The sequence below is a fragment of the Salmo salar genome, chromosome 25 (genome assembly GCF_965601325.2).
Source record: "Salmo salar chromosome 25, fSalSal1, whole genome shotgun sequence".
Taxonomy (NCBI): Eukaryota; Metazoa; Chordata; class Actinopteri; order Salmoniformes; family Salmonidae; genus Salmo; species Salmo salar.
This window is the reverse complement of record NC_138315.1, coordinates 1,989,165-2,565,880: the sequence shown is the minus strand read 5'-3', so window position 1 is coordinate 2,565,880 and position 576,716 is coordinate 1,989,165. Positions and strand designations below refer to the sequence as shown.

Below are 576,716 nucleotides of genomic sequence, written 5' to 3'. Positions count from 1 at the left end.
TTGCTGCTACAATGGGTCTACCTGGTGGAAGAGACACTTGTTTGTGTAATTTAGCGACTGTATAAAAAGTTGGTATTTTAGAAAATATCACACAGGAATTCAGATAATGTTTTTGTGAGTTGTCCTGATTCTAAACAAATTTTTGCTGTAGATGTAATGTTCTGCTGGAATTCTAAGGTAGGGTCATAATTCAGTTTGCGATAGAAGTCACTTTTAGATAGTTGTAAGCGACATTCATTGAAATAGTCACATTTGTTTTGTAAACAAATTCCTCCATCTTTGTAATTTTATTTTTGGCTAACGGAAGGGTCTGATCATAAGTCCTTAAGAGCCATTCTCTCATCTCTACTCAGGTTATCATATGATTTGTGTTTCTGTTTGTCTTTAAGTAGGTCACCTATGTCATTTTCAATAATCCTGCAGAAGGTTTATACGGATTCATTGCGTTTGGGGGGAGCTACGAATGAACTTTTTGCTCTGAATGTGGTTCTCTCCGAGTTCACAGGTACAGTACGTCAGCTTGGCTAATGGCTCCATCTCCTGCTTGATGCACGGTAGGGCAGGTAAGTCTATTAATTGATGTAGTCAACCTATGTATATATTTCCCGGAGGATAACGTTTCATGTGGAGTCATGTAAATTTCACTCTTTTCAAAAAACTCATGCAATCTCAGATTACGTAAAAGGTTGAATAGGTATATCTGGATGTCAAAATCCTTAATTTCTGTAGTGGGGAGAAAGGATAAACCCTTATTTAGAAGACTATGGTGGGCTGGTGTCTTACTTGATAAGTTGAAGACATTTTGCTCCTGTTCTTGGTTTGGGGGCCTGTCCTGGATCTCAGTTGGTAGGTATCACAGGGTGGTAGTGAACCCAAACTCTGTCTAAAGCTGGCCATCCAAACAAACTGAGCAACCGGGCAAGAGGGACCTTGGTCAGGGACTATAGAGTTCCTTTGATGAGATGGACAACAGTCTCTTCATCAATCTGGGCTTTATGGGAGATTGGCCAGATGGAAGCCACTTCTGAGAATAACAGCACGCCTGGAGTTTGGAAAAAGGCATGTGAACGACTGAGAGCTTAAGGCAAAATATTCTGTGGTCTGATGAGACATAAACTCTTTGGCCTGAATACAAAGTGCTATGTCTGGAGAAAACCAGGCACAGCTCACCATCCATCTAACACCATCCCTACTGTGAAGCATGGTGGTGGCAGCATCATGCCATTTTTTTATAGATTTTTTATTTGACATTTATTTTACCAGGGAAGACATATTGAGACCCAGGTCTCTTTTTCAAATGCACCCTGCACCATACAACACACATAATACACAAAGTATACATATACGGTATATACACATTAAAATACAAAAACACAGTCATGGGAAGCATAAGTAAAACATCACATATAACCCAGATTTTTTTTTACATTCTTCCACAAATACAGTACCTTCAGAAAGTATTCAGACCCTTTTACTTTTTCCACATTTAGTTTACATTACAGCCTTATTCTTAAATGGATTAAATATATATTTTCCTCAGCAATCTACACACAATACCCCCATAATGACAAATTTATTAAAATTAAAAAACAGAAATAGCTTATTTACATAAATATTTAGACCGTTTGCTATGAGACTCAAAATTTTGTTCAGGTGAATCCTGTTTTCATTGATCATCCTTGAGACGTTTTTACAACTTAATTGGAGTCCACCTATAGAAAATTCAATTGATTGGACATGATTTGGAAAGACACACACCTGTCTATATAAGGTCCCACAGTTGACAATGCATGTCAGAGCAAAAACCAAGCCATGAGGTCAAAGGAATTGCCCGTAGAGCTCCGAGACAGGATTGTGTCGAGGCACAGATCTGGGGAAGGGTACCAAAAAATGTCTGCAGTGTTGAAGGTCCCCAAGAACACAATGGCCTCCATCATTCTTTATTGGAAGAAGTTTGGAACAATGGCCTAGAGCCTAGAGCTGGCCGCCCGGCCAAACAGAGCAATTTAGGAAAAAGGGCCTTGGTCATGAATCTGACCAAGAACCCTATGGTCACTCTGAAAGAGCTCTCTAGGTCCTCTGTGGAGATTGGAGAACCTTCCAGAAGGACAACCATCTCTGCAGCACTCCACCAATCAGGCCTTTATGGTAGCGTGGCCAGACGGAAGCCACTTCTCAGTAAAAGGCACATGACAGCCTGCTTGGAGTTTGCCTAAAGGCACATAAATACTCTTAGACCATGACAAACAAGAAAAAAAGAAAATATGAAAGGAGCAAAGTACAGATAAATCCTTGAGGAAAACCACTCAGTACCTCAGACTGGGGCGAAGGTTCACCTTCCAATGGGACAACAACCCTAAGCACACAGCCAAGACAACGCAGGAGTGGCTTCGGGACAAGTCTCTGAATGTCCTTGAGTGGCTGTGACGGAGAAGTGTGGGTCGACACAAGTTATCTTCGCTATCTTAGTACATACATTACACACTTTATTATTACCTCCCGTCAATAACAGTTTATGGTATAACCTGTCTGGGCCAGTGGGACGCTTGCGTCCCACCCTAATCAACAGCCAGTGGAATCGCGTCACGCTAAATGCAAAACCTCATAAATGCTATAACTTCAATTTCTCAAACATATGACTATTTTACACCGTTTTATAGATACACCTCTCCTGAATCGAACCACGTTGTCCGATTTCAAAAAGGCTTTACAGCAAAAGCAAAACATTAGATTATGTCAGCAGAGTACCCATCCAGAAATAATCACACAGCCATTTTCAAAGCAACTAGCATGCATCACAAATACCCAAAACACAGCTAAATGCAGCACTAACCTTTGACAACCTTCATCAGATGACACTCCTAGGACATCATGTTACACAACACATGCATTTTTTGTTCGATAAAGTTCATATTTATATATAAAAACAGCATTTTACATCGACGCATGACGTTCAGAAAAAAACTTTTCCCTCAAATGCTTCCGATGATCAGTGCTACAATTTACAAAATTACTATTCGAAAACATTGTTAAAATGTAATATTGTCATTCAAAGACTTATAGATTAACATGTCTTGAATGCCATTTCTTTGCCAGATTTAAAAATAACTTTACTGGGAAATCACACTTTGCAATAAACGACGTGGTATGCCCAGAAAAGAAGTCTATGTTGGAGCCATCTTGGAACGATCAACCATCAAAAATACTATTGTAAATAATCCCTTACCTTTGATTATCTTTATCAGAAGGCACTTCTAGAAATCCCAGGTCCATAACAAATGTAGTTTTGTTCAAAAAAGTTAATAATTTATGTCCCAATAGTGTTCGCGCGCTCCGAAGGCTAGTGAAAATGTACCATGTGCGTCTGACTTGTCGTCAGGAATGAGCAAAAAAATATATTTAAGTTCGTTCAAACATGTCAAACGTTGTATAACATAAATCTTTAGGGGCTTTTTCAACCAGGGCTTCAATAATATTCCATTGGGACGGTTGCATTGTCTTTCAAAATGTTTCGAAAAGGGAGAGTACCCATGGGCGCCGACGTCACAATGGTAATGGCCCATCCCCTGTGACCAAGGTAAACATCCTCTCTTTCAGTCAATTTTGATGGTAGGAGGCTCAAACCACTTTGTAAAGACTGGGGACATCTAGTGGAAGCCATAGGAAGTGCTAAATTAATCGCAAGCCCCTGTGTGTTTCAATGGCAAATGTTTGAAGTGATATCCACACATCAGATTTCAGTTTCCTGTCAGGATATGTCTCAGGGTTTTGACTGCCATATGAGTTCTGTTATACTCACAGACACCATTCAAACAGTTTTAGAAACTTTAGGGTGTTTTCTATCCAAATCAAACAATTATATGCATATTCTAGTTACTGGGCAGGAGTAGTAACCAGATTAAATCGGGTACATTTTTTTATCCGGCTGTGCAAATACTGGAATATGATTTCATAGGATGTCAAAAGTGACATATTTGCTTGTGCATAAGGCATATGTTTTGTGCATATGGAATATGATTTCATAGGAAGTCAAAAGTGACATTTGGAATACGATTTCATAGGAAGTCAAAAGTGACCTTTTTTTTTTTGTTGCCAAATGCCATTAGAAATGTGCAAATGAAATATCCAATTATTTTTTGTCAATTATACATGTATGAAAGTATTGAATGTGCCAAATCAGGATGTTTGTCCGTTTGCCATGTACGATCATAGGAAGTCGGTTTCCAAACCCAAAAGTCAGTGAACCATGGTCCAAATGGCATTTATACTGCCCAAATGATATATAGCCCTATGTTAAGCCATGAATCAACGCAGATGGTCTACTTGTCATGTATGATGAGGGAGAAGTGGGACTCTGTTGCTTTTAACATTTTTAACAAATTTGACATGCTGAGAATGCATAATTGACTGGCCCAATGATCTCGGGATGGCCGTGCATTGACTGTGGTTCCTCTCCATCGCTCGTTGTGTTGATTTCATCATGTCAACTTTGGTGATATTTTTTGCTGTTGAATCATATTGCAAATGCGCGGTATGTTGGAAATATTGCGCGTTACGTTTGCAATATGATTCAATGGGCATTTAGCATCACGAATTTAGCATGCTCCAAAATACTGCTGAAATGCATAATTGACTGTCCCGATGATCTCGGTATGGCCGAACAGTGACTGTGGTTCCTCTCTATGGCTTGATGGTGACATGAGAGAAGTGGGACTGTCGTTTTTTAGCGATTTTTTTAAAAATGTCCAAAATGACTAGGGGCGCCCCATACTGGATGGGCACTGATGGAAGGTGCTCCTTACCCAACTGTGGACCCCTTGCACCCCCCTAAAGGCATTTAAAACCCTTCTAAAAAATGTATCCTGGTAACCCATTTCGGGTCACCATGTGCACGGATGCGCATTTGCAATATGTTTCAATGGGCCTTAACATCACAAATTTGGCATGCTCAAAAACACTGCAGAAATGCATAATCGACTGTCCCGATGAACTGGGGATGGCCGCGCAGTGACTGTGGTTCCTCTCTATCGCTCATTGTGTTGATTTCATCATGTCAACTTTGGTGATATTTTTTGCTGTTGAATCATATTGCAAATGCGCGTTACGTTTGCAATTTTTGCACATTACGTTTGCAATATGATTCATCATGTCAACTTTGGTGATATTTATTGCTGTTGAATCATGTTGCAAATGCGCATTACGTTTGCAATATTGCGCGTTACGTTTGCAATATGATTCATCATGCCAACTTTGGTAATATTTTTTGCTGTTGAATCATATTGCAAATGCGCGTTATGTTTGCAATATAGCGCGTTACGTTTGCAATATGATTCAATGGGCATTTAACATCACGAATTTAGGCATGCTCAAAAATACTGCAGAAATGCATAATTGACTGGCCCGATGAACTCGGGATGGCCGTGCAGTGACTGTGGTTCCTCTCCATTGCTCGTCACCAAGCAGTCAGCGTCCATCAGTCAATTAGATGTCATTCTGACACCAAACTGATACCATCTGACACCAAATCCACTTTTTCCAACTCGTATAGAAGCCAACTATCACATATGTCAGAGAAAGCCCATAATTCACAGTGCTTTCAATTTTAACCATAAAAAAACATAAAACACATAGTTACATTATAGCTGCGGGTCCAGCTCTGACAATATGTGTAGGCCTATGTGAGGCGACCCCGAATCCCAAGTTTCGGCTCGATAGGTCATTCGGTGCCCGAGCAATGGCCTTAATTGGTGCTGAAAATCCACTTTTTCAGGGCGTTACTACGGGGTCCCTGAATGAGCTATCGGACAGAGACATTGGGGTCCGTCTCTATGGGCCGAGGCGGTTTCAATGCACCTAGTCTTGCAACTCTGGGACATTTCTACATGTCGCCATGTCCGTGATATTCAAAATGAATTGAACATATTGCAAATGCACGAGGCGGTTTCTCGGTCTGAGAACCTTCTAGAGCCACATAATTCACCGTACACAATTGACTTGAGCTCTAGAACAGGTTTCTAAAATTGTCTGACACACTGTCCGATTTCAAAAAGGCTTTACAACGAAAGCAAAACATTAGATTATGTCAGCAGAGTACCAAGCCAGAAATAATCAGACACCCATTTTTCAAGCTAGCATATAATGTCACATAAACCCAAACCACAGCTAAATGCAGCACTAACCTTTGATGATCTTCATCAGATGACAACCCTAGGACATTATGTTATACAATACATGCATGTTTTGTTCAATCAAGTTCATATTTATATCAAAAACCAGCTTTTTACATTAGCATGTGACATTCAGAACTAGCATACACCAACAGTTTTAGAAACCTCGGAGTGTTTTCTATCCAAATCTACTAATGCATATTCTAGTTTCTAGGCCAGAGTAGTAACCTGTTTAAATTGGGTACATTTTTCATCCGGCCATGAAAATACTGCCCCCTAGCCCAGACAGGTTAAAGAACACAGTAAATGTCTTATAGGGACATTCTTACAACAAGCCTAGTTAAATAAAGGTAAAAAAAAATGCTTTACACCAACATTCTATAAAAATCACCACAAATGTATAGATTTTGTGTTATGAGAACATTTGCCGCAACTTAAAACCTCTCTGGGACATGTGGGACACGCACCCGCTGTACACACTGTTCAACAGCCAGTGAAATTGCAGGGCGGCAAATTCAAAACAACAAAAATCTCATAATTCAAATTTCTCAAACATACAACTTTTAAAAATACACTTCTCATTAACCTGTTGGGGCTAGGGGGCATATGAGTTCTGTTATACACAGACACCATTCAAACAATTTTAGAAACTTTAGAGTGTTTTCTATCCAAATCTACTAATTATATGCATATTCTAGTTTCTGGGCAGGAGTAGTAATCAGATTAAATCGGGTACGTTTTTTATCCGGCCGTGCAAATACTGCCCCCTAGCCCCAACAGGTTAATGCAACGGCTGTGTCAGATTTCAAAATAGCTTTACGGCAAAAGCACATTGTTCAATATTCTGAGTACAGAGCTCAGCCATCAAAGCAAGCTATACAGTTACCCGCCAAGTTCTGTAGTCAACCAAACTCAGAAATAGTATCATAAATCTTCACTTACCTTTGCTGATCTTCATCGGAATACACTCCCAGGACTCCCACTTCCACAAGAAATGTTCGTTTTGTTCGATAAACTCCATATTTATGTCCAAACACCTCCGTTTTGTTCGCGCGTTCAGATCATTAATCCAAAGGCATAATGAGTGAGTGTAAAACCCGAGACGAAAAGTCAAATAGTTCGTAGAAACATGTCAAACGATGTTTCCAATAAATCCTTAGGGTCTTTTTAACATAAATCTTCGATAATATTCCAATCGGACAATAGCGTATTCATTACAGAGGAAAAACAAGGAATGGCGCGCCTGTGTGCCAGCGCAGTAATCAACTCGTTGGTCTCAGGCTTGAGACAGCTCTTATTCTCTTCCCAGTAACAGTAGAAGCTTGAAACAAGGTTCTAAAGACTGTTGACATCTAGTGGAAGCCTTAGGAAGTGCAAAATGACCCCACAGACACTGTAGTTTGGAAAGGCAATAAATTGGAAACTACAAACCACTTCCTGGTTGGATTTTTTCTCAGGTTTTTGCCTGCCATATGAGTTCTGTTATACTCACAGACATCATTCAAACAGTTTTAGAAACGTCAGAGTGTTTTCTATCCAAATCTACTAATAATATGCATATCCTACCTTCTGGGCCCGAGTAGCAGGCAGTTTAATTTGGGCACGTTATTCATCTGAATTTCCAAATACTGCCCCGTCACCAAGAAGTTTTAACAAATGTTCCGATTTTGGTTTGCTAGGAAAACATTACTGATACATTGCTTAATTATATTGCCTGGAAACCTAATAAGAACTTTTGTGAAATGTTCATTGGTGGTTGTTACAGATGTTGTGGACAACATTTTAGTAAACATTAGAATATTGCAAGTATATTTCATGAAAAAAAATGTTTTATATAAAAATATTTTGTTGTCAAAAAAGTTGTATTAATATTTTTGGTATGTTATCATCCTAATTTTAGATTAAACCCTAACTAGAGCTTAATGGGAAATGTAGCTAATGTTCTGTGAATGTTCCCAGTTTGCTGAGGACATACTTATAAATTATTGCCATAAATGCATATGCAGGCCTAAGTGTGTGCAACAGCATGTAGCCAACATGTTTTGTGTTTTGTTTAATTGTCACTCCCTGGTGACTTGGTAAATCACACACCCATAAAATTGAGCTAAACTTAAGACTTGAGACTGGGGAGTAAACTGGATTACTGTACCTAAACTACTGTAATACACAGTAGTTAACTAGGTAGGACAAATTGTTTTGCATGTGACCTAATTTCAAAACACTAACTGTTATTTCATAACATTGCTCATGTACTGCTTATAAAGATGACATAAATGTGTTATCCATGGCATAGAGAGTTAAATTTCTTCTCAGCCCTAGACTATGGCGACAAGAAAAGCATAACGATGAGTTAGTTAAGAAAGTGAGAATAAAATGGTCTCTTCTATAGAAATAGGTCATGCATCTCACTTCATAGTAGAAGCAGATAGTTCAGTTGACGTTCCTACCTGTCGTAGACAATGGCAACATCATCCATATGAATGCAGCTGCCACTTCACTAAAGCCATTAGATACAGTTATCATACTGCTCTATGTTTTATTATGGCTGACAGGTTTAGTACACACCACTTAATTCTCTACCAGAAAGTAGGCTGGTCCTCTTGGATGTCACGTATTGTAGGTCCATACATTGCTCTCTTTCCATTTATAAAGCTCTTTTACGTACACTGCTGGTGTACCTAACATCATTTTTAACCTTTAGACATACTGTACAAGTTACCATACCCAGTGTCAGGGATGGCTAACTATGGAAATTCCTTTGGTCTCTAGTTAGGTAAATCAGCTTGTAGTTTTCTTGCACCTTACTTGTGGAATAATCTCCAAAACTCTCTACAATGTGATGATTTGGTGCCTCTTGGGCAATACAGATGTCTGATTGACTGATTATTCTGTTGTCTTCTTTTTTGTTGTGTTTGTTGTGTTTTGTATCTCTGTTTTGTATTGTGTTGATATGTATATTTATGTAATTACATGGCTCATCCACAAAAGGGACCTTGGTCTCAGCATGACTCCCTGTCAAAATAAAGTTTCTTTAAAACCATTGGATGCTATTTATCATAGCAACTAGCTTTTTTATGGGTGACCGATTTTGCACACATCTGTAAGAGAAAGTGGGCTGGCCATCTTTGACAACACGGCGAACGCAACATTGCCTTCTGTTCAGTTACAAAGCTCTTGTACATAAATTACCATATTACCTTTCAATGCTCCTAACCTACAGAAGTATGAAATACCTTACTCTCTTACAGGAATGGCAAAATCTTGGAATTCCTGTTGTCGAGACAGATTTAGTTAAAATGGCCTTTAGTTTTCATGCATACTTGGAACAAATTTCAGAATAGGCCTACCCTACGATAGTGTCTTTCGGGCATTTTATGGCATTGGTAAATTACCTGTTCTCAGATGAATGTAGCCTACATGTTTTTTGTATAATTTGTACTTTTGTATTGTTGTCTTTCTCATGCTCCTGCCTTGGTATGATGTAATTTGTATCATCGGTTCTTTATTATGTACTTTGTATTTGTTGCATTTTGTGTAAAAGGGCTCCTTTGAAAAAACAGACTAAAGTTGTTCCCAGATAATTGAATGTATATTTTTCTACCATAAGCCACCTCCATTTTTGGAGAATTTGGCAGCACATCCAACCGGCCTCACAACCGCCATTCCAGGTCCACCCATGGCTGCGCCACTTCCCAGTCATGTGAAATCCATAGTGTTAGCAATTTATGTTATTATTCAATAACCCAAACTCCCCACCACATTCTTGTGATCACCACTGACACCCATCTCCTAAAGGACACGGTTGATGAAACTTATGATATCCCCTATCACGTAATCATCAGATTTGAGCAGATAAACATCGGGCAATAATACACTTGATAACCTGGATGAGGATGAGAAAAATAACCAGAACTCCCAGTATTGGAAGTATCATGCTCACCAAAAAACTTCCCACCAAATGTGGAAGACAACCACATGACTAAGCCTAGATCATCTGGAATGTAATTATGATATTTAGCACCCTCAGTCCTAATCTTTTGGAATAGGTCAGTTATTTCCTCAGAATTATCAGGAATGTAAGAACAGTATTCAGGACCAAAAACAGCACATGTACCCCCTTGGGTGGAGAAAAGATAGTCCAGGGCCAAACGATTTTGCATCGTCATTGTCCTAATGGTGTAACGGCGTTCGTCGGAAGAAGGGGACCACATTTTTGTACAGTGCAAGTGAAATGTTTTTTTAAAAGTGATACTCCACAGCATTTTTATTCATTTTTGGACTTATAAACTAATGATATTTGCCCATCTTCCCCATTATCCACGGTGTATTTATCCTGTTAGGGCTAGGGGGCAGCATTTGCACGTCTGGATAAAAAAAATGTACCCGATTTAATCTGGTTACTAATCCTACCCAGTAACTAGAATATGCATATACTTATTATATATGGATAGAAAACACTCTAAAGTTTCTAAAACTGTTTGAATGGTGTCTGTGAGTATAACAGAACTCATTTGGCAGGCAAAACCCTGAGACATTTTCTGACAGGAAGTGGATACCTGATGTGTTGTATTGACTTTAAACCTATCCCATTGAAAAACACAGGGGCTGAGGAATATTTTGGCACTTCCTATTGCTTCCACTAGATGTCACCAGCCTTTACAAAGTGTTTTGAGTCTTCTGGAGGGAGATCTGACCGAACAAGAGCCATGGAACGATGATGTCCCATTAGACACCTGGCGCGCGAGTTCATGTTGGGTACCCTCGTTCCAATACGTTATAAAAGAGTATGCATTCGTCCACCTTGAATATTATTCATGTTCTGGTTAAAAAAGGCCCTAATGATTTATGCTATACAACGTTTGACATGTTTGAACGAACGGAAATATATTTTTTCCCCTCGTTCATGACGAGAAGTCCGGCTGGCTTAGATCATGTGCTAACAAGACGGAGATTTTTGGACATAAATGATGAGCTTTTTTGAACAAAACTACATTCGTTATGGACCTGTGATACCTGGAAGTGACATCTGATGAAGAGAATCAAAGGTAATGGATTATTTACATAGTATTTTCGATTTTAGATCTCCCCAACATGACGACTAGTCTGTATCGCAACGCGTATTTTTCTGGGCGCAGTGCTCAGATTATTGCAAAGTGTGATTTCCCAGTAAGGTTATTTTTAAATCTGGCAAGTTGATTGCGTTCAAGAGATGTAAATCTATAATTCTTTAAATGACAATATAATATTTTACCAATGTTTTCTAATTTTAATTATTTAATTTGTGACGCTGACTTGACTGCCGGTTATTGGAGGGAAACGATTTCCTCAACATCAATGCCATAGTAAAACGCTGTTTTTGGATATAAATATGAACTTGATAGAACTAAAAATGCATGCATTGTCTAACATAATGTCCTAGGAGTGTCATCTGATGGAGATTGTAAAAGGTTAGTGCATCATTTTAGCTGGTTTTATGGTTTTGGTGACTCTGTCTTTGACTTGACAAAACATTACACACAACTCTTGTAAATGTACTGTCCTAACATACTCTAAATTTATGCTTTCGCCGTAAAACCTTTTTGAAATCGTAAAACGTGGTTAGATTAAGGAGATGTTTATCTTTCAAATGGTGTAAAATAGTTGTATTTTTGAAAAATTTGAATTTTGACATTTATTTGGATTCAAATTTTCCGCTCTTGAAATGCACCTGCTGTTGATGGAGTGCACCACGGGTGGCACGCTAGCGTCCCACCTAGCCCATAGAGGTTAAATCTGTGTTCTCTGTTTGTCTGTTGCCAGTTCGTTTTGTTTGTCAAGCCTACCTGTGTTTTTCTTCTTGCTCCTGTCTTTTTCTAGTTCATGTTTTCTAGTTATCCCGGTTTTGACCATTCTGCCTGCCCTGAGCCTGCCTGCCATTCTGTACCTTGTCACACCACCCTGGATTATTGACCTCTGCCTGCCCTGAGACTGCCCGAGAATGCCTGCCTTTCTGTACTTAATGGACTCTGATCTGGATTACTGACCTCTGCCTGCCCTTGACCTGTCGTTTTGTCTGCCTTCTGTTCTAGTTATAAACTTTTGTTACTTCGACACTGTCTACATCTGGGTCATCTCCTGAAATGTGATAATTTATACATCAAAATGGATGAAGATCCTACAGAGTTTTAGTCAAAGGTGGTGTGATTGCTTTACTAAATCACTAATTTGTTGATTGATTGTAGGCAACGTGAGGAATGGAAAAGACAATCACGTAAACAAAGAGACAGGCTGCATAATGAAATTAAACAGCTACAGAAATCCTTGAACAAGCAAATGAGGCTAAAGGACAAATACAAAAAAGAGACTCCAATGATTAAAGAAATACTCCCTGGTCGAAAGTGAATGAGCTGACAGCGAAATGCCCTGTAAACTCCAGAATCAGGAAAACCTTGTTGTACCATGAAGCACTCATTGCAGACATCAAAAGCAAATATCTCAAGACCAGAAAAGAAGAGACAAATCATTTCAAATGTGAAGATTGTCAGAAAATATAAATTACTGAGATTTGCAGAGCATACCATAGGCTTTTCAAACAAACGCTGGAGACATCTGGAGAGCAAATGCCTAAGCACCTTTGAAAGGAAGCACACCAACTGGCACACCGATGCATTCAAAAGAAAGGTGAAGTCAGTATTTGTGAGAGATGATGTGAGACGGATCACAGCTGGGAGGAAACAAACTATCACAGTGCAGAAAGTCAAGATGCAGAAAAGGTTTCTGAAGGACACCATGAAAAACCTGCACAGAAGATTTTTATCAGAGAACCCTGAGAATCTCTCTTATGCACTGTTTTGTCACCTGAGACCTTTTTTGGTTGTTCACCCTTCCATGTCTGACACATGCTTATGTAAGCTCCATGAGAATCTGAACATTGTGGCTGAGAAGGTGAATCTCCTGAAGGTAATTGAGACCTCAAATCTGGAGAGCTTGACCGAGATCGTATCCTGCGAATCCTCTAGCAAGAACTGCATGTGCGGGGAGTTTGCTTTTTGCAAACAAAAGTGTGTGTATCTTGGAGGGATTTTGATAGTAAACTAAACTAGTTTATATGGAAACCGATGGTGACAATGTGCTCTTTCTATGTTTATAGGCACACTGTCTGTTTTTTACATTCCATGATCTTGGCTGTCTGTAACGCCCTGGCCATAGAGAGGGGTTTTTGTTCTTTATTTTGGTTAGGCCAGGGTGTTACATTGGGTGGGCGTTCTATGTTCATTTTTCTATGTTTTTGTATTTCTTTGTTTTGGGCCATGTGTGGCTCCCAATCAGGCACAGCTGTAGTTCGTTGTTGCTGATTGGGAGTCACACATAAGGAGCCTGTTTTTCCTTTGGGTTTTGTGGGGGATTGTTTCTGTTTAGTGTCTTGCACCTGACAGTACTGTTTGGCTGTCGGTTTTCTTGTTTTGTTGTATCGTGTTCGTTCTTATATTAAAACTCAAGATGAACACTAACTCCGCTGCACCTTGGTCTACTTCCGCAGACAGCCGTTACACTGTCTAACTGATGACAGAGTCGGAGCAGATCTCTTTGCTAATACCGCGTTTGACTGTGATTGTGAGTTTATGTGACCTCAGCTCAGCCTATCAGGAAACCTCATTCTAGATTAGTATAACAGAGAAATTGTGCAACAAAAAAAATCTTAACATGCCAATAGATATATAAAAAGTGTGAGTGTGTCTATTTTGATCAGCCCAACCAACAAAAAATGTTTCCAGCCCATCTGGCATTTGCCAGAATATCCTGATGGGCAATCCACCCCTGCCTCCCTCTCTCCTTTTGTCCCTGCTCCGGGGTTCCTCTCCACAAAGATGCACATGTGGTAGGAATCACTTCAAGGAGTGACATTGACAGAGGAAGTGCTGACTAGCATGGTTGTTTGTCTTTTGATGTACAAGATCAAATGGATGTACACGACTCTCTGAGAGAGATCCACGGGACGTTTAGCATTAACCTAAAGGGGCCTAGCTGCATCACCCCACCAATAATTAGCCTCTATATCTGACTCTCTTAAAATCATCCAGATTTAGTCATTACTAGAGAGTGTTGACTGAGGAGCAGATGGAAATGCTTTGCTAGCACTTTTTATGTTTTAAGTGAAAGGGAATGGATAAGGTTGTCTTAATGGTATGTAATGATACAGTAAGCCTGACAAAGACATATTTTTTAAGTTTACATTTATTGATCATGAGCTGTTTATCTCCTGCGTGTGGCCTTGTGTCTTATGGTGCTATGACGTTGTCATAAGGCCAATATATCGCGTTTACAGTGAATGCGGTTTCGATGGGATTAACCTGCCTTAAAGCGGCAATCAGCAGTTGAAACAATACCAAAGCGCTCTCCCAGCCCGTTTCTGTAAAAATCTGAGTGATGGGGCTGAAGAAGTATAACTACTCTCAAATTCATCGACAGAGCTATAGATGCAAAGACTGACCATCCATGGTAACAAAATTAATCATTACTAATTACATTTACTCTGTTTACAAACATTGGAGTAAATCAGGCTTATATTTTGTGTTCTGATGGGGTATGACAAGCTCATGAGGCATTCATCAGTTACATGTATATTCTTCAAGAATCAATGGGTACATATAATTCATTCACAATTCCAAAAATGGATGTAGCAACTGCAGATTTCCCCTTTAATATCAAGTTATGCTGACATTATTACCTTGCTCAAAAGGTGACATTCCAAGAAGGTACCATTCATTTATTTGGCAATATATTTAGCACTCACCTGTGTCTTCAGCCATCACTGTTTATGCATCACTGGAGTATATTACTATGTAATACATTACAACTGTATTAATTTGTGTCTGTGTGTGATGGGGGCAACTTTGAGATCCAAGCAGCAAAAGAGAGGCTGTGCTTTTCTAGTACATTGTAATTCATAGTGCTTGCCTGTAACTTCATGCTAATGAGAGAGAGAGAGAGAACTGCTTTTCTACCCGTGCTTTGAACACTTTTACACTTTACAACAAGCTTTGTTTTTTAATTGGCTGAAATGAATCTTAGGGATCTCGATGCCTGATTTGCATTCATTAAAACCCAACCAAAAGAAGTCATGCTTAATTCCAATCACATTTGCTTAATTATGCATGGCTAGAAATTCCCAAATGAGCTGCATATTTTTGTTAGTCACTTTTCTTTGTTTCCTATAGCAAATATAATGTAATGAAGCTGTCTTTTTGTGTTTTACTGGATGTTGAAGAGCCTAAGCGGCGCACCTTGAGCCCGGGATGAAAACAATATTACTACTAAAGTAATTATAAGAATCTGCATTTTTCATTGTTAATTGTGGATGTCAGCGTCATTAATTTAAATTTACGGCAGGCAATAAAATTAAGAATACTTGGTGCTGATGTTTTAAATCATGCCTGTGAAGGGGACGCATAATGCAACTTAAATCTCAAGTAGATATTGATTGGGGTGGATGCTCTTTCCCTTTGAATATTAAACAGGTAGAGTGGTGAGAATCTGCTTTAAGACTTCACTTTTATGAGTAGGGACCAGACCTGAAACTCCAGGACCAGATACCACCAGTGTAACACAATTAAAGGGGAAATATACCGTTTTTAAAAAAAGGTGCCACCTCGCCACTGTTTTCTAAACAGTAAACAGCTGAGGGATGGGGTTGGAAAAATGTAACAACTCAAATTCATAAACAGAGCTAAGGTATCGTTCATTTGAAAGTCAAATTGATGTACCAATTGATGTACCAATCGCAGTGTGTCAGTCCTCAAAAGAGACACAAACATTTATTTTGTATCACTCTGCATAATGACACTGTGATATTAGAGTCTGATATCAATAGTTGTAAAAAATACCTCTAGTGCAGTGAAAAATAGATGTCAGGTTAATACGTGTGCCCATTGTCTGTATACACTACCTCGTAATGCAGCTAGCATAGGGCATAATAAAATGCTTTGCAAATAAAGCTACAAAGACTTCCATATACACAATGACAAGAGTGTAATGTTGAAGCAAACAGTGTGTGGCTGTTTCTTCTACACACCTGATCTGAGAGGGATTGAAATAGGCTGATGATCACCAGTTGGCTATTATGTGTCCACCATTCTATCTCAATCTATATCTTCCTGCACAACATGAGAATAAATGCCACTCTAGAATATTGGGATTCGTTTACCTTTGGTAATTGCCAAAATGTTGATGAAAAATATTGCAGATACAAACCATTTATAAAATTACGTAGAACTTGGACTATAAACTGAAAATTATCGACATTGACCAGACAGACCACTTTGCTGATATTGTTTATTACGATAATAGTAGCGTGTATCTGCATATACTATAGAAATTAAATATGTTTACTAATATGAGTGATTGTTAATAGGACAATCAAACTAGTAGTAGTAATTTAAAGGGTAATTTAGCAAAACTGTGTTGTACATTCATGTTATAAACGTATCGTTCTATTTATAGTTATCGTATCAATTTATCACTATATGGATTTTTGTCCATATCGCTCTACAATTAGAGCTGGACGCAATGATGATGATGATGCCTGTGAAGGTGAGAGAAGCTTGGTATACAGTCGATCCACCAGCAATCAGAGAATTGAAAGCCTAAAGAGAATTGAAAGCCTAAAGAGTGTGTTGATTTTTGTCTTGAGCACATCTATAGACTGAAAGATAAAGGTGGTTTTGACTGGGATTTCTTGGACAAGAATATAATACTGTTCTGCTTCCTGGGCTTGGTACGTGATGTGACACAATGTACTGCACTTGGCTATATGAATAAACATTTCCTTCTTTCTTGTCCATGTAACTGACCAATACTGCAATTACAAGCATATTTTGTAATGTATCCGAAAACTAGGACAGAACGTAATTCTTAAAATTTTTATTTCCATATGACTTCCCATATCTAATTGCCCCTGGTGCCCCTTTCGGTTTCAAATCAAATCAAATTTTATTTGTCACATGCGCCGAATACAACAGGTGTAGGCCTTACAGTGAAATGCTTACTTGCGAGCCCCTAGCCAACAGTGCAGTTTCAAAAAATACGGATAAGAATAAGAAATATAAGTATCAAGTCATTTAAGAGCAGCAGTAAAAAATAACAATATATACAGGAGGGTGCCAGTACAGAGTCAAGGTGTGGGGGCACCGATTAGTTGAGGTAGTATGCACATGTAGGTAGAGTTAATTAAAGTGACTATGCATAGATGACAACAGAGAGTGGCCGTAGTGTGGAGAGGAGAGGGGGGTGGGGGCAATGCAAATAGTCTGAGTTGTTACGACTTCCGCCGAAGTCGGTCCCTCTCCTCGTTCGTGCGGCGTTCGGCGGTCGACGTCACCGGTCTTCTAGTCATCGCCGCTCCACCTTTCATTTTCCATTTGTTTTGTCTTGTTTTCCCTCACACCTGGTTCACATTCCCTCATCAGACTAAATGTATATTACCCTCTGTTTCCCCCATGTCTGTGTGTGGAATTGTTCTTTGTGTAGGGTGTTACGCTACAGGCTGGCTTGCGCTAGGTTTGTTTCATGCGCTAGGTTTGTTCCATACCTAGGTTTGTTTGTTTTGTTTAATCTGGTTCATGTTACCGTGGTTGTGCTTTGTGCTGCCTCGCCTGTGCCTTTGGGCCAGGGTGTATATTAAAGTTCTCCTGTTATCACCCATCTCTGCTCTTCTGCGCCTGACTTCCCGGCAACCAGTCACTCACCTCGTAACATGAGTAGCCATTTGACTAGATGTTCAGGAGTCTTATGGCTTGGGGGTAGAAGCTGTTTAGAAGCCGCTCTGGTACCCCTTGCCGTGTGACTAGGGTGGCTGGAGTCTTTGACAATTTTTAAGGCCTTCCTCTGACACCACCTGGTATAGAGGTCCTGGATGGCAGGAAGCTTGGCCCCAGTCTATGTACTGGGCCGTACGCACTACCCTCTGTAGTGCCTTGCGGTCGGAGGCCGAACAGTTGCCATACCAGGCAGGGATGCAACCAGTCAGGATGCTCTCGATGGTGCAGCTGTAGAACCTTTTGAGGAGCTGAGGACCCATGCCAAATCTTTTCAGTCTCCTGAGGGAGAATAGGTTTTGTGGTGCCCGCTTCACGACTGTCATGGTGTGCTTGGACCATGTTAGTTTGTTGGTGATGTGGATACCAAGGAACTTGAAGCTCTCAACCTGCTCCACTGCAGCCCCGTAGATGAGAATGGGGGCGTGCTCGATCCTCTTTTTCCTGTAGTCCACAATCATCTCATTTGTCTTGATCAAGATGAGGGAGAGGTTGTTGTCCTGGCACCACACGGCCAGGTCTCTGACCTCCTCCCTATAGGCTGTCTCATTGTTGTCGGTGATCAGGCCTACCGCTGTTGTGTCATCGGAAAATGTAATAATGGTGTTGGAGTCATGCCTGGCCATGCAGTCATGAGTGAACAGGGAGTACAGGAGGGGGCTGAGCACGCACCACTGAGGTGCGTTGAGGATCAGCATGGCGGATGTGTTGTTACCTACCCTTACCACCTGGGGGTGGGCCGTCAGAAAGTCCAGGACCTATTTGCACAGGGCGGGGTTGAGAACCAGGTTCTCCAGCTTGATGATGAGCTTTGAGGTTACTATGGTGTTGAATGCTGAGTTGCAGTCAATAAACAGCATTCTTACATAGGTATTCCTATTGTCCAGATGGGATAGGGCAGTGTGATGGCGATTGCATCATCTATGAACCTGTTGGGGTGGTATGCAAACAGAAGTGGGTCTAGGGTGTCAGGTAAGGTAGAGGTGATATGATCCTTGACTAGTCTCTCAAAGCACTTCATGATGACAGAAGTGAGTGCTACGGGGCGATAGTCAATTAGTTATCTTTGCCTTCTTCGGTACAGGAACAATGGTGGCCATCTTGAAGCATGTGGGGACAACAGACGGATAGGGAGCGATTGAATATGTCCATAAACACACCAGCCAGTTGGTCTGCGCATGCTCTGAGGACCCGGCTAGGGATGCAAGGCTTAATGTTTTGCACTTCGAAATGTTTTGCTCACGTCGGCCACAGAGAAGGAAAGGGAGGGGGCACAGTCCTTGTTAGCGGGCCGCGACGGTGGCACTGTATTGTTCTCAAGGTGGGCAAAGAAGGTGTTTAGTTTGTCTGGAAGTGTGACGTCGGTGTCCATGACGTGGCTGGTTTTCTTTTTGCAGTCCATGATTTCCTGTAGACCCTGCCACATATGTCTCGTGTCTGAGCCATTGAATTGCGACTCCACTTTGTCCCTGTACCGGCATTTTGCTTGTTTGATTGCCTTGCGGAGAGAATAACTACACTGTTTATATTCAGCCATATTCTCAGACCTCTTCCCATGATTAAATGCGATGGTTCGCGCTTTCAGTTTTGCCCAAATGCCGCCATCCATCCACAGTTTCTGGTTAGGGTAGGTTTTAATAGTCACAGTGGGTACAACATCTCAAATGCACTTTCTTATAAACTCACTCACCGAGTCAGCTTATAGGTCAATGTTGTTCTCTGAGGCTGCCCGGAACATATCCCAGTCCACGTGATCAAAACAATCTTGAAGCTTGGATTCCGATTGGTCAGACCAGCGTTGAATGGTTCTAGTTACTGGTTCATCCTGTTTGAGTTTCTACCGATAAGACGGTAGGTGCAAGATGGCTTCGTGGTCAGATTTTCCGAAGGGAGAGCGGGGGAGAGCTTTGTATTCATCACAGAATTTAGAGTAGCAGTGATCGAGTGTATTACCCCCGTGAGTACTACAATCAATATGCTGATAGATTTTAGGTAGCTCGGTTCTCAAATTTCCTGTGTTAAAATCTCCAGCAACAACAAATACAGCCTCAGGATATATGGATTCCAGTTTACATAGAGTCCAGTGAAGTTCCTTGAGGGCCGTCGTGGTGTCTGCTTGAGGGGGAATGTTCACAGCTGTGACAATAACTGACGAGAACTCTCTTGGGAGGTAATATGACCGGCATTTGATTGTAAGGAATTCTAGGTCGAGTGAGCAGAAGGACTTGAGTTCCTGTATGTTGTTATGATTACAACATGAGTCATTAATCATAAAGCATACAACCCCGCCCTTCCTCTTCCCAGAGAGGTGTTTATCTCTGTTGGCGCAATGCATGGTGAAGCCCGGTGGCTGAACCGATTCCGGCAACATATCCCGATATAGCCATTTTTCAATGAAACAGAGGATGCTACAATCTCTGATGTGTCTCTGGAAGGCAATCCTTGCTTGAGTTTCATCTACCTTGTTGTCAAGAGACTGGACATTGGCGAGTAGTATACTCGGGAGCGGTGGGCGATGTGCACATTTACGGAGCCTGACCAGGAGGCCACTCTGTCTGCCCCTTCTGCGGTGCTGCTGTTTTGGGTCGGCTTCTGGGATTAGATCCATTGTCATGGGTGGTGGTCCAAACAGAGGATAGTTTTTTTTTGCTGGAAAGATAGTCTTAATTAGGGCTAGGGGGCAGTATTTACACCGCCGGATAAAAAACGTACCCGAAGTAATAGCATTTTTAAGGTATTTGAATATCGCGCCACGGGATTAGACTGGCTGTTGCGTAGGTGGGACGATTTGGTGCCACCTACCCTAGAGAGGTTAACATTTTGTTCGACCAATGAAGTAGAGGGGTCTAGCACTTCCTCAATAAAGTCTCATGGTGAATTAAAAATCATCTACATGCGCTAGTTTTCTTTTTGCATTTGGATAGAAAAGTGCCTTACTGACCTCCAACAGCTCTGCCATAGTAACCGTCTTTGGTGCCTTTAATAATTGTTTTGTCCCTCCACCTGACTTGGCAGAATGAGTCTATTCCAACTTGTTCCAGCCATCCAATTTGGAATGTACGTTCTGTATTCTTAGCATTGGAGTTTCCACAAAGTTTTGCTGATTCTCCTGATCCTTCTTTCTGTGTTTACATTTTTCCATAAGCCTCTGCAGGTTGGATACACTGGTTCCCTGGAGAGCGGTATGATGACTGTGTGGTCCCATGGTGTTTATCCTTTTGAAAAAGTCAGTTATAAATGATTCTGTTCTGCTTAAAAACAAGTTGTCATCCAATGGGCTTTGATTAAATTTCCAATATCTTTGCCCACATGAACATTTTGTAAGAGTAATGTACAGTCGTGGCCAAAAGTTTTGAGAATGACACAAATATAAATTTTCACAATGTCTGCTGCCTCAATTTGTATGATGGCAATTTGCACATACTCCAGAATGTTATGAAGAGTGATCAGATGAATTGCAATTAATTGCAAAGTCCTTCTTTGCCATGCAAATGAACTGAATCCCAAGCCTTATTCTAAAATTGATTAAATTAAAACAATTCCTCAGCAATCTACACACAATACCCCATAATGACAAAGTGAAAGGAGGTTTTTAGACATGTTTGCAAATTTATAAAATATTTGAAACGTAAATAAATGACATAAGTATTCAGACCCTTTTATATGAGACTCAAAATTGAGCATCCTGTTTCCATTGATCATCCTTGAGATGTTTCTAAAACTTGATTGGAGACCACCTTTGGTAAATTCAATTGATTGGACATGATTTGGAAAGGCACACACCTGGCTATATATGATCCCATAGTTGACAGTGTATGTCAGAGCAAAAACCAAGCCATGAGGTCGAAGGAATTGTCCGTAGAACCCCGAGGCAGGATTGTGTGAATGCACAGATTGGGGAAAACATTTCTGCAGCATTGAAGGTCCCCAAGAACACAATGGCCTCCATCATTCTTAAATGGAAGTTTGGAACCACCAAGACTCTTCCTAGAGCTGGCGCCCAGACAAAATGAGCAATCGGGGGAGAAGGGCCTTGGTCAGGGAGGTGACCAAGAACCCGATGGTCACTGACAGAGCTGTAGAGTTCCTCTGTGGAGATGGGAGAACCTTCAAGAAGGACAACCATCTCTGCATCACCTTTATGGTAGAGTGGCAAGAAGGAAGCCACTCCTCTGTAAAAGGCACATGACAGCCCGCTTGGAGTTTTCCAAAAGGCACCTAAAGACTCTCAGACCATGAGAAACAAGATTCTCTGGTCTGATGAAACCAAGATTGAACTATTTGGCCTCAAACCTTAAGTACCCTAGTACGTAAATAAATGATACAATTTAAGACAGAGAATCATTATTGTCTTTACCGGAGAAAAATACCAAAGAACGCACTCTCATTCACGTGCTTGGAAACACTACAGCCAAAATGGGAGCCACCTAGAAAAACTACAATTTCTGGCTCATTTTTCTGAAAACCAGCCTGAAACTCTTTCTAAAGACTGTTGACATCTAGTGGAAGCCCTAGGAACTGCAATCTGGGAGGACTTCGCCTTATAATAAAAGTGACAGCCATTGAAAATAGTGGTAGGCTGAATTATTTTTTGGGGGAAGGTTTGTCCTCGGGGTTTCGCCTGCCATATCAGTTCTGTTATACTCACAGACATTATTTTAACAATTTTAGAAACTTTAGAGTGTTTTCTATCCAAATCTACCAATTATATGCATATCCTAGTTTCTGGGCCTGAGTAACAGGCAGTTTACTTTGGACCTGCTTTTCATTCGGACGTGAAAATACTGCCCCCTATCCCAAGAGAGGTTAATGCCCTTCTTGCCTCGTCCGCGAGTTTTGGTGGGCGGCCCTCTCTTGGCAGGTTTGTTGTGGTGTCATATTCTTTCCATTTTTATTAATTTAATGTATTTAATGGTGCTCCGTGGGATGTACAAAGTTTTGAATCATTTTTTTATCACCCAACCCAGATCTGTACTTCTCCACGTCCCTGACCTGTTTGGGGAGCTACTTGGTCTTCATAGTGCCGCTTGCTTGGTGGTGTTGCAGACTCTGGGGCCTTTCAGAACATGTGTATATATACTGAGATCATGTGACAGATCATGTCACACTTAGATTGCACACAGGTGGACTTTATTTAACTAATTATGTGACTTCTGAAGGTAATTGGTTGCACCAGATCTTATTTAGGGGCTTTATAGCAAAAGGGGTGAATACTTAAATATGCACACAGCACTTTTCTGTTTTACATTTTAACTTTTTTTTAAACAAGTAATATTTTTCCTTTCACTTCACCAATTTGGACTATTTTGTGTATGTCCATTATATGAAAACCGAATAAAAATCCATTTAAATTACAGGTTGTAATGCAACAAAATAGGAAAAACGCCAAGGGGGTGAATACTTTTGCAGGGCACTGTATGCTACAGATAACACATACTTGAACACAAGTTGTTTTGGATAAGCTCTCTGATGGGTTTATATTCGTTGGAATTGTGAATTTTGAAACTAATGACTATGGTATAGTCATTCGTTGGAAAACCCTGAATTTATCTTATACACAGACGGTTCAATCATTGTGGAAGGGGGGTGTGAGGCAGGCCGGGCATGGGTAGTTACTACAATGGACAATGTGATAATACCAGGCACGTTAGATTTGAGAAAAGCAAACATTCGCTTTATGAGTGACACAATGCTTAACTATTGCATGCAATTCTCTAATGGGGAATACGTCCCGAGGGTAGACATGACATAGTGAAGGCGGCGAATCGCATCTCTGCATGTCTGTCAGACATATCAGTGTGGATGACGGATCACCAGCTCAAGCTGAACCTCGGCAAGACGGAGCTGCTCTTCCTCCCGGGGAAGGACTGCCCGTTCCATGATCTCACCATCACGGTTGACAACTCCCTTGTGTCCTCCTCCCAGAGTGCTAAGAACCTTGGCGTGATCCTGGACAACACCCTGTCGTTCTCCACTAACATCAAGGCGGTGACCCGATCCTGTAGGTTCATGCTCTACAACATTCGCAGAGTACGACCCTGCCTCACACAGGAAGCGGCGCAGGTCCTAATCCAGGCACATGTCATCTCCCGTCTGGATTACTGCAACTCGCTGTTGGCTGGGCTCCCTGCCTGTGCCATTAAACCCCTACAACTCATCCAGAACGCCGCAGCCCGTCTGGTGTTCAACCTTCCCAAGTTCTCTCACGTCACCCCGCTCCTCCGCTCTCTCCACTGGCTTCCAGTTGAAGCTCGCATCCGCTACAAGACCATGGTGATTGCCTACGGAGCTGTGAAGGGAACGGCACCTCCATACCTTCAGGCTCATATCAGGCCCTACACCCAAACAAGGGCACTGCGTTCATCCACCACTGGCCTGCTGGCCCCCCTACCTCTGAGGAAGCACAGTTCGTGCTCAGCCCAGTCAAAACTGTTCGCTGCTCTGGCACCCCAATGGTGGACCAAGCTCCCTCACGACGCCAGGACAGCGGAGTCAATCACCACCTTCCGGAGACACCTGAAACCCCACCTCTTTAAGGAATACCTAGGATAGGATAAAGTAATCCTTCTAACCCCCCCCCTAAAAGATTTAGATGCACTATTGTAAAGTGGTTGTTCCACTGGATATCATAAGGTGAATGCACCATTTTGTAAGTCGCTCTGGATAAGAGCGTCTGCTAAATGACTTAAATGTAATGTAAATGTAATAGTGGGTGAAGGTAAAAAAATATGTGACAAACACGTCTGTGCCAAAATGGGAAGGTCCTTATCAAGTTTTTGCTCATAACGAGGTCAGCAGTAAAAGTTCAGAGAAAATCACGATGGATACATGTCATTCATTGCAAGGTTGTCCATTTTGATGACAAAGCAGAGCCTGGAGAATAAATAACTGATTGATTAGCAATCGGGGGCCAATCTCGGGTGAAGAAGCTTAATAAGATTTATCATAACCTGATAAGCTTCTATGTTGTATACCACAGTCATCATATTAGGGATATCTAGGTGAAATGTCCAATGTTTTCCTGAAAAGTGGGGCATGCATACTTAGGGATATCTAGGTGAAATGTCCAACGTTTTATTGAAAATTGTGGCATGCTATGTGAAATCTATGTGAAATATCTATTTCTCTTGAAACCAGGACATGTTACTTTCACTTTTTTGTTTCCTTCGTTACAGGTTATGAGAATCTATCGTCTGAGGCTGCAGCAATATCCCTCGACTCAGGGACTGTACCTGAAACGATACAAGATCACTGGTGAAGTGCAACCAGTGGAACGGAAGAAGAATTCCTCGCTACCGGCAGACTGTCAGAACATAATTTCTAATAGTTGTGGGACTGGTACCAGTGTGGAAGAGTTGGTCACATTTAAAGGACTTTGTGAATGATTACCTTGACAGTAAGACGATTGAATATTATTGTCTTGCAGACAAGTGAAAGATGTTTGAAATGATTTTCCTTGTGAGTTTCCTCCTAATACAGGATGTGGTTGGTATTTCAATTTCTAACATAAAGATGCATCAGCAGGATGAGGGACACTCGGTCATCAATACATTTATAACTCTCTCTCTACACTATGCCACGGTAGTCAATCAAAGATGTTGTTGAGTTTGTACATATGCACCATTCATTTTTTTTAAAACTAGTTCATTGCATCCGCCGTGGAGCCCAGTTTCATAATATGACAATATTTCCCAGCTGCTTGCCATCGTTTTGAAGTAATCCCCAAAAAAGAGGCCTTATTTTAGTCCATTTTCACCATGCCAGCTCCTATTAGTTCTATTGAGCACCGTGGCACCAACTCACCTTCCGAACGTTCCATTCCCAGCTTATTGTTCAACGTCACAATGCCTGCTTCGCTATTGTTGGCAATGAGACCTGCTCATATAAAATTTTAACTTATAAAACAAACAACAAAAAATAATATTGGAACTCTGCGGTCTTCCCATTGTTTCCTATGGGGAAATATAGGCATGTCTGTCTATTTCGCCAAATATCTGGCAACGTGTATATTAAAGTCATTGTAACCGGTGTGAAATGGCAAGCTAATTAGCGGGGTGCGTGCTAATATTGTTTCAATCGGTGACGTCACTCGCTCTGAGACCTGGATGTAGTTGTTCCCCTTGATCTGCTTTTGTGGAGTGATGGGTAACGATGCTTCGAGGGTGGCTGGGGCGAGGAGAGGGATGGAAGCAAAACTGTTACACGGGTACCATTTTAATCAGGAGAATCTCCTCTTTGTAATTACCGTAATTTCCGGACTATAAGCCGCAACTTTTTTCCCACGCTTTGAACCTCGTGGCTTAAACAATGACGCTGCTAATATATGGATTTTTCCCGCTTTCACTTTTTTTTTCTTCAAAAGAACACATTCTGTGATATGCTCAGTTTTTTGGCGGCATGAAGCTTTCATTAGACCAATGAAATTGCCGAACGGGTTAAGGTCAAACAACTTTTTTGTTTACTGTTTAGATGAAATCGAGCACTCTCAAACTTCCCATCATTCTGATTACGGTAGTCATTTTGTCACCCTCATCATGGCAAAGAGACGGAGAAATGCATGTGATGCAGCTTTCAAGTTGAAGGCGATTGATCTGGCTGTTGGAAAAGGAAATAGAGCTGCTGCACGGGAGCTTGGTCTTAATGAGTCGATGATAAGACGTTGGAAACAGCAGCGTGAGGAATTGACTCAGTGCAAAAGCACAACTAAAGCTTACTGCTAATTATTATTTTTTGTTACAAGCCGTGTTTCGTTAAAGCCTATTTATTTTTGTTACAAGCCGTGTTTCATTAAAGCCTATTTATTTTTGTTACAAGCCGTGTTTCATTAAAGCCTGTGTAAAGTTAATTTGTTTCAATGTACCGGTAGGCACCTGCGGCTTATAGACATGTGCGGCTTATTTATGTTCAAAATAATATATTTTTTTAAATTCAGTGGGTGCGGCTTATATTCAGGTGCGCTCAATAGTCCGGAAATTATGGTATGTAAGTCTGGGCAGCGAGCTCGTTTGTCATCGATCGCTAGACCAGAAATAGTCAGAAGTTTTTATTTTTTTCCTACTTCTTCATTACGCAGACATAATCACAGTTGACACCATCGAGGTGCGGATGTTAACTTTCTACACAAGTTGTTTTTTTCCAGTTTCGTCTGACGAACAGATTGTAGTGGTAAAATAAAAAAGGGATACATTTTTAATAGAATTCTAAGCATCACTCCAGTCAAAACAGGCTCTGCGAACGTTCGATTCCATTAATTAGCTATGGGCTCGCGCTAGTGTTCCAGTTTAGTCAACGTTCTTAAGCCATTTTTCAGCCTTAGGTGAATTGACTAGTTCTATTGTCCAGCCTATAGATAACCAGGGCGAATTTACGAAAGCACCCGAATGTCCACTGAGAAAGCACAACAACTATTCCATTTAGCTAAACTAAGAATGACGAGAATAATTAAGTCAATAAACGTTGGGTTAGCCTTTAGTTAATATACTAGCAAATTTGATGTATAACTACTAATGTTAGGTAGCTAGCTAACATACCGGTACATACTGCTGTAATGATATGCTATGTGGTTCATAAGGACAGCGTAGCTAACGAATTGTCAGCCAACATAACGTGTAAGGTAACTTATTTGAAAAGTCATTACTTTATTACATTGAGTAGCAAGCTACCCCTTGGTCGTTAGGGCAAATCTGGTCTGTGATAGGAGGGAGGGTTTTCATTCCTAGCTCGGCTATTAGACTATTCTTTAGTAAAGGCTGAATAGTCTATTGTTCAGCTATTAGCCCTCCTCCCCAACTTGCAACAAATTGCTGTTCCCATCTCATTCCTTTCCCTAGTCCACGCGTCATCATTCTGCTCCTGAGTGGCTCGCTTGTGTGCGTGCTGGCAGGATATGGCAGCATCTTCGGTTGTGCGTCAAGAATTCTGCATACAGTAGCACGTTTGTATGAAGATGTGGTTATTCACAGGCAAATTGTTATATGCTATGGAGGTACATTTGTGTCTTTTTGTCAAGAGCAAAACCTTTTTTATTTTCAATCAAAAATAATTGTTCTGAAAGCAACTTTTTTCCAACACAAAGGAAGTCAAAACAGACACCTACGAAGATGGCATCTCAGGTAAGAAGCACTGGGCTGTATTGACATATCCTAAAATTGACATCTACTGCTTTAGATTGAACAGTCATATCTCAGTTATTGTTTTCCTATCTATAAAAAATAAGCTGTTTTCTTTACTTTCAGAGAGCGAGCTGACCAAGGGGTTGAAAATGTAAATATTTCCAGATGTTCACTCTCCGAGGAACAGTTCGTGGAAGCTTTATTGCTGGCAAAAGTGTCCATAACCAGAGTTAATTCAACTGTTCTGTGTTCTTTTTCTCCATCTCTGCCTGTCTTGTTGTGCATGGAACCTGTCTCACATGCATTAATTAAAAAACCCTTAAGATGTCAGCTGCTAATTTCAGATTTACACCACATAAACACAGCCATTTTCACTGAACTATCTGTTGCTGCCAAGTCATGATTTCCCTGGGGGTTAGCCTTGCTGTAACCAAGTGGTGAGAAACATAGCCCTCTATGTTTAAATGTTTCAGGTACACTCCGATAGGTGTCTGCGTCACATACAGTATCTTCTATTGACATTATTTTCTATTGTTTGTCCTCATGTGTCTGTTTTTCAGCATACAGTACTCTGTAGCCACTTAGTGTGGACACCACGTGAGACCACACACACACACACACACACACACACACACACACACACACACACACACACACACACACACACACACACACACACACACACACACACAATAACAGTCTCTCTTCTTCACTTCATCCCTCTCCCCCTTCTCCCTAAATCCTTTAGGTTATATCAGCTGTTTTGGTGAACCCCTCCTGCATCTGAACTGGCTGACACAAAGGGCACAGCATGATCATAGGTGAGATGTCACTTGGTCGAGTCAACAGGAAGTATTATTAAAGAGATGCTTTATTTACATATATATTGAAATACAGACAGCTATGTAGTTGTCCCAGAGTTAATGATCCAAGGTCAGTTTTGCATTTCACCTCCTGATTTAAGATGACTGATAGTGTTAGAATAAAAAAAACAAGGCTTAATCATGCTCTCTTGTCTGCAGGTATGTTTTGATGTGAGAGAGGAAGCAAGTCCCGTCATCGCCACGTCACCCGCTCTTAAGATAACCTTCGGACCAACTGGGGGCCCAAGGCTGGTTAGGAGACACCGCAATTGTGATGAACTGAGAGAATATTAGGGTAGCACTGTAATTAATTAATCATATGCTGTCTGCTGCTGTTCTTACCTCTTTCCCTTTCTGTCTTCTACCCCTCTCTCCCCACCTCGTCTTTCTTCCTCGTTTTTTATATATGTGCATTGAAGAACAGATTGAACTTGTATTTATAATATTGCAATTATCATAATTATAATGCATTTATGTATTTATAACCCCTATATAATGAACTTCTTTCAATAAAGCGTTTCACATTCTCCACTGGTTGAAATTAAGTATCTCGTTGAAATACTATCCTGTGTCCTCAGATTAATGCAGATGAAGGGAGTTAGATATACATCGTTTTTTTTCTGTATATTTGAATTACAAATCAATCATGTTTCGAGTCTATTGCATAGTTACAATGTGTAATCATTGATGTCCCAGGAGCAGGAGTGGTAAACACTGTTGAAGTGTATAATTGTGATACATACATGCAGACACAGCATCATTCAAATAATGGAGTTTGATATGACTGAAAAGGAATGTCTCAGAGATTCATACCTGAACCGCACCTTTATTTGCCAAGGAAGAGTACATGATCAGTGAATATATTCAATGTACAGGCTACAATGTAGGAATCTAATGCGTGGTAATAACTACAGTACATGTGTATATAGGACTTGCATCCTTGGCACATTAAAGTTATTATATTCCACTCTATCCATAGGCTTCCTTAATGCCATTCAGACTTGAAGTTGATACAACAACTATGATAGCTCAGGTTCATAGTTTGGTATGAATATTAGCTCAGAACCTAACGTTTTAGGGTCCATACATAGATTGGCTACATATTGTAGCTAGCTACATATCCATAGGCATACTGTTATTTTTATCCTCCACTACACAATAAGCAAGTAAATAGTTAGCTAGCTATGGTGCTTCAGCTTCATTGCAAGGCAAGCTTACACAATTGTACATTCAATTTGCAGTAAATGCTTTAGCTAGCTAGATTCTTTACATCCACTGTTTCACAAGACGACAGCCTGGTTTGCTGGTTTTCTCAGGAGTCCCTAAAACAATAAACAACACGAATAACAAATTCATTCTCCTAACACGAACTAGCTGGCTAATGTTAGCTAGTCAGATAACTTGCTAAATAGCGATTTTCATAAATTAATTTATGACAAAAAAATATGCACAAACGCTTGTCTCTACATTAACTAACATATTCCTCTCAATTGTAAATTTGACGTTATGACGTTATACCAACTTACATCTGGTTCCACCAAAATGTTTTGTCAGCCATCTTTGCTGAAGAACGCCACAAAGGCATGGGTGGCTCGTGTCAAAATTCGTCATTGGAAACACGCGATATGATTGGTCATATAAAATCCGTGGGACCCAAATGCATAATGAGTGCTATAACTCCCCCTTGTGGTGGTCTGGAGCAATGAAGCTGTGACGCTGGGTACCTCTAAGTCCCCCGGTGCAAGCTCACAACTTTTAAAGAAGGAACCACTGTAGTACCCCATGTAAGACATTCTGTGAATTCTCCTTTTTTCACACAGTCATAAACGTGTGATTACAGAAACTGAAAGATTCTTTGCAATTGCAGAAAACCCTCTAAAGTTTCTAAAACTGTTAAAATAATGTCTGTGAGTGTAACATAACTGAAATGGCAGGCGAAACCCCGAGGACAAACCATCCCCCCGCCAAATAAATCATCCTACCACTGATTTCAATGGCTGGCACTTTTATAATAGGGCAAAATCGTGCCCGATTGCAGTTCCTAGGGCTTCCACTAGATGTCAACAGTCTTTAGAAAGAGTTTCAGGCTGGTTTTTGGAAAAATTAGCCAGAAATTTTCGTTTTTCTAGGTGGCTCCCATTTTGGTTGCAGTGTTTCCAAGCGCGTGAATAAGAGCGCATTCTTTGGTATTTTTCTCCGGTAAATACAATAACGATTCTCCGTCTTAAATTGTATCGTTTATTTGCGTATTAGGGTACCTATTGTTTGATTATAAATGTTGATTGACTTGTTTGGATAAGTTTATTGGTAACATTTGGGATTCATTTTGTATGCATTTTGAAGGGAGAAACCAAGTTGATTATTGACTGAAGCGCGCCAGCTAAACTGAGTTTTTATGGATATAAAGAAGGACATTATCGAACAAAAGGACCATTTGTGATGTAACTGAGACCTTTTGGAGTGCCAACAGAAGAAGATCTTCAAAGGTAAGGCATATATTATATCGCTATTTCTGATTTTCATGTCGCAACTCCCTGGTTGAAAATGATTTGTTATGCATTTGTGTGCTGGGCGCTGTCCTCAGTATGGTTTGCTTTCGCCATAAAGCCTTTTTGAAATCTGACACGGAGGCTGGATTAACAAGTTAACCTCTCCAGGGAGTGTGGGACAGTAGCGTCCCACCTGGCCAACATCCAGTGAAATTGCAGAGCGCGAAATTCAAAAATACTCAATTCAAATATTTAACATTCTTGAAAATATATGTGTTATACATCAAAATGAAGCTTCACTTCCTGTTAATCCAGCCACCGTGTCAGATTTCAAAAAGGCTTTTGTCACGTCCTGGCCAGTATAAGGTTAATTGGTATTGTAGTTTGGTCAGGACGAGGCAGAGGGTATTCATTTTATGTGGTTCGGGGTGGTGTGTTTGTTGAAGGGGCATTTGATTTAAGTATTCCGGGGTTTTTGGGCACTGTTTGGTTTTCATGTATTCTATGTTGAGTCTAGTGTGTCTGTTTCTATGTTTGGTTAATTGGGGTTGGGACTCTCAGTTGAAGGCAGGTGTTGTCTATTTGCCTTTGATTGAGAGTCCCATATATTAGGGTGTGTTTGTCATTTGTGGGAGATTGTTCCGTGTTCCGTGTTTAGTGTATGTCAAACATTATACGACTGTCAGTTCATCGTTCGTTCTCTTTTGTTATTTTTGTGTACGTTTTGGAGTTAATAAATGTTCAAAAATGAACAACCGCATGCCTGCTGTGTTTTGGTCCATTTCCACCGACGATACCTGTGACAGCTTTACGGCAAAAGCAAACCATGCGATTATCTGAGGACAGCGCTCAGCAACAAAACATTACGTACAGTTACCAGCCAAGTAGATTAGTCACAAAAGTCGTATGGTTGCACTCACAAGACTCCATGTTACACAATAAATGTTCGTTTTGTTCGATGAAGTCCCTCTCTATATCCAAAAACCTCAATTTTGTTGGCGCGTTTTAGTTCAGTAATCCAATAGCTCAAATGCGGTCACAAGAGGCAGACAAATTCCAAATAGTATCCGTAAAGTTCGTAGAAACATGTCAAATGATGTTTATAATCAATCCTCCGGTTGTTTTTAGCCTAAATAATCAATAATATTTCAACCGGACAATAGCGTCGTCAATATGGCCCCTCCGTCGCAACGTAACCTGAAATCCCATCTGCGGCCAGCTAATCGTTAGCTGTCTTATCGGCTGTTATCTGAATAGGTCTATCGGCCAATTTTCTTGGGCCACTATAACTATAGCTATTTTTGCCAATTGGATTGATCCCCTCTACCACACGGAACCCCACTAATCTACCGACGGGAACGCACGAGAAACGCCTGTCTACCGCCGTTTCCACCGGTAGACAGGCTAAAAACAGACCATCTTCTGCCAACTTGCTACCCATGGCCCGGCTAGCTGTCTGAATCGCCGTGACCACAACCGACCTCACTACTCACTGGACCCTTTTGATCACTTGGCTAAGCATGATTCTCCTTAATGTCAATATGCCTTGTCCATTGCTGTTCTGGTTAGTGTTTATTGGCTTATTTCACTGTAGAGCCACTAGCCCCGCTCATTATACCTTATCCAACCCTTCAGTTCCACCACCCACACATGCGATGACATCGCCTGGTTTCAATGACGTTTCTAGAGACAATATCTCTCTCATCATCCCTCAATGCCTAGGTTTACCTCCACTGTATTCACATACCTTTGTCTGTACATTATACCTTGAAGCTATTTTATCACCCCCAGAAACTTGCTCCTTTTACTCTCTGTTCCGGACCTCCTAGATGACCAATTCTCATAGCTTTTAGCCGTACCCTTAAACTACTCCTCCTCTGTTCCTCTGATGTTGTAGAGGTGAATCCAGGCCCTGCAATGCCTAGCTCCACTCCTATTCCCCAGGCGCTCTCTCTTGATGACTTCTGTAACCGTAATAGCCTTGGTTTCATGCATGTTAACATTAGAAGCCTCCTCCCTAAGTTTGTTTTATTCACTGCTTTAGCACACTCAGCCAACCTGGATGTCCTAGCCATGTCTGAATCCTGGCTTAGGAAGACCACCAAATACTCTGAAATCTCCATCCCTAAGTACAACATTTTCAGACAAGATAGAACGGCCAAAGGAGGCGGTGTTGCAATCTATTGCAGAGATAGCCTGCAGAGTTCTGTCCTACTATCCAGGTCTGTACCCAAACAATTTCAACTTCTACTTTTAAAAATCCACCTCTCTAAAAACAAGTCTCTCACCGTTGCCGCCTGCTATAGACCACCCTCTGCCCCCAGCTGTGCTCTGAACACCATATGTGAACTTACTGCCCCCAATCTATCTTCAGAGCTTGTGCTGCTAGATGACCTAAACTGGGACATGCTTAACCTGTTAGGGCTAGGGGGCAGTATTGACACGGCCGGATAAAAAAACGTACCCGATTTAATCTGGTTACTACTCCTGCCCAGTAACTAGAATATGCATATAATTATTGGCTTTGGATAGAAAACACCCTAAAGTTTCTAAAACTGTTTGAATGGTGTCTGTGAGTATAACAGAACTCATATGGCAGGCCAAAACCTGAGAAGATTCCATGCAGGAAGTGGCCTGTCTGACAAGTTGTGTTTCATCTTGGCTCTTTTTATTGAAGACTGAGGATCTTTGCTATAACGTGACACTTCCTACGGCTCCCATAGGCTCTCAGAGCCCGGGAAAAAGCTGAACGATATCGAGGCAGCCTCTGGCTGAAACACATTATCGCTTTTGGTAAGTGGCCGATCAGAGTACTATGGGCTTAGGCGCGTGCCCGAGTCGACCCCATGCTTTATTTTCTTTCGTCTGTTTACCTAAACGCAGATACCCGGTCGGAATATTATCGCTTTTTTATGAGAAAAATGGCATAAAAATTGATTTTAAACAGCGGTTGACATGCTTCGAAGTACGGTAATGGAATATTTAGACATTTTTTGTCACGAATTGCGCCATGCTCGTCACCCTTATTTACCCTTTCGGATAGTGTCTTGAACGCACAAACAAAACGCCGCTATTTGGATATAACGATGGATTATTTGGGACCAAACCAACATTTGTTATTGAAGTAGAAGTCCTGGGAGTGCATTCTGACGAAGACAGCAAAGGTAATAACATTTTTCTTATAGTAAATCTGACTTTGATGAGTGCTAAACTTGCTGGTTGTCTAAATAGCTAGCCCTGTGATGCCGGACTATCTACTGAGAATATTGCAAAATGTGCTTTCACCGAAAAGCTATTTTAAAATCGGACATATCGAGTGCATAGAGGAGTTCTGTATCTATAATTCTTAAAATAATTGATATGCTTTTTGTGAACGTTAATCGTGAGTAATTTAGTAAATTCACCGGCAGTGTTCAGTGGGAATGCTAGTCACATGCTAGTCACATGCTAATGTAAAAAGCTGTTTTTTGATATAAATATGAACTTGATTGAACATAACATGCATGTATTGTATAACATAATGTCCTAGGGTTTTCATCTGATGAAGATCATCAAAGGTTAGTGCTACATTTAGCTGTGGTTTGGGTTTATGTGACATTATATGCTAGCTTGAAAAATGGGTGTCTGATTATTTCTGGCTGGGTACTCCGCTGACATAAACTAATGTTTTGCTTTCGTTGTAAAGCCTTTTTGAAATCGGACAGTGTGGTTAGATTAACCTCTCTGGCCTAGGTGGGACGAAATCGTCCCACCTACGCAACAGCCAGTGTAATCCCGTGGCGCGATTTTCAAATACCTTAGAAATGCTATTACTTCAATTTCTCAAACATATGACTATTTTACACCATTTTAAAGACAAGACTCTTGTTAACCTCTCTAGGCTAGGCGGGACGAATTCGTCCCACCTACGTAACAGCCACTGCTATCCTGTGGCGCGATTTTCAAAACCTTAAAAATCCTATTACTTCAATTTCTCAAACATATGACTATTTTACAGCCATTTAAAGACAAGACTCTCGTTAATCTAACCACACTGTCCGAATTCAAAAAGGCTTTACAACGAAAGCAAAACATTAGATTATGTCAGCAGAGTACCAAGCCAGAAATAATCAGACACCCATTTTTCAAGCCAGCATATAATGTCACCAAAACCCAGAAGACAGCTAAATGCAGCACTCACCTTTGATGATCTTCATCAGATGACAACCCTAGGACATTATGTTATACAATACATGCATGTTTTGTTCAATCAAGTTCAAATTTATATCAAAAAACAGCTTTTTACATTAGCATGTGACGTTCAGAACTAGCATACCCCCCGCAAACTTCCGGGGAATTTGCTAACAATTTACTAAATTACTCACGATAAACGTTCACAAAAAGCATAACAATTATTTTAAGAATTATAGATACAGAACTCCTCTATGCACTCGATACGTCCGATTTTAAAATAGCTTTTTGGTGAAAGCACATTTTGCAATATTCTAAGTACATAGCCCAAGCATCACGGGCTAGCTATTTAGACACCCAGCAAGTTTAGCCTTCACCAAAATCAGATTTACTATAACAATAATGTTATTACCTTTGGTGTTCTTCGTCAGAATGCACTCCCAGGACTTCTACTTCAATAACAAATGTTGGTTTGGTCCCAAATAATCCATCGTTATATCCAAATAGCGGCGTTTTGTTCGTGCGTTCTAGACACTATCCGAAATGGTAAATCAGGGTCACGAGCATGGCGCAATTCGTGACCAAAAAAATTCTAAATATTAAATTACCGTACTTCGAAGCATGTCAACCGCTGTTTAAAATCAATTTTTATGCACATTTATCTCGTAAAAAAGCGATAATATTCCGACCGGGAATCTGCGTTTCGGTAAACAGAGGGAAAAAAAGCAAAGACGGGGGTGACCGGTGCACGCGCCTAAGCCCACTGTCCCCTGATCGGCCACTTGAAAAAGGCGATAATGTGTTTCAGCCTGGGGCTGGAATGACGACATTCAGCTTTTTCCCGGGCTCTGAGAGCCTATGGGAGCCGTGGGAAGTGTCACGTTACCGCAGCGATCCTTTGTTTTGGAAAGAGATGTCAAAGAAAGCCAATAAATGGTCAGACAGGCCACTTCCTGTAAAGGAATCTCTCAGGTTTTTGCCTGACTTATGAGTTCTGTTATACTCACAGACACCATTCAAACAGTTTTAGAAACTTTGGAGTGTTTTCTATCCAAAGCCAATAATTATATGCATATTCTAGGTACTGGGCAGGAGTAGTAACCAGATTAAATCGGGTACGTTTTTTATCCAGCCGTGAAAATACTGCCCCCTAGCCATAACAGGTTAAAGAAAAACAAGAAAGGCGCGCTCTCGGTCATGCGCAATAACCAGCTCTGAGGACATCCTAGGGTCCACTCACTCAATGTTGTCATTCTCCCTCATTTTTCTGAATAAAAGCCTGAAACAATGTCTAAAGACTGTTCACAACTAGTGGAAGCCATAGGGAATGAAATCTGGGTCCTATCCCTTTAAATGGTGGATAGGCTTTCATTGGAAAAACAGCTATTTCAAAGTAATGGCACTTCCTAGATGGATTTTCCTCAGGTTTCCGCCTGCCATTTCGTTCTGTTATACTCACAGACATTATTTTAAAAGTTTTAGAAACTGTGGAGTGTTTTCTATCGAAATCTATTCATGCTATTTATATCCTAGCTTCTGGGCCTGAGTAGCAGGCAGTTTACTGTGGGCATGCTTTTCATCCAGAGGTGAAAATAGTGCCCCCTACCCTAGTGAGGTTAAGCTTTATTTTGATGTATTGCACTTGTATTTTCATGAAAGTTTAATATTTATAGTAATTTAATTTGAATTTGGCGCTCTGCAATTTCACCAGAAGTTGTTGAAATGTAGTGTCCCACTAATCCGCAAGAAGTTAAATCACTGATCTTTCTTTTTTCCTACCTCAACATTTCTTTTCCATCTCTTATGCTCTCTCTCAAGGTATTGTTCCCTTTTTTCTGGGTCAGCATTTTGATGTGCTCAACACTGCCTTTGTCTTTCTGCTGCTGATGTGGTACCATCATTCCCTAGATGTTTCAATGGATAACGTTAAATCAAAGATTCTTAGAATATATACATGTATACACTATATTCCTTGAGTAATTTAGGATCTAGACCGACTTAAAGGAACAACTGAAGTTAAGAGCCTTGCCCAACTCACCTACCACTCGGCTACCTATAACGGCACAAGGCGAGACCCAGATGCAGACATGGGAAGCAGATGGTTTGAGTCTTTGATATTTATTGTAATGGGACTTAGAGGGTTCCTCTCGGAAAAATAGCCTTCGGGGACTTCCGGATTCATTCGAAGATGAGCAAGCCACTGTGGATGAACGAGTGTGATAGAAAAGTGACTCCGGATTCCATGCACTCTCGGCGGCCAATGTGCGAAAATCAACAGCGTAGTCTGCCGCACTATGGAAGTCTTGACGTAATTCAAGAAGTTTTCAGGCCGCCTCTCTCCCGGATACCGGAGAATCGAACACCTTCCTCTCCTCTGCCATGAAATCCTCCAGATGACGACAGATGGCGGATTGTTGCTCTCAAACTGCCGTAGCCCAGGAGAGCGCATTTCCCGACATCAGTGTAATAATATACGCTATGGTCGATCGGTCCAAAGGAAATGAAGATGGCTGTCGCTCAAAAATAAGGGAACACTGAGAAAGAAAACCCCAGGCAGGTACCAGGATCCCCAGAATATCACTCCGGAGGAGGTAAGCGGGGTTTTCGGGGAACCGGGGTAGGATGTACAAACTCACCACTAATAGGAAAAAAGTTACTGGGTAATTGGGGATTCTCAGAGGTGGCAGGCTGCCTTCGAGCTAACTCCCTGATTTGCTCCATAATAGCCTTAAACCCTTGGTGCATTCCATCAGGGAACGAAGCCCTTCCAGAAGGTCTTGTAGTAGCTCCTCATACCTCCCAATGGTGGCTTCCTGCAAGGACACAGTGTGGCAGAGCTGGTCCAAGTCTGCTGGTTCTGTCATGGCCAGTTCGCACTATAAGGGCACAAGGTGAGACCCAGATGCAGACACGGGAGGAAAATGGTTTGAGTCTTTTGATATTTATTATAATCCAAAAGGGTAGGCAAGAGAATGGTCGTGGACAGGCAAAAGGTCAAAACCAGTCCAGAGTCCAGGAGGTACAGAGTGGCAGGCAGGCTCAAGGTCAAGGCAGGCAGAATGGTCAGGCAGGCGGGTACAGAGTCCAGAAACAGGCAAGGGTCAAAACCGGGAGGTCTAGCAAAAAGATAATAGAAAAAGCAGGAGCACGGGAAAAATAAATACACCGGGGAAAATAAGCGACACCTGGAGGTGGTGGAGATAATCACAAGGACAGGTGAATCAGATCAGGGCGTGACACTACCTGCCTTCAAATATATTTTTTGTTCACTTGGAACACATTACAGCATGTTTCATAAGTGAATATAAACAGTATATAATGTATAAGATATTGAATAATTCATTTGTTTAGATGCAATATTCATAAATAAAGTAAATAATAATAATAATAATTCAACCCTCTCACAGGTTTACAACTCTGTTCCAATGAAATGTGGCGGGGTTGAGTTTTTTGGCTCAAAATGGGACTGCTCCTCATGGTGTGAATGAAATTAATTGATTGTATATTATTATGGGTAAAAGTATAATTTGGTAAGTGCTAGTTTTCCATCTATATTTCATGTAACAAGGTTGAGTTGGTCAGCTCGACGATCCCCACCTGACTTTAAAAAACAACAAAATACAAGTATAAAAGAATGTGATTACTTGCTTGTTTCTGTACCATGCAGTTAAAAATTGTTAAATTGTGTCACTTCCTGTTAATGATAGCGCATAGGGGTGGAATGACCATTTTTATTGCCGGAGTTTAATCATGCATTTATTTGATAAAAATACTTTCTCAACAAAAGAACATAAATATATGTTTGCATTAATGGCAAAAGTTATTAATTATGTGCACATTTTAATATTAATTTCCCAAGTAAAAATTAAGTGAAACGCCTGGGGGACATGACACAATTCTTAGTGTCAGTTAAAAAATAAAATGTTTTAATAATAAAGTTTAAATTAATGCTATATTTATTTCAATTCATTATAATGGATATTTCAATTTATATACAAAATCTTTTAACATTTCATTTTGTTGACCCAAATATAATATAAAAAGTCAAAGGGACTGAAATATTACCCATATCCACATATATATATACATATATATATATATATATATATATATATATATCAAATAAATGTAATAACTTCATATTCAGCTCAATAGCAACTATTTTACAACAAAGATATTTGATATGGAGCGGCGCATGTGCGGAAGGTGCACCGGCCATAGTGAGGGCTTAGGCCTATTAGCTCTTATTGGTAGTAGCCTGCAACATTAAATGCACTGTTGGATGAATACATGGCTACCAGCAGTGGGTATTATATCTAGTTCATGTGTTTTGAATTTCCACTTCCTCAGGTGTTGAACCACAAATTAAGTAGCGTATGATAGGTGTGTACGTAAAGATGTGTCATTCATCACTATTGAAAAGAAAGATGTGGCATTTCTGGAGTCCTATTTTGACAGTAAAATATAGCAACTGTAGTCTATTTGTCAAGCAAAAATTTATGACAATGACTGGATTAGGTTGCACAACAAAATATCTTGAATCATGCATTCCTGCATGGACGTGTTAGACGAAAACAACTTATTTACTCAATAGTAGTATTCAATAAACAGACAACAAGTAGAAGCACAGAGTGACAACAGAGAAGATGCAGAGACAGATAGACAGCACAGCAGGGAGGCAAACAAAGAGATTAGAGTGGTGTAAAGTACTTAATAAACGTAGCTAAATAGCTAGCTAGGTAAACAATGAATCCCAACACATGATGTAGCGTTAGTTAGTGAGCCAGCCAGCTAACGTTAGCTAACTAGCTAACAGTACACTTTAACTTGAAATGAAAATACTTTGTCAAAATTAGTCATGCGTAATATCTGAATATGTAGCTAGCTAGACTATCTTACCCGTGGTTAGAAATCAGAGTAGATAGTCAGAGCGAATTTACCAGCTAGTACGTCTCCTGTCTGATGAGTTTCAATGCCTCCAAACCTCCAAACAAGCTTCAATGCCATACAACACTCCTTCTGTGGCCTCCAACTGCTCTTAAACGCTAGCAAAACCAAATGCATGCTTTTCAACCGTTCGCTGCCCGCACCCGCCCCCCCGACTAGCATCACTACTCTGGACGGTTCTGACCTAGAATACATGGACAACTACAAATAGCTAGGTGTCTGGCTAGACTGTAAACTCTCCTTCCAGACTCATATCAAACATCTCCAATCCAAAATCAAATCTAGAATCAGCTGTCTATTTCGCAACAAAGCCTCCTTCACTCACGCCGCCAAACTTACCCTAGTAAAACTGACTATCCTACCGATCCTCGACTTCGGCGACGTCATCTACAAAATAGCTTCCAATACTCTACTCGGCAAATTGGATGCAGTCTATAACAGTGCCATCCGTTTTGTTACCAAAGCGCCTTATATCACCCACCACTGCGACCTGTATGCTCTAGTCGGCTGGCCCTCGCTACATATTTGTCGCCAGACCCATTGACTCCAGGTCATCTATAAGTCTATGTTAGGTAAAGCTCCGCCTTATCTCAGCTCACTGGTCACGATAACAACACCCACCCGTAGCACGCACTCCAGCAGGTATATCTCACTGGTCATCCCCAAAGCCAACACTTGCTTTGGCCGCCTTTCCTTCCAATTCTCTGCTGCCAGTGACTGGAACGAATTGCAAAAATCGCTGAAGCTGGAGACTTACATTTCCCCCACTAACTTTAAACATCAGCTATCTGAGCAGCTAACCGATTGCTGCAGCTGTACATAGTCCATCTGTAAATAGCCCACCCAATCTACCTACCTCATCCCCATATTGTTTTTATTTACTTTGCTGCCCTTTTGCACACCAGTATCACTACTTACACACCATCATCTGCTCATCATCATCTGCTCATCTGTCACTCCAGTGTTAATCTGATAAATTGTAATTACTTTGCTACTATGGCCTATTTATTGCCTTACCTCCTCATGCCATTTGCACACACTGTATATAGACTTTTTTTTTTTTCTATTGTGTTATTGACTGTACGCTTGTTTATTCCATGTGTAATTCTTTGTTGTTGTTTCTGTCACACTGCTTTGCTTTATCTTGGCCAGGTCGCAGTTGTAAATGAGAACTTGTTCTCAACTAGCTTACCTGGTTAAATAAAGGTGAAACAAAATTCCGTGGACGGTTGCCCTTAGTTTGAAGATGTAATCCAGACTGATGTTTTCTCCATCTCATTAGCTATTATACTCGAATTCCACTGATTTCAAAACTCGGTCCTCCAGAAAGTGGATAGCATACACATAACGTTGACTAGTGAGTCAGCCAGCTAACGTTAGCTAGCTAACAGTACACTTTAACATCTCTGGGATAGGTATCCCGCTAGCGTCCCGCCAACTTCTGGTGAAACTGGAGGGCACGCAATTCAAAAAAGTAATCATAAAAATGATGGACATTAAACATTTAGGAACATATGAGTCTCTTATTGGTTAAAAGCTTAAATTCTTGTTAATCTAAATGCATTATCTGATTTACAATAGGCATTTACAGCAAAAGCATGCCATGCGATTGTTTGATGGCTCCCCACATCAAAATATTTTTCCACCAGCAGAGGTTTCATAAATTCACAAATAGTGATTAAATATTCACTTACTTTTTGAAAATCTTCCTCTGATTTGTCATCCAAAGGGTCTCAGCAACAACATGTCGTGTCATTTGTTAGATAAAATCCTTCTTTATATCCCAAAAAGTCAGTTTAGTTGGCGCCATCAATTTGAGTAATCCACTCATTCAACATGCAGAGAAAGGAATCCAAAAAGCTACCACTAAACTTTGTTAAAACAAGTCAAAATAAGTTTATATTTAATCCTCAGGTACCCTAAAATGTAATTCAACTATAATATTTCATACGGAAAGAAGTATGTTCAATAGGAAAACGATATTAGCAGGTGCGCGTCCTCTTCATCGCACGCGCACAGGCTGATTTCCAAGTCTGTATCTCAGTACTAATGCTCATAATTCTTCCTTGTTTGGAAGAAACAAGCCTGAACCCTTGAACATATACTGACATCCAGTGGAAGCCATAGGAATTGCATAATAGGAGCTGGACTTAATTTTTCCCCTTTACATTCTAATGGAAGAGTATGGGCTCTCAAAAAAAAAAGAATTCTGGTTGGTTTTTCTTTGGGTTTTCTCCTACCATATCTACTGTGTTATAGTCTCATACATTATTTTAACCTTTCTGCAAACTTCAAAGTTTTTCCTTTCCAATGGTACCAATTATATGCATATCCTGGCTTCAGGGCCGGAGCAACAGGCAGTTTACTTTGGGCACGTCAGTCAGACAGGAAGTGGAGAAAATAAGAGCCTTATGAAGCACTTTAACTTGACATTAGGTTTGTGCAGTTTTACTACGCAATACATTTTTTTAAAGCCGCGTTCAACACGATTACCTAGACATACTGTCCAGCTCCAATAGACAGACACGTGCTATATGGCAGACCAATCCTAACTCATCTCTTGACATGTCCAGCCCACTCATTATCTCAGTCAATCATGGCTAGCGGGAAGGTTGCTCGCTTTTTCTGTGCTAAACCAAATAGGCTTGTAATTTAACCATTTTATAGCTTGATATTAACCTCTCTAGGGTAGGTGGCACCAAATCGTCCCACCTACGTAACAGCCAGTGGAATCCTGTGGCGCGTTATTCAAATACCTTAGAAATGCTGTTACTTCAATTTCTCAAACATATGACTATTTTACACCATTTTAAAGACAAGACTCTTGTTAATCTAACCACACTGTCCGATTTCAAAAAGGCTTTACAACGAAAGCAAAACATTAGATTATGTCAGCAGAGTACCCAGCCAGAAATAATCACACACCCATTTTTCAAGCTAGCATATAATGTCACATAAACCCAAACCACAGCTAAATGTAGCACTAACCTTTGATGATCTTCATAAGATGACAACCCTAGGACATTATGTTATACAATACATGCATGTTTTGTTCAATCAAGTTCATATTTATATCAAAAACCAGCTTTTTACATTAGCATGTGACTAGCATGTGACTAGCATTCCAACCGAACACTGCCGGTGAATTTACTAAATTACTCACGATAAACGTTCACAAAAAGCATAACAATTATTTTAACCTCTTGGGGCTAGGTGGGACGCTAGCGTGCCACCCGTGGTGCACTCCATCAACAGCAGGTGCATTTCAAGAGCGGCAAATTTGAATCCAAATAAATGTCAAAATTCAAATTTTTCAAAAATACAACTATTTTACACCATTTGAAAGATAAACATCTCCTTAATCTAACCACGTTTTACGATTTCAAAAAGGTTTTACGGCGAAAGCATAAATTTAGAGTATGTTAGGACAGTACATTTACAAGAGTTGTGTGTAATGTTTTGTCAAGTCAAAGACAGGGTCACCAAAACCATAAAACCAGCTAAAATGATGCACTAACCTTTTACAATCTCCATCAGATGACACTCCTAGGACATTATGTTAGACAATGCATGCATTTTTAGTTCTATCAAGTTCATATTTATATCCAAAAACAGCGTTTTACTATGGCATTGATGTTGAGGAAATCGTTTCCCTCCAATAACCGGCAGTCAAGTCAGCATCACAAATTAAATAATTAAAATTAGAAAACATTGGTAAAATATTATATTGTCATTTAAAGAATTATAGATTTACATCTCTTGAACGCAATCAACTTGCCAGATTTAAAAATAACCTTACTGGGAAATCACACTTTGCAATAATCTGAGCACTGCGCCCAGAAAAATACGCGTTGCGATACAGACTAGACGTCATGTTGGGGAGATCTAAAATCGAAAATACTATGTAAATAATCCATTACCTTTGATTCTCTTCATCAGATGTCACTTCCAGGTATCACAGGTCCATAACGAATGTAGTTTTGTTCAAAAAAGCTCATCATTTATGTCCAAAAATCTCCGTCTCGTTAGCACATGATGTAAGCCAGCCGGACTTCTCGTCATGAACGAGGGGAAAAAATATATTTCCGTTCGTTCAAACATGTCAAACGTTGTATAGCATAAATCATTAGGGCCTTTTTTAACCAGAACATGAATAATATTCAAGGTGGACGAATGCATACTCTTTTATAACGTATTGGAACGAGGGTACCCAACATGAACTCGCGCGCCAGGTGTCTAATGGGACATCATCGTTCCATGGCTCTTGTTCGGTCAGATCTCCCTCCAGAAGACTCAAAACACTTTGTAAAGGCTGGTGACATCTAGTGGAAGCAATAGGAAGTGCCAAAATATTCCTAAACCCCTGTGTTTTTCAATGGGATAGGTTTAAAGTCAATACAACACATCAGGTATCCACTTCCTGTCAGAAAATGTCTCAGGGTTTTGCCTGCCAAATGAGTTCTGTTATACTCACAGACACCATTCAAACAGTTTTAGAAACTTTAGAGTGTTTTCTATCCATATATAATAAGTATATGCATATTCTAGTTACTGGGTAGGATTAGTAACCAGATTAAATCGGGTACATTTTTTTTATCCAGACGTGCAAATGCTGCCCCCTAGACCCAACAGGTTAAGAATTATAGATACAGAACTCCTCTATGCACTCAATATGTCCGATTTCAAAATAGCTTTTCGGTGAAAGCACATTTTGCAATATTCTCAGTAGATAGCCCGGCATCACAGGGCTAGCTATTTAGACACCCAGCAAGTTTAGCACTCACCAAAGTCAGATTTACTATAAGAAAAATGTTATTACCTTTGCTGTCTTCGTCAGAATGCACTCCCAGGACTTCTACTTCAATAACAAATGTTGGTTTGGTCCCAAATAATCCATCGTTATATCCAAATAGCGGCGTTTTGTTGCGCATGGCGCAATTCGTGACAAAAAAAATTATAAATATTCCATTACCGTACTTCGAAACATGTCAACCGCTCTTTAAAATCAATTTGTATGCCATTTTTCTCATAAAAAAGCGATAATATTCCGACCGGGAATCTGCGTTTAGGTAAACAGACAAAAGAAAATAAAGCATGGGGTCAACTCGGGCACGCGCCTAAGCCCATAGTACTCTGATCGGCCACTTGCCAAACGCGATAAAATATTTCAGCCAGAGGCTGCCTCGATATCGTTCAGCTTTTTCCCGGGCTCTGAGAGCCTATGGGAGCCGTAGGAAGTGTCACGTTATAGCAAAGATCCTCAGTCTTCAATAAAAAGAGCCAAGATGAAACACAACTTGTCAGACAGGCCACTTCCTGCATGGAATCTTCTCAGGTTTTGGCCTGCCATATGAGTTCTGTTATACTCACAGACACCATTCAAACAGTTTTAGAAACTTTAGGGTGTTTTCTATCCACAGCCAATAATGATATGCATATTCTAGTTACTGGGCAGGAGTAGTAACCAGATTAAATCGGGTACGTTTTTTATCCGGCCGTGTCAATACTGCCCCCTAGCCCTAACAGGTTAAGGCACATGAAAGTTCACATGTTCGAGAAGGCTCTCCTGTGAAGTCTTGACTTGTGACATATGCCTAGTTTCCTGAATCAGGTCACATTTTAGCAATTACATGTACTTTTTATACTTAAGTATATTTAAAATCCAATACTTTTAGATTTTTACTCAAGGAATATTTTGCTAAGTGCCTTTTACTTTAACTTGAGTCCTTTTCTGTTAAGGTAGCTTTACTTTTACTCAAGTATGATACTTCGGTACTTTTTCATCTGCTGGTGACTTGTATCTCCAGTGGTGTTTTTACATATTGTATTTGTTTTGAACATGAGCTAGTTAAAAAAAAGCAGGACCATGTCTCGCCATTTACTGGTACAGAAATGGTTGAGAAATGCTGTACTGTACTGCCAATGTTGTGTCAGCACTACTGCTTGTGTTGAAGTAGGGTGTGTAGGGTCAGGTAGTATGTGTGGTGATGGAGTGTGTGTGTATGGCTGGTAGCCCGTCGGGGGGTGGGGTGGGGGGGTGAGATGGCCGCATGCACAGTGATGTGGGCTGGTGTGGATAAAATGCCAGGGCCGAATTCTTGTTCCAGTCCGCCACTGGAGGGATGGATAGAGGAATGGAGGGAGGGGAATGGAGAATTAGGTAATCAGATCTATTGGCATTTCTTGAATAATTTTTAAAGGAAATTCATGGTGGGAGGAAAGAGTGAAAGTGAAGAAAAGCGTTTCTCCTCTGTTCGTGCACCTGACCAAGCTGCCGGAAAGCATCAAAACCCTTGCTGTGTTTGAAGCTATAATCCCACTCTCTTTACCTGTTATCTTGTTGGGGCTAGGGGGCAGTATTGAGAATTTTGAAAAAAATATGTGCCCATTTTTAACTGCCTCCTACACCAACTCAGAAGCTAGGATATGCATATTATTAACATATTTGGATAGAAAACACTCTGAATTTTCTAAAACTGTTTGAATGGTGTCTGTAAGTATAACAAAACTCATATGGCAGGCAAAAACCTGAGTAAAATACAACCAGGAAATGAGAATTTTGTGGCTGTATTATTTTCGAGTCATTGCTAATAGATCACACAGTGACAAAGGATTCATTTCGCACTTCCTACAGCTTCCACTAGATGTCAACGATCTTTATAAAGTTGTTTGAGGTGTCTATGATGAACAGAGACCGGATGACAAGGAAGAGAAGTTGACGTCCCTGGGATGTCGTCACTTCATTATTGCGCGCACCTGCGCATTCATGTGAGTTCATATGAGGCGAGTCATTTTTCAAAAACTTTTTTCAAGACACAGGAGAGGTCGGGTTGAAATATTACTGATGTTTCACGTTAAAAATGGCCCTAAAGATTGATGCTAAACAACGTTTGACATGTTTGAACGAACGTAAATAGATTTTTTTTTTTACTTTTCGTCGTGACTTTTCCCCCCCCCGCCCTATTTTTGATTAGCCTACCGAAGCGCTAACGACATGGAACAACTTGGAGTTATTTGGACATAAATTATGAACTTTGTCGAAAGAAACCACATTTGTTGTGGACCTGGGATGCCTGGAAGTGCCTTCTGATCAAGATAATCAAAGGTAAGGGATTATTGACAATAGTATTATTGATATTAGATGGTTACAAGATGGTGCTAACCTGTATATCCTAGCCTATTTTTCTTAGCACACCTCCCCGTTTATTGCAAAGTGTGATTTCCCAGTAAAGTTATTTTGAAATCTGGCAATGTGGTAGCATTTACGAGATGTTAATCTATAATTCTTTGAATGACAATATTATAATTTACCAATGTTTTCGAATAGTAATTTTGTAAATTGTAACGCTGATTCACCGGAAGGATTTGAGGGGAAAAAAATTCTGAATTTCACCGCTACTGTAAAATGCTATTTTTGGATATAAATATCAACTTGATGGAACAAAAAATGCATGTATTGTATAACATAATGTCCTAGGAGTGTCATCTGATGAAGATTGTCAAAGGTTAGTGCATAATTTTAGCTGGTTATCTGCTTTTGGTGACGCCTGTCTTTGAATTGACAAAACATTACACACAGCTATTTTCAATGTACTCTCCTAACATAACCTAACTTTATGCTTTCGCCGTAAAGCCTCTTTGAAATCGGACAATGTGGTTGGATTTAGGAGATGTTTATCTTTCAAATGGTGAAAAATAGTTGATTGTTTGAGAAATTGAAATTATTAGATTCTTGCAGTTTTGAATTTCCCGCCATGGTCTCTTGACAATAAATCCCAATACCGGGATCAGGTCCCGAACAGGTTATGGGCCTTTCATTACTTTTGACTTTTCAAATCAAGTCTTCTGCAGAGCGAGGGAATACATTGAGTGTGATCAGAACTCCACATGAAAGTTCAAACGCCATGAGAAACCCTTTATGTGTTCCTTCCCTTAATCATTCAAAAGCACATCGTGCTACTATGCCACTTGCATAGATCTTCCGCCCGCCGTACCACGGCAAGAATTAATATTTGGCCTCTGATGCATTCTTTTTGAAAGAATAAAGGAAAGTGAAGGAAAAGCATTATCTATTCAAGAGCACGGGAACACTTCTCTTCTTTTCTCTCTCGGTGTCCGCCTCACATTTTTGTTGTAGCTGCTGTGTCTCATTTTGTCTAGTGAAGATCACATGGCTGCAGAGTTGTGTGATTCAGAAGGGAGAGAGAGGAGAGTGGGAAATTCTTCTCTTTTATTAGAACCCTGTGGGAGACTTTTGTAGAGGCAAGCACGCTATTGAGCCTATTTTCATCATGCAGTGGTGAATAGATATTATTGCTATTATATTATGATACTATTGAATTAGCTACTGTACTGTAGCTACTTGCACTACTAGGCCTAGTTTGTGTAATATTTTTGTAAATCTATCTGAACAGTTTTAGTAGGGCAGTATGTACAGTCATAATGTGATAGTCCACATTTAACTTTTTTATAATACCACTTCAGGGTATTTTTGGCATCAGAGAAAATATTTTATTAATGTGTTTTGTGAAAACTCTAATGTAAAAACTCTAATGTAAATGCCTAAACTGTAGGCTAGCTGATTCAATTCTCCCATATGTCACATTCTATATGCATTTTATATCAGGTTTAAGGTATGACCCAGATGCACACAGTGTAGAAGTACAGGGGCATGCAAACAACAGGTCAAAGGCAGGCAGAGGTCAGTAATCCAGAGAGGGTGCAAAAGGTCCAGAACGGCAGGCAGGCTCAGGGTCAGGGCAGGCAGAATGGTCAAAACCAGGAAGGACTAGAACACAGGAGACAAAGGGCTATGAGACATGGGTTTAACTCTGGATACATGGGAGGTGGGATGTATACAGAAGGTACGGGGCAAAAGAAAACAAACAGCAGAGGGGCTAATGACCTTAGAGATGGGAAAAGGGCCGATAAACTGGGAGGAGAGTTTGCAGGATTCCACCTGGAGGGGCAGATCCCGGGTGGACAGCCATACCTTCTGCCTGAGACGATACCGGGAAGCTGGGGTCCAGCGGCGATCCGCTTGTCGCCGATACCTGGAGGTGGTCTTGAGGAGGGCCGATCATGCTCTCCTCCAGGTACGATGACAGCAGCGGACAAACATCTGGGCCGAAGGTATGCCGACCTCTTCTTCTTGCTCAGAAAAGAACGGGGGCTGATACCCCAGGGAACACTCAAAGGGTGATAAGCCCGTGGCAGAACAGGGAAGGTTGTTGCGGGCCTATTTGACCCACACAAGCTGCTGGCTCCAGGTGGTGGGGTTGGCGGAGACCAGGCAGCACAGAGTAGTTTCTAGGACCAGGAAGACGTTCTGGGGGAGGCAATGGGCAATGACCTCAGGCAATGGGCGTTACATAACGGGCTCCAGCCCATTACATAACTTGGGTAGCCTTGGGTTCTCTCGACAATGGAGCCATCGGGGGCTCCAGGATACCTCGGAGGTGAGGTGGAATCCTTGGACGGGCGAGTGAAATTGAATTTGTTCCATTGTTCCGGTAGTAGCCCATGAATCCAAATGGTCCAGGCATTGAGCGAGTCGAGATCCGTCGCTAGTTCCCAGGCTGCAAGCTCGTCCTTTACTTCCTCTGATACTCTGTGTAGGAACGTGTCAAACAGCGCCTCCGGGTTCCAAGCACTCTCAGCTGCCAACGTGCGGAAATCCACCGCGTAGTCTGCCACACTACGAGAGTCTTAACGTAGCTGGAGCAGCTTGCTTGCAGCCTCTCTCCCGGACAACTGAGAAACAAACACCTTCGGAACTTCTTCCACGAACTCCTCCACACTGAGGCAGACGGCGAATTGTTGCTCCCACACCGCCGTGGCCCAGGCGAGTGCCCTCCCGGACATCAGTGTTATGATGTACGCTATCATCGAGCAGTCCAAGGAGAACGAAGAAGGCTGCAGCTCAAAAATGAGGGAGCACTGGGAGAGAAAAGCCCGGCAGGTTCCGGAATCTCCAGCGTAGCGCTCCGGAGGAGGTAAGCAGGGTTCTTGGGACACTGGGGGAGGCAGGGAGATCACCATTGTGGTGGGCTGCCTAACAGACAACCCACGGAATTGCTCCAGAAATGTGTTAAACACTCGGTTATGGCGTTCGACCAAGGTCTGGAACCCTTCCATGAGACTACAAAGCAACTCCTTGTGCCTTCCAATGGTGGCTCCTTGGGAGGAGAGGGCATTGTGGAGCTGGTCCGAGTCCGCTTGGTCAGTCAGGGTCAGCTCATACTATCAGGTTTCAGGGATGACCCAGATGCAGACAGTGTCGAAGAAACAAAAGTTTATTTATATTACAGGGGCAGGCAAACGACAGGTCAAAGGCAGGCAGAGGTCAATAATCCAGAGAGGGTGCAAAAGGTCCAGAACGGCAGGCAGCCTCAGGGTCAGGGTAGGCAGGGGTCAATAATCCAGTGAGGTGGGGCAAGGAATAGAACGGCAGGCAGGCTTAGGGTTTGGGCATGCAGAATGGTCAAAACCGGGAAGGAATAGAAAACAGGAGCAAGAACAGACAGGAGCAGGGGATCAAACGTTGGTAGGTTTCACAAAACGAATTGCCAACAGACAAACAGAGAACACCGGTATAAATACACAGGGGATAATGGGGAAGATGGGCGACACCTGGAGGGGGGTGGAGACAAGCACAAAAACAGGTGAAACAGATTCGTGTCTGACATTTTAGTCATTCACTCTGTTAATGTATTAGCTTTGATGCTCTAAACTCTTAGTAAAAAATGGTGCTATCTAGAACCTAAAAGGGTTCTTATGCAGTCCATATAGGACAAGCCTATGAAGAACACTTTATGGTTCCAGGTAGAACCTTTTTGAGTTTCATGTAGAACCATTTCTTCTGAGGGTTCTACAATGGAACCCAAAAGAGTTCTAACCGGAAACAAAAAGGGTTATCCTATGGGGATAGCCGAAGAACCCTTTTGGAAACCTTTTCTTCTAAGAGTGTAGCCTTTTGAAGCATTTCGACCGACTTATTATTAAATGAACCTTATGAAATGAACATATTCATACATTTGTAACACTGCAAATGCAAACCAGCCATCAGTGCAAAATGCGCCTATCCGAGTTCCCTGAATGCAACGACACAGAGTGCCGATCAAACACATGGATCCTTTTATTTCCACACATAATGATACAACAGATGTTTATTATTCCAAGGGTGAAATCAGTGAAAGGCTATTCAGGCCGTTTGTTTCAGGCCCACGCTCGGTTTAATGACATGAGAAGTGGAATAATTTGGTCAGTCTTTGAGAATCCACACAATCAGCAGCATTGGCTTTAAAATCATTTGAATTATTCTTCAAATTGCATTTGATTTTTTAAAGAGGAGTGTGAGCTGAGGGAGAGAGAAAGAGAGAGAGAAAGACAAAGAGAGACAGAGATGTGTTGAGAGAATGCCAAGAGTGTGCAAAGCGGTCATCAAGGTAAAGGGTGGCTACTTTGAAGAATCTCAAATATAAAATATATTTTGATTTGTTTAACACTTTTTGGGCTACTACATGATTCGATATGTGTCATTTCATAGTTTTGATGTCTTCACTATTACTCTACAATATAGAAAATAGTAGAAATAAAGAAAAACCCTTGAATGAGTGTCCAAACTTTTGACTGGTACTGTACATGCTTGGATTTTTATTCAATGGGTAAAACTACTGCGTAGCAACCCAAGGTGTAAAATAGTAAATAGCAGCTACTTTTCATAGAGTTTTGAACTCTCAAGAGGAGTTAAACAAGGGTGTCCGCTGTCACAATATCTATTCGTTATGGCCATCGAAATGCTAGCTATTATAATCAGATCAAGTAACAACATTAGAGGATTAGAAATCCAAGGCTTAAAAACAATTGCGCTCATATATGCCGATGACTCAAGTTTTATATTAAGTCCGCAAGCTAGATCCCTGCAATGTCCCATTTGAAGATCTAGATAACTTTTATGGCCTCTCTGGACTAAAATCGAATTATAATAAGTGTACCATATTACATATTGTATCTTTAAAAAACACAACTTTTACATTACCCTGCAGTTTACCTATAAAATGAGCTGACAACAGAGAACACCGCACAGAGTGCCGAGTAGACATACCTGGTATTTATGGGGCGGCAGGTAGCCTAGTGGTAAGAGCATTGGACTAGTAACTAAAAGGTTGTAAGATCGAATCCCCGAGCTGACAAGGTACAAATCTGTTGTTCTGCCCCTGAACAAGGCAGTTAACCTACTGTTCCTAGGCCGTCATTGAAAATAAGAATTTGGTCTTAACTGACTTGCCTAGTTAAATAAAGGTAAAATAAAAAGTACTGCCTGGTTTTGTTTGATGCTTTTTCGAAATTAATAGAGGCATTTCCGTGAAAACATCTAAGGGAGAATCTACTAAGGGAAATCATTCCTAGGTCGGGTCTGCTATCCAAATTAATGTCAGACAATGGCACAAATTTTGTAAATTCATGGGGAGGTTACCCCCAGCCGGCTTGCCCAGCGCCCATGTCTCAGCCGGTTCACCCAGGTGGGATGCCGGGTGGCGCCTCTCGAGGGGAGGATACTGTCATGCCTGCTCCTGCTCTTCCCCCCTGGCGCTTGAGGGTGCCAAGCTGCCCTGCATCACGCACTCTTGCCATCATCAATTACGCACACCTGCCTTCCATTGTCACGCACTTCAGCAATATTGGACTCACCTGGACACACTCATCACCTGTTTATTACCTCCCCCATATTTTTCAGTTCCCCTGGTCTGTTCCCCGCTGCTGCATTGATTGTTATTTATCTGTGTTACCCTTGTGCTGACGCTGTTCCTGTCTCGTTCCATATTAAATGTTTGACTCCCCGTACCTGCTTCGCCTCTCCAGCGTCATCCCTTGACAAGAAGCACTGGACTGGTGAATTTCCAGGTACTCCTGACAACCCACACTGCTGTGAAGGTTGCTGAGAGATCTACATGGGTTCATGCCAGCCACTGCAGAAATGTGCCATACGACCCGATCCAAGATGTACCAGAGGATGAATCGCCGCAGAGGACCTAGATGGCCATGGGAGGATCAAGACCAGACGCTGTGTATTCTGTTTGTAGATTTTCTAGCTAACCTCTTTATTGCAGCTGCTGTATGGACTCTGAAGGGAGCAGAGCAGATCAGAGGAGGTGATAACAAGAATGCTACCAGTCTGACCAATTCCAGTGCAGTCCCACGGCGGAATTTAAATAACAGCCGCTCAAACAGAAATAAACTTTCAGCATCTTGTTGGTATCACCCAGAAACACTGAACATTTCAACACCATGGAAAGACAATGTATGGTATGATATGCTGACATTTCACGTCAGACAATGGAACAATGGGAATTGTATAGCATGCCTTCCCACCCCTACTAGTTCAATTTCTATGTTCACTCTGTATGATAAGACAGATAGTGAAGCGAGTACTAGATGTGTTGTGCTACTGATGACATACTGGACAGATGCTGGGAGATTGCCAGAACCCCCAGCACTGAACAAAAGTTTCTGTTTAGAATTAGTAGAAAGCTTATCTGCTGTGTTTTCATCTGTTGGAGGCCATAATGAGAATGAATGTAAAAAGATGAGTGATAATGAATGGGTATATCATGATAAAGGAATTTGTACAAAGAGCATTAGGGTTGTCCCAATTTAAAAAACAGCATTATGTATCTGCAGGGGTAGTACTCAGACTGCAAATAAATGTAACACCACTACTTTAGATGTGAGAGTATATTTGGGTATATCTGTATGTTTAAAGCAAATAGTCAGTGAACCGGTGTGTAATACCAAAAGCTTCTGTTTCAAGGTGAATATGACAAACTGTCACGACTTCCACCGAAGTCGTTTCCTCTCCTTGTTCGGGCGGTGTTCGGCGGTCGGCGTCACCGGTCTTCTAGCCATCATTGATCCACTTTTTATTTTCCATTCGTTTTGTCTTGTTTTCTTACACACCTGGTTTCCATTTCCATCATTAATTGTTGTGTATTTAACCCTCTGTTCACCCCATCTCCTTGGATGGAAATGTTTGTTTGTAAGTGCTTGTAAGCTATGTTACTGGTGCGCGTCGGGTTTTGTGCCCATGTAGTTTATTTTTGTATTGCCGCCCAGCTATTACCTTTCTCTGCTCTCCTGCGTCTGACTTCACTGCCACCAGTTCCGCAACCCGTACACAAACCCCAATTACAGCAACATGTCTGTAGTCGAGATGGCACCAGGTATAGGTACCACGGTGGGGAAATATTGGGTATGTGGTAAAAATGCTTATACTTTTACTCTTTGTGATTATGCTGGCTGTTGCCATTTATCCACTCTTACTACTGACTCAGCCGTGTTTCCGTTACATTCCTCTATGACTAAGTCTGGAGGGGTAATAAACCATAGAAATAAAAGGGGCATTGCGCTGTTCAATAATCTTGAATCTTTTCATTGGTGCACATCACTAGGAGAGAAGTGGGGTATAGGTATTTTTCCCTGGTACTTACATAACTTACATAACCTACCCTGTGGCAGTTTAATAATATTAATGTACAAACGTTTAAAACCTTTGTTAATGCCGAGCAAAATTACAGAATGATGTTGTTACAGTATCATATGGCACTAGAATGTATTTTGGCAAAACAAGGTGGGGTACAGTGGTTCCTCCTTTAAAAGTTGTGTCATACTGCAGCACACCTTGCGGGCTGCTGCAGCATTCTGTGGCACGTTATCTAATTGTCAGCCATTTTTTCTGTTCATTCAAGTTAGTGCTAGTTTGACCACCAAAGGGCATCTTTGAGAAGCATTTGATAGTTGTAACGTCTGCTTCCAACTCACAACCTCAAACACGTAGATCCCCTGAACGCAGCTCACTTTCCAGCCCACTTTCCAGTTCACACTCTCAAACACCTAGATCCCCTGAACGCAGCTCACTTTCCAGCCCACTTTCCAGCTCACACTCTCAAACACCTAGATCCTCTGAACACTGCTCACTCTCCAGCTCCAAATCACCTGAATTCTAATCACCTGTTCACACACTTGTATGTCATTACCACACACTATTTAGTTCAGTTCTTTACACCCCATCACTGTGAGGTATTGTTTGTTTTGTGACACACGTCTGTCAAAGCTTTGTTTTTCCCGTGATTTACTCCTCCCGTGTATGATAGTTTTTGCCTGCCTCACTAACGACGCCTTTTGCCTATTTCCTGTTATCTACCTATTGCTTGATCTCCCGGACTATGTTACTAGCCTTCTCCCTGCCTGTACTGTTGCCCTTTTGGACCCCCTGGGTATGACCTTCTGCCTGCCCTTGGACGCAGCTACCGGCCTCCTCCTGTGGTCCTTTGCAATAAGCACCTGCTGCACCCTGCGCTTGAAACCAGCTCTCTGTCTTCCCTTGTGTTCCTAACAATAGTCTTCCATATTGGCATTACCAGAGAATTTCAAACCTTTTTGGTAATAACATAGTATATGTGATGAATTTTAAGAAATTTGGCTTAATTAATTTGATTAATATTATGGTATTTCTATTCAGAGAAAAACAAAACCCTCAGGGTTTCCGTTAGGATGGAATGGAAAATATGGGGCTCTACAACGTTACGGTAGGGAGTAGGCTACTGCACAAGAGGATTGGAGTATTCTAAATTGTGTAGACAACTTTGTTCAAATATTTCTGTAAATCAGTGATATTTATTCAAATAGTAATTCGTTATGGATCCATAACTAAATCAACATCTGCATTTTGAAAGAGTATTTTTATCAATATTTTATTAATGAAAGCATAAAGATGCTGATAAAAAATACAGTACTGTACAGTATATGCTTTTACATTTGGATAATAAAGCGTTTTGAAGATATAAGCCACCTGCATTTGTTTATTAGGCTACTGTGCAGTCTGACAAGTAAACATAGCCTACAATACATACTGTAGTAAATATGGTAAAGTGCCTTATTCCGTACATAAGGGAGACCAGGCCATGTCTGTACTACAGAATGCGGGCATGCGGGAGACCGGGGATCAATTCTCAGACGGGAAGGAAGGAGTAGGCTGTCCTTGTAAATAAGAATTTGTTCTTAACTGATTCCATATGTGTAATTTAATAGTTGTGATGTCTTCACTATTATTCTACAATGTAGAAAATAGTAAAAAATAAAGAAAAACCCTGGAATGAGTAGGTGTGTCCAAACTTTTGACTGATACTTGCTTAATTAATTTGATTGATATTTTCGTGTTTCTATTCCAAGAAAAACGAAAAACCATCAGGGTTTCCGTTAGTCTAACCAATACCCAAACGGATAATTAGGTGAAAATAAAAATCTCATTGATTTATCAAGACCAGTGTCCATGCTTGTCTTAGAGGAGTGTGAAACGATGCTAAAATAGTTGTAGGCTTTTGCTTCTAACTTCAATATTCTCTTTAAATAAATACGACCTACACCACTTTGAACAGCACATGCCTCAACACAAGTGAGACTCATTTTGTCTATGGTAGGCCTACAGTAATATAAAAAAAAATTAAAAATCAATGACGTGACTCTCCGCCAAAAATCCATATTCTATTAGATATTATCAGATTGTCACGCCCTGACCTTAGAGACGTTTATTTTCCTCTAGTTTGGTTAGGTCAGGGTGTGATGTGGGGTGGGCAATCTAGTTTTTCTATTTCTTTGTTTTGACTGAGTGTGGTTTCCAATCAGAGGCAGCTGTCCATCATTGTCTCTGATTGGGAACCATACTTAGGCAGCCCTTTTTCCCTCCTTGAGTTGTGGGATCTTGTTTATGTGTAGGGGCAGGTTATGCACGCCATGACTTCACGATTCGTTTGTTCTGTATTGTTTTGGTGAGTTTCCTTTATTAAACATATGGAACTCTACGCACGCTGCACCTTGGTCTCCTCATTCAATCAACGAGCGTGACAAAAGATCCCACCACAAGAAGACCAAGCAGCGTGCGCCTACGGGGAAGATGAGGTGGACATGGGAGGACATCCTGGATGGCAAAGGATCCTGGACGTGGGAGGAGATCCAGGCCGGAAGGGATCACCTCCCATGGGAACAGGTGGAAGCAGCAAGGGAGGAACAGCGACGAGATTGGGAGGCACGGCAACGAAGGAAGCACGAGAGGCATCCCCAAACATTTTTTGGGGGTGGGGCACACGGGGAGTTTGGCAGAGTCAGGGTGGAGACCTGAGCCAACTCCCCGTGCTTACCGTGGGGAGCAAGTGACGAGGAAAGCACCATGTTATGCGGTGATGCGCACTGTGTCGCCATTGCGCACTCACAGGCCAGTGCGATCTGTGCCCGCGCCCTGCAGTTGTCGAGCTGGGTTGAGCATCCAGCAAAGACGGGTTGTGCCAGTCATACGCTCCAGACCTCCAGTGCGCCTCCACGGCCCAGTATATCCTGCGCCAGTTCTGCGCACTGTGTCGCCAGTGCACCTGCACAGCCCAGTTCGTCCTGTGCTAGCACTCTGCCCTTGCCGGGCTAAAGTAAACATCCAGCCAGGATGGGTTGTGCCAGTCCTAAGCTCCAGACCTCCAGTGTGCCTCCACGGCCCAGTATACCCTGTGCCAGCTCTGCGCACCCGGTCTCCAGTGCGTCTCCCCAGTCCGTGAGACCTGTTCCAGCTCCACGAAAGAAGCCTCCAGTGATGATCTATGGTCTGGAACCTCCAGTGACGATCCATGGCCCGGAGTCTGCAGTAATGATCCATGGCACGAAGCCTCCAGTGATAAGCCAGTGTCCGGAGCCTCCAGTGATAATCCATGGCACGAAGCCTCCAGTGATGATCCATGGCCCGGAGCCTGTAGGGATGATCCATGGCACAGAGCCTCCAGTGATAATCCATGGTGCAGAACCTGTAGCGATGATCCATGGCTCGGAGCCTCCAGCGACGTCCCTCGGTCCGGAGCCTCCAGCGACTTCCCCCAGTCCGGCACCTCCAGCGAAGGTCTGCAGTCCGGAGTCTTCAGCGGCGGCCTGCAGTCCGGAGTCTTCAGCGGCGGTCGGCAGTTCAGAGCCTCCGGTGATGATCCACGATCTGGTTCCTCCAGCGACACAGAAGCAGGGGGATCAGCGGGCGGAGTGGGGGCTACGCCCCAAACCAGAGCCGCCGCCAAGAATAGATGCCCACCCGGACCCTCCCCTATAGGTTCAGGTTTGCGGCCGGGAGTCCGCACCTTGCTTTGTTTCAAAAAGTAACAATATTTTGGAGATTTCGCTTTCATTTAACTTAGAGTGAGCGAGTAAAAGGCAATTCTTGAACACGAGTTGAGACATTCTCACTAATTTGTAAATAAAGCCAGTTAGTTATTTAGGATTATTAATTTCTGAAGAAACCTAACTTGATTATTTAGCAGACATCACTTGCTTATATTCAGTCAACACATATCTTAAGTGTATCATGAAATATTTGAAAATGTTCATTTCTCCATGCTTGTCTCAGAGCAGCGCGAAACGGTGCTGAAATATACATCCACAGCGGGAAGGCTATATATAACAATATTTTGGAGATTATTTTTTTTTCTGCACCAGCCACTGTTCACCTCCTATTGATTCGGTTGCCGCCAGTTGTTTTTTAATTTAAACTTGGTTTAACTAGGCAAGTCAGGTAAGAACAAATTCTTATTTACAATGACGGCCCACCCTGGCCAAACGGTCCACCCCGGCCCATCCCGGATGACACTGGGCCAATTGTGCGCTGCCCTATGGCACTCCCAATCACGGTCGGATGTGATACAGCCTGTATTCGAACCAGGGACCATAGTAAAGCCTCTTATACCGCTGCACCACTCAGGAGCCATGACCAATACATATGTGGTGTGGAATGGTAGGTACAAATGATTTGTTGCAAGTTGTGGAGGGGGGGTTTCACACCTAGCTCAAGTTGGGAAGGGGGCGTTCACACCTAGCTTGGCTATTAGACAATTCTTTAGTAAAGGTTGAATACTCTATTGTTCAGCTAATAGCCCATCCTGCTACTCTTGTTAAAAACGAATAATAATACTTTTTTCCCTTTCCATGTTAAAAATTCCAATTGATAAAGTTTTTTTAGGCACAATCGGCCCGAACCCCAATTAATACATTTGGGCACAGTCGATAATGTGCTGGACTTCGGGCTAGAATGTTGAGGGCCCGAAACCTGCTCCCTGCTTGTTTCATTACATTATTATGCAGGTCTCAGAGCAAATAGCCTGGATTGTTACTCTCATCTCAATCATCGTCCTCTTCCACACGTCATTCTCCACCTTAGTGGCTCACTTGTGGGTGTGCTGGCAGGATATGGCAGAGTCTTCGGTTGTGCGTCAAGAATTCAGCATAACAAGTTTGTATGACGGTTTGGTTATTCACAGGTAAATAGTAATATGCTCTAAACCACTCTGGTGACAAACAAACTTTGCTGCCCTGTTTTCAATCGTCCACATGGCTGGGAGAACCTCCTCAGATTAGTGCAGATGAAGGGAGTTTTATATCCAAGATGGTATCCAAGATGGTAGCATGTCAAGTCGTTTGTCTGTGACTAGTACATTTTAACCTACTAATAACCTATTTATTTATGGCTGAGTAACTTCCTTGTTGTGTAGTGCAAACTATTTGCACTCACTTGTAGACTTCGCTTGCAGTAGGTCTCTTAAAAAAGAGAAGCCATGCAAAGTTATTAAACAGAGGTGCCTAGCTAGTCTTCTATTGTTGATATCAGGTAACGTGCAGCCTAACCCTGGCCCTGATATGCAATGTCTCCAAACCCCCTCTGATTTTAAATCAAGATCTGGTCTTGGTATTTTTCATTTAAAAGTACGCAGCCTGTTGTCAAAAATGGATGGGGTTAGGATTTGGGCTAAATCAACTGATGCTGATGTAATTGTGTTTTCTGAAACCTGGCTCAGCAAGTCTGTTCTTGATACAGATATTTGTATAAGTGGTTACAATGTTTATCGCACTGATCGGGTTAAGAAAGGTGGGGGTGTGGCTATATATGTAAAAACGAAATTCCCTGTAAGTGTGGCAAAGTCTGAAACTATTTGTAAACCGTTGGAATTTCTTGCTTTGAATATTGAGGTTTCAAAGGGTCTCTCTATAACTGTGATTGGCTGTTATAGACCCCCCTCTGCTCTCGGTGATGCATTTTCTTCTTTGATGCACCTTATGTCTAAACTTCTTTACAGTGAAATGATCTTCATTGGTGATCTCAACTGGTGTTGGTTAACGCCGGTGTCTGATGATTTAAAAATGTTTTGTAATTCTATGAATCTTACCCAGTTGATTAACTCACCCACTCTCCCAAATCTAAAATGCCCAAATAAATCTACCCTGATTGATTTTATATTGACAAATGTTCCACATAAATATTCTGTGGTTGGTGTTTTTTGTAATGATTTAAGTGACCATTGTGCTGTTGTTGCTATTAGAAATACTAAGATTCCTAAGACTAACCCATGTTTTATTCGTAAGAGAAATCTGAAGTGTTTTAATGAGCAGGCTTTCTTTCATGATTTGTTTTATTTTGACTGGACCAAGATTGAGCTTATCCCTGATGTGGAAACTGCCTGGAAATTCTTTCATGATGGTTTTCTCCAAATAGTAAACAGACATGCTCCATTCCGCAGGTTCAGGGTTAAAGGGAGGGATAATCCATGGTTTTCTTCTGAGCTGTCTTGCATTGTTCACGACCATAATCTAGCCAGGGCTAAAGCAAGGACATCGTGTTCTGATGCTGATTGGCTTGTTTTTAGGCAGTTACGAAACAAGTGTTCTTTTCTTCTTAGGAAGGCCAAGTCTGAATATTTTATGTCTGTTACCACTGATAACCTGAATGCCCCTAGAAAGTTTTGGAAGGCTATTAAGTCTATGTCTGGTAACAGTAATGCTAATGAATTACCGTCATGTGTTTTGAAGGACTCTGTTGCTGTATATGACAAAACTGAAATGCTGAATTGTTTCAATGAGCACTTTGTATCATCTGGTAGGCTGTTTGATTCAGTGTCCTCTGTCTCTGTACAACCTTGTGTGGATGAACCAGTGAGAGCTGGTCAAACTTTTAGCTTTTTGCCATTCTCAGTGCAGGTGGTACATAAAGCCCTGAAATCCTTAGATCAGAGAAAACCTGCAGGTCCTCCGATCTTTTGGGTCCCTGCTTTTTAAATCTGGCAGCGGATTTCATAGCTGAACCACTTACATATCTGTTCAATCTAACTCTGGAATGTAATGAATTTCCAAAGATCTGGAAATCAGCATTTGTCCTGCCACTTTTAAAAGGGGGAGATCCAACTCTTTTAAATAATTATAGGCTAATCTCAAAGCTGTCACCCCTGGTGAAAATACTTGAAACCCTTGTGAGTGAACAGCTAAAATAGTTTTTATTTACTAACTCTATTTTATCAATGTACCAATCGGGTTTCAGGAAGAAGCATAGCACAATTACAGCAGCCATGAAGGTTTTAAATGATATCACTGAAGCTCTTGACAAAAAACAGCATTGTGTCTCACTTTTTATTGATCTCTCTAAGGCTTTTGATACAGTTGATCATGCTATACTAAGGCAGAGATTGTCGAGTGTAGGTCTTTCAGAGCATGCAGTTGCATGGTTTGTTAACAATCTGTCTGATAGAACTCAGTGCACTCAATTTGATGGGCTTAGGTCTGTTAAATTGTCTGACTTTAACCTCTATGGGCTAGGTGGGACGCCTACTCAACAGCCAGTGTAATCCCGTGGCGCGTTATTCAAATTCCTCAAAAATGCAAAAACTTCAATTTTTGAAACATATGACTATTTTACACCATTTTAAAGATAAGACTCTCGTTAATCTAACCACACTGTCCGATTTCAAAAAGGCTTTACAACGAAAGCAAAACATTAGGTTATGTCAGCAGAGTACCCAGCCAGAAATAATCAGACGCCCATTTTTCAAGCTAGCATATAATGTCACATAAACCCAAACCACAGCTAAATGTAGCACTAACCTTTGATGATCTTCATCAGATGACAACCCTAGGACATTATGTTATACAATACATGCATGTTTTGTTCAATCAAGTTCATATTTATATCAAAAAACAGCTTTTTACATTAGCATGTGACTAGCATGTGACTAGCATTCCAACCGAACACTGCCGGTGAATTTACTAAATTACTCACGATAAACGTTCACAAAAAGCATAACAATTATTTTAAGAATTATAGATACAGAACTCCTCTATGCACTCTATGTCCACTTTTAAAATAGCTTTTCGGTGAAAGCACATTTTGCAATATTCTCAGTAGATAGCCCGGCATCACAGGGCTAGCTATTTAGACACCCAGCAAGTTTAGCACTCATCAAAGTCAGATTTACTATAAGAAAAATGTTATTACCTTTGCTGTCTTCGGCAGAATGCACTCCCAGGACTTCAAAATAATCCATAGTTATATCCAAACAGCGGAGTTTTGTTCGTGCGTTCAAGACACTATCCGAAAGGGTAAATAAGGGTGACGAGCATGGCGCAATTCGTGACAAAAAAATTCTAAATATTCCATTACCGTACTTCGAAGCATGTCAACCGCTGTTTAAGATCAATTTTTATGCCATTTTTCTCATAAAAAAGCGATAATATTCCGACCGGGAATCTGCGTTTAGGTAAACAGACAAAATAAAATAAAGCATTCGGTCGACTCGGGCACGCGCCTAAGCCCATAGTACTCTGATCAGCCACTTGCCAAAAGCGATAATGTGTTTCAGCCAGAGGCTGCCTCGATATCGTTCAGCTTTTTCCCGGGCTCTGAGAGCCTATGGGAGCCGTAGGAAGTGTCACGTTATTGCAAAGATCCTCAGTCTTCAATAAAAAGAGCCAAGATGAAACACAATTTGTCAGACAAGCCACTTCCTGCATGGAATCTTCTCAGGTTTTGGCCTGCCATATGAGTTCTGTTATACCCACAGACACCATTCAAACAGTTTTAGAAACTTTAGGGTGTTTTCTATCCAAAGCCAATAATTATATGCATATTCTAGTTTCTGGGCAGTAGTAATAACCAGATTAAATCGGGTACGTTTTTTATCCGGCCGTGTACCCTACCCCCAACAGGTTAAAATGAAATTAGGATTTTATTTTAGGACTAAGGCTTGTTTTTCTATTGAAGCCAGAAGTAGGCTAGTATCAGCTACATTTATGCCTTTACTAGACTATGGGGATATTTTATATATGAATGCTTCTGCTCAGTGTTTGACATCAATTGACACCCTTTACCATGGCACTTTGAGATTTATTTTAAACTGCAAAACCCTTACGCACCACTGCACTTTGTATACCAGGGTTGGCTAGTCATTCGTAGGCTCAGTCACTGGTATACTTTTATTTACAAAGCCATTTTGGGTTTCCTACCTTTTTATTTGGGCATTTTTATTTTCAGTAATGTGGTGGGTACTCTCTTCGTTCGCGGGACTTTATCCTGCTAACTGTTCCAAATGTCCGAACTGAATTTGGTAAAAGGGCTTTTATGTACTCTGCGCCATCGTCTTGGAACACCTTACTTTTAAACTGGAAGAACTTGTCCCGATTGGTATTTTTAAATCACTGATGAATGATCTTGAGACTGATTCCCTGACATGTCAATGTTTTTAATTTGCTGTTTTTGATTTTGTTATGCTCTTGTGAATTCTATGGTTTTTACTAGATTACTTGTAGTTTTTCATGTTGTTTGTCTGTAGTTTTTGTAATGACTTGTCACTGCCTATCTTGGCCAGGACGCTCTTGAAAAAGAAATTTTAAATCTCAATGAGCCCTTCCTGGTTAAATAAAGGTTAAATAAAAATAAAATATATGCATTTGAATTGTAGTGTACTGTTTTTTTCTGTATATATGAATTACAAATCAGCCTTTACTTAAATCATGTTTCTACTCTATTGCATAGTTACAATGTGTAATCATTGATGTCCAAGGAGCAAGAGTGGTAAACACTGTTGAAGTCTATAATTGTAATACATACATGCAGACACAGCATCATTCAAATAATGGAGTTTGATACACCTGATATTGGATATGACTGAAAGAAAACTGCTAAATAGCGATTTTTGTAAGTTAACTTTATGACCAAAAAATATGCACAATCGTTTGTCTCTACATGAACTAACATATTCCTCTCAATTGTACATGTTTTGCTTGACTCGTTATGACATTATAATTACTTACATTTGCTTCCACCATAATGCTTTGTCAGCCATCTTAGCTGAAGAAAGTCACCAGGGACGGGTGGCTCGCTTCAAATTCATCATTGGAAACACTCTGTATGATTGGTCATATAAAAACCTTGGGACCCAAATGTATAATGAGTGTCCCTCTAAGTTCTGTAGTGTAAGCTCGCAACCTTTAAAGGAGGAACCACTGTATGTGGCGCTTTAAACCTGATGGGTGGTGTATGCTGTACTCTGCTGCCAGATCCACATGATAATTTAACAGCATTAATGAAAGGCTTGGAGGAATTAACTAATTCATTTGCCCCTTCAGATAGTGTGGGTAGTTCAGCATTGTCGTGGTTCTATGATACGTGAGGCACATGGGGTACTCTGATGTTACAAGTTCTCCTCCCAGTAGCGATTGTGCTATGCCTTATGTTTTGTGCCTGTACTATTTTGATAACATGTATTAGAGCTGTATTGCTGAAATGGGTTTGGGTTGCTCTAGGCCCTGACAAATCCCTAATGATTCCTCTCTTAACAAAGTATGATGGAACAGAGGATGAGTACCCTAATTTGAATGAGTTTCCAAACTATTTATCTTATGCTGAAGGTGATGATGACGAAGAGTGCTCACCTGTTGCATAAGTATTTTTGTAAAAGCAAGCAGTAAATTAACTAGAGACAGATATTTGCCGCCATGTAAATCTTAATGTCTGTTGCATGAGATCATGATGCATGAGTACCTTTTGTATAATTTCAACATATCTATTCTTTGTCACAAGGACTCAGAAAGACTATAAAGAGTTGTAACCAAATCCTGTTTATTTGGGCTTTAACTCTACAACATTGGATGATTGTTAACGTTCCATTAATGCAGTAATTACTAATCAAGTTTAATTGTTTTGAAGAAATCTAAAAGTCTCTCCTTTTGATTAGAATAATTCCACGACAGAAATAACACATAAAAAAAACATAATACTGCAAAGTTTCCTAAGAGCTCGAAGCACGGTAGCTCTATCCGTCGGCGACATTTTGCGACATTTTGCATCCGTTTGCATCCCACGTGATGTCCTGACTGCTTTTTGTCTGCCTGTCTGTGTCTTGAGAAGTTGCAAAAATACAAATCGTGGAAACAATAAAAACACTGAACACAGAAAATACTGTAATACTCACAATATTGTAGCGGAGTTTATCATGTAATTTCCCCATAACAACATCTGTTATATTAGGTTGCGATTATTTATGGGACAATCTACAAAAGATTATAAAACTTTCTCACAGACATCATAACAAAAGTTACAATATTATTCTTCCTACAATATTGAGTATTATAGGTGTTTGTGTCTTGAGTGATGAAGTTAGGCCTATACTGTACATTGTTTTACATGAAAACTCAATGTTAATCTCCAATCTTTGTAGATGTCAGTGTGTTGTGATGCTACTGTGAGTCGTGCTACAGTCGTGCCTTATACACTCAGTGGTTAGTTTTGTGCTACAGTAGGCCTTCTTATACACTCAGTGGCTAGTTTATTAGGTACACGCATCTAGTACCGGGTCGGACCCCCCTTTGTCTCCAGAGGGCCTGAATTCTTCGGGGCATGGAAACAATGCTCAATTGGTATCAAGGGACCTAACGTTTGCCAGGAAAATATTCCCCACACCAATACACTACTGCCACCACCCAGTACTGTTGTCACCAGGAAACTCATGCTGCCTACGACAGAACCTGACATTGCCATCAGCATGATGCAACAGGAACCGGGATTCATCGGACCAGGCAATGTTTTTCCACTCCTCAATTATCCAGTGTTGGTGATCGCGTGCCCACTGGAGCCGCTTCTTCTTGTTTTTAGCTGATAAGAGTAGAACCCGGTGTGGTCGTCTGCTGCAATAGCCCATCCGTAACAAGGACTGACGAGTTATGCGTTCCAAGATGCCCATCTGCACACCACTATTGTACTGCGCTATTATTTGCCTGTTTGTGGCCCGTCTGTTAGCTTGCCCGATTCTTGCATTTCTCCTTCGACATCTCATCAATGAGCTGATTTTGCCCACAGGACTGTACTGACTGGATGTTTTTTGTTCTCGGAAAACACTAGACACTGTCGTGCGTGAAAAGCCCAGGAGGCTGGCCATTTCTGAGATACTGGAACCGGCGTGCCTGGCAGTGATCATACCATGCTCAAAGTTGCTTATGTCACTCGTTTTGCCCATTCTAACGTTCAATCGAACAGTATTCGAATGCCTCGAAGCCTGTCTGCCTGCTTTATTTGTCAAGCCACAGCCACGTGACTCTCTGTCTGTAGGAGCGAACCATTTTTGTCAACAGGTTGGTGTACTCTTGAGTGTAGCTACAGTAGATATGATGACCACCTTCAACCTGACAGAATGTTGAGTACAACAAACAGTACAGAGAGGGGGGCGAGAGCATAAAAATACATTTTAAGATAAACAAGTTAAAGTGAAAGTTTAGTACCAAGGGCATAGCGGTACAATTAATATTCAATAGAAAATATATTTTTCAAGGGAGGACAATTCCTTTGTTTCTTAATCTGTACAGGCAAAATTGTTTGTTTTTCTCATTTGGAGATGCAAAACTTGTTCTACCAATAGTAAGTATAAACTCACACCAAATAAATAATCTTATTAACATATGTCCGGAAGATTTGTTTCTCTTCGCCACATTACGTTAATCATGAAATCCCCATATTTGTGTATGTGCCTGATGATTACAGTAAGCAATTACGACTGGGTTTATTACCAAATACACAAATGAGATCTCCTAAATTAGTTAATCTCTAGTATTTGTATTTGCCATTTAACTCAGAAAATCCTTGTTTATTGAACTTCAAACAACACATATGATTCAACTCTGCATCACATTAATCGTGGAGTACAAGGGCCCAGATGGCACAATCTTAACCAAGCTTGAATTAATTCTGGCGTGTGAGTAACTGGTGCATCAAAATCCCTCTCAAGGACCTTTGAAGAATGACATGAATAATCACTCGTTGGATGTGCTGTTGAGCGTGTGTTTGTGGGCTGAGAACACAGAGACCTACTGTAAATGATGGCCTGACTTCAAGAAAATAACTGCTGCTTGTCTTTAGAGTAAGTCAGAGCCATTTACAGTGTGTACTTTATATGTCACAAGAAAAGTTATAATATCCCACGGCAATCACAACCACAGAGGCAGGTGAAAGTACAATCAAAGGTTATTTATTATAAATTCAGCTGTTATGACAATGACAATACACAGTGTCATTACAACCCGATCGCAAATATGAGCACTGGGGTAAAGTAACGCAGCAGTTGATTCACTCATGGAGCGGTGGCCAATATTTGTTTGTAGAAGCAGCTCCTCCTAGGCATAAATCAATCGTCCTCCTAGGCATAAATCATCCTCCTCCTCAAACCTCTCTCACTCTCGTCAAATCAAGGGTTGGAACTGGTTCAGGGAACAGAACCGAAAACCGTAAAATAACAACTTTCAAGGAACAGAAACGGAACCTGGAACGAAAGTGATCCATACTGTTTTGGAATAGAACCGTTATTCTACAAGCATGAGAACCGGTTAATAAAGTTATTTTACTTTCTAGGCATTTTGTCCTAGTCCCACAACAAAACGCAACAAGCGCCTATGCAAAGCCCTTACTCTGGCACTCATAAGCTGAAAATCTTTGCCTGTGTTTGTGTGGTGCGTGTTTAGGCCACCTGCTCCTTTCCCTCCAAAGCATAGGCTACTTTACTGGCATTACAAGCTTGATTCAGAAGACAGGAGAGAGATTTTTTATTAGCTAGAGAAGAATGGATAAACTTTTTCAATGCTGGTTAAGGATACTATAGGCCTAGGTATCATGGTTCATGTTATATTTATGAACTACAAAATGGTAAGACGTGATTTTAATTCTGGTGCCGCTCTGCACAAGCTTGTTTTTGTAGTTAATAAATATAACATGAAATGTTTCTCCTTCTGGCCTGCTCTATCCTCACTGATTAGTGACGGAATTTATTGAGCTAAATGTAAAAAAAAAATGCTTTTACAGGTTAAAAAAGCAACAAAAAGAAACGATATAAACCAGTATTTTGGGGAGGTTCGAACCGGTTCAGAACATTGTCTAGTGATGAGCAAAACCGCAAATTGCTTCTCTGTGATGTTTACAAGTAGGATCCCTGAGATGACAAATACACTATATTATGGACATTTTCAGCTATAACCCATCTGTAGTTTTCTGATCATATTGGAATTCTCTGCAATGTTTCTCTGGTTGTCTTTGTCTAATAACATCTGTAAATATTTTAAATAGACTCTCAAAAACCTATAGAATAATATTGATAGTCAGCAAATGATTCCATTTGCCAAAACCACTCCCACCATCAGCAACCAAAGTTACTGCTCCGGCGGCCATTCTGCCCTTTCCAAATAGCCTATATTTTTGTATTTAATTACTTGTAAATGACTTTTTTTTTTATTCGTTCCAATAGGCCTCCAGTGTTGTTGGGTGGTTGCTTGGACAGTTGCTAAGGCTGTACTTCTCTGTTAAAGTTGAAAATACTTTATTTCAGATGCAGCAGGTTTAGCTACTTAGCTAGCTAGCAATGCTAACGTTAGCACCAAAGATACAGGCTGAGAGACTGTTCTATTCTGTAATAATACTATTCTGTAATATTTTTCCTGTCATAATAAATGTTGTGTTCTTTTAACAGGCCTACATGTTGTTTGGACTAGTATTTAAGACAGTCACTAAGTTTAAACTTGGCTGCTATTTTTGCAAACACTATTATTTTGGAAGTAGCAGTCAGGTTAGCTAGCATACTCTCAAATGTTGTGCATAAATGTGTTTACATCCCTGCTAGTGAGCATTTCTCCTTTGCCAAGATAATCCATGCACCTGACAGGTGTAGCATATCAAGAAACTGATTAAACAGCATGATCATTACATAGGTGCACCTTGTGCTGGGGACAATAAAAGGCCCCTCTAAAATGTTCCGTTTGTCACACAACACAATGCCACAGATGCCTCAAGTTTTCAGGGAGCATGCAATTGGCATGCTGACTGCAGGAATGGCCACCAGAGCTGTTGCCAGAGAATTGAATGTTCATTTCTCTGCCATAAGCCGCCTCCAATGTTGATTTTTGAGAATTTGGTAATACGTCCAAATGACTTCACAGCTGCAGACTACATGTATGGTGTTGTGTAGGCAAGTGGTTTGTTGATGTCAACATTGTGAACAGAGTGCCCCATGGTGGCGGTGGGGTTATGGTGTGGGCAGGCATAAGCTATGGACAACGAACACAATTGCAATTTGAATGCACAGAGATACCGTGACGAGATCCTGAGGCCCATTGTCTTATGGCCAGCAGCACACCACCCTGTATCCCACTGCTGCCTTGCTTCTGAAGCTAAGCAGGGTTGGTCCCTGGATGGGAGACCAGATGCTGCTGGAAGTGGTGTTGGAAGTGGTGCTGGAGGGCCAGTAGGAGACACATAAAATATCACAATGCCCCAGGGCAGTGATTGGGGACATTGCCCTGTGTAGTGTGTTAAACAGGTGTCCTGACTCTCTGTGGTCACTAAAAGGGATGTTAACCCTGGTGTCCTGGCTAAATTATCAATCTGGCCCTCATACCATCATGGCCACCTAATCACCCCCTGCTTCCAATTGGCTCATTCCTCACGCCATGGTACATGGTCAAGACACAGCATATCCTATTTAATAAATATTTATGAGGACAGACGCTGGGAGACGAGAAACAAGTACAGGGAGTGAACATTTAATAAAACAACCGACAAGAAACAAACAAGGTCAGCGTCTGGACAGGGAAAACATAATGACAATAATGCTGATACGGGGAACAAACAGAGAAACAGACAGAAATAGAGGGGGCAATCAACAAAGTGAAGGAGTCCAGGTGCATCCAATGGAGCGCTGATGCACGTAATGATGGTAACAGGTGTGTGTAATGATGGGCATTCTGGAGCCCTCAAGCGCCATAGAGGGGGAACGGGAGCAGGCTTGACAATATTAACAGAAAAACATCATTGTAAAAATGAATGGTAAGATAATGAATGGTAAGCCTGAGTTGATTAGCTATAACTAGCTACGTTAGCTAGCTAACATTAGCTGCAAGGTAGCGACTAGCGAACCTAGGAGACTGTTTTGCGTTTTGAATTCTTACATTTTATTGCTGAACTATATGGTAGCTCTTACCCATTCATCATGAATGTTTTAACTATATACAGTGTGTGTAGATAGATAGATAGATAGATAGATAGATAGATAGATAGATAGATAGATAGATAGATAGATAGATAGATAGATAGATAGATAGATAGATAGATAGATAGATAGATAGATAGATAGATAGATAGATAGATAGATAGATAGATAGATAGATAGATAGATAGATAGATAGATAGATAGATAGATAGATAGATAGATAGATAGATAGATAGATAGATAGATAGATAGATAGATAGATAGATAGATAGATAGATAGTTTTGGCAAGTCGGTTAGGACATCTACTTCGTGCATGACACAAGTCATTTTTCCAACAATTGTTTACAGACAGATTATTTCACTTATATTTCACTGTATCACAATTCCAGTGGGTCAGAAGTTTACATACACTAAGTTGACTTTGCCTTTAAACAGCTTGGGAAATTCCAGAAATGATGTCATGGCTTTAGAAGCTTCTGATAGACTAATTGACATCATTTGAGTCAATTGGAAGTGTACCTGTGGATGTATTTCAAGGCCTACCTTCAAACTCAGTGCCTCTTTGCTTGATATCATGGGAAAATCAAAATAAATCAGCCAAGACCTCAGAAAGAACAATTGTAGACCTCCACAAGTCTGGATCATCCTTGGGAGCAATTTCCAAATGCTTGAAGGTACCAGGATTGTCTGTACAAAAAATAGTGCGGAAGTATTAACACCATGGGACAACACAGCAGTCATACCGTTCAGAAAGGAGACGTGTTCTGTCTCCTAGAGATGAACGTACTTTGCTGCAAAAAGTGCAAATCAATCCCAGAACAATGGCAAAGGACCTTGTGAAGATGCTGGAGGAAACAGGTACAAAATGATCTATATCCACAGTAAAGCGAGTCCTATATCGACATAACCTGAAAGGCTGCTCAGCAAGGAAGAAGCCACTGCTCCAAAACCACCATAAAAACTCCAGACTACGGTTCGCAACTGCACATGGGGACAAAGATCGTACTTTTTGGAGAAATGTCCTCTGGTCTGATGTAACAAAAATAGATCTGTTTGGCCATAATGACCATCGATATGTTTGGAGGAAAAAGGAGGACGCTTGCAAGCTGAAGAACACCATCCCAACCGTGAAGCACGGGGGTGGCAGCATCATGTTGTGGGGGTGTTTTGCTGCAGGAGGGACTAGTGCATTTCACAAAATAGATGGCATCATGAGGGAGGAAAAGACATCAGTCAGGAAGTTAAAGCTTGGTCGCAAATGGGTCTTCCAAATGCACAATGACCCCAAGCATACTTCCAAAGTTGAGGCAAAATGGCTTAAGGACAACAAAGTCAAGGTATTGAATTGGCCATCACAAAGCCCTGACCTCAATCTTATAAAAAATGTGTGGGCAGAACTGAAAAAGTGTGTGCGAGCAAGGAGGCCTACAAACCTGACTCAGTTGCACCAGCTCTGTCTGGAGGAATGGGCCAAAATTCACCCAACTTATTGTGGGAAGCTTGTGGAAGGCTACCTGAAACGTTTGACCCAAGTTAAATAATGTAAAGGCAATGCTACCAAATACTAATTGAGTGTATGTAAACTTCTGACCCGCTGGGAATGTGATGAAAGAAATAAAAGCTGAAATAAATCATTCTCTCTACTATTATTCTGACATTTCACATTCTTAAAATAAAGTGGTGATCCGAACTGACCAAAGAAAGGGGATGTTAACTAGGATTAAATGTCAGGAATTGTGAAAAACTGAGTTTAAATGTATTTGGCTAAAGGTGTATGTAAACCTTCGACTTCAACTGTATACAGTTGAAGTCGAAGGTTTACATACATCTTAGCCAAATACATTTAGTTGATGTCCAAAATGCACAAAGTAGATGTCCTAACTGACTTGCCAAAACTATAGTTTGTTAACAAGAAATTTGTGGAGTGGTTGAAAAACAAGTTTTAATGACTCCAACCTAAGTGTATGTAAACTTCCGACTTCAACTGTATATATATATATATATATATATATATATATATATATATATATATATATATATATATATATATATATATATGACAGGACTGTCACAGAGAGTGGTACGGGGGAGTGTTGGAGACTGAGTTCGTAAGGTGTGTGTGTGTGTGCATTTTAATTCTATCTAATCACTTCCACTAACATGCCTGACAAGCTTAGCATCAACTAGTTATCAAGCCCTTGATTGGCTTTTCAATGTGTTACTGCTGGTCTGGAACAACGTGTTCAAACATCGACAAGACCAGGAATAATAAGAAACCCAGATTCTTTGGTGACCAAGGACGTGTTTAATTGCAGAGAACATAAGCCCTGAGGAGCAGGAGATGATTCAGCTGGCAGAGGATGCATAGGTGTGCAGGTATGTAGATGGCCCTACCCAATAAATGATCGAGATAAAAAGGCAGCCTTATCTCTTGTTTCTGTAGCGTGAGGCAGCTTGATGTACAAGTACAGCCCCTGGGCAGGATGTTAGTCTGTTGCAGGGCCTTGAATACGTAACACATATGGAGTGTCGCCCCTACTATGTTGTCCATTATTTCCAGATAATATTGATGGTCTTACAAATAGTATACGTCAATACTGTAGGCTACATGTTGTCACAAAAGCAGCCCAGTTACCGTGGATTTTGAAGGCATTCAAGGTATAGGGGTCCTGGGGATTACGGGTAAAAAAAAGTACATACAGCATCAGTTCGGAGGAGATTAAGAGTTGGGCCAGAGAAGATGTCAGCCACAGCCCTCTGCAACTACCTGAGGGTATGTTATTAGTAGTACTTTTGTCACCACATGGTGCTCATATCAACAGCCATTTTCACTGACAGTTTTGCCTATTTTTGTTATTATTTCACTTTTTTATCAACTGGTGTTCAACTGGTGTTTCAAATGATCTTTGTGATAGAAAAAAGTTGAGGGGCAGGACAGAAGAAAGAGGCGATGGGAAAGTCTGCATCAGTAGACGTAATAATTGGTGACATCACCCCAGAGAAGATAGTGGCAATGAAGTATAACTGTATACAGTATATCAGAAGTTTAAAAAAGTGTTTGTCTTTCTGTGTGGATAACCATCGGTCAGGAAATCTACCGACAGGTGCGACCATGGCCGTGGTGGAACGGGTAAGGGTTGTAACTTACTGCTGCATCAGAGTTCTTATGAATGTAACATGATTCTTGGTCTGTTCCGCTTTCTGTCATTTTTTTCTCAGTTTTATCTTGCTGCCTACCCACTGGGCACGGATGTCAATTCAACGTCTAGTTTTGATTTACATTTGGTTGAGTTGTCATTGTGAATTCAACGTGAAGCCAACAAAACATGTCACAATGCCATTGGATTTAGATTAAAAGTTGGGTGAAAAAAAATACTATTTTCCCACGATCCATCAAACAAATTTGGTGTGTCATCATAGTGGTCTCTGACTTATGGTCAGACTCTTGGGCCTTGTTTTAAATGGTTATTTGAATGTCATTGAGAAAACAGAGAAGTGTCAAAGATTTTTTTTCCGCAAAGATCCTTTCTGAATTTAAAAGTAATCCTCGAAGTAATCATCTAGTTTTTCAAAAGTATCTGTAATCTGATTACAATCTTTTTTGCTGGTAACGTAACGGATTACAGTTACCGTTTTTTTGCAATCCCTTACATTAAACGGATTACATGTAATCTATTACTCCCCAACCCTGATCCTATTTGAAACAAGGCACTGAAGTAATACTGAAAAAAATGTGGCAAAGCAATGAACTTTTTGTCCTGAATAGAAAGTGTTATGTTTGGGGCAAATCCAATACAACACATTACTGAGTACCACTCTCCATATTTCAAGCATAGTGTTGGATGCATCATGCTTGTAATCATTAAAGACGGGGGAGTTTTTCAGGTTAAAAAATAAATGGAATGGAGCTTACCACAGGCAAAATCCTAGAGGAAAACTTGATTCAGTCTGCTTTCACCAGACACTGGGAGATGAATTGCCGTTTCAGCAGGACAATAACATAAAACACAAGGCTAAATCTACACTAGAGTTGCTTACCAAGAAGTCGGTGAATGTTCCTGAGTGGCCAAGTTACAGTTTTGACTAAATCCACTTGATAATCTATTGCAAGACTTGAAAATAGCAATGATCAATTGGGAAGAGTTTAAAGAATTTGAAGATTTTTAGCAAATTGGGCAAATATTGTATACTCCAGGTGTGAAAAGGGGTTTAACTAGGGGTTTGAATACTTGTATAAATTAGATATTTCTGTATTTTATTTTCAACAAATTGGCCACTCAAGGACATTCAGAGATTTAAATTCTGATAGATTTTGTTTTTTAATGTAAAGATATGATTTAATCGTATTATTATATGTAGTAGAAAATGATGGGTTATAAGAAGCTTACATAACTAACCCATAAAGTAAAATGTAACATCCATATATGGTCAGCTATGTAAACTTTAACATTGATTTATCCAACAATAGATGTCGTTCAATTGGTAACATACATTTTTGTCTTCTTCTAATGCCTCTTAAGGGGAAAGTAATCTAAAAGTAACTGAATGTAATCAGATTACGTTACTGAGTTTGGGTTATCCAAAAGTTCCGTTACTGATTGCAATTTTGGACAGGTAACTAGTAACTGTAACAGATTAAATTTAGAAAATAACCTATCCAACCCTGAACAGGACACATTCATTCAAGAGTTATAATATATTTACAACCCAAAAGTAATGTGAAATGCCGGTGGAAGCAGAGAGATGATTGCCAAATGCGGTGAGAGTCCAAAAAGAGAACACGGAAAGAAGGCTGTTGTATAAAACATCCGTCTCCGGATTACATCTTCAAACTAAGGGAAACCATGGCATCCATGACAGAGGGAGAAGCGTTCATCCATGTATACGGGTAAGAGTCTAGCTACATTTTCAGATATTATGTGTTTCTAATTTTATCAAAAATACATTTTCATTGCATGATAAAGCATACTACTAGCTAGCTGGCTCGGTAGCTAATGTTACGTTTATGATCTGTGTAGGAGCTCTAGAAAGAGGCCCTAGATCCTGAGTTGGAATTCCGAGTTGGATGACCGTTCCAATAGATTTATTTTCTTTGAGTTTACAGTTGTTTTGAATGCGGCATTAGAGTTGGGATTATGGTTAATTGTTTCACTAGCTAGCGAGCAAGCTATATGACTTAACAAAAGACTAAACAATTTCACTGTACCGTTTACACCTTCTGTATCCTCTGCATGTGACAAATAAACATTTATTTTAATTAATATATTGTGTGTTTACCAGTGATGGTAATGTGAAGAACAACATGGCCTACACCAAAGTCAGATTAGGATATAGGCCAAGGACTAAATCAAATTTTATTTTACTACTACTTTTTGCTACTATTTTCACCACTTTTAGTCTTGCAATCTTTGGTGGTTTACTACACTGTGAATCCTTAAAGAGATGGGTGGGGATAAGGCTTAAGAGGGTATGAACGATGCTGAATGGGTGTAGACAAAGAAGAGCTCTCCAGTAGGTGTACCAAAACATTCACGGGCCATTTTCTCAAAAGTGGGGTTACAAGTTTATCAATTTTCAAAGCAGAATTACGTTCTCAATGTTCCTCAACTGCAGTGTATTATATACCATTTTCTAGCTAGGAGTCTCTACTTTTATCCAATGTAAAAAACAAAATGTATAATTTTGCTACATAGGACTGAGTCCAGCTGGTGGATCACATATGACACTGCTCTTGTAGTCTTTATGTAATTTACAGGGTGGAACAACAGTGACACCCATTTCCAGGGCAAAGTTTCCCATAAACCAGGGATGGGCAACTCCAGTCCCTTGGGGATTGATTGGTGTCACACATTTCTCCCAGCCCTATATCCATTGGCAACCCCTCATTCAGGGCAGAGCCCCACCTGTTTTGAGCCCCACCTTTTTAGCATAATATTTTGACATTAATTCCTGTCACATATCAGTTTGCAAATAATGTAAAAAAAATTAAAATAATAATAATTGAGTTAAGCCGCATTCAAACTTGGTCTCTTTTTTGCGTTCTTGAGTAGGGCAGCTCCAAAATGCAGGTGTTTCCGCCTAGCTCAGTGCTTTCTATGGTGGTGGGGCAGCCAGCGGAAAATATGGCACGTAGGGGTTGGTAATGTTCTCTAGTTGCGCCGTGATTGGGTAATGTTCTCTAGGTGCGCTGTGATTGGCTCAGTGTTCTGTCACTCATGGCGACACTACGTCACCGCCAAATCTAAGTGTAGGGCTCAAAAATTCAAGGCCGTTGGGTGCTGCCATAGAGTTACATTAGAAGTGCCCATCCAAGAAGGCTTAAGGTCATTGGCCACAGATAAAATGACATCAAATCACGTTACAGTGCCTTACGAAAGTATTCACCCCCTTGGCATTTTTCCTATGGTTCATTGAATCAGTCTAAAACTTTGCACATACACTGCTGCCATCTAGTGGCCAAAATATAAATTGCACATTGGCTGGAATAATACATTATGGCCTTTCTCTTGCATTTCAAGCAAGGATGATGGTACAAAAAAGAAAAAAAAAAGTTTTTTTTTTCTTTCTATAATCTTTTACCAGATCTAATGTGTTATATTCTCCTAGATTTCTTTCACATTTCCACAAAGTTCAACGTGTTTCCTTTCAAATGGTACCAAAAATATGCATTTCCTTGCTTCAGGTCCTGAGCTACAGGCAGTTAGATTTGGGTATGTCATTTTACGTGAAAATTGAAAAAAAAGGGGTGCATCCTTTTTCGGGTTGCATCAGTCAAGGACAGACACTTATGAGACACAGTATTAATGATGAACACCCGGAGGTTCACTGCTAAGCCACATTTGCCTCGGGATCCATCCCAGTTGGTATTCTGTGTCCACTCGTGGTATCTCACATCCTTGGAATAGCAGAACAGCATAACGGTCCGGACGGCCCGTGCTGTGCCTGGTGAGCAGTTGGTCAAGTTCTGTTGTCAGAAAAGGAATGGAAATGTCAGGGTGAACCAACAACCTGACGAAACTGCCAGGTATATTGACTCTGCCTGTCGGCGGTGGAGTTCCAGAGCTCACAGGTGTGCCTGGCATGGATTGCGACTCCATCTCATTCCTCGCCCTCTCCAATGCGTCATTCTCTGCCTGACTCTCCGCAACATCGCCTGGCTCTTCAAAGTTTGAATCTCATCCATGAGCACCTTCATCAGATGAGCAGAATGGTACCGCCCTGAGCCCCCATCGATTACAGTGGCCTATAATAGAAACGGTAGATCAATTAAGAATTAAAAGTGACTCCAATACACAAATGCTGCATACACATTAAAAATAAATAAGACTTACACCACTTTTAACCTCTCTAGGGTAGGTGGCACCAAATCGTCCCACCTACGTAACAGACAGTGGAATCCTGTGGCGCGTTATTCAAATACCTTAGAAATGCTATTACTTCAATTTCTCAAACATATGACTATTTTACACCATTTTAAAGATAAGACTCTCGTTAATCTAACCACACTGTTCGATTTCAAAAAGGCTTTACAACGAAAGCAAAACATTAGATTATGTCAGCAGAGTACCCAGCCAGAAATAATCAGACACCCATTTTTCAAGCTAGCATATAATGTCACATAAACCCAAACCACAGCTAAATGTAGCACTAACCTTTGATGATCTTCATCAGATGACAACCCTAGGACATTATGTTATACAATACATGCATGTTTTGTTAAATCAAGTTCATATTTATATCAAAAACCAGCTTTTTGTGTTAATAATCCTAACATTTCCACACCCTAATTGTAGTCTCTCTTAGAATGCACATGATACATAAGGTGTAAACGGTTCAGTAAAATGGTTACTTGCGTAGTGGAGTCTTTTGTTTAGACATGTAACGTTAACTAACGCACTTTTGTACTTCGTTCTGGTCCGTACAATTGACCTTATTTTAGCGCCCAAAAAACGCATTACTTCCAGATCAACTGTAATATCAATACCATTGTAAAGCACAATTTCTCCCCTTTCCAGCAAAATCAACAACAAGACCTTCATGATGCCCGTCTCTGCATGATTGAAGAAGGAAATGAGCTCCGTCGGGTCTTTTTAAAAATGGCCGGTGGGGAAACGAAACCTACTGCGTGAAAGGGGGAGACATGTCGTGTGGGGAAACTGCTTTTTTCACCCGATCTGTCCAACTTATCACCTCTAAAATCTAAATAAAAGACTATAAAGAGTTTATATAATGTGTCATTAAATACCTATTTGAAGGTTTGTGTCGAATTTGAATTGGGATTTTAGGGTGGCGCTAAAGTTATCTTCAGAAAAAAACAGCAGCTGTCGCGGCTTTTGAGAGTCATGATGGCTTGCAATGAAGATGCAAAAAATTAATGCATTCAGTTGTACAATTGAATAGGTATCCCCCTTACCCTGTCCCTTTTTTGTTTTTAATATGTGAGGGAAGCGCTACCTCTGGTGGAAAGAGGCTGTACGGCATAAAAGGAGTTGAAAATGTGTGCAGGTCACGATGTAACGTACTGCATCGGAGCGGTCAGTTTTTTCATCTTTTCTCAAATACTATTAGTCCATTACCATGTCAATCAACACTGAATTGAAACTTCATTCACACCCCGAATTTTGATGCAACACAGTCGCTACAGTCCCATTAGTTTTCATTACAGCCTTGTTTGAATGCTGCGGTTGTGCAAATTTGGATGGAATGGGGTTAGTCACCGTTAGCTAGCTAGCTAGCTAGCTAAACAATGAACCACTCCCAACTCATAATGTTACTACCCTTTATGAATCTACAGGTAGATAAAGCTAACCAACTAATAGGTTCAATCTTAGCTAGCTAGCAAACATTAGGCTATAACAAGTAATGCATATGGCTCTGAGATATAAATAATTTAACTACACAGATCATACATGTAACGTTAGTTAGCGTGCGATCCAGCCAGCTAACGTTAGCTAGCTAGCTAACAGTACGCTTTAACTTGCAATGAAAACTACTTTCTGACTAAATTAGAAACGTAAAATATCTGAAAATGTAGCTAGCTAGACTCTATTAACCTTATACATGGATGAAAGATTCTCCTTCTCTGTCACGGATGCCATGGTAGCCCTTAGTTTGAAGATGTAATCCGGAGACAGGTGTTTTATACAACACAACAGCCTTCTGTGTTGTCTTTTCGACTCCCTCTGCATGTGCAATCAAATGGCTGAATTTTCTTCATCTCCTTAGATATCATACACTGCTTCCACCGGGCATACCACGGCTTTCAAAACTCAGTCCTCCAGAAAGATGAGAGCCTTAGCAACACATTTGCAGTTCTTAGTGATACATATCTCTAAACTGATCCAATCAGTTAGATTTATTGCACCAATTACTGAAATGGTTGTTCCAGTTTAAATGGTTCAGGTAGTCTTCTTATCAGCTTTCCTCTACCTGACAGTAATTCTGAATCCCCCGTAATGATAAAATGCATATTTCTACTGTCCTATCTGTTAATGAAGCTGTTTGTGTTAGAAGAAAAAAAAAGATACAAATATCTAGCTGATTAGAGCAAGTGACAGGCTACGTAATAGCTTGGTTGTTTTCCTTGGTTGTTTCCTCTTAATAAAAGTAAATGCTGTAGGCCTAGCTTTACATTGTTTCCTGGAACATTGTTCCATGGAACTCCCAGTCACAAAACAAGTTGTGACTGGGAGCTCCACTACGCTTCTTTGGATAGGCCCGTATCTCAATTGCGGATCGGTTTTACCAAATGTGGTTCAATTTCCTCATTAAGGAGTTTTCTGTTAACCGCTGACAACAACGTCAAAGCTGGGGATGATTAAAGCAATTAACATTTCCTTTTGTTTTTCCAGCGTAGTGAGATAGCGGGCTACCATGTTTGTACAGCATGTACTCAACATTTACTGAATGGAATTTAATCTGTCATCTGCAAAGTTTTTCAGAGACAATTACCTTTTAACTTGGCCTACACTGGTTTCACTCACCCTGACGTCTCTCACAGCTTATGGCTGATTCTGATGTTATCAAACTGAAATCTAAAATCCTCCAGCAAAGACAGAGAGACGGAGAGAAAGAAAAGGGGTGAGGAGGAGAGAGAGAGAGAGAGAGAGAGAGGGGGTCGGGAGAGAGAGAGGGAAAATGAAAGAGAGGAGAGAGGAAGTAGCCTAGTTTAAGCATAATTTATCCATCAGAATTTCTCAATTAGCATAGCACATTTTCCCCATTAGATAAACTGCCTTCAGAGAGCTGACTGGTCTAATCGTTTTAATATCCGTGTAAACTATAATCTCCCGATTCTAAAAATAAATCCCTTAAGGACATTGTTCGCATACACACTTTATCATAAGAAAGTTTTTGAAAGACATGATCAAGAGAAGCTTTTAAAGAGGGAATGAGATGTTATGTATGTGTGGTATATTACAGTTTTATGGCTTTAGTCATGCATTACTTGGAGTATGCAGTGCAAGTGGTGGTTTTCACTTAGGAAAGTTTGATCTATCAGATATACAGAGTTCCTTCAGAAAGTGGAATTAAATTTGGTTTATTTGTCATTTTCTCTCAACAATCTACACAAAATACTCTGTAGTGTCAAAATGGAAGAAAAATTCAAACAATTGTAAAAAAAAAAAAAAAAAGAAAGAAAAATAAATAAAGAACTAATATATCTTGATTAGATAAGTTCTCAACCCCCTAAGTCAATACATGTTAGAATCACCTTTGGCACCGATTTACAGCTGTGAGTCTTTCTGAATAAGAGCTTTGCACAGCAGGATTGTACAATATTTGCACATTATTAATGGGTCTTCATAAGCAAACGTCCTTTTCTAAATCTTCTTCATACTTCTTCTTATTAATGGGATATGCGAAGCAAGCGTCCCATTCTAAATCTTCGTAATACTTCTGACTTATTATAGTTGTTATTAATAATGGGTCTAGCAAAGCAAGCATCCCAATCTAAATCTTCGTATTACTTCTGACTTATTATAGTTTAGCAAAGCAAATGTCTCATTCAAAATTTTTGTCATACTTCTTCTTATTATTATTTGGAATGTTATTCCTCCTACCACGTCATTCAAACTTTCAAATGTACAGATTGCTCTGGAATATTGTGTTTGTACACAACTTTTGATATATTTAATGCTTTTTAAACGACTAAACTTTTTGTAATTTTTTGTGCATCTTCATTCACTTTCATGGCATTTCCTAAAGATTCTAAAAGGCCCCATTGTGACATCATAATTTTCAACATTCCATTCACTGTAAATGCAACAATTTAACTTAGCTACTTTGAGACAAATGAGCTACTTTGACCCTTTGACCCCAGCTGTTTTAGTAACCGCATCAACAACAATTTCTGTAACTCTTTATAAACAACTGAAATGTTAACCACTTCCCCAACAAGTTAGAAAAACAGTTAGAGGGTATGACATCTTCATCTTCTCTCTGCTATTCAAATCTGTTTGCGGAACAGAAATATATTCTATGGCTAACGATACAGCTGTTTTAGTAACTGCATTAACACATTTATTTCCAATAAAAAATTTTCTGCCGTTTTGACCCCCCACACAAAAAAATAATATGAAATCTTCCTCTACTTCTCTGCTTTTCAAATAAAAAAATCAGAACAGAAATATCCTTTACCAATAAAAAGTTACAGCTTTTAGTTGGAGTTTAGAGTGACAAAAAGTTAGTTAACTTCAGTTAACAGCTCTCCGTCTCATCACTGAACCACCCAAATGGAGCAATTGCTATTGATACTCACAGACACAGAGGACATGTGGCAGACCACATGTGGCAGCGTAGGCAAAAATGATGACGAGGGTAACGAGAGTGACCACAATTACTGACCACAACCACACCATACTTTTACCAGATCTAATGTGTTACATTCTCCAACATTAATTTCACATTTCCACAAACTTCAAAGTGTTTCCTTTCAAATGGTATCAAGAATACTCATACCCTTGCTTCAGGTCCTGAGCTACAGGCAGTTAGATTTGGGTATGTCATTTTACTGCCCAACAGTCGGCGTACTGCCCAGCAGTCGGCGTTCCAATTCATCCCAAAAGTGTTTGATGGGGTTGAGGTCAGGGCTCTGTGCAGCCCAGTCAAGTTCTTCCACACCGAACTTGACAAAACATTTCTGTATGGACCTTGCTGTGTGCACGGGGGCATTGTCATGCTGAAACAAGAAAGGGCCTTCCCCAAACTGTTGACACAAAGTTGGAAGCACAGAATCATCTAGAATGTCATTGTATGCTGTAGCACTAAGATTTCCCTTCACTAGAACTGAGAGGCCTAGCATAAATAAGTGGGCACTACGCATTCGGGCAAGTAGTGTTCTCGTAGCATCCACCAAACCCAGATTTGGCCATCGGACTGCCAGATGGTGAAGCATGTTTCATCACTCCAGAGAACGCATTTCCACTGCTCCAGAGTCCAATGGCAGTGAGCTTTACACCACTCCAGCCAACACTTGGCATTGTGAGCTTAGGCTTGTGCGCAGCTGTTTGGCTATGGAAACCCATTTCATGAAGCTCCCGACGAACAGTTCCTGTGCTGACGTTGCTTCCAGAGGCAGTTTGGAACTCGTTTGTGAGTTTTTTGTGTTAGTTTTATTTATTTAACCTCTTTCACAATGACGGCCTAGCCCGACCAAACCCTAACCCAGAAGATGCTGGGCCAATTGTGCGCCGCCCTATGGGACTCCAAATCCCAGGCAGTCGTGATACAGCCTGGAATCAAACCAGGGTCTGCAATGACACCTCTAGCACTGAGATGCAGTGCTTTAGACCGCTGCGCCACTTGGGAGCCCTGAGACATGCAATAAGCACATGAGCAAACTGTGGCATAATGTAAACATATGAAGGCAATAGTAATAAAGGCTAACAGGGATATTCACACAACAGCAATGTAAACCGAGAGGGAGAGAGAACTGAGCCTAGGGTTAAAAAGAATTATGGCCCACTCTGGACTGGCTATATATCTTATCTGAGGCAATTAGTTACTGCTCATGTGCAAGTGCATGAGAGAGGTAATGGTGCCCCCTAGTACAGCAGTATGATCTTAGGCTATACATTGCAACAGTAGCATGCAAACAATATAAACATTGCTAATAAAATACTTGTGTGTGGGCTAGTTGTACTTAAATGAACACACTGGTAGCAATGATAACCATACTAAAATGAGGTAGCATGCATGGGCGCACACACAATGCTAGCATTAGCAGGAAGCTAGCAAACAACTCTGTAAACTTAGCTTACAAACGTATCTTACACAGTTACATTACACGGTGAAGTAACTAGCCCTCACTAATATTGCAGTAGCATTTCCAACACTTACTTATGGCAATGGACGCACACTCAATCAAATCAATCAATCACATTTATTTATAGAGCCCTTTTTACAACACCAGTTGTGACAAAGTGCTTATACAGAAACTGAGCCTAAAATCCCAGAGAGCAAGCAATGCAGATCAGTGGAGGCTGCTGAGGGGAGGATGGCTCAAAATATTGTCTGGAATGGAGTAAATGGAATGGTATCAAACACATGTAAAAAAAAAAAATACATTACACTCCATTCAAGCCATTATTATGAGCCATCATCCCCTCAGAAGCCTCGACTGATGCAGATGTAGAGGCACAGTGGCTAGGAAAAATTCCTTAGAAGGGCAGGAACCTAGGAAGAAACCTAGAGAGGAACTAGGCTCTGAGGGTAGATTGCTATTAAATCCAGATTGTTCTTCAACATGTTCAAACATTCATAGAAGACCAGCAGGGTAAAATAAAAATCACGGTGGTTGTAGAGGGTGCAAGAAGATGAGCATTTAGAAGTCGAGACAGCATGTGCAGGGAGGGGGGTCGGGCGAACAGGTCAGGGTTCCATAGCCGCAAGGCAGAAGAGCAGAAACTGGGTATGCAGCACGGTGGGCAGGGACTGAGACAGCCAGGAGTCGTCAGGCCAGGTAGTCCTGAGGCATTGTCCTAGGGATCAGGTTCTCTGGGAGGGGAGAGAGATTGAGAGAGAGATGGGAGAATTAGAGGGAGCATGTCTAAGATTACACAGGACACCAGATAAGACAGGAGAATTACACCAGATATAACAAACTGACCCTAGCCCCTCGAGACACAGACTATTGCAGCATAGATACAGGAGACTGAGAGAGAGGGGGTCGGGGACCCTGTGGCCCCATCCAAAGTTACCCCAGGACAGGGACAACCAGGCAGGATATCACCCCACCCACTTTGCCTAAGCACAGCCTCAACGCCACTAAAGGGATATCTACAGGCCACTATCTTACTACCTTGAGACAAGGCCAAGTATAGCCTATGAAGATCTACCCACCTCACAAGCCCGAGGACAGTTGGTAGAGCATGGTGTTTGCAACGCCAGCATGGTGTATGCAACGCCAGGGTTGTGGGTTCGATTCCCACGGGGGCCAGTGCAAAAAATAAATAAATAAAATGCATGAAATGAAATGAATGTATTCACTACTGTAAGTCGCTCTGGATAAGAGTGTCTGCTAAATGGCTAAAATGTCAAATGTAAATGTAAGAGTGCAAGCAAACCAGTGACTGGTTTGCTTGCTGCCCCTGCAATAGGGTAAGAGGCAGAGAATCCCAGTGGAGACAGGGGAGCCGGCCAGGCAGAGACAGCAAGGTTGGTTCCTCACTTCAGTGCCTTGCCGTTCGCCTTCACACCACTGGGCCAGAAAACACTCAATCATAGGCCCTAGACCGAGTCTGTGTCTCTCACATGGATCGGCAGACCCTTCCATAAAAATGTAGCTCTATAGGAGAAAGCCCTACTTCCAGCTGTTTGCTTAGAAATTCTAGGAACAATACGTGTAGGTATACACAGCAGAACCAAATCAGCAAGATAGGTAGGAGCATGTCCATGTAATGCTTTGTAGGTTAGCAGTAAAACCTTGAAATCAGCCCTAGCCTTAAAAGGAAGCCAGGCTAGCACTTGGGTAATATGATGAAATGTTTTGTTTCTAGTCAAGATTCTAGCAGCCGTATTTAGCACTAGCTGAAGTTTATTTAGTGCCTAATCTGGGTAGCCGGAGAGTAGAGAGTTGCAGAAGTCTAATCTTGAAGTGACAAAAGCATCGATTCGATTTTCAGGATCAAAGTTGGTTTCTGATTTTGGTTTCTGATTTTTGCAATGTTACGAAGATGGAAAAAGGCTGCTCTTTAAATATTTTTTATATGTTCGTCAAAGGAGAGATCAGTGTCCAGAGTAACGCTGAGGTCCTACACAGTTTTATTTGAGATGACTGTACAGCCATCGAGATTCATTTTCAGATCTGACAGCAGATCTCTTTGTTTATTGGGACCTGGAACTAGCATCTCTGTTTTGTCTGAGTTGAAAGTTTAAAATAATTATTGCATCCACTTCCTTGTGTCGGAAACACAGGCTTCCAGGGTAGGCAATTTTGTGGTTTCACTTGGGTTAGGAAACAGCATGTGAACAGTCCATCAGCACAACTTTCTTCTTCTTATGACGGCATGTAAACACGCTCTGACTTAAGGTTTACAAGGCACAGCCATGGAGTGTGTCAAAGCATCCTGATTGGTTGGAAAAGCCGGATGATTGACAGGCCTGAAAACTAACCAGACTGAGAGGGCCAGTCTTTTTTATATCCCCATAGATCACAGACTAACAACTGAATTGGTAAAATTAATCTTTATTTAATTTACTGCGGCTGAATTAATCGTTTTTTTTTGCTTATTTTTAGATTTCTTGCTGAATTTTGGGACTGAACTGAATTTAAAATGTACTTTAATTGGAGGACAGAGACATTGTTAATCAACTAAACAGAAACTTGATTTTGCTTTTTCATTTCATGAATCAGGGACTGAGATCATACATTTGAGTTGATTTTGGGGAAATTTGGTTTGATTCTGTATGCCAGCTGATTCATTTACGAATACACATAATTCTTTACATGATATTCCCTTGTTTTAGAATCCTTAATTGGTGAAACTGCCACATCCGTTTGCCACGTCTGTTTCTAATATTACACATTTGTTGTAATATTACAACAACAAAGAAGTTACAATGAACACATGTGCATAGAACAGCAGAATATGTACTGAATGTTTTACCACTCTGTTGGATGCTCCTTTCCTCGATTTCATCATCAAAACAAAAAACAATAACAAAGAGGCTTGGGGTTAGGCAGGGTGGGAATCATGGTCTCTGGGTGGGAAGGGAGGATGCTGGCGGGTGTGGACTGAGGTGGGAGAATGGGTTGGAGTTATCTTTGTATGGAGTTTCTCTGAAAAATAAAAATGACTAAGCTAAATAAAAGTTGGTCACAACAGCAACAAAAAACGTGCTGGCGAACAGTGTCCCCAAATGCTGATTCGATCTTTAAAGTTAAAAAACTCATTTTGCTAGGGCGACCATATTGCCCTCATGTATAGCTCGGGACCGTTAGCATGTAGCGACTGTACAGGATATACAAATCACACATTGTTGTCTTATTTAATGATAAGGAGAGGAGAAATCAGACCATTTAAATGCTGATCATTGTCCCTATGATACACTACTTGAGAATGTATGAATTAGGGGCTCTGCTAACTGAGGCCTCATTCTCCTCCATTCTCACTCAAATCTAATTTTATTTGTCACATGCGCTGAATATAGGTGTAGACCTTACTGTGAAATGCTTACTTACAAGCCCTTAACCAACAATGCAGTTTTAAGAAAAATAAGACTTAAGAAAATATTTACTAAATAAACGAAAGTTTAAAAAATAAAAGATTAACAATAAAACAACAATAAGGAGGCTATATACAGTGGGTACCAGTACCGAGTCAATGTACGGGGGTAAAGGTTAGTCGAGGTAATTGAGGTAATATGTACATGTAACAGCCTCCTGAGTGGCACAGTGGTCTAAGGCACTGCATCGTGGTTGCTAGCTGTGCCACTAGAGATCCTGGTTTGAGTCCAGGCTCTGTCACAGCTGGCCGTGACTGGGAGACCTATGGGGCAGCGCACAATTGGCCCAGCGTCATCCGGGTTAGGGGAGGGTTTGGCCGGCAGGGATGTCCTTGTCCCATCGCGCTCTAGCGACTCCTGTGGTGGGCCGGATGCATGCACGAGGACACGGTTGCCAGGTGTACAGTGTTTTCTCCGACACATTGGTGTGGCTGACTTCCGGGTTAAGCGGGCATTGTGTTAAGAAGCAGTGCGGCTTGGTTGGGTTGTGTTTCCTGAAGTTTTAATATGTACCGAATATGATCATATTTTCTCAAAACACAAATAAATTAGCCTATTTTAGGTGATAAAAACATAGCTTAGTCTACAAAACATGGCGTTATGTTTCCCCTGTCCAGGCCCAGATGGGATCAGAGTGCATAGGCTTCTCTAGGCTATCTGCAGCTGTGGCTGTTATCAATAGGCTACAGTTGATCAGACTGAAGCACAGACAAATTGTGCACATTGACAAATGAGACATTTCATTTTTGGGGTGGCGGGTATGAGCTTCCATATAAAACAGCTTGTCGCACTTATACCCACATTTTCCGACGCAATTTGCTTTTACCTCATGTAACTATTTACATGATTTTGATCAAAATGAAGTCTGGTTTGTTGTAAGGTAGGCCTACTGTTGTAAGGTAGGCCTACTGTACTTTTATATTCGTATGAGAGGGTTAATCCTACATTTTCCATAGGCTAAAAATACTTGACAAATACATGCTGTGTTAGCAAGTCTGTGCTTTTGTCTTGAAGCTAAAATGTAATGAGTGTAGCCTACATACGAGAAAATAAACCCTATAATTTTTGCACATGCTTTTGAATTGTTGCATTATTCAAGAGTGTAATATAGTTTAGTTGCATTAATCTACAGTGTAATATGTTTTAGAAGAAAAGTTTCTGTCATTGTTGAATAGTTGTGCTTACTGGCTAGTAGTGGCTACTGTGATATGTACAGTCAATTTGAGCTGCGGACCAAGAATGTCACGTTGCCATCCACAACGAAAGGTAAGGCAAGGATGCAATGTGAAATGAAAAGTAGAAATCGCTTTTGCCATTCCGCTCCTCAGACTCTCCTTGCTATATCGTAGTGGGAATACTCCAAAGAGTCACTCCATTGATTACCCTTCACAAGGCCCGGGAAATGGATCATGCATTCTAACAAATGTTCTCTTTGCATTACAATTGAATTGTGATTGTTATGTTCAATCAATGGAGAAAGGTCACGGGATCGCTCCTGCCACTGCAGTCATGGAGAAATCGATGGGGATTCATTTTAATCACTGCGGCTGTGGCAGAATGAGCACAACACCGCGAGACTGACAATGGCCGGTAATTACTGCTGTTTAAACAGATTTCCCTTCTCGCCACTACAATTTAAATATCCACAAATTACTGTCTCTATGTGAGCCTAGCTATATTTAAGGTGCATGGCATCCAATGAAGAAGTTAGAGGTGGGTTATGGAGACATTATTAATGTTCTGATTCTTGGTCTTACCTCCTTGCCCACTACAATATAGATATCCACAAAGCTCTCACTCTTTGTAAGCCTGGCTACATTAAACCTGGGTTCAAATACTATTTTAAGCATTTCAAATACTCTTTAGCGTTTGCTATAGCCTGCCCCCTGGAGTGCAAGATGGGCCGGGTTTGCAGTTTTGCTACTATTTTTTTGGTTCCATTGCGCCAGGCAAGCTCAATAAATGATTGGTATTTTAAATGATTACAAGTAGTATTTGAACCCAGGTCTGAGATATGTTACCGTTTTGTCAATCGCTGTGGTACATTTTCACAACACTTAGTACAAAACTGAAAACAGATCATAAAAAAGGCAGTGTTTCAAAACTCGAAGCACATTTTCACTTGACTAAGTACAACACACAAAATCTGAGTTTTTTTGTCACCAAACAGTGTTTCATCTAGAAATACATGTTTCACATTGCAATACATGTTCATCTAAAGTATTTGCTTTTCACAATGCAAAGCTAACATCACTTTTGATATGACTGATTTCTAATTTGTTAAAATATATTTAACTTTTACGACTGTTCTCTACTTGATAATTACTTATGCGTTTGGTAAACTTATAGATTTTAAACTGGTTTGTCTGCAACAGATTTTGAGAACTTACAAAACAAAATTTAAAAAACAGCATTTGAACACAATGTCGGCCTCAAACTTAGCTGAATCAAATAGCACTCTCAAAGAAAAAACCCAGGCTCGATCATGAAAACCCAGCAGCATGCTGACCTGTTCGCTGTCCTCACAAACATTGTTCTTCTTGGGATTTATGGCAGACTACAACCCAAAAATATATATTACTGCCACCAACTGGACGGGATTGAAAAAAACAAGATAGAAATAAAACCCATACGTGATAGGGAAAACAAACTTAATCTTCCCAAAATAAAACAATAAAAATACACATTGACAAAACCAATACCAAAACCCTCAAACCCCCACTTCTTCCTTCCGTCAAATCTCCCTTCTCAGGCTCTATGACCTGAGAGGGTGGTACGGTTTGTGACAATACTCCATGCAACTCCTCTGCCGAGAAGTCTTTCAGTCCCAGGAACCATTCTGACGCATGCACAATGATATCTATTTTCCTGGACTTCCTCTCCACATTGGCAGCGCCATTAATCACCATAGCTATAAAGGCCACAAATTCCACCTTCAAGATATCTGGGTCCTGCTGTTGAACGGCAACACCTGCAGCCATTAGTGAAGGCCTATCCACCACCATGCACTCTTCAGAAGCACCATTCAAAACCTCAACCCTTTTAAACAGTCGCTGCATATGAAATGCTCTGGAAAGCCTTGACTTTGGCCACCTCATTCTCTTCCACCCTTGTTTGGCATTCCTAAGACGTGGCTTCATGGTTCCCACCACAATTGCAACATGTCACGTTTTCATCACGTGATATGATCTTTTCCACAACTTGAACATCTCGGCTTCTCCCTTCTGCAAACACTTGAAACATGTCTAAAAGCATTACAATGATCACACAGCATTGGTCTTGGAACAAATGCTCTGACTCGGTAGTTTATATATTCCAACTGCACTTGAGTAGGGAGAGACTCCATTTCAAAAAACAAAAGAACAGATTTCACTTTTTCTTAAGTCCCCACAATTTATCTGACGAGAATCAATCACTCCAGGAATATATTTCCTCTCTGCAACATCAACGCCAGATATTGTGGGGTGCCCTGTTCCGAAGAGACACACAGTACACATCAAACTTCTCAAATCGGGTGGGACGCAACACAGAAAAAATCTAAACAAGCCCGCCTCTTGTGATCCTCACAGCCTTCCAATCAGCTGCTCCTCATTAACAAAATGTACTCCTACAAGATAAGAAGGGACATTCTCATCACCATATGCTACTTTGCTCTGTTTTCTTTTCTTTCTTTTGGACAATATTACAATTCTCCTTGATTCCCCCACCATTATATTCACGCTCCACATCAGCGTCCACTTCCGCCATCTTTCAACGCTCCTTCCTAACAAACAAGAAAATTACAGGGTTTAAATAACACTACCCATAATGCATCAGCCAATAGGAAGAACACGTGATACAATGATCAATTAACATTTCACAGACATTAATTATAATCTAAACGTCTTCAGATTATAAATATACATGTATTTATCTAGCACAGATTTCAATAAAGGTACTTATCATGCTTAACGCTGCAATATGTAACTTGTTTGGCTACCTGACCAAATTCACATAGAAATGAGAGTCATAGATCTGTCATTCAAATCAAAATTAAATCATATTTTATTTGTCACATACAGATGTTTAGCAGATTAGTGGTTATTGCAGGTGTAGCTAAATGCTTGTGTTTCAAACTCTAACAGTGCCATTATATCAAACAGTAATATAGACTAAGATACAGTAGAATAGGATATAATACAGTACATATATATGAGATGAGTAATGCAAAATATGTAAACATTATTAAAGTGACTAGTGTTACATTATTAAAGTGGCCAGTGATTCCAAGTCTATATATATAGGGCAGCTGCCTCTAACGTGCTAGTGATGGCTATTTAATAGAATTTAACAGTCTGATGGCCTTGAGATAGAAGCTGTTTTTCAGTCTCTCGGTCCCAGCTTTGATGCACCTGTACTGACCGAACAGGCGGTGGCTCGGGTAGTTGTTGTCCTTGATTATCTTTTTGGCCTTCCTGTGACATCGGGTGCTGTAGGTGTCCTGAAGGGCAGGTAGTTTTCCCCCAATGATACATTGGGCAGACCGCACCACCCTCTGCACCCCTGCGGTTGTGGCGGTGCAGTTGCCGTACCAGGCAGTGAGTGATACAGCCCGACAAGATGCTCTCAATTGTGCACCTGTAAAAGTTTGTGAGGGTTTTAGGGGCCAAGTCAAATTTCTTCAGCCTCCTGAGGTTGAAGAGGCACTGTTGTGCCTTCTTCACCACACTGTCTGTGTGTGTGGACCATTTCAGTTTGTCAGTGATATGTACGCAGAGGAACTTGAAGCGTTCCACCTTCTCCACCACAGTCCCGTCGATGTGGATAGGGGGGGTGCTCCCTCTGCTGTTTCCTGAAGTCTACGATCAGCTCCTTTGTTTTGTTGACGTTGGGTGAGAGATTATTTTCTTGGCACCACACTCCCAGGGCCCTCACCTCCTCCCTGTAGGCTGTCTCGCCATTGTTGGTAATCAGGCTACTAACTACTGTTGTGTCGTCTGCAAACTTGATGATTGAGCTGGAGGCATGCGAGGCCACGCAGTCATGGGTGAACAGGGAGTACAGGAGGGGGCAGAGCACGCATCCTTGTTGGGCCCAGTGTTGAGTATCAGCGAAGTGAAGGTGTTTTTTCCTACCATCACTACCTGGGGGCGGCCCATCAGAAAGTCCAGGACCCAGTTGCACAGGGTGGGGTTGAGACCCAGGGCCTCCAGCTTGATGATGAGCTTGGAGGGTGCTATGGTGTTGAATGCTGAGCAATAGTCAATGAACAGCATTCTTCCATAGGTATTCTTCTTGTCCAGATGGGACACTCCAGCCATATTCCCAGTCACCTTGCCATGGTTAAATGCGATGGTTCGCACTTTCAGTTTTGTGCGAATGCTGCCACCCACGGTTTCTGGTTAGGGTTGGATTTAATAGTCACAGTGGGTACAACATCTCCTATACACTTCTTGATAAACTCAGTCACCGTATCAGCGTACACGATATTATTCTCGGAGGCTACCCGGAACATATCCCAGTCTGCGTGATCAAAACAGTCTTGTAGCGTTGATTCCGATTGGTCAGACCAGCGTTGAATAGTCCTTAGCATGGGTACTTCCTGTTTGAGTTTCTGCCTATAGGAAGGGAGGAGAAAAATGAAGTTGTGATCAGATTTGCCAAAAGGAGGGTGGGGGAAGGCTTTGTAGGCATCCCGGAAGTTGGAGTAGCAGTGGTCGAATGTTTTAGCAGCGCAAGTACTACAGTCAATATGTTGATTGAACTTCTCAGCCTTTTCCTCAAATTTGCTTTGTTAAAATCCCCAGCTACAATAAATGTGGCCTCAGGATATGTGGTTTCCACATGAAGTTCTTTCCAGTGAAGTTCTTTGAGGGCCGTCATGGTATCGGCTTGAGGGGGGATATACACGGCTGTGACTATAACCGAAGAGAATTCTCTTGGGAGATAATACGGTCGGCATTTGATTGTGAGGTATTCAAGGTCGGGTGAACAAAAGGACTTGAGTTTCTGTATGTTATCACAATCACACCATGAGTCGTTAATCATGAAACATACACCCCCGTCCTTCTTCTTCATTGAAAGGAAGAGAAAGAAGCAGTAGATCTGTTCTATGTGTGCTATTTCTATGCTTCCCATTCTTAATTTTTGTTTTTGCATCTTTTACTTTCGGTTTGGTACACCATCTTCAATAATACAATATTTTTGGTTATGGAAAAGATGGTTCAATGATTCTCTACACAATGGCTGCTTGTTTTGTTACATAAACTGAAATTAGGTGAACTATTCGAATTTTACCAACCAGGAAATGGTGGAGAATTTTTGCATATTGCAACCTATAATGCATAAACAGAACATTGGGGTATAATCATATACATCCCCAGGGATAAGCTTTACCAGTACCATTCATGAACTGTGCTCTTGACCTCACCCACTGATTGCCAACCAGGAAATGGCCAGATAACCCTGTTCATCAATGAGCAATAAAATATAATAATTTACATTTATTTTTATCTACTTTAGCATTTTACTTGTTTAACTTCATCACATTGTAGTTGTACTTCCTGATAGTTACATACAAGAACATAAAGAGTTATTTAGGCTACTGGACAATGCACAACAACAGGTTTTGTGCGCACAAACCAAACACGTGCGACCACAACTCTTATAGGCTACATGTTTCTCTTTCCAGGTGATCAACGTGGAAATCTGTTTGGATTTGAAAAAAGTCATCAACATGAGGGAATTTTGTATTTTTTAATCCAACTGTTAACCTAAATCCAATGACATGGTGAAATGTTTTGTTTGTTTCACGTTAAATTCATGTTAGTTTAAACACAATTTTAATCAAAACTAGACAAACTGTGCCCAGTGGGTATGGCCAAATGCTCAAGACGTTTGATGCAAACTAGTACCTGGTAAACGTTGGTTATTTCATTAATTTAACTTGTTTTATTCGATTACAGTACACCTACAGTATGTTGTAATTATGTCTGAACAATACATCCAGTTTTTTCATCAATGATTGCAAAATATGTCTTCAATGATCATATAATACCTTTGATCACACATGAGATAGATATGATGGAAATTCGATTTTCAGGATTTTTTTTATGGATAGTGCAAGTGTATTGCCTAATGTGAAAAAAGTGTAATGTACTGTAATTTTCAGTACCGTATCATATTTCATTCAAAGGGCAATTTTGAAACATGTATCTTCAATGTTTTGCTATTGGATTAACTGGTTGTTAGGGGAATTAAGAAGAAATATGATGTGTTTTGGTGATTTAAATGAATGTTCTCATGGTATTTCACACGAATAACCTTTTGCTGCGGTGGGCTAAATCAGGATCACACAGAGTATTTATTGGTAGTTTTAAACAAATCTACTTTGAGACAAAAGTATGCACCTCACGCACGTTTATGGGCTTAAAAAAAAGAAGACACCTGTACCATGTCAGATATAGAGTTGAAATGTTTTACATTTTGTGTTTGCATCCCAATAGTACACTTTATATGCATCACAGAAGACTGAAATATAACACAACAGTAAGACATAGAAACAGAGGCTAGAGCCATTATGACTCTTCTAATTGTAGGTCTTTTCTTTTCTTAATCTGTGGGGTCGACTTCTCTGAAAATTAAACGAGTTCTCTCTTGGCTTTTTCTATTCTCTTTTGAGGAGTGATATGACCAGAGGGGTTGTGCTTTTGTGTTGTGTGCGTGTGCGTGTGTGTGTGTGTGTAGGAGCATTCTGCTGGCTAAACTCAAAAGGCTGTATGGATGTACATTTGTAGTTGTGTTTAAGAGGTGGGTATACGTTTACAATCTTTCACAAACTCACTCTCTCTGTTTTTCATTATGCACAACCACCACCTCTCCTGTAACTTGATATTTTGAATGCAATTGATTGTATGGTGTCATGGATGATGATGATGATGATGATGATGAATGTGATGAGAGGGATGGGCATTAACACTCCTCTTGCTGCAGGTGAGCAATGACACCACAGGAGCAGGTGGACTTCAATTCCCACAATTCTGTATTAGAGGCATCCGCTTCCCTGAAGGCCCCCAGGTTCTTTACCTATTATTTTCAATGGTCTCCCTTATCTCCTTTCCTTTTGCACTGCTCATCAGTGTGGACTATATGGAGAAGGTATTGCCAAAACTGTCACTTGAATTGAGACGCAGTGAAGCCAAAGATATTGCAGAGAAAGTTTGAGACAAGAGGCTGAACTCGTTAGCATACTAATAAGCACCTGTGCATGTACATAGGACTTCCCTCCCCTTCATACAACGTGACAGCTGTGTGACAACAAATGCTGGCGAGATCAGCCTCGTGCTTCATACTCTCTTTCCTTGTGTCAGAAGTTGCACCGCTTCGTGTGGTAATACGGTATCATTGAATCTACCTTTATCTTCAAGTGCTATATGCTGGAAATCTATCATAAAACTTTATCGTAGCAAATATGTTGAGTTCAAAGAAGAAAAAGTAAGGGAAAAAATCCACTGAAACCCAACCCCAGCCATTGGCAAGTTCCTCTTTTCTCGCTGATATCTTTCTTTCTTTCAGCTCAACTGGCATGATTGCATTGGATGGTGGTGGTGGCATAGCAGGAAAGATGGGGTCAAGCCAGCGTAACCTTGGAGAAACAAATATTAAAGATCCTTCTCCCTCATTAGCCTTGTGTAGAAGAGTGGTTGGGTGATTAATGAATGTTGGGTGAAGGGACATTTTAAAAGACTACACAATATCACTGTGTCTGTCTCAAAGGGCACCCTATTCTCTATATAGTGCACTAGTTTTGACCAGGGTCTATAGGGCTCTGGTGAAAAGTAGTGCACTATATATGGAATAGGGTGCCATTTGGGATGTATATAGCCCATCACTGCTGCTTTCAAGTGTCATGTCATCATAGTAGGGGAAAGGGGTTGACCACCAAGTGCTAAGTGATGTTGCTGATAATAAATTGCGGCTGAAATGTAATATATGGTGGGCATGATTCTTTGTTCGGAGCAGCGTACACCAACTCGGCACAATTAAACTTACATCTCCCTGGTGTTTTTAGTTCATCATTTATATTGTGATACACTTAATGTCCATAAGGGGATGATATATGATTGGTCTAATTATTTCTTATTCACCATGCTTTCTAAAGCATATCAATTTTGTTAATACAATATAATTAAAACACGTCAGAGCACTACAAGTTGCTGGCTGTATTAATGACTATGAAAATTATTTTAATTAAGTAGCCAATTATAGAAAAATCCTAACCATGAGAATTGACATTTAAATTAATTTAATTGAAATTGCTTTTCAACATTGTTTTATCAAAGCTTTATGGGGTGAATACATTATTACATCAAACAATATATGGTGTCATTGATCATGCAGAAGTCTTTTGAGGTGATTACAGTTGGACAGTACTCATTTGTTTGCAACACTAATTTTCTTGGCAAGACTGGCAACCGACTACATGCCATGACGGTTGTCAGGGTTGATCATTGCAACACTGTTCTACTGTTCTAGGGAGAAATGACAACATTTACACATGTTTTCCCACAATCAGTTACTGTAATTCTACTTTAATTCTAACAAAAAACATATCCATCTTCATTCAACCCATAAAACACTACTTGCCAAGAGAAGCTTGATAGAATGGCACTTATAAGACATAAGGACATTCATTGTTGTTCAAAATAAGGTAGAAAGAAATATTTCATGCTTTTCCTGCCAACGTGCTATAAGGGCACAGGATGAGACACAGATGCAGACACGGGAGGCAGATGGTTCGAGTCTCTGATATTTATTATAATCCAAGGGGCAGGCAAGAGAACGGTCATTGACAGGCAAAAGATCTTAAACAAGGTCAGAGTCCAGGAGGTACAGAGTGGCAGGCAGGCTTGAGGTCAGGGCAGGCGGTATGGTCAGGCAGGCGGGTTCAGAGTCAAGGCAGGCAAGGGTCAAAACCAGGAGGACTAGCAAACAGAGAGATAAGAAAAAGCAGGAGCACGGAAAACCACGCTGGTTGACTTGACAAGACAAGACGAACTGGCAACAGACAAACAGGGAACATCAGAGTAAATACCAGGGACTAATGGGGAAAACGGCTGACACCTGGAGGTGGGTGGAGACAATCACAAAGACAGGTGAAACAGATCAGGGCGTGACACGTGCACTGATACATTTCAAGCTCTTGTACTACTTTTCAAGGCTTGACATAAAGAAAATATACAGAGAAACCATGTTGTCTGCAATTGGTAAATTCTCATGTGATGGCTTGTAAGGTATGATAGAGCTACAGGCACTAACACCACAGTACATACTTCATCTGGACAGCTGCATTGGATTGAGAATAACAGTGGGTATCACACAAAACATGGTGGTTTTTTTCTTCTTCTAAGGGCACTGTGCTTTGGTAAAGGGTCAGATTTATCAGGAAATGCCCATACAGCTTGCCAAGGCAGTTACATAATTTCTTCATCTCCACCCCCCTCCTCTTTTATTCTCCTCTTCAAGAAAGCTAATCGGAGTGATATTTTAAGATATTACAAGTGCAATGATTTGCTGTCAACCCATGCAAAAAAAATTATAGTGGGCATACGCCCGAGTGGCGTAGCACTGTATCTCAGTGCTAGAGCTGTCACTACAGACACTCTGGTTCGAATCCAGGATGTTTCACAACTGGCTGTGATTGGGAGTCCCATAGGGCGGTGCACAATTGGCCCAGCATCGTCCAGGTTTGGCCGGTGTAGGCCATCATTGTAAATAAGAATTTGTTCTTAACTGACTTGCCTAGTTAAATAAAGGTTAAATTTAACAACAACAAGAACAACAAAAAATACTATTGTGACATTTATTGTATATAATGAAATCTTAATATGGTGCATATTTATGCAAAAGGTTAGCGACATAAAGGGCAAATAGGTTGCCTAGCTATGAATTTTAAGCGGCTATTGATTTTACACTACAAGCCCCCTCTTTCCCTAAACTATAATTTTGAAAAGGCACACTGCTTATCTTAAAGCTGATCTGACACACAACTAGAATGCGTTTGGTGTTAACTCAGAGTATGTTCTGTCCCTTCCTCGGCCATCATTGTAAATAAGAATTTGTTCTTGACTGACTTGCCTAGTTAAATAAAGGTCAAATAAATAAAACATTTAATAGAACCATTTACACATGCACAATAAATTTTAACTGTCTATTAATGGGTTATAAATTAAAGTTATTCAATTTTTCCGCAATGTGTTACTTATTTATGATTGTGCATTGCATGTATAGATGAGAATCAATGCAGGTTGCTTAAGAACTTATTTTATTGTTACAAAATGTCATTACATCAAAACAAATACAAATACAGTACACTAATGGTTTTTGGTTTCCCGTTGGTGGGACACATTCATTGGACAACATGTTGCTTGGCTATTTTCTAAAGTAATGGAAAGAAGGCTTTGAAATCAAGTTGGCTGTACATTAATACCAACATATACCTCCTGATGATTGAATTATAAATACATACTGTTTGTGTAAATAATTAACACTAGAGATGTGTTATTATATATTGTCTAACTTTTAAAGATACAGCTCTGTATCGCCATCCTACAGTTAAGTGTGTCACACAACTTTTATCTTAGTCTTATCCCATTCGTCACAATAGACTTATGTTGACGTACAGTGGGGCAAAAAAGTTTTTAGTCAGCCACCAATTGTGCAAGTTCTCCCACTTAAAAAGATGAGAGAGGCCTGTAATTTTCATCATAGGTACACGTCAACTATGACAGACAAAATGAGAAAATAAAATCCAGAAAAATCACATTGTAGGATTTTTAATGAATTTATTTGCAGATTATGGTGGAAAATAAGTATTTGGTCACCTACAAACAAGCAAGATTTCTGGCTCTCACAGACCTGTAACTTCTTCTTTAAGAGGCTCCTCTGTCCTCCACTCGTTACCTGTATTAATGGCACCTGTTTGAACTTGTTATCAGTATAAAAGACACCTGTCCACAACCTCAAACAGTCACACTCCAAACTCCACTATGGCCAAGACCAAAGAGCTGTCAAAGGACACCAGAAACAAAATTGTAGACCTGCACCAGGCTGGGAAGACTGAATCTGCAATAGGTAAGCAGCTTGGTTTGAAGAAATCAACTGTGTGTAACGGCTGTCTGGAAGAGGGAACCAAGGTGCAGCAGAGGATGTGTTCATCATTAGAATTTTAATTCAAAAAACAAGAGAACACTACAAAAATGAACAAAAACGACAGCAAACAGTCCTGTTAGGAAAATACTCAAAACAGAAACAATTACCCACAAAACCCAAAGGAAAAACATGCTCCTTATGTGTGACTCCCAATCAGCAGCAACGAGCTTCAGCTGTGCCTGATTGGGAGCCACACACATGGCCCAAAACAAAGAAATACCAAAACATAGAAAAAGGAACATAGAACGCCCACCCAATGTAACACCCTGGCCTAACCAAAATAAAGAACAAAAAACCCCTCTCTATGGCCAGGGCGTTACACTGTGGGAGCAATTATTAGGAAATGGAAGACATACAAGACCACTGATAATCTCCCTCGATCTGGGGCTCCACGCAAGATCTTACCCCCTGGGGCCAAAATGATCACAAGAACGGTGAGCAAAAATCCCAGAACCACACGGGGGGACCTAGTGAATGACCTGCAGAGAGCTGGGACCAAAGTAACAAAGCCTACCATCAGTAACACACTACGCCGCCAGGGACTCAAATCCTGCAGTGCCAGACGTGTCCCCCTGCTTAAGTTTAGGGAAGTGAACGTATGGGAAGCAATCAGTTTTATCAGTCAATTTCACACTTCACCTGTCACAGAGTACTCATTTATGACAACCGTCTTCAGATCCAATAAGTACCTACCCAGTACACAAACAATGTCCTCCTGCTTGCTATTTTCCACTTTCCCTACACCCAAAGCTATAAATTCCTACCACAAGCAGGTGAAAAGAGTTTGCCTTTCAAGACATGATCTCTGCCGAGTAGCCCCCACTCATAGGACCGCTATACGCCCTTGTCAGGCCGCTTTTGCATCTCTGGCATTTAGCCTCCAATCAGAAGACACCTACAAGCCCTAGGAAAACCATCTAGCCATGAGTTAATATTAATTATACAGCGGGTGGGTCTAATCCTGAATGCTGATTGGTTAAAACCACATTCCAGCCGGTGTCTATTTTACAAGTTACCACCAGCTAAATCTATGACGTTAAAATGCCTATTTACTCTGTTCCATCTGACTGCGCAATCCACTGTCTCATCAACATAGCCAGGAAATGTATATACTTGATCTCCACTATAAAAAGCATCTAGACATTATCCCACATTTCTTTTAGACTAACATTTAGCAGAGATTTGTATAAATCTTGCTGTCTGTCTCTCCGACATTTGCAACATCGTTTCAATATTCAAATTCGATCTCCTGCCGTCCCATAGTAATGAACGTGTCGGGAGTCGGGACAAGACAGAAAAGCAGGCAGCGTTTCTTAGACAGTCGAAATCATGAATCAGCTGGCATAATTTTTATGTATATATACAAAGAAATGTAAATTGAAAAATGGTAAACAAAACTAAGTCTTTCCAGCTTCTGTTTGAAAAGATTGTGTTGGACATGTCGTTGTCTAGCTCCTCTGAACAAGTGTCCTGACGAGAGAGCACATTTTCTATGCCAAGCGAAATCGCGCCTCATTAGCTCATTGTTATGGATGTCTCCAAATAAATGTCACTAGAAAACCGCTTAAACAAATGCAAATGCCGCTACTGTTGTTATTCTGGCTGCTCTGTTTGACGTGACTGTAAGTTAGCCGTAGTTGGCTAGCTACCAAGCAAGGGATAAGAACGTTGCCAGCCAGTATAGCAATGGAACATTTAGAATGAACAACTGGGTCGCTCGCATCCATGGATACAGAACAAAAAGACTGAGCAACTGGGTCGCGTCTCTGACAACCAAACCGATAGAACGAATGACCAGCCGGCTTGGGTAGCAACCCTAGATTTGTGTCGGGACTAAATCTTGTGGAAGGATGAAATAGTATGAATAAATTCAACAAAATAACGTTTTTAATTAAAATATGTCAATCAATATTTGAATATGTTGGTAACCCGCTATATAAAAGTGATAATACCAGAGAAGCCGGTGTTTGGAGGATATATTGGCACGGTTGGCCAACACCCGTGCCAATATATCCTCCAAACACTGGCTTCTCTGGCAATATCACTGAGAGACAATAGCAATGAATTTGTCTAATCTTAAATTGGGGGACTGCAAGCTTTTTTTTTAATTGTTTCTATAAATACCTTACATTTGTTGTGGTTTTGTCATGTGTAAATGTGGGCTATTCTTTTGGTGCTGAAATCCGCCCACACTAGTCACCACTCAACTCCATCGTAAATCGTGGCGGCAATGGCTAGCCCAGGCTCTGTATTCACCACTCCATGTGGATGTGATAGTCATGGAGGTATGTAACGTTACATTCACTTACACCAGATGAGACTTTGCCTATCTGTTCTTTCTTGCACAGTATTTACTTCATTTCAATGTAACATTATTGTTTCAAACAGGGCCAGAAGTGAGACACTACAACGGGCCAACGGTGCCAAGTTTGGGCCGCATTCAATGACAGAGCACTGTATATAAAATAATGGGTGCCAAGACCTGAAGTCGACAGTGGGGCGATTGCTACCTTCCATTCTGTCAAAACGTCTTTACATCGCCACAACCTGGACTGGGGCAGGGAATAAGGGCTGTTTCAGGGACTTATTTCTGAAGACCATTCTTCACAGTAAGCTTTGATATTATTAAATGAGTTACACTGGTTTTCTCTACTTTTGAGTAAATTAAAATGTAACTCAATGTTCTTTCTTTGTGTATAGGAGCCATTCAGAAGAACCCTGCAACCTGGGATGCCACAGATGAGGGGGTCCAGATTCATGTCACCTGTTACCTTAAAGGGACCTCCGATTGTGAAGGCGGGAGGCGGCGGCGCACAAGGAAGAGGGATCTGCTGCAGTGAGGGTCAACATCAAGTCTCGGACCGCCTGTCTCAAAGCCACCCCTTTCTTATGTCACCTTACTGCACTACTAATGTATTTACTTTCATATAACTCTATGCTTTATGGTATGTACCTTATTCCACTCACAATGTACATGGGCAAACAATGTCCATACTATTATCCCTAAAGTTTTTATTTGTATTTTTTATCTGCATGCCTCATACTTGATTTAGTCGTTTTCTTAGTGTTATATAATTGCAATGTCAGTTATTTGATTGCTTTTCTATGTTACTTACTGGATTACTATGTCACTTTTGTCACAATTGCACTGTTTGAGAAGCCTGCAAATACATGACAATAAAATTAGATTTGACTGGATTTGGATTGGTCATCACCAGTGGATCCAGGTGACCAGGACTGGCCCTCATTATCTGATATATACTGCACACACATAATCATTTACAGTACTTTTCCAGAAACCTTTTTCAAATGGCATCCAATGTATCTTAAATAATACAAATAAATAAATAAATAAATAAATAAGTGGTGACAGGGAGTAGGCATGGCACTGGCTTGATGCTGAAAAAAAATCGTATTTCTTCTGACTGGTGTCACTGGTCGGGAGAGGGCGGGTGTGCTTTGTTAGGAAAACCACACATGAACCGCAGGAGCACGGCTGATGCTTGACAAAGCCGCCTATCGCGGGCGCCGGGTGAATAAGGACGATGAGCAAAATAGCTGTTGCATGGCGCTTGACCATTCTGGAGGGATGCCGGCCTCCCAGATACTCATTGCCGGTGCAGAATTTCATTGATATAATTTCACTAAAATGTGATTTCGTAATATAAACCAATCGAAAAAGGTATAATACGTTTGTTTGATTTCAGTTTTCAAAAGTGCATTTAAAGAAGACAAGCGATAATTGCGTGGAAGTAGGGCTACTTTTATCAGTTAGTATGTTTACTTAACAGTCACTTAAAAATGTGTTACAATCATTCCCGGTCTTCCTTACTTCACTGTATTTGCACTCAATGTCCCTTGACGCATGAGATTACGTATGACATGCAACATCTCAAAAACATGTTTTAGATTAAAGAAAGCCATATAAAATAATGAAGTGTTATATAATATGATATAATGGCTTGTAATAATTGCCTAACTAAATAAAGGTTAAATAAAATTATAATCATATTTAAATCCTGTCTGTCTTTTCTTCAAAGGTTTCCACTGTCCCCTAGCTCCTCCCTCTCTGTACCTTGTGACAACCACAACTCATCAACAGAGCATATGCGGAGCCGCACTTATCTGCTCATTCTCCTCCTGTCATTCCGCCTTCTATCTTTGATCATTGTCCCACCGCGCTCAGCCCAAACCCTCGCTCACCACGTATTTTCAGCATCTCTTTCTACTCCCCAACTCATCAGAGGAGCTAAACTCCCGTGGAATCTTTCATTTGGAGTTTCTCGACTGCCGCACTTTTTTCCGCAGGAGTGGTTTTTATACTTTGAACTTACTCTTCTTCCCCTAGGTGACCATGGCCGTACCGGCTGCTTTGATCCAGCCAATCCCTCTGGTCCAGACGCCTTCGATCTCCACTCCTTCCGCGACCACGTCCCCGCCGTCAACAACTTCTTCCCCGTCTCCCTCCGTGGGCCCATCCGGCCAGAACCTGTTCCGCACGGAGCTCCTCGCCAACAGTAGCCCCGGCATCTCGACCCCGACCGGGACTCTGCCCAGCAAGCCAGTCTACTCGACCCCGTCGCCTGTTGAAAACACCCCGCAGAACAACGAGTGTAAAATGGTAGATCTGCGGGGGGCGAAGGTGGCGTCTTTCACCGTGGACGGCTGCGAACTCATCTGCCTGCCCCAGGCGTTCGATCTGTTCCTGAAGCACCTGGTCGGAGGACTGCACACCGTGTACACCAAGCTGAAGAGACTGGAGATCACGCCGGTGGTGTGCAATGTGGAGCAGGTCCGCATCCTGCGAGGTCTAGGGGCCATCCAGCCAGGAGTCAATCGCTGCAAACTCATCTCCAGAAAAGACTTCGAGACTTTGTACAATGACTGCACCAATGCCAGGTGAGTGGAGACATGAGAGATGCTAATTTGATTTATAGGTTTTACGCAGGCAGAAGCTTAGGCGTCAAGGTAGAAAAACTCTAACACAGGAAGGGGGAGACATTTTCCATTTTGTGGAAGTCATATGTTTGAGATGTCATTTAGCTGTAATGACCGAACTTTAGGTCATTTTTGTAATACTCTATTGTGCCAAATCTGACTATAGGCCTATGCTGTTATGGCGTTTTTAGTAGGCTAAACAGGGAAACACAGATGGACATGGCGAGGGCGCACCGCTCGAAAAGTTGTGGCAGGTTGATGGCAATTGCATTTATTCTTATTGCAAAGAGTTGTGTCAGTGACTTGCTCAATCCAAACGAATGTTAAAACGCAACAGTCACATTGTAGTCATTTGAAAGTGTTACTAAATTAGGCTACTTGAGGACTTTTTCATGGCCTGAAATTCAAGTGTCCAAAACCCACAGCAAGTTGAAAACCATTGCCTGGAGGGAAAGCTCACACATGAAAAAATACTAGTTTACTATAGAATACTACACGACTTACTATAGAATTGTGTAGTATACTATAGTAAATACTACATTATAAACCGTATACCACGGGTATGACAAAGCATTTATTTTTACTGCTCTAATTACGTTGGTAACCAGCTTATAATAGCAATAAGGCACCTCTGGGGTTTGTGGTATATTGCCAATATATCAGGGCTAAGGGCTGTGTCCAGGCACTCTGTCCAGGCACTCAGGCACTCTGCTCAAGTATACATCAGACTGCAAAAACACTACAGTCAATACTACTGTAATGTCTTCAAAAACACTACAGTCTGCAAAAACACTACAGTAATTACATAGTATACTACAGTATTTTAATTTGCATAGACCCTGCCCATTACCCTCCCCGTATCCAAATTTGTGCCACCCATAACTGAGCAACCTACATGCCAAATATAGACTATATTATGTTCCCTACAGGTTATAGAAAAGAGCAGATGTTCTGAAGTATACATTCAGACCTCAACCCTACTTATCTACTCAACCTACAGGTTATGGAAAATTTGCTCTTTGAGTATTTTGTCCAGTAGTTTTCTTTTTAAGGACAAAGCCCCCACTGTTTTGTAAAATATAATAAAACCAAAATGCTACATTACTACAGTAATGTCTTCAAAAACATTATATTAAATACTACAGTCTGCAAAAATACTACAGTAAATACTACAGTATACTACAGTCCACAAAAACAGTAATTACTATAGTATATAGTCAAGTATACTACAGTCAGGTCCGCAACTCTGTGTGTGAGCATTACCACATTTCCACTCTAAATTAAGCTCACCATTAACCCTACTTTATTTTTAAATGACATTGAAATAAAAGTAGGTTATCCTATATCAGCTGTCCTAGCCATAGGGGCAATCATTTAAATTCTTTGAACTTTAAATTAAGTAAACAACATTTTAAAACATTAGACCATAGAGAATTAAAATAATTGGATTTAAATTGCTTAATATACTGTTTGTCTCCAGATTAATAAATACTTTTCATAGGGAAGTCAGTAGTTTATTTTGTCCCTAGTTAAAATTTCACCTGGATCATTACAAAATACACTTTCATTTGCAAGCCATGCTAATGTGTAGGAGGATTTTATGGGTGACAGATTTAGGTAGAGATCAATATTTGATTTAAAGCCATTTTTAGTGTGCTGTTGCTCATATGCTGTGATGTATTGCTCAATCTGATAGGATGGGTTGAATCAGGCCAAATATGCCATCTAATCTGTTGATTGATTTAATATTGATCTCCCATTGCGAAATGAGCTGGAAATGCAAATATGATGGAAAGCAGACATAGATATTTTATGGCGGTTACGAGAGAGTCTTTGAGGCCTTAACATGAATGCGCTAAGCTGTAGGTCACTCTGGATAAGAGTATCTGCTAGATGACTAAAATGTAAATGTAAAAACATCACTATCTGGGCGCAATGTTACGTCAGGCGCCATTGTTATGCACAATGTTACTGGTGTATTTGAGAATGATGTTGAGTGTGTAAGATAATTGTTTTATTACACTTTGCTGTAAGACACACTTGCTTGCATAAACACAAATATGTGGATGGACTCACACACATTTTATTGTCGCAAACAAATAGGAATTTATGGGTGGGTTCACATAAGGTTTACATTTCTGAATTTAAATATTCCGTTTTTTGCAGGATAATCAAGAAAAAGTATTTTCTTGTTTGCTGCTATTGAATCAATATTCTGAAAATAATGTACTGAAGGGTTATTTACTTTTTGAAAGTACATATGCATTTGCTCACAATGCATTCTGAGGAAGACACAGCAATGTTTGCAATGTATATAGCAGAATATGCAAACATAGAATTTTGATATTTGACCATGTGTATGGGCCCTGTATACTGAAGATCGTTAGTTATTTATTAGGATTGAAAATGCATGGCTTTTATCAAATGATGTTATCAGCTTTCATCAGTGTTTTGAACTTCTTTTCAATGCTCTATTCAGATATGCTGTGTCTACATGTTGATACCAATGGATTCATAAACTACTGTATTTCCACATTTTATCTCTACATCTGTCCTTAACACTAGTTTTATCCTACACCCTATTTATTCACATTCACAGACACTCAATTCACCTTACCCTCTCTTATCATGCAGCATTTACACAAACCTAACAGGAACTGTGACCTCCCCTTCAGATAGAGTTCTGGAGCAGTTCTAGACAACTCTGGTTGCTATCCCCAATGAGTTTCACCTCTCTGAGTGTGTGGTTGAACTCACCGGGTTGTGAATGAGGAGGTGGGGAGCGGACGGACGGCCAGACACACACACACACACACACACACACACACACACACACACACACACACACCCTGCCTGTCCCATTTGGAGAATTACATCATAGGTTTGAAACAGAGGCATCTGTCCACTGGATATAGGCCTAGTCAGGTGCTAACTTCTAAAGAAGAAGAGTAACTTGTATTTACATTACTTGGTTGACCTATTTCTGTTGTTTGGAGCTCAGTCAGGGAAGTTGTAATTTAGAGCAATGTAGTCCATTGTAGCTTTTTAGTCCACCAAAAAAGTAGGCCCATGTAGGACAATGATATAGTTTATTCAACATTAGTGCAGTGGCCTTACATAGTTTAGTTTTTTTTATCCCAAGTCCTTTTCACAATGACGTTATAGTCTTTCATGCAGTGGTGATTTTCGGTGACAATGGTGTTCATAATAGTCCTGTACCAGTGGCGCTCTGTGACGTTTAAGATGAGGGTGATTCTTTCTTTATGAGCATGGCCTTATTTCTATTACAGCATATTGGATGACTGTCATTCATATTCCATTCACCCAGCTCAATGTAACATTGATAGGTTTAGGCTACTACATGATATTCCAATTTTCCCTGTACCCATCATGAGGTTGCTACAACCTAGCCTATGAATGAAAGTTTACAATGTAGGTGCACAGGTCGAGAGAATTTTGAGTAATCAAGGTGACAGACATTGACACATTTAATATCTCCTTGCACACTCTTGTCTGCATTTAGCTGGTCTAGGGTGTAATCATTAGTCTAACAGTTGCAAATGTTTATCCCTGTTTCGTTCCGTTTGCTTCTGTTTAAGAAACGTTTTTCAACAGAATCAGCAGAAGGAATACACACCTGATCACACGCAAACACAGTTCCCTTTCATACCAGATACATACAAACAGCTCGTTGTATTTATAATTCCTTCTCGCAAGTATCTACGAGCTCTCCTCCTCTCACCTTATCCCTTTGCTTGTGGACTTCAGTGCACAACACATCAGCTGTCAGTTACCAGGCGAAAAAACCTCTACACACAGCCTACATCGTTGTCACGTCATAGTCAGCATAGTTACTAGAACTAACACGTTAGTAAACCTGCTGCAAACATGCAGTACTGTGTAGTCAGCAGCAATCAGTTTAGCAGTTACACTGGCAGGCCCCGGTGGCAATAAAATAATAAAACCAAAAGATTACCTTGACTTGGAAGAGTTCAAGTGTTGGATAGCCATAGCCAGCTAGCTAACATAACATCTCTCTATGTTTGAGCTGGGTGTTTGAGTAGGCTAGACGAGCTATTTGCATTTGACACTAGCTAAGTAAGTGAACGTGAAAAAATATATACTGCGAAATATACTGTAGCTACCTCTCTCCCTCTCTCTCTCTTTTGCCTCTCCTTAATTTTGGAAGAAATTAATTTGTTCAGAATTGTTCAACTATTGTCTTTCTTTCTCTGTGTCAACTACTCACCACATTTGATGCACTGCAGTGCTATCTAGCTATAGCTTATGGGTGTGGCAGGTAGCCTAGTGGTTAGAGCGTTGGGCCTGTAACCAAAAGTTTGCTAAATCGAATCCCTGAGCTGACAAGGTAAAAATCTGTTGTTCAAGGGCAGAACAAGGCAATTAACCCACTGTTCCTAAGCCATCGTTGTAAATAAGAATTTGTTCTTAACTGACTTGCCTAGTTAAACAAATGTAGACTAAAAAATTATGCTTTCAGTACTAGATTCATTCTCTGATCCTTTGATTGGGTGCACAACATGTCACCCTACAGACTGCTGCTGAGGCTGCTGTCGACCTTCATTGCAAAGGTTGTAAATACCGCAAACCACACACCTGTCCAAATGTGCACTTCACATTTCCATATATTAAAACTTATGCCATTAACAGTATCAACATTTCTGTTCGATCCACAGTTACAAGGATGCGTTATACCTTGGGTTGTCCTGAACAGAATGAGCCTATGTTTGTAATATTGTGAAGAAAATTAGCCGCGGAACATGCATTTGAATTCACCCATGACTCCATTCTATGCCCACCAAAATGACAATCTGTTTGTCTGAAGTGCCTTTTGAAAGCCAAACACTGTAAAATCATGTTTTATAACTTAGCTAGCCATGTTGGCAATAGAATACGTTTTCAAATGATGCCCACCTGACCCAGATTGTGATTTGTAATGGAAAGTTTTTGGATTGCGTAAACAACAACCGTAATTATGTGGGCACGCAGGGCTGTGTTCAAAACAAAAAACTACAAGTGTGCTTGCCTCAGTTCCTTAATGGCAAAGCTAGGAGAGCAAATTACTTTGGAGAGGTGTGTGGCCACTCGGCGACACAAGTTAGACCTCTCACTCACTGTAATCGTTTTTTTTTCTTATCTTTCACCTACACCTACTTATTATGTTACTGAATGTATCTAGAATATTTTCAGATTTAGTTATTGACAAATGCTGTGAAAAGTACAGCAAATGTAAAATGCACATAAAATCAACAGCGTAATGTTTGGATTCAGTCGTGTCAGGTGAACTGTTGTGTCCTCATTTTTAGTCTGATAATTGCCCCATAATCTACAAGATGTTCTCTTTCAGTTACAACCATTGTCATGCATATGCTTTTTATAGTTCTTCTGTTAGAATCATTTACATTTGTCCTTATCCATATAAGCCAATTTCCACGAGCGTAAGGGGTTAAAACAACAGACTCAGTTCAGCCACTGTGTAAATAGCGACACGGCATCCCTGCTGGGCCCATGCAATGTTACTTCTGATGTCTGACCAAGATGAGGCCTTGGGTGTAAATATTGCGACTATATGTATTATGCTCACTTTAGATTACAACTTTTTGAGTACGTTAGAATATGTTTTGAGTATGTAACTTGGTGTGTTGTTGGTGGCACTTTATTTGACAGTTCACTTTTTATATGTTTACTCAAGTAATATGGTCATGTTGATACATTATTGGTGTGCTTGCTTTCATTGCTGTGTGATATCCTATAGGTTGGATGCCTTCCGTCCCCAATGCCAACGTCTCGACGAGCTGCATATAGGCTACTGTATCTATTTCTGTGCAGAGTGCAATGATTTTTTTGCCTTTCCTTCATGTACTTCCAAGGGACTCTTGCCAGATTACCTGGGTCACAGACAAATCCTGAGTCAGTTCTATCCCTACTCTCACCCCAGATTACCACTGCCCCTTCTCTTTCACAGATCCTGGATCAGTAATGATACATTCCAACTGTCACCCCTGTTCCTTCACACATAAACAGATCCTAGGTCAGTTATACTCCTACTGTCATCCCTGATTACCACTGCACCTTTTTCTCCTTCACACAGACACAGATCATAGGTCAGTTATAATATTCTCACTCAGTGTTTTCCATAAGCGCCAGCCATCGGCTAAATAGCCAATAACAGACTAATTTTCACACTTCATTAATTAACTAAGCTAATTTTAGTCTGTTGTCTGTCCCACCTCTCGGTACATGTGTAATTTTTGTACGCTCCGGTTGGCAACAGTCAAAAAATAATCACGGTGGAGGGAGAAAATATGTGCATCCTTAAATCCATTTTCCATTCAATTCTGTATTGTTTCTAAACAGTTTCTAAACACTTGATGGAACACAAACTTTTTTCCTTAGGTTTTTGCCACAATAATCTAAATTGAAAGACTAGATTTTGTTTTTGCCACAATAAACTATATGGAAAGAGTAGACTAGATTCGTTTTTCAGACTAGATTACTAATCTACCGCCTTCCCTCAAAGTCCCATCCACAGTGATTGATTGACAGGTCTGAAACCATACCAGCTCTGTGACAACAATCCCACTCAGAGGCCAAACTGTTAAAGGGTAGTTCACCCAAATTACAAAATGACACATTGTTTTCCTTTAAATGTCCACAGCAGCAGAGCCAATAAAATACATTATTTGAAGAACAAAATCATTGTGGCAATTCATATATTGCAGTAAAACTGTAAATATGACTTTAATATCAAGAGAAGACAGGTTTAATGTTAAAAAAAGTAATCTTACTTAGAAAATAGTCCTGATAATATAGGCCTACACAATATCCAAAACAACTAACAACGTACTGAATTCATACATTTTCAGTCATTTTGATTGTAAAGTTATGTCTTTCTACTCAATACCACTACTAATTTTATCAATCTGGAAGGTAAAGTCATTAAAGTATTCAATTATTTAGTGGTGTATTCTGGATGGAATCAAGGCATTGGAATGTAACTGAGGCCTCTAAAATAGAGCTCGTTCTGCATGATTTTTTTCAGGTGGCATTATTTTTTTCACCCCAGCCCAGAACTGCCTGACTGGCTACTTTTACTACTTAGCTGGCTACTCCATATTTTTACGGAAACCACTGCCCACTGTGACCCCAGATTACCACTGCCGCTTCCGCTCATTCACACAGACACAGATCCTAGGTCAGTAGTAATATGCCTTCTATCACCCCCGTCTAACACTACCACTCCCGAGCCCGCACACAGACACAGATCCTAGGTCAGTAGTAATATGCCTTCTATCACCCCTGTCTAACACTACCACTCCCGAGCCCGCACACAGACACAGATCCTAGGTCAGTTGTAATATGCCTTCTATCACCCCCGTCTAACACTACCACTCCCGAGCCCGCACACAGACACAGATCCTAGGTCAGTAGTAATATGCCTTCTATCACCCCCGTCTAACACTACCACTCCCGAGCCTTCACACAGACACAGATCCTAGGTCAGTAGTAATATGCCTTCTATCACCCCCGTCTAACACTACCACTCCCGAGCCTTCACACAGACAGAGATCCTAGGTCAGTAGTAATATGCCTTCTATCACCCCCGTCTAACACTACCACTCCCGAGCCTTTACACAGACACAGATCCTAGGTCAGTAGTAATATGCCTTCTATCACCCCAGTCTAACACTACCACTCCCGAGCCTTCACACAGACACAGATCCTAGGTCAGTAGTAATATGTCTTCTATCACCCCCGTCTAACACTACCACTCCCGAGCCTTTACACGACACAGATCCTAGGTCAGTTATAATATCCCCACCGTGACCCCAGATTACCACTGCCCCTTTTGCTCCTTCACACAGACACAGATCCTAGGTCAGCTAATATGCCAGATCTCCATCCCCTTACTGTACAGTATAATGACATCAGGCCCACGAGAAAAGGCTTTTTTAAAAATAGATTTCCCCCTCCCCTTTAGAGTCAAATGCTTCCTGTTCTGTTATGTCTGTGATGTTAGATGAATGGTTGTGAGGTTAAGGTTCAATGATATGGTAGCGTGGTATTGACAGGATAGTGTATTTTATTTTCTCCCCAGATGTCACCTCTCTCTCTCTATTTCTTGCTATTCCTCGCTCCCTCTTATTTTGGCGTGTTTACACCTAAACGAACATATTTGCAAATTAAGGTAATTGTTTTGTTTAGTGCTCAGTATGAGCTTGGCACTAAGGGTGCCAGCTTGTCTAATGCCTCTAACCTCTTCCTTCCTTCCCTCGCTCTCTCTCTCTCTCTCTCTCTCGCTCTCTCTCACTCACTCATTCTTCTGTCTCCCTCTCTTGGCTGAGCACTCTCTTATAATATATTTGTTTTCGACGAGGCACAGTTGTGTTTACAGGTACTCAGTGGAGATTTCTGGATCCGATTAAAATCACTCCCCAGTCTGAGTGGGTGCTAAGAAACCCGTCACCCGGCAACCACATCCACGAGGGAGTCGAGGCGATAATAACTTTCAAAACAGCAGAGTGACAGATGCCTGACTAGAGAAAGAGGAAGAGAGAGATAGAGAGTGAAAGATGTTAAAAGGTTTGTTAAAAACACAAATTCACTCAAGCACTTTCTTGAAAGTGAAAGTCCCATTGAAATCCCACTCTCGCACTGTGTTGTTCTTAAGGATAGAAAATAAATAGTATAATTTCCCTTAATATTTATTGTCAGTACTGTTGAATTTAATTAGCTGCATGCTCAAATCAACGGCGCATCTGGCAGATGGCGGCTTGGTGTTTATTTATGCGAACAAATTGGAGTCTGCTTGAAAACCACAGTTGTTTTATGAACTTGTCTTTCACAAGTGTAGATATCTAGCACTGATATTTATATCCTTAGTGATATTTAAATAATTATCCTGATCAATTGTTCACAAATACAGAAAAGTTATATCCGTTTGCTCTTCATCTCTTAAAAAATACAAATTCATATGTGAACATTTGGAACGCTTATTCATACAAATTTGACATGCTATCTTTTTAAAGGGAAGGCATTGTTTGATATTTGGCTAATATCGTTGCTGTATTTAGGCTTATTTTCATGGCAAAGAGGCTGGCATTATTCGTTTTCCTGTTGGATGAAGAAGCTGTCCAGACTCTCAGCCTATTTGCATGCTTTCACTGGATAGTAGCACAAGTACCGTTGGATCTGGAATCCTGGACACTTTTAACAAATTATTAAGTACTACAAAAAAATTATACAACATACTGCAACATACCTGTTTTAATATAAGGATTTTCCATTGTGAATTTTTCTTAAATACATTGAAGTAATGCAAGTTTTTCTATTTTAAGTTGAAATCACTTGAAAGAGCTTTTTATTAATTCCATCAATCAAATATAATTATCAAACTGGATTCAACTAGTTTCATTAACAGTGATATTGCCCTGTCCGATCCACACCTAAGACTGACTGTCCACCGGTCCGACACATTTTGGCTGAACTCTTTTTTTTCATGAGCTCTGCCCCAAGCTCAGTTATCTCTGGCTTGTCTTTAGACACCAGTCTCCATCACATTACTGGTACATTTAGGGAACCATGGCAGAAGTCACTGGTGCTTGATCCAGATGCTAAACGCTAGTGACAGAAGTTAGAGGAGAGCAGATGAGATTTCCTGATTGGAGAACGAATGCCGGGGCCCTAACCCATGCTCCGTCTAATATGGTCATGTAGAGAAATTGATATTCCTGCTAAATTAATTAATTTTTCATATAGCCCAAAGCCAGGGAGTTTAAAAAGAGTGCACACTTGCTGGTTTTCCCCTATTTCCTCCCTCTTTAAAAAAAATTATGTATTGCCTAATCATATTAATACTTTTGCCCCAAGGATGAAAAGATAATTTTACAAATGCATTTGGAACTATGTATCACTGAGTATTTATGATTAAATTATGCAAATAAGTCCAGATTGTCTAATTAGGATTGATATGAGCAATAGATGTAGTGGAATCTGAGTACAAGCATGTCCAAAGAGCAGAAAATTGAAAATGACAAGGCTGGAATCCTTAAAAAGGGTGTATCGTTGGTTGTCTTTCTTTTTTTCTTCCCCTTCTTCCAACTCTCTCTCTCTCTCTCTCCAATTCAATTCACCCTCTCTCGCTCTGTATAATTCGCCATGGCCGTATCAGGAGTTAATTTTCTCTGGCTTAATTTCTCGTCTGACTTGACAGGAAGAGGAAGCCATCAGGGATGGAATCTCAGATGGGATTCCCGCAAATTTCCTCTTGTTTTTTATTTCTCTTCCCCCCTCTCTCTTCTCCTCCTCCCACTCTTCTTTTCATTTTCGTGGAGGGGCTATCAGGGATGAATCTTCTTCTGAATAAACACTCCAATGTTATTCCTGCAGTATCAATGTTTCTCTTTTAGCCCAGCGCTGGATAGTAAGGATGCATCCCAAAGGGCACCCTATTCCCTATACTCTGTACTACTTTTGACCAGAGCCCTTTGGGTCTCAAATGGCTCCCTGTATAGACTAGTGCACTACTTTTGACTAGAGTAGTTCACTATAAAGGGATTGGGTGCCATTTGGGATGCAACCTAAGGGTCTCCTCCTCCTTATTAATGGGGAGTGTAATAAGGCAAGAGAATATCATTGGAGGAAAATACCTTTTGCACTGGTTGGAATTCTGTTGACTAATGCCATTTTGATTAGGAAAATGTATGTCTGTGTTATTGTGGTAATAGTAACCTCAGCTTGTGCATGTTGGGAAGGTTGTATTTTCATTGTGTGCAAGTTAAATGTAAAATATTATCATGTATTATAGATCTGTATCTTACACTGATTGTCAGCAATATAATTATTATAATGAATTTTCAGGTTTGGGTACCCATCGCAAGACCCACTGGTTGATGCTTATTTATAAAACCCTCTTAGGCCTTACTCCACCCTATCTGATATACCTACTGCAGCCATCATTCTTCACATACAACACCCATTCTGCCAGTCACATTCTGTTAAAGGTCCCCAAAGCACACACATCCTTGGGTCGCTCCTCTTTTCAGTTCGCTGCAGCTAGCGACTGGAACAAGCTGCAACAAACACTCAAACTGGACAGTTCTATCTCAATCTCTTCATTCAAAGACTCAATCATGGACACTCTTACTGACAGTTGTGGCTGTTTTGCGTGATGTATTGTTGTCTCTACCTTCTTGCCCTTTGTGCTGTTGTCTGTGCCCAATAATGTTAATACCCTGTTTAGTGTTGCTACCATGTTGTTGTCATGTTGTGTCATGCTGCCATACTGTGTTGTCATGTGTTGCTGACATGTTATGTTGTTGTCTTAAGTCTCTCTTTATGTAGTATTTTATTTAATATTATTTAATATCAATGACGGTCTTTTGGTAGGCCGTCATTGTAAATAAGAATTTGTTCGTAACTGACTTGCATAGTTAAATAAAGGGGGAATAAATAAATATTTGTTGAATGTGCTCATTGCACCTTTTTTTTTACGAGTGTAACAGTATAGCTTCCGTCCCTCTCCTCTGCACACAGACAACAGTCACCCTTGAAGCATCGTTACCCATCGCGCCACAAAAGCCACGGCCCTTGCAGAGCAATTGGAACAACTACTTCAGGTCTCAGAGCGAGTCACGTCACCTGATTGAAACATTATTAGTGCGAACCACCGCTAACTAGCTAGCCATTTCACATCGGTTACGCTCACCCCCCTTTTGACCTAATCCTTTTTCCGCAGCAACCAGTGATCCGGGTCACGGCACCAATGTAACAGTATAGCTTCCGTCCCTCTCCTTGCACCAACCTGGGCTTGAACCAGGCAGCAAATTTTCTGACTTTATACACTGCACTCATTGAGAGAGGTAGTTAGCAAACCAGGCCAGAGACACCAATACTCCTTAGCCGGCCCACAATAATGGAATGGTCTACCTTATCAAAAGCTTTGGCCAAGTCAATAAAATAGCAGCACAACATTGCTTATGTAACAGTATAGCTTCTGTCCCTCTCCTCACCCCAACCTGGGCTTGAACCAGGGACCCTCTACACACATCAACAACTGACACCCACGAAGCATCGTTACCCATCGCGCCACAAAAGCCATGGCCCTTGCAGAGCAAGGGGAACAACTACTTAAGGTCTCAGAGCGAGAAACGTTATTAGCGCGCACCACCGCTAACTAACTAGCCATTTCACATTGGTTACATGAGCATGGCCTCATATCTATTAGAATATATTGAATGACTGTCATTCATATTCCATTGACCCGGCTCAATGTAACATTGATAGATTTAGGCTACCTCATGATACTCAAATTTTCCCTGTACCCATTATGAGGTTGCTACAACCTAGCTTACGAATGTAAGTTTATAACTTAGGTGCATATGTCAAGACACAAATTGCAGTCATCTAGCTGACCTAGGGTATAATCACTAGATAAAACAGTTCCGTTCCATTTTGCAACCAAAACGAGAGTTTCTATTGGACAAATTCAGGTAGGTCTATCCCCTTTCGTTCCCTTTAAGATATTTTTTTCAACAGTATCGGCAGAATGAATACCCCTGATCACCCGCATACATAGTTCACTTTCATAGCAGCCACACAAACAGCATCATCACTTTGCTCGTTTTATAATTCCTTCTTGCATCTATGCACTCTCTCACCTTTTCCTTTCGCTCGTGGACTTCAGTGCACAACACAACAGCTGTCTGTGACCAGGTGAAAAAACCTCTCCAAGCCCAACTTTCATACAGTAACCGCTAACCACTACACACAGCCAACATCGTTGTCACCATATTAGCTGACGTCATAGTCAACATAGCTTACTATAACTAATGCATTAGTAAACCCACTACAATCACGCAGTACAGTGTACAGCAAGCAGTATAGCAGTTACAATGGTGGGCCCCGATGTCAATAAATGAATAAAACCAAAAGATTGCCTTGACTTGGAAGAGTTCCCGTGTTGGATAGCCTTAGCCAGCTAGTTAACATACATAGCATTCCTCTCTATTTGAGCTGGGTGTTTGAGTCAGCTAAATTAGCTAGCTGTATTAGCTAGCTAAGTAAGTGAAAAAGATCAATACAACTAAATCCAGCTAGCTCTCTCTCTGCTGCTTCTCCTTAATTTTTTAAGAAATTGATTTGTTCAAAACTGTTCAATTATTGTCTTTCTCTCGCTTTGAGTCAACTACTCACCACATTTTATGCACTGCAGCGTTAGCTAGCTCTAGCTTATGTTTTCAGTATTAGATTCATTTTATGATCCTTTGATTGGGTGGACAACATGTCAGTTCATGCTGCATGAGCTCTGATAGGTTAGAAGATGTCTTCCGCAAGTCGTCATCATTACTGTGTAACTCTATGGAAGGGGGTGAGAAACATGAACCTCTTAGGTTTTGGATTGAAGTCAGTGTACCCAGAGGAGGACGGAAAATAGCTGTCCTCCTGCTAGACCATGGTGCTACCCCAGAGAGTGCTGTTGAGGCTATTGTAGACATTCATTGCAAAACAGTGTGTTTTAATCAGTTATTTGGTGATGTAAATATATTTTGCATAGTTTTATCTAAAAACTTTAAAAATATGTTTCACTATTTTTATTGTTATGAAATTCACTGAGTAGGATGGTCCTCCCCTTCCTCCTCAGGAGCCTCCACTGGCTTTCACTCACCGCAGGGTTCAATCTCTACCATTCATCTCATTTCCAATCTGTATTTAGCATCTCTGATCTAATTGATGTGTATCTCTATGGAACCTGAGTCTTTCTACCAAATACTACAGCTGAGTGTCCCGCCAGCTGCTTCCATAGAGAATCATCATCTCCACAAACCAAAACAATATTTATGCACGTCATTAGTTATAATTCAATACACCCAAATTGACTTGAAAAAACTGTCTTAAATCTGCGGTCTGGGCGGATTTGAGTCTTTGCTTTAAATAGCTTTAGGGGCTCTTTTCTTGTTTTCGTCAGGAGGTATTGAGTGAGCAGATGCTTTGAAAAACCATAGAAAGTGGTGATGGTCTCAAGTGTCATTAGCTTCAGGCCTTTTCCAAGCGGGCGCCAGGTAAAGATTAGATAACAATCAGGGGCTTTAATAGATACTGTTGGAGGCATTGGAGCCTGTCTGAAGCTAACAACAGAAGAAGAGGAGAGGAGAGGGGGTAAACAATGTAATTTCCTATCTAGTTTCTCCCTCGCAATGGTGTTTTCCCTAAGCCTTAAAAATGTGTTTGTTCACAGTAGTGGAATAGAGCAATATTTTGCTCATACATCAATTTCAAATCACTTAATTGTTTATCAGCAAATCAAATCCTAATTTGGATGAAAGGTGTAATTTTTTTCAAATTAAAGTTGAATACAAACATGTCCAGTAATTCACACTAAAACACAGCACTTAATTGCAACATAGAGCAACAAGTAAAACCCGTCCAATGGGTTACAATGCTCCAAATTCACAGTATGCATTAATCAAAATGTTTTAATATCTGCAGGGTTATGCCTCGATCACATCAACAGCGTTATTACGATTTGGTACACTAGAAGCATGTTCATTTCCAATAGAACACTGCATTTGCCTTGCAGCATTGCTTTGCAGAGGCAGTTGCAGTGCGTTCTTTGTGGTGCATACGTGGGATTTATGAAATTGTATGCTTAGACAGCTTGACAGAATTGGAAGCAGAAGGGGAATGTTTAACTTTTGTTGCACACATATCTAGATCATGCTGCATACCATTTTGTGCAATGACGGTGTAAGTGTGATCGAGGCATTAACGTCTGCAGCCAATCAGTGATGTTTTCCAGACAGCTAGCTACCACCCAAAGCCTCCTCCCGACCCCACAAGGGACACATGTAGCTGTAATGAACATGGTCAGAACCCAAATATAAGCTTTATAGAATTGTAAACAAACACTGTATAGCCTCAATACATGGTTAAAACTATAATTGTCAGCTCATGGATCAGACCTTGCATCTATAGCTACGTCTATGAAGTTTGAGTGTACATTTCTCCAGCCCCATCTCAACTTTTTATAAAAAAAATTGACGGGGTGACCTTTGTTGTTGTTTTAACTGCAGAATACTCTTTTAAAAATGCCACTACAGTACAGTAACCATGGTGCCCTAGCTATTATTACCCTCCTCCTAAAAAGTGACAGTCAGGTCCTTGGAGAGGTGACACCTAACTCTGCCGGGGGAAATCTATAGCACTGCATCAACCTACACGTCCTTGGCCAATCAGATACAAGGATTCATGCTACTGTACACCTGGTTGGATAGAAGATAGAAGGTAAATGGTGCACAGAACAGACACGATGGGCTTTAAAGACAATGTAGTTATCTCAATGGGTACGATTGTGTTTTTGATTTTACTGCCAGTTGGTTATTGCAAAATATAAAATGTGTTCTTTAATTTAAATTGGTCAAATGACTATACATTTCATTTGACATACTGGTATTAGTAGAGGAAAAAGGAGATGGTGAGTGTGTGTGTGTGTGTGACAATCACTAATATACTATGTGCTGTACTGAGTGTTGTATGTACACGGAGACTTTTTCCTGCTGACCTCTTGCCAGGTCCCCCTCTCAAATGAGGTTTCTAACCTCAAGGGTCTTTTCCTGGTTAAATACAGGTTAAATAAAAATAAAATAAATATTATAGGCTGTTGAAGTTGGTACATACCTGTGCCTTCTGTGTGTTTTCAACAAAAACGGTCAGTAGCTCCTTTTCTGGTAATTCCACAGTAGAGCAGAAAACACACAGCGAGGCATGTTGGCTCTGGAAATTAACTGGGTTATGATAATACACCACGTCTTGGCTGAAATGGTCTGTCCACATACATTAACCCTAGTTAGCCATTTCTCAAGCGCTCACTTCAACAATCTCCACATTATCAACCACCGATGCACTACCATCATATTATACATGTCAGTTATTAAAGCCAAATCACCATTACGTATACACTCCATTTTCTATCGTTGTGATAGTTGTCTGTATGTTGCCTATGTGATCTGCAACCCATGTGTAGCTTGTCTCTCTTTCACCCTCTCTATCTCTCTCCTTCCTTCTTCTCCCTCTCTCTTCCCCACCACCCTCCATCTCTCTCTCTCTCTCTCTCTCTCTCAATTAAATTCAAAGGGCTTTATTGGCATGGGAAACATATGTTTACATTGCCAAAGCAAGTGCAATGGATAATAAACAATATAAAATGAACAGTAAACATTACACTCACAAAAGTTCCAAAGCAATAGAGACATTTCAAATGTCATATTATGGCTATATACAGTGTTGTAACGATGTGCAAATAGTTAAAGTACAAAAGGGAAAATAAATAAACATAAATATGGGTTGTATTTAAAATGGTGTTTGTTCTTCACTGCTTGCCCTTTTCTTGTCAGGTCACAAATCTTGATCTTGCTGCCGTGATGTCACACTGTGGTATTTCACAGTGTGACATCATCAGATATGGGAGTTTATCAAAATTGGATTTGATTTCAAATTATTTGGGGGTCTGTGTAATCTGAGGGAAATATGTGTCTCTAATATGGTCATACATTTGGCAGGAGGTTAGGAAATGCATCTCAGTTTTTAACTCATTGTGTGGGCAGTGTGCATATAGCCTGTCTTCTCTTGAGAGCCAGGTCTGCCTACGACGGCCTCTCTCAATAGCAAGGCTATGCTCACTGAGTCTGTACATAGTCAAAGCTTTTCTTAATCTTGGGTCAGTCACGGTGGTCAGGAATTCTGCCACTGTGTGTTCTCTGTTTAAGGCCAAATAGTATTCTATACTGAACAAAAATATAAACGCAACATGTAATGTGTTGGTCCCATGTTTCATGAGCTGAAATAAAAGAGCCCAGAAATGTTCCATATGCCCAAAAAGCTTATTTCACTCAAATGTTGTGTACAAATTTGTTTACACCCCTGTAAGTGAGCATTTCTCCTTTGCCATGATACTCCATCCATGTAGCATATCAACAAGCTTATTAAACAGCATGATCATTACACAAGTGCACCTTGTGCTGGGGACAATAAAAGGGCACTCTAAAATGTGCACTTTTTTCACACAACACAATGCCACAGATGTCTCAAGTTTTGAGGGGCGTACAATTGGCATACTGACTGCAGGAATGTCCACCAGAGCTGTTGCCAGAGAATTTTATGTTAATTTCTCTACCATAAGCCACCTCCAATAACATTTGAGAGAATTTGTCAGTACGTCCAACTGGCCTCACAACCGCAGACGACGTGTAACCACGCTGCGCCCCTGCCCAGTCATGTGAAATCCATAGGGCCTAATGAATTTATTTTAGTTGACTGATTCCCTTATATGAACTGTAACTCAGTAAAATCATTGAACTGGTTGCATGTTGCATTCATATTTTTGTTAAGTATCGTTTGCTCTGTTTTTTGTTAATTCTTTCCAATGGGTCAAGTAATTCTCTTTTTGTTTTCTCATGATTCGGTCGGGTCAAATTGTGTTGCTGTCCTGGGTCTCTCTCTCCCTCTCGCTCTCTCTCCCCCCTTCTCTCTTTCTCTCACTCGACCCATTGAAGCCTGTATTACTACCACTGTGAGTGGGAAGAACCCCTCCTTCCAGGCTCTCCTGCGACTACTGCTTGACTGGCCTCACAAATTATACAAGCCAGAGTTTTAGTTGGGAGTTAATATCCTGCAAAATTGTCCTGCGCTGGCCCCAGTAGAATGGGGATGATTAAATGACACAAGCATATCAAAAACATTTTTCTCAGACTAGTGGGTGTTAAGTGTCGCGCCGGTGCAGTCCTCTCCCAAGTTTGCTATTAAACAGCAAAAAGGGATTGATAAGGTGGGGGGAGTGGGTGTCATTGAGCTACAGTGTGTGTGTGTGTGTGTGTGTGTGTGTGTGTGTGTGTGTGTGCGTGTGTGTGTGTGTGTGTGTTCAGTTTCATAGGTTTTCTTTTAAAGGATAAAACATCATGTTTCTCCATATCCTGGACAGGAGATGGAAAGTTCTGCAATAAAGCAAAAATTGCTTTTTGTGTCTATCGATGACCTCTCACTCTTGACCTTTGAAATGTCACAGTAGGACTGTGAGATGATCCCAGACACACTGATCTGATTACTAGGATCAGACATCCATTGGTACTGTCTGTTCCAGAGGGAGTGTTTTATTTAAATCTGTTAATGTACAAAATCAAAATGGTCATACTCATAAACAGGTTCTATACATGCCACATTTACTCAGGTACTGAGGCAATGGTAACTGACATGTAAATGTTGTTAAATAAAAGTAGCATTGAAACAATGTACTTTAGTTGAAGAGATTTCTGTCTGTTTTTCTATGCTGTGTGTGTGTGTGTGTGTGGGCTATTCTCGTTGTCACATGCCAGAAAGGCTAATATTGTTACAATTGACGCTTTGCTCTAGAGGGGATCTGAAAACGCATTACTATACAAACCAAACCATACCAAACCAAGCTTCAAGCAGAAGAAAAAAATTGTCCCTCAGATACAGTAATTCTCCTTTGGCCTTTTCTTTCTTGAATTGATGTTGACAATTAAATGTTTGGCTTTGTAGTTTCAGGGCCAGTTCACTTTCCAGTTATGGTTACATTCCAGGTATTCTAATTTGCAGTCACACTGCACAGATGATCAAATCTCACAATGCCAGGATAGGTGTTTCATGTCTTAGAAACCACATTCATTTGATACAGCAATCTTCAGAGATGCGTAAGGAATCTGTGATAAAGACGACCTGGAACGCCACCAATAAGAATATAAGACAAAGATCTTCAGGAAGTAAAAGACAGTCTACAGTACCCAGAAACCGTCTTTTCTCCATCAGACTGAAGAGAAGGTCAGGCAGGGATAACACATGCAATCTTAGATAATAGATAATGTGGCTGGAAAGACTTTGAGATTTTTTTTAACATCAATGGCTGACATTGGCACCAAGCATGGCACCTCTTGAGCCCCCTGGCACTATCTCAACAGGACACGGACACACACACACACACACACACACACACACACACACACACACACACACACACACACACACACACACACACACACACACACACACACACACACACACACACACACACGACCCCTCAGTATTGTTAGAAGGAAAGGTCAGGGTCAAACACAATGACTAAACCATGGTGTAGACTTCTTCCTGGAAATCTCCTAACTACGGAGTACCAGACCTGGGTTCAAATACTTTTTGACATAATATAAAATACTTTAGCAGGGCTGGATTTAACTTGGCACTCAAGGATAGTTATAGTGAATGCAAAAATTATTTCCAAGATTTCAGATAGTATTTGAACCCAGGTCTGCTGAGGGGAGAAAAGTAATCCGTATTGGACAGCTACAGTGGTTCTTCCTTTAAAAGTTGCGGCGTACCGCAGCACAGCTTGTGTGGTGCCGCAGAATTCTATGGCATGTTATTTAAATGTCAGCCATTGTTGCCTCAATGACGCAATTTACCACCATCTACCACAAATGGTTGTGGCATAAACTCAAAACTTTTAAAGAACCCTGTGGGGTGGACCATGTCTTGTCGCTGCGATATGAACACTGCTGTTCGGACAGTAAAAAAATAATCAAAGAAAAGCTTCCTCTCGGAGAAGAGCTCTATATTGTTAAACAATGGTCAGAATTACATACTACATATACCTTTAACGGTAAAACTTTACAATAAGGAAAGGGTTTATAAAGGGGTTGTTATTAACAATTATTTAATCATTTGTAAATGCATTATAAACCCTTAATAGTTATATCGTATTGTTCAAAATAGTGCAACAACTGCCAGTGTTTGCTAAATAGTGAGAAAATATTTATATATACACCTTACCAGTTCTCTGTGATAGTCCAAGTATGGTGAACACTCTGGTGTGAAATGGTAACCGTAATACCTTCGGTTGGTGAAACAATGGAGGCATCCTCTCACAACATTGAATGTTTGTCTTCATACCCACCATTCATTGACTGAACATGTATAACAAAGTGTTGAATCTTCTCTTATGTATGTAGTGATGAGTACCCAATACTATCTATAAGTATCTCTAAGGTTTGAGTGAACTCTCAAATCATCTATAAATAATTTACCCACATGTATAGCTGCTAAAAGTGGACCTTATTTTAAAGTGACAGACCTATAAACATGTATAACTGTGTTGTCAACATTTATAACTGCTAAAAGCATACCGTATTTTAAAGTGACAGACCTATGAATATTTAACTGAGTTATCAACATTTTATAACTGCTAAATATATATCTTATTATAAAGTGGCAATCCACTGACCATTAACAAATGAGTTACCAACATGAATAACTGCTGAAATGATCATTTTTAAGAAAGTGGAAACCTAATGACCATTTATTAATTAGTTAGGCTTACCAATATGTATAACTTAAAAACCTATATACACCTTATAAGAAAGTGGAAAACTTCTGGCCATTTATTAATGAGTTGAAGACATTTATAACAGCATATAATCTCCTCAAACATAGTAAAAACATGTAATTTAATACAAGGATACATTGGGAAAACAATTTTAATTGCAGTTACTCAAATCTGTATCACTCATTGAGTGATATATTCAGTGAGTAGCCTAGCTAATTCAGATAAACAGAGGTTGTCTTTTTCTCCCCTTTTTTAACATTACAAGTCAGAATAGAAATTGACAACAGATTAACTATTTAAAATACAACAGGGTCTCATGGCCTCCTTCTGTTTCTTTCTTGTTAAGCATTTTCCCATCCTGTAGTCTGAGACATTACGGGAATCTGTGTGAGAGAAGAGGAATTTAGGACAATTTATACAACGGGTGGGTCTAATCTTCAATGCTGATTGGTTAAAACCACATTTAGCCGGTGTTACCACCGTTAAATTGACTATTTACTCTGTTCCATCTGACTGCGCAATCCACTGTCTCATCAGCCCAGCCAGGCAATTTATAAACTTGATCTCCACTAGAAAAAGCATCTAAACATTATCTCATATTTCTTTTCGACTAACATTTAGTTTTCAACAGTAGAGATTTGGATAAAGATTTGTCAACAGAGATTTGTCTGTCTCTCCGACATTTGCAACATTGTTTCAATATTCAAATTCAATCTTCTGCTGTCCCATAGTAATGAACGTGTCGGGAGTCTGGACAAGACAGACAGGCAGGGAGTGTTTCTCAGCCAGTCTAAATCATGACTCAACTGGCATCATTTTTATGGATATATGCAACAAAAAAAAAATAATTGAAATAAGGTCAAACGAAACAAAGTGCAGCTAATTTACAGTCCTTCCAGCTAAAGTTTGAAGTGATTGTGTTACTGTAGCTGTGTTGTTGGCTAGCTCATCTTAACAACATTGTCCTGACGAGTGAGCACATTTTCTATGCCAGGTGAAATCACGCCTCATTAGCTCATTGTCATGGATGCATCCAAATAAATGTCATTAGAAAACAGCTTAAACAAATGCAAATGCAGCTACTTTGCTGTTATTCTGGCCGCACTTTGACGTGCCTGTAAATTAGCCGTAGTTGGCTAGCTTTGCCAGACAGTATGGCAATGGAACATTTAGAATGAACGGCTGGGTCGCATCTCTGGCAACCGAACCGATAGAATGAACGACAGCTTGGGTAGCAACCCTAGATTTGTGTCGGGACTATATCTTGTGGAGGGATGAAATAGCTAGTTACCGAGCTAGTAAATTAATCTTAAAATTGGAACCACTAGTGTGCTGACAAAGGATGCAAGCTAGCTAATTTACCAGCTACCTAGCTGGAGACAGTAACTTTACCTGAGTTCAAAGGTTAAATGACTAATTATCTAGCGTGCTAATCCAAAAAAGCTAGCAAAAAAATTACATGGAAATTATGTCATGTCGATGTTAGCTAGCTAATGTTGCGAAGCTAACTAGCCAGTAAACATGATCACTTAGCTAGCTAACTATATCATCCCAAAGATTATATTGTGCTAAATCGTCTAGCAGATTTTCTATATTAAAAAATGTGTTTTAGGTTTTACCTAATGCTAGATGGCTAACGTTTCCTAGCTAGCTAAGTAGGACAATGGAGGTGCTAGCAAATGTTAGCTAGCTAGCTATTTAGCTAACGTTAGCTGAGCAGTGTGCTAAATCATCCCGCAGAATTTTTGTATCCAAAAGTGAAACAAATTGCATAGAGAACTTACCCTCTCTCCTTTATCTTGTGAACAACATTTCTGTTGTGCAGTCTCTTCTTGTCTTCTTCTTCGGTAAGGTTTAATAGCGGTTGGCATCCAATAAATGTTGCATTACCACCACCACCTACTAGACTGGATTGTAACTCCCTTATACTTTGCTTGAAAAAATAAATAAATAAAAAAAATACCCTGCCATCTAACACTACACTCACAAAAAAATACTCCACTATTTAAATATATTTAGTACTACTTCAGGCCAACAGCCTGAAAGGATGGGACACCATTTAACACACCCTGTAACTCTTCTGACGCCAAGTCTCGCACACCCAAATACCTCTCTGCAGCTGACACCACAACCTCTATTTTCTGCGATTTACATTCCATCCCTGCAGTACAGTTGATAACAATTGCTATAAATGCCAAAAACCCAATCTTACTGAAACATATATCACTTGTTGGTTTATCCCTCTGTACTGGTACTGATCTACTACTCACACCACTCCTCTCAGGATCCCTCCCCCTTGACCCATCTTCCTCTACTTTCTTCACTGCCTCAACATATGACAACTACTCTAAACCTGGAAACCTCAACCTGCCTCTCTCGCACGGGACATCTGATCCCCAGCCCCATGGGCACCCCTACAATTAACACATCCCACAACTTTCCCCAATGCTACATATTCCTTTGTCTTATGCCCTTCTGCACACTTCTCACACCTAGGAACCTCCATCCTACACACTGTTGCCACATGCCCATAGTATTCTCTCTGGTAAGCAATCTGGTTTCCGCTCTGGTTATGGATGTGTCACTGCAATCTTAAAGGTCCTCAATGATTTCACCATTTCCCTTGATTCTAAGTGTAACTGATGTGAAATGACTAGTTAGTTAGCGGTGGTGCGCGCTAATAGCGTTTCAATCGGGTGACGTCACTCACTCTGAGACCTGAAGTAGTTGTTCCCCTTGCTCTGCAAGGGCCATGGCTTTTGTGGCACGATGGGTAACGATGTTTCGTGGGTGTCAGTTGTTGATGTGTGCAGAGGGTCCCTGGTTCAAGCCCAGGTTGGGGTGAGGAGAGGGACAGAAGCTATACTGTTACATTAGCAATGTTGTGCTGCTATTTTATTGACTTGGCCAAAGCTTTTGATAAGGTAGACCATTCCATTATTGTGGGCCGGCTAAGGAGTATTGGTGTCTCTGGCCTGGTTTGCTAACTACCTCTCTCAATGAGTGCAGTGTATAAAGTCAGAAAATTTGCTGTCTCAGCCACTGCCTGTCACAAACGCTCGATCCTAGTACCCCCACACTCTTCTCAATATACATCAACAACATAGCTCAGGCAGTAGGAAGCTCTCTCATCCATTTATATGCAGATGATACAGTCTTATACTCAGCTGGCCCCTCCCTGGATTTTGTGTTAAATGCTCTACAACAAAGCTTTCTTAGTGTCCAACAAGCTTTCTCTACACTTAACCATGTTCTGAACACCTCCAAAACAAAGGTCATGTGGTTTGGTAAGAAGAATGTCCCTCTCCCCGCAGGTGTGATTACTACCTCTAAGGGTTTAGAGCTTGAGATAGTCACCTCATACAAGTACTTGGGAGTATGGCTTGACGGTACACTGTCCTTCTCTCAGCACATATCAAAGCAGCAGGCTAAAGTTACATATAGACTTTGTTTCCTCTATCGTAATCGCTCCTCTTTCACCCCAGCTGCCAAACTAACCCTGATTCAGATAACCATCCTACCCATGCTAGATTACGGAGACATAATTTATAGATCGGCAGGTAAGGTTGCTCTCAAAAGGCTAGATGTTCTTTACCATTCGGCCATCATATTTGCCACCAATGCTCCTTATAGGACACATTACTGTACTCTATGCTCCTCTGTAAACTGGTCATCTCTGTATACCCGTCGCAAGACCCACTGGTTGATGCTTGTTTATAAAACCCTCTTAGGCCTCACTCCCCCCTATCTGAGAGATCTACTGCAGCCCTCATCCTCCACATACAACACCCGTTCTGCCACTCACATTCTATTAAAGGTCCCGAAAGCACACACATCCCTGGGTCACTCGTCTTTTCAGTTTGCCGCAGCTAACGACTTGAACGAGCTGGAGCAAACACTCAAACTGGACAGTTTAATCTCAATCTCTTCATTCAAAGACTCAACCATGGACACTCTTACACGGAACCCAAACCGGCTGCGCGTGTGCGCCATCGTGCATACATTTATTTTGTCCCCACACACCAAACGCGATCACGACACGCAGGTTAAAATATCAAAACAAACTCTGAACAAATTACATTAATTTGGGGACAGGTCGAAAAGCATTAAACATGTATGGCAATTTAGCTAGCTAGCTTGCACATGCTAGCTAATTTGTCCTATTTAGCTAGCTTGCTGTTGCTAGCTAATTTGTCCTGGGATATTAACATTGAGTTGTTATTTTACCTGAAATGCACAAGGTCCTCTACTCCGACAATTAATCCACACATAAAACGGTCAACCGAATCGTTTCTCGTCATCTCTCCTCCTTCCAAGATTTTTCATCTTTGAACTTATATTGTGATTGGCATCTAAACTTTCATAGTATTACCAGGACGACCGGCAAAACAGTTCGTCATTCAATCACCCATGTGGGTATAACCAATGAGGGGATGGCACGTGGGTACCTGCTTCTATAAACCAATGAGGAGATGGGAAAGGCAGGACTGGCAGCGCGATCTGCGTCAGAAATAGAAAGGAGTTCTATTTTAGCCCTTGGCAACGCAGACGCTCGTTGGCGCGCGCAAACAGTGTGGGTGCAATAATTGAATAACATGGATTTCTAAATGTATTTTGCAACGCTCGAGCACGCGACGTGTCCGGTCTGGTCAGCACAGTTGTGGCTGCTTTGCGTGATGTATTGTTGTCTCTACCTTCTTGTCTTTTGTGCTGTTGTCTGTGCCCAATAATGTTTGTACCATGTTTTGTGCTGCTACCATGTTGTGTTGCTACCATGTTTTTGTCATGCTGTGTTGCTTCCATGCTGTGTTGTCATGTGTTGCTGCCTTGCTAAGTTGTTTTCTTAGGTCTCTCTTTATGTAGTGTTGTCTCGTCGTGATGTGTGTTTTGTCCTATATTTACTATTATTTTATATTTTTAATCCCAGCCTCCACCTTTTGCCTTTTGTAGGCCGTCATTGTAAATAAGAATTTGTTCTTAACTGATTTGCCTAGTTAAATAAAGGTTAAATAAAATAAAAAATAAAACCCTCTTCCTCCCTCTCTCAGACCTCCTCTGCCTCTCTTTTTCCCTCCATTCCGCCTCCGTATTCCCAGTATAAGTCTCTTTACGATAATACTACACTTCTCCTGACATACATCTTGTTCTTGCTTTGTCAAGGGACGCCATTTAACCGGCTATCGCAATCTCCGTACAATCAGCACGAACCCCTTGGGATGTAGCGCTCAACAGTGCATCCCCCACTTGTAAAGCAGCTGCTTCATCTTGATGTTCTTCTTTATCAATAGCTACCACAACACTTTTCCATTTCAAACAAGCGCACACTTTTTCTCCCAGATTCCACAAGACCAGTCTCTTCTGTCTGGCCTTTGCACACTTCTCATAGCTAAGTCCATCCTGATTCTTCACGTTGCACTGTCACATGATGTCAGTGTCAACACAAAATTCTGGGCACGTTCCAGGTCGTTATTATTTCAAGCGCGTTTCACAGATGGGAAGATCTCACGAAGTCGGGGGAATTTCTCCCAAACCAGCGAACCACCCGTATAATATGGCTTGAGCTCTTCAAATGAGGCCTTCATTCCTGGAATAAATAAGTGTACCAATTCATTATCAAGTTTTCAAAAATGGGGCAAGACACATCAGGGGAGATGACCATTGGTCATAAAACCCTACCATTACTGTTCCTGGGACAGAGCAACAGTGCATCACACCCAAAATTGAGAACATAACTATTGTATAACTGTGCAGCCATTAATAATAAGGTTGCATGATACATAAGGGTTCAATATTATGCGCATTTGTAAGTGTATTTATAAATGGTGGGAAAAGTACCCAATTGTCATACTTGAGTAAAAGTAAAGACACCTTAAAAGAAAATAAAAAAGTAAAAGTGAAAGTCACCAGTAAAATACTACTTGAGTAAAAGTCTAAAAGTATATTTTTTAAATATACTAAAGTATCAAAAGTAAATGTAATCACTAAAATATCATTATTATTAAAAGTTAAAGTATAAATTACTTAAAATTCCTTATATTAAGCAACCCAGACAGCACAATTTTTTTGTTTTAAAAATGTATGGATAGCCAGGGCCACACTCCAACAGTCAGAAATCATTTACAAACAAAGCATTTGTGTTTAGTGAGTCTGCCAGATCAGAGGCCATAAGGATAACCAGGGCTGTTCTCTTGATAAATGTGTGAATTAGAGCATCCAAAATGTAACGAGTACTTTTGGGTGTCAGGGAAATTGTAAGGAGTAAAAAGTACATTATTTATTATAGTAGAGTAAAAGTTGTCAAAAATATAAATAGTAAAGTACAGATACCCCAAAAAACTACTTAAGTAGTACTTTAAAGTATTTTTACTTAAGTACTTTACACCACTGATTTTGACAAGTTTGTTATAACCCATTTATTAATGGTTTATAATGCATTTACAAATGAATAAATAACTGTTAGTAATGTAATTACAAACCCTTTATAAACCATTTACAAATGGAACCTTATTGTAAAGTGTTACCCATTTAGCTATCAAGCAAATATGTTATTGGACTTGAGAGTCCTACTAATGGAATGAAATAGAACACTTTAATGTCCTACTGTACTTTGACACTATTTAACAAAGGTTCTGATAATCCCATCATGATATTTCAAAGCCCTCAGGTTGGTGTCTAGTTCAACCTTTGTATTTGTGCTATGATACTTCTGCCTTGCACTGACAGTCACTGCCAGTCATATGGGCCTATGGATGTCAAATTAATCCTCACAAGCATATCAACTCACTGCATAATGCTTATGTACTTTATTCATAAGGTCAACTGATTCCCGAGTCCCAATACACTGGCAACCATAAGTCTCTCTCATCTCAAGTGATGACTGGTGTCAGGTGTGTGTTTGTAAAGGAAACGCACACGGCAGATACAGATAGCGTTTGATCTGTGACAGAGATGATGAGTCCACACAGGACCAGCACTATCTAGCGCTAGCTAGTGATTAATAATTGTGCAGTCTGGGTAAAAAGGATGTCATGTCATCCCCTTGTTGTCTAATGAAAGCTCTTGAATGATTCTGCGATGAAAGGCGATAGGTGCATCCCAAATGGCACCCTATTCCCTTTATAGTGCACTACTTTTGACTAGGACCCAAAAGGTGTGTGTGTGTGTGTGTGTGTGTGTGTGTGTGTGTGTGTGTGTGTGTGTGTGTGTGTGTGTGTGTGTGTGTGTGTGTGTGTGTGTGTGTGTGTGTGGGGGGCTCCATCTAAACCTGTATGTGTGTGTGAATGTGTCTAAACCTACATACGTACTTGTGTGTATGTCTAAACCTGTGTGTGTGTGTGTGTCTCTGTGTGTGCCTGTTAACTGTTACCGTAGTCAGCCAGTCACGTTTACAGCCCGTACCAAGCCGCAGTGTGACACTCTCCATTCCTTTTGTCTCAAAGTGCTAACTGTATTTAATTTCACATCTTATCGGGACCAGGCTTTGTCTGTCTGTGAGTCAGCCGCGCTGCGGGATGCTGGCGACCCCAGGCGATAAACTCTGTCAGGCTTCAGGGGTGATTTATTCAATTCCGATTTCTGTGAAAGACTTTAATGTCGAGGGGTGATTATGTGTGAGGGAGAGAGACTGTGTGTGTGTGTGTGTGTGTGTGTGTGTGTGTGGCGGGGGGGGGGGGGGGGGGGGGGTAGAGCTGGGGACGTTACGGAAAAAAATCTATATTGTGAAAAAAAAATGCTATTAAGATACATCAGCAAAAAATATGGATAAATATCATTTGGGGGAGGTGCTAGAGCTGGGCGATAGACAAAGTCACATCACGATAAATGTAAGTATTTTGCTAGATAACAGCAAATACATTGATTAAAAAGAAAGTTTAATGGACAGTTACTTTACATTAGTGGATGGCTCTAGAATTGTTTTCCCCAATGCCAAGTAAGACAATTGAGAAGGTAGCCTATGATTCAGAAAGTAAGCTATTTCATCAAACATATCCAGGAAATCCATGATTGATATTTTTGATGTGCAACCTGTCAAAATACGATCCAGAATGATCAGATTTATTTTTGGTTCTTCAGAGGATTTGCTGACATCTTTGTGCATACATCCTATAGGCCAATAGGAAGAGGGAACTCAAAACACTTGTCCTATCTAGATTGCTAACTCTAAATAGGATATTGTTGCTAGATAGCTTTGTAGGCTAATTTATTAATCAGTCTATTTTATTTTTAATGTTGTTTAAACAAGGATTCACCATTGAGACCAGGGTCTCTTTCACAAGGGAGTCCTGCACACACAATTCATAGACTAATCAAACCAAAATACAGCACAACAAACAATAAAAAAAAACAGCCACATTTCTGAGAAAACGGTTTCCCAATTAATATTTTAAATTGCCCAAGAGGCATCAGAGCATCCAATTGCAGTGTATTTTGTATTTGGTTCCAGCAATGAGGTGCATTAAAACTAAAAGCACATTCACCTAATTCGGTGGAGACCCAAGGAACCTCGAGTTAACCAACCCTGTGAGCGGGTTTGGGACCTCATGTTTTTTTTAATATACTTTAACAACAAAGTTAGTTAAGTTGGATGCGTGTGTGGTAGGGATTTTAAACAAAAAGGGAGTAATGAATTGATCTTCAGGAATTTAATGAGGACAAGCCAACCTTTTTATACAGAATGCGGTGGTGAGTATTAAAACTGTCACCGGTGATAAAGCAAATGCCGCTATGGTAGATAACATCCAAAGGTTTAAGAGTAGTGGCTGCTGCAATCTGGTAAATGGTGTCACCATGATCAAGAACCGGCAGGAAAGTTAACTGTACAATCTGCTTCATGCTATTTAGGGAGAGGCAAGATCTATTTCTAAAAAAGAAGCTCAATTTAAATCTTAGCTTTTTAACAAGCTCATTCGTATGTTTTTTAAACATGAAATCTTTGTCAATCCAAGTGCCCAGATATTTGTATGCGAGAACCCAATCAATGGGAGAACCATCCAATGGATAAATATGTAGTCCATCTGAAACATTCTTGCGAGAACAGGAGAACAGCATGTATTTAGTCTTGCCCACATTAATTTTTAAACCAAACCAGACAGGGCTTTCTGTAAGGTAACAAGGTCAGATTGCTGCTCTATCATAGCCTGGTCAACAGTTGGGGCAATGACATACATAACAGTGTTGTCTGCATACAGATGAATATTACAAGTTAACAGATACACCAATATTATTTGTTTAAATAGTAAAGAGAACAGGTCCCAGTACTGACCCCTGCAGTACACCTTTAGTAATATCCAGGAAACTAGACTTAACACCATCAGATATCTCACATTGACTCCTGTCTGACATATATTTTTAAAAACACTTGCAAGAAGCCTGATCCAGGCCTAGTTTGGTCAACCTTTGAATACAAATGTGATGGTCAACAGTATTGAAGGCCTTGGAAATAAGACTATAAAAAAGGCAGCCCAAAGATTTTTCATTTTCCAAGCAATTTACCATCTAAAATAAGCGTAGCAGCTGAAACTGTGCTAATGTAGGCTAATGTCCTACAAAAACGCGCTAGACCTAGGCTACTTGATACAGGCCTATTCACTGCAAATGGCCCTCTCTGCTCGGCTCCACAACACGGGCACATCAAAACCATGTTACACAGCCTACTCCGGTAGTAATGTGGTGCCATGAACTCGATATTAAGAGGTGAGAAATACATTATATTCCCACAGAAAGCTATTACTCACCTCTCTGTAACTACAACAACAGTAGTTATTTTTAAAACTGTCTTTTTCCTGCAATAGCATTTTGAGCAACGGGTAGATGCTTTCATAGCAGGAATAAACATAATGCATAGGCTATTATCTTCACCAAATTATGGTTTTAGAACAATATACAGGAAGCAAAATCACTGAAAATGATCAACGTAAGCAAAATGCTTTGGTAAGAGGAAGGCAATGTCAGTGTCTGTACTTTTCGAGTTCATCATCCCAGCTCTGTTTTCTCTACATAATCAGTGTGCTATGCGAAGTAGAGAGAGAGCGAGGCAGAAAAGAAAAGAGAGAAGTAGGAATCTATCCTGGCTTTCCTGTCTTTGTTGCAGCAGAGAGCTTGTTTTTTCCCTCCTATTCTAAGGACAGAACAGCGGTATCAAATCTCTCTCCCTTGTTTAGATTGGAGTTATTCAGGGGAAGGTGGGCCTGTTTTAAAGACACACCAGGCCGGCTGATTCTGAACAGTTGTATTTCTATGCAAATGCTTTTCTGGAGACCTGAACGGTGCTCTGACCCTCTATCCAAATATATTAGGGAAATCCAACGACCTTATCACACACATTATCCTCACACCATTTGAATAAACTGATGCCCAGACTTGTGTAAAATGTTTACCAACTGGGAAGTTAATCAATTTAGCCGAGATGATTTACATTTTCAAACTATACAGCAAGTAGGTCTACAGTAGGCCTACACACATACACGTGCACTAATATGCACGAAGGTACGCATTCCGCACTCATCCACACCGACGTCTACACATAGAGATAGAGATATATACGTACACACAACACTGAATTCCTGGGTTATGTATGTGTCACTTCTGGAAACCTATTAATTTTTATATTTTTTCCCTCTTTCCTCAGTCATCATGTCTTCAACACATGGGCTCTTTCTTTCTAAACCTATTTTACAATTGTCCTTCATCCAGGGTCCATGTAACACTTATCAGTCTAATGATCTAATACATTCGTTCAAATTGAATAATAGAATATTAGTTTCAATTTCTCAAGTTCTCAATTTTCTGATCCTCTCGTTTTAATTAGTTTAACTTGCATAATCAAAAACTGTTTTCAAGTCCCCAAATTATATATATACAGTACCAGTCAAAAGTTTGGACACACGTACTCATTCAAGAGTTTTTCTTTATTTTAACTATTTTCTATATTGTACAATAATAGTGAATACATCAAAACTATGAAATAACACATGTGGAATCATGTAGTAAACAAAAAAGTGTTAACCAAATCAAAATATATTTTATATTTGAGATTCTTCAAGTAGCCACTCTTTGCCTTGATGACAGCTTTTGGCATTCTCTAAACCAGCTTCATGAGGTAGTCACCTGGATTGCATTTCAATTAAAAGGTGTGCTTTTTGTTAATTTGTGGAATTTCTTTATTTCTTAATGCGTTTGAGCCAATCAGTTGTGTTGTGACAAGGTAGGTAGTGGTATACAGAATATTTGGTGAAAGACCAAGTCCATATTATGGCAAGAACAGCTCAAATAAGCAAAGAGAATCGACAGTCCATAATTTCTTAAAGAAATGCGGCAAACTTGAAAGTTTCTTCAAGTGCAGTCGCAAAAACCATCAAGCGCTATGATGACACTGGCTCTCATGAGGACCGCCACAGGAAAGGAAGACCCAGAGTCACCTCTGCTGTAGAGAATAAGTTCATTAGAGTTACCAGCCTCAGAAATTGCAGCCCAAACAAATGCTTCACAGAGGTCAAGTAACAGACACATCTCAACATCAACTGGCCTTCATGGTCGAATTTCTGCAAAGAAACCACTACTGAAGGACACCAATAAGAAGAAGAATCTTGCTTTGGTCAAGAAACACGAGCAATGGACATTAGACCGGTGGAATTCTGGCATTAGGTCTGATGATTACAAATTTGAGATTTTTGGTTCCAACCGCCATGTCCTTGTGAGCTGCAGAATAGGTGAATGGATGATCTCGGCATGTGTGGTTCCCACCGTTAAGCATGGAGGAGGAGGTGTGATGGTGCTTTGCTGACACTGTCGATGACTCATTTAGAGTTCAAGGCACACTTAACCAGCATGGCTACCACGATACGCCATCCCATCTGGTTTTGCGCATCGTGGGACTATCATTTGTTTTTCAACAGGACAATGACCCAATGCACTTCCAGGCTAGGTAATGGCTATTTGACCAAGGAGAGTGATGGAGTGCTGCATCAGATGACCTGGCCTCCACAATCACCTGACCTCAACCCAATTGAGATGGTTTGGGATAAGTTGGACCGCAGAGTGAAGGAAAAGCAGCCAACAAGTTCTCAGCATATGTGGGAACTCCTTCAAGACTGTTGGAAAAGCATTCCAGGGGAAGCTGGTTTACAGAAATCCAAGAGTGTGCAAATCGGTCATCAAGGCAAAGGGTGGCTACTTTGAAGAATCTCAAATCTAAAATATAGTTTCATTTGTTTAACACATGTTTGGTTACTACATGATTCCATATGTGTTATTTCATAGTTTTGATGTCTTCACTGTTATTCTACAATGTAGAAAATAGTCAAAATAAAGAAAAACCCTTGAATGTGAGGTTGAGTGTCCAAACTTATATGGACCGTAAAATAGCTGTCTCAGACTTTTGCTATGACACTCGAAATTGTGCTCAGGTGCATCCTGTTTCCATTGATTATCCTTGAGATGTTTCCGCAACGTGATTGGGGTCCACCTGTGGTAAATTCAATTGATTTGACATGATTTGGAAAGGCATACACCTGTCTATATAACGTCCCACAGTTGACAGTTCATGTCAGAGCAAAAACCAAGCCATGAAATCAAAGGAGATGTCCATAGAGCGTCGAGACAGGATTGTGTCAAGGCACAGATCTGGGGAAGGGTACCACAAAATGTCTGCAGCATTGAAGGTGCCCAAGAACACAGTGGCCTCCATCATTCTTAAATGGAAGAAGTTTTGAACCACCAAGACTCTTCCTAGAGCTTGCCGCTTGGCCAAACTGAGCAATCAGGGGAGAAGGGCCTTGGTCAGGGAGGTGACCAACAACCCGATGGTCACTCTGACAGAGCTCTAGAGTTCCTCTGTGGAGAAGGGAGAACCTTCCAGGAGGACAACCATCTCTGCAGCACCAATCAGCTTCGGGCTTTTCCTGGTTTAATAAAGGTTCAATAAAATAAAAAAGTAAAAGGCACATGACAACCCGCTTGGAGTTTGCCAAAAGGCATCTAAATACTCTCACACCATGAGAAACAAGATTATCTGGTCTGATGAAACCAAGATTTAACTTTTTGACCTGAATGCCAAGTGTCACATCTTGAGGAAACCTGGCACCATCCCTACAGTGAATCATGGTGGTGGCAGCATCATGCTGTGTGGATGATTTTCAGCAGCAGGGACTGAGAGACTAGTCAGGATCGAGGCAAAGATGAACAGAGCAAAGTACAGAGAGATCCTTAATGAAAACTTGCTCCAGAGTGCTCAGGACCTCAGACTGGGGTTAAGTTTCACCTTCCAACAGAATAACAACCCAAAGCACACAGCCAAGACAACTCAGGAGTGGCTTCGGAAAATGTCTCTGAATGTCCTTGAGTGGCCCAGCCGGAGCCCGATCGAAAATCTCTGGAGAGACCTGAAAATACCTTTGCAGCAATGCTCCCCATCCAACCTGCAGTGCTTGAGAGGATCTGCAGAGAAGAATGGGAGAAACTATCCAAATACAGGTGTGCCAAGCTTGTAGCGTCATACCCAAGAAGACTCAAGGCTGTAATCACTGCCAAAGGTGTTTCAACAAAGTACTGAGTAAAGGGTCTAAATACTTATGTAAATGTGATATTTCAGTTTTTTGTTTTTAATAAATTAGCAAACATTTCTGAACATGTTTTTGCTTTGTTGTTATGGGGTATTGTGTGTAGATAGATGAGGGGGAAAACGATTTAATCAATTTTAGAATAAGGCTGTAACCTAACAAAAGGTGGAGAACATCAAGGGGTCTGAATTCTTTCCGAAGGCATGGTATGCTGCTTTGCAGGAGTGGTCCTTAAGTTGCCTCTCCTCCCACTGTCATGTTTACGTAAAATCGTTGCTTCACTCCTCCCGTAAAGCCGAAATGCTGTAGTCTAACTTGTCCACTGTAACCTACTGTTAGCCTACAGTTTATGGGTACTCAATCTAGTGGGTCACTGTAGGTTTAGTCTGGGTTTATAATGAGCTGTGTTTTAGTGAATTTGGAGGGCAGCTCGTAGCCTAGTGGTTAGCGTGTGGAACTAGTAAGCGAAAGGTTGCAAAATCGAATCCCTGAGCTGACAAGGTAAAAATCTGTTGTTCTGCCCCTGAACAAGGCAGTTAACCCACTGTTCCTAGGCCATCATTGAAAATAAGAATTTGTTCTTAACTGACTTGCCTAGTTAAATAAAGGTAAAATAAAACATGGGACACACCCATAGCTCCAGGTCTCCAGGATCCCAAGACAATTAGCCTACAGTCATTAGAAGGATAGTTACCATTAGGGGCAAGTACTGTTAGTAAAGCAGTATGGATAAGGTCATTGCCATTACACACAGATCCCCCTGCTCCTATTCTGAAAGTCCCTTTTGCCATATAGTCCACTTGAACCACAGATTTAGAAATCACCCAGCTTTTCTAACTGCACCAATTTTTCAAACGCTACAATGTATTATCAAATTAGAACAAACAACATCAAAATCGACATTTTTTTCAGGGTAGAAGAATTTGACTTTGTTTAAATTTTTTTTTCTTTTAGGAGTGGATCAGACGTTTTTCACATTGAAACTAATATCATGTTATTCAGCTTGAAGAATGGTATTAGATCATTGGTTTGATAAGCGTTACACTCACCATTCAGCAGCCTAAATTGATCTGTTATCTGGATTTGATCTCTGAGAAAAAGGATGAAATATTGCAGTTCGGCAGTGCAATGTTAAACTTCATTAAATTGTATTTTGAACATAATTCAACTCTCAGTACATAATGGAAATGTGCTAGAAAGTTAAGTCACAAGGTGCTGTTCCTTTAGCCCAATTATTTTGTCGGGAATTCATTCTTAAGTGAAGAAAATTGCCCATAAAAATGATATGATACTTGCTCCGCTGTCATCTATGACACACTTTGATGCTAATCTGCTAAACTACTAAGCTAATGTTCAGAATGGGCACTGCTGCTAGCTCTTACACACACAATCCCAAAGCACTCCTTCTCTCCGCTTTGCCTCAATTCTCTGAAGTCGTGAGGACATGATAAAGAGTTGTGGAACCCAATATTTATTTATTGCCTGTATTGAAGCACTTAATAGAAGTCTGGGGCTCTGATGCGTGAAGAGCTGCATGGGGGAGCTGTCTGGGAGAGGACACTATAGAGGGGATGTAGAAAGAAACACACACACACACACACACACACACACACACACACACACACACAGAGAGAGACGCACATGCAAGCACACAGACACAAATGCACATAAACGCGCATGCAAGGGCACACATATGCACACATATACACACATGCACAGATGGTGAGCACATACACACCAGTCTCCTAGTTTGCAGACTAGCTCCCCCCAACGAGACAGGTTTCAGGTCGAACCACTCCTAACAGCCACAAAATGAACACTATCAGAACTATCAGAACTCTCCCATTCCATACTTCACCAAAATGATCAATGCACACACCTTATAGCCCGGGACCGAATAAATCCAAATCCATATCTAACACTCATTAGAGCCAATGTCTGCTTGAAATCTGCTACCCCAAATATTGTTATTGTAGTATTATTGTTTTTTGAAGAGGCATAAATATCATACCCCCCCAAACAATGCTAACCTCCCCTGTTATTGTAATGCCTTCCTTGTGGCTCAGTTGGTAGAGCATGGTGTTTGCAACGCCAGCATGGTGTGTGCAACGCTAGGGTTGTGTGTTCGATTCCCACGGGGGGCCAGTACAAAAGAGAAAAAAAAAGAAAATGTATGAATTCACTACTGTAAGTCGCTCTGGATAAGAGTGTCTGCTAATTGACTAAAATGTAAATGTAATGTAATGTTGAGAGGTAGGTGTAACTTGGGGTATGATATTTGTGCATCTGTAACTTTCTCACTCATTTTTGTTCACGATTCATTCAGGACTATCCACAATCATGGTAGCATCCACATTAATGTAGAAGTGTTTAGAAACATATTATTTTTTATTTACCCCATTTTTCTCCCCAATTTAGATTTTGCCTCATCGCTGCAACTCCCCTTTACGCTCTTGACGCGAAGGTCGAGTCATGGTTCCTCCAAAACATGACCCGCCAAACCGCACTTCTTAACACCCGCCCGCTTAGCCCAGAAGCCAGCAGCACCAATGTGTCGGTGGAAACACCATTCAACTGATGATCAAAGTCAGCCTGCAGGCGCCCGGCCCGCCACACAGAGTCGCTAGAGCGCGATGAGCCAAGTAAAGCCCCCCTGGCCAAACCCTCCCCTTACCCGGACAACGCTGGGCTAATTGTGTGCCGCCCTATGGGACTCCCGATCATGTCTGATTTTGACACAGTCCGGGATCGAACCTGGGTCTGTAGTAACACCTCAAGCACTGCTATGCAGTGCCTTAGACCGCTGCGCCACTCGTGAGGCCAGAAACGTATTCTATTCTTATTTACAATATAAGTGACTCCGAAATGACACAATACATTATTTACCATACATTTCTATTGGCACAAAATAATCTGAAGCACAACCAAAACAAACAGCAAATGCATAAAACAAGTTTGTACAGTCACAAGCTTGATTGTAATCATTGCTTGCTAGGAATAATACACTTTTGACTACTTTAATGCACATATATGTGAAATACTTTTGGTCCCTAAAAACGGGGAGACGATTTGAGAGTATGTACAAAAAGTACTATAATTTCTAAATGGTTAACTCGATTTAGATGAATATACCCTCAAATGAAAGGTGACAGTCTTAGTAATTGTATCATTCCAAATCCAAAGTGCTGGAGTACAGAGCCAAAACAACAAAACATGTGTCACTGTCACACACTCCACTACATCACATGTACCTATGAAGTTGTGGCATTCAGATTACACAATGTTTTTTAAGTAGCCTACAAAGTATTTAAGTATGTAATATTGAGTTGCACTCCCTTTTGCACTTAGAACAGCCTCAATTCGTTTGGCATGGACTCTACAAGGTGTCGAAAGCATTCCACAGGGATGCTGGCCCATGTTGACTCCAATGCTTCCCACAGTTGTGTTAAGTTGGCTGGATATCCTTTGGATGGTGGATCATTCTTGATACACACAGGAAACTGTTGAATGTGAAAAACCTATCAGCGTTGCAGTTCTTGACACAAACCGGTGCACCGGACACCTACTACCTCACCACATTCAAAGACACATGAATCTTTTGTTTTACAGATTCACCATCTGAATGGCACACATACACAAAATCATTCTTTAACCTTTGTCCTCCCCTTCATCTACACTGATTGAAGTGGATTTAAGAAGTGACATCAATAAGGGATCATCATCATTTTACCTGGATTTACCTGGTTAGTCCATGCCATGGAAAGAGCAGGTGTTCCTAATGTTTTTTGCACTCAGTGCAAATGCAGTATATTTATGCTGTATAACAACCAGACCTGGACAGAACATAGTTGTATTTAGTATTTTTTTTTTATTCCAACTTTTCAAATACTCAAGGTAGTCAAATATACAGTACCAGTCAAACGTTTGGACACACCTACTAATTCAAAGGTTTTTCTTTATTTTTACTATCTGTAGAATAATAGTGAAGACATCAAAACTATGACATAGCAGATACGAAATCATGTAGTGTTCAACAAATCCAAATATATTTTCTATTTTAGATTCTTCAAAGTAGCTACCCTTTGCCTTGATGACCGATTTGCACACTCTTGGCATTCTCTCAACTGCTTCACCTGGAATGCTTTTCCAAGAGTCTTGAAGGAGTTCCCACATATTCTGAGCTCTTGTTGGCTACTTTTCCTTCACTCTGTGATTGAACTCATTCCAAACCATCTCAACTGGGTTGAGGTCGGGTGATTGTGGAGGCCAGGTCATCTGATGCAGAACTCCATCACTCTCCTTCTTGGTCAAATAGCCCTTACATGGTCTGGAGGTGTGTTGGGTCATTGTCCTGTTGAAAAACAAATGATAGTCCCACTAAGCGCAAACCAGATGGGATGGCGTATCGCTGCAGAATGGTGTGGTAGCCATGCTTGTTAAGTGTGCCTTGAATTCTAAATAAATCACTAACAGTGTCAGCAGCAAAGCACCCCCACACCATCACAACTCCTCCTCCATGCTTCACGGTGGGAACCACACATGCGGAGATCAACCGTTCACCTACTGCGCGTCTCACAAAGACACGTCAGTTGAAACCAAAAATCAAAAATTTGGACTCAACAGACCAAAGGACAGATTTCCACCGGTCTAAATGTCCATTGCTCGTGTTTCTTGGCCCAAGCAAGTGTCTTCTTCTTATTGGTGTCCTTTAGTAGTGGTTTCTTTGCAGAAATCCGACCTGATTCACGCAGTGTCCTCTGAACAGTTGATGTTGAGATGTGTCTGTTACTTCAACTCTGTGAAGCATTTATTTGGCTGCAATTTCTGAGGCTGGTAACTCAAATGGACTTATTCTCTGCAGCAGAGGTAACTCTGGGTCTTCCTTTCCTTTCCTGAGAGGCAGTTTCATCATAGCGCTTGATGGTTTTTGCGACTGAAATTTTTGCGACTGAATTTTTTCAGTAATGATTGACTGTCATTTCTCTTTGCTTATTTGAGCTCTTCTTGCTATAATAATCTTCACCACCCCTACCTTGTCATAACACAACTGATTGGCTCAAACACATTAAAAAGGAAAGAAATTCCACAAATTAACAAGGCACATCTGTTAATTGAAATGTATTCCAGGTGACTACCTCGTGAAGCTGGTTGAGAGAATGCCAAGAGTGTACAAAGCTGTCATCAAGGCAAAGGGTGGCTATTTGAAGAATCTCTAATATAAAATATATTTTGATTAGTTTAATACTTATTTTGTTACTAAATGATTCCATAGGTGTTATTTCATCGTTTTGATGTCTTTCTACAATGTAGAAAATAGTAAAAATAAAGAAACTCTGGAATGAGTGGGTGTGTCCAAACTTTTGATTGGTACTGTAGTTTATATAGAGGTTGTGCAAACCCACAGTTTCATCAGCTGTCAGGGTGGCTGGTCTCAGACGATCCCGCAGGTGAAGAAGCCGGATGTGGAGGTCCTGGGCTGGCGTGGTTACACATGGGCTGTGAGGCCGGTTGGACTTACTGCCAAATTCTCTAAAACTACGTTGGAGGCAGATTATGATAGAGGAATGAGCATTCAATTCTCCAGCAACAGTTCTGGTGGACATTCCTGCCGAATGCACACTCCCTCAAAACTTGAGACATCTGTGACATTGTGTTGTGTGACAAAAGCGCACATTTTACAGTGTTTGTTTATTGTCCCCAGCACAACGTGCAACTGTGAAATGGTCATGCTGTTTAATCAGCTGGATTAACATGGCAAAGGAGACATGCTCACTAACAGGGATGTAAACACATTTTTGAGAAATACGTTTTTTGTGCGTATGAAACATTTCCAGTATATTTTATTACAACTCATGAAACATGGGACAACACTTTACATGTTGTGTTTATATTTCTGTCCAGTATATTTTCTTTGAAATTCAAATACAGGTTTTAGAAAACAAAATCATGTTTGAACATATATATTTGATGGCTGCTGAATATTTGATGTAGAACCAAAAACTACAACAGTTGAATTAGTCTAAATATATTATTATTAGCACATGGTTTGGAGGGCTCTCAGATATGGATCTTCAAGGTCCAATGCAGTCGTTTTTATTTCAATATCAAATCATTTTTAGGTAACAGTTAAGTACCTTACTGGGATTGTTTTCATTTAAAATGGTAAAATTTAACAAAAATAGCTTCTTAGCAAAGAGCAATTTCTCAAGCAAGAATTTTGCTAGGACTGTCTGGGAATGGGTTGAGTGGGGAGGAGAAAACTAGCTGTTCCCTTTGTCGGTCACTTGGTATAACATACTATAGGGAGTCAACGACCAATCCTATTCACCTGAAGCAAACTGAAATCAGCCAGTAGATGCCGAGCCCACCCTCGGAAGCCCCGCCTTCCTGGCTATAATAGCGGGGCTCGCATACATTTCCTAAATTCTTCGCTCTTCAGCTCGCCTGAAGGAAGAACGTGTCACGCAATTTACAACCTTTTCAAGCACACGAAGGCTACGAGATTCGGCCCCGACTGAGGTGTTTGTTAGTGGGGAGAGAGTACTCATTTTGGGGGTTGGTATCGGTTTTTCTTTCTTCTCTGCTTGTGTAGTTAATTCTTCCTTGCTTGAGTAGGATTTGTGTTGGCTAAAACCCCACTACTTTCTGCTCTGCTTGTGTAGCCAGTGCTTCCTTGCTTGAGTAAGATGGTCTGTGGTAAGAGTAAGTTCAAAAAGGCTAACCAGCCAAGTTTGAACCTCTGACTGTGCCCTATGGCATGTGGTTTTACAATTAAAATGAAAGACACTCACCAGTGCTGTCCTTTTGCCTGGGGTGGAAACACACTCAGGAAGCCCTGGCTCGGACCAGTTTGTGTGACCATTGTCTCCAGCTGAGTTCAACTTCCATTGGGAGTCGGTCTGACTTTGTGAGGAAAATTGGTTGTCGGAGTTGATAGAGGTGTCACCCCAACCGAGTGAGGCTCATTCCGGTTTCTCTGGCAGTGTTCAGAGTCCGGATTCCGGGGACGATATATCGCTGATTGGATCTGGAGGGTTTTCAGAGTGTGAATCAGCGGGGGAGAGTGATCCATTAATGGTGAATGCACCTTTGATGGCATTTTCTCCCACCTAGTGGAGGTCCTCCAGGTTTGGGGGAAGGTATTCACCTCCTGTCCCTGCAGCGGTGAAGCATCGCTTACCCCTGTTGAAAGATTTCAACTATGAGTGGCGAGTTACTTGGCTGCAGACGCTAACAAAGGGGCTAATCCTAGCACAGTGCTTCCGAATAAACAGAGCCAGTTCTCTGTATTCCTGAGAGGGACAGGCGGATGTATTTGGATGATCCAGTTTCACCAACAAGGTTGTTTGGGTCAGGGTCCTGCTTCCCAAGCATTTACTGTGGCAACAGTGCTCCCAAGTGACTCGGTCAATGAGGGCAACTTACTGGTTGCTGAGGTCCCTGAATCCGGTGTGGGCCAGGTATCAGAACACACAGTTCCTTCCCCACGTTCAGACACACAGGTGTCAAGAGTGCTGGATATGAAAACAAGAATGACAAGAAAAACATATTATCCCAGTCCTCAGGGCGGTGCTTGGCCCCTTCAGGAGATAATGTATGGGAGACTGGCAATGTGACAGGAATGCGCAGTTTCACCATGGGTGATGAAGACGGTGATGAGACGGTATGGTCTCCAGTTTGCAGTGCGTCCTCCTCCTTTTCGTGGCCTCATTACGTCAATAGATCCCGAGGTCCTGGTGCCTGTCTCTCCTTCATAATCTGGCTGTTCGGTTGGTCCCCGTGTCAGAGCGTTGGTTACAACCGGTACTTCTTAGTTCGCAAGAGCGATAGAAAGTTGCGTCCCATCTTGGACTTGTTTTAAATAAGCACCTCAAGATTGCAAGGTTGCAGTCAGTGCATCCCACGATTGCATATTTTAATGTGCTATACACCATCTCCAACGACCTATCGCCCGCACCTTTTCTATTGTGGTGGCACCGGTTAGGTGCGAGGTGATCAGAGTATTGCCCTATCTAAAAGGGTGAATTTGACGGCTAGGGGTTCACCCTTAAATGCTTGCGCCATCTACGAGAGGGTAGTATACATACACAGTGCATTTGGAAAGTAGTCAGACCCCTACCCTTTTTACACATTTTGTTACGCTACAGCCTTATTCTAAAATAGATTAAATTATTATTCATCAATCTACACACAATACCCCATATTGACAAAGCGAAAACAGGTTTTTAGACATTTTTGCAAATGTATTAAATATGAGAAACAGAAATACCTTATTTACTTAAGTATTCAGACCCTTTGCTATGAAACTTGAAATTGAGCTCAGGTGCATCCTGTTTCCATTAATCATCCTTGAGATGTTTCTACAATTTGATTGGAGACCATCTGTGGTAAACTCAATCGATTGGATATTATTTGGAAAGGCACACACCTGTCTATATAAGGTCCCACAGTTGTGCATGTCAGACCAAAAATCAAGCCATGAGGTCGAAGGAATTGTCTGTAGAGCTCCGAGACATGATTGTGTCGAGGCACAGAATGGTACAAAAACATTTATGCAGCATTGAAGGTCCCCAAGAACATAGTCTATCATTCTTAAATGGAAGAAGTTTGGAACCACCAAGACTCTTCCTAGAGCTGGTCGCCCGGCCAAACTGAGCAATCGGGGGAGAAGGGCCTTGGTAAGGGAGGTGACCAAGAACCCGATGGTCACTCTGACAGAGCTCCAGAGTTCCTCTGTGGGGATGGGAGAACCTTCCAGAAGGACAACCATCTATGCAGCACTCCACCAGTCGGTCCTTTATGGTAGCGTGGCCAGATGGAAGCCACTCTTCAGTAAAAAGCACATGACAGCCTGCTTGGAGTTTGACAAAAGGCACCTAAAGGACTCTCAGACCATGAGAAACAAGATTCTGTGGTCTGATGAAACCAAGAATTAACTCTTTGGCCTGAATGCCAGGCGTCACGTCTGGAAGAAACCTAGGACCAACCGTAGAGTGAAGCATGGTTGTGGCAGCATCATGCTGTGGGGATATTTTCTGGCAGCAGGGATTGGGAGACCAGTCAGGATTGAGGGAAAGATGAACAGAGCAAAATACAGAGAGATCCTTGATCAAAACCTGCTCCAGAGCACTCAGGACCTCAGACTTATTTTTTACAAATTTTCAAAAATGTCTTAAAACCTGGTCACTATGGGGTATTGTGTGTAGATTAATGAGGGGGAAAACAATTAAATACATTTTAGAATAAGGCTGTAGCGTAACAAAATGTGTAAAAAGTAAAGGGGTCTGAATACTTCCCGAATGCGCTTTACGTGTTGCGCCTTTAAGGGTTGGTGTCAGGTTTAACCTCTTGGGGCTAGGTGGGACGCTAGCGTGCCACCTGTGGTGCACTCCATCAACAGCAGGTGCATTTCAAGAGCGGCAAATTTGAATCCAAATAAATGTCAAAATTCAAATTTTTCAAAAATACAACTATGTTACACCATTTGAAAGATAAACATCTCCTTAATCTAACCACGTTTTACGATTTCAAAAAGGTTTTACGGCGAAAGCATAAATTTAGAGTATGTTAGGACAGTACATTTACAAGAGTTGTGTGTAATGTTTTGTCAAGTCAAAGACAGGGTCACCAAAACCATAAAACCAGCTAAAATGATACACTAACCTTTTACAATCTCCATCAGATGACACTCCTAGGACATTATGTTAGACAATGCATGCATTTTTAGTTCTATCAAGTTCATATTTATATACAAAAACAGCGTTTTACTATGGCATTGATGTTGAGGAAATCGTTTCCCTCCAATAACCGGCAGTCAAGTCAGCGTCACAAATTAAATAATTAAAATTAGAAAACATTGGTAAAATATTATATTGTCATTTAAAGAATTATAGATTTACATCTTTTGAACGCAATCAACTTGCCAGATTTAAAAATAACCTTACTGGGAAATCACACTTTGCAATAATCTGAGCACTGTGCCCAGAAAAATACGCGTTGCGATACAGACTAGACGTCATGTTGGGGAGATCTAAAATCGAAAATACTATGTAAATAATCCATTACCTTTGATTCTCTTCATCAGATGTCACTTCCAGGTATCACAGGTCCATAACGAATGTAGTTTTGTTCAAAAAAGCTCATCATTTATGTCCAAAAATCTCCGTCTCGTTAGCACATGATGTAAGCCAGCCGGACTTCTCGTCATGAACGAGGGGAAAAAATATATTTCCGTTCGTTCAAACATGTCAAACGTTGTATAGCATAAATCATTAGGGCCTTTTTTAACCAGAACATGAATAATATTCAAGGTGGACGAATGCATAGCCTTTTATAACGTATTGGAACGAGGGTACCCAACATGAAGTAGCGCGCCAGGTGTCTAATGGGACATCACCGTTCCATGGCTCTTGTTCGGTCAGATCTCCCTCCAGAAGACTCAAAACACTTTGTAAAGGCTGGTGACATCTAGTGGAAGCAATAGGAAGTGCCAAAATATTCCTAAACCCCTGTGTTTTTCAATGGGATAGGTTTAAAGTCAATACAACACATCAGGTATCCACTTCCTGTCAGAAAATGTCTCAGGGTTTTGCCTGCCAAATGAGTTCTGTTATACTCACAGACACCATTCAAACAGTTTTAGAAACTTTAGAGTGTTTTCTATCCATATATAATAAGTATATGCATATTCTAGTTACTGGGTAGGATTAGTAACCAGATTAAATCGGGTACATTTTTTTTATCCAGACGTGCAAATGCTGCCCCCTAGACCCAACAGGTTAAGGAGTTTCTCCTTTCAGAGCTCTTTGGTGGACATTTTGATGTTCTTGAAAGATATTCTGGAGCAGGGCCTTTCTTTTTCCACAATGAAGCTTTATATGACATGTATCTCAGGCATGTCATGTAAGGATTGATGGCTTTACCCCGGGGTCTGAAAGGCGTGCGTCGGCTGGCTTGTGTGATCTGGCTTGTGTGAGCCTCCGTTTGAACCATTGGAGTCTGTGGACCTGAAGGTCCTTTCATACAAGACTGCCCTGCTCATGGCCTTGATGTCGGCCAAGCGCATAGGGGATCTCCATGCACTATCAGTACACCCTTCCTGTTTGGAGTTTGCAACTGGCCACGCTAAAGTAATGTTGCGTCCTTATTCAGCTTTTGCTCCGAAGGTTATGCCTATGCCTTAAAGGTCCCTGGCTTTCAAGCTGTTCCCTTTCTCACCTCTGTTTGCTTTCAGTGAACAACGGAGGTTACGTGGCCTGTGTCTGGTGCACACTTTACACACGTATATGTGACCCGTTTTTTGTCTGTTTTGCTAATCCAGCTCGGGGTAGCGTGCTTCTAAGCAGAATCTTTCTCATTGGATTGTGGAGGCTATCACCCTGGCATATGACAGCAAAGGACAACGGTTGCCTAGCGGTGTGCCTGCTCACTCCACTAGGTGTGTGGCCGGTTCTTGGGCAGTATTCCAGGGGCATGACGATTCATTAGTTGGGGTTCCCCGCATACCTTTTTGAAGTTTGATTGCTTGGATGGACCTGCTCCCAGTGTGGCTGATAGTGTTCTTTTGGCTAGTGTTAGGCAGCGTGCAGGTTGTGCATTTATCCGGGTTACCACATTTCCCCTGTGGGATTGAGCATTGGGCAGCTGTCGTTCGTCAATGAGGTGGCACGCGAATACGCATTATCTAGTCACAGAAGAGGCCCTGTTTTTTTTTTACTGTGATTCCTTGTGTGATTTCTGGCATTTCAGGCTCCACAGGTCTCAGTGTGAGCCTTTTTGGAACCTGTAGGGTCTATGGACTTGGGCCAACGTGGTCGATGTTAGTCAGCATTTTGTCTGGGTTACCACAGTTTCCCTGTGGGTTTGAGCCTTGGGCTGCCTTGATGTGTGTCAGCGCGCAGAGTGCGCATTTATCAGTGTTACCACAGTTCCTTGTAGGTTTGAGCCTTGGGCGTGACTACACAGTTTACAGGTTACTGCAGGTGTCCTGTGGGTTTGAGCCCCAGAGACTGACAGTTCAGGCTTCTCAGGTAAGTATTAGGGATAAGGGTGGGTTTTGTAACACCTTTTTGGAGAAAGTGGAACCTGTGTGTGCTTGGGCTGCTGTGGGCCTCCTAGTTTGGTACTCTCTGAGCCGGCATGGGGCGTGATTGTTTGTCCTCATAGTATGTTATAGTGAGTGACCACTGTAGCCCAAGCACACACAGGTTCCACTTTCTCCAAAAAGGGGTTACAGAAGCCACGAAAGGGAACGTACAGTTATGAATATAACTTTGCATCAGGTGTAAATAGGATTGGTCTTTGACTCCCCATGGTATGTCATACCTCGTTCCCTCCTTCAGGGAACAGTACTTGTATTCATAACTGTGCATTATTTGCAGAGAGGTTTGGATACACAGAGATCCCATTCAATTACTAGAGGGTCTATGTTATAAACCCTCAATGTTCCACAATGCGGTGAAAATGGCAGCCATATTGGTCAGGGAGAAATCCTAACCAGTCTAATGAATGAATGCAGGAGAGGAATAATCCTGATTTTAAAAACAAGGCATGTATCAGAAATTGTGTTATAGAAATTCTGTCAACCTAAAATGTTGTCATATAATTATAAATAGTTTATACAGGTCTGTATAAAAATGTCTGTATAAATAGCCTCTAAAATATATGGTCACAGGCTACACATGTTTTCTTGGAAAGCTGTGAGTGATTATATGATACAATATCAGTACTTGTTGCATTTACAACTCGTCTAAGTCAATCATAAACTGATTTCAGCCAGTGTATGGCTGTGGATTGACTGCGCTGTTTGAATGGAATGTTGGCATATTTAAGCAACAAGGTATGATAACCTGGTGATTATTGTGTGATAACTCCAGAATAAGGGCTGTTGTACACCGCGGGCCAGAAAACAGGCCTTAGGAGGGAGTTATTTAAGTGATTATACCCTCAAAGCCAGTGTTTGGAGGATATATTGGCACGGTTACCAACACCTGTGCCAATATATCCTCCAAACACCGGCTTTGAGGGTGTTATCACTTTTACAATAATGATTGACATATTTTCATTAAAAATGTTATTTTGATTAATTTATTCAAACTATTTCATCCTTATGAAAGATATAGTACCGACACAAATCTAGGGTTGCTACCCAAGCCGGCTGGTCATTCGTTCTATCGGTTTGGTTGCCAGAGATGCGACCCTGTAGTTCAGTCTTTTTGTTCTGTATCCATGGACACAACCCAGTCGTTCGTTCTAAATGTTCTATTGCTATACTGGCTGGCAACGTTCTTATCCCTTGCTTGGTAGCTAGCCAACTATGGCTAATTTACAGTCACGTCAAACAGTGGAAACAGAATAACAACAGTAGCTGCATTTGTTTAAGCTTTTTTCTAATGCCATTTATTTGGATACATCCATAACAATGAGCTAATGATGCGCGATTTCACCTGGCCTAGAAAATGTGCTCTCTCGTCAGGATACTGTTGTTCAGAAGAGCTAGCCAACAACACAGCTAGTACACAGTCACTTCAAAGGGAAGCTGGAAAGACAGCAAACTAGCTGCATTTTGTTTCGTTTTACCTGTTTTCTATTGACATTTCTTTGTATACATTTATATTCATAAAAATGATGTCAGCTGATTCATGATTTTGACTGGCTGAGAAAAGTTGCCTGCCTCCCTGTCTGTCTCGTCCCTACTCCCGACATGTTCATTACTATGGACAGCTGGAGATCGAATTTCAATATTGAAACAATGTTGCAAATGTCAGAGAGACAGACAGCAAGGTTTATACAAATCTCCGCTGTTAAAAATCAAATGCTAGTCTAAAGGAAATGGGAGATAATGTCTAGATGCTTTTCATAGTGGAGATCAAGTTTATAATTGCCTGGCTGGGCTGATTGTGCAGTGAGATGGAACAGAGTAAATAGGCATTTCAACATCATAGCTTTAGCCGGTGGTAACTTGTGGAATATACGCCGTTTGGAATGTGGTTTTAACCTGTCAGCATCCAGGATTAGACCCACCCATTGTAAAACACACGATAATCCCCGGGTTTGAGGGCCTTATTGCTTTTATGAAACGATTGTGAAAAATTATAAAATAATTAGCGACATGTTTTCATTAAAAACTTTATTTTAATGAGTACATTTATTTTATTCCATCCTTCCACCAGATGATATAGTCCAGGCAAAAAACAGTTGTTAGTTCTGAGGTTCTGAAGTTACTAACCAAACAGGGTGGTCGTTGATTCTGTTCTCATGTTTTGACGCAGTCGTTCATTCTATTCATTCCACGTTGCTATGCTAAACAAATCATGTAGCTATCTAGGAGATTCAAGTACTACAAGACAAACAAGAACTTCAATAATATATGTTTTAATAAATCATTTATAAATACGCAACAACCGGCTGATTATCGAGTCAATAAAATAGTTGTTAGTTGTAGAGGATAGCTAAGCTAACATTACTTCTACTTTGCTAGCTAGCCAGCTACAGCTAACACACAATCACATTAAGCAGCTGAAATGACAGCAAACTATATGCATTTTAGTTTGTTTTACCTTTGTTTCTATTACCAATTATTTGGATATCTATTATAATAATCCTGATAAATTAACTTGACTGGATCAGAGAAGCTGTCAGTCTCATCACGTTCATATGCATGGCACAAAAAAAACCTGCAACATGTTGCACAGATCGGATAGACACAGTGAGGCTTATATTAACCACCGCTGTACCAAACCAAATTCTAGGCTATTCACGATTAAAATGTATAAATTAACTGGCTAGGCTGTGGGACACTGGATGCACATTGATAAATCTAATTGAACTGTTAACAGGCATTACACGTGGAATGCAGGGACTGTGGTTTTATAACTCCCTGCTATCATCCAATCAACATCCAGGGTCCAAACAGCTCATTTTATAATATCAGTTCATTTGAAAAAGTTATGGAATCATTCCTCTAATACTGGCTAGCTAGCTAACAAACATGCAATGCAGATACCATCTTCACATTTATTTTTGACACAATATCTTATCACAGCACTGGATAAATGAGTTATACTGTTAGCCCTGAGGCGGTTTACCCTAGTAGGAAGCCCACTGTGTGCAGTTCACCCTGCACTATCAGCTTAAACATTAAATATCACTGTCATGTCTACGTCTGATAAGCCTCCCAGTAAAGCAAAAACAACAATCAAGCATCCCAGAAAAGCGCTAAACATAGCTCGCATTTATTAAGAAACAAGGTTAAGTTGCTAGTAACAGATAACATTCATATACTGACTATCTCTGAAACTCACATAGATAATACCTTTGATGATACAGTGGTAGCAATACATGGTTACAATATCTACAGAAGAGACAGAAATGCCAATGGGGATGGAGTCATATTCCTGTAAAGCTTAGAGAGGATCTCATGTCAAATGCTTTTGAAGTAATATGGCTACAGATTCACCTGCCTCACCTAAAGCCTATTCTTGTGGGAAGTTCCTATAGACCATCAAGTGCTAACAGTCAGTATCTGGATTATATGTGTGAAATGCTTGATCATGTACATTTTCTGGGTGCCCTAAATATTGATTGGCTTTCATCAAGCTGTCCACTCAAGAAAAAGTTTCAAACTGTAACCAGTGCCCGCAACCTGGTTCAACCTATCAGGGTATTTACAAATAGCACAGGAATTAAATCATCCACTTGTATTGATCACTTCTTTACTAATGTTACAGAAATCTGCTCTACAGCAGTATCCATCTCCATCGGAGTTAGTAATCATAATATAGTAGCCATATCTAGGAAAACCAATGTTCTAAAGGCTGGGCCTAATAAGAGATCATACAAGAGGTGTTGTAGTGATTCCTATATTGAAGATGTAAAGAATATTTGCTGGTCTGTGGTGTGGGTTGAGGAGCAACCAGAGACTGCACTTACCACATTTATTTTATTGCTTATTACAGTTACTAATAAGCATGCACCCGTTAACCTCTATGGGCTAGGTGGGACGCTTGCGTCCCACCTACTCAACAGCCAGTGGAATCCTGTGGCGCGATATTCAAATACCTTAGAAATGCTATTACTTCAATTTCTCAAAAATATTACTATTTTACACCATTTTAAAGACAAGACTCTCGTTAATCTAACCACACTGTCCGATTTCAAAAAGGCTTTACATCGAAAGCAAAACATTAGATTGTGTCAGCAGAGTACCCAGCCAGAAATAATCAGACACCCATTTTTCAAGCTAGCATATAATGTCACAAAAACCAAAACCACAGCTAAATGCAGCACTAACCTTTGATGATCTTCATCAGATGACACTCCTAGGACATTATGTTATACAATACATGCATGTTTTGTTCAATCAAGTTCATATTTATATCAAAAACCAGCTTTTTACATTAGCATGTGACTAGCATGTGACTAGCATTCCCACCGAACACTTCCGGTGTATTTACTAAATTACTCACGATAAACGATCACAAAAAACATAACAATTATTTTAAGAATTATAGATACAGAACTCCGTTATGCAATCGCTATGTCCGATTTTAAAATAGCTTTTCGGTGAAAGCACATTTTGCAACATTCTGAGTAGATAGCCCGGCCATCACAGGCTAGCTATTTTGACACCCACCAAGTTTGGCTCTCACCAAACTCAGATTTACTAAAAGAAAAATTGGATTACCTTTGCTGTTCTTCATCAGAATGCACTCCCAGGACTTCTACTTCAATAACAAATGTTGTTTTGGTTCCAAATAATCCATAGTTATATCCAAATAGCGTTGTTTTGTTTGTGCGTTCAAGACACTATCCGAAGGGTAAAGAAAGGTGACGCACCCGGCGCGTTTCGTGACAAAAAATTGTCTAAATATTCTATTACCGTACTTCGAAGCATGTCAAACGCTGTTTAAAATACATTTTTATGCGATTTTTCTCGTAAAAAAGTGATAATATTCCGACCGGGAAACCCTGTTTTTGTTCAAAGACTGAAAATGTAAACATGGTGGAGGCTCGTGCACGAGCGCCCCGGTCTCATTGTTCTCAGATCGACCACTATCCAAATGCGCTACTATTTTTCAGCCATGGCCTGCAAAGTAATCATTCAACGTTCTGGCGCCTTCTGAGAGCCTATGGGAACGTTAGAAAATGTCACGTTATGCCAGAGATCCCCTGTTTTGGATAGAGATGATCAAGAAGGCCAAGAAATAGTCAGAGAGAGCGCTTCCTGTTTGGAATCTTCTCAGGTTTTGGCCTGCCAAATGAGTTCTGTTATACTCACAGACACCATTCAAACAGTTTTAGAAACTTTAGGGTGTTTTCTATCCAAATCAAACATATTCTAGTTACTGGGCAGGAGTAGTAACCAGATTAAATCGGGTACGTTTTTTATCCGGCCGTGCAAATACTGCCCCCTATCCCCAACAGGTTAAGAAAATGACTGGCGAAAAAAAGTTAATTACTACTGAGGCCAGATTCCAAGATTCCTTGCCTCAAGATAAAAACGTAATATTCAATATCTGTAAGTTTGACTATTTAGTTGCACTTCATATACTCATGGATAATAACATTCAATCTGGATAACAACAAATAAACAAATCATACGTCTTGAAAAATGTATCGACAAATATTACGAATACAAGAAACACTAACACGACAGAGAGTAAATAATGAGAATTAATGTCCAAAAGAAAACATGATTCCTCGATGGATACAGACGATTTATGCTTTTCACCACCAGGACTGGTAAGGGTGGAAAGCGATCTGTTAAAGGCGATAAATTACTTGAATGAGTCAGTAAAGATATAATTGAGTTGAAGGCGAGCCTCGAAATGAGTGACGAAAAAGCTGTGATAATGGAGAAAGAAAAAAACAAGCTAAAAGGGACAGTCAATAAGATAGAAATGGACATTAATGAACTTAAAAAGGAGAACATCTTTCTGAGAGAAGCATTACTTGACATACAGACTAGATCTATGATAGAACATCTAGTACTTACTGGCATTCAAGAAAAAGAAGGAGACGTTTCTGAAAGAGTAGTGAAGGAACGCTTCAAATCCCACTCGATGCTGTTGATAAAATCCAACTTGAACGTGTACACTGTTTCGGACAAAGAGGACAGAGCTATGAACACCCAATCATTGCCAAATTTGCTTTCTTTAAGGATAAAGTAATGGTTAAAAGCCTGGGTAAAAGACTCGCTGGCACGAAAATAGGAATGAATGATCAGTTTCCGTGGGAGATTGCAGAACGGCACAAAGTTCTGTATCCAATCTTCAAGGGGAATAGATTATTAAAGGGAAGTGTGTAGCTCTCATAGTCGATAAACTGTATATTGACAACCAAATGTTCCGAGGGACAAAGACTACTCCATGGCTATTCTAAAAATTACAAAGTTCTCATAGAGGAGTTGAATAATGGAACACCAAATACTAGCCATGGTAGGGACTGTAATAATAATAATAAAAAAATAGAAAAGCAATACAATTAACTTCTCTAGGGCTGGCGGGACGAAATCGTCCCACCTACGTAACAGCCAGTGGAATCCTGTGGCGCGTTATTCAAATACCTTAGAAATGCTATTACTTCAATTTCTCAAACATATGACTATTTTACACCATTTTAAAGACAAGACTCTCGTTAATCTAACCACACTGTCCGATTTCAAAAAGGCTTTACAACGAAAGCAAAACATTAGATTATGTCAGCAGAGTACCCAGCCAGAAATAATCAGACACCCATTTTTCAAGCTAGCATATAATGTCACAAAAACCCAGAAGACAGCTAAATGCAGCACTAACCTTTGATGATCTTCATCAGATGACACACCTAGGACATTATGTTATACAATACATGCATGTTTTGTTCAATCAAGTTCATATTTATATAAAAAAACAGCTTTTTACATTAGCATGTGACGTTCAGAACTAGCAAACTTCTGGTGAATTTACTAAATTACTCACGATAAACGTTCACAAAAAGCATAACAATTATTTTAAGAATTATAGATACAGAACTCCTCTATGCACTCGATATGTCCAATTTTAAAATAGCTTTTTGGTGAAAGCACATTTTGCAATATTCTCAGTAGATAGCCCGGCATCACAGGGCTAGCTATTTAGACACCCAGCAAGTTTAGCACTCACCAAAGTCAGATTTACTATAAGAAAAATGTTATTACCTTTGGTGTTCTTCGTCAGAATGCACTCCCAGGACTGCTACTTCAATAACAAATGTTGGTTTGGTCCCAAATAATCCATAGTTATATCCAAATAATGGCGTTTTGTTTGTGCGTTCAAGACACTATCCGAAAGGGTAAATAAGGGTTACGAGCATGGCGCATTTCGTGACAAAAAAAATGTAAATATTCCATTACTGTACTTCGAAGCATGTCAACCGCTGTTTAAAATCCATTTTTATGCCATTTTTCTCGTAAAAAAGCGATAATATTCCGACCGGGAATCTGCATTTAGGTAAACAGACTAAAGAAAATAAAGCATGGGGTCGACTCGGGCACGCGCCTAAGCCCATAGTACTCTGATCGGCCACTTGCCAAAAGCGATAATGTGTTTCAGCCAGAGGCTGCCTCGATATCGTTCAGCTTTTTCCCTGGCTCTGAGAGCCTATGGGAGCCGTAGGAAGTGTCACGTTAGAGCAAAGATCCTCAGTCTTCAATAAAAAGAGCCCAGATGAACAACAACTTGTCAGACAGGCCACTTCCCATATAGAATCCTCTCAGGTTTTTGCCTGCCATATGAGTTCTGTTATACTCACAGACACCATTCAAACAGTTTTAGAAACTTTAGGGTGTTTTCTATCCAAAGCCAATAATTATATGCATATTCTAGTTACTGGGCAGGAGTAGTAACCAGATTAAATCGGGTACGTTTTTTATCCGGCCGTGTCAATACTGCCCCCTCCCCCAACAGGTTAAACAATTGTTAAATAAACTTCAACTACACTATACCATTCAAGATAGGGAATGTTGTAAAATAATTATTTAACTCTCCATTTATAGTGTTTTACAAATGGATAAGACGGCATTAGAAGAAAGGATAACTAGTAAAATAATACATCTTAAAATAGAACTAATTGGAACACAAAAGTACTAATTCAACATGGTGGAGATAAAAACATGGCAAACAGAAGACATAGAAGGCACAGTATGGGGGTATGTGTGGATGTATTGTGATGGAAGGTGAGGTGTGTGTTTTTGTGTTTGGAAAAGTGTGGTATTAAGTGAGTGAGAAAGGAAACAGATGCATATCCCAGAACCAACTTGAACAGGGGTTGCGAGAGAGAGCTTTCAATTTTGTGCGGATGAGGGATATACATTTTAAAATAAATTATAAATTATAGCTAATTTATTTATTTATTGTCCTATCATAATGGAACGGTCCACAACCCTATACCCTAGACACCCACCTGAGAGACCCATACACTAAAGAGAAGTCCTTATCTGTTATATGGGCTTTCTGTAAGTTGCCTATATGCAGCCAAAACAGAAAGAGGAATGTGGACAGAGACCTACGAGAGCAGCACTGCCCCCTCAATATTCTGAGCCTGCCTGGCTGGGTTGGTCCTACAAAGCCAGAGCCCCCTGATGGGAGAGCATAATATACAAGGAAATTCTCAAAGCTGCTAATGAGAACCTTGACGACCTTGTACCTAGCCGGTGGAGATTACGGGGGGTACCCCTACCCAGGGAGTGGCAGTGCTGGCAACACTGACTGCAGTAACCCATGGGGAGAGGGTCACACTCGGACAATCAGAGAGGGGCCTTATTATTGTGACCCTGGTGGCACAAAATAATCAAAGGTCTGACTGTACAGAGATGCTTGAGAAAATGGTCACAACGGGGGACCACGTGTGGGTGTTTCAGGGGAAGGGGGTGTGTATCTGATCTCCATCACCTAAGACTTGACATTGTTTAATCAAATCTCCCCATTTTTGCCAATTTTGCTCAATCTTTCATGGTTTCTCAAACAGCTATAAATCAAGTCCTTTCTTGAGTTGGGCTCTGGCATGTAACAACAGTTGAGCTTCTGAGCTTATGGTTGTTTGTGGGGGAAAGAGGTTGAGTGTGTGTGTGCGTGCAGGCGTGTGCGTGCGTGCGTATGTGTGTGTGTGTGTATCCCACATCTGTTGCTGGGGGGTAAGGATGATAGGGACAAAATAGGATGAATCACAATAATTGTTATCTGAAATAATAATTTTGACAAAAATGTAATGCAATGGCAATCCTGGTTATAGGTAATAATCCTTTGCATGAACTGTCAACATTATTATGCATATTAATTGTTAATGGTGGAAAGTAAGATACACAAGATTTTTTAATATGTATAGTTTTTTAAGAGCTATATATAAGCAAATTGAGGTGAGAGAAATGGAAATGCTTTTAGCGGTTGATCTGCTTCTGTTCTGTGGGTGGCACTGTGTGCACTTTTCGAAGGATGGGTCCTGGCCTCCCTGGGGGCCTAGGGATCCGGGGGGATGGGGGTGGTCTGCCGGTCACTGGGATGACAACACAACTAGGGATGAGGAGGGGCTTTAGAGGGTGGAATAGTGGAGAACAATTGGAGGGTTACTTAGTAGCAATGCAAATATCATGGTACAGCTATATGGACATTGTGGCGGATGAATCAGAATTAGTTGGGTAACATAGATAATTAAGATGTCTTATTAGCATAATATGTTTATGTGAGATACTTGTCATTAGAAAGTATCCCTTTGGACTCTGGTGTCTTTTAGTTGCACTTTTCCCTTAGCTGGGGCTCAGTCACTTGGGGCCCAGAGAGGGGAGAGGTCAGACTTGTCTTTGACATATCTCTGTTGCTATGCAGAATATCAGACAGGGAGGAGGACAAAATGAAACATGGTCTTCATATGTGAATGTGTCTTTACCTATTCCTAAACCATGTGAAGAGACGGCGTGATTAATGGGGAACCAATTATTTGTCTCTACAATGTCTGTGCGCAAGTCACTCCCCTCATTGAGCTTGTCCAGGAGTGGGATCAAGAGGGGTTTACTTGAGATGGGAGTATCTAGAGTTGACAATTGATATATGCCATTGGATGAGATGGTGTTTTTGTACTATGAAGTACCAGGAACGAGATTAGAACCTCGTCATTAGGGACCAAACTGAACGATAATTTATAGCGAATGTTATCTGGCTAAGGGATACTCCTTTCTAAAGTATAAGGTCCCTTTGTGAACAGTTCCTAAGATCTGTTGTTCGTCATGTACGTTGAGAGGGGTGGATCTTGGGTATAAAAGATCTTTGTACTTTTGTGTAATCACTTTTTCAATGGTTCATTAGAGATAGCGCTTCATTGAAGGTCAAGTGCTTTTGCAAAAGCATCTTTATTATTAAAGATGTAGTTTTAAGTATAACTCTGACTGGTGTGAAGTTTGTAACTCTCCTCGTTTGGTAATGCAGAAATTAGCCACCACAACATTCAATCACTATGATACTTTTTAATGGTACATTTACAAACATATATTATGATAAATAGATTTGAAACTTTATTGGTGAAATAAGTATAGCCAGTTATAATGGTAATAGCTTAACAGATAATAAGAAAAGACGAACACTATTTACCTGGTTAAAAGAGAAGGAATATAATATCTATTGTTTACAGGAAACTCATTCAACAATTTTAGATGAAGTTGTGTGGAAAAAGGACTGGGGGGGTCAAATATACTTCTCCCGTGGGCAAAGACACTCAAAAGGGGTGATGATATTAATTAACAGTCATTTTGATCTGAATGTGCAAATTGTCCAAACAGATCAGCAAGGTAGATGGATGATATTAAAAATGTTATTGAACCATAAACAGATATGGCTCATTTACCTTTACGTACCAAAGAATGATGATTCACATTTCTTTGAAAATATATATAATAACTTAACCTCTTGTCGGTCGCCTAGGATAGGGGGCGCTACAGCGATTTTTAAACGGCCTCCTACTCAAACTCAGAAGCTAGGATATGCATATAATTAATACTTGTGGATAGAAAACACCCTAAAGTTTCTAAAACTGTTTGAATGGTGTCTGTGAGTATAACAGAACTCATATGGCAGTCAAAACCCTGAGACCGATCGTAACAGGAAGTGGAATTCTGAATTGCGGACTCAACTTCATCACTTTGCCTATAAATCACACCGTGAGCAATGGTTCATTGAGCACTTCCTATTGCTTCCACTAGATGTCCCCAGTCTTTACAAAGTGGTTTGAGTCTCCTACTCTGAAAACTGACAGAATGAGACGCTGTGGAAAGTGGTCACATGGAGAGGGCCATCACCATTATGACGCCGGCACCCCTGGCTACCCTCCCGTTTCGAAATGTTTAGAAAGACAATGCAATCATCCCCCTTGAATCTTATTGGAGCTCTGGTTGAAAAAGGCCCTAAAGATTTATGTTATACAACGTTTGACATGTTTGAACGAACCTAAATAAAAAAAAATGCATTTTATTGAAAGAGGAGTCCCGCGTCCGACGGAACTTTTGGAGCAGCCTTCAGAACGCGCTAACAAGAACAAGCTATTGGGACGTAAAGGATTAACTTTTTCGAACTAAAATACATTTGTTGTGGTCCTGGGAATCCTGGAAGTGCTTTCTGATGAAGATAATAAAAGGTAAGGGATTATTGACAATAGTATACAAGAGTAGATTTGATATGCGATTGTTCCAAGATGGCGCTGACCTGTAACGGTAGCCTATTTTTCTAAGTATCGCATCCCCTTTTATCGCAAAGTGTGATTACCCAGTAAAGTTATTTTTAAAACTGGCATTACAGGTGCTTTCAAGAGATATTCATCTATAAATCTTAGAATGACAATATTACATTTTAAAAATGTTTTCGAATAGTAATTTAGTAAATTGTAGCGCTATTTCACCGGATGCATTTGAGGGAAAATAGTTAGTCAACGTGACGCGCCGATGTAAAATGCTGTTTTTATATATAAATATGAACTTTATCGAACAAAAGAATGCATGTATTGTGTAACATGATGTCCTAGGAAAGTAATCTGATGAAGATTGTCAAAGGTTAGTGCTGCATTTAGCTGTTTTTTGGTTATTTGTGATGCATGTGGTTGGTCGGAAAATGGCTATGTGGCTACTTTTACGATATACTCCTCTAACATAATCTAATGTTTTGCTTTTGCTGTAAAGCCTTTTTGAAATCGGACAACGTGGTTCGATTCAGGAGAGGTGTATCTATAAAACGATATAACATAGTCCTATATTTGAAAAAATATATATATTAAATTTTGTTATGCTAATGGCGATAGGATTTTTCGCTGGATGTCCGCTGGATGTCCGTCCCGTATGACGAGCCCGACAAGAGGTTAACAACTTTAGAAGCAATACAAGACTATATTATTATGGAGAGAGATTATAATACTGTTTTAAATACCTCAATGGACCGTAAAAGAAATGACACAACAAACTATCACCCACATGCACTTAAGGAAATCACGAATGTCATGGATATATTGGAACTAGTGGATATATGGAGGCTTAAATATCCTGACCTAGTGAGATAAACATAGCCTAGGCTCAATCAAGCTAGTCATCTTGACTACTTTCTTGTCATTCTTGTTGGCATCAAAAGTATATAAACTGTTGATAGGGGACAGAATGCGGTCGGATCATCAGATAATTGGCATATACAGTTGTTCTTCCTGTAAAAGTTGCATCATACTTTGCGGGCTGCCGCAGAATTCAATGGCACGTTATTTAAGTGTTAGCCATTGTTTCCATTAATGCTAGTTAGTGCTAGTTTGACCACCAGAGGGCATCTTTGAGAAGCATTGGAAAGTCTTCAATATTGACTGTACTAGAGAATTTAAAACTTTATTTTGTAAGAACATAGTATATGGGTTTGATTTTAAGAAATGTAGCTTAATTCATTTGATTAACCTGTTATGGCTAGGGGGCAGTATTTTCACGGCTGGATAAAAAATGTACCCGATTTAATCTGGTTACTACTCCTGCCCAGTAACTAGAATATGCATATAATTATTGGCTTTGGATAGAAAACACCCTAAAGTTTCTAAAACTGTTTGAATGGTGTCTGTGAGTATAACAGAACTCATATGGCAGGCAAAAACCTGAGAAGATTTCATGCAGGAAGTGGCCTGTCTGACAAGGTGTCGTTCTTCTTGTCTCTGTTTATTGAAGAGTGAGGATCTCAGCTGTCCCGTGACACTTCCTACGGCTGCCATAGGCTCTCAGAAGGCGGCAAAACGCTGAATCGTGGCTTTGCAGGCTCTGGCTGAAAAAAAGTAGCGCGTTTGGGTAGTGGCTGGTTACAGTACTGTGAGACTCAGGCTCGTGCCCGCGTCGACCGAAAGCTTTGTTTTCTTTCCTCTGTTTAGCTAAATGGACATTCCCGGTCGGAATATTATCGCTTTTTTACGAGAAAAATGGCATAAAATTGATTTTAAACAGCGGTTGACATGCTTCGAAGTACGGTAATGGAATATTTAGATTTTTTTTGTCACGAATTGCGCCACGCGCGCGACCCTGATTTACCATTTCGGATAGTGTCTGGGACGCACGAACAAAACGCCGCTATTCGGATATAACGATGGATTATTTTGGACCAAACCAACATTTGTTATTGAAGTAGCAGTCCTGGGAGTGCATTCTGACGAAGACAACAAAAGGTAATCAAACTTTTATAATAGTAAATCTGATATTGGTGAGTGCTAAACTTGCCGGGTGTCTAAATAGCTAGCCCGTGATGGCTGGGCTATGTACTTAGAATATTACAAAATGTGCTTTCACCAAAAAGCAATTTTAAAATCGGACATATCGAGTGCATAGAGGAGTTCTGTATCTATAATTCTTAAAATAATTGTTATGCTTTTTGTGAACGTTTATCGTGAGTAATTTAGTAAATTGTTAGCAAATTCCCCGGAAGTTTGCGGGGGGTATGCTAGTTCTGAACGTCACATGCTAATGTAAAAAGCTGTTTTTTGATATAAATATGAACTTGATTGAACAAAACATGCATGTATTGTATAACATAATGTCCTAGGTGTGTCATCTGATGAAGATCATCAAAGGTTAGTGCTGCATTTAGCTGTCTTCTGGGTTTTTGTGACATTATATGCTAGCTTGAAAAATGGGTGTCTGATTATTTCTGGCTTGGTACTCTGCTGACATAATGTAATGTTTTGCTTTCGCTGTAAAGCCTTTTTGAAATCGGACAGTGTGGTTAGATAAAGGAGAGTCTTATCTTTAAAATGCTGTGAAATAGTCGTATGTTTGAAAAATTGAAGTTTTTGTATTTTTGAGGAATTTGTAATTCGCGCCACGCCTATCATTGGATATTGGAGCAGGTGTTCCGCTAGCGGAACGTCTAGATGTAAGAGGTTAATATTATGGTGTTTCTGTTCCAAGAAAAACAAAACCCTCACGGTTTCCGTTAGGAAAATAATGCGCTGTACAACGTGACCAGTCGGGAGTAGGCTATAATCCTAATATTTCCAAACCCTAATTGTAGTCTAACCAATACGGAGATTCAGTGAAAATAAAAATCTCATTGTTTTATCAAGACCAGTCCCCATACTTGTCTCAGAGCAGCGCGAAACGGTGTTGAAATAGTTGACCACACGTGGGTAGGCTATTGCTTCAAATCCTATTGCTTCTATCTTCAATATGCTTTAAATGCCACAATGTCATAAATAATTGAACACACACAATTCTTAAAACTCTGAGAAGGGTAATAGGAGGTGATCTGCACTACATATTATACTGACATTCTTATTGCTATATTCCACGTGTATAACTTTTGTATGACTGACACCTTTAGTGAAAGGGCTAATGCTTTAATATTTAATCATTTCTGCCCTTTGAATTCATATTCGTTATATAAATAGGCCCATGTGCACCTTCATATTGGGGGTGCGCCAGGCGGGCGTGCCTAACGGGGGAAGGGGGTGCGCCATTATGCGCCACGATGGTCATTATGGCCAAACAGTTCTATTTTTGTTTCATCAGACCAGAGGACATTTCTCCAAAAAGTACGATCTTTGTCCCCATGTGCAGTTGCAAACCGTAGTCTGGCTTTTTTATGGCGGTTTTGGAGCAGTAGCTTCTTCCTTGCTGAGCGGCCTTTCAGGTTATGCCGATATAGGACTCGTTTTACTATGGACAGCATCTTCACAAGGTCCTTTGCTGCTGTTCTGTGATTGATTTGCACTTTTCGCACCAAAGTACATTAATCTCTAGGAGACAGAACGCGTCTCCTTCATGAGCAGTATGATGGCTGCGTGGTCCAATGGTGTTTATACTTGCGTACTATTGTTTGTACAGATGAATGTGGTACCTTCAGGCGTTTGGAAATTGCTCCCAAAGATGATCCAGACTTGTGGAGGTCTACAATTTTTGGCTGATTTCTTTTGATTTTCCCATGATGTCAAGCAAAGAGGCACTGTGTTTAAAGGTAGGCCTTGAAATACATGCACAGGAACACCTCCAATTGACTGAAATTATGTCAATTAGCCTATCAGAAGCTTCTAAAGCCATGACATCATTTTCTGGAATTTTCCAAGCTATTTAAATGCACAGTCAACTTAGTGTATGTAAACTTCTGACCCACTGGAATTGTGATACAGTGAATTGTAAGTGAAATAATCTGTCTGTAAACAATTGTTGGAAAAATTACTTGTGTCATGCACAAAGTAGATGTCCTAACCGACTTGCCAAAACTATAATTTGTTAACAAGAAATTTGTGGAGTGGTTGAAAAATGAGTTTTAATGACTCCAACCTAAGTGTATGTAAACTTCCGACTTCAACTGCATATGACCAATCATATCGAGTGGTTCCAATGACGGAGCCACCCATCCCTGGTGACTTCTTCAGCAAAGATGGCTGACAAAACATTACAGTAGAAGCTAATTTAAGTAATTATAACATCATAACAAGTCCAGCAAAAAATGTACAATTGAGAGGAATATGTTAGTTAATGTAGAGACAAGCGATTGAGTTAATGTCTATACAAACGATTGTGCATATTTTTTTGTCATGAAGTTAATTTACGAAAATCGCTACTCAGCAAGTTCTTTTTCAGACATATCCAATACCAGGTGTATCAAACTCCATTATTTGAATGATGCTGTGTCTACATGTATGTATTACAATTATACACTTCAACAGTGCTTACCACTCCTGCTCCTGGGAAATCACTGATTACACATTGTAACTATGCAATAGACTAGAAACATAATTTAGTAACGGCTGATTTGTAATTCATATATACAGAATAAAAAACAGTACATCCTGCCAGCACGCCCACAAGTGTGCTACTCAGGCGGACAATGATGTGTGGAAGAGAGCAAGGAACGAGATGGGAGTAACAATCCAGGCTATTTGCTCTGAGACCGGCATAATAATGTAATGAAACAAGCAGGGAGCAGGTTTCAAACCCTCAACATTTTAGCCCGAAGTCCAGCACGCTATCGACTGTGCCCAAATGTGTTAATTGGGGTTGGGGCCGATTGTGCCTAAAAACACTTTATCAATTGGAATCTTTAACATGGAAAGGGGAAAAGTATTATTATTAGTTTTTAACAAGAGTAGCAGGATGGGCTATTAGCTGAACAACAGACTATTCATCCTTTACTAAAGAATTGTCTAATAACCGAGCTAGGTGTAAACCCCCTCCCCCTCAACTTGAGCTAGGTGTGAACCCCCCCTCACATCTACCTACACACCTATCTATCTACACACGGTTAATGTTCTGAAAAAAATAGAAATAATATACATAAATATATATTGGTCATGGCGCAGCGGTCTAAGGCACTGCATCTTGGTGCAAGAGGCTTTACTACAGTCCCTGGTTCGAATTCAGGCTGTATCACATCCGACCGTGATTGGGAGTGCCATAGGGCGGCGCACAATTGGTCCAGCGTCATCCGGGTTTGGCCGGGGTAGGTCCTTCATTGTAATTAAGAATTTGTTCATACCTGGCTTGCCTGGTTATATAAAGGTTCAATTTAAAAAAACAACTGGTGGCAACCACAGCGCAATCAATAGGAGGTGAACAGTGGCTGGTGCTGAAAATATAACTAACTTGTTATGCAAGTGTTGCACACCAACAGATGGAGAAAACCTACACCAGTCGAGCAATTCATTTCAACAATAATCTTCATTTGAATTTGACTTAACAAAAAAAAAGAGGGCTTAATTAGAGTCTATTTCTTCGGAGCCTAGACCTATATAAAATAACTTAACTGGCTGAGGTAGGCTATGAGGCTTAAAACCTGTTAGGGACAGACGTTCCGCTAGCAATATCCAATGGTATAGAGTGGCGCGAATTACAAATACCTCAAAAATGCAAAAACTTCAATTTTTCAAACATATGACTATTTTACACCATTTTAAAGACAAGACTCTCCTTTATCTAACCACATTGTCCAATTTCAAAAAGGCTTTACAGCGAAAGCAAAACATTAGATTATGTCAGGAGTGTACCCAGCCAGAAATAATCACACACCCATTTTTCAAGCTAGCATATATGTCACAAAAACCAAAACCACAGCTAAATGCAGCACTAACCTTTGATCTTCATCAGATGACACTCCTAGGACATTATGTTATACAATACATGCATGTTTTGTTCAATCAAGTTCATATTTATATCAAAAACCAGCTTTTTACATTAGCATGTTTTGTTCAGAACTAGCATACCCACTGAAAACTTCCGGTGAATTTACTAAATTACTCACGATAAACGTTGACAAAAAACATAACAATTATTTTAAGAATTATAGATACAGAACTCCTTTATGCAATCGCGGTGTCCGATTTTAAAATAGCTTTTCGGTGAAAGCACATTTTGCAATATTCTGAGTAGATAGCCTGGCCATCATGGCTAGCTATTTTGACACTCACCAAGTTTGGCACTCACCAAACTCAGATTTACTATAAGAAAAATTGGATTAACTTTGCTGTTCTTCGTCAGAATGCACTCCCAGGACTTCTACTTCAACAACCAATGTTGTTTTGGTTCCAAATAATCCATAGTTATATCCAAATAGCTCCGTTTTGTTTGTGCGTTCAAGACATTATCCGAAGGGTGAAGCACCGGCGCGTTTCGTGACAAAAAATGTCAAAATATTCCATTACCGTACTTCGAAGCATGTCAAACGCTGTTTAAAATCAAATTTATGCGTAAAATAGCGATAATATTCCAACCGGGAGACGTTGTATCCGTTCAAACGCTGAAAGAAGAAAATGGAGTCATCACATGCACGCGCGCACCAGTGTCATTGTTCTCAGAAGGACCACTCACCAAATCTCCTGCTGTTTTTCGCCCAGAGACTGCAGTGCTATCATTCCAAGTTCTGGCGCCTTCTGAGAGCCAATGAAAGCCTTAGAAAATGTCACTTTACAGCAGAGATCCTGTATTTTCGATAAAGAGGCTACAGAAGGCCAAGAAATGGTCAGACAGGGCACTTCCCATGTAGAATCTTCTCAGGTTTTGGCCTGCCATATGAGTTCTGTTATACTCAGAGACACCATTCAAACAGTTTTAGGAACTTTAGGGTGTTTTCTATCCAAATCGACTAATTATATGCATATTCTAGTTTCTGGGCAGGAGTAATAACCTGATTAAATCGGGTACGTTTTTTTATCCAGCCGTGAAAATACTGCCCCCTATCCCAAACAGGTTAACAGCCCAGTAGAAGTAGGATTTTTTTTTATTGGGCCTACTTACAATTGCAACCGGTCTCCCGTCCGCACAACACAGGGATTCTTTGGCTAAATAGCCCAGTACTGTACTGCCGACCGTCACTTTGTACAGCGCCATATTTTCCGTTCCATCTTAACAGAAACCCAGAGGGTTTTTCATTTTTCATGGAATAGAGACACCATAATATTAATCAAATTAATTAAGCAAGTGCCAGTCAAAAGTTTGGACACACCTACTCATTCCATGATTTTTGTAGATTTGTACTATTTTCTACATTGTAGAATAATAGTGAAGACATCACAACTGTAGCAGGTGTTCCCCATCATGCAAATGTTACCTATTAGCAGGGCAATAATACTTTTTATAACCTGGCTACTGTTGTGAAAATCCCTTAACTTGAAATGTATTCGATGCTTAAGTACTATATAGTGTTACATTTCTAACTCAAAACAGCAGTACAGTATTTCTTCATCAACATCTTTATGCTTTCGTTAACAAAATAACATAATGAGAAAAAAGACGTTCAATTGCAGATGTTTATATGAACTACATTTTAGTCGTACTTCCACCCAGCTCCACGACCACAGGTAAAACCTTGCTGAGATGATCAATGTATTTGTTGCATTGTTAATTTCTCTAGCCAAAACATATTGATGGCCTTGACCAGTTCATCTTTGCCTGTCGGCTTGGTAGTTATGGATGAATGTTTTCAGTTGATGCCAAACAAGTTTGATTGGGTTTAAATCAGGAGACCTACATGTAGAGATTAAAAACATATTTTTAGATATACTGTAGGCCTACCGAAGTTGTTGTAGGTCCTTCATTTATTCCTATTTAACCTTTATTTTACTATATACCTTTTGCTTGGTAAATAGCCAAACTTTTCATCAAAAATCAAACATGTGCCTGGTCCCTGGCGAGAAATTGCCCCCCACACATGGAGTTTGAGCGGATTCTTGGGTCTCGGCTTGCTTGATCTTCTTTCTTTTTTCTGTAGCAATTTGGAGGAAATTGCTCAAGGGCCACGGTTGATTCGTCTGTGAAGATGACATTATTGAATGTCTCGGCAGCTTTGATCCATGCCTGGGCCTGCAGCACGCAAAGTTCTTTGTTTGTCAGATGAATCGTTGGGTCAAAACTACAGAACAGTAAAAAAACAAGCGAACACACATGGTTACATTTACATTTACATTTAAGTCATTTAGCAGACGCTCTTATCCAGAGCGACTTACAAATTGGTTAATGTTCAGATAATTAAGAAATATATATATAACATTTCTTACCAAGCCTTTCCATAAGTCGTGCCGTGATTCCAGCAGATTGCCTTTGCCGATCGCTCATCATCTTCATGAATATAAGCAAGTGATGTCTGCTAAATAATCAATTTAGGTTTCTCCAGAAATAAATAATTTGAAATAACAAACTGGCTTTATTTACAAATGAGTGAGAATGTCTCACCCCATGTTCAAGAATTGCCTTTTTCTCGCTCACCCTAGGTTAAATGAAAGCGAAACCTACAAAATATTGTTACTTTTTAAACAAAGCGATTATTATTATTATTAATTCATTTAGAATTATATTCCAGTCTCCCGCTTTCCCTAAATTCTGTAGTACAGACATGCCCTGCTCTCCCTTATGTAAGGAATTAGGCACTTTCCCATGTTTACTACAGTATGTATTGTAGACTGCACAGTAGCCTAATAAACAAATTAACACATTTCGTTAATAGAATAATGATAAAAATACACTTTAAAATGCAGATGTTGATTTAGTTATGGATCCATAACGAACTACTATGGGAATACATATCACTGATTTACAGAAATATTGGAACAAAGTTGTCTAATGAAGGCAAACCATTTAGAATCCTCCAATCCTATAGCCTACTCCCGACCGTCACGTTGTACAGCTCCATATTTTCCATTCCATCCTAACGCAAACCCTGAGGGTTTCGTTTTTCGTTTTTTCTCTAAATAGAAACACCATAATATTAATCAAATTAATTAAGCCACATTTCTTACAATCAATCCCATATACTATGTTATTACAAAAAAGGTTTTACATTCTCTGGTAATGCCAATACGGAATACTATCAAATGCTTCTCAAAGATGTCCTCTGGTGGTCAAACTAGCAATAACTTGCATTAACGGGAAAAAAATGGCTGGCAAATAGATAACATGCCACAGAATGCTGCAGCGGCCCGCAAGGTGTGCCGCAGTATGACACAACTTTTAAAGGAGGAACCACTGTAGTCACCTGGAATGCATTTCAATTAACAGGTGTGCCTTGTGAAACATGTATTTGTTGAATTTCTTTCCTTCTTAATGCGTTTGAGTCAATCAGTTGTGTTGTTATAAGGTAGATAGTGGTATAAAGAAGATACCCCTATATGGTAAAAGACCAAGTCCATATTATGGCAAGAATAGCTCAAAAAATCTAAGAGAAATGACACTCCATCCTTACTTTAAGACATGAAAGTCAATCAATCTGGAAAATTCAAAGAACTTTGAAAGTTCCTTCAAGTGCAGTCGCAAAGACCATCAAGCGCTATGATGAAACTGGCTCTCATGAGGACCGCCACAGGAAAGGAAGACCCAGACTTACATTGCCTTGCAAAAGTATTCACCCCCCTTGGAAATGTTCCTATTTTGTTGCAATTCAACCTGCAATTTAAATTGATTTTTATTTGGATTTCATGTAATGGACATACACAAAATAGTCCAAATTGGTGAAATGAAATTCAAAAAAGAACTTGTTTAATAAATATATAAAACAGAAAAGGGCGTGTGCATAAATATTCACCCCCTTTGCTATGAAGCCCCTAAATAAGATCTGGTGCAATCAATTACCTTCAGAAGTCAAATAATTAATTAAATAACGTCCACCTGTGTGCAATCTAAGTGTCACATGATCTGTCACATGATCTCAGTATATATGCACTTGTTCTGACAGGCCCCAGAGTCTGCAACACCACCAAATAAATGCTTCACAGAATAACAGTCACATGTCAACATCAACTGTTCAGAGGAGACTTGCTTTGTCCAAGAAACACGAGCAATGGACATTAGGCCAGTGGAAATCTGTCCTTTGGTCTGATGAGTCCAAATGTGAGATTTTTAGTCTTTGTGAGACGCAGAGTAGGTGAACGGATGATCTCTGCATGTGTGGTTCTCACCATGAAGCATGGAGGAGGAGGTGTGATGGTGCTTTGCTGGTGACACTGTCAGTGATTTATTTATTAGAATTCAAGGCACACTTAACCAGCATGGCTACCACAGCATTCTACAGTGATACGCCATCCCATCTGGTTTGCGCTTAGTGGGACTATCATTCGTTTTTTACTCAGGATATGTCTATGTCTATTTACAGAATGTTCAAATATGACTGTCCGATAGATTGGAATAGTATAGGAGATAGACATAGTATGAATAGGGGAAAATACGATCTTCAACTTGCAGTTCCAGATACAACCTTGCCATTAGTTGAAGGCAGCAAATCCAATAGTTTCTGAAAAGTAGTCACTTCCTGAGATCTGTATTAAAATGACTTTGTACTTAAAAAAAAACATTCTCTACCATGTTAAACAAAAATAATCCCAGCTACATATTAATTGAAACAATACCTGCTTTCTCTCTACATGGAAAAAGCGTGTGTTGTTTTTGACTGATTCCACCAACCCTGGCAACCCTTGTTTGATTGAGAGGGTCTTTCTTTGGATCTTTCGTCTCTGCTCTTGTGATACCCACACATCTCCCCTTCTCTCACCATTGTTTTCTGTTAGTCAGCATCTTTTGTTTTTCTACTGATTTGTCTTTTGATCTTTGAGGCTTATGTATCTGCATGGACTAGTTTTTCTCCTCCATTCCCCCCTCGGGACATTTGGAATGAGCCTGGCTTAACCTTGCCAGGACCAAACAAAAGCCTGCGAGCTGTTTTTTGATGCAGTTTTCCTGACGACACACATAGTGAAAAGGAGGGGGAAAGCGGTGTTGTCCATAAAATATACCTTAACCCAATTCCCATTATAAAAACGACATTCTCCTCGAACTATATTAATGATGGTTAGGGCCAGAAAATAGACCAGAAAACTCTTATAGTTATAGGCCCTATAGTTATAGTTTATAATACATGGCCTGGATAATCTCCTGTCTCTAATGTACTGTAATATTATTTCCTTTTGCCTGCCTAATATATTTGTTTCTATTGCTGACAAAATTAATTTGGAATGGAGGGGGGGAGGGGGGGGTTGAGGATGACAACCCTAAGGGGCTAGAAGAGAGGAAGAGAGGGAGAAAACACAGGCACTCAGCACCTGCTATCCGGTGGGAAGAAAATGTGCACAGGAGGAAAAGAGGGGGGTAAACAGGGAGAGAGGGAAAGGAGAGGGGTATGCAGGTAGACTCAATGCTGCACATTGGTCTGAGAGGGAGAAAGAAAGATAGAAAAAAGGTAGGTCAGATAGGTTGGTACAGTCACATCTAGAATAATTGCAAAAAAGACTATATAATAAATAACACAATAATGTGCTATAGTGTATGCTTAGTAAATTCTGATTTCTACTACTTCAATTGCTCAGAGAAAAATATTTTGTTTAACAAGTAATACAAAATAAATATAATCTCAAAAAGATAGGTGTAAAAATTATTTCAGTACGTTGTGCACCCTCCCCTTGAGAGGATAATGGCACTTAGCCTTTTTCTGTAATGTTTTATGAGATTGAAGAACACATTGGGAGGGATCTTAGACCATTCCTCCATACAGAATATTTTTCCTCAGTCTGCGCTTATAGACTGCCCTCTTCATTTCAAATCACAGGTTTTAAATGAGGTTCAAGTCCAGAGACTGATTTAATGATTGCAAAATGTTGATTTTGTGGTCAATTAACCATTTATTTTTGGAAGATCCACCTGCAGCCAAGTTTCAGCCTCCTGGCAGAGGCAACCAGGTTTGGGCTTAAATGTTCTGGTAGAGTTCATGATGCTGTTGACCTTAACAAGGGCCTCAAGACGGCATTGTCTTGAGTGGAAGCAATGGAAGCAAAACAGCCCCATAATATCAAAGATCACTGGCGTAGCGCAGTTTCTCTGGACCCCCCTTCAAAGTTGGAGTTTGGGCCCCCTCCCCTCCCTAAAAAAATAATAGAATGCATCAGCCACTCATAAAGTATAGACTACCGATCGTTGTCCATGGTTTAGAAATAGCAACATCTATGCGGCTGCCTATCGATAGGCTATCAGATTATGTGGATCTAGTGCTTGCGGTAGCCTATAGCATTGCTATAATGGGTAAATGTTTATTTTTATTTGGTTTTCATTTTCTCACGTTAAGCCTAACGTTTATGTTAGACAAAGAGGCATACGGTGTCGCAGTGCTGCTATTTAGAATACTGGCTTACGGCAATGCTGTATTTACTTGTTCAGTAATTATATTGGGAAATTCAAACATTTGCAGATTGTTAAATTAATTTACAATGTAACAGCATATTGGGGCGGTCGCCTAGTGGTTAGACTGTTGGGACAGTAACCGAAAGGTTGCTATATCGAATCCCCGAGCTGACAAGGTAAACATCTGTTTATCTGCCCCTGAACAAGGCAGTTAACCCACTGTTCCTGGGCCGTCATTGTAAATAAGATTTTGTTCTTAACTGACTTGCCTAGTTAAATAAATATGAAATAAAAAATACTAATCAGTAACCAATAGATTTTTGGGGGGAATATACAACTGTCCTGTAGGCCTATAGCCTACCTTAGCAGTCCTCGACCTCTCTTGCAGCTTGGATAGAAAGTTTGTGCTACATAAAACCAGTCTATTAATGCCAAATAATGCAATCATCATGCAGACAATGCAGTCTAGGCTACTAGCCTATCTATAGCTATATACAGTATTTAGCTGGTAGCCTATTTATATTACACATTGGAACTCAGACCACGCTGTCGGGGCTATCCAGCTCATCACTTGTAGGATTACCAGTGTTCACAGAAGTGTGGTCGCTCTCACGAGCGCTGCTGGGTCTTTGGCAGTCATCAGCTTGGTTTTTTGGGAGAGGTGGAGGAGGGCCGTCACACTCACTAGAAGAACTGTCACTGTTCTCGATTGGAGGAAGAAAGGAGGAGCAAGGCCACTGTCATTGCCGGGCCTGGGCAGTGAGGTTTCTGTCGGGACATGAAGGCTGCAGGTGCCAGCTGCTGCATTAGTAGGCCTACTAGCTTCCACCTGCAATGGTGTTTTGTCAGTCGAGGACGAGGTGGTAGCTTAGCTGATGTGGTTATCTTCGAAAATTTGGCACGAGCTTGATCAGATAAAGCTTCTTCATCTGAGTTCGACCTGATTCACCTCACTTTTTTAACTTGATAGCTAATTAGGTGAGGAGGCCGAGGTGAGCTGCCGCCGGCGCCACTGAGAAATAGGCTAATTAGATGCATGACAACTATATTATCTGTCTAACTCACCTGGTACCCATGTAGATTGTGTTATTCAAACACTTCACTTGCTACATGTGGAAATGAAAATTGGAGGGTTACTGTCAAAATGATGTGTATCGTTTTTTTGGGGACATACAGTGCCTTCAGAAAGTATTCACACCCATTTACATGTTCCACATTTTGTTGTGTTACAAAGTGGGATTGAAATTAATGTAATTCAAAAATAAATGTCAATGAGCTACACAAAATACTCTGCAATGTCAAATTGGTTGAAGAATTCCAACACTTGTACAAATTGAATTTAAAATAAAACACAAATATACACTACATGGCCAAAACTATGTTGCAAGTCCCCGCAGCAATGTTCCAACATCTAGTGAAAGCCTTCCCATATTATTGACCATGATTTTGGAATGAGATGTTCGATGAGTAGGTATCCACATACTTTTGGGCATGTGGTGTATCTTGATTAGATAAGTATTCAACCCTTGAGTCAATACATGTTACAATCACCTTTGGCAGCGATTACAGATGTGAGTCTTTCTCTAAACAGCTTTGCACACCTGGATTGTACAATATCTGCCAATTATTATTTTTTAAATTCTTCAAGCTCTGTCAAGTTGGTTGTTGGTCATTGATAGACAGCTATTTTCAAGTCTTGCCATTGCTTTTCAAGCCGATTTTAAGTCAAAACTCTAAATAGGCCCAACATTCAATGTCGTCTTGGTAAGCAACTCCAGTTCGTGTTTTAGGTTAATGTCCTTCTGAAAGGTGAATTTGTCTCCCAGTGTATGTTGGAAAGCAGACTGAACCAGGTTTCCCTCTAGGATTTTGCCTGTGCTTAGCTCTCTCTATTCCATTTATTTTTATAATTGAAAAAGCTCTCTAGTCCTTGCCGATGACAAGCATAGGCATAACATGATGCAGCCACGACCATGCTTGACAATATCAAGAGTGGCACTCACTGATGTGTTGTGTTAGATTTGCCCCAAACATAACTCTTTGTATTCAGAACATAAAGTTAATTTCTTTACAATTTTCTTTGCAGTTTTACTTTTGAGCCTAATTGCAAATATGTTTTATTCTGTACAGGCTTCCTTCTTTTCACTCTGTCGATTAGATTAGTATTGTGGAGGACCTATTGTTTGTAGTCCAGTGACAAAAAAATCTCTATTTTTTTGTTCAGGCTGTAACACAACTAAGTGTGGAAAAAGTAAAGGGGTGTGAATACTTTCTGAAGGCACTGTAGGTGTGAGATGACAGTTGCATGGGCGCCCAGAGCTCGTGGGCTCCTCGTCTTGCGGGGGCTGCAGGGTCAAAGATCCGCCACCATATTTTCTAGTTGGTGTGAGGTAATTTTTTGCACAAAAGAAGGATCTTTTGTGACCAAATACCCCACTGGTGTGCGTGGCCAAAAAGTTCTATTTTCATCTCACCTGACCATAGCACCCAGTTCCAATCCAAGTACCAATGCTGTTTAGCAAATATTTTTTTTTGCATTTGTTGTTTAATCTCAATAAAGATTTTTGTTATGGGAAGCCTTCCAAATAGCCTATCGGTATGGAAGTGGCGTCTAATTGTAGATATGGAGACGCCAAGATGTGACCAAGTTCTGTACAGTACGTCTCCAACTGTGGCCATTGGACTTTTCTTTGCTTCCCTAACCATCTTCCTCACTGTGCGTGGGGATAAGAAACTTGGGTTCTCTGCCAGGCCTTTACTTTAAACTTCTTCATTGTTGCCCTAATAGTGGTAAGTGGTACAGTATCTTTGGTTTTTCGGGGGGGGTAGCCTTTTGTCTTTTCTCATTTGTGATTTCTTTGCCTTTCACCATGTAAATGGATTTTACATGCGTGTTACCAAATGTTTATACCCCACTGAAACAGGAAGCCATGAAAAGCTACTATACAGTTTCTTAAGATTATCTTAAAAAGTTTAATGTTAATGCAGATTACATTTTGTTTGCTTTTATTTAGAGGAATCATTAGGTGTTGCAATAATTTTGACATATCTTTTTTGAGTTTTTCTTTTTACTAAACAAAATCTATTTCCCTGAGCAATTGTATTCGTTTAAAATAATAATAATTTCTTTTTTTAGCATACAATATAGCTGGACTATACTTTAAATTGTTCATTTTTGTTAGCCGTATGGTTTATTTTACTGTAATATCAGATGCAATTTCCTTTCTCAAAAGAGAAATAGTTTTGTGCAGAAGTTCTAGGGATTTAATCAATATTACTTTGCTTTTATAAAAATGGTTGAATGAACTTCATTAGGCCTAAATTTAACAGCTATCTAGTTCATCACAGTGCAGAGTTTTATCTAAGTATTTTTTTAAATCTTTATACAGTTGAAATTGGAAGTTTACATACACATAGGTTGTAGTCATTAAAACTCATTTTTCAACCACTCCATACATTTCTTGTTAACAAACTATAGTTTTGGCAAGTCGGTTAGGACATCTACTTTGTGCATGACAAATAATTTTTCCAACAATTGTTTACAGACAGATTCTTTCACTTATAATTCAATGTATCACAATTCCAGTGGGTCGGAAGTTTACATACACTAAGTTGACTGTGCCTTTAAACACCTTGGAAAATTCCAGAAAATGATGTCATGACTTTAGAAGCTTCTGATAGGCTAATTGACATCATTTGAGTCAATTGGAGGTGTACCTGTGGATGTATTTCAAGGCCTACCTTCAAACTCAGTGCCTCTTTGCTCGACATCATGGGAAAATCAAAAGAAATCAGCCAAGACCTCAGAAAAACATTGGAGACCTCCACAAGTCTGTTTCATCCTTGGAAGCAATTTCCAAACACCTGAAGGTACCACGTTAATCTGTACAAACAATATTACGCAAGTATAAACACCATGGGACCACGCAGCCGTCATACCGCTCTGGAAGGAGATGCGTTTTGTCTCCTAGAAATGAACGTACTTTGGTGCAAAAAGTGCAAATCAATCCCAGAACAACAGCAAAGGACCTTGTGAAGATGCTGGAGGAAACAGGTACAAAAGCATCTATATCCACAGTAAAACGAGTCCTATATCGACATAGCAAGGAAGAAGCCACTGCTCCAAAACTGCCATAAAAAAGCCAGACTACGGTTTGCAACTGCACATGGGGACAAAGATCGTACTTTTTGGAGAAATATCCTCTGGTCTGATGAAACAAAAATAGAACTGTTTGGCCATAATGACCATGGTTATGTTTGGAGTAAAAAGGGGGAGCCTTGCAAGCTGAAGAACACCATTCCAACCGTGAAGCACGGGGGTGGCAGCATCATGGTGTGGGGGTGCTTTGCTGCAGGAGGGACTGGTGCACTTCACAAAATAGATGGAATCATGAGGTAGGAAAATTGTTGATATATTGAAGCAACATCTCAAGACATTGGTCAGGAAGTTAAAGCTTGGTCGCAAATGGGTCTTCCAAATGGACAATGACCCCAAGCATACTTCCAAAATTGTGGCAAAATGGCTTAAGGACAACAAAGTCAAGGTATTGGAGTGGCCATCACAAAACCCTGACCGCAATCTCATAGAAAATGTGTGGGCAGAACTGAAAAAGCGTGTGCGAGCAAGGAAGCCTACAAACCTGACTCAGTTACACCTGCTCTGTCAGGAGGAATGGGCCAAATTTCACCCAAGTTATTGTGGGAAGCTTGTGGAAGGCTACCCAAAACGTTTGACCCAAGTTAAACAATTTAAAGGCAATGCTACCAAATACTAATTGAGTGTATGTAAACTTCTGACCCACTGGGAATGTGATGAAAGAAATAAAAGCTGAAATAAATGACTATTTTAAGAATGTGAAATGTCAGAATAATAGTAAAGTGGTGATCCTAACTGATCTAAGACAAGGAATTTTTACAAAGATTAAATGTCAGGAATTGTGAAAAACTGAGTTTAAATGTATTGACTAAGGTGTATGTAATCTTCCGACTTCAAACGTAGCTACTTATCCAAGTAACAAATATGGCCAATTGGGAACAAAACAATTAGTAAATACTTCAGTGTAATATGAGTGTTTTTATGCAATATGCTCAGTTAATACAATACACTGATACCATTCATACAATAACAATAAGGCCGACCTGAAAGTTTCTACATACTTAGAGGTATAGACATTTAAATACCATAAAGTGCCAATATTTTGTTAACCAGCTTTTGCCTCTATATCAGAGGAGTGCAGACTTTCCCAAAGTTTCATTTTGGGACTAAATTGCCAATTTTCTGACATTATCTAAAGAATAAATATTCCCACTAATTAAAGAAATGTCCCTTGTATGATCTTGATAACACAAATCATTTTTTTTCTCCTCCCGATTGCTCGACTGTTCTCTACTCTGTATGTGTCCCAATTAGCACCCTATGTACGTAGTGTACCACTTTCTACCAGAGCCCTATGGGCCTTGGTCAATAGTAGTGCACTATAAAGGGAATAGGGTGCAATTTGGGAGTCAGATGGTCTCTTAGGAGTGCTTGTCACAGGCACGGCTCGACAGAGGAAGTTTGGAAACTATTACATGCGTATAATTTACACCAGGAAGCTTCAGTCTGTTCTTTTGGTTCTGTTGACTCAGGTCCTATAAAATTGTGTTATTAAAAATGACACTGTTTGACTGGGTATCTGCTCTGCTGCTGCTCGTTTTAATGTAGATTAAAGAAGGTCACATGGCCCATCAAGCACTGGTCAAACGTAGTGCACTATATAGGGAACAGGATGCCATATGGGACGAAGCCAGGGATAGCGTATGGCAGATAACAGCTAGTCAGGTTAAGTGTTTAAACCATAAATATATTGTATAAATGAGGTCTATGTTTGTATACACATCTCTAGATCCTCTGTACAAGTCCAGATGGTAATGCATTGTGTATTGTTGTAATGTGGGGTTCTAGTTCCGCGGAGTATTAAATGCTCTTGCTTTTAAGAATGTATCAAACACGTGTGCGTGCACAGATGTGTGAGTGTCACACAAGTTTGTACGAGTTTAACATGTTGATCTGAAGTAAAGACGTTCAGTAGAATTGCACAACAAGCCTCCGTGTATTTGTAACATTTATAACATTATTTACATGTCTAACTAGTCCAAACAGTTGCACCAAACACCATTGAACAGCCAGTGCTGTACTTCATACTGTACATGTAAACCACAAACGGACGGACACACACACACACACACCAGAGGTCAACCCAAGCTGAGGTATTTCCTCTTTGAAATTCATGCAAGTGTTTCTGTTAGTTGCTCAAGTAGTGCTCAATATTACTGGCCACAGAGAGTGACACAATGGTCTACAATAGGTTTCCCAACAGAGCTTGAGCACAGCTTAGCTTAAGCACAGATAGCAGTCCTGAAATCACATTGAACTTAACACCAAGTGGACAGTGTGTGTGTGTGTGTGTGTGTGTGTGTGTGTGTGAGTGAGTGTGCATGCGTTTGCAACACAATGTAACACAACAAAAAGGCATCCTTTCTCCATCCCTCCAGTCAGAACCATATTTGCCTCCTCTTCTCTTGTTCTGTTTAGCCAATAGTCCTCCCTATCCCCCAGGCGACGCAAGGCAACAAGGACACCTGGGTGCGACTTTATTAAAATCTGAAATGAGAGGTCAGACACGCAGTTGTTCCCCACACATGGCATAAGGCTGCTGGAGTCTCCCCTCCCCCTTCTCGCACCACGGCTCTGATGACTTTCTCCATGAAAGTGTGTTTTCATTAAACCCCCAGAGGGGGACAACTGAGAAACCCCCTCAACTGGTCCTTTCGGCATCTGATGGAAATGTAATTCCTGATAGGTTCCTTTCTAGATGGAAGTCGCCATGCTGCCGTCGCATCTATCAAGGCTTTTAATTAATGTGGTTGCCTGGCTCTGTGTTTTCAGTATATGGCTCCGTGTTTATTAGAAAATAATTAATGACTGGGGTGAGTTGAGTGGGGTTGTGGATTTGTTCAAAGATGGCTTGTTTATTTTATATTTTGAGATGTGAATTTTTTATTTGACACACTTGTTGCTCTAAGGGGTTGTAAAAATGGATACTGTGTGTGTCACGATTAAGTGTGTGTTTGAGTATGCTTGAGTGTTTGTGTATTTCTGTTCAAATACAACTCTTTACTGTAGTTTTAGGGCAAATAATCTTGTGAAAAGGTACATGAAAGTGCTGTTATCAATGACATCTTTGAATTTTGGACTCTGAAAATTGTCCTGCCTAGTCTGCTGTTTGCATTGGCAGGCTATTTCCAGTCTAATAGCTGTACAGTGTCATTGTCAGCCTCTTATGGCGGGCACAGCCTTTTCTGACACACTTGCACCTTACTGTGTGTGTGTGTGGGTGTTCGTGTGTGCGCGTATACCCATGTGTGACCCCCACCCCCGCTTTTAGAACTACATTTATCAGAGAGAGAAATAGTAGATGATAAAAGCTCAATCTACTGATAGACTCTAGGTACGAGACACCAAGACGTATCTGACCGAACGTTACAATTTATACCGAGGCACACTTTTAGCTCCACCCCTCTCCCTCCGTCTGCACTCACACCAGTGTTGAGACTAATTTGTATGCCGTCCTCAACAGTGGTGTTTGGGCTAGGCTAGCTCAGAGCCCTCACAAAGCCTTTAATTGTGAGCTTTAACACTTTGCAATTAAAATCTCCCCTCGTCGCTCTAAGGACTGAATGAGCCCGGCTTTGATGTGCTTTAATCAGCCCGAGATGTATTGTATTTTAAGGAGCATAAAGATGCCAGATACATTTTGGATTTTAAATTGACACTCTCTCCACCTTTGAAGATGATAGTGTTTCTGAGGTTTAAAGCTAGTTGAGTGCTCACTCAGTCCCTTGAAACCTTTCTTCTCCTCTTTTCTCTTCTCCTTTCATACATCCTCAAATCTTTATCACTATCTATCTCCCATTCTAAAGTGGACAAATTGGATTATAAAAGAAAGGAGAACTTTATATAATTTTTTTTGTAGAACCAAGAACGATGCAGATTCGGCAGAGATTGACTAAATATCTTAGAGAAAGACCGTGACTGCATCAGATCAAATCAAGTTATTGGTCACATACACATGTTTAGCAGATGTTATTGCGGGTGTAGCGAAATGCTTGTGTTTCTAGTTCCAACAGTGCAGTAATATCTAACAAGTAATATCTAACAATACACACAAATCTAAGTAAAGGAATGGAATTAAGAATGTATAAATATATTGACGAGCAATGACAGAGCAGCATAGACTAGAATATAATAGAATACAGTATATACAAATGAGATGAGTAATGCAAAATATGTAAACATTATTAAAGAGACTAATGTTCCATTTATTAAAGTGGACAGTGATTTCAAGTCTATGTATATAGGCAGCAGCCTCTAATGTGCTAGTGATGGATATTTAACAGTCTGATGGCTTTGAGATAGAAGCTGTTTTTCAGTCTCTTGGTCCCAGCTTTGATGCACCTGCACTGACCTCGCCTTCTGGATGATAGCGGGGTGAACAGGCAGTGGCTCAGGTGGTTGTTGTCCTTGATGATCTTTTTGGCCTTCCTGTGACATCGGGTGCTGTAGGTGTCCTGGAGGGCAGGTAGTTTACCCCCGGTGATGTGTTAGGCAGACGCACCACCCTCTGGAGAGCCCTGCGGTTGAGGGTGGTGCAGTTGCCGTACCAGGCAGTGATACAGCCCGACGGGATGCTCTCAATTGTGCCTCTGTAAAGGTTTGTGAGGGTTTTAGGTGCACCTTCTTCACCACACTGTCTGTATGGGTGGACCATTTCAGTTTGTCAGTGATGTGTATGCCGAGGAACTTGAAGCTTTCCACCTTCTCCACTGTGGTCCTGTCGATGTGGATAGGGTGCTCCTTCTGCTGTTTCCTGAAGTCCACTTCATGATGACAGAAGTGAGTGCTACGGGGCGATAGTAATTTAGTTCAGTTACCTTTGCTTTCTTAGGTAAAGGAACAATGGTGGCCATCTTGACGCATGTGGAGACAGCACACTGGGATAGGAAGAGAATTAATATGTCCGTAAACCCACCAGCCAGCTGGTCTGCACATGCTCCAGCTGGTGTGGCTTAGTAAAATGGCGCCAAAAGGGAGGGCAGCCGTGCTTCTAGACATATCTGCCCTATCCCAAAAGGTACAACATAATGATGTGGTACCTTTTAAAAAGGTCTTCCAATTTAGATACTGGTTGACATAGTTGATGTTATCAGTAGTGCTTTTCAAATAAACTTACACATATGCAGGCTGCCATGTTTCTTCTGCACATATAGAACACCATTTCGTAGTACGAATTGGTACTATTTTTTCCTATTGTACCATGAGTATGTTGATTGTCAATATGATCATTGAAAACAATTTCTCCTCTTTCTAACCTCTCTCCACTTTTCTCATCTTCACTTTCTTTTCCTTCACTCTCCTGTGAGATCTTTTATTTTTGATATACATAAAACCTTTAGTCATTGGGGAAAAAATGTAAAATACTTCATTGTCTTATTGGAGAAGTGAATGCATTTGTCTGTTTTGATTAGAGCTGATTTTCTCCATCTGGAGCCAGTTTCTAGAAGACTTAACCCTGACTTCACAGCCAGCAGCAATTAACTGTGTGTGTGTGTGTGTGTGTGTGTGTGTGTGTGTGTGTGTGTGTGTGTGTGTGTGTGTGTGTGTGTGTGTGTGTGTGTGTGTGTGTGTGTGTGTGTGTGTGTGTGTGTGTGTGTGTGTGTGTGTGCAGTTCTTAGAAACTGAACATTTCCGAGCAAGAACATTTGTGGATGTAAGGATTTTTGTAATAATGGAGCATCTCGGCTTTTGTTTTGTCTGTGTCAGATGGACAGTGTTTGCTCAAATAAAATGTGCCTTTAACGGCAAAGGTGCATAAAGATGGAAGAATTTAGATATGACATCATTAGTTTTACCACTACCCACAGAGTTCTTAAACTACCGGGTGCAACATTTGTGATAAGTACATTACCAGTCAAAAGTTTGGAAACACCTACTCATTCAAGTGCTTTTCTTAATTTTACTATTTTCTACATTGTAGAATAATAGTGAAGATATCAAACTATGAAATAACACATGGAATTATGTAGTAACCACTCTGCAGTCCAACTCATCACAAACCTTCTCAATTGGGTTGAGGTCGGGTTATTGTGGAGGCCAGGTCATCTGATGCAGCACTCCATCACTCTGTTTCTTAGTCAAATAGCCCTTACACAGCCTGGAGGTGTGTTGGGTCATTGTCCTGTTAAAAAAACAAATGATATTCCCACTAAGCACAAAACAGATGGGATGGCGTATCACTGCAGAATGCTGTCTACCCTGAATTCTAAATAAATTACTGACAGTATCACCAGCAAAGCACCATCACACCTCCTTCTCCATGCTTCACAGTGGGAACCACACATGCTGAGATCATCCATTCACCTACTCTGTGTCTCACAAAGACATGGCGGTTACAACCAAAAACTCACATTTGGACCCGAAACAAGTCTCTTCTTATTGGTGTCCTTTAGTAGTGGTTTCTTTGCAGCAATTTGACCATAAAAGGCCTGATTCACACACTCTCCTCTGAACAGTTGATATTGAGATGTGTCTGTTACTTGAACTCTGTGAAGCATTTATTTGGGCTGCAATCTGAGGTGCAGTTAACTCTAATGAACTTAACCTGTGCAGTAGAGGTAGCTCTGGGTCTTCCTTTCCTGTGGCGGTCCTCATGAAAGCCAGTTTCATCATAGCGTTTGGTTTTTGCAACTGCACTTGAAGAAACTTTCAAAGTTCTTGAAATGTTCTGGATTGACTGACTTCATGTCTTAAAGTAATGAACTGTCACTTATTTTAGCTGTTCTTGCCCTGGTCTTTTACCAAATAGGGCTATCTCCTATATACCAACCCTACCTTGTCACAACACAACAGAACTGGTTGAGAGAATGCCAAGAGTGCCATGCGTGTGTGTTTATGCATACCTACGAACTTGTGACTGTGTGTGTTTGTGAGGCAGGTCCAAACACACCAACACAGTTGTGAAGAGGGCATTACAACACCTTTCCCCCTTAGGAGACTGAAAAGATTTGGCGTAGGCCCCCATATCGTCAAAAAGTCCTACAGCTGCACCACATCGAGCATCCTGACCGGTTGCATCACTGTCTGGTATGGCAACTGCTCGTCCTCTGACCGTAAGGCGCTATAGAGGGTAGTGTTGATGGCCCAGTACATCACTGGGCTACGCTTCCTGACATCCAAGACCTAAATACTAGGTGGTGTCAGAGGAAGGCCCCAAAAAATTGTCAAAGACTCCACTCACCCAAGTCATACTGTTCTCTCTGCTACCGCATGGCAAGCGGTACCGTAACGCCAAGTCTAGGACCAAAAGGCTCCTCAACAGCTTGTACCCCCAAGCTATAAGACCGCTGAACAATTAATCAAATGCCCACCTGGACAATTTTACATTAACCCTCCCCCCACTTTGTTTTTACACTGCTGCTACATGCTGTTTATTATCTATGCAGTGTCACTTTACAAATTCTCTCGACTAACCTGTAGCCCCGCACATTGACTCGGTACCGGTACCCCCTCTATATAGCCTCATTATTGTTACGCCATTTTCTTGTGTTATTTTTTTTTTTTTTGGGGGTTATTTAGTAAATATTTTCTTAACTCTATTTCTTGAACTGCATTGTTTGTTAAGAGCTTGTAAGTAAGCATTTCAAGGTAAGGTCTACACCTGTTGTATTTGGCACGCGACAAATAACATTTGATATGCTTTTTCATCCACCTATACAGCAGGATAAAATACACAATTTCTGTTCATTACCGTGCCAGTTAGGCCTCAAGGGTGAATGTGTTCAATAGGCCACATTGTCCTTTTTCCAATATACACTTAAACGGCATAAGATTGCAAATGTAAGCTCCGGAGAGCCTGTCTGCTCCAGTGCTCAATGTTTAAATCATTTGGATAGGTGAACACAATATAATCAAATATCTCTCCTTTTGAATAACTCCCTCCCACGCACACACATGGATGAAGCACACGCTCACATACCACACACACGTGCACTTAAAAACAAAAAGTCCTTGAGAATATATTCATTTAATTTTGCATATAAGATTGTGAGTTCTATCACTTTAATTGTTTACATCATTTATAATCCCCCTTTTTTTATTTATTTGTACTTCTACTTAAAGCTATTTTCGCTCACATTTATGGTACATGTAGTTAATACATACATTATTCATTTCCTCTTTCTGCAAGTGCTGGATTTTTCACCCACTGCGGCCAATCCACCATTCATTGTGATCGTCACTCCAACCCATCCGATGTCCACAGATTAACCCATCTTTCCCAGTATAATGCTATTTTGTCATGTCCTTTTGCAATGCATCCCTCCATTTGTAAAGTTTAAACCAATATTGCCCTAAAAGTAAACACTTTACCCAAGAGTATAATGATATTTCCCATTGACTGATGATGTTTTTTCAGATATCCTAACAATACAGTTTGCAGATCCATCTGAACCCTGATATGACATAACCATTCCTGGACCTGACTTCAAAAGTGACTACTGATGGGCAGTACCAGAAAAGATGCTCTTTTGATTTTGTTTCCTCGTGGCAGAGTCTGCACAAGATTGACTGTTCAATTCCCCCATATATTGGGCATTCTTTTTGTAGCAAGTATTTTGTTTAATAGCTTAAATTGAAATGAACGGATTGATGTGTCCATTGTTGTTTTATATATACAGTGGGGAGAACAAGTATTTGATACACTGCAGATTTTGCAGGTTTTCCTACTTGCAAAGCATGTAGAGGTCTGTAATTTTTATCATAGGTACACTTCAACTGTGAGAGACGGAATCTAAAACAAAAATCCAGAAAATCACATTGTATGATTTTTAAGTAATTCATTTGCATTTTATTGCATGACATAAGTATTTGATACATCAGAAAAGCAGAACTTAATATTTGGTACAGAAACTTTTGTTTGCAGTTACAGAGATCATACGTTTCCTGTAGTTCTTGACCAGGTTTGCACACACTGCAGCAGGGATTTTGGCCCACTCCTCCATACAGACCTTCTCCAGATCCTTCAGGTTTCGGGGCTGTCGCTGGGCAATACGGACTTTCAGCCCCCTCCAAAGATTTTCGATTGGGTTCAGGTCTGGAGACTGGCTAGGCCACTCCAGGACCTTGATGCTTCTTACGGAGCCACTCCTTAGTTTCCCTGTCTGTGTGTTTCGGGTCGTTGTCATGCTGGAAGACCCAGCCACGACCCATCTTCAATGCTCTTACTGAGGGAAGGAGGTTGTTGGCCAAGATCTCGTGATACATGGCCCCATCCATCCTCCCCTCAATACGGTGCAGTCGTCCTGTCCCCTTTGCAGAAAAGCATCCCCAAAGAATGATGTTTCCACCTCCATGCTTCACGGTTGGGATGGTGTTCTTGGGGTTGTACTCATCCTTCTTCTTCCTCCAAACACGGCGAGTGGAGTTTAGACCAAAAAGCTCTATTTTTGACTCATCAGACCACATGACCTTCTCCCATTCCTCCTCTGGATCATCCAGATGGTCTTTTGCAAACTTCAGATAGGCCTGGACATGCGCTGGCTTGAGCAGGGGGACCTTGCATGCACTGCAGGATTTTAATCCATGAAGGCGTAGTGTGTTACTAATGGTTTTCTTTGAAACTGTGGTCCCAGCTCTCTTCAGGTCATTGACCAGGTCCTGCCGTGTAGTTCTGAGCTGATCCCTCACCTTCCTCATGATCATTGATGCCCCACGAGGTGAGATCTTGCATGGAGCCCCAGACCGTGGGTGATTGACCATCATCTTGAACTTCTTCCATTTTCTAATAATTGTGCCAACAGTTGTTGCCTTCTCACCAAGCTGCTTGCCTATTGTCCTGTAGCCCATCCCAGCCTTGTGCAGGTCTACAATTTTATCCCTGATGTCCTTACACAGCTCTTTGGTCTTGGCCATTGTGGAGCGGTTGGAGTCTGTTTGATTGAGTGTGTGGACAGGTGCCTTTTATACAGGTAACGAGTTCAAACAGGTGCAGTTAATACAGGTAATGAGTGGAGAACAGGAGGGCTTCTTAAAGAAAAACTAACAGGTCTGTGAGAGCCGGAATTCTTACTGGTTGGTAGGTGATCAAATACTTATGTCATGCAATAAAATGCAAATGAATTACTTAAAAATCATACAATGTGATTTTCTGGATTTTTGTTTTAGATTCCGTCTCTCACAATTGAAGTGTACCTATGATAAAAATTACAGACCTCTACATGCTTTGTAAGTAGGAAAACCTGCAAAATCGGCAGTGAATCAAATACTTGTTCTCCCCACTGTATATCAGTTCATAGACCCGATGCCAAGGTGTTGGGACATCAAATACCTGTTTCCAACTAACTTGAATTTTATACGGCATTGCTGTCACCCCTTTTGACTTTAAGTGAAACTGTTAAATCTTTTGATTTATGCTAATCACTTTAAGCCATTTCTTTTTTCTTTTTTTTTATGGGTGCCAGGCATACTAATTCTATCATTTCTTCTTTAAGTAATTGTCTCTTCCAATTTTGTGGCATGAGTTTTGAGCCAGTATGAGTTGGTTATAATTTTGTATTGAGCATACATTGAGCAATTGTATTGAGCAATTGCTTGTGACAATTTTACCGTCCCTGTTTACAATGTCCTTCATAAATATAATACCTATGTTATACCTTTCCAAGCCATATTATTTGCTGTAATATTAGATATGCCTTTTCTTGAGGATGAACTTGTAGCCAACTCTGTATGACTTAATTTAACAAGGAGGATACGTTAATTAAACAGAGATCGATTGTCAATCTACGGAAAACGTACGATTTTAATCTAGAAAAGGCAAAGAGAAGCTTGTTAGATACAATGGAGACTAAGAGAGGTTTAATACATTAATAGTTTTAACCCTCTAAAGTCCTTTTCATTATATAAATGTGCTCGTTTAACTGCTGGTTTGCCATTCCAAGTAAAGGTAAATATTATTTTTCACCCATAATTTGAAATAAGATTCTTCTGGAGTTGGTAGAGCCATTAATAAATATGTAAATGCGATATCACTGGAGAATTAATCAGGGTAATCTTCCCATCAATAGATAGGCGTTTCTCTCTCCATGGTTTAAAGATATCTACACTGAACAAAAATATAAATGCAATGTGTTGGTCCCATCTTTAATGAGCTGAATTAAAATATTCCAGAAATGTTTCATTCTCACAAAGCTTATTTGTTTCAAATTGTGAGCATTTTTCATTTGCCAAGATAATCCATCCACCTGAAAGGTGTGGCATGTCAAGAAGCTAATTCAACAGCATGATCATTACACAGGTGCACCTTGTGCTGGGGACAATATAAGACCACTAAATTGTGCAGTTTTGTCACACAACACAATCCCACAGTCTCAAGTTGAGGGAGTGTGCAAATGGCATGCTGACTGCAGGAATGTCAACCAGACCTGTTGCCAGATCATTTAATGTTCATTTCTCTACCATAAGCCACCTCCAATGTCATTTTAGAGAATTTATCAGTACGTCCAACCGGCCTCACGATTGAAGATCTGTAACCATGCCAGCCCAGGACCTCCACATCCGGCTTCTTCACCTGCGGGAATGTCTGAGACCAGCTACCCAGACAGCTGATGAAACTGACTTTGCACAAGCGAAGAATTTCTGCACAAACAGTCAGAAAATGTCTCAGGGATACTCATCTGCGTGCTTGTTGTCCTCACCAGGGTCTTGACCTGACTGAAGTAAAGCGACTTCAGTGGGAAAATGTTCACCTTCGATGGCCACTGGAGAAGTGTGCCCTTTACGGATGAATCCCGGTTTCAACTGTACCGGGCAGATGGCAGACATCGTGTATGGCGTGGTATGGATGAGCAGTTTGCTGATGTGTGCCCCATGGTGGCAGTGGGGTTAAGGTATGGGCAGGCATAAGATATGGACAACAATTACATTTATTGATGGCAATTTGAATGCACAGAAATACCGTGACGAGATCCTCAGGCCATTCACCCGCCGCCATCACCTCATGTTTCAGCATGATAATGCACGGCCCCATGTATACGGGTAAGAATCTAGCTACAGTTTCAGATATTATATTTGTCTAATTTTGTCAGAAAGTTGTTTCCATTGCAAGTTAAGGCTTGCTGTTTGCTAGCCATCTGGAGTTCAATGGCTGGCTTGCTAACGTTAACATTGAACCTAATTTATTTGGTTGACTTTAGCTATGACAATTGGTTTGTATTGCTAGTAACGTTACTCAATGGATTGGGATTATAGTAAAAAAAAATGTAGCTAGCTAATGTTAGCGTGACATGTCTAAACAAAAGACTGATTTAAAGCTTGCTGTTAGCTAGCTGATGTTAGATGGCTGGCTTGCTAGCTAACATTAATTTACATGTATGAATTGTGTGTAACATTAGTGATGTTTGCTCAGAATGCCATTTCGCATTGCTAGTTAACAATGAACCTATTTTGTTAACTTTAGTTAGCTATGACAATCAATTTGTATTGCTAGTTAAAGCTTGCTGTTAGCTAGCCAGCTGACGTTAGATGGCTGGCTAGCTAACATTACGTGTGTGTAGTGATGTTATCTCAGAATGCCATTTTGCATCTATTGTAAAATGTGCTAAAATATTTGTATCTGGAATTTGTCTTTAAGCATCAGTAAACCACGCCTGACTCTCCTCCACCAGTCATACAAGGAGAATGGTCTAATGCCTCCCATCAAAAAGAGAGCTGGCCCAAGCAAGCAAAGGCAGCAGCGAAGGTCACCAACTACATGCACCATTCTTTTCTTTAACTACGGAGTTGGGGAAACGCGTGTGGACCTAAATTGTGATAACTGCAGTGGCCAAAGCAAGAACGTTTGCTCTGGTATTGTGCCTGGCTGACCATGCACAAGCTCCACCACAGTCTGGACCTTCAGTTCCTGATCACAGGCCACACCAAGTTTGCCTCTGACTGATGCTTCGGCCTCATCAAGCAGTGTCTTCAGAAAGACCAGAGTGAACACTTTGTCTGAGATTGCTGTTGTTGTGAAGGACAGCACTGTGACGGGTCAACATCCCACAGCTGGTTGGACTGGAGGATGGTACGGTGCTGGTGGAAAGCTATGGCTGGCAACAATACCTGACTCCGTACTTCAGGCCGCTGCCACAGATCAAGCAGTACCAGCACTTCAGGTGAAAATCATTTTCATTGCATTGTATGAAGTTATTCTTCTTATCTAAATTTGGGAGGTGAATTGATGTTGTGCAGGGTTGTAATGTCTTCTGATTTTTTTGTTGTTGTTATTCCCAGTTTTACAGCTTCAATGCTCTGGAGCCTGGTGTTGTTACCAAGGAGTGTTCGGACTGTCGGGACCAGGCTTCAGCTGCTGCTCAATGCTGACATCCTTCCTCCCATAGATGGTCTGCCTGTACAAGCACCACCGGACACAGCTAGACAAAATTATCTTTTTGAGAAGATCAGGGAGTTTTTGCATTGAAGAGGCTATGGATGTCACATGCCCTCCACCAAAGTCAAGAGCAGGACAGAAACAGGCTCTCCGAATATAGATTCCCTTGTTCATGTGTGGTTCAGACGGACTAGTCATCAGCACAATCTGCAGTGCCTCTATTCAAATGACTTTCTCCTAACACACACGTTGCTGCTACTATTTATTTTTTAACCTGCTGCTCAGCCACTTTACCTCTGATTGTATGCATATAACTACCTCGTCTATCACTGATATTGTTTTTGATATTGTTCTTGTACATACTGTATATTTATTTTGACACTATGTATTTCTGATATTGCTACTATGCAAGTAACCATTTGGCTGTACTGTTTACACCTTCTGTAGAGACCCATCCACTTAGCAAGACTTGGCAAAATATTGATATATAAAATGAATATTGATATGTGTGGTTGTAACATGATTTTGTGACATACTACAACAATATCATGTGACCGTATCAAGTGTCCACCACATAGAGATATGGCGCATCCACATAAATATGGCGCATGCATCTGTATATGTACTGTGCATGTGTAACAGTATATAAAGTATGCTCATGTACTGGTGTGAAGGCATTTCGGCAGTGATCAAAAGTACTAAGTAAAAATACTTTAAAGTACTACCTAAGTATTTTTGTAGGGGGGGTATCTGTACATTACTTTACGATTTATATTTTTGGCTACTTTTACTTCACTACATTCTGAAATAAAATAATGTACTTTTTACTTGATACCTTTTCCCTGACACCCAAAAGTACTCGTTACATTTTTACAGGAAAATTGTCCAATTCACACACTTATCAAGAGAACATACCTACTTCATCTGATCTGGCAGACTCACTAAACACAAATGCTTCGTTTGTAAATTATGTGAGTGTTGGAGTGGCTATCCGTCAAAAAAACATTTACATTTACATTTAAATATAAATATATAAATAATATTTCACATGACCCATCAGTTTAGACAACTGTGTCTGGGTATGCGTCATCTAATATTTGTACAATATTTTTATCTGGAAAATGTTTCTTTATTGTAGGCTACTACCACTTTTAGTCTTAATCTTTTCTACACTACTTACTGTTTAGCACATGACCTCAAATGTGAATCCTTGATGAAATGGGTGGGGCTGGCTTAAGAGAATGTGAACAATCCTGAATTGGTGTAGACAAAGGAGAGCTCTCCAGTAGGTACCAAAATATTCAAAGGCCCTTTTCTCAAAAGTGAGTTTAGAAGGGTATCAACTTTAAAAGCAGAATTACTTTCCTATTTTTCCTCAAAAAATGCTGTGTATGGTATACCATGTTGTAGCTCTGAGTCTCTACTTTTAAATTTTGCAACATAAGACCAAATCCAGGTGGTGAGTCACATATAAGGTCCCACAGTTGACAGTGCATGTCAGAACAGAAAACCAAGCCATGAGGTCAAAGGAATTGTCCGTAAAGCTCCGAGACAGGATTGTGTCGAGGCACAGATGTGGGGAAGGGTACCAAAAAATAAACACAGTGGCCTCGATTATTCTTAAATGGAAGAAGTTTTGAACCACCAAGATTCTTCCTAGAGCTGGCCACCCGGCCAAACTGAGAAATCAGGGGATTAGGGCCTTAGTCAGGGAGGGACAAAGAACCTGATGGTCACTCTGACAGAGCTCCAGGGTTCTCTTGTGGAGATTGGAGAACCTTCCAGAAGGGCAATCATCTCTGCAGCACTCCACCAATCAGGCCTTTATGGTAGGGTGGCCAGACAGAAGCCACTCCTCAGTAAAAGGCACATGAATGCCTGCTTGGAGTTTGTCAAAAGGCACCTAAAGGACTCTCAGACCATGAGAAACAAGATTTTCTGGTCTGATGAAACCAAGATTGAACTCTTTGGCCTGAATGCCAAGCGTCACATCTGGAGGAAACCTGGCACCATCCCTGCCACCAAGCGTGCTTGGTGCTGCCACCAATACGCTTGACAGCATCATGCTGTGGGGATGTTTTTCAACGTCAGAGACTGGGAGACTCAATTTGGCAATTTCTTTAGGGTTACAAACCAAAAACGGTCTTCTTTTTGATATACAGACGTTCGGTTTAGTTTATTATGTGTGTTCCTTGGAATAGTCTAAATGGATTAAGGGATAGTTAACTATAGCCAGTCAAATGTTTCCTTAGCCTGAAAGTAGTCTATGGGCCAGGAGAAACTGTAATCCATGGTTCAGAGTTGTTTAAATAGCCTGAATTAACTTGAGGGGATTTGGCCACCAACATTGAACTTTTTGTCTAATTGCCCCCATCACCCCCATCGTTTTTTTTGTTAGCCATCTGACACCAAGATGTAAAAAAAAAAGTTAACTATCCCTTTAACATCTTCAATGTATTAAATTCAAACAGATCCCAACCCTGTTATGGGGTATACTTTAAAAAAGTAAAGTGATACTGAGATATTTTTGGAGATTATTGGTCAATTTTCTACTTACCCAGAGTCAGATGAACTCATGAATACCATTTCTATGTCTCAGTGAGCAGTTTGGAGATTATTGAAGTAGCCTGCCATTAGTCATATTCTTTTAAAAATATCATGACAATACCCCACACTGTCAAATGCTCATTTGCAATCGATGAACATAAACCTACTCACCAGTTATCGTTGCCACTTTTTCAGGATCCAGTCCATATTTTTTCCCCCATCTTCTTCCCTTTTAGCTTTGCCACCTAGAATTGTTCAAATTAAATAAGTTCAATGTGTCATAAATATTTCTCCAATGTCATAATGACAGACAGATATAAATATTTGAGTTACATCTGAAGATAATGATACTGGCTTATCTGTACAATGTTACAAATAATACATACTGTACCACAGCCATTGTTGCTTAGAATTCGAATGTGTAGAATGGAATTCCCATCTGAAACAGTGTTGGTTTGGGTGAACAGCAAGTAGCCTCTTTTCACAGGTGATGTATCTCCGACACAACGCCTGTTATCCTTATATGTGCATTCTGAGATGAAGACCCCCCCCCCACCCCCCCAAATTTTCCAATGGGATTGGATCTTATTTGAACTATTGAGCCTGAGAAAGTTCCCCCTCACCCCCAAGGTAGAGCCCCTCCTAGCCATGATATAAGGGCCTACCCCCCTTCTAGTAATTCTAATTCTATGATCTATACACTCTCTGTACATACCTCAGGTTGCTTTTCAGAAACATGTCAACAACTAAAGCAGGGTTTCCCAATCTCGGTCCTGGGGCCCCCCTCGGTACACGTTTTGGTTTTTGCCCTAGCACTACATAGCAAAACACCAGTCTCAACGTCAACAGTGAAGAGGCGACTCCGGGATGCTGGCCTTCTAGGCAGAGTTCCTCTGTCCAGTATGTGTGCTCTTTTACCCATCTTAATCTTTTTTTTTTATTGGCCAGTCTGAGATATGGCTTTTTCTTTGCAACTCTGCCTAGAAGGCCAGCATCCCGGAGTTGCCTCTTCACTGTTGACGTTGAGACTGGTGTTTTACGGGCACTATTTAATGAAGCTGCCAGTTAAGGACTTGTGAGGCATCTGTTTCTCAAACTAGACACTCTAATGTACTTGTCATCTTGCTCAGTTGTGCACCGGGGCCTCCCACTCCTCTTTCTATTCTGGCTAGAGACAGTTTGCATTGTTCTGTGAAGGGAGTAGTACACAGCGTTGTATGAGATCTTCAGTTTCTTGGCAGTTTCTCGCATGAAATAGCCTTCATTTCTCAGAACAAGAATAGACTGACGAGTTTCAGAAGAAAGTTATTTGTTTCTGGCCATTTTGAGCCTGTAATCGAACCCACAAATGCTGATGCTCCAGATACTCAACTAGTCTAAAGAAGGCCAGTTTTATTGATCTTTAATCATAACAACAGTTTTCAGCTGTGCTAACATAATTGCAAAATGGTTTTCTAATGATAAACTTGGATTAGCTAACACAATGTGCCATTGGAAAACAGGAGTGATGTTTGCTGATAATGGGCCTCTGTACACCTATGTAGATATTCCATAAAAAAATCTGCCGTTTCCAGCTACAATAGTCATTTACAACATTAACAATGTCTACGCTGTATTTCTGATCAATTTGATGTTATTTTAACGGACATAAAAATTTGCTTTTCTTTCAAAAACAAGGACATTTCTAAGTGACGCCAAACTTTTGACCGGAGGTGTACCTGTTGAACAGAACAAAGGAAAAGAGAGTAGGAGAAACAGTAGAGTTGTCGTAGGTGTGGATACGCAAACCGCTGTGGTCCCTCCTCCCCTGCTAGTGGCAACAGGCATAAACAATTCCCAATGGAAATCCTTGGAGGACTCAGCCCAAAATAATAGTGGATTACAACCATATACAGTTGTGGATTACAACAATATCTAAACTATGTTTTATTATTACAGTGTAATTCCATAACCTTATGGGCAGCCACCACTATACTGTATGAAAATAAACATTCAAACTTACATAAGTCTCTGTGTGTTTTCAAAAATTGTACATCAAAAATGAAGATTAACCTCTCAATCTAATCTCAAAATGAGATGGCAACATCTAAGGTAGATACAAAGATACGACAAAGTAGTCATAAGGTTGCCTAACACTAAATGCAGCTAGAAAATAATTCATCCCTTCATCTTAGATTTATTTCTTGTTTTTCAATATATGCCATGTATATGCAAACACATTTCAAAGCAATAAATGCATTGAACAAAAGAAAAACAAATGTTCTGAGTACATTTTTCATGATGAAAATACACATCGACATTATTATTTTTGTATTGGGGGTGTGGGATTTATATATGTTATATGATATATGATCATGGCCTCCCGAGTGGCACAGCGGTCATAGGCACTGCATCACAGTGCTAGAGGCGTCACTACAGACCCAGGTTTGATCCCGGGCTGTATCACAACTGGCCGTGACTGGGAGTCCCATAAGGCGGCGCACAATTGGCCCAGCGTCGTCCGGGTTAGAGGAGGGTTTGGTCAGGGGGGCTTTACTTGGCTCATCACACTCTAGTGACTCCTTGTGGCGGGATGGGCGCCTGCAGGCTGACCTCGGTCGACCTTCGCCTCTCAAGCCCGTTGAGGAGTTGCAGCGATGAGACAAGTTCGAAAAAGGGGGTCAAATACACACACACAAAAAAATACAAATAATAAATAAATACAAATAAATATATGATCATATATTTTATAATAAATGATCTAAAAGGTCATTATTGGCTATATATTACTTATGTATGGGCTGGATGTTAATCTTGACACTCAAACCAGTATTTAATGTCAGTGTTTTGTATTGTTAGAATTTGTCATGACCTCATATGATTCTGATGATTACATTCGATTACACTATTCTCCTCGTTATTCACCTCTTCTCATTCTCTCTTCATGCTCTCCCCTGCCTCCTCTACACTGTAACGTAATTTATATACGGTAATTTTAGGCATTATAAACAGTAAAAATCCTCGGAAACATTTTAATGCAGTGTACTGTAAATTATGGTGCATTGTAGGAAAATGTTGTAGTTGGGGGAAATATTTGTTGTATTTCGAATGGTACTGTAATTCCACCCCACGGAATACAGTATCATACCGTATCTTTGGCGTGCCAAAAACCTTTTGACCACTAGTGGGTGCATGGTATTGTTGTTTCTGACTCATTAACATATTTTAAAGCATGTCTTGTAAGAGGCTATTGTTGCACCGTGAGTGAGAATGCTGTACCAATTTAACTCCTATGTGGTTATAGTGCCCCCTCAATTTAACATGTATAGGGGACAGATTGGAGTGGCAGCAAGTCTTAAATGGTTTATCATTTTGCCATGTCCTTTTGGTCTGTTTTGCCCTGTAGTCGCTGCCAGTTAAGCTTCTAGAAGTGCAAGTGATATAAATCACCAAACACCTGCTTGTACCAATCCCTTCTAATTACAGTAAAATACTGTGAAATATAAATCCCTACCCTCAATGAATTTCATTAATTCATTCTGATTACGGTAGCATTTTTTTTCAGTATAATACAGTACATTTTACGGTATTGTACTGTGTTTCATTCTCACGTAACCCATCTCCTCTCTCTCCATCCACCGCCTGCTCTGCTCTCCGATCCTCTCATCTCCCCTCCTGTCATGTCCTCTCCTTTCCACCTCTTCTCTCTCTACCTCCTCTCTCTCTCCCTCCATCCACCCATGCTCTCCATCCACCTGGTCTTATCCTACCCTCTGCCACTGTCTAATTGATGCACCCCTGCCAATTGACAGGCCAGCCCAGCCTGCCTCTGATCCCTGACCCCTATTAACTACCTGCCCCTGCTCTCTCAGGGAGAGCATTACACTGCAGCATGGAGAGAATCCTCAGCCCCCAATCAAATCCTCTCAAGGCTAATGTTTTACAGTTTTATATCATATCCAGCCAGAGAGATTACTATACTGTAACTTTACTCTCTCTCCCTTAATACTGTATCAAACTTCTTTGTTTACTGGGTGGTTGTAAGAAGTATTGGTTGTGAGATGGAAAGATACTGTGTGCCAGCAGCTTTGAAGTATGTGTGTGTGTGTGTGTGTGTGTGTGTGTCTCAGCTCGCTGTTATTTGTGGTTGGCATAGCCAGGCATTCCTACTAACTCTGGCTTTCACTTGAAACTGGCTTGTATCTAAAATGACACCCTATTCCCTATATAGTACACTTAATAGAGAATAGGGTACCATTTGGGACACAGCCCCTGATGTTATGTCATCCTGCATAATCCCGGGGGTTCAGACACTGAGATGATTAAAGGACAGCAGTGTGCGTGTGAGTGTGCGTGTGAGTGTGCGTGTGTGTGTGCGTGCGTGTGTGTGTGGATGGACAGGGGATAGTTCCGACCTCCCTGTTTATACTTTGGAATACCTGGGTTTAGAAAGGAACACAGCAGAGGAATAAGTCACGTAGTTACATAGTTGTGGCAGAGATGGTTTCATCACTACAGAGTAATGAAGTAATAGCAAGCACACTGTGCTCTTGATTAACAGCCATCTAAAACTAACTCAAGCTTGAACAATGATTGTGTTGCTGGTATTGTTCCTGGTGAACTCAGAGCAGGCTTGTAGTGTTTTAATCAATTTATTTTTTTATCTGCTAACTATATAATTCATTTGAAGATTTATTATGTTAACGTGTATTGTTTGCACACACGGACACACATACACACATACACACTCACACACACTCTCAGACGTGACATCACAAAAATCAGGAATCTCTTTCAGTATCATCATGCACGCAGCACTCTAACTTCCCTTTCATATCTCTCTTTCCCTTCTCTAACACTCTCTATCACACTCAAAGACGATCTCCAGAATATCTCCAAAGCAGTAATACTCCATAATACTCCATAACACTCCTCACTCTGTTCAAGGTGGATGAGAAGCATTACATTAAAATATGACATCCATTACAGTAACGTGGATATTATTCAGGTATGTGTCCCAGTAAAAAACTACTGAATGGATCAGGCAAAAAATATTCCTTGGCTCAATTAACAGGCTAGGCTAGCTAGCTGGTTAATATGTCTAAAAAATAGTTTGTGGGTGTCCTAGCAAGCTAAACAGCTAGTTAACTAGCTTGTAGGGTGTCCACCTGCTCTGCCCAGAGTGGGTGAAAATGCACATTGGTTGTGAAATTTCACTTACTTATGTTATAAAATACATTTTACAAAGACAAATATGATTAGTCATGTTCTGAATCATTCAGTGGATGTTTTCTCTAACATATCATCAACATTATATCCAAAAAACTGGATTTTGTAATGTAATACATACAATAATAAGCACCAAGCTCTGTTGACATAACGGTGCTGTCACGCCCTGACATGAGAGAGAGGGTTTGTTTCTCTACAGTGGGGGAAAAAAGTATTTGATCCCCTGCTGATTTTGTACGTTTGCCCACTGACAAAAAATGATCAGTCTATAATTTTAATGGTAGGTTTATTTGAACAGTGAGAGACAGAATAACAACAAAAAAATTCAGAAAAACGCATGTCAAAAATGTTATAAAATGATTTGCAATTTAATGAGGGAAATAAGTATTTGACCCCTCTGCAAAACATGACTTAGTACATGGTGGCAAAACCCTTGTTGGCAATCACAGAGGTCAGACGTTTCTTGTAGTTGGCCACCAGGTTTACACACATCTCAGGAGGGATTTTGTCCCACTCATCTTTGCAGATCTTCTCGAAGTCATTAAGGTTTCGAGGCTGACGTTTGGCAACTCGAACCTTCAGCACCCTCCACTGATTTTCTATGGGATTAAGGTCTGAAGACTGGCTAGGCCACTCCAGGACCTTAATGTGCTTCTTCTTGAGCCACTCCTTTGTTGCCTTGGCCGTGTGTTTTGGGCCATTGTCATGCTGGAATACCCATCCACGACCCATTTTCAATGCCCTGGCTGAGGGAATGATGTTCTCACCCAAGATTTGACGGTACATGGCCCCGTCCATCGTCCCTTTGATGCGGTGAAGTTGTCCTGTCCCCTTAGCAGAAAAACACCCCAAAGTATAATGTTTCCACCTCCATGTTTGACGGTGGGGATGGTGTTCTTGAGGTCATAGGCAGCATTCCTCTTCCTTGTAACACAGCGAGTTGAGTTGATGCCAAAGAGCTCTATTTTGATCTCATCTGATCACAAAACTTTCACCAGTTGTCCTCTGAATCATTCAGATGTTCATTGGCAAACTTCAGACGGGCATGTATATGTATTCTTGAGCAGGGGGACCTTGCGGGCGCTGCAGGATTTCAGTCACGGCGTAGTGTGTTTCCAATTGTTTTCTTGGTGACTATGGTCCCAGCTGCCTTGAGATCATTGACAAGATCCTCCCGTGTAGTTCTGGGCTGATTCCTCACTGTTCTCATAATCATTGCAACCCCACGAGGTGAGATCTTGCATGGAGCCCCAGGCCGAGGGATATTGACAGTTCTTTTGTGTTTCTTCCATTTGCGAATAATCACACCATATGTTGTCACCTTCTCACCAAGCTGCTTGGCGATGGTCTTGTAGCCCATTCCAGCCTTGTGTAGGTCTACAATCTTGTCCCTGACATCCTTGGAGAGCTCTTTGGTCTTTTCCATGGTGGAGAGTTTGGAAGCTGATTGATTGCTTCTGTGGACAGGTGTCTTTTTTTACAGGTAACAAGCTGCGGTTAGGAGCACTCCCTTTAAGAGTGTGCTCCTAATCTCAGCTCGTTACCCGTATAAAAGACACCTGGGAGCCAGAAATCTTTCTGATTGAGAGGGGGTCAAATACTTATTTCCCTCATTAAAATGCAAATCTATTTATAACATTTTTGACATGCGTTTTTCTGGATATTTTTGTTGTTATTCTGTCTCTCACTGTTCAAATAAACCTACAATTACAATTATAGACTGATCCTTTCTTTATCAGTGGGCAAACGTACAAAATCAGCAGGGGATCAAATACTTTTTCCCCCCACTGTATGTGGTTAGGTCAGGGTGTGGGGTGGGCATTCTATGTGTTGTATTTCTTTGTGTTGGGCCGAATATTGTTCCTAACCAGAGACAGCTGTCTATCGTTGTCTCTGATTAGGAACCATACTTAGGCAGCCTGTTTTTCCTTTGGGTTTTGTGGGTAGTTGCTTTCTGTTTTGTTGTAAGTACCTGACGGAACTGTCGGCTGTCCTTTTTGTTATATTTGTAAAGTGTTCATTTCTTCATTAAAATACAAGATGAACATATTCCACGCTGCACCTTGGTCTACTCATGTTGACGCCTGTGACAGGTGCAGGTGTCTCATAACAACTTTTGAGGATTTTACATTTTGCGGTTGTTGTCTTAAATGGTTTCCGTGGGTCGCAAAAAATGTTTTGCATGACACAAGCTGAGTTAAATGTAAAAGGCTATGAAAATCAAAAAGTTTGGTATATGCTCAGTGCTCCATTGACATTTCACAGAGATAATGTACCACAGGAGGCTGCTGAGGGGAGAATGTGTCATAATAATAGTGTTATATTTTATATATTTGATGCCATCCCATTAATTCCTCTCCAGCCATTACCACAATCCCATCCTCCACAATTAAGGTGCCACCAACCTCTTGTGTACTGTACACTTGTTTTTATGAGAAATCTTTGAAAAATAACAGGTATTTCTTAGGTACCCTAATTCTGGCCATCCTACAATAACTTTTGAACGGATTATGATAGAGACATGAGGTTTGGACTATTGGTTGTTTTAGATAATTATCTACACAATTAACATATTGTACTTTACCCATTAGTCGAAAGATGTGTTCTTGATTGGACACCCAATAGATTGTCAGTTGACTGTTAGCTAGCCAAGGACAAATTTTATCGCCTGAGGCTTTAAAAGTTTACTTACACTTTGATTTCGAAATAGGTTGGTTATAAAACATGCTGTTCTAGTGCAGTGGTCACCAATCAATCTTCAAGGCATTCTTAGTTGATTCTTTAGGAAAGCCAGTTTTTTTATTGTCTTCCGCTGTTAGCGGTAGGTGCACTTGATTCAGAAACTCTGCGTGCCGGATAGGCCTAGTGTTCCCATTTTGAATCATTTAATTTGTCTGAAGGGACAAACTCCTCCTACCCAGCAGACCAGGAGATCTGTGGGTAAATTAAGAGTGCCTACTGCGCTGGTTCATCATATAGCGCAAATCAATGTGCCTACAGCTTCCACAAAATCATAGTAAAGTTTGATACTAGCCTATGTGAGATTTCACCACTGACCAGAGAGAGACTGTCAAATAATACAGCAAAGAGCTGCTGTTTAAGATTTTATTCAGCACTGTAAACACTGGTTTTATGTTACTTTTTTATGCTAATTAGCAAGCACAACAACCTACTCATTTTGATAGAGCACATCACATATACTCTTCAAACAGTGGGCTCTCTTCAAACAGTGGGCTCTCTTGTACTTTTGGAGATATCACCCATTTTATAAATAGAAAGGTGCTAACAAATCACAGCCCGCCTTTAGGATTGTTTATTCAGCAAATTACCAGCATAGGGAATGTCATTTGAATAGGTCTGTGGCGGTCATAAAATTTTGTCAGCCGGTTATTGTCATACAAATGAAAGCCGGTCTCACGGTAATTGACTGGTAATTAACATAAACATGTTTAGCATCTCCAGGCCTCCACACATACAAGCAGCTGTTGCACTCCTTTTGAACATCTACATTTTAAAAAGTCTAAGAAATCCATTTAATATACACCAACACAATAAATCCATTATTTATTTTAGGCAGGTCTAAAGAAAATGTATTTCAGTTGAACAGAATATGAGTCGGCCTACGTATGTTATGCGCCATGCCATAGGCTGTAGGCTAGTTCATTTAGCAGACAAGATATAGTTATAAGTCCCGTGCCATTATTTTATATAATATGATTTTATAGTGAGAAGAATATCATTGAACTTGAATAAAATAGAAAGGATATTTTTCATAAAATAGAGAGGATAAATTTCCCATTCCAGAGCGAGTGCGCATATGAAGTGGCTATGTTGAGCGTGAATGTGATCATATACACTAGCATTAGAGTTATTTGACAACTTTAGTTGTGAATGAATCAAACATTAGAATGTCTTAGTAATCAAAACATATATGGGCTGCATGATGCGACTATGCTATGATCAGGCTATGCTATGATGATTTGAAGAAGTCACCAAAAAATATTGTGCTTTGTTCCTTGCCTAAGGCTACACACGCTGTTCTCTCATCAAGTTATCATATGTTCACCCATCAGACTATTTTCAATTTAATCTTGTCTTTACTAATATGTAAAATTAGTTTAGATTTAGAATGGCCAATTATCAAATGGCAGGAACAGGGACAGGGGGGAAAAGACGTCATCCTGTAGGCACTCGAAAAATGAGTGGAAGCCACTTTCCTGCCGTTCGTTTTTCAATCAAGAAAAATAACTCTGGTTTTGTAGCGGAGCTGAGAAATAAATACAATAGCAGCTGACATCCTCCTCTTTTAGTGGTAACCATCAAAACTCTCCTTTTACATGGGATTACATATAGACATATCTGGGTTTATAAGAATAGTTATTTATATGTATTCCTTCATTACATTTTTTTTCAGGAGTATGTGTGTATTTTTGGTCTTTTTTATTACTGGTATGTATTACTGCACTGTTTGATTTAGAAACACAAGCATTTCACTGCACCTGCGATCTGCTCCTGCAAATCTGTGTACACGACCAATAAACTTTGATTTAATTTGATCATTTCACTCCACGCATCAACCATTGTTTGAGGAGCATGCAGCCTCTCTCTGTGCGACAGGTGATATTCCGCCCGAACTCTGTATGCCATGGGCTCTCCAACCCTGTTCCTGCAGCTACCCAGTGCTTCGTTTGGGAAACCAAGTGAAATCTGTTCTTGAACATCGATAGTAACGTTGTCACAATGAAACATATTTCTTTAAACTGTTAAAAGCCCCTCTGTTAGCCTATTAATTCTAAATATTTTAAAATTGCCCTATTACTAGGCTATTGAAAATAAAATACAAATTCACTATAATTGTAGGCTAACTCTGTAAGTCGCCCTGTACAATCAATGAACCAACAGCATCGCTTAGGGCTATACTTTCTCTCCCAGACTCATGGATAGAACGTTTGGAGTGTAGCATAAGGTAACCAGTCCACTAGAGGTCGACCGATTATTCGGAATGGCCGATTAATTAGGGACACTTTCAAGTTTTCATAACAATCGGAAATCGGTATTTTTGGACGCCGATTCGGCCGATTTCTTTTTTTATTTACACCTTTATTTAACTAGGCAAGTCAGTTAAGAACACATTCTTATTTTCAATGATGGCCTAGGAACGGTGGGTTAACTGCCTTGTTCAGGGGCAGAACGACAGATTTTTACCTTGTCAGCTCGGGGATTCAATCTTGCAACCTTACGGTTAACTAGTCCAACGCTCTAACCACCTGCTTTACATTGCACTCCACGAGGAGCCTGCCTGTTATGTGAATGCAGTAAGAAGCCAAGGTAAGTTGCTAGCTAGCATTAAACTTATCTTATAAAAAACAATCAATCAATCATAATCACTAGTTAACTACACATGGTTGCTGATATTACTAGTTTATCTAGCCTGTCCTGCATTGTATATAATCGCTTAGGTACACGTTGCTCCAACCATAAACATCAATGCCTTTCTTAAAATCAATACACAAGTATATATTTTTAAACCTGCATATTTAGTTAATATTGCCTGCTAACATTAATTTATTTTAACTAGGGAAAATGTGTCACTTCTCTTGCAACAGAGTCAGGGTATATGCAGCAGTTTGGGCGGCCTGGCTCGTTGCGAACTGTGAAGACTATTTCTTCCTAACAAAGACAGCCGACTTCGTCAAACGGTGGATGATTTAACAAAAGCGCATTTGTGAAAAAAGCATAATCGTTGCACGACTGTACCTAACCATAAACATCAATGCCTTTCTTAAAATCAATACACAGAAGTATATATTTTTAAACCTGCTTATTTAGCTAAAATAAATCCAGGTTAGCAGGCAATATTAACCAGGTGAAATTGTGTCACTTCTCTTGCGTTCATTGCACGCAGAGTCAGGGTATATGCAACAGTTTGGGCCGCCTGGCTCGTTGCGAACTAATTTGCCAGAATTTTACGTAATTTTGACATAACATTGAAGGTTGTGCAATGTAACAATAATATTTAGACTTAGGGATGCCACCCGTTAGATAAAATACAGAACGGTTCCGTATTTCACTGAAAGGAAAAAACGTGTTGTTTTCGCAATGATAGTTTCCGGATTCGACCATATTAATGACCAAAGGCTCGTATTTCTGTGTGTTATTATGTTATAATTAAGTCTAGGATTTGATAGAGCAGTCTGACTGAGCGGTGGTAGGCAGCAGCAGGCTCGTAAGCATTCATTCAAACAGCACTTTCGTGCGTTTTGCCAGCAGCTCTTCGCTGTGCTCCAAGCATTGCGCTGTTTATGACTTCAAGCCTATCAACTCCAAAGATTAGGCTGGTGTAACTGATGTGAAATGGCTAGCTAGTTAGCGGGGTGCGCGCTAATAGCATTTCAAACGTCACTCGCTCTGAGACTTGGAGTAGTTGTTCCCCTTGCTCTGCATGGGTAACGCTGCTTCGAGGGTGGCTGTTGTCGATGTATTCCTGGTTCGAGCCCAGGTAGGAGCGAGGAGAGGGACGGAAGCTATACTGTTACACTGGCAATACTAAAGTGCCTATAAGAACACCCAATAGTCAAAGGTATATGAAATACAAATCGTATAGAGAGAAATAGTCCTATAATTCCTATAAAAACTACAACCTAAAACTTCTTACCTGGGAATATTGAAGACTCATGTTAAAAGGAACCACCAGCTTTCATATGTTCTCATGTTCTGAGCAAGGAACATAAACGTTATCTTTCTTACATGGCACATATTGCACTTTTACTTTCATCTCCAACACTTTGTTTTTGCATTATTGAAACCAAATTGAACAAGTTTCATTATTTATTTGAGGCTAAATGGATTTTATTGATGTATTATATTAAGTTAAAATAAGTGTTCATTCAGTATTGTTGTAATTGTCATCATTACAAATAAATAAAAAAAATCGTCCGAATAACCGGTATCGACCCTTTTTGGTCCTCCAATAATCGGTATCGGCATTGAAAAATCATAATCGGTCGACCTCTACAGTCCACCCAGTATGCATAATAATACAGTCCACACTCAAAGGTGATTACTAGAATGTGTTTAATTTTGGAGTGTAGGCTAGACCAATTATGTACCAAAGACATCTTAAACCTCATTTGTGAAAATGTTTTTCTGCCGTGTGTTATATGCAGTAGGCTATTAGGCTATATATTGTTTAACTGCACAATCATTATTTTAATTCAGTTTATTTTTTGTGCTTGGTCTCATATAAAGTATAGGCCTATGTGTATGGGTGTTTCTAATGAATCATCAACTTAGAAAGCACTGTCCATTTTGTTGTGTTCAGCTTTGAAACAACATCCACAACGACCATGTTTTCCACTCAGTTTCAACCTGTTGTTGAACGTCTTTCTTCAAATTGATCATCACAGTGACGTGAGTTTTAAAAGCATACTACTGTTTTGATGATAAGTGTTTAATGTGATTTTCGATTGCATTTACAGAGTGGTTAGAGGGACAATAGAGCACTGAGTACCAGGCCATTAGCGACCTGACAGTCATTAGCGAGTTGTGTACTAACAACGCATGTCCAGAGTGCATAAAAGGAGATTACCGTGACATGTGGAATTTGAATGTGATAATGACTCATGACTGCCGGTGTGGCGGTCAATACGGTCACCGCAACAGCCCTACCTTTGAATCCATTTTCACATTCACTGTGTTGGTGGTGCTCATAAAATGTTTCATTACTTAAATAGTTGTTGAGAGCACACTCTGGAAATGTGATGTACTTGTAGAGTATATTATTCCAAACAATATGTATAAAAATTAAAAAGGGTCATTTTGAGATATTAATAAATATATTTTTATCTTGAATAAATGAATATAAAAAAATGTATTTCAGAATCTTGACATACTCCATATTTTAGAGCACACTATAAGGATAATTTTATTTAACCTTTATTTAACCAGGGAGTAATGCTGAGATATTCTGAGACCACGCCCTGGCTCTGAGCTTACATTATGGTAATATGGATATGACCCAAAAAAGCACCTAGGGGTCAGATAAAAAAGTGCACGAGTGGGTTTTAATGCCAGGACTTGGCTGATATGCAAAGAGCAGGGTTTTAGCTGGTCCAATTCAAATTAGGGGTGGATTTGCTTAACTGGCTCATATAGATGTACATGAATGTAGATTCATTTTACAAAAGGGAGGGATTTTTTTTCTCATCATTGGCCGTGATGGTGGTGATTTTTTTCATCCGCCCTGTAAAAAATTATGATGAGGGTCAATTTAGTAATTTTTTGTCTCAGCAGCGGGGAGGTTTTGCATATTGACTTTTGCACATTTCGACAAAGTGATTATGCTAGCCAAGCAATCAAACAACTATAGTTGTACAGAACAGTCATTCTAATGGCATGAGGATTGTTTTGTGGTTATGGTACAGTTTTTTCACTGACTAGTCATTGGGAATTGTATTTATTATTTTGATTGATATAGTTATCGTACCTATGCCTTTGTTCAGCCCCATTGCTTTACTGTACGCCGTGACTCTAATACCCTTTTTAACACTACTGAGCTGAGCCAAGACAAACTGTGCTAGCCAGGCTACGCATTCACAATAGTTCCTAGAACCGTGCTGGAAAGGAAAATGTAATAGTAAAATATTAGAGCCAGTACAGTACAGTTCAGGTCAGCAGGATAGTGTGAAAAGGGTACACTGTAAGTCGCTTGAAATATGACCCTTCATTCACTACTGTAGGATTAGCTGGTTCCTTGAAGCACAGGTATGAGACCAGCTTACTTCAACCCTAATCCTAGCCACCTACTCAAGAATACACATCCAACTGACGTTAGGTCAGGGCTTAGGGGCTCACCTCATAGTGTGGCTATGCGACAGTTGGTACCTAGTTGAATGGGTGTAAGTAAGGGTATGAGAGGAGAGGAGAAGAGCGGAGTGGAAAGGAAAGGAGATGGAGGAAGAATAGATAGAGGAGAGGAGAGGAGAGGCAGCACGTCAATGAGTGTGTCCGATGTCACAGCAGTGAAAACAGCCTGGAGAATCAAAGACTTCTACCATCTGGCTGGCTCAGCCACTCAGGACCCTTACAGAATAAGAATACACTACATAATGGTATTTTAACTTTAATAAAGGTGGTTGGAAACACTCTGAATATTACGTTTCTGAGAATAGCGGTAACACTAGGCAGGTAGACTAGTCGTTAGAGAGTTGGGCCAGTAACCGAAAGGTTGCTGGATTGAATCTCCGAGCTGACAAGGTAAAAATCTGTCATTCTGCCCCTGAGCAAGGCAGTTAACCCACTGTTCCCTGGGCGCCAAAGACGTGGATGTCGATTATGGCAGCCCCCTCACCTCTCTGATTCAGAGATGTAAGTACATTTTTGGCAGGGGGGAGAGAGTGAAGGAAGGATGAACAGTAAAAACTATTCAGCCATATTCAAAAATGCCATTTCCATTGTTTACACCAATGAAAAGGTGCCCTGATCATGGTAGCTCTCTTTCTTTATTTCTCTCTCTCTCTTTCTCTCTCTTTCTCTCTCTCTTTCACTTTCTCTCTATTACTTTGTCTCTCTCTCACTTAGTCTATCCTTCTATACTCCACTTACTCTATCATTCTATCCTCCCCTCTCTCTCTCTTTCTCTCTCTCTCTCTCTCTCTCTCTCTCTCTTTCTCTCTCTCAATCACTCTCTCTCTCTCTCTCTCTCTCTCTCTCTCTCTCTCTCTCTCTCTCTCAATCACTATCTCTCTCTCTCTCTCTCTCTCTCTCTCTCTCTCTCTCTCTCTCTCACACACAATCACTATCTCTCTCTCTCTCTCTCTCTCCCTCTCTCAATCACTCTCTCTCTCTCTCTCCTCAATCACTATCTCTCTCTCTCAATCACTATCTCTCTCTCTCCCTCTTTCAATCTCTCTCTCTCTCTCTCACACAATCACTATATCTCTCTCTCACAATCACTATATCTCTCTCTCTCTCTCTCTCCCTCTCTCAATCACTCTCTCTCTCTCTCTCTCTCTCTCAATCACTATCTCTCTCTCTCCCTCTCTCAATCTCTCTCTCACAATCACTATATCTCTCTCTCTCTCTCTCTCTCTCAATCACGATCTCTCTCTCTCTCAACCACTATCTCTCTCTCTCAATCACTCTCTCTCTCTCTCTCTCCCTCTCTCAATCACTATCTCTCTCTCTCAATCACTATCTCTCTCTCTCTCTCTCTCTCTCTCTCTCTCTCTCACACTATCTCTCTCTCTCTCAATCACTATCTCTCTCTCTCCCTCTCAATCTCTCTCTCTCTCTCTCTCTCTCTCTCTCTCTCTCTCTCACAATCACTATATCTCTCTCTCTCAATCACTATATCTCTCTCTCTCAATCACGATCTCTCTCTCTCTCAATTACTATCTCTCTCAATCTCTCTCTCTCTCTCTCTCTCCCTCTCTCAATCACTATCTCTCTCTCTCTCAATCACTATCTCTCTTTCTGTCAATCACTATCTCAAATTCAAATTCAAATTCAAGCTGCTTTATTGGCATGAAAAACATTGTGTCAATATTGCCAAAGCAACAATGTATACAATATACATTGTAATACAATTATAAACAATAACAAATAATAATATAAAATGGCAGTAAATAATAATACAAAATTAAATATAAAAATAATAACAATAAAATAGTAGTAAAATAATAGTAAAATAGTAGAATGTAATAAATAAAAAAATCTAAATATGGAAAATGAATCTATAACTAACTTATAACTAAATAACGGTCATCTTCACCATTACATCAGTACTACAACTACTATCATCATTACCACTACTACTACCACCATCACTAAACTGCTATCATTACCATTACCACCCATACCACTACTATTTGGAATGATAAACAACAACAATAATAGTAATAATAAGTAAGTTACTATTTACTATGCAGATGTTATTATTCAGTGTCCCTCAGGCTATGGCAGGCAAATACATATTTGGCTGCAAGAGGAGCCATTGCTCCTTCGCCCATGAGTATTTCTAGTTTTTCCTCTGGGTTTAATAAGTTCAAATTTGGAATAAATGTAGTCATTTCTGTGAATAAGGAATCTCTTTGTGAGGAATATTTATCACAGTAAAGGAGAAAGTGCATCTCTGTCTCTACCTCCCCTGTCGTGCAGTGACCACATACACGCTCCTCTTTGGGTAGCCATGTCTTTTTATGTCTGCCGGTTTCTATTGCCAATCGGTGGTCACTCAGCCTGTACTTGGAAAGGATCTGTCTCTGCTTCGTATCTCTGACAGAGTAGAGATAATCAGCCAATTCATATTCTCTGTTTAGGGTCAGATAGCAATTTAGTCGGCTTTGAGATTTTGTTTCGTTTTTCCAATGTTGTAAATATGAGTCCTTTGATTGGTTCATGATTTTGTTTATTTGAATTCTTTCTTTTGAAGCAGTGCTGGTGTCAGCTTGGTTGGTGAGGTTCAACACCAGCTGACTGAGAGGGCTTGTTTCTGGGCTCAGCTCTTGGGTTTGGAGTGCTTTAAATTGCAGACTTGAATTTGGACTTGAATTTAGATGTAGCCAAAATTGTTATGATCTTTTCTGTATTTTCATTATTACTGGAAAGCGGCCCAATTCTGCCCTACATGCATTAGTTGGGGTATTTCTCTGGACATATAGGACTTTCTCCCGACAGAATTCTGCATGTAGGGCTTCAATTGGATGTTTGTCCCACATTTTAAAGTCCAGTTTATTGAGTGGCCCCCAAACCTCACTTCCGTAAAGAGCTATTGGTAGGATTACACTGTCAAATATTTTGGTCCAAATTCTAATTGGGATGTTGATTTTGAATAATTTCATTTTTATTGCATACAATGCTCTGCGGCCTTTTTCTTTGAGTGCATTCACTGCCATATTAAAGTTTCCCGATGCAGATATGGTCAGACCAAGGTAGGTGTAATTTTAGTGTGTTCAATGATGGTGTTGTTCAGGGTGAATTTATATTTGTGTTTCTGACATCTGATTTTCTTTTGGAAAATCATGATTTTCGTTTTTTGGAAATTTACTGCCAGGGCCCAATTATGGCAATATTGCTCTAGAATATTAATGTTCTGTTGAAGACCTTCTTTGGTTGGTGATAGAAGTACCAAGTCATCAGCATATAGCAGGTATTTCACCTCTGTGTCAAATAGTGTGAGTCCTGGGGCTGGAGAATGGTCCAACATGTCTGCTAATTTATTGATATAAATATTGAAAAGGTTTGGACTCAAACTGCAGCCTTGTCTCACACCTCGACATTCATATCTCTCTCTCTCTCCCAATCACTATCTCTCTCTCCCTCTCTCAATCACTATCTCTCTCTTTCTCTCAATCACTATCACTCTCTCTCTCCCTCTCTCAATCACTCTCTCTCTCTCTCTCTCTCTCTCAATCACTATCTCTCTCTCTCTCTCTCAATCACTATCTCTCTTTCTCTCAATCACTATCTCTCTATTTCTCTCTCTCTTTGTGTGTCTCTTACACCCTCAGTCTCTTTCTATCTTTTCTTTCCCTTCTTAGTTGGAGAGAAATCTCCTGACGGTGTAAAATGGCCCATGATGACATATGTGGACGCAGGCTTGTTCATATCGTTGTGTGGGCCTTTAGGGAAATAAATATCTGAGAACATTCAGTGAAATGAAGCTCACTCAATAAATCACTGTGAACCAATAAACGCTTCTGGCACATGAGCACCCCCACCGCCCCCCTCACACACACACACACACACACACACACACACACACACACACACACACACACACACACACACACACACACACACACACACACACACACACACACACACACACACACACACACACACACAACCTTCCCAGACACTACCACCACCTACCTCTTGCTGACTCTTGTGCTAACAAATGGTGCCTCCCCACAGGCTTGTAAATCAAATCACAACACAAATACAGTGGGAATTTATTTGGAATTGACTTTTGTTCTTAACATCTGGAGTGGCTGTGTTGGGCGGTAGCTCAACGCTCTACGCTGTTGTTGTCTTGATCTGAAGATAAATCATACTGTAAACTAGCTAGCTACACCTGATCCCACCAACGACTCTGGATAGCCACTGCTACTACACTGACAAGAGAGAGAAAGAGAGAGAGGGAATGAAGAGGATATACAATGAATGTACAAAACATTAGGAAGACCTTCCTAATATTGAGTTGCACCCCCGTTTTCCCTCAGAACATCCTTAATACATTGTGCATGGACTCTACAAGATGTCGAAAGTGTTCTACAGGGATGCTGGCCCATGTTGGCTCCATACTAGGCGTATGTCACGCGTCACTACTTCATAGGAGCGCCATTTGAACGTAAACTCTTTTTTAAATCAAAATGTGTTTGAAATGCCTTCTGGAACATGTGAACTTTCATGTGCCTTAGTAAATAACTTGTATGCCATCTGTAAATACAAATAAAATTGTTAAATTACGAGCCTAGTTGATTTAGCCACGGAAAAAGATACGGGCCTAGTTGATTTAGCCACGGAAAAAGTCAGCAACCTTCCCGCTAGCCATGATTGGCTGAGATAATGGGTGGGCAGGACATGCCAAGAGATGAGTTCGGATTGGTTTGCCATGTAGCATGAGCTGGTCAGTATGTGTAGGCAATTGTTTCTAACACAGCTTTTTTTAAAGATAACTTCATAAGTGTTGTTCTCCACTTTCTGGAGGACTGAGTTTTGAAATCACTGGAATTAGAGTATGATAGCTATGGAGATTAAGAAAATTCTGGCGTTTGATTGCAAATATTCAGACGGAGTCGAAAAGAGAACAAACAGAAGGCTGTTGTATAAAGCACCTGTCTCCAGATTACATCTTCAAACTAAGGGCAACCATGGCAGAGAGGGAGAAGCGTCCATCCATGTATATGGGTCAAATAGTTTAGCTAGCTACATTTTCAGATATTACACGTTTCTAATTTCATCAGAAAGTTGTTTTCATTACAAGTTAAAGTGTAAAGTTAGCTAGCATTTCTCGCTGGCTAACGTTACGTGTATGATCTGTGTAGTAATATTATTCGTATCTCAGAGCCATTTGCATTGCTAGTAATAGCCTAATGTTAGTTAGCTAACATTGAACCTGGTTGGTTAGCTACCTGCAGATTCATGCAGGGTAGTAACGTTATGACTTGGGATTATGGTTCATAGCTAGCTAGCTACATGTCTAAACAAAAGACTCCACTATGCAAGTAACCATTTCAATAGAATGTTCATGATGTCACTGCAACAACTGTCGATAGACATAGCTGGTAAATTCGCTCTCGCTATCTAGTCCAATTTCAGAGCAGTGTGCCATAGCATAGAATAACTGTTGAACGTGGCTGGTGTCAATAAACATTGGCAAAAAAGCGTAATTGAATTGTTGCCAGCAGCACAGTTGCAGTCACCAATGCTCTGGATAACATGAAAACAGTCTAACCAGCTCTGCTAGGGAGAGTAAAATGGTCAGAGTGAGCTGTTCACTCATTTGTATCTGGAAGTAGCTAGCCGACGTTAGCCAGTTAGCTTGCGTTCTTGACTGCTTTTGTTAGGGGTGCGTTTGTAAATTCACTCTGGCCATCTACTCCGATTTCAGAGCACTCTCGTCTGAGTCTGCAATAGTACAGAATAACTGTCAAATATGGCCGGTGCCAGTAAACGTTGGCAAAAACAATCTTAATTAAATTGTTGCCAGCATCACAGTTACAGTCACCAACACTTTGGATAAAATGAAAACAGCCTAACCAACTATGCAAGGGTGAGTAAAATGATCAGAGTGAGGTGTTCTCTCATTTTTGTCTGGAAGTAGCTAGCAAGCTAGCCAACCTTAGCCTGTTAGCTTGGGTGCTTAACTGCCGCTGTGAGGTCAGAACGCTCGGATCAACCCTACTCCTCAGCCAGAGCGTCCAGTGTGCACTCTGAGAGCGAAACTGTAACCGTTTGGGCGTAGTGGGTGCGGAGTCAGGCGCAGGAGGCAGAAAAGTTCAATGTAGCGCTTTAATTACGCACAAAAGTAATTCGCCCAAAATGCTGGGCCCACCAAAATACAAACACCCAATAATAATATCCACCACACAGAACACAGTGGAAGTAAGAATTAAGCCCGCACAAAGAGCAGGCGGGCTTAGGGGCTAAAATAGCCCAACTATCAAGCCTAAGCAAAACAGGTGAAACTCATTAGACCAAACAAACAGAAAAGGAAAAGGGATCGGTGGCAGCTAGTAGGTCGGTGACGATGACCGCCGAGCGCCACCCGGACAGGGAGAGGAGCCACCCTCGGTAGGAGTCGTGACAGAAACGCCCTGAATTTACGAACAGACAATCTGACAACGCTCTATTAACGAACGCCCAGAGCACACTCTGGCACTCCAGATTAAATTTATGAACACACCCGTAGTATAAACCAGCCCTTAGTCTTGAAATCTTTGCTTGTTTAGTATATGGGCTCACATGTGAATCCTTAACCTGTTAGGGCTAGGGGGCAGTATTGACACGGCCGGATAAAAAACGTACCCGATTTAATCTGGTTACTACTCCTGCCCAGAAACTAGAATATGCATATAATTATTGGCTTTGGATAGAAAACACCCTAAAGTTTCGAAAACTGTTTGAATGGTGTCTGTGAGTATAACAGAACTCAAATGGCAGGCCAAAACCTGAGAAGATTCCATGCAGGAAGTGGCCTGTCTGAGAAGTTGTGTTTCATCTTGGCTCTTTTTATTGAAGACTGAGGATCTTTGCTCTAACGTGACACTTCCTACGGCTCCCATAGGCTCTCAGAGCCCGGGAAAAAGCTGAACGATATCGAGGCAGCCTCTGGCTGAAACACATTATCGCTTTTGGCAAGTGGCCGATCAGAGTACTATGGGCTTAGGCGCGTGCCCGAGTTGACCGAATGCTTTATTTTCTTTCGTCTGTTTACCTAAACGCAGATTCCCGGTCGGAATATTATCGCTTTTTTATGAGAAAAATGGCATAAAAATTGATTTTAAACAGCGGTTGACATGCTTCGAAGTACGGTAATGGAATATTTAGAATTTTTTTGTCACGAATTGCGCCATGCTCGTCACCCTTATTTACCCTTTCGGATAGTGTCTTGAACGCACGAACAAAACGCCGCTATTTGGATATAACGATGGATTATTTTGGACCAAACCAACATTTGTTATTGAAGTAGTTGTCCTGGGAGTGCATTCTGACGAAGACAGCAAAGGTAATAACATTTTTCTTATAGTAAATCTGACTTTGGTGAGTGCTAAATTTGCTGGGTGTCTAAATAGCTAGCCCTGTGATGCCGGGCTATCTACTGAGAATATTGCAAAATGTGCTTTCACCGAAAAGCTATTTTAAAATCGGATATATCGAGTGCATAGAGGAGTTCTGTATCTATAATTCTTAAAATAATTGTTATGCTTTTTGTGAACGTTTATCGTGAGTAATTTAGTAAATTCACCGGCAGTGTTCGGTGGGAATGCTAGTCACATGCTTGTCACATGCTAATGTAAAAAGCTGGTTTTTGATATAAATATGAACTTGATTGAACAAAACATGCATGTATTGTATAACATAATGTCCTAGGGTTGTCATCTGATGAAGATCATCAAAAGTTAGTGCTGCATTTAGCTGTGGTTTGGGTTTATGTGACATTATATGCTAGCTTGAAAAATGGGTGTCTGATTATTTCTGGCAGGGTACTCTGCTGACATAATCTAATGTTTTGCTTTCGTTGGAAAGCCTTTTTGAAATCGGACAGTGTGGTTAGATTAACGAGAGTCTTGTCTTTAAAATGGTGTAAAATAGTCATATGTTTGAAAAATTGAAGTTTTTGCATTTTTTAGGTTTTTGAATAACGCGCCACGGGATTACACTGGCTGTTACGTAGGTGGGACGATTTGGTGCCACCTACCCTAGAGAGGTTAAAGAAATGGGTAGGGATAAAGCATAAGAGGGTGCGAACGATGCTGAATGGGTGTAGACAAAGAGCTATCCAGTAGGTGTACCAAAAATTCAAGGCCCATTTTCTCAAAAGTGAGTTTATAATTTTATAAACTTTCAAAGCAGTGCTACTTACCCATTGTTCCTCAACTGTAGTGTATGATATAGCATTTTCTAGCTCTGAGTATCTACTCTTATCCAAAGTAAAATACACAATTTCAAATTTTGATACATAAGACCGAATCAAGCTTTTCGGTCACATATCTCAATTCTTCCATCCATCTCTCCATTTCTTCTCTCCATCTCTCAATCTTTCAATCCATTTCTCCATCTCCAGACCAAGACAGGGACAGGGAAATATGATTGGATTAGTTGAACAAACAATGCTAGAAAATCTATTGAAGTTTGTAAATATACAACTAATGACATTTAGCACTTGGACTTCTCCTATTTCTACAAGTTACGTATCCACGTCAATGAGAGTATTGTTTTTATTGGCTTCGGTCATGACCCTTTCCTCTTATACCTCTCCAATTACTTTGAGATAGAGAAATCAAATGTCCCCTTTACTCATGGAAACACACACGCACACACAGACACATGCACACACACTGCCTGATCCACAGCCCACTGCTATTTATGTAGCAGTAATATATGCGGTAATACAACGTAATCTAATTACTTTATCTATGTTTGCAATGGTAACACACATTTAAATTATTTGTATTTGTAAACTCCTGGCAAGCATATATGTTCCTTTATCTAAGGCTGCGGTGGATATGATCGCTCACTGTTATAAATGGAACATAGTTTGTACTGCTGAGAGAAAGGCATTGTTTACTCTGGGCCCCATGCGGTGAATCTGTCCAGTGTAAGGTAATCTTCAGTAATAAGCTCCATTCGTTTTGTTGAGCTTTTAAGCTGAGGGTAGAGAGGAAGGGAGAGGGAAAGAGAGTGAGGAGAAATCTCATTTCAAATCCTACTAACCTTCTTATCTCTATTTGTTCAGTTGTTTTTAATGCCACATACTGAAATAATTTCAATGGCTGTTGTGTCATGAAGTCATTTGTTATCTTTCAGCAGGCTTTCGTCTCCCTATTGTGTGACAAGCCTCCAAGTGCTGCAGTCACCCAGATGGAGCAGGGACACACACAGGCACATTTGTTTTATTGTCCATGTAGTGACCAAACAATTGATTCCCATTCAAAATCCGATTTTCCCTAACCCTAACCTTAATCCTAACCTTAACCCCTAAACTAACCCCTAACCCTAATTCTAACACTAACTGTAATTGTAAGAGCAATTTGTATTTGTATTTGTAAAGTCCTGGCAAGCATATATGTTCCTTTATCTAAGGCTGCGGTGGATATGATCGCTCACTGTTATAAATGGAACATAGTTTGTACTGCTGAGAGAAAGGCATTGTTTACTCTGGGCCCCATGCGGTGAATCTGTCCAGTGTAAGGTAATCTTCAGTAATATTTTTTTGTGAACGTTTCTTAATGTTGCACACACGTAAAAAAGGCCCAGCACTCATACCGCCATCAAGTAGTGACGGGTTACTTAGGGTTACTAAGCCTAAAATAAAAAATGTCCTTGTGGGGACCCCACAATTGTCCTTGTTTTACTATCCTTGAGGACTTCTGGTCCCCACAAGGATAGTACAATCAGAAACACACTCACTGACAGTTTGACACGCACACAACAACACAACAACACACATGTATACACACACTCACACACCGACAGACAGGTTTACACGCACACCCTCATCAGCTTTTGGCATTTGACATCATATATCCTTGGCTTTTGGCAGAAAGGGGAAATTATATTATTATATTACAATGTCTTTATTCCCAAATTTGTACTGTATGCTGCAGATTCGTAAACTAAGAACCACTGTTTATCAAGGTTGCACAATGACACTGCTGTTTAAAAAAAGTGAGAATGAAAGTGTTTTACAACTTTTTGATTTTATTTCAAAGTACATGTAATTCAATGACTCTGTTACCCAAGCGATTTGCGCAAGCCCAATGAAACAGACACGTCGTATTCCGTAACACCACTCATCTGAGATGTAATGCATGGTGTAATGCAATCTGAAATACTTACTGTAGAAGGGCACAATTATTACCTGTGTGCCTGCAGCTGAGATGATTCATTGTGCTTCACTTCTTAGTTGCAAAGAAAATATGTCTGTGACTTGTAGACTCAAAATGACTCTGTGACTCATGTATACTGGTAGACTTAAAGTATAAATAGCATGTAATTAAAACTTTTGCAGCTAAAGCTAATGATATTCTGTTTTTTTTCTTATCTTTCACATGTGGGTTCTTCTGTGGATGCCCTGAAATACAGGTTAGTACCTCTTTACTTCTCAGAATCGAACATCCCCAAAACCATCCACAAGGATCAAGGTTATCCATGGGTCATGTAGTGGGATTATATTTCATATGTTTTCCCTCATAAAATGTCAGCCTCAGTCACTATTGTCTTATTACCCTGTTTGGTCAGATTTGAGTCACTTCTCTCCTACTCTCCCTACATACACCAAGACTGAAGTTTCTCAGAACCTATTGCCATGGTCTAGCTTGCATGGTTTCTGTCTGCAATTCAGGGAATCAGCCACGCAATGCAAGCTCTGAGCACTTTTTTGTACGATCAAACAAAATATCTTAAAAAGTTAATTTACAGAACTCTCAGAATGGAATTAAACCTAAACTAATGGATGCCATTCAGTTCACATCCCCATTCCTATTCCCTTAACTTCACTTATGTCAAGGTAATAATAATATAAAAGGTAAGAGCAGGTTCCATAACATGCAGGACATAATAACTGTAACAGTCTTTAAATTATTTGATTGACTCGTGCTAGACATCGCCGCTCCATTCTAAACCCTAATGGATTCTGGCTATAATTTGACCACACTTTGATTGACACCCCCTTTCTCTATCTCAACTGTGACCCTTAACAATGTACATTAGAGTCGGATTAAAGGCAAGGTGCTAACGCGTATTAGAAAAAATTAAGTCAAGTCAGTGGACTGGCAAAGCTCTCTTCTTTCTTTTCTCTCCCTTTGTAAATTCACTCCTCCCTTTCCCACAGCCCCCACCCCACCGGCCTCGCAGCATTAAAATTCCAATGCAATTCAAGTAGTGATAGCCGACTTATTAATACAGCCGCAACTTTGCCCTTGTGTAGGAAATCTAATGACAGAGCGCAGCGGGCCACATAAGAAAGAGCGATAATGCATTATACGGGCGTTTACGGTGGAGATACAGACCCTTGCGAGAGGGAAAAAGCAAGGGTACAAACATCAACTATAGCAATGTAGCCTTCATAACTAGGTGCTTCATTTATCAAAAACGCTTCAATTTGGACTCGGGACACAGTGGCAGTTCTAGCCCATTTTAACTGGGGGGGCCCGAGGTGGGGCCAGTTGAACTGTTAGAGGGGCCAGTTACATTAGACGTTATTGTTGTCATATCGTTTTCTTCACTGCACTGCAGGCATTAGCAGGCAAAAGACCATGTTCATAATCATCATTGTTGCCACTGTCTAATAACGGATGTAAAAAAAGAATGATAGCAAAAATGTGTTATGTAAAAATGATTTCATACTCCACATTTAGGGGAGCCACAAGGGGGTCCATAATTGTTGTCACAGGGGCACTGGCCCCCCCTGACCCCCCCCCCCCCCCCCCCCCCCTCCCCCAGAACCGCTAGTGTCGGGACATACTTTACTTTGCCTCAAGCCCTTGGCATATTTAAGAGGGAGCAAGTTTTTCCTGCAGCAGGATACAGGCTTATTTTACTCTGCTTCTCCAGGGTGTAAATAGTTGTAAATCTTGGGCAGAACATTTATTTCAGCGAGACACCAAAGCATCCCACTCAGAATGATTGAATGCTACTTATTTGATTCTGTTTCCCCTTTAATTTTGGGGGATTTTGTACAGAATCTGGTTTGAAGACAATTAACTGACAAAATATTGTTTTAACAGCTGCGTGTCTTTGATTGGGCTCCGTCTTTGAAGTATCACTTTAAGCTAGCCTTTGAACTTGAAATGAATTGGGCCTTCTTTTTGATGTACGGACGGGATTTTTATTGTTGAAACGTTCATAAACGGCTTCCAACCGGTTGGAGGACAAGATTGGAAGCAGGATAATGAGGGGTGGAAGAAAGAGAGAGAGGGGGAGAAAGAAAGAAAGAGTCGGTTTTAAGTTCTCATACACCTTATAACCCACAAGTAAAAACAACAGCGGTTATCTCTTAAAGAGAGGAACCATTCCTTCTTTAACAGGACTCAGACCCTACACTTCCTTATGTGGCTTACTAATGCATTATGCTATCCATATGTTTCATTAAATGAACATACCATCAGAACCACAATACCACCCCCCCATTCAAACCTATTAAATGGTTACAGCCCCGAAGACCCTCCGAAGAGTTTAAAACAGCCTGTAACATTTATACTTAATCTGGCTTGTTGCTTTTGACAGAGGAAATAAATGTGCGTTTGAGGTACTTGTTGTTTTGGCAAAAACTCAAATTCTATTATAGGATTAAGTAATTGAACACTAATCTAAAGGACTCGAGGTTTCCACTTCTTTGATAATGCCTTTAATCTTGGAGCAGTTTGAGAGAGGCAGCGAAGTACAGAGTCACTGAAGGGAAAGCAGATTAGTTCAATTTCATGTTTTTAAGGAAGAGATACACTAGCTTTAGTGGGATTACTATATAATTGGTGAATTCAAATGTATTTCATGACACATGGATTCATTTTGTCTCTTTATAAACACGTGGCTTCATGTAAGGAGATACACTCATACAGTGACAACTGTACAACCTGGTTTATGAGGTCGAACAGGGTTTATAAGGACGTTAAAGTCCTGTAAGTATTGAAGTATACTGATATACATACACTGAGTATACCAAACATTAGGAACACCCTCCTAATATTGAGTTGCACCCCCCCTTCTGCCCTCAGAACAGCCTCAATTCATCAGGCATGGACTCTACAAGGTGTCGAAAGCATTCCATGTTGACTCCAGTGCTTCCCACAGTTGTGTCAAATTGGGTCGATGTCCTTTTGGTGGTGGCCCGTTCTTGATACACAAGGGAAACTGTTGTGTGTGAAAACCTAGCAGCGTTGTAGTTATTGACGCAAACCGGTGCATCTGGCACCTACTATCATACCCCGTTCAAAGGCACTTAAATATTTTGTCTTGCCCATTCACCCTGTGAAATGGCACACATACACAATTCATGTCTCAATTGTCTAAAGGCTTAAAAATCCTTCTTTAACCTGTCTCCTTCCCTTCATCTACACCAGTGGTCACCAACCTTTTCTGAGTAAAGATCACTTTCACAGTCAAAAAGAAAGCCGAGATCTACCACTCATAAAAAATGTTAACATTAACCTAATAAAAACAGTTCTTTAGGAATGAGGTTTGTGCAGTAGGCCTAATATATTTTCACAACATATTGGCTATATGTCTGGCCTGCCAATACTGTTCTTCTCAGACCATATTATGTTTCAAAACTCAAGCGTTGATATTAAAATGAATACGTTCAGGGCCTGAAACTAACTTTTTGGTCCACCAGCCACTGTGGCAGCCATTCAGATTTTTTTTCCAGACAAAATATTTGTTGTTGTTTTCATAATTGAAACAAAAAACAAAAATGGAGGAGCATGCTTTGCAATGTTTCTAAAACAATAAATGTATTACTAGTAAGAATGGATGTGGTAAATTGCAAATATAATATCACAGATGAGACAAATGTTCAGCTGCCCCTTTAAGGGCAGGAGGTTACTGTGGCAATGAGGGTACTCGTGCCGCTGCTGTCGTCAGTTACAATGTGCCTGCCTGTGATATAGGAGAATCTGACTAGCAGGCGATGTGTCTTTACTGAAGCATACGCTCAAACGTTAAAAAACAACCTAGCTTGTAAATAGCCAAGAAACACAAGGACAAAGGCTCACTTTAGTAGACCTTTGAGTAAATTATACAGACTTTTATGCCTGTGTGCAGTGCTTCTAAAAATGTATCTTCACTTCAGTCATAGCTACCAGCTATGAAACAAAAATACAGAAACCCTGAATAATTTATTTTGCAATAAATGTGTACATACTTGACTTCTATCTCTTTTTATTGACAAATACGAGTGAAATGCTTGCACTATGGAACCCTGACCAACTGACAATGTGGCTGGTGAAATAGATATTTTACCAGAAAATTCCAAAATCTACCCACATTTGGGGGGTGGCGCGTGATAATTTTAGGCCCTGAATCACTGGTGTAGCACTTGCGAGGCACAGCTGTGTATACATTGAAATAATTAGCAAATCATTAGCTTTTTATTTTACTGGACTGATGGTACCTGCATCTGGTGGTCATGGTGCTTTCAAGACAACTGAGAACTCTGGGACAAAAACTAGGTCAAATCATGACATCAGTAATGTTCAGGTTGGAAAGTCAGGGCTCTAGAAAGATGCCAGAATTTCCGATTTGGAATTCCGAGTTGGATGACCGTTCAAAAAGATTTTTCCCAGTCGGATTTTTTTTTCTTCTTCCCAGAACCCATTTGTGTTGAACACACTGAAGTCGGAAGTCGGAAGCATTAGTCTCAGCAGAGGGAGGGAAATAGCAGCAGAGGGTCAGCCTCTTGCGGTCCCTGCTCTCTCCTTCCTTTCCTCCGGTAAGACTGACCAGAGAATGGGGGTACCGTCCGTCATCCACCTGATGGCGAAGCTCTAGTCGCACCGCATCCACATCTGCCTCAAGCACAAATTCATGTTCTACCTATGACCAGAGAAAGTGAAATGTTAAAATAGACACAAAGAGCTGCTGCTAATAATAAAATACAGGGCTATCAATAGACTTGGCTACTCATTCATTGCAGCTGCAGTGTGAGTGGGAGTAGGGACAAGTGTGTATTATGTATTATTAATAGTGTTGAATAAAAACATTGACAGTGCTAAATAAAAAATGTTACATGAACTCACTTATAAAAACAGCAGCTCTTTGTGAAATCTCACATAGGCTAGTATCAAACTTTGCTGTGGCCGGGATCGTGGAAGCTGTAGGCACGGTGATTTGAGCTATCCGATTGGCCAGCACAGTAGGCATACTCGATTTAGCCACAGGTCTCCCGGACCGCCGGGTAGGCGGAGTTTGTTTTTTCAGACAAACTAAATGGTTTAAAATTTGAACACTGCGCAGGGCTTCTGAATCAAGTGCACCTCCCGCCAACAGCACAACAAGAATAATAAAAAAAAGAAACACAAGCCTTTATTCTTGGCTATACTGCAGAAATGTTTGGGGATTGACTAAGGAATGCCTTGAAGATCAACCGGTTGGTGACTACTGAACTCCATTATCTACTTCCCCAGAGTCAGATGAATCATGGATAAAAATGTTATTTCTCTGCATCCAGTTTGAAGGAAGTTAGAGGTAGTTTCATGAGCCAATGCTAACTAGCGTTAAAACAATGACTGCACGACTATGGTATCTACTAGCATGCTAGCAGTTACCATAGACTTCCAGTCATTGCGCTGACGCTAGTTTGCAATTGTGCTAACGCCAGTTAGCAACTTCCTTCAAACTACACTACATAAAAATGGTATCCACGAGTTCATCTGACTCTGGGAAAGTAGATAAAAGGGCTTCATTGCCAAAATCCTGAAGTATCCCTCCCTTTAAGTCTACTTATACATACTTCTACATGATATAAAAAGTCTGCTGAGAATTCATCATAATGGCATAATAACTCTTATACTGTATGTACTGTATATATTCTTTATGGATTATGTTTTAATTAGTCATGCTCCAGATTCACTACTATTGTTACTGCTCCCTCAACACAAGTACAACAACACAGAAACAAAAAGTTACAGAATGTGCCCTATGTCTGTCAAAGTCATTGGGAGACTGGGCATAATAGTTGATTTGTATTCTGCTCTGGAGATATGCAATTTCTGTTGTAAATTCTCATTGAATCAAGGATAAAAGAAATGGATGCCCTCAACACACAAGACATGGAATTCGTGATCCACTTGGACAACATAGATGCAAATATTCCAGATATCTCCTGAAACATAGGTAATATGTCAGCATAGGCAACATATAACTACAATGTTTAAATGCCACTATTTTGACATTATTCTAATGAGACCATGTTGAATACACATACTCTTTATTTTTTCCTGTACTATCCTTATGGACAAATATCACATTTTAGCGTTCTCCCTCTCTCTCTTTCTTTCTCTTCTCCCTCTATCCTGTGATGTCTTTGATATTAATAGCTGGACATTTAGGGGGCAAGCAGAAGTGATGGAAGTTAAAAGAATATGATGAAAAAAAGAAAGAATGGAAAATGTAGATAGATGTCCTACATTTTGTCAGCTAAAATCGGGATATTGCCTGTGCGAGGCTGTGCCGTGTTCTCCAGTTGTCAAAAGACAGTAAGTAATTATTAAAATAGCAGTTTGAAACACGGGGAGATTAAAGTGATGCTAATGATAAGTGAGAGAAGAAAAGGCCAAGCTATATTTTAATACCTCTGAGAATGGTTAATGACTTCTATTGCCTGAGATTAAACTAAACCTGTCTCATCAGCTTTTTCTAGCTCGTCGAGAGAGAGAGTAGAGAGAGAGAGAGAGAGAGAGGGGGGCCTATTGCACATTAATTTATTAAACTCTTTTAAGGAAGTACATTGATTTGCATAGGTTAAACTTTTGAAACATTTTGGGCTAAAAGCCGCCCGACACACCGTAAAGCTGTCACGTAGAGCCAGGGCTGTTGAGTTGCTCAAGGCACACTATAAAGAATTAATTATATGCTAACTTCCAAGTTTAATCAGAAAATATCAATTATTTAAACGGAAAGGTTTGTTCCTGTTTAGAGCACAGGGTTTTTACAGACAGGCTGGATTACATTGACAAGCTCCTCACTATCTGTTTTTTATCATCAGTGCTCAGTGTTGTTTGCATCACATTTCTCAATACTCTCCTCCACATCTTTAGTTGTATATAGCCTAACTAATATTATTTTGCTAGCGTGTGTCCTATCTCCCCAACTGCCCATAATCACATCAAGAGTACAAAAACAAAACAAGAAAAATATGAATCTTCTATTTCCAGGCCTCGCTCGGGTGAGTTATGCTCTGAAATTTTAAGCATGACATTAACACAGGAGCCCCATGTGACCCAGGAAATGAAATGTATGGCTCGTGTTGACATGGCATTACCACAATTCAACACCGTTCATTAATCTTTGTTTTCCCGGAACCTTTCTGGCATGTCCTTCGCCAAAGGTACCGGAGCAATGCCAGAAATTGTAAGGCTCAACACACATATTTCCTGGTGGCAATTAACATGCATTCCTATGCACTGAGCCCCTCTCATAGCAGCCTCAATCCGTACAGCCGCAACACTCTTTATCAGCGCCGGGGTGATGGAAGTCACTGAACATTCTGCTGGCAGCAGATTATTTTTGTTTTGATACAGATGTCAGGCTTGAGTTGGTTGTGCTTTCCACTTTTACAGCTACGAGCCCTGGTAGCCTTATTCAGTAACAGAGAGAGAAGAGAGGCTTTTAATGTTTTTCTTTCTCTCGTTTTCTCTCTTTCTCTTTCCATCTATCTATTTCCTTTTCTTTCTGTTATTTATTCCTCTCTTCTCTTCATGTCCCTAACGCTCAATTTCTGTCTCTCCCTCCATCTCTCTATCCCTTTCTCTCTCTGTCACTAACGCTCCATCTATCTCTCTGTCTCTCCCTCCATCTCTTCCTCCCTCCATCTCTCTCACTCTCACACACACACAATACATAGGTTTGACATTTAAAGCGCTGGTAGGAGTGACTGTCATCATCCCAGAGAGGACAAATCACGGAACTTATCCAAGACTAAAATCTGTAGTGTGTTCTAAATAGAGCACATTTCTCTCTACTAGGCCACATCCCTGCATTGAGCAATACTATTGCAAAATCTCACTGGGATGTTCTAGATCCTATAACAAAATACTCAGTCAGCCTCCAATTAAATATGGATCTATAAGCAAAGGGCTGGAATCTTGAAAGATTCAGGACAGCAACTTAATTTATTTCAATAATATCTAAGGGCCTTTATCATTTTAAAAATGTTTTATTGTGAAGCAAGAATAAACATGCATACAATTTTAATTGGATATTGTGCATGTTCAACACAAAAGAAAAACAGTAAAACAGATTTGAACAGGACACAAAACAGCGTAGACAGGAAAACAATTACATGGCCCCATTTAAGGGCCTTTATAACGTGCCATCACAAACTCTCATGTAAGTGAAACATTGGTAGTCATTTTGTATTAAGAGATGAAGTTATACCAAGTGCAGCGTTTTCTTCTCAGTGAGCTGTCTAGTAGTATTTGCCATGGTTGTGATCGATATCAATCGCTATTGCTGCTGGCGTGCAGAATTTGATGGGGGGGTTCATGCTATCGTTCACGCCTGTGTCAGAGACAATGTAATCGCCTCCCTTTGAATCAATGATACCTTTTACAGTATCAACACTTCCGTTATACGAAGGTGGCTTAACGCTATGCTTGAACTCATCAATATGCTGTAGAGGCTGTTTAAGTGATATCATAACGGATGACAATATACAGTTGAAGTTGGAAGTTACATACACTTAGGTTGGAGTCATTGAAACTCATTTTTCAACCACTCCACAAATTTCTTGTTAACAAACTATAGTTTTGGCAAGTCGGACATCTACTTTGTGCATGACACAAGTAATATTTCTAACAATTGTTTACTGACAGATTATTTAACTTACAATTCACTGTATCACAATTCCAGTGGGTCAGAAGTTTACATATACTAAACTGACTGTGCCTTTAAACAGCTTGGAAAATTCCAGAAAATGATGTCATGGCTTTAGAAGCTTCTGATAGGCCAATTGACAGAATTTGAGCCAATTGGAGGTGTACCTGTGGATGTATTTCAAGGACTACCTTCAAACACAGTGCCTCTTTGCTTGACATCATGGGAAAATCAAAAGAAATCAGCCAAGACCTCAGAAAAAAAATTGTAGACCTCCACATGTCTGGTTCATCCTTGGGAGCAATTTCCAAATGCTTGAATTTACCTCGTTCATCTGTGCAAACAATAGTAAACACCATGGGACCACACAGCCGTCATACCGCTCAGGAAGGAGACGCGTTCTGTCTCCTAGAGATGAACTTACTTTGGTGCAAAAAGTGCAAATCAATCCCAGAACAACAGCAAAGGACCTTGTGAAGATGCTGGAGGAAACAGGTACAAAATGATCTATATCCACAGTAAAACGAGTCCTATATCGACATAATCTGAAAGGCCACTCAGCAAGGAAGAAGCCACTGCTCCAAAACCGCCATTTAAAAAAGCCAGTCTCCGGTTAGCTACTGCACATGGGGATGAAGATCATACTTTTTGGAGAAATGTCCTCTCATCTGATGAAACAAAAATATAACTGTTTGGCAATAATGACCATTTATGTTTGGAGGAAAAAGGTGGATGCTTGCCAGCCGAAGAACACCATCCCAACCATGAAGCATGGGGGTGGCAGCATCATGTTTTGGGGGTGCTTTGCTGCAGGAGGGACTGGTGGACTTCACAAAATAGATGGCATCAAAATAGTGCTGTTTTTAGTTCCTTTTCTTTTCAAACATTTATACATTAACATTTACACTACCAATTATAGCAGCAGAATCAACCTACAGCCCGTCAATGTCTTCACAGACAGCAGAACTACACAAATGAGGAATTAGTGCACATAGCCTGGGGACTTGTTTGATTGACATGAGACAACTTTCAATAAGTATCACCTCATGCAGTTCATTGTTTGGTTCATTGTTTCAATTGTGCTTGGTCGCAAATGGGTCTTCCAAATGGACAATGACCCCAAGCATACTTCCAAAGTTGTGGCAAAATGGCTTAAGGACATCAAAGTCCTGACCTCAATCCCATAGAACATTTGTGGGCAGAACTGAAAAGGCGTGTGCGAGCAAGGAGGCCTACAAACCTGACTCAGTTACACCAGCTCTGTCAGGAGGAATGAGCCAACATTCACCCAACTTATTGTGGGAAGCTTGTGGAAGGCTACCCGAAACATTTGACCCAAGTTAAACAATTTAAAGGCAATGCTAGCAAATACTAATTGAGTGTACGTAAACTTCTGACCCTCTGGGAATGTGATGAAAGAAATCAAAGCTGAAATAAATCTCCTCAACTATTATTCTGACACTTCACATTCTTAAAATAAAGTGGTGATCCTAACTGACCGAAGACAGGTAATTTTTACTCTGATTAAACGTCAGGAATTGTGAATAACTGAGTTTAAATGTATTTGGCTAAGGTGTATGTAAACTTCAACTGTACATCTGTCGGAAAGCGTTAAAGAAATTGATGTTATAACAGCCATTTTTGATCCATGCAATAACAGTCAAGCGTCGGTAACCATAGTTAGTAGCTAACAACTACTAGTCAGGCTAATAAAGTTATAGTTTATGATGGAATGCTGTAATGATAGGGCGGTGAGTTGGAAGCAGGTGCAATGTTTTAACTAAACAAACCAATAACACAACACTAACATAAGGCAGAACGCCGATACACAAGAAAAATACCAGCTGGTGATTGAACATGGGAGAGTGACATATAAAGGGGAGGAGATGAAGGTAATGGAGTCCAGGTATGAATCATAATGATTAACATGTGTGCGTAATGATGAATCCCAGGACCGGTGGTTAGTACTCTGGTGACGTTATATGCCGGAGGGGAGGAGCAGACGTGACATTAACACCCCCCCCCCCCCCGGCTCCAGCCGCAGGACGACGCCGACCAGGGGGGGCGACCCTGAGGAGAGGGCGGCGAAGGCGGAAAACACACATGTTGGGGTCCAGAATGTCCCCCACCGGAACCCAACACCGCTCATCTGGGCCATACCCCTCCCGGTCCACCAGATACTGGAGCTGACCCCCATGACGTCGGGAGTCCAGTAGGGATCTGACAGCATACGCTGGGCCCCCCCTCGATGTCCGGGGGGGGGGGGGGGGGAACAGCATCAGCTAGGGGACCAGGATCCATCGGCCTGAGAAAGGAGACATGAAGACTGTGAGATACAGGATACAATTACCCAGTCACTAACGTATGTCACCTCATTGATCCTCCGGAGAACCTTGAACAGCCCCACAAACCGGGGGCTCAGTTTCTTGCAGGGCAGGCAGAGTGGGAGGTTCCTGGTAGAGAGCCAGATGCGATCCCCAGGATAGAACACAAGGGTCTCAGTGCGGTGACGGTCTGCCTGTTCCTTCTGACGATGCATGGTGTGCTGGAGTCTCACGTGTGCATTGTTCCACACCTCCTCCGGTACCACTCATCTACCACAGGAGCCACGGTCTGGCCCGGGGTCCATGGGGCCAGGGACGGCTGGAAGCCAAAAACACACTGGAAGGGGGTCAACCCAGTGGAGGAGTGATGTGGAGAGTTCTGGGTGTACTGTGCTTAAGGAAGGAAACGTGCTCACTCAACCTGCCGGTCTTGACAGCGACTCCTCAGGAACCTCCCTAGCTCCTGATTCATCCTCTCAACCTGCCCATTAGACTGAGGTCGATAACCTGATGTGAGGCTAACCGTGACCCCGAGCTTTCTCCAAGAAGGCCCTCCATACTCTGGATGTGAGTTGGGGGCCATGGTCGAAGACTATGTCCTCTGGAAGGCCATAATGCCGGAAGAGTGCCTCAGCGACCTGGAGAGCAGTGGGAAGAATTGACATGACTTGGAAAATCTATCCATGGTGGTAGCCAAGGTCGCTGAGGCATGGGAAGCGGCAGGAGCTTACCTGCTGGAGCATTCCAGGGGGGACTTGGTTTGAGCACACATGGAACAGGAGTTGACATACTGCGTAACATCCTGCACAAAGGTGGGCCACCAGTATTTCTCAGTGAGGGAATGGATGGTGCGAGAAATACCTGGATGTCCAGCGACGATAGCTGTGTGTGCCCAGGTCAGCAGCCGATCACTTATCCCAGTGGGAACGTAGATGCGTGAGGGAGGACAATTCCGGGGTGCGGGTTCCCTCTCCAGAGCCTGGTGAATGTCCACATCTACATACCAAACCACTGGACCATGACTTGGAAGGATAGGATTATGGGTGCCCTCTGGACAGGACCCTCTCCTGAATCATAGATACAGCACAGGGCATCAGCCTTGATGTTCTTAGAACCTGGTGAATAAAGCACCCACCTGGCTTGGTACGGATTCAGTCTCCTCACTGTCCGTATGTACTCTAGGTTCCGATGGTCGGTGAGGATGACAAATGGTTCCTAGGTGCCCTCCAGCCAGTGTCTCCACTCCGCTAATGCCAACTTCACCACCAAGAGCTCCCGATCGCTGACGTCGTAATTCAGCTCTGAGCGGAATAATTTCTTGAAGAAAGCACAAGGATTAAATTCATGGGTCCCCCTGTTTTTGTGACAAAACTGCCCCCACACCCACCTCCGATGCATCTACCTCAACCACAAAAGGTAGTGTCGGATCTGGGTGTTTTAGCAAAGGGGCGGAGGTGAGGTGCCCCTTGAGATGAAAGGCCTCGTTGGCTGCTGGAGACCAAAACAACCTACGAGGCCCACCCTTGAGGGAGGAGGTGAGAGGGGCGGCGACAGCACTGACGTTCCTGATGAAGTGCTGGTAAAAGTTGGCAAACCCCAAAAACCATTGTAACCCCTTGATGGTGGTTGGGACTGGCCATGACCTTACCGCATCTACCTTCTTGTCCTCCATCCTCACTCCCTGCGGGCTGATTTGGTAGCCAAGAAGGAGACAGCCCGCTGGTGGAATTGGCACTTCTCCGCCTTGATGAACAGATGGTTAGCCAAAAGGCATTCCAGGACTGCTTGAACGTGAGTGATGTAATCCTCCAGGTGGTCAAGAAGATCAGCATGTCAGATGTACACAATCACCTGAGGTCCGAGAATGTCCTTGAACACCACGTTGACGAAACACTGATGGAGCATTGACTAAGCCAAAGGGCATAACCAAGTACTCGTAGTGACCAGACATCGTGCTGAATGCCATCTTCGACTCATCCCCCTCCTGGATGCAAATGAGATTGTAGGCACTCCGCAGGTCCAGTTTGGTGAAGAACCGGGCCCGCGGAGCTGCTCGATAGCTGATGGCACCAGCGGGAGAGGGTACAATACTTTATGGTGATGTCATTGAGTCCACGGTAATCGATACAAGGGAGTAACCCTCCCTCCTTCTTGGCCACGAAGTAGAAACCAGCCCTTGCTGGACCTGCGGATGAAACCCTGTTGGAGGGCCACTTGAATGTAGTCCTCCATGGTCTGCGTCTCAGCCACCGACAGATGGTAGATGCATCTGCGGGGAGGCGTAGCACCGGAAAACAGATCAATGGCACAGTCCCAGGGGCGATGAGGAGGGAGACAGGTAGCGCGGTCTTGGAGAATACCTCCCTTAGATCCTGATATTCCTCTGGGATGTTGGGCTGGAGGGCAACTACAGGACTCTCAGCCGACGTGGAACCACATGGGACAGGGAAGCATGTCTGCCGGCATTCATGTGACCAGTCGGTGATTGTCATCCTCGACCATGAGATGGTAGGGTTATGGCGCTGAAGCCAAGGCTGGCCGAGGATGATCTTGTGAACTGGTGATGAAGGGGATGTTTTTCTGGTGATTGGGCTCCACGGTCAGGGTGAGTGGTTGGGTGATGTGTGTGATGGCTCCGGAACCTAGAGGCTGACAGTCGAAAACTTGAACCGGAAAAGGAGAGGAGAGCGGGTAGGTAGTAATATGGAGAGGAGGCAAGGGTCTGATCCATAAAGTTCCACGGCGCCAGAATCCACTAAAGCTGTAGACAGGGCATGAGTGGCCATAGCGATGGGTACTACAAAGAGTCTAACAGGAAGAGATGGAATACTCACTCCTGGTCCAGGGGATATAACATCCCGTGACCGTCCCTCTGCTCTAGTGGATCCCGGATTCTGAAGTAACGAACACCGCTGCCACCCTCACCGGCCACAGTACAGACAGAGCCCCAGCTGTATCCATCTGCGTCATTCCACCGCGGGAAGGCGTGTGACCCCTACCTCCATGGGTTCAGGCTCTGATCCCGAACACTCGCCGAAGGAAGGAGAGAATTGATGAAGATGCCGAAGCTCCCGAAGGAGGTTATCCCGATGGATGGCCATCGCAATGAGTGCGTCCAGGGTGATGTCATCTTGGCAGGCCAGTTCCACCTGGACTGCCTCACGCAGACCTCTTCAAAATAACGTGGTGAGCACCGGCTCATTCCATCCACTGAAGGCTGCTACTGTCCGGAAGGTAAGCGCATACTCAGCAGCTGTCTGATTCCCCTGCTGAAGCAGATGCTCACCTCCCTCTCTGCCCTCCACGGGATGATCGAAAATATTTTTAAACAGAGCCATGAACCCCTCATAAGACTCAAGCTCCTCCTCTCTCCCAGACGGCCGTAGCCAATACCAATGCCCGCAGTCAGCAGAGAAATAACCGTGGCAACCTTAGATTCTCGGTGGTGGGGGCTCCAATATGATGTGCGAAATAAAGGGAGCACTGAAGGAGGAAGCCACGTCATTTGGATGGTGTCCCGTCATATTTCTCCGGGAGGGATAGATGGGCATCGCTGACCTGAGCGGGTTGCTGGATGGGCTGGTGTGCGGACTCGTTGGGTAGATGGGCTCTAGAATATCCTCTGCTGTTGAGATGTAGACTGGAGAACATTTTCCATGGCCGCCCCCAGTTGAGCCAGCTGATCATGGTGTTGACGAAGAAGGTAACTTTGTTCATCGATCGTCTGGGAGATGTCCGGTTGTCCTGCTGCTTCCATATTGTGAGTTGGCATTTTGTAACAATGGGGTGGTGAGTCGGAAGCAGGAGAAACGTTTTAATAAAACAACAAAACCAAGAACACAACACTAACATAATCCAGACTGCCGATACACAAGAACAATACCAACTGGTGATTGAACATGGGAGAGTGACATATAAAGGGGAGGAGATGATGAAGGTAATGGAGTCCAGGTGTGAATCATAATGATTAACAAGTGCGAGTAATGATGAGTGACAGGGGTGCGTAATGATGAATCCCAGGATCGGTGGTTAGTACTCTGGTGACGTCGTACGCCGAAGGGAAGGAGCAGGAGCAGGAGCAGACGTGACAAATGCTATGCTATTAGTTATGACAAAATTATGCAGTGACTTCAACTACGTACTGCTCAACTTATCACTTTAGTTATATTTAAATAAACAATGTTAATAGGTTCATGAAGAGATGTTTTGAATCTAAATAATTGCTCAAAGTCCGAGATGTCTTTTCTCTTTATGCCAGTGGAAACATCTTGTCTCTGTCTCATTTCCTTGACGGATTTAAGACTAAATCCTAATTTGTTGTATATTTTTTTATCTCGGTTTGCAAAGGAATATCTCTTTTTCAGGGGAGATATTCAGTGGTGTAAAGTACTTAAGTAAAAATACTGTGAAGTACTATTTAAGTAGTTTGCTGGGGTATCTGTACTTTACTTTACCTTTTATATTTTTGAAAACTTTACATTTTACCGCACTACATTCCTAAAGAAAATAATGTTATGTTTTTACTCCATACGTTTTCCCTGACACCCAAAAGTACTCGATACATTTTGAATGCTTAGCAGAACAGGAAAATGGTCCAATTCACACACTTATCAAGAGAACATCCTTGGTCAACCTATCTGCCTCTGATCTGGCGGACACACTAAACATAAATGTTTCGTTTGTAAATGATGTCTGAGTGTTTGAGTGTGCCCCTGTCTATCCATAAATAAATAAATAAATAATCACAACGTCTGGTTTGCTTAATACAAGGGATTTTAAATGATTTATACTTTTACTTTTGATACTTAAGTATATTTAAAACAAATACTTTTAGACTTTTACTCAAGTAGTATTTTATTGGGTGACTTTTACTTTTACTCACTTTTACTTGAGTCATTTTCTATTAAGGTATCTTTACTTTTACTCAAGTATGACAATTGGGTACTTTTTCCACCGCTGGAGATTTTACAGTAATAACTAAGAAATCACATTAATAATGCACACATTTTTGTCACATATTTATAGCTATACCCCAGACATCAACAGACGTCAACATGTCACAGTTGTTGTTAGATCCCCATTGGTTTCAATTAAAATCTTGCTGAGACAATAGAAATAGACAATTAAGTTGGGACAGGCTCTTCAGAGGTAGAAATGGACTGATTAGATTAACTTTGATAAACGTCAATTAGAGTTGAAAATATGCTTAAATGTACAGTACCAGTCAAAAATTAACAAATCTACTTTTTCAAGGTTTTTTTCTTCATTTTTACTATTTTCTATATTGTAGAATAATAGTGAAGACATCAAAACTATGAAAGAACACATGGAATCATGTAGTTACCAAAAAAGTGTTAAAGAACGTCGTACGCCGCCTTGATGACAGCATTGCACACTCTTGACATTCTCTCAACCAGCTTCATGAGGTAGTCACCTGGAATGCATTTCAATTAACAGGTGTGCCTTTTTAAAAGTTTATTTGTGGAATTTCTTTCCTTCTTAATGCATTTTAGCCAATCAGTTGTGTTGTGACAAGGTATGGGTGGTATATATGATGATAGCCCTATTTGGTAAAGGACCAAGTCCATATTATGGCAAGAACAGCTAAAAAAATCTAAGAGAACAACAGTCCATCATTACTTTAAGACATGAAGGTCAGTCAATCTGGGAAATGTCAAGAACTTTGAAAGTTTCTTCAAGTGCAGTCGCAAAAACCATCAAGCACTATGATGAAACTGGCTCTAATGAGGACCACCACAGAAAAGGAACATCCAGAGTTTCCTCTGCTGCAGAAGAGGAGTTTATTAGAGTTACGAGCCTCAGAAATTGCAGCCTAAATAAATACTTCACAGAGTTCAAATAACAGACACATCTCAACATCAACTTTTCAGAAGAGACTGCGTGAATCAGGCCTTCATGGTCGAATTTCTGCAAATAAACCACTACTAAAGGACACCAATAAGAAGTGACTTTCTTGGGCCAAAAAACACCAGCAATGGACATTAGACGGGTGGAAATCTGTCCTTTGGTCTGATGAGTCCAAATTTTAGATTTTTGGTTCCAACTGTCTTGTCTTTGTGAGATGCAGAGTAGGTGAACAGATGATCTCCACAAGTGTGGTTCCCACCGTGAAGCATGGAGGAGGAGGTGTGATTGTATGGGGGTGCATTGCTGGTGACACTGTCTGTGATTTATTTTGAAATCAAGGCACAATTAACCAGCATGGCTTCCACAGCATTCTGCAGCGATACGCCATCCCATCTGGTTTGTGCTTAGTGGGACTATCATTTGTTTTTCAACAAGACAATGACCCAACACACCTCCAGGCTGTGTAAGGGCTATTTCACCAAGAAGGAGAGTGATGGAGTGCTGCAACAGATGACCTGGCAGCCAACAAGTGCTCAGCATATGTGGAAACTCCTTAAAGACTGTTGGAAAAGCATTCCAGGTGAAGCTGGTTGAGAGAATGCCAAAACTGTGCAATGCTGTCATCAATGCAAAGGGTGGCTACTTTGAAGAATGAAAAATATAAAAACTATTTTGATTTGTTTAACACTTTTTGGGTTCCATATGTGTTATTTCATTATTCTGACGTCTTCACAATTATTCTACAATGTAGAAAATAGTAAAAATAAAGAAAGGCCCTTGAATGAGTAGGTGTGTCCAAACTTTTGACTGGTACTGTATGTTTAAATCTACACACTGTATTTGACGGTAAACTATCCTAAAAGTTAAACTCTATTTTTCGATTATTTTCACACCCAGAAACCATTATTTCCACAATAGAGCATTCATTTGTAATTTGTTCTCTTAAAATAACTCTCAATTTCTCTTTTAGGCATCGTATTGTTTTGCACTCTCAGAGAATAACTCAGTCTCTCAAGCAAATCAGTATTAGATAAAATACAAATGTTTTTCAACTGAAATGGTTTAACAAACGTAAAGAGATTGAAAGAGAAAGTAAAGAAATTCCCTTTTACTAGGATAAAGCACAACAACCAGTTTCTCCTACAGTATGGTTGTCTTTAACTCTCCTTATAAATCAACACAAACCTCCACACACAGCTGAACTGTACATTACTACTTTTACAGCTGTATATCTCTCTCTCACACTCCCCATGTAATGGCTTTAACTTGTCAAGCCTTTTCTCACTGCCGTTGCTGCCTCTACAGCACTCTGCACAGCTCGGCTGAGCCAAGCATCCCAACGCTAAAAATACTGCCTGACGCTCATGTCGCACCCTACTGCCATTTCCAGCACCCAGTTCCCAAACCCCCTCACAGCCCTCGTTACGTGTGAAGGGGAGGGGATGGAGCATGGGAGCCGAGAGCATGAGCCGACATCTTTGTAATTCTTTTAATAACATGTGTAAATGGTCACCGGGCCTATCAGTCTCTATCAAGGCCCGGCAAGCAGAGCGCAGAGCAGCTGATACCACCTAGGGGCTGGAGGGGAAGGGGGGAGGGATACGGAACGCCTGATTTATCCAACAAGCCGTGAAGCTGATTAATTTCACTCTTCATTAAGAATGGGTTGCGGCATCTTTTTCTCTTGGACTCGAGCATATCTATTCACACGTCATCCGTTTGTCTTTTATTTTTTTATTCCTGAGTGGCCGCGGTAAACAGTGGCCACCCTCCTCCTCCTTCTCCCTCCTTTTCTCTCCCTCCTCCTCCTCGTGTTGCGCCCTTGGCAAATGAAAGGTCAAAGACGCTGCAGTGATTAATGAGCAGCTAGACTCTGGGATCTCTCTGTCACAATCCTCCTCTTCCCCCCTCCTTATCTCTCCATCCCCCACTGTCAGCGTCCCACCCTCCTCCCCACCACTCTCTTATTATTTCATCTGCTAATTTCTACTCCCAAGACTGCTTAGTTAGTCTGTTTGTTTGGCTAGGATGAGACATTATTGTCTGTCTGTCAAGGAAAGTGATTGTCTCTTTTGTGGTGAGTGGACAGGGAGGCTAGGTGTTCTGTTTTGGGTTGAAGTTGGTAGAGAGTTAATGGAGAATGTTGAGGTGTGTGTGTGCGTGTGTGTTGTGTTCCCACCAGTGAGAAGGACGTATAAACAGTGGGCTACCTTTCTGCTTTTCTTCTAAAGAGTTTGTTGCTAAAGTCTAATGATTTTAGTCGCTGTCAGCACAAAAACTACACTTTAGCGCCCCAGCCCTTTTATGGTGTAAATGAGCTCAGGTCCTCAGCACTCTATTCGCAGGGTGGATGACACTCCACGGCCCCTTTTTCACTGTTTATATTGAAAAAAAGTATTGAAATATTTACTCTCTAATGCGCTGTGGATTAACAGGTGGTAATTAACTGAGACAGAGTTATGTGTGTGTGTGTGAGTGAGTGAGATAGAGTTTGTGTCAGTGTGTGTGTGTTTGTGTCAAGTTTTTGTGTTCCCTGTGTGTGTGTGTGTTTTCAAGAGGGCCCCTCTTGTTTGAATGCATATCCTTGGGGCACAATAGCCCTGTTAGTTTCTGCCTGTCACTTTCACTCCACAAGTTGCTTTTTCTTTCAGCAGATAAGTGGGCCCTAATTCTTAACAAATAGAGGAAATCAGAAGCCACTGAGAATCATTCGCCTCTCCTTTTCCCATGGCACCCAAATATACACCCAGTCTCATAGACAGACAGAGAGAGGGAGAGAGAGAGAGAGAGAGAGAGAGAGAGAGAGAGAGGAGAGAGAGAGAGAGAGAGAGAGAGAGAGAGAGAGAGAGAGAGAGAGAGAGAGAGAGAGAGAGAGAGAGAGAGAGAGAGAGAGAGAGAGAGAGAGAGAGAGAGTAAAATAAAGAGGAAGAAGGGGGGAAAAAACTCTACAACGAGCAAAACAATTTTGTCACCAGAAGCAGATCAAATTGAAAAGTCTTCTGGAAGGGAGAGGAGCCAGAATGGAGAGGAGTTGTCAGATCGGGTGAAAAGCAATGAATAGAGCCAAGCGGGCTAAATTGGCATCAGGTGTGGGCTCTTCCGGCTGCTGATAGGCTCCCAAATTGTGCTGGTGAGACAGTCGGCCATTTCCAACTATGCAATGGGAGAAATTAATGCAAATGAGTAGTAGTGGACTGGCATGTATTTAAATGCAGATAGAATGGGGTGATTTCTCTCTGGTTAGCCCCTGATTTGTTATTTATTTTATTTAACCTTTATTTAACTAGGTTTCTAACAGGTTGCATTAGAGAAGGGATACATTGTGTTTGATCATCCCCTCTCCACCCCCCACAGCTTTTGCTCCCATCCCCACAGCACACCACCAGTCCCTTTTTTCCTCTAAACTTATTTTTTTCCAAATAGTTTTTTTTTCTCTCTCTCTCTCCTCTCTCTCTCTCTCTCTCTCTCTCTCTCTCTCTCTCTCTCTCTCTCTCTCTCTCTCTCTCTCTCTCCTCTCTCTCTCTCTCTCTCTCTCTCTCTCTCTCACTTATGTCTCATAAGGGTTCATTGTTCAGAGATTAAACTGGCTCTCTAAACTATTTACATTGCTCATTTATTTGAATTTCAGATGATTCTGGTTTGTTTCTCTCTCCCACATACACTCTCATACACATCAATACGTATGCACGCACGCACACACTGCTTGCCGCCTTTGGCCGTCCATGCAAAATGTTAATTGCAAAAGGACAGGGAGCCAAGGCAAAAGAGAGAGTAACAAAGAAATAGAGAGAGAAAAAATGAGAAGAGAGAGGAGTGGGTTCAATCAGTAATGATAATGTTCCTGTTGTGTCCATAGCCTCATTAGAAACAACAGAGAGAGAAGGCAGGAGAGCATTATGCTGCTGCTGCAGTCTGCCTGGCCAGCTCTTAGCCCCGTAGCTATCCATCTTCTCACACGTCTCCTTCCTATATTTAAAGAGCTCTCATTACAAGCCCTTTAGCAGACCTGTGAGTGCTGACTGTTGTTGTATTCATTCAATTTCATAAGAACTTACATTTGCAATTAATTGTATTTTCTATTGTTACACCTACTGACAAATTATTTTGCAGAAAATGATAGTTTGTCTAAATAGAGGAGTATTTAGGATATAATGCAAGTAAAAAAGTAAACAATTCCATATTAATGTTCACTGGAAAGAAGAAAAGGTAAAGATGACGTTGAATGTCAAATATCCAGAAATATTTGTGCAACCTGCAGTCTGATGCAGTTCTTATAGAAAATAATTATTAAATGAATGAATAAATTCCACTATGTGACCTGCTCAATGTGGAGAACACTGAGGATGGCTTTGCCACCTCAGAAAGCACTTTCTATTTTTTTTATTTGCATTCAAATATAATTTGCATGCAATTAATTGTGATTAATTAGACCTACTGACTCCTGCCTATCCTGTGCCGTAATTGTCTTGCATTTTAATGTCAGCCAGCTCATGTTCACATTGATTATATTATTTGATTACTTAACATACCACTTCCTTGTTGTGTTTTTTTAAAGATAAGTAAAACAGTAAGATGTTATTTTAAACAACCCTATTGGCTTTACTGGCTAGACATGTATGCATTTATAAACACTGCTAGAATGACTCCAAAGCAGTTGATGCATACATACAGGTGCTTCACAGACGTGTCAGTGACTATCATCCATGACAGTTATTTTGAAGCGACCAAATTAGTATCAAGGGCAGTTTGGGGGCAGATAACGGCAGCTGCAGAGATGTGTCTCTTGTCCAGAGGTTTCTGTTGCGCGGTGCTACAGTGCAGGCTGTGATTAATAGCTAGGTAATGTAGTGTTGAAATGAGTAAACACTCCCTTTGCTCCCTGGCTTTATGCTTCAGCAGCTTGATGACAAGGGCAGAGCAAGGTGAGAATTAAACAGGCACTGGCTGCAGAACAAGAGAGAAAGAAAGAGAAAAGAAAGAAAGGGGAGTGAGGGAGGAGGAGTGAATCATGACAGACCTGGGCAGTGTGTGTGGAGGAGTAAATCAAGAGAAGGAGAAGGAGAGGATAAGGGAAGGACCATCAGCACTCTTCGGAGATAAATGAAGTAAAGCGTCTGACAAAGTGAAAGATGGAAGCTCTTCCTCTTCCCCTTTTTCCAAATTTTATTTAACCTTTATTTAAGCAGAAAGGTGAATAAAGAATAATTAAAAGCGTTCAAATGAGGGCATATTTAATTTCACATGTAAGGGGCTAAAGATTTCATTTTAAGGCATGGCGAGCAGGAGAGGAGGTTAATAAGAAGAACAAAGCGATGGAACACGAGATGAACATGCAGTGGCGAAGATGCTCATTGGACTTTCACCTGACACGTTTTTAATTATCCTTCCCAACTCCTGGTATTTTGAAGAGAGAGGGGGTGAAAAAGACAAGATTATCTGATTAACAGTCATGGTTACCACTGATTACTTGCTCATGGGGAAAGAGACGTGACTAGTTTAGCAGCTAACTGTACAGTAACATAGCTCCTTGAGCTCTTAAACACCATGCACTTAGAAAAAGAGGTTCATGAAGGGTTCTTTGGTTGTCTCATAGGATAATCCTTTTTTTGTTTTGGATAGAACCCTTTCATCCAACAAATAACTCTCAAATAACCTTTGGTGAAAAGGTTCTACCCGGAACTCAAAGGGTGCTACCACAGCCGAAGAACCCTCTATGGTTCTAGGTAGCCGTTTTTTGTAAGAGTGTAGTTCTTCAACTACAAAGAGTACTGTACAGGCATTTGCGCCGGAGCTAAAAGCTATAAAAGCTAAAAGCACACTTCTCTCTGGCAGTATCAGTAGACAAATGCCCATTGGGAATACAGTGGAGCATTGTACAATGCCTTTAGACTTCTCTTAAAAAAGTGAAACTTGTACATCTCATACAGTCCATCTCTCCATTAGTTGTTTCTGAAGTTGATGTATCCCAATTATTATTATTATTATTATTATACTAGCAGCTTGTTCCCATATACATACTGTAGCATTGTCCTCTATTTTATTGTTACACTATGATCAAAAGGAGTTTGAGAAGCCTGCTCAGAGTCCCAATGCTGGGCTTGGTTGTCCAGTGATGTGAACCAAAGTATAAACTTTTTATTTTATTTTATTTTAATTGAAATGGATGTATTCTTTTATTTGGCCCATTCTGGTATTGATAGTGAACAATAGAGGTATGCCAGACTGTCCTAACAATGGCTGTTAGCTTGTCTGACATATTCCCCTCTTTACTCTGTTAAAGAGAAGAATACACTTCAATGTTTGCCGAGCTTATCCCCCTAACAGACACTCAAATACGTGCTCACCCTTTCACTTTTTTTTCTCTTTCACTTCTCTCTTTTTCTGTCTTTCTTGGTTTCTATTTTTTTTTTTTATCTTTCTCTGTCTCTCTCTCTTTCTCTGTCCCTCTACAGTATCTTTTTTCAGTTTATTTTGTGTTTTCTTTCTCTATTCATCTTTTCTGTCCTTCTCTGTTTCTTTACCATCTCTCTCTCTCTCTCTCTCTCTCTCTCTCTCTGAAATAATACATTCTGTCAGTCTGGAGCATGGGAATGAATTCGGTCCTGCAATCCCTAAATTATCTTCGCCTCCCTCCCTCTCTCCCTCCTTCCCGCCATCATGTCACTCCACTCGCACGGCATTTGACACTTAAATATTATATGTTTATCAGTCTATAATGAAATACTGACAAGTCTCCTGCACAAGGGATACTGTGTTTCGTTAATAGCATTTAACGAACCGCTGGGCTCTCACAAAGGGCCGTCTCTATTGCGGCTGACAGCAGGGAAGAACAGAGGGGCCCCCGGTCCCGGACCCCCTGGAGAGGGAGGATATTAGGGCGTTATAGGAACGTCTGTGGTCATTCTTTCCTGGTCTCTTTTTTAATTTTTCACTCTCTTTATGTGTCTCCCCCTCTCTCCCTCTTTCTCAGCCCCTGTCTTTGTCTGTCTGTCTGTGTCTTTCTTTCTCTTTGCATCTCTGTCTCTCTCTCTGTTTCTTCCGGCCAGTCTCAGACGTGCTACTTATACGTTTTTTATTTTTGTGTGTGTTTTGTACATTAACTGAGGAGTCCCATGCAACTTTAAATGTTACTGTAATTTTATTTCCAAATGTAATGCCAGTGCATTTTTTCAGATGTATTGAGGCCTCAACAAGTGTTTGAACTGTATCTAAATATGTATGGTCTGAATCGCAACATCAGATACACATCCTAACTAAAGTGTGATAAAGACTGTTGAGAGCACTTCTTGTCGCTTCAACTGGTCTGGGATCAGAGGTACACTCTCATTTGAAATATTTAATATATGTTAACCCTACCACTGCTCTTAATAGCTTGAACTCCCTGATGAGCTCTCTATGAACTCTCTTTATGTCTCGCTACATTAATAATGGCCTGGAACATCTACCTAAGTAACGTGCCTCACCATTCCTCGCTGTTCATCCCTGTGTCGAACAAGTCATTTCGGCGGCGGTTGGCGGCGTCACGTGCTGCGCTAATTCCAAACAGTACAGAGAACCATGCTATGATTGGTTTCCATGCAGTTTGTGAGTGAAGCATCGCCGTACAAGACTCCTCCGACTCCGTGGAATGAAATATAGCCCAGGTTCACTGTGAGTGCAGAGCGGAGAGAAATGTACCCCATCTGTAATACACTGTGTAGACTAATATCATCCTCCTATTCTCTGATATTGCGGGCGAGATATCGATCGGAGCGAAATTGTCCCATATTGGAGCTATCTGTTGTGATATTCATCATGCTGTCACCTCTCTTCCCAGCAACTAGGCCTTATTACAAACCCAGGTTTGAAGAGGTTGAAGGGTTTTAGTGGCAGAGATGTAGCAAACAATTCATCTTAGAGGGAGAGGGGGAGGGAGAAGCAGGGGAGAGAGAGAGAGGCAGAGAGAGACAGAGAGAGGGGAGGAAGAGAGAGAGAGAGAACTAGAAAAACTATCTGGTGATGCCTTTAAATGTATGTCTTGCCAGGTTATACATTAAGAATTACATTATCAAGCTAGAGAGAGAGACACACACACACAGAGAGAGAGAGAAATCAAAGACACCAATAGTTTTTCTCTCCTCCTATCTGCTGAGTAGACCTATTTACTCTCCTGACAGACTTAAATGTACTTTTTCTTTTCATCTCTCCTATGAAGCGTTTTAAGTGGGAAGTATTTGTATTTATGAAGGATCCCCATTAGCTGCCGCCAAGGCAGCAGCTACTCTTCCTGGCGTTCATCAACATTAAGGTAGTTATATACACAATTTAAAATATTACATGACATTACATTTCATAACACTTTACCCAATACATTTCCCTCAGGCCACTACTCCACTATCACATATTTACAATACAACATCGATATGTACGTGTATGTAGAGTGCGTGTGTCTCTTCACAGTCCCCGCTGTTCCATAAGGTGTCATTTTATCTGTTTTTTAATCTGATTCTACTGCTTGCATCAGCTATCTGATGTGGAATAGAGTTCCATGTAGCCATGATTCTATGTAGTACTGTGCACCTCCCATAGTCTGTTCTGGACTTGGGGATTGTGAAGAGGCCTTTGGTGGTATGTCTTGTGGGGTATGTATGGGTGTCTGAGCTGTGTGCTAGCAGTTTAAACAGACACCTTGGCGCATTCAGCATGTCAACACTCTTTACAAAAGCAAGTATTGAGGAAGTCAATTACTCTTCCACTTTGAGCCATGAGAGATTGACATGCATATTATTAATGTTAGCTCTCCGTGTACATTTAAGGGCTGGCCGTGCTGCTCTGTCTTGAGCCAATTGTCATTTTTCTGTTTGGTCGTGTGGCACCTGACCACACGACTGAACAGTAGTTCAGGTGCGACAAAACTAGAACTTGTAGGATCTGCCTTGTTGATAGTGCTGTTAAGAAGGTAGAAACTAGGGCCTGTAGGACCTGTCTTGTTGATAGTGTTGTTAGGAAGGTAGAGACTAGGGCCTGTAGGACCTGTCTTGTTGATAGTGCTGTTAAGAAGGTAGAAACTAGGGCCTGTAGGACCTGTCTTGTTGATAGTGTTGTTAGGAAGGTAGAGACTAGGGCCTGTAGGACCTGCCTTGTTGATAGTGTTGTTAAGAAGGTAGAAACTAGGGCCTGTAGGACCTGTCTTGTTGATAGTGTTGTTAAGGAGGTAGAAACTAGGGCCTGTAGGACCTGTCTTGTTGATAGTGTTGTTAAGAAGGTAGAAACTAGGGCCTGTAGGACCTGTCTTGTTGATAGTGTTGTTAAGGAGGTAGAAACTAGGGCCTGTAGGACCTGCCTTGTTGATAGTGTTGTTAAGGAGGTAGAAACTAGGGCCTGTAGGACCTGTCTTGTTGATAGTGTTGTTAAGAAGGTAGAAACTAGGGCCTCTAGGACCTGCCTTGTTGATAGTTGTCACGCCCTGACCTGAGAGAGCCTTTTTATGTCTCTATTTAGGTTTTGTCAGGGGGTGATTTGGGTGGGCATTCTATGTCCGTGTTTCTATGTTTGGGATTTATTTGTTTCGGCCGGGTATGGCTCTCAATCAGGAACAGCTGTATATCGTTGTTGCTGATTGGGAGTCATACTTAGGCAGCCTGTTTTTCCTTTGGGTTTTGTGGGTAGGTGTTTTCTGTATAGCTACTTTGCCTTATGGAACTGTGTAGTCGTTGTTTTGTTTATTTTGTAAGTGTTCACTTTTCTTAACATTAAAAAGATGAGCATTCATATTCCCGTTGTGTTTTGGTCCTGTGTTCACGACGACCGTTACAATAGTGTTGTTAAGAAGGTAGAACCTAGGGCCTGTAGGACCTGCCTTGTTGATAGTGTTTTTAAGAAGGTAGAAACTAGGGCCTGTAGGACCTGCCTTGTTGATAGTGCTGTTAAGGAGGTAGAAACTAGGGCCTGTAGGACCTGCCTTGTTGATAGTGTTGTTAAGAAGGTAGAGTAGTGCTTTATTATGGACAGACTTCTCTCCATCTTAGCTACTGTTGTATCAATATGTTTTGACCATGACAGTTTACAATCCAGGGTTACTCCAAGCAGTTTATTCACCTCAACTTGATCAATTTCAACATTATTTATTACAATATTTAATTGAGGTTTATTGTTTCGTGAATGATTTGTCCCAAATACAATGCGTTTTTGAAATATTTATAACTTATTCCTTGCCACTCATTCTGAAACTAATTGCAGCACTTTGTTAAGTGTTGCAGTGATTTTGCTCGCTGTAGTAGCTGATGTGTATAGTGTTGAGTCATCCGCATTCAAAGATACACTGGTTTTACTTAACCCTTGTGCTGTCTTAAGTGTCAAAAATGACCCACCACTATGTTTAACAGCAGAGAAAACACCCTAAATGATATTTCTTCAACTTGAAATTTGCTGACTTTTCCTAGAGTGACCCCAACATTAGAAAAAGTGAAACATTGCCTTTGTTCATATTTACATGAAAGCTGTACACCACCATGGTACAAAGATTGTCTTAGGATCATTTTTGACCCAGCAGTAAAAACAACAAAGACACACACACACACACAATGAGAAATGTATATTATGTGTGCTACTGATTGAACTCAGCCAGAAGCTCCTGAAGAGGAAGATCACCATGGTTGGCACAGTTAGAAAGAACAAGCCTGAGCTCCCCCTGCACTCCTCGCAACAAGGGGGAGAGAGGCCTTCTCATCAAAGTTTGCCTTCACCCCCACCAACACTCTAGTTTCTTACCTCCCAAAGAGGAACAAGAATGTGGTCCTCCTGAGCACACTGGACTTGGCAAATACATTTGCCAAGTCCATGCACACACACTTGCATACTGTCCTACATGTGCTAATTAGAGTTGATTGATTCATGTTCTTCACGTTTTTTGTTTTGTATCTATTATTTTATTCTTATTTATTGTTGTTGACTATACACATTGTGGGTGGGGGCAATGGTTAATAAAATGGGAGAAGACTAGTATGTTCTAAACTCAGCAAAAAAAGAAATGTCCCTTTTTCAGGACCCTGTCTTTCAAAGATAATTTGTAAAAATCCAAATATCTTCACAGACCTTCATTGCAAAGGGTTTAAACACTGTTTCCCATGCTTGTTCAATTAACCATAAACAATTAATGAACATGCACCTGTGGAACGGACGTTAAGACACTAACAGCTTACAGACGGTAGGCAATCAAGGTCAAAGTTATGAAAACTTAGGACACTAAATAGGCCTTTCTACTGACTCTGAAAAACACCAAAAGAAAGATGCCCAGGGTCCCTGCTCATCTGCGTGAACGTGCCTTAGGCATGCTGCAAGGAGGCATGAAGACTGCAGATGTGGCCAGGGCAATAAATTGCAATGTCCGTACTGTGAGAAGCCTAAGACAGCGCTACAGGGAGACAGGACAGACAGCTGATCATCCTCGCAGTGGCAGACCACGTGTAACAACACCTGCACAGGATCGGTACATCTGAACATTACACCTGCGGGACAGGTACAGGATGGCAACAACAACTGCCCAAGTTACACCAGGAATGCACAATCCCTCCATCAGTGCTCAGACTGTCCGCAATAGGCTGAGAGAGGCTGGACTGAGGGCTTGTAGGCTTGTTGTAAGGCAGGTCCTCACCAGACATCACCGGCAACAACGTCGCATATGGGCACAAACCCACCGTCGCTGGACCAGACAGGACTGGCAAAAAGTGCTCTTTTCTGACGAGTCGCGGTTTTGTCTCAACAGAGGTGATGGTCGGATTCGCGTTTATCGTCGAAGGAATGAGCGTTACACCAAGGCCTGTACTCTGGAGCAGGATCGATTTGGAGGTGGAGGGTCCGTCATGGTCTGGGGCGATGTGTCACAGCATCATCGGACTGAGCTTGTTGTAATTTCAGGCAATCTCAACGCTGTGCGTTACAGGGAAGACATCCTCCTCCCTCATGTGGTACACTTCCTGCAGGCTCATCCTGACATGACCCTCCAGCATGACAATGCCACCAGCCATACTGCTCGTTCTGTGCGTGATTTCCTGCAAGACAGGAATGTCAGTGTTCGGCCATTGCCAGCGAAGAGCCTGGATCTCAATCCCATTGAGCACATCTGGGACCTGTTGGATCGGACAGTGAGGGCTAGGGCCATTCCCCCCAGAAATGTCCGGGAACTGGCAGGTGTCTTGGTGGAAGAGTGGGGTAACATCTCACAGCAAGAACTGGCAAATCTGGTGCAGTCCATGAGGAAGAGATGCACTGCAGTACTTAATGCAGCTGGCGGCCACACCAGATACTGTCACAATGGGTGGCTTGAGTAATCAGGAGAGGTGGAGTCAGGCGCAGGAGACGGATGATTCCGGGAATAAAGTTTAATAAAATATTCACACGGAAAAATATGCAAAGAACGGAGTGCAGGGTGTGCAAAAATAAAGGCACCACCCTTTAAAGAACGCTCACCAGGGACGCAGCCCAAAAACAATACAACGTAACTCCAAGAGGGAAAAACACAGAACTTCATAACAAACAAACAACCCTGACAACAAACAATCCTACACAAACCTAACTAGCTAGCCTAAATACCCTTCCCCACTAACAATTAACACAAAACAGGTGCGTAACTAACCTAGGCCTAACTAACAGAACGTGAAACATAAATCGGTGGCAGCTAATAGGCTGGCGACGACGACCGCCGAGCACCGCCCGGGCGAGGAGGGGCGCCACCTTCCGTAGGTGTCGTGACAGATACTGACTGTTACTTTTGATTTTGACCCCCCTCCCTTTGTTCAGTGACACATTATTCCTGTTAATCACATGTCTGTGGAACTTGTTCAGTTTATGTCTCAGTTGTTGACTCTTGTTATGTTCATACAAATATTTACACATGTTAAGTTTGCTGAAAATAAACGCAGTTGACAGTGAGAGTACGTTTCTTTTTTTGCTGAGTTTAGTTGAATTCCTCATTGTACAGTATATAATAGAATATATCACCATGTTGCCAAAAAAGTTCAAGACTTTGTTTCCCTTCAATAAAATGCATTCAAAACTACTTTCTGCACATTTCTGCTACTTTCTTTGGTTATACAAGTGCTATCTCTTTAAAACGAATATGTTAACACCTATGCAGTACCTTTAGCAATAATAATAATAATAATAAAACTTTACTTTAGTAAAGAAAATAAATTATGACAGATGTGTTGTAATAAAAATGAGTGGTGTCCACAGATTAAATGCTGTCTTTCTACATTGTGAAGAGGGAAAACCCAGATATTCACAAAGTTTATGATGAATGACAGGTTGTTTCTTCATACAAAATATATTTGGGGTTTAAAATTCAATTAAGCTGCTTTTTTTTAGGGGTTTAGTGAAGGCAGGTCATTTTTTACCCATAGGACAAGGGAAGTATACAGAATGTTAATACAACACAAGGGTTAAGGACAGTGGCATGTCATTAGTAAAGCTTTTTTTTAAATAAGGGGCCGAGACAGCTACCCTGGGGAATTCCTGATTCTGTCTGGATTATGTTGGAGAGGCTTCCATTAACCTGTTGGGTCTAGGGGGCAGCATTTGCACGTCTGGATAAAAAAAATGTACCCGATTTAATCTGGTTACTAATCCTACCCAGTAACTAGAATATGCATATACTTATTATATATGGATAGAAAACACTCTAAAGTTTCCAAAACTGTTTGAATGGTGTCTGTGAGTATAACAGAACTCATTTGGCAGGCAAAACCCTGAGACATTTTCTGACAGGAAGTGGATACCTGATGTGTTGTATTGACTTTAAACCTCTCCCATTGAAAAACACAGGGGTTTAGGAATATTTTGGCACTTCCTATTGCTTCCACTAGATGTCACCAGCCTTTACAAAGTGTTTTGAGTCTTCTGGAGGGAGATCTGACCGAACAAGAGCCATGGAACGGTGATGTCCCATTAGACACCTGGCGCGCTACTTCATGTTGGGTACCCTCGTTCCAATACGTTATAAAAGGCTATGCATTCGTCCACCTTGAATATTATTCATGTTCTGGTTAAAAAAGGCCCTAATGATTTATGCTATACAACGTTTGACATGTTTGAACGAACGGAAATATATTTTTTCCCCTCGTTCATGACGAGAAGTCCGGCTGGCTTACATCATGTGCTAACGAGACGGAGATTTTTGGACATAAATGATGAGCTTTTTTGAACAAAACTACATTCGTTATGGACCTGTGATACCTGGAAGTGACATCTGATGAAGAGAATCAAAGGTAATGGATTATTTACATAGTATTTTCGATTTTAGATCTCCCCAACATGACGTCTAGTCTGTATCGCAACGCGTATTTTTCTGGGCACAGTGCTCAGATTATTGCAAAGTGTGATTTCCCAGTAAGGTTATTTTTAAATCTGGCAAGTTGATTGCGTTCAAAAGATGTAAATCTATAATTCTTTAAATGACAATATAATATTTTACCAATGTTTTCTAATTTTAATTATTTAATTTGTGACGCTGACTTGACTGCCGGTTATTGGAGGGAAACGATTTCCTCAACATCAATGCCATAGTAAAACGCTGTTTTTGTATATAAATATGAACTTGATAGAACTAAAAATGCATGCATTGTCTAACATAATGTCCTAGGAGTGTCATCTGATGGAGATTGTAAAAGGTTAGTGTATCATTTTAGCTGGTTTTATGGTTTTGGTGACCCTGTCTTTGACTTGACAAAACATTACACACAACTCTTGTAAATGTACTGTCCTAACATACTCTAAATTTATGCTTTCGCCGTAAAACCTTTTTGAAATCGTAAAACGTGGTTAGATTAAGGAGATGTTTATCTTTCAAATGGTGTAACATAGTTGTATTTTTGAAAAATTTGAATTTTGACATTTATTTGGATTCAAATTTGCCGCTCTTGAAATGCACCTGCTGTTGATGGAGTGCACCACAGGTGGCACGCTAGCGTCCCACCTAGCCCCAAGAGGTTAAAGAACACCCTCTGTCTACTGTTAGACAGGTAACTATTTGTCCACAATATAGCAGGGAGTGTAAAGCCATATCACATACATTTTTCCATCAGCAGACTATGATTGATAATGTCAACAGCCGCACTGAAGTCTAACAAAACAGCTCCCACTATCTTTTTATCATCAATTTATTTCAGCCAATCATCAGTCATTTGTGTAAGTGCCGTGTTTGTGGAATGTCCTGAATATTGTTGCTGGCATGTCATACCTAAGTTAGCTAATTTTGAAAAAATCATTAAAGTAATTGGAAATATCAATGGATTTTGTGATGAATGAGCCATCTGATTCAATGAATGAAGTAGCTGAGTTTGCCATTTTGCCCAAAATGTCATTTACATTTTGCTCCAAAATCTTTTTACTATCATTCTCTAGGTCATTTACCTTTGTTTCATAGTATAGTTTCATATTTTTATTCAATTTATTCACATGATTTCTCAATTTGCAGTTTGTTTGCCAATCGATTGTACAGCCAGACTTATTTACCATTTCTTTTGCCTCATCCGTCTCAACCATAAAATGTTGAAATTCCTCTTCAATCCATGGAGATTTAACCATTTTTACAGACATTTTCTAAATGCTTATTAGTAACTGGAATAAGCAATTTCATAAATGTGTCAAGTGCAGTGTCTGGTTGCTCCTCTTTAAACACAACAGACCAACAAATATTCTTTGCATCAACAACATAGGAATCACTACAAAACGTATTGTATGACCTATTTTGCACTATATTATGCCCAGCTTTTGGAACTTTGGTTTTCCTAGATATGGCTACTATGTTGTGATCACTACATCCTATACACGTGAGGATTTCATTCTTGTGCTGTTTGTAACTACCTTGGTAGGTTGACTGATAACCTGAACCAGGTTGCAGGCACTAGTTACAGTTTTAAGCTTTTTCTTGACTTCAAATACATTATCAAGCATTGCACACATATTATCCAGATGCTGACTGTTAGCACTTGGTGGTCTATAGCAGCTTCCCACCAGAATGGTTGAGGCAGGTGAACCTGTAACCATATTACTTCAACAATATTTAACATGAGATCCTCTCTAAGCTTTACAGGAATGTGCTTCTGAATATACAGTAAATGGCAACACCTCCACCTATTACATTTTCTGTAGATGTTATAACCATGTATTGCAACCACCCTCACATTGCACTATTGGTAAGAGCCTGTAAGTAAGCATTTCACTGTAAGGTTGTAATCAGCACACGTGACAAATAACCTTTGATTTGAGGGTATTATCTAAGTGAGTTACAGAGATTGTCAGAATATGAATGTCATCTCTTTATAGCAAATTATTGATATCAAGAACCTTGTTTCTTAAGCTACATATGTTAACGTAGGCTATTTTTAGCACTTTTCTTGGATGCTTGATTGTTTACATTGCTTTACTGGGAAGCTTATCAGAAGTAGACTTGCTCATGTTATTTATATTGGAGCTGATAGTGCATGGTGAGCTGCACACATTGGACTTCCTACTAGGGCACACTGCCTCAGTGCTAACAGTATAACTTTGTTTCATATGCACATGACTACTGGATACAATAGCAGTAGAATCGGCAGAGGGACATAAATTAGGTCACTTACATTGTCTTCCAATGCCCTTGGGATAATGTACATTTGCTGAAGCATTCTGACAACTCAAGTGACACAATGGTAGGGATTAATTAACTGAGCTGGGCTTGGTTCATTGATATGTCATTGTCGCAACACAGCCTTATAATGCTGTGAAAGGATCCAGGAACCCAAATGATTTGGGTGGATCCCATCCTCTTTATAATATGATAGTTGTTTCCAGAAGGTATCAAAATTGTCAATACATTTTGCATCCACAGAGCTATAATAGTCTCATAGCCAGTTATGGAGGGTAAAAGTCTGCTGAACCGTTCAATGCCACCATTTAAGGAGGGCAGAGGGCCAGATATTATGGGGCATTTGTTGGTGTCAAGCAGAGACCCAATAAGTTATTTACCTTCAGCTGTTCTGAGCTGCCCTTCATAATGTTATTGAATCCCAGATTAGCTATGATAGACTCAATTTCCTGATGCTGGTTTAAAATGTTTGGGAGCAGCTTATTGATGTCCTGTACTCGTGCTCCTGGATAGCACAACATTTTTGCTCCAGGGACTGATACATTTCTCACCATTAAAGTACAGCTTCTCAAAAAATAAAGCAGGTGATTTTCCCCTCAGTTAGATAGAACACCTGATAAAACGTGTCTAAGATAATTGTCATTTGGGAAATGTCTTAAACTTTACGTGTTACCGGTATCTTTAGCCAGCCTTACTCTGTGTTCTTCAGTCTGATGTCAATCAGTCACGTTCAATTTGGCCCCTGTCAGGGTGGGAATCCGCCTTTTTCCGTTCCTGTTGTGTTCTTTATTCGCCCTTGCTGGTATTTCCCTGTGAGCTCAGTCAGCCTGAGAATGTTCCAGAATGATCACAGAGATGTACGCACAGACTGAATGTGATGCTTCCGAGTCGTGCCGAGTAGCAGGGAGCTTTGATTCCTAACAGGAGTACAAATGTTAGTCTGGGAATGCTGTGCCGGCTGGGGGTTCCTTCTGAACCTCTCTATCTGCCTCTCCCTGGGAAGAAGTGTGTGTGTGTGTGTGTGTGTGTGTGTGTGTGTGTGTGTGTGTGTGTGTGTGTGTGTGTGTGTGTGTGTGTGTGTGTGTGTGTGTGTGTGTGTGTGTGTGTGTGTGTGTGTGTGTGTTCGTGCACGTGTGCATATCTGTGTGTGTTTGTGTTTACTTTCATGTGTGTGCGTGTATGTGTGCGTATGTGCCTGCTATCCTGCTTTGTTAGCTGGAATGTTATTGTTGTGAGCAGCATATAAAGCAAAGCTGGCCAAATTGATAAGGGCCCCGCATCGGAGTGAACTTGAGCGGTGCGAGAGTGGGGCCACATTATGGTTTAATGGCGGGAACCCAGGATACAGAGATTCGCACAAATTTCCCGCCGAAACCCAATCCCTTTTCCTGGGATAAATAATTGCGAGAAACTGGTAAATTATAATAAATAATTTCTATGAACAGCGTGATGTGAAATGGAACTGTTAAATGATATGCAATGTCTAAATCTGTCTTCATATGGCCTTCTTTGCTCTGCTATCTGCATGATAAATAATCAACGCTCAGGGGTGTGTGTGTGTGTGTGTGTGTGTGTGTGTGTGTGTGTGTGTGTGTGTGTGTGTGTGTGTGTGTGTTATTGTAGCCTACCACATTTACTTAGCCTACACAAAGTCACCATGAATTCAATGCTCACACATTGTTTATGCTGAAACGGTACACCCGACATTGAAATGCAGTTAACAAGGTAACAACATTGTTTCCAACTTTTAAGCAACCGGTAGGCTTACCTGCTTTTATTCATTCAAAAGATGTTGTCTGTGTGGCAAATCTTTACTAAAATGAATACCGACGAGGCCGAATGCAAAACCGACCTGCTGGAAATCCTGTCTAGGGAATTCAGCCTGTTTGAAGCAACAAACAACAGGTCAAAATACATCTAGCTAGCTACATGCCAAATGGATAGGCTACCCTCAAATATCTGAAAATACAGGATCAGTTGATGTTTACTGATCATGAAAAGCATGCAGTTACCTGCTGTATAACTGTGATGATAGAGATAAATGTGGAGTAGGTGTAGTTCTGATTATTCTCTTCAAGTGGTGATGATATTAAAAGCAAATAGTTAAAACATGTATTTAACATTTAGGTTTTAGCGGATTTGCCACAGGGTAGTAGGCCTAGCATGTTATTTTACGTAAACTATACCCTAAGTTTGTGTGTAGAATGTTATTCTACATTTGTTTGGCTAGGTCTTGAGAATCCGTCAGCTACAATTCAAATCAAATCAAATGTATTTATAAAGCCCTTCTTACATCAGCTGATATCTCAAAGTGCTGTACAGAAACCCAGCCTAAAACCCCAAACAGCAAGCAATGCAGGTGTAGAAGCATGGTGGCTAGGAAAAACTCCCTAGAAAGGCCTTCCCTGTAGCTCAGTTGGTAGAGCATGGTGTTTGCAACGCCAGGGTTTTGGGTTCAATTCCCACGGGGGGCCAGCACAGAAAAAAATGTATACAATTTTATGAAATGTATGCATTCACTACTGTAAGTCGCTCTGGATAAGAGCGTCTGCTAAATGACTAAAAATGTAAATGTAAAGGAAGAAACCTAGAGAGGAACCAGGCTATGAGGGGTGGCCAGTCCTCTTCTGGCTGTGCCAGGTGGAGATTATAACAGAACATGGCCAAAATGTTCATAAATGACCAGCATGGTCTAATAATAATAATCACAGTAGTTGTCGAGGGTGCAACAGGTCAGCACCTCAGCAGTAAATGTCAGTTGGCTTTTCATAGCCGATCATTGAGAGTATCTCTACCGCTCCTGTTGTCTCTAGAGAGTTGAAAACAGCAGGTCTGGGACAGGTGGCATGTCTGGTGAACAGGTCAGGGTTCCATAGCCGCAGGCAGAACAGTTGAAACTGAAGCAGCAGCACGGCCAGGTGGACTGGGGACAGCAAGGAGTCATCATGCCAGGTAGACCTGAGGCATGGTCCTAGGGCTCAGGTCCCCCAAGAGAGAGTTAGAGAGAGCATACTTAAATTCACACAGGACACTGGAGAAATACTCCAAATATAACAGACTGACCCTAGCCCCTCCTGAGACAGGAGGGGTCAGGAGACACTGTGGCCCCATCCAATGATACCCCCGGCAGGGCCAAACAGGCAGGATATAACCCCACCCACTTTGCCAAAGCACAGCCTCCACACCACTAGAGGGATATCTTCAAACACCAACTTACCATCCTGAGAAAAGGCAGAGTATAGCCCACAAAGATCTCCGCCACAGCACAACCCAAGGGGGGGCGCCAACCCAGACAGGAAGACCACGTCAGTGACTCAACCCACTGAAGTGACGCACCCCTCCTAGGGACGGCATGGAAGAGCACCAGTAAGCCAGTGACTCGGCCCCTGTAATAGGGTTAGAGGCAGAGAATCCCAGTGGAGAGAGTGGAACCGGCTAGGCAGAGACAGCAAAGGCGGTCCGTTGCTACAGAGCCTTTCCGTTCACCTTCACACTCCTGGGCCAGACTACACTCAATCATAGGACTTACTGAAGAGATGAGTCTTCAATAAAGACTTAAAGGTTGAGACCGAGTCTGCGTCTCTCACATGGGTAGGCAGACCATTCCATAAAAATGGAGCTCTATGGGAGAAAGCCCTGCCTCCAGCTGTTTGCTTAGAAATTCTAGGGACAATTAGGAGGCCTGCGTCTTGTGACCGTAGCGTACGTGTAGGTATGTACGGCAGGACCAAATCGGAAAGATAGGTAGGAGCAAGCCCATGTAATGCTTTGTAGGTTAGCAGTAAAATCTTGAAATCAGCCCTTGCCATAACAGGAAGCCAGTGTAGAGAGGCTAGCACTGGAGTAATATGATCAAATTGTTTGGTTCTAGTCAGGATTCTAGCAGCCGTATTTAGCACTAACTGAAGTTTATTTAGTGCTTTGTCCAGGTAGCCGGAAAGTAGAGCATTGCAGTTGTCTAACCTAGAAGTAACAAAAGCATGGATACATTTTTCTGCATAAATTTTGGACAGAACATTTCTGATCTTTGCAATGTTACGCAGATGGAAAAAAGCTGTCCTTGAAACAATCTTGATATGTTCGTCAAAAGAGAGATCAGGGTCCAGATTAACACCGAGGTCCTTCACAGTTTTATTTGAGACGACTGTACAACCATCAAGATTAATTGTCAGATTCAACAGAAGATCTCTTTGTTTCTTGGGACCTAGAACAAGCATCTCAATTACAGTTAGGCCTACCTACAATTATAGTTACTCTGTTTCTGACCAAGTCTGTTTTTAATGTTGAAAAATAATGCGAGAGCCATGTGTCTATAATGAACTCGAATTGAACAAGCAAGTTTTATGAACATTTTTATTTTTCTGTCTTGAATAAAAGTAGTAATGGAAAAGATTTATGGCAAGAGAGAGAGAGAGAGAGCGAAACCCTCTGTGTTCTCAGATTATGTAAACTTTTCTCTTCCTCTCCTCCTGCAATTTTTGGATTCCTTTTTGCATTTCATTAATTATTAACAGGAAAAATCTTTAAAAAATGGACAATAAACCAAACATTTGGTTGAATGTTTCACACAGGATTGCTATCTGAAGTGCAATTAATGTTAATCATTACAGCCTTCCTGTTTAGCTTCTACATGGAGTGTTTGTCTCAGAGTGGTCTCTTCCTCTCTCTCTTTCTCTCTCCCTCCCTCTCCCTCACTCTTCCCTGTCTCTCTCATTTCCTCTTTCTCTTGCTCTCTCTCTCCCCCCTCTCACTCAGTCCCCTGTCTCTCACTCTCCTTTCCTCTCTCTCTATCTCTCTCACTCTTTCTCCCCCCTCTCTCTTTCTCTCTCTTCTTCTCCCTCTGCTGTTAGTTATTCTCCTGCCTGCCCATGTTATGGTTACATCATCCTCTCTCTGTGTTGTGTCCATTTATACCTGAAATTAATCACATCCGACAATCTGGTTGTACAATTACCAAGTTCAAACGATCGTGTGTGCGTGCATGCATGTATGTGTGTGATAGAGAGAAAAACAGAGAGTGTGTGTGCGTGTTTGAGAGAGAGAGAGAGAGAGAGAGAGGGAGAGAGAGAGAGAGAGAGAGAGAGAGAGAGAGAGAGAGAGATGAATTAATTATTTAGTTGCTGTCTGTGTGTGGTTTTACAGTAAGTGTGTTAGATGGAATTATCATTTCTGATGTTGAGTAATTGCTTATCAGCTATTGATTTTGAAGTAATTTCTCATCCCATTCGTACGCTTTACTCTCTCACAGCTATATTGTTCTAATCAAACGGGTTTCATAATTGTAACCCCGCTGGTCTATTTAAAATCTAATTAAAATGCCTTAGCTATTGACTCGATCTGAAGTCAACGCTCAAGGACAATAATATTCAGAAAACAATGGTGTTTAGGATTAATCTGAACTTCTGAATGTGGCTTGATTTTGGTATAAATCAAGCTGCTTTTTTATTTTTCTACAGGGAACCAATTAGCTACCCTTCAGGATGACTTTCACTCCTTAATGTCATTCTGTTCCGCTGCCAGAAACCCAGATTAATTCTCAAGGAATCCTTATACACAGATCAACTCTTTCTTTGTCTGCTAGGGAAAGACATGCACACACAACACTGAGGTTACCCCTAGCATGTTTAGGTGAAAAGGGAACAGGAGCACACCCCTCTTGAAGATTGATATGCACCGCAAGGCCAAATCTCCTCAAGCTGAAAATAAGGGGCCATTAAAGTGAAATGGTTGACAATGATTTTTGTTTTAGGATTTGGACGCTGCTTTATTAGCCGTCCATATTAATGAGTCAATTAATTCCCATTCGTCTTCCTTGCCGACTGGCCCTCTGTTTGTTTTTGCCTGACCTTTTCATCTTAGACGCATTTCACGCTCCGTTCGCTTTAAGCACTTACTCCATACTGCGTTTCCCATAGCCGCCTCGTCCAAAAAAGGGAGTTTTTTTAATGTGTTTAGCAGTAAGCCTCTCTTCCCTCTTTTTTCTCCCTCCCTTTCCTGTCTCTCTCCCCCTCTTTATTTTACTGTCTCTCCCTCCATCTCTTTCGATCTCCCTCCCACTGTCTTCTCTCTCCGTTCTCTCTCTTTTACTCTCTCCCTCCTCTATTCAGCTCTCTTTCTCTATCCCTCCCTCTCTCTCTCCCTCCCTCCTTCCCCCACCTCTCTCTCTCTCTCTCTCTCTCTCTTCACCCTCTGTCAGCATGCCTGGTGGATGTATCCTATTCCAGATATGACAGGAAATATGCTATTACAGCATGCTGAGCATTTGCCTGACAGCGTTCACAATAAAACAGCTACATTTCCCTTCCATTAGGTTATCTGTAAAAAACCCTTTCTCTAATGTATGAACATCCCATGTTATATACTTAAAGACTTTGACTTAAAGTAGCCCCCCAGAACCACATAACATTTTAGCCTCGGTCTGCATTTCATTCAGTTAGTTATGAGGACAGGATAAATAATTGAGTAGTGCAGCTGGACTGTGTACAATTTTGTAAGGGATGCCTCCGAAATGAGATTAATCAGTGCGGCAGGCATTGTGGGGAAAGTTTGTGCTGAATGCCTGACAGTCCTGCTCTTTCTCTCATTTCAAATGTTGGCAGGCTAGCAGGAATCTCCAAGGGAAATGCGATCCTTTCATACTTGAGTAATTGATGAATTGTATGCAATATGCAAACGAGATTCCATAAATCTTATGAATGACAGCTTAATTTATATGAGCAGTAATGAATGCAGGATTATATTTTAATTAAATATCCTCAAAGGCACCCTGACTGGGTAAGTTTTTTAAAGCCTTGTTTTGAAGACTTGTTTCATATGTATCGCAGTTCATGAAAAAGAGAGATCAGTCAGTGCGTGGTTGGATTACATTTCCTCACAGTTTGAAGATAAGACTTGCTCTGTTTTGTCGAACCAAAGGAATTTGCAATTAATAAATATTGCGTAGGAGTAAAAAATATATATATCATATCTCGCAATCTCATTTAGGCTTTCCTGAAACTGTTGACTCTCGTACATTTGATTAACAGCATTTTACTTTTAGCCCTATCTGATTTATAACATTTGGTACAGTATCTTTTTAATTAAGGGAATCATCCATTAGGCATGGAAAAGTCAACCAATTATGAGTTAGCTCATCAATTCCCAGGATGTAGGAAGTAGTCTGCTTACTCATTATCACAGACCGTAGAACTCATGTTTAACAATCGAAACTTAACAATTATCCTTTTTTTCTACTCCATATTATTTGACCTTTATTTAAGCAGGGAGTCAACATTGAGACCAGGGTCTCTTTCACAAGCAATTTCAGAAGACAGCATCAAAATCAAATAAAAACAAGTGAAATACAGCACATTCCACAATAAGAAGTTCCCCAATCAATAAGTGTTTCAAACAAATGTGATGGAGTTTAAATACATTTTAAGTTGTAAAGGAAGTAGTAGCTAGAAAACTAGACATGTCATATGTAATATGTCATCTTTGGTGACATATACAGTAGATGACATATAACAACACTAATTTGAATGAGACCATGTTGAGCATACAGCACCGTGCCAGCATGGGTCTGGTTCATTTCATGACATAGTACAGTATAGGTAACTACAGGCAAAGGAAGGAACCACATTACCTGGGCAGGCTTTCCTCTGTGCCACTGTGCTATCTGATAGCCCTACCCACCGTGTTGCTAATCAGTCGGTTACCACAGACAAAAGGAAGCAGGAAGGAAGAACACTCTCAGAACCCCCCATTCTTCTAATCTGAACACCATGGATCCATCCCAAATAGCACTCTATTCCCAATATAGTGCACTACTTTTCACCAGGGCCCATAGGGCTCTGGTTAAAAGTACTGTACTGTATAGGGAATAGGGTGTAATTTGGGATGGAACCCATACACTCTTAGAAAAAAGGTGCTATCTAGAACCTAAAAGGGTTCTTTGGTTGTCCCCATAGGAGAACCCTTTGTAGAACCCTTTCCAAAGAGTGTAGAGTAGAGCTGGGCACTAAAGCAGGATCTAAAGACAGGCAGTAGCCTTGGGATTGATGCTGCTAACTCTATACCCTTCTTTGATTCCAATGAATCTGGTCTGTGATATATTGTTCCAAGACAAAAGTCTCACGGTTTACCAACTGATGCAGCTGTTCCGACTGCTAATAAGAAAGAATGGGGTATTGATACACGCACATGCACAAACAGACAGACAGACACACACACACACACAGAGACTGACACACACACACACACACACACACACACACACACACACACACACACACACACACACACACACACACACACACACACACACACACACAATAATAATACAGCTACTGTATCTGAATCTGATAAGGGAAATGTGGCTACCTGTGCGAGGGACTATTTGACAGGTGTGAGGAAAAGCTGATGGAGATAAAGCAACAGAGGCTCAATGCAAATAAATGATACAGATAAGAGATGCGGGAGAGGATGGATGGATGGATGAGAAAAAAAGATGGATGGATAAATATAAATAAATACATTTGTTCTCATGTATCACTATCTTACCCTTTGTGAGATTTCTTCAGCATACCTATTTGTGGGCCTGCGATGTGTGAAAAGTAAATGTCCTTTTTAGGAACATATGGGAGAGTGGGGTAAGTTGAGCCAATGGGGTAAATTGAGCCCCCCTTGTTTCTATGAAACCTTACACAAAATGTATAATTTGACAAAATACTCAGGAAGAGGTCATCATTTCATGGATGGGAGAAACCACGTGGAAAAAGTGGTAAGCAAGTTAGTTAATTCTTATCCGGTGAAATTGGAGAGCGTGAAATTCAAACTACAGTATTATAAATATTTAACTTTCATAAAATCACAAGTGTAATACATCAAAATAAAGCTTAACTTCTTGTTAATCCAGCCGCTGTGTCAGATTTCAAAAAGGCTTTACGGCGAAAGCACACCATGCGATTATCTGAGGTCAGCGCCCCGCATACAAACACATGAAAAACATATTTCAACCAGGCAGGTGCGACACGAAAGTCAGAAATAGCAATATAAAAAAATGCCTTACCTTTGATGATCTTCTTCTGTTGGCACGCCAAAAAGTCCCAGTTACATCACAAATGGTCCTTTTGTTCGATAATGTCCTTCTTTATATCCATAACAACTCAGTTTAGCTGGCACGCTTCAGTCAATAATCCACCCAGTTTCCCTCCATCAAAATGCATACAAAATGAATCCCAAACGTTACTAATAAACTTTTCCAAACAAGTCAAACAATGTTTATAATCAAACCTTAGGTACCCTAATATGTAAATAAACAATAACATTTAAGACGGAGAATCGTTATTGTCTTTACCGGAGAAAAATACCAAAGAACGCGTTCTCTTCCACGCACTTGGAAACACTACAGCCAAAATGGGAGCCACCTAGAAAAACTACAATTTCTGGCTCATTTTTCCAAAACCCAGCCTGAAACTCTTTCTGTTGAGATCTAGTGGAAGCCCTAGGAACTGCAATCTGGGAGGACTTGGCCTTATAATAAATGTGACAGCCATTGAAATTAGTGGTAGGCTGAATTTTGTTTGGGGGGGATGGTTTGTCCTTGGGGTTTCACCTGCCATGTCAGTTCTGTTATACTCGCATACATAATTTTAGCAGTTTTAGAAACTTTAAAGTGTTTTCTATCCAAATCCACCAATTATATGCATATCCCAGCTTCTGGGCCTGAGTAACAGGCAGTTTACTTTGGGCATGATTTTCATCCGGACGTCAAAATACTGCCCCCTACCCAAGAGAGGTTAAAAACAAACAAATGATTTTCACCAAGTCAAATGAAGTTATAGTATTAGAGGTTTCATGATGCTTATATCGAAAACAAAGTAGATCATTTTAAGATTGTTCTATATATCAGTTGGGGTCTCTATAAGCTACAATGAGGTCCTAAACCTAGCATGTAAGTGATGTGGGCTAATATAGTCCAAATTAAATAAAGAAATAAGAAATTAAGATATATCAGAATAAGCAATGTCAGAGTCTGGAATAAAAGTTTGGACACATCTATACATTCAAGGGTTTTTCTTAATTTTTTACTATTTTCTACATTGTAGAACAATAGTAAATACTTCAAAACTATGAAATAACCCATATGGAATCTTATAGAAACCAAAGAAGTGTTAAACAAATCAAGATATATTTTATATTTGAGATTCTTCAAAGTAGCCACCCTTTGCTTTGATGACAGCTTTGCACACTGTTGGCATTCTCTCACCCAGTTCATGAGGTAGTCACCTGGAATGCATTTCAATTAACAGGTGTGCCTTGTTAAAAGTTAATTTGTGAAATGTATTTCCTTCTTAATATGTTTGAGCCATTCAGTTGTGTTCTGACAAGGTAGGTAGTGGTATACCGAAGATAGCCCTATTTGGTAAAAGACCAATATTATGGCAAGAACAGCTCAAATAAGCAAAGAGAAATGACAGTCCATCATTAATTTTAGATATGAAGGTCAGTCCATCAGGAAAATGTCAAGAACTTTGAATGTTTCTTCATGTGCAGTCGCAAAAACCATCAAGCGCTATGATGAAACTGGCTCTCATGTGGACCGCCACAGGAAAGGAAGACCCAGAGTTTCCTCTGCTGCAGAGGAGGAGTTCATTAGAATTAACTGCACCTCAGATTGCAGCCCAAATAAATGCTTCACAGAGTTCAAGTACAGATACATCTCAACATCAACTGTTCAGAGGAGACTGCGTGAATCAGGCCTTCATGGTCGCATTGCTGCACAGAAACCTCTACTAAAGGTCACCAATAAGATGAAGAGGCTTGTTTGGGCCAACAAACACCAGCAATGGACATTAGACTGGTGGAAATATGTCCTTTGGTCTGATGAGTCCAAATTTTAGATTTTTGGTTCCACCCGCCATGTTTTTGTGAGACGCAGAATAGGTGAACAGATGATCTCCGCATGTGTGGTTCCCACCGTGAATCATGGAGGAGGAGGTGTGATGGTGTGGGGGTGCTTGGCTGGTGACACTGTCTGTGATTTATTTAGAATTCCAGGCACACTTAACCTGCATGGCTACCACAGCATTCTGCAGCGACATGCCATCCCAACTGGTTTGCGCTTAATGGGACTATCATTTGTTTTTCAACAGGACAATGACCTAACAGACCTCCAGGCTATGTAAGGGCTATTTGACCAGGAAGGAGAGTGATGGTGTGCTGCATCAGATGACCTGGCCTCCACAATCACCCAACCTCAACCCAATTGAGATTATTTGGGATGAGTTGGACCGCAGAGTGAAGAAAAAGCAGCCAACAAGTGCTCAGCATATGTGGGAACTCCTTCAAGACTGTTGGAAATGCATACCAGGTGAAGCTGGTTGAGAGAATGCCAAGCGTGTGCAAAGCTGTCATCAAGGGAAAGGGTGGCTTCTTTGAAGAATATGAAATATGCTTAACACTTTTTTGGTGACTACATGATTCCATGTGTGTTATTTCATAGTTTTGATGTCTTCACTATTATTCTACAATGTAGAAAATAGTAAAAATAAATAAAAACCCTTGAATGAGTAGGTTTGTCCAAACTTTTGAGTAGTGCTATATATATATGTATAAGTTGAGCCAACGACCATGGGGTTTGTTGAGCCAATGGCAAATTGAAGTGTTTTATTCCCAGGTGTTATTCCCATCATTGCTGGGATATGCGTTACCAACAAGGGCTGGCCTATGTATGTTAAAAGTTTAAAAAAAAAAGAAGTACAAAGTGTTTGTTCGGTGTTACGACTAATAACAGATGCTTAAAGTGATTAAAAGACAACAATTTGTGATTGTGTTGAATTGTGTTTGGGAAATAAATATAGACATTGTTTTTAAAAAGTACTGGTATTAACACACCCTGTTCCACTTTGTTTTCATTAAATTGAACCTTTATTTAACTAGGCAAGTCAGTTAAGAACAAATTCTTATTTACAATGACGGCCTACTTGGAAACAGTGGGTTAACTGCCTTGTTCAGGGGCAGAACAACAGATTTTTACCTTGTCAGCTCAGGGATTTGATCCAGCAACCTTTCAGTTACTGGCCCAATGCTCTAACCACTAGGCTACTTGCCGCCTCGTAATGTTTACATGAATCCTGATTATTTCCAGGGATACACAACATCCTAAACTATATGTAGAATTTTTGTTTGAAAGAATACTTTCTAACAAAATATGACGATGTGATGCTTAAATGTCCATGCACCCGCATGAGCATAATAAAAATAATCCCCATAAAAATCTGTCAGTTTATGCTAGAGATATCAGCCAATCTGCCAACTTCTGTCTGTAGTATCCAAACAGTTTTGGGATACACACTAATATCACCCCGCTGTGAAAAGGTGAGACTCTCGTGAATACATACATGTCGGTTGTTTTGCTTTAGGACGCCCACAGGCCTGAGAAAATGAATGGCAGTGTATATGGAGACGGTTTAGTGCCAAGAAAAAGGGGTTAAATACATGTTTCCTGCTCTTTCTTATATCTCTCAGAACAAACTTACTTTAGATCGTTTTGGGGGACTATCTGTTGTTCCGTGTAGTGAATCTGTTATTCAATGCGTTTGTAAGGGTGGCAAGGTAGCCTAGCAGTTAAGAGCGTTGGGCCAGTAACTGAAACGTGGCTGGATCAAAGCCCCGAGCCAACTACAGTAAGTGAAAAATCTCTTGATGTGCCCTTGAGCAAGGCACTTAACTCTAGTTGCTCTGGATAAGAGCATCTGGTAAATTACTAAAGTGTGAAGGCTTTGTCAGTAAGGCCAAATAAAATTTTTCATCCAATAATTGTTTTATATACACTGCTCAAAAAAATAAAGGGAACACTTAAACAACACAATGTAACTCCAAGTCAATCACACTTCTGTGAAATCAAACTGTCCACTTAGGAAGCAACACTGATTGACAATACATTTCACATTCTGTTGTGCAAATGGAATAGACAACAGGTGGAAATTATAGGCAATTAGCAAGACACCCCCAATAAAGGAGTGGTTCTGCAGGTGGGGACCACAGACCACTTCTCAGTTCCTATGCTTCCTGGCTGATGTTTTGGTCACTTTTGAATGCTGGCAGTGCTTTCACTCTAGTGGTATCATGAGACGGAGTCTACAACCCACACAAGTGGCTCAGGTAGTGCAGCTCAACCAGGATGGCACATCAATGCGAGCTGTGGCAAGAAGGTTTGCTGTGTCTGTCAGCGTAGTGTCCAGAGCATGGAGGCGCTACCAGTAGACAGGCCAGTACATCAGGAGACGTGGAGGAGGCCGTAGGAGGGCAACAACCAAGCAGCAGGACCGCTACCTCCGCCTTTGCGCAAGGAGGAGCAGGAGAAGCACTGCCAGAGCCCTGCAAAATGACCTCCAGCAGGCCACAAATGTGCATGTGTCTGCTCAAACGGTCAGAAACAGACTCCATGAGGGTGGAATGAGGGCCCGACGTCCACAGGTGGGGGTTGTGCTTACAGCCCAACACCGTGCAGGACATTTGGCATTTGCCAGAGAACACCAAGATTGGCAAATTTGCCACTGGCGCCCTGTGCTCTTCACAGATGAAAGCAGGTTCACACTGAGCACGTGACAGACGTGACAGAGTCTGGAGACGCCGTGGAGAACATTCTGCTGCTTGCAACATCCTCCAGAATGACCGGTTTGGCGGTGGGTCAGTCATGGTGTGGGGTGGCATTTCTTTGGGGGGCCGCACAGCCCTCCATGTGCTCGCCAGAGGTAGCCTGACTGCCATTAGGTACCGAGATGAGATCCTCAGACCCTTGTGAGACCATATGCTGGTGTGGTTGGCCCTGGGTTCCTCCTAATGCAAGACAATGCTAGACCTCATGTGGCTGGAGTGTGTCAGCAGTTCCTGCAAGAGGAAGGCATTGATGCTATGGACTGGCCCGCCCGTTCCCCAGACCTGAATCCAATTGAGCACATCTGGGACATCATGTCTCGCTCCATCCACCAACGCCACGTTGCACCACAGACTGTCCAGGAGTTGGCGGATGCTTTAGTCCAGGTCTGGGAGGAGATCCCTCAGGGGACCATCCGCCACCTCATCAGGAGCATGCCCAGGCATTGTAGGGAGGTCATACAGGCACGTGGAGGCCACACACACTACTAAGCCTCATTTTGACTTGTTTTAAGGACATTACATCAAAGTTGGATCAGTCTGTAGTGTGGTTTTCCACTTTAATTTTGAGTGCGACGCCAAATCCAGACCTCCATGGGTTGATAAATTGGATTTCCATTGATTATTTTTGTGTGATTTTGTTGTCAACACATTCAACTATGTAAAGAAAAAAGTATTTAATAAGATTATTTCTTTCATTCAGATCTAGGATGTGTTGTTTAAGTGTTCCCTTTATTTTTTTGAGCAGTATATAATTTCTTTCACTCTCCCTACGTTGTCTAATAAAATGTTATATTATATTCTCCAAAACAGGTTTTACAACCCAAACAACAACAAAAAAAGACATGACAGTATACCTAATTGTCAATTCCTTCCCATTACTAAAGTTAAACAGTTAATTTGAGTTGTGTCCCCTCTACCAACAATCCTATCTTATCTGCAGGGATGGTAAATTGCGCGTTGTTTACAACCCAGCCTTGTTATCCCTGTCCTTCAAACAAACACAAAGATAACCTCTTCAGGGAATTGCGTATTAGAGCAACTCGATTGAACCGAATAGAAAATATATAAATTCAGCACATTTAGCCCTGGTGTTTCTAAATGGCTTCCCAACATTGTTTTTCCCCTGACTGTTTGTCTTTCACTGTCGAGAAGGTAAGCAGCTACGTTTTTGTTCTATCAAAAAGACCTTGTTCCATCGCTGGTAGTGGTCACCACCTCAGCAAACCAATTAATGGGCCTCACTTGGCTATCTCCAAAAGAAATGAAAAATAAACTCTAGATAATCCCTCAGTTAAAAGGTTATGCGGGGGCAATAAAAGCTATTTTGTTAATTTATTTACTCGCTGCTCTCTCGAGATAAAGAAAAGGAACAATTAGGGAATTCTAGGTGAGAGATTTTGAAAAGGGCAATGACATTGGGTTAATATTTTATAAGGCTTGATTGGCAGAGGCCTGGAGAGGGAAAGCTTTGTTTACACACAGAATGATTCCGTTACTCCTTACCTTTCAGAGATGTCAAACAGAAGACAAAGATAAAAAGGTCAATGGCTCGATTTGAGGCAACACAAAATAATACTTGGGTAAACCTGACTTGAGTAAATCTGCCATAATGCATACACATTGACCCAGACTAGGCCTACATTGATAACTTCATCTGAAGATGTCCCTTTTAGATGATTTGTAAGGAAAAGCTTGCTTACTTGGAGATAAGAAATCAGCATTTTATAGTTTGAATTGATTTGTAATAGATCATAATCACTACATTTACCGTCATTCCGCGTAACAATCATAATCACGGTATTCGCCGAAACAAGATCCCTTTCATTCGTAGTTGTTGTTGACTGGAAAGTCTCATAGGGTGGAGGTGCACTGTTGCGCCATGCGATCTAAAAGACTGATGTGATATCTGATGTATTGGTATTATACAGTATCACCTCATGTCTGCTTCCTGTAAAAGGGGGTGAGAACATGAATTTAATTATTGGGCTTTTATTGCGTTGTTGCATTGAAATTGGACCCGCACGGTTTAGTGTATTGTTGGGCCTTGTGTAATCTGATTGCCTAGGCAGCATAGTGGTTTAGATAGTATCAGGGTCCCCGACATTTACTGTTCAGTCAACACAGACCCAGTCCATTAAAGGAAGTGTGGTGGTTCAGGGAAAGTTCAGCCACTATTTTGTTTTCACCATGGTAGCAAAACAGCTAAAGGAGAGCAAGGAAGAATTCCTCGATTCGTAACATATTTTGCAGGGTTGGTGGGGTCCTATTTGGTTTCCAGAGTTATGAAACCCCACTGATTATCCTGTGTTGGAAACACAAAAGGAGGAGTGGCTAGTCTGTGCTTAAAAGGCTGGTTCACCCAAATTAAAGGGACACTTCACCCACATGACCAAATTACTTATACGATGAAAGTGGTCTATGTACAAATCCACACTTTGGTTTTGCTTACCTAGCCATCAACCGCTAATAGTAGCACTTTCAAAACCCAAAAACCCAAATAAAAGTCAATGTACCCTAATATACATAACATTAATTAATATCTCAAAGTCTCTAAAAAGGATTTTGCAGTACAATAACTTGGTTTGGTATGTTATGTTGAGATGATTTGCGTATTACATTTTAAATCATGATACTTTTGTCTGTAGGTCTAGATACAGTACTTTCTTGATCAACCAAATACTGTATCCCAATCACACTGAGTCTTTAATTTAAACCATCTCTCCCTGCAATAATGCCCTACTTCTGAGGAGTTTATGTGCCAAGCTATTTAGGGAGTTAGCATCTGCAGCTTGACAAATAGCTCTTTTGTTTTGGGCCAGGTTGAGTTCCATTGTCAATCCACTGTACAGCATGGTCCTGCATGGGCCCAGTAGAAAAATGAAAAGTATGGACATTCAGTAGTCAGGTGCTGCATAGAGAAAAAGAAATACAGGACAAAAGTGATGTCCGCAACTCTAATACTTCCCAGTGAATTATAGTGACACACACATAAGACGGTTTGGCCCACTGGCATCTTTGTCAGGCTCAACCATATGGGAAGGAGTATATGAAATGCTAGAGAGTTCATAATGATCCCTGTTGAGTGTTAATAAGTTAAAATGCCCTCAGTGTCTCTTAATGCAATTCTCTCAGGACCTGTATTATATGATGAAAAGTATGGGTTATGCACCCAATGGCTAACATAATTGAATATTAAACTGAAATTAATTGAATATATCAAATATATAAAACCATACATTGCTTCTGGTATATACACTGAGTATACCAAACATTGTATGTCCTTTTGGTGGTGGACCATTCTTGATACACAGGGGAAACTGTTGAGCGTGAAAAACCCAGCAGCGTTGACACAAACTGGTGTGCCTGGCACCTGCTGCCATACCCTGTTCAAAGGCACTTAAATATTTTGTCTTGCCCATTCACTCATTCAATCCATGTCTCAATTGTCGCAAGGCTTAACACTCCTTCTTTAACCTGTCTCCTCCCCTTCATCTACACTGATTGAAGTGGATTTAACAAGTGACATCAATAAGGGATCAGAGCTGTCACTTGGATTCACCTGGTCAGTCTACTGTATGTTATGGAAAGAGCAGGTGTTTTGTATAGTCCGTGTAGTGCAGTGAGCGCCATAATTCATTGAACAATGACCATTTTTTTGTTATTTTAGTTCTGTACTCTAGCACTTTGAGTTTGAAAGGATACAATGACAATGAGGGTGAAGTGGAGACTGTCAGCTTTAATTTGAGGGTATTTTCATACATATCGGATGAACTGTTTAGAAATGATAGAAACTTTTGTACATTGTCCCCCCCATTTTCAGGCATCAAAAAACATTGGACAGTTTAACATAATGTAGAATAATGTAATCATTGTTAATATTTGGTCGCGTATCCTTTGCATGCAATGACTGCTTGAAGTCTGCGATGCATCGACATCACCAGATGCTGGGTATCTTCCCTGGTGATGCTCTGCCAGGCCTGTACTGCAGCCATCTTCAGTTCCTGCTTGTTTCGGGGACTTATTGCCTTCAGTCTCCTCTTCAGCATGTAAAATGCATGTCCAACTGGATTCAGATCCGTTGATTGACTCGGACAGTCAAGGATTTTCCACTATTTGGCCATCATTAACCCCTTTGTTGCTTTAGCAGTATGTTTAGGGTCATTGTCTTGTTGCATGATGAAGTGCCGTCCAATGAGTTGAGGCATTTGGTTTTATCTGAGCGGATCATGGGCATGTCTTTTTTTTCTCCACACTTTCCTCTTTCCATCACTCTGGTACATGTTAATCTTTGTCTCATCTGTCCACAATACTTTTTTCCAGAACTCTTGGGGCTCTTTTAGGGCTTTTTAGCAAACTGTAATCTCGCCTTTCTGTTCTTCAGGCTTATCAGTGGTTTGCATCTTGTAGTGTACCCTCTGAAGTCCTGCTGGTGGAGTCTTCTACGTATGGTAGACTTTGACACATCTACACCTGCATCCAGGAGAGTAACGACACAAATTAATACACCAGCCTAACGACACATGAAGCCAATTCAACAAATACTTGTAGTACCTTAAAATGGGGGGACCATGTACAAAAGGTGCTGTCATTTCTAAACGGTTCATCCGATATGTATGAAATTTATCATGCTAAATCTAGCCCATGCTAATATACATTATTGGGGTGCATGGGTATTACAATGCATGGTTATTAACTATGTCCCAGACATACTGTACTTCATGACCACAACATGCAGTGGCCCAATGATATCTGTTTCAGATGACACCCCCTATTTTGTTATGGTACAGCTTTCACCGCCAGTGCTTTGTAGTCCACTGCATACAAAGTTGAAATGCTACCCCTCTAAATACACAGACATATCTTCTTCTAGCCTATCTAAACATGACTTCTACTAAACTGTTCCTTTCTACCAGCACCCACATCGTCTGGTCCCCTCTGGCCATCAGCTCCAAGTCGATGTGACATGTTTTGTCCACTGGAGTTTTTCTGCTTTTAGTTTTGTTTGAAAAAAGCCTTTCACCCATCACATGCCCTCTATTGAGGTCTTTCATAAATAATTCAGACAGAGAATAAGTGAAAGTGATGACAGTAAAACTGTCTGAGATCTCTCCCTCTCATAAGATCAAAGAGGTGGTGGCTCCGTAGAAATGGGAATTACATTTCCAGATGTCCTCAGGTTGAACGGACACTTATTTGTTCTCTCTCTCTTTTTCTTTCTTCCTCTCTCTCTTGCTATCTTTTTACCTCTCTTTTGTTCAATTTTTTTTCGCTCTTCTTTCTCTCTCGCTATCTTTTATCTCTCTCTCTCTCATTTGTGTGTGAGTCAGATAATGTGTGAGGGAGAGAGTACTTAGGCTGCATATAGGTAAATACACATCACAAAGAAAAAGGACTGAATAGATTAAACTTCTGAGACTGGCTGAACTGACACACCACTGTGTTCAACCATTTATCATTATGGGAAATGTCAATTGAGTTCAACTTCTACTCCTGTTGTTTGAGCATGAAACCTCTTTTCTTAAATTTCAATAAACTATTTTGTATTTCAATAATGCTGTTGATAGTTTAGAAGATTCACTTTTGGAAGATCTGAAGAGATGATTCCATGCAAAATATTGAGGATGATGTGATAACGAGCTATAGTATACCTGCTAACTGTGGTCTTCTATAGAAGTGAAATATATAGTTTTTCTCCGGCATGGGGAAGGAAAAAGTAGTGTTGCTTAAAATTGACTATTATCACTGATAATGCATGCAACCAGTATCATGACTTGGCAATTCATTTTCTCCACCAAAGATACCTCTTCAGTCTATGTCCCATAATGGAATGTGCCTAATAAAATCCCTGCGCCTTGAATATGTGATCATATTGACAATAAATCCCATAGGCTTTTTAAAACTATAACTACGCCAGCTAAAGTTTATATCGATTGCGATACAAAGCTTATTAATAAGTAACTGATTAAGATATGGGGGGGAATACATACACAGGCTACATCAGCTCAGCTCTGAAAGTAAGCCAGAGGAGTCATTTATCACGTCCAAATCTGGGCTCCTTCTCGTTTGCAGTAATAAACGGGGGCCCATCAGAAAGATCCAACAAGTCTGAATCACCGAATCACCTCGTCTCTCCTCCACCTCCTAGCTACGGCGTCACATTAAATCAAACAAGCGGAACATTTCCTAAGGCACCCAGTGGCTTTTAATTTCCTGAAGAACCTTAACATATCATTCATTACCAGAACTACACATATTTGGGGTTTTTCAAAGTCCTATAAATCAATAGTGGGGCCTGACTGCAATAATTATAGCAAGTTAACATGTAATTTCCAGGCCGAGAGGGCTGCTAGAGCGCTGCGGCCTCGGCTAGGTTTTATCATATGCAAGTGAGGCAATTCAAATAGTGTGCTGGGATATTAATACGCGGGAGCAGGTAACGAGGTACGGCCGATGAATTATGCATCAAAAAGAGGTTGATCTTCAATAAAGGAAATAAATTCAGCGTGTAATCTAATTAGTTACGGGAAGTCTATTATGTTGGAGCGGCGGAAAGCAACTGTCCTTGAAAAGGGAATTTATTTACAGTAACGTGTTTTGTTGGCTCTCTGGAATGGAATTGCATTCTGCAGTGGTCCAAAATGTTAACACCTTCCTCTCCCCCATCTCTTTTTTCCCATCTCACTCTCTCCTCCCTCTCTTTGTCCGTCTTTATTTCAACATGTATTTCAACATTTCTATCCTTCTACCTCTTCCTCATATGTATCTTACTCTGTAACATCTCTCTTTCTCTCCCTATTTTCCCCTCCCCCCTCCCCCCTCTCCTTCACTCATCCCCCCCCTTCTCTCGCTCAGCTCCCTGGCCTACATCTACTTACCCCGTCCCTATTACATTTTCCCCTCCATTCTGTTTTACTTATTATGGTGATGTGTGTGGGGGGGGGGGGGGGGGGTTCACAGAGGAGTATCGAGGGGTATTGAGGATTGTTTTTAGGTAAGGGAAGATGTCTCTACAGAGAGCATCAAAAGTTCAAGTCCTCTTTCTTCTGTCTCTCCCAGCTCCAGACCAGGCAGACCTCCCAAGAGGACCCAGAGTGTGACATCGTCAGAGAACCCACACATCATGCCTCACTCTGTCCCTGGCCTCATGTCCCCTGGAACCTTCCCATCCTCAGGTATGTACTGTAGTTACACACAAACACAGACGCATGCATACACGCAAGTGCACACTAACATACACACGCACATGAGCCACACACAAACACGCACACACACATGCACCCACGAAAAAACACACACATACAGTATTTGCACATAGTCAATGTATACGTACACACACACACTTGTGCACCCACATGAACATGCTAAGCATACACACGCATGCATGGACACACACACACTGAAACAATCCTCCATACCCTCAGCACCCCCACAGCACTCCACGCCTCCCTCTCCTTGTCCTCTAAACTGCAAGCAGAGCGAAGTGACGCATGCACACACAACCACCAGACAACCATCAGACAACCACCAGACAACCAGCCACTCGTTTGAACTAGTTTACAAAAAAAATATGTTTTAACTCATCCCCCGGAAATGGAGAGAGAGAGAGAGAGAGAGAAAAGGAAGGAAAGAGACAGAGAGGGAGAATAAGTTGGAGTGACGTCCTTTTCTCTCAGATTATTTTAGTAGATGCTGCGTTTCGCCTTGAGAGCATTCTAATTAGTGCGATTAAATCCACTCCACTGGTGTATGTACATAGGCATGGTTGATGCTAAAGCAAGCTTTATCGCCACCAGAATCAACAACAACCGTTTGTGACCTAACGTGCCCCCGGGCGAGTCTTAATGCAGCTAATGCTTTTGTTCTATTTGTGGCTGGTTGCATTGTGACGTCTTTGATGTCGCTGGGTGTAAATGCTCTGATTTGCATATTTCGTTTTTCCCCCTCATTTATTTCGATTTTTCCATATTTAATATTTTTTTTTATTGTCTTTAGGTTTCTCTTAACTCTTAGTTTTGCTGTATTAAGCCATCTTGCAAGAAACAACTAAACTGCATATGATTTGTTTTGTTATCTATGTAATCTTACAAGTTTGCCTCCAAGATCTTGCTATGCTCGAGTATTTCTGAAAATCTTCCTACCTTACACTCACATTTTCTCATTGAGAAAAAACAGCATGGGAGTGAGTTATTTTCTTTCAAAGGCAAAAAAAAATTATTCACCTGAGAAATGTTTTAAATTCAATAGCAGACACAGATTGGCCACATTCTTAACAATGGAGGCTCACAGATCAATGCCCAGCTTTGAACTCTGGGAGTGTGGTGAGGTCACATACTATCTGTGTCTTGTTTGGAATGACTCAAAAGGCCATTCGGAACAGCAAAGCAGGACAAAGATGAGAAAGCCATGGTTTTATTTAGTGGAACATAAAGCAACAGAAAAGCCTTTTGATATCCCTCCCCTTTAAGCCCAGATGGAGTCTATGATCTTGACATTTAGTCAGGTTTTTCAGGAAAGCAAGATAAAGTAATTGATTTTTTTTGGTCCCCTCGTAACTTCCTTTCTATGTGTGGCCGCAAAAGCCAAGATGGCTGAACAATTCTCCCTAACTGGCTTCTGTGGTTTGATTATGGTACAAAGTTAGAAACAAAGTTATGACAAATTATTATTCAAAATGATGCAAAGTGATCATACATAGTAGTTTACTTACTAGCAATGGAATACTACTCAGTCCTGTACCCTGTCTCTGCAGAGCAGGTGACTCCATTTAACAAAAATCTGTCCCACATGATGCATTGCACCAAATCCGGCAAATCACCCAATAACCCAATCTCCTCCGATGGCCACCTGCATGGAAACTTCACTCAGAGAGGGGCACAGGTATTGTTCAACCAATGAAGGTTCTTTGAAAATTGGGACTTTTTTAGTTTTGTAGTGCCAAAGTTGAGATACAGTACTTTTTGAAAGTGTGCTTTCCACACAATGACTCAATGACTTATATTTTGAGAAAGCCTATTTATGTGAGAGACATTTTTGTATGTTTTGCCCTTGACACCAGTTCAATTCAGGGAAGGGTGTCTTAATTTGCCATGGTTTCCATTTAAGGAAACACACAAATGTGTGTATGCATTTGTGTGCTTTTGTGCAAGTTTATGTGTGTGCTTGGATGTGCTTATGTGTGTGTGTGTGTGTGTGCATGCATCTATGTGTGTGCATGTGTGCGTGTTTGTTTGTCTGCGTGTGTGCGTGTGTGTGTGTGTGTGTGTGTGTGTGTGTGTGTATGTGTGTGTGTGTGTGTGTACGCCCCAGGGATTGGGGTTGCTCTGGAGTCTTTCCAGTTGCTGATGCATTACAGGCAGATTGGCCCACTAAATGGGATGCCGTGGACTGACAACACACATAGATGACATCTTCTTTACTGTAGAGAGGCTTTCTGAACAGCCTGCATTCAGAGACTCACACTCTGGCCACTACCTAGGCACCCATCTTCACCACTATATCCTAGCTCTGCACACACACAACTTCCCATTCCAGCTTCCAGTTCGCCGCTGGTCATAAGGTTTGTGTGTGTGTGTAATTGATACACAATTTGTCATGTGAATAGCGCTGAAGTTCAAGTGCCGCGGGTGCGGTGTACCCGAGGACTCGCAGAACTCCAAAACCCCAGTTTGTCACTGCCACTACCACCGCCACAGCCAGCCCATGCATAAAATGAAGCTTCCCCAAATCCATGCTCATTGACATGGACTGTCTCTCCTCTTTGCTACTTAGCTTAACCTCTGCATCTCAGTTTTATTTACTGTTTCAGCGCTGCACGTAAGAGTAGAGAGCGAGAGACCGGGGGGACCATACAGTAGCATTACAGAGACAGAGACAGAGAGAGAGAGAGATAGAGAGAAAGCGCAAGCAAAGAGAGAGAGGGAGGGATAGACCATAAAGTAACATTACATACAGATAAAGATATATAGAGAAAAAGAGAGAGAGAGAGATACAAAGATAAAGAGAAAGCAACACAACAGAGAAAACACAGGTCATTCTTTATCACTGCCTCTCTATCAAGAGAGAAGGGGAAAAGAGACGTAAAAGTCGGTCTTTCTTTTGTGTACCGATGTGGAGTTAATCTAATTTTAATTGAATTATTCCCATCGGTTGGTGTTGAGAAGGGCAGTGGCATCAGGGTGGGTGTTTGTCGTAAGAGAGAAATGTTCTGACATTGGTCGCAGGTATGGGGTAGCTTCGCATGTTAATTAATGATGAAGATCCTGACAATATGCAGAGGCATGACAGCGTTAAGCCAGTCGAGGCTGCCACTTCCTTTGCATATTAATAGACGCTTCATTATTATTTAATATGACAGCTGCTCTGAGGGCAACCATCAGACCTCGTCTCCATTATTTGCTGTTTTCTGACTCCGACTCTCCTCCTCTGCCGTGCTGTTCTCCATTTGTCGAAATTGGGGCATTGGGCAGGGTGTTTGCTTTCCAACTTGTGTGGTGTGACTGTCTCCATACCATGCAACACTGGGTCTTGTCCATTCGGCACCAAATGAAAGAAAATGGACTGAAACAGGGATGGACTGCTTGGACTTTTCCAATGAGAAACACTCATTTTTGTTTCCCGTTGCAAAATGTTTTAACATGTTTTCTGTTGCGTGTGCTAATGAATATGACCCTGTTGTGTTGGTGTTTGTTTGTGGCCAAGGAGGATTCTCTGTGTGTGTGTCTAAAAAACCTGTCTGTTTGAATTTTTTAGGGTGAATTTGAAAGAATCCATGATGTCAGTATTTTGTTTGCATAGTACCTAATGCAGATTAGGAGGAGGGTGTGGGATGGGCCTTTTGACATTTACACGTCTAGTCGTTTTAATAGACTTGTTGCGCTGTTCGGAGATCTTGACGCCTCCTTGTTAGATTGAGTGTAAGGTGGGTGCCTGTTATGAGCTATTGACAATAGATTGGCTGAAACTAAATAATTATATGAACAAAGGTTTGAATTTACACTTATATTATGTAAAGATGGGGTTCGGAAGGTGGGGTCAGAGTCCAATGTCCTTTCTTGACAGAGATACCTTTCAATTATTTCTCTGAACATCACAATGGCTTCTAGATTAGATCAATGTCTCTGATGATTTGAGCACATTTGGTCAATAATTTGCACTCACAATATACACTAAGTGTACAAAACATTAGGAACACCTTCCTAATATTGAGTTGCACCCCCTTTTGCCCTCAGAACAGACTCAATTTATCGGGTCATGGACTCTATAAGGTGTCGAAAGCGTTCCACAGGGATGCCAATGCCAATGCTTCCCACATTTATGTCAAGTTTGCTGGATGTCCTTTAAGTGGTGGACCATTCATGATGCACATGGAAATCTGTTGAGTGTGAAAAACCCAGCAGCGGTGCAGTTCTTGACCCTCTCAAACCAGTGCACCTGGCACCTACTACCATACCCCATTCAAAGGCACTTAAATATTTTGTCTTGCCCATTCACTCTCTGAATGGCACACATACACAATCCATGTCTCAATTGTATCAAGGCTTAAAAATCCTTCTTTAACCTGTCTCCTCCCCTTCAACTACACTGACATCAATAAGGGATCATAGCTTTCACCTGGTCAGTATATGTCATGTAAAAAGCAGGTGTTCCTAATGTTTTGTAAACTCAGTGTACATCAAACCTACACTGTAGGTGAAATAAAAATTCTACATGCATACATCACAATGCATCAGTGAATGCCATTTGCTGTACTCTAAAAGTCCTTTATGCCGCACCTGATTTGTGGTGGAATTAATCTTAGTAACAACCCCAGAGGTGATTTCAATATTTACTCTGCAGTCTACTCTGCATACATCTCATTTGGAAAACAGTTGACTCTTGGCCATTAGACAGAAATGAAAGCTGACCTTCAGGCTGGGCAGAGGCCACATTCATTACCAAGCCTCGTGTGTGCGTGTGTGTGTGTGTGTGTATGTGCGTTTGTGTATGTGTCGTTCTCATGCATATGTAACAGCAGAGAGGTGCCATTGCAAACGAGCGGGCCTTGGTGACATGATGTATACTGTTCGTCAATATGGTCCCAATGTATTTTAAGATGCAAACGAGGCTTTAAATTATATGCACCTCCATGTCAGTGGCTCAGTTGCTCTCACCATCTGCATATCAGCTGCTGGAGAGAGGAGTGTGTGCTTGTGTGCCTGTGTGTGTGCATTGGGGATTAGATTAGAGTTGGTGATTAGATTAGAGTTTATTAGTCACATGCACAGGGCACGGTGAAATTATTAAGCTCCAACAGTGCCGATCAAAAAGGGCAGGTAAAAACAATAATAATAATAATAAACATATTGACAACTGTAACAATTAGTGATGCACCGATATGACATTTTTGCCCGATACCGATATCCGATATTTTCCTTGCCAAAAAAAACCTGATACCGACACCCGATATTTAAAATTTTAGCGGCCTTTTAAGCATTCTAGTACAGTTAAATAGTTGAGACAGACAGACAGACAGACAGACAGACAGACAGACAGACAGACAGACAGACAGACAGACAGACAGACAGACAGACAGACAGACAGACAGACAGACAGACAGACAGACAGACAGACAGACACCAAAAAGTTATTTTGTTTGCATTTACATATGTCCCCATTAACAGTAAAACATGATCAAAACCTATTTATTTCACTTACTTGCTGTGTTGTTTCGTTGTTCATATGTTCAGTCTCAACCAGGATTTCATCATACATGTCAAGCAGTGAATTTTCAACTCTGTCTGTCCATGGCCTCTCTTCGTTGGTGCGCACTGTCACTGTGTCCGTTTCCATCTTGTCCAGCTGTGTCTAACATTTCACATAAACCCTATTTCTTGTCTGCATCGAAGTAGTGGTCCTTGTACCTAGCATCGAGCATGGTGGTGACACAATAAAGAGGCTCAGAGAGAATGCCACCAAGTCACTTGTTCACGGCCTCTTGTAGAGTACTTTTGCAAGTTTTAACCCCACGGTCTGTGTCGGCAGTTTTGTTTAGCAGGAGTTTCAATGCCATGACAGAGGGTATCACGTCTGCTGCAGACGTAGTTGAAGAGCTTATTTATCGAGTCAGTTGTTCGAATGGAGCTAGGAGTGTGCCATTGACATGGCAGCAGCGGTATGAGAACGAGCACATTCTTGAGCATGCGATTTCCTCAGTACGAAATCCTCGTCGACCCACTGTGCTGTCAGACTCAGCATGCTCATGGGGCTGACATCGCTGGTCCAAATGTCAGTCGTGAAGCTAATAGCAGTGACGCCCATAGCAAGTAGCTTGGCGTTAATGGATTTTGCCTTTGAGTTGTCTCGCTGAAATTTTCTTACTTTTTCAAAGGACTGCTCGACTTGAACTTGTTTGTTGTTGGAAGTGCGCTTAGTATTTTTCTGCTTTTGTTCTGTGTAGTGCTGTATTTTTCGTGGCGTTATTACGTCATCTACCTACGTTATATAGGTATGCACGGCAGCTTTGACATCGGTTTTGCACATCGGAGTTAAACTAGACATTAGGCATTTTTAGCTAATATTGGCCGATTCCTAAATGCTTACCGATATATCGTGCATGGTGCATCCCTAGGGGGGTTGAAGCGATTGGCCAGTCATACAGTTTTTACCATGACGCTCCTATACTGCCCGCGTCTGAGTGATGGAAGCGTCGAGAACAGGCCGTGGCTCGGGTGGCTGAGGTCCTTGATGATCTTCTTGGCCTTCCTGCGACACCTGATGTTGTAGGTGTCCTGGAGGGTAGACAGTGTGCACCCAATGGTGCGTTCGACTGATTGTACCACCCTCTGTAGAGCCTTGCAGTCTGCGGCGGTGGAGTTGCAGTACTAGGCAGTGATGCAGCCCAACGGTATGCTCTCAATGGTGCTCCTGTAGAACATGGTGAAGGCCCTCGGGGACAGTATCTGAACGTGGGTGTGCCCAGCCTGGTTCCTCCTGAAGTCCATAATCCGCTCCTTTGTTTTGCTGACGTTGAGGGAGAGATTTTTTACCTGGCACCACGCCGTCAGAGTGCCTACCTCCTCTCTGTAGACCGTCTCGTTGCTGTTGGTAATCAGGCCTACTACTGTTGTGTCGTCAGCGAGCTTGGAGTTGGAACTTTGTGAGGACACGCAGTTGTGGGTTTACAGGGAGTACAGGAGGGGACTGAGGATGCACCCTTGTGGGGACCCCGTGTTGAGGATCAGTGTGGAGGTGGTAATGTTACCTACCTTCACCACCTGGGGACGGCCCGTCAGAAAGTCCAGGACCATGTTGCATAGGAAGGAATTCAATTCTTTGTGGTGAGCCTATGGGCACTATGGTATTGAAGGCCGAGCTATAGTCAATGAATAGTATCCTCACATATGCATTCCTTTTGTCCAAGTTGGTAAGGGCAGTGTGCAGTGCAATGGCTATTGCGTCTTCTGTGGATCTGTCGGGACAGGGCAGTAGGCGAATTGGAGAGGGTTGTAACGGCTGTCTGTGGAAGTAGACCAGGGTGCAGCAGAGGATGTGTTCATCATTAGAATTTTTATGAAAAACAAGAGAACACTACAAAAATGAACAAAAACGACAGCAAACAGTCCTGTTAGGAAAATTCTCAAAACAGAAACAATTACCCACAAAACCCAAAGGAAAAACATGGTCCTTATGTGTGACTCCCAATCAGCAACAACGAGCTTCAGCTGTGCCTGATTGGGAGCCACACACGGCCCAAAACAAAGAAATACAAAAACATAGAGAAAGGAACATAGAACGCCCACCCAATGAAACACCCTGGCCTAACCAAAATAAAGAACAAAAACCCCTCTCTATGGCCAGGGCGTTACAAGGGTCTAGTGTGTTTCCAACTGTTTCCTTTGTACAACTGTTTGCTTGCACCCTTTTCCTCTCATGGGCCTAGACTAATCTTCAAGGAAATGTTTTATCAATACCCTTTCAGTGATGCGTCATTTGATGCATAAAACTGTACTCAAGTCATGCTGTCAACTGTAGCCAAGTTGGAATGAACTTATGTATTTTATATTGATTGGGAGAAAACTGGGTATTTTGTGTCAACCTGGCCTTTGACTGTACATACTGTAGGTGACTTTCGTTGAAGAGCCTGTTCTTTCTGTAGAACACTGTTTCTATTGCAAAATCTTCATTCTCTTAAAGTGTTTCTCTCAAAAACAGATGGCATTGACCAGAAAGCCCTGGTTTAATTATATGATTAATAAACATTTCACTAATTGCATTTCACTCACCTGAAAACCACTCCTGCAGATGACGCAATCACGATTGCACTCCACACTGCCCTTGTTTAGAGTCATTCAGAAGTAAAATGAAAATGACATTGAAACTTAAGTTCTTTAAAGAATCTGCCTGTTTTGCCCCACGACTGGCCTTGCAAGCCAATGAAAGCCAGAGGAAGACTGTTATGAGCGACTGTGTAGCCCATAAAGAATTTGAATAGCAATGTCGGTCATTATTCAGTTTCTGTGACAGTGGGGTTAAATCTGGTGAATACATTAGATACTATCATTGAAATTGCCAGAGGCTCAAGACGTTTGTACGTTTTTCTGTATTACTCGTCCTTTACACACACACACACACACACACACACACACACACACACACACACACACACACACACACACACACACACACACACACACACACACACACACACACACACACACACACACACACACCACCACACACACACACACACAGACGAATACATGCATACACACATGTACACACAAGTGTACAGACACTTGCAAAAACATACTTCCCCACATGCATACACATACCATTAATTACAAACAGAAATAATGGCATCATGTCATTGCATATGTGTTATTCTGGCTCCATCTGTTCAATACAGTGTTGGGGGGGGTGGGGGGGGGGCGACACACCCACTCCGATTCGCATTCCGTCCAAACAGATCTGCAGATGATGCAATCTCGATTGCACTCTACACTGCCCTCACCCACCTGGACAAAAGGAAGACCTATGTAAGAATGCTGCAATTTGACTACAGCTCAGCATTCAACACTATAATCCTCTCCAAACTCATCACCAAGCTCAGGACCCTGGGACTGAACATCTCCCTCTGCAACTGGATACTGGACTTCCTGACGGGCCGCCCCAGGCGGTGAGGGTAGGCAACATCACCCCCGCCACACTGACCATCAACACGGGGGCCCCTCAGGGGTGTGTGCTTAGTCCCTTTCTGTACTCCCTGTTCACCCACGACTGCGTGGCCACACATGACTCCAAAACCATCAAGTTTTCTGACGACACAGCGGTGGTAGACCTGATCACCGACGATGAGACAGCCAATAGGGAGGTCAGAGAGCTGGCAGTATGGTGCCAGGACAATAACCTGTCCCTCAATGTCAGCAAGACAAAGGAGCTGTTAGTGGACTACAGGAAAAGGAAGGGTGAGCATGCACCCATACGCATCAATGGGGCTGTAGTGGAGCAGGTCTGGAGATTCAAGTTCCTCGGTGTCCCCATCACTAAGGAATTAACATACGCCTATCTCAGGATATATAATGAGTTAATATCCGGACGTACCATGTACGATATCCGGAGGGAATCCAAAAATGATGTGTGCTTGAAATCAAAATATGGATTTCATATTTGACAAATTATTGAGCATGTGGTGAAAACTCAGAAATCGTCCATCCGAGGTCCATCCGGAGATGGACCTCAGCCAAGACAATCATATCCAGAATCAATATAGCTTATTATCTCGAGTGTGCTGAGAGAAAACAGATATGCAATGTATACAGTCAGTATTTGTCAACTTGAAGAGAGAAAATAGGATGTCACATATCCCACAATATTGAGTCCATATCCGGCCATAGGAAATGTCCATGTGTGATATTCGGAGTAATCCCAATATCATATATGTCTAGTAGCAGGGGCACAACTTTCACTGGGGACGGCTGAGGGGACATGTTCCCCCCCACATTCTGAAATAGCATTTTTGTTCACCCCAGTTTTATCATTGGAATGTGATACAAAACGAGGCAATGGAGTGCTTTCGGACCATGCGGACGCCTCCGAGCGGTCGGGTAGGCTGTTTGGAGTGTTTATCCGACTGGATAAAAAATAAATAATAATAATATGTCCCCCAACTTCTAAAACCAAAGTTGAGCCCTTGTCTAAAAGACACATCTGGATTCAGAATTTGTCAGCATATGGTGCAAATCCACAAAACTCAAAATATGCATTGGAAATGGTCTGTATTCTCGTGAATATATAAAATATTTCATGTAAAGATATCCTCTGATATGGACAATTTGTTCCCAATGAGAGCTGCAGCCAGACCAGCAATATCCAGTGCTCCAGCCTGCTCTACCTACAGACTACCAGCCAGACCTGCCTGAGCTGGCACCCTAACTGACACCTGAGAAGACATTCCAGCTAGTGTCTCTCCTGGACCCGATGCCACCGGACCCAACTCCGGGGCTGGTCCCTACACTACCTGCTGCCCTTGTAGACCTGTTTGGCCTGGACATGACGACCAAGCCAACTCTCCAACCAGAGTCCCACTTGGCTCCTCAGATTCCAGCAGCAGGTGAGCCTTCAGAATCTCTCCTGGACCTGCCAGCATCAGACCAGACTGTGGTTCTGGTCCTGATGTCCACTGTCATCCTGGAGGACCAATCCAGCCCTATACTGGACCCACTAGCCAACTCAACTCCAGTCCTGGGTCCGCCTCCCTCTCCTGTCCCAGGCCCAACACCATCGGCTGAAGAGCTGGGTCCACGGCCCTCATCGGCCCACAAGGACAGACTAATGCCGTCGCCCAACCTAACTCCAGCCATGGGTCCGGTGCCTGTCCCTATCCTCGGCTCATCAGCTGACCCAGCACCAGTCCTGGGTCCACTGCCCGGACCATATCTGGGCCTGCCTCTGCCTCCGGACCTCTATGACTATCCAGCCCCTGTAGGAGAGCCTCCACCTGAGAAGCGCTCTCGCCCCTTTCCAACCAGGGATGCCTGGCCAAATTCCGTGGGACGGCCTCCTCCAACAACCTGGACACCTACAGCAACACAGGCACAGACCGCTCTGACTCCTGCTGGACAGACTTAAATCAAAGACACTATGAGCACCTCTTCCCCCACTGCCCACTCCACACATGCCACTGAAGGGGTGGTGACATGATGAGGCAGGACTTCCACAGTCTTGGTGCCTTACAAACACCACTGGACTTTACAGGGCAGCTACAGAGAACACACATCCACGTCCTCACCAGAGAATTTGAGGTGAAAATATCCTTCATACATTTTGTGGTGGCTGTAGAAAATCCTGTCTAAATGTGCATCTCCTCAGGGCATCTGTCCAGTAGACATGTGGGATAAGAGCTTGCTCCAGCCCAGTCCGGGCTCAGTATCCAGCAAGCAGTGGTAGACTGAGGGGATCTCTCATGAACCTCTGCCCTGCACTTCACACAGCTGGACCACTCACCAATGGACCCTTCTCTCCTCCAGTAGCATGTAGTGGGTCCTTGTAAATTTAAGTAGAATTTCTTGGTCAAGGTGTATTGTCTGATATGCTATTATGTGTACTTTTAAAGATGCTGTCTGGGATCTTAAGCACAACAAATTCATAACATGCTGTACGAATTGGATTCGTAGCATTTCATATAAATTGCAAATTACATACACCTTAGCCAAATACATTTAAACTCAGTTATTCACAATTCCTGACATTTAATCCTTGTAAAAATTCCCTTTCTTAGGTCAGTTAGGATCACCACTTTATTTTAAGAATGTGAAATGTCAGAATAATAGTAGAGAGAAAGATTTATTTCAGTTTTTATTTCTTTCATCACATTCCCAGTGGGTCAGAAGTTTACATACACCCAATTAGTATTTGGTAGCATTGCCTTTCAATTGTTTAACTTGGGTCAAACATTTTGGGTAGCCTTCCACAAGCTTCCCACAATAAGTTGGGTGAATTTTGGTCCATTCGTCCTGACAGAGCTGGTGTAACTGAGTCAGGTTTGTAGACATCCTTGCTCGCACACACTTTTTCAGTTCTACCCACACATTTTCTATGGGATTGAGGTCAGGGCTTTGTGATGGCCACTCCAATACCTTGACTTTGTTGTCCTTAAGCCATTTTGCCACAACTTTGGAAGTATGCTTGGGGTCATTGTCCATTTGGAAGACCAAGCTTTAACTTCCTGACTGATGTCTTGGGATGTTGCTTCAATATATCCACATAATTTTCCTCCCTCATGACGCCATCTATTTTGTGAAGTGCACCAGTCTATCCGGCGGCAAAGCACCCCCACATGATGCTGCCACCCCCGTGCTTCACGGTTGGGATGGTGTTCTTCGGCTTGCAAGCATCCCCCTTTTTCCTCCTAACATAACGATGATCATTATGGCCAAACAGTTCTGTTTTTGTTTCATCAGACCAGAGGACATTTCTCCAAAAAGTATGATCTTTGTCCCCATGTGCAGTTGCAAACCTTAGTCTGGCTTTTTTATGGCGGTTTTGGAGCAGTGGCTTCTTCCTTGCTGAGTGGCCTTTCAGGTTATGTCGATATAGGACTCGTTTTACTGTGGATATAGATAATTTTGTACCTGTTTCCTCCACATGTTCACAAGGTCCTTTGCTGTTGTTCTGGGATTGATTTGCATTTTTCGCACCAAAGTACGTTCATCTCCAGGAGACAGAACACGTCTCCTTCCTGAGCGGTATGACAGCTGCGTGATCCCATGGTGTTTATACTTGCGTACTATTGTTGTACAGATGAATGTGCTACATTCAGGCATTTAGAAATTGCTTCCTTAGAATGAACCAGACTTCTGGAAGTCTACCATTTTTTTTCTGAGGTTGGCTGATTTCTTTTGATTTCCCCAAGATGTTAAGCAAAGAGGCACTGAGTTTGAAGGTAGGCCTTGAAATACACCTCCAATTGACTCAAATGATGTCAATTAGCCTATCAGAAGCTTCTAAAGCCATGACATCATTTTCTGGACTTTTCCAAGCTTTTTAAATGCACAGTCAAGTTAGTGTATGTAAACTTCTGACCCACTGGAATTGTGAAACAGTGAATTATTGTCACACCCTGAACTGAGAGCTGTTTTTCTCTGTTTAGTTAGGTCAGTGTGTGATATGGGGTGGGCATTCTATGTATTGTATTTCTTTGTTTTGGCCGATTATGGTTCCTAATCAGAGGCAGCTGTCTATCATTGTCTCTGATTAGGAATCATACTTAGGCAGCCTTTCCCCACCTGTGTTTGTGGGTTGTTGTTTTCTGTTTAGTTATCTGTTGCATGACGGACCTGTTTGCTTTCGTTTTGTTTCTTTGTTTAAGTGTTTTGTTATAGTAATAAATATGAGCACTTACCACGCTGCGTTTTGGTCCCCTTCTCATTGCGACGAAAGCCATTACAATTATAAGTGAAATAATCTGTCTGTTAACAATTGTTGGAAAAATTACTTGTGTCATGCACAAAGTAGATGTCCTAACCGACTTGCCAAAACTATAGTTTGTTAACAAGAAATTTGTGGAGTGTTTGAAAAACTAGTGTATGTAAACTTCCGACTTCAACTGTATTTTTGACATAATACACAAAAACCAAGGACCCGTTTTGACTTGTGAGCGCCACTTTCAAAACTACTGGCTGAAATTATACAGATGTTTGTGAGCATCACTTTAAGTTTTCAGGCCATGTATAGATACTTTCCCTATTAGTCACTATAGGCCTGAAGATGGCTATCAAGTTGTTGATGCACAACCCAAGATGGCTGCCCCCATGGTCATATTGTAGAGCAGGGGTCTTCAACCTTTTCTTGCCCTGGGACCTCCGGCCAGGCAATCTGGCGACTGAGGGACCCCATCATATGTTTGCAAAACATGTTTTGAATCCGGTGAATGCAACACACTATTACAGCTTATTGTGAAATAGACACAAATTAGGCACACAGGCACACAAAAAGTCCACTTTTTTGTGTGTATTACACAATTTCAACCCCAAGGCATTTTGTGTGTATTACACAATTTTCAACCCCAAGGCATTTTGTGTGTATTACACAATTTTCTTTCTTCATAATGCATTTGTGCACAATACACAAATTCCAAATAATGGTGGATATCATGAGCTAGTCTAGCTAGGTGGCTAAAGTTAGTTAGGCTAAGGGTTAAGGTTAGTGGTTAAGTTAGGTTTAGGGGTTAAGGTTAGGGTTAGTTAACATGCTAGCTAAGTAGATAAAGGGTTAGGTTTAGGAGTTAGGTTAAAGGGTTAGGGTTAGGGAAAGGGTTAGCTAACATGCTAAGTAGTTGCAAAGTAGCTCAAAAGTAGTAAGGAGTTGCAAGGCAGCTAATTAGTGAAAAAGTTATCCATAATGAGATTCACACAACCTTTGGTTTGCTAGACGTTCACATTATACACCCACCCATCCTCCCCGACCAGCCTCCCTCTTATTGTTTCTGTATTAAGTAACGTACTGTCTTTATCTGTGATTGAAATGCACTGTATACAAAATTGTGTACTGCACAAGAAAAAATGTACTATTTCCAATAATCAATTTGTGTCTATTTCACAATAATCTGTTATACTGGTTTGGTGAATGATAATGGCAAGGACAAATAATCAACATTTTAAAATGAATAGCTTTGGTAGATAGTTGTTCATTCTAATGACCTCTCCACATTACACACTGAACAAAAATATAAACGCAACATGTAAAGTGTTGGTCCCATGAACAGAAATTAAACATCCCAGAAGTATTTTGTTGAAACTCACAAAAATATTATTTATCTTATTTCTGCACTAATTTGTTTACGTCTCTGTTATTGAGCATTTCTCATTTTCCAAGATAATCCATCCACTTGACAGGTGTGGCATATCAAGAAGCTGATTAAACAGGTGCACATTGTGCTGGGACAGTAAAAGGCCACTCTAAAATGTGCAGGTTTGTCTCACAACACAATGCCATAGATGTCTGAAGTTTCACGGAGCATGCAATTGGAATGCTGACTGCTGTAATGTCCACCTGAGCTGTAGCCAGAGAATTTAATGTTCGTTTCTCTACCATAAGCTGACTCCAACGTTGTTTTAAAGAATTTGGCAATACGTCCAACTTCTTCACCGGTGGGTTGTACATACCCACAGCTGATGAAACTGTGGGTTTGTACAACAGAAGAATATCTGCACAAACTGTCAGAAACCATCTCAGGGAGACTGCAGTTTGTCGTCGTAACGGCTTCAGTGGGTAAATGCTCACTTTCGATGGCCACCGCCACGCTGAAGAAGTGTGCTCTTCACATATGAATCCCGGTTTCAACTGTACTGGGCAGATGGCATTGTGTGGTCGAGCGGTTTGCTGATGTCAACATCGTGAACATGGTGGCGGTGGGGTTATGATATGGGCAGGCATAATTTACAGACAACGAACAAAATTAAATGTATCTATGGTTGAATGCACAGAGATACCGTGACGAGATCCTGAGGCCCACTGTCGTGCCATTCATCCGCTGGCCATTACCTCATGTTTCAGCATGATAATGCACGGCCTGATGTCGCAAGGATCTGTACACAATTCCTGGAAGCTGAAAAAAATGCAGATCCTCGTTTGAATACCCCTGTTCGAGAGACCTACTGTTCACACATTAACGTAGTCACCTAGCATGCTAACACTATGCTAGCCGCTAATTGTATACTGCATATATATATCATTGTGCTATGTAGCCGAACGTGCCAGCTGCTGTTGTACATATTACTGTGTGCTATGTTAGCCATATTTGCCAACGCCGCTGGCCTTGCTAATGTTAGAATGGCAGTTGTGCTACTACATACTGTGCAGTGTATTACACCCGCCAGCCCATGGACTAGCTAGCGTGCTAGCTCATTGCTTTGTATATATTGTTCCCTTTGGGTGCTATGCTCGTTTATTAGCCTATGATACAAGCTGCTGTATGATGCCTTGATGTAACATTGCCTATTGCCATAGCACATTGTGACTGCATAGTTAACTGGTATGCTATTGCTATCATGTACATTCTCTATTGTCATTATACAGTCACTAGCCTGTTATTATCACAATGTAAATACATTCTCTGTATTTCTCTCTCTTGTAGAAACCATGACCACTAGTTCCCTCCTCTGTAAAGTTGTGCATGTGTGCCTTCCTTGGGTGTGGAGTAAAGTGTGAATTGTATCCTTGTCTCCTGCTAGTCATTATCAGTCCTTTTATCGGGACTCTGGGACAGTTGTACCTATACTAACCTATTTTGGAGCCCACCGACTAACAGTTGGCGCCCTTCTTTCTTTGGCCTTCAGAAAAGCCATATACACTGATAGTACAAAACATTAGCTACACCTTCCTAATATTGAGTTGCACCCCCTTTTGCCCTCAGAACAGCGCATGTGCACGTGAATTTGTTTACAGGTCCTCACTCACACAAAGACATGCATGCAGATACCAATGCAGGTATGAATACATATGCAGATGCACACCGGCACAGACACACACACACACACACACATAGACACACACAGACACTTACTTAAGCAAGGTGAGTATCAGAGTTTGCAGATCTCATCTATATACAGCTTGTGTTGAACCAAAGCTGTACATTTGTATAGCTGTCCTCTCCGGTGTGGTGTGTTAAGGGCTGACAGCAGCAGCGGCGGCAGCTGCCAACGCGGCCATCGCCGAAGCCATGAAGGTGAAGAAGATCAAGCTGGAGGTGATGAGCGGCTACCACGGCAACGCCAACCAGCATGGGGCAGACAGTGAGAACGGAGACGTCAGCTCCAGTGTGGGTGAGTCAGTCATTGTGCCCTTCACACACACACGCACACACACACACACACACACACACACACACACACACACACACACACACACACACACGCGCAAGCGTACAGGTGCATGCAGATCTTCACACTCACACAAAGACATGCATGCAGATAGCAATACATATGCAGACGCACACCGGTACAGACACATAAATAAGCAAGGCGAGTATCGGAGTTTGCAGATCTCATCTACATACAGCTTGTGTTGAACCAAAGCTGTACATTTGTATAGCTGAATTCCACTACAAGCCACTACAAGCTTGTATCCAGGCTGTATCACAACCGGCCGTGATTGGGAGTCGCATAGGGCGGCGCACAATTGGCCCAGCGTCGTCCGGTTTTGGCCGGTGTAGGCCATCATTGTAAATAAGAATTTGTTCTTAACTGACTTGCCTAGTTAAATAAAGGTTAAATAAAAAAAAAAAAAATAATGGAAAGCTTAAATGCACCAACAGCTCAAAGATACTCTCAAGCTAAGGTACTGGATTCCAAACATACCTATTCTTGCCAGTGTGGAGCAGAGTGTAGACAGTTCAGAGAATACAGGTTCAGTTCAAACATCTACAAAATATCCTTATATGTTCACTGCAGTTCTACCTTGGCTAGTAGATTAAGTTGGATGTCTATAAAACAATTGTATCATTATTTGCATTTGTCCACGTCTTTGTAATGCAATGGTACATTCTATCTGTAAAGTATTTTTCTCTACTGCGCTGTAAAATCCCCCGCCTTCATATCCAATCTAAAAACAACACAGACATTGTTAATACAAAGTTTAATCCATGAACACTGTATCCCAAAGCTATTAGCCATAAACTCAGTCTCTAATTTATTTTATTTAATCACAGCAAGAGCATTGCTTTTTCAATATGTGCCATTTCAATTAATTATTAGCCCACAAATGCAGACGGATTTTGCTCATATCACCACCGAGCCACTTAGCGTATTGTGGAAAATTATAATATAGTGTTGAATTATTATGAGCCCATTACAAATTATAGGCTCCATGTAATCCCTAAAGCTTTGATTCACTAAATAGTGTTTTCGATTCACTTACTCTTACTAAGTGTCTCGACAGAAGTACTTGACACTGTATATTTGGGTAAAAACAGGATGCTGTCACTAAGCAGATTGAACAAAGCACAATTCATGAGCTCTGAGGTCATCAATCCCCAAAAAATTAAAACGGGTCTACGACCAATAAGAAAACGAGGCTACGAGGTAACCGAAATCAAGATAAATGGGAATAAGAACAGCAAGGCTACGGCAATGGAGCTAATAAGAAACTGTTTTATCTTTTTACAATTTAAATTGTAACCTTGAGCACACGGCCAGCCAGCCAGCAACACATAAGAAAGCACTCCCTGAAGAATCATAATTCTGTTGAAGGGAGCAGCGGTGTGTGAGTGTGAGTGCCATTGCGTGTGTGTGTGTGTGTGTGTGTGTGTGTGTGTGTGTGTGTGTGTGTGTGTGTGTGTGTGTGTGTGTGTGTGTGTGTGTGTGTGTGTGTGTGTGTGTGTGTGTGTGTGTGTGTGTTTATGCATATCTGTGTTTATTTTTCTTGATAGGCGTGTGTGTGTGTGTGTGTGTGTGTGTGTGTGTGTGTGTGTCTGTGTGTCTGTGTGTCTGTGCGTGTGTGTCTGTGCATGTGCATGGGTGTGTGTGTGTGTGCATGTGTGTTTGTGTGTGTGGGTGGGTGCGCCGGTCACGACATTAGCCCCCTGAATGAAATATATGACGGTGATGCCTCTTGGACCCATCCACAATCAATTGGATTATTTTCCTTTAATATTTACTTGCAGCGATGAGTTGCTCGTGTGCATGGTGATGAACAGTCTGCCACTGGTGTTTGAAGGTGACCTGTCACTGCGTATGGACAAATCTCTCTCGCAGAAATGTAGAAAATAAATCATTAGCGGCTAGGCAGGCAGTCAGAGGCCCCATCTCCCTTTCTCTCTCCCCCCTTCTCTCTTTCTATCTCGCCTGTCTCGAATTCTCTCTCCTTCTCTCCCCTCTCACTCACTCTCCCTGGATTTAAATTGGCCTCAGATTTATGATTTGAATTAATGCTTCGTTTGGTCAAAGGAATGGCTTGCTGAGACAAATTATGTTTGGTACTGAAGCCATCCTTATATTGATTACTGGGTGTCGCAGCAATCTCTTGTTTATATCAGCCACTCTCATGTGACAGGGGTGGCCAGCAGAAGTCATCTAGATAATCCACAGGAGATACAGTAAAGTCTCTTCAGATGGAAGAAAGGAGCAGAGAGAGAAAGGAACATTTACTGGGTAAAGTATGTGTCATCATTTAGTTTTAGCGAATCACACAACTGTGAGGAGTGGCTCCTTAAAAAGAGGTGAACAAGACATGTAAGGCACACGCACGGGGGAGGGTTATAGGGAAGGTGTTGTGGGAGATGATTGGTTGGTGCCAATGCCTGTGCGCCGGGAGTTTCTCCCGGTCTTTCTGTATTATCTAAATAAGGCCACACCAGACTCTTTCTCTTTTGGGCAGAAGTGTCTGGGAACTAAATTAGTATAGTATAGTCTTATCAGATGGACAACGAAAAGAGAGCAACGCTTAAGCAATGTTTAAAAAGGGAAAGCCAACACTTCTTCCACATTTAAAATAGAAAACAACAACGCTCTGTCAATGTTTCAATTGCTAGTTGCACATAAAGGTTTGTTAAAATAGACCAGGGAGGGTCAGCTATTGTAAAGTTGAATTTCTTCTCAATTACTTATCTGGTTAAATGTAATAGCCATATTTGCGAAGGGATCTCTTTCATTGCTAGGGAACATTTATTGCGTTAAAACAACAACAAAAACAGATCTTTTGACACATACCATGAAGAGCATAAATGTTTTGCTCATGTTTGCAATATAATCTGCTTCACTCTCAGCACTCAGGGCCTCGCTTAGGATATTGCTTAGGCTAATGCCTATACTTCCCTGCAGTACTTAGTCCCATGTCTAGCTTGGATTCCTGCATGCCTAATATGTCCTGGTCTATAGTCCATTATGCCTGTGGAATCCAGGCCTCTAAATCACTTGACAGATATAGCTGAATGACTGTGCAAGAGGGGAACTTGATTTGGCCACTGCCTTGTTGGGCTCTGTTGGTCTGGACTCAATGCAGGGCAGTGCTGATGAGGAAGTGAATAAATGCTGTTTTAAAGAGAAAGAGAGAGAGAGAGAGAGAGAGAGAGAGTGTGAATAGAAATAAAATAAAATAGTAATTCAGAAGGGTTGAAGGTGATAATGAGATTGTATAATACTACTACTACTTGTTCTAGATAAAGGAAGAGACAGAGGCAGAGACAGAGGGGTAAATGCAGGCATAGACAGAGGTATAGAAACAAGGCAGACACAAAAGCAGAGACAGAGAAATAAAGACAAATACAGAGGTAATGTTAGAGGCAGAGGCAGGGACAGAAATAAAGGCAGGGACAAAGGCAGAGACAGACGCAGAAACAGAGAAAGGGACAGAGGCAGAGATAGACAGAGCTAGAGACTGTGAAGGACACCCTGTTCTGTTGGTGGAGTTGGATTGCTGTGTATCTGCCGTCATTGTGTTGATGTCAATGGAACAGGCTAATGTTTCTCTCCCACACATTAAATATTAATCACATTGTTTCCCCTATATTGATATTCGTTGTCACCACTAATTTTCAGGGTTGTTAAAATGTTTTCAGTGTACACTTAAATGACTAAAGCCAGATATAAAGTATTTACTGGAGCTATTGGAGCTATGTATTGTTTAATAAGATCATCTTTGAACACTAATAATCACCAAACTAAAAACTAGATTGTCAGGGAGAATCTAAAATTCATTAAAATGTCATGGCATGGGGCTCCGACTGATTTTGCTATGTTTAAGTCACTGAAATAGCATAAGAACACGGCATGAGCCATGGCAAAATGTGTAGAATTGCAGGAAACTAGCTTTAAAAATGTTCTCTCCACCCAATGTCAAAATGTGTAGAATTGGAGGAAATTACATTGCAACATTTTGTCTCTGTGGCTAAGAGAAGGGCCGTTAAAATGTTGGGTTGGAGACGGCACCATTGGCCTTGTCCACTCTGACACCCCGCCCCCAACCCCCAATAACCTTGCCAACGCTGCTGAAAAAAAGCCTAGGGGAAACACTGAATCACAATTAGACCTTCCTGTTTGCATCAACGTTATTATTTATCAGGAAAAACATCCAGCTAGCTCAACTCAACCCAGCCAAGTGACCACACATCCTGTCAAAGGGGAGGAAGGGAGGGAGAGAGTGTGTGTGTGAGAGTGAGCTTGTTCTCTGATTAGACGTTTGTCTCTCGCTCTCTTTGATTCTCCCTGACAGTCTTGTGAAGGAGGTGGTGTGTGTGTGTGTGTGTGTGTGTGTGTGTGTGTGTGTGTGTGTGTGTGTGTGTGTGTGTGTGTGTGTGTGTGTGTGTGTGTGTGTGTGTGTGTGTGTGTGTGTGTGTGTGTGTGTGTGTGTGTGTGTGTGTGTGGAGCATCCATGTTGCTTTTAAAGGGGGCTCAGAGGCCCTCACAATTGTGTACAATGTGGATTGTTCCTGTGGCTGTCAGGATATGCCACAATTACAGATCACAAAACCAGGTTAGAGCACGTGTGGCACTAGGCCTTTCAGTGGGATAAACAGCCAGCCAGCCAGCCATTCAATCCCAACGCCCTGACCCCAACCACAACCTTCATTACCGGGACAGAAAACATTGTCAGCTGCTGCCCACTAACAAAAACCTGCCAATTTGTTTTTCAGGAGTGAGAAAATAAAAGAAGTGTTTAAGACCATGAGCCAGTAGAACAGAGAAGAGAAGAAAACACCCCTCTCTTTACTGTTTTCTCTTTTCAAGCCCCTCCCCCCTCTCTAAAATAGACATGACTGGTTCAGTGGCAGATTCTCTGGGAACCGTAATTAGTAAGATCGTATCATGTATCGCTGTTGATGCTCTCTATGTTGTGGAGCTCCATCTCTTTCTCTTCCTCTCTAACCCCCATTCTCTGGCCTGACTCCACCTCACCGCGGTGACGGTAATGGACCTTACATTTGGTCTGTAATTAGGTGTGGGAATTCCATCCGTCATCAACCAGACAATGCTGTCATGTACATCTTAAAGGGATAACGCGAGATTTCAAAATTAGGTCGTTTATCTACTTACCCAGAGGCAGACGAACTCATGGAAACCATTTTTATGTCTCTGCGTGCAGTTTGGAGATGATTGAAGTTAGCATATTGTTAGCTTAGCACAATTGCTGGAAGTCTCCCGGTATAGTAGCCAGCTCCTCACATAAGCAGGACAATAGACCTTCTAAATACTCCAAAACTAGGTGGTTGGTCATTTATAGTATTACAAAGCTATACATAGTAATCTATTTTTTGTAAATGTATCTAATAATAACAACAAACTATCCACTATCCACTTCTTCATTCTTTTGTGTGTGCGTGCGTGCGTGTGTGTGTGTGTGTTGCCGAGCTGGCTGGGGCCCCTGAGAGGGCTCCGTGAGGAGGAGACCACAGCTGTACACAGCGAGCAACTAATTGGCCCTTATCTGGCTGTCCCATTCATCTTCATTTTTTACCAATTACTGAGCATTATCTGTGTTCTCAGTTGGCTATGGGACTTAATCCTTTTTGGTTAAGCTGCTTGTGGCAGCTTGCAAAATTTAAAATGGGGAAGGAGAGAAAGAGGAGGGAGGAGGGAGAAGGGGAGCAGAAGTCACAGCGATAAACAAACTCGGGAAACTTCCCATCACCTCTCCCCCCTCGGAGGAAAGAATCAATAAACAATGACATCACGTGAAGGAGAGAACAAAGAGAGGGATAAAGAGAGAGAGAGAAAGACACAGATAAAGAGAGAGAGATGGGGGAAAGGACAGGGGGAGAGAATCAATTATCGGCATTATAATTCAGGTCCTTGTTTGCAAACGCAGCGGCCTCATTGATTAAGCTTGCTCCGGTTGCTCTTGCCATTATTGACTTGTTAAAACCATATTTTCTCCTCATCAGTGGGTTTCATGTTTGCGGTCGTCAGCAGGCAGATAACAATTCTTTTAAAAGGTCTTCATCAATTATTCAGGGTGTATTCATTTTGGCAAGCTCCAAATGCCCCATGTTACGTTTTGGTGTGTGTGTGTGTTTTTTTTCCCCCATAGCAGCAGAGAATTGAACCAGGACACATTGTTCCTCCAGACGGTACATCAACACAGTTAGCCCTTATTATCTGAGATCAATGTTTAACTAGGTTTCTCTCTATATGGGGTAAGATAGGCCATATGGCATTGATTGTATTGCAAACTGGGTTAGAATATATGTTAATTGTTGTACTCTGTAGAATGTCTTTCTTTTTATGTCTGTGTCTGTGTGTTATGGTTTAGTAGAGGAACAACAATTAAACCATTGTTATTACAATAAATACATTACAGGATGCAGAAATTACTGTGCATTAAATCACCCATAATAATCCTAGAAAATAATCCTAGATATGATATCAAAAGCAAACCTGGATAAATAAATGTAGAATAATAAATACTCTAAGTAAAATAAGTCCATCTTTACGCAGTGCCTCCTACTCTTTGATAGGGATATTTTTTGGTCACAAGCTCTGCACCAGCTGTCAACCAAGCTTCACTGCTGCAATTTAATTAGTCAGTTTATGTCTTTCTAATAATAAAGCTCTCAGGGTGGAAGGACACATCTAGCCACTAGCTAGTGCCTGGCTTTGTTAGCCATGTTAGCCTCCTTAGCACCGGTGGCCTAGGATGTTAGCTTGGTTAATACTTGTAAAATTATTTTCTTAATTGTGCCTGAGGAGATAAATAAAGTTTCATCAAACTGAATTTAATTAGCACTGGTGGTCTAGGATGTTAGCCTGATTAGCACTGGTTGCCTAGGATGTTAGCCTGGTTAGCATTGGGTAGCCTAGGACTCTAGCTTGGTTAGTGCTGGTGGCCTGGTCTAGGACATTAACTTAGCACTGAACTGGTGGCCTAGGGCATTGACTGTCTGTCTGACTGCCTGCCTGCCCTCCTGCAGACAGACAGACAGACATACATACAGACATACTATATAGACTGAACAAAGCTGTACAGCAGGATTTGTCTCTCTCTCTCTCTCCCTTTCTTCTCTCTCCCTCTTTTCCTCCTGGGCTTTGGTCCTCCCAACCTCTTTATTAGTGACTCAGGCCCAGGGGAGTCAGGTGACAGATAAAGCAGAGAGCGTCACACACATTTTTATTTCAAAAGATAAACTCGATAATCTTAAATGTATTTTAATGAAGTCAAATGTCCTCGTTCTAATTTCGCTTGCGTTCGGCTGTTAAGCATCTGCGTTAAAATTTGAATATGTATTATGGGGGAAATGTGTGGAGGCACACAAATGCAGATATAGATTAGAATATCAAGGAGAATTGATTAAACATTATTCCTGTAAGGATCCATATCAAGTTCTATCATCTTTGAGTGGCAGTGGTGGTGTGGCAGTCTTATTAGAGCTGTGAGAGAGAGAGCAAGAGGGAGAAAGAGAGAGAGAGAGAGACAAAAGAAGAGAGAAAGGGAGAGGTAGAGAGGATCATCACAGAGATAGAGGGAGAGAGGAAGACAGAGTAAAAAAGTGTGGCACGCTACACAAACCACATGTCATGCAAATATTTGTACAACTGTCTCTTGCGGTTACCTCACCACGACAGGGGCACGGTTAAATAAAAACAACTGACCAGTCGACTTGTCAGCCCTCATCAACATTAAGGCTTCCTTCTTCATTAATTGGAGTGATTAATATGAAGGGCTTTGATGCAGCGGGTGATGCATGCGTCGTTGCTGTCCCCTTTGTAGCATCCACTGTCAGGTTGCATTTAGCAGGGATAGGGGCTGACCTTTGGGGAGTGAAGAGATCAAGGCAATTTGAAAAGACAGTGTCACTTGGGTTCAATGTGATACTGTGTAATAGATGACATTCCAACCTTTCACTGATGACGGGCTTTCGCAGGTTTTTTGAGTGATTTGAAATAAAGTGGTTATAAGGGCACACGGCGAGACCCAGATGCAGACACAGGAGGCAGATGGTTAGAGTCCAAGATGTTTATTAACAATCCAAAAGGGGTAAGCAAGAGAATGGTCGTGGACAGGCAAAAGGTCAATACCAGTTCAGAGTTCCAGAGGTGCAGAATGGCAGGCAGGCTCGAGGTCAGGGCAGGCAGAATGGTCAGATAGGCGGGAATGGAGTCCAGAAAAACAGGCAAAGGTCAAAACTGGGAGGACTAGTAAAAGAGAATAGAAAAGCAGGAGCACGGGGAAAACACGCTGGTTGACTTGAACATACAAGACTAACTGTCACAGAGAGATAGGAAACACAGGGATAAATACACCAGGGAAAATAAGCGACACCTGGAAGGGGTGGAAACAATCACAAGGACAGGTGAAACAGATCAGGGCGTGACAGTGGTATTGAAATATGCATGCATGGGGCTGTGAACGCATTTGAATGTTAATGATGTTGATTGAGTCATATCACAACAAACACAAACAAAGATGGAGGAGAGTAAGTACTTGTGTCGTGTAAAAATATAAATACAGTACCAGTCAAAAGTTTGGACACACCTACTCATTCTAGGGTTTTTCTATATTTTGTCATGACTTTCCCTCCTGGGTGAGGATCAAAGAGAGCCACTCCCCCCTCTCTCCCACAAGAGAGGAAGGGGGGAGTGGGGCCGATTCTATGACTTTAACGACCGGTCATAAACTTTCTCTCTCTGGACCTGCAGTATGGAGAAGTCAAAAATAATTTGTGTAGCGAGAGAATCTGGCGCCAAAACTCCAACATCCAAAAGTGGATAATGAAACAATATTTCCAACATAAAGAATCTGGGAAATGGTTGGTGGGGATCAAAACAATAAATCCTGTCAAAAGTGTATTGTTTTGTGATATCATTAAGGACGGTATAACTAAATATCTGTAACTCTAAGAATGTATATGTCCCAGTTATCAGATTTACATCTAAATGTTGTAAAATGTATATGATTAAATATGAAACTATTTGTGAGAAGATGAAATGTGATTTTAGCCTTCTAAATGAGATAACTGTTTTTCATAAGAACTTTTGCCAAGTCAGTAACCACGCCCACGTGAGCACAGACATTGGGGCAATGTCATGGATCCGCCCTCCAAGGCGAGTGCATAAAAGGACTGCTAACAAAATTTACATTAGACCAAGCAGGCGGACGGTGTTGAGCCGGACGTTACGAGTGGTTAGACTCTACGAGACCAGAAAGCGTTGAGAGGTGGCTACACGTTGAAATGGTTTAAAACTACAAGACCAGAAAATGGTTACAAACTTTGAAACTTTCAACAGAGAAGAAGACTAGACTAAGACATGCACCGTCTGCAGCTCTGCATGTACAGTTATCTAGAAGATCTTGTCAAACTACCATTGGAACGTCTGATGTATTCAGTCTAACGAACACTCAGAGACAAAGAAGCCTACAACTGAGGACATTGTGACCTCTGCTGGACAACCAGAGACTTACATAACCAGAGAATTTATGTCTAACTATTCGTCACAGATAAACGTATAACGTGTGTGCGTGTTTATGAATTTCTGTGTGATTATTTACTTGGTTAAATAAATTAAATAGTAGTAAAATAATTAAATAAATAAATGTAATTAAATAATTAAGCCAATTTGAGTATCACTGAATCATCATTTAGACTAGGGTTCATGCAGATTTGAAGTCAACGACATTTAGAATGAGACTGATATGAGGTAAAAAAAAGATTAATGGATGACTGGTATGATAACGATATATTTGGATGTATTATTGATTTAATTTGGGTAATGGTAACTCATTGAACAAACTTTTTCCATGGTGCCCCAATATTGCTAATGAGTTAATGATTAATTTAATCACATAATAATCAAACAAACTTACAGTGACTTGCAAAAGTATTCACCCACTTGGCATTTTTCCTATTTTGTTGCATTACAAACTGTAATTTAAATAGATTTTTATTTGGATTTCATGTAATGGACATACACAAAATAGTCCAAATTGGTGAAGTGAAATGTAAAAAATAACTTGTTTACATTTTTTTTAAATAATAAATAAATAAAAAGAGATGCGTGCATATGTATTCACCCCCTGTGCTATGAAGCCCCTAAATAAGATCTGGTGCAACCAATTACCTTCAGAAGTCACATAATTAGTTAAATAAAGTCCACCTATGTGCAATCTAAGTGTCACATGATCTGTCACATGATCTCAGTAGATATACACCTGTTCTGAAAGGTCCTAGAGTCTGCAATACCACTAAGCAAGAGGCACCACCAAGCAAGTGGCACCATGAAGACCAAGGAGCTCTCCAAACAGGTCAGGGACAAAGTTGTGGAAAAGTACAGATCAGGGTTGGGTTATACAAAAATATCAAAGTTTGGAGTATCTGTCCATAGGACCAATTTAAGCCGTACACTCCACAGAGTTGGGCTTTACGGAAGAGTGTCCAGAAAAAAACACATTTGGTGTTCACCAAAAGGCATGTGGGAGACTCCCCAAACATATGGAAGAATGTACTCTGGTTAGATGAGACAAAAATGTTGCTTTTTGGCTATCAAGGAAAACACTATGTCTGGCGCAAACCCAACACCCCCATCACCCCGAGATCACCATCCCCACAGTGAAGCATGGTGGTGGCAGCATCATGCTCTGGGCCTGTTTTTAATCGGGAGGGACTGGGAAACTGGTCAGAATTGAAGGAATGGTGGATGGCGCTAAATACAGGGAAATTATTGAGGGAAACCTGTTTCAGTCTTCAAGAGGTTTGAGACTGGGACAGAGGTTCACCTTCCAGCAGGACAATGACCCTAAGCATACTGCTAAAGCAACACTTGAGTGGTTTAAGGGGAAACATTTAAATGTCTTGGAATGGTCTAGTCAATGCCCAGACCTCAATCCAATTGAGAATCTGTGGTATGACTTAAAGATTGCTGTACACCAGCGGAACCCATCTAACTTGAAGGAGCTGGATCAGTTTTGCAGTTTTTTTGGGCTTATTTCTTGTTTGTTTCAAAAGAAAAATATATTTTGCATCTTCAAAGTGGTATGCATGTTGTGTAAATCAAATGATACAAACCCCCAAAAAAATCGATTTTAATTCCAGGTTGTAAGGCAACAAAATATGAAAAATGCCAAGGGGGGTGAATACTTCTGCAAGCCACTGTGATTGATTTGATAAAATAACTGTCATCACATTAATGATAGTCACATCTCCACAATTTGTACTATTTTCTACATTGTAGAATAATAGTGAATACATCAAAACTATGAAATAACACATATGGAATCATGTACTAACTAAAAAAGTGTTAAACAAATCAAAATATATTTTATATTTGAATTTCTTCAAAGTAGCCACCCTTTGCCTTGATGACGGCTTTGCACACTCTTGGCATTCTCTCATCCAGCTGTACCTGGATTGCTTTTCCAACAGTCTTGAAGGAGTTCCCACATATGCTGAGCACTTGTTGGCTGCTTTTCCTTCACTCTGCGGTCCAACTCATCCCAAACCATCTCAATTGGGTTGAAGTCGGTGATTGTGCAGGCCAGGTCATCTGATGCAGCACTCCATCACTCTCCTTGGTCAAATAGCCCTTACACAGTCTGGAGGTGTTAGGTCATTGCCCTATTGAAAAACAAATGATAGTCCCACCCAGCGCAAACCAGATGGGATGGCGTATCGCTGCAGAATGCTGTGGTAGCCATGCTGTTTAAGTGTGCCTTGAATTCTAAATAGATCATCAACAGTGTCACCAGCAAAGCACCCCCACACCATCACACCTCTTCCTCCATGCTTCACGGTGGGAACCACACTTGTGGAGATCATCCGTTAACCTGCTCTGCATCTCACAAAGAGACAGTGGTTGGAACCAAAAATCTCACATTTGGACTCATCACACCAAAGGACAGATTTCCACCAGGATAATGTCCATTGCGCTTGTTTCATGGCCCAAGCAAGTCTCTTCTTCTTATTGGTGTCCTATAGTAGTGGTTTCTTTGCAGCAATTAGACCATGAAGGCCTGATTCACGCAGTCTCCTCTGAACAGTTGATGTTGAGATGTGTCTGTTACTTGAACTCTGTGAAGCATTTATTTCAAATCAAATCAAATTTTATTTGTCACATACACATGGTTAGCAGATGTTAATGTGAGTGTAGTGAAATGCTTGTGCTTCTAGTTCTGACCATGCAGTAATATCTAACAAGTAATCTAATTTCACGGCAACTACCTTATACACACAAGTGTTAAGGAATGAATAAGAATATGTAAATAAAAATATACAGTGAGGGAAAAAAGTATTTGATCCCCTGCTGATTTTGTACGTTTGCCCACTGACAAAGAAATGATCAGTCTATAATTTTAATGGTAGGTTTATTTGAAGATTGAGAGACAGAATAACAACAAAAAAATCCAGAAAAACGCATGTCAAAAATGTTATAAAATGATTTGCATTTTAATGAGGGAAATAAGTATTTGACCCCACGGCAAAACATGACATAGTACTTGGTGGCAAAACCCTTGTTGGCAATCACAGAGGTCAGACGTTTCTTGTACTTGGCCACCAGGTTTGCAGACATCTCAGGAGGGATTTTGTCCCACTCCTCTTTGCAGATCTTCTCCAAGTCATTAAGGTTTCGAGGCTGACGTTTGGCAACTCGAACCTTCAGCTCCCTCCACAGATTTTCTATGGGATTAAGGTCTGGAGACTGGCTAGGCCACTCCAGGACCTTAATGTGCTTCTTCTTGAGCCACTCCTTTGTTGCCTTGGCCGTGTGTTTTGGTTTCATTGTCATGCTGGAATATCCATCCACGACCCATTTTCAATGCCCTGGCCGAGGGAAGGAGGTTCTCACCCAAGATTTGACGGTACATGGCCCAGTCCATCGTCCCTTTGATGCGGTGAACTTGTCCTGTCCCCTTAGCAGAAAAACACCCCCAAAGCATAATGTTTCCACCTCCATGTTTGACAGTGGAGATGGTGTTCTTGGGGTCACAGGCAGCATTCCTCCTCCTCCAAACACGGCGAGTTGAGTTGATGTCAAAGAGCTCCATTTTGGTCTTATCTGACCACAACAACCAGTTGTCCTCTGAGTCATTCAGATGTTCATTGGCAAACTTCAGACGGGCATGTATATGTATTCTTGAGCAGGGGGACCTTGCGGGCGCGCAGGATTTCAGTCCTTCACGGTGTAGTGTGTTACCAATTGTTTTCTTGGTGACTATGGTCCCAGCTGCCTTGAGATCATTGACAAGATCCTCCCGTGTCGTTCTGGGCTGATTCCTCACCATTCTCATGATCATTGCAACTCCACGAGGTGAGATCTTGCATGGAGCCCCAGGCCGAGGGGGCTCCATGCAATTTATAACATTTTTGACATGCGTTTTTCTGGATATTGGTAGCGGGCCATGTCGTTGGCACTGTATTGTCCTCAAAGCGAGCAATGAAGTTGGTTAGTTTGTCTGGGAGCAGGACATCGTGGTCCAAGACGGGGCTGTTTTTTTTTGTAGTCCGTGATTGACTGTAGACCCTGCCACATTCCTCTCATGTCTGAGCCGTTGAATTGTGACTCTACTTTGTCTCTATACTGATGCTTAGCTTGTTTGATTGCCTTGCGGCGGGAATAGCTACACTGTTTGTATTCGGTCATGTTTCTGGTCGCCTTGACCTGATTAAAAGCAGTGGTTTGTGCTTTCAGTTTTGCATGAATGCTGCCATCAATCCATGGTTTCTGGTTGGCGAAGGTTTTAATAGTTGCTGTGGGTACAACATCACCGAAGCACTTGCTAATAAACTCGCTCACCGAATCAGTGTATTCATCAATGTTATTATCCAACGCTATGCAGAACATATCCCAGTCCACGTGATCAAAGCAATCTTGAGCGTGGAATCAGATTGGTCGGACCAGCGTTGTACAGACCTGAGCACGAGCGTTTCCTGTTTTAGTTTCTGTCTATAGGCTGTGAGTACCAAAATGGAGTCGTGGTCAGATTTTCCGAAATCAGGGCAGGGCTTTGTATGCGTCGCGGAAGTTAGAGTAACAATGGTCCAGGATTTTTTCTGCCCGGGTACCGCATTCAGTATGCTGCTAAAATTTAGGGAGTCTGGTTTTCAGATTAGCCTTGTTAAAATCCCCAGCTACAATGAATGCAGCCTCAGGATATGTGGATTCTAGTTTACATAGAGTCCAGTGAAGTTCATTCAGGGCCATAGATGTGTCTGCTTGGGGGGTGGGGGGGGATATATACGGCTGTGATTATAATCGAAGAGAATTCTCTTGGTAGATAATGCGGTCGACATTTGATAAGGAATTCTAGGTCAGGTGAGCAAAAGGACTTGAGTTCCTGTATGTTGTTATGATCACACCATGTCTCGTTAATCATAAGGTATCATAACAACAACATCAGATATTTGTATCTGTCAGCGTGATGCGAGAAGAAACCAGGTGGCTGTACCGACTTCGATAGCATGTCTCGAGTGAACCACGTTTCCGTGAAACAAAGAACGTTACAATCTCTGATGTCTCTCTGGAAGGCAACCCTTGCTCGGATTTCGTCTACCTTGTTGTCAAGACACTGGACGTTGTCGAGTAGTAAACTCGGGAGCGGTGCGCGATGTGCCCGTCTACGGAGCCTGACCAGAAGATCGCTTCTTCTGCCCCTCCTGCGGTGCCGTTGTTTTGAGTCGCCGGCTGGGATCCGATCCATTGTCCTGGGTGGTGGACCAAACAGACCAAACAGAGGATCCTCTTCTTTAAAGTCGAATTCCTGGTCGTAATGTTGGTAAGTTGACATTGCTCTTATATCTAATAGTTCCTCCCGGCTGTATGTAATAAAACTTAAGATTTCCTGGGGTAACAATGTAATAAATAATACATAAAAAATGAAATACTGCATAGTTTCCTGAGAACGCGAAGCGAGGCGGCCATCTCTGTCGGCGCCGGATAAAAAAAAAATACAAAAAAAGAAGGCTGGTAACTATAAAGAATTTATCCTCTGCAGCAGAGGTAACTCAGATTAGCCTTGTTAAAATCCACAGCTACAATGAATGCAGCCTCAGGATATGTGGTTTCTAGTTTGCATAGAGTCCAGTGAAGTTCATTCAGGGCCATAGATGTGTCTGCTTGGGGGGTGGGGGGGGGGGGGGATATATACGGCTGTGATTATAATCGAAGAGAATTCTCTTGGTAGATAATGCGGTCGACATTTGATAAGGAATTCTAGGTCAGGTGAGCAAAAGGACTTGAGTTCCTGTATGTTGTTATGATCACACCATGTCTCGTTAATCATAAGGCATACCCCCCCGCCCTTCTTCTTACCAGAGAGATATTTTTATCTGTCAGCGTGATGCGAGAAGAAACCAGGTGGCTGTACCGACTCTGATAGCATGTCTCGAGTGAACCACGTTTCCGTGAAACAAAGAACGTTACAATCTCTGATGTCTCTCTGGAAGGCAACCCTTGCTCGGATTTCGTCTACCTTGTTGTCAAGACACTGGACGTTGTTGAGTAGTAAACTCGGGAGCGGTGCGCGATGTGCCCGTCTACGGAGCCTGACCAGAAGATCGCTTCTTCTGCCCCTCCTGCGGTGCCGTTGTTTTGAGTCGCCGGCTGGGATCCGATCCATTGTCCTGGGTGGTGGACCAAACAGACCAAACAGAGGATCCTCTTCTTTAAAGTCGAATTCCTGGTCGTAATGTTGGTAAGTTGACATTGCTCTTATATCTAAAAGTTCTTTTATTTATTTTATTACATAAAAGTATGTAATAAAACTTTTAAGATTTCCTGGGGTAACAATGTAATAAATAATACATAAAAAAATGAAATACTGCATAGTTTCCTGAGAACGCGAAGCGAGGCGGCCATCTCTGTCGGCGCCGGATAAAAATTTTTTTTAAAAAAAGAAGGCTGGTAACTATAAAGAATTTATCCTCTGCAGCAGAGGTAACTCTGGGTCTTCCTTTCCTGTTTCACCTAATTGCGTTTGCAATAATCACATAAGTAGGCTTCCGAGTGGTGCAGCGGTCTAAGGCACTGCATCTCAGTGCTGGAGGTGTCAGTACAGACCCTGGTTCAATTCCAGGCTGTGTCACAACCGGCTGGGATTGGAAGTCCCATAGGGCGGTGCACAATTGGCCCTGCGTCGCCCAGGTTAGGGTTTGGCCGGGGTAGACCGTCATTGTAAATAAGAGTTTGTTCTTAACTGACTGACTAATTTTGAGCGATTGTACTGATTTTCTCTCAAGGACCGATGGTTATAGATGAAGAGAACAGGCCAGAGAGAGTAATGCTAATTTTGTAATTAAAACTGATGATCTGATGACCAGCACATGTAAACCGATCCCCAAACGGCACCCATATGACGGCGGAGAGCGGCATGAATCAAATAACAACGGCTCGCCCGTTGACTGAAAGCAATCTTTTTAAGAGGGGGAGAGGCCTTTTACTAAGTATCACATGGAAATAATTCCTCTATCTGCTTGGCGTGTCACTGACACAAGAACTCTATTGATTGGCAGGGGATATATTACACCGTCAGTAGTAATAGCTGCTAGTAATGGGTTCTCTGTGTGTGTGTGTGTGTGTGTGTGTGTGTGTGTGTGTATGTGTGTGTGTGTGTGTGTGTGTGTGTGTGTGTGTGTGTGTGTGTGTGTGTGTGTGTGTGTGTGTGTGTGTGTGTGTGTGTGTGTGTGATTGTGCTCGTGTTTGTGTGTGTGTTTAGCAGTTTATTGTGAGTGACCTGTGACAAATGTCAAGTTAGATGGGCCCAGACCCACACTAGAAATGTGAACAGTATGGTCAAGGTTAATATCAATGTCTCCTGGAGGCTTGGACGTCCTGGGCATCCCTAGCCATGTGGATTATTAGGTTAATCTGGGTTGTTTATATTGGGGCACACCGTAGCAATACTTTTTGCAACAGAAAATTTAAACGACCCTGGTCTATAACATCACTGTCGCTCCCTCAAGTTGTTTAGCGCATTACATAAATGTGGTAATTGGATAGTTTCGGGTCAACATTTAGTGCGGCTTGTTATTTTCAAGCACATTGTTCATTTGGAAAATGTGTAATTTTGGAATTATCTTGTGAGATGGATTGAGACATTATGAAAGACATATCATCATGTTTTTGTTTATGACAAATGTAATGATCATCAAATCACAGATACGTAGATACTACATTGTGACGCCATGACAGAATTATCTAAACAGAATGATCTTTTCAACCTCTTGTAACCATTCATTCTATTTTCATAGACAGCCTGTAAGTAGTGATGTGGATTGATTCAGTCAATCAAATGTGTATGATATGTTCACCAGAATATCCTGGATGGAGGATATCCCAGATGGAAGGAGTTGACACTTTATTTAAAACACACTTCTGAAAGCGATATCCCCAGAAAACCGCTATCTGCAATTGATTGCATCACTGCCTCAGTAATCTGGAGTAGGTGGCTACTGGCAGAATTTTTTATATACTTACAGGACAAATAACACTGTCTGTCTCTAGGGTATTTCCTAACACATGATATACTGTGTGTGTGTGTATGTGTGAGTACATTAGTGTTGTCACGATACCAACACCAGGTTTAGTATCACAATACTCGATACCATCATGATACTCAATACCAAAACCATACCAAAACGACCCCACGGCAAAAGAAAAAGGCATATTAGCCAAAGTCACAGAATGGCACTTGATCCAGACAGATAAATTCAGCTACTGCTCTGTTCAATATTTGGGCATCTTTTGAGTTCATTATCATTCATGTCAACAATTTTCAGACAGCCATGTATGCATTAATTAATCAATAATACAATCATACAGTACATTTTACTTTGTTTTTAAATCTATATTGATAAACTGGGTAAATCAAAAATATGTAGCCTAGGCCTATCCACAATACAGGTGAATTCATGGTGAATGCATTTTCAGTAGGAGTGTGTGCATGCATTGAGCTATTGAGCTTGTTTTGGCTGATTTCATGGGCTACAGATGACAAACAAACAAATTTCCCTTCCGTTTGGGAATGATTTAATTGTACTGATCAACAACGTTTGCATAGAAGTTGCTTCTTTTATAAAAATGTGCGCTGTCTTTAACCAGTAATGACATCATGCACAAGGCAAGAGGGGGGGCGGCCTGTCAGAGCACAGTCAGTTCACTGAGGAAATGGATAATCTTTGGGAGAGATGTGAAGAGGCCAAATAAGTGAATGAATATTTTTTTGGTGGCAATCAGCTTTGAAATCAGCATATTTTTCATTATGGTATTACAAACAAAGTACTAGGGTAGTGAATTTATGTTAGCTTTAGGAAAGCTAAAGTTTGCCTACAAAGCTGGAAGGTACCAGTATCTTCTTGCATTGTAAAGTGTTCTAGCCTGTTTGGACATTGTTTTGCGAACAGTAATGAACAGTTTCAACATTTCTTCATGATGTGTCGCATTATTCAAGTATGTTAACTTCTGTGCAGCATGAGTGGGGCGCTAACATAATGCGGCCCAGACTCTCAGTGCAGGCTAGCAATGAGAAAGTAGAGCAGGCACGTTGCGCGCTATAATAAGGGGTCGGCTGCGCTGATAGACAGGCTTGATCCGTGAGATACATTTGACAGAAGTACCGAATGTAACAACAATTCTAGCACCGAATAGTTTTTAATGTTCTAGTATTGAAAAAGTACCAAAGTTTAAGTATACCGTGCAACACTAGAGTAAATGTGCGCATAGCGGTTCAGGGGGAGGCAAGTCATTATGCTACCTCATCAAACCAAAGATGTTTTGTTATCATTACTTTCTCTAACATTAATTTACATTACATTACATGAGATAAGTATGCAAGTGTTCTCACCTGAATCATTGGAAAGTATGTGTATCTCTTTCATGCTGCTGCTATAGGAATGTCATGTGTGTTGTGTGTAGTCTCTGTGTGGGTGTGTGTGTTTGTTTGTGTGTGTGATTGTACGTGAAGGGGAAGTGTGTGCGTGTCTGTCACAGAAGGCTGCTGAAGGCTCATAATAATGGCCGGAAGGGAGCTCATGGAATGGCATCAAACACCTGGAAACACTGTGTTTGGTGTACTTGATACTATTCCAGTTACTCCTCTCCATGAGCCTGTTCTCCCCAATTAAGGTGCCACCAACCCCCTGTGGTGTCTGTGTATATGTGTCTTTATGTCTGTGTATGCGTGTGCCCGTATGTGTGTGTGTGTGTGTAGGGGATGTGTGTGCGTTTCTGGGTATGTGTTTGCACGCACGCACACACACACACACACACACACACACACACACACACACACACACACACACACACACCCCGCTAGAACACCAGAAGGATTAACAATAGAGGATATTGCATCACTTCAGGTTAATGACTCAGTCATTTTCGTCATTGAAAGAGGTAGCAATTATTGCCCTCTTTTTAATCATGTTAAACCCTTCATCAACTGATTTTGTATTAATACTTGAACCTGCTTGTCGTTTTCCAGACCTACTCCATGTGTCAACACCTTTTTAATCATGTGATCTTTCCGAAGGGTGTTCGAATTCATTCCATTTATCCTCCATGATTTGGATTGTTGCTTATTCATGCGTGCACTTCCAAAGTACTGTATTACCCATTGCTTGAGCTGTTTGCCTGCGTATTAATTCATGTTATGTTTTAATGATGGTAGCTAAGTAGGAGTTTACCTTTAGAAGTCCCTAGGGCTTACTCCAGGTAAATTACTCAAAATGCTGTTGTTTATGCCTTTCACTAGGAAAGCAACACATGGGAATTAAACTCGCTGAAGTTGAGCTACTGTATAGGGGAATAACAGTAACTGACAAATGAATGCATCTAGCGATGTGGTTAAATTAAAACCTCACTTACTGTAATGTTGATCAAGTTAGGTCCTTTTCGGATTGTTCAAAACATTTATTGAAAGGGGTCAAAAACAAACAATGCAGTCACACACGCACTCATACCAATGTCCATATTATTTAAAATGACAATAGTTGGCCAATCTAATTCTAACCCATTCAGTATAAATTCATCATATACTGTAAGTACCTGGGAAAAGTAATTGAATCCCATCCAAAACAAAGCCAGCAACAATATGTCTGAAGAAAAACACCCCCTCAAATAAACAAATAAAACACTCAGCAACGTTCCAACAACACCTAATCTATTACATTGAATCCAACCAATCCAAACCAATCTCTTTGTGCCCAGTGCCTTACAATCCCCCATAAAAGGACTATATGAACTCATCTTGGCCTACAGCAGGTTCTCCTACAGTCAACTGAATGGGCCTTTATGGAGGAAACATCATTGGTTGAGAGAGATCATTTGTATGTGTGTGTGTGTGTGTGTGTGTGTGTGGTGGTGTGTGTGTGTGTGTGTGTGTGTGTGTGTGTGTGTGTGTGTGTGTGTGTGTGTGTGTGTGTGTGTGTGTGGGTGTGTGTGTGTGTGTGTGTGTGTGTGTGTGTGTGTGTGTGTGTGTGTGTGTGTGTACCTTTCAGACTGAGACATACCATAGAAGTACAATACAGTGGTTAACACAAGAGACATCACTCAGGACTATGATTGATAAAACAGTATTTGAATGACAAAAGCAAAGTCATATCAGTCTCAGGCAATGATTTTTTTTATTTTAATCTCTCTCCCCTTATGTGTATGTTGATTTCTTGAAGATGTATGTCAGACGCAGTGTGTGTGTGTGTTTCGGTCTGTGTTCTTGCACATGCCTGCGCTGCATGTGTGCTTGTGCACTTCGCCGTCTGTATCCCTCAAAGGCAGAATAGCGCTCCCCACGTTGGCCCTTGAGTGCATTGGAAATGTAGATACACACATACGTACAGTGGGCCTCTCCATGATGTCTCACTGTAAGTACCCCTGACATCAGGCCCTCTGTGGCACTGTTTTAATTGAGCCCAGGATGCTGAGAGTTAATTGATTCAGAAACAGAGATCCAACGGAAAAGTTGGTGGGACTGAAGGTGCACGCCTTGGTTTTTTTCTCCCTCGCCTTCTTCATGTTTGGGAATGCTTGCCACTCGGAATCTGCATGCCATCTTTCTTATGGAAATCAACATGATTCGGGAGGAATGGGAGGGAACAACGGAGAGAAGGACTACCTCTGTGTCTTTCATTTCACAGCCCTTGTCTTTTGTGGTTTTCTTTGCGGTGTAGATCGCCTTGCCCCTTGTTGGCAACTGATGTTTTCTCGCAAAAGCAGAGCTGTTTTGTGGATTAGCTTTGTGTGGTGGTTCTAGCTGTGTTTTTTCTCTTCTTTTCTATAGAGCCAAACTGCCAAAATAATATTTTTTTTTAAATCTGGTTTTTAGATTTTGGCTTTAAACTACTTCAAGGGGAAGCATCTTAGTGGCAAAGGAACAAGACCAACATGTTCCCAGTCACTTTTCATCCCGCCAAGTTCAATGCCCCCCAAAGAAGTGGTGGAAGGATCTTCAGAGATAGATGGAGGGGTTGAGGGTAGCTGAATCATGGGACTAAAAACAAACAAAAGATAACTAATGTCAAATATACTGTGTCCGTAAAATGTACATAGTATGCATTAGCTGGAAGTAGAAGCCTAAGTGTTGTTATCCATTAGTTTACTCCAATTAGGGAGGGGTGGTAGGGTTAGGGGAAAATAATATATATACAAATATATAAGCAGTACCAGTCAAAAGTTTGGACACACCTACTCATTCAAAGATTTTACTTTATTTGTACTATTTTCTTCATTGTAGAATAATAGTGAAGACATCAAAACTATGCCAAAGGAGGTGAATACTTTCGCAAGCCACTGTAATTGATTTGATAAAATAACCGTCATCACATTAATGATAGTCACGTCGCAACAATTTTTACTATTTTCTATTTTGTGCAAAGCTGTTGTTAGGGTTCGTTCCATTCGTCCTTGTCAATCATTGGCTCATTGGTGAAATTAGCGTTATGACAATATCTTTAATTAAAGCATTCAAAAACCTTTAATAATGCAATTGCAGACAGAAGTTGACAATCAGGAACATTGCACGCATGTTTCCGAGTACGTTCTGCATCAAACAAAAGGTCTCAAGTTGTTTTGTTAAACCCTAAGTCCAGCCCTGGTGATGTCACTACCTACGTCATTACCTTTTACTCCTGTGACCAAAACCATGCCTACAAAGCTATATTAACAATGGCTTTTAGTGTTATCTAAAAACTTAGCAGTAAATGTCCACTCCTCAAAGTTGATTTATTGTGGAATGTTTGACTAGTCTTATCCCCTACACTCCCCTGCAGAGTTCTGTCTCAGTCACACATTTCTCAGAGAGGGTCTCTTTATAAGAGAGAGAGAGAGAAAACTAGAAAACAACTGTGGAAAAATTCTAAACCTCTATAATGAATATATATATTGTTCATCTGTAGTCTAATACCCTATAAATGTAAGGAGGGAGGGGTCTTATAACCCCTCCCCTTCTATTAATACAACATATGCATAATCAATTATTCTAATACATCAAACATTTTGGTACAGCCCTTATCATGACCCCTAGGTGAACCCAACACTGTCATCAAGGCAAAGGGTGGCTACTTTGAAGAATCTCAAATATAATATATATTTAGATTTGTTTAATATTTTTTGGTTACTACATGATTACATATGTGTTATGTCATATTTTTTATGTCTTCACTGTTATTCTACAATGTAGAAAATAGTAAAACTAAAGAAAAACCCTGGAATGAGTTGGTGTGTCCAAACTTTTGACTGGTACTGTATATATATATATATATATATATATATATATATATATTTTTTTTTTTTTTTTTTTTTTTGTATAATATATTTATAAAAAAAAGATATGGGGGATTGGAAATGATGCAGACAAATGCATTGATAGAAGCAATATTAAAGCTGGTGTTAGTGCAGAGAGTAGGGTCCTTGTGGCTTCCGAAACACACACCTAGCTGTGCTCATGTTCTTTGAAAGTTAGACCGTTTTCATTATACTGTACCATCTAAAGGCACAGCAGAGCATTCCTTACATTTCTGGCCAACTAATCTCTCCACTTTGACCAATTAGATCACTAATTACAGAGCCAAAATGTAATAATTTGAAACATTTGTTAGATATATGATCTCGTAATGGGGTACGGTGGCCAATGCAGATCACAGAACAGAGCCGAAATGAATTGAAAGTTCCCTGTTGTTGTAAGAGTTAAAAGTCCAGACAATCCCTATACACTATCCAGTAATTAGCCTGTAGCCATTTGTCACACTGTAGTTCTGAAGATACTTGTTTTGTTATTAGCGTGTTTTAACAAGTCATTTGGGTAATGGCTTCCAATGATTGCCTTCTTTTGTTTGTCCCAAATGGCACCCTATTTGTATAAAGAATAGGGTGCCATTTGGGATGCAGCCTGAGATTATGCCTTATGTGTAAGTAGTGAGCCCTTTTTCCATAACGTGGACTTTTTTACAGCCACAGAATAATTGATGTGCCTTTTATGGCTGTGTAAACTTTTGGCTTTGAACTACTGTTATCATCATTACCATTTTCATTACAATTATGGTATCTATTATTAATATCTGTTGTTAAACATTTACACCTCAAAATATACTGTAGGAAAGGACCGGGTTTAACTCATCCCGCTAAATTTATTAGAGTAAAGTAGTGTAGTTTTGTTTGATAATAATACTTTTATGTTGTTATTTTGGCATTGCATGGCATGTTAGTATCAGTGATCTGTAGGTTATACCAGCATGGCCACCAACCTCGGTATGAGAGAAAGAATATTTCAGTAAATCTTAATTCAATCAAATTTAAAATGCGGTATTTGCATTTTTAAGCCCTATTCGTATGGGATTAGTTTTGCTGGTGGAGGTCGAGTAATGTAATTATGTGCACGAGCACAAAACACCATATCTGTCATTTTAGCCCTGTCCGAATCTGCCATGGCAGTTATTTTTACATGGCAGGAGAGTAACAATTCCAGACAGAATAAGCTACTGCTGATAATACTAGTCCTGTGCTAATTGACATCCCTGTGTTTTGAGAGAAATGTCTGAGTTTGACAGGTGTTGCTCGCATTTTGAGCAAGAAAACAACAACTGATTCGATAAATAGTTGTGCATAGCCTATATATGAAGGGCCTACATGTGTCAATTTTCACAGTAAATGCTTTTGTTTATACGTTTTGTGTGAATTAATTGAACATCGCCAAATGCATCAGTAAAAAATATTGCTCCTATTTAATACAACCCTTGCTGTTAATAGATCGCAAAGCAGCAGCATACACCTGAGCTAAACATTAGGAAATTACAATTTAACTTTGTCATCCATAGCCTAAAAACGCATCTCAAGTGCAAGTGCACCGTTTAGCTCAAATCTGAAAGCTGGGGGGCATTTACTGTAGGATGTCTTCTAATAAAATATCCCAACATAAAATAGTGATTATGACCAAGCTTCCTAAATTCAAATGTTATGGCTACAATATACCAAAGATGGTTTGGTATGGTTTCTAAACTTGGGAACCAGGCTCAAGTTATCAGTGTTGCCCTGTTATCACCGAGACTTGTTGAAATATCTTCACGCCTAGAAAAAAACCTCCAGGCTTCTGTCATAACTGTCAATTTATTGAAAAAAAAATACGATTTACAGGGATCAGTTTTGAAGAAAAAAACTGCTCTGGAATAAGGGACATTCTGCGGTAATAATTACATAACCAACGTTCTCTAGTAATACTAGTCACATGTGAATAGGGTTTTACAGTTACATTTAGATAAAGCTTTTTCTTATGGTCTAACAAAAATCTTAACATTGTAGAAGGCTATGACTGAAACCAGCCCTTATTGGTTACCTTTATGTCAAATTAACCAATTAACCGATCAATTTACTCCAATCCAGATGAACCAATCAACCATGGTTTCCGTTAACCAATCACTTTTCTCACCTGTTGTAGGTTTGGAACTGCCCTTCATGATGATGCCCCATCCCCTGATCCCGTGCAGCTTGCCCCCTGCTTCTGTCACCATGGCAATGAGCCAGATGAACCACCTTAGCACCATCGCCAACATGGCCGCCGTCGCACAGCAACAGAGCCTGCCCTGCAGAATGGTCACTTCAGTCATCAAGGTAAGCTGTGTATAATAAACATAATACTAAACTATAAAGTATTGTATTATATGACAGTGTTTCCCAATCCTTATCCTTAGGACCCATAACTAGGGCAAAAATAAAATATGCACCCATTTGGGTCCCCAGGACCAGGATTGGGAAACACTGTTATATTCCAACATGGCCGATGTGGCACAGCAGCAGAGCCTGCCCTGCAGAATGGTCACCTCAGTAATCAAGGTAAACTTCTAGAATGGACTTAATTTACTAAACTGTATAGTAAACACATTACAACATGGCTGCCATGACACAGCAACAAACAGAGCATGCCCTGAAGAATAGTCACCTCAGTCATTGAGATAAACTGGCAGAATGGACACGCACTGTGTATAACTAACATACAGCTTTGGACATTTAAAGTTACTTATCCTGAACTTTTGACTGCGATGATAGAGTGGGAAGCACTATGGAAATGTACATTGATTACATAGCATCTACTTTCATGGACCTTAGTTGTCACTGATGACCTTGTCACTGATGTCCCTCTGTCATTGACAGGAGCGTGTCCCAGACAGTCCCTCCCCCACCCCTTCCTTAGAGGACGGCAGGAGGCCCGGCAGCCACCCGTCGTCCCACCGCAGCAGCAGTGTTTCCAGCTCACCGGCCCACACAGAGAGCTCCTCAGACAGGATACGTACGTCCCCCTATTCCCTCCCCATGCAACGAGTCAGACTGGCTAACTGCGTGTTCAGTTCCGCAAGTAAACAAACCGACCCCGCTAACCCACTAACCCAATTTTGATATTGTTGTTTTTGTTGTACTGAACCGATAAATTGACTGATTTGGGATTTTGTAGTGCTCTTCAATCCTAGTCCTAGTTACTCACTGGGTGTGTAGGTTTTTGTTTCAGCCCAACAGTAGTAACACACCTGATTCAACTAATCAAGTGCTAGATGATTAATTTGATGATTAGTACAATTGATCAGTTTAATCAGGTATATTAGTGCTGGGATGGAACAAATCCATGTACACTAGGGGTCCTTAGGACCAGAATTGAAAAACACTTATTCTGAGTCATCCACGTGTTCAAAATTTGATAGCTAGCTGTTCATTTCCAAAAACAGGGCATATACAGGTCAACTCTAAGAGACAAAGACATCTTCTAGCTCACCTTTACTACTCTCTCTCTCCTCTCCAGCCATACATCAGAATGGTCTTTCTATGAACCAAATGAACCAAGCTCTGCTGGGCCTCTCCCCTAGCATTCTGCCTGGGCCTAAAGAAGGCGACCTGGCCCACGACATGAGTCACGAAGCAAAGAGGATGCACAAAGGTAAGACGTGTCCTATTGAAAAACCTATATGCACGTTAACAAAGGTAAGATATGTGTCCTATCTTCATACATATAGAGTGCCTTCAGAAACTATTCATACCTCTTAACTTATTCCACATTTTGTTGTGTTACAGCCTGAATACAAAATGGATTAAATATATATCACCCGTCTACATGCAATACCCCATAATGACAAAGTGAAAACATGTTTTTAGACATTTTAGCAAATGTACTGTATTTAAAATTAAGTACAGAAATATCTAATTTACATAAGTATTCACACCAATGCGTTAATAAGTGTTCAACTTTGGCAGCGATTTCAGCTGTGATTAAGTAAGTAAGTCTGTAAGAGCATTGCACACCTGGACTGTACAATATTTTCTCATTATTCTTTTCAAAATTCTTCAAGCTTTGTCAAATTAGTTGTTGATCATTGCTAGACAACCATTTTAAAGTCTTGCCATAGATGTGCATGCAGATTTGCCACTCAAGAACATTCACTGTCTTCTTGGTAAGCAACTCCAGTATACAGTGAGGGAAAAAAGTATTTGATCCCCTGCTGATTTTGTACGTTTGCCCACTGACAAAGAAATGATCAGTCTATAATTTTAATGGTAGGTTTATTTGAACAGTGAGAGACAGATTAACAACAAAACAATCCAAAAAAACACATGTCAAAAATGTTATAAATTGATTTGCATTTTAATGAGGGAAATAAGTATTTGACCCCCTCTCAATCAGAAAGATTTCTGGCTCCCATGTGTCTTTTATACAGGTAACGAGCTGAGATTAGGAGCCTGATTAACTCTCCAGTCCTCCTAATCTCAGTTTGTTACCTGTATAAAAGACACCTGTCCACAGAAGCAATCAATCAATCAGATTCCAAACTCTCCACCATGGCCAAGACCAAAGAGCTCTCCAAGGATGTCAGGGACAAGATTGTAGACCTAAACAAGGCTGGAATGGGCTACAAGACCATCGCCAAGCAGCTTGGTGAGAAGGTGACAACAGTTGGTGCGATTATTCGCAAATGGAAGAAACACAAAAGAACTGTCAATCTCCCTCGGCCTGGGGCTCCATGCAAGATCTCACCTCATGGAGTTGCAATGATCATGAGAACGGTGAGGAATCAGCCCAGAACTACACGGGAGGATCTTGTCAATGATCTCAAGGCAGCTGGGACCATAGTCACCAAGAAAACAATTGGTAACACACTACGCCGTGAAGAACTGAAATCCTGCAGCGCCCGCAAGGTCCCCCTGCTCAAGAAAGCACATATAAATGCACGTCTGAAGTTTACCAATGAACATCTGAATGATTTAGAGGACAACTGGTGAAAGTGGTGTGGTCAGATGAGACCCAAATGGAGCTCTTTGGCATCAACTCAACTCGCCGTGTTTGGAGGAGGAGGAATGCTGCCTATGACCCCAAGAACACCATCCCCACCGTCAAACATGGAGGTGGAAACATTATGCTTTGGGGGTGTTTTTCTGCTAAGGGGACAGGACAACTGTACGGTCAAATCTTGGGTGAGAACCTCCTTCCCTCAGCCAGGGCATTGAAAATGGGTCGTGGATGGGTATTCCAGCATGACAATGACCCAAAACACACGGCCAAGGCAACAAAGGAGTGGCTCAAGAAGAAGCACATTAAGGTCCTGGAGTGGCCTAACCAGTCTCCAGACCTTAATCCCATAGAAAATCTGTGGAGGGAGCTGAAGGTTCGAGTTGCCAAACGTCAGCCTCGAAACCTTAATGACTTGGAGAAGATCTGCAAAGAGGAGTGGGACAAAATCCTTCCTGAGATGTGTGCAAACCTGGTGGCCAACTACAAGAAACGTCTGACCTCTGTGATTGCCAACAAGGGTTTTGCCACCAAGTGCTAAGTTATGTTTTGCAGAGGGGTCAAATACTTATTTCCCTCATTAAAATGCAAATCAATTTATAACATTTTTGACATGCGTTTTTCTGGATTTTTGTTGTTGTTATTCTGTCTCTCACTGTTCATAAACCTACCATTACAATTATAGACTGATAATTCCTTTGTCAGTGGGCAAATGCACAAAATCAGCAGGGGATCAAATACTTTTTTCCCTCACTGTAGATGTGTTTTAGGTTATTGTCCTGTTGAAAGTTGAATTCATCTCCAAGTGTCTGGGGGGAAAGCAGTTTGAGCCAGGTTGTCCTCTCAGATTTTTCCTGTGCTAAGCTCCATTCAGATTTTTGTAAAATCCTGATTAACTCTCCAGTCCTTAATTATTACAAACATACCCATAACATGATCCAGCCACCACTATGCTTGAAAATATGGAGAGTGGTACTCAGTAATGTGTTGTATTGTATTTGCCCCAAACATAACACTTTGTATTCAGGACAAGAAGTGAATTGCTTGGCGACATTCTTTGCAGTATTACCTCTGTCAATTAGGTTAGTATTGTGGAGTAACTACAATGTTGTTGATGCATCTTCAGTTTTCTCCTATCACAGCCATTAAACGCTGTAACTGTTTTAAAGTCACCATTGGCCTCGTTGTGAAATCCCTGAGCTGTTTCCTTCCTCTCTGGCAACTGAGTAAGGAAGGACGCCTATATCTTTGTATTGGCTGGGTATATTGATACACCATCCAAAGTGTAATTAATAATTTCACCAAGCTCAAAGGGATATTCAATGTCAATTTTTTTATTACCAATCTACCAATTGGTGCCCTTCTTTGTGAGACATTGGAAAACCTCCCTGCTCTTTGTGGTTGAATCTGTTTTTGACATTCACTGCTCAACTGAAGGACCTTACAGATAATTGTATGTGTGGGGTACAGAGATGAGGTTGTCATTCAAAAATCATGTTAAACAATATTATTGCACACAGAATGAGACCATGCAACATATTATGTGACTTGTTAAGCACATTTTTACTCCTGAACATGTTTAGGCTTGCCATAACAAAGGGGTTTAATACTTATTGACTCAAAACATTTCTGCTTTTCATTTTTAATAATTTGTCGAAAAACAATTCCACTTTGACATTATGTGATATTGTGTGTAGGCTAGTGACAAAAAAATCTGAATTTAATCATATTTTTAATTCAGGCTGTAACACAACAATATGTGGAAAAAGTCAAGGGGTGTGAATACTTTCTGAAGGCACTGTACCTTGCAATGTATCGTATTTACATTCCATACGTCTATGTATGTTCCATTCGTGGTTTAGTTTGGTTATGACAACCGCAATGCAACCATGTATTGAATATTGAAAAATGTTTGTGTTTACATATGTCAATATAATGGTAAATTATTTTAACTGATTAAAAAAAATGATTACTACTTGTTCACTTATGGTTTAATTCTAACAAATACCAGAAAGGTAAGTCATCTTAGTAAATACTAGGTGAAAATGTACCTTTATTTATGATAGGTAGTCTGCTAAATGCTTAGATAAGTCTCTATACTGTAGATTCATTCCACTACCATTCCCCTCTATTAAGCAAGATTTAGAAACATTTATTAAACAATTTTACTCAAACAGGGAGCAGATACAAATGTATAACGCTGTGAGTTAAACATAAAATGATGCAAATAATTTATTTTAGTATTCTATGATGGTTTAGAGCTGTGCTGGGATTGGGTTTGTGTGGTGTTGGGTGGGGTGGGGTGTGGTGTGGTGGAGGTGGGAGGTTGATAATGATAACAAAACCACAGTGGAAATCATTGGGCTGTGTGTTCCCTTTTGGTTAGCGGCTAACAATTAGCCCAAAGTGGAGATCAGCTCTAGTCCTTCCACTCACAATATGAAGTAGTAAATAGTAATAATTAGTGTGATCATGCTCTGAATTCATAGGTCAAACTCCACGGCTGTGGCTGTGTGTGTGTGTGTGTGTGTGTGTGTGTGTGTGTGTGTGTGTGTGTGTGTGTGTGTGTGTGTGTGTGTGTGTGTGCGTGCATGCGTGCGTGCGTGTGTGTGTCTACATGTGTGTGTTACAGTGTGCAGAGCTGTGACCATCGGGGGACATAGTGTAATAACCATGAATATTAACCAACATGATCTTCTTCTACCCCCATCTACATTCTCTGTACTACTCTGCTCAGTGCTCACCTCAACACACTCAACCAGTCTTTGCATAAACAGAGACATAACACATAAACCTCAGCCTATTAACACCATGCTGTTCTACCATACACACATTACAGTTTTGTTGACAATTCAGACCTGTGATGTCCTATGATATGTGATAGAGAGAGAAGGTGGGGGGGGGGGGGGGGTGAAAACCAGACAATCCATTTATGTAACACACACACAAACAAACACGACCACATTATTATTGAGATTGTAAATTCCTAATATGTCACCAGTGTTGATTAGGATTCCGGGCTCTCCAGCGCGTTGTACCAGAGGTCTCGGTTCTGCAGAAAAACATTTTTATAAAATAACCCATTAATGCAGAGGAGTGCAACTAAATTAGTTACCAATTTGCTGAGCATGAATTAATGAAGAGAGCTTCTCGCAGCTCCCACAGTTGTAATTTTCATAATAACCCTGGACCTTTATTTGGCAGGTTGTTTAGTTTTTTCGTTTGAAGGTTTTCATTAGTCTAATGAGGAGTGTGCAAGGGCGAGCAGTCAGCACAATTTACATGAGGAAGCTATCATAATAAATGAGGCAATTTGAATAACACACACAGCTTTATGCGGTGAGATAAGAGAGATTGTATTCGGTCGGCAGATCCAGCGCTGGTAACCAATACATTAGAACCCAACTTAATAACCAAAGTAATCCCAATAAAAGCTTTAAGTGAAGGAAATAAAATGACTGATTGATATATTGAACTGTAATGATATGATACATGATGCATTAGATTAATAATATAAATGTGTTCCATTGTTAAAGAGCGAGGGAAGAGGAGGGAGGGAGGGATGGAGAGGAGGAGGTCTGCGATTTGCTGCTTTGTTTATGGCAAGCTTTTTAATTAGGATTGTTCATCGGATCAGTTTGTTTAGACAAATGAGATAACATTCCAATGGTTTAATGATATTTCTCCACTTGTTTGATCTTTATGGTCTTGGTCGAGAATTAAATTAATCTCATGCATTATACTCAGAGAGAGAGAACAGGGGAGGGGACTGTAGGATGCAGTGTTAGGGTTAATAATATCTGCTCGCATCGGCTATCGAAGACAAAGTACACCGTTACTGACACTGTAATGCAACCAATCATTTGTTGCTATAAAGATCTCTCATCAGTAAGTATCTGCTATTGAAGACAGTTTCTGTCAGTGCAGTATCTGTGTAGTTTGACTGTCTTCAATAGCAGATACTTACTGATGAGAGGTCTTTATAGCAACAAATGGTCTTTGTCCTTTGTCATTAAAGAGGATGTGGAAAAGAGCGGAGACATAGCTTCTGTAGCTTCATAGCTTCTTTTCCACATCCTCTTTGATGACAAAGGACAAAGACCATTTGTTGCTATAAAGACCTCTCATCAGTAAGTATCTGCTATTGAAGACAGTCAAACTACACAGATACTGCACTGACAGAAACTCTCTCTCCGCCCTTTTCCACATCCTCTTTAATGACAAAGGACAAAGACCATTTGTTGTAGTTGAAAACGCTTTATAACTTCAAGTCCAGTCCATCCTCATTCTAGCTCACAACCAGATGGTATAGCTTTCGGGTGTCTTTTCAACTTTTTTAGCACAATTATTGTTGGAAAGTAACGATCGGTTGCAAATAGGATTTGATGATATGATGATGTTTCATAAAAAAATTGAAACGGCAAAAGTACAAAGGCCAGCTATGTATCTCACATCAAGCTAATTGAATCGCTTCACGAAGGGAAGTCTGTGGTGATCACTTTCGACAAGCCGCGTCTTGTGAAACAGCAGGTAGTTGACAAACAAGGCAGAATAAAAGACACGGAAGCCTTTGGTTTTAAACACATTTTAGATATCAAACATTGAACATGATTTGATTTACTGGGGGAGAAGCCTTTTTAAACACAAGCAATATGCGCAACACTCCGGTGTTGCTGTAGAAACCATATGGCAGATGAAAAGCACAAACAGATATATTGATTAGCCAAACATCTCGGGAGAAGTAGCTGGAGAACAACGAAATCCAGGGCACCAGACGTTTAATTTTACCAGTGCAGCTGACTGTCATTGTGGCAACTCTGTGATACATTGACTTATGCATTTGTTGATTTTTATTTAATGTAAAAATGTTATGTGTGAAAATGCGCTAGATGTTTCTATTCACTTACAGTGGTGCAATGGAACCAATGGAATACTCTCAAAAGTAGTAAACCTGCACATCTGTCACGCCAAACACCAATCTAATGCTTGATGCATCTGAAAGAGAACAAATACTATTTCCACCCGGGTCTGGAACTATAGTCTAGTCATGACGTCACACAACTGTAGCGGCTAGAATGACTGACAGGTCTCGTATGACACAAGGAGACTTGGAAAGCAACCAATCTGTAAAATGATTCTGTAAACCATATTCTAAAAGGGGAAAGGTTTGACTGTAATGGGATTTATTCTCACTTCCTGTGTAAATGTTATGTATCCTTGTTGACACACTGTGAGATGGACTGATAATGTCCCACCTCGGATAAATGGATCATCCTGGTGTATCTGATCACACAGAGACATGTAAAGTGCATCCTGATTCCATTGGATAAAATGGGGGAATAAGTATAATTTTGTAGAAACAATCAGATTTTCCACACATTTTCTATATGGTACTAAAAAGTAATAAAGAAACTGTAGCCTACTTGTCACTGAAGTTGACTAATGTGTGCTGATAGTTTTAATGCAGCATTATATCTCGCCTTTCATTACCCCTTTAACCCTAATTTACTGTAACACAACTTCTTTGAATCTTCATTCAGATCCAGGCAGAGAAGCCTGTTCATAAAACTAAAACACAAACAGGAATACATGCATGCTTGCATGCACACTCACATACGCGCACACACATACGCACACATACACACACAAACGCACACACACCAATTACTGTACATTTAACATTTAAACATAACCTAAATCACACATAATTGGCATCTTTGAAACAAGCATTAGCCAAGTAGTGTGCTGTGCTAAATCAGAGCTACAGTATAGTGTTTGTGTCCAGTAAGACAGTCGGGCAGACATATTGGTGTCATTGCATGGCATTGCAATCCTACAGGGAGTATCCAATGCTGTTCTCTTCTGTTGTGTTGTGTTCTAACGACATTAGCTGGCGCTAATCCAGACTGAATATACTGAGTCGATCTCAAAGGAAGACAAAAGACCTAAGCGGAAATAGGAAAGCCAAATGTTTAGTAAACTCTTAAAAAGGCCCAGCTTAGAGAGTTAGAGGGTTAGAGAGAGAAGAGCTCCGACTCTCTCTGCAATTGCTACAAGCCTAAAAGGGGGTTTGAAAAATGAATACAAATCCATTAGCGGGTCCTGGTTTCACAGTTATAAAAAATACTTAAGGGCAGGACGTGTTAAACGTGTGGAAATCTGTTTTGATAACATATTGGGCTTATTGGGCTTTGCCGCCGCGGCTGCTCGAATTAATAACACTTAATTTGCAGACGGAAGAAAGCCGTGGCATGGTATTTCCAGTTAAAGAGATTAATTTTTAAACACCTAATTGACAGGCCAGGGTCAGGCGGGATAAGCAACAGACTCTGTAAGAGACGGCCGCGCGGCAAAGTCAAGGTGACTGGAATACGCCTTTCAAAAACACCCGTAGAAAGGGAGGAGAAAGAGAGAGAATTAGTCGTCAAGAAGTGTCCCTCCACCCCCTATTATCTCTGTCTCTCAGTCTGTCTCTCTATCTCTTTATTATGAATGATTTAGTTTCCCAGTGAAAGGTTATAAAAGCCATGTATAGCAGTGTAATATCCGTAGAGGGAAAATGTGAAGGTTTGACTCGCAATGTCCTCAAGTCAGCTAGCTACCAGACTGCAATGTGATAAGAGGCACTGTTCTGAATAACTCCTGCCTCCAAGAGGCTGTTTCTGTGTTTTATAGGCTTTACAAAGGAAAAGCACACAAATAGCATTTGTGGCGTGGCTAGTCTGTAAACATGATGAACTGTTAGTGAAGTCGCTAACGACTAAGGCTGCTGAAAGCTAGAATGTATTCCAAATGGCACCCTTTTCTCTATAATGGCCTACTTTAGAGAATAGTCCTATGGGTCCTGATCAAAAGTAGTGTACTATATAGGGATTATGGTGCCATTTGGGACACAAATGCTGGTGTTTACCTTGGCTGAGTATGTGGTGCTTGGCATGTTGGTAATGTAGCATCGCCTAATTACTATTTACATGTAAACATGAAATGAGACAAACAACCTCACAAAATGGCTATTTAGAAAAGGTGAGGAAAAATACAGTAATTCATATTCAGGGTCAACCTTATCTGACTGTAACAGTTGTAGAAGCGGTATGTGTTGTTACTTTGAATCGCAAATTTCCAGAATTGGACATAATCCTACTAATTGTTTTCTGCTTCTGTCCAAGGGCACGCAGGTACAATATGGGCTGGCTATATTGTAATATGCATAATAGCAGATGCTCTGATATGTAAAGTATGGGGGGGACCAAGTGCCTGGTTATACTTTTTTCATCATTCTGTTGAAAATAACCCTAACCCTAACCACTGTATGGCTAATGTGCTTCGGCCTAATCCAATACAATGAGTGCTTTGATATTCAATTACTCATATTCAATCCAATGTATATATAAAGCCATTTTTTACATCGGCAGTTGTCTCAAAGTACTTTTTTCTCTCTCTTTTCTGACAGTCTGGAGTAGAATAGCAAGCATAGCCAAGCAACAATGCCTTACCCCTTGTGCCTTACAGTGCATCCCTCTCACACCTCACTAAGGCACTTGTTCATTCCCCCAGCAAAAGGTAACATGAAACAGAGGCCTGCTGCTGTGTGTTCCTGATGGACAGGCAGATTTCACCTTGGCCAGTGAATGATAATGCATTATTAAATTTGCCTCCGCCGCTCTCCTAGATACACTAGGAGCTGACCACAGCATATTTATCTCCCCATCTGAGCCTCACGTTGGCGCACATCTTGGCAGCCAGAGCGTATTCTGTCACTTTTGAGGCATTTTAAAGATTAAAAAGAAACCCTCTGCCTCTTTTTTTTTTTACGTTCCTTAAAAGCATCACCCTGCTCTTCTTTTTCTTCTATGAAATGCGATTAGCGGATGGAAGAGGGTGTCACGCAATGGAACATTCATGAGAAAGGTAGGGGGGTGGAACACATATCCAAATGAACTGCCCTCCCCACTCCCATCTACCCCACACCCCCTGACCTGAAGCAATAGTCCCCTCTCTGCACAATCAGCACTCCCTGTCTTTCTTCCCTCACACAGGGGGCAGGGGGAAAATTGATTGATCCTCTATCAAATAATTATTTTGCTTGGGCATATGCACTGACAAGTTGTTTGATCACAAAGCATTATTGTCTGCCAAGTCACATTCCGGGGCTTGTGATGGCTAATGATAGGTAGATAGGTAGTGAGCATCTTTGAAGCCCCCCCCCCCCCCCCCCCCCCGCACAACACCAAGGACACTAGGTTAGAAAAAGAAGACTGATGCACAGTGGATTGGGCTAAAGTAAGGCAAATAGGGAGATGAAGAGAAGTCACTTACAGGGGAGATAGCTGAGTTTTAATGATACTCTATGTGAATTGAAAACCCATCAATGTTTGTAAAGTGTTTAGGTCGAAATTGTTGAGGTTGCATTTCTGAACCAACCTCAAGAAACAAAGAAAAGTAGTGTGAGGCATATAAAAACAACCTTACCTTGTATCAAACACTAGTTAGAGCATTTGAGTCCTATTGAAACCACCTTACTTCATACCATTTTGGTATTAGGCAAACATACCACTGCACTACTACTCATAACCACTGAAATACACTTAGGAAAAAAATGATAACTTTTGTTTCGTTCCGCTTTGATGTTCTTCAGGATTTGGTGTTCTGTACTGTATTTCAGCTTCACCTGACATCATCTCATGTTTGATCAGCTGTTGAATTATCTAGGTGATCGTGCCTATTCTGCATTCCATCAGTCATACTGTAGGTAAAGTACGACTGCCGCCAGAACAGGTCTGCAAACAGGAAATATCAGGACATTTAGGGCAAGGCGCTGACTTTAGTAGGTAGTGTCTTACATAGCTCAAACAGTCATCTAAATCTATTGGAAGCAGTATTAGAACAAATGTTTGAATACTTTGTGTTTTTATACTGCCAGAAGAAATGGTGCTTTTCACCTTATGTAGCCTTGCCCACTTTACCCAGAACCATTTCAAATGTGTTTGTCTTCCAACTTCCGGCCCATTGACACACAAGGAAAACCATACTTAAATATTAATTGCATTTGTCTATGTAACTATGAAATAATATGACAATAAAGTGCACAGAATTGGAAAGATGCACTACATGGCCAATCTGTGTGCTTAGGGTCACTGAACCTTCACCCCAGTCTAAGGTCCTGACCGCTCTAGAGCAAGTTTTCATCAAGGATCCCTCTGTACTTTTCTTCGTTCATCTTTCCCTCGATCCTGACTAGTCTCTCAGTCCCTGCCGCTGAAAAAACATACCCACAGCATGATGCTGCCACCACCATGCTGCACTGTAGGCATGGTGCTATGTTTCCTTCAGACGTGAAGCTTTCATTCAGGCCAAAAAGTTCAATCTTGGTTTCATCAGACCAGAGAATCTTGTTTCTCATGGTCTGAGAGTCTTTAGGTGTCTTTTGGCAAACTCCAAGCGGGCCTTCATGTGCCTTTTACTGTGGAGTGGCTTTCGTCTGGCCACTCTACCATAACGGCCTGATTAGTGGAGTGCTGTAGAGATGGTTGTCCTTCTGGAAGGTTCACCCATCTCCACAAAGGAACTCTTGCGCTCTGACAGAATGTCTGGTTCTTGGTCACCTCCCTGACCAAGGCCCTTATCCCCTGATTGCTCAGTTTGGCCGGGCATCATTCCATTTAAGAGGCCACTGTGTTCTTCGGGACCTTCAATGCTGCAGACATTTTATTTTTACCCTTCCCCAGATCTGTGCCTCGACACAATCCTGGCGCGGAGCTCTACAAACAATGCCTTCGACCTCATGGCTTGGTTTTTGCTCTGACATGCACTGTCAACTGTGGGACCTTATATAGACAGGTGTGTGCCCTTCCAAATCATGTCCAATCAATTGAATTAGAATGAGGCTGTAACGAAAAAGTAAAGGGGTCTGAATACTATCTGAATGTCAGACCATGTGACATCCCGAAAATCGGTCTTCTCACAAAAATGTCTGTAGCATCCTAACAGTTTGACCCCTCTATGACCACCTCTATGGAAAAATGATGGTGTTCACTGTTTTGCTCTACGACCCCCGCAAGCATCACGGGACAAGTCTGAAGGTAACCTGGTACCGGTTTAAAATATGAATGGAAGTATGGAGGTAATTTTGTGCCAACAAAAAAGGGATTAAATATGTGTCCACATTTTTTTTTAAATATTTCCTGAGCTATCTTATGTCCCCATAGCTTTCTTATATCCCAATAGAGTAATACATTCATAAATGACAGAACAGATAGTCAAAAAATATATCATAAGGAATGTGTCAAAATCTTACTCCTTATGATTTATTTTTTGACTATCTGTTTTCACATTTATGAATGTGTTATTCTATGGGCATTAGTAGCAAAGGCCAAATTCAATGTTTTATCTTTTTTTTAAATAGTTTTTGGTGATACCTATGGAGGTCCTAAAATTCTAAATCAAATATCTAAATGAGCCATGGTATCTTAAAACAACTCCATATGTTTTATGGAGGTGCCATTGGTAAGTACATTATATATTTTTTGTGACACAATCTCATAGTACATAGTACAGTAAAAGGATGACGTTTCAATTTGCAAGGCCTTTATCAAAATGCAACATCAAATACAGGGACCAATAAATCCAACGCAATGAATCTTGTATTGTCAATCTGTTCACATAACCCTCTTCTGTCAACTGTAAAGAGAAGTAAAACATGTATTTTACAATTCCTTTTTTTACAGGTGTGCTCTGCAGACCTGGGTTCAACTTCAAATACTATTCTGCTTTTACCAATTGTCTCAGCCTGCCTAGAGTGCCATATGGGTGGGTTTGCCATTTTGCAAAAACATTTTTTTGGTGCCATTGCGCCAGCCAAGCTCATTCAAGCCCAGTTTAAGTATTTAAAAATATTTTGAAGGAGTTCCCACATATACTGAGCGCTCGTTGACTGCTTTTCCTTCCCTCTGCGGTCCAACTCATCCCAAACTATCTCAACTGGGTTGAGGTCGGGTGATTGTGGAGGACAGGTCATCTGATGCAGTACTCCATCACACTTCTTATTGGTCAAATAGCCCTTACACAACCTGGAGGTTTGTTGGGTCATTGTCCTGTTGAAAAACAAATGATAGTCCCCTTAAGCACAAACCAGATGGGATGGCGTATCGCTGCAGAATGCTGTGGTAGCCATGCTGGTTAAGGGTGCCTTGAATTCTAAATAAATCACATACAGTGTCACCAGCAATGCACCCCCACACCCTCACACCTCCTCCTCCATTGTGGGAACCACACATGCGGAGATCATCCGTTCACCTACTCTGCGTCACACAAAGACATGGCAGTTGGAACCAAAAATCTCCAATTTGGACTCATCAGACCAAAAGACATTGCTCGTGTTTCTTGGCCCAAGCAAGTCTCTTCTTATTGGTGTCCTTTACTAGTGGTTTCTTTGCAGCAATTCGACCATGAAGACCTGATTCATGTTGAGATGTGTCTGTTACTTATTTGGGCTGCAATCTGAGGCTGGTAACTCTAATGAACTTATCATCTGCAGCAGAGGTAACTCTGGGTCTTCCTTTTCTGTGGCGGTCCTCATGAGAGCCAGTTTCATCATAGCGCTTGATGGTTTTTGCGACTGCACTTGAAGAAACGTTCAAAGTTCTTGAAATTATATGGACTTAGTCTTTTACCAAATAGGGCTATCTTCTGTATAACACCCCTACCTTGTCACAACACAACTGATCGGCTCAAACACATTAAGAAGGAAAGTTATTCCACAAATGAACTTTTAACAAGGCGCACCTGTTAATTTTAACATGGCGCACCTCATGAAGCTGGTTGAGCCAAAAGTGTGCAAATCTGTTATCAAGGTAAAGGGTGGCTACTTTGAAGAATTTCAAATATAAAATATATTTTGCTTTGTTTAACACTTTTTTGGTTACTACATGATTCCATATGTGTTATTTCATAGTTTTGAAGGAAAAACCCTTGAATGAGTAGGTGTGTCCAAACTTTTGACTGGTACTCATTATATTAACATGCGTATAGACAATATCATATAGGTTATTATTAATTCCGGTTAGGCGGTTGATGTATGTGTTTCTGAAGAGAGATCTCAGGATCAGTGTATCATATCTGTTCTGAGCAGAATGAATGCTGCTCCCTTGTCTCCCCTGACAGCCCCTTAAGGAGTTATGAATATTTCCTCCATGCAGACTTTCCATCTGTGTGACACTACCCGTGGCCTTGAGAATGCGTTTCAATCTATTAAGTCAAATCAAAAGAGTCATCACATCAAATTGGTGGGGGGAGAGGGAGAAGGGGATATAGATAGGTAGAGGTAGAGAGAGACTTAACTAGTCAAGTCAGTTAAGAACAAATTCTTATTTACAATGACGGCCTACCCCAACCTGGACGATGCTGGGCCAATTGTGCTCCGCCCTATTGGACTCCTGATCACGGAAATGGGGTGAGAGAGAGAGGGAGAGAGAGAGAGAAACAGGGAGGGATAGAGTGACACTGAATTGGTTACTACTGGAAAAGTGTGATATCTTATGATAAAATATTAGGATGTCACTTTCCCAAAAGTCATGGTACATGTCAGTGTTTTGAGGTCCCAAATTCTAATTCTAAGCCTGTGGAGAGTAATGTTTGGAGGAGAGTGTTTAGGAAACAAGGCCCACTGGCCACACTGATTATCCCGCGCACCTCTCCCTCTCTCTCTCTCTCTCTCTCTCTCTCTCGTGTTCTTTTTATCTCTCTCGCTCTTTCCACATAAATGGGTTTGTGCAGCAAGCCATTTCATCTCTAAGTTAAAGGAACACTAGGGATAGAGGTAGAAAGGAGGGGAGAATGAGAGAGAAAGAAGGGAGAACACAGGGCTTGATTTTCCCGCTGTGATAAGAGAGTGGTAGCCAAATGTTACCTGTGTAACCTGTGCCAAAGCATCTGGGGCTCTTGACTTTGTCCCCCAGCAGGGATGGAGCACACTCTCATTTTCCTCCTCTGCATCCTCATACTCCTCTTCTCTGTCTTGAAAAGGAAATTCGTTTTTAAGGTCCAATGCAGCCGTTTGTATTCTAATATCAAATCATTTCTGGGTAACAATTAAGTACCTTACTGTGATTGTTTTCAATTGAAATTGTCAAAAATAATCCAAAATAGTTTCTTAGCAAAGGGCAATTTCTCTCTGGAAGTGTTCTGAGTAGGGAGGGGAAAAATTAAAACTAGCAATTTGGAACTCTCTTTCTCATTGGTCTATTAACTAATATAGTGCCTGGTTATGTCACCAGGCAGGCCAAAACTCCATCCCACCACAACAGGCTGACATTTAAAAACGTATTTCCAAACAGCTCTTAGACTAAAAGGTCATTATCATAATTTTCACAATTTGACAGTATTATTCTAACCTCATAGTGTGGAAATATATATAAAAACACAGGGAAATCACATTATTGACTGCTCTGGGCCTTTAAATGTGTGTGTACGTTTGACTGTGTGTCTGCATGTGTGCATGCTTGGTCCTGCATGGCTTCATTTGTGTTTGTGTGCACATGTGTTTCGAGTGGTGAAAGACTACGTTTGGGCATATTCTAATGAATCTATGTTGCTTATTTCACGTGCGTCTTTATTTCCTTGGATATTCCACAAAAACATAACATATCTAAAGATGAAATCCACTTTCTCGATTGAAGCAAGGTTCGTGTACATTTGTTTCGGAGCTAGGGTTTCTTTGACAAGGGGAAGGAAAAAAACGATGGAATAACTACCGCTACAGTCGCGCGGTAGCGTCGTCTTCTATTAGCGGGCAAAGAGGTCACAGCCACTCCATTTGAAGGAGGACAACTTCCTCCCTCCACTGCTGGCAGGTCAAATAAAATCTAATTGTGCCTGGCTGAAAGCACACCGCCCTGCTTTGTGTAGGTGCTGCTGACAACCTCCAGGTTTTAGCGCTCCATTATCCTGCTGGGAGGAACACACCGTTTGCAAGGACACAGGCTTAACCTGTCAATATATCACACTGACTGCTCTGGCCCCAGCCAAATGCACAGGCTGCAGAGAGAGACTGTTTCTCTCTCCCTTGATTTGCTCTCTCTCTTTTGCTCAGTGTCTCTTTCTCTATATTTTATCTCTCTTTCTCTCGCCCTCCCTCCTTCTCGTTCATACTCGTATCTGTCTACCTTCCCCAAACCTATCATTTTATCTACAGGTCCTTCTGTCTTACATCTCTCTTTCTCTTTCTCTCCCTTTTTCTCTTTCTCTCTGTCTCTGTATTTATCTCCTCTTTCCCTCCCTCCGTGTGAGGACTCAGCTGAAAGCTCCCAAGGGAGCTCTGGATTCAAACACAGGAACCAGAAAACATATGGCACATTTTCAAACTCCCAAGGTCAATTACAGCTATTATTTATCCAGAGATTGTGACTACATTTCCCAAAGTTTCCTCTAGATTTACCACAGATTGCCAACGCATGTCTTTCACATTTAAATCCGGGGCAGTATTTTGTTGCACCCACCTCTCGCTTTCCCTTCCCCGCGACTCTCCATCAAACATTTCAAAGGTTTTCAAGTGGATTTTTTGTATTATCTCTGGTTAACTTACGGCATATATTTTTCTCCCTCCTTGACATCGCTTGGTCCGAGTGCCACTCCTCGCACAACACAAATCTAATAACATGTAAATTGGAGATAAGCCCAGATTCCTCAAAGTTATATATTTTTTTGCATCCGTAGTTTGTCAAGTCAATTCCTTGGCCCCCTGTTTTAGAGGCACCACAACACATGGAAGAGTAAGAAAATAAACTGGATAGGTGATTCATCATTGCTATCCCACTGTCAAGGACTCCCACTGCTACTATTGAAGGCTGGATGCAAGGAGAAGAGGGAGGGGGGGTTATTTTTAAATGATGGCATTTCATTCAGAATGCATTGTATTTACTTTGTACCAAAATGTTATTATCCAGCTGAAACAATGTTATTTGTGACATGGTTGACCTGAGAAAAGGGGGTTTGTTCCATAAGTATTTCACAGCGGAGGCCCCTACGTAGAGTAGCCTACATACAGCACAAGAGACTGTCACAGCTGCTGCTGGTAGCGCTCGCTAGCAGAGAAGTATCACCTGGAAATGCGGCACTCCATTCCAATCGGCTCCATCACTCCAGCGTCGCTCGCTGTAATTAAGTTGAAGTCAATGATGCCGGAGTGATGGTGAGGAATAAACATGCAAACACATGCCAGCAGGCTAGGAGAGCCAGAGTAGAGGAGAGAAGGGGGGAGGTATGGAAAGGGGAGAAAATGAGGAGAAGGGAGGAAAGGTCTGGTGAAAGCCTGAATAAGAAAAAAACTGTTCTGGAGTTCTAATAAATATAGTAAACAAATAGTGATTACTTTATATTGATTGCATTATCAGTGTATTTGCTACCAGTGAAAGACAGCTCAAGCAAAAAAAGAAAATGATCTGAAATTGTATTCTAATAAAACAAAGGTCCTTATACATTTCACAGTGTTGAACAAACATTGATTACTGAATATTAATTGAATTAGCCATTTATTTGCTTCCACCTTCCTGTATTTGCGCACACACCTATCTTGGTGAAAATGAAATTAACTCTGACAAGCGTCGCTGTTCAGCTCTGTAGTTGTGAGTCTATTTCGAACAAAACACAAAGCTGTTTGCTTTTTCCTTGCTGTGTGACAGGTTGTTTCCTCTGCAACAAAGCGATAAAATATTCTCTGTGATCTGCCGTCGTATTGCAGGAGGGGAGGCCTGCTGAGTGCAAAGCCGGAGTTTGTTAAAGCAATGATTTATGATGAATGCCAACACTAAATAAGGGACAAAGTGCCCACAGTACAAATCAATTACAAAGCTACAACAACAGGCCTTCTCTCCCTGAGGTCTACTAGCTTCGGCAGCAGTTATGCTGATTTTATTGGACGGGATATTTGCAGCGGTTGGCAGAGAGGGAGGCTATGTAAAGTGTAATGTAATAAATGCAAATGGTAGATGTTGTACATGTATATGAACAACATCACAGGTCATTGGAGTTCGGTGGTTATGTTATTGTTGGTGCTTATCAGCCGCTTTAAGGCATTGGTTGCCATTCCAATGATGTGCTATGCCAAGTATTTGAAATGATATTGTAGTTTTTTGTAACATTTCAGTGTAACGGTTCAGTAAAGAAGAAGTAAAAAGAAGAAAAAAAACATTTAATGTAGCTCTTGTTATATAGGACATCATTTTTCATATGCTCACTTATTGCACAATAAAGCAGTAAAAACACAAACAACAAATTACCACAGAAGTGACTTCTTAAAAGTAGGCAATTCATAATTGTTTTATGAAGTTAATTTATAAAACAAATTTAAATTCATCCATCCATAATTTTTTTTAAACAATATTTTATTGATGAAATATATACAACACTTTCAGAACATTCCCTATTGATCCCCCAAACCTCCCTGCCCCCCCTTCCCAATGCCTCCAACTCACCCTCACCCTTAAAATGACAAAGTAACAGATAATATAAATCAAAATAGTAAAATAAAATATTTATAATAACAATAAAATAACAATATAAATAGTAATAAAATATTCCTAAATTGTGTATGACTTTTAGAAACACCTTATTACAAATATTTTACAGTTTGCAGACAACATATTATAAGTACTTAGCAATTGAAATACAATACCAGTAGGATAATAACACATGTGTATATGTAGAATAAAAATAAAAAGGATTCCATAATAGGTAGAGGAAGGAGAACAGAAGATCAATGATATCCCGGTTGCCAATGTGTAAAAACATTCTCTACAGACACCCCTAATAGTAAATTGTATTTTTTTCTAAGCATAACATCCCGTATCCAAGACATGGCTGATGGGAGTGATTGGGCTTTCCAAAGCAGGAGTATTTTACGGCGAGCAATCAAGGAGGAAAAGGAGATGACTCCAGTCTGTTTATTTGTGAGATTCACAACTTCCTCAGCAATCCCAAGTATAGCGATCTGAGGAGATGGAACTATAGTCATCTCCAATACCTCAGAGATTGTAACAAAGAACAATTTCCAGAATTCCGCCAACATGGGGCATGACCATAACATATGGGTCAAGTTAGCTGATGATTGAGAGCATCTATCGCAAGAGTCTACCACTTCTGGGATAATCTTGGCTAGTTTGGTCTTGGTAAAATGTATCCTATGGTGGACATTACATTAAATCAGGCTGAGCCTTGTACAGGAGGAGGAAGAATTGACTTTCTCCAGTGCTTTTGTCCACCACTGATCAGAAAATGAAACCCCTAGTTCTGCTTCCCAAACCGTCTTAATTTTGCGCAAAACTGGACTATTTCCTGGCAATAAGAAATCATAAAGAAATTATACGTGACCCTTTGGCCACATCAGGCAAAACAGTCAATACCATAAGCCGGCAGAAGTCTTGGGAATGTAGAAGAGTGGGATTGAACAAAGTGACAGACTTTAAAATATCTAAATAAATAAGATTGCTGCAGATTGAAAGTGGTATACAGCTCGTTAAAACTGGCAAAGTTACCATTAACGTTCAAATCTTTCAAAAATGTCAGACCTTTCCTATTCCAAGATATTAACCCTGAGTCAAGTTTGGCAGGTGCGGGCATCCCATGTGGTGCAACGGTCTAAGGCACTGATCAGTGCTAGAGGCGGCACTACAGATCCGGGTTCGATCCCGGGCTGTGTTGCAGCCGGCCGTGACCGGGATCCCCATGAGGTGGTGCACAATTGACCCAGCGTTGTCTGAGTTAGGGGAGGGTTTGGCCGGCTAGGATGTCCTTGTCCCAATGCACTCTCTAGTGACTCCTTGTGGCTGCCGGTGCATGCACACTGGCTTTGGTCATCAGCTGTACGGTGTTTCAACACATTGATGAGGATGGCTTCCGGGTTAAGCGAGCAGTCTGTCAAGAAGGAGTGCGGCTTGGCTGGGTTGTGATTTGGAGGACACATGGCTCTCGACCTTTGCCTTTCCAGAGTCCGCATGGGAGTGGCATCGATGTGACAAGACCTGTAACTACCAATTGGGGAGGAAAAGGGGTAAAAAGTACACAAAAAACTAAAACAAAATGTATAAATAAATTGGCAGGTGCAAATAAATGGTTATTACAAGTGGGTGCTGATAGGGAGAGTAGGGTCCATTTCAAGTGATGTTTTGTAGCCAGATTTCAATAGTGGGCCAACAGCATATCACCCTTTATCCTGCTTGCTTGCTTCTGAAGCTAAGCAGGGTTGGTCCTGGTTGGTCCCTGGATGGGAGACCCAAATGCTGCTGGAAGTGGTGTTGGAGGGCCAGTAGGAGGCTCCCTTTCCTCTGGTCTAAAAACAATATCCCAATACCCCAGGGCAGTGATTGCCCTGTGTAGGGTGCTGTCATTCGGATGGGACATTAAACGGGTGTCCTGACTCTCTGTGGTCACTAAAGATCCCATTGCACTTATTGTAAGAGTAAGGGTGTTAACCCTGGTGACCTGGCTAAATACCCAATCTGGCCCTCATACCATCACAGTCACCTAATCATCCCCAGCTTACAATTGGCTCATTCATCTCCTCTCCCCTGTAACTATTCCCCATGTTCCCCATGTCATTGCTGTAAATGAGAATGTGTTCTCAGTCAACTTACCTGGTAAAATATGGGTTAACCTCTTGGGGCTAGCGTGCCACCCGTGGTGCACTCCATCAACAGCAGGTGCATTTCAAGAGCGGCAAATTTGAATCCAAATAAATGTCAAAATTCAAATTTTTCAAAAATACAACTATTTTACACCATTTGAAAGATAAACATCTCCTTAATCTAACCCCGTTTTACGATTTCAAAAAGGTTTTACGGCGAAAGCATAAATTTAGAGTATGTTAGGACAGTACATTTACAAGAGTTGTGTGTAATGTTTTGTCAAGTCAAAGACAGGGTCACCAAAACCATAAAACCAGCTAAAATGATGCACTAACCTTTTACAATCTCCATCAGATGACACTCCTAGGACATTATGTTAGACAATGCATGCATTTTTAGTTCTATCAAGTTCATATTTATATCCAAAAACAGCGTTTTACTATGGCATTGATGTTGAGGAAATCGTTTCCCTCCAATAACCGGCAGTCAAGTCAGCGTAGCAAATTAAATAATTAAAATGAGAAAACATTGGTAAAATATTATATTGTCATTTAAAGAATTATAGATTTACATCTCTTGAACGCAATCAACTTGCCAGATTTAAAAATAACCTTACTGGGAAATCACACTTTGCAATAATCTGAGCACTGCGCCCAGAAAAATACGCGTTGCGATACAGACTAGACGTCATGTTGGGGAGATCTAAAATCGAAAATACTATGTAAATAATCCATTACCTTTGATTCTCTTCATCAGATGTCACTTCCAGGTATCACAGGTCCATAACGAATGTAGTTTTGTTCAAAAAAGCTCATCATTTATGTCCAAAAATCTCCGTCTCGTTAGCACATGATGTAAGCCAGCCGGACTTCTCGTCATGAACGAGGGGAAAAAATATATTTCCGTTCGTTCAAACATGTCAAACGTTGTATAGCATAAATCATTAGGGCCTTTTTTAACCAGAACATGAATAATATTCAAGGTGGACGAATGCATACTCTTTTATAACGTATTGGAACGAGGGTACCCAACATGAACTCGCGCGCCAGGTGTCTAATGGGACATCATCGTTCCATGGCTCTTGTTCGGTCAGATCTCCCTCCAGAAGACTCAAAACACTTTGTAAAGGCTGGTGACATCTAGTGGAAGCAATAGGAAGTGCCAAAATATTCCTAAACCCCTGTGTTTTTCAATGGGATAGGTTTAAAGTCAATACAACACATCAGGTATCCACTTCCTGTCAGAAAATGTCTCAGGGTTTTGCCTGCCAAATGAGTTCTGTTATACTCACAGACACCATTCAAACAGTTTTGGAAACTTTAGAGAGTTTTCTATCCATATATAATAAGTATATGCATATTCTAGTTACTGGGTAGGATTAGTAACCAGATTAAATCGGGTAATTTTTTTTTATCCAGACGTGCAAATGCTGCCCCCTAGACCCAACAGGTTAAATAAAAATAAAATAAAAAATCTGATTGGAAGAGTGCAGAGAGGGTAAAAGTGGAAGATTGCCAGGATGAGGATCCTGAGGATGAGCAACAGATCCTGAGGATGAGCAACAGGATTAAGCCTCCAGTTGGCACCAACTACTCCCTGAACTGCAGAACCACAGAGACATTTTGTGTAAATGGACTGCCCAGTAATAGTATAAAAAAATTGGTAGGACCAGTCTACTGTGTGATCTCCATCTTTTCAATAGGGTTGTATTAATTATTGGTGGTTTGCCCCAAATGAATGAGGATATCATAGTATCTATCTTACTGAAAAATTATTTGGGTAGACACTGGAATAAGTATAGATATCTGGTTAATATCATTTTCAGTGACTGCACCCTACCAGCTACAGAGAGGGATAAGCCACTCCCTCTCCGTAGGGTCATTTTTCAGCTTTGCTGTAAGAGTAGAGAAGTCCTGCTCCAACAGTGAGTGAAGGGATCAGGTGATATTAATTCCCAGGCACGTAAACCCTGCTTTTGATAAGTCGAAGGGCAGCAGAGATTGTGTTATACCCATAGCCAATTGATTAATAGTTAAGCATGAACTTTTCCCTAAATTCAGTTTGTACCCTGAAAAAGTTCCAAAATCTTTTAAAATAGATAAGATACAAAGTATAGGGCCCCGAAACAAAGAAGAGCAAATCATCGGCATAAAGTGACACTCTGTGGTCCTAATCCCCTCTCCTAATACCTGAAAATAGCGGACTGTTCTTTAATGCAATTGACAAAGGTTCAATAGCAAGAGCAAAGAGGAAGGGTGAAATTAAGCATCCCTGGTGTGTGCCTTGGGTTAAGGGGGAAAATTTGGAGCGAAAAGAGTTAGTGTATACACGTGCCTGGGGTGAGGTGTAGAGTATCTATATCCAGGATGTAAATGTATCCCCAAAGCCATTTTAATTGTAAAAAAACAGAAATGACCATTCTACTCTATCAAAGGCATTCTCGCATCAAGAGACTCTACCACTCCAGAAGCTGGAGAGTGAATGATAGTAAGAAGTCTTTGAATATTTCAGAAGGAATAACGGTCCTTATAAACCCTGTTTGGTCCTCTGATATCACAGTGGGTAGGACAGTCTCTAATCTACAAGCAAGCACCTTTGCCAGAATTTTTACATCCATGTTAAGGAGTGAGATCGGTTGAAATGAAGAGCAGTTGGTTGGATCTTTGTTTTTCTTCAATGTTAACCTCCCTGGGCTAGGTGGGACGTTTGCGTCCCACCCTAGTCAACAGCCAGTGGAATCGCGTGGCGCGAAATACAAAAACCTCAAAAATGCTATAACTTCAATTTCTCAAACATATGACTATTTTACACCATTTTAAAGACAAGACTCTCGTTAATCTAACCACATTGTCCGATTTCAAAAAGGCTTTACAGCGAAAGCAAAACATTAGATTATGTCAGGAGAGTACCCTGCCAAAAATAATCACACAGCCATTTTCAAAGCAAGCATATATGTCACAAAAACCAAAACCACAGCTAAATGCAGCACTAACCTTTGATGATCTTCATCAGATGACACTCCTAGGACATTATGTTATCCTCTCTGGGCTAGGCGGGACGAATTCGTCCCACCTACGTAACAGCCACTTGCAGCCTGTGGCGCGATTTTCAAAACCTTAAAAATCCTATTACTTCAATTTCTCAAACATATGACTATTTTACAGCTATTTAAAGACAAGACTCTCGTTAATCTAACCACACTGTCCGATTTCAAAAAGGCTTTACAACGAAAGCAAAACATTAGATTATGTCAGCAGAGTACCAAGCCAGAAATAATCAGACACCCATTTTTCAAGCCAGCATATAATGTCACCAAAACCCAGAAGACAGCTAAATGCAGCACTCACCTTTGATGATCTTCATCAGATGACAACCCTAGGACATTATGTTATACAATACATGCATGTTTTGTTCAATCAAGTTCATATTTATATCAAAAACCAGCTTTTTACATTAGCATGTGACGTTCAGAACTAGCATACCCCCCGCAAACTTCCGGGGAATTCGCTAACATTTTACTAAATTACTCACGATAAACGTTCACAAAAAGCATAACAATTATTTTAAGAATTATAGATACAGACCTCCTCTATGCATTCGATATGTCCGATTTTAAAATAGCTTTTTGGTGAAAGCACATTTTGCAATATTCTAAGTACATAGCCCAGGCATCACGGGCTCGCTATTTAGACACCCGGCTAGTTTAGCACTCACCATAATCATATTTACTATTATAAAAGTTTGATTACCTTTTGTTGTCTTCGTCAGAATGCACACCCAGGACTGCTACTTCAATAACAAATGTTGGTTTGGTCCAAAATAATCCATCGTTATATCCGAATAGCGGCGTTTTGTTCGTGCGTTCCAGACACTATCCGAAATAGTAAAGAAGTGTCGCGCGCATGGCGCAATTCGTGACAATAAAATTCTAAATATTCCATTACCGTACTTCGAAGCATGTCAACTGCTGTTTAAAATCAATTTTTACGCCATTTTTCTCGTAGAAAAGCGATAATATTCCGACAGGGAATCTCCTTTTCGGCAAACAGGAAAAAATCACAAAGGCGGGGGCGGTCGGGTCATGCGCATAAGCCCAGAGTCCCTTGATCGGCCACTTGAGAAAGGCGATAATGTGTTTCAGCCTGGGGCTGGAATGACGACATTCTGTTTTTTCCCGGGCTCTGAGTGCCTATGGACGACGTGGGAAGTGTCACGTTAGAGCAGAGATCCTTAGTAAATGATAGAGATGGAAAAGAAGTTCAAGAAATGGTCAGACAGGCCACTTCCTGTAAAGGAATCTCTCAGGTTTTGACCTGCCATTTGAGTTCTGTTATACTCACAGACACCATTCAAACAGTTTTAGAAACTTTAGGGTGTTTTCTATCCATATGTAATAAGTATATGCATATTCTAGTTACTGGGTAGGAGTGGTAACCAGATTAAATCGGGTATGTTTTTTATCCAGCCGTGTCAATACTGCCCCCTAGCCCTAACAGGTTAAACAATACATGCATGTTTTGTTCAATCAAGTTCATATTTATATCAAAAACCAGCTTTTTACATTAGCATGTGATGTTCTGAACTAGCATACCCACCGAAAACTTCCGGTGAATTTACTAAATTACTCATGATAAACGTTCACAAAATACATAACAATTATTTTAAGAATTATAGATACAGAACTCCTTTATGCAATCGCGGTGTCAGATTTTAAAATAGCTTTTCGGCGAAAGCACATTTTGCAATATTCTGAGTACATAGCTCGGCCATCACAGCTAGCTATTTTGACACCCACCAAGTTTGGGGCTCACTAAACTCAGAATTACTATTAGAAAAATTGGATTACCTTTGCTGTTCTTCATCAGAATGCACTCCCAGAATGCTTCGTCAGAATGCACTCCTACTTCAACAACAAAATGTTGTTTTGGTTCCAAATAATCCATAGTTATATTCAAATGGTGCAAACACCATGCTCTACCAACTGAGCTACAGGGAAGGCGCATCTCAGTCTCACTGTCCCCAGGCTGACCACTTACAAATTCTGCTGCTGTTCTTTGCCCAGAGACTGCAGACACCCCATTCCACTTTCTGGCGGCTTTAGAGAGCCAATGGAAGCCTTAGAAAATGTCACGTTACAGCACAGATGCTGTTTTTTTTCGATAGAGATGCAACAGAAGGACAACAAATTGTCAGACAGGGCACTTCCTGTATGGAATCTTCTCAGGTTTTGGCCTGCCATATGAGTTCTGTTATACTCACAGACACCATTCAAACAGTTTTAGAAACTTCAGAGTGTTTTCTATCCAAATCTACTAATTATATGCATATTCCCATTTCTGGGCAAGAGTAGTCACCAGTTTAATTTGGGTACGTTTTTTATTCGGCCGTGCAAATACTGCCCCCTAGCCCAGACAGGTTAAAGAGATGGAAGCCTGAGTAAGAGTATGAGGTAGTGTACCTTGCTGGAGTGAGTCCTCAAAAATGTCTAATAGCAGAGGGGTTGGTTGTTCAGAAAAATTCTTAAAACATTTTTTTGGGTAGCCATCTGACCCAGGGGACACAGTTTATGTCACCCCCAAATATAAAATACTGTGTGTTTAGATTGGAGAGTGAGGAGAAGAGTTTCCTCATGACGTTGATTTAATCCCATTTTGGGGAGTACACACTTACAAGAACAACTGGGGTTCGCCAAACTGTGCCAGTTATTATTATGTAGCGGCCATTGGTATAATAGAGGACCCATGTTGAAGTGAACTGTACCTTTTTCCTTATGAGTATCGCTGCACCTCTCATTCTAATGTTACATTTAGATTTAAAAAATGTGCACAAGCCATGGCCTAGAAAGTCTATGCTGGTAAGTATTATGTCTCTTGAAAAAAATATTATATCTGCTTTCAGACTCTTCAACGAGTAAACGTGAAGAGAGTTTAAAAGATTTATCATAGATACAACCCTCATACTGTAGTTTGTAGGAGAATTGCAAAAAACAGCGTGCGCACACACCCACATACAGAGCCTATAGAAGTTAGAAGAGGCGGGGATAGGTTCCTGGGCATTGGCCCGCCAGTGGCTGTGAATGAAAATCAAATCAGAACACGATGCGGGAAAGCAACCTGCTTATGTTTGTGTTGGGCCATACTATTTAGCTCACGTGTCAGTGCAGAGAATACAGTCACAGGTTACTTACACTTCCCCCAAAAGAAACAAAACTGAAGACACAGTAGAACTCAAAGGTTAATGGTTAAACGGGTAGGATAGTTACATACATTAGCCAACCAAGCGGCACCAAAACAGGTAAAGGAAAATGTTCCCATAGTATAAGTAAACATATTAATGGATGTAGCATAAATGTTGGCTACACTTTACATTAGCTGTGAATTCACGCAAGCGATCCTTTCTTGAGTGAGTGGAATGATCAGACAGAAATGAAGAGAAAAGAGATTACATCTTTTCTCAGTCCTTGGCAATCCATCTAGTTGGTGCCAAATGAAACAGGAATGAAAAGTTATATACACTGTCAAGATGGTCTTTAATGTAGTCGATATGATCCCACTGTAAGGCTCACGTGACGTTAAAATTCCAACTCCATATGCGTGGGGAACACAGTTATCTACGGTAGAAAATAAGTAAATAAGTGTCACCTGTTTAACCACAACAAAACCAGAGTTTCATGTGTCCAGCCAGTTGGCTATTTAAAAAGTCAGTAGGAGGGCATCACGAGTGGCACAGCAGGCTAAGGCACTGCATCGGAGTGCTTGAGACGTCATTACAGACCTGGGTTCGATCCGGCCATGACCAGGGGTCCCATAGGGCGGTGCACAATTGGACCAGCGTCATCCGGGTTAGGGGAGGGTTTGGCCAGTGGGGCTTTATTTGTCTCAACGCGCTCTAGCGACTCCTTGTGGTGGGCTGGGCGCCTGCAGACTTACTCTGGTCGTCAGTTGAACAGTGTTTTCTCCAACACGTTGGTATGGCTGGCTTCCGGGTTAAGTGGGTGGGTATTAAGAAGCGAGGTTTGTCCTCCCGAGTGGCGCAGCTGTCTAAGGCACTGCATTGCAGTGCTAGAGGCATTACTACAGAACCGGGTTCATTCCTGGGCTGTGCTACAACTAGCCATGGTCGGGAGTCCCATCAGACCCTGCACAATTGGCCCAGCATTGTGAGGGTTTAGCCGGGGGGGCTCATCGTGACCTTAGCAACTTCTTGAGGCGGGCCGGGTGCCTGCAAGCTAACCCCGGTCGCCAGTTGAACGGTGTTTCCTCCGACAAATTGGTGCAGCTTCCGGGTTAAGCTGGCGGGTGTTAAGGAGCGTGGTTAGGCGGGTCATGTTTCGGAAGACGCATGACTCTACCTTCTCCTCTCCCGAGCCCGTTGTGGAGTTGCAGCGATGAGACAAGATCGCAATTGGATATCATGAAATTGGTGAGAAAAAAGGGGGTAAAAAAAGTAAATAGGGTGTGTACATAATAATCCAGTGTACTGCACATATTGTCTGATATATTCCACTTCGGGGTGCGCATGGTGGGATAGTTCACATATCACTCAGCTGGAACGATGCTGGTTGTAAAAGGACTCAGCCTCTGCTACTGTGTTGAACTTGCGCTCCATGTCCTGGTAGTAAAAACGCAGCTCTGCCAGATGGCGCAGTGTAGAAAGGCAGAGTGTAAACTTGATGCCCCCCGTTACAACTTTCATTTCATTGACTTGAAAGTTGCACGTTTCTTGGTGAGTTGAGTGCTCAGGTCCAGGAATAGGAACATTTTATTTCCCTGATAGAAAGGTTCCTTGCTAACGCCAGCACCCATTCCTTCTCCTGGTAGTGGAGAAATATCATTAGCATTGGACGTGGCACTCACCCTTCACCAGCCTATCTCTCAGTGTGTGGTGCACTCTGCCCAGCTCTGGCGGAGTTGCAAACGTATCATCGCCCAATATTTCCAAAATGAACTTTGACATGAAATCTCTTGCAAAGCATTTCCTCACAGCCCTCAGGGAGTCCAACCACTCACAAGTTATTGAGAGCGATTTTCGAGGTCATCCATTTAGTCTTTTATGATGGAGCACAACCACCGTGGCTTCGAGGGTGGTCAGCCTGTCACTATGGTCAGAAAGAGACGTCTTTATGTCAGACGAAGGCCATATGATTCCACTGTCAGACGAATCACGTCCAGCGATGATTGTATGGGCGAGAGGGACACAGTTAGCGAGTTTGTCATCTCAGCTAAGAGGGCAGCACGGTTCTTCTCCAATTCGGCCACCAGGGAGTAGATAGTCAAGTTGTCTTCGCTGGTGGTAGTCGTTGCCGCCATCATTGGCTGATTTTGCAGGGAGTTGTTTGCTAAAGTTCCTGGTTTCCCCTTCACTTTATTTTGCCAGACATCATTTAGAATCTACCATTTTAACTTAGTAAATCTGCAATATGCAGTAAAATGGTTATTTAATGGCGTATTTAAATCACACAAAAATAATCAATGGAAATCCAATTTATCAACCCATGGAGGTCTGGATTTGGAGTCACACTCAAAATTAAAGTGGAAAACCACACTACAGGCTGATCCAACTTTGATGTAAATGTCCTTAAAACAAGTCAAAATGAGGCTCAGTAGTGTGTGTGGCTTCCACGTGCCTGTATGACCTCCCTACAACACCTGGGCATGCTCCTGATGAGGTGGCGGATGGTCTCCTGAGGGATCTCCTCCCAGACCTGGACTAAAGCATCAGCCAACTCCTGGACAGTCTGTGGTGCAACGTGGCATTGGTGGATGGAGCGAGACATGATGTCCCAGATGTGCTCAATTGGATTCAGGTCTGGGGAACGGGCGGGCCAGTCCATAGCATCAATGCCTTCCTCTTGTAGGAACTGCTGACTCACTCCAGCCACATGAGGTCCAATATTGTCTTGCATTAGGAGGAACCCAGGGCCAACCGCACCAGCATATGGTCTCACAAGGGGTCTGAGGATCTCATCTCGGTACCTAATGGCAATCAGGCTACCTCTGGCGAGCACATGGGGGGCTGTGCGGCCCCCCAAAGAAATGCCACCCCACACCATGACTGACCCACCGCCAAACCGGTCATGCTGGAGGATGTTGCAGGCAGCAGAACGTTCTCCACGGCGTCTCCAGACTCTGTCACGTCTGTCACATGTGCTCAGTGTGAACCTGCTTTCATCTGTGAAGAGCACAGGGCGCCAGTGGCGAATTTGCCAATCTTGGTGTTCTCTGGCAAATGCCAAACGTCCTGCACGGTGTTGGGCTGTAAGCACAACCCCCACCTGTGGACGTCGGGCCCTCATACCACCCTCATGGAGTCTGTTTCTGACCGTTTGAGCAGACACATGCACATTTGTGGCCTGCTGGAGGTCATTTTGCCGGGCTCTGGCAGTGCTCCTCCTGCTCCTCCTTGCACAAAGGCAGAGGTAGCGGTCCTGCTGCTGGGTTGTTGCCCTCCTACGGCCTCCTCCACGTCTGGCCTGTCTCCTGGTAGCGCCTCCATGCTCTGGACACTACGCTGACAGACACAGCAAACCTTCTTGCCACAGCTCGCATTGATGTGCCATCCTGGATGAGCTGCACTACCTGAGCCACTTGTGTGGGTTGTAGACTCCGTCTCATGCTACCGCTAGAGTGAAAGCACCGCCAGCATTCAAAAGTGACCAAAACATCAGCCAGGAAGCATAGGAACTGAGAAGTGGTCTGTGGTCACCACCTGCAGAACCACTCCTTTATTGGGGGTGTCTTGCTAATTGCCTATAATTTCCACCTGTTGTCTATTCCATTTGCACAACAGCATGTGAAATTTATTGTCAATCAGTTTTGCTTCCTAAGTGGACAGTTTGATTTCACAGAAGTGTGATTGACTTGGAGTTACATTGTGTTGTTTAAGTGTTCCCTTTATTTTTTTGAGCAGTGTATATTCTTCCAAATTAAAAACTGTGGATCCTAGCACTCTAACAATCCACTGCCTGCCAGTGAGTCCATGTTTCCAGGGCATTTGCAGATGTTCAAAATAATCTCCAATGTTTTGGCTCTATCTGCTCTGAGGATGGGTGAAATAAATACTTTAAACTAATTAATGGCGGACCAGCTGTTCCTACCACTTGGCTGAATATTGATGGGAGGAGAGAGAGAAAGAGAAAGCGATAGATACTGTGAGGAGGGAGAGAGGAAGGAGGGAGAGAGAGAGAGACTGTGGAAGGAGAGGGAGAGAGGAGGGAAAAAGAGAGGAGGAGGAGAGAGAGAGAGCTTGCCTGTGTTTGTGAACGATCACTCTGACACATAAACATGTATGAATAGTGGATGAGAGGGAAGAGAGGGAACCTGCACAGAGCACAGCCAGAGTGCAGTGTTAAAAGAATCAAAGTGGATTTGATAAAAATTGAGTTAAGGAATTGATGGCACATAATATACAATTTTGAGGTGTGTGTGCGTGTGTGTGCATGTACGTTTGTGTGTTTTTTTGTGTGTTGTGTTTGTGTGTGTGTATTGTTACTGGTTGACTAAAGGCTTTTCAGACCTAAACATAAAGTGACACGTCTTCCTGACAGAGTATAGAGATAATGTCAGAAACATGGCTGGTTTCTCTTTCTCTGTCTCTCTCTCTCTGTCATGCATACCTGTATCTCTCTTTTGCATACATACACACACCTCGCTCTCTCTCTCTATGGTGTGTTATGGATAATGTGTACAAAAGATGGCCCTGCCCTCTGTTGGTGATGAATGGTGGATGATGCCATCCTATAGGTTTGACAGGCACCCGTGCGTGCGTACACAAAGGAAGCTGAACCATCCGAGGTAATGGAGCTCTGTAGCCCTGCTTCTTCTTATTTGGGAATGCACATGATTATATCCATTCACTGGGAAAATCTGAATTTATGTCCTGGTTGGATGTTGGCTTAGAGCCTGAGAGAGACAGTGTAGGGTAGTCAATGAGGACTGAAGTGAATTTCAATAGTCTTTCTGTGATCCCTTGTGACCTCTCTCCTTGCATCATTTTCAGAAAACATTGGAGAAGAAGGAACCTTGGATCTTCTCCTGCGATTTAAGAAGGAGGCGCAGATTTAAAGAAATACTTTTGAGATTCACCCCTGGACTGGATTGTCTATCAGAGTGGACCTGAGAGCTCTGATTGCCTGAATCGTAGAGTTCACTACCTATATAAACACTGTTGTGAACGAATAAGAGTCAATCTTCTGTTTGAATACACAGCAGGCTACTTGTCCTGACTTGTTCTGTAATTCTTGTTTTGGGTCTAATTCTAGACGACAATCCAATGTGCACCCCAACGGCGAGAGACAGCTACGAGAGGCTGTCATTGACTGGACAGGGTCTACCACCTGGCTTCCCTTCGCCATTCCTGTTCCCAGACGGCCTGTCATCTATTGAGACTCTTCTCACTAACATACAGGTACAGTGGGTCTGACCAATAGAGGTGCTCCTCACTAACATACACTTAGGTCTGACCATTAGAGACTCTCACTAACATACAGGTACAGTTGGTCTGACTAAGAGAGACTCTTCTCACTAACATACAGGTATGCTATAGGCCTTATTCATTGACAGGGTATATATAGTGCATGTAGGTCAGACCAATATAGACTGTTCTCACTAACAACACACAGGTACAGTGGCCTCACATTCACCTTAGTAATATACTCCTCACAATACATGTCTTACAAACACTCAATACTGGTAGACCTTAGCAATACTCTACAGGTAGACCTTAGCAATACTCTACAGGTACATTTACATTACATTTTGGTCATTTAGCAGACACTCTTATCCAGAGCGACTTACAGTAGCGAATGCATACATTTCATTTCATGCATTTTTTTTTTTTTGTACTGGCCCCCCGTGGGAATCGAACCCACAACCCTGGCATGGCACACACCATGCTGGCATTGCAAACACCATGCTCTACCAACTGAGCCACAGGTAGACCGTAGCAATACTCTATAGGTAGACCTTACCAATACTACGCAGGTAGACCTTACCAATACTATGCAGGTAGACCTTACCAATACTATGCAGGTAGACCTTACCAATACTATGCAGGTAGACCTTACCAATACTCTACAGCAGGCCTTAGCTATACTCTACAGGCAGGCCTTAGCTATACTATATACAGGTAGGCCTAACTAATACTCTATACAGGTAGACCTTAGCAATACTATACATGTAAACCTTAGCAATACTATACAGGTAGGCCTCAGCAATAGTCTACAGAGAATCAATAGAAAATATCCTAGCTAATACGCAATAGAGTAAAGAAAACATCAGTTAGTATAGCCGTTTGTCTGAGTGCCATTTAGCCTGCAACTGTAAAGACTAGGGCCAGAATTCACAAAGCATCTCAGGATGGAAGTTCTGATCTAGAATCCATTCCATAATAATCGTATTCAATGTTATCTGAATGGTAAAACTGATCATAGGCCAGAGCTCATGCTCTGAGACACTTTATGGATAGGGACCCTGTTCTGTTTCGGTTCAATTATTTAAAAAATAATCCAAGTTTTTCTATTTCGGTTTCCATTCTTCTTATTTGTTTTACATTAAATGCACTATGCATTATGTGGGTGGAATCCTGTAACAACACAGAATAAAACAATTTAATAAAAGTTCCATGACTGCCCATTACAGCAGTCCCATGACTGACCATTAACCATCATTTATTCACATTACTTTATTTTAATAAAATATTTCAGTTGTTTTATTTGATGACTTCCTTATTTAATTCCAAGTCATCATCTTATCTCTATAGAGCTGCTGCTGCTATCTGACAAAATCCCTATTTGAGTAGTTCAAAATAAGTAAGGCATATTTTTATGACTGCTGAATACAAACTACCAATCACTTAGATCATGTATTTTAAGGTAGAGCTACTTCGCGAAGCAACTGCTTTCTATCCCTCTCGATTGCGTGTTCTTTACTCTCCGTGTCCGTGGCTACTCCACACAGATCGGACAACTAGGCTGGTGTGTTATGGATTATGGTCATTGTAGTTAATTATCATGTTATCTGCGCTACAGTACCAGTCAAAAGGTTGGACAAAAATACTCATTCAAGGGTTTTTCTTTTTTTTTTTACTATTTTCTAAATTGTAGAAAAATAGTGAAGATATCAAAACTATGAAATAAAACATGGAGCTTCATAAGGTGGAATACATTTCAATTAGCAGGTGTGCCTTGTTAAAAGTTAATTTGTGGAATTTCTTTCCTTCTTAATGCGTTTGAGACAATCAGTTGTGTTGTGACAAGGTAGGGGTGGTATACAGAAGATAGCCCTATTTGGTAACAGACCAAGTCCATATTATGGCAAGAACAGCTCAAATAAGCAAAGAGAAACGAGTCCATAATTTCTTTAAGAAATGAAGGTCAGTCAATGCGGAACATTTCCAGAACTTTGAAAGTTTCTTCAAGTGCAGTCGCAAAAACCATCAAGCACTATGATGAAACTGGCTCTCATGAGGACTGCCACAGGAAAGTAAGACCCAGAGTTACCTCTGCTGCAGAGAATAAGTTCATTAGAGTTACCAGCCTCAGAAATTACAGCCAAATAAATGCTTCACAGAGTTGAAGTAACAGACACATCTCAACATCAACTGTTCAGAGGAGACTGTGTGAATAAGGCCTTCGTGGTCTAATTGCTGCTAAGAAACCACTACTAAAGGACACCAATAAGAAGAAGGGACTTGCTTGGGCCAAGAAACATGAGCAATGAACATTAGACCGGTGGATATCTGTCCTTTGGTCTGATGAGGTCAAATTTGAGATTTTTGGTTTGTGAGACTCAGAGTAGGTGAACGGATGATGTGTGGTTCCCACCGTGAAGCATGGAGGAGGAGGTGTGATGGTGTGGGGGTGCTTTGTTGGTGACACTGTCTGTGATTTATTCAAGGCACACTTAACCAGCATGCTACCACAGCATTCTGCAGCGAAACGCCATCATATTTGGTTTGCGCTTAGTGGGACTATAATTTGTTTTTCAACAGGACAATGACCCAACACACCTCCAGGCTGTGTAAGGGCTATTTGACCAAGAAGAAGAGTGATGGAGTGCTGCATAAGATGACCTGGCCTCCACAATCACCCGACCTCAACCCAATTGAGATGCTTTGGGATGAGTTGGACCACAGATTGAAGGAAAAGCAGCCAACAAGTGCTCAGCATATGTGGGAACTCCTTCAAGACTGTTTGAAAAGCATTCCAGGTAAAGCTGTTTGAGAGAATGCCACGAGTGTGCAAAGCTGTCAAGGCAAAGGGTGGCTACTTTAAAATATATTTTGATTTGTTTTGGTTACTACATGATTCCATATGTGTTTTTTCATAGTTTTGATGTCTTCACTATTATTCTACAATGTAGAAAATAGTAAAGATAAAGAAAAACCCTTGAATGAGTAGGTGTGTCCAAACTTTTGACTGGTACTTTATGTAGAATATTGGCCTTTTGGAAACTACAACTTTCTACTATGTCGCACAGATCTGATCTCTAGAGAAACTGTGCATCGAGCTCACGGAAGAAAAAAAAAATGAAATGGAATTCAAGTAATTGAACCGACGTCGGTCAATTAGTTGTTTAAAAACCGACATTTTGTTTAATCGCTCAGCACTAGCAGTCAGAGAGATAAATGTCTTGGCATTCTATATCAGAGTGTAATGATGTGGATACAGCACTGCCCTGCTCGCTGCTCCAATACTCCAATACGTGGACATCAGAGCAGTGTCCTCCAAGGTTATCCCTTTGATCTACGCGTTAATTAGAAAACCACACACAGTTCCGACACACACACACACACACACAGCTCCAATACTCGAGTAAGTCATCTCTGATAACGATCTTGGCGTTTAATAGTAATATACAAATCAACAAAATGAAACTGAGCCGAAAATTGAGATAAAGCAACTTAGTCTAAATTGGGGTCACAGGAACCAACAATTAGTAAGCTATAGCCCACTGCATTTGGAGTAATTGTTGTAAAAACAGACACTGCACAGAATGGAGACTATAATAATGAGTAGTCCTTGTACAGTAGGAGTAGCATGGCTGTAAAAGCATGAGAAAGATGTTTCTATATCATTGGTTATCATTCAGAGATAGTTAGTCTTGGAAATCCCAGACCTAGAGCAACAGTAATAGGTCTGAGAAAGATGTTTGTATATCAGTGGTTATCATTCAGAGATAGTTAGTCTTGGAAATCCCAGCCCTAGAGTTTTGCTCTTCGTCTCTCCCAACAAATCACAAGTTTGAGTAGGTGGGGCTTAAAATGTGGGCAGGAATAGTGCTCTTGAAAAATAATCACCTCAGAAACATGTCAGAGGCGGACCCAATGCAGACGCAGATAGCTAGACTTATAGCCACAGCCAGTCAGTGGTGGAATGCTAACGTTAGCAGCCATGGTGCATGCAAACTACTCACGTGCAAAATACACTCATTGAAAATATCCTCAGAGCTCTCTATCTAGCTAGCTACCAATTTTGTATCCGGTGGGAACGTTTACACCAGGGCACAAACGGATAAGGCTCTGAATGGATTTCCTGTGAGTCCATTTCCAACTACCAACTGAACATTAGACATGTATGCTGGAACATTGTTCATGTGTGAGGCAACCTGTCTGTCTTGGGAGACTAGCTGTATTGATATTTTACTGTGTATCTTTCCTATCATAATCTTCTTCAGTTTAGTGTCAGAGGTTGATAAATCCTTATAGAGGGCCAAAGAGGCAAAAAGGAGTATAGATTAAAAAATGATAGAAAAGGCCTCAACATGATCCTCCCCTAAATCTCAATCACTCCTTCAAATCAAATTGTCACATACACACATTTAGAAGATGTTATTGCAGGTGTAGTGAAATGCTTGTGTTCCTAGCTCCAACAGTGCAGTAGTATCTAACACACTAGACACCTTTAGAAGAATACTCTACACTGAGTGTAAAAAACATTAGGAATACATTCCTAATATTGAGTACATTCCTAATATACATTCCTAATATTGCCCCCTTTTGCCCTCAGAACAGCCTTAATTATTCGGGGCATGGACTACAAGGTGTCAAAAGCACAGGGATGCTGGCCCATGTTGACTTCAATGCTTCCCACAGTATTCCAATGCTTCTGAGTTGGATGAAAAAAATAATAATAATAATCCCAGTCACAGCTCCTTTTTTTCAGAGTTCGCAGTTGTCTTGAATACACTGAAGTCTGAGATTTCCGAGTTCCCAGTTCTGAGTTCCCAATTGTTTTGAACGCGGCATTTATTCTCAGAGGGAGATGGCAGTGTATACCCTTTGAGTCGGGAACCAAAACTCCTCCATAGTGACCAGTGAAGATATTGTCTGCATCATTCAGTCACGACAGCTCGATCAGCTGTTTGATTTCACTTACCGGCTTGTCAACTGAACCAAGATCACAGTCAAACGGATTGGGAAGTAGGTTCCAATGTGCTCTTCCAAGCGTTGGAGGTGAGCAATCGTCACTCGTGACACTTACTGATGCTGTTTTCTGTTAGAAACATGCACAGCCGAGGGAAGGGTGCATGGTTTGCTTTTGAAAGACTCTTTCCAATAAGAATTCTTTCCTCTGAATCCACTGCTTTGGTCACTCATCTGTAGTATGTTTTTGTATTTCCCCTGCATGCTTGCGTTCAGTTCATTCAGTTTCACAAATATGTCTGTTACAGAGGCAAGGAGACACATTTCCTTTTCATTACACAGAAAATAAACTAGGTCTGTTTTTTTTTACATCCATTGTGAATGAACTCTCTCAATGCGAAAAATCTTTCCAACACTCCCCCTAGATATCCACCAAGCCTCAGTGTGAAATAGAACATTGTCATCCTCTGATCCCATATCCCCACACATTTGCAAACAGGAGTGTGCGCAGTGGATGTGGTTTGATGTACTTTATAATCCAAGTTACCTGCTGCAGTATATCTCAGCTCTTTTGCCACCAGTTGCTCTCGGTGTACCATACAATGTGTCCATATGGCAGAGGGAAACACATTCATAATTAGAGTGCAGAAGCCTGCCCGCCATTCCGCCATAGATGGAGCAAAAGCCCACCATTCGATCTCATGGAATTTGTTTTTAGTCAATAAAGCCACGCAGCACACTGTGTAGTTTCATGCTCAGGATTGTGAGACAGAACAATATGTCTTTATGAATAGCATCCCCTGGCATGTATAGCGAACAAAAGTCAATGCATGGGTATCTCGGCCCTCACAGCTAACGTCCATTTGGAGAGCATAAGATGTTTTTTTTTTGAGTCGTTCAATCAGAGTTTAATCTTGATTACTAGCAATAGCATACATTCTTTGTTTATCTGACAAAGGTATTGATGTGAGTTTTTGTCCCTCTGCCTCCCCACACATTATTTTCATCATATCAATTGTGGCCGGTACTATCAAAGTCTCTGCAATAGTGTGTGGTTTCCTAGCATAGCAGGCCTAGCTATTCACCATGGGAATGATTTGAAATCTTATCAGAAACATGTTGGGTCCTTTTCAAAGCTTTCTATTTCCTTTCAACTGGTCAAGCTGATGTAATTTGGAAATTTTGCACAGAAAATATTTCCTGTTTTTTTAGAGTAATTGCATTTTCTCCCTGGTCCCTAAAAGCCTTTGCTCCACAAAAGTATTAGAGATGACAGAGAACTTTACCGATTTCAACTAAATTGAAGCATTCATTCTATCGATTTATTATATTATTCTGGTGAGCAAGGTTTTATTTAGTTTACTAAGGCAACATATAATGACAGAAGAGAAGCTGCATGTATCTAACTGTAGACAATTTCACCCCAAAAATTGCCTATCAAAATGTCGGAAATTATAAGCAGAAATAAATCAGGTAAAAAAAATCCTACATCCTCTGTCAAAAAATCGTTCCACTGTCTCAGACTGTAGCCTAAAGCGCATTTTCTATATTAGGGGGTTAGGGTCGGCTGTGTGCATCAGATTTTCACTTCATCATACATAGATGGTTGTGGATGGGTTATTAGCAATTATAGGTTCGGGTGAACAAACAGCTATCCTGTTAACTACATCGCCTTATGGTCCGGTCCAACCACACTTGCTGCACATCCTCAAATTGATGTCACGAATTCTTAGCTTGTTTTAGTCTGTTTTTAACCTAATCTATGGTACTTTTATTTCTTTGTATCGTTTGGGTTAACATTTGGATTGCCGTTTTATCCATGCCGTCTTACAAGCTCATGTCACGATTAGCCCCTGTGGCTGGGACCGCTCCAACCTGACCCGAGCATGGATCCTACTTGGCTACTAGCTAGCAGGCTATCAGTGCTAGCCTACTGGTGTTTTTACACATGGCTGGGCCAAAATGTGATAATTGCGAGATGATTTCCACTCAAGAGAAGAGAAAAAGGGTGAAACTGATGCGACGGGGGTTCATCTGCCCTAAATGCATCACCATCAAGCTACTTTGGGAAGAGGTTCTCCGGTTGTTAGCTCAGCTGCGGCAGAAGCGAGACTCACCAGCCTCCCCATGCGTAGGAGGGAGGGAGGCTGTCTGGCCGACCTTTATCTATCCTGGAAGATCCGATCCAGCTATCAGACAGTTTTGCCCTGATGGAGGCATACCCGGGAGTCAGCTCTGATCCAGGGAATTTACAGCCGGCAGCCGCTGTCCATACCACCGGCCTACAGTGCCTCCCAATGCCATCCACTGCTCCCACCATCCCTGCCCGAGGCAGTCCCATCCCCCCGCTTCCTTCTCCATTGGATTCCATCACAACCACCGTCATTGTAGGCAGCTCGATGGTGAGAGATTTTGGTTTGTCTACAGTCTGTGGACCGGCTAAGGGCCACTGTCACCCATGCACCGGTGTCCGAGACATCAACTCCCTCCTGCCCACAGTTTTGGTTAATTACTCTAATTTTCCACAAATATGGAGACACCGTCGGTTTTCAAATCACATAGAAGGCTTGGGCTGTTGCACGTAAACATGCAAAGTTTGATGTCAAAGTTGCACCTGCTTGATGTCTGGGTGCATTATACGAGCTCTGATATTCTGGTTCTCACGGAGACCTGTCTCAAGGTTTTGATTATGTATAAGGACATTGAAATTGCTGATTACAACATATACAGATGTGATAGACTGAAAAAGGGTTGATGGGTGACTATATACAGTGTGTGAAATCGACTCTTGTGGCATCATCGACTCTAAGTGTCACTATCGCCAAAACGTATGAGTGTTTGGTTATAGATGTGGCCTTAGGCCAAAACATGTACACTGAACAGTGCATTTGGAAAGTATTCAGAATAATTTTTACAGATTTTGTCACGTTACAGCATTATTCAAAAATATATTAAATATTTGTTCCCCTCTTCAATCTACACACCATACCACATAATGATAAAGCAAAAATATTTTTTGAATTTTTAGCAAATTAAAAAATTGAAATAGCACATTTATATCACATTTACAAATGTACCTTTACTCAGTACTTTGTTGAAGCACCTTTGGCATCGATTACAGCCTTGAGTCTTCTTGGGTATGACGCTACAAGCTTGGTACACCTGTATTTGGGGAGTTTCTTCCATTCTTCTCTGCAGATCCTCTCAAACTCTGTCAGTTTTCAGATCTCTCCAGAGATGTTCAATCAGGTTCAAGTCCAGGCTCTGGCTGGGCCTCTCAAGGACATTCAGAGACTTGTCCCAAAGCCACTTCTGTGTTGTCTTGGCTGTGTGTGCTTAGGGTCATTGTCCTTTTGGAAAGTGAACCATCGCCCCAGTCTGAGGTCCTGACCGCTCTGGAGCAAGTTTTCATCAAGAATCTCTGGATCTCTGTTAATCTTTCCCTCGATCCTAACTAGTCTCCTGCCTCTGAAAAATGTTCCCACAGCATGATGCTGCCACCACAATACTTCACCATAGGGATGGTGCCAGGTTTCCTCCAGGCGTGACAATTGGCATTCAGGCCAAAGAGTTCAATCTTGGTTTCATCAGAGCAGAGAACCTTGTTTCTCATGGTCTGAGAGTCCTTTAGGTGCCTTTAGGCAAACTCCAAGCGGGCTGTCATGTGCCTTTTACTGAGGAGTGGCTTCCGTCTGGCCACTCTACCATAAAGGTCTCATTGGTGGAGTTGGTTGAGATGGTTGTCCTTCTCGAAGGTTCTCCCATCTCCACAGAGGAACTCTGGAGCTCTGTCAGAGTGAACATCGGGTTCCTGGTCACCTCCCTGACCAAAGCCCTTCTTCCCCGATTGCTCAGTTTCGCCGGGTGGCCAGCTCTAGGAAGAGTCTTATGTTCTTAAGGACCTTCAATGCTGCAGAATTTTTTTGGTACCCTTCCCCAGATATGTGCTTCGCCACAATCCTGTCTCGGAGCTCTACGGACAATTCCTTTGACCTCAGGGTTTTTGCTCTGACATGCACTGTCAACTGTGGGACCTTATATAGACAGGTGCGTGCCTTTCCAAATCATGTCCAATCAATTGAATTTACCACAGGTGGACTCCAATCAATTTGTAGAAACCTCTCAGGGATGATCAATTTGCACCTGAGCTCAATTTCGATCTCAATTTAAATATATATATTTTTTTTAATGTATGATTAATGCATTTGCAAAAATGTGTAAAAATCAGTATTCACTTTGTTATTTTGGGGTATTGTGTGTAGATTGATGAGATAATAAAAAAAATCTATTTTAGAATAAGGCTGTAACGTAGTGTGGAAAATAGGAAGGGTCTGAATACTTTCCCAATTGCACTGTATGTGGACACCCTTTCAAATTAGTGGATTTGGCTATTTCAGCCACACCCGTTGCTGACAGGTGTATAAAATCGAGCGCAAAGCCACGCAATCTCCATAGACATACATTGGCAGTAGAATGGCCTCACTGAAGAACTCAGTGACTTTCAACGTGGCACGGTCATAGGATGCCACCTTTCCAACAAGCCAGTTCGTCAAATTTCTGCCGTGCTAGCATTTCCCTGGGCAACTGTAAGTGCTGTTATTATGAAGTGGAAACGTATAGGAGCAACAACGCTCAGCCGCGAAGTGGTAGACCACACAAGCTCACAGAACGGGACCAAGTGCTGAAGCACGTAGCGCATAAAAATCATCTGTCCTCGGTTGCAACACTCACTTCTGAGTTCCAAACTGCCTCTGGAAGCAACATCAGCACAATAACTGAAATGAGTTTCCATGGCCGAGCAGCCGCACACAAGCCTAAGATCACCATGCGCAATGCCAAGCGTTGGCTGGAGTGGTTTAAATCTCACCACCATTGGACTCGTTCTCTGGAGTGATTAATCACACTTCACCATCTGGCAGTCCAATAGACAAATCTGAGTTTGGCGTATGCCAGGAGCACGCTACCTGGCCCAATGCATAGTGCCAACTATTTGGTGGAGGAGGAATAATGGTCTGGTGCTGTTTTTCATGGTTCATGCTATGCCCCTTAGTTCCAGTGAAGGGAAATCTTAACGTTAGTGTCACGTCCTGACCAGTAAAAGGGGTTATTTGTTATAGTAGTTTGGTCAGGGTGTGGCAGGGGGTGTTTGTTTTGTGTGTTTTGGGGTTTTGATGTATGTTCTATATTTTATATTTCTATGTTCATTCTATGTTCCCTATCCTTGTTTTGTATTTCTGTGTTTTGGCCTGGTATGGCTCTCAATCAGGGACAGCTGTACTTCGTTGTCGCTGATTGGGAGCCATACTTAGGTAGCCCTTTTTCCACCTGTCTTTTGTGGGAAGTTGATTTTGCATAGTTGTGAGTAGCCTGCAATACTGTTCGTTCGTTGTGTTTTGTTTGTTTTTTTGCTGGTTCACGTTAATTAAAATATGATGAACCCAACCCACGCTGCGCCTTGGTCTACTCCTTCAGACCAAGGTGCAGCAACGTGGTGCCAGTCCTGCGCTCGAGACCGCCAGTGCCCCTTCACGGCCCAGTGTATCCGGTGCCTGCTCCCAGGTGCCTGCTCCCAGGCCTACTGCAAGTCTCCCCAGCCTGTTGAGTCCTGTGCCTGCTCACAGAGCCAGGCCTTCTGCATGTCTCTCCAGCCGGGTGAGTCCTATGCCTGCTCCTAGAGCCAGGTCTCCTGCAAGTCTCCCCAGCCTGGTGAGTCCTGTGCCTGCGCCCAGAGCCAGGCATACTGCAAGTCCCGCCAGTCCAGAGCCGCCAGAGCCGCCCGCCAGTCCGGCGCCACCAGAGCCGCCCGCCTGTACGGCGTCGGCGGCGAGGGACCCCGCTCTAGAGGCGCCACCAAAGTGGGGTGAGCCAGTGGTGGAGCGGGGTCTGCGTCCCGCTCCTGAGCCCCCTCCGTAGGGGGGAGGATTGGGAAGGGGGGGTGTAGCAGAAGAACCGTCGTTGACGGTGGCCACCCTCCCTTCCCTCCCTTTAGTTTGGGGTTATTATTTTCAGAGTTTTTGTTTCATGGTGCATTCGGGGTCTGCACCGTTGGGGGGGGGGGGGGGGGGGGTACTGTCACGTCCTGACCAGTAAAAGGGGTTATTTGTTATAGTAGTTTGGTCAGGGCGTGGCAGGGGGTGTTTGTTTTGTGGGTTTTTGTGGTTTTGATGTATGTTCTATATTTCTATGTTCATTCTATGTTCCCTATCCTTGTTTTGTATTTCTGTGTTTTGGCCTGGTATGGCTCTCAATCAGGGACAGCTGTACTTAGTTGTCGCTGATTGGGAGCCATACTTAGGTAGCCCTTTTCCCACCTGTCTTTTGTGGGTTCATTGTGTTTTGTTTGTTGTTTTGCTGGTTCACGTTAATTAAAATATGATGAACCCAAACCACGCTGTGCCTTGGTCTACTCCTTCAGACGGACGTTACAGTTAGAGCATTCAATGACATTCTAGACAATTCTGTGCTTCCAACTATGTGGCAACAACTTGGGGAAAGCCCTTTCCTGTTACAGCATGACAAATCCCCCGGGCACATAGTGAGGTCCATACAGAAATGGTTTGTCAGGATCGGTGTGGACAAACTTGACTGGCTTGCACAGAGCCCTGACCTCAACCCCATCCAACACCTTTGGAATGAATTGCAACGCCGACTGCGAGCCAGGCCTAATCGCCCAACATCAGTACCTGACCTCACTAATGCTCTTGTGGCTGAACGGAAGCAAGTCCCCGCAGCAATGTTCCAACATCTAGTTTAAAGCCTTCCTAGAAGAGTGGAGGCTGTTATAGCAGCAAAGGGGGGAACAACTCCATATTATTGCCCATGATTTTGGTATGAGATGTTTGACATTTGTTCATGTAGTGTATTTGTTTGTAGCAGGGATTTACCCTCCCCCCATCTGAATTAGTGATTTTAAGAGATTTTAACCTGCATTGGCTTACTCTGGCCTCTGGTCATTTGAAGAATATTTCTCTTGACTTTCACCTGACTCAACTAATCTCCAAACCTACACAGGTGAATGTAAGAAACTCAGCAAACTCATTGCTGATTGACCTTATTTTTATAAAGAGCACCCACAAGTAATTATTAAGTGTAGTCTTTGCTAATGACGTCAGTGATCACTGTTGCATTGGCGGGTTGGCTGACAACAAAAATGATGCGCGCGCATCGATGTTGCCGGAAGGTATGCGTTGTATTGATTCTGAACAGTCAGCTAGCTAGACAAGAAGCTGCCATGTGGGGAATCGTAGGTTGCTTATTTCAGCTCGTTGTATGTTGTCATTGATACCATGTCTTGTTTTCAGGTGTTTTGACTGATGACATGTCTGTGCTAATATGGCTAAAATTCACTAGCTAGCTAACCAACAACTCTAATGATGTATTTGAGAAAAAACAAATGCTATTGTGAAAATGTTATTATGTTTTCAATCAACATTTGGAGACATACAGTGGGGGAAAAAAGTATTTGATCCCTTGCTGATTTTGTACGTTTGCCCACTTACAAAGAAATGATCAGTCTATAATTGTAATGGTAGGTTTATTTGAACAGTGAGAGACAGAATAAACACAAAAATACAGAAAAACGCATGTCAAAATGTTATAAATTGATTTGCATTTTAATGAGGGAAATAAGTATTTGACCCCTCTGCAAAACATGACTTAGTACTTGGTGGCAAAATCACAGACATCAGACGTTTCCTGTATTTGGCCACCAGGTTTGCACACATCTCAGGAGGGATTTTGTCCCACTCATCTTTGCAGATCTTCTCCAAGTCATTAAGGTTTCGTGGCTGACGTTTGGCAACTCGAACCTTCAGCTCCCTCCACAGATTTTTATGTGTTTGGCTAGGCCACTCCAGGACCTTAATGTGCTTCTTCTTGAGCCACTCCGTTGTTGCCTTGGCCGTGTGTTTTGGGTCACTGTCATGCTGGAATACCCATCCACGACCCATTTTCAATGCCCTGGCTGAGGGAAGGATGTTCTCACCCAAGATTTGACGGTACATGGCCCCGTCCATCGTCCCTTTGATGCGGTGAAGTTGTCCTGTCCCCTTAGCAGAAAAACACCCCCAAAGCATAATGTTTCCACCTCCATGTTTGATGGTGGAGATGGTGTTCTTGGGGTCATAGGCAGCGTTCCTCCTCCTCCAAACACGGCGAGTTCAGTTGATGCCAAAGGGCTCCATTTCGGTCTCATCTGACCACAACAATTTCATCCAGTTGACCTCTGAATCATTCAGATGTTCATCGGCAAACTTCAGACGGGCATGTATATGTATTCTTGAGCAGGGGGACCTTGCGGGCGCTGCAGGATTTCAGTCCTTCACGGCGTAGTGTGTTACCAAATGTTTTTTTGGTGACTATGGTTCCAGCTGCCTTGAGATCATTGACAAGATCCTCCCGTATAGTTCTGGGCTGATTCCTCACCGTTCTCATGATCATTGCAACCCCACGAGGTGAGATCTTGCATGGAGCCCCAGTCCGAGGGATAGTGACAGTTCTTTTGTGTTTCTTCCATTTGCGAATAATCACACCAAATGTTGTCACCTTCTCACCAAGCTGCTTGGTGATGGTCTTGTAGCCCATTCCAGCCTTGTGTAGGTCTACAATCTTGTCCCTGACATCCTTGGGGAGCTCTTTGGTCTTGGCCATGGTGGAGAGTTTGGAATCTGATTGATTGATTGCTTCTGTGGACAGGTGTCTTTTTTAAATATATTTTGATTTGTTTTGGTTACTACATGATTCCATATGTGTTTTTTCATAGTTTTGATGTCTTCACTATTATTCTACAATGTAGAAAATAGTAAAGATAAAGAAAAACCCTTGAATGAGTAGGTGTGTCCAAACTTTTGACTGGTACTTTATGTAGAATATTGGCCTTTTGGAAACTACAACTTTCTACTATGTCGCACAGATCTGATCTCTAGAGAAACTGTGCATCGAGCTCACGGAAGAAAAAAAAAATGAAATGGAATTCAAGTAATTGAACCGACGTCGGTCAATTAGTTGTTTAAAAACCGACATTTTGTTTAATCGCTCAGCACTAGCAGTCAGAGAGATAAATGTCTTGGCATTCTATATCAGAGTGTAATGATGTGGATACAGCACTGCCCTGCTCGCTGCTCCAATACTCCAATACGTGGACATCAGAGCAGTGTCCTCCAAGGTTATCCCTTTGATCTACGCGTTAATTAGAAAACCACACACAGTTCCGACACACACACACACACACACAGCTCCAATACTCGAGTAAGTCATCTCTGATAACGATCTTGGCGTTTAATAGTAATATACAAATCAACAAAATGAAACTGAGCCGAAAATTGAGATAAAGCAACTTAGTCTAAATTGGGGTCACAGGAACCAACAATTAGTAAGCTATAGCCCACTGCATTTGGAGTAATTGTTGTAAAAACAGACACTGCACAGAATGGAGACTATAATAATGAGTAGTCCTTGTACAGTAGGAGTAGCATGGCTGTAAAAGCATGAGAAAGATGTTTCTATATCATTGGTTATCATTCAGAGATAGTTAGTCTTGGAAATCCCAGACCTAGAGCAACAGTAATAGGTCTGAGAAAGATGTTTGTATATCAGTGGTTATCATTCAGAGATAGTTAGTCTTGGAAATCCCAGCCCTAGAGTTTTGCTCTTCGTCTCTCCCAACAAATCACAAGTTTGAGTAGGTGGGGCTTAAAATGTGGGCAGGAATAGTGCTCTTGAAAAATAATCACCTCAGAAACATGTCAGAGGCGGACCCAATGCAGACGCAGATAGCTAGACTTATAGCCACAGCCAGTCAGTGGTGGAATGCTAACGTTAGCAGCCATGGTGCATGCAAACTACTCACGTGCAAAATACACTCATTGAAAATATCCTCAGAGCTCTCTATCTAGCTAGCTACCAATTTTGTATCCGGTGGGAACGTTTACACCAGGGCACAAACGGATAAGGCTCTGAATGGATTTCCTGTGAGTCCATTTCCAACTACCAACTGAACATTAGACATGTATGCTGGAACATTGTTCATGTGTGAGGCAACCTGTCTGTCTTGGGAGACTAGCTGTATTGATATTTTACTGTGTATCTTTCCTATCATAATCTTCTTCAGTTTAGTGTCAGAGGTTGATAAATCCTTATAGAGGGCCAAAGAGGCAAAAAGGAGTATAGATTAAAAAATGATAGAAAAGGCCTCAACATGATCCTCCCCTAAATCTCAATCACTCCTTCAAATCAAATTGTCACATACACACATTTAGAAGATGTTATTGCAGGTGTAGTGAAATGCTTGTGTTCCTAGCTCCAACAGTGCAGTAGTATCTAACACACTAGACACCTTTAGAAGAATACTCTACACTGAGTGTAAAAAACATTAGGAATACATTCCTAATATTGAGTACATTCCTAATATACATTCCTAATATTGCCCCCTTTTGCCCTCAGAACAGCCTTAATTATTCGGGGCATGGACTACAAGGTGTCAAAAGCACAGGGATGCTGGCCCATGTTGACTTCAATGCTTCCCACAGTATTCCAATGCTTCTGAGTTGGATGAAAAAAATAATAATAATAATCCCAGTCACAGCTCCTTTTTTTCAGAGTTCGCAGTTGTCTTGAATACACTGAAGTCTGAGATTTCCGAGTTCCCAGTTCTGAGTTCCCAATTGTTTTGAACGCGGCATTTATTCTCAGAGGGAGATGGCAGTGTATACCCTTTGAGTCGGGAACCAAAACTCCTCCATAGTGACCAGTGAAGATATTGTCTGCAGCATTCAGTCACGACAGCTCGATCAGCTGTTTGATTTCACTTACCGGCTTGTCAACTGAACCAAGATCACAGTCAAACGGATTGGGAAGTAGGTTCCAATGTGCTCTTCCAAGCGTTGGAGGTGAGCAATCGTCACTCGTGACACTTACTGATGCTGTTTTCTGTTAGAAACATGCACAGCCGAGGGAAGGGTGCATGGTTTGCTTTTGAAAGACTCTTTCCAATAAGAATTCTTTCCTCTGAATCCACTGCTTTGGTCACTCATCTGTAGTATGTTTTTGTATTTCCCCTGCATGCTTGCGTTCAGTTCATTCAGTTTCACAAATATGTCTGTTACAGAGGCAAGGAGACACATTTCCTTTTCATTACACAGAAAATAAACTAGGTCTGTTTTTTTTTACATCCATTGTGAATGAACTCTCTCAATGCGAAAAATCTTTCCAACACTCCCCCTAGATATCCACCAAGCCTCAGTGTGAAATAGAACATTGTCATCCTCTGATCCCATATCCCCACACATTTGCAAACAGGAGTGTGCGCAGTGGATGTGGTTTGATGTACTTTATAATCCAAGTTACCTGCTGCAGTATATCTCAGCTCTTTTGCCACCAGTTGCTCTCGGTGTACCATACAATGTGTCCATATGGCAGAGGGAAACACATTCATAATTAGAGTGCAGAAGCCTGCCCGCCATTCCGCCATAGATGGAGCAAAAGCCCACCATTCGATCTCATGGAATTTGTTTTTAGTCAATAAAGCCACGCAGCACACTGTGTAGTTTCATGCTCAGGATTGTGAGACAGAACAATATGTCTTTATGAATAGCATCCCCTGGCATGTATAGCGAACAAAAGTCAATGCATGGGTATCTCGGCCCTCACAGCTAACGTCCATTTGGAGAGCATAAGATGTTTTTTTTTTGAGTCGTTCAATCAGAGTTTAATCTTGATTACTAGCAATAGCATACATTCTTTGTTTATCTGACAAAGGTATTGATGTGAGTTTTTGTCCCTCTGCCTCCCCACACATTATTTTCATCATATCAATTGTGGCCGGTACTATCAAAGTCTCTGCAATAGTGTGTGGTTTCCTAGCATAGCAGGCCTAGCTATTCACCATGGGAATGATTTGAAATCTTATCAGAAACATGTTGGGTCCTTTTCAAAGCTTTCTATTTCCTTTCAACTGGTCAAGCTGATGTAATTTGGAAATTTTGCACAGAAAATATTTCCTGTTTTTTTAGAGTAATTGCATTTTCTCCCTGGTCCCTAAAAGCCTTTGCTCCACAAAAGTATTAGAGATGACAGAGAACTTTACCGATTTCAACTAAATTGAAGCATTCATTCTATCGATTTATTATATTATTCTGGTGAGCAAGGTTTTATTTAGTTTACTAAGGCAACATATAATGACAGAAGAGAAGCTGCATGTATCTAACTGTAGACAATTTCACCCCAAAAATTGCCTATCAAAATGTCGGAAATTATAAGCAGAAATAAATCAGGTAAAAAAAATCCTACATCCTCTGTCAAAAAATCGTTCCACTGTCTCAGACTGTAGCCTAAAGCGCATTTTCTATATTAGGGGGTTAGGGTCGGCTGTGTGCATCAGATTTTCACTTCATCATACATAGATGGTTGTGGATGGGTTATTAGCAATTATAGGTTCGGGTGAACAAACAGCTATCCTGTTAACTACATCGCCTTATGGTCCGGTCCAACCACACTTGCTGCACATCCTCAAATTGATGTCACGAATTCTTAGCTTGTTTTAGTCTGTTTTTAACCTAATCTATGGTACTTTTATTTCTTTGTATCGTTTGGGTTAACATTTGGATTGCCGTTTTATCCATGCCGTCTTACAAGCTCATGTCACGATTAGCCCCTGTGGCTGGGACCGCTCCAACCTGACCCGAGCATGGATCCTACTTGGCTACTAGCTAGCAGGCTATCAGTGCTAGCCTACTGGTGTTTTTACACATGGCTGGGCCAAAATGTGATAATTGCGAGATGATTTCCACTCAAGAGAAGAGAAAAAGGGTGAAACTGATGCGACGGGGGTTCATCTGCCCTAAATGCATCACCATCAAGCTACTTTGGGAAGAGGTTCTCCGGTTGTTAGCTCAGCTGCGGCAGAAGCGAGACTCACCAGCCTCCCCATGCGTAGGAGGGAGGGAGGCTGTCTGGCCGACCTTTATCTATCCTGGAAGATCCGATCCAGCTATCAGACAGTTTTGCCCTGATGGAGGCATACCCGGGAGTCAGCTCTGATCCAGGGAATTTACAGCCGGCAGCCGCTGTCCATACCACCGGCCTACAGTGCCTCCCAATGCCATCCACTGCTCCCACCATCCCTGCCCGAGGCAGTCCCATCCCCCCGCTTCCTTCTCCATTGGATTCCATCACAACCACCGTCATTGTAGGCAGCTCGATGGTGAGAGATTTTGGTTTGTCTACAGTCTGTGGACCGGCTAAGGGCCACTGTCACCCATGCACCGGTGTCCGAGACATCAACTCCCTCCTGCCCACAGTTTTGGTTAATTACTCTAATTTTCCACAAATATGGAGACACCGTCGGTTTTCAAATCACATAGAAGGCTTGGGCTGTTGCACGTAAACATGCAAAGTTTGATGTCAAAGTTGCACCTGCTTGATGTCTGGGTGCATTATACGAGCTCTGATATTCTGGTTCTCACGGAGACCTGTCTCAAGGTTTTGATTATGTATAAGGACATTGAAATTGCTGATTACAACATATACAGATGTGATAGACTGAAAAAGGGTTGATGGGTGACTATATACAGTGTGTGAAATCGACTCTTGTGGCATCATCGACTCTAAGTGTCACTATCGCCAAAACGTATGAGTGTTTGGTTATAGATGTGGCCTTAGGCCAAAACATGTACACTGAACAGTGCATTTGGAAAGTATTCAGAATAATTTTTACAGATTTTGTCACGTTACAGCATTATTCAAAAATATATTAAATATTTGTTCCCCTCTTCAATCTACACACCATACCACATAATGATAAAGCAAAAATATTTTTTGAATTTTTAGCAAATTAAAAAATTGAAATAGCACATTTATATCACATTTACAAATGTACCTTTACTCAGTACTTTGTTGAAGCACCTTTGGCATCGATTACAGCCTTGAGTCTTCTTGGGTATGACGCTACAAGCTTGGTACACCTGTATTTGGGGAGTTTCTTCCATTCTTCTCTGCAGATCCTCTCAAACTCTGTCAGTTTTCAGATCTCTCCAGAGATGTTCAATCAGGTTCAAGTCCAGGCTCTGGCTGGGCCTCTCAAGGACATTCAGAGACTTGTCCCAAAGCCACTTCTGTGTTGTCTTGGCTGTGTGTGCTTAGGGTCATTGTCCTTTTGGAAAGTGAACCATCGCCCCAGTCTGAGGTCCTGACCGCTCTGGAGCAAGTTTTCATCAAGAATCTCTGGATCTCTGTTAATCTTTCCCTCGATCCTAACTAGTCTCCTGCCTCTGAAAAATGTTCCCACAGCATGATGCTGCCACCACAATACTTCACCATAGGGATGGTGCCAGGTTTCCTCCAGGCGTGACAATTGGCATTCAGGCCAAAGAGTTCAATCTTGGTTTCATCAGAGCAGAGAACCTTGTTTCTCATGGTCTGAGAGTCCTTTAGGTGCCTTTAGGCAAACTCCAAGCGGGCTGTCATGTGCCTTTTACTGAGGAGTGGCTTCCGTCTGGCCACTCTACCATAAAGGTCTCATTGGTGGAGTTGGTTGAGATGGTTGTCCTTCTCGAAGGTTCTCCCATCTCCACAGAGGAACTCTGGAGCTCTGTCAGAGTGAACATCGGGTTCCTGGTCACCTCCCTGACCAAAGCCCTTCTTCCCCGATTGCTCAGTTTCGCCGGGTGGCCAGCTCTAGGAAGAGTCTTATGTTCTTAAGGACCTTCAATGCTGCAGAATTTTTTTGGTACCCTTCCCCAGATATGTGCTTCGCCACAATCCTGTCTCGGAGCTCTACGGACAATTCCTTTGACCTCAGGGTTTTTGCTCTGACATGCACTGTCAACTGTGGGACCTTATATAGACAGGTGCGTGCCTTTCCAAATCATGTCCAATCAATTGAATTTACCACAGGTGGACTCCAATCAATTTGTAGAAACCTCTCAGGGATGATCAATTTGCACCTGAGCTCAATTTCGATCTCAATTTAAATATATATATTTTTTTTAATGTATGATTAATGCATTTGCAAAAATGTGTAAAAATCAGTATTCACTTTGTTATTTTGGGGTATTGTGTGTAGATTGATGAGATAATAAAAAAAATCTATTTTAGAATAAGGCTGTAACGTAGTGTGGAAAATAGGAAGGGTCTGAATACTTTCCCAATTGCACTGTATGTGGACACCCTTTCAAATTAGTGGATTTGGCTATTTCAGCCACACCCGTTGCTGACAGGTGTATAAAATCGAGCGCAAAGCCACGCAATCTCCATAGACATACATTGGCAGTAGAATGGCCTCACTGAAGAACTCAGTGACTTTCAACGTGGCACGGTCATAGGATGCCACCTTTCCAACAAGCCAGTTCGTCAAATTTCTGCCGTGCTAGCATTTCCCTGGGCAACTGTAAGTGCTGTTATTATGAAGTGGAAACGTATAGGAGCAACAACGCTCAGCCGCGAAGTGGTAGACCACACAAGCTCACAGAACGGGACCAAGTGCTGAAGCACGTAGCGCATAAAAATCATCTGTCCTCGGTTGCAACACTCACTTCTGAGTTCCAAACTGCCTCTGGAAGCAACATCAGCACAATAACTGAAATGAGTTTCCATGGCCGAGCAGCCGCACACAAGCCTAAGATCACCATGCGCAATGCCAAGCGTTGGCTGGAGTGGTTTAAATCTCACCACCATTGGACTCGTTCTCTGGAGTGATTAATCACACTTCACCATCTGGCAGTCCAATAGACAAATCTGAGTTTGGCGTATGCCAGGAGCACGCTACCTGGCCCAATGCATAGTGCCAACTATTTGGTGGAGGAGGAATAATGGTCTGGTGCTGTTTTTCATGGTTCATGCTATGCCCCTTAGTTCCAGTGAAGGGAAATCTTAACGTTAGTGTCACGTCCTGACCAGTAAAAGGGGTTATTTGTTATAGTAGTTTGGTCAGGGTGTGGCAGGGGGTGTTTGTTTTGTGTGTTTTGGGGTTTTGATGTATGTTCTATATTTTATATTTCTATGTTCATTCTATGTTCCCTATCCTTGTTTTGTATTTCTGTGTTTTGGCCTGGTATGGCTCTCAATCAGGGACAGCTGTACTTCGTTGTCGCTGATTGGGAGCCATACTTAGGTAGCCCTTTTTCCACCTGTCTTTTGTGGGAAGTTGATTTTGCATAGTTGTGAGTAGCCTGCAATACTGTTCGTTCGTTGTGTTTTGTTTGTTTTTTTGCTGGTTCACGTTAATTAAAATATGATGAACCCAACCCACGCTGCGCCTTGGTCTACTCCTTCAGACCAAGGTGCAGCAACGTGGTGCCAGTCGTGGTGCCAGTCCTGCGCTCGAGACCGCCAGTGCCCCTTCACGGCCCAGTGTATCCGGTGCCTGCTCCCAGGTGCCTGCTCCCAGGCCTACTGCAAGTCTCCCCAGCCTGTTGAGTCCTGTGCCTGCTCACAGAGCCAGGCCTTCTGCATGTCTCTCCAGCCGGGTGAGTCCTATGCCTGCTCCTAGAGCCAGGTCTCCTGCAAGTCTCCCCAGCCTGGTGAGTCCTGTGCCTGCGCCCAGAGCCAGGCATACTGCAAGTCCCGCCAGTCCAGAGCCGCCAGAGCCGCCCGCCAGTCCGGCGCCACCAGAGCCGTCCGGCGTCGGCGGCGAGGGACCCCGCTCTAGAGGCGCCACCAAAGTGGGGTGAGCCAGTGGTGGAGCGGGGTCTGCGTCCCGCTCCTGAGCCCCCTCCGTAGGGAGGAGGATTGGGAAGGGGGGGTGTAGCAGAAGAACCGTCGTTGACGGTGGCCACCCTCCCTTCCCTCCCTTTAGTTTGGGGTTATTATTTTCAGAGTTTTTGTTTCATGGTGCATTCGGGGTCTGCACCGTTGGGGGGGGGGGAGGGGGGGTACTGTCACGTCCTGACCAGTAAAAGGGGTTATTTGTTATAGTAGTTTGGTCAGGGCGTGGCAGGGGGTGTTTGTTTTGTGGGTTTTTGTGGTTTTGATGTATGTTCTATATTTCTATGTTCATTCTATGTTCCCTATCCTTGTTTTGTATTTCTGTGTTTTGGCCTGGTATGGCTCTCAATCAGGGACAGCTGTACTTCGTTGTCGCTGATTGGGAGCCATACTTAGGTAGCCCTTTTCCCACCTGTCTTTTGTGGGTTCATTGTGTTTTGTTTGTTGTTTTGCTGGTTCACGTTAATTAAAATATGATGAACCCAAACCACGCTGCGCCTTGGTCTACTCCTTCAGACGGACGTTACAGTTAGAGCATTCAATGACATTCTAGACAATTCTGTGCTTCCAACTATGTGGCAACAACTTGGGGAAAGCCCTTTCCTGTTACAGCATGACAAATCCCCCGGGCACATCGTGAGGTCCATACAGAAATGGTTTGTCAGGATCGGTGTGGACAAACTTGACTGGCTTGCACAGAGCCCTGACCTCAACCCCATCCAACACCTTTGGAATGAATTGCAACGCCGACTGCGAGCCAGGCCTAATCGCCCAACATCAGTACCTGACCTCACTAATGCTCTTGTGGCTGAACGGAAGCAAGTCCCCGCAGCAATGTTCCAACATCTAGTTTAAAGCCTTCCTAGAAGAGTGGAGGCTGTTATAGCAGCAAAGGGGGGAACAACTCCATATTATTGCCCATGATTTTGGTATGAGATGTTTGACATTTGTTCATGTAGTGTATTTGTTTGTAGCAGGGATTTACCCTCCCCCCATCTGAATTAGTGATTTTAAGAGATTTTAACCTGCATTGGCTTACTCTGGCCTCTGGTCATTTGAAGAATATTTCTCTTGACTTTCACCTGACTCAACTAATCTCCAAACCTACACAGGTGAATGTAAGAAACTCAGCAAACTCATTGCTGATTGACCTTATTTTTATAAAGAGCACCCACAAGTAATTATTAAGTGTAGTCTTTGCTAATGACGTCAGTGATCACTGTTGCATTGGCGGGTTGGCTGACAACAAAAATGATGCGCGCGCATCGATGTTGCCGGAAGGTATGCGTTGTATTGATTCTGAACAGTCAGCTAGCTAGACAAGAAGCTGCCATGTGGGGAATCGTAGGTTGCTTATTTCAGCTCGTTGTATGTTGTCATTGATACCATGTCTTGTTTTCAGGTGTTTTGACTGATGACATGTCTGTGCTAATATGGCTAAAATTCACTAGCTAGCTAACCAACAACTCTAATGATGTATTTGAGAAAAAACAAATGCTATTGTGAAAATGTTATTATGTTTTCAATCAACATTTGGAGACATACAGTGGGGGAAAAAAGTATTTGATCCCTTGCTGATTTTGTACGTTTGCCCACTTACAAAGAAATGATCAGTCTATAATTGTAATGGTAGGTTTATTTGAACAGTGAGAGACAGAATAAACACAAAAATACAGAAAAACGCATGTCAAAATGTTATAAATTGATTTGCATTTTAATGAGGGAAATAAGTATTTGACCCCTCTGCAAAACATGACTTAGTACTTGGTGGCAAAATCACAGACATTAGACGTTTCCTGTATTTGGCCACCAGGTTTGCACACATCTCAGGAGGGATTTTGTCCCACTCATCTTTGCAGATCTTCTCCAAGTCATTAAGGTTTCGTGGCTGACGTTTGGCAACTCGAACCTTCAGCTCCCTCCACAGATTTTTATGTGTTTGGCTAGGCCACTCCAGGACCTTAATGTGCTTCTTCTTGAGCCACTCCGTTGTTGCCTTGGCCGTGTGTTTTGGGTCACTGTCATGCTGGAATACCCATCCACGACCCATTTTCAATGCCCTGGCTGAGGGAAGGATGTTCTCACCCAAGATTTGACGGTACATGGCCCCGTCCATCGTCCCTTTGATGCGGTGAAGTTGTCCTGTCCCCTTAGCAGAAAAACACCCCCAAAGCATAATGTTTCCACCTCCATGTTTGATGGTGGAGATGGTGTTCTTGGGGTCATAGGCAGCGTTCCTCCTCCTCCAAACACGGCGAGTTCAGTTGATGCCAAAGGGCTCCATTTCGGTCTCATCTGACCACAACAATTTCATCCAGTTGACCTCTGAATCATTCAGATGTTCATCGGCAAACTTCAGACGGCATGTATATGTATTCTTGAGCAGGGGGACCTTGCGGGCGCTGCAGGATTTCAGTCCTTCACGGCGTAGTGTGTTACCAAATGTTTTTTTGGTGACTATGGTTCCAGCTGCCTTGAGATCATTGACAAGATCCTCCCGTATAGTTCTGGGCTGATTCCTCACCGTTCTCATGATCATTGCAACCCCACGAGGTGAGATCTTGCATGGAGCCCCAGTCCGAGGGATATTGACAGTTCTTTTGTGTTTCTTCCATTTGCGAATAATCACACCAAATGTTGTCACCTTCTCACCAAGCTGCTTGGTGATGGTCTTGTAGCCCATTCCAGCCTTGTGTAGGTCTACAATCTTGTCCCTGACATCCTTGGGGAGCTCTTTGGTCTTGGCCATGGTGGAGAGTTTGGAATCTGATTGATTGATTGCTTCTGTGGACAGGTGTCTTTTTTACAGGTAACAAGCTGCGGTTAGGAGCACTCCCTTTAAGAGTGTGCTCCTAATCTCAGCTCGTTACCCGTATAAAAGACACCTGGGAGCCAGAAATCTTTCTGATTGAGAGGGGGTCAAATACTTATTTCCCTCATTAAAATGCAAATCAATTTCTAACATTTTTGACATGTGTTTTTCTGGATATTTTTGTTGTTATTCTGTCTCTCACTGTTCAAATAAACCTACCATTAAAATTATAGACTGATCCTTTCTTTATCAGTGGGCAAACGTACAAAATCAGCAGGGGATCAAATACTTTTTCCCCCACTGTATATAGTTTACATGCTGTTTACAAGTCGAAACAGTCTATTTTGCTCCAAAGTTGCGCGCCGGTCAGTTTTGTTGCTAAACAACCAACCCGGTCTATTGCATGTATTAGAGAAACAAAACAGAAACAAAATTGATCCTTGTATAATTATGAAGATACATTTTCAAATTTTCCCCAGCCATTTCTTCATGATAAATATTGTTCTCATCTTTCCTCTATAAGCTGCATGCCTGACCCTGAATTGGCTCTAGAAATTTTCTCATCTATTTTTATATCTCTGGCAGCCAAACACGAGCCCTTTAAATGCCTTAGAGTTAAAATAGAACAAATCCATGGTTCTCTATAGAACTTTCAGATCTCATTATGATTAGAAATCAGGCCTGGACCAAAGGTAGAAAAACTGCCTTCATAGCTGATTGGCGGCATTTCAGGCAACTGAGAAATACAGTAGTTGTTATTCCTCAATTAAGAAAGCTAAATCAATCTACATTCTAAGTTTTATCACAGACTCTGCTGGTGATCCATCAACATTTTGTAAAACAGTTAATGCACTGAAGTGTGTAAATTCCTCTCCTGCCTAAGCAAGTTGTGTCAGACTCTGGCATCATTACTGAGAAGAATGAGATAAGTGATGGTTTTAATCAGTATTTTATCTTGGCAGGCTTTTTATTTGAACGCAATGGTAGTTTAATTGACTCTGGGAGAGGGAAGAGCAGTCGACTGATGACTGCTCTTCCTTCTCCCAGCCTCCTATTTCGGGTGCTATCCCCAGGGTTTAGAAGGCAGTCCACGTGCTCCCTCTCCACAAAGGTGGTGACCCCTCCAACCAAAATAATGATCTCCCTATATCAAAATTGTATTGCCTAGCAAAAATTGTAGAATCATTAATATAACAGTCAACTTAGATAATTCCTGGCTATGAAATGTATTCTAAATGTTCACCAGTCTGGTTTCAGGCCAGGTCATAGCGGCATCTCTGCTGCAACTTTGGTGTTAAATGATGTGGTAAGGGTTATGGATAGGATGAACTACTGGGCTGCACTCTTTATTGACTTATCGAAGGCTTTTGATACTGTTGACCCCTCATTATTGATTCCTGATTCTGCAATCAGCATCAGGTGCAATTGATTCGGAAATTACTTGACAGACAGGACACAATGTGTTTTTTCTGATGGTGTTAATTCAGATTTCCTTGATTCTACAAATGGTGTTCCACAGGGATCGAGTTTAGGTCCTGTACGTTTTACTGTCTATCAATGTTGGTCTATCTGCAAAACATTGAAAATGGCGCCGATAGGTAGGGCAGCCGTGCTTCTAGCCCCTAGGCAATAATTTGGTTTACAAGCATTTCGCTACACCCGTAATAACATCTGCTAAATATGTGTATGTGACCAATAGCATTTGATTTGATTTGAAATGAGAACATATATCTTTATGCTATTGCCCCCACGGTTGACCAGGCTCTTTCGGAGCTTCAATCTGCCTGCATTGCTTTGCAGAAAGCCTTTGTTGAACTGAAATGGGAACTTAACGCAGGTAAAAGCAGGTACAGTATATGTTATTCTCCAAAATCACATAAAAATGCAACTGATGATTTATGCATATGTGCATTGGATGGTGTCCTCATTGACCGTGTCCCTGCTTATAAATATCTGGGTATCTGGATTGACAAAAAGTCATTTTTCAAAAAGCATGTTGACGAGTTTGTTAAGAAATTAAGGTCATGCCTTTCATTAAATAGCAGAAGACAAATCATTCAGTCGACATTCATACCGGTCATACCAGTTATAGACTATGGCTTTATTGTATATATCTTTCAAACTCAACTCTGGACCTCGAAGCCTGTTCCACTGCATTTTTTCATTGTTCCCCTCTAATAAGGGACTGATTTATACCTGGGACACCAGGCGTGAGGAGTTAATTATCAGGTAGAACAGAAAACCAGCAGAGTAAGAGAGTAAGAGTTGAATACCCCTGGTATATACAGTATGAATGGTGCTGCCTATATATTGAAGCCATTAAATGCAATTTATCATAGTTTATCATGGCTTCACACACAACAATGAACTGAGCCACTTAAAGAAATTCTCTGATGACTCTGCTATAGAGGGCTTACAGTTGACGTACGACACATTGACGTACGACACCTTCTTAGCATAGACAATGCAATTCTTGTGGTAGTCCTAGGCAAGCCATCTTCATTATCACAGTGTCACCTCCAAGTGCCACTCAGACCTTATGGGAGAAAAGTATCTGGCATTTAACTTGGTAGTAGTAGTAATAGTTTTGTGTGTTTTAAACTAAGCATACCATCATCACCTGCTTCCAGACATTTCACCGCCTAGATTACAAGGGTTGGATTTGCTCCAAACAGTTTGTCAGCACAATGCATGTACAATATTGAGTACATTTTTAGCCTCATATACATTGTCTACTGGTATCGTTTTTAAATTGAGAACATAAAGTCGACAATATGTAAACAATGTGTGATTTAAGCTATTTCATCCTTCAGATTCACGGGGTGCATTGCAAATGCCCATAAGGCTAATGCCATCATACTGTAGTAGGCCTATGGCTGCATTGGCTTTGCATGCCATTATCATTTGCAAAATGGGTTCACATGGCTGATATCCTGAAAAAAGTGACAATCAAATAGAGCTTAAACTTTTCCAGAGTCTTAAATCTCAGTGGAAAAATAAACGTTTCAGCACAATCAAATGTTTGAACATTAATATGTGATTCTCCTATTCTTTTTTTGTGTGCTTTGTGTGTCTATAGATGTATCGTTTTCTTGGGCCTAAAAGCATACTCATGTTTAAAGTACTATCCGCAGAAAAATTAAGATGGTACAATTGAGCACATAAACCTCCATTATAAAACAGAACAAACAGGTAAGTAATGTTCATTTGAGAATACAACACAGACAAATTAGAGAGATTCCCTTCCCCTCTTCATTGCAGGATTGTGAGCTGTGATTAATCAACATTGACAGTAGTCAATCTTGAATAATAGTGTTAAGTTAACCTCTCTTGGGTATGTGGGACGTGACCGTCCCACCTGCGGGACACAGTGAAATAGCAGGGCGGGAAATTCAAAACCACCAAAATCTCATAATTCAAATTTCTCACACATACAAGTGTTATACACCATTTTATAGATAAGACTCTCCTTAATCCAACCACATTGTCCGATTTCAAAAAGGCTTTACGACGAAAGCAAAACATTAGATTATGTTAGGACATCACCTTGACAAGAAAAACCACACAGCCATTTTCCTAGCAAGAAGAGGCGTCACAAAAACCAGAAATACAGCTAAAATTAAGCACTAACCTTTGATCTTCATCAGATGGCACTCATAGGACTTCATGTTACACAATACATGTATGTTTTGCTCGATAAAGTTCATATTTATATCCACAAACCCCATTTTACGTTGGCCGTTGGCCATCCGGTGAATGAGCACATCAATTTATAGAAATACTCATCATAAACGTTGATAAAATATTAAACTGTTATTCAAAGAATTATAGATAAACTTCTCCTTAATGCAACCGCTGTGACAGATTTAAAAAAAGCTTCACGGGGAAAGCACACTTTGCAATAATCTAAGTACAGCGTTCAGACAGCAGGCAATACAGATACCCGCCATTTTGGAGTGATCTAAAAACATAAATAGCATTATAAATATTCACTTACCTTTAATGATCTTCATCAGAATGCACTCCCAGGAATCCTAGGTCCACAATAAATGTTGTTTGTTTGATAAAGTCCATAATTTATGTCCAAATACCTCCTTGTTGTTTGCGCGTTCAGTAAGCTACTCCAAATGTAGGAAGCGTGCCGAAAATTTCACGACGAAAAGTTTAAAAAAAGTTATATTTACGTTCGTAGAAACATGTCAAACGATGTATAGCATCAATCTTTAGGGCCTTTTTAACATAAAACCTCAATAATATTCCAACCGGACGATTCCAATGTCTTCAAAAATGTAATGGAACACTGCTAACTCTCACGGGAGTGCGCGCCAATGAAGTCATGTCATTTCCTGAGTCAACAATTGCCAACTTCCTTTGTTCGCTTTCTGTTCACCATAGAAGCCTAGAACAACTTTCTAAAGACTGTTGACATCTAGTGGAAGCCGTAGGAAGTGCAAAATGAACCCTAAGTCACTGTATACTGTAAAGGCAATCACTTGAAAAAACTACAACCTCAGATTTCCCACTTCCTGGTTGGATTTTTCTCAGGGTTTTGCCTACCATATGAGTTCTGTTATACTCACAGACATCATTCAAACAGTTTCAGAAACCTTAGAGTGCTTTCTATCTAAATCTACTAATAATATGCATATCCTACCTTCTGAGTCTGAGTAGCAGGCAGTTTAATATGGGCACGCCTTTCATCCAGACGTCAAAACACTGCCCCCTACCTTAGAGAAGTTAACAATTAAAACAAGTTTAAACACTTCATTTCAAAGAATTAAGTGTACACATAAGCTAACTCATATGTAAAGGTTAGACATCTTAGTAACAAGTAGACTATTATTACTAAAGCATTATCTCAGGTGAACAAAAACAAGTAAATACCAGAGGTGTCCAACCTCGCTCCACTGATCCCTGATCTACTGGGTGAGCAGACTTCTGTTCCGGCCCAGCAATAGCTAACTTGATTATCAACCAATTATGTTTAATAATTTGAATCAGGTGTGTTAGTGCTGGGCTGGAACAGCCAGCAGGGTTGGCCTGCTCCAGTTGTAATAGGTTTATACATTGTGCGACTTTTTTGGCTAATTTGCTAACATAGGTACACATATAATGCATGGTATACAAGGATTTACCCTTATTCTCTTGAGACATTCATTGGGACCTTTTCATCTGCAGACAGGGTTTCACGGCTCTCTGTATCTGAGGACAGAAAACATCACAAAGAAACAGGTTACCATATACTCAAATTAGACAGCACTGAATATTTTGTTGCTATATCTCTCTGTCCTCATAGTTTTTCTCGCTAGGAACTGTAACTGGAGTATCTTTTCATAATGTCCTCCCACAAAGGTACCTGCCCTATGCAGAGTAGCCTACTCTCCCTTCCCTGACAACTGGAACTGCTAGCTAATCCTTTCACCCTCTTCCATGGCTGTTAGCTAGCTAGCTACCTGGCTACAAAATGTATTTCAATTTTGTGTTTTTAATTTACAATGATAAATATACTGCTCAAAAAAATAAAGGGAACACTTAAACAACACATCCTAGATCTGAATGAAAGAAATAATCTTATTAAAAACTTTTTTCTTTACATAGTTGAATGTGCTGACAACAAAATCACACAAAAATAATCAATGGAAATCCAATTTATCAACCCATGGAGGTCTGGATTTGGAGTCACACTCAAAATTAAAGTGGAAAACCACACTACAGGCTGATCCAACTTTGATGTAAATGTCCTTAAAACAAGTCAAAATGAGGCTCAGTAGTGTGTGTGGCTTCCACGTGCCTGTATGACCTCCCTACAACACCTGGGCATGCTCCTGGTGAGGTGGCGGATGGTCTCCTGAGGGATCTCCTCCCAGACCTGGACTAAAGCATCCACCAACTCCTGGACAGTCTGTGGTGCAACGTGGCATTGGTGGATGGAGCGAGACATGATGTCCCAGATGTGCTCAATTGGATTCAGGTCTGGGGAACGGGCGGGCCAGTACATAGCATCAATGCCTTCCTCTTGCAGGAACTGCTGACACACTCCAGCTACATGAGGTCTAGCATTGTCTTGCATTAGGAGGAACCCAGGGCCAACCGCACCAGCATATGGTCTCACAAGGGGTCTGAGGATCTCATCTCGGTACCTAATGGCAGTCAGGCTACCTCTGGCGAGCACATGGAGGGCTGTGCGGCCCACCAAAGAAATGCCACCCCACACCATGACTGACCCACCGCCAAACCGGTAATGCTGGAGGATGTTGCAGGCAGCAGAACATTCTCCACGGCGTCTCCAGACTCTGTCACGTCTGTCACATGTGCTCAGTGTGAACCTGCTTTCATCTGTGAAGAGCACAGGGCGCCAGTGGCAAATTTGCCAATCTTGGTGTTCTCTGGCAAATGCCAAACGTCCTGCACGGTGTTGGGCTGTAAGCACAACCCCCACCTGTGGACGTCGGGCCCTCATACCACCCTCATGGAGTCTGTTTCTGACCGTTTGAGCAGACACATGCACATTTGTGGCCTGCTGGAGGTCATTTTGCAGGGCTCTGGCAGTGCTTCTCCTGCTCCTCCTTGCACAAAGGCGGAGGTAGCGGTCCTGCTGCTGGGTTGTTGCCCTCCTACGGCCTCCTTCACGTCTCCTGATGTACTGGCCTGTCTCCTGGTAGCGCCTCCATGCTCTGGACACTACGCTGACAGACACAGCAAACCTTCTTGTCACAGCTCGCATTGATGTGCCATCCTGGATGAGCTGCACTACCTGAGCCACTAGAGTGAAAGCACCACCAGCATTCAAAAGTGACCAAAACATCAGCCAGGAAGCATAGGAACTGAGAAGTGGTCTGTGGTCCCCACCTGCAGAACCACTCCTTTATTGAGGGTGTCTTGCTAATTGCCTATAATTTCCACCTGTTGTCTATTCCATTTGCACAACAGCATGTGAAATGTATTGTCAATCAGTGTTGCTTCCTAAGTGGACAGTTTGATTTCACAGAAGTGTGATTGACTTGGAGTTACATTGTGTTGTTTAAGTGTTCCCTTTATTTTTTTGAGCAGTGTAAATCAGCATAGCTAACTAGCTAAAATGAAGTTAGCTAGCTGGAGAAATTGAATTCTCTTGGCTAGCTATATGTATGTAAAGTTACTGTTAGCTAGCTAGCAAACATTATGTTAGCCTCTCATTTGAGTTACCCTGCACATAACGTTCCTGTAGCTTTCATTTTCAAAATAGATTTACTTACTTGAATAGGTTCTCCCACTGCCGGTTTTCTGGGTCCTTAGAGAAACAAAATAATTGGCAATCTTACAGAAGTTCCCAGTGATAGCAAAACACAGCCAGCCATGTGGACGATTGGATGACTTCCACCAGACTGATTGGTCATCCAACATGGCACCTGGTGTGGTTGCTAGGTGGTTGGTTTGTGACGCAACTGCAAGCCCTCTATAGTAAGCTGTGTTATGAAAGGAGACGATGCTCATCACAGGGATACAACTGAGTCCTTTGTGAAATGGTGTGAGGGCAATTACTTGAACCTGAATGTACTGAAGACCAATGAGCTAGTGGTAGGTTTAAGAAAAAAATAAAGACGTTTTTAATAACATTTCTATTAATGGTGATGAGAATGGAAGTGTTGACTCTTGTGTGTAATAGTAGACAACAAACTTAACTGGAAGGAGAACTCTCAGTGTTTACAAAAAATACAAATCCAGACTACTTTTAAAGGAAGCTTAGATATTTTTATGTATGTTACAAAAGGCTTTGCATGTTCTATAGCAGCGTCCTGGTGAGTGTAGTGACCTATGCTATTGTGTGCTGGAAAGGGAATTCAGCTAAGGAGGACTTACACAAGCTTGAGTAAATAATCAAGAAAGCCAGTGCTACAATTGGCTGCAGCCTGGAATCAATGCAGGACATGTTCATAAAAAGGCTGCAAGGAAAAACACACATGGACAATGACACCCACCCACTCCACAGCACTCTAATGCAACACAGGAGCAGCTTCAGTAGCAGGTTCATACTGCCCAGAAGTTCCACAGAGAGGTTTAGACGGTCATTTTTACCCACCGCCATGAGGCTTTTTAACGAGTGTAATTGATCAACGTTTTTTATGAGGTCTTCCTATTTAACAATGTATAACAATGTATTTGTTGTTGTTTATCATGTTGGTCATTGTTGTGTGTCCTGTTCCTGTAAATCATTGATGATGTATGCTGTGATAAAACAATTTCCCAAATTGGGATTAAAAAAGTAGTACTCTACTCAAAACACACTATGCTTTATTACGGGCGATAGGTATGGGCAATCACTGCATTCTGTGTCTGAAAGTAGGCTGGTCCTCTCTGAAGTCTCGTAGATTTAGGTTTACATTTGACAATTTAGTCATTTAGAGGACGCTCTTATCCGGAGTGACTTACAGTTAGTGGATTCATCTTAAGATAGCTAGGTCGCAAAACCACATATCACAGTCATAGTAAGTACATTTTTCCTCAATGAAGTGGCTTTCAGCAAAGTCAGATTGATGCATTGCACTCTTTTTGTTTATAAAGCCCTCCTGCATAAACTTCCATCTTACCATACTTCATTGTTAATTTATAGACGTTTGAAATACCACACCCGGTCTTAGGGGTGGCTAACTCTGGAGATCCCTGCTTTTAGTTTTTTTGCACCTTGCTTGTGGAATGGTCTCCAAGGCTCTCTAAAGTTGGATGAATTGGTGCCTTTAGGGCAATTCAAAAGGCTGATTGAGGACCTTTTTACTGAAAAACGTGATTGTTTTCTATGATTGTGTTTTTTTGTATTGCTGTGGATATTGATGTGGATATTGATGTGTATAGTGAGGTGTGTGGTGTAAATTAATCAGTGGCAGTCGGTGCTGTTTAAGATTAGGGAGAACGATTGTATTTTTTATGAGCATGGCCTTATTTCTATTACAGCATATTGGATGACTGTCATTCATATTCCATTCACCTAGCTCAATGTAACATCGATACTTGACGATACTCAAATTTTCCCTATACCCATCATGAGGTTGCTACAACCTAGCCTACAAGTTAAAGTTTATAACGTAGGTGTACAGGTCGAGAGACACATAGGAGTAATCAAGGTGACACATTCAATAATGTAATCATTAGTCTAAACAGTTCCGTTTTGCAAGTTCACTTTCATAGCAGCCACATACAGCATCATCACTGTAGTCGTTGTATAATTTATTCTCACATCTACGCGCTTTCCTGCTCTCACTTTTTTCCGTTCGCTTGAGGACTTCAGTGCACAACACAATAGCTGTCTGTGACCAGGCACAAAAGCCTCTCCTAGCCAAACCTTAATACCATAACCGCTAACTGCTACACAGCCTACATCGTTGTCACCATATTAACATTATAGTCAACAAACTAGAACTAATGCATTAGTAAACCCACAATCCATGTGTACAATTACGCAGTACAGTGTACAGCAAGCTGTTTAACAGTTAGACTGGCAGGCTTGTCTTGACTTGGAAGAGTTGCAGAGTTGGATAGCCTTAGCCAGCTAGCTAACATGAATAGCATTCTTCTCTGTTTTGAGTCAGGTAGTTGAGTAACGTTAGGCTACATTTGCTGCATTAGCTAAGTAAGTGAAAGTTAAACTAAGAAGAATATTTTTTTTTAAACTAAGATTAAACTAGCTCTCGCACTCTCTCTCTGTTGCTTCTCCTTAATTTTTGAAGATATGTATTTGTTCAAAACTGTTTAACCTATTGATTTCTCTTTGAGTCAACTACTCACAACACTCGATGCACTGCAGTGCTAGCTAGCTTTACCTTATGCTTTCAGTCATAGATTAATTATCTGATCCTTTGATTGGGTGGACATGTTAGTTCATACAGCAAGAGCTCTGATAGGTTGGAAGAAGTCCTCCAGAAGTCATCATAATTACTGTGTAAGTTTATTGAGGGGGTGAGAACCATGAACCTCCTAGGTTTTTCATTGTCAATGTACCCAGAGGAGGACAGAAAATAGCTTTGCTACCTTAGAGGGTGTTGTTGAGGCTAATGTATACCATTGCTAAACAGTGTGTTTTAATCTGTTTTTTGGTTATGTGAATATATTTAGTATAGTTTTATTTTAAAAGGATAACTTTTTTTAGGGTTTCACTATTTAAAATTGTGTGTGTGTTTGTGTGTGTGAGTGTGTGCATGTGTGTGTGTCGATGTTTGCGTGTGTGTATTTGTATTCGTACATATCTTTGTGTGTGTGTGTATGTGTGTGTGTGTACTTACATGTGTGTTTGTATCTGTGTTTGTGTTTGTGCAAATGTCTGTGTGTGTGTGTTTGTACTAACTGGTGTGTGTGTATGTTTGCAGGGCCTGCTGAAGGTTGCGATTGACAACGCACGGGCCCAAGAGAAGCAGGTGCAGCTGGAGAAGACGGAGCTAAAGATGGAGCTGTTCAGGGAAAGAGAGCTCCGGGAGACCCTGGAGAAACAGCTCGCTATCGAACAGAAGAACAGAGGTACGGACTGAGAGAGGGTGCGTGTGTGTGTGTGTGTGTGTGTCTGTGTGTGTGTGTCTAGTTTGACAGAGGTATGCATGCTTCAAAGCTCATTAAAACACGTTAACACACACATCTAAATAATGAAAATGGTCGAACATACATAAGAAAACTGCTGTGTGTTTCTATGCAACCGCTTCCAATGAACCACTTAGTATTGTCCCCCACCACCGTGAGAGATCAGCTAATTATGGATACATATTGAATTATCGAAATGAATGATTTATCATCATTCTAAACAAAAGTGACACAAATAACACTTAAGTTAACACACTTGTGTTATTTAAAGCGCTGCACAAGTTTAATAAAATACTCTATTATTTAATGAGCCAATTACATGAAACCATTTTCTAAGTCCCTTGAATTCAATATAGTTTGCTAAGAATTCAGGCAAAGTCTAATTTCCAACACGAGCCAGCCTAAGTGTTCTCAATCTCCCTTTGACATCAATTAATGATTTTGAGTGAACGTCCCATGTTAAAATTTTGGCTTAAATGTTACCTCAAACTCAGTTTCAACTCTGTTGTTTGCCACATGTTTCTGCCCTATAGTTTTGTCAAGTTTCTCTTGTCTTTTACCACAATGGCCACTTGCCAAGTCTTTGTAAATATCAATGTATTCCTAATTGACTTGCTTGGATAGAAAAAGGTTAAATTAAAGTAATTTGATACATTTGTCCTTTTCTATCTTTTCCCCGCAGCAATAATCCAGAAGCGCTTGAAGAAGGAGAAGAAGGCAAAGAGGAAACTTCAGGAGGCTCTGGAGTACGAGTCCAAGAGGAGGGAGCAGGCCGAGCAGTCCCTCAAACAGCCCTCACCCTCAGAAGGCCTGCGCTCACTCAATGGTTAGTTGTGTTTTTAATTAAATGTTTATGTTACACTCTACTTAAAAATGTATCAATCTTTATTTAAAGTGCATTTAAAATCGCAACACACTTTACAGTGAAACAAAAAGGAATGGAGATAAAATAAACAGACAGCAGCAATAAAGTAAAAATAGTGTCTAAAATAAAACAAACAAAAAAAGTGAATGTATCCATATGTTTTTTGTATGTATTTCACTGTTTGCAGCAAATACATTTGCTACTTGGGGATCAGCCTTAGCTAAAGACAAAATAGATTGCAGTTACATTCAATCCCAGTGTTGTGGTAACAACTCACATAGTGTTATTGAGTTATTGTCTTTACATTTTGTAAGTAAGAGTAAGCTAAATCATGATGCAGCAGGGAATCTAACTGTTGAATCATGTAACGTGTTATTTTATCAATTGTTTTTCACTTATAGCCAATTGAGTTTTTCAATGAAAACTTTTGTGTGGCTGCTCCATTTGAAGGATGTTTAACAGCAGTTCTGTTATATCTCTCTGCTCTCCCAGACTCACTGACCCCAGAGACGGAGAGTGACCGCAGCGCTGGAAGAACAGATGCTGAGAGGACAATACAAGGTACATGAACCTGAGGAGAAGATAAATCTCTCTTGCTCACTCTCTCTCTCTTCCTGTTTCACTCCCTCTCTTTCACTCTCTCTCTCACTTTCACCCTCTCTCGCCATTATCTCACTTCATCTCTCTATTTATCATTCTTCCTCTGTCTGTCCATCTGTTTGTCTGTCTGTACCCCCCCCCCCGCCTCGCACCTTCTCTATTTGAGCATTAGTGTAACTAACAGCTTGCCATCTGGGGCACAGCACTGGGTCAATATTGCATGGCCTTCACCAGACATAATATTAGTATGTTATTATAGGTAGGGAAGTATGGCACTCACATATGCCATGAACAGTTTGGATTGACTGTTTAGATTTTAACAAGCAGCAAGGTTTTTGCGTTTTAACACTGGTAATGATACATGATGTGTGTGTGTGTGTGTGTGTGTGTGTGTGTGTGTGTGTGTGTGTGTGTGTGTGTGTGTGTGTGTGTGTGTGTGTGTGTGTGTGTGTGTGTGTGTGTGTGTGTGTGTGTGTGTGTGTGTGTGTGTGTTTTTACCTTTATTTAAGCAGGGAGTCATGCTGACCCCACGGTCTCTTTCGCAGATGAGCCCTGCATGAATACATAAATAATAATAAATACATATTTACATACACATAATTTACACAATACATGAAAAGGAAATACAAAAAATACATCTATCTACGAGACCTCAAGGAGGGAAAGCCTACTTTCTGATACAAATTGTGTAATGAACCTATCACCCGTAATAAACCTCAATGTGCTATGATAAACTGTTTCCAATGCCTACAATACAGTGGCAGCTGCATTCATATCGACCAGAGGTTCCCAAACATTTTATAGTCCCGTACCCCTTCAAACATTCAACCTCCAGCTATGTACCCCCTCTAGAACCAGGGTTAGCGCACTGTCAAATATTGTTTTTTGCCTTCATTGTAAGCCTGCCACACACACACACTATACGATACATTTATTAAACATAAGAATTTGTGTGAGTTTTTGTCACAAGCCGGCTCGTGGGACATGACAAAGAGCTCCTATAGGTCCAGGGCACAAATAATAATATAATAATAATCAATAATTTTGCTCTTAATTTAGCCATCTTACATATAAAACCTTATTTGTTATTGTGAATAACTCACCACAGGTTAATGAGAAGGGTGTGCTTGAAAAGATACACACAACTCTGCAATGTTGGGTTGTATTGGAGAGAGTCTCAGTCTTAAATAATTTTTCACACACAGTCTGTGCCTGTATTTAGTTTTCATGCTAGTGAGGGCCGAGAATCCACTCTCACATAGGTACGTGGTTGCAAAGGGCATCAGTGTCTTAACAGCGTGATTTGCCAAGGCAAGAAACTCAGAGCGCAGCCCTATCCAGAAATCGGGCAGTGACTTCTGATTAAAATAGAATTTTCACAGATTTGCTTGTTGCAATTTCGATGAAGCTCTCTTGTTCAGATATCGGTAAGTGGACTAGAAGCAGGGCATGAAAGGGATAACAAATCCAGTTGTTTGTGTCGTCCGTTTCGGGAAAGTACCTGCGTAATTGCGCACCCAGCTCACTCAGGTGCTTCGCTATATCACATTTTACATTGTCCCGTAAGCTTGAGTTCATTTGCACACAAAAAATAATACAATGATGGAAAGACCTGTATGTTGTCCTTGTTAATGCAGACAGAAAAGAGCTCCAACTTCTTAATCATAGCCTCAATTTTGTCCCGCACATTGGATATAGTTGCTGAGAGTCCCTTTAATCCTAGATTCAGATCATTCAGGTGAGAAAAAACATCACCCAGATAGGCCAGTCATGTGAGAAACTCATCATTATGCAAGCGGTCAGCCAAGTAAAAATGATGGCAGGTAAAGTAAAGACAACTTTAAGCTTGTCTCTCAATTAAAAAAAAAACGTGTCAATACTTTGCCCCTTGATAACCAGCGCACTTCTGTACGTTGTAAAAGCGTTACATGGTCGCTGCCCATATATCATTGCATAATGCAGAAAATACACAAGAGTTACATTTAAGCAGACACTCTTATCCAGAGCGATTTAGTGAATGCATACATTTCATACATTTAATTTCATGCATTTTTTTTTTTTTACTGGCCCCCCGTGGGAATCGAACCCACAACCCTGGCGTTGCACACACCATGCTCTACCAACTGAGCCACAGGGAAGCTTGCTTTAACTAAGTTAACCATTTTCACTGAAGTGTCCAAAACGTCTTTCAAGCTGTCAGGCATTCCCTTGGCAGCAAGAGCCTCTCGGTGGATGCTGCAGTGTACCCAAGTGGCATCGGGAGCAACTGCTTGCACGCGCGTTACCACCCCACTATGTCTCCCTGTCATGGCTTTTGCGCCATTAGTACAGATACCAACACATCTTGACCATCAAAGTCCATTTGATGTCACAAAGCTGTCCAGTGCTTTAAAAATATATTCTCCTGTGGTCCTGGTTTCCAGTGGTTTGCAGAAGAGGATGTCTTCCTTAATTGACCCCCCATAAACGTAACGGACATATACCAGGATCTGTGCCAGGCCCGCCACGTCTGTTGACTCATCCAGCTGTAACGCATATAATTCACTGGCTTGTATGAGAAGCAGTAATTGTTTTAAATCATCTCCTGACATGTCACTGATGCGTTGTGAAACAGTGTTGTTTGATGAAGTCATTGTCTGTATAGTTTTTTGGCCTTTTCCCCCAGCATTGTCCCAGCCATATCTGCGGCAGCAGGAAGAATTAAGTCCTCCACAATAGTATGTGGCTTGCCTGTCCTTGCCTTGCCTGTCCTAGCCACTCGGTAGCTCACCATATAAGATGCTTCTAGCCACTTCTTATTAATGTAACCTTTTGCTTTTATACATGTCTTACTACTCAAAAGTCGTCTTTATTCTCGCTCTAAAAACTCCCGTGGCTTATTTTTCAAATTGTCATGTTTTGTTTCTAAATGTCTACGCAAGAGTGAAGGTTTACCGTGAGAGAGTAACGGTTAATGTGATTGGATGTTAATTATTTGACCAGGCTACCTGTATTTGACATTGTGTTGTTATTTCGCTGAACACTAGATGGTTGAATTTTTTTTTAGGCAGTGAAACGAGGCTACTCATGCGAGGAAAAAAACCTCACCCAAATGTATAGCCCCGTTGGAAATGTACTGTTTGAAAATGTGAAGAATTAAAAAAATCTTAAAATCTATATACACTACCATTCAAAAAAATCAGTTTTCAGCTCTGCTAACATAATTGCAAAAGGGTTTTCTGATGATCAATTAGCCTTTTAAACTTGGATTACCTAACACAACGTGCCATTGGAACACCGGAGTGATGGTTGCTGATAATGGGCCTCTGTACGCATATGTAGATATTTCATTAAAAATCTGTCGTTTCCAGCTACAATAGTCATTTACAACATTAACAATGTCTACACTGTATTTCTGATAAATTTTATGTTATTTTAATGGACAAAAAAATTGCTTTTCTTTTAAAAACAAGGACATTTCTAAGTGACCCCAAACTTTTGAACAGTAGTGTATATATATATATATTTTTTTTTTAAATGTGAATCACATTTTTATTTGACGTACCCCCGACGGCATTGCACTTACCCCTGGGGGTACCCGTACCCCAGTTTGGGACTACCTGATATAGACGATATCGCCATAGTCAATTAGCGGAATGACTATTGACTGAAGCCTATTTGAATTCTTAATTTCTTAACTAACAGTATTAATTTTATGAACAGGCTTCACTGCCTGGATCTGAATGAATGTTACAGTAAACTAGGTTTAAAGTGCAATTAGAGGATTTATAATACTATATTGAAACTATCAGCACGCATAAGTCAATTTCAGTGACAGGTAGGTATGCGTGTCTGTGTACATGCACCCATGTGTGTACTGTAAGTGCATAGTGTATATGACTTGTTTGTTTACCACTTAAGATCCACTTTATTTTATGTATAAGCCCTGTAACAATATGTGCATTTGAATGGCTTGTTTGTTTGCCTTGTGGGGTCTCATGGAGGAAGGAGGGGGCGGTGATAACTTCTGAAGACTATCCAACGTCTGGAGCTGCATCCCAAATGGCACTGTATTCCCTATGTAGTGCACTACTTTTGACCATGGCCCATAGGGAATAGGGTACCATTTGGGATGCAGCCCCAGACGGTAGATAGTTTTCAGAAATGATCACCACCCCCTCCTTCCTCCATGAGAGGAAGTCTGTTCACCCAAGAACACGACACCTCTCACTTCTTCATTAGTTTCATAACGTCTTCCTCTAATAATCCCCAACAGCGTCTCCCCTCCCTTCCTTTCCTACTCCTCCCTATCATCACCGATTTTTCCCTGAGAGAGGTTTCAATTTCCCCTGGAAAATACAAAGATTACACAGTAAAACGCTATGAAATTTGAAAGATATTCATAGTTTTGTACCATAAGGAGGGAGGATTCTTTCATAATTAAATGTCATTCAGTCAGTGGAGAGATGTGAAAAGGGTTGCTGTCCAATAAAGGTAAACCATATGTCAACATTTCACCAAAAATATTTACTTCTGGATAGAGAACAGTTATAGTCCCCCATTTCATACTAAATTAGTATATCAAGTATCCTTAATTTGAAATTGGAACATTTTTGATTTACATTAAACAGCACTTTATCGTTTAATTGTTATACTGTATTAACTGGAGGCTTAACTTTTCTTTTTTATATTTCATTACCATTTTATTTGTATGTGATCAGAAACATAGCTTATTCATTGCAATGTAGCAACCATTACCATGGTACATTGTCATAGACACTAAAGATACATATTTTCTCTCCTGTTCAGATACAATTTGGACATATAGCAGATGCCTTTCTCACAGTTGAATAATATATAGTAATATGATAATGATAATATAATAATATATCATATGCTATGGTGTAGCTATGAAGTGTGTCATTTCTAGGGCTCATAATGTCAGTGATAATGGCCTTGAAGAATAGAATCAAGAGGAGGTTGAGTTAACACGGAACAATGTATGCTTTTGTTAAGTTGGATCGCCATTTGTCTGCCACCCATGTCTCCTCTGCTCTCCTCTGCTCCCAGCCTAGTATACAGTAATTACCCTCAAAGGCAAAACAATTATGTTGATAAATTACACAAGCAAAGAAGATGCGGATAAAAACACCCAACCCTATCACAAAAGCCAAGAGAAATGTATGTTGTATTTTCAGCTCACAACTCAGGCTACGGTGAGAAAGAGAGACCAACAATTACAAGAGCATCATTTTAGAGAACTAATTATTTCGATTTGTCTTTTGTCACACTTCTCTAATTCTGAGATATTAACACAATCTGTGTTCATTAATTGCTTTTGCAGTGTTTTTTAATTGGTTCCAAGAGGGAGCTCTGGCTTTTGTAGCAGCTAGCAGGCAGCCATGCTACTGGGACTGCAGCTCTCTCCTGGCTCTAACGCCATGGTGACGGAGTGCACGTAAATATCTTCCCCAGTATCTCCTCTCTGGTTCCCGCCTGCTTGCCCTTCGATGTGTTCAGCAAGTTTACATGACCCTGCGCCGAGACATAAAGTTATTTGTTGTGAGATTAAACATCCAAACAGTTAAAGTGAAATTCCTATTAAATGAATGAATGTCAGTGAAGCAAAAAATACCGTAATTAATGGATCCCTTAATTGTCTTCATAAAATATTTGCATGGGCATATTTTGCATCATTTACATGTATTCATACATTTTTCAAAGGAATTTTATGCTGAGAGAAGCAAAAAAAATATCTGTTTTATTTGGCATCTAATAAAATATTTATCCTCTTTAATGAACTTTTCATCTTGATTTGAATACAAAAAATGGCTTAAGTAAAAAGAAATTGAGGCTTTCTTTCATAAAACAACATGTCAAGATGTCACAGATTTTTCTCACTCAAAAATGTAAAGCAGTATGTTTCAACATTTTAAGTAATATTGCAAACTGGAGGCAGTGGAAGTTAATTAAAACAGAACGAACATAGAAGAAGTTCCACCAATTTATTTGCCCAAATTAAAAATGGTGTGTCAACAATTTCAGAGAGAACCTTGTGTCAAAAATGTAATTTCTTAATCCTTTCCTGAATGGAGACATTGTGATGGTTTGAACACTACAATACCTGATATGTTGCTTCACAACTTATCAAAAGTGATCATCAGCCACACTTTCACCTTCCCTTACCATATTGACTATCGTCCCTATGAACATCTGATCAGACAGACAGGCAGGCAGGCAGACTACAGACATTCACACAGACAGGCAGAGAGAGACTGACAGAGAAAGGTGATATACATGGCATCACATCCCGCCTGGCTTTGGCTGTGGTGGTGGTGGCACCGCCATGGAGGTGAATGATTTCATCCCCATCCACCCCTTCCAAACACCACCACCTTCCTCTATCCCTTTTATTTTTAGCCCTTTGCATTCACACTGTAGTTACTTTTACACAAAACTCTGCAATATTGCTTGAATAGAGGCAGCCAGAGTGCAATGCCTCAGAGACCCACAGCAGTGCCGGATAATTAGCCCCTGTGTTTGTCTCCCCCTCCCACATTCCCACAACAAGCCTTTGCTATTTTTCCATCCAGCTTTTGCACTGATGCATTGACGACAGAAGCCTGGGTGGTTAGGTGGTACATGGTGCAGTGATGGTTGCTGTCCTACCATAGGCGAGAACGTGTACTAATCAAAAATGCTAATAGAAAGGTTGTCATTGTATTGTACTGTATTTTTAGGATAGAAACAGAGGCTCTTCTGATTCATATATGGCTTAAAACATTGCCAGTGGGCCACGGGCCTTAAGAGGCCAAATGTTAAATGGTTTAATAGTGAGATTACAGAAGATCAATAAATGTGAATGAAGTGTTTGTGATAGTAATCAGCTATGGGCACAGTATGTCACGAGATCTCTGTAAATCTCTCGAAAGCCGCTAACAAACGTACCGTTTCTACCCCGATGTCTCTCTGTATCTCGGGTCTGACATTGTGTCAAGCAGCAACACATCACTCTCCTCAAGCTGTCGCCGCTTAGTCTTTTGGTGTGCTTTTCCCATTAAATTGAATTATTTAGGTCCACTGCAAAAGAGAGGAAAGGGCTGCTTAAAGCACAGTAATACTGGGGTAATAAAACATCATGCTCCTGAGCTGCGCATAACAGATGCTTTTACCAGCCCTGCTTCGGAGGCAGCGCTGCTCGCTTGGGCATACCACTAAGACATAAGTGTTCTTTGAAAATGGACAAAGCTCGTTAGGTTGCAGGTGTCTGGAGATATCATTGAAGAAGAATGGGTCTGCCTTTTTCAATAAACACTCCTTCTGTACAGGAAGTGTCATTTGTAAAGCGCTTTACATCATAAGTGCAATGTTATGTTCAAACAAGCATGTCAGTTGAGATGTCTTAAAACACATGTGACTTGCAATTGTGCAGGCAGGCAGTGTTGAATATCAGGGTTCCTCATACAATTTGCCTTTGTCAATGATTAAATATGTAGATGGTTGTATTGGCCTGGTTTTACTTCCCTATTTTAATTAAGGAGACAGAGAAACACTGGCAAAAGGAGTCTCTTCAACTGCTATTGCTCGGTTCCGCAGCTTGTTCCAACAGGTCATGCAAATCATTTAAGTAACAATTGTAGACTTGACGTTGTAGGACAAACAATATTCATATCTGTTGTTAAATCTACAATTGTGAGCGGTGATACGCTCGAGTAACTTAACCTGTTAGGGACAAAGCAAGCATATATGAGTTGAGTCAGCATGGCCAGTACACTATTGCTAATCCTTGTCTCCTTTGTAATTTTTTTTCAGATGGAAGACTGTTCTTGAAAACCACAGTGATGTACTGATAAGAAGATGATGAGGAGAGCTAAAGGGGAAAACAATCCCATGAAGATACTCAAGAGCCCTTATCCAGGCAGATTTAGTAACAGAAACAAGTCTCGCTGCGTTTACTGTAGCAGTTCATTGGAAGTGTGTTTGGCAAAATGCCGGAGAAGGGTTGTGTCTGAATGTAGAATTAGAACACTTTTTCTTACAGATATCAACATAATATAGTAGCTAAAGCAGGTTTTGATGCAGTGAGGTGGGTTGTTTTCTAAGGATAAACACATTTCTAGCACAGTAAAAAATTACCAAGGGGTACACTGTTGGTAATATCTCAAATAAATTCACAGCACTGAAGATTTTTTATACTGTATTTCAACCAGCGAGAAAGCTTTGAACATGGTCAGACTCAGAGGTTTTGTTTTGTATTTCAAGTTTAATTCCAAAATATAAAGCTTGGAAAGAACCTGTGAAAAAAATATATAATTTATCCGTATGTTGATCAAAAGAGACAACTGAGATTTGATTTGAATGTTTTCTAAATTAGAAGAAAATACAATCAAGTTTCCTTTTTACTATTGTTGTATGTACCAGAACTGATGATAATGATAGGATAACTCACTCTATCAATATGGTATATGTATAAAGTTAAGAGGTGGTATTGGGTATGCAGTAGATCTATTAGGAAGACAATACCGACATTTATATGAATTTATAGTTTGTTTTTGTTTCATTTCTGAGCCATCATTCTTTCAAATACCTGCCATTTTGGTGAGAAAGCATGCAGGCATGTAAATGTTTGTCCTGGAATTATGATATTTAAATCCTATATTGTGCTGAACAAATACATAGGGTTGATTCACTTTAGCCCAACTGATTTCGAAAATGTACACCTCAAACATTTTGCTTTCCAATAATAACTTTTGCTGTCAATAGTAACCCTTTGCAACAGGTAATACTGTTTTTTATTTGAACACTTTTTTAAAGATAGTTTCCCAGACTCCTTTGTTCCTAATATGTGGCAATTAACTTGTTACGTGGACTGTTGGTAATCGCATATTATCACTTGGTAACGAATCTCCTTTTTCAAGACAATTTATTCAGAAGTCACATACAGATATATAGGATCTTAATTTGACCAGTTTCCCACAGCAGGAAAATAATCCTGCAGATATTGGAAATGTGAATTATTGTGTGGATTATAATGAATTGACATTTTTGTATGGGGTTGATACATTTTTTGTTTGTGCAAATCCAACATTTTCAAGTTTTAAACTATTTCATGACATGCAGGACATTTCCTGCAACAACAGGGTGATCAAATTAAGATCCTACATGTGTACAGACAATGGACCAGACAGAATGACTATCGGAAACAATTAACCGACCCTCTCCGTTGTAGAATATTGGTTTGAAAACTCAAGCAAAGTTCCCTCACAAAATCAGTGATGTACAGTATGTTAATGCCATCATGATGCAGCAAAAAACAGACATTTTACTTTATGGAGAGATGTGCTTCATTTGTATTCAAACTGAAGGTTGAATAGTTTTGCACATCAGGTGAGTCAACTCTTATGCAGTATGTATAAGTTAATTCCCGAGACAGGAGCTGATTTCTGTCATGTACTGTAACAGGAACAGGCTATGTGTTTGAAAAAATGTAAGGAATGTGTCTGTCCCATATTCACACTTTATTTTACTTTGAAAGTTTGTTGCAGTTTATTGTTGACCTGTCGCTAATACCTTACATATAGCTACACATAGCACACTTCATTGTACTTCAACTTTAAATAAACTTCAAATGTTGATGATAACCAATGTGAGTTAATTTCATTAATTGTGTTGCTCAAAGACTGGGCCTGATTCAATTTAACCTGCACAGTAGATACCACACCATTTTACTTTTCATTTGTACAAAACCAAAATACAGGCAGAACCTGCACCAAGACAGAAGAAGTAGATTTGTTGATAGCGTCACAATATTTCTCTGCGTGGACTATTAATATTGTAGTGACCTTAACCCAACACCTAGCGGACCTCTTGGCATAATGGTTAAGGTGTTGTATTGGCAGTCGCTGAACCCGGGTTTAAGATCCAGTCGGGGCTACCGTCCACCTAAATTTGCTACACTGGTGTCACAAGTGAAATGGTGTAGTGAGGCCATTCGAGAGGTGTGTACACATGAGGGACATGATATAGAGAAGTGTGGGGACACTCTCTCTCAAGGGAAGGTCGTAATGTAGCAACCTTAACCCAACACCTAGCAACTTCACACAGGTTCGGACCTCTCGGCGCAACGGTTAAGGTGTCGGCTTGACAATCACTGGACCCGGGTTCGACTAGCTACGAAATTATACACCTTTCAAAAGGTGCAGAATTATGGGAAATTTCTCTACTTTTAAGCATATTTCCCCAAACAATTTAATATACAACAAATCAAATAGAATCCCTGATCAAAACCAAAATGGAAAATAAGCAAAGTGTGTCAGATTCATTAATCAGTATCATCACAATCCAATTCCATGTATTAAATTAAAAGGCTAGTCTGCTCATAGGTTTGTACAGACTTTTCATCGGCAAGCAGGAACATAATCCCCAATAGAAATAAGGAAAGGTGAATACAGTGGAGGAACACAAATGATATGAACATATAGGCTTCAACCCACACCAAAGCAAAGCTCTGTAATGGAAGGTTACAATGTTGGAGATGATGACTTAGGAGTAACCCAAAGTTCGTTAGAAGTAGGAGTAACCCAATTCCATTCTCTGAATCTTTGCATGTCCACAATGTTGGAAAAAACTAATTTAAATGTGCCTGTCCCGGATGCGGCTGGAATAGAGCCCTAGAACGTTCCCTATATTGTACATGATTGACTACTGATAATCTATTTACAATTTTGTGCTGTAGTATTTACTGATTGCCAGAAACATTTGCAACTTCTTGTCTTCTGATGAAAACATCTTGATGTTTTGTGAACAAAACACTTTAAAGTGAATTTTGAATTCATTGATGACAATTACATTTAAAGTTTTGTAAAAGTGGGTCTAAGATATCCAATCCAGGTACAAAGACAAGAAAATGTCAAGGAAAGAGACTTTTCCATTGAGCAACTGAAGCAAGCACAGATTTTTGTTTGGAACACAGCCTGCGTCCCCATCATCACACAATTACTGGTTTTGTTTACGCAATCCAAAAATGTTCCATTATAAATCGCAATCTGGGTCAGGTGGGCATCATTTGAATGCTTATTCTATTACCAACATGGCAAGCTAAGTTGTAAAATAAGATACTACAGTGTTAGGCTTTCAAAGGGCACTTCAGACAAACAGATTGTTATTTTGGTACGCATAGAATGGAGTCACTCAGTGCATTCAAGTGCGTGTGGCGCAGCAAATTGTCTTCACAATATGAGAAACAAAGGCTCATTCTCTTCAGGACAACTCAGGGTATAATGCATGTCATCCTTGTAACTGTGGATCAAATAGCGATAAATGTTGATATTGTAAATAACATGAGATTTCAAATATGGAAATATGAAATGCAGATTTGGATATGGATGTGTTGTTTGATTGTTTAACACCAAATCGGTATTTATTATAATCCTCAGCGTCTCATCTTTCAGAACACATTGACTTCTCTTGATTTAGAGCCTTTTCCTCACTCAGACATCAAAAGTGCAAAAGTGCAAAAGAAGCCCAGTTAGCGGGAGGGATGGGGCCTTCTTGTCACGCTGTGCTGAAGTTTATAATGGCTGTCAGTCAAAACCCATACAGTGCTGTGAAGCGGAAAACCGGAGCTCTGACATCATGTTTAACATGTTACTGTACAGCCACTGCGTTCCAATTTAGGCACTTGAGTGTTATGTATTCATAGTGTTACCCTATAATAGAATATAATGTAATAGAATATGTGTAAATGAGGATCAGACCAGGCTCCTTTAAAATGTAAATAAATTATTTCATGTGTTAAAGTGCATTACACTAATTCAAAATATTCAGCCGTAACATGAACAACTGCCTTTGTACTTCCCCTTTCAGCAAATTATACCTGGAATCATGAAGCTGACCATAATACCCACCATATTCCTTACAACTGGGATGCATACAGCTTAATGTTACAGTGGGGTTGTAAAATGTGTCTTTATTATATAACTAAATTAGACATTTTAAAATGATACGATATGATGGTTCTCAAGTTAATTTTGTCACATTTACATTATAACCTGCCATCATCGCAGTTTCTTCCTAAAAGCCACCAAAACACTTTCCACATCTGGCATTAGAGTACATAGAGCCCTTAGAGTAAGTCTTTAGTAATATAGAAGAAACAATATGAGCTTTAACTGTGCAGTTCCACTGGCAGAACGATATGATTCTACATTGATATATAATCAATCCTCTTCAATGGTATATCAGTAGGTTTCATCATCACGTTCTTCAGGGAATCTATTATACTCAGCTTCATGATCGAATATTGAACAGTCATGGTCGCTGTCTATAATATTCTTCATCGTCTTCAGAATCATATTCGTTCATTTTTACATAATCTTCTTTGTCTACAGATGGTTTTCACTGGTAAGATCCTCAGTGGGTGGAGTTTACACCCATTAAGAAAAAGGAAAGACTCTCTCAGTCAACTTGTGTATGAATGTGTGTAGATGTATATCATAATCAGCGTCATACAATGACAGCATACTTCTGTCCCAGTGTAGCCAATTAAACTCCAAGATTTACGATGGTGTTGACATCCGACAACATTTTATAAAAAAACGACTGATTTCAGCACCCAAAGAATAACCCACAATTGTAATTGCTGCTATTCTTCGGGTGCGCCCATAATTGTAATTGCAGGCTATTCTTTGGGTGCTGAAATCAATATATTTTATGTGACGTCTGCGCTCAAGTCCGCCCACACCAGTCGCCGCTCAACTCCATCGTAAATTGTGGAATAATTTTATTTGTCACATACACATGGTTAGCAGATGTTAATGCAAGTGTAGCGAAATGCTTGTGCTTGTAGTTCTGACCATGCAGTAATATCTAACTAGTAACCTAACAATTTCACAGCAACTACCTTATACACACAAGTGTAAAGGAATGAATAAGAATATGTACATAAAAATATATGGATGAGTAGTATCTTTTCTCAGCACATACAATGCATATTCTTTGGCTGAGGCCCATATCAGGGTCTTGATATGTATTTTCATATGGTAAATAAATAACATTTCTGATGCTTATTTGACTTTTGAGGACATGCTCAATAATTTGACAAATATTAAATCCATATAATTCTTTCAGACACTATAAGTGTTGTATTCTCTTTGGATAAAGGCGCGTGCAAACCGTAAAACGCACTCTAACTGTTTGTCACGTCCTGAGCAGTAATAGGGGTTATTTGTTATTGTAGTTTGGTCAGGACGTGGCAGGGGGTAGTTGTTTTATGTGGTTCGGGCTGGTTGTGTTAGTTGTAGGGTGTTTGATTTAGTATTCCGGGTTTTGGGCACTGTTCTATGTTTATGTATTTCTATGTTCAGTCTAGTTATTTGTATTTCTATGTTTAGTTAATTGGGGGTTGAACCCTCAATTGGAGACAGGTGTTTTCTCGTTGCTTCTGATTGAGGGTTCTATAAATAGGTAAGTGTTTGTTTTAGTATTTGTGGGAGATTGTGCTGTGTATAGCTTTGTGCCTTACTGGCCTGTTATTAGTCGTGGTTTTTAAATTTTTTTTTATTTATATATTAATTTTTTTATTATTATTATTTTTTTTTTTTTTTGGTGTGTACATGTTGTTTTGGTTTACCTTCTTTGTCCGATTAATAAAAGAAGATGAGTGCACATTTCCCCGCTGTGTCTTGGTCCACTTTACCCTACGACAACCGTGACACTGTTAGCCTAGCAACAAGAATCACATATTTTCTGTTGTGGAGTTCCAACTGTCATTTTTGCGACAAATTAGTGTGTAACATGTGGTCAAAATGACAACTTGAGAAAGAATGAAGTGAGAAGCTGTTCAGAAAATACCTCAAATAATTTAACACTAAAGTGAGTAGGTAATTTGAGAGATGTTGATTTCTTAGCCAATTTCTGTGCAGTATTACCTTAGTGCCTTGTGTGCATATATTTGAATATTTTAATTCTGTACAGGCTTCCTTCTTTTCACTCTGTTAATTATGTCAGTATTGTGGAGTAACTACAATGTTGTTGATCCATCCTCAGTTATCTCCTATCACAGCCATTAAACACTGTAACTGTTTTAAAATCACCATTGGCCTCATAGTGAAATCCCTGAGCGGTTTCCTTCCTCTCCAGCAACTGAGTTAGGAAGGGCACATATCTTTGTAGTGACATGGTGTATTGATACACCATCCAAAGAGTAATTAATAACCCTGATCTGTTTCACCTGTCTTGTGCTTGTCTCTTCCCTCCTCCAGGTATCGCTCATTTTCCCCATTATCTCCTGTGCATTTACCTGTGTTTTATGTTTGTCTGTTGCCAGTTCGTCTTGTCTCGTCAAGCCTATCAGCGTGTTTTCCCCATAATCCTGTTCTCTTTAGTCCCTATTTTCTAGTTCTCCGGTTTTGACCATTCTGCCTGCCCTGACCCTGCCTGCCGTTCTGTACCTTTCTGACACTGCCCTGGATTACTGACCTCTGCCTGCCCTTGACCTGTCGTTTGCCTACCCCCTGTTTTGTATATAAAAATCTGTGATTTGAACTGTCTGCATCTGGGTCTCATTCTGAGTCCTGATAGTACGAACTGGCCATGGCTGACCCAGCAGACTCGGACCAGCTCTGCAACGCCGTCTTCTCCCAAGGAGCCACCATTGGGAGACACGAGGAGTTACTTCAAGGTCTTATGGAAGCATTCCAGATGGTCACTCTGACAGAGCTCCAGAGTTCCTCTGTGGAGATGGAAGAACCTTCCAGAAGGACAGCCATCTCTACAGCATTCCACCAATCAGGCCTTTATGGTAGAGTGACCAGACGGAAGCCACTCCTCAGTAAAAAAGGCACATGAAGGCCCGCTTGGAGTTTGCCAAAAGGCACCTAAAGACTCTCAGACCATGAGAAACAAGATTCTCTGGTCTGATGAAACCAAGCTTGTCCTCTTTGGCCTGAATGCCAAGCGTCACGTCTGGAGGAAACCTGGCACCATCCCTACAGTGAAGCATGGTGGTGGTGGATGTTTTTTAGCAGCAGGGACTGGGAGACTAGTCTGGATCGAGGCAAAAATGAATAGAGCAAAGTACAGAGAGATCCTTGATGAAAACTTGCTCCAGAGCGCTCAGGACCTCAGACTGGGGCGAAGGTTCACCTTCCAACAGGACAACGACTCTAAGCACACAGCCAAGACAACGGAGGAGTGGCTTCTGGACAAGTCTCTGAATGTCCTTGAGAGGCCCAGCTAGAGCCCGGACTTGAACCCGATCAAACATCTCTGGAGAGACCCAAAAATAGCTGTGCAGCGACGCTCCCCATCCAACCTGACAGAGCTTGAGAGGATCTGCAGAGAAGAATGGGAGAAAGTCCCCAAATACAGATGTGCCAAGCTTGTAGCGTCATACCCAATACGACTCGAGGCTGTAATCGCTGCCAAAGGTGCTTCAACAAAGTAAAGGGTCTGAATACTTATGAAACTGTGATATTTCAGTTTTTGCAACAATTTCTAAAAAACAGTTTTTGCTTTGTCATTACATGTTATTGTTTGATGAGATAAAAACACATTTTGAATCCATTTTAGAATAAGGTTGAAACGTAACAAAATATGAAAAAAGTCAAAGTGTCTCAATACTTTCCGAATGCATTGTACATGAGCACGGTTTGCTCCTAACAGAACTCGGCTAGGAAGTGAACGTATGTGCTCGAATACTCTCTTAAAATACCTTCCCTTGAAAAAAGATATTACACCAAGAATGTGTAAATAATGCCAAGAGTGTGTAAAGCTGTCATCAAGGCAAAGGTAGGCGATTTGAAGAATCTCAAATATATTTAGATTTGTTTAACACTTTTTTGGTTACTACATGATTTCATATGTGTTATTTCATAGTTGTGATGTGTTTACTATTATTCTACGATGTAGAAAATAGTAAAAAATTAAGAAAAACCCTTGAATTAGTTGGTGTTCTAAAACTTTTCACCGGTAGTGTAAATCGGTATGTAACACATAACAATTTGGAATAAGTCAAGAGGTATGAATACTTTCTGAAGGCACTGTAAGAAATAACACATACAAAAAAATACTGCAAAGTTGACTAAGAGCTTGAAACAGTCCGTGTCCGTGTCTGTCGGCGCCATCTACACATCAACAAATTCAGTAATCAACAAATACCTCTTTGATTTGAAAACAATAAATAAACATAGGGGGGCCTAGCTTGCTTCTTTTATTTAAATGATTTACTAATTTAATTTAATTGACAACACTGGTTTCTTTGCTTTATTAAATAAATGGTGGATTGAAATTGTGCAGAGATTTTCATTTTCATTCAAACACATGATCTCGGTTTTTGAATGTTCTGTCCACCAAAAACTGTTTAGATATTTGTTTCATTATTCCATTATTTACATAATCCCAAAATATGGATTTTTCCTTTCAGATTGATACGCAGTAGAGTTTTTAATGACCTCATTATAGGTTGTAATGGGTTGTCTGATCTTTGAACGTCTATTTGTCTGACGGTTTTGATATCCGTTCATCATGATCCATTACACCTATAACAAGCTGCTTAATACTAATATAGAAATATGCTTTTCTTTCTTCAAACATGCATATAACATTGTGTAAAAGTATCATACATTCTAAACACTTTTGAATTACCCACAATCCTCAAAGAAATTCAGCCACATGGCAAGTTGTTGTAAAAACTACAAATTCTTAAATTGAGAATAAATATTATTAACATTACTAACACATTTTTAAGTTGAGAGTAAATATTATTAACATTATTAACAAATTCTTAAGTTGAGAGTAAATATTATTAACATTGAGTAAATTAAACATAGTATAATAAATTGAATATGCACTTTTTGAACACATCAAAATAAAGTAGGGTATGGCTCAGCAGTCTGAGGCACTGCATCGCAGTGCTCGAAGCGTCACTACAGACCCTGGTTTAATCCCAGGCTGTGTTGCAGCCAGCCACAACCGGGAGACCATTGAGGCGGTTCACAATTGGCCCTGCGTTGTCCGGGTTAGGGGAGGGTTTGGCCGGCTGGGATGTCCTTGTCCCATCGTGCTCTAGCAACTCTTTGTGGCGGGCCGGGTGCATGCACGCTGACTACGGTCCCCAGCTGTACAGTGTTTCCTCTGACACATTGGTGCGGCTGACTTCTGGGTTAAGCGAGCAGTGTGGCTTGGTGGGGTCGTGTTTCGGAGGATGCATGGCTCTTGACCTTCTCTCTCTCTCTCTCTCTCTCTCTCTCTCTCTCTCTCTCTCCTCTGTACGGGAGTTGCAGTGATGGGACAAGACTGTAATTACCAATTGGATCTCACAAAATAAGGGTAGAAAAATCAAAAATCGAACAAAAAATCAAGTTAGGTATTCAAATCTTGAAGTAAAACCAGAAACCTGCTTTTTGGGGGGTAATATTTACTAAGCCCCTGAATATATATATTTTTATAATGTACTACATTACTGATGGGAGCTTGGAGATAGGGATGAGCCTCCATTCAGGGTCAGACACAGAATGATAGCAGCCCACACTCCGGCTCTTTATACAGTACCTGATAGGTACACATTGCCACACTCTGATTGGGGGTTGCACACAACCCCACCAGATGCTTATCTACACTGAGTAGGCCCACACCTCATGCTGTTTCCTTTGAGTATGGGGAGGTACCCCCAAGCAGAAGAACAGAACTCCAAAAACATGCAGGGATACATGACAACATAACATGGACCAATCATTGTCAGGTAGTGTCACGTTCTGACCAGTAAAGGGGTTATTTGTTATTGTAGTTTGGTCAGGACGTGGCAGGGGGTGTTTGTTTTATGTTGTTCAGGGTTTGTTGGGTTATGTTATTATGTAAGGGGGGGGGTGTTTGTTTAGAGTGTTTCGGGGTTTGTTGGGCTATGTGTTATCTAGAGGGGTGTTTGTTTAGAGTGTTCCGGGGTTTTGGGGTTATGTTCTAGGTTAGTGTATTTCTATGTTAGATCTAGGTTGTTTAGTTCTATGTTTAGTTAATTGGGATTGGCCTTCAATTGGAGGCAGCTGTTCCTCGTTGCCTCTGATTGAAGGTCCTATGTATAGGGGTATGTTTGTAATGGGAATTGTGGGTAGTTGTCTCCTTGTTGTGTCTGGGCACATGACATGACATGACAGGACAGGACAGGACAGGACAGGACAGGACAGGACAGGACAGGACAGGACAGGACAGGACAGGACAGGACAGGACTGTTAGTGTCGGTTGTTGTGTTTGTATACGTGTTTTATTTGTTTTCCTTCTTTTAACCAATTAAAGAAGATGAGTATACACGTTCCCGCTGCACCTTGGTCCAATCATTACGACACCCGTTACAGGTAGCAAATTGTATTATAGTGTGACTGGGGTGTACTAGGAACTAAATGGAAGCAAACAGGCCGAAACGGAGAGGGATTGTACATTTAAAAAAACTCTAGTTTCTGTAGCAAAACTTTTGCTACGCTGTGCACTAATGAGTACATACCCCTGGTAGCATCATGCATCCCTTAGTTGCCTTTGTTAATTACTGTAACTTTCCATTTTTTTTTTATTGGAATCATTAACTGTGACCGTTGATCTGTAACAGGTACACCACTCTAAACTTGTAAGGAGAAAAATAGAATCGACATTGAGAGACACATTTCTCTTGTAAGCAATTCTTAGAGGAATGTGTTGACACAGCATTGCTTGGCCTGGTCCCATTTTTTTTAAAGCATGGCTGTAACACAGCCACAGGGATTAATATTTGACTGATCACTGCATAATTCAACACAGTATTGTAAAAAATTCTAGCTTTTTTCCTCTTTAAAAAAAATAAGGTTTAAGTTTCAATCAAGCTTGAGGGAGCAATGCGACACACAAATAGTTAAGTAATCCTGTCGCCGAAAAGTCTTATTGTCGAGTTCAGCCTTTTAGTCAACATTAAGGTGTCTGCTGTCACTTGAGAACTTCAACCGAAGTTATAACAAGTTATACAATGAGATTACATGCACTGTGTCCATCCAATGATCCAATTCATTCTTTCCCTTACCAAAACTTGTCATATATATCCAGCCTTTGGAATGCCTACAGTAAAATAATGAGTGTGTCTCAAATTGCAGTTTATTCTGTATATAGGGCACTAAGTAGTGCACATTATGGTAAATAGTGTGTCATTTAAGACGTAGCCATACACCCCACTCATTTTCGCTGACTTAGTGAGATTGTTCTCATCTATTAGTCAGAAATGCTGTTTATTTCTCGATTTGACGCCTTGTTCTGCACTGGCAACTGAGCAAAGTGCCCCCGAAGCTAGATGTTTCGTATCAGTGCACATTTTGTAATGAATTCAATTCCGTACAAATATGACCATAAGGCACAAAGACTTTAAATATCAAACGTGTATTTGTTATGTTGTACTGTCCTGCTGTAGTTACGTCAAGTAGGTTCATTATGCACCCTGGGTGCATATTCAAAGCAGCGGCTGTGTTACAATACGAGCTGTGTGGTGTATTTGCTTGGCTTGCCATGGAGACATGTCCATACAGACATCGTCCAGAGACAATTATTCTGCATGACCCTGTCACTGTCTGTCTGTTCTTTTGCCTAAGTTAACATTGCTCAATTTGATGTTGTTTTGCGTTTGCCTGCAGGGCTAAATAAAGATGAGGGTAAGTGTTCAGTAAGACTCCAAGCCAGTGATTCTCCTTTACCCCTGAGATATTGAAAACTCACAAGGTTTGAGGATGAATATTTGGTGGGGCTAGTTCAAAGCCCACGTTAATGTATGGCAGCTGAGCATTAGTTGTAGTATAATGGTTTTAACTAAAGGTTGGTTTACAGTACTTGTCTGTAGACACTCATCTCAGCGACATCATGAACTATCTGTTGTCATCGGACATCAAACTTGGTCATTATTAGCTAGTATTATTAGCTAGTATAAACACAATGTGGCAGTCTGCATGACATCAGCAGCATGACGGTTCAAACAGAATGCCTTTCAATACCAATAAATGTAAAACATATTAGGCTCTGTAATTAAAATAATGAGCCACAGGTAACTTAAAAGCTACTCTGTATTTTATATTAACATTTTGACTTGTATTAATTATTAATTATTACAGGGAAATAAACTCATTACAAGATCATTATTTACAAGGTAATGGCAAGCTAATTACAGAACATAGCTTACAGTTGTGAGTGTGACGAAATAAAGTAGGGCATTCTACCCAATATTCTGCACCGTCTTGTTGCTATCATGGTCAGGTAACCATGACAATGGACACAGCAACAGGGTCAAATATTGTATGTCTCTGCGACAAGGAAAACGATAGATATAAATTAAATGTTGTTTTTGCCAACGACACCTGACGTATTCTAATGGTCTATGTACATGTCATTAGACAAACCAGCTCTAAGAGTTGTTGAGAACAGATGATAGTTGTCACGTTCTGACCAGTAAAGGGGTCATTTGTTATTGTAGTTTGGTCAGGACGTGGCAAGGGGGTATTTGTTTTATGTGGTTCGGGGTGTGTGTTTATGTAGAGGGGTGTTTGTTTAGAGTTTCTGGGGTTTTGGTCTATGTTCTATGTTAGTGTATTTCTATGTCTGATCTAGGGTGTTTAGTTCTATGTTTAGTTAATTGGGATTGGGCCTTCAAACGGAGGCAGCTGTTTCTTGTTGCCTCTGCTTGAAGGTCCTTTATATAGAGGTGTGTTTGTTATGGGTATTGTGGGAGGTTGTTTGTGCATAGTTGTGTATAGCCTGCATTACTGTTTGTCATCCGTTCGTTTTCTTGTTTTTGTTTAAGTGTTCAATAAGTGTTAAAAATGAGCACTCAACCCGCTGCGCCTTGGTCCACTCCCTACGACGGCCGTTACAGAACCTCCCACCAACAACGGACCAAGCAACGGAGTAAGGAGCCAATAATGAATTATTTTGAGTCATGGACTTGGGAGGAGATATTAGCCGGAAAGGGACCATGGAGGAAGGATGGAGTGGACCGGGACTGTTACAGGGGTACACGGTTGGCATTTACGCCTGAGAGGCAGCCCCAAGAATTTTTTTTTGGGGGGCCCACGGGTAGTTTGGCTGGGCCAGGGTTTAGCCCCAAGCCAACTCCCTGTGCTTATTGGAAGCAGCCTGTTATTGGTCAGGTCCCGTGCTATGGGGTGATACGCACGGCGTCGAGGCCGAGCATTCACAAGTCGGTGTGCGAGGTGCCAGCGCCCCGCATTTGCCAGGGGGAAGCGGGCATCCAGCCAGTAAGGGTGGTGCCAGTACTGTGCTCGAGTCCGCCAGTGCGCCTTCACGGCCCAGTGTATCCTGTTCCCGCTCCTCGCACTAGTCCTGAGGTGAGTGTTTCCAGTCTGGCACATCCAAAGCCAGCACCACGCACCAGGCTTCCAGTGCGTCAGCCCAGTCCAATTCGTCCTGTTCCTGCTCCTCGCACTAGCCCTGAGGTGCGTGTCTCCAGTCTGGTACCTCCACTACCAGCACCACGCACCAGGCTTCCAGTGCGTCTGCCCTGTACAATTCGTCTTGTTCCTGCTCCTCACACTAGCCCTGAGGTGCGTGTCTCCAGTCTGGTACCTCCACTACCAGCACCACGCACCAGGCTTCCAGTGCGTCTGCCCTGTACAATTCGTCTTGTTCCTGCTCCTCACACTAGCCTTGCGGTGCGTGTCTCCAGTCTGGTACCTCCACTACCAGCCCCACGCATCAGGCTTTCAGTACGCAGTCCCCGTCCAGAGCTTCCGACGACAGTACCCCGTCCAGAGCTTCCGGCAACAGTACCCCGTCCAGAGCTTCCGGCAACAGTACCCCGTCCAGAGCTTCCGGCGACAGTGCCCCGTCTAGAGACGGCCTACAGTCCGGAACCGAGTGAGACGGCCTACAGTCCGGAACCGAGTGAGACGGCCTACAGTCCGGAACCGAGTGAGACGGCCTACAGTCCGGAACCGAGTGAGACGGCCTACAGTCCAGAGCTCCTAGAATCGTCCTTCTGCCTGAGGTCTACAGCGAAGCGCTTCAGCCCGAGGTCTACAGCGAAGCGCTTCAGCCCGAGGTCTACAGCAATGCGCTTCAGCCAGAGGCATTCAGCGGGGGTGGACAGGTTAGGTGTGGGAATTATGCCAGAGCCTGAGCCACCTCCACAGTAGGTGGGTTGGGGAGGGGGAGTGTAGCACAAGAACCGTCGGTGACGGTGGCCACCCTCACTTCCCTCCCTTTAGTTGGGATTATTTTTTTATTTTGGGGGGGGGGTTATTTTTGTGTTTTGTGTGAGGTGCATCCGGGCTCTGCACCTTTGGGGGGTACTGTCATGTTCTGACCAGTAAAGGGGTCATTTGTTATTGTAGTTTGGTCAGGACGTGGCGGGGGTTATTTGTTTAATGTGGTTCGGGGTGTGTGTTTATGTAGAGGGGTGTTTGTTTAGAGTTTCCGGGGTTTTGGTCTATGTTCTATGTTAGTGTATTTCTATGTCTGATCTAGGGTGTTTAGTTCTATGTTTAGTTAATTGGGATTGGGCCTTCAATTGGAGGCAGCTGTTTCTCGTTGCCTCTGCTTGAAGGTCCTTTATATAGAGGTGTGTTTGTTATGGGTATTGTGGGAGGTTGTTTGTGCATAGCTGTGTATAGCCTGCATTACTGTCTGTTGTCCGTTCGTTTTCTTGTTTTTATTTAAGTGTTCAATAAATGTTAAAAATGAGCACTCAACCCGCTGCACCTTGGTGCACTTCCTACGACGGCCGTTACAATAGTAGTGTCTTACTTGTTTTCCAATGCGTCTATATTTCGGTGACCCCGAGACAATGCCTAGGATTTGGCAGGTTGGCACATGCTTGTTTGAACCCACCTCAAACATCAGAATTCAACCAATACCCTAAATATAATCAGAACCTTGTGGGAAAGATTGATGGCAATGATGTCAGATGTATTTTGTGACTTCATGGTCAATATGTGTACTGATTGTAAAAGGACGTTTTGTAAAAAAATATGTATTTTTTTCGTCTGGTTATAATCTGTTTATTTGTTGTAGCTTCAGATAGATACCAACCAATATAATATTTTCAGATGTGTTGATGTCATCCTGAAAAAGTGGTCTTCAACTAGGCCAGGATTTAATTTGATCACGGATTTGAACAATTCGCCATTTTAAGGTAAATTACGAATGAGCCGCCCTATAATCTTTTTTCTCATTTACTGAGAGTCCTTCCGGTGCCTTTTGGCAGACTCTTCGTGGGCTGTCGTGCCTTTTACTGAGGCGTGGCTTCACTCTACCATAAAGGCCTGAAAACAGGAGTTGTTCAATTTGATGAACTCTTTGGTTAGTGTCGATTGATCTCAAAAAGTATTTGTATAGTTAGACAACCTTACATTTAAAAATATGAAATTATACCTCTTCTATCAAAAACCTGAAGCGCTCAGGTGAATTTACACTATGCTTTCAAATCACTTGTTTTAGGCCAATAGTGTTGTAATGGTGCCTGCGGTTAGACACAGCTGTATATATGACAGTCTTTTTTTATATATATGACAGTCCCTTACCGTGAATGTGGTCTCCGCGAATCCAGAAACATTGCATTTAAAACATGCATTGCCAAAAAAGCGCGATCGAATTGATTCTGGGCCCTAGTTCTAATGTGGTTATCTTACGTCACTTGAACCAGGACGACAGATATGTCATCCCATGTGAAATGTTGCCTGCTGCGGATCATCATACCGGAGCGTAACTCAATGTTTGTGTTGACTTGTGTAAGTCTCCTAAGAAGAATGAAGGTGGTACAGCTTGATCAGACCAGAAAACACTCCCTAATGTCATCTAATCAGATAGACCATTACGTATTAGGGAAACTACAAAAGAGAATGATCTGACAAGGGCCAGGCCACATTACCTAAATTAACATTTTGCAAGCATGAACATGAAGGGCCATGGAGACGAAGACTACGGGACGACGGTCTGCGCTTAGACATTCAACAGTAATTATTAATTTATGATTGTATCTGGTCTTAATGAAAATGAAGGCCAGGAAAGCGAACAGGGAGGGATAATGTGGCGTGAAATTGAGTTTCATTGCACTGGGGCCACCTTTTAACTCGCCGCTTCACCAGCGGAAATGGAGCCGTGTGCTGGGTTCTTTCTCCGGAGAAATGCATTTTAAGGTTTTATCATTCTCTCTCGCTCTATTTCTTTCCCTCTCACTTTCTCTCTTTCTACCCATATCAACCATGACCATTGATTTGACCTATGACCACTAAAATGCAGATACTGCACTCTGCGTTTGTAAGATTGTAGACGACTACTGTATATGGGTAATGCAAAGGCAAAGTGCAGTATTTATAATTTTAAATGTGTTTATCCAACTTTCTTATTGTTTTTCTATTTGATGGAAACATTACATCTGTATTTAATGGTTTTATTGAGTTATGTTTTCATGTTTTGAATGTTGTATTGTAGTAACCTTCAAGCATTTTTTCACCGTAAGGTAAGGACAAAGGTTTTCATTACACAGAATGTTTACACTTAAAATGTGCAGTATCTACAATATAAATGTGTTTAACCAAATTTCTTGTGGGTTTTTTTTGTTTGATTTTGTACTGTCATTTATTTGAATTAGGGGTCATGGTTGATATTTTTTTATTTTACCAGGCAAGTCAGTTAAGAACAAATTCTTATTTTCAATGATGGCCTAGGAACAGCAGGTTAACTGCCTTGTTCAGGGGCAGAACAACAGATTTGTACCTTGTCAGCTCAGGAATTTGATCTTGCAACCTTTCAGTTACAAGTCCAACACTCTAACCTCTAGGCTACGCTGCCACCTCTGATATGCAAAAAAATACTTCATAATAAGATAATACTTCAGTACAGCATATTTGGCTGGACAGCAAATCCACTTTAAAGCAATTTTTCTCAGTTTCAATGTTTGAGTAGTTACTACTCTTTGCCTTTGTATGGCAGAGCAGTTAACTGCAGTCAGAACACGGTAGAACAAGGCTAAAGTGCAGTAACTTCAATTACTGCTATTTGCCTTGGTTTTACTTGGATTTTTTTGTTACTGCAAATTTCAGCCAGAACATAATTGAACCAGGACACTTTGTCAAAAGATAAAACAGATTCTACAAACCCTGATTTCAGTCTTAACTCAAATTTGACAAAAACTGTAGTTACTGTGTTTTGCCTTTGTAAGCCTGAGCTCATGTCTGTGGTTTCATCCATTTGCCATGTGGAAAAATGCGCTGCATCAACCTTTCTTTTAATCTCACTTTAATGGATGATGCGATGGAAGCTATAAAATCATTCTGAATTGATTTCGAAATTCCAGAGAAGACAGTAGAAGTTTCCATATGCTCAGCAAGTAAAGCATTGTAACGTGCAATTACCTCTTCAACAAGCTGCTTATAGTTGCCCTTGTTAGCGGAACTTTCCCTCTGCCCAAAAATGCAGTATCCTAGTGTTGATAAGCTGCTTGAGAAGCTGTTTCTTTTAACCTTCTCGTTGTGTTGCGCATTTTGAATATGCAGACATTCGTCAATTACATGATCGATAAAGATTTTTTTCCTAGAAACTTGAATCTGATGTGGGCAATGAAAGGGGTTCTTCAACAAAAGATCCACTACATTGTTGTTAGCGATTCTGTCAGAGAAAACTACACTCTGGTAGCTACTGAAGTTAGTAAAGCAAATATGTATCAATTGTACTAACTCGATACAAAAATAAACATCTAAAACCAAGAAAGAAAAGTATATTCTACCTCACCCATCTCATGTAGTTTGAAAAAACGAATTTAAATTGAATAATGTGGAAAAAAATGTCAAATATCACTATTCACCATCATAATCTCAGTTTAGTCACCAACTCACCAAGCTAAATTTCATATGCGTAGTACTAGGTTCATTCACTGATCCTTTGGTTGAATGGACAACATGTCAGTTCAAACTTCAAAAGCCTTGATTGGTTGGAGGACTTCCTCTGGATGTTGTCAAAATTACCATGTATGTCTATGGAAGGTGGTAAGGAGCACGAGTCTCCTAGGTTTTATATTGAAATAAATGTAGCCAGAGGAGGATGGAAAATAGCTGTCCTCTGGCTACACCATGGTGCAATCCTAGAAGGTGAGCTGAGACTACTCTAGATCTTCATTGCAAAGCAGTGTGTTGTAATCAGGTATTTGGTGACGTGAATAGAGTCAGCAATGTTTTATCAAAAAAAGGCTAACTCTTTTAATGTTTCACAATTTAAATAAAATCTGAAATTCACTGAGTAGGATGGTCCTCCCCTTCCTTCTCTGATGAGCCTCCACTGGTGCATTGATTTGGATTATGTTCAACATGGAAGTACTGTCTTTGTTGTTGTTTATCAAGGGGATAATTATTAAATACTGTATGTATGTATATACATAGCCTTCGGAAAATATTCAGACACCTTGACTTTTCCACAATCTACACACAATACCCCATAATGACAAAGCAAAAACAGGTTTTTAGAAATTATGGCAAATTTATTAAACATAAAAAACAGATACCTTACTTCAGCGGTGTGGACTCGAGTCACATGACTCGAGTCAGACTCGAGTCACAAATATGATGACTTGCAACTCGACTTTGACTTTAACACCAATGACTCAACTCGGACTTGAGCCTTTCGACTCGAACTGACTTGATACCCTCCCCAAGACCAAATATTAAAAATGATGCTATTAAAAAAGTGTGCAGTGCATCAACTCTTCATTTAACGGATTACAGTATTATTCTTGTTAAAAATATGAAATGGTATTACATTTGGTGAAGAGCACATTATGACTTGACTAGGACTCGAAACTCAAAGTTTAGGACTTGAGACTTGACTTGATACGTGTCGGTCTTGACTTGAGACTTAACTCAGACTTGCCTGTCTTGACTTGGGACTTGACTTGGGACTTGAGAGCTAAGAGTTGAGACTTACTTGTGACTTGTAAAACAATGACTTGGTCCCACCTCTGCCTTACTTACATAAGTATTCAGACCCTTTGCTATGAGACTCGAATTTGAGCTCAGCTGCATCCTTTTTCCATTTATCATCCTTGAGATGTTTCTATAACTTGATTGGAGTCCACCTGTGGTAAATTCAATTGATTGGACATGATTTGGAAAGGTACACACCTGTCTATATAAGGTCCCATAGTTCACAGTGCATGAAAGAGCAAAGACCAAGCCATGAGGTCAAAGGAATTGTCCATGGAGCTCCGAGACAGGATTGTGTCAAGGCACCGATCTGGGGAAGGGTACGAAAAAATATATTTTGCATTGAAGGTCCCCAAGAACACAGTGGCCTCCATCATTCCTAAATGGGAGATGTGTGGAACCTCCAAGACTCTTCCTAGAGCTGGCTGCCCGGCCAAACTGAGCAATCGGGGGAGAAGGACCAAGAGCCCCCAGAGTTCCTTTGTGGAGATGGGAGAACCTTCCCGAAGGACAACCATCTCTGGAGCACTCCACCAATCAGGCCTTTATGGTAGAGTGGCCAGACGGAAGCCACTCCTCAGTAAAAGGCACATTACAACCCACTTGGTGTTTGCCAAAAGGCACCTGAAGTCTCTAAGACTATGAGAAACAAGATTCTCTGGTCTGATGAAACCAAGAGTGTACTCTTTGGCCTGAATGCCAAGCGTCAATTCTGGAGGAAACCTGGCACCATCCCTACGGTGAAGCATAGTGGTGGTGGATGTTTTTTATCGGCAGGGACTAGGAGACTAGTCTGGATCGAGGCAAAGATGAATGGAGCAAAGTACAGAGAGATCCTTGATGAAAACCTGCTCCAGAGTGCTCAGGACCTGCTCAGACTGGGGTGAAGGTTCACATTCCAACAGGACAACGACCCTAAGCACACACCCAAGACAACGCTGAAGTGGCTTCGGGACAAGTCTCTGAATGTCCTTGAGGGGGCTAGCCAAAGCCCGAACTTGAACCTGATTGAACTTCTCTGGAGAGACCTCAAAATAGCTGTGCAGCAAGCTCTCCATCCAACCTGACAGAGCTTGAGAGGATCTGCAGAGAAGAATGGGAGACACTCCCCATATACAGCTCGTAGCGTCATGCTCAAGAAAACGAATCGCTGCCAAAGGTGCTTCAACAAAGCACTGAGTTAAGGGTTTGAATACATATATAAATGTGGTATTTATGTTTTTATTTGTAAAGAATAAGGCTGTAACATAACAAAATGTGGAAAAAGTCAAGAGGTCTGAATACTTTCCAAAGGCACTGTACACTAAGTGTACAAACGATTAGAAACACCTTCTCTTTCCATGACATGGACTGACCAGGTGAATCCAGGTGAAAGCTATGATCACTTATGGATGTCACTTGTTAAATTAAGCCTTGAGACAATTGAGAGATGAGACATATTGAGACATACAGGTGATTATAATTATTTCCCAACCCCCAACTACCCGCTTTGACAAAAATGCCTCGTTTGGGCCATGGCTAGTTGCCTACCGCTGAGCAACTTCCTTCAGCATATACTGTACACTAAATGGACACCCCTTCAAATTAGTGCATTTGGCTTTTTCAGCCACACCCGTTGCTGATAGGTGTATAAAATCGAGCACACAGCCATGCAATCTCTATTAGAGGTCGACCGATTAATCGGAATGGCCGATTAATTAGGGCCGATTTCAAGTTTTCATAACAATCGGTAATCGGTATTTTTGGCCACCGATTTGCCGAATTATTTTTTTTTTTAATGATTATAATTTTCATTTTTATGGGTTTTTTTTTTCAACCTTTATTTAACTAGGCAAGTCAGTTAAACAACACATTCTTATTTTCAATGACGGCCTAGGAACGGTGGGTTAACTGCCTTGTTCAGGGGCAGAATGACTGATTTTTACCTTGTCAGCTTGGGGATGCAACCTTACGTTAACTAGCCCAACGCTCTAACCACCTGCTTTACGTTGCCAAGGTAAGTTGCTAGCTAGCATTAAACTTATCTTATAAAAAACAATCAATTAACACTAGTTAACTACACATGGTTGATGATATTACTAGTTTATCTAGCCTGTTGTCACGGTTGTCGTCGGTAATGGAGGACCAAAACGCAGCAGGTATGTGTATGCTCATCGTGTGTATTTATTTACAAACTAAATGACCACCAAAACAACAAAACAGTCTGGCAAGGCACAAGGCTAAACTCAGAACAATCTCCCACAATTAAACAGACAAACACACCCAACTAATATAGGACTTCCAATCAAAGGCAACACCACACAGCTGCCTTCAATTGGAAGTCCCACCCCAATTAACCAAACATAGACATACAACTAACTAGATCAACATAGAAATACGTAAACAAGGAACAGTGCCCAAAAACCCCGGAATAATAAATCAAACGCCCTCCTAAGTAACACACCACCCTGAACCACATAAAACAAATACCCTCTGCCACGTCCTGACCAAACTAAAATGACAATTAACCCTTATACTGGCCAGGACGTGACACCTGTCCTGCTTTGCATATAATCGATGTGCTGCGCATTCGCGAAAAAGGACTGTCTTTGCTCCGATGTGTACCTAACCATAAACATCAATGTCTTTCTTAAAATCAATACACAAGTATATATTTTTAAACCTGCATATTTAGTTAATATTGCCTGCTAACATGAATTTCTTTTAACTAGGGAAAATGTGTCACTTCTCTTGCAAACAGAGTCAGGGTATATGCAGCAGTTTGGGCCGTCTGGCTTGTTGCGAACTGTGAAGACTATTTCTTCCTAACAAAGACAGCAGACTTTGCCAAACGGGGATGATTTAACAAAAGCGCATTTGCGAAAAAAAGCACAATCGTTGCACGACTGTACCTAACCATAAACATCAATGCCGTTCTTAAAATCAATACACAGAAGTATATATTTTTAAACCTGCATATTTAGCTAAAAGAAATCCAGGTTAGCAGGCAATATTAACCAGGTGAAATTGTGTCAGTTCTCTTGCGTTCGTTGCACGCAGAATCAGGGTATACAGAATCTGGCTTGTTGCGAACTAATTTGCCAGAATTTTACGGAACTATGAAATAACATTGTAGGTTGTGCAATGTAACAGGAATATTTAGACTTATGGATGCCACCCGCTAGATAAAATACGGAACGGTTCCGTATGTCACTGAAGAATAATGTTTTCGAGATGATAGTTTCCGGATTTGACCATATTAATGACCTAAGGTTTATTATATTATAGTTAAGTCTATGATTTGATATTTGATAGAGCAGTCTGACTGAACGGTGGTAGGCAGCAGCAGGCTCGTAATAGTCAAAGATATATGGTTTAGAGAGAACTAGTCGACGCGTCATAATTCCTGTAATAACTTGCGGCTGAACTTGAAAGGGGTTCCTTCGTTATTTTACCGTTCATGTCTTCCATAGAGAATGTCTTGATCTACTTCAAATAAGGTCTGTGTTTTGTGCTTAAACCGCCTCGGTGTTTTGATACCCGTGTAAATCTCACTAGGTAACGTTTGTCAACATATTTTCATAAATCCACTCTACAAAAAAATGTATCTTCGCTTATATTGATCAGAGTTATATCCTATGGATACACAGTTACACAGTTATAAAATTGGCAAGGTGGTGTAAGCCTAAACCAAACACAGACCTTATTTTAAGTTAATCTAAAAATATCCTATGGAATAAATGAAGGAACCGCTTTTCAGATTTTGCTAGAAGGTGTCATGGGAATTATGACTCGCACTTTGGTAGTCAATTCTTACCATGCCCATTATTAAAATAGGATTTCCTGCATATAGAAATTAGTTTTTGTTTTCAGCATTCATCACAGGTAACTTAAACTCTATTTTTATTATTCAAACAGTTGAGAGTATTTGTCTCCTAAGCAGACTCTTCAGTATCGTTGTCACTTCAAAGCTGTGTGTGTGTGTGTATATATACATAAAAAAATCATAATAATAATCGGCCGATTAATCGGCATCGTCTTTTTTGGCCTGCCAATAATCGGTATCGGTATCGGCGTTGAAAAATCATAATCGGTCGACCTCTAATCTCTATAGACAAACATTGGCATAGAATGGCCTTACTGAAGAGCTCAGTGACTTTCAACTTGGCACCGTCATAGTATGCCACCTTTCAAACAAGTCAGTTCGTCAAATTTCTGACCTGCTAGAGCTGTCCGGTCAACTGTAAGGGCTCTTATTGTGGTAAGTGGTAAGCCACACAAGCTCACAGAACAGGACTGCCGAGGGCTGAAAAAAATATATATTCTGTCCTCGGTTGCACCACTCACTACAGAGTTCCAAACTGCCTCTGGAAGCAACGTCAGCACAATAACTGTTCGTCGGGAGCTTCATGAAATGTGATTGTATGGCCGAGCAGCCACACACAAGCCTAAGATCACCATGTGCAATGCCAAGCATTGGCTGGAGTGGTGTAAAGCTTGCCGCCATGGGACTCTGGAGCAGTGGAAATTAGTTCTCTGGAGTGATGAATCATGCTTCACCATCTGGCATTACAACAGACGAATTGGAACGCTGACTGCGAGCCAGACCTAATAGCCCAACATCAGTGCTCGACCTCACTAATGCTCTTGTGGCTGAATGGAAGAAAGTCCCCGCAGCAATGTTCCAACATGACGTGGAAAGCCTTCCCTGAAGAGTGGAGGTTGTTATAGCAGCAAAAGGGGGACCAACTCCATATTAATGCCCATGATTCTGAAATAAGATGATCGACGAGCAGGTGTCCACATACTTTTGGTCATGAAGTGTATGCACCTGTGTACCCCCAGTCCCACTGCCATTCTGTCACACACCTCTCGATACTCTTCTGTCTGCATCATACAGTATTACAAAATATTTGTGCATCAAAAGAAAGTGCATCCTACAAAACAGATTGAACAAATCCTGAAGACTTTCTACACTGAGTGTACAAAACATTTGGAACACCTACTCTTTTCATGACATAGACTGACCAGGTGAATCTAGGTGAACGCTATGATCCCTTATTGATGTCACCTGTTGAATCCACTTCAATGTGCGATAGAGCCCCACAGTGGAGGCGTCATAATACCCATAAAACCTAGCAGTCAAACAGAGAAATGGTTCCAATAGATTTTCCACCATTCATTTTTCCCATAGGGAATTTTAGAAACAATTAAAATAATGGCTGTGTTTTGTGTAGGCCTACATTGGCGTGATGTTTTGATAACCATGTAAATCTCTCTCGGACTAAGTGACTGTTATCAATATATTCGGCTCTATTTACTCTCAGATCCGAAAACTCAAATTAGCATCAACGTAGACATCATGCAAGACTACAAATCCCTCCATGCTCCTGCACATCATCTCTAGCTGACACCTTTGCAAACAGGTATTGTGTCAATTGAAAACTCGCAAAAGACAGATCACAGAATTGTCAAGTTAAAGAAATGTTGCCAATTTTTGGGGGATAAATACAGGTGAATATATTGATAAAAGTAAACTTGTCCTAGAGATATTTACACGGTTATCAAAACGTCATGCCAGAGTAAGCCTGCACGAAACACAGCTCTTATTAAGTGTTTCTAAAATCCCATATGGGAAAAATGCATGGTGGAAAAATGATTTGAACCATTTCCTTGTTTGGCCTCTAGGTTTTATGGGTATTATGTCTCATACTGTGGTACTTTATTCAGAGGGTGAATGGGCAAGACAAAAGATTTAAGTGCCTTTAAACGGGGTATGGTAGCAGGTGCCAGGCACAGCAGTTTCAGTGTGTCAAGAACAGCAAAGCTGCTTGGTTTTTAATTCTAAACAATTTCCTGTGTGTATCAAAAACGCTCCACCACCCAAAGGACATCCAGCCAACTTGACACGACTGTGGGAAGCACTGGAGTCAACATGAGCCAGCATCCCTGTGGAACGCTTTCGACACCTTGTAGAGTCCATGCCCTTAAAAATTGAGGCTGTTCTGAGGGCAAAAGGGGGTGCAACTCAATATTAGGAAGGTGTTCCTAATGTTTTGTACCCTCAGTGTATGGATGATGGAGATGATCTGATTCTTATCAAATTCCTGTAATCCCATGACATTGACGTGTTTGAGACAGCCATACTGTACTGTATACCTTTGGCAACTTCCTAATACAGTGGGGGGAAAAAGTATTTTTTCCCCTGCTGATTTTGTACGTCTGCCCACTTACAAAGAAATGATCAGTCTATAATTATAATAGTAGGTTTATTTGAACAGTGAGAGACAGAATAACAACAGAAAATCTTGAAAATGTTATAAAATTAATTTCATTTTAATGAGGGAAATAAGTATTTGACCCCTCTGCAAAACATGACTTAGTACTTGGTGACAAAACCCTTGTTGACAATCACAGAGGTCAGACGTTTCTTGAAGTTGGCCACCAGGTTTGCACACATCTCAGGAGGGATTTTGTCCCACTCCTCTTTGCAGATCTTCTCCAAATCATTAAGGTTTCGAGGCTGACTGTCACAGTATCTAACGAAGGTGGCGCCCCTCCTCGGTCGGGCGGCGCCCGGCGGTCGTCGTCGCCCAGCGGTCGTCGTCGCCGGCCTATTAGCTGCCACCGATCATTGTTTCTGTGTCTTTTGGTTTTGTCTGTCTATCCCGCACCTGTTTTGTGTCTGTAATTAGTGGGGGGTTATTTAGTGTGCATTTTCAGTTGGGATTCTTGTGCGGGATTGTCTGTCGCTAAAGGACAGGTGTTAGTTAGCGCTGATTTAATATTAAACGTGTTACTGTTCTGTACGGTGTTTCCCGGGCTGCGCCCCGTGCGTTAAACGTTTCCGAACGATTCTCCTATTTTTGGGTGTTATGCGCACCCTGTGCTTTTTTCGGACGCCTTATTGTCTACGGTGGAAATAAACTTTTGATCTACCGGACCTCAGTCTCCTGCATTTGACTTTGCTCCTTTCCTGCTCCTAAGAGAATACGTGACACTGACGTTTGGCAACTCGAACCTTCAGCTCCCTCCACAGATTTTCTATGGGATTAAGGTCTGAAGACTGGCTAGGCCACTCCAGGACCTTAATGTGCTTCTTCTTGAGCCACTCCTTTGTTGCCTTGGCCGTGTTTTTTTGGTCATTGTCATGCTGGAATACCCATCCACGACCCATTTTCAATGCCCTGGCTGAGGGAAGGATGTTCTCACCCAAGATTTGACGGTACATGGCCCCGTCCATCGTCCCTTTGATGCGGTGAAGTTGTCCTGTCCCCTTAGCAGAAAAACACCCCCAAAACATAATGTTTCCACCTCCATGTTTGATGGTGGAGATGGTGTTCTTGGGATCATAGGCAGCATTCCTCCTCCTCCAAACACGGCGAGTTGAGTTGATGCCAAATAACTCCATTTTGGTCTCATCTGACCACAACACTTTCACCAGTTGTCCTCTGAGTCATTCAGATGTTCATTGGCAAACTTCAGACGGGCGTGTATATGTATTCTTGAGCAGGGGGACCTTGCGGGCGCTGCAGGATTTCAGTCCTTCACGGCGTTGTGTGTTACCAATTGTTTTCTTGGTGACTATGGTTCCAGCTGCCTTGAGATCATTGACAAGATCCTCCCGTGTAGTTCTGGGCTGATTCCTCACCATTTTCATGATCATTGCAACTCCACAAGGTGAGATCTTGCATGGAGCCCCAGGCCGAGGGATATTGACAGTTCTTTTGTGTTTCTTCCATTTGCGAATAATCGCACCAAATGTTGTCACCTTCTCACCAAGCTGCTTGGCGATGGTCTTTTATCCCATTCCAGCCTTGTGTAGGTCTACAATCTTGTCCCTGACATCCTTGGAGAGCTCTTTGGTCTTGGCCATGGTGGAGAGTTTGGAATCTGATTGATTGATTGATTCTGTGGACAGGTGTCTTTTTTACAGGTAACAAGCTGCGGTTAGGAGCACTCCCTTTAAGAGTGTGCTCCTAATCTCAGCTCGTTACCTGTATAAAAGACACTTGGGAGCCAGAAATCTTTCTGATTGAGAGAGGGTCAAATACTTATTTCCCTCATTAAAATGCTAATCAATTTATAACATTTCTGACATGCGTTTTTCTGGATATTTTTGTTGTTATTCTATATAGACTGATCCTTTCTTTGTCAGTGGGCAAACTTACAAAATCAGCAGGGGATCAAATACTTTTTTACCCCACTATATATTATAAATTGTGTTAGCTAATTGATGCCTGGTTTCCAATGTCAAGTTTTATGGGATAGAGTGAAATACATTTTGTTGCGTTATCAGTTTCAACCTGTCATTGTCACTGACTGGCTAGCTAGTGGCTAGCACTTAGCTAGCTAGCTAATGTTAGCTATCATATTTTTGCACAATTAAGGTAATAGCTAGCTGGCTAAATAATGATTTTAAACATTTTTTTGGGTCATCACATTGCTGTCTCCAATATGCATAGTGTCACAGTTCAATAGCATGTTATTAAGCACAACATCTAAGGTAGCAACAATACAATCACTTTTTGCAGATGGATACGCTTTTTCCCTACCCATGGTGTTGGAAGAGGCTGCATTGGGAACAGGATGCGTCAACTCCCTCGAAAGATGTTAGTGGTGCATTCACTCATAACACTTTTTGTTAGATAAATTAGTGTATCATCTTCAAGCTTGATAAAGTAAGCAAATGCTGGTATTATTCTCTTAAATGTAGCCAATATATTAATTATTTGAAACAATTAGGTCTTTCATTGCTTTAAATTAGTAGCAAGCTCATCTTGATCACGTGTGGTTTCTTCTCTCTTTCATTCTAGTGGCAATCAGTTACCAGGCAAAAAGACAGATTGAAGCCTTCACTCAAACTGAGGACAGAGAAATATGCATGCACAGGTCAAGACTTCTTGCCTTGATATGTACAGTGCCTTCATTCCAAATTTTTTTGTTTTACATCCTGAATTCAAAATGTATTAAATAAATAAAACATCTCACCCGTCTACACACAATACCCCATAATGACACTGAAAATGTGTTTTTAGAAATTTTAACAAATGTATTGAAAAATAAATACAGAAATATCGAATTTACATCAACAAGTATTCACACCCCTGAGTCAATACTTTGTAGTAGCACCTTTGACAGCGATTACAGCTGTGAGTCTTTAAGAGCTTTCCACACCTGGATTGTACAACATTTGCCCATTTTTCTTTTCAAAATGTCTTCAAGCTCTGTCCAGTTGGTTGTTGATGAATGCTAGACAACCATTTCAGGTCTTGCTATAGATTTTCGAGTAGATTTAATTCAAAACTGTAACTCAGGAACATTCACTGTCTTCTTGGTAAGCAACTCCAGTCTAGATTTGGCCTTGTGTGAAAGGTCTCTCATCTCCCAGTATCTGGTGGAGAGCAGACTGAACCAGGTTTTCCTCTAGAATTTTGCCTGTGCTTAGCGGCATTCCATTGATTTTTTATCCTGAAAAATCCCCAGTCCTTAACAATTACAAGCTTACCCATAACAAGGTGCAGCCACCATTATGCTTGAAAATACGGAGAGTGGTACTCAATAATGTGTTGTATTGGATTTGCCCTAAACATACAGTAAAACGTTGTATTCAGGACAAAAAGTAAATTTCTTTGCCACATTTTTTGCAGTATTACTTTAATGCCTTGTTTGCAAAGAGGATGCATGTTTTGGAATATTCGTATTCTGTACAGTCTTCCTTCTTTTAGTATTGTGGAGTAATTACAATGTTGTTGATCCAGCCTCAGTTTTCTCCTGTCACAGTCATTTAACTCTGGAACTGTTTTAAAGTCACCTTTGGCCTCATAGTGAAATCCCTGAGCTGTTTTCTTCCTCTCCAGCAACTGAATTAGGAAGGATGCCTGTATCTTTGTAGTGACATGGTGTATTGATACACCATCCAAAGAGTTATTAATAACATCACCATGCTCAAAGGGATATTCAATGTCTGCTTTTTTATTTAAATCTACCAACCTACCAATATGTGCCCTTCTTTGCGAGGCATTGGAAAACCTCCCTGGTCTTTGTGGTTGAATATGGGTTTGAAATTCACTGCTCGACTGAGGGACATTTTTATTCACTTGTAAAAATTTGCAATAACATAATTCCACTTTGACATAATGGGGTATTGTGTGCTGGCCAATGACAGAAAAATCTACATTTAATCCAAATTAAATTCAGGCTGTAACACAACAACGTGGAAAAAGTGAAGAGGTGGGAATCATTTCTGAAGTATTAAGTTAACAATAATTCATTTTGGAAATATTATATGAATTGCCATATTAGAAATAACAAAAATGTTATGTTACTTTTCTCCCACCCAAGCCATATACACCTGAGTCGTTAGTGGCAACTAGCAGACAACTGGCTCTTGATGATGACATCCCCAGTCTACATTGAATATCATAATTACAGTAGTTGATTTGATTGAACCAATTGGTTTGAGGCTTGGCTGGAGCAAAACCTTGTATCGTGTAGCTCTGGGTGTCACAACGTCCACAGAAGGGGGCGCCACTCCCCGGTCGGGCAGCGCTCGGCCGTCGTTGTCGCCGGCCTACTAGCTGCCACCGATCCATGTTTCATGTGTTTGTTAATTATGTCTGTTTTGTGCGCACCTGTTTCTTGTTTGTAATTAGTGGGAGGGTATTTAGTTTGTCAATTTCTTGTTTGGGGTTGTGCGGGATTGTTTCGTGTCTGTTCTTGTAGGTTAGGGGAATTTCTATTCTGTCCATTTATATTTAGCGTTTTGGCATTAGGGTTGCTGGACTGCGTCCTGTGATATTCTGAAGACTTTGTTTAGTCTTCCTTTTGTTGGAATTTTTTTCCCTGGCCTGGTCGGCTTTATATTTTGGACTTGTTTTTTTTCCTTCATTAAAACATTTACGTGTTTCACGTACCTGAGTCTCCTGCGCCTGACTTCACCCCTCCTGCCGAATTATTATATGACACTGGGAACAGTTGGCCACACATTTAAAGGTAGATTTAGTAGGCTTAAGTTTATCCTAGCTACATCGTTTGTTTATATAGCATTTATATAAGGCAGAGTGTTTCCTTTCTGAAAAATATATAGAATTGTTAAGGCTTGGTAATTGTGGAGGAGGAATGAGGCGCAGGAAGCAGCGAACACAGGGTAGTGGTGTTTTTAATATACACTCACAAAAAACAAATGTTCCCACACACAGGGGAGAAAATACATGCGGCGTACTACAACGTCGACATGAACACAAGCCGTCACACAAGAAACAATCATTAATCCCGCACGAACAGGAGCGGGCCAGCTAAACTAAATAGCCCCTCTAATGGCTAATTGACCACAGGTGTCACAAAATAAAAAAAGGGAAAAGCAAAAGGGAATCGGTGGCAGCTAATAGGCCGGTGACGACGACCGCCGAGCGCCACCCGAGCAGGAGGGGGCGCCACCGTCGGTGGGAATCGTGACAGTACCCCCCTCCTGACGCGCGGCTCCCGCAGCGCGCCGACACCGGCCTCGAGGTCGACCCGGAGGGCGAGGGGCAGGGCGATCCGGACGGAGGTGGTGGAACTCCCTCAACATAGATGGGTCCAGGACGTCCGCCGCCGGCACCCAGCACCTCTCCTCCGGGCCGTACCCCTCCCAGTCCACGAGGTACTGTAGGCCCCTCGCCCGGCGTCGCGAGTCCAGAATGGCCCGTACGCTGTACGCCGGGGACCCCCCGATGTCCAGAGGGGGCGGAGGGACCTCCGGCACCTCATCTTCATGAAGGGGACCAGCTACCACCGGCCTGAGGAGAGACACATGAAACGAGGGGTTAATACGGTAATAGGAAGGGAGTTGCAACCGATAACACACCTCGTTTATCCTCCTCAGGACTTTGAAGGGCCCCACACACTGCGGCCCCAGCTTCCGGCAGGGCACGCGGAGGGGCAGGTTCCGGGTCGAGAGCCAGACCCTGTCTCCCGGTGCGAACACGGGCGCCTCACTGCGGTGGCGGTCAGCACTCCTCTTCTGCCGCGCACTGGCCTCCTTTAGTGAGTCCTGGACGGCTCTCCAGGTCTCCTTGGAGTGCTGGACCCAGTCCTCCACCGCAGGAGCCTCGGTCTGACTCCGGTGCCATGGTGCCAGGACCGGCTGGTAACCTAACACACACTGAAAGGGTGATATGTTAGTAGAGGAGTGGCGAAGTGAGTTCTGGGCTAACTCAGCCCAGGGAATATACCTCGCCAACTCCCCTGGCCGGTCCTGGCAATACGACCTCAGGCACCTGCCCACCTCCTGGTTCACCCTCTCCGCCTGCCCATTGCTCTCGGGGTGATAACCGGAGGTCAAACTGACCGAGACCCCCAGCCGCTCCATAAACGCTCTCCAGACCCTGGATGTGAACTGGGAACCTCGATCAGAGACAATGTGGGTAAATAGGGCCTCCGCAGTCTGCAGGGCCGTAGGGAGACCGGGCAATGGGAGGAGACGGCAGGACTTAGAGAACCGATCCACAACCACCAGAATCGCCGTGTTCCCCTGAGAGGGGGGAAGATCTGTCAGGAAGTCAATGGACAGGTGCGACCATGGTCGTTGTGGAACGGGGAGGGGCTGTAACTTCCCTCTTGGTAGATGCCTAGGAGCCTTACTCTGGGCACACACCGAACAGGAAGAGACATAGGACCTCACGTCCTTAGCTAAGGTGGGCCACCAGTACTTCCCCCTTAGACTCCCCACTGTCCTCGCCTCACCAGGATGACCCGCAGTAGGTAGCGTGTGCGCCCACCGAATCAAACGATCACGAACACCGAGCGGCACATACATGCGCCCCACGGGCACCTGCGCAGGCGCAGGTTCCAACACCAATGCCCGCTCGATGTCCGCGTCCACCTCCCATACCACAGGTGCCACCAGCCTAGACGCTGGAATGATGGGAGTTGGATCGATGGGCCGGTCCTCCGTGTCATAGAGACGGGACAGCGCGTCGGCCTTAGTATTTAGGGAACCCGGTCTATAGGAGATGGTAAACCTAAACCGGGCGAAGAACATGGCCCACCTCGCCTGACGTGGATTCAGTCTCCTCGCTGCCCGGATGTACTCCAGGTTTCGGTGGTCGGTCCAGATGAGAAAGGGGTGTTTAGCCCCCTCAAGCCAGTGCTGCCACACCCTCAAAGCTTTAACCACTGCTAGAAACTCCCTGTCCCCCACATCGTAGTTACGCTCCGCCGAACTGAGCTTCTTCGAAAAGAAAGCGCAGGGGCGGAGTTTCAATGGCGCACCAGAGCGCTGTGATAGCACGGCACCCACCCCAGCCTCGGATGCATCCACCTCCACTACGAACGCTAAAGACGGGTCCGGGTGCGCCAACACGGGTGCGTCGGTGAACAGCGTCTTCAATTTCTTGAAGGCTCCGTCCGCCTCCGTCGACCATCGCAAACGCACCGGCCCCCCCTTCAGCAGTGAGGTAATGGGAGCTGCTACCTGGCCAAAACCCCGGATAAACCTCCGGTAGTAATTGGCAAAGCCTAAAAACCGCTGCACCTCCTTCACCGTGGTTGGAGTCGGCCAATTACGCACGGCCTTAACGCGGTCACACTCCATCACCACCCCCGTGGTGGAAATGCGATAACCCAGAAAGGAGACGGCTCGTTTGGAATACTCACACTTCTCAGCCTTAACGTATAGGTCATGCTTCAGCAGTCTACCAAGCACCTTGCGCACCAGGGACACATGCGCGGAGCGGGTGGCGGAATATATCAGAATGTCATCGATATATACAATCACGCCCTGCCCGTGCAGGTCCCTGAGAATCTCGTCAACAAAGGATTGAAAGACGGCTGGAGCATTTTTCAACCCATACGGCATGACGAGGTACTCATAATGGCCCGATGTGGTACTAAAGGCGGTTTTCCACTCGTCTCCCTTCTTGATACGCACCAGGTTATACGCGCTCCTGAGATCCAGTTTTGTGAAGAACTGCGCTCCGTGAAATGATTCCACCGCCGTAGCGATGAGAGGTAGTGGGTAACTAAACCCCACCGTAATAGCGTTTAGACCTCGGTAATCAATGCACGGACGCAGACCTCCCTCCTTTTTCTTCACAAAAAAGAAACTCGAGGAAGCGGGTGAGATGGAGGGCCGAATGTACCCCTGTCCCAGGGATTCCGTGACATATGTCTCCATAGCCGCCGTCTCCTCCTGTGACAAGGGGTACACGTGACTCCTGGGAAGCGCAGCGTTAACCTGGAGATCTATTGCACAATCCCCCTGTCGATGAGGTGGTAATTTAGTCGCCCTCTTTTTACAAAAAGCGATCGCCAAATCGGCGTATTCGGGGGGAATGCGCACGGTGGATACCTGGTCTGGACTCTCCACCGACGTGGCACCTATGGAAACTCCTAGACACCTACCTGAACACTCCTCTGACCACCCCTGGAGAACCCCCTGTTTCCACGAAATACGGGGATTGTGACCAGCCAGCCAGGGGACCCCCAGCACCACCGGAAACGCAGGCGAGTCAATAAGGAAAAAACGAATGCGTTCCTTATGATTCCCCAGCGTTACCATGTCCAGTGGCACCGTAGACTCCCTGACTAGCCCTGACCCTAATGGTCGGCTATCTAGGGAGTGCACGGGGAAAGGAGAATCTATCGGCACCCGCGGAATGCCCAGCTTAATGGCAAGTCCACGGTCCATAAAATTCCCAGCTGCGCCTGAATCGACTAGCGCCCTATGCTGGGAAGAGGGAAAAAAATTTGTAAACAAAACAGGTAAAAACACATGACCAACAGGGGGTTCTGGGTGAATCTGGTGCTGACTCACCTGAGGTAACCGAGAAGTGTTCTGCCTACCATCTCGACTCCCAGACTGGCTCCTCCGGCACCGGTCGGCCGTGTGTCCTCTCCGACCACAGCTGGTGCAGGAGGAGCCACCTCCTCCGGTGCCCCTTGGCACGGCCCCCCCTACCTCCATAGGGGTAGGGGCGGGGGTGCACGGGGGTGGAACGGGCAGGACCCTCTCCGAACGCCCGCGGGCAGCCAGCAAGTTGTCCAGTCGTATGGACATATCTATCAGTTCGTCCAGGGACAGAGCTGTGTCCCGACAGGCCAGCTCCCTGCGGACGTCCGCCCGGAGACTGCAGCGGTAGTGGTCTATGAGGGCCCTGTCGTTCCACCCCGCCCCAGCAGCCAAGGTCCTGAAGTCCAGCGCGAAGTCCTGGGCACTCCTCGTCTCCTGCCTGAGGTGGAACAGCCGTTCACCCGCCGCTCTTCCTTCCGGAGGGTGGTCGAACACGGCCCGAAAGCGGCGGGTGAACTCCGGGTAGTGGTCCCTCGCCGAGTCTGGACCGTTCCAGACCGCATTAGCCCACTCCAGAGCTCTGCCCGTCAGGCAGGAAACGAGGGCACTCACGCTCTCCTTCCCCGTGGGAGCAGGTCTGACGGTGGCCAGGTACAGCTCAAGCTGGAGCAAAAACCCCTGGCACCCAGCCGCCGCCCCATCGTACTCCCTCGGGAGCGCCAGACGAAGCGCGCCAGAGCCAGACGTCATGGGAGGCGAAGATGGCTGTATCAGGGGAGGTGGAGGTGGAGAGAGGATACCACTTCTCTCCCATCTGTCCATCCTCTCCATCATCTGGTCCATTGCCGATCCGATGCGATGGAGGACTGTCGTGTGGTGGAGTACGCGTTCCTCCATCGAGGGCAGAGGAGTGGCCGCTGCTCCCGCTGATTCCATGCCTTCTATCGTGTTGCGGGCGGGACGAATTCGTCCCACCTACGTAACAGCCACTGCTATCCTGTGGCGCGATTTTCAAAACCTTAAAAATCCTATTACTTCAATTTCTCAAACATATGACTATTTTACAGCCATTTAAAGACAAGACTCTCGTTAATCTAACCACACTGTCCGATTTCAAAAAGGCTTTACAACGAAAGCAAAACATTAGATTATGTCAGCAGAGTACCAAGCCAGAAATAATCAGACACCCATTTTTCAAGCCAGCATATAATGTCACCAAAACCCAGAAGACAGCTAAATGCAGCACTCACCTTTGATGATCTTCATCAGATGACAACCCTAGGACATTATGTTATACAATACATGCATGTTTTGTTCAATCAAGTTCATATTTATATCAAAAACCAGCTTTTTACATTAGCATGTGACGTTCAGAACTAGCATACCCCCCCGCAAACTTCCGGGGAATTCGCTAACATTTTACTAAATTACTCACGATAAACGTTCACAAAAAGCATAACAATTATTTTAAGAATTATAGATACAGACCTCCTCTATGCACTCGATATGTCCGATTTTAACCTGTTGGGTCTAGGGGGCAGCATTTGCACGTCTGGATAAAAAAAATGTACCCGATTTAATCTGGTTACTAATCCTACCCAGTAACTAGAATATGCATATACTTATTATATATGGATAGAAAACACTCTAAAGTTTCCAAAACTGTTTGAATGGTGTCTGTGAGTATAACAGAACTCATTTGGCAGGCAAAACCCTGAGACATTTTCTGACAGGAAGTGGATACCTGATGTGTTGTATTGACTTTAAACCTATCCCATTGAAAAACACAGGGGTTTAGGAATATTTTGGCACTTCCTATTGCTTCCACTAGATGTCACCAGCCTTTACAAAGTGTTTTGAGTCTTCTGGAGGGAGATCTGACCGAACAAGAGCCATGGAACGGTGATGTCCCATTAGACACCTGGCGCGCTAGTTCATGTTGGGTACCCTCGTTCCAATACGTTATAAAAGAGTATGCATTCGTCCACCTTGAATATTATTCATGTTCTGGTTAAAAAAGGCCCTAATGATTTATGCTATACAACGTTTGACATGTTTGAACGAACGGAAATATATTTTTTCCCCTCGTTCATGACGAGAAGTCCGGCTGGCTTACATCATGTGCTAACGAGACGGAGATTTTTGGACATAAATGATGAGCTTTTTTGAACAAAACTACATTCGTTATGGACCTGTGATACCTGGAAGTGACATCTGATGAAGAGAATCAAAGGTAATGGATTATTTACATAGTATTTTCGATTTTAGATCTCCCCAACATGACGTCTAGTCTGTATCGCAACGCGTATTTTTCTGGGCGCAGTGCTCAGATTATTGCAAAGTGTGATTTCCCAGTAAGGTTATTTTTAAATCTGGCAAGTTGATTGCGTTCAAGAGATGTAAATCTATAATTCTTTAAATGACAATATAATATTTTAACAATGTTTTCTAATTTTAATTATTTAATTTGTGACGCTGACTTGACTGCCGGTTATTGGAGGGAAACGATTTCCTCAACATCAATGCCATAGTAAAACGCTGTTTTTGGATATAAAAATGAACTTGATAGAACTAAAAATGCATGCATTGTCTAACATAATGTCCTAGGAGTGTCATCTGATGGAGATTGTAAAAGGTTAGTGCATCATTTTAGCTGGTTTTATGGTTTTGGTGACCCCGACATGAACACAAGCCGTCACACAAGAAACAATCATTAATCCCGCACGAACAGGAGCGGGCCAGCTAAACTAAATAGCCCCTCTAATGGCTAATTGACCACAGGTGTCACAAAATAAAAAAAGGGAAAAGCAAAAGGGAATCGGTGGCAGCTAATAGGCCGGTGACGACGACCGCCGAGCGCCACCCGAGCAGGAGGGGGCGCCACCGTCGGTGGGAATCGTGACAAGAATGCCAGTGTCAGTGAGAAGCATAGCAACACATCTGTAACAGATCACCCTGCTTTTCTAAAGCCAAACCCGCCCATTAGCTGCTGTCTAATTTTTAAGATGCCAAAATAGAAAATGTTTTCAGTCATTGTTTACAGTAGGCGCATCTTAATGTTCTTTTGTTTTGTATTCTCTGATTGTTTAAGATCATGCACTCAACAAGCTTTGGATGAATGATTTCCAAAGTTCACTCAAAAAGGCAGTAATTCTGAACTGGGTTTGTTTTTGTTGTTTTAATTATTTCATTTTCTTCGTTATTTTTTAAACTTTCAATGGTTGAAAGCTCATTGCCCAGTTTTAAATTGGCTCATGTAAATTCTGGAGTTAACATTACCATAGTGTTCAAATCTTTCTCATGTAGATGTTGTAGCTACATAACAATAATACATAATTTGGGAAATACTTCTTCATTAGCATGCTGATGATTTAAGGTTAATATTGTAGCACTCTGCATCAGGGTTGGGGTGAATTCCACAAATTCAATTATAATTAAATTCTCTCTCCCTGTAAATTCCATTTAATTCAATAAAATGTCCAGGTCAGTCTTTCAATTCAGAGATAATTCAATTCCTATGAATTCCAATGTTTGGTCAATTCCAAGAATTCAATTCCCAATTCAATATAATCCCCAAAATTTCAAAAAAATTGAATTCTATTCTCTCAGGCTGTTCAAATTACATTAAACTTAAATTCTCCACTTCATGAGTGAATTCAAGAATTTAATTGGAATTTCAAATTGGAATTGACCCCAACCCTGCTCTGAATAATGTTTTCATTGTGAGATAGATAAGAAAGTTGTATTGGATGCATTTGTATCTGCTAAGACACTGAATGTGGTTTAGTATATTTAGTACATTTAGTATGTTTAGTTTAGTTTTTCCTGTGAGAAGCAAATTCATTTAAAGTTATATGTGCTTTGGTTCATGTAGATAAGATATTTCATTCCAAAAACCTTATCTAATTAGCATTTCCTAATGATTGTGCAGCACATTTGATGAAAACAGTAGAATGTTAACCACGAGTTTGTCAGAATTATTTGCCAAAATTTCACAAGTCGCCACAAATTTGCCGCAAAGGTTTACCACAAAACTAATTTGCATGTGAAAATATGAGCTTACTGCAAATTTTAAAATGTTTGGCTGTTTTTTTCAGTAAGGGAAAAAAACTTGTTATGTAGTAATTGGCTCTACTCACATGGGGATAATGCGTTACAAGTAACCCGTTTGTCACGTTCTGACCAATAAAGGGGTTATTTGTTATTGTAGTTTGGTCAGGACGTGGCAGGGGGGTATTTGTTTTATGTGGTTCGGGGTGTGTTAGTATATGTGTTTATGTAGAGGGGTGTTTGTTTAGAGTATTCCGGAGGTTTTGGTTATGTTCTATGTTTCGTATTCTAGGATCTGTCTATGTTGTGTATTTCTTTGTGTTGGCCTGGTATGGCTCTCAATCAGGAACAGCTGTACATCGTTGTTGCTGATTGAGAGTCATACTTAGGTAGCCTGTTTTCACCTGTCCCTTTGTGGGAAGTTGTTTGTGCACTGCCATGTTTAGCCTGCAGAACTGTTCAGCTGTCGTTCGTTTTTTTTCGTTTTCTTATAAAAGTTAAGATGAGCACTCAACCCGCTGCATGTTGGTCCACTTCATACGACGGCCGTTATTACTTTTTTGTGGTAATGAGTAACTTAACGTGTTAGCTAAGTAATCAGTTACTTAGTTACCTTTACAAATAAGCAAATCATTACTTTAAAATATAATTTCCCTTTTTATGGGGGCGTATAATTATTTTTTTAAACCCTTCCCCTAAATTCACGCTCTTCCTATTTCTTCAAGAACGTTGTGGCGGAACGTTAGCTAGCTAGCAAGATGGCAGAGACAACAGCCTTTACATCGTGGAAGTATTCACATTATTTTGAATTAATAGAAGAAAAGGAGATAAACATAATAATAAAATGTAAACTTTCCTCGGGGATAAGCGCCGGTCAACTGCAAAGAACTCAACTTCAAATATCAAAAACCACCATCAGGCCAAGCGTAGCTCCACAAGACTGGTGGAGAAAGACCCACGCCAGCCGATTGCCGTTGATGCTGAGGATGACGATGCTTCTGCTCCAAAACTTGTCGTGACTTAATAGCCTGTATTTAGCCTGTATTTAGTGGCTTTAATATGTGTATTTCGTTTCATGTTGATTTATAAATGTTCGTTTTTTATTTGTGGACAATGTTCTTTTGATTCGTCGGGTTTATTGGCACGTAGCCTAGTGGTAGGACTAGTACCCGAAAGGTTGCAAGATCGAATCCCCGAGCCGACAAGGTATAATTAGGCCGTCATTGAAAATAAGAATTTGTTCTTAACTGACTTACCTAGTTAAATAAAGGAAAAAAAGAAAAAAAGAAATGATCAAGATAGAATTTTGTTGTGATGCAACACTTCCTTTGCATTCATCAGACATTTCGATAGTTTAATAAGGAATTTCATTAGAACACTTGGACTTAAGCTAATTTATTATTTATTATCATAATGTGTATACACTTCTCCTTCTTCACACATTTTTTTGTGGGACAGTTACATTTCAATATAGGCTGCTGAACTACAAAGGCCAAATAATAATGTGATAAAAAATAAGATATTGTTTATTGCAAAATACACAGTTCAATTTACTAAAACAACTGAAACAACTATTAGGAAATCTGACAGAGATCTCGGTATTGAGCTCTCCCATGATGTCCGATGACATCAGTGCTGCTGACAGTGTGGTATATTGACAACTCTTTAGGTGCTTAGCGGAATGCTCCACATTGAATATCCAGCAAGTTTTAAGTAGGCAAGCCATTCTACGGTAGTATACTGGGCATAACAATGACCAACATGTGCAAGGCATTTTCAGAATAACACAAAAGTAATGTAACGACTACAGTAAGTACTTTCCACAGTAAGTAACGGTGTAATGTAACAAGTTACTTTTAATGGCAGTAACGTTGTAACCTAACGAGTTACTTTTAAAAGTAATGTTCCCTAACACTGCTCACTATATAAAATTGAACTGAGTATAATGTAGCTTTATCTAAAACATTGGTGTCATAGATTAAAGGTGGAATTTAGTGGTAGAGTTGTTGATTTGGCCCCAAATTGTATAGAACAAGGAGCCCCTGCCTCTTTTCCAGAGGGACAGATTGGTTAGCCCGGTGTCCACAGGACTGAGTGGGTCGGTGAACCCAGAAGATTAACATTTAACCTTTATTATAACAGGGAAGACAAACAAATAGAATTCTTAATTTGTCATAAGGATTCTTCATTCATCTGTCATAAGGACGACTACATTGTAGAAAACACACACACACACACACACACACACACACACACACACACACACACACACACACACACACACACACACACACACACACACACACACACACACACACACACACACACACACACACACACACACACACACACAGGCTATTAACCTTCCCCAGCTCATCAACTTTATTTTGCAATCTTCCCTCAGAACCATTATAATACCCTGAAGAAATAGCTTTCCAATTAAAGCAGATCTAGGAGAAGAAAGCCTTTTTATCTGTGGCTCCTGGAGTCCTTTATTCCAATCATTTAAATTGGAATAGATTTTTCAATTAAGCCATTGACTGCTACAGACACACAGCAGAGGGACAAATAGAGTTGCGATCCTGGAATATTTGTCATGGCACGCGAGCCGCTTTGTAAATTCACACACAGTAATATGTTTCTTCCTCTGACAAGGACGGCTGTGACAACTGATTTTGAGCCTTGTGTGGTGATAGGGTTGCAGCAGCCCCAAGGTGCAATGTAGCTTTTGCCATCGTAGTCAGATCACTCCATGTGGGTCTAATCTAATGTTATTGTGTTGTGACTTTCTCTGTGAAAATGATTGTTCTTTTTCACTCCTGTTATCTTTGATAGGCTTCCCATAAAAAAAGCTTTTTTTAGCCATGAAAGTATTACGTAAGCTACATTTCTAAACATTTAATTTGTAACTGTACAGGACAGAAGAACCCAGAAGTCACCTTCTTAAAGTGGATATTCCACCTGCAGATTTATGAGTGTGTTAGGATAAGGGTTTTGGTCAGGGTTCTGACAGTTAAAAATCCACTACTTTGTCTATGGCTATGAAGCCTTCAACATAGATCTTGTTCTGGAGGCAGCTCTGCAGAGTGGTCACTAGTTGGCAAAGCCACAAAGTCATAACATTTTTAACCCTAACCTTAACCCTAACCTTAACCACACTTCTAACCTTAATGCCTAACCGTCGCTTTAAATTAAGACCATTTTTGTTTTCATAAATTTTTACAATATAGCCAATTTTGACTTTGCAAGTGGCCTTATTGCTCAGTTCTGCCTCAAAGACAAGACTCATCCCAATAAACATCAACCTGCGCTTATTGTGTCCCTATGACAGATACCCCTTTTATATGGCTGGATTCAAATAAAAAAATGATCTCTATTGTTCTACAGATATGTTGTGAAAATAGGAGTCTAGTCTATCATGGACGGATGGCTCTGTCTTTAACTTCTGACAGCTGCATTGGGATGCTTTTTGTTCGCTCTCTCCTGAATTGGTTTAATAAAGTTGTGCTGCTGCAGAAGAAGTGCGGAGAAGATTAATGGACGCAGAGGAAGTGTGGCAGTTTTGAGAGGATGCAGGACAGAGCGCGCCAGCCGCCATCTGTTCCGTTTACCTTTACAGCTCTCTGAACGAAGAAACAAACCCTGAGCAGCATAGATCTTTCAGCCCCGCAGACAAATACACAGACACATCTCTCTATTTAGTCTATTACATGCTGCTAAACCCTTAAACCCCACTGTAAGACTTTTCAGTAATTTCAACAGTAAAACAATGTAGAATGTATCGTAAAATACCACAAATCAGTTTTACAGATTTAAACTGGTACCGGGCATCCTAGAGTAAATCAACCAACATTTATGTGTTTGTGAGTCTCGTCTTTAGTGGGGTCATGCTAGTTTTGTAGGCTGAACCATTTCAGACACTACAGACAGAAGTTGGCAGATCAGCGGTGCTGACTTCAGATTAATCCTGTGACACCTCTGAGGGTTAAACCGTTTGGACGCTGTAGATGTTTTTGTGAGAAGAACGATGCGGTGGATTGAGACAGAGCCCATGCAAAAAATATCTCTAGTCTAAACAGACCGATTTTTATGGGGTTTTTTGTATGCTAATTAGATTTCCACGTGGCCACAGGAATTGACTCAAGAGGGTTTAATACTGCAATTCTTCTTTTCAACAGAGCTGCTGTAATATACTTTACAGTACTATTTTCTTTACTGTAAAGCATGCAGCATCCCTGGCCCACAGCGTGGTTTATATGTGAAACAAGTCCTTTTCGCTGTAGTAATGGTGAAAAAATAACAATCACTAATCTGTGCTCAGTTTATTCTCTATGGCACTCAGAGTAGCCAGAGCAAACATATTTTCCTGATTTCACTAATATCATCGAAATCAATAAATCATACCACATTTTGGAGCTCATTCAGTTGGTAGTTTTTACCTGATAAAGTAGAATCCTGTTGAAAAATTATGCATAAAAGTACTATTTATATTCCTTACAAACATTGAAAGTGATACTGTTGCTGCTTCCTGCTTTTTGATTTATGGCCAAGCGTCAAAACTCCGGTTTTAGATGTCCAAATTCATAATAAATATGCTGAAATAAGTTGTGATATTTTTAAGACTAATACATAAGTTAATTCCTACACATGTCATAATTCTGTTCAGCTTACTTGTATTTTGTTAAATTAGTACCTTGTAAACTGCACAAGCACCAATATTTACGAAGTGGTCACTCAAGACTGGAATTCATTAGCTTGTTCTACTGTAATCAGTAGACGTAGTTTATAGATCAGCAGGTAACAAAACTCTTGAGCGGCTAGATGTTCTTTACCATTCGGCCATCAGATTTTCCACCAATGCTCCTTATACGACACATCACTGCCCTCTATACTCCTCTGTAAACTGGTCATCTCTGTATACCCGTCGCAAGACCCACTTGTTGATACTTATTTATAAAACCCTCTTCGGCCTCACTCCCCCCCATCTGAGATATCTACTGGAGCCCTCAACCTCCACATACAACACCCGTTCTGCTAGTCACATTCTGTTAAAGGTCCCCAAAGCACACACATTCCTGGGTCACTCCTCATTTCAGTTCACTGCAGCTAGCGACTGGAACGAGCTGCAACAAACACTCAAACTGGACAGTTTTATCTCAATCTTCATTCAAAGACTCAATCATGGACACTCTTACAGTTGTGGCTGCTTGTGTGATGTATTGTTGTCTCTACCTTCTTGCCCTTTTTGCTGTTGTCTGTGCCCAATAATGTGTGTACCATGTTTTATGCTTCTACCATGTTGTGTGGCTACCATGTTGTTGTTATGTTGTGTTGCTACCATGCTGTGTTGTCATTTGTTGCTGCCTTGCTATGTTGTTGGCATAGGTCTCTCTTTATGTAGTGTTGTGTTGTCTCTCTTGTCGTGATGTGTGTTTTGTCCTATATTTATATTTTATTTATTTTACATTTTTAATCTCAGCCCCCGTCCCCACAATAAGAATCTGTTGTTGACTGACGTGCCTAGTTAAATAAAGGTTAAATATATACATTTTTAAATAACCAATAGCGCATGCAAATGAATCACTCACATCAATATTGTATGGACATCAATGGAACTGGGACAGTAACCACGGAGTAATGTACTGTTTGCGCCCTTCTAACAGACAAACCTCAATGAACTTGGGTGTAATACATGTATCTGTTGATAGACAATAACCTTGTAGCCTTGTAGCCATTTATCGTAGCCTCGTAGCCAATAACCTCGTAGCCATTTATCAACTTATATCTCTGTGAGATATTGTTTTCGGTCGATGGCCAACATGGAAAAGGAAACACTTTTTGACTGGATAATTTCAATGAATCACCACCTCACATGGCTTTTATTTGAATGATAGCTTAACCCTCAAATCCATGAATTCATGTAAGGTCAGAGACTTTTAAGGGAGGAGCGCCCAATTTTTTTCTAGACAATGTAGTCTGAAAATGACAGCTACGTTCGAAGTCTCACTACGGATTGTCACATATGGCAAAAACACTGGTACTGAACCAAATATATTGATCTGTTTTAAGCAATCAACTTTAATAGCAACATCACCAATCTGAGGTAAAAAAAAATGTATTTCCTGTAATTAATTTGTGGTGAAAACATTAGTCTGTGTTGTGTGTTAACAAGTTCTGCCCACCATAGGGAAATTAGTGTAATCTAACATAATTATATATGTCAAAGTAATTCTATATTTTTATATATGATGATAGTATATGATGATTACAACAATGACATCTATTTCTTCCTACTTTAACCATGGAGAGAGTAAAAAAATGCTCCTAAACACAATTTAAGCTGGCAATTCTGGTCCTAGTTTAATGCTGTAAATTTACAGGGAAAAGTTTTACGGTGTAGGCTCATTGTCGCTTTGTTTAGTTTTTTTTACCTTTCAGAGGAATAAAGTTGGGCAGTAAGAAATAGATGAACGACAGTCTGAACTGAACGTGGTTAAGAGATATGTTATTGTGGCGAAGTGTTGGCATTTGTTGAGAGTAAATCGTAACAAAATTAAACTGAGACTTGGTTATTGTTCAACGTTGCGGAGGGTGATCTCTGGTTGTGTTACAGTTGCAATGAAGCAGAGTAAAAACACAGCTACACAGACCTGTGTTCACAGACTTTGATCAGGGTGATTGAGTTCCATTTCACATTTTTTGTTTTGTACTATTGATTTGTTTCATAAACAGACAAGATAGTTAATTTCAAGACATTCCATGGTATTTCTATGAAAAGGTGTGTGTGTCATTTCCCTGAACACACAATCTATATAAAATGTACATGCATCCTCTTTGTTCTTGTTAACAACCCTGTGCGGTCTCTCTCTCTCTCTCTCTCTCTCTCTCTCTCTTGCACTCTCTCTCTCTCGCTCTCTCTCTCTCTCTTGCTCTCTCTCTCTCTCTTGCTCTCTCTTAGTGAAGACATCTGTGCGTCATGATAAAGTTTCCTCTCAGAGTATCAATCGTGTAACTGAACTCAGGGAGGGAGGACGTGACGTGCACACAGAGGGACAGTTCGAACCGGCAGCCCCCCCCCCCCCCCCCCGACACACACACACACACACACACACACACACACACACACACACACACACACACACACACACACACACACACACACACACACACACATATATACACAAATGTTCATATACAGTGGGGGAAAAAAGTATTTGATTCCCTGCTGATTTTGTACGTTTGCCCACTTATAAAGAAAGGATCAGTCTATCATTTGTATGGTAGGTTTATTTGAACAGTGAGAGACAGAATAACAACAAAAAAATCCAGAAAAACACATGTCAAAAATTTTAGGAATTGATTTGCATTTTAATGAGGGAAAAAAGTATTTGACCCCCTCTCAATCAGAAAGATTTCTGGCTCCCAGGTGTCTTTTATACAGGTAACGAGCTGAGATTAGGAGCACACTCTTAAGGGAGTGCTCCTAACTGCAGCATGGTACCTGTAAAAAAGACACCTGTCCACAGAAGCAATCAATCAATCAGTTTCCAAAATCTCCACCATGGCTAAGACCAAAGAGCTCAACAAGGATGTCAGGGACAAGATTGTAGACCTACACAAGGCTGGAATGGGCTACAAGACCATCGCCAAGCAGCTTGGTGAGAAGGTGACAACATTTGGTGTGATCATTCGCAAATGGAAAAAACACAAAAGAACTGTCAGTATCCCACGGCCTAGGGCTCCATGCAAAATCTCACCTCGTGGGATTGCAATGATCATGAGAACGGTGAGGAATCAGCCCAGAACTACACAGGAGGATCTTGTCAATGATCTCAAGGCAGCTGGGACCATAGTCACCAAGAAAACAATTGGTAACAGACTACGCCGTGAAGGACTGAAATCCTGTAGCCCCCGCAAGGTCCCCCTCCTCAAGAATACATATACATGCCCGTCTGAAGTTTGCCAATGAACATCTGGATGATTCAGAGGACAACTGGTGAAAGTGTTGTGGTCAGATGAGACCAAAATGGAGCTCTTTGGCATCAACTCAACTCGCCGTGTTTGAAGGAGGAGGAATGCTGCCTATGACCCCAAGAACACCATCCCCACCGTCAAACATGGAGGTGGAAACATTATGCTTTGGGGGTGTTTTTCTGCTAAGGGGACAGGACAACTTCACCGCATCAAAGGGACGATGGACGGGGCCATGTACCGTCAAATCTTGGGTGAGAACATCCTTCCCTCAGCCAGGGCATTGAAAATGGGTCGTGGATGGGTATTCCAGCATGACAATGACCAAAAAAACACGGCCAAGGCAACAAAGGAGTGGCTCAAGAAGAAGCACATTAAGGTCCTGGAGTGGCCTAGCCAGTCTTCAGACCTTAATCCCATAGAAAATCTGTGGAGGGAGCTGAAGGTTCGAGTTGCCAAACGTCAGCCTTGAAACCTTAATGACTTGGAGAAGTTCTGCAAAGAGGAGTTGGACAAAATCCCTCCAGAGATGTGTGCAATCCTGGTGGCCAACTACAACAAAAGTCTGACCTCTTTGATTGCCAACAAGGGTTTTGCCACCAAGTACTAAGTCATGTTTTGCAGAGGGGTCAAATACTTATTTCCCTCATTAAAATGCAAATCATTTTATAACATTTTTGACATGCGTTTGACATGCGTTTTGTTGTTATTCTGTCTCTTCACTGTTCAAATAAACCTACCATTAAAATGATAGACTGATCATTTCTTTGTAAGTGGGCAAACGTACAAAATCAGCAGGGGATCAAATACTTTTTTCCCCCACTGTAGTTGTAAAATCATACATAAAACATCAAAGCATAGATTTGCACAAACATATATGCATGCAATCCTGCATGCAACCACCATCTCGTGCTGTTGTACTGAAAGGCTTGCCACTAACACACCGGGCCCCAAACTCTCATGAGTGCAAATGTGTTCAGTTGAAAGTGTTAGTGGTAAGAGATTTCATCTGTAACAAACTTTGACACAAACATGGAGATGAATATCAAATTGGATTTAATTTTTATACCGTTGCCTCAGCAGGGTAACAGGCAGAGTGTTCTTTCACAGTCGTTCTCTGCACTGAGCTCTCTCTGCCCAGTAGTTTGTACAATGCTGTTTTACAACATTCCTACTCATGTCTTCCTCTCTCAGAACAACATCCCGTTCGAGGCCGTGTTTAGGAATTACAACATCTCTACCCATGTCTCTTTAGCCATCTTGTAATGTAGCCCTCTCATTTCACCGGCACAATACCACAGATCATGGGAAAAGAGAAGTGAGACGCGATTTAATATTAACACAACCTGACACAGTCCCGTTGTAACCCCCCATCACCAACCCCCATCCCCTCTTTCCCACTTCACATGATACAATTAAAAACACTCCCATATGCACCAGAACACCCGATCCCCTCTGAACACTGTCAGGAACATTCCGCTTTATAGCGACTTAAAATAAATCTTGTACTAATCTATAGAGGGCCTGACAAGAGCGAAGCTCCAAGGTTTCCAGGCACTTAGCTGAGTAGAGACAGAAAAAAGGAGACCCCTTACATTATTTATACGCACTAATGGTGCCGCGATTCACTGTGTATGTGTGTGTGTGTGTGAATCAGCTTCCTTCACCACAATCCGCTAAAATAGACACACAGCTGTAATCAAAGCCATACATTTCCTCTCTCTCTCCATATTTCTCTCCGTCTCCAATTGCTAACGGCTAGGTCAATTGGAGTCAGTTTTCTAGCGCGGAGAACTCCTTACAACAGATTATCTTTTTTAATGGAAATGAAAGACAATGAGTGTTTTGGTTTAATTTACCAAAGGAACAGATAAGATCTTGGTGTGTAAGCGACTGAAAGTAAATGCCATTGTACTGTAACTTACATCAAACAGTTTGTAGAGAGGGTCATTACTGAGTGAGCTTTGACAGGCTGAATGAACAGAAACCACAAATGAGAACTATACCTTTTGTATAAGTGTTAAACCTCTATCTCACTTTAGCTATTTTTCCCACATGGTGTAAAAACCTATCGCTACCAACATGTAGATTCTCTTTACAGGTAGATGTTTCCAGTTTTCAGGACAGTAATCAGAATGTGAGTATACGTGTGTATAGGTGTGTGCACATGCGCGGATTTCTGTTTACGTGTATGTGTGCATGCATGCAATTACAGACAGTAGTTTGTGAGTAAAGACACGGCCTTAACATTGCTATTGAATTACAGATTTACATTTACATTTTAGTGATTTAGCAGACTCTCTTAACCAGAGTGAATTACAGTTAGTGCATTCATCTGAAGATATCTAGGAGGGACAACCACATATCACATAGAAAGTGTCCAGGTGAGGAGGAGGATTATTTAAGATACTATTTGAAGAGGTAGGGTTTCAGATGTTTTCGGAAGATGGGCAGGGTCTGCTGTCCTAGATTCCGGGGTAAGGTGGTTCCACCATTGGGGTGCCAGGACAGAGAAGCGCTTGGACTTGGGTTGAGCGGGAGCTGCCCTCCTGTAGGGGTGGGAGGGCCTAGAGACCTGAGGTGGCAGAACGGAGTATTTGGCTTGGGGTGTAAGGTTTTAGCATAGCCTCCGTGACACAGAGAATAGCAGAAGATGTTCTGAGAGAGATAACAAGAAAGTTGATCAGAGACAGCATGCTCAAGTTTTTTTGAAAGAAAAGAAAGAAGAGATACAGGTCTATGGGTTTTGACATCAGATGAGGCGAATGTTGGTTTCTTGAGGAAAGGATGCAGCCAGTGGTCAGGGATGAGTTGATGAGGGAAGTGAGGAATGGGAGAAGGTCTCAAGAGATGGTCTGGAGAAGGGAGGAGGGGAAGGGGTCTAGCTGGCAGGTTATCGGGTGGCCAGAGAAGGGAAAAAGAGGTCAAGGCGTAGAGTTGTTCTGTGTGAGTGAGACCAGTGCTCAATAGGCTGAGTGAATGAGAAGCGGATGTCATCAACCTTTTTATCAAAGTGGTTGACAAAGTCGTCCGCAGAGAGGGAGGAGGAAGGGGGATGGGGTGGAGGATTAAATCAAATCAAACTTTTTTGTCACGTGCCAAAGTATAGACCTTACTGTGAAATGCTTACATATAAGCCATTAACAACAGTGCAGTTTAAGAAGTTAAGAAAATATTTACCAAATAAACTAAAGTAAAAAAACAATAAAAAGTAACACAATAACATAACAATAACACCTGCATTGCTTGCTGTTTGGGGTTTTGGCTGGGTCTCTGTACAGCACTTTGAGATATCAGCTGATGTAAGAAGGGCTAAATAAATAAATTTGATTTGATGATTTATACAGGGGGTGCCGATACAAAGTCAGTGTGTGGGTGTACAGGTTAGAGGTAATTTGTACATGTACTGTAGGTAGGGGTGAAGTGACTATGCATAGATAATAAACAGCAAGTAGCAGCAGTGTACAAAACAAATGGGCGGGGGGGGGGGGGGGGGGTCAATGTAATGGTCCGGTGGCCATTTGATTAATCGTTCAGCAGTCTTATTTTTATTTTATTTATTTTATTCACCTTTATTTAACCAGGTAGGCTAGTTGAGAACAAGTTCTCATTTCCAACTGCGACCTGGCCAAGATAAAGCATAGCAATTCGACACATACAACACAGAGTTGTTTGGGGGTAGAAGCTGTGAAGGAGCCGTTTGGTCCACCGCTTGCCATGCAGTAGCAGAGAAAACAGTCCATGACTTGGGTGACTGCTGGAGTCTCTGACAATTTTATGGGCTTTCCTCTGACACCGCCTACAATATAGGTCCTAGATTGCAGGAAGCTTGGCCCCAGTGATGTACTGGGCCATATACACTACCCGCTGTAGCGTCTTATGGTCAGATGCCGAGCAGTTGCTGTACCAGGTGGTGATGCCACCGGTCAGGATGCTCTTGATGTTGCAGCTGTAGAACTTTTTGAGGAACTGGGGACCCATGACAAATCTTTTCAGTCTCCTGAGGGGGAAAAGGTTTTGTCGTGCCCTCTTCAAGGCTGTCTTGATCTGTTTAGACCATGATAGATCGTTGGTCATGTGGACACCAAGGAACTTGAAACTCTCGACCCGCTCCACTATAGCCTCGTTGATGTTAATGGGAGCCTGTTCAACCCGCCTTTTCCTGTAGTCCACGATCAGCTCCTTTGTCTTGCTCACATCGAGGGAGAGGTTGTTGTCCTGGCACCACCCTGCCAGTTCTCTGACCTCCTCCCTATAGGCTGGCTCATTGTGGCGGTGATCAGGCCTACCACTGTTGTTTCATCAGCAAACTTAATGATGGTGTTGGAGTCGTGTTTGGTCACGCAGTCATGGGTGAACAGGGAGTACAGGAGGGGACTAAGTACACACCCCTGAGGGGCCCCAGTGTTGAGGATCAGCGTGGCAGATGTGTTGTTGCCTACCCTTACTACCTGGGGGCGGCCCGTCAGGAAGTCCAGGATCCAGTTGCAGAAGGAGGGGTTTAGTCCCAGGGTCCTTAGCTTAGTGATGAGCTTCATGGGCATTATGGTGTTGAACGCTGAGCTGTTGTCAATGAACAGCATTCTCACATAGGTGTTCCTTTTGTCCAGGTGGGAATGGGCAGTGTGGAGTGCGATTGAGATTGCGTCATCTGTGGATCTGTTGGGGCGATAGGCAAATTGGAGTGGGTCAATGCTATCCGGGAGGATGCTGTTGATGTGAGCCATGACCAGCTTTTCAAAGCAGTTCATGGTTACCGACATGAGTGCTACAGGGTGGTAATCATTAAGTCAGGTTACCTTTGTTTCCTTGGGCACAGGGACTATGGTGGTTTGGTTGAAACATGTAGCTATTACAGACTCAGTCAGGAAGAGGTTGAAAATATTAGTGAAGACACTTGCCAGTTGGTCCACGCACGCTTTGAGTACACGTTCTGGTAATCCATCTGGCCCTGTGGCTTTGTGAATGTTGACAAAGGTTTAAAGGTCTTGCTCACATTGGATACCGAGAGCATTATCATACAGTCATCCAGAACAGCTGGTGCTCTCATGCATGCTTCAGTGTTGCTTGCCTCGAAGCACTAGAAAATAAAGGAAAGCCGCACACTCTAAGAGCTCAGATGCAAAAATGTAATAACCAACGTTTCGACAGCGAAGCTGTCTTCATCAGGGTATCATCAATCACGTTGGTTATTAAATTTTTGCATCTGAGCTCTTAGAGTGTGCGGCTTTCCTTTATTTTCTAGTGTTCTACTCCGCTAGCCAGCACCTCGCCTTTAAAGGTGTGCGTTTCTTTTTTCTAGCTTGCCTCGAAGCAAGCATAAAAAGCATTTAGCTCATCTGATAGGCTTGCGTCACTGGGCAGCTCGTGTCTGGGTTTCCCTTTGTAGTCCGTAACAGTTTTCAAGCCCTGCCACATCCAACGAGTATCAGAGACGGTGTAGTTGGATTCAATCTTAAGCCTGTATTGTTTGATGGTTCGTCTGAGGAAAGAGCAGGATTTCTTATAGTCATCCGGATTAGTGTCCTTGAAAGTGGCAGCTCTAGCCTTTAGCTCGATGTGGATGTTGCCTGTAATCCATGGCTTCTGGTTGGGATATGTACATACGGTCACTGTGGGGATGACATCTTCGAGGCACTTGATGAAGCCGATGACTGAGGTAGTATACTCCTCAATGCCATTGGATGAATCCCGGAACATTTTCCCGTCTATGCTAGCAAAACTGTCCTGTAGCATAGCATCCGCGTCATCTGACCACTTCCATATTGAGCGAGTCACTGGTACTTCCTACTTTAGTTTTTGCTTGTAGGCAGGAATCAGGAGGATATAATTATGGTCAGATTTGCCAAATGGAGGGCAGGGGAGAACTTTTTATGCATCTCTGTGTGTGTGGAGTAAAGGTGGTCTGGAGGTTTTTTTTACATGTAGGTCTTAGTGCCAGCATCGGTCTGTGGTGGCTATGATGGCTATGAATAATATAGATGAGAACTCTCTTGGTAGATAGTGTGATCTACAGCTTATCATAAAGTACTTACCTCAGGTGAACAATACCTCAAGACTTCTTTAATATTAGACATCGGGCACATGCTGTTATTGATGAAAAGACACACACCCCCACCCATCGTCTTACCAGATGTAGCTTCTCTGTTCTGCCAGTGCATTGAAAATCCCTCCAGCTCTATATTTTCTGTGTCGTCTTTCAGCCACGACTCGGTGAAACATAAGATATTACAATTCTTAATATATCGTTCATAGGATAATCGTAAGTCATCAATTTTATTTTATTGCATGTTAGCAAGTAGAATTGATGGCAGTGGAAGTTTACTCACTCGCCTACAGATTCTCAAAGGCAGCCCGATCTGCGTCCTCTTTTCCTCCGTCTTTTCTTCAAGCTAACGACGGGGATCTGGGCCTGTTCCCGGGAGAGCAGTATATCTTTCTCGTTGGACTCGTTAACCTCTCTGCGAGTAAGGCTAGTTTCCTGAATTTCCGCCTGTCTGACTTGCCCAAAGTAAACTGCCTGTTACTCAGGCCCAGAAGCAAGGATATGCATATTGGTAGAATATATATATAATATATATAATATTGGTATATATGCATATTGGTAGAATTGGATAGAAAACACTATGAAGTTTCTAAAACTTTTAAAATAATGTCTGTGAGTATTACAGAACTTATATAGCAGGTGAAAACCCGGGGAAATTGATCCAGAATTTTTGGGGGGGAAGCTCCGAATGACTTCCAATATAATGCTATTGAAATATCGAATTTCCGCCTCCCAGATTGCAGTTCCTATGGCTTCCAGTAGATGTCAACAGTCTTTATACAAGGTTTTAGGCTTGTTTTTTTTTAAATTAAGAAGTATTTGTAGTCTTTCCAAGTTCAGCGCCAGGGTAAAAGTAGTCTTTTTGCCCTCGTGAACGTGGGCGCGCTCTTCGTTCTTTTCCTTTGCTATTGAACATAGTCATCTCCGTCTGAAATATGATCATTTATTTAGATATGACAACCTGAGGATTAATAAAAAACATTGTTTGACTCGTTTGGACAAACTTTGCTGGTAACTTTTGGAATCCTTTGTATGCATGTTGAAGGACTGGATTATTGAATTCAATGGTGCCAACTAAACAGCGTTTTTGGGATATAAAGAAGGACTTTATCGAACAAAACGACCATTCGTTGTGTAGCTGGGACCCTTGGGAATATCTTCAAAAGTAAGTGATTTATTTTACCGCTATTTGTTATTTTGTGATGCCTGTGCTGGTTTGGAAAATATACTAATGTGAGGCACTGTCCTCAGACAATCGAATGCTATGCTTTCGCCATAAAGCCTTTATGAAATCTGACAACGCAGTTCGATTACCAAGATTCTAAGCTAAAGAATCATGTATGAATTTGGCACGCTCAGATTTCACCGGATGTTGTCGAATTTGATCTTCGCGTTAAAAGAAAAAGCTTCTTCCAGTTCGTGGTGAGTAATCCCAGTTCTGATATCCAGAAGTTATTTTCGGTCATAAGAGACGGTAGCAGCAACATTATGTACAAAATCATTTTTTAATAAGTTAGAAACAACGAAAAACAAAAAAACGAACTAAATAGCACAATTGGTTACGGGCAAGTAAAACGTCAGCCATCCTCTTCTTCACCATTATATATACCCTAACCAGGAGGGAGGAGAAGGTGGAAAATAGTTTCCTAGGGTTAGAGGCAAAGCTTGAAATTTAGAGTGGTAGAAAGGGGCTTTAGCAGCAGATACAGAGTAAGAGAATTTAGAGAGGAGGGAGTGAAAAGATAGAATCTCCAGAAATTTAGTTTTCCTCCATTTTCACTCAGCTGTCCAAAGCCCTGTTCTGTAAGTTCACTATGAGTCACTCTGCCATGGAGCAGGAGGGGATGGTTAATGAGTAGACCTGTGCCACCATCGAGACGACCAGATGCTCTCGGACTATGAGAGAAAACATAGTCAGATGAAGAAAGAGAAGCTGGAGTATCAGTGTTAACTGGGGTTATCAATGTCTCTATCAGGGACAAAAAGTCAAGGGACTGAAGGGCTGCATAGGCTGAGATGAACTCTGCGTTCTTGACCGCAGATCGTTGGTTCCAAACGCTGCCAGAGACCAGGAATTACATGGGTTGTGTGTGCAGCATACACTAAAAGATAAGGGATGTGCCAAGGGATGGGGAGCATATGTAAAACCTACAGGGAGAGGTGTGAATAGGTATAAAAAACACACACAATTGACAAAGCTACAAAAGAGCAAAATGAGATGATCTGTAAATAACTAGGTAAGATACTCATGTGGGGGGTGGTGTGGAGCCTGCCACTGACACAGCTGCCGCTGAGAAACCAGGGGAGATTGAAGAACTAGCACTAATTTCTAATTGCCTAGCAGAGATGGAGAGCACACCTCTGTACTATTTGCTGATTGCCTAGAAGAGGTGAAACCACTCCCCCTCCAATACAGCCACTGATTACCAAAACAAGTCACAAATTGCCCTGCCCCTTGATCCTGGTTGATGTGTCAACAACTATATGCAACAATAAAAAGATAAAGAAAAATACCTTATGTACTATACAGCCATGGTGTAGTCTGAGACAAAAGGAACCCATTACCATTCTTAGTGCCAAGCTCCTTAACATCTACTCAGTTTGGGGCGCAGCATTATGTGTGTACAGTACACCACTAGATCCACACATGTGCCTCTCATTTCCTATGGTAGCCCAAAAGTATTCTTCAACATGCTATTGTAAACTGAACCAGCAGAGAGGGTTAAAGTGCCCTGAAAGAAAACACTAAATGATGTACAGTAAATGCAGGCAGCTTCTTGATGCTAATGCGACAGATACTGTCCCAGCAGAGATTTAGGCTGATACTGTAGGAGTAGACAAGTGGGTTATTACTGTATCTTTTATCTTTTTGACTGTACGGTAAACATGTGTGGAATGGTGCTAGGAGCATGAATTCAAACGTTGTTGAGAATATTGCATTATTTTGGGTAACCACAAAGTGTAGTTTAACTAAATGCATGTGTTTACTCTATACAATTTTAGCTCCTAATTGACTTTTGTGTAATAATTAATACAAATGTACTTGATTTCTATGAGCTTATCCAGATGGGCACAGTGCGTTATACTGTAAGGGAGAAACTCCCTATCCAACACAAATGTAATGTACTTTCTAAAAGTTTATGTAACTTGCAACAATGGCCATTACACTACTGCCCTCTTATTTAAGACAACCTTCTTGTTGGTCATTCCCACATACAGTATGTTGAAGACTAACTGATTCGCAGTAGCATTTAACTATATGACTAACTAACGGAAAGACAGCTACAGCTGTCTCAGTAGTAAAGTAAAGTAAAATTCTACATAAACGAGTAATGACTTAAAATCATGAGGCAAACACTGAATCCGCCCTAATTGGATAGTCCAACAAAGCAATATTTGGAAAATACATACTGCGACGGCGCCTCTGATCATCACTGAATAGTGAGCAAACTCTATTAAGCTGTTTTCAAATGTGCAGAATGATATTATTTTACAATGGTTACATATTCACATCCCCAGCTGGCTGGCTCAGCACGTCTCCATTTGTCATCGACAATTGTGTCCAATTATATGATTAGCTTTGAACACTCCAGCACTTCGAGAGCTCTTGCGTGTTCCGCCGCACTGCGCGATTCGCAAACAAAGTCATTACAACATGTATTCACACATATCAAATAACAAAACAGATGGCGATTGCGCTCGCCGCCTGATTTGTTTCCACACGAGCAACGGGAAAAAAATAGTGTCTTTTCACTGAGCTTAGTTTAATGCGGACTGTTTTTCTACTCCCTGAGCTGAGCAGCTGGCTGTCGTGCTGTTAGATCAGCTCGAAATGAAAGACTAAACAAAAGCACTTGTTGTCAAGATTCAGAGAGAGAAGCTTCCGCATAATTCATCACAAGAAACTCGAACAGGAAGTGTAATTGTTTTAAATCTCAGTTGGCAGTTTGGAGTGGAGAGGCAGTGGGAAGTTTATCTTTGATGTGGAACAGGTGGGATAGATGGAAGACCCTCTGGTACTTCATCTGATTTTTGTCTTATAGTAAATCTTTAGCACCTTTAGTCTTGGATCACTGGTAGTCAAAACGAAATCATCTATTCAGTACTTCTGCCATATCTGATCTCAAATAAGATACTGATCTCCAACCTAGGTTCAAATACTATTTAGTCAAATAGTAAGTGTTAGAAAGACGGGGGAGATAGGGGGAGGGTGAGTGAAAGGGCAGTGGGCTGGATTTGAACCCATGCAGACTCTGGCATACGTGTGCTGTGGTCAGCTGATACAGGCCACATTCAACCAGTTTTTTCTCACTGTGACTCCATTGGTTCCATTGCGCCGGGCAAGTTCAATCAACCATAGATAAAGGCCTCAATTTTACACGTGTAGCACAACCTCGGCTTTACGCTAAAAACCTGTCAGTCAGAAACAAATGTGGAACACTGCATGCAGCTTGTAGATACCACATGTAATGCTTATTACATAATATCTGCATAACTAATTTCCACCTTCTCAGACACATGAAGATATGTGAGGAATACAGTTGTTCAGAGCAAACTGCGCCTGTTCTTTCAGAAGAGTAAAATGTCATTTAATATCATATATGTTATAAAACTACTGTTACTATTTAAAACCAAGTCTGTCAGTCCAACAGTTTGATGGTGAAAAGTGTATCTATTATGACAGAGACAGATTGAATGCAGCTATTTTCTTACTTTATCAATCTCACAACGTCACAGTAGATGATATGGCACACAACCATTGGTGGATGCAATGCAACATCTGCAATGTAATCAGCCTAGAATACCAGAAAAGGCTGTGTCAGTGTGGCCTATAAACCTATCCTAGTGTCTGTAAACCTAACAGTAACAGTAATTATTTGTGTAATATACAGATGTAGGAGCATAATTTCAGCCAGTTTGCTACAGCAGGAAAAGAATCCTGCAGCAATAGGAAATGTGAATGACTATGTGGATTATAATTAATGGACATTTGTTTGTAGTCGTTGATACATTTTTAATTAGGGCAAATCAAGTCTGACATTTTAAAGTGGAAATTACAAACTTTAGAAGCATTTTTAAACCTTGAATACACTACAATTTAGCATTTGTTGTGGTGCAGGAAAATTCTCAGCAACAAAAGAGTGATCAAATTAAAATCCTATATCCGTATCTGCTTTAAAGGTAGATTCAGCAGTCATAATATTGACTCATCAAGTCAACCAGCTATGGCTAACATTAGATTCATGACGAGCTGTTAACCCTCAAGTTACTGACTGAGGTCGTTTCAACCATTGATTTGATAACAACAATGTTAATACTACTTGTAAGCCATTGGCCACTGACTCTCAGGGTCAGTAGATTACTTGCTTATTATCAATAACAAAAAATATGGTACTAAACTCAGCAAAAAAAGAAATGTCCTCTCACTGTCAACTGTGTTAATTTTCAGCAAACTTAACATGTGTAAATATTTGTATGAACATAACAAGATTCAACAACTGAGACATAAACTGAACAGGTTCCACATACATGTGACTAACAGAAATGGAATAATGTGTCCCTGGACAAAGGGGGGTCAAAATCAAAAGAAAAGGTTAGTATCTGGTGTGGCCACCAGCTGCATTAAGTATGGAAAGTGCATTTCCTCCTCATGGACTGCACCAGATTTGCCAGTTTTTGCTGTGAGATGTTACCCCACTCTTCCACCAAGGCACCTGCAAGTTCTCAGACATTTCTGAGGGGAATGGCCCTAGCCCACACCCTCCGATCCAACAGGTTCCAGACGTGCTCAAAGGTATTGAGATCCGGGCTCTTCGCTGGCAATGGCCAAACACTGACATTCCTGTCTTGCAGGAAATCACGCACAGAACAAGCAGTATGGCTGGTGGCATTGTCATGCTGGAGGGTCATGTCAAGATCAGCCTGCAGGAAGGGTACCAGATGAGGGAGGAGGTTGTCTTCCCTGTAACGCACAGCGTTGAGATTTCCTGCAATGACAACAAGCTCAGTCCGATGATGCTGTGACACACCGCCCCAGACCATGACAGACTCTCCACCTCCAAATCGATCCCGCTCCAGAGTACAGGCTCAGTGTAACATTCATTCCTTTGATGATAAACACGAATCCGACCATCACCGCTCGTGAGACAAAACCGCAAATCGTCAGTGAAGAGCACTTTTTGCAAGTCCTGTCTGGTCCAGCAACGGTGGGTTTGTGCCCATAGGCGACGTTGTTGCCTGGTGATGTCTGATGAGGACCTGCCTTACAACAAGCCTACAAGCCCTCAGTCCAGCCTTTCTCAGTCTATTGCGGACAGTCTGAGCACTGATGGAGGGATTGTGCGTTCCTGGTGTAACTCGGGCAGTTGTTGTTGCCATCCTCTACCTGTCCCGCAGGTGTGATGTTCGTATGTACCGATCCTGTGCAGGTGTTGTTACATGTGGTCTGCCACTGTGAGGACAATCAGCCATCTGTCCTCTCTCCCTGTAGCGCATCTCACAGTATGGACATTGCAATTTATTGCCCTGGCCACATCTGCAGTCCTCATGCCTCCTTGCAGCATGCCTAAGGCACATTCACGCAGATGAGCAGGGACCCTGGGCATCTTTCTTTTGGTGTTTTTCAGTCAGTAGAAAGGCCGCTTTAGTGTCCTGAGTTTTCATAACATTGACCTTAATTGCCTACCGTCTGTAAGCTGTTAGTGTTTTAATGACCGTTCCACAGGTGCATGTTCATTAATTGTTTATGGGTCATTGAACAAGCATGGGAAACAGTGTTTAAACTCTTTACAAAAAGATCTGTGTAGTTATTTGGATTTTTATGAATTATCTTCGAAAAACAGGGTCCTGAAAAAGGGACGTTTACATCAATATGGAAAGATGAATGTTTACTGCAAAATTCAAGGATTTGGGGATAGTATAGCAAACCCAAATGGAAAGCCATTCCCTCATCCCTTAAAACCTGTTATGGATAGGGGGCAGTATTTTCACAGCCGGATAAAAAAAAGTACCCGATTTAACCTGATTATTACTCCTGCCCAGAAACTAGAATATGCATATAATTATTAGCTTTGGTGTCTGTGAGTATAACAGAACTCATTTGGCAGGCCAAAACCTGAGAAGATTCTGTACAGGAAGTACCCTGTCTGACCATTTCTTGGCCTTCTTTGCCATCTCTATTCCTTACAAAGGATCTCTGCTGTTACGTGACACTTCCTACGGCTCACATGGGCTCTCAGAAGGCGGCAAAAAGCTGAATCGTGGCTTTTTCAGGCTCTGGTTGAAAAAAAGTAGCGCGTTTGGGTAGTGGCTGGTTACAGTACTGTGAGACTCAGGCGCGTGCCCGCGTCGACAGAATGCTTTGTTTTCTTTCCTCTGTTTACCTAAACGGAGATTCCCGGTCGGAATATTATCGCTTTTTTACGAGAAAAATGGCATAAAAATTGATTTTAAACAGCGGTTGACATGCTTCGAAGTACGGTAATGGAATATTTAAAAATCTTTTGTCACGAATTGCGCCATGCTCGTCACCCTTATTTACACTTCGGATAGTGTCTAGAACGCACGAACAAAACGCCGCTATTTGGATATAACGATGGATTATTTTGGACCAAACCAACATTTGTTATTGAAGTAGCAGTCCTGGGAGTGCATTCTGACGAAGACAACAAAGGTAATCAAACTTTTGTAATAGTAAATCGGAGTTTGGTCAGGGCTAAACTTGGTCGGTGTCTAAATGGCTAGCCGTGATGGCTGGGCTATCTACTGAGAATATTGCAAAATGTGCTTTCACCGAAAAGCTATTTTAAAATCGGACATATCGAGTGCATAGAGGAGTTCTGTATCTATAATTCTTAAAATAATTATGTTTTTTGTGAACGTTTATCGTGAGTAATTTAGTAAATTCACCGGATGTTTGCGGGGGTATGCTAGTTCTGAACGTCACATGCTAATGTAAAAAAGCTGTTTTTTGATATAAATATGAACTTGATTGAACAAAACATGCATGCATTGTGTAACATGATGTCCTAGGGTTGTCATCTGATGAAGATCATCAAAGGTTAGTGCTACATTTAGCTGTGGTTTTGTTTTTTGTGACATTATATGCTAGCTTGAAAAATGGGTGTCTGATTATTTCTGGCTGGGTACTCTGCTGACATAATCTAATGTTTTGCTTTCGCTGTAAAGCCTTTTTGAAATCGGACAGTGTGGTTAGATTAACGAGAGTCTTGTCTTTAAAATGCTGTAAAATAGTCATATGTTTGAAAAATGGAAGGTTTCGGATTTTAGAGGAGTTTGTATTTCGCGCCACGCCCATTATTGGATATTGGAGCAGGTGTTCCGCTATCGGAACGTCTAGATGTAAGCAGTGCAGTATACACTACATGACCAAAACTATGTGGACACCTGCTCGTCTAATTCCAGATTCCAATGTCTATTGTACAAAACACTATGCTTCATTTTCATGAATTTTATCACTGTAGGTTACCTTGTATTTTGTAATGGTCTATCTTTGGTTCTATTTCCCAGTGGGCCAAATTTGGCATGGGATGTGTTGCGGAATATCCAATCAAAGGGAAGAGAGACTGCAGATTCTTTCAAGCAACTATTTATTAAAAGATTTGCAAAAATGGAGAATCAACTATCCACTCAACAGTGCATAGTTGAAAAGCTCGATGAATAGTGCCGGTTCAAAGCTTTTATAGAGAAGCACATCCTTTTTGTATACGTGGCAGTCAGCAGATAGTGTGTAAAAGGTAATTAGTTGTCTGTGCAGACTTAAGATAGCACAAGGTCCCACAAAGACAAGTTTGTATCAGGTTAGAAAAACACTAGCATAAACAAGAAACAATTCTTTAAATAGTAAAACACGGGATAGCATGACCAATTATATGTAATTTTCCACGATATTCCCCCCCTTTAGAAAATAGAATTACTTACAAGCATTTCCATTAAGGAATAGCCCCTTTTTTCAATTTTCACCTAAAATGACATACCCAAATCGAACAGCCTGTAGCTCAGGACCTGAAGCAAGTATATGCACACTTTGACGATTGTGGAAATGTGAAATGAATGTAGGAGAATATAACACATTAGATCTGGTAAAAGAAAATCATCTTTGAAATGCAAAAGAAAGGCCATATTGTATTATTCCAACCCAGGCGCAATTTAGATTTTGGCCACTAGATGGAAGCAGTGTATGTTCAAAGCCTTAGACTGATCAAGACTGCTAGCTTAGTGGAGTCTGCCACTAGCATAGTCAGTGTGGTCAGTTCAGCTATCCCATTGAGACGGTGTCTGTGCCTTGATCTAGGTTGGGCAAAACTAAACACGGCGGTGTTTCCCTTAGCAATCTCACTGGAATAAAGACCTCCTCCATTCCTGTCATTATTGAAAGAGATTATAATATCTCACATTTCAAAATAGGGCTACTTAATGTTAGATCCTTCACTTCGAAGGCAATTACAGTATAGTTAATGATCTAATCACTGATCATAATCTTGATGTGATTGGCCTGACTGGAACATGGCTGAAGCCTGATGAATTTACTGTGTATATGAGGCCTCTCCTCCTGGTTACACTAGTGAACATATCCCCCGGCATCCTGCAAAGGCAGAGGTGTTGCTAACATTTACGATAGCAAATTTCAATTTACGAAAAAAAATGACTGCGTTTCCGTCTTTTGAGCTTCTAGTCATGAAATCTACACAGCCTACTCAATCACTTTTTATAGCTACTGCTTACAGGCCTCCTGGGCCGTATACAGTGTCCCTCACTAAGTTCCTTGAATTCCTATCGGACCTTCTAGTCATTGCAGATACATTGGAACGGAATTGGCGCTACACCAAGCTGGATGTCTTCCGACTAGCTTGGAAAGACAGTACTGTGCAGTATCGACAAGCCCTCACTGCTATGATCATCATATTTTTACAACTAAATTGAGGAGAATAAGAATAATCCCCAAAAATGTTTTGATTTTGTCGCAACGCTAACTAAAAAGCAGCATTCCCCAAGAGAGGATGGCTTTCCCTTCAGCAGTGATAAATTCATGAACTTCTTTGATGAAAAGATCATGATCATTAGAAAGCAAATGACGGACTTCTCTTTAAATCTGAGTATTTCTCCAAAGCTCAGTTGTCCTGAGTCTGCATAACACTGCCAGGACCTAAGATCAAGGGAGACACTCAAGTTGTTTAATACTATATCTCTTGACACATTGATAACAATACTCTTGGCCTCTAAACCTTCAAGCTGCATACTGGACCCTACTCCAACTAAACTACTGAAAGAGCTGCTTCCTGTGCTTGGCCCTCCAATGTTGAATATAATAAACGGCTCCCCATCCACCAGATGTGTACCAAACTGACCAAAAGTGGCAGTAATAAAGCCTCTCTTGAAAAAGCCAAACCTTGAACCAGAAAATATTTTAAAAAGTCGGACAAAAGAGAGATGCTAGTTCTAGGTCCCAAGAAACAAAGAGATCTTCTGTTGGATCTGACAATTAATCTTGATGGTTGTACAGTCATCTCATATAAATCTGTGAAGGACCTCGGCGTTAGTCTGGACCCTGATCTCTTTTTTGACGAACATATCAAGAACATTTCAAGGACAGCTTTTTTCCATCTTCGTAACATTGCAAAAACCAGAAGCTTTCTGTCCAAAAATGATGCAGGAAAATGAATCCATGCTTTTGTCACAACTAGATTAGACTACTGCAATGCTGTACTCCGGCTACCCGGATAAAGCACTAAATTAACTTCAGTTAATGCTAAACACAGCTGCTAGAATCTTGACTAGAACCAAAAAATGTTATCATATTACTCCAGTGCTAGACTCTGGCTTTTTGTTAAGGCTAGGGCTGATTTCAAGGATTTACTGCTAACCTACAAAGCATTACATGGGCTTGCTCCTACCTATCTTTCCGATTTGGTCCTGCCGTACATACCTACACGTACGCTATGGTCACAAGACGCAGGCCTCTTTACTGTCCCTAGAATTTCTAAGCAAACAGCTGGAGGCAGGGCTTTCTCCTATAGAGCTACATTTCTATGGAATGGTCTGCCTATCCATGTGAGAGACGCAGACTCAGTCTCGACCTTTAAGTCTTTATTGAAGACTCATCTCTTCAGTAAGTCCTATGATTGAGTGTAGTCTGGCCCAGGGGTGTGAAGGTGAACGGAAAGGCACTGGTGCGACGAACTGCCCTTGCTGTCTCTACCCGGCACAGCCAGAAAAGGACTGGCCACCCCTCAGAGCCTGGTTCCTCTCTAGGTTTCTTCCTAGGTTCTGGCCTTTCTAGGGAGTTTTTCCTAGCCAACATGCTTCTAAATCTGCATTGCTTGCTGTTTGGGGTTTTAGGCTGGGTTTCTGTACCGCACTTTGTGACATTGGCTGATATAAAAAGGGCGTTATAAATACATTTGACTGATTGATTGATTGAAGACTGCCCAAATGTGCCTAATTGTGTAACGGCCGTCATCAAAAGTAGTGGACCAAGGCGCAGCGGGTCTCGTGAACATCTTAAACTTTATTCAAGAGAACACAAAACAAGAAAAAACGCACGACAGCTAAACAGTCTTGCAGGCTAACCATAGCAGTGCAAAAACAACTTCCCACAAACACAGTGGAAAAAAAGGCTACCTAAATATGACTCCCAATCAGTGACAACAATGTACAGCCTTCCCTGATTGAGAACCATACCAGGCCAAAACAAAGAAATACAACACCTAGAAGGGAACGTAGAAATATAAAAATAAGGACCATACAACTAACCCCAAAATCCCAACAACACAAACCAAACACACCCCTGCCACTCCCTGACCAAACTACAATAACAAATAACCCCTTATACTGGTCAGGACGTGACAAATTGGTTTATTAATACATTTCCAGGTTCATAACTGTGCACTCTCCTCAAACAATAGCATGGTATTATTTTATTGTAACTGCTACTGTAAATTGGACAGTGCAGTTAGATTAACAAGAATGTAAGCTTTCTGTCAATATCAGATATGTCTATGTCCTGGGAAATGTTCTTGTTACTTACATCCTCATGCTAATCGCATTTGCCTACGTTAGCTCAATCATCTCGCAGGGGACCCACCGATCCTGTAGTTAAACAATATATGATACTTGTATGTTCATAAATGTTTAATATTGCGATTATTTATTTGAAATGCGCGCCCTTCAATTTCACTGGAAGTTGTCGACAGATGTCCCGCAAGAGGGATGCCTATCCCTAAGTTAACAAGGCAAGTCAGTTATTAAAATCTTAAATTCTTGCTAATCTAACTGCATAGTCCGATTTATAATAGGCTTTACAGCGAAAGCATACCATGCGATTGTTTGAGGACTGCGCCCCACATCAACATATTTTTCAACCAGCACAGGCTTCATAAAATCACAAATACTGATTAAATAAATCACTTATTTTTGAAAATCTTCCTCTGTTTGCAATCCCAAGGGTCCCAGCTACAACATGCATGGTCGTTTTGTTAGATAAAATCCTTATTTATATCCCAAAAAGTCTGTTTAGTTGGCGCCATCAATTTCAGTAATCCACTCGTTCAACATGCAGACAAAGGAGTCCAAAAAGCTACCGCTAAACTTTGTTCAAACAAGTCAAACTACATTTCTATTTAATCCTCAGGTATCCTAAAATATAAATAAACTATAATATTTCATACGGAAAGAAGTATGTTCAATAGAAAAGTAAAATTAGTATGCAGACTGATTTTGTACGGGGACTCTTTGTACAAAAACGTCAAATTCTTGCTCGTTTTTGAAGAAACAAGCCTGAAACAATGATCAAAGACTGTTAACATCTAGTGGAAGCCATAGGAATTTCAATCTGGGAGCTGGAATTACATTTCCATTATAAGAGCCGGAGAGCTCAAAAAAAAATCTGGTTGGTTTTTCTTTGGACTTTCGCCCGCCATATCATGTTTTATAGTCTCATATATTATTTTAACATTTCTACAAATGCCAAAGTGTTTCCTATCCAATGCTACCAATTATATGCATATCCTGGGTTCTGGGCCTGAGTAACAGGCAGATTGAGCACGTCATAGTGGCGCTGTACTACATGACCATGTGTTTGAAAGAGTATTTTCCAGTAAGCAACAATTTTTTTATCTTCATAAGACAACTTTGTTCCAATATTTCTGTAATTAAGTGATATTTATTCCCATAGTAATTCATTATGGATCCATAACTACAGTCAGGGAAAAAAGTATTTGATCCCCTGTTGATTTTGTATGTTTGCCCACTGACAAAGAAATGATCAGTCTATAATTTTAATGGTAGGTTTATTTGAACAGTGAGAGACAGAATAACAACAACAAAAAATCCAGAAAAATGCATGTCAAAAATGTTATAAAATTATTTGCATTTTAATGAGGGAAATAAGTATTTAGCCCCTCTGCAAAACATGACTTAGTACTTGGTGGCAAAACCCTTGTTGGCAATCACAGAGGTTAGACGTTTCTTGTAGTTTGCACACATCTCAGGAAGGATTTTGTCCCACTCCTCTTTGCAGATCTTCTCCAAGTCATTAAGGTTTCGAGGCTGATGTTTGTCAACTCGAACCTTCAGCTCCCTCCACAGATTTTCTATGGGATTAAGGTCTGGAGACTGGCTAGGCCACTCCAGGACCTTAACCTGTTGGGGCTAGGGGGCAGTATTTTCACGGCCGGATGAAAAACATACCCAATTTAAACAGGTTTCTACTCTGGCCCAGAATATAGAATATGCATATTATTAGTATTTGGATAGAAAACAATCTGAAGTTTCTAAAACTGTTTGAATGGTGTCTGTGAGTATAACAGAACTCATATGGCAGGCAAAAAACCTGAGAAAAATTGAATCAGGAAGTGGGAGAAATTGGAAATGTAGTTTTTCTTTTGAATCCCTTGAAAAACTACAGTGACATAGGATTTACGTTGCACCTCTTAACTGTTCCATTGGCTGTCAACAATCTTTAGGAACTGGTTTTATCCGTCACCTGTTACCGGGCAGAAAATTGTGGCTCAGTCAATCACTGGCCAGTCTGAGGACAGGTGTGACTTCGTTGTTTTTTATTTTTCTTCTGGGATGAATACCAATTGCCCAGTTGTAAAATTATCGCAATTTTACATAAAAAAAATACCCTGAAGGATTGATTGTAAACATCATTTGACGTGTTTCTACAAACGGTAATGGAACTTTGAACATTTCGTCTATGGATTTGCGTCCACGCCACATGGCATTGTAAAGTGTTCTGGATGGGTCAACAAAACGGACGTATTTGGACATAAATGATGGACTTTGCAGAACAAATTAAAATTTATTGTGGAAGTGGGTGCCCATCCGAGTGCATTCTGCCGAAGATCAGCTAAGGTAAGTAAATATTTCGAACATAGTTTTAGAGATTTGTCGACGTCGTGGTTGTAGGCTAACTGTATAGCTTAGCATTGAAGCATTGAACAATGTGCTTTTTCCGTAAAGTTATTTTGAAATCTGACAAAGTGGTTGCATAAAGGAGTAGATTATCTCTAATTCTTTAACCTGTTGGGGTTAGGGGGCAGTATTTGCACGGCCGGATAAAAAAACATACCCGATTTAAACTGGTTACTACTCTTGCCCAGAAAAGAGAATATGCATATAATTAGTAGATTTGGATAGACAACACTCTAAAGTTTTAAAAACTGTTTGAATGGTGTCTGTGAGTATAACAGAACTCATATGGCAGGCAAAAACCTGAGAAGATTCCATACAAGAAGTGCCCTGTCTGACAATTTGTTGTCCTTCAGTTGCATCTCTATCGAAAATTTCAGCATCTCTGCTGTAAGGTGACATTTCTAAGGCTTCCATTGGCTCTCAGAAGGCGCCAGAAAGTGGAATGAGATGTCTGCAGTCTCTGGGCGAAGTACAGCAGCTCTGTTTGTGAGTGGTCAGGCTGGGGACAGTGACACTAGAGATACGCTTTCATGAGAATTCTCAATTTTTTTCTTTCAGCCTTTGAATGAATACAACGTCGCCCGGTTGGAATATTATCGCTATTTTACAAGAAAAATAGCATAAAAATAGATTTTAAACAGCGTTTGACATGCTTCGAAGTACGGTAATGGAATATTTTGCATTTTTTTGTCACGAAATGCGCTCGCACGTCACCATTTGGATAGTTACCTGAACACATGAACAAAACGGTGGTATTTGGATATAACTATGGATTATTTGGAACCAAAACAACATTTGTTGTTGAAGTAGAAGTCCTGGGAGTGCATTCTGACGAAGAACAGCAAAGGTAATCCAATTTTTGGTGTCCCGCCTTGCCCAGGGAGGTTAAGGGTAGTACTTCTAATATGATTTGCAGCTTTGTTTTTTACACATTAATCACCTTGTGAGTCATGTCAAAATTGGGGAATTACCAGTCCTTTGAGGTTTTTGGATTGAAGATTACACACCACGAGTGATATATAGAAGTGTATCGAATGATATATGAAGGAGAGTATTGTTGCGTTGCTTGTTTGTTTTGTTTCGATACAAATCTCACCAGATTGGGTCTGTTGGTTGATCAAGATTACTCCCTAAGGATTAGTTCACTAACTTCCTGACCCTGTGACTCTGCGGTGAGGTCGACAGTGGGATAAGGGGAGTATAAGCCAATTTGAAAAATAGTTTCAATAGAATGTGTTGTTATTCTTTTTGACATTTGTCTTAGAGAGTTTCATATTAAGAATAATTGGTAAAAGTAATAATTTGTCATACAGTCAATGCTTGTCTGGATTTCCTGAACTTAACTGTTGTTCTGATCTGTCCTCTTTCAAGATTATGGCGAAGGTGACTACAGATGGTATCTTGATACATGGAAGGGATAATTTGACCAAACTGTCTGGACCTCAACCCACCTAACCGTCTGATAAAATGGCGTTCACTACGACCTTGTCCTTCACCACTTCTATCGTGAGACCTGAGTGAGAGCCGGCATTCTGTCCACAGCATCCAGTTAAAGCTATCAACTGCCTTTTCTCTCATGCTTTTTCTCTCAGGAGTGTGACATGAGTCCACATGGAGTGAGCATGGAGAGAGATCCTGTCAACTTCTTTCATGCTGTTGGTGTACTGGTAGAAAAATAGACAAGACATAATCGACTGTAAAGGACAATGGTGGCTCAGGTGAGAGGCATTATCAAGGGCCATCCACTTTGAACATGTACCATTGGAAGGACAAACTGAAAATCTGAAGAAGAACATGAAGACACGCCAGAAGGAGGAGTGGGTGGGTTGGTCAACCGTGCCTGTAATTGTGTATTTGGGGTATCAGGTTGATTGTGGAGGTCTGCACACTGCGAAATGTATAGTAATTTAGACTAAGAATGCATTGAGATACCGACCTGTCATTAACATGCCACTCACAACAGTGTAAGACTGTCACGTCCTGACCAGCAGAGGGAGTAGTGGTGTAGTATTTTGGTCAGGACGTGGCAGAAGAAGTCTGTATGTGTTGTCTAGTATGTCTGTTTCTGTGTTGGTCTTGTGACTCCTGATCAGGAACAGCTGGGGATCGTTGTTCCTGATTGGGAGTCATATATTTAGGAGTATGTTTGTCACTTGGGTTTGTGGGTGGTTGTGCTAACACTGCTAGTCTTTTGTTTCTACGTAGCCTGTTAGCCTGTCGTTAGTAGTTATTGTTTTTCCTGTGGATGCTTTGCTTGTATATATTAAAAAGATGAGTATCCACATTCCGTCTGCAGTTTGGTCCATTCAACACGGCTTCGACACCTGTGACAAAGACAGGGATAAACAGGGCTGTAATGATAAAAAGTTAATACTGGTAATAAGTACTACAAACTGTCTATATATGATTATGTTTATAAATTTACATTTAATTAACTGTATTGGTGTGTGCTAATTGAGGGTCTTGAATTTGAGTGATAGACTCAACGTGGAGCACTGAAGACTGCCATTCTAAATTTGGGTTGTATAACAATGATAGTAGGGGTTTTGTTTTACCATGTTATCAGAATTCTAATGTGTAAGCGGATCAATACATATCGCTTTCTGGATGATACACTACAATTGACTTGAGCATGTTTTAGTATGTTTATAACTATGTACGTATGTGGACTAGCAGTAGTGACTAATGTGTTATGGGTTAGAATAATTAATTGTGCAAAATGTATTTGTAGCCGGAGGCTAAGTACATACGGGGACAGAATGTTTGCATAAGAGTGTGCCAAATGATAGGTGACCATTGCTGTACATTCATACCCCAGGGTGAGGGAAACTTTACTATTGTAATGGAACATCTGAAAGAGCTCAGTGGTGATTGGAATCTGTTTAGATGGGTTTAGTCATTATTTGGTGTTATGGGAGCTACAATATTTCATTGGTTGATATATGGCTTAGTTATTTTTTTTTACAATAATGCTTATTATAACTTGTGTTAAGAAATTGTGCAGCAAAGCCGTTGACTATTCTTGCCATGCCTTTACTGACCCCTGAAGGAGATGCCTCAGAACCCCATTTACCTGATTTATTTCCTATGTCTGATTACATGTCTGATGAAGACTATGATAATCCATAACACCAAGGTAAAACATTCAGTTAATGGTGCAGCATGTCCATATGCAATGCTCACAGCGGGGGTTATGTGAATGGTGCTCCTAAGTTAAGGTTAAGGGCCTACCGTCATGGTGACCCTGTAGCAATATGGACAGTCTCAACAAATCTATTGCCTGGTAAAGTATGTACTGATGTTTAAATGAATATGTTCCATTCCCCCTTCTGAGAATGAATTGCACTATGTGAAGGGTTGAAACTCAATAACAAAGGAGGTAATTTACATTGTAATTTTCTAAGTGTAAGAAAGTCTTTCCTTTTCCCTCTTTTTCCTCAAGTTAATGCTTGTAACATAGATACTGTAGTGGACTTCCATCAGCCCTCAAAGAAAGAATCCTACTTAAGACACATCAGATATTACAGTGTTCCATTAAATAAGAAGAAATCCTTATTTACAAGGACAGCCTACTCCTTCCTCCCTGTCTCCCGCATGTGCTGTCCGCATGACACAGGAATTCTTTAGCTAAATAGCCCAGTTGTCATGGTTGTTTGAAGGATAGTACCAAAATGCAGCGTGTTCGTAGTTCCACATATTTTATTTAACTTGAAACTGAAATGCAATACACTAATACTTGAAACACAAAAACAACAAACCGTGACGCAGAGAGAAAACACACTACTCAAAATATAATCACCCACAACAGAAAGAACAAACCCCTACTTAAATATGATCTCCAATCAGAGGTAACGAGGATCAGCTGCCTCCAATTGGAGATCAACCCAAACAATCCCAACATAGAAATAGAAAAACTAGAACTAAAACATAGAAATAGACAACATAGAAAAAACACCCAAAACACCCCCTGACACACCCTGACCTACTCTAACATAGAAAATAACCACTTACTATGGTCAGGACATGACACCAGTATTGTACTGCCGACCGTCACATTGTACAGCGCACGTGGGAGACAGGGATATTTTCCATGGCATCCTAACAAAAAACCCTGGGGGTTTCGTTTTTCGTTTTTCTCGGAATAGAAACACCATAATATTAATCAGATTAATTAAGCCAAATTTCTTCAAATCAATCCCATATACTATGTTATTACAAAAAGGTCTTAAATTCTCTGGTCAATATTGAAGACTATCAAATGCTTCTCAAAGATGCCCTCTGGTGTTCAAACTAGCACTAACTTGCATTATCAGAAAAAATGGCTAACAATTAGATGACGTGCCACAGGATGCTGCAGCAGCCCACAGTATGACACAACTTTTAAAGGGGGAACCACTGTAATATACTACATGCTTAATGAGTATATACATCATACTATATACTATTAGTTCATTTGTAAACAATGGTAACCTTTCAGTTGAGCTTCACATGTCTACCGGAAATTGTTGCTGTTGCTATGCAGCCTCTTGCTAGCTTATTAGCATAACAAATGACTAGTTAGACATTTTTCAATTTCAAGTGTTTTGGAAATTCAAACTGTTCAGAGTGCACACTGCCTGCTCTGGCCAAGGAGCAGGGTTGATCCAAGCTCTCTGACCTCACAAAGGCTAGCTTGCTTGCTACTTCCAGAAACAAATAAGAGAACACCTCCTCACTTTGACCATTCACTCACCCTAGTAGAGCTGGTTAAGCTTTTTTCATGTTATCCAAAGAGTTGGTGACTAACTGTGCTGCTGGCAACATTTTAATTATGTTCTTTCCCTGATGTTTAGTGACACCGGCCATATTCAACGGGTGCTGACCATTTGTAAATTCATCAGTTATTCTGCACTCTGCTACATTCAGACGAGAGTGCTCTGAAATCTGAACAAATAGCCAGAGAGAATTTACAAATCAACCCATTTAACAATGTCCTTTGAGAACGCACAACGACTATACCATTTAGCTAAGCTAAGAATGATGTGAATAATCAAGTCAGTAAACGTTGGATAGCATAGTTAATATACTGAGAAGTTTGACATATTAGTAGCCAACTAACGTTAGGTAGCTAGCTAACATAGTCACTCCACATTGCTGACATTGCTGATTCATTTGACATGGGAGGTTTGGACATGGATGTGAATTTATGACAGGTATATCACCACCAGTATCTACTAGAAAAGCTATTTAAAAAAAAATCTTTAAATGCTGTCCAACTGTCTCTGCCTCGCATCAGTCCATATGTGGGTTGTTAAGGATTGTTTTCAGTGGAGGTCCGGTTTTTTAACCTGTCTGGGAACCATCGCGTCGCGCGAAATACAAATACCTCATAAATGCTATAACTTCAATTTCTCAAACATATGACTATTTTACACCATTTTATAGATACACCTCTCCTGAATCGAACCACGTTGTCCGATTTCAAAAAGGCTTTACAGAAAAAGCAAAACATTAGATTATGTTAGGAGAGTGCCCAGCCCAAAATAATCACACTGCCATTTTCAAAGCAACTAGCATGCATCCCAAATACCCAAAACACAGCTAAATGCAGCACTAACCTTTGACAATCTTCATCAGATGACACTCCTAGGACATCATGTTACACAATACATGCATTTTTTTTCGATAAAGTTCATATTTATATATAAAAACAGCATTTTACATCGGTGCGTCATTTTCAGAAAATATTTTCCCTCAAATGCTTCCGCTACAATTTACAAAATTACTATTCGAAAACATTGTTAAAATGTAATATTGTCATTCAAAGAATTATAGATTAACATCTCGTGAATGCAACCGCATTGCCAGATTTAAAAATAACTTTACTGGGAAATCACACTTTGCAATAAACGAGGTGCTATGCTCAGAAAAATAGGCTAGGCGATACAGGTTAGTGCCATCTTGGAACCATCTAAAATCAAATATACTATTGTAAATATTCCCTTACCTTTGATTATCTTCATCAGAAGGCACTTCCAGAAATCCCAGGTCCACAACAAATGTAGTTTTGTTCGAAAAAGTTAATAATTTATGTCCCAATAGCTCCTTCTTGTTAGCTTGTTCCGAAGGCTACTCATAATGTACTGAAGCGCATGGGAATTGTCGTCACGAATGTGCAAAAAATATATATTTACGTTCATTCAAACATGTCAAATGTTGTATAACATAAATCTTTAGGGTCTTTTTCAATCAGAGCTTCAATAATATTCAAGGCGGACGATTGCATTGTCTTACTAAACGTTTCGGAACGAAGGGGTACCCATGGGCGCCCGCGTCATAGTAGTAATGGCCCTCCCCCTATGACCAACTTTCCAAGCCTCTCTTTCGGTCAGTTTCTACCGGAGAAGACTCAAACCACTTTGTAAAGACTGTTGACATCTAGTGGAAGCCTTAGGAAGTGCTAAATGAATCCTAACTCACGGTGTGTTTCATAGGTAAAGTGTTGAAGGTGATTCCACAAATCAGATTTCCACTTCCTGCATGGAATCTTCTCAGGTTTTGGCCTGCCATATGCGTTCTGTTACACTCACAGACACCATTCAAACAGTTTTAGAAACGTTAGAGTGTTTTCTATCAAAATCTACCAATTATATGCATATTCTCGTTTCTGGGCAGGAGTAGTAACCAGATTAAATCGGGTACGTTTTTTATCCGGCCGTGCAAATACTGCCCTCTAGCCCCAACAGGCTAACCTGGGGCAGGTCCTCTGTTTACTTGGGTTTGGAAACTTTCTAGCAAAATGTCCCTATTTTACACAGTTGTAACAAGCAAAGTTAGGGGGTGGACAGTCATTATCATCATCCTCCCTGTTTTCCTTCTTTTCATATCATTCTCCGTATATACACACACACACACTCAGACACAAACACACAAAGTATTTGGTTAGGAACGTCTTCCTTTCTTATCATTTGAAAAGAGTAATTTCGTCTCCATCAAAATATGTTTTACACTATGTAATTTTAAATGTCTTACTCACATGCTAGTTACTCGTATGCATATATCAATTTAGGGTATACATTTATAGCTAGTTTCCCAATCATAGTACATTGATTAATACATTTTCTTTTACAATGTTTATTTTTCCATTTTTTTTTTTTTTCATTTGTATTATTATATTTTTACCTGAAGGAATATATATATTTTTCTATCTCAGGATTGTGCCCTGGAATTATATAACTCGTAACCGTGTCATATCATCCCATGGCTGCTTCTCTGCTTCAATAGAGAAACACAACCCCTGTCTCTAACCAGAATACTTCTGCTTCAAGAAAAATATCCCAATCGGAGATGTCCCCTGCTTCATCAGGATGGTTGCCCTATAATTACTCCTAGAACTTCCCCTATTCAGAAATAACTCTGCTACAACAAAGTTTCTAACTGGGGTATGTTTGCTACAACAAAGACATGATGTGCTCAACCTGTTCTTAGGAACAGGATTTTCTATTTTCTCAACCTGAATTTATCTTATCTGTCCGGAATGACGTATCCACTCACTGACACTCCCGGCAGGTCAGAGGCGGGTTCCTCTCTGCTCCATTTTAGTGTGGGGTACCCTGAGCCACGTCTAACGGAGCCCCTGCGTGCAGTTTAACCTCAGTCTCCCGGGAGCAATCAGAAAGCAGAGTAAGCATCCCACCACTGTCACTAATTTGTCGTGGAATATCTAATCAAAGGGAAGAGAGACTGCAGATTCTTTCAAACAACACTTTATTATAAGATTAGCAAAAATTGAGAATCAACTATCCACTCAACAGTGCATAGTTGAAAAGCTCAACGAACAGTGCCGGTTCAAAGCTTTTATAGAGAAGCACATCCTTTTTGTATACGTGGCAGTCAGCAGATAATGTGTAAAATGTAATTAGTTGTCTGTGCAAATTTAAGATAGCACAAGGTTGATAGCCGAGGGCTCAACCGTCTAACTGCATTCACAACAGCAAAACACTATAATGCGTTCCTTTCTGCAAGTTTCCATACATGTGACTTTCTGTAGATAGTGAACCCACGGGATGTCACATGCTGTGGCCGCATCCAAGCGGACCTTAGCTATACACCCAGTCTTATGACCATGTCCCACAAAGACAAGTTTGTATCAGGTTAAAAAAACATATAACAAGAGACAATTCTTTAAACAGTAAAACACGAGATAGCATAACTAATTATGTCATTTTCCACAATAGATGACATAATGATGTCATTTCTGGTTTAAATCTGGTTTTCTGTTTGAAGCTACATCAGATAACCAAATTACTGTACAAGCACATGTATTTTCCTTGACTACATCAAGATGCCTGAAAAATATGTATTATCTTGGTTAACTTCCACTATATTGTATCTAAAATTAATTAAAAACATTTGTCTGGTCATTGAAAGATGTGTGGAAAAACATTATTTTGCAATCAGTTTATAACCTGTTTATAACCTGTTTATAAACAGACATACAGTATGTTCAACTAATTGTGCCTACTTCTTTCTCAAAGCTTCCTGAATTCCTTGCTCTCACTACTCTTCACACAAATTGAGCTGTAGCCAGATCAACGTTTGGACATACAGTACTATACATATATCGGTGTTTTGAAATAATGTTTTTTTTTATTGACATATTATGTACAGTAGATTATTTTGACTTTAAAAGGAGTCATCCATTGTTATCCAAACAAACCACTTCTATTGAAATTCCTTACATTTTCCTTCTGCTGGACAGGTGGTTCTAGTGTAGTTTTCTGTGGTACACTTACACTGCCACTATCTGGCCATGCTATGAAACAGCAGCTCAGAGGAAGAGAACACTTGTATTTCCTGTATTATAGCGACTATCCTTGATAGGTGCCTTGATATTCCTTCTGTCATGATAAATCACAAATAACATCCACACAACAATAAAATAAACAACTCTGGGTAAAGCATAGGTATTTATAGACTAGGAAATAAACAACATTCATGGTTATTATCACATGACATGGATCACGTTGATTTGCATTTGTAAATAGTTACTTTGAGGACACGAAAATGACTTTTTGTGGTAACAAAATATGCTTTAAACCATGTACTGTAGCCATGTTACAAAACCACAACCGAAAACCTCTGAACACCCTCTAACCTTTTACTGACTTCCACCACTGTTTCCTTTTTGAGATACACCATTCAGAGATGACAGGCAATTCATGATGGCATTCCTGTCAAGCCCAAAGAAGCAATACACACATACTCTTACTGTACTTTTACAGTGATCAAATACAGTAGTTCCGCAAATGTTAGATCTAAAATGGAGATTGTTAGGAGAACCAGATTGACAGCAACATCTCCCTGTCTCATGTGATGTGTGCATTTGTTGTATAGTAGTCTCAGGGGTAATTCAATTAGTACTGACTATGGCCAGATGTTTATGGTAAAACAGTGCCCCTGTACAGTGAGAGTGTGAATTTGAATCAGTTTAACTTTAACATTAAAGCATGAAGCCAAGAATGATCACACACACACACGGAAATTACTTAAACACATGTTGTGTCAATCTTATATGATTATGGCCTACTTCTTATAAGAAGAAATATACAAAACAATCATGATTCTTATACAATTCCTGTGTTTCTCACATATACAGTACCAGTCAAAAGTTTGGACACCCCTTCTCAAAGGTTTTTCTTTATTTTTACTATTTTCTACATTGTAGAATAATAGTGAAGATGTAGAATAATAGTGAAGACATCGAAACTATGAAATAACACATATGGAATCAGTTAGGAATCAAAAAAGTGTTAAACAAATGAAAATATATTTTATATTTGAGATTCTTCAAAGTAGCCACCCTGTCCCTTGATGACAACTTTGCACACTCTTGGCATTCTCTAAACCAGCTTCACCTGGAATGCTTTTCCAACAGTCTTGAAGGAGTTCCTACATATGCTGAGCACTTGTTGGCTGCTTTTCCTTCACTCTGCGGTCCAACTCATCCAAAACCATCTCAATTGGGTTGAGGTCAGGTGATTGAAGAGGCCATGTCATCTGATGCAGCACTCCATCACTCTCCTTCTTGGTCAAATAGCCCTTCACAGCCTGGAGGTGTGTTGGGTCATTGTCCTGTTGAAAAATAAATTATCGTCCTAATAGACGCAAACCAGATGGGATGGTGTATTGCTGCAGAATGCTGTTGTAGCCATGCTGATTAAGTGTGCCATGAAATCTAAATAAATCACTGACAGTGTCACCAGCAAAGCACCCCTTTACACCATTACACCTCCTCCTCCATGCGTCACTGTGGAAACAACACATGAGGAGATCATCCGTTCATCTTCTCTGCGTCTCACAAAGACATGTCAGTTGGAACCAAAAATCTCACATTTGGAATCATCAGACCACCTGTCTAATGTCCATTTCTGGTGTTACTTGGCCCAAGCAAGTCTCTTATTCTTATTGGTGTCCTTTTGTAGTGGTTTCTTTGCAGCAATTCGACCATGAAGGCCTGATTCAAGCAGTCTCCTCTGAACAGTTGATGTTGACATGTGTCTGTTACTTGAACTCTGTGAAGCATTTATTTCAGCTGCAATTTCCGAGGCTGGTAACTGTAATGAACTTATTCTCTGCAGCAGAGGTAACTCTGGGTCTTCCTTTCCTGTGGCGGTCCTCATGAGTGCCAGTTTCATCATAGCGCTTGATGGTTTTTGCGACTGCACTTGAAGAAACTTTCAAAGTTATTGAAATGTTTCCGTATTGACTGACCTTCAAGTCTTAAAGTAATGATGGACTGTCATTTCTCTTTGCTTATTTGAGCTGTTCTTGCCATAATATGGACTTGGTCTGTTACCAAATAGGGCTATCTTCTGTAAACCCCCCCTACCTTGTCACAACACAACTGATTGGCTTAAAAACATTAAGAAGGAAATAAATTCCACAACTTAGCTTTTAACAAGGCACACCTGTTAATATAAATGCATTCCAGGTGACTACCTCATGAAGCTGGTTGAGAAAATGCCAAGAATGTGCAAAGTTGTCATCATGGCAAAGGGTGCCTTCTTTGAAGAATCTAAAATATAAACAATATTTTGATTTGTTTAACACTTTTTTGGTTACATCATGATTCTATATGTGTTATTTAATAGTTTGGATTCTACAATGTAGAAAATAGTATAAATAAAGACAAACCCTTGAATGAATTGGTGCGTCCAAACTTTTGACTGGTACTGTATATAACACGCCATTTACATTTTAAAAAGTAATTCTGCAAAACATGTATGCAAGCAATTCACTAATTGTCCTGAATATAATATTTTAAGTTTGGGGCAAATCCAATACAATGCATTACTAAGTACCACTCTCCATATTTTCAACCACAGTGGTAGCTGCATCATGTTATGAGTATGCTTGTAATTGTTTAGGACTTGGGAGATAAAAAAAATACAAAAAATAAACGGAATAGAGCTAAGCACAGGCAAAATCATAGAAGAAAACCTTGTTCAGTCTGCATTCCACCATACACTGGAATATGAATTCACCTTTCAGCAGTAAAATAACCTAAAATACAAAGGCCAAATCTGAACTAGAGTTGCTTACCAAGAGGAAAGTGAATGTTCCTGAGTGGCCGAGTTACAGTTTTGACTTAAATATACCTGAAAATCTATGGTAAGACATAGCAATTATCAACAAGCAATTTGACAGAGCTTGAATAATTTAGAAAATAATAAGGTGCAAATGTTGCACAATCAAATCAAATCAAATGTTATTTATCACATATGCCGAATACAATCTTACCGTGAAATGCTTACTTACAATCCTGGTGTGAAAAGGTCCTATAAACTTACCCAGAAAGACTCACAGCTGTAATTTCTACCAAAGGTGATTCTACAAAGTATTAACAAAGTGGTGTGAACACAAATCAAATCAAATGTTATTGGTGAAATACACGTGTTTATCAGATGTTATTGCGGGTGTAGCGAAATGCTTGTGCTTCTAGCTCCGACAGTGCAGTAATATCTAACAAGTAATATCTAACAGTTCATAACACATTCCCAGAATACACGGAAATCTAAGTAAGTCATGGATTAAGAATATATATACAAATATATGTCAAATCAAATCAAATTTTATTGGCCATATACACATGGTTAGCATATGTTAATGGAAGTGTATCGAAATGCTTGTGCTTCTAGTTCCGACAGTGTAGTAATATCTAACAAATAATCTAACAATTCCCCAACAAGTACCTAATACACACAAATCTAAAGAGGTGAATGAGAATATGTACATATAAATATATTAATGAGTGATGGCCGAGTGGCATAGGCAAGGTGCAATAGATGGTATAAAATACAGTATATACTTGTGATATGAGTAATGTAAGATATGTAAACATTATTAAAGTGGCATTATTTAAAGTGGCATTGTTTAAAGTGACTAGTGATCCATTTATTAAAGTGGCCAGTGATTGGTTCTCAATGTAGGCAGCAGCTTCTCTGAGTTAATGATTGCTGTTTAGCAGTCTGATGGCCTTGAGATAGAAGCTGTTTTTCAGTCTCTCGGTCCCAGCTTTGATGCATCTGTACTGACCTCGCCTTCTGGATGGTAGTGGTGTGAACAGGCAGTGGCTCGGGTGGTTGTTGTCCTTGATGATCTTTTTGCCCTTCCTGTGACATCGGGTGCTGTAGGTGTCATGGAGGGCAGGTAGTTTGCCCCCAGTGATGCGTTGTGCAGACCGCACCACCCTTTGGAGAGCCTTGCAGTTGAGGGCGGTGCAGTTGCTGTTCCAGGCTGTGATTTAGCCCGACAGGATGCTCTCGATTGTGCATCTGTAAAAGTTTGTGAGGGTTTTAGGTGTTAAGCCAAATCTCTTAAGCCTCCTGAGGTTGAAGAGGCGCTGTTGCGCATTCTTCACCACACTGTCTGTGAGGGTGGACCATTTCAGTTTGTCAGTGATGTGTATGCCGAGGAACTTGAAGCTTTCCACCTTCTCCACTGTGGTCCCATTAATGTGGATGGGGGGTGCTCCCTCTGCTGTTTCCTGAAGTCCACGATCATCTCCTTAGTTTTGATGACTTTGAGTGAGAGGTTATTTTCCTGGCACAACACTCCCAGAGCCCTCACATCCTCCCTGTAGGCTGTCTCGTCGTTGTTGGTAATCAAGCCTACCACTGTAGTGTCGCGTGCAAACTTGATGATTGAGTTGGAGGCGTGCTTGGCCACACAGTCATGGGTGAACAGGGAGTACAGGAGGGGGCTGAGCATGCACCCTTGTGGGGCCCCAGTTTTGAGATTCAGCGAAGAGGAGGTGTTGTTTCCTACCTTCACCACCTGGGGGCAACCCGTCTGGAAGTCCAGGACCCAGTTGGACAGGGCAGGTATGCAAATGGATGATGATGATGAGCTTGGAGGGTACTATGTTGTTGAATGCTGAGCTATAGTCAATGAACAGCATTCTTACATAAGTATGCCTCTTGTCCAGATGGGACAGGGCAGATTACAGTGTGGTGGAGATTACATTGTCTGTGGATCTATTGGGGCGGTATGCAAATTGAAGTGGGTCTAGGGTGGCAGGTAAGGTGGAGGTGATATGATCCTTTACCAGTCTATCAAAGCACTTCATAATGACAGAGGTGAGTGCTACGGGGCGACAGTCATTTAGTTCAATTACCTTTGCTTTCTTATGTACAGGGATAATGGTGGCCATCTTAAAGCATGTGGGGACAAAAGACTGGGATAGGGAGAGATTGAATATGTCTGTGAACACACCAGCCAGGTGGTCTGTGCATGCTCTGAGGACGCGGCTAGGGATACCATCTGGGCCGTCAGCCTTGTGAGGGTTAACACGTTTAAATGTCTTACCCACATCGGCCACAGAGAAGGAGAGCCCACAGTACTTGATAGCGGGCCGCGTTGGTGGCACTGTATTATCCTCAAAGTGAGCGAAGAAGGTGTTCAGCCTATCTGGAAGCAAGACGTCGGTGTCCGCGACATGGCTGGTTTTCCTTTTATAATCCGTATAAGAAAATAAGCAAACAGGAAACCACTCACCCAGAGGCAGCGCTCCTAGTGGCCGGAGACTTCAATGCAGGGAAACTTAAATCAGTTCTACCAAATTTCTATCAACATGTTGAATGTGCAACCAGAGGGAAAAAAATTCTAGATTACCTGTACTCCACACACAGAGACGCGTACAAAGCTCTCCCTTGCCCTCCATTTGGTAAATCCAACCACAACTCTATCCTGATTCCTGCATACAAGCAAAAATGAAAGCAGGAAGCACCAGTGACTCGGTCTATAAAGAAGTCAGATGAAGCAGATGCTAAGCTACAGGACTGTTTTGCTATCACAGACTGGAACATGTTCCAGGATTCTTCCGATGGCATTGAGGAGTGCACCACATCAGTCACTAGCTTTATCAATAAGTGCATCGAGGACGTCGTCCCCACAGTGACTGTACATACATACCCCAACCAGAACCCATGGATTACAGGCAACATTCGCACTGAGCTAAAGGGTAGAGCTGCCGCTTTCAAGGTGCGGGACTCTAACCCAGAAGCTTACTAGAAATTCTGCTAAGCCCTGCGACGGACCATTAAACAGGCAAAGCGTCAATACCGGGCTAATATTTAATCATACTACACCGGCTCCGACGATCGTCTTATCTGGCAGGGCTTGCAAACTATTACAGACTACAAAGGGAAGCACAGCTGCGAGCTGCCCAGTGACACGAGCATACCAGACAAGCTAAATCACTTCTATACTCCCTTCGAGGCAAGCAACACTGAGGCATGCATGAGAGCATCAGCTGTTCCAGACGACTGTGTGATCACGCTCTCCGTAGCCGACGTAAGACCTTTAAACAGGTCAACATACACAAGGCTGCGGGGCCAGAAGGATTACCAGGACGTGTGCTCCGGGCATGTGCTGACCAACTGGCAGGTGTCTTCACTGACATTTTCAACATGTCCCTGATTGAGTCAGTAATACCAACATGTTCCAAGCAGACCACCATAGTCCATGTGCCCAAGATCACAAAGGCAACCTGCCTAAATGACTACAGACCCATAGCACTCACGTCCATAGCCAACACAATTTTCCCAGAAACCCTAGACCCACTCCAATTTGCATACCGCCCCAACAGATCCAATCTCTATTGCACTCTCTATTCTCTATTGCACTCCACACTGCCCTTTCCCACCTGGACAAAAGGAACACTTATGTGAGATTGCTATTCATTGACTACAGCTCAGCGTTCAACACCATAGTACCCTCAAAGCTCATCACTAAGCTAAAGATCCTGGGACTAAACACCTCCCTCTGCAACTGGATCCTGGACTTCCTGATGGGCTGCCCCCAGATGGTGAGGGTAGGTAGCAACACATCTGCCACACTGATCCTCAACACTGGAGCTCCCTGGGGGTGCGTGCTCAGTCCCCTCCTGTACTCCCTGTTCACCCATGACTGCATGGCCAGGCACGACTCCAACGCCATCCTAAAGCTGCCTGCCATCCAGGACCTCTACACAAGGAAGGCCCTAAAAATTGTCAAAGACCCCAGCCACCCCAGTCATAGACGGCTCTCTCCACTACCGCATTGCAAGTGGTACCAGAGTGCCAAGTCTAGGACAAAAAGGCTTCTCAACAGTTTTTGCCCCCAAGCCATAAGACTCCTGAACAGGTAATCAAATGGCTACCCGAGCTATTTGCTTTGTGTGCCCCCCAACCCCTCTTTTGCGCTGCTGCTACTCTCTGTTTATCATATATGCATAGTCACTTTAACTATACATTCATGTGCATACTACCTCAATTGGGCCGACCAACCAGTGCTCCCGCACATTGGCTAACCGGGCTATCTGCATTGTGTCCCGCCACCCACCACCCGCCAATCCCTCTTTTACACTACTGCTACTCTCTGTTCATCATATATGCATAGTCACTTTAACCATATCTACATATACATTCTACCTCAATCAGCCTGACTAACTGGTGTCTGTAGGTAGCATCGCTACTTTTATAGCCTCGCTACTGTATATAGCCTCGCTACTGTTATTTTTCACTGTCTTTTTACTGTTGTTTTATTTCTTTACTTACCTATTGTTCACCTAATACCTTTTTTGCACTATTGGTTAGAACCTGTAAGTAACCATTTCACTGTAAGGTCTACACCTGTTGTATTCGGCGCACGTGACAAATAAACTTTGATTTGATTTGATTGTCTATAGACCCTGCCACCTACGTCTTGTGTCTGACCCGTTGAACTGGGACTCGAATTTGTCCCTATACCATCGTTTAGTCTGCTTGATTGTTTTGTGGAGGGAATAACTACACTGTTTGTATTCTTCCATATTCCCAGTCTTCGTGCCCTGGTTATATGCGATGGTTCGCAATTTCAGTTTTGCTGGTTGAGGTAGATTTTAATAGTCAGAGTGGGTACAACATCTCCTATGCACTTCCAGATAAACTCATTCACCTTATTGGTATATGTGTCGATATTATTTTCTGAAGCTACTCTGAACATGATCAAAACAATCATCAATCTTTTGACCGCGTGATCAAAACAATCTTGAAGTGTGGATTCTGAATGTTTCAAACCAGCGTTGAATAGCACCACGGGTGCTTCCTGTTTGAGTTTCTGCCTATAGGAGGGGAGGAGCAAGATGGAATCGTGGTTCGATTTGCCGAATGGAGGGCAGGGGAGGACCTTATATGCATTCTGGAAGGCAGTATAGCAATGGTCGATGGTTTTAGCAGCTCGAGTACAACAATCACTATGTTGATAGAATTTCGGGAACCTTTTCCTAAAGTTTGCTTTGTTAAAATCCCCAGCTACAATAATTCCGCCTCAGGATATGTGGTTTCAGTTTGCATAAAGTCCAGTGAAGTTTTTTGAGGGCCGTCGTGGTATCCGCTTAGGGGGGGATATAGACCGCTGTGGCTATTATTGATGAAAATTATCTTGGGAGATCGTACGGTCGGAATTTGTTTGTGAGATATTCTAGGTTGGGGAAACAGAAGGACTTGAATTCCTGTATGTTATCACAGTTACACCATAAGTCGTTAACCATAAAACATATACCTCTACCCTTCTGCTTCCCGTAGAGATGTTTGTTCCTGTAGGCGCGATGTACTGAGAACCCAACTGGCTTTACAGAGTCAGACAGTATATCTCGAGAGCCATGTTTCCGTGAAGCACAGTATGTTACAATCCCTGGTGTCTCTCTGAAAATCAACTCTCAGTTTGAGCTCATCAATTTTATTATCCAGAGATTGGACATTAGCGAGTAAAATACTCAGGAGCAGTGGGTGGTGTGCACGCTTCCTTAGTCGGACCAGAAGACCTCCTCGAATACCTCTTCTCCGCCAGCACTGGAAAAAGTTAAATTGCTCTGGGGAGAGCAGACAAAGGATCCGCTCCAGGGAACTCGTAATTCTGGTCGTATTGCTGGAAGTTCTGGTGAGTTACCGCCGCTCTACTATCCAATAGTTCTTCCCGGCTGTATACGTAATGACACAAAACAATTCCTGAGCTAATAACGTACAAATAGAACATAAACAAACAAAATACTGCAGAGTTGCTTAACTCTTGACGGTCGCCTAGGATAGGTGGCACTCCAGCGATTTTTGAAAAACATTCGTGCCCATTTTAAACGGCCTCCTACTCAAACTCAGAAGCTAGGATATGCATATAATTAATACTTGTGGATAGAAAACACCCTAAAGTTTCTAAAACTGTTTGAATGGTGTCTGTGAGTACAACAGAACTCATATGGCAGTCAAAACCCCGAGACCGATCGTAACAGGATGTGGAATTCTGAATTGCGGACTCAAATTCACCACTTTGCCTGTAATTCACAAAGTGAGCAACGGTTCATTGAGCACTTCCTATTGCTTCCACTAGAGGTCCCCAGTCTTTACAAAGTGATTTGAGTCTCCTACTGTAAAAACTGAATGAATGAGACGCTGTTGAAATTGGTCACATGAGGAGGGCCATCACCATTATGACGCCGGCGCCCCTGGCTACCCTCCCCTTTCGAAACGTTTTGAAAGACAATGCAATCATCCCCCTTGAATCTTATTGGAGCTCTGGTTGAAAAAGGCCCTAAAGATTTATATTATACAACGTTTGACATGTTTGAACGAACCTAAATGAAAAAAAAATTCATTTTTCCGAAAGAGCTGTCCCGCGCACGACGGAAGTTTTGGAGCAGCCTTCAGACGCGCTAACAAGAACCAGCTATTGGAACATAAAGGAGTAATTTTTTCGAACAAAAATACATTTGTTGTGGACCTGGGATTTCTGGAAGTGCTTTCTGATGAAGACAACCAAAGGTAAGGGATTATTGACAATAGTATACAAGACTAGATTTGATATGCGATTGTTCCAAGATGGCGCTGACCTGTATTACTAGCCTATTTTCTGAGTATCGCATCCCCTTTTATTGCAAAGTGTGATTACCCAGTAAAGTTATTTTTTAATCTGGCATTACAGGTGCTTTCAAGAGATATTCATCTATAAATCTTAGAATGACAATATTACATTTTAAAAATGTTTTCGAATAGTAATTTAGTCAATTGTAGCACTGTTTCACCGGATGCATTTGAGGGAAAATAGTTAGTCAACGTTACGCGCCGATGTAAAATGCTGTTTTTATATATAAATATGAACTTTATCGAACAAAAGGATGCATGTATTGTGTAACATGATGTCCTTAGGAGTGTCATCTGATGAAGTTTGTAAAAGGTTAGTGCTGCATTTAGCTGTTTTTTTGTTATTTGTGATGCATGTGGTTGGTCGGAAAATGGCTATGTGGCTACTTTTACGATATACTCCTCTAACATAATCTAATATTTTTATTTTGCTGTAAAGCCTTTTTGAAATCGGACAACGTGGTTCGATTCAGGAGAGGTGTATCTATAAAACGATATGACATAGTCCTATATTTGAAAAAAATATATATTACATTTCGTTATGCTAATGGCGATAGGATTTTTTCGCTGGATGTCCATCCCGCATACGGGACGAGCCCGTCAAGAGGTTTTAAGAGCTTGTCACGATGCTGCCATCTCCGTCGGCACGACCATCATCATCATCATCATCACACATACATATTTTAATGAAATATTTCTTTATTTTATTTTCAATAAATTTGCAAACATTTCTAAAAACATGTTTTCACTTTGTCATTATGGGGTATTGTTTGCAGATGGTGAGAAAAAAATCATATACACTACCCTTCAAAAGTTAGAAATGTCCTTGTTTTTGAAAGAAAAGCAATTTTTTGTCCATTGAAATAACATCAAATTGATCAGAAATACAGTGTAGACATTGTTAATGTTGTAAATGACTATTGTAGCTGGAAATGGCAGATTTTTTATGGAAAATCTACAGTGCCTTGCAAAAGTATTCACCCCCCTTGGTGTTTTTCCTATTTTGTTGCATTACAACCTGTAATTGAAATTGATTTTTATTTGGATTTCATTTAATGGACATACACAAAATAGTCCAAATTGGTGAAGTGAAATTAATAAAATAACCTGTATCAAAAATGTAAAGGGAAAAGTGGTGCGTTCATATGTATTCACCCACTTTGCTTTGAAGCTCCTAAATGAGATCTGGAGCAAACAAATACCTTCAGAAGTCACATAATTAGTTAAATAAAGTCCACCTGTGTGCAATCTAAGTATCACATGACCCGTCACATGATCTCAGTATACCTGTTCTGAAAGGCCACAGAGTCTGCAACACCACTAAGCAAGGGGCACCACCAAGCAAGTTGTCACGTCCTGACCAGCAGATGGAGCTAGTGTTTTAGTTTTGGTCAGGACGTGGCATGTTTGTGTTTGTTAAATGTTGGGTTGATGATTGGGACTTCCAATTGAAGGCAGGTGTGTATAGTTGCCTTTGATTGGAAGTCCTATATAGGTGTGTGTGTTTGTCTTTGGGGTTGTGGGGAATTGTTCTGTGTTGAGCATATGCTTTGCCAGACTGTTTGTTGGTTGTTCGTTCATTCTCATGGTTTGTTATTTTGGCATTCATTTTGATAGTGAATAAAAGTCAAGATGAGCCTGCACATACCTGCTGCGTTTTGGTCCTCTTCTCTCCAGTACGACATTTTTAAGGATGAGTACAACTTATTTTATGACAGAATTCCCCACCAACAAAGGACCAAGCAGCGGAAGAAGGCTGGCGAGGTAAGGGAGACCGAGAGGCACCCCCAAGAATTTTTTAGGGGGGGGGCACAAGGGCTGTTTGACGGGGCAAGAGCTGCCCGCCAGTCAACAGTCGCCAGAGCTGCCCGCCAGTCAACCGTCGCCATCAGAGCTGCCCGCCAGTCAACAGTCGTCATCAGAGCTGCCCGCCAGTCAACAGTCGTCATCAGAGCTGCCCGCCAGTCAACAGTCGTCATCAGAGCTGCCCGCCAGTCAACAGTCGTCATCAGAGCTGCCCGCCAGTCAACAGTCGTCGTCAGAGCTGCCCGCCAGTCAACAGTCGTCGTCAGAGCTGCCTGCCAGTCAACAGTCGTCGTCAGAGTTGCCCGCCAGTCAACAGTCGTCAGAGCTGCCCGCCAGTCAACAGTTGTCAGAGCTGCCTGCCAGTCAACAGTCGTCAGAGCTGCCCGCCAGTCAACAGTCGCCAGAGAGGTCAGACTGCGCTGAACTGCCGGAGTGGCCAGACTGCGCTGAACTGCCGGAGTGGCCAGACTGCGCTGAACTGCCGGAGTGGCCAGACTGCCCCGACTGTCCGGAGTGGCCAGACTGCCCCGACTGTCCGGAGTGGCCAGACTGCCCCGACTGTCCGGAGTGGCCAGACTGCCCCGACTGTCCGGAGTGGCCAGACTGCCCCGACTGTCCCGAGTGGCCAGACTGCCCCGACTGTCCCGAGTGGCCAGACTGCCCCGACTGTCCCGAGTGGCCAGACTGCCCCGACTGTCCCGAGTGGCCAGACTGCCCCGACTGTCCCGAGTTGCCAGACTGCCCCGACTGTCCCGAGTTGCCAGACTGCCCCGACTGTCCCGAGTTGCCAGACTGCCCCGAGTTGCCAGACTGCCCCGACTGTCCCGAGTTGCCAGACTGCCCCGACTGTCCCGAGTTGCCAGACTGCCCCGACTGTCCCGAGTTGCCAGACTGCCCCGACAGCCTGGAACGGCCTGCACCTGAGCCACCTCCAGGATAGGTGGGTTGGGGAGGGAGGGTGTAGCACAGTGCCGTCGTTGACGGCAGCCACCCTCCCTTCCCTCCCTTATGGTTTAGGGGTTATTGTTTGTTGGGTTTTTGTTGGGGTATTGGGGATGTTCTTGTTTTTCTTTTTTAGGTGCATTCCGGGGTCTGCACCTTGAGGGGGGGGTACTGTCACGTCCTGACCAGCAGATGGAGCTAGTGTTTTAGTCAGGACGTGGCATGTTTGTGTTTGTTAAATGTTGGGTTGATGATTGGGACTTCCAATTGAAGGCAGGTGTGTATAGTTGCCTTTGATTGGAAGTCCTACATAGGTGTGTGTGTTTGTCTTTGGGGTTGTGGGGAATTGTTCTGTGTTGAGCCTATGCTTTGCCAGACTGTTTGTTGGTTGTTCGTTCATTCTCATGGTTTGTTATTTTGGCATTCATTTTGATAGTGAATAAAAGTCAAGATGAGCCTGCACATACCTGCTGCGTTTTGGTCCTCTTCTCTCCAGTACGACATTTTTAAGGATGAGTACAACTTATTTTACGACACAAGTGACACTATGAAGACCAAGGAGCTCTCCAGACAGGTCAGGGACAAAGTTGTGGAGAAATACAGATCAGGGTTGGGTTATAAAAAAATATCCAAAACTTTGAACATCCCACGGAGCACCATTAAATACATTATTAAAAAATGGAAAAAATATGGCACCACAACAAACTTGCCAAGAGAGGGCCGCCCACCAAAACTCACAGACCAGGCTAGGAGGGCATTAATCAGAGAGGCAACAAAGAGACCAAAGATAACCCTGAAGGAGCTGCAAAGTTCCACAGAGGAGATTGGAGTATCTGTCCATTAGACCACTTTAAGCCTTACAATCCACAGAGTAGGGCTTTACAGAAGAGTGGCCAGAAAAAAAGCCATTGCTTAAAGAAAAAAATAAGCAAACACGTTTGGTGTTCGCCAAAAGGCATGTGAGAGACTCCCCAAACATATGGAAGAAGGTACTCTGGTCAGATGAGACAAAAATTTTGCTTTTTGATCATCAAGGAAAACTCTGTCGCAAACCTCTCATTACCCCGAGAACACCATCCTCACAGTGAAGCATTGTGGTGGCAGCATCATGCTGTGGGGATGTTTTTCATCGGCAGAGACTGGGAAACTGATCAGAATTGAAGGAATGGTGGATGGCGCTAAATACAGGGAAATTCTTGAGGGAAACCTGTTTCAGTCTTCCAGAAATTTGAGACTGGGATGGAGGTGCACCTTCCAGCAGGACAGTGACCATAAGCATACTGCTAAAACAACACTCGAGTGGATTAAGGGGAAACATTTAAATGTCTTGGAATGGCCTAGTCAAAGCCCAGACCTCAATCCAATTGAGAATCTGTGGTATGACAAATATTGCTGTACACCAGCGGAACCCATCCAACTTGAAGGAGCTGGAGCAGTTTTGCCTTGAAGAATGGATGTGCCAAGCTTATAGAGCTGTACCTCAAGAGAAGTGCAGCTGTAGTTGCTGCAAAAGGTGGCTCTACAAAGTATTGACTTTGGGGGGGGGGGGGGTGAATAGTTATGCACGCTCAAGTTTTATGGTTTTTTTGTCTTATGTTTTGTTAGTTTCACAACAGCATTTTTTTGGCATCTGCAAAGTGGTAGGCATGTTGTGTAAATCAAATGATGCAAACCCCCACAAATCTATTTTAATTCCAGGTTGTAAGGCATCAAAATAGGAAAAATGCCAAGGGGGGTGAATACTTTCGCAAGCCACTGTACATAGAACTACAGAGGCCCATTATCAGCAACCATCACTCCTGTGTTCCAATGGTATGTTGTGTTAACTAAACCAAGTTTATCACTTTAAAAGGCTAGTTGATCATTAGAAAACCCTCTTTCAATTATGTTAGCACAGCTGAAAACTGTTGTCCTGAATAAAGAAGCAATAAAAAAAACTGAAACTGAAACTCATCAGTCTATTCTTTTTCTGAGAAATGAAGACTATTCCATGTGAGAAATTGCCAAGAAACTGAAGATCTCGTACAATGCTGTGTACTACTCCATTCAAAGAACAGCGCAAACTGACTCTAACCAGAATAGAAAGAGGAGTGGGAGGCCCTGGTGCAGAACTGAGCAAGAGGACAAGTACATTAGAGTGTCTAGTTTGAGAAACAGATGCCTCCCAAGTCCTCAACTGGCAGCTTCATTAACTTCTTTGGGATAGGGCGCAGTATTTTCACGGCCGGATAAAAAAACGTACCCGATTTAATCTGGTTACTACTCCTGCCCAGAAACGAGAATATGCATATAATTAGTAGATTTGGATAGAAAACACTCTAAAGTTTCTAAAACTGTTTGAATGGTGTCTGTGAGTATAACAGAACTCATATGGCAGGCCAAAACCTGAGAAGATTTCATACAGGAAGTGCCCTGTCTGACAATTTGTTGTCCTTCTGTTGCATCTCTATCAACATTACAGCATCTGTGCTGTAACGTGGTACCACGTTCATCTGTACAAACAATAGTACACAAGTATAAACACCATGGGACCAGGCAGCCGTCATACCGCTCAGGAAGGAGATGCGTTCTGTCTCCTAGAGATGAATGTACTTTGATGCGAAAAGTGCAAATCAATCCCACAACAACAGCAAAGGACCTTGTGAAGATGTTGGAGGAAACAGGTAGAAAAGTATCTATATCCACAGTAAAACGAGTCCTATATCGACATAACCTGAAAGGCCGCTCAGCAAGGAAGAAGCCACTGCTCCAAAACCGCCATAAAAAAAGCCAGACTACGATTTGCAACTACACATGGGGACAAAGATCGTACTTTTTGGAGAAATGTCCTCTGTTCTGATGAAACAAAAATATATCTGTATGGCCATAATGACCATCGTTATGTTTGATGGAAAAAGGGGGAGGCTTGCAAGCCGAAGAACACCATCCCAACCGTGAAGCACGGGGGTGAGAGCATCATGTTGTGCGGGTGCTTTTGCTGCAGGAGGGACTGGTGCACTTCACAAAATAGATGGCATCATGAGGTGGGATAATTATGTGGATATATTGAAGCAACATCTCAAGACATCAGTCAGGAAGTTAAAGCTTGGTCGCAAATGGGTCTTCCAAATGGACAAATGACCCCAAGCCTACTTCCAAATTTGTGGCAAAATGTCTAAACGACGGTCACTCCAATACCATGCAAAGTCATGGTATTGAAGTGGCCATCAAAAATCCCTGACCTCAATTCTATAGAAAATGTGTGAGCAGAATTGAAAAAAGCGTGTGTGAGCATTCTGGAGGAATGGGCCAAAATTCATCCAACTTATTGTGGGAAGCTTGTGGAAGGATACCTGAAACGTTTGACCCAAGTTAAACAATTTAAAGGCAATGCTACCAAATACTAATTGAGTGTATGTAAACTTCTGACCCACTGGGAATTAAATAAATCATTCTCTCTACTATTATTCTGACATTTCACATTCTTAAAATAAAGTGGTGATCCTAACTGACCTAAGACAGGGAATCTTTACTCAGATTAAATGTCAGGAATTGTGAAATATATTTGGCTAAATTGTATGTAAACTTCCGACTTCAACTGTACTTAAGAATAAAAAATAAATGTAGTTGATAAAATCTACTAAAGTATCAAAAGTTAAAGTATAAATCATTTCAAAGTCCTCATATTGAGCAAACCAGACAGCATAATTTTCTTGTTTTTATTTTATTTACAGATAGCCAGGGGCACGTTCCAACACTGAGACATAATTTACAAACAAAGCATGTGTTTAGTGACTCCATCAGATAAGAGGCTGTTTGGATGACCAGGGATGTTCTTTTGATAATTGTGTGAATTATACAATTTTATTGTCCTGCTAAGCATTCAAAATGTAATGAGTACTTTTGGGTGTCAGGGAAATTGTATGGAGTAATAAGTATATCATTTTCTTTAGGAATGTAGTGAAGTAAAAGTAAACGTTTTCAAAAATATAAATAGTAAAGTACACATACCCCCCCAAAAAACGACTTAAGAAGTACTTTCAAGTATTTTTACTTAAGTACTTTACACCACTGGGAATTTCGCAGGTCAATATTATCCCAGAACTGTGCATAATAGATGCAGCTCCTACATGGGATGAAAAGTTCACCGTAGTTCAAAAACTCGGTTTCCCTTTATGGTGGAAAGCGGTAGATGCCATTTTGGAAAAAGTCAGGTAAAATCTACACAAATAAAATAGGTTGGCGAGGAATCAGCTAAAAATGAATCAGTCCACACAGTGTGATACTTAAATAGATTGAATCACAGTTTGTAGGATCACCACAGTTATAGACAACAAGCCAGAACTCAACCACAGACTAAATACTGACAGCACTAGGACCCACAATAAACACAACCAAGGAACAAAACTCGCCAGCATAACAACAGCAAGGAGAGAGTGGTGACTTACTCAATGCGATTAAATGCTGGGGCCCATCAAAACTGCAACTCAAAAATGTTACCAGAAAGACAGCCAGGAGAGAAGCAACTTGTTGGGGATGTAGTTTGCAGTACTGGCCGGTGGAAGCTGGGAGGGAGACAGGCGCTACACCAGGCCGCGCGAGAGTCAAATAGAGTAAATCCATGTCGGCTAAACCAAGTGGAGTTTAAGTTTGGCAATAGTCCAAAAACATCCAAGGCACAATGTCAAGTCGAAGGACTAAAGCACTAGTAGGCAGGGGTCTGCTCAGATTGTGCAGAGTAGGGTGCCCAAGTACATTGCATTCGGAAAGTATTCAGACCCCTTGACTTTTTCTAACGTTGATTAAATTGTTTTTTCCCCTCATCAATCTACACACAATATCCCATAATGAAAAAGCAAAAACAGGTTTTTAGACATTTTTGCTGTAGAATTTTTTTTACTGAAATATCACATACGTAAGTATTCAGACCCTTTACTCATTACTTTGTTGAAGCACCTTTGGCAGCGATTACAGCCTCGAGTCTTCTTGGGTATGAAGCTATAAGCCTGACACACCTGTATTTGGGGAGTTTCTCCCATTCTTCTATGCAGATCCTCTCAAGCTCTGGCTGGGGAGCGTCGCTGCACAGTTGTTTTCAGGTCTCTTCAGAGATGTTCGATCAGGTTCAAGTCCGGGCTCTGACTGGGCCACTCAAGGACATTCAGAGACTTGTACAGAAGCCACTCCTGTGTTGTCTTGGCTGTGTGCTTAGGGTCGTTGTCCTGTTGGAAGGTGAACCTTCGCCCCAGTCTGAGGTCCTGAGCGCTCTGGAGCAGGTTTTCATCAAGGACCTCTCTGTACTTTGCTCCATTCATCTTTCCCTCAAGCCTGAATAGTCTCCCAATTCCTGCCGCTGAAAAACATCCCCACAACATCATGCTGCCACCACAATGCTTCACCGTAGGGATGGTGCCAGGTTTCCTCCAGAAGTGACGCTTGGCATTCAAGCTAAAGAGTTCAATCTTGGTTTCATCAGACTAGAGAATCTTGTTTTTTATGGTCGGAGAATCCTTTAGGTGCCTTTTGGCAAAGTCCAAGCGGGCTGTCATGTGCCTTTTACTGAGGAGGGGTTCTGTCTGGCCACTCGAACATAAAAGCCTTGTTGGTGGAGTGCTGCAGAGATGGTTGTCCTGGAAGGTTCTCCCATCTCCACAGAGGAACTCTGAAGCTCTGTCAGAGTGACTATCGGGTTCTTGGTCACCTTCCTCACCAAGGCCCTTCTCCCCCGATTGCTCAGTTTGGCTGGGCGGCCAGCTCTAGGAAGAGTCTTGGTGGTTCAAACATTTTTCCATTGAAGAATGATGGAGGCCACAGTGTTCTTGGGGACCTTCAATGTTGCAGAAATATTTTGGTATCCTTCCCCAAATCTGTGCCTTGACACCATCCTGTCCTTCAGCTCTACGGACAATTCCTTCGACCTCATGGCTTGGTTTTTGCTCTGATTGTGTGACCTTATATAGACAGGTATGTGTCCAATCAATTTGCAGAAACATCAATGGATAATCAATGGTAACAGGATGCACCTGAGCTAAATTTTGAGTCTCATAGCAAATGGTCTGAATACTTATGTAAATAAGGTATTTTTGTTTTTTATTTGCAATATATTAGCAAAAATGTCTAAAAACATGTTTTCATTTTGTCATTATGGGGTATTGTGTGTAGATTGCTGAGGAAAAATGTGTATTTAATTCATTTTAGAATAAGGCTGTAACGTAACAAAATGTGGAAAAGTCAATGTGTCTGAATACTTTCCGAATGCACTGTATATCCAAGTCGACCTCAAAAGTTTCAGCTGACCTGAGTCATGACTAGAATACACTATATACAGATAAGGTGGGTAAAACAGTATATAAACACCATTAAAATTACCAGTGTTCAATGAATATGTGCAAAGGGAAAAGCAGTCTTAAAGGTGCAGGGTAAAGTACCGGGTGGTAGCTGGAGAGCAACAGTGACTAAAGTTCAGGGCAGTGTACTGGATGGATGCTGGCTAGTGATGACTGTTGATGTGATCCCTATGTGATGAAAACACACATTTCTCAGCCTTAACGTACAGGTCATGCTCCAGCAGTCGCCCAAGCACCTTGCGCACCAGGGATACATGCGCGGCGCGTGTGGCGGAATAGATCAGGATGTCATCAATATACACCACCACACCCTGCCCGTGCAGGTCCCTGAGAATCTCGTCGACAAAGGATTGAAAAAGACTGGAGCATTCTTTAACCCATACGGCATGACAAGGTACTCATAGTGGCTCGATGTGGTACTAAACGTGGTTTTCCACTCGTCTCCTCCCTGAATACGCACCAGATTGTACGCGCTCCTGAGGTCCAGTTTCGTGAAAAAACACGCTCTGTGAAATGATTCCACCGCCGTAGCGATGAAAGGTAGCGGGTAACTAAACCCCACTGTGATGGAATTTAGACCTCGATAATCAATGCACGGACGCAGACCTCCCTCCTTTTTCTTCATGAAAAATAAACTCGAGGAGACGGGTGACATGGAGGGCCGAATGTACCCCTGTCTCAGAGATTCCGTGACCTATGTCTCAGCCAGCGTTTCCTCTTGTGACAATGGGTACACGTGACTCCTGGGAAGTGTAGCGTTTACCTGGAGGTTTATCGCGCAATCCCCTCGTCAATGAGGTGGTAATCGGGTCGCCCTCTTTTTACAGAAGGCGATAGCCAAATCGGCATATTAAAAGGGATTGTGCACAGTGGAAACCTGGTCTGGACTCTCCACCGTCGTTGCACCGATGGAAACTCCCTTACACCTGCCTGAACACTCCTCTGACCACCCTCTGAGAGCCCCCTGTCTCCATGAAATATCAGGATTGTGATTGGCCAGCCAGGGAATCCCCAGCACCACCGGAAACGCAGGCGAATCAATGAGGAAGAGACTAATCCGTTCCCCATGATCCCCCTGCGTTACCATGTCCAGTGGAACCGTGGCCTCCCTGACCAGCCCTGACCCTAATGGTCGGCTATCTGAGGAGTGCACGGGGAAAGGTTGGTCCAACGACACCAGGGGAATCCCTAGCCTTAATGCGAGCCCACAATCCATCAAGTTTCCAGCTGCGCCTGAATCGACTAGCGCCTTATGCTGAAAAGAGGGAGAAAACTCAGGAAAAGTTATAAGCACAAACATATGGTCAACAGGGAGTTCTGGATGAGGCTGGTGCTTACTCACCTGGGGTGAATGAGGAGTGCTCTGCCTGCCATCCCAATTCCCAGAGGAGCTCCTCCAGCACCGGTTGGCAGTGTGTCCTCTCCGACCACACCGGGTACAGGAGGAGCCTCCTCCTCCGGTCCCCCTCGATGAGGCCCCCCCTAGCTCCATGGGGATGGGAGCCAGAGGGCCTGGAGATGGAACCAACAGGGCACGTTCTGGACACCCGCGGGCAGCCAGCAGGTTGTCGAGACGAATGGACATGTCAATGAGCTCGTCTAGGGAAAGGGTCGTGTCCCGACAGGCTAGCTCCCTGCGGACGTCCTCCCGGAGGCTACAACGATAGTGGTCCATCAGGGCCCTGTTGTTCCACCCCGCCCCAGCAGCCAAGTTCCGAAATTCCAGAGCAAAGTTCTGTGCGCTCCTTGTCTCCTGCCGCAGGTGGAAAAGCCGTTCACCCGCCGCCCGGCCTTCTGGTGGGTGGTCGAACACGGCCCGGAAACTGCGGAAACTGCGGGTGAACTCGGGGTAGTGATCCCCTTTACTTTTATCCAAAGTAAGAAACACAATTTCAAATTTTGCTTCATAAGACTGATTTGAGCCAGTCGGTCACATATAACCATGTATGCCTTTTCTATTTCAAATTTTAGTCAGGCAAATACAGCCTTTCTTCTCATGGCCCGATAGCAAGGATTCAGTTCATATTGGGGGTCGGGACCCTTCAGCATGCAGTCTGCTCAAGAATCTGTTTGCTTACTTTTCATGGCCTACGGAGAAGCAACCAACATGCATACCAAAGAATATCTCTCCTCTCTCAGTAGTTCAAGTTTGAGTACACGTTAAAGCAGTGGTGTTGGATTTACATTACATTTTTCCAGAGGCTATGGTGGCTTTTATGGGTTCGCAAGTCTGAAATACACTAAATGTGCCTTCCCTTTAATCTTGCATGATCTCTTAAATTCTGCTTGCATTATGGACACTCACATGTTAACCGTACACTCGTACACCACTAGGTGAAAGAATTAGCATGGAACATCAGTTGTCATCATCAGAACTGTCTTTTCCTCTCTTTCATGTTATGCAAGCTGCATGCTGAGCACGGGCGGCACATGGTGAACCTCTATTCAACATTGATGCTGGCAACCAATGACAAGATACTGGAGCTCATCACAGCTCTGGTTCCTTCGTCAGCACTGCATGCTAACTATGAGCTATGGGCCACCCAATGCTGCTACTGCTTCTCACCTTCAAGATCATGGACCCATGATCCTCTGCTGCTACAATGTTACATTTGATTGATTCTGAGATTGTGGAGCCTACCTGAGTTCCTGCAGTATTGCTACATGATCATGATTGTGTCAGCCCTGTGGTCCAGTAGCTATGGTGCATAGGTAGAATATCCTCGTATACCAAGATGACGGCTCATCCTGTCTCGGCGAAGCCACCAAGCAGTGCATCTATATTGCAGGCGGTTGGCTACAGAAAAGAATGCGCTATCTAGAACCTAAAAAGGTTATTCAGCTGTCCCCGCAGTATAAGCCTTTGTTGAAACCATTTTGGTATTAGGTAGAACCCTTTTGATTCCAGGTAGAACCATTTGGGGTTCTATGTAGAACCCTTTCCACAGAGGATTCTACATGGAACCAAAAAGGGTTCTCATATGGGGACAACCGAAGAACCCCTTTGGAACCCCTTTTCTAAGAGTGTAGGTTCATGGCAGGTGGGTTCATACTCAAAGATCCATTATTAGCGTGTTTTAATTACTCCTATAAAAATGGTAGACTTTCAGGTATTCAACAAGAAGGTCTGATTTCATTACTACTAAAACAGGACCCAGGTGGTAAGTATAAAGATCCAGTCCATTTAAAAATCTGGAGGCCTCTTACACGTCAAAGTTGAGATGCAAAAATCCTGGCGAAATACATAGCACATAGAATAAAAAAGGTTTTACCAGATATTGTTCATCCTCATAAGACAGGTTTTTTTACGTGGATGATATATTGGAGGTAATATACGACAATTACTTGAAACAATTGAACATTATGAAACATCAAAGATACCAGGCCTGTTCTTCATAGCAGATTTTGAAAAGGCGTGTGATAAAGTATGACTAGAATTTATATATAAATTCCTGGATTACTTTAATTTCGGTGAATCTCTTATACAATGGGTTAAAATTATTTACAACAACCCCAGATGTAAAATAGTAAATAATTGTTACTTCTCAGAAAGTATTGAGCTTTTAAGAGGAGTAAAACAAGGCTGTTCCTTGTCTCCATATCTATTTATTATGGCCATTGAAATGCTAGCTATTAAAATGAGATCCAACAAGAACATCAAGGGGTTAGAAATAAATAGGATAAAAACAGAAGTGTCAATGTATGCCGATGACTCAAGCTTTTTCTCAAGTCCGCAATCTGGATCCCGGCACAGTCTCATTGAAGATCTTGATCACTTTTGCCAAGAGTGTGCAAAGCTGTCATCAAGGCAAAGGGTGGCTACATTGAAGAATCTCAAATATAAATATATTTGGATTTGTTTAACACTTTTTTGGTTACTACATGATTCCATATGTGTTATTTCATAGTTATGATGTCTTCATTATTATTCTACAATGTAGAAAATAGTAAAAATAAAGAAACTCTGGAATGAGTAGGTATGTCCAAACTTTTGACTGGTACTCTATATGTGACTCACCACCTGGATTCGGTCTTATGTAGCAAAATGTGAAATGTGTTTTTTTCATTGGATAAAAGTGGAGACTCAGAGCTACTAAATGATATATCATACACTGCATTTGAGAAAAAATGGGAAAGTAGTTCCGCTTTGAAAATGTATCAACTTGTAAACTCAATTTTGAGAAAAATCGCCTCTGAATGTTTTGGTATCTAGTGAAGAGCTCTTCTTTGTCTACACCCATTCAGCATCGTTCACACCCTCTTAAGCTTTAGCCCCACCCATCTCGTTTCACTCTCGGAGCGCACACTTGACGCTCTGGACGATGATTTGTTTACCTCTGGATAACATTAAAACAGCCTAACCAGCTCTTCTGGCAACCATTTCATTACGCTTTTTTTGCAGACATTTACTGACACCGGCCATATTCAACGTGTGTTGAACACACGTCACGTAATGTTAGCTAGTTAAACAACAATGAACAAAGTGTCAACAAAAAACAAAGTGCCAACAATGAACAAAGTGCCAACAATGCTTAACATTAGGTTCTACCTAGAAAAGCAAACAGCTCTGGGAAACGAATAATAATGTTTGACTAGGGAGTAAGGCAGCTAACGTTAGCTTAAGACATATAGCTAGCTAGCTAGGTAAACAATGAACCTAGCAAGGTAAACAACATTTAAGATCACACACGTCACGTAACGTTAGCTAACGAGCATGACAGATAAAGTTAGCTAGTTAAACAACAATGAACATAGTGCCAAATGATGTCGTTACTACACTGCATGAATATGCTGGGAGCTAACCAACCAGGTTCAATGTTAGCTAGCTAACATTAGGTTCTAACTAGAAAAGCAAACAGCTCTGGGAAACAAATAATAACATCAGCTATGGAGCCAGCCAGCTAACATTAGCTACCTAGCTAACAGTACACTTTAGCTTGAAATTAAACCCTTTCTGTCAAAATTACAAACGTGTTATCTGAAAATGTAGCTAGCTAACGCTAGACTATCTTACCTGTATACATCATCATGCATGATGGATGCGTCTCCCTGTCAGGAATGCCATACCATGGTTGCCCTTAGTTTGAAGATTACCAACACAGAGTGATGAGCTCAAATAGACAGAAGCCTTCAATATGGCAGACCAATCCGAACTCCTCTCTCGGCATGTCCAGCCCACTCATTATCTCAGCCAATCATGGCTAGTGAGAAGGTTGACAACTTTTTCTATGGCTAAACCAATAAGGCTCATAATTTAACAATCTTATTCATATTTACAGATGGCAGACAAGTTTGTTATAACGGCGCATGAAAGTTCACGAGAAGGCATGTCTGCCCAAAAAACACATTTTGATAAAAATACAGAAATTCAGTTCAAACGGCTCTTCTGTGAAGTCTTTACTTGCGACATACGCCTAGTTTCCTGAATCATGTCACATATATAGACAGAACAGCTGTAATATATATATATATATATATGTGTATGTATTTGTCCTCCGAAGAGGAGGGGGTGGTGGATGGGTTAATAATAATAAAAATATGGAAAATATGAAAAAAGGCAGGTTCATACTATTTATAGTAGCCTAATTAGATAGGTAGAATATTTCCCGTGTACCAAGATGACAGCTCATCTTGCCTTATGAAGGGTACCCGGCGCTGTGTCATTTGAGAAATAGACATACTGCTTCATTAGCTCATACTACACATAGTTAGTATTTACACATAGGCCTAGTAGACTGTAATGCAATGGTAGAATGTTCTTCGCTGGTCTATTGATAGATCTTAATTGGTGATGAGTTTACCTGCCAGTACCATGCCTCAATATGTTTGCTATGATGACGTCAGCCGTGGTCAATAGCCTACATGTTGCCCTCTTTGCTGCCAACTTGATATAAAGTTGGCAGCAAAGATTGCATATAGCTGCATATAGCAGCAAGTGGTTGGCTGAATCATATTGCTTAACGTTGCTTGTTAGATAAGGATATATTTTAACCCTACTCATTTAGTTTCAGTAAGAGCACCTGATGGTGCATCTCCAGGGCGGCTGGGTTTGTATTGCTTACGGTTGCTAGTTACATACTAAGTAGAATATTCACATATACCAAGATGACAGTTCATCTTGCCTCAAGCGAGGGTACACGGTGGTGCATCATATGACAAATATAACAAATAGAGTTTCCTCAAAAAGTAGTCATACCCCTTGACTTTTTCCAGATTTTGTTATGTTACAGTCTGAATTTAAAATAGATTCAATGGAGATTTTTTGTCACTGGCCTACACACAATAACCCATAACTTCAAAGTAGAACTATGTATTATTACATATATTTTTACAAATTAATAAAGTATTCAACCCCTTTGTTATGACAAGCCTAAATAAGTTCAGGAGTAAAAATGTGTTTAACATGTGACATAATAAGTTGCATGGACTCACTCTGTGTGCAATAATAGTGTTTATTAAAATTACTTTTTAATGACTACTTCATCTCTGTACTCCACATATACAATGATCTGTAAGGTCCCACAGTTGACCAGTGAATTTCAAACACAAAAGTCCAGGGAGGTTTTTCAAATGCCTCGCAAAGAAGGGCACCTACTGGTAGATGGGTAAAATAAAAAAGCAGATGCTGAATATCTCTTTGAGCATGGTGAAGTTATTAATTACACTTTGGATGGTATATTAATACACGCAGTCACCACAAAGATACAGGCAATATTTTTAACTCAGTTCCTGGAGAGGAAGGAACCTGTTCAGGGATTTCACCATGAGGCCAATGGTAACTTTAAAACAGTTACAGAGTTTAATGGCTGTGTTAGGAAAAAACTGAGGATGGATCAACAACATTGTAGTTACTCTCCAATACTAACCTAATTGACAGAGGGAAAAGAAGGAAGCCTGTACAGAATACAAATATTCTAAACATGCATCCTGTTTGCAACAAGGCACTAAAATAATACTGCAGAAATGTTGGCAAAGCAATTATTGTCCTGAATAACAAGTTTTATGTTTGGGGTAAATCCAATACAACACGTCTGAGTACCTCTCTCCATATTTTCAAGCATAGTGGTGGCTCCATCATGTTATTGTTATGCTTGTAATCGTTAAGGACTGGGGAGTTTTTCAGGATAAAAAAGAAATGGAATGGAGCAAAGTACAGGCAAAATCCTAGAGGAAAACTTGGTTCAGTCTGCTTTCCACCAGACATGATGAATTCACCTTTCAGTAGGACAATAACCTAAAACACAAGACCAAATCTACACTGGAGTTGCTTACCAAGAACACAGTGAATGTTCCTGAGTGGCCGAGTTACAGTTTTTACCTAAATCTGCTTGAAAATCTATGGCAAGACCTGAAAATGGTTGTCTAGCAATGATCAACATCCAATTTTACAGAGCTTGAAGAATTCTTAAAGGAATATTGAGCAAATGTTGCACAAACCAGGAAAAACTCACTGCTGTAATCGCTGCCAAAGGTGCTTCTACAAAGTATATTCACTCAGGGGTGTGAATACTTATGTAAATGAGATATTTCCAAAAAAATATATATTTTCACTTCGTCATTATGGGGTATTGTGTGTAGATGTGTGATTTTGAATTCAAGCCCTAACACAGCAAAATGTGGAATAAGTCAAGGGGTATGAATACTTTCTGAAGGCACTGTACATTGTATAGCTCTATGCTACTCATGGTTAATATTCACACATAGTATAAAGTCTTGTAATGGTACGATGACTTCAGCTTGTCTATGTGGTCATATCTAAATGGATCGTAGCTACACATAGTTGTCTGGCATATGGTTCTGCTGTTTTAGGGGATTGGTATACCTTACCGCGTTCACTGCTTGTGGGAGCAGAGCCTATATCGCTAAGACTTGCATTATTCATTCTTTAATAAATGGTTAAATGTATTTCAACATGTTGTTTCATTCTGAAATACAGTAACAGATATAGAGCGTAGAGACAAACATCCACGTAACATTGAAAAATGGAGAAGCTTACAAGAGAAACAGAATCAGGGTTTTAAATCAGAGCAGAAAAGAAGAAGAGGGTTCAAGAGATAACAAAAGTTAAAGTAAGCATTTGATGGTAGTCTTTTCATTATCTTGACTGGAAAACCTTTGGTGACTATTCACTGTAAATGTGTTAGATAGATCTGTAAATTGAAGTGGTGTGGAAAGATTAGTTTAACTGATATACAGGTCCAAAAGTCTGATTATTACGACTATGATTATAACATATTCAGATCCCTTCACTTTTTCCACATTTTGTTACGTTACAGCTTTATTCTAAAACTGATTAAATATGTTTTTCCTCCTCATCAATCTACACATCTACACACAGCAAAAACAGGTAAAACATGTTTTGAAAATGTATAAAAAATATCACAGTTTCATAAGTATTCAGACCCTTTACTTTGTTGAAGCACCTTTGGCAGTGATTACAGCCCTGAGTCTTCTTGGGTATGACACTACAAGCTTGGCACACCTGTATTTGTGGAGTTTTTCCCATTCTTCTCTGCAGATCCTTTCAAGCTCTGTCAGGTTGGATGGGGAGCATCGCTTTACAGCTATTTTCAGGTCTACCCAGAGATGTTCGATCGGGTTAAAGTCTGGGCTCTGGCTGGGCCACTCAAGGACATTCAGAGACTTGTCCCGAAGCCACTCATGTCTTGGCTGTATTCTTAGGTCGTTGTCCTGTTGGAAGGTGAACCTTCACCCCAGTCTGAGGTCCTGAGTGCTCTTGAGCAGGTTTTCATCAAGGATTTCTCTGTACTTTGTTCCATTCATATTTCTCTCATGTCTGGTCCCCCCCAGTCCCTGCCACTGAAAAACACTCCCACAGAATGATGCTGATACCACAATGCTTCACCAGGTGAAGAGTTGTGCCTGGTTTCCTCCAGACGTGACGCTTGGCATTCAGGTCAAAGTGTTCATTCTTGGTTACATCAGACCAGAGAGTCCTTTAGGTGCCTTTTGGTAAACTCCAAGTGGGCTGTCATGTGACTTTTATTGAGGAGAGCTTCCATCTGGCCAATCTACCATAATGGCCTGATTGGTGGACTGCTGCAGAGATGGTTGTCTTCTGGAAGTTTCTCCCATCTCCACAGAGGAACTCTGGAGCTCTGTCAGAGTGACCATTGGGTTCTTGGTCACCTCCCCGATTGCTCAGTTTACCGGGCAGCCAGCTATAGGAAGATTATTGGTGATTACAAACTTCTTCCATTAAAGAATGAAGGAGGCTACTCTGTTCATGGGGACCTTCAATGCTGCAGACATTTTCTGGTACCCTTCCCCAGATCTGTGCCTCATCACAATCCTGTCTCGGAGCTCTACGGACAATTCCTTCGACCTCATGGCTTGGTTTTTGCTCTGACATGCACTGTGAACTGTGGGACCTTATATAGACAGGTGTGTGCCTTTGCAAATGATGTCCAATCAATTGAATTTCCCACAGGTGGACTCCAATCAAGTTGTCGAAACATCTCAAGGATGATCAATGGAAACAGGATGCACCTGAACTCAATTTTGAGTCTCATAGTAAAGGGTCTGAATACTTTGGTGTGTAAGGTATTTATACATTTGCAAACATTTCCAAAAACCTGTTTTAACTTTGTCAATATGGGGTATTATGTGCAGATTGATGAGTGGAAATATTAATATAAATATAAATATAAACTTCAGAATTAGGCTATAACGTAACAAAAGGTGGAAAAAGTGAAGGGATCTGAATACTTCCCGAATGCACTGTATGTATCAAGATCTAGCTCAGTGTGTTCTAATCTGAGACAACTCAGACAAAATAGATGCTTCTCCATATAAGATTTGTTTGATCAACCAATAAACTCAGGAAAAAAAGAAACGTCCACTCATTGTCAACTGCGTTTATTTTCAGCAAACCTAACATGTGTAAATATTTGTATGAACATAACAAGATTCAACAACTGAGACATAAACTGAACAAGTTCCACAGACATGTGACTAACAAAAAATGAATAATGTGTCCCTGAACAAAGGGGGGGGTCAAAATCAAAAGTAACAGTCAGTATTTGGTGTGGCCACCAGATGCATTAAGTACTGCAGTGCATCTCCTCCTCATGGACTGCACCAGATTTGCCAGTTCTTGCTGTGAGATGTTATCCCACTCCTCTACCAAGGCACCTGCAAGTTCCCGGACATTTCTGGGGGAATTTTTTTAAATTGTACCTTTATTTAACTAGGCAAGGCAGTTAAGAACAAATTCTTATTTTCAATTACGGCCTAGGAACAGTGGGTTAACTGCCTTGTTCAGGGGAAGAACGACAGATTTTTACCAGCTCGGGGATTCAGTCTTGCAACCTTTCGGTTACTAGTCCAATGCTCTAACCACTAGGCTACCTGGTAACCTGGCCCTAGACCTCACCCTCCGATCCAACAGGTCTCAGATGTGCTCAAAGGTATTGAGATCCGGGCTCTTCGCTGGCCATGGCAGAACACTGACATTCCTGTCTAGCAGGAAATCACGCACAGAACGAGCAGTATGGCTGGTGGCATTGTCAAGCTGGAGGGTCATGTCAGGATGAGCCTGCAGGAAGGGTACCACATGAGGGAGGAGGATGTCTTCCCTGTAACGCACAGCTTTGAGATTGCCTGCAATGACAACAAGCTCAGTCCAATGATGCTGTGACATACCGCCCCATACAATGACGACCCTTCACCTCCAAATTGATCCCGCTCCAGAGTACATGCCTCGTGTAACGTTCATTCGTTTGACGATAAACGCGAATCTGACCTTCAGCCCTGGTGAGACTAAACCGCGACTCGTCAATGAAGAGCACTTTTTGCCAGTCCTGTAAGGTCCAGCGACGGTGGGTTTGTGCCCATAGGCGACGTTGCTGGTGATGTCTGGTGAGGACCTGCCTTACAAAAGGCCTACTGGCCACATCTGCAGTCCTCATGCCTCCATGCAGCATGCCTAAGGCACGTTCATGCAGATGAGCAGGTCAGAGTCAGTAGAAAGGCCTCTTTAGTGTCCTGAGTTTTCAAAACTGTGACCTTAATTGCCTACCGTCTGTAACCTGTTAGTGTCTTAATGACCGTTCCACAGGTGCATGTTCATTAATTGTTTATGGTTCATTGAACAAGCATGGAAAACAGTGTTTAAGCTCTTTATTAATGAACATCTGTAAAGTTATTTAGATTTTAACGAATTATCTTTGAAAGACAGGGTCCTGAAAAAGGGATGTTTCTTTTTTTGCTGAGTTTATGTTCTGTTTATTTATTTAAAACATCAACATTTTGAAAAATGTAGTGCATTTCTTCAGAAGAGATTATCTAGATCTACATAGCGTTGGCAGCTCAGTAAAAGGGCACCTACTTACCGCATTGATTTTTATCATGTCCTTTTTTATCATGCTCTCAATCTCAGCATTCTACCAGAGACCTCACAAACACTTCAAGGGACTTGTGATGCAATTAGACTTGTAGCCATGTTTCTCTTTCTTTCTCTCTCTCTGAGTGTCGAGCTCAATACACAAAGGAGGAAGTGAATACACAGTGTTATTTCAGAAGGACCGTTTTATTGGTTGACTACAATGAGATAGTGTAAAGTGCCCCTCACTTCCTGTGTTGTATCATTTTCATTGTTGATATAGTAGTTAACTATGGAAGAAACACAAGAAAGTGATACGCACTACCCAAACTTTAAATAACAAAAGTTTAACCTGTTAGGGCTAGGGGGCAGTATTGACACGGCTGGATAAAAAACATACCCGATTTAATCTGGTTACACCCTAAAGTTTCTAAAACTGTTTGAATGGTGTCTGTGAGTATAACAGAACTCAAATGGCAGGTCAAAACCTGAGAGATTCCTTTACAGGAAGTGGCCTGTCTGACCATTTCTTGAACTTCTTTTCCATCTCTATCTTTTACTAAGGATCTCTGCTCTAACGTGACACTTCCCACGTCGTCCATAGGCGCTCAGAGCCCGGGAAAAAACAGAATGTCGTCATTCCAGCCCCAGGCTGAAACACATTATCGCCTTTCTCAAGTGGCCGATCAAGGGACTCTGGGCTTATGCGCGTGACCCGACCGCCCCCGCCTTTGTGATTTTTTCCTCTGTTTGCCGAAAAGGAGATTCCCTGTCGGAATATTATCGCTTTTCTACGAGAAAAATGGCGTAAAAATTGATTTTAAACAGCGGTTGACATGCTTCGAAGTACTGTAATGGAATATTTAGAATTTTATTGTCACGAATTGCGCCATGCGCACGACACTTCTTTACCATTTCGGATAGTGTCTGGAACGCACGAACAAAACGCCGCTATTCGGATATAACGATGGATTATTTTGGACCAAACCAACATTTGTTATTGAAGTAGCAGTCCTGGGTGTGCATTCTGACGAAGACAACAAAAGGTAATCAAACTTTTATAATAGTAAATATGATTATGGTGAGTGCTAAACTTGCCGGGTGTCTAAATAGCGAGCCCGTGATGCCTGGGCTATGTACTTAGAATATTGCAAACTGTGCTTTCACCAAAAAGCTATTTTAAAATCGGACATATCGAGTGCATAGAGGAGGTCTGTATCTATAATTCTTAAAATAATTGTTATGCTTTTTGTGAACGTTTATCGTGAGTAATTTAGTAAAATGTTAGCGAATTCCCCGGAAGTATGCTAGTTCTGAACGTCACATGCTAATGTAAAAAGCTGGTTTTTGATATAAATATGAACTTGATTGAACAAAACATGCATGTATTGTATAACATAATGTCCTAGGGTTGTCATCTGATGAAGATCATCAAAGGTGAGTGCTGCATTTAGCTGTCTTCTGGGTTTTGGTGACATTATATGCTGGCTTGAAAAATGGGTGTCTGATTATTTCTGGCTTGGTACTCTGCTGACATAATCTAATGTTTTGCTTTCGTTGTAAAGCCTTTTTGAAATCGGACAGTGTGGTTAGATTAACGAGAGTCTTGTCTTTAAATAGCTGTAAAATAGTCATATGTTTGAGAAATTGAAGTAATAGGATTTTTAAGGTTTTGAAAATCGCGCCACAGGCTGCAAGTGGCTGTTACGTAGGTGGGATGCAAGCGTCCCACCTAGCCCATAGAGGTTAAAGAGTTTATATACCCGCATATTATTGCTACGTGTGCAGGCCTCTTATTTCTTTATCAGAGAACACCAGAAAGGTCTACATCTACAATCTGCAATTAAACCCCCTTAAAGAAAATGATGTGTGATTAGAATTGGGTATTGCATTTGGCAGAGAAGATGGCAGTTTTAGGGCAAGTTATTGATTGGAAAAGTGGGGTCCGTCATAGCGCATTAGCTCTCGCGGGAGTAATCCACAGCAGGTTGCTGCCAGAAACATCTGCTGCCGGAGAGAAGTAATTAAAAACAGTATGTTGAGGTAGTTGCCATATAAACAGGAAATAAGATCGGGTGGTAATAGACATTTCACGCTGATGGTGGGAGATGATTTTTACACAGCCACAGCTTTTTAATGGATGCAAACTGTGTGAGACGCCTCAAGGTCAATGATGGACTGGGGCATGAATGCATAGCATGGAAATGTGCGTGTGTGTGTGTGAAAATAAGTCACATTTCAGATTTTTCAGATCAAGCTTACGCGGATTACAAAGTGGACACAGTAAATCAGAATCCTTGAGGGTCATGAAAGCAAACTTTTTTTATGTAAGCAGAAAATCATTCTTCTCTCCATGCGGACTAATCTTTTCCATTATCATCACAGATCACCACGTTCATCACTGAGGATTTGAGACACAATGGAGATAAACATCTATAAGAATTTCCCACACTGTGATATTTCCTCTAATCAATAGAAGACTACGATGCACCATGTGGCTGCTGCCTTAAAGGTTAAATGTGTTGCATATTTTGTTATGATGAGTCGGTTTGCTTGTAATCTGGTTAGAGTGAGATAATGATATTGATAATGTCAAGGGTGTCGTCTCAATCCAGAGTAGGGCCAATATGATACCCCTTATGCATTGAGTGTGGATTAGAATGCCTAGAAATAGTGAATACAGTCATATAAACTATATAAATTAGTCAGTTAAATAGTATTCATTAATTTGTTAGAGATGCTTTGCTTCTGAGGTAAATCTTCAGAAATAAAGTTGCAAATCACTCTTTTCTTCAGTCTGTCTATACCAGATGGTGTGCTGTGTTCTTAGAAATATGTTGTTGACAACAGTCTGTGTCTCTTCCTGTGGCAGCCATCACGTGGTTGGCATCATGTCTGTGTTTCCGTCACTGCTTCTTTAGCTTGGAGTCAGACTCTTAAATGTTCATCAGAAACTGTTCAATCACCTGCTATAACCATACTCCTATGGAGTCCAGCGCTATGGGTATTAGAGAATTCAATTCAGTCATACAAATTCAAAATTATTAAATCCAGATTCAATTTGTGGCAGCACTAATATCATTCCATACAGCACCCTGAGAAAACAACAATATAGGCTAATTTACCTAGTGTAAATGTTTTGGCGGACAGGCATATGTAGGCCTATGTGGGCTGGGTTAGGTTTGGTTGTCCCAAACTAATAAAACATACCCTCAACTTTCTTAGGCATGTGCCCCTGCTATTTTACAAACTACTTTACAAACAAGCATCCAGTGAATAAAGGACACATTCGTGTTATAAAGCAATCAATCTACTTCACAAGTACAGTTGAAGTCGGACGTTTACATATACTTAGGTTGGAGTCATTAAAACCTGTTTTTCAACCACTCAACCACCAATTTCTTGTTAACAAACTATAGTTTTGGCAAGTCGGTTAGGACATCTACTTTGTGCATGACACAAGTAATTTTTCCAACAGTTATTTACAGACATATTATTGCACTTAGAATTCAATGTATCACAGTTCCAGTGGGTCAGGAGTTTACATACACTAAGTTGATTGTGCCTTTAAACAGCTTGGAAAATTCCAGAAAATGATGTCATGGCTTTAGAACCTTCTAATAGGCTAATTGACATCATTTGAGTCAATTGGAGGTGTAACTGTGGATGTATTTCAAGGCCTACCTTCAAACTCAGTACATCTTTGCTTGACATCATGGGAAAATCAAAAGAAATCAGCCAAGACCTCAGATAAGAAATTGTAGACCTCCACAAGTCTTGTTCATCTTTGGGAGAAATTCTAAACGCCTGAAGGTACCACGTTCATCTGTACAAGCAATAGTGCGAAAGTATAAACACCATGGGACCACACAGCCGTCATACTGCTCTGGAAGGAGACGCATTCTGTCTCCTAGAGATGAACGTACTTTGGTGCGAAAAGCGCAAATCAATCCCACAACAACAGCAAAGGACCTTGTGAAGATGCTGGAGGAATCAGGTACAAAAGTATCTATATCCACAGTAAACCGTGTCCTATATCGACATAACCTGAAAAGCCGCTCAGCAAGGAAGAAGCCACTGCTCCAAAACCCATAAAAAAGCCAGACTACGGTTTACAACTGTGAAGCACAGGGGTGGCAGCATCATGTTGTGGGGTTGCTTTGCTGCAGGAGGGACTGGTGCACTTCACACAATAGATGGCATCACGAGGAGAGAAAGTTCTGTGTATATACTGAAGCAACATCTCAAGACATCAGTCAGGAAGTTAAAGCTTCGTCGCAAATGGGTCTTCCCAAAAGACAATGACCCGAAGCATACTTCCAAATTTGTGGCAAAATGGCTTAAGGGCAACAAAGTCAAGGTATTGGAGTGGCCATCATAAAGCCCTTACCTCAATCCTATAGAAAAGGTGTGGGCAGAACTGAAGGAGCAAGGAGTCCTACAAACCTGACTCAGGTTCACCATCTCTGTCAGGAAGAATGGGCCAAAATTCACCCAACTTATTGTGGGAAGCTTGTGGAAGGCTACCCGAAACGTTTGACCCAAGTTAAACAATTTAAAGGCAATGCTACCAAATACTAATTGAGTGTATGTAAACTTCTGACCCACTGGGAATGTGATGAAAGAAATTAAAGCTGAAATAAATCATTCTCTCTACTATTATTCTGACATTTCACATTCTTGAAATAAAGTGGTGATCCTAATTGACCTAAGACAGGGAATTTTTACCAGGATTAAGTGTCAGGAATTGTGAAACACTGAGTTTAAATGTATTATGCTAAGGTGTATGTAAACTTCCAACTTCAACTGTAAATGTTCTACTGTATTATCTTTGTCCTTCTATATAACACTGCCCTCTTGGGGCTCAGATAAGTTACTGCGGTTGTGTTTTGCAAGCATTGTGCCTACAGTGGAGTCTGATCAACGTTACTGATATGGATGGACATTCATTGTATCTTTCTGAGGAATACCACACAACCTTGAACACCACAAAAGCAGACAAGATATTATTTATTTCCATTTCTTTTTTATTCAAAATTAAATGGTTTGATATCAACACACAGTCATCACATTAATCAAAAACAGAGGGGAACCCTTATTGTGAACAAAGGAATTAAAAAAAGTGAACCATTTAGTAAAAATATTTGGATGTCATTGACTCTGATCAAATTAATTGAGGGACATGGTTACATTTAGTACATGGTGTTGACATATTTTACATTTATCAATAATCAAAAGGTAATTTGAAGAATAATGCAGGAAGTTTATACACAAAAAGTATAATCAACATTGTCTTATTTTTCATTCCTCAGCATTGTAATGTTCCAAAGCTTTCTATTCTTTAGTCAGAGTCTCTGAAACTATGAAGTAATATTCAGCTGTCCATTTTGGGACATATTTTCATGCCAGTTTCCATGCTGTCTAATATTGTCCTTATATGGTCATGTGTTTCTGGTTTAGATCAAGTTGTCACTGTATTTGCAAGAGGCAAAAAAACGTGTCATTGTATTGTAGTGAAGAGCGATAAGTGGTTTTTGAGAATTTTTTAACCAATCACTTTTTTTAAAACATTAAATGCATTTATAAAAGATGACATTAAAATATTTTTGATGCCATCCACTTGACCTTTTCCTGACACTGACAGTGGGTTGAATGCTGTAACAACACAGAATAAAATAGTTAATAAAATAGTTAACTACCATGATGGTAGTTTGGTAGCCCATTACTGCCATCATTATTAACCATAACTTTACTTTAATAAAATATTTCAGTTGTGTATATTACTTCGTTTTTATTTGATGACTTTATTATTTTTCATTCCTTAAAGTCATCATCTCATCTCTGCTCAGGCAGTAGCAGCCAGCCAGCCAGACAGACATCCATCTAAAGTTATCTCTGTGCATCCCATTGAACAAGTCATCCTTTTTAGCTAGGTGAGTAACTAGCTGGTTGACAAAATAATTGTATTAGTTGTTCAAAGTAGATACATACTTTCAAGACTGCTTATTACCAACTACTACAACTATCAATTGGGTAGAGCAACCTCATGAATTGTCTCTATCCTTCTGGTCTATGTGTATCCGTCTCTGTCCGGGACTGGGAAGAACAGGCGTAAAGGATTATGGTAATTGTAGTTAATTACCACAGTTCTGTGCTGAACTAGGTTGAATATTTGCCTGGCGTCCCACATAGTTATTAGGTGTGTTTGAGGGGTAAAGCGAAAGCAACCGACTGTAGACAAAAGTTGAGGAGTGGTCGGAGGAGGTGCATCTGTGACAACCAAAGTCTGACACTAATGTGGTTTTCCAACAGCAAGGCTCAGATCAACATGGCAGTGCTGCCATTGTTAATAAAAGTTTTTCATTGTGAGTGTGTGTTCTGGGGGTTGGAGCCATGTTTATTTCAACAATTATAAACTGCAATCAGTGAGAAACAGCCTCAAATATCAAATTCAATTGAATTACTCAACTGTATACATGAATCGTATAAAATTTTGTTCCTATTTCAATCATGTCTTTGGTCACGTTTGTGAGGGTCAATGACAATAGATCCTCCCACAATGCAGGTGACGGCTGCAGACTGAAGTTGGTAAAGAGCATATGTTTTGTAAAGTATATGCAGTCGACACGTAGGCGCAACGATGGTCATCAACTTGACAAAAGTGATCCGCTCAAATGCGCCCATTGACTACGTTTCTCTCATTAATGATTTAACTTCTCTCTAGAGAAACAGCATGTTGAGGCCACAAAAAAAGCAGAACTATATGGAATTCAAGTAATTGAAAGGATGTCGGTCAATTAGTTGTTTAATAACGGGGGATTTTTTTTACGGTGAATCGCTCAGCACTACTGTATTGGCAAGAGGCAGAAACAGTTTGTTACCTGTCCTAGGCTGTCCTATGTGGCTCTATTTCCAGAGAGCGTGAGATACTTCTTTAAACTGTTAATCAGTTATACAGTTATAGTTCAGTCTATCTCCTCAGACATCCTCTTGCAATTTACTGACGTGAATGTCTAACAATCCAAAGGTTGCGAGTTCAAATCTCATTATGGACAACGGATAAGCATTTTAGCTAATTAGCAGCTTTTCAACTACTTACTACTTTTTAGCTACTTTGCAACTACTTAGCATGATAGCTAACCCTTCCCCTAACCTTAACCCTTTAACCTAACTCCTAAACTTAACCCTAACCTTAACCCCGTTAGCCACCTAACTAACATTAAACTCCTAGCTAGATTTCATAACATATCATATGTTTTTCTAATTCATAACATATAGTATGTTATTCAAATTGTTTGTTGGTTGTTTGCACACCAGTCTGTTTGCTGGTCATTGACTAACCAGTCTGTCGGCTGGTTGTTGGCTCAAAGGTTTGTTGGCTGGTCGTGGTCTCACCGGTCTGTTGGCTGGTCTGTTTGCTGGTCGATGGCTCTCCGATCTGTTGGTTGGTCTTTGACTCACCGGTCTGTTGGTTGGTCGTCACTCATCTTTGGCCATTCTGTTGGACACACTGTTCGTACCTAGCGCTGTTGAGGTGGATCTTCTTACCATCTACGACGTCTCTGGACGACCCCTCGGGTGATGTCCGTACTGCGCTGGAGAAGGACACGCTCACCTGCCTCTTCAGGATCTTCAGCACCTTCCTCTTGTAACCCTTACAGGCAAAGAAGTAGATGAATGGGTCCAGGCAGGAGTTAAGGTTCATCAGACAAACAGTGAAGTGTAAGGAGATCTGGAAGGCTGTGAGTTCAGCACAGTCCGTTTCATAGATCAGCTTTCGGATCATGTATTGGAGGAGGTTGATGTGGTAGGGGCTGAAACACACCACGAACACCAGGGAGACACAGCAGATCACCCCAACAGCTTTGCGGCTGCGCCCCGACTTGTCCGTCAGGTGATTGGTCTTGGCCGAGAGGCGGAGTTTACAGCACAGTATGGAGTAGCACAATAGGATTGTCACCACGGGGACTCCATAGCCTAGGAACACGGCGCCGATCAGCATGTAGGCGATGTTGGGCACCTGATCGAAGTTGGGATACTCCATACAAGTGATGAAGCCATCAGACTCCACATTAGTCATGGGCATGGAGAGGAGGGGCAAAGTTTGCATTAAGACCAGCAACCACACCCCAACGCAGATGAACCGGACATTGGAGACCTTCCGGAAGCGTGCGAACCGGAGCGGCAAGACCACAGCAATGAATCGGTCCACACTGAGGCAGGTCATGAAGTTGACCCCGGCATACGTGTTGATGTAGAAGATCAGCCCTGTGATCTTGCACAGGGTCTCCCCCAGGGGCCAGTGGAAGCCCAGGGCGTAGTAGATTATCCGTAACGGTAGTGACAGTGTGAACAGGATGTCGGAGATGACCAGGTTGGCAGAGTAAAGCGTGGTGGAGTTCATCTTCTTTAGGTTGGGCCGGATGACATGCAGTGCCAGGGCATTGCCCAGCAACCCCACGGAGAAGACGATGCTGTAGAAGAGGGGCATGAGGACTCGAGCGTACTCCAGGTGGTCATACAGAGTCGTGCAGGTGTTTGAGTCATTGAGGGTGGGGGTAGGGGTGGGGTTTGCATGGCTGGAGGTCCTCATCACCTCCATCATTGGGCTAGTGGCTATTGTGAAGCTAGCTATAGCCGTAAAAAGAAGAAACATTGTTTGCATTTAGATTTACACATGACTATTGACTGAATGAATATCAGAGGTGGATGGTGGGAGGAGCTATAGAAGGACAGGCTCATTGTAATGGCTGGAACGAAATTAATGGAACATAGTTAAACATGTGGTTTCCATATGATTGATGTGTTTGATACTGTTCAATTTATTTCATTCCAGCCATTACAATGAGCCCATCTTCCTATAGCTTCTCCCACCATCCTCCTCTGATGGATATAGATGTATAGGTACACATAATTACATCCTGTATAAATTCATGTCTATAAGCATGTTTCCATCCCCAGTTTTCATATGAGTAAAAGTCACGAAAGCTGTGATGAAAACAGGAAGTTTATTTCAGTACAATTTTATAAATGCAAACAGATAATTTGTTCGTTTGACATGGTGGGATCTTTTTGTGTCAGTAAAATTAATTATGTGAGAAAGAATGCAATTATTGATATAATAATCATCATTTCGAACTTGGAGTCACACGATGATATGGTGTGTGTTCCTCCGACTACGGAGGAACACACAGTTAATTAGGCTACATATGAAATAAGTTATGATGAACTTCACAGGGTGGTGAAAGTGCATAGCACAGGAGTTTGGTGGCACCTTAATTGGGGAGGACAGGCAAATGGTAATGGCTGGAGCGGAATTGGTGGAAAGGTATCAACATCAAACACATGGTTTTCATGTGTTTGATGCCATTCCATTTGTGCCGTTCCAGGCATTATTATGAGCCGTCCTCCCCCCTCAGCAGCCTCCATTGGTGCACAGTAAATAGAGGGTCTTATTCTGGTGAAATGATGATCGATGCTTGACTGCCGTTTGACAAATAAAAATATTCCATAATATTATCCATAATATTCTCATCATGTAGACTAGCCTAACCACACAGTTTACCCGCACTGTATCTTCAAGCTATTGTCTAGAGCGCACATGCCAAGACCAGATTAGGCACATTTGCTATTTTACAACAGTTTTTGTGACAAAACTGTTTTGTTTTATTCGGTACATGAAAACATACATTTTGTTTGCAATGTATCAAGTCTGTTTGGTGGAAACACCACTGTTGGGAACATTTGCATATTTTCTTAATACAGATTTTTTTATATTTGCTTGAAAATGTGTCGCCAATTGGTTGGAAACCTAGCTAGTGAGAAGGATTTGGCTTGTAGTAATGTGGAAATTACATCCTACTGCTTGGCACTTACTGTGTCCCGTCCCCTATTTAGAGCGTGATTCGAAGTCACAGCTATGGAACTTGTTACTCTAAGTATGATTTTGCATGAACGGATCAGATGGGTATCTATAATGGGAAATTCTGGTTTCAGTAAGGAAGTAAAACTATTTTTTCTCAATGTGTTTGGATACTGACCTCAAAGGTCTGAAGGAGATGCTGCTTTCTACATAAGTCATATCGCTAACACTTTATAGTAACTTTATTGAACAAGCTAAGGAAGTAAAACTATTCTTTCTCAATGTGTTTGGAACATTGGATATTGTCGAAACGTTGGATATTACATTTTTGCATCTGAGCTCCTAGAGTGTGCGGCTCTCCCTTATTTTCAAACTATAATTTGGATTAAAATGGTATTTTGATATTCTGCTTAACACTTAAAACCAATTGACCTATTCTTATTTCCCAAAATATATCAGGTCATTGCGTCTGCTCATATGGCATAGGAATCAGATAAGTCAAAGGTGAAATATAACAAGTAATCACATGGAAATATCAACTCTATTGCCCCTAGCGGTAACATATGCACAGTGGGAAGACTCCAGTGTAGAGGGACATTTTGACCAGTTTCGTTTCACTAAATGCATTCATCCATTTTCACGTGTTCAATATTTTTAACATGCTAAATGACCCATTTCAATGATTGTTTTGTAACACCTTACTTTGAAGAAATATGACATATGCATTCACTCCTATTGCAGGCTAGCATATTTATTTGACCCATCTACCATTAATATCTATACAAAGCACATGCAGTTGACTTGGGTACAGCCAGAGTCAACATGATGGAAGTCTACAAACAATACAAGGGGTTTTCACAGCACACAGCTGCGGTGGTCACGTCACAGAAAAATATTGGTGTTGAAAGACACTTTCACACTAGGAAGTCTACATCCCTATAGGTCACTCATACACTAGGAAGTCCACATCACTAGGCACCCAGCCAGACCATATCCGTTTTTAGGAAAGTCAAAATGCGTGACCCTGGTCACAGCCCAGACATGAGACTGCTATCTCACAGAGCAGACTCAGGCTGGAAAATAAATATGTTTCCTGACCTATTAACACAAAGCCAAGGGCTCTGGGTATTTCATTGTGAACTGCAGTTACAACTTTCACACAAGGTCAAAAGTCTTTTGTCTTTTTTTAAATAGACTTTTTCATTTTTTCCTTTGTACGAATGCTACATCTTTTTGTCTAGAGTAAGAACATGTTAAAAACAGTGTGGCCCCTGTAGAGCTCCTATAATTTGTTGTTTTACATATAATTGTGTGGTGGCCACAGCATTAGAGTAAGGCGTTAGAATGAGTAATTTAAGCATTATGGGCACCAACATCTTAACCTCTAGATATTTGAGCTATATTGTGAAACATGTCATCATATAGCTTCAGTATAAGTTAGCCACCTGCTGATTGGCTGTTGTTGACTTTGGAATAGTGTTGTACATTTCGAAGTCTATATTATTAAGTTATAAATTGGCCTGGTTCAACAGCCAGGTCTCAATCATTCAACAGCGTTATTTTGGTATGAGCTGTGTAAGTTGTTTGATAATGTGAACCTAATGATTCATTGATTGTACATTGAACATGAGAAGAACATATTGTTCGCCATAGTTTACAGTTCTCAATACTGCAACTTTTGTTTTGCAGCAATTGTTTGATTTTGAATTTCGCTTTCCAATACTTTCCCAATTCTAGCTGTCAAGTTAAAGTCAATATCAAGTTGAATAAATGAGAATGCATACAAAATCAACATTAAACCAAACCACAAACGTGGACTTACCAAAATCAACTGTATTTCTGTATTCTTCCAAAGTGTGAGAGTTAAGCAGGATAGTTCCTCCTTGGCATGAGACTATAATTGTCCTCTCAGAGTTCAGCAAAGACCACGTTGCCCCAGGCTTTTAGAGCAGAGTGACACATAGTGACAAATAGAGAACTAAGATTGAGTGGCGGGCTGGCTTTTGTAACCATAGTGACATCAAAATATCCTGTGTTACTGTTTATGCTCTTGAGTTTGTGGATCTCTCTGCTCTTTCTTTATCCCTCTCTCTCTCTCTCCCGCTATCTCTCTCACTCACTCGCGCGCTCTCTCTCTCTCCCCTACTGTCTCCGTTTCTTGGTTAGGTGAAACTGGCACCTGCTGATGCCCACAAAAATCAAGCTGTCACATATATCTACACTTTTAATGTTTTTATTTTGGTCTGTTTTTAAAGAGTATATTGAATACTGTAAAGAATATAAACATGGAACTAAATCTCAGATGTAGTTTTGTAACTTACAACTTGTGGTAGCCATCTCTTTTATAATTATAAACATATTGCTCATTTGTTGATAATAATTGTAGAAATAATGAATGTCAACTTAGGTACAACTGATAGATAACCAAACAATAATTGATACATTTTGCTATCAGCTTCGCCCCCCCCCTAAAATCATTAGGTGTTTATTTTGTTCGTAGTAAAGTTGGAACTAAAAGTCTCCGTTAGGAACAAGTTATCTGGCCAACGTGCTGTGCGATGTGTACAGTATGTGTACCCATGAGAGGATGTGGTTTCAAACTCATGGCCTTATATCTTGACATTAATCATTGACATTTTCATGTGTTCCTACTTTTTTCTTTCAAAGTAAAGTTTTGTGGTCTGGTATGAGTTCTCTTTCACGAACATCAACCTACACACATAGAAACATTTGTGTAAGCCTGCACGCACATTCACGCACACACATGGGGCATTTGCGTCCCTCGCCTTTGCAATCATGCAAATTTTGTTTTTTGCCCTAACACGACACAGCTGATTCAAAGCTTGATGTTTAGGTGATCATTTGAATCAGCTGTGTCGTGCTAGGGCAAAAACCTTAATTTGCAACCCTTGGGGTCTCGAAGACCGAGTTTGGGAAACCCTGGCTTAGGGTAAGCAAATTGGCTTTTCCCAACAGTGATGAGTAGAGTTGTAATGACATGTTTTGGGATTTAAAACTAGAAGCCTTAATTGAAATAATAGTGTTTTAGCTAAAAAGCTAAGGGATGAGGGTGGAGAAATGTAACCACTCATTCATAGACGTCTATATTAGGTTTTGAGCCAGCAATGCATGTTTAAAGTGAGTTTTTCCCCTATTAATTTAATAATACATAAAGAAACCAGTTGAGAACTTCATTCCCTACCATTTAATGGACAGCAGATGGCACCGCGATCCGATAACAAGTTTTCTTTCTTGAAGGATGTATAGAAATGTAGCATTCTCCCGTAGGTATTCTCTAAGAAGGCATTTAAGAAAATCCACTAAGTTGTCAACAGTGGCACTCAAATTACCGAGAAAGGAAGAAAGGAAGCACTGCTCTCGGATCAGCGTTGTCCCTCTTACCTTAGTATCAATCAGCAGTTGCTACCTCAATTTTTGGACGTATAAATTAATGATACAGTGGTTCTTCGTTTAAAAGTTGCGGCGTACTGCAGCACAGCTTGCGGGGAGCCACAGAATTCTATGGCACGTTATTGTGTCAGTCATTGTTAACAGAATGATGCAATTTACCGCAATTTGCCATCATCTACCACAAACGGTCGCGGCATAAGCTCAAAACCTTTAAAGGAAGAACCACTGTATGTTGATTCTTGAAGAATTTGACTTATAGATGCCTCATGAACTTAGTTCAACTGTAGTACCCCCATCAAAAACCAAAATATATGCTTGTTTACTACAATATTTGTAAACAAAAATGTAAACAAACACTATATAGCCTCAAAAGATGGTTGAAAGTATAATTTTGATACAATGGATGGTCGGTCCTTGCATCCATAGTGAGGTTACATTTCTCCAGCCCCATACCCTAGCTTTTTGAAGAGTCAGCGGTGGGGCGACAGCTTTGTTATTGTTTCTACCACTGATTGTCGCTTTAACATTATAATTATTCCACACTACTGACAACCGATCAGCTCCTAGAGAGATATTATCACCTATGACTACAAATATTGAGGCGGCCTATTCTAATGCTTACCCTATAATAATGCACTAAATCAAGATTTGGCACATCATTACACATGTTACACTTAATGAAGTGCCTGTATATCGCGTAAAAAATTACAGACAGTAGTGTACAAATAGCTAAATAAAATGCTTATTTCAATATCATTCAAATATATAGGCCTATGCAGCCTATACCGTATTTATCTGTTAATATAGTCATCTCTGTGTTATTTAAAGTGTCTTTATATACTTGCAAAACAATGGGCAGCTTTGTATTTGTCGTCTGTAGGCAGGTTTCCATTGACCCAGGTTTATATGACAAACGCAATGTCAAAAAATAATGTGTGTGACGTGTAAAGGAAACAGCAGATATAGGACCATTTAAATAAAATCTACATTTTTACCTGTTCGACAGGGGTGGATTTTAGGCTGGTGAGGGAAGGACAGCTCATAATAATGGATGTAATGGAGTGAATGGAATTTTATCAAACAAATGGAAAATCAGGTGTTTGATAACAGTCCATTCTGTTCCAGCCATTACCATAATCCCATCCTCCCAATGTAAAGTGCCACCAGCCACCACTGGATGGATTTTCCTTTTGAGTAAATGTCTTTATTGTGACACATGAGAATGAAACAGTGTTTTTTTAAATACATTATGATTGCAGAATACTTTTGAAGGCACGCGGGGCACATTAAAGGTCCCCGAAGCACACACATCCCTGGGTCGCTCCTCTTTTCAGTTCGCTGCAGCTAGCGACAGGAACGAACTGCAAAAAAACAAACAAACTGGACAGTTTTATCTCCATCTCTTCATTCAAAGACTCAATCATGGACACTCTTACTGACAGTTGTGGTTGCTTCGCGTGATATATTGTTGTCTCTACCTTTTGCCCCATTATTGTCTGTGCCCAATTTTGTCCAAGTTTTGTGCTGCTACCATGTTGTGCTGCTGCATGTTGTGCTGCTACCATGTTGTTATCATATTGTGTTTCTACCATGCTGTGTTGTCATGTGTTGCTGCCATGCTATGTTGTTGTCTTAGGTCTGTCTTTATGCAGTGTTGTGTGTCTCTCTTGTCGTGATGTGTGTTTTGTCCTATATTTTTATTTTTTATCCCAGCCCCCGTCCCCGCAGGAGGACTTTTCCCTTTTGGTAGGCCATCATTTTAAATAAGAATTTGTTCCTAACTGACTTACCTAGTTAAATAAAGGTTAAATAAAATTACAAATAAATTAAAAAATGATGTAACTATAAGCTCTACATTTAATTCTAAATGCTTACTGCTTGCAAAATGTAATTTGTTCAACTATAAAAATTTCTTATTGCAGGACAAGGATTGTCCTGACTTTCAAGAATTCCTGAATTGCTTCGCCTTGCTTGTTGGCTGGCATATTTCACCATCCAATTATTTCCGATCACCATGGCACGGACTAGCCTAGGCAGCCGGTAGTGCATGCCCATTTGTGCTAGATCCATGGCGATACGTTGGCACATGAGAATTATTAGAATAAGGCAAATACTAGTAAATTATTGCATTCTATCCGTGCTGGCTTTCGCTGGCTACTTGAGACATTAATCAGATACGTGGGAGGGCATACAGGATTTCGCCAATTTACTAATGCGCAATTTGTCTAAATGGCTAATGGAAACACTTCAACCACAAAAAAATGTATTCAACACTGTAGGTTTTTGCGCAATTTTTTACGTGTGACGTTATAATGTCCGGCTGTTTTTATCGACACAAGATAGTTAAATGGCAACGCATGCTAGCAGGCAAATATCATTTTTGTTTTCAATGCCAAATTCTAAATGTCGACCAAAAAAAAATCACTGGACAAGTTAATAGAAACATATCTACTGTCACATTCGTTCTGAAGTTATCATCAGTCACAGAAAGACAGAAAACATCTTGATTTTGTGTTTAGCGTGGAAGGGCAAAAAGCATCTAAAAATATACTTAGCCGACTTCACAATGATTTCTATTTTTTATTTTAAATGTATTAGTTTGTCTAGTGCAATTTATCACTTAACAAAGTCTACCTTCTTCACTGTTAGTATTTTAAAATCCCTCTAATGAATGACATCCACTGCAGGCTGTGGTGCATCTCCACTTGCTCTTTCCACTATTTGCACTGCCTCCACATAGGAGACCTGTTGGATAGCCCAGATCCTAGCTACTGCAACCTCTTTTATCCTAACAGGACACTCTTGGAACTAGGAAGCATGACTCCCATTACAATTACAGCAATGTGCTTCCTCAGACTCTTCAACAAGAAAATATTTGTTTCTTCTGCAAACGCTTACCACATGTCCAAACATTTTACAACTATGACACTGAAATGACTTTTGTTCATACGGTCTCACCGCATATCTCACATACCCAAATTGTACATGAGTCGGTAGAAAAACTTAATCAAACGAAAGCAAAACCGATAGTCTTTCCTCCTTCAATCATTCATGTTAAACGACATGTGTCAACCACTCGAAGCATAAATGTTACTTCTTCTTCTTCTTCTCTGGCATAATGGAGTTCACACACATCTAATGCCCATTCCGCCATCTACTGTAGGGTAGTAAACAGTATAAAAAATAAATGTCCATTGCGGAATGTCATTTTTTGTACAAAAAACAACAGATAAATCAAAAAAACCATCCCACTCCTTTGGTCAAAGTTCAAATCAAACTGCTGCACAGGTTCAGGGGCTTGGGCAGGGGGAACATCTTAATTCAGTATTTCCTGCAATGCTTTGCCTGCTAAAACAGCACATTTCACTGCGCCAATGACAACCCATTCAAGGGTTTTTCTTAATTTTTTACAGTTGTTTACATTGTAGAATAATAGTGAAGACATTAAAACTATGAAAAAACACATATGGAATCATGTAGTAACCAAAAAAAGTGTTCAAAAAATCAAAATATGTTTTAGATTCTTCAAAGTACCCAACCTTTGCCTTGATGACAGCTTTGCAGACACTTGCAGACAGTTACCACATACGCTAAGCACTTGTTTGATGCTTTTCCTTCACTCTGCAGTCCAACTCATCCCAAACCATCTCAAATTGGGTTGAGGTCGGGTGATTGTGGAGGCTAGGTCATCTGATGCAGCACTCCAACACTCTCCTTCTTAGTCAAATAGCCCTTACACAGCCTGGAGGTGTGTTGGGTCATTGTACTGTTGAAAAACAAATGATATTCTCACTAAGCGCAAACCAGATGGGATGGCGTATCGCTGCCGAATGCTGTGGTAGCCATGCTGGTTAAGTGTGCCTTGAATAAAATAAAAAAATCACAGACAGTGTCACCAGCAAAGCACCATCACACCTCCTCCTCCATGCTTCACGGTGGGAACCATACATATAGAGATCATCCGTTCACCTACTCTGCATCTCACAAAGACACGGCGGTTGGAACCAAAAATCTCAAATCTGGACTCATCAGACCAAAGGACACATTTCCACCAGTCTAATGTCCATTGCTCACGTTTCTTGGCCAAAACAAGTCTCTTCTTATTATTGGTGTCTTTTAGTAGTGGTTTATTTGCAGCAATTTGACCATGAAGGCCTTATTTACGCAATCTCCTCTGAACAGTTGATGTTGAGATGTGTCTTTTACTTGAACTCTGTGAAGCATTTATTTGGGCTGCAAATTCTGAGGCTGGTAACTCCACTGAACTTATTCCTCTTCGGCAGAGGTAACTCTGGGTCATCCTTTCCTGTGGCCGTCCTCATGAGAGCCAGTTTCATCATAGTGCTTGATGGTTTTTGCAACTGCAATTGAAGAAGTTCTTGAAAGTAACGAAAGACTATTGTTTCTCTTTGCTTATTAGAGCTGTTCTTACCATAATATGGACTTTGTCTTTTACCAAATAGGGCTATCTTCTGTATACCACCCTTACCTTGTCACAACACAACTGATTGGCTCATACACATTAAGAAGGAAAGAAATTCCACAAATGTACTTTGGCCACCTGTTAATTGAAATGCATTCCAGTTGTCTACCTCATGAAGCTGGTTGAGAGAATGCCAAGAGTGTGCAAGCTGTCATCAAGGCAAAGGGTGGCTAATTTGAACAATCTCAAACATTTAATATATTTTGATTTGTTTAACACTTTTTTGGTTATTACATGATTCCTGTGGCATTCTGCAATAGCATCGAATGGCCCCTGCGATGTGCAACTTTTCAGGGAAGTCAGGAACCGATATACTCAGTCAGTTAGGAAAGCTAAGGCTAGCTTTTTCAAACAGAAATTTGCTTCCTGTAGCACCAATTCCAAAACGTTTTGGGACACTGTAAAGTCCATGGAGAATAAGAGCACCTCCTCCCAGCTGCCCACTGTACAGAGGATAGGAAACACGGTCACCACCGATAAATCTACGATAATCGAAAATTTCAATAAGTATTTTTCTACGGCTGGCCGTGCTTTCCACCTGGCTACCCCTACCCCGGCCAATATCTCAGCAGCCCCTGCAGCAACTTGCCCAAGATCCCCCTGCTTCTCCTCCACCCAAATCCAGACAGCTGATGTTCTGAAAGAGCTGCAAAATCTGGATCCCTACAAATTAGCTAGGCTAGACAATCTGGACCGTCTCTTTCTAAACTTATCCACCAAAATTGTTGCAACTCCTATTGCTAGCCTATTCAACCCCTCTTTTGCTTCATCTGAGATCCCCAAAGATTGGAAAGCTGCCACAGTCATCCCCCTCTTCAAAGGGTGTGACACTCTAGACCCAAACTGTTATAAACCTATATCCATCCTGCCCTGCCTTTCTAAAATCTTTGAAAGCCAAGTTAGATCACCGACCATTTTGAATCCCACCGTACCTTCTCCACTGTGCAATCTGGTTTCCGAGCTGGTCATTGGTGCACCTCAGCCACGCTCAAGGTCCTAAACGATATCATAACTGCCATCGATAAAAGACAGTACTGTGCAGCCTTCTTCATTGACCTGGCCAAGACTTTCAACTCTGTCAATCACCACATTCTTATCGGCAGACTCAACAGCCTTGGCTTCTCTAATGACTGCCTCGCCTGGTTCACTATCTACTTCTCAGATAGAGTTCAGTGTGTCAAATCAGAGGGCCTGTTGTCCGGACCTCTGGCAGTCTCTATGGGGGTGCCACAGGGTTCAATTCTCAGGCCGACTCTTTTCTCTGTATATATCAATGATGTCGCTCTTGGTGCTGGTGATTCTCTGATCCACCATCTACGCAGATGACACCATTCTGTATACATCTGGCCCTTCTTTGGACACTGTGCTAACAAACCTCCAAACGAGCTACAACGCCATACAACACTCCTTCCGTGGCCTCCAACTGCTTTTAAATGCTAGTAAAACTAAGTGCATGCTCTTCAACCGATTGCTACACACACCCTCCCGCCCGACTAATTTCACTACTCTGGACGGTTCTGACCTAGAATTTGTGGACAACTACAAATACCTAGGTGCCAAACATACCCTCTCAAAACTGACTATCCTACCATTCCTTGACTTTGGCAATGTCATTTACAAAATAGTCCCAACACTCTACTCAGCAAACTGGATGTAGTCACTCACAGTGCCATCCGTTTTATCACCAAAGCCTCATATACTACCCACCACTGCGACCTGTATGCTCTCGTTGGCTGGCCCTCACTACATATCTGTTGCCAAACCCACTGGCTCCAGGTCATAAATAAGTCTTTGCTAGGTAAAGCCCCGCCTTATCTCAGCTCACTGGTCACCATAGCAACAACCACCCGTAGCACGCGCTCCAGCATGTATATTGCACTGGTCATCCCCCAACACTTACTTTGGCCGCCTTTCCTTCCAGTTCTCTGCTGCCAATGACTGGAACGAATTGTAAAAATCACTGAAGCTGGAGTCTTATAGCTCCCTCGCTAACGTTAAGCATCAGCTGTCAGAGCAGCTTACCGATCACTGTACCTATACACAGCCCATCTGTAAATAGCACACCCAACTACCTCATCTCCATATTATTGCTTACCCTCTTGCTCTTTTGCACCCCAGTATCTCTATTTGCACATCATCATCTGCACATCTATCACTCCAGTATTATTGCTAAACTGTAATTATTTCCCCTCTATGGCTTATTTATTGCCTACCTCCCTACTCTTCTACATTTGCACACACTGTGCATAGATTTTTCTATTGTGTTATTGACTGTACATTAGTTTATGTGTAACTCTGTGTTGTTTTTGTCCCACTGCTTTGCTTTATGGGTATATGCTCCTAAAAACCAATGAGTAGATGGGAGAGGCGGCACTTGCAGCGCATCAAGCGTCACAAATAGAATTAAGTTCTATTTTAGCGCCTGGCTACGCAGACGCTTGTTGACGCCGGAAGCACTGTGGGTGCAATGATTGAATAACATGTATGCATAAATGTATTTAGCAACGCGAGCATTATGGTCAGCATGTTAGGCTCACTGTCCCACCTCTTCTGCCACATGTCTATCATAATGGCTTGAATTCTATATTTGGCCTCACCTACCTCTCCCGGTCATACTGTCTGAACTAACTTGACAGTGTACCAGTGTTCCCCAACTGGCAGCTTGCGTGTGGTGTATTTTTTTGTTGTATTCATTGTATTTTGTTGCATTTTAAATTTGTGTGACTGTCCAAGTCTATCAGTTTATCAGTGCTTTCTTACATGTCATGTTTTGTGTTTTTTTGTGGACCTTGGGAAGAGTAGCTGCTGCTTCTGCAAAAGCTAATAGGGATCCAAATAAACAAATAAACAGGTAAAAGGCTGTGTTCGGCCCGACGCAATATTCAGAAAATCTGTAAGACCTTTTCGCAGTTGGTCTAGTTGCAGTAGCTTAAACTGTTTAAGAGCTGTACCATTTTGAAAACCAACCACTTTAGGCTGCCACTGACAGCCATGTTGTTTTATGCAATTTCAAATAGTTCTAACAAATAGTAATAATGTTTGGTGGTAGGACTTGTGCATCAATCTACACAAAATATACCCCATAAGTACCCCATGAAAGTTTTGCAAACATTTTAAAAATAAAAACAGAAATAAATGATTTACTTAAGTATTCAGACCTTTCACTATGACATCCAAAATTGAGCTCAGGTGCATCCTGTTTCCATTGATCATCATTGATATGTTTCTACACATTTATTGGAGTCCACCTGTGGTAAAATACATTGATTGGACATGATTTGGAAAGGCACACACCTGTATATATAAGGTTCCACAGTTGACAGTGCATGTCAGAGCAAAAACCAAGCCATGAGGTCGAAGGAATTGTCCGTAGAGCTCCGACACAGGATTATGTCGAGGCACAGATCTGGGGAAGGCTACCAAAACATTTCTGCAGCATTGAAGGTCCCCAAGAACACAGTGGCCTCCAACATTCTTTAATGGAAGACATTTCCTAGAGCTGGCCGCACGGCCAACTGAGCAATCGGGGGAGAAGGGCCTTGGTCAGGGAGGTGACCAAGAACCCGGTGGTCACTCTGACAGAGCTCCAGAGTTATTCTGTGGAGATGGGAGAACCTTCCAGAAGGACAAGCACCTCTGCAGCACTCCACCAATCAGCCCTTTATGGTAGAGTGTAGCGACTCTCCCCATCCAACCTGACCGAGATTGAAAGGAACTGCAGAGATGAATGGGAGAAACTCGCCAAATACAGGTGTGCCAAGCTTGTAGTGTCAAACCCAAGAAGACTTCAGGATGTAATCGCTGCCAAAGGTGATTCAACAAAGTGCTGAGTAAATGGTCTGAATACTTTTAGCTGTTTTTAATAAACGTGCAAAAATCTCTAAAATTCTGTTTTTGTTTTGTCATTATGGGGTATTGTGTGTAGATTGCTGAGGGGGAAAAACTATTTAATACATTTTAGAATAATGCTGTAACGTAACAAAATGTGGAAAAAGTCAAGCGGTGTGAATACATTCCGAATACTCTATATGCTTGTTCTGCTGTAGACAACAATGTCATTTGAAACAAATACTGTTTAGCCTCTGAATGTGGATAAAATTGTCATTTTGTATCCGTAGCTCTGTCAATGAGTTTGAGAGGGGTACATTATTATTATTATTATTATTATTAAATGTAACAAAATGTAAAAAAAGGGAAGGGGACTGAATACTTTCCAAATGCACTGTATATAAAAATATGATTTCATGAACATGTTTATTTGGCCATACTGCTAAAAATGCATTCATTTACATTTACATTTACGTCATTTAGCAGACACTCTTATCCAGAGTGACTTACAAATTGGTGCATTCACCTTATGATATCCACTGGAACAATCACTTTACAATAGTACATCTTTATCTTTTTTTGGGGGGGAGGGGGTTAGAAGGATTACTTTATCCTATTCCTTAAAGAGGTGGGGTTTCAGGTGTCTCCGGAAGGTGGTGATTGACTCCGCTGTCCTGGCGTCGTGAGGGAGCTTGTTCCACCATTGGGGTGCCAGAGCAGCGAACAGTTTTGACTGGGCTGAGCAGGAACTGTGCTTCTGCAGAGGTAGGGGGGCTAGCAGGCCAGAGGTGGATGAACGCAGTGCCCTTGTTTGGGTGTAGGGACTGATCAGAGCCTGAAGGTACGGGGGTGCCGTTCCCCTCACAGCTCCGTAGGCAAGCACCATGGTCTTGTAGCAGATGCGAGCTTCAACTGGAAGCCAGTGGAGTGTGAGGAGGAGCGGGGTGACGTGAGAGAACTTGGGAAGGTTGAACACCAGACGGGCTGCGGCTTTCTTGATGAGTTGTAAGGGTTTAATGGCACAGGCAGGGAGCCCAGCCCAGGGAGCGCGTCCTTTTCACACACATCGTGCATTGGTAGTGAATGGTCATAGTGAATGCAACACTCTCCACACCTTAGCACACATCGTTAGACCGCTGTGCCACTTGGAAAGTCAATTAGGCTATTCTAAGAATTGGAAGCAGAGAACAATTGAAAGCGGCAGCTCTAGCCGTTTTATTTTACTACACTTCCATTTTTATAATGTTATTTGAGGATTTATTTTAAAGCTGGCTTTAGGCTAAAAACAAACTGCTAACTGCTATCCTCCGGGCCCAAAACCACCTGTCTCTCATGGCTTCGCTCACCCCTGGATGTACCACCTGCCAGTATCTGAGCCAGAGAGTCGCTGAGCTGGAGGGGAGAGTATCTGTCTTGCGCCAGATCAAGGAGGACGAAGAACTCCTGGACTCCATGGTTGCACAAACCACCTCCAAAATCGACTACGTCACCTGCCCCTGGCTCGGCACCTCAACTTTTGGGGAGCCTGTAAAGGAGAAACTCCATTCGGTTCCCTTAAATGAGCCATTGCCCAGGCTAGGAGCTAAACCGAAGGGCCTGGTCTGTTCCACCCCTTCTGCTCCACCTCAGGATGCCTGGATTGCTGTCCGGGGAGTAAAGCACTCCAGGAAACGGAATCCATCAAATGTTTCGGAGATGCTACAATTGGGGAGAAGATTCGAGGTCCTGGAAGACCTGGAAGTGCATTCCAATCATACTGTACAGGGTCCCTCCGCTACATCTCTACTGCTGCCATCTCACTCTCAGGTGGAAGTGCCCAAGCATACTCATCTGCGCTCCTTGCCCGCCGCTAGGTCGTCAGACTCAGCTGCTAGCCCCCCTCAACCTGCTAGGAGGCAGATCACCCGGGAGAGGCCCTGTCATTTACCCAGTAAACCCATCTGTAGTCCTTCTGTTCTCGTGGTGGGTTCATCCATGGTCCGAAACGTTTCCATCCGGAAAGCTGAGACCTTCTGCTACCCTGGCACTAGGATCCCTGACCTAAATTCCATGCTACCGCTACTTATTAGCAAGCACTCCGCCGCTTCAACTGTCATTGTCCATGTTGGGTCTAATGACATTAAACTCCAGCAGTCAGAGAAATTGAGAGACGATTTTAAAACATTGATAAATAGGCTGATGGAATCTGGGAAGCAGTGCGTTGTTTCCGGTCCATTTCCATCCCCACGCTACACGGATATGGTTTTTAGTCGTATACGCCAATTACACACCTGGCTTAAGGGATACTGCTGCACGATGGGAATTCCATTTGTGGATAACTTTGCAGCTTTTACAGACCGACCAGGTCTATTTCTTCGGGACAATTTACATCTTAACAGGTATGGCTCCAGCATCCTCTCCACCAACATGTCTCTTACTCTTGCCTCATGTAGAGCCTCTGATACCTGACGTTGTGTATTTTCGGGGGTTGACTTTTGGGATTGTACGCTCCCCTATGAGACTACGTTCAATGCTCCTCTCCCAGTTTCATTAATTAGTCCCTCAATTGCAAATATGGAACAAACTACAGTTAACAACCTTTCTGCAATTCCTAGATTATTGTCCAATCACCGTATTGCGAATACTACTCACATGCAGAGAGGTATTGTTAGTAGTAATCTTGTCCCCATAAAATTGAGCTCTGTCAATAGCACGAAAATGGTTTATTGCTCATCCAGTGCAGCTTCAGGTGCTACCTTGGATACTCCATCTGATATGAATTCCTGTAGCAATGGCATTGGAATAATTCATTTGAATGCTAGAAGCCTGATACAAAAGTTGGACTTTATTGAAATGTTGGTCTCACAATCAAATGTTGACGTATTGGTTGTATCTGAATCGTGGCTGTGTGATTCTGTGCCTGATTCAGATGTTCAGTTGATTGGGTACAATATTTATAGAGCTGATAGAGTTGGTAGAGGTGGTGGTATCGCGATTTATGTAAAATACTGCTTAAATGTTTCTGTGTCCATATCAACCTCTGTCCCAAAGCAATATGAATGTCTAGTTTTAAATTTGGTACTTGGTAATAATGCTCGTTTAACTCTAGGAGGGGTATATCGCCCCCCCCCCTCAGCTCCTCCTTGTATTCTATGCAAATTATCTGATATACTGTCTAATTATGCAAACTCTGAATTACTGATTTTGGGAGATTTTAACCTGGATTGGCTTTCACCAGTATCCGATAAATTAAAAGACATTTGTACTGAGCTAAATCTAACTCAGCTGATAACTAAACCAACCCGTCCCAACTTTAAGAACCCAGTCAAATCTACTCTACTAGACATTATTCTAACAAACACCCCCCATAAATACACAGCCAGTGGGGTTTTTGCAAATGATATCAGTGACCACTGCCCTATTGCTTGTATTAGAGATACCAGGCTGAAACACTCTGATCCCTGTATAATCTCTAAGAGAAATTATAAACATTTCTCACAGCAAGCTTTTACCCTTGACTTATATCACTCTGAGTTTTTATCCACTTGCTGCTTTCTGGACCCGGTTTTAGCCCTTGCTTTTTTCTCTTCTATTGTTACCTCTATGTCTGATAAACATGCCCCACTTAAGAATCACAGAGTAAGAAACCGAACCAGTTCTTGGTTCTCTCCTGAATTGTCAGGTCTTTTCCTGCAAAAGAATCGGGCCTGGGCCTTGGCGAGGAAAACAGGTACTCCAGCTGATTGGCTGTTTTTTAGGCAATTGAGAAATAAATGTACTGCAGCTATCAAAAAGGCAAAATCAAATTACTTCCTTAATGCTATGACAGATTCTGCAGGAGATCCTGCAAAATTCTGGAAAACCGTTAATTCACTGAAACGGGGGAATTCTGCTGTTTGTCTTCCTAAACAAATTACCTCAGATTCCTGTAACCTAAGTGAAAAAAATGATATTTGTGATGCTTTTAATAAGCATTTCATCTCTGCTGGTTTTTTATTTGAAAGGAAAAGTGGCACTGGCCAGTTAGTTGCCACATTGTGGCACTGGCCAGTTAGTTGATTTTTCGTCTTGCTTTTCAACCGTTACTCTGAAAAATGGTAACCCTGTTTTTAGTTTCCAGAAAATAACCGAAGCAGAGGTTCTAGCTGCCCTGTGTGCCATTGATACTAAGAAATCCTTAGGCACTGACAATTTAGACCCGTTCTTACTTAACCTGTTATGGCTAGGGGGCAGTATTTTCACGACTGGATAAAAAACGTACCCGATTTAATCTGGTTACTACTCCTGCCCAGTAACTAGAATATGCATATAATTATTGGCTTTGGATAGAAAACACTCCAACGTTTCTAAAACTGTTTGAATGGTGTCTGTGAGTATAACAGAACTCAAATGGCAGGTCAAAACATGACCTGAGTCATTTTTCCAACAATTGTTTACAGGCAGATTATTTCACTTCTAATTCACTGTATCACAATTCCAGTGGGTCAGAAGTTTACATACACTAACCTCTTACATCTAGATGTTCCGCTAGCGGAACGCCTCGCCAATATCCAATGATAGAGCGTGGCGCGAATTACAAACACCTCAAAAACCCTAAAACTTCAATTTTTCAAACATATGACTATTTTACACCATTTTAAAGACAAGACTCTCCTTTATCGAACCACATTGTCCGATTTCAAAAAGGCTTTACAACGAAAGCAAAACATTAAATTATGTCAGGAGAGTACCCAGCCAGAAATAATCAGACACCCATTTTTCAATCTAGCATATAATGTCACAAAAATCAAAACCACAGGTAAATGCAGCACTAACCTTTGATGATCTTCATCAGATGACACTCCTAGGACATTATGTTATACAATACATGCATGTTTTGTTCAATCAAGTTCATATTTATATCAAAAACCAGCTTTTTACATTAGCATGTGACTAGCATGTGACTAGCATTCCCACCGAACACATCCGGTGAATTTACTAAATTTCTCACGATAAACGTTCACAAAAAACATAACAATTATTTTAAGAATTATAGATACAGAACTCCTTTATGCAATCGCAGTGTCCGATTTTAAAATAGCTTTTCGGTGAAAGCACATCACAGGCTAGCTATTTTGACACCCACCAAGTGTGGTACTCACCAAACTCAGATTTACTATAAGAAAAATTGGATTACCTTTGCTGTTCTTAAAACCTGTTGGGGCTACAGGTTAGCAATGAACCCCGAGTCGGGATTGCTAACAAGGCTGGAAATTCAAAACATCAAAAATCGAATAATTTCAATTTCTCAAACAATCAACTATTTTACACAATTTAAAAGATAAACATCTCCTTAATCTAACCACATTGTTCGATTTTCAAAGAAGCTTTACGGCAAAAGCATAAAGTTAGATTATGTTAGGACAGTACATAGCCACAAAAGTACAAACATCCATTTTCAATTCAAGGTCAGGCGTCACCAAAAGCAGAAACCAGCTAGAATTATGCACTAACCTTTGTCAATCTCCATCAGATGACACTCCTAGGACATTATGTTATACAATACATGCATTTTTTGTTCCATCAAGTTCATATTTATATCCAAAAACAGCATTTTACAGTAGCGTGAAATTCAGATTTTTTTCTTCTCTGAAATGCTTCCGGTGAACATAACAAAATTACTATTCGAAAACATTGGTAAATTATAATATTGTCATTCAAAGAATAATATATTATCATCTCGTAATTGCTACCGAATGGCCAGATCTCAAAATAACTTTACTGGGAAATCACATTTTGCAATAAACGGGGTGCTATGCTAAGAACAATAAGCTATGCTATACAGTTAGCATCATCTAATATCGATAATAACATTGTAAATATCCCCTTACCTTTGATTATCTCCATCAGAAGGCACTGCCAGGAATCCCAGGTCCGGAACAAATGTGGTTTCTTTTGACAAAGTTCATAATTTATGTCCAAATAACACCAAGTAGTTAGCGTTCATTATGCTCCCACAAAACGTGGTGGGGGGTTGTAAAATCACGCTGAAAAGCTAAAAAAACCTAGTAAATAATCTATTTACGTTCGTTCAAACATGTCAAACGTTGTTTAGCATTAATCTTTTGGTCCATTTTTAACGTTAAACATCAGTAATATTTTCACACAACCTATCCTATGTCTAGATAAACAATAATGACAAACTCACGCTTCTCAGATTTATGCGCAGGCGCAAAAAAATGAAGTGATGACATGTCAATTTCCTTGCATTCTAATTTGCTCTCTGTTTATCATAGACGCTTCAAACAACTTTATAAAGATCGTTGACATCTAGTGGAAGCCGTAGGTGTTGCGAAATGAATCCTTTCTCACTATGGTATCTATAAAACAATGACACTAAATAGTACAGTCACAAAAAAAAAAAAAATTTAAATCTATTTTTCACAGGTTTTTGCCTGCAATATGAGTTTTGTTATACTTACAGACACCATTCAAACTGTTTTAGAAAATTCAGAGTGTTTTCTATCTGAATGTGTTAATAATATGCATATCCTAGCTTCTGAGTTGGTGTAGGAGGCAGTGAAAAATGGGCACATAGTTTTTTCAAAATTTCTCAATACTGCCCCCGAGCCCCAACAGGTTAAATTTACATTTACATTTTAGTCATTTAGCAGACGCTCTTATCCAGAGCGACTTACAGTAGTGAATGCATACATTTCATACATTTTTTTCTGTGCTGGCCCCCTGTGGGAATCGAACCCACAACCCTGGCGTTGCAAACACCATGCTCTACAAACAGAGCTACAGGGAAGGTTCTCCGTCAGAATGCACTCCCAGGACTTCTACTTCAATAACAAATGTTGGTTTGGTTCCAAATAATCCATAGTTATATCCAAATAGCGGCGTTTTGTTCGTGCGTTCAAGACACTATCCGAAGGGTAAAGAAGGGTGACGCGCCCGGCGCGTTTCGTGACAAAAAAATTCGAAATATTCCATTACCGTACTTCGAAGCATGTCAAACGCTGGTTAAATCGGGTACGTTTTTTATCCGGCCGTGAAAATACTGCCCCCTATCCTAAACAGGCTAAGTTGACTGTGCCTTTAACCTGTTAACCTGTTGACTGTGCCTTTAACCTGTGCCTTTAACCTGTGCCTTTAACCTGGCTGGATAAAAAACGTACCCGATTTAATCTGGTTGCACTATCCGAAGGGTAATGAAGGGTGTCACCCTTCATTACCCTTCGTATAGTGCAACCAGATTAAATCGGGTACGTTTTTTATCCAGCCGTGTCAATACTGCCCCCTAGCCCTAACAGGTTAAAGGCCCGGCACGTTTCGTGACAAAAAAATTCAAAATATTCCATTACCGTACTTCGAAGCATGTCAAACGCTGTTTAAAATCAATTTTTATGCCATTTTTCTCGTAAAAAAGCGATAATATTCCGACCGGGAGTCGTTGTTTTCGTTCAAAGACTGAAAAGGAAAACATGGAGTCGTCTTGTGCACGCGCGCGCCAGTCTCATTGTTCTCAGATCAACCACTATCCAAATGCGCTACTGTTTTTCAGCCTTGGCCTGCAAAGTCATCATTCAACGTTCTGGCGCCTTCTGAGAGCCTATGGGAGCGTTAGAAAATGTCACGTTACAGCAGAGATCCCCTGTTTTGGATAGAGATGATCAAGAATGCCAAGAAATGGTCAGAGAGGGCGCTTCCTGTTTGGAATCGTCTCAGGTTTTGGCCTGCCAAATGAGTTCTGTTATACTCACAGACACCATTCAAACAGTTTTAGAAACTTTGGAGTGTTTTCTATCCAAAGCTAATAATTATATGCATATTCTAGTTTCTGGGCAGGAGTAATAATCAGATTAAATCGGGTACGTTTTTTATCCGGCTTGAAAATACTGCCCCCTATCCATAACAAGTTAAAGAATTATAGATAGTCTATCCCTGGATGCAACCGCTGTGTCAGATTTTAAAATAGCTTTACGGAGAAAGCACATTTTTCAATATTCTGAGTACATAGCTCAGCCATCACAGTGAGCTATACAGACACCCGCCACGTTCGGGGCAATCTAAACTCAGAATTAGTATTACAAATATTCTCTTACCTTTGCTGATCTTCGTCAGAATGCACTCCCAGGACTGCTACTTCCACAAGAAATGTTGTTTTTGTTCCAAATAATCCATATTTATGTCCAAATTCCTCCGTTTTGTTCGTGCGTACAGATCACTTATCCAAAGGTACAACGCGCGAGCGCGGAACCAGAGACAAAATGCCAAAATGTTCCTTTACCGTACTTAGAAGTATGTCAAACGCTGTTTAAAAATCAATCTTTATGGTATTTTTAACGGAAAATTGCGATAATATTCCAACCGGCGTATTCATTCAAGGAGAAAAAGAAGGAACAGTGTGCTCGCGTGACCGCGCATATATCCAATCCCTTTGTTGCCAGGCAGTCCACTCAGAAACTGAGCTCCTATTATCTGCCCAGTGACAGGAGAATGCTCAAACCACTTTCTGAAGGCTTTAGACAGCCAATGGAAGCCTTAGGAAGTGCAACGTAACCCCACGGAAACTGTAGTTTTGAAAGGGACTAGAAAGAAGAACTACAATTCTCAGATCCTCCACTTCCTGGTTGACACCTCATAGCCTGGTTCCTCTCTAGGTTTCTTCCTAGGTTTTTGGCCTTTCTAGGGAGTTTTTCCTAGGGAGTTTTTCCTAGACACCGTGCTTCTTTCACATGCATTGCTTGCTGTTTGGGGTTTTAGGCTGGGTTTCTGTACAGCACTTTGAGATATCAGCTGATGTACGAAGGGCTATATAAATAAATTTGATTTGATTTGACTTTTTCTCAGGTTTTTGCCTGCCATATGAGTTCTGTTATACTCACAGACACCATTCAAACAGTTGTAGAAGCTTCAGAGTGTTTTCTATCCAAATCTACTAATAATATGCATTTTCTAGTTTCTGGGCCAGAGTAGTAACCTGTTTAAATTGGGTACATTTTTCATCCGGCTGTGAAAATACTGCCCCCTAGCCCAGACAGGTTAAACACATTTTTTTAGTACTAAACAGTCTCCATATTTACTTCCATTAATTTTTTCAACTGGCGGACCTTCAGATAAGTCTCGTGAGGCCTGGAGCAAAACAACACTTGTGGAAGTCTCCCCTTTCCACAGACGGGTAATTTTGTAATTTTGTAATTTTTATTAGGATCCCCATTAGCTAACGCCATAACGCTAGCTAATCTTCCTGGGGTCCAATACCAATTAACAAGACATTACAAACAACCACAATCAAGACTTCACAAACATTCAACAAGTAGACATTACAGATAATTAAAATATCTGACAGGAAACACATTTAACATTTAGTTGCTACTTTCTATTTGCTGTCCAGTCATATGGTCTATCACATTAGATGTTCTTTTATTTTTTCTTGAAGGTGGATTTATTTTTTGCCTGAGAAATATGGATTGGTAAAAAGTTCCATTCAACTATAGCTCTATATAAAACTGTAGATTTAAGGCGATTTGTCCTTGTCTTGAGTTGTTTTAGCTGCCCTGAATTTGCCTGTCTGGTTTGGTGGTTATGCGTGTTGCTAGTATGTACTAATTGGACTGAAAAATAACGTGTTTTTTTGTACAAATATAACATTCCTGAAGAAAACCAGAAGACTAGATAGTAATTTGTTTTTAACGTGAAACCATGAAAGCTTCTTATGCATTTTAGTAATATTCATTCGGTTAGAGCAATGAAGAGATAATCTGGCAGCCCTGTTTTAAGCCATTTGGAGCTTTTTTATATCTTTCTTTGCTGCAGATGACCATATAACCGGGCAGTGGTCTAAGTGTGATAGGACCAGGGATTGAATCACCTGATTCAGTGTGCTAGATTTTACATACTCTGAACATTTTCTTGTAACAGTAATTCCCTTGCCCATCTTAAAACCTGTTAGGGCTAGGGGGCAGCATTTGCACGTCTGGATAAAAAAAATGTACCCGATTTAATCTGGTTACTAATCCTACCCAGTAACTAGAATATGCATATACTTATTATATATGGATAGAAAACACTCTAAAGTTTCTAAAACTGTTTGAATGGTGTCTGTGAGTATAACAGAACTCATTTGGCAGGCAAAACCCTGAGACATTTTCTGACAGGAAGTGGATACCTGATGTGTTGTATTGACTTTAAACCTATCCCATTGAAAAACACAGGGGTTTAGGAATATTTTGGCACTTCCTATTGCTTCCACTAGATGTCACCAGCCTTTACAAAGTGTTTTGAGTCTTCTGGAGGGAGATCTGACCGAACAAGAGCCATGGAACGATGATGTCCCATTAGACACCTGGCGCGCGAGTTCATGTTGGGTACCCTCGTTCCAATACGTTATAAAAGAGTACGCATTCGTCCACCTTGAATATTATTCATGTTCTGGTTAAAAAAGGCCCTAATGATTTATGCTATACAACGTTTGACATGTTTGAACGAACGGAAATATATTTTTTCCCCTTGTTCATGACGAGAAGTCCGGCTGGCTTAGATCATGTGCGAACAAGACGGAGATTTTTGGACATAAATGATGAGCTTTTTTGAACAAAACTACATTCGTTATGGACCTGTGATACCTGGAAGTGACATCTGATGAAGAGAATCAAAGGTAATGGATTATTTACATAGTATTTTCGATTTTAGATCTCCCCAACATGACGTCTAGTCTGTATCGCAACGCGTATTTTTCTGGGCGCAGTGCTCAGATTATTGCAAAGTGTGATTTCCCAGTAAGGTTATTTTTAAATCTGGCAAGTTGATTGCGTTCAAGAGATGTAAATCTATAATTCTTTAAATGACAATATAATATTTTACCAATGTTTTCTAATTTTTATTATTTAATTTGTGACGCTGACTTGACTGCCGGTTATTGGAGGGAAACGATTTCCTCAACATCAATGCCATAGTAAAACGCTGTTTTTGGATATAAATATGAACTTGATAGAACTAAAAATGCATGCATTGTCTAACATAATGTCCTAGGAGTGTCATCTGATGGAGATTGTAAAAGGTTAGTGCATCATTTTAGCTGGTTTTATGGTTTTGGTGAACCTGTCTTTGACTTGACAAAACATTACACACAACTCTTGTAAATGTACTGTCCTAACATACTCTAAATTTATGCTTTCGCCGTAAAACCTTTTTGAAATCGTAAAACGTGGTTAGATTAAGGAGATGTTTATCTTTCAAATGGTGTAAAATAGTTGTATTTTTGAAAAATTTGAATTTTGACATTTATTTGGATTCAAATTTGCCGCTCTTGAAATGCACCTGCTGTTGATGGAGTGCACCACGGGTGGCACGCTAGCGTCCCACCTAGCCCATAGAGGTTAATAACAATATTATCTATGTGTTCCGACCATGATAAAGCTTAGTCCAACATGACACCTTGTAGATTTGTTTTTTTTCACTTGCTCTACATGTGTTCTATTCATCTACAAATTCAACTGGGGATCATCAGCAAGCATATATCTTGAACCAAATACAATACATTTAGTTTTAGAAATGTTCAACACCAATTTGTTCATATCAACCCCCTCAGACACCATTCTTAGTTCACTACTCAGTACATCTGTTAGCTCATTACATTCTGATGCTGCACTATACATTGTAGAGTCATCAGCATACATGACCACTCTTGCTTTGTTCATTACTGAAGGTAAATCATTAGTAAAGATAGAGTAGAGTGGGCCTAGGCAGCTTCCTTGAGGAACACCACAATGTATATCTTTACTATTTGAAAAGCTACCATTAAAGAATGCATCATTAAAACAATAACGTTTGAGTTTTCCTAGTAACAGTTCATGATCAATTACATCAAAGCAGCACTGAAATCCAGCAACACTGCACCAACTAACTTCCTATCATCCATACTCTTTAACCAATCATCTGTCATTTGTGCTAAGGCCGTACACGTAGAATGACCTTCTTTGTAGGCATGCTAGAAACCCTTTATCAGACAATTACATGAGAAATAATCCTTGATTTGTACTGATATAATTTTTCCAATAATTTACTTAACACAGGCAGCAAGCTTAAGGGATGACTATTAGGACCAATGAATGCAGATTTTTTATCCTTACATAGTGGACTCTTTCCAGACTTCTGGGCACACACCATACATCAAGCACTTATAAAAAACATGAGAGATTGGGGTAGATATTTGGTTAGCTGGCGTCAAGATTATCTGTACCAGGCGACTTGTCATTTGAAAGAGACAACAGCATCCTTTCTACCTCTTCCCTTTCTACTTGATGACATTTAAACTTGCATTGCCTCTCCTTCATGATACAATCTTTTATAAGGGTATATGACATGGAGCTATCAGTTGGAAACATAGCATTCCTCAACTTGTCCAATTTGCCTGTAAAATATTAGTTAAAGTAGTTTGCGATGTCATGTGGTTTTGTAATAAATATGCCCTCTGATTCAACAAAAGAGACGGATATGTTTGAATTCCTACCTATAATAGTGTTCAATGTTCTCCACAGCTTTTTCCCATCACCCTTTACTTCATCAATTTTGTGCTGGTAGAATCCCTTCTTCTTTCCTTTGTTTAGCTTGGTCACAAGATTTCGTAATTTACAATAACTTTGCTTATCAAACAAAGTACCAGATTTATCTGTTACTTTTTTGGCATCATAACGTTGAATCATTACATGCCTCAGCTCATCATCAATCCATGGGGCACCATTTGACCTCACAGTGCATTTTCTTAAAGGGGCGTGCTTATCAGCTATACTCATAAATCATTTCATAAACAAACTTAGTGACATTTCAGGGTCATCCTTACTACATACTTCTAACCATTGCACATTCTTAATCTCATCCACAAATGAGTCCTGACTGAACCCTCTGTAGGACCTGCGGTAAATTATCTTAGGGCCAGCCTTTGGTATTTTAGTTTTCCTAGTGAAAATAACCAAGTTATTTTCACTGTAACCTTGTGCCACTGATACAGCTTTAGAACAATGTTCAGCCATGTTAGTAAAAATGTGATTGATAGAAGTTGATGATGTAATACCAGACCTATTAGTGAACGTTCTGGTTGGTGATGTCATAACTTGGGTTAGGTTATATATACTGCTCAAAAAAATAAAGGGAACACTTAAACAACACATCCTAGATCTGAATGAAATAAATCATCTTATTAAATACTTTTTTCTTTACATAATTGAATGTGCTGACATCAAAATCACACAAAAATTATCAATGGAAATCCAATTTATCAACCCATGGAGGTCTGGATTTGGAGTCACACTCAAAATTAAAGTGGAAAACCACACTACAGGCTGATCCAACTTTGATGTAATGTCCTTAAAACAAGTCAAAATGAGGCTCAGTAGTGTGTGTGGCCTCCACGTGCCTGTATGACCTCCCTACAAAGCCTGGGCATGCTCCTGATGAGGTGGCGGATGGTCTCCTGAGGGATCTCCTTCCAGACCTGGACTAAAGCATCCGCCAACTCCTGCACAGTCTGTGGTGCAACGTGGCGTTGGTGGATGGAGCGAGACATGATGTCCCAGATGTGCTCAATTGGATTCAGGTCTGGGGAACGGGCGGGCCAGTCCATAGCATCAATGCCTTCCTCTTGCAGGAACTGCTGACACACTCCAGCCACATGAGGTCTAGCATTGTCTTGCATTAGGAGGAACCCAGGGCCAACCGCACCAGCATATGGTCTCACAAGGGGTCTGAGGATCTCATCTCGGTACCTAATGGCAGTCAGGCTGCCTCTGGCGAGCACATGGAGGGCTGTGCGGCCCCCCAAAGAAATGCCACCCCACACCATGAATGACCCACCGCCAAACCGGTCATGCTGGAGGATGTTGCAGGCAGCAGAATGTTCTCCACGGCTTCTCCAGACTCTGTCACGTCTGTCACGTGCTCAGTGTGAACCTGCTTTCATCTGTGAAGAGCACAGGGCGCCAGTGGCGAATTTGCCACGCTTGGTGTTCTCTGGTAAATGCCAAACGTCCTGCACGGTGTTGGGCTGTAAGCACAACCCCCACCTGTGGACGTCGGGCCCTCATACCACCCTCATGGTGTCTGTTTCTGACCGTTTGAGCAGACACATGCACATCTGTGGCCTGCTGGAGGTAATTTTGCAGGGCTCTGGCAGTGCTCCTCCTGCTCCTCCTTGCACAAAGGCGGAGGTAGCGGTCCTGCTGCTGGGTTGTTGCCCTCCTACGGCCTCCTCCACGTCTCCTGATGTACTGGCCTGTCTCCTGGTAGCGCCTCCATGCTCTGGACACTACGCTGACAGACACAGCAAACCTTCTTGCCACAGCTCGCATTGATGTGCCATCCTGGATGAGCTGCACTACCTGAGCCACTTGTGTGGGTTGTAGACGCCGTCTCATTCTACCACTAGAGTGAAAGCACCACCAGCATTCAAAAGTGACCAAAACATTAGCCAGGAAGCATAGGAACTGAGAAGTGGTCTGTGGTTCCCACCTGTAGAACCACTCCTTTATTGGGGGTGTCTTGCTAATTGCCTATAATTTCCACCTGTTGCCTATTCCATTTGCACAACAGCATGTGAAATTTATTGTCAATCAGTGTTGCTTCCTAAGTGGACAGTTTGATTTCACAGAAGTGTGATTGACTTGGAGTTACATTGTGTTGTTTAAGTGTTCCCTTTATTTTTTTGAGCAGTGTACATTGGCAACAGAAATAACTTTCTTTCTCTTTGGACAGTTCGTAACTCAAAAAATCGATATTCATATCTCCCAAAAATTATATTTCCCTATTTTCATCAGATACCTTATCCAACATTTCGCAAATTACATCAAGATATATATCAACAGCAGTAGGTGGCCTATAGCAGCAACCAACTAGTATAGGTTTCAAATGTGGTCAATGCACCTGTACCCATAGAGCCTCTAATCCATTCAACATTAAGTCCTTATGTTGTTTTGCTGGAATATGATTCTGGATGTAAAAAGCAACTCCACCCACATATCTATTTCTGTCCCTCCTGAACAAATTGTATTCATGTATAGAGATCTCAGCATCCTCAAAAGAAGAGTCCATGTGAGTCTCTGATTTTGCCAATACATAAATATTGTTTGACTGGACTAGACAGCATATTTCATTCATTTTGTTCCTTAAACTGCATATATTCAAGTGAGCAATTAACAGTCATGGTATTAGTAGTAAATTGTTTGGATGTTACAGACAGAAGTTGGCTGATCGGCTTTACTGAATTCAGACGAGTCCCAAGACACTTGTGGGGGTCGTAGAGCAAAACAGAGAACACCATCGTGTTTGTGAGAGTCTCATCTTATCGTTCAGATGGTACAGACGATTTTGTGAGAAGGCTGATTTTCGGGCTAACAAACTCATGGTCTAACAAACACCACTCTAGCTGTCACCTTTTTAATGCAGTAAAATGAATATTAGCTATACACTTTTTGTCAAATAGACCTAATATCTGATATCTTCAGAACATTCTGCATTCGTGGATACCATCTGGCCTCACCAAAGAGTCTAGAGATGACACGGTTCCACTTTGCCCTATTTCAGTTTTTCTCCACCACCTGATGTTTTGATCTGTGAGTGACGACCAGAGAAGAAGCCACTTGTAAGGCTCCTCTCACACTTCAAATATCAACGTTTCTTTTGAAGGGAAAAATGGTAAGATTGTTTTGCTCTTCAAATTTCACTGAAGTCATCTGTGGCCCTCAAGGGGATGCCCATTTTCGGTACTTTCCACTATATGCCCACTGAATCACACCGTGCTTATATCATTCATGTCTTCAAGTCAAATACACAGCTTATCAGGTCAATTTTCACCAAGTCGAGTAGCTTAATTTTATAGAATAGCAAGACAATGTGGCCTGGGTGGTCTAATGTAAATGCCAGTGCAGCGTCCGTGTAGAGTTGTGCCCGCCCATGGCCTGTTTGACACACTCTCCTCCTATCTTTCTTGTCCTCTGTCCTATCAATAAAAGCATATAAAATACAAAAGGAAAATATCAAGACCAAATATACCAACTCTTTAAGACCAACGACATATCTACAGTATGCGATCTATTGTGATCATTCAATTCTAAAAGTTTATCAACAGAAAAATGTGACTGGTGTTTTACATTATCAGGATCTCTTCAAAGGTTTTCGCACCTTTGAATGACTCATGCCGATTTCACACCATTAAACAACTTGTGAACATTGCCTTTAACATACAAAAAAAATACTTAAGATCAGTGTTTTCATTTCCCTCGTCATTATCTATAACATTTATAACCACTAATGCTCTGGCACATGGTCCTGTGTGGATCACTAAGCGATAACAATTTGTTGTGCGAAACACCTACCGTCTTATTTCCTGTTACATCATCAGTCATCATCATGCAACAATGAATGTAGTGTCATCACTGTTATCGGAAAACAATATAAACATCAGACTTGGGCTCAAATAGTATTTGTTTTCTTTTCTTTTCAATCTGCATTTGATTTTTCTTTCAAATACTTCATATACTTTATATACTCTTTCAAATACTTAAAATACTTTGTCATAGACGCTTGCTAAAAACTTAAATGAGCAAACATTCCTTCATGACCTGGCCTCTGTAAACTGGGTTAAAATCAGCTTGACCACCTCTGTTGAAGATGCTTTGAAGACGCTTGGACCTTCTTTTTTGACATTTTCAGTGGTATTGTTAACAAACACGCCCCCATTAAGAAAATGAGAATTCAAAACAGGTTCAGCGCCTGGTTCGACCATGATCTTGCAGAGTTACTCCACCTCAAGAAGTGCATTTGGCGAAAGGCTCGGCACACGCATACTCGGGCTGACTGGCTCTCGTTCAGGCAAATGAGAAATAACTGCACTCAGGCTATCCGGAAGGCCAAAGTGAATTACTTTAAGGAGTTAAGCAGTTCTCTCTCTGTGGGTCTAACCCCAAGAAGTTCTGGAAAACGGTTAAAGACCTGGAGAATAAACCCTCCTCCTCACAGCTGCCCATGTACCCTAATGTTGATGATGTGGTTGTTACTGACAAGATGCACATGGCTGAACTCTTTAATCACCACTTCATTAAGTCAGGATTCCTATATGACTCAGCCATGCCTCCTTGCCCGTCCAACATTTCCTCATCTCCCACCCCTTCTAATGCAACTATCCCCGGTGCTCCTCCCTCTTTCCCCCCTGCCCCGCAACAAATTTTCTCCCTGCAGGCGGTCACTGAGTCCGAGGTACTAAAGGAGCTCCTTAACCTGTTATGGCTAGGGGGCAGTATTTTCACGGACGGATAAAAAACGTACCCGATTTAATCTGATTAGTACTCCTGTCCAGAAACTAGAATATGCATATAATTATTAGCTTTGGATAGAAAACACTCCAAAGTTTCTAAAACTGATTGAATGGTGTCTGTGAGTATAACAGAACTCATTTGGCAGGCCAAAACCTGAGAAGATTCTGTACAGGAAGTACCCTGTCTGACCATTTCTTGGCCATGTTGATTATCTCTATCTATTACAGGGGATCTCTGCTCTTACGTGACACTTTCTACGGCTCACATGGACTCTCAGAAGGCGGCAAAATGCTGAATCGTGGCTTTGCAGGCTCTGGCTGAAACAAAGTAGCGCGTTTGGGTAGTGGCTGGTTACAGTACTGTGAGACTCAGGCTCGTGCCCGCGTTGACCGAAAGCTTGTTTTCTTTCCTCTGTTTAGCTAAACGGAGATTCCCGGTCGGAATATTATCGCTTTTTTACGAGAAAAATGGCATAAAAATTGATTTTAAACAGCGGTTGACATGCTTCGAAGTACGGTAATGGAATATTTAGAAATCTTTTGTCACGAATTGCGCCATGCTCGCGACCCTGATTTACCATTTCGGATAGTGTCTTGGAATGCACGAACAAAACGCCGCTATTCGGATATAACGATGGATTATTTTGGACCAAACCAACATTTGTTATTGAAGTAGCAGTCCTGGGAGTGCATTCTGACGAAGACAACAAAGGTAATGAAACTTTTGTAATAGTAAATTGGAGTTTGATCAGGGATAAACTTGGTCGGTGTCTAAATGGCTAGCCGTGATGGCTGGGCTATCTACTGAGAATATTGCAAAATGTGCTTTCACCGAAAAGCTATTTTAAAATCGGACATATCGAGTGCATAGAGGAGTTCTGTATCTATAATTCTTAAAATAATTGTTATGTTTTTTGTGAACGTTTATCGTGAGTAATTTAGTAAATTCACCGGATGTTTGCGGGGGGTATGCTAGTTCTGAACGTCACATGCTAATGTAAAAAAGCTGGTTTTTGATATAAATATGAACTTGATTGAACAAAACATGCATGCATTGTATAACATAATGTCCTAGGGGTGTCATCTGATGAAGATCATCAAAGGTTAGTGCTGCATTTAGCTGTGGTTTGGGTTTATGTGACATTATATGCTAGCTTGAAAAATGGGTGTCTGATTATTTCTGGCTGGGTACTCTGCTGACATAATCTAATGTTTTGCTTTCGTTGTAAAGCCTTTTTGAAATCGGACAGTGTGGTTAGATTAACGAGAGTCTTGTCTTTAAAATGCTGTAAAATAGTCATATGTTTGAAAAATTGAAGTTTTCGGATTTTAGAGGAATTTGTATTTCGCGCCACGCCCATCATTGGATATTGGAGCAGGTGTTCCGCTAGCGGAACGTCTAGATGTAAGAGGTTAAACTTGACCCCCAAAAAACATCTGGGTCAGATGGTTTAGACTCTTTCTTCTTTAACCTCCCTGGGCAACAGCCAGTGGAATCGCGTGGTGCGAAACACAAATACCTCATAAATGCTATAACTTCAATTTCTCAAACATATTACTGTTTTACACCATTTTAAAGACAAGACTCTCATTAATCTAACCACATTGTCCGATTTCAAAAAGGCTTTAGAGCGAAAGCAAAACATTAGATTATGTCAGGAGAGTACCCTGCCAAAAATAATCACACAGCCATTTTCAAAGCAAGCATATATGTCACAAAAACCAAAACCACAGCTAAATGCAGTACTAACCTTTCATGATCTTCATCAGATGACACTCCTAGGACATTATGTTATACAATACATGCATGCGATCTTTCTCATAAAATAGCAATATTATTCCAACCGGGCGACGTTGTATTCGTTCAAAGACTGAAAGAAAAACATGGAGTCCTCTCGTGGACGCGCACTCCAGTGTCATTGTTCCCTGCCTGACAACTCACAAAAACTCCTGCTGTTTTTCGCCCAGAGACTGCAGAGACGTCATTCCACTTTCTGGCGCCTTCTGAGAGCCAATGGAAGCCTTAGAAAATGTCATGTTACAGCAGAGATGCTGTATTTTTGATAGAGATGCAACAGAAGGACAACAAATTGTCAGACAGGGCACTTCCTGTATGCAATCTTCTCAGGTTTTGGCCTGCCATATGAGTTCTGTTATACTCACAGACACCATTGAAACAGTTTTAGAAACTTTAGAGTGTTTTCTATCCAAATCTACTAATTATATGCATATTCTCATTTCTGGGCAAGAGTAGTAACCAGTTTAAATCGGGTACGTTTTTGATCGGCCGTGCAAATACTGCCCCCTAGCCCCAACAGGTTAAGGTTGCGGCCCCTATCATCGCCAAGCCAATCTCTAACCTTTTTAACCTGTCTCTCCTCTCTGGGGAGGTTCCCATTGCTTGGAAGGCTGCCACGATGCGTCTTTTATTTAAAAGGAGAGATCAAGCTGATCCTAACGGTTATAGGCCTATTTCTATTTTGCCCTGTTTATCAAAAAACATAATAATAAAAACTCAATAGTCAACTGGCTGGCTTTCTTGATGTCTATAGTATTCTCTCTGGTATGCAATCTGGGTCCGCTCAGGTTATGAATGTGTCACTGCAACCTTAAACGTCCTCAATGATGTCACCATTGCCCTTGATTCTAAGCAATGTTGTGCTGCTATTTTTATTGACTAGGCCAAAGCTTTTGATACGATAGACCATTCCATTCTTGTGGGCTGGCTAAGGAGTATTGGTGTCTCTGAGGGATCTTTGGCCTGGTTTACTAACTACCTCTCTCAAAGAGTGCAGTGTATAAAGTCAGAACATCTGCTGTCTCAGCCACTGCCTGTCACCAAGGGAGTACCCCAAGGCTCGACCCTAGGCCCCAAGCTTTTCTCAATTTACACCAACAACATAGCTCAGGCAGTATGAAGCTCTCTCATCCATTTATATGCAGATGATAGATACAGTCTTATACTCAGCTGGCCCCTTCCTGGATTTTGTGTTAAACGCTCTACAACAAAGCTTTCTTAGTGTCCAACACGCTTTCTCTGCCCTTACACTTGTACTGAACACCTCCAAAACAAAGGTCACGTGGTTTGGTAAGAAGAAAGAAGATTGCCCCTCTTCCCACAGCTGTGATTAGTACCTCTGAGAGTTTAGAGCTTGAGGTGGTCACCTCATACAAATACTTGGGAGCATGGCTAGACGATACACTGTCCTTCTCTCAGCACATATCAAAGCCGAAGGCTAAAGTTAAATCTAGACTTGGTTTTCTCTATTGTAATCACTCCTCTTTCACCTCAGCTGCCAAACTAACCCTGATTCAGATGACCATGCTACCCATGCTAGATTAAAGAGATGTAATTTATAGATCGGCAGGTAACGGTGCTCTCGAGCGGCTAGATGTTCTTTACCATTCGGCCATCACATTTTCCACCAATACTCCTTATAGGACACATCACTGCACTCTATACTACTCTGTAATCTGGTCATCTCTGTATACCTGTCGCAAGACCCACTGGTTGATGCTTTTTTATAAAACCTTCTTAGGCCTCACTCCCCCTATCTGAGAACACCCGTTCTGCCAGTCACATTCTTTTAAATGTCCCCAAAGCACACATATCCCTGGTTTGCTCATCTTTTCAGTTCGCTGCAGCTAGCGACTGGAACGAGCTGCAACAAACACTCAAACTGGACAGTTTTATCTCAATCTCTTCATTCAAAGACTCAATCATGGACACTCTTACTGACAGTTGTGGCTGCTTTGTGTGATGTATTGTTGTTTCTACCTTCTTGACCTTTGTGCTGTTGTCTGTGCCCAATATTGTTTGTACAATGTTTTGTCCTGCTACCATGTTGTGATGCTACCATGTTGTTGTCATGTTCTGTTGCTGTGTTATGTGTTGCTGCCATGCTATGTTGTTGTCTTAGGTCTCTCTTTATGTAGTGTTGTGTTGTCTCTCTTGTCGTGATAATGTTTTGTCCTGTATTATTACTATTATTTTTTATCCAGTCCCCGCAGGAGGCCTTTTGCCTTTCGGTACGCCGTCATTGTAAAAAATGATTTGTTCTTAACTGACTTGCCTAGTTAAATAAAGGTTAATTAACCTCTTGGGGCTAGGTGGGACGCTAGCGTGCCACCTGTGGTGCACTCCATCAACAGCAGGTGCATTTCAAGAGCGGCAAATTTGAATCCAAATAAATGTCAAAATTCAAATTTTTCAAAAATACAACTATGTTACACCATTTGAAAGATAAACATCTCCTTAATCTAACCACGTTTTACGATTTCAAAAAGGTTTTACGGCGAAAGCATAAATTTAGAGTATGTTAGGACAGTACATTTACAAGAGTTGTGTGTAATGTTTTGTCAAGTCAAAGACAGGGTCACCAAAACCATAAAACCAGCTAAAATGATACACTAACCTTTTACAATCTCCATCAGATGACACTCCTAGGACATTATGTTAGACAATGCATGCATTTTTAGTTCTATCAAGTTCATATTTATATACAAAAACAGCGTTTTACTATGGCATTGATGTTGAGGAAATCGTTTCCCTCCAATAACCGGCAGTCAAGTCAGCGTCAGAAATTAAATAATTAAAATTAGAAAACATTGGTAAAATATTATATTGTCATTTAAAGAATTATAGATTTACATCTTTTGAACGCAATCAACTTGCCAGATTTAAAAATAACCTTACTGGGAAATCACACTTTGCAATAATCTGAGCACTGTGCCCAGAAAAATACGCGTTGCGATACAGACTAGACGTCATGTTGGGGAGATCTAAAATCGAAAATACTATGTAAATAATCCATTACCTTTGATTCTCTTCATCAGATGTCACTTCCAGGTATCACAGGTCCATAACGAATGTAGTTTTGTTCAAAAAAGCTCATCATTTATGTCCAAAAATCTCCGTCTCGTTAGCACATGATGTAAGCCAGCCGGACTTCTCGTCATGAACGAGGGGAAAAAATATATTTCCGTTCGTTCAAACATGTCAAACGTTGTATAGCATAAATCATTAGGGCCTTTTTTAACCAGAACATGAATAATATTCAAGGTGGACGAATGCATAGCCTTTTATAACGTATTGGAACGAGGGTACCCAACATGAAGTAGCGCGCCAGGTGTCTAATGGGACATCACCGTTCCATGGCTCTTGTTCGGTCAGATCTCCCTCCAGAAGACTCAAAACACTTTGTAAAGGCTGGTGACATCTAGTGGAAGCAATAGGAAGTGCCAAAATATTCCTAAACCCCTGTGTTTTTCAATGGGAGAGGTTTAAAGTCAATACAACACATCAGGTATCCACTTCCTGTCAGAAAATGTCTCAGGGTTTTGCCTGCCAAATGAGTTCTGTTATACTCACAGACACCATTCAAACAGTTTTGGAAACTTTAGAGTGTTTTCTATCCATATATAATAAGTATATGCATATTCTAGTTACTGGGTAGGATTAGTAACCAGATTAAATCGGGTACATTTTTTTTATCCAGACGTGCAAATGCTGCCCCCTAGACCCAACAGGTTAAAAAAAATACAAAATCTGCACTCTGCACCTCAGGCAGGCTCAGTTAAACGCTCAAGGTATTTGGAAGAAAACAAATACTTTTAGAAACCAGGTCTGGACATTCTCAACATGCGTGCCAATAGCAAAGACTGTTGCATATATTATTTGGCAGAAAGGTCAGGTGTGGTCAAATCCAATAGGATCATCCCTGACCCTAAATCTTGAACACTGTTCATTCATTTTTTTATTTGTTCATTTATTTACACGTATAAAGAAATGCTTATGAGAGTGGAGTTTACAGTATGAAAGAACAATAATCTCACAATTACAAAGCCAAATGTTTTCAATACTATTTTCTCTTTTGTCAATTTCTCTTTTTCACACACAGGCATACCAACTTTAATTTTCCTTGGGGATAGTGGGGGGCAGTGTCTTTGTTGCAGGGGAAGTGGGTAACTTCCTCTTGCCCTGGCCTTGAGTGTCTGACTCACTGGTGCTAAGACGCACAGGTCACTCCCTGTGCTGACAGACACCCAGCAATCACACACAAGCACTTACACGTACACACACACACACACACACACACACACACACACACACACATACACACACACCAGGCAAGAGACAAATGGCTATTCATAGACCAAGTTGGCTGAGTCTGAAGGAAGGTTCAGTTAGAAAATATCAATTACAAGACAATTGTAGGGCTTTTAATAAGGAGTTGGTCAAACTGATTTGAACGTTAGTTGATCAAAATGTATCTATTTTCATATTTGGTGGCCATAGCAATCTCTTCTAGGCCTGACAGGAAAAGAACTGAATGCTGCTCAGTCACGGCTGATCACCTCGACCATTAGCGATAAGTAAGTGATCAGTGATCTGCAGAACCTGTGAATAGGAAGTTATGAAGGACTGTGTTCGTGGAGGATATCCTCTTGTGCAGTATCTGTTGAAATCTGTTGAAGCTGCTTGTACATATAAAAAAACTGTTTGCAGGTGAAAAACAAGTAAGTCAAGTGTGTGATTATCATTTGTAGACCAGAATACATACATTGGAATTGAACTGAGATGACTGCTCATATAAAACCCCCTGCAAGCAGTTCCTGTCACACACATTAGATATTGATGAGAAACCACACCTATCCTTAAAATACGTTGCAAACATTTAGCCTGAGGTGTGGTTGTTTTCCTTTTCTGAATCAGCTACAGTACATTGAGTACAGTAAACAAATGTTGTATCCCATTGTTTTAATCCCTTTATCCAGTGAGACCCTTATAATAAACTTTAAAACTACCCACAGTAAAACAAATAATTGATTTTCTGCCTTTAACATCTATTGAAATGAAAGTAGGCAACTCTGTATGTAGTATGGATTTGGCATGTCTTCATATTTATGTTTTTGGCCTCGTGCTGCAGGCATGACAACAGTTTTGACAGAGTTTGGTGAAGGCACGGGCGGCAAAGATAAGGTTGCAACACTTGCACAGGAAACCTCTCTTTTGTGGTTGTTCTTGCTGACTTCTTTAAAGTCAACACCGTTGCGTAACATGTTACGACGTCAAACTGTCAAACACATGTTGCATTTTCCTTATTCTATTAACCAGTCAAATATGCACCATTTTATGTATTAACAGAAAGGAAGAGGCGAAACAAGTGTTTACTGCGCCCAAAATCTGTCCACAAAAATAGATCACGAAGTGAGGAATGTTTGTATGGAGGTGATTGAGAGAGTGTCGAATTTGGTCATAAAAAAATGGTATTGCTAATTTCCTATGTGAGGCTAATTTGATGGAATATAAGTTTAGTAATGGTTAGGTTGTTACAAATGCACTGATATAAGTGGACGGATGTGGCTTTTCGGCAATTACTTTATGCCTGTTGTTCACAAGCGTATCTGCCCTCCTTGGCTAGATTTGTCCCACCTGATCTCGCCTCCTCCTGCCTGCTTTGAAGACATGTATTTCCATTCTTAGGGCGGTCACTCTATCATCTTGTCAATATAACAGATAATCTTATGTATAACTGGTGATTGACATTAAAACCTATTTTATGGCGAAGCCATGCTTAAATGACATGTCTAAAGCAAATATTCATTATAATGGTTCTCATCAACAAACCCTTGGTCAGCCATGATGACAACGTGATAAAATAATGAGACATATTCCCTCAAGACCACATTTGGGATTCCAATATAGACTAATGTGTACAACTTAATCTGTTCAGTCAATGCCTCCCTCTGCTGGTAGAGAGTAGTACTACAACATCACCATATAATACAGTACATGGGTGAAATTGCCCTAAAGGCTGATCTTCGGTCAGTTTAGCATTTTCCCCACTATGATTAGAAGTGGGGAAGGGGAAGCTGATCCTAGATCTGTACCAAGGAGAAACTTCACCCGGAGCTCTTATCAGTCAACATCAGTATGGCCTCGTTCGAATACCTCCAAAATACATCACTCCTTTCTCCCTCCATAGTAATTACTGATCTGAAATGGCTGGCTCTATGCAAGCTATAGAGTGGCTATTTTGCTTTCACCTATTCAGTTGTGTCAGCTCAGTGTTCATATGATGGAAGGGAGGAAGGGAGGAAGGATACATTTTAGAAGTATTCGAAACAGAGACATTGTTTTTGGTATTTGAACAGGGTGAGGATACTCATTTTGACACGTGTGTCTTGACACTGTGCTGCTGTAACAACAGAAAGACATAAGATGGCAGCAGAGCTACTGTATTTTCATTTTAGCAATATTTTCTCCTCCAAATGCATCTTAGCAGGGATGTGCATTCAGGGTAGGCAAGGTAGGCAAGGTAGGCAATTCCTCCAAATCAAAAGAGAGAATAATGTAACTGGCTATTTTGCTTTGTCACCACTTTCGCAGCCAAGAGCGTATATCAATAGTCATATGTCGCAATATTGACATTAAATATCTTAAATAACAGTTATTGCATTATATTGCATCAAGTAAAAACTCCAAGAAGACCATGATGCACCAACGGATGTGTCAGCTACAACCACAGAATGGAATAGAACATACAGTGCCTTCAGAAAGTATTCACAACCCCTTGAAAGCTACTGTGTTGTTCAAGGTACATGTAACCAGGTCAAAAATTGCGACTTACGGGTCGCAATGCTCCCATTTACAGAAATAGATCCTGTGAGAAGAGCCCAGTGGCTTCAAGCTATTTGGCGAGGGAGAGTGGGAATTTATGGGGACCCGGTTTCCAAGTAAGCTACCTGTACAGTGCCTTCAGGAGGTATTCACACCCATTTACTTTTTCCACATTTTGTTGTGTGACAGCCTGAATTTAAAATTGATTAAAATAAATGTTTTGGTCACTCGTCTAGACACAATAACCTCTACTGTCAAAGTGGAATTATGTTTTTCCCCAAATTGTTTTTACAAATTAATAAAAATTGAAAAGCTAAAATGTCTGGGGAAGGCCCTTTCCTGTTTCAGCATGACAATGCCCCAGTACACAAAAGGAGGTCCATACAGAAGTGTTTTGTTGAGATGGTGTGGAAGAACTTGACTGGCCTGCACAGAGCCCTGACCTCAACTCCATCCAACACCTTTGGGATGAATTGGAATTCTGAATGCGATCCAGGCCTAATCGCCCAACATCAGTGCCTTACCCCACTAATGCTCTTGTGGCTGAATAGAAGCAAGTCCCCGCAGCAATGTTCCAACATCTAGTGGAAAGCCTTCCCAGAAGAGTGGAGGCTATTATAGCAGCAAAAGGGGGACCAACTCCATATTAATGCCTATGATTTTGGAATGAGACGTTCGATGAGCAGGTGTCCACATACTTTTGGTCATGTAGTGTATCTAACAATACACAACAATATACACTAACATAAAAGTTAAATCATTTTAAAAAGTCTAATAAATCCATGCAATATAGCCTACACCTTCACAATAAATCCATTATTTATTTTAGACAGGTCCAAAGAAACATAATATGAGGAAAATGTAGTCTATTTCAGAAGAACAGAATAGCACACTCTGACAACGAACATATTCAATGGGTGTTGAGTGTTCAAAAATTAATCAGTTATTCTGCGCTCTGGCACACTAAGATTAGTCTTTTGTTAACCTGTTGGGGGTAGGGGGCAGTATTGACACGGCCGGATAAAAAACGTACCCGATTTAATCTGGTTACTACTCCTGCCCAGTAACTAGAATATGCATATAATTATTGGCTTTGGATAGAAAACGCCCTAAAGTTTCTAAAACTGTTTGAATGGTGTCTGTGAGTATAACAGAACTCATAAGGCAGGCAAAAAACATGAGAAGATTCCTTACAGGAAGTGCCCTCTCTGACAAGATCTTGTTCTTCTTGTCTCTGTTTATTGAAGACTGAGGATCTTTGCTGTAACGTGACACTTCCTACGGCTCCCATAGGCTCTCAGAGCCCGGGAAAAAGCTGAATGATATCGAGGCAGCCCCAGGCTGAAACACATTTACGCTTTTGGCAAGTGGCCGATCAGAGGACAATGGGCTTAGGCGTGTGCACGAGTCGACCCCGTGCTTTATTTTCTTTCCTCTTTTTACCTAAACGCAGATTCCCGGTCGGAATATTATCGCTTTTTTATGAGAAAAATGGCATAAAAATTGATTTTAAACAGCGGTTGACATGCTTCGAAGTACGTTAATGGAATATTTAGAATTTTTTTGTCACGAAATGCGCCGTGCTCGTCACCCTTCTTTACCCTTTCGGATAGTGTCTTGAACGCACGAACAAAACGCCGCTGTTTGGATATAACAATGGATTATTTGGGACCAAACCAACATTTGTTATTGAAGTAGAAGTCCTGGGAGTGCATTCTGACGAAGAACACCAAAGGTAATAACATTTTTCTTATAGTAAATCTGACTTTGGTGAGTGCTAAACTTGCTGGGTGTCTAAATAGCTAGCCCTGTGATGCCGGGCTATCTACTGAGAATATTGCAAAATGTGCTTTCACCGAAAAGCTATTTTAAAATCGGACATATCGAGTGCATAGAGGAGTTCTGTATCTATAATTCTTAAAATAATTGTTATGCTTTTTGTGAACGTTTATCGTGAGTAATTTAGTAAATTTTTAGTAAATTCACCGGAAGTTTGCTAGTTCTGAACGTCACATGCTAATGTAAAAACCTGGTTTTTGATATAAATATGAACTTGATTGAACAAAACATGCATGTATTGTATAACATATTTTGTATAACGTATTTGAATAACGCGCCACAGGATTCCACTGGTTGTTACGTAGGTGGGACGATTTCGTCCCGCCGACCCTAGAGAAGTTAAGAAATGTAGCTAGATAGCTAGTTAGGTAAACAATTAATCCCAATGCATGACGTAACGTTAGTTAGTGAGCCAGACAGCTAACGTTAGCTAGATGACAGTACACTTTAACCTGTTAGGGCTAGGGGGCAGTATTTGCACGGCTGGATAAAAAAATTTACCCGATTTAATCTGGTTACTAATCCTACCCAGTAACTAGAATATGCATATACTTATTATATATGGATAGAAAACACCCTAAAGTTTCTAAAACTGTTTGAATGGTGTCTGTGAGTATAACAGAACTCATTTGGCAGGCAAAACCCTGAGACAGATTCTGACAGGAAGTGGATACCTGATGTGTTGTATTACCTTTAAACCTATGCCATTGAAAAACACAGGGGCTGAGGAATATTTTGGCACTTCCTATTGCTTCCACTAGATGTCACCAGCCTTTACAAAGTGTTTTGAGTCTTCTGGAGGGAGATCTGACCGAACAAGAGCCATGGAACGATGATGGCCCATTAGACACCTGGCGCGCGAGTTCATGTTGGGTACCCTCGTTCCAATATGTTATAAAAGAGAACGCATTCGTTCACCTTGAATATTATTCATGTTCTGGTTAAAAAAGGCCCTAATGATTTATGCTATACAACGTTTGACATGTTTGAACGAACGTAAATATATTTTTTCCCCTCGTTCATGAAGTGAAGTCCGGCGGGCTTAGATCATGTGCTAACAAGACGGAGATTTTTGGACATAAATGATTAGCTTTTTTGAACAAAACTACATTCGTTATGGACCTGTGATACCTGGAAGTGACATCTGATGAAGAGAATCAAAGGTAATGGATTATTTACATAGTATTTTCGATTTTAGATCTCCCCAACATGGCGGCTAGTCTGTATCGCAACGCGTATTTTTCTGGGCGCAGTGCTCAGATTATTCCAAAGTGTGATTTCCCAGTAAGGTTATTTTTAAATCTGGCAAGTTGATTGCGTTCAAGAGATGTAAATCTATAATTCTTTAAATGACAATATAATATTTTACCAATGTTTTCTAATTTTAATTATTTAATTTGTGGTGCTGACTTGAATGCCGGTTATTGGAGGGAAACGATTTCCTGAACATCAACGCCACAGTAAAACGCTGTTTTTGGATAGAAATATGAACTTGACAGAACTAAAAATGCATGCATTGTCTAACACAATGTCCTAGGAGTGTCATCTGTTGGAGATTGTAAAAGGTTAGTGCATAATTTTAGCTGATTTTATGGTTTTGGTGACGCCTGTCTTTGAATTGGCACAACATTACACACAACTCTTGTAAATGTACTGTCCTAACATACTCTAAATTTATGCTTTCGCCGTAAAACCTTTTTGAAATCGTAAAACGTGGTTAGATTAAGGAGATGTTTATCTTTCAAAGGGTGTAAAATAGTTGTATGTTTGAAAAATTTGAATTTTGACATTTATTTGGATTCAAATTTGCCGCTCATGAAATGCACCTGCTGTTGATGGAGTGCACCACGGGTGGGACGCTTGCGTCCCACCTAGCCCATAGAGGTTAACTTGAAATGAAAATATACTGCTCAAAAAAATAAAGGGAACACTTAAACAACACATCCTAGATCTGAATGAAAGAAAAAATCTTATTAAATACTTTTTTCTTTACATAGTTGAATGTGCTGACAACAAAATCACACATAAATAATCAATGGAAATCTAATTTATCAACCCATAGAGGTCTGGATTTGGAGTCACACTCAAAATTAAAGTGGAAAACCACACTACAGGCTGAACCACCTTTGATGTAATGTCCATTAAAACAAGTCAAAATGAGGCTCAGTAGTGTGTGTGGCCTCCACGTGCCTGTATGACCTCCCTACAACGCCTGGGCATGCTCCTAATGAGGTGGCGGATGGTCTCCTGAGGGATCTCCACCCAGACCTGGACTAAAGCATCCGCCAACTCCTGGACAGTCTGTGGTGCAACGTGGCGTTGTTGGATGGAGCGAGACATGATGTCCCAGATGTGCTCAATTGGATTCAGGTCTGGGCCAGTCCATAGCATCAATGCCTTCCTCTTGCAGGAACTGCTGACACACTCCAGCCACATGAGGTCTAGCATTGTCTTGCATTAGGAGGAACCCAGGGCCAACCGCACCAGCATATGGTCTCACAAGGGGTCTGAGGATCTCATCTCGGTACCTAATGGCAGTCAGGCTACCTCTGGCGAGCACATGGAGGGCTGTGCGGCCCCCCAAAGAAATGCCACCCCACACCATGACTGACCCACCGCCAAACCGGTCATGCTGGAGGATGTTGCAGGCAGCAGAATGTTCTCCACGGCGTCTCCAGACTCTGTCATGTCTGTCACATGTGCTCAGTGTGAACCTGCTTTCATCTGTGAAGAGCACAGGGCGCCAGTGCCGAATTTGCCAATCTTGGTGTTCTCTGGCAAATGCCAAATGTCCTGCACGGTGTTGGGCTGTAAGCACAACCCCCACCTGTGGACGTCGGGCCCTCATACCACCCTCATGGAGTCTGTTTCTGACCGTTTGAGCAGACACATGCACATTTGTGGCCTACTGGAGGTCATTTTGCAGGGCTCTGGCAGTGCTTCTCCTGCTCCTCCTTGCACAAAGGCGGAGGTAGCGGTCCTGCTGCTGGGTTGTTGCCCTCCTACGGCCTCCTCCACGTCTCCTGATGTACTGGCCTGTCTCCTGGTAGCGCCTCCATGCTCTGGACACTACGCTGACAGACACAGCAAACCTTCTTGTCACAGCTCGCATTGATGTGCCATCCTGGATGAGCTGCACTACCTGAGCCACTTGTGTGGGTTGTAGACTCCGTCTCATGCTACCACTAGATTGAAAGCACCGCCAGCATTCAAAAGTGACCAAAACATCAGCCAGGAAGCATAGGAACTGAGAAGTGGTCTGTGGTCCCCACCTGCAGAACCACTCCTTTATTGGGGGTGTCTTGCTAATTGCCTATAATTTCCACCTGTTGTCTATTCCATTTGCACAACAGCATGTGAAATTTATTGTCAATCAGTGTTGCTTCCTAAGTGGACAGTTTGATTTCACAGAAGTGTGATTGACTTGGAGTTACATTGTGTTAAGTGTTCCCTTTATTTTTTTGAGCAGTGTACTTTGTAAAAATTAGAGTGTAGTCTTCTGTTAACCTGTTATGGCTAGGGGGCAGTATTTTCACGGCCGGATAAAAAACGTACCCGATTTAATCTGATTATTACTCCTGCCCAGAAACTAGAATATGCATATAATTATTAGCTTTGGATAGAAAACACTCCAAAGTTTCTAAAACATTTTGAATGGTGTCTGTGAGTATAACAGAACTCATTTGGCAGGTCAAAACCTGAGAAGATTCTGTACAGGAAGTACCCTGTCTGACCATTTCTTGGCCTTCTTGATTATCTCTATCCAATACAGGGGATCTCTGCTGTTACGTGACACTTCCTACGGCTCCCATGGGCTCTCAGAAGGCGGCAAAAAGCTCAATCGTGGCTTTGCAGGCCCTGGTTGAAAAACAGTAGCGCATTTGGATAGTGGCCGGTCACAGTACTATGAGACTCAGGCTCGTGCACGAGTCGACTCCATGTTTTTATTCTTTCGTCTTTGAACGAGAACCACCACTCCCGGTCGGAATATTATCGCTTTTTACGAGAAAAATGGCATAAAAATTGATTTTATACAGCGGTTGACATGCTTCGAAGTACGGTAATGGAATATTTACGAAATGCGTCGTGCGCATGACCCTTATTTACACTTCGGATAGTGTACACCATTTTAAAGACAAGACTCTCGTTAATCTAACCACACTGTCCGATTTCAAAAATACTTTACAACGAAAGCAAAACATTAGATTATGTCAGCAGAGTACCCAGACAGAAATAATCAGACACCCATTTTTCAAGCTAGCATATAATGTCACATAAACCCAAACCACAGCTAAATGCAGCACTAACCTTTGATGATCTTCATCAGATGACACCCCTAGGACATTATGTTATACAATACATGCATGTTTTGTTCAATCAAGTTCATATTTATATCAAAAACCAGCTTTTTACATTAGCATGTGACTTTCAGAATTAGCATTCCCACCGAACACTTCCGGTGAATTTACTAAATTACTCACGATAAACGTTCACAAAAAACATAACAATTATTTTAAGAATTATAGATACAGAACTCCTTTATGCAATCGCTATGTCCGATTTTAAAATAGCTTTTTGGCAAAAGCACATTTTGCAATATTCTGAGTAGATAGCCCAGCCATCATGGCTAGCTATTTTGAACCCCACCAACTTTGGCCCTCACCAAACTCCGATTTACTATTAGAACATTTTTATTACCTTTGCTGTTCTTCGTCAGAATGCACTCCCAGGACTTCTACTTCAATAACAAATGTTGGTGTGGTTCAAAATAATCCATAGTTATGTTCAAATATCCTCTGTTTTGTTCGTGCGTTCAAGACACCAGCCGAAGGGTGCCGAAGGGTGCCGAAGGGTGACAAAGAGTGACGTGCCCGACGCGTTTCGTGACAAAACATTTCTAAATATTCCATTACCGTACTTCGAAGCATGTCAACCGCTGTTTAAAATCAATTTTTATGCGATTTTTCTTGTAAAAAAGCGATAATATTCCGACCGGGAAACCCTGTTTCAGTTCAAAGACGAAAAAATAAAAACATGGTGTCGCCTCGTGCACGCGCCTCAGTCTCATGGTTCTCTGATCGACCACTATCCAAATGCGCTAATGTTTTTCAGCCAGGGGCTCCAAAGACATCATTCACCGGTTTGCCGCCTTCTGAGAGCCTATGGGAGCCGTAGGAAGTGTCACGTTACAGCAGAGATCCTCACTTTTCAATAAAGAGAGTGTAGAAGCCCAAGAAATGGTCAGAGACGGCACTTCCTGTAAGGAATCTTCTCAGGTTTTTGCCTGCCATATGAGTTCTGTTATACTCACAGACACCATTCAAACCGTTTTAGAAACTTTAGGGTGTTTTCTATCCAAAGCCAATAATTCCAATATTCTAGTTTTTGGGCAGTAGTAATAACCAGATTAAATCGGGTACGTTTTTTATCCGGCCGTGCAAATACTGCCCCCTATCCCCAACAGGTTAAGCCTTAGCCCCCCCCCCATCTCTTTAAGGGGTGATCCAACCATTCTGTACTAACTTGCCAGCTACTTCCAGACATCTAAAAGAGAGAGAGAACAGCTCACTGAACATTACTCGTCCTAGTCAGATTGTCCGTTAGTAAAGTCAGAGTGCACACTGGATGCTCTGGCCAATAAGTAGGGTTGTTTCGAAAGCTCTGACCTCACAACTACAGTCAAGCACCCAAGCTAACTGGCTAACATTGGCTAGCTACTTCCAGACACATTATGAGAGAACGCCCCACTCTGACCATTTTACTTGCCGTAGCAGAGCTGGTTAGGCTTTTTTCATGTTATGCAGATCGTTGGTGACTGTAACTGTGCTGCTGGCAACAATTGAATTACGCTTTGTTGCCGATGTTTACTGACACCAGACATATTCAATGGGTGTTGAGCGTTCAAAAAGTAATGAGCTATTCTGCGCTCTGGCACACTAAGAGGAGAGTATTTTTACAAGGAATGTAGCTAGATAAACAATGAATCCCAACGCATGACGTAAAGTTAGGTAGCGGGCCAGCCAGCTAGCGTTAGCTAGCTAATAGTACACTTTAACTTCAAATGAAAATACTTTGTCAAAATTAGAGTGGAGTCTTTTGTTAAGATATGTGGCTAGCTAGCTAAGCTAAACAATGGACCATAATCACAACTCATGACGTTACTACCCTGCATGAATCTGCAGGTAGCTAACCAACCAGGTTCTATGGCTATAACTAGTCAAGAAAATGTGTCTGCAATACGAAGAATAAGATCATACACATAACGTTAGCTAGCGACCCAGCCAGCTAGCTAGCTAGCTAACAGTACACTTGAAATTAAACCACTTTCTGTGAAAATTAGAAACGTGTAAAATCTGAAAATCTTACCACTATACATCATGGTTGGACACGTCTCCAGTCTGATGCCATGCATGGTTGCCCTTATTATAACAATGAAATCCAGACTAGTGTTTCCTCCATCTCCTTAGCTGTCATATTCGAATTCCACTGATCGCAAAACTCGGTCCTCCAGAAAGTGGAAAGCATATACATAATGTTAGCTAGCTAGCCAGCCAGCTAACATTAGCTAGCTAACAGTACACTTTAACTTGACATTAGGTTTATGCCGTTTTACTACGCAATAAAAAAAATTAAAAGCCGCATTCATCACGATTACCTGAACATACTGACCAGCTCCAATAGACAAACGCGCTCTATATGGCAGACCAATCCAAACTCATCTCTCGGCATATCCAGCCCACTCATTATCTCAGCCAATTATGGCTAGACGGGAAGGTTGATACTTTTCTGTGGCTAAACCAACTGGTCTCGTAAATTAACAATTGTATTCATATATACAGATGGCATACAAGTTTGATATTAAGGCACATGAAAGCTCATATTTTTGAGACAGCATTTCTGATAAAAAACGCATTTTGATAAAAAAAAAATGTTTATCATTCAAACAGCTGTCCTGTGAAGTCATGACTTGCGACATACGCCAAGTTTCCTGAATCGGGTCACATATCAGGGACGCAACTGCACGCATCCTTATCCAATTCCGAGGTGCATATTGAAGATATTGGAAGAACTGCCCACATTTACTTTTTGTCAGCCAACAAGATGAGTAGGCCTAACAAACAGCAAAAGCACTAGCCTAAGTCAATCTATTATCCCCATAGTACAAAAATTGACCTATTCTGTGTAATAAATAAATATTCTGAACATAGTCTGGGATAGTTGTGGGGTGCGATAGATCCCAAATGAATAGGGATAGGGTCTATTTTTCTCTATCTCCGCCTGACTGATCTTCCCAAAGTAAACTGCCTGTTACTCAGGCCCAGAAGTCAGGATATGCATATATTTGGTAGCATTCGATAGAAAACATTTTGAAGTTTGTAGAAATGTTAAAATAATGTATGAGACTATAACACAATTGATATGGCAGGCGACAATCCCCCAAAAAACAACCAGAATAGTTTTTTTTTTAGCTCCCAGGCTCTTATAATGAAAAGCTATGGGTTCCAACTCCCAGATTGCAATTCCTATGGCTTCCACTAGATGTCAACAGTCTTTGTTCATTGTTTCAGGCTAGTTTCTTCAAAATGCAAGAATTTTGAGTTTTTGTACAAAGAGTTCCGTTACAATATCAGTCTGTTGGCACGCGAGGAAGAGGACCCGCGCTTATTAATTTTACTTTTCTATTGAACATACTTCTTTCCGCATTAAATATTATAGTTTATTTACATTTTAGGATACCTGAGGATTAAATGGAAACATAGTTTGACTTGCTTGAACAAAGTTTAGCGGTAGATTTTTGGACTCCTTTGTCTGCATGTTGAATGAGTGGATTACTGAAATCGATGGCGCCAACTAAACAGGCTTTTTGGGATATAAAGAAGGATTTTATCTAACAAAACGACCATTCCTGTTGTAGCTGGGACCCTTGGGATTGCAAACAGAGGAAGATTTTCAAAAATAAGTGATTTATTTAATTGCTATTTGGGATTTTATTAACCTCTATGGGCTATGTGGGACGCAAGCGTCCCACCCCTGGTACACCCTATCAACAACAGGTGAAATATCAAGAGCGCCAAATTTGAAAACAATTAAATGTCATAATTCAAATTTCTCAAACATACAACTATCTTACACCCTTTGAAAGATAAACATCTCCTTAATCTAACCACGTTGTCCGATTTCAAAAAGGCTTTACGGCAAAAGCATAAAGTTAGATTATGTTAGGAGAGTACATTGACAATAGCTGTGTGTAATGTTTTGTCAATTCAAAGACAGGCGTCACCAAAAGCAGAAAACCAGCTAAAATGATGCACTAACCTTTGACAATCTCCATCAGATGACACTCCTAGGACATTATGTTAGACAATGCATGCATTTTTTGTTCGATCAAGTTCATATTTATATCCAAAAACAGCGTTTTACTATGGCGTTGATGTTGAGGAAATCGTTTCCCTCCAATAACCGCCAGTCAAGCAGCACAACAAATTAAATAATTACTATTCGAAAACATTGGTAAAATATTATATTGTCATTCAAAGAATTATAGATTTACATCTCTTGAACGCAACCGGATTGCCAGATTTAAAAATAACCTTACTGGGAAATCACACTTTGCTATAATCTGAGCACTGCGCCCAGAAAAATACGCTTTGCGATACAGACTAGCCGCCATGTTGGAGAGATCTAAAATCGAAAATACTATGTAAATAATCCATTACCTTTGATTCTCTTCATCAGATGTCACTTCCAGGAATCCCAGGTCCATAACAAATGTCGTTTTGTTCGAAAAAGCTCATAATTTATGTCCAAAAAGCTCCGTGTTGTTAGCACATGATCTATGCCAGCCGGACTTCTCGTCATGAACGAGGGGAAAAAAAATATTTACGTTCGTTCAAACATGTCAAACGTTGTATAGCATAAATCATTAGTGCCTTTTTTAACCAGAACATGAATAATATTCAAGGCGGACGATTGCATTCTCTTTTAAAACGTTTTGGAACGAGAGTACCCAACATGAACTCGCGCGCCAGAGTCTAATCGGCCACCACCGTTCCAAGGCTCTTGTTCGTTCAGTTTTCACAGTATAAGACTCAAAACACTTTCTAAAGACTGGTGACATCTAGTGGAAGCCATAGGAAGTGCTCAAAAATTAATAAGCCCCTGTGTGTTTCAATGGCATAGGCTTAAAGGTAATTCAACACATCAGGTATCCACTTCCTGTCAGAATTTGTCTCAGGGTTTTGACTGCCATATGAGTTCTGTTGTACTTACAGACACCATTCAAACAGTTTTAGAAAATTCAGAGTGTTTTCTATCCAAACCTGAACAATAATATGCATATTCTAGCTTCTGAGTTGGTGTAGGAGGCAGTTAAAAATGGGCACATATTTTTTTCAAAATTCTCAATACTGCCCCCTAGCCCCAAGAGGTGTTAAGCCTGTGCTGGTTGAAAAATATGTTTATGTGTGGTGCCGTCCTCAAACAATCGCATGGTATGCTTTCGCTGTAACGCCTATTGTAAATCGAACGATGCAGTTAGATTAACAAGAATGTAAGCTTTTAAACGATGTAAGATACTTGTATGTTCATAAATGTTTAATATCACGAATATTTATTTGAATTGCGCACCCTCCAATTTCACCGGATGTTGTTGACAGGTGTCCCACTAGCGGGACGCCTAGCCTTATTAATAGAAGCACTCCTATTAAAAAAACTATTTTACACAATGAGGCTGATGCAACAGATCAGAAAGTTTAGCTTGAGATGTTGATAAACCATTACGCTATTTCTTCACATTATAAGTGCAGCAATGCGCACACAGCAGTAGGCTATGAGCGTGAATGTTCCATTAGTAGGAAAACACCATTCTCAAATGTGATTATGCATGTTAGGCTTTTATTATAAAGGTGCATTTTTATAGTGAAAATGATCTTCCCAAAACGTGCGTATGTATGCCAGTTAGGCTCTACACCCATTGTAAAGCAGATGAATGGCTTAATTTTAACCTCTACGGAATCAGTTATGCACTTGAAACTGTATCAATAAACCAATTAGGCTTATTTGGGCAGACTTAATACAACATTTTGAACAGCAATTCAATGGTTCATTGGATCAGTCTAAAACTGTGCACATACACTGCATACACTAACATACACTAAATTGCGCCTAAACTGCAATACTAGATTGTGGCCCTTCTCTTGCATTTCAAAGAATGATGAAAAAACAAAAGAAAAAACATTATCTTGTATTATCTTTTGCCAGATCTAATGTGTTATATTCTCCAACATTAATTTCAAATTTCCACAAACTTCAAAGTGTTTCCTTTCAAGTGGTATCAAGAATATGCATATCCTTGCTTCAGGTCCTGAGCTACAGGCATTTAGATTTGGGTATGTTATTTTAGGCGAAAATTGAAAAAAAGGGTCAGATCCTTTTAAGAAGTTATTGGGCTACTTTAAGTTGTGATACAAACCTTTTCAAAACATATAGGCCTATAGGCTACACCAGGTGTGGGACTATGATTAGATGTTTTGCCTTATACTGGGCATTCACAACTGATAATACAAAACCATTCAAACGTTTGGGGTCACTTAGAAATGTTTAAATTTAGGACATTTAAATAACATCAAATTGAACAGAAATACAGTGTAGACATTGTTAATAATGTTGTAAATGACTTCTGTAGCTGGAGAAGGCTGATTTTTATTGGAATATCTACATAGGCGTACAAAGGCCCATTATCAGCAACCTTCCCTCCTGTCTTCCAATGGCACGTTGTGTTAGCTAAAATCAGCCGCTTCCAGCTACAATAGTAATTTACAACATGAACAATGTCTACTCTCTATTTCTGTTCAATTTTATGTTATTTTAATGGACAAAAAATTTGATTTTCTTTCAAAAACAAGGACATTTCTAAGCGACCCCAAACTTTTGAATGGTAGTGTAGATAATTCACAAGTAATAGGCTAATACTGTCACTCATTAGACTATTGATTTAATCTTGTCTTTAAATACAGTGCATTCGGAAAGAATTCAGACCCCTTGACTTTTTCCACATTTTGTTATGTATAGCCTTATTCTAAAATTGATTAAAAACAATGTTTTCCCCTCATCCATCTACACACAGTACCCCATAACGATAAAGCAAAAACAGGTTGTTAGAAAAACAACTGAAATATCCCATTTACATAAGCATTCAGACCCTTTACGCTGTACTTTGTTGAAGCACCTTTGGCAGCGATTACAGCCTCGAGTCTTCTTGGGTATGGCGCTACCAGCTTGGCACACCTGTATTTGGGGACTTTATCCCATTCTTCTCTGCAGATCTTCTCAAGCTAGGTCAGGTTGAGAGGATAGCTATTGTCAGGTCTCTCCAGAAATGTTTGATTGGGTTCAATTCAATGCTCTGGCTGGGCCTCTCAAGGACATTCAGAGACTTGTCCCGAAGCAACTCCTGTGTTGTCTTGGCTGTGTGCTTAGGGTCATTGTCCTGTTGGAAGGTGAACCTTCACCCCAGTCTGAGGTCCTGAGCAGTTTTCATCTTTCCCTTGATCCTGACCAGTCTCCCAGACCCTGTCGCTGAAAAACACCCCCACAGCATGATGCTGCCACCACCATGCTTCACCATAGGAATGGTGTGAGGTTTCGTCTAGACGTGAGGCTTGGCATTCAGGCCAAAGAGTTCAATCTTGGTTTCATCAGACCAGAGAATCTTGTTTCTCATGGTCTGAGAGTCCTGTTACTGCCTTTTACTGTGGAGTGGCTTCCATCTGGCCACTCTACCATAAAGGCCTGATTAGTGCTGCAGAGATGGTTGTCCTTCTGGAAGGTTCTCCCACCTCCACAGAGGAATTCTGGGGGCTCTTGGTCCTTCTCCCCTGATTGCTCAGTTTGGCTGGGTAGCCAGCTCTAGGAAGAGTCTTGGTGGTTCCAAACTTCTCCCATTTAAGAATGATGGAGGCCACTGAGTTCTTGGGGACCTTCAATGCTGTAGACATTTTTTGATACACTTCCTCATATCTGTGCCTGGACACAATCCTGTCTTGGAGCTCTACAGACATTTCCTTCAACCTCATGGCTTGGTTTTTGCTCTGACATGCACTGTCAACTGTGGGACCTTATATAGACAGGTGTGTGCCTTTCCAAATCATGTCCAATCAATTGAATTTACCACAGGTGGACACCAATGAAGTTGTAGAAGCATATCAAGAATGATCAATGGAAACGGAATTTACCTGAGCTAAATTTCGAGTGTTATACTAAAGGCTCTGAATAGTTATGTAAATAAGGTATTTCCCTTTTTATTTTTGTTACATTTGGATACATTTCTAAAAACCTGTTATCGCTTTGTCATTATGGGTTATTGTGTGTAGATTGATGAAGGCTGTAACATAACAAAATGTGGGAAAAGGGTAGAGGTCTGAATACTTTCCGAATACACTTCTCCCCTCCTGACTGACTGACTTGGCTAAATAACTTTGTATTTAGCCAAGCTGACAGCAGCTAGCTAGCATAGCTTGGTGATAGCTTCAGCTATTCTATCTAGCTGATATACCAGCTAGCACATTTGGTTCCTTGTAAGTTGTGGGAATGTACATTTTTGGTTTGCCATTGGTTCTGGGAAAGAAGCCCTCAGTTTCCTGACAGGTAAAACTGAATGTTTTTTTTAATTTTCAGAGAAAGGAAGTGAATATGTTGCCTGTTCTGGGAACATACATTTTTAGGTGGTTTTCTTGGGAGGTATAATTAATGTTCTCAGGACAGAAGGTATAGGTTATTTGAAGGTAATTAAATAACGTTCTGGGAATATGTTTCAATAAGACTTTTACTAACACTGCTAGCTTAGTTTGGGTTAACTGTTTTGAACTCTAAGCACAGATAGGACACATGTCAATTCAATTGCTTGGATATTAAAAGGATACTTCTGTATTTTGGCAATTAGGTTCTTTATCTACTTCCCCAGATTCAGATGAATTCCTGGATACCATTTTGATGTCATTAGCACAATGACTGGAAGTATATGGGTATCTGCTAGCATGCTAGTAGATACCAACAGACTTCCAGTCATTGCGCTAACGCTAGTTAGCATTGGTTTCTTGTGGTTTTTATGCAAAGTTTTCTTAACGTTCTCTGAACAATTTGAGAACATGACTTTAAATTTAACAATGAGGAAATCTGTAGGAAACGTTTTGCTGAAGTTCAAATGAGAGCCATTTTACCTACCAAGAGAATTCTCGTCAGTTATAGTCACAACTGAGTACATTCCCCTTCAAGCAGACACCAAGATGGCCATCAAGGAACTGCACTGGACTATATGCAAACTGGAAACCATATATCCTGAGGCTGCATTCATTGGAGCTGTGGATTTTAACAAAGCAAATTTGAGAATAAGGCCACCTAAATTCTACCAGCATATTGATTGCGCTATGCGCATGGGCATTACCCTCAACCACTGCTACTCTAACTTCCGCGATGCACACAAAGCCCTCCCCCGCCCTCCCTTCTGCAAATAGGACCACGACGCCATCTTGCTCCTACCATCTTATAGGCAGAAAGTCAACGCGGACGTACCAGTGACGAGAACCATTCATTGCTGGTCCGACAAATCGGAAGCCACGCTTCAAGCTTGTTTTGGTCACGCGGACTGGAATATGTTCCGGTCCCCTTCCCTCCCCAACACAGGAACACACCCCTCCCTCCCCTCTACCGGTATGAGCTTCACTGATTAACAACAAAAAAAGAAACAGAATGACCTTCACATTCCATGCTAGAAAATAAATTATTCAACACAAAAACAAATAATATGTCACGTCCTGACCCTTGTAAGATGTCATTTTCTATAGTAAAGTAGGTCAGGGCGTTTTTCTATTTCTATGTTGTTTTTTTGGGGGGTTGATCTCCAATTGGAGGCAGCTGGTCCTCGTTGCCTCTAATTGGAGATCATATTTAAGTTGGTGTTTTTTCTATTGTGTTTGTGGGTAGTTGTTTTCCGTTTTGTTGTCTGTTGCCTGACGGAACTGTTTTCTGTCATTTTGTTTCTTTGTAAAAGTGTTTAGATTTTATTAAAGAATATCATGAGCACTCAACACGCCGCGCCTTGGTCCCCTTTATACGACGCACGTTACAGAACTACCCACCACGATTGGATCAAGAAGCGTGCCCGGGCAGAGATGGATACCTGGTCGATGAAGGAGTGGACCGAAAGGAGAAACTGGACTTGGTGCCAGGTAACAGACAGGTATCGTAGCCTACCGGGGAAGAACGAGAGGCAGCCCTGAGCCAACTCCCCGTGCTTATTGTGGTGAGCCTGTGCCTGCTCCTCGCACTCTCCCTACAGTGCGCCTCCATAGCCCAGTACATCCTGTGCCTGCTCCTCGCACTCTTCCTCCAGTGCGCCTCCATAGCCCAGTACGGCCGGTGCCTGCTCTGCGCACCCGGTCCTCAGTGCGTCTCTCCAGTCTGGTGAGACCTGTTCCAGCTTCACGAGAAAAGCCTCCTGTGATAATCTATGGTCCGAAGCCTGTAAAGATGATCCATTGCACGAAGCCTATAGTGATGATCCATGGCCCGGAGCCTGTAGGGATGTTCCATGGCACGAAGCCTCCAGAGGTAATCCATGGCCCGGAGCCTGCAGAGATAATCCATGGCAAGAAGTCTCCGGCGGTGGCCTGCAACACGGAGCCTCCGGCGATGATCTACAGTCCGGTTCCTCCGACGATGATCCACAGTCCGGTGTTACAGAAGCAGAGGGATCTGCGGGCGGAGCGGGGGTTACGCCCCGAACCGGAGCCACCTCTGCTGCTGGAAGATCTGCTGGATGGTAAGGTTCTGGGTACTGCACTAGAACCGCCATAGACAATTGTCACCATCCCTACCCTCCCTTTTTGTTTTGTGGTTTCTTTTGTTGTTCTTTTTAGTTGCATTCGGAGTCTGCACCTTTGGGGGGGGTACTGTCACGTCCTGACTCTTGTAAGATGTCATTTTCTATAGTAAAGTAGGTCAGGGCGTGACAGGGGGTGTTTGGGTGGTTTTCTATGTTTTCTATTTCTATGTTTAAGTTCTAGTTTTTCTATTTCTATATAGTATTTTGGGGGGTTGAGCATTCAACACGCCGCGCCGTGGTCCCTTTATATGATGCAAGTTAAATAATAATACATTAATGAAGAAAGTAGTAATGAGGCAGCTAAGGTGACGTCTCTAGAAACGTCTGAAAGTCCCCCCAGACATCAGTAAATTCAAAGGGTTTATTATGTAAATTGTATGTTATTTTTTCAGATGGAATATAGGAAGATAGTTATTTTAGCCTCATCTGCTTGCTTGGCGGAGTGTCACCCTTCCATATAATAGCTGTGCATGTATTGCCTGCAATGACTGACAATTTAATGAATCTGGTATTGCTACAAATATTAGCTGGTAGAACATAATCATCTCCAAGAAGAATAAGGGAAGATTAGTGGTACCGTTATATTAGTGACCTGTGATAAGATCTGAATAATGTCTTTCCAATAATTGCTTAGTTCAGGGCAGGACAAAAACAAATGCATAAGTGTGCCCACTCCCGTTTTACACCTTGGACAAAATGTTGAATATTTAGAATTGATCTTATACAGTCTCTCTGGTGTAAAGTAGACCCTATGTAAAATATTGAATTGCATCAACTTGTTCCTTGTGTTAAATGAAAGACGCTGAGCATCTAAAAAGAGCTTTCCCCATTTCTCATCCACAAAAATGAGACCAAGGTCATCATGCCACTTCATGCAAGCTTTCAGAGGTTCATCATTCCCCAACAGATCTTGAAGACATGTAGGAAATGAAACCTTTTACCCCTTTCCTTTCCAGCCACAGTTTATCAGTTCTAGGTTTACTCATGGGCTGAATTCTACCTCCCTGTTGAGTGGCAATGTAATGCCTAACCTGTAGGTACTTGAAGAAATGAGTTTGAGGTAACTGAAAATGAAATGCCAGTTGTTGAAAGGATAGTAGTTCACCTTCTCTATAGAGATTACCAAACGTTTTAATTCCTTTGTTGAACCAAGAAAATGTAATACCATCTCTCATGGCTTTGGGTAAGATGGGGTTATTATAGAGAGGTGTTTGTTCATATATAGATCTAAGCCCTTCTATTTGTTTACAGATTTCAATCCATATATTTAAAGTGTTTTTAATGAAAGGGTTGTTTATGAGACCTAGCAAAGCTTCAGGTGGGCTGATATAATGTTGCAGGGGTCAGACACTCTTCCTCTATCTGGCCATACCCACACAGCCTTTAAATAAGATGCCCAGTAATACAACTGGAAGTCAGGTAGAGTAAGTCCTCCTTCTGAGTATGGTTTGCATAAAGTTGTGAGTTTCACTCTGGGGGGTTTCCCTTTCCACAGAAATGAAGAAACCTTCCTATTAAGTTGTTTGAAAAAAGCTTTGGGGATAGGAAAGGGCAAGGTTTGAAAAAGGTACAAGAATTTTGGTAATATATTCATCTTTACACAATTAACCCGCCCAATAAGAGAAATTGGTAAATCCCTCCATCTATCCAATTCTTCCCCAACCTTTTGGAGAAGTGTAGTATAGTTTAGTTGATATGTCTTAATAATTTCAGAAGGAATTTGCAATCCAAGATATGTCATTTTCTGTGGTTTCCAAGAAAACGGCTGGTCTAAGATTGGGTTCTGCATAGCTGCCCTGTTAAAAGGCATAATTATACTCTTTGATGGGTTTATTTTATGTCCTGAAAAGGTCCCATATTCTTTCAGGATGTCAATTAATGCTAAGAGGGAAATTTCTGGTTTAGTGAGGTAAAGCAAAATGTCATCGGCATATAGCGAGACCAGATGTTCACGCCCACCTATACGAACACCATGGATGGATGGATGAGATCTAAAAGCTTCTGCAAGTGGCTCTATAGCCAAAGAAAAAAGGAGAGGACTATCAGGACAACCCTGTCTTGTGCCACATGATAGAGAAAACTGTGAGGAAATGTTTCCATTAGTCAGGATCTGAGCTACCGGACATTTGTACAGTAATCTAATCAGACCAACATACTTAGGTCCAATATTCATCCTCTGTAAAACTTCAAACAGGTAGTTCCATTCTATGCGGTCAAAAGCTTTTTCCGCATCTAATGAAGCCACCACTACAGATTCTTGGTCATTCTCTACATAATGCATAATATTAAATAATCTTCTGATTATTATCAGGAGATGAGCGGTTTCTTATAAAGCCTGTTTGGTCCATGCCAACAAAGTCCGGAAGAACCTTATCCAGTCTAAGAGCAATGAGTTTCCCAAGAATCATATAGGAAGTGTTCAATAGAGATATTGGTCTATACGACCCACAAAGCAGAGGATCTTTCCCAGGTTTTAAACAAAACTGTGATCAGTGCCTGTTCATGTGTGTCTGGGAGCTTTTCTGTCTCTATGGCATAATTAAACATACTGCAAAGAGGCTCAATTAGTTAGGGTAAAAAGGATTGATAGAATTCAATAGGGAATCCGTCTAACCCTGGTGATTTTCCCCCAGCAGTGTTGAAAATGGATTTCCTAATTTCCTAAAATGTAATCTCTTTCTCCAAGTGCTCTCTATCCTCATCAGTTAAAGTTTGTACATTGAGTTTGTTCAAAAACTCATGTATAGTGGCAGGGGCATCCGCTTCAGACTTCTACAATGTTTCATAAAACTCCTGAAGACTAGATTAATTTCCTCAGGACTGTGAACAACTGTGTTATTGGGTAGCTTAAGGAGAGCTAATAACTCTACTAGCATCCTCACGTCTTATCTGCCAAGCAAACAACTTTCCAGCTTTATCTCCATGTTCGTAGTAGTTTTGTTTTGTTCTCCTAAGAGCATTTTCTCCTTTATGGGTCGTCAGGGTGTTATATTCAAATCGCTTTGAGTCAAATTTTTGTAGAGTTGAGTTGTCAAATGTTACACTATGTTCATTTTCCAGATCTCTAATTTCATTCTCCAACAAATTTACTTGAGCCTTATACATCTTACGAGCACCTGAACTAAAGGATATGATTTTCCCCCTCAGATATGCAAGGAGAGCTTCCCATAAAATTAGGGGTGAGGCAGAGTTGTTATTGGTGCTAAAAAATATGTCTATATGAGTGTTCAGAAATGTTACAAATGTGGGATTATTTAGTAAGTGTGTGCCAAACCTCCATCTTCTTGAGGGTGGCTGTCCTCTACTGACTGAAGCCAGCAGGGCAGAATGATCTGATATACATCTTGGTAAGTACTTACACCCAGTAGTTAAACTTCCTTTGGCTGCAGGAATAAGAAATACATCAATTCTAGTGTAACTACTATGGACTGGGGAGTAAAATGAGTATTCTTTAACCTTTTGGTTGTGAAATCTCCATAAGTCTAAAAGCCCAAAGTGTTTCATTTCTGCTTTTAACATTTTAGCTGCCTGTATGAGGCTGATACTATTAGAGGACGATCTATCACTGGAAGGGTCCAGTACCAAGTTAAAATCCCCTGCCATTATTATCTCTGTTGATGGGCACATTAACTTAAAAAAGATGTCTTGGTAAAATGTAGAATCATCATGGTTAGGCCCATACACATTCACAATGGTAATGGGCTCAGTGTTAATGAGACCTTGAATGATCACAAACCAACCCCTTTGTCTTTAATCTGAGATTGTATCTGAAAGGGGCAATGCTTATTAGTGAGTATGGCCACCCCTCTTGCCCGAGAGGTGAAAGATGAATAGTACACTTGACCCACCCACTCTCTCTTCAGTTTATCAGGCTCAGAGTCAGTCAGGTGTGTCTCCTGAAGAAGAGCTTATGCTGTTTTAGATAATTCAGAATACGTTTGCGCTTGACTGGGCATTTAGTACCCCTAATGTTAAGTGTCATAAATGTATAGTTATTAGGTGCTTTAAAGAAAATAAGAAACAGGGAAAAGGAAAGAAGCAACATTTTGTTGAGTGTATAAAACGTGTACAAAAGGAAATTATGAAAGTATAAAGTAGTTAACATGTCACGTCCTGATCAGTAAAGGGGTATTTTGTTATTGTAGTTTGGTCAGGACGTGGCAGGGGGTGTTTGTTTTATGTGGTTTGGGGTTTGTTGGGCTATGTTCCTATGTAAGAGGGGTGTTTGTTTAGAGTGTTTCGGGGTTTGTTGGGCTATGTTCTTGTTAGTTTATTTCTATGTTAGTTCTAGTCTTTCTATTTCTATGTTTAGTTAATGGGGTTGACCTTCAATTGGAAGCAGCTGCTCCTCGTTGCTTCTAATTGAAGGTCTTATTTAAGAGGGGTGTTTTTTTCTATGGGATTTGTGGCTAGTTCTTTCCTGTTTTGTGTCTGTGCACCTGACAGGACTGTTTAGTGTGTTTAGTGTGTTTAGTGTGTTTAGTGTGTTTAGTGTGTTTAGTGTGTTTAGTGTGTTTAGTGTGTTTAGTGTGTTTAGTGTGTGTTGTGTGTGTTGTGTGTGTTGTGTTGTATATGTGATTTGTTTGTTTTTTCCTTCTTTTGATTTAATAAAGAAGATGAGTATACATGTTCCCGCTGCACCTTGGTCTAATCCTTACGACGTCCGTGACAAAACATCTCCTGAGCTTATACCCTGACCCTACCACAAACACACCCAACCCCCTCCCCAACTGAGGGAGTTAAAGAACCCATAACCTTAGACGCTAGTCTTTAAGCTAGATGTACCTGTTATGCATAGCATCGCTCGAATTAGGTTGATTCTAAATGATATGTATATGGAATTAGAAATACATTGACTGTTCCTTGTAGCATGTAAATATTGTTAGTCAAGTAACAAAATACAATTTGATTACAACAATAATGACAGGACTATTTAGCCCCACTTGAGCATGTCTCAACAACAACAGAAACAAAACCTCGGGTGCGTTCATAGTCACCAACAGAGCTTACCCGCACACCCAAATGTCAACCAATTGAGCATTCTGTAGAGCTGCCTCCAGAACAGATTCATGATTTAAAACCTGCATCCTCCATCTGTAGAAAAACTAGGAAGAGTTGATGAGTGACACGTGTTGAAAGGGTGGTGCCATCTGTATATTCAGTTTATTTTCTGTCTGTAAATTCAGTTCATTGTGGCAGCACTATTTCAATGAGTCAAATTCCTGTACATGCAAATGTATTTGACGAATAAAGGTGATTGTTATATTACTAAACAATTGTGATATCCTCTGTTATTAGTCATTACTTTTTGTCCCTTCTGAGGTGTTTGCCAGCGCCAGTAGATCAGCTCCAGGCCCCTCTCGTCACAGATAATGGTCATGAAGGAGCCTGACTTACAGATCAGACCCAGCTCCTATCACAGAGGGAGGGAGGGAGGGAGGGAGGGAGGGAGGGAGGGAGGGAGGGAGGGAGGGAGGGAGGGAGGGAGGGAGGGAGGGAGGGAGGAAAAGGCTGTTATCATACAGTCATGGAAGCCAACAGTAAATATAGAGTTGAACCTAGCCAGTCAGAGATCCTGATTCACAGCTAAAATGACAAGGTACATATGCCAGTACGGCACTGACTGGTTGCCATTACTCACTTAGGCCAAGGAATTGTCCATTGGGGGGCACCTCCTTACAACATACAAGACACACACATACACACAGCACGGATTACATTATCAATAGCGGTTAGGTGAATTCCAGGACAGATCGTATTTTGACCATTGACTAGATCAAATGTGACCAACCTGATTCAAGTGTCCTCCATTACTCTGAAGCGGGATTGGTGTCTTGCCACTGCCTCGGCTTTCTGTAACAGCTCCTGATATGGTAGGGGGTTTCCCACAACGCTGCTGAACAACAAATCCACCAGGTTTTGTATGTAGCCTGTGAATTAAATAAAATATCATCACTCAGTAAACATATAGCGAAAAAATGTACTTTCTCTAGTTTGGAAGTCCTTTAGATGCTGATAGAGGGATTGTAACTACAGAATAGATTCACGCCGGTGACGCTTACGCCCTTACTATGCAACCAGCTGTGTACGTTGCCGAATGCTTGCTAATATGTTTTGCTATTTGCTGCCAGAGCCATAGTCTATATTTGTAGTAGACATGTACCGTCCTTCATTTATTTTTGCACTAGAAAAAACACAATATACTTTTATGAGCCAGGCATGTTGTTTTGGGCCGTTAGCTTGCCAGTTCGAGTTGAAATATTATTGAAAGCAAGCTGGCTGCAGTCTATGATTAGCTAACAAGCTACTGTTGACTAAGACCATTCCGTACAAATTTGCAAAACTGCTGCATTCAAATGAAGCTGCAATGAAAAAGAATGGGACTGTAGCGACTGTGTTGGCATCAGAATCTGGGGTGTGAACTACGTATCTATTCAAGCATTGATTGACATGGTAATGGACCGATAGTATTGGAGAAAAGTTGAAAACACTGACCCCTCTGACGCTGTACGTTAAATTGTGACGTGTATTGACGTAACGTACAGCAGCATAATGCAACTCATTCTGTTTCGTACCGCCTCTCTCCACCAGGTGTAGCGCTTCTCTCGCAGATTAAAAACAAGAAAGGGACAGGGTAAAGGGGATACCTAGTCAATTGAACAACTGAATACATACATTTTTTGCGTCATCACTGCAAGCCATCATGACTCTCAAAAGCCGCTACTACAGATCGGGTGAAAAAGCAGTTTCCCCACACAGCTTATCTCCCACTTTCCCTATCACGCAGTAGGGTTCGCTTCCCCACCCGTCATTTTTAAAAAGACCCGACGGAGCTCATTGCCTTCTTTAATCATGCAGAGACTGGCAGCATGAAGGTGTCATCATTGATTTTGCTGGAAAGGGGATAAATTGTGCTTTACAATGGTATTCATAATACAGTTGACCTGGAAGTATTACGTTTTTCAGGCACTAAAATAAGGTAAATTGTACGTTACAGCGCGATGTACAAAAGTGTGTTAGCTAATTATAGTATCCAAGTGCCTGCCCTGTATTGACCCTAAATGTGACCCGATTCAGGAAACTAGATGTATGTCGCAAGTCACGACTTAACAGGAGAGCCGTTTGAACGTCAAAAATATATTTTTATCAAAATGAGTTTTTTGGCAGAAATGCCTTCTTGAACATGTGGACTTTCATGTGCCTTAATAACAAACTTGTATGCCATCTGTAAATACAAACAAAATTGTTAAATTAGGAGCATTGCTGGTTAATCCACAGAAAAAGTGAGAAACCTTCCCACTAGCCATGATTGGCTGAGATAATTTGTGGGCTGGACATGCCGAGAGAGGAGTTCGGATTGGTCTGCCATAGAAGCTCATCAGTCTGTGTAGTAGAGCTGCATAAGTGTGGCTATCCACTTTCTGGAGGATCAAGTTTTGAAATCAGTGGAATTAGAGTATGATAGCTAAAGAGATGGAGGAAACACCTGTCTCCGGATTTCATCTTCAAACTAAGGGCAACCGTGGCATGGCATTCCTGACAGGGAGATGCGTCCATGCACGATGATATATACAGGTAAGACGAACGTTACATTTTCAGATATAAAAAATGTTTTTTTTATTTTTTATAGTTTTCTAATTTTGACAGTGGTTTAATTTAAAGCTAACGTTAGCTGGCTGGCTCCCTGATGTTACTACTCATTTCCCAGAGCCGTTTGCTGTTCTAGTTAGAGCCTAATGTTAGCTAGCTAACATTGAACATGGTGGTTAGCTTCCAGCACTGTGGCATTGTTGTCACTGTTCATTGTTGTTTGACTAGCTGACGTTAGCTGGCTGGCTCGTTAGCTAACGTTATGTGATGTGTGTGAACTTCCACGTTGTTTTCCTAGCTAGGTACATTGTTTACCTAGCTAGCAAGCTATATGTCTTAAGCTAAAGTGTACTGTTAGCTAGCTAACGTTAGCTGGCTGGCTCCCTAGCTGACTTTATTATTCGTATCCCAGAGCCATGTGCTGTTCTAGTTAGAGCCGGATGTTAGCTAGCTAATATTGAACATGGTTGGTTGGCTCCCAGCACTGTGGCATTGTTGGCACTGTTTATTGTTTAACTAGCTAATGTTGCCTGGCTGGCTCATTAGCTAACGTTACGTGACGTGTGTACAACACCCGTTGAATATGGCCAGTGTCAGTAAACGGCTACAAAAAAAATAATGAAATTGTTGCCAGCAGAACTGGTTAGGCTGTTTTCATGTTATCCAGAGTTAAAAAATATAATTGGCCAGAGCATGAAATGTGCGCTTCGAGAGCGAAACGAGATGGGTGGGGGTGTGAACAATGCTGAATGGGTGTAGACAAAGAAGAGCTCTTCACTAGATAGCAAAACATTCAGAGGCGATTTCCCATTGTTCCTCAAATGCAGTGTATGATATACCATTTTGTAGCTCTGAGTCTCTACTTTTGTATAATGTAAAAAACACAATTTCAAATTTTGCTACACAAGACCGAATCCAGGTTTTGAGTCACAAATGCCAATGGGCTATGGACAGTTAGCTGTTGTTAGCAAGGTAGCTAGCTAACGTGAGCTATGGACATCTTCCTCTGACATGCTATATCACATTACACATTATGCTAGCTACAGTATTATTCCCCTTTCATCTGTGGTGTCATAGCTAGACTGGCTCGCTAGCATTATCAAATAATGTTATATACCCAATAGTAGCTACTAGCTAGCTAAACTCAGCAAAAAAAGAAACGTCCTCTCACTGTCAACTGTGTTTATTTTCAGCAAACTTAACATGTGTAAATATTTGTATGAACATAACAAGATTCAACAACTGAGACATAAACTGAACAAGTTCCACAGACATGTGACTAACAGAAATGGAATAATGTGTACCTGAACAAAGGGGGGGGCTCAAAATCAAAAGTAACAGTCAGTATCTGGTGTGGCCACCAGCTGCATTAAGTACTGCAGTGGAAGGGTACCACATGAGGTAGGAGGATGTCTTCCCTGTAACGCACAGCATTGAGATTGCTTGCAATGACAACAAGCTCAGTCCGATGATGCTGTGACACACCGCGCCAGACCATGACGGACCCTCCACCTTCAAATCAATCCCGCTCCAGAGTACAGGCCTCGGTGTAACGCTCATTCCTTCGATGATAAACGCAAATCCGACCATCACCCCTGGTGAGACAAAACAGCGACTTGTCAGAGAAGAGCACTTTTTGCCAGTCCTGTCTGGTCCAGCGACGGTGGGTTTGTGCCAATAGGCGACGTTGTTGCTGGTGATGTCTGGTGAGGATCTGCCTTACAACAGGCCTACAAGCCCTAAGTCCAGCCTCTCTCAGCCTATTGCGGACAGTCTGAGCACTAATGGAGGGATTGTGCATTCCTGGTGTAACTCGGGTAGTTGTTGTTGCCATCCTGTACCTGTCCCGCAGGTGTGATGTTCGGATGTACTGATCCTGTGCAGGTGTTGTTAAACGTGGTCTGCCACTGCGAGGATGATCAGCTGTCCGTCCTGTCTCCCTGTAGCGCTATCTTAGGCGTCTCACAGTACGGACATTGCAATGTATTGCCCTGGCCTCATCTGCAGTCCTCATGCCTCCTTGCATCATGCCTAAGGCACGTTCACGCAGATGATCAGGCATCTTTCTTTTGGTGTTTTTCAGAGTCAGTAGAAAGACCGCTTTAGTGTCCTAAGTTTTCATAACTGTGACCTTAATTGCCTACCGTCTGTAAGCTGTTAGTGTCTTAACAACCGTTCCACAGGTGCATGTTCATTAATTGTTTATGGTTCATTGAACAAGCATGGGAAACAGTGTTTAAACCCTTTACAATGAAGATCTGTGAAGTTAATTCGTAAAAATCCAAATATCTTTCTTTTTTGCTGAGTTTAGTAACAGCTATCTCCTTAGCTAACGTACTCACCAACACCAGTGGTTTGACGGTTGACACTGGCAGCAGAAGTGACCATGTCGGATGTAATCCATTCCCGGCCATTTGGCCATATTGTTGAAATGCATTGGATGTGTGCACCAACTTTCTGGTAGTCCATTTTCATTCCTATTTACAGAGCTTAATGTGTTGCACCCTTATACAGACTTGACAACAAATGTGCATGGCAGCAGGGGGCGGACTACAATGTGTTGTCTCTGGGCAACTGGACATCTTTGGCAAAAGTGGAAAAGTAATCCATTCCCAACCCTCCAGTAAGTCGTGATTCTGCCAAAATTCTCCTATGTCGTGTCTTTGGGGGTACCATTAAACTGAAGATATGTTTATCAATTAGCTCCCTGTAATTATTATCACGCGATTAAACTGATTAATCGTTTAATTGTAACTAACTAGGAGGTCGGGGCACCAAGGAGAATATTCAGATTACAAAGCTATAATTTTCCTAATATAACTTTCCTGTACTATAATATTATATTCTGTTATAGTATAGGCCGATTTATCTTCTGGTTTAAATGGTGTATTTTACCTCGAGTCCAGTCTCATTCCAAACGTCGTAAATTGTTGTATCTGCACGAACCCAGTCTTTACTAAAATCATCCATACATCAATTGTTTTAAAATCATCTATTTACTACACTAAGTAATTAACAGAAAACATACAAACAGTAATTATCGTCACAAAGGATTGGTAGAGGAATGTGCCCTTGTGGGCTAAACAGGCAGGTCGGCCTGTTGAACAATGGGTCATAAACGGTCAGCTGAGAAGTTACACAGAGTTCATTAATATTAACAATTGACAATTGAAGGCTCACTCATTCGGGAACAATTGCAATCAATATATATTTACGCTCAGTGTGTCGTCGTTCTTTGTTGGAGAGTTCGGTTCTGTTGGGAAGTTTACTCCGCGTTCTCTCTCTCTCTCTCGGTTAGAATGGATCTTTCAGAGAGACATTCATTAATGTCGTCATAGAATGGTTGTTTCGTTGGTCTTCGCGTTCAATGATATAATTTACTTAGCTGCAGACTAATAATTAATATCAAAGACTTATTCTTATTCTGTCGGTATCAATAGTCTAAAAAGTTAACCACGTGGTATGGTTCACTTTCAGTAGAGGAATTAGATGGTAAAACCTATGTGGCCACGGAGTGTAGGCCTGGTCTGAAGAAATGTAAATCAGGGGGTGTTTTATAGTGCCCATAGAACAGGCTTGTCAAATGACGCCTGGTCCTGTATGGGTCCCTGGGGGCGTGCCTATGACTGAGTTAGAATTGTATTTCTGTAACCAAATCTATCACATTACATCAGTACAATAGCATCTCATGTGTATTATAAAAGCTTTATCCTTATTAATACATTCTATACAACCATTAAGTTGCAAGTCTCAAGCTGATGCTATTATATAAACAGTTTTATGGTAATATGGCTATATTGTCTCTTCTGAGTGTCACAAAATTGTACCAAGCGGATCAGTTCGTAGCTGGATTCTTCACCAATCTTCCATACCTTCTCCAGCACACACATGTCGCTCGGTTCTCCAATTCTATGAGTTGGAAGAATTTCCTTTGTCTCTCTATGGGCCATGTGGCCAGAGACTCTCCTGAAATTTTAGAGTTTTTACAACCCTTTACACACAGGGTGGATTGGGGGGAAGGTAGGTTGGGTGGTGGTGCAAAAGGGAGGGGGTCAACTGTCCTCCCTGTACCAAAAGAGGCCAACGTCAAGACACCTATTTACACTTTGTAGTCAATTTTGACATTAGTATTCATGTTTCTGACTCATATCGAAGCCACATAGGCCATTTAAAACCAGAGAAGTTGGTTCTAAGGGGCAGTTGACCTTTAAACACAGTACAACCACACACGTGGATACAGTACAATGCCATTAAAATCATAGAGGATGACACAAAAAAGTTTATATGAAAACAAAATATACACAAGTTTATAACATGAAAAGAAAATACATCTCAAATACATCATCAATAGGGAGGAAACCTTAAAAGGAATAAAATAGATTACCAAGTAACGTTCATTGAAACAATTATACTTTCTTTAAGCCTGTGCAGTTTTAAAGCATTTTGCCCATAAATTATTTCTTAATGTTTATGGATTACATATGGTTTATACACCATTTCATTCCTCTGCAGCAGTGTTATGTATGAGAAGCTCACCAAACAATTCTGAAAGCAATTTGCACATGTTCCACCACAAACGGTCACAAGTATCAGACACTGCATGCTCCCAGCTACTACCTAATCAACGCAACATTGGCAGTATCCCACCCCTAGTTAGCCACTATTGGCTTGTCCAACCTAACACAATATCTGCCGATGAATTTCCATCAATGTTGCCCAGCGCTATCACTCTGTGTAGCCAGGTGATGTGATTTGACAGAAATACTTTCCCCAAAACCTCAATTAAAATTTAACTGCAAAGTAGGCTTACCTGGCAGAAGTATATCATCAGTAAGTATATCATTTGCATCTATTATTTGTTATTTGCAAACTTTGCCATGAAATTAGCAGCAGCAGTGCAGAATCATAGCTAGACCAGCACATTAGATGGTGCATTCTTCACTCGCTAGATGCACAATTAAATGGCCAGATGCGCAAATAAAGGGGAATTGCACCAAAAAATCTACATTTGTTAATTTTCTTCCAGTCGAGAAAATGGTATTCGGATGTGATTTAAGCATTGACATGGACTCAGAACATCCAATTTAGTTGTTTCGATATGAACAATTGTAATTTTAAGAGTGGAAAAACTAGAAAAAATGAAACTGAGAAAACATAATTTGGGGAAATATAAAACATAATTTGTGCGGGGGGACAGATTTATTAACCATTATTTTACCAGGTACAGTATATTGTCAGGAAACACAGTGCATTATTTTCTCTTGTGCACTAACTACCTGGGGAAGAGTTGTGGGAAAGAGTTGCAGGGAAGAGGAGAAGAGGAGAAGAGAAGAGCTCACAACATGTTTCATTTTTTTAAAGTTGCTCACATACTAGAAAAGGTTGGCGACCCCTGCTCTAATGAAATGAAAATAACCAGACAGGTAACTGGGGACAAAGTAATTAACTTTAAAAACCATCAACAGTTTGATCTGTACCACCTGGAGATCAACTGAAAGCCAGTTCATTTCCCAGAAATTTTTAGGACCAATGTGCGTCCTTGGATTGAGCTTGAGTATAGTTCTCATTAGTTTGTTTTGGGCCGTTTGAAGTTTGTCCTTCAGATTTGTTGTTATGCCACTGAACTATAGTCATAGTGACACTATCAGAAATGTTGAGAGGGTCCTCATAGTCTCTGTATCCAGAAACGTGGCTACCCTTGCCATGAACTTTGTCCTGGAGTGAAGCTTCCCAGTTAACTTCAGAGCCATGAGTTTACCTGTCATGGGTTGGTCCAGTTCACATCCCAAGTACTGTATATAACAGAGCATTGTTCCTTCACCGTTACATGATTAAACTAGACTGAGAAGTTGGAAGTTTCTCACCTTGTGTTTGGAACCAAACAGGCAGGTAGCCTAGTGATTATGAGTGGTGGACTAGTAACCGATATGTTGCTGGTTCAAATCTCAGAGCTTATTAGGTGAAATATCTGTCAATGTGCCCTTGAGTAAGGCACTTAACCTTAATTGCTCTGGATTAGAGCACCTGCTTAATGACAAAAGTGTCCATGTCAATTGGATGCAGTCTGTCTTGCCTAAATGCAAAGAAAGTTTTTTGTTGGATAACTACTTACTGACTTTAGTCAGTTCGCTGCTTAGGGTATTTTCAATGGGTTCCTTCTTATTCTGTGAAACCAAGTGGGCAAACTCATCCACATACAGGAACAGAGGGAATGAACAGGCAGTCCATGTCATTTACTTAGAGCAAAAAAGTAAAGGCCCCAAAATGCTCCCTTTGGTGACACCACAGTTTATCTCCTTAGCATCAGACAGTGTCGCGCCCACATCCACCTTTGGACCCTATTAGTTAGGTATGACCAATTACTTTCAGTTTGTAGAACAAAATATAATGGATCACAGCATCAAATGCTTTTTATAGGTCAAGCATGACCATTCCACAGAAGTTGTCCTTGTCAATTTCTTTCTTGATAAAATCTGTCAAGTACAGTAAACAACTGTCAGTAGAGTGGGATTATCTCAAACCAGATTCAAGGTCATATAAGATGTTATGGTCATGAATATACTTTAGGATCTGTTAATGGAGTGCTCTTTCTGAAACCTTTGACACTGGTCTGTAGTTCCCTTGTCCAACTTTGCTTCCTTTCGTGTATAAAGGAACAACTCCTGCATGTTTTTAGCTCTTGTGGTATCTTTCCATATTGAATGGAATCACATGGGGTGGCAGGTAGCCTAGCAGTTAAGAGCATTGGGCAAGTAACCGAAAGGTTGCTGGGTCAAATACCTGAGCCAACTAGGTGAAAAATCTGTTGATGTGTCCTTGAGCAGGCACTTAACCCTAATTGCTCCTGTAAATTGCTCTGCATCTGCTAAATGACTGAAATGTAATGATGTGTGTTACATAAGGTCATCAGCAGCATTACTCAGGAGTCTAGCTGGGATTGTAACGATCGTCTGACAGAGGGGACCAAGATGCAGTGTGGTAAGTGCTCATATTAACTTTAATGACACTTTAAATAAAACAAGAAAACGAAAGCCAACAGTTCTGCCAGGTGAACACACAAGACAGAAAACAACTACCCACAAAACCCCAAAGGAAAACAGGCTGCCTAAGTATGGCTCCCAATCAGTGACAACGATGTACAGCTGTCCCTGATTGAGAGCCATACCAGGCCAAAACAAAAAATACAAAGCATAGAAAAAAAGACATAGAATGCCCACCCTAGTCACACCCTGGCCTAACCAAAATAGAGACCAAAAACCTCTCTATGGCCAGGGTGTGACGGGGATGTTATCCATTTCATGTGGCTTTCTATTTATCAAGATCCTAAAGCAACTTTGTAACATCTGAAGTTGAAACCTGGGAAGATTTATACTTTCCTTCGGAAATTCCCTTGGCTGAATAATACAGTGAACAAAAAGAATTTGAAAGACTTTACTGAGCTACAGTTCATAAAACGAAATCAGTCAATCAAAATAAATAAATTAGGCCCTAACCTATGGATTTCACAGGACTGGGAACACAGATATGCATATTTTGATCACTGTTACCTTAAAAAAAAGTAGGGGCGTGG

General features: G+C 41.2%; 2 protein-coding genes across 7 annotated transcripts; one reads left to right on the top strand and one right to left on the bottom strand.

Moving 5' to 3' along the window:
• The first annotated feature begins 103,922 nt into the window (after nucleotides 1-103,922).
• LOC106586049 (dachshund homolog 1) lies at nucleotides 103,923-393,980 on the top strand. Of its 6 annotated transcripts, none has more exons than XM_014172865.3 (12): nucleotides 103,923-104,716; nucleotides 273,284-273,399; nucleotides 289,873-290,025; nucleotides 315,041-315,213; nucleotides 315,343-315,435; nucleotides 315,754-315,889; nucleotides 316,394-316,528; nucleotides 347,747-347,892; nucleotides 382,696-382,843; nucleotides 383,583-383,726; nucleotides 384,258-384,326; nucleotides 392,157-393,980. In XM_014172865.3, the coding sequence occupies exons 1-12, from the start codon at nucleotides 104,172-104,174 to the stop codon at nucleotides 392,192-392,194; spliced, it is 1,896 nt and encodes a 631-aa protein (XP_014028340.1). In that variant the 5' UTR covers nucleotides 103,923-104,171; the 3' UTR covers nucleotides 392,195-393,980. The 6 variants fall into 6 exon arrangements, with proteins under 6 accessions (XP_014028340.1, XP_014028339.1, XP_014028342.1 ...); XM_014172864.3 differs by having other exon boundaries at nucleotides 315,754-315,955; XM_014172867.3 differs by lacking the exon at nucleotides 289,873-290,025 and having other exon boundaries at nucleotides 315,754-315,955.
• Nucleotides 393,981-502,366: 108,386 nt separating this feature from the next.
• Nucleotides 502,367-509,287, bottom strand: LOC106586050 (G-protein coupled receptor 183-like). The gene is made up of 2 exons (XM_014172870.3): nucleotides 509,045-509,287; nucleotides 502,367-505,991 (listed from the first exon to the last, which is right to left on the bottom strand). The coding sequence occupies exon 2, from the start codon at nucleotides 505,963-505,965 to the stop codon at nucleotides 504,844-504,846; it is 1,122 nt and encodes a 373-aa protein (XP_014028345.1). The 5' UTR covers nucleotides 505,966-505,991; nucleotides 509,045-509,287; the 3' UTR covers nucleotides 502,367-504,843.
• Between the last annotated feature and the right edge of the window lie 67,429 nt (nucleotides 509,288-576,716).

What these genes read in the sequence shown, in the direction of transcription:
- LOC106586049 (XM_014172864.3), top strand. Translation starts at nt 104,172, where the DNA reads ATGGCCGTACCGGCTGCTTTGATCCAGCCAATCCCTCTGGTCCAGACG. An exon ending in TGGTCACCTCAGTAATCAAG is followed by an intron (nt 315,436 to 315,753) that starts GTAAACTTCTAG and finishes TGTCATTGACAG; the next exon opens with GAGCGTGTCCCAGACAGTCC. An exon ending in CTCTTCTCACTAACATACAG is followed by an intron (nt 347,893 to 382,695) that starts GTACAGTGGGTC and finishes GTATGTTTGCAG; the next exon opens with GGCCTGCTGAAGGTTGCGAT.
- LOC106586050 (XM_014172870.3), bottom strand. Translation starts at nt 505,965, where the DNA reads ATGATGGAGGTGATGAGGACCTCCAGCCATGCAAACCCCACCCCTACC.